This window comes from Apiospora kogelbergensis (genome assembly GCF_038363985.1).
Source record: "Apiospora kogelbergensis strain CBS 113332 chromosome Unknown utg000007l_segment0_segment0, whole genome shotgun sequence".
Classification (NCBI taxonomy): Eukaryota; Fungi; Ascomycota; class Sordariomycetes; order Amphisphaeriales; family Apiosporaceae; genus Apiospora; species Apiospora kogelbergensis.
In genome coordinates this window covers 3,230,963-3,662,313 of record NW_027117424.1, presented here as the reverse complement: position 1 = coordinate 3,662,313, position 431,351 = coordinate 3,230,963, and the positions used below count along the sequence as shown (strand labels likewise).

The following is a 431,351-nucleotide window of genomic DNA, read 5'->3' as shown; positions in this document are numbered from 1 at the left end:
ATGAGACGACTTACTAGCATTCCTTTACCCCAAGTCCGCAAGCATCAGTCCTCGCCTGGTCTCGCAAACTTGGTGCCGCCGCCGACTACCAGCCCAGCAAGCCACCAGTGGCACGCCAGGCGTTACCGTGACTCGTCCCATCTTTGCCGTCCGGCGCTGGCTGGCACACTGTTAGCGGCCACGGCGACGTTGCGTTGTTGACCCTGAATAGCCAACCTAAAGCTGACCTTAATTTCACACCCCTGTGTAGCTCATACACAGGCGGGCGATCCTGCGAGATCTGCTTGGCAAACGAGACCCCCATCACTTTCCCTTCAGTACTGCACAGTAATGCGAGTTTAGATTGAGGGTCGGGGATGTAGTAAAACATGGAGAGCAGCAAATCTCCGTCAGTTTTCGGGTGTACTACTCTGTTTGCTAGTTTTCTTTAGCCAGATCGTGCAAGGGTGGGTGTAGTTTATGCCAACATGGTAGAATTGAAGTGAGGGGGATGGGATGCGGTCTTCCTTACATTGACACACCCCACCGTTCATTTACCGACAACCGGCAGGCCCACAGCCAGCTAGCGATTCATGGGCCCCCAGCAAAGTAGCTAAAGTAGGCCCCAGTAAGAACACCCCTAGCACCCCTAACGCCCACATTAGCCTAACTGCGCGGCGCTATGGTGCTTTCGCTCTTGTGTACCTGCGTCACGTCCCGCCCGGGTCTGCCTGACTAAAAGTAAAGAAATAATAAACCACAATCGCAAGTCTCGCCTTCTCTTCCTCTTCTTCTCTCACCACCTCACCTCACCTTTTCGCAGGCCCGGCCGATATTCGACCATTACATTCCTTTTTCGTACCATCTGTACATTTCCGTTCTCTACAAACTACACCCCCCTAACCCACACTCACTACTCACTCACTCCCGCTAGCCCAGCACCAAACTCTCTCCCGCTTGTCTGTTTGCATTCCCGGCTCCGGCTTGGATTCGACTGATTAAGTTCGCCTCCCAAAAGGAAGTTCGAGACTCCCCTCTCTAGCCTGCTTGACTCTTGCACGTCCGCGTCAACAAGAACAAGCCTGTTTTAGTTAGGCCCGACCTCCCCATCTCTCCACATTAGAACGACTTTGGTGTGTGCCTGCCTCGTGCCTCGCAGCATTCAAATAACCACCACATTCCCATCCCAAGTCGAGTGTCTTGAACGGTTGCCTTCTCTCAACCACTTCACCCACGGTCACTATCGTTCTTTTACCGGCTTTTCAGTCATTCCTTTACTGGACGCAAGTCGCCAGGACAACTCTCGCCAAACACACCAGACTCTGGTTCCGCTTGAAGCACTGGATCTGCTTCGCACAAGTCTTCCCCCCCCGACATAACGTATTTCGCATTCCACGAAATCGTTCCAATCCGCCAAGTCGATCTTTGTGCTGGTCTTCCAATCCTTTACAGTCGAACAAGGTCTCGCTGTTGTCCACCCACACTCCCTCTGCCCGGAGTCAGCCGTACATCTGGATATCATATCCCTCAGCTTCCTGTGCATCCACGACAGCAAGCCCGAGAATATAAAACGTCCTCGTCATCTCGACTCCTCCGTGATTCTTGATCTGCAGATACATCCTCGAGATTATCTGCTACCACGAGGTAGGTTCACTTCCCCACACTTTCCCAGTATTCCATCCCATTTTCATGGTAGCCGGGTGGCTATGCTCAGCCAGGCCTATCTCCTTGTTCTTGAGTTATCAAAGACAGGAGAGAGGCCTTGCTGGGCTATCCATTATGCGGCAACAAAGACAACAAATCCTGTCAAGGTACTTGGTCGGTTGAAGCAAGGGACAAAGAATCACGGTATCCTGGCTCTAGATTGCCGATGACCGTCCCTCTATTGTTCTTCTTCACTGTGCCACCCAACCTTGTTCCTTCCTTCTATAATATCGCAGGCTGTCTTGTGTTGATCACAAGTGGTTCACACCAGCCTCTTGCTGCCCATACACTCTTTTATGACTGCTCCGTCAATACCACGGTGATAGTAATATTTACTAACCCAACTTTAGACACTCTTTTATCAAAGCCCAAATAACCATCACTATGAAGTCTTCCATCTTCATTGCCGGCGCTTCCGCCGCTATGGCCTTCGCCATGCCCGCCGACAAGCGAGAGATCCACACCCAGGTCGATGTCGTCTACGAGTGGGATACCGTTACTGTCACTGCCGGTTCGGAGCCGACTCCTGCCCCCGTTGCCAAGCAGGCTTTCTACGCCGCCGGCAGCCAGCCCAAGCAGCAGCAGAAGCAGAACTACCCTGTCCAGAAGGCTCCCGAGCCCGACGTGGTTGTTGTCACCGTGACTGCGGATGAGCCCCAGCCCACCACCACCCAGGCGCCTCCTCCCCCCCCCCCCGGCCACCACTCCCGAGGTCGAAATCGTGACAATCACCGAGGGCGCGCCCGAGCCCACGGTCTACTCTGTGGCCCCGTCTCCCCAGGCCCCGGCCCCTCAGCCTTCTACGCAGCAGGCTCCCGCTCCCGTTGCCAGCGACTACCCCACCCCCAACCGCCCCGTGGCTGCCAACAACATGGAGTCCGCATCCGTTGATTCTCACAACATGCATCGATCCAACCACTCCGCCCCCGCTGCTACCTGGAACTCCAGAATTGCCGGATACGCTGCCAACACTGCCGCTACCTGCAAATACGCCCACGACATGTAAGTTCGGCACGGGTCTTTTCGATAAGGAGACCAAGTTTACTGACCAATTCGATACAGGAAGCAAGGTGATGCCGACTACGGTCAAAACATTGCCATGTGGGGTCTTTCGAGCGGTGCCGAGAAGCTGGGAGATGTTGGTGCTATCAACATGGCCATTCACGACATGTGGTACAACGGCGAGCTCAACCTGTTCTCGCCTTCGTTCTACGGTGAATCCTCTCCCGATATGACCAACTTCGAGAAGTGGGGTCATTTCTCCCAGTTGGTCTGGAAGGAGTCGACCAGCGTCGGTTGCCAAGCGCAGTTTTGCCCCAAGGGAACAATGAACGATGGTATGGACACGTGGTTCATGGTATGCAACTACTTCCCCGCTGGTAACGTTGGTGGTGCGTATGGCAAGAACGTTCTCAAGCCCCTCGGCAAGGCCAAGGTCGTCGCCTAAGGTGGTCTTCTCGAACAGCCTCGACACACCTTGATGCCTCGCGGAGCATAGACCGATTGCCTGCGACACACGGCCTCAACCAACTTTTTTCCTTCTTGTAGTGTATGGATCATGTACACAGCCTCGTTTTATCAACCATATTATGGCTGCGCGCCTACACCATACAGTTTGGCCGAACTACCACGATTTGTGCATAGCGGGCGACATTTGCATTTGCATCACGATGATGACTCGCGGGAGTCAATGATGAGAGACACGGTATGCGCGGGTTTGGTTGGTGATTTTCCGAGATGAAAAAAGGAACTCGGACTACTTCATTTCTTTACCTTTCTTGTGACAGTCCCCATTCAGGACTTCCAAGATTTCGGTTCTCTTTTCCAATTTTATTCTTCGATTCTTCTTTCAGGGACGGAAATGGATCTTTCTTTTCGCACAGCATCTTTTGTAAATCTGGACTGGCCAAGTATCATCCAGAAAAATTACATGTTGTGCGAAGCCAGGCGGTTGATGAGGCCTGCTTCTCGGTGAGGTACGATGAAGCATGGGAATGCGCATGTATTCATAGAATCTGGTTGTTTTTTCAATCAGTTACAAGACGATTCAAATGGAGATACTTCAATTGATTCTTCACCAAACTCTGCTTTCCTACCACTGATCTACTCTAACAATTCACCCCTGCTTGTAGTCAAACCATGCGACAATATCGTAGATTTGGGTTCAGTTGGTTGAGGCTCAATTGCATGCATTCTTCAGCGGTCCTGGCCGACAGACACATCCTCGTATTGCATATCACAGCTGGGGTGCGTTCCCTGGCTCTGGGTAAGATCTGGCGTGTCACAATTGGCCTAGATTGCATAAACTCCTGGGGCGGTCTAGACCATTCGTTGGTTGCCGCCTGCCCTGACCATGTCTACTTACCCTCTGTACTTTTGACTGATCCAAAACGTCACTGTAGCAAACAAAGGTGGCGATCCCTTCAATGAAGATGAAATGCGCCCTGGACTCGCCCCTTCCAATTACGCACGCAGCAGCAGGACATATCCTTCAATCTCGGCATTTTCTTGTTCATTGATGACTCCTTAAACCAATTGAATTCTGACGCGGCGCCAACAGTTCCAGCGACCAAGGGCTGGCTGGGCCCAATGAAGTAGAGGAGCGGAGGGATTGCGCACAACTTGCCCGTATTACGCCGGATCTCAAATGGTCCATGAGTCCCTGGATACTATGTAAGTAGTCGCGGGAGCTATTGAAACGAAAACGTTTCGCTATTCCTAGTGGCGGTGCTTGTTTAAAGTGCTTTTTTATCTTTGCTTGCTTCAATAACTTGAGCCCGGCCTTCAGCCCGCCGGGCGCCCCTGACTGTCTCCGCGGAGGAGCATATTGGACTGCATGCAGATTGGGCGAAACGGTGGCTTCAATACAATGTGTACGTGGACAGCGCCACTGGCGGTTGGCTGGCTGTCAAGACGGGGCGACGCCTGGCTAGTTTCAACGGGAGGGGAGCTGTCAAGCTCTTGACAAGATTCAATTAATACCCCAGTCTTCGCCCGATTTACTCTTCGGCGTACAAAGGGCTGCGCCTCAGGTTCGCACCATTGCGCCTTTCGTGGAGGCGGATGGCTAATCGGCAACCCGGGTGCTTAGCCAGGGGAAAGAGAGAGTAGCCACCGCCGCTGGCTTGACTGGCCGATGCGTGGCTGGAGGGGCGGCCATTCAACGGGGACTGACGAAGTATGATGAGCACGGTTTGACGCGAGCGTTGCGGCGCCTTTTGGTTATCCCAGGAGTCGGCGTGTGTGTATGAAGTCGCCTAGATGGGAAGCCGTCGTTGGTTTCGTGGACAAGGGCGGTTTGGTTGATGCCGGAGGTGATGGAGACAAGCCATGAACTCGCCCATCTTGAACCAAAAGCCATTCACTGCTTGTGGTCGGGATCTACGGCAAGCTCCTCCATGGCATTGCGATTTGATGACGACGCCAAATCACCCAACCCAGGGAGGGGGTGAGGGTTACGCGTTTGGCGAGGCTTGACCAGGCTGTAACGGCTAACATCTCATCCACGTGGTGGTTGTTGCGTTGATTTTGTTGGTGAGATGGCGAATGATGTTTCATACTCGCCAGCCATCGATGATGATGCGGTGACGACAGGACTAGCCGTGCGGCCACATCTCCCTTCGTCATCTCTAGTTGATACCCTACCACATCATATCACACACACCTTGTCTCCCTCACTCTCCGACGGGCCGGTCTTCACGATGTCTACCCCGAACCGGACCCTTGTGGATGTCGGTTCCGTTCCGAATAGCGTTGGGCCGCTGGCTTAGTCGTTCACCGAGCGGTGGAAATCGTCTCACCTGCGAGCCGCGTCATCATCAGCTACTACTATCGGTGAGGGGGAGTAACCTCAGAGTCGTGTTAGCAATTGACAAGCATATTTCATACCGAATCACCACAAGAAGAGACGCAGAGGCGGCTCGGACGGATGCTATCGATACCATCGATCGGCTTTGCCCTATGGAGAGTAGACATTCACGTTGTTCTCGTCCTCCCCTTCCTGGGTGCGTTGATCTTCACCAGGCAAAGAGATAGCTCTCTCGGCGCCCAACTCCCTTTCGGGAAGAAGCGCTCGCTGTATGTCAGACACGAAACTGGATGACTCTGGAGTAGCAGAAGCCCTAGAGCATCGGTCGGTAGGTCCTACATGGGCTGGCAGACTTGAAGAGGAGCCGAATCTGGATTGCTGAGGCAGCAGTCTGATTCTTCGGTCGGAGAGTCATCTCGTTCGGAACAGTTTGGGATGGTGACCGGCTCATGGCAGTGCGACGCATCGAATGGTGGCACTGATCAATGTGCACTAAGTTGTATTAACAGAAACCCCCATGTTGCCAAGGAAGACACCGGCACGTTATATGAACCCATCATCCCAGCGCCCTTTGTACAGTGTTATGGCCGCCTCGTCAGTGAAGGCAGCGCTGACAGGTTGTACACGTAGCGGCCGTCGGCAGGGCTTGTCCTGTCAACCCCCCGCATCTGCAAGGGCCCTGCCTGGACTCTCTTTCACAGCATCAATACGAATCCGTATACGACATGGCATGACATGACGTAGCCCCAGCCCGAAACCAGGTAAAAGCAAAACCCTCCTTCGTAGTGCGCCCAATACCATAGGTATCTGCTAAGCGCTTTTGCCTGCTGGAAGTCTCCCCCTCGTGTACTCGGTAAATCCATAATAATTCCCAAATGTATCTCCAAATCCTTAGCCCCCAGATCCGACCAGTCGTAGCAAAGTGGAAACATAAACAAAACGCCAAAAGAACCAATCCACTCGTGCCTAATGCATTGCTGTCCAAGTCGAGGGGGTATCATACACGTAAACAAAACAGGGCGACATCTGCCTTCTTCTGAGAAGAAGAGAACGCCCATCTATAAGCAAGGCCAGTTGCCCACTCGCGCCTATGCTTTTGAACCCAAACACTCTCCAACGCCGGCGCTGTCCATCTTCAACTCCTCGAGCCCCTTCAACGCCGACATGAAAGAAGAAGAAAAAAAGAAATAATTATCCGAAGAGAAAGCCAATCGATAGCGGTGGAATAGTAATGGTAAAGTAAGTGGTAAGTATGCGCGCGATGCATGGTGCGCGCTATCAAATCAGGTTGAGCCAGCCGGAACATCCGACCGGGTGGGTCGAATCGTTGGCGGACGAGGAATGTCCCGCTCTGATAATATATTCAGGTCATTCTCCGGCCGGTCCTTTTGGCCTTCTCCTTTTGGGTGAGGTATTCGGCTATGTCGAGCATCACGGTATGTTCGCGATCATAATCCTCGACTCCATTGCGATTGCTTGCGTTGCTCGTGCCAGCGTCGGATCCATCGTCGCGGCCATGCGCGCTCGACGGGTGGCGGTTCCTCGGGTCTTGGACCCAACCTGTCGCTGTGGATGCTATATACACTACTGTCAGCTCCTGCATATACCTTCTTTAACCATCGACCTGACTGGACTCACATGATTGTTCTGTCGACTCGTTCCAGTAGTCGTTTAGTTGGTAGTCGGCTCGATACGCAGCGAACCGAACCACGAACGCCTCCGTCAGAAGCACGTCTTGATCCATGTCCCTGATTTGAAAGGGACAATCGATTTGTTCTGGCGTGTTTCCTAACCTTAGCATGACATTGATGCGCACGCCCGTCTCCGTCGAAAAGCCCGATTGTCCGGCGACTCTAGAAGAGATGAAGTTTTGGGCGCCCGAGGTGGTCTTGCTTGCAAGAACCTGCCGCCATCGCTGGTGTATGGTCATCAAATGAAACGGGATTTGGTGACGTTGCTGCAAAGAAGAAACAGAAACGGCTCGTCAGTGAATGGTTTCGGCGAGAAATGGGGATCAGGTGATTAGGAGAGGTAATGGGGGAGAGAACTGACCAATTCAGTAGTAGTGTTGCTGTCGGTGGCGGAGCTGATGGTGCGTCGGGTGGACGGCGAGACGGAGCCTATGTCGCTTGCGCCGGTAGTTCTGGATGCGGCCGATATGACGGATCCCGGACCGCGCGGTCTGTAACTCTTCATACATTCGTCGACGAAAAACACATCGACAGTGGTTCCCTCCTTCTTCAAAAAGTCCATCCCTTCAATATAGGCTTTCATCTCTCGCAGGCGATCAAATTCGGGTTCTTCTTCCAGCTTGTCGCGGATTTCGCGTTCGATGATGAAAAGGGTGGTCCCGCGAGCCGCCGTCCCAGGCGAACACCCTTCGCCGATCACCACGGCGGTCTTGGGGGGCACGGGCGCTGGCGAGGACAGCCAGGAGGAAAAGAGGGAGGTCATCACACCTCCAATGCGGCCAGAATTGATATTATGTGTATAAAAGGAAAAAGGGGCACCGCGATAGATCGGCTGGCGACTATGGACGTTTGCAGGACCGAGGCCTTGGCTGTCGGGTGGTGGTCGTAACAAGCGACATGCTAGCCGGCAGCTGGGATCAGGGTATGGATGCGCGCGCGCGCAAACTGTCGAAGGCAGGGTCCGAGATGAACCTGCATCGGCTATTGACAGCTACTGACTGTCGGGGAAATCCCGGTGGCTCGGCAGCACAGTACAGGGTCAAAAGGAAGGGGAAAGGTGTGTAGGAAACGAATTGGGGGGTTGAATGGGATGGACCGGCCGCCGGCGTGTTACGATGAAGACGATGGAGGGATGAAGGATGAATGAATCAAATGACGGTTGGGCGGGGGATTGCGAGTTTAGTTCTGGGGGTGGAAGGTCGCATTCAGCTCTTTACCCGCCGAGATGCCAATGCCTGGGAATGAACGATAAGGTTTCTATAAGGCTATGCTAGTTGGCAGCTGGGCTTACTTAGTTGGGGTCTGGGGTAAGAGAGACAGAGAGGTGCCTACTGAATCGAGTAAGCACCTCCCCCTGAAGCTGCTGGCTGCCCCCTCCATCCCGCCGTTCTGCTGGCACCTGTCGTAGAGCTGAGGCCTCGCACCTCCAAAAGATAGTCGATGGAATGGTTGGAGGATAGATATGCATGGGAATGAAATGTGAGGACTACGTTTATCAAATCTTGGATTACCGTACACTTATTAAACTCCATGTCCATTGATAACCCTGTAATTGCACCATACTACTAAAGAAAACACACGATACTGTCCCCCATGCCATGACGATGACGTGCACAGATCCCTCTAGCGTTCCCGAACCCGCTGCCTATCTTTCTTTCTTGTGCGACTTTGACGCGTCCCCCTTGCTTTTTGCTTCCCGATCTCGCTGCATCTTGCGCTTCTTCTTCTCGGCAAGCTCTTTAGCCACGCTATCGGTCTGCGCCTCCTTCGTCTTGATCTGATCGTGGTCCGAGTTCTAGCAGTGAAGTTCACAGTTAGCTTTCCCCCACTGTAAGTTAGTAGTTACCACTTGCCGTTATCGTTTTCCCCAGCACGAACACACGCGCAGGAGCCGCGTGCGGTGCCGTTTCGCACACATCCCGGGCGCGCCCATTGGCGTTCACAAACCCCTCGCCCAGGATCACGTCGATGTTGGATCGCTCCGAGGCTATGTAGTATTTGTCCCAGTACGTCTTCTGGCCCCGGCCCATCATGGTGAACCAGACGACCTGCTTGGCGCGGTATCGTTTCCCCTGGAAGTCGATGAAGTCCCTGACGTCGCGATCCTCCAGCTGCTCGACGTCCAGCTTGAACCGCTTGGCCAGGCTCGGGTGGATCCAGTTGACCGGCGTGCCCGTGTCGTCCTTGAACCGCGCGTCTTTCGGCTCCCGGTTGTTCGTGAACATGATGCGGCCCCAGAGATCGGCCTGGTGTCCGGTTTCGACGGGCGGCGGGGGCGAGACCGTGGCCGTCCGGGTTCTGCTCGGCGGCGAAGCCATGGTTAAACGAGATCAGGGGGTTAGGGACCCCACGTGGCACAGACTACGATAGAGATCTGACTTCAAGGTAACGATGCGCAGACACTAGAGTAGTGTGTGTGTGCCTGAGGAATTTATAAAGAAATCAATTGATCTGGTCCAGCAACAACTCGGGGGCAGTGGACTATAAAATCTACAGACGAGGCTCCCAGCTGACACTGGGGCGCGGACTGCAGTCCGAAGCCAGCTTGGGTGGATTGCCGAATCGGGAAGTGAGACCAGGCAGATGGTTGCCTTATTGAGCCTGATCGATAGTCGACCCGTCTCGCACGTATGGTATGGGGTTGCGATCGATTGATGCCCAAACCAAGATCCCATGAACTCCCACAGCTGCTTCGCCCGTGGGTGGTGAAGGTGGGGTGGCACTGCGCTGCTATAGGTGAATGCGCCTGCGCCCATGAACACCATGATGAAGTCGCAATGCACGCCATAACTCGGATTTGCCAATAAGACACCCTTAACCCCCGAGCCGTGTGAGCCTATTAGTATGCCTTGCTGCGGCCCAACGCAACACCTTCAAACCACAAGCGCATGCGATTAGATGCTTCGAGGATAGCCCATCCTTTCTTCAACAATGTCGCCGCCGTTTCTAGATCAGAATACCGTTATGCTCCAGGTCACGCGATGTTATCTCACGCCGCCGCCGCAGACATGACCGAGGGATACACGAAAATCAGCAACTTGATGGGTTGTCAGGACACGTGTGCCATCTACCGACGCTTCCGTCGCCTTAACTCTCTGAACCTGCTATACCTCCAGGCCGAGCTCACGCACCTAGAAGAGGAGCTCGAGATCCTCGCGAAGAGGGACGCTGCCGACCCGGAGCGCCAGTTCCACGCCAGGGACTGGTGGTCGCTCGCGTACAACAACGACGAGGGCGACGAGGGGTATGACGAGGAAGCCGCAGAGCAGTGGGAAAAGATTCTTGAGGTCCGGGAGAAGCTTGAGCAATATAGTCAGCGATTCTTTCATTGCACCCCTCACTTTGACTGGGTCGGTTGTGTTGTAGATCGTGAGGGGCTAATGCGCAAGTTATGTTGAGTTGGGGGAAACAGACGATACTCTACTCAAGCAAGCCAAGATCGCCAGGTTAGGCGTCCCGGCTCCCCAGGACGTCAACTTCCTCCGCGAGTGGTGGAGACGGCCGCGCATGGGTTATTTCCCGCTCGTGGGCGCCGACCGCCACTCGTACTCGGAGGAACACGATAGGGATCTCGTGGCCGTCAAGGCCCGGTCCGCCCCCGATCTGTTCACGCGCTGGTTCAACGACGGGCTGGTGTCTAGGTGGCATGGGTACTTTGGAAGGAAGGTCAAGGTGGGTTTTTCAAATTTACCCCCTTTTTGGCACTGCAATTCTTGAGGAATTTGGAAAGAGGTGGCTTAAGATCTACGAACACTGCGTTGGGTGGTGCTGGATGGCTGACGGGAACCACCACACGTTGTGTGTGCGCTCCACCAACAGGACCAAACCGAGCTCGGCATCGGCCACGGCATTTACGAGTACAGCGACGCATGGCTGGCGGGCACTGCGCGCATCATCGCCACCGTAGTCGCCTCGCTTCTGCCCACCTGCTCTGTTGTGCTCCAGTACTTTATCCGCGATGACCTCGTCAAGCTGTACCTCATCGTGCTGGCCTCGGCCGTCTTCGCGCTCGCGCTCGCCGCCATGACCAACGCGCGTATGGTCGAGGTGTTTGCGGCCACTTCGGCGTACGTATGCCTTTTTGCGACTCTCTATTTTTTACGATCAGGACGCAGGGGAAAGATGGGACCTGCGTGGATATCTAGGACCGCGCGCTTTAGACGATTGCTGACACACCTGGATCGAGTAGGTACGCCGCCGTCAATGTGGTGTTCCTCACCAACACGGTGGTCGAGATCGCGGGCTAGCTGTTTGTTCAGGATGAGGCAACGGTATAGGGGCCTTATGCGGGCCGAGTTGGACCCTTGGAGCCGGCTGTCCGAATGCCGAGTCAAAAATCATATGTTGTACACGTCCACTCATGAAAGTTTGTATCTAAGTCACCGCTGCACTTCAGGTATCGGATACGCATAAAGCACATCATGTGACAGGTATGGCCACCAGGTGAGCCCTGCTGCAAGTGAAAGGAGATTCTTCAAAAACTCTCTTTACGTGATGTTCCATCTCGATCATGCCACTGTTCCTAGACATCCATCTGTGTTAATTGCTAGCTCTGGCCTCTCCTACGCGTGTCCGTACATTCCTTCGAACCGTTTCCCAATCCGTAGTTCTACTTCAACTGTACTGTTGCTTCTGATATGACTGAATTTGGGCTTTCGGAATGCTCACTGCCTTCTAATTTCTGCGATTGCTGGGACATCTAAGACTCGGACAACTCATCAAAACAAACCCATATCACTGGTTTCCAGCGGCTAGCGTTTCGATGGAACCACCAGGAACCACGACAGGCACAATCAGAGCCTAGCCCCAGTGCCTTGTTCGAAGGTGAAGACCTATAACCCAGTGCAATCAGACTTCATAACGACTTCCTCCACCTTAGCTGGCATATTGATTGCACTCATCTTTGGTGCGTAGCAACGCATCCCAGTTCCCACAAGTGATCAATCGCGTTTGCCTGACGCCAGCAACCAACACGAGACTCGTCGTTTTGGTGGAGAAGCACCAAGGTCGACACAAACACATCTTCATCATTATTTACGTCTGCTGTGTCCTTCAGCTCAAAACCACACACAAACATACCAATCATCAGACTTCCCAACATCCATCAACTGCTCGACGTATTCTCATACACCCCTATCATGTCATCGACCGAAGGCAAAGACAAAGAAGGCGGTGAAAAGACGGAAGGTGGTGGTACCCCAGAAGGCGTAGAAGATGGTCTCTTCTCTTGCCTTAACTCGGGCAATCCTCATCGTTGCACCAACAAGGTGACCATGAAGAACTCCGCATGTGTTACTTGTGCAGTAAGACCCCGTTTCTTGTTGTTATAATAACTGCCATTCACACAGCGGCTAATTCCCATTAGGTAGCCGGTAGAAACACGACAGGCAGAGAAATCATGCAATTCGATTGCATGCACAAGGACGCTCATGATTGCACCAGAGCGGTGGCCATGAAAGATTCCGCCTGTCCTTATTGCGTGGTAAGACACCGCCTTCTGATATTGCGATAACCGCCATTTACACACCAGCTAATTCACATCAGCTGGCCGGTCGTCCAGCAGGACGGGGAATGTAATAGCTCGCCGGGGGGATGTTTGGCCGCGGACTTGCGTTTGACCCTGGATTTTGATCGAGCACAGATGGCAATGTCGATAGTAGTCCGGAAGGTACGCGCTGTGTGGAAGGGGCGGGAGAAACCGGAGTTTTGTGAACAAACTTGAGAGGGAATGGAAACAGCGGCTCAACCTCAGGACTCACCTTCCATCCGCCACCGAGATATTCTTTCCACTCTGTCTCCAGTGTAGTGACTTGCAGGCACATGCTAATTCGTGTATGTCGTGATCCGTCATCATTTTACTTTGTTCAGCTCAATACTCTCACTTCCAATTACTTACAGTCAGCCATTACCATCCGTTTTCGACCACGTATTCACCACTCCAAACATGGCTCCCGTGCTCAATAAGTTCGAGATATCCGAGCAAGACTTGCGTTTATGGTGCGGAGAAGGTGAAGGAAGTGAAGAAACTCGAGAGATTCTGTTGTCCATATTTAAGGAGCGCGAACGGTCCGAAACACCACACACACCCTTCCAGATCCCGCAAGACGCGACGGTGTGTTTCCTGAACGGAACGAAGGAGGAGCAGAACCTGATCAAAGGCCTTGTCGAGGAGCACTACAATCGAATTGACATGGCCGTCCGATTTCGATTCGTTCCGCCTAGCCACCCTCACCCAATTGCCATCCGCATTGCCGTCACCAAGACGGGCGTTTCCATTACTTGGACTGGCGCGAGACTGGAAAGCCCTCAAGTACCTAACATGGTTATCAACCTCACACAGAGGAGCCCCAACATCCAACAGTCTGCGATCCTGCACAGTTTCGCAATCGCGCTGGGCATGGGCCCGCAGCATAAGCATCCTGACTCCGGCATCATATGGAATGATGCCTATTACGAGGAGCAAGAGCGCCGTGGGACGCCCACCTACGATCCACGTCTGGAAGCTGCCAAGCCTATACAGTACTTCGCGACAGCCCCTTACGACAGAGATTCTATAATGCACGACGCCATTCCCACATACGTAACCACCAACCTCACCGAGGATATTCCCGAGAGGTGGTTGTTATCTAGAGGCGACAAAGAGTATCTTATGTCCAGGTATCCGAAAAGCTCAGAAGAACCTCCGCCCCCTACCGTGAGGTCGTTGAAAACAACGAGGATGGGGAAAGAGAAGAATAAGAGATAGAGGTTATAAAAGACTTTCGTTTTGAGAGTTTGCTGGTTTGAGGAGTTCTTTCTTTTTTGGGGTTGGATGCTAAGCATGGTAATGGGTGTATTTCCTTAAGCAAGGGAGAAAAGAGGGTGTACGATAGACCGAAAAGGCTGCCATGCAGGTATTTCATGATTGAAAAATAATCAATAAACTCATGAATCATTACTCTCAAAACGGAGTCTCACTCATCTTGCAACTAAATTTCAGTGTAGATTCTGTTTGACTTTCGAGCTGTCAGCTTGATCGGAACATGGAGTGAAGGTGATGAAAGCAACCAGTCCATTGATAGCGGCCAGATGGGACGCAGCAAAGGTGACCCCAAGCCCACACTATGACTAGCTGCCTCTACACTAAAGGATAAACCAGCTTCTTCGCCCGCACGTTCCCCATCCGCAGCTCACCGATGCCCCCGAGCACCGCCTCCAGCCCGCCGGGACGGACCTCGACGGGGTGTCCCTTGACACGGCCCTGGGCGATCAGGGCCTCGACGAGCTCGAAGAGGCGGGCCCCGAAGGCGCGGTCCGCGGCCGAGGCCGGGCGGCCGTAGACGCCGGGCAGCGGGAGCGGCTCGCCGAGCAGCGAGTAGACCATGACCCAGTCGGCGCGCACGTCGCGGCGCGTGTACTGCACGCGGGTGGACAGGGGGTCGATGGCCACGTAGGCGGCCGGGCCCCCGTCTGTTAGCGACGTGCCGATGGCCTCGTAGCACATCTCCATGGTCGCCGCGTCCGTCACGCAGTCCAGGACGTGCGCCAGACCGCTGTTGGTCCAGGCCCGGATGTCGGCCCCGCACGTCGGCGAGCGGTAGTCGAAGCAGGCCGCGGCGCCTAGGGACGTGCACAGCGCGTTGTTGGCGGGCGAGCAGGTGACGATGGGCGTCAGACCGGCGCTGTTGGAGGTTCATCGCGTGGAGTCAGTACAGGGGTTCCCGGGACGCTCACGGCGTATCGTGTCGGGGGGTGGGATCTGCTTGTTCATACCATTTGAGTAACTGAATAGCCATGGTGCCGGTGGAAGTAGCGCCACCTGATACAAGCACCGGTATGGGAGGGCTCGTCGAAGATGGGGTGGCTGAATCCTTGTCCGGCATAGGGAGGCGCAGGGTCTGGAACAGTGCCAAGCCAGCCGTGCCAATCGAGACACCCATGGGACATGCATCTTCAAAAGACATGCTGTCAGGAATCTTGCAGGCCAAATGGTCAAACGCGAGTGCATATTCCGCAAAAGCGCCGGTTGTGCGGTCAGTGGGGCTCAGGCCGATGGTCGTGGCAAGCACCCGGTCGCCCTCCTTGAAGCGGTCACGGTCAACATCTTCTCCGAGGCGGACCACTACGCCGGCGAAGTCGTGCCCACCAATCGCCCCCTCGGTGGTCGAGTAGTCTGCCATCTTGGCATCGGCCGGGTTGAGAGCGACGGCATAAACATGGATGAGCATCTTGCCTCCCCGAGGGCTAGGCACCTCGGCATTCTCGACCAAGCGATACTTTGCCTCCCCACCGCCGACGAGGGCCTTAATGAGCACCATACCTATATGTCTCGGTGGAGTTGTTTCTGCCTTGTAAGGTTTATAGAAGCGTGCAGTCCATCAGCTAAAACATAAAAAACTCAACACATGCAATAACAATAACTTGTGCCATCTTATAAAGGATCCGCGTCGCCGTGAGTGCTAAGTGATTTTCTTTAATCCAATTAAAGATATCATCGGATCATTTATGGAGATGGAGTGGAACTCGCTGTCATAGCACCCCAGGAATATACAAATACGCCGTATACTCGTATGTAGATCCAATCGGAGGGGAGCAGACGTAAAGGTAACACGACTTGACCAACTTAGCGCTCTTGAGATGTTCTTGGATCGTTGTATTGGACCCACAGACATCGCGAAGGTGACGAGTTCACATAAAACAATCATGGAGCCCAAAGGGAGGGGAATCATGTAGCTCTTGGGGCCCCAGGGGCTTTCCCCTATATGATTGACATGACCATTCCCCCAAGTTCGTCACGCAATGGTTCTTGAATAGAGCTCAACTCGACTCAGCCCCACAATCGTTCATTACTTTGATATTGACATTATGGTTGTACATAATTTCACCACGGAGCCTGTGGCCATTGTAGGGAGCTCTTGTCGGTTTCCCGGCGGGTCCTCGACTCCCTCCAAGCTCTGGGAACTGTTAGAAAAGCCTAGAGATGTACTCAAGGAGATCCCGGCAAGCCGGTTCAACGTCGATGGCTTCTACCACGAAGATGGTGAGCATCATGGGGTATTGGCAACCGATTCTTACCAAGAGCACCGTGCCCTGAGTGCTGATTTCTGAAAAGAGCACCAACGTCAGGCACGCCTATCTCCTGGATGAGGACCACCGGGTTTTCGACTACAACTTCTTCGGCATCTCGCCTAGAGAGGCCGAAACTATGGATCCTCAGATGCGTATCCTACTCGAGACAGTCTACGAGGGCATTGAAACAGCCGGATACTCGCTGCAGAGCCTCCGTGGCTCTTCCACCTCCGTCTTTGTCGGCATGATGAATAGCGACTACATGCACCAACTGTACCGCGACTTGGACAGTCTGCCACAATACGCCGCGACAGGCATGACCATGTCCATGATGGCCAACCGCATTTCTTACTTCTTTGATTGGCATGGCCCTTCCGTCGCAATCGACACGGCGTGTTCGTCGAGTATGGTGGGCCTCCATCAAGCGGTACAGGCACTCCGGAACGGCGAATCCAAGGTCGCAATCGCCGCAGGCACTAACATCATCCTGGGACCTGAGGTCTTCGTTGCCGAGTCAAAGCTGCACATGCTGTCCCCCAACGGTCGCTCGTATATGTGGGACGCGAGGGCAGATGGCTATACCCGCGGCGAAGGTGCTGCCTCGGTTGTGCTAAAAACCTTGAGTCAGGCTATTGCGGACGGGGATAGTATTGAGTGCATAATCCGCGAGACTGGCATCAACCAGGACGGCCGCACCCCCGGTATCACAATGCCGAGCGCCGAGGCCCAGGCTTCCTTGATTCGATCTACCTATGCGAGATGTGGACTGGATCTGGACAAACCCCGGGATCGCCCACACTTCTTCGAAGCACATGGTACGGGCACTCCAGCTGGCGACCCAATCGAGGCCGAGGCTATATACCGTGCCTTTTTCCCTGAAGGGTCCTCACATGAGAGCCTCGCAGTAGGGTCAATTAAGTCCGTCGTGGGTCATCTTGAGGGCACAGCTGGGCTGGCTGGCCTTACCAAGGCCTCACTCGCAATCCAACAGGGAGTAATCCCACCAAATCTACATTTCCAGCAGCTTAACAAGCGGATCGAGCCATTTTACGGTGATTTATACATCCCTAAAATAGCAACACCATGGCCTGAGTTACCTATAGGGATGCCAAGGCGTGTGAGTGTGAATAAGTAAACGTCCCCGACCCAGCCTCATTTATCAACCGGTCATAATTAACCTATTTATACAGCTTCGGGTTCGGAGGAACAAACGGCCACGCTATCCTTGAAAGTTGGCCGCATAATTTGAAGCCCAGCGCACTGAGCGAACAATCGGCTCCCAATGAATGTGCATATGGTGGCGGCCCATTCCTTCTCTCCGCCAACTCAACTGCAGCATTGATGTCTATGGCGAAGGCATTGAGCGGCTATATCAAGAATCACCCTGATGTTGACCTGACGAGCCTCGCATATACATTGTCCCACCGATCCGAGTTTGCTTTTCGGGCGAGCTTCTCAGCAACTTCACCCGCCCAACTTTCATCGAAGCTTGATAATTTCCAAGCTTCTAATACACGCGCACTATCGATTCCCGAGTCTCTCCCCATTCGGATCCTGGCCGTTTTCACCGGACAAGGCGCTCAATGGCCCACCATGGGAAAAGCACTGTACCGAGCAGCGGCATTCCGCAGCTCGATCGAGGAGATGCAGTCTGCGCTGGACTCGCTTCCCGATGGGCCTTCATGGTCCATCATCGAAGCGCTATCTGAACCACCCGAGACATCGCGCATCCACCAGGCCGCCTTTTCGCAGCCCCTGTGTACCGCCATCCAGATCGGCCTGGTCGAGATGCTTCGGGCAGCTGGCATATCATTCAGCGCCGTCGTCGGACACTCCTCCGGTGAGATTGGCGCGGCCTATGCTGCAGGCTATCTGGGGGCGACCGATGCGATCCGCATCGCTTACTATCGAGGCGTCTACGCCAAGCTGGCTCAGGGGCCGCAAGGACGCCGAGGTAAGATGATGGCCGTCTCGATGACCATGGAACAGGCCACGGAATTCTGCAACAGCATCGATGCGACCGTCGGGACGATCGGGCTTGCGGCAAGCAATTCGCGTCAGAGCTGTACCTTGGCAGGCGATGGGAATGCCATTGATGAGGCTAAACGCTTGCTCGACCAACAAGGAACGTTTGCAAGACTCCTGAAAGTCGATACGGCATACCACTCGCACCACATGGAACCATGTGCTCTCCCTTACCTCCAGGCCCTGCAGCGCTGCAACGTTCAGGTCCAAGATGGCGAGAGGCAGAGCGCATGGTACTCAAGCGTATACGGCTTAGAAGGACGGTGGCGCGGTCTCGATCCCGCTGCGCTAGCCGGCCAGTACTGGGTCGACAACATGACGAAGCCGGTGCTCTTCAGCCAAGCCGTCCAGCGGGCCATCAGCGAGGAGCAGCTCTGCTTTGATCTCATTATGGAGATTGGACCGCATCCAAGCTTGAAAGGCCCGACTTCCGAAGGAGTCAAGGCGTTCACGAGCACCCATATGCCTTATACGGGTATCTTGGAGCGAGGCGTTGACGCGTCGGAAAGCTTGGCCAACGCCCTCGGCTTCGTATGGGATAGATTTCTGTCGCCAAAACCAATCTTCAGTATTGATGGCATTCGCAAATCTTTCCTCGGAAACGAAGCGAGCGGTACGATTCCTGAAATCCTCAAAGATCTACCGTCATATCCCTGGGACCACCACAAGGTGGTCTGGAGGAGTCGCGCCAATCAAAGCAGTTTCGTAGCCGGCAGAACCGTATCAACGAACTCCTTGGCCACTCCTGCACGAACGGTGAGCAGGCTAGGCGCGAAATGCGCTGGCGACAAGTCCTGAAGGTCGACGAAGTACCCTGGACCCGAGGTCATTCTTTTCAGGGGCAAGTTCTCTTTCCAGCGTCCGGATACCTTGTTATGGCCCATGAGGCGGCAATGAGGCTAGCAGAAGGCCATGCCGTTCGACTTGTCGAGCTGCACGATATCAGTATCCATCGAGCCATGACCCTTGAGGAGAACTCGTCCGGTACTGAGGTCACCTTCACCATCCGGACGACCAGCTACTCGGCAGCGCGTGTCACAGCCGAATACGCTTGTTATAGTGCCAATGTAGACGCAGGAGAGCATGATGGCAGTGACCAGCTCAACTTCAACGGCAAGGTCGACCTCTTACTTGGGATGCCTCACGCGGACGCACTCCCTCGACGAAATGAGCCAAAGCTACCAATGGATATACTAGACATCGACAGGTTTTACTCATCGCTGGCCGATATCGGTCTGGAGTACTCCGGTGACTTCCGTGCAGAGGTTGTCCAACGTCGTCTCAACCAATCTACAGTCACGGTCAAGCGACCAGAAACGCCCTCTTCCTCGTTCCGTATACATCCTGGGACGCTGGATGCAGCCGTTCAGGGTCTCTTTTCTTCCTTCGCCTATCCAGGCGACGGAAGGCTCTGGACAGCCTACCTGCCGACCACGATTGACAGAGTGCGTTTCAACGGGGCCAAAAGCAAACAGGACATGGCGTCGGCGAGGGTTGTTGCTGACACAACCTTGACGCACGCGGATGCCAGGAACATCATCTGCGATGTAGATCTCTTCTGTGCCGAAGACGGCCATCCCGAGGTCCAAATTCGCGGACTCAACCTCAAGACCTTTGCCAACCCACAGCCGCAAGACGACCGCAGACTCTATGCGCACGACGAGTGGGTGAGGGACGTGGCCTACGGCATCGAGCCGAGCCGGAGGGTCAAGCCAGCGGCCGAAACCAGGGCCTTGAACGAGGTCTACGTCCGCTCCGCGTTCTACTACCTCCGGCGCCTCCACGAGCAAATAAAACCGGAAGAGGTGTCGGGTATGGCATGGAACCACCAACACTTACTTAAGTTTGTCCGAGAATCATTGCTGCCACGCGTTGAGACGGGAGAGTATCCTGACGTGTCGAAGGACTGGGCTGCCGATACGGTTGACATGCTAGCTGAGTGGCGTGCCAGGTTCCCTGAGAGTATAGATCTGCAGCTGGCACAGGCCGTGGGAGAGAACTTGCCTGCTATTGTTCGTGGTACGGTGCCGCCCTTGCAGGTCATGATGCAGGATGGTATGCTGGATCGTATATATACAGAGGGGCTGGGCTTCCGCCAAGCGAACCACGATCTGGCAGTTCTTACCAGCCAACTGGCGAAGCGTTATCCTAAGATGAAAATACTGGAGATCGGAGCAGGCGTAAGTATGAATTCTTGTTTTCATTTACATCAGATTTGTGGTTGCCATTACTAACGAAAGCACAACATCAGACCGGAGGTGCTACCGGTAACATCTTGCCAGCCATGCAAGGAAATTTCGCTTCTTACACGTACACCGACATCTCGCCAGGCTTCTTCGACAGGGCTGGCCAGGTATTCGCGGAGCACGCCGACAAGATGATATTCAAGACACTCAACATTGAGAAAGACCCGTTCGAGCAGGGCTTCGCGGGCGGATCATACGACCTGATCATCGCGTCCAACGTCCTTCACGCCACGCGGGAGCTCGAGGTCACCATGCGCCACTGCCGCCGCCTCCTGCGCCCTGGCGGCCACATCATGCTCCTGGAGATCACGCGCGAGTTCCTGCCGGCGCAGCTCATTATGGGCACGCTGCCGGGCTGGTTCCTGGGCATCGAGGACGGGCGCGTCTGGGCGCCGACCATCACCGAGGAGGCTTGGGACGGGGTGCTCAAGAAGACAGGGTTCTCGGGCCTCGACACCAGCGCCATGTCCTTCTTCAGCGTTATGGTCTCCCAGGCCACAGATGACACTCTCGCGAGCTTCCGTGCACCCCTCGCCGCACCGATCGTTGCTCTGCCGCCGATACAAGATCTGGTTATACTTGGAGGCGCCTCCACCGAGTCGCAAGTTCATGTCGAGACGATTGTCGGGCTGCTCAAGTCCAGAGTGGGGACTGTAATGACGCTTCCCGATATCAACTACATCAAAAGGCATGGGATCGCTATTCCATATGGCTCTGTCATCCTATCGCTGTCGGACCTGGACCTGGCCGTCTTTAGCGGCATGGACGAAGAGCGCTTCGAGGGTCTCCAGGAAATAGCCAGGAGTAACCCCAAGGCTATGGTCTGGATTACGGTAGGCGCAACTAATGGAGACGACCCTATAGCCAACATGATCGTTGGCTGGGGTCGCTGCATAGCGAGTGAATGTCCCGAGACCCAGGTCCAGCTCTTGGATCTAGGAAAGAGGGAAGACTTCATCCCAGAAATGATTGTCAACACCTTGTTGCGTCTCGTGTATGCCACCAGCCCGGGTTTCGAATCTATCGCCTGGACAATTGAGCACGAGATGAAGATCATGGATGGTGCCGTGTACTTCCCCAGGGTGACTCAGATCGAGCCCCTGAACCTGCGATACAATGCAGATAGGAGGAACATTATTCAAGTTGCCTCGTTGGAAGACAACAAGAATACCTTGGAAATAATAGAGGACAACGGTTCTATTGATTTGCAGCAACACCCGGCTGAGGCGAAAGCTCCAGGCTTGAAGGTTCATGTCAAGATCTCGGAGTCTTCTGTATTCCCGCTTACAACCACCGACGGCCAAAGCGCCTATCTGGGCATCGGATCTGTCGCAGGGTCTGGAAACAAGGTTGCTGTCCTTTCGAGAACCAAGGTTGACTGCTCCGTTGTCGATTGTCTCGAGACAGATATACTGCCCATACCGCAAATGAATGCGGAGATCCAGAACGCCGGATCGTTGAACCTAGTCATCTTGGAATTACTTGCCCAGTCAATTCTGTCGACAACTAAGACGTCGATATGGGTGCACGGAGCTACAGAAGGTCTCGCAAAGGCTTTCCAGAAGGCCTCCGCCATGCAGGATAGGGATGTTTTCCTCACCACGTCAACTGTAACTTCGGACCCAAGCGTGCATTACATCCACCCTTTCGTCTCCCGTCAGGAACTTGCCCAAATCCGGCCACTAAATGCCCAGTCGTTCATCAATTTGCAGTGGCCGATGTCTCAGGACTTGGATCGTACTATACGGTCCATTCTACCTATTTCTACTCAAGTCATCAAGAGTCCCTTTGACGTTTCGCCGAAGGGGTTGTTCTTACCATACACGAAACCAGAGCTCCAGGACTTCCTCAAACACCAACTAGATAGGTTGCAAAGTAGCCTAACAGGGGTGGTCGCATTCGTGTTGAAGAATAGCCCATTGCGTCTCAATATTGGGGACATTCAGGGCCAAAAGGTAGACGACCTTCATCCAGCTACGGTCATTGATTGGGCGGTTTCAGGGGCACCACTTGCCAAGGTCATTCCCCTGCAACACAACAGGCTGTTTTCGGCCGATAAGACATACCTGCTCATCGGCCTCAGCGGTGATATGGGCCTGTCCATCGCTGAGTGGATGATAAAGCATGGTGCGCGACATATCGTGGTCTCCAGCCGGAACCCTAAAGTCCCCAGGTCCTTCATCGAGCATATCGAACGCAAAGGCGCCGAGCTCCGCGTCGTCGCCCTAGACGTCTCGGATCGCGAGGCGCTGCACCGCGTGTACCAAGACATCCGCGCGACCATGCCGCGCGTCGGCGGCGTGATGAACGGCGCCATGGTGCTACGCGACCGTTCGTTCGTCAACACGCCCTGGGCCGACTTCGCGGCCACGCTGGCGCCCAAGGTGCAGGGCAGCGCGCACCTGGACGAGCTGTTCCGAGATGACCGGGATCTCGAGTTCATGATCTTCTTCTCGTCGCTGTCATCCATTTTGGGCAACGCGGGCCAGGCGGCCTACGCGTCGGCCAACCTCTTCATGACGGGCCTGGCGCGCCAGCGGCGGCGGCGCGGGGTCGCCGCCTCGGTGCTCCACGTGGGCATGGTCGTGGGTGTCGGCTATGTGCATCGCGCCGAGTCGCGCGAGCAGTACGAAGTCCAGCTCAAGCGCAACGGCTGCATGCCTATCTCGGAGACGGACTTGCACGGCATGCTGGCCGAGGCCATCGTGCGCGGGCGCGACGCGGCGGCGGACGGGTCCGTGGATCTCATCACGGGGCTCCAGAAGGTGGACACGGCGGCGTGGCGGGATAACCCACGGTTCGCACTCGACTTCTGTGGTCAAGACTCCAAGGGGAAGGACGCGACGCATGAAGATTCGCAGCAGAGAAAGCAAGCGCAGGAGAGCGTCTCGAGCCAGCTCGAGTCGTCCAGTAACGAAAATGAGATGGCGGAGATCATCCAACGCGGCTTCTTGAAAACCATCGGAAAGATCCTGCAAATCGGCGATGGTCAGCTTGATGCCAACGTGACCCCATCCAGCCTTGGGATTGACTCTTTGGTCGCTGTTCAGGTGCGCTCATGGTTTCTCAAAGAGGTGGGTGTCGATATTCCCGTTCTTAAGGTGCTTGGAGGGAACACTATCGTCCAATTGTGCAAAGATGCACTGGCGGCCAAACGGAGAGCTCAGACCCAAGATCAAACCCAAGTCGGCGGAGGCCGAGACACGTCGGAGGAGAAGGCCGTTTTGATTGACTGGGAGTCAGAACTCTCTTCGCTGTTGGATGGTGTGAGAAAACGGATCTCAGCTGGTGGCACGAATGGACACACGCCGTCAATCTCGCCTGGTGCGAACGGTGATTCATACGGGGCTTCGAACGGTGACAGTTCTGGCGTCCGTGTTGTACTCACGGGTGCCACCGGCTTTCTCGGGACCGGCATTCTGCGCCGACTCCTTGCCGAAGGACGCGTGGCAGAGGTCCACTGTATCGGCATCCGACCAGACAAGAACGGGCAGCCGCGCCGCGTAAAGATGCGCCATGCCAAGATCTCGGAGTACGCCGGCGAGCTCACGGCGCCCAACCTGGGGCTATCAGAAGCCGACTTCGTGCGGCTCTCGCGGCGCGCCGACGTCATCATCCACAACGCCGCCCAGGTGCGCTTTCTCCAGTCGTACCGGACCCTGCGGCCCGCCAACGTCGACTCGACCGCGACGTTGCTGGCCATGGCGGCGCCGCGGCACGTGCCCGTGCACTTCGTGTCCACGGGCGCCGTTTCCCTGTTCGTCCCCGAGGCCGACAATCAGGTCGCCGAGCTTCCCGAGATCTCGCCTGCGAGCTTCCCACCGCCCACCGACATCGACGTCGAGAATCGCACGCGGATGGGCTATGCAGCCAGCAAGTGGGTCAGCGAGATGTTGCTGGAGCGAGCCGCCACCAACATCTCTATAGGTGTCCCTGCGGTGGTGCACCGTCCTGTTGCCGTCTTGGGGCCCGACGCCCCTGAGACGGATCTGATGTCGGCCATCGAACGATACAGCATGCGCATGTGTGCCGTCCCGGCGCTGGACGCCAAGCTTTGGCCGGGCTATCTCGATATCGTCGATGTGGAGGACGTAGCTCGCGGGATCGTGGCTGATGCGGTAGATGAACTACCAGCTCAGGGGAAGTTCGTTGTGCGCAATTATTGCACAGAGGACAGGTTCACTGTGGAGGAGCTGCAGGAGTTCTACACTCGGAAAACGGGCCAGGAGGTTGCCATATGGCCGCTGGAGAAATGGCTGGGACAAGCGGCGTCCTTGGGATTGAATAAGGTGCTTGAGTTATTTATCCGCGACACACATCAGACGAAGAAGCTGTTACGGGTTCCCTCTTTACGGAAGGGGGTAGTTTAACTTTGTCGAAGGCAATCAAGTATCGACCGCTTTGGTACTGCATACATGCGAACAATCGCCGCCTCCGTCACTCTCAACATTGTCTGTGACTCGTTATCATTGTTTAACTATGTGCCTGAATGTTGGCGTTGATCCAAGCACGAATTCTCATGTCACGTTGACCCGCATTCTTGACAGTCGGTGAATATAAGACACCATATTGACGTTGAAATCGTCGCATCAATGATGAAACTTGAATTAAATTTGATATTTTGGGAAGAGAGAAAATTCAATGGATGGAGCCCAGCTTTGCATTCACTTCCATCTGAGCACTATAAATACGCTGCCCTCGTCAACCCTTGGTCATGAAACTCCGTTACAACCACAACACCAGCATCTGGCACTACAATCTACTCCTCCAGGCACCATAAACAACATAACCTCACCACCTCAACCAAACCACCAAGCCAAGACTTCTATCTTGCCAACAATGCAGTTCAGATCGATCATTGCTTCCCTCCTCCTCGCAACTGTCGCCAGCGCGTCGCCTGTCCCCACTGAGCCTGGCAGCCCTGGAGAGGTTATGGCCACATACTGCGATGCTACCAATCTGGGGGGGTTCTTGCACTACGGTGGATTCTTCCCGAGCTTTTAGATGCAGTGAGTGATCCATTGGATATTCGAGGCCGCCTCTGTGCCCCCGAACGTCCAAAATGATCGTATATCCTCGCTGACAATGCGTGTTTCTTCTAGCCTTGACCCACCACGCCACCAAGTCCTTGAAGGTCGAGGACAAGTATAGTTGCTTTCTGCACGTGTAAGTTTGATTTTTTCACCACCACCACCACCATTTTTCACCACCACCACCACAATCACCACTACCACTACTGTCTTCGACCTCACGTCCCCAGTACAATCGTGGGCTGGCGCCTGCTACCTGGAGATGAGGCGCAACACCATCAAGCCATGTTGCTAGCACGGGCCTTCTCCTTTTGCTAATTCTATGGTGACTATTCAGGAAAGGAGGATGCGACGAGGCAAACGAATTCTACTGGAACGGCACCTATAATGAGGTTGACGCTGAATTTGCCAACTCGGCTGCAATTGATTGCTTCAAGTTCAGTAGGGACATGAACTGAAGACGGCGCGAAGCTGGATGCATATCGATGGCAGCAGCACCAGGGAAGGCAAGCAACCAGGCGTGCGACAGCGTTCAGGCTAGACAGTGGCGGGGTGTTCGTGATATGAACGAAATCTAACCCGCAGAACGTAGACACCTAGAGAATACAAGCCTGGCTGTCCGTCCATGAAACTCGAGATGTGACAGTCCGCGGCTCTGTAATGCCGTAGTGTGCGAATCTTGGGTTAAAGACCTTGTAATGGCGTTAAGACAAGATGCGGCCGATTAACTTTCGGAGGCTCAATAGAAGTAGTAATTAGCATATGCCTAGCACATTTAGGATATAAGCCCTGATAGGAACAAAACTGATATCTTCTCGGCATATAATACAGCCCAGGGCGCTTTGGCAGAGTGGTCTAATGCGATAGACTAGAACTGAATTATCGATTCTAGGTATCTATTTCCTTCGGGAGCGCAGGTTCGAATCCTGCAGGCGTCGTCGCTTTTTGCCCTGTTGTCATTCGGGTGGGTGACGATATTTGTTACCATCGTTTTGCGGGTCTGTTACACACCACGATGCTATGCAGAATATTTTGGGCCTAGAAGGAATGAAGTGAAGATCTTGAGCAATAACTTCTATAAACAACCAACTAATAAATACGCTGTGCGGACAAACTACCTAGCTCCCGCGCGTGTCATGTCTGTTCCTTGAACTGGAAATTGACCAATTACCTAAAACCCGCTCTCAAGACTTTCAGACACCAACGTTCTGGCCTGGAATTTCTTTGACCCCTGCACGTAATGTCAATGAGTGTACAATGAGGGAGTCATCGGGGGCAGTCCGGACTCACAGCCATCGATATCCTCGACCACCTGCGGCTTCAAGGTGCAAGCGTTCATCTGGTCGATGCTCTGCGTCTTCATTGTCTGGCAATTGACGTAGCATGGTTCGTCGATGATTTGCTGGAGCGCGTCGCCTTTCCAACCGAAGACGTAGTCGCCGTGGGTGCCGTAGCCCGTGCTAGTCGGCCCCGTCCACATAAATCAATAGGCCTGAACACGGTTTGGTGCAAGGTAAAGTAAGGAGAACACAACTTACGTATCGCTGAAGCTCCACACGAACGGCTGCGACCCGTCTTCGGGCCAGTCGGCCGGGTCGTTAAACGGTTTCGTGTCCCAGATGACCTCGTACATGAGCTGGGGCAGATGGACAGGGTGCGTCGAGGGACAGGGCCCCTGCGACTCAAAGGTGCCGCTCTCGGGGTACGACACATGGTCCATGTGATTAGGCGAATCCAGATTGACGCCGTCCCAGCAACTGCATCGCCGAATTTCGTAGCGTTAGTAATGCAGGTTGGGCACCAAGCGACTGACTCTCTTAGCTCTCACTCAGGGGCTGTGCAGACTTACGTGGGAAACCGGATGTTGGACATGATGCCCGCTTTGCAAGGGTTGGTGGGGAGATACTTGGTCTCAGGCCATCGGGTAGACATCTCCTCTAGGCAGGTATACGTGAGCTGGCGATAAGGCAGCGCTTCTTCCAGCGTCCTGGCGTTGATGTCTCCCACGAACATGCGAAAGCCCTGGATCATGCAGAATATTAGTGACTCAACGCCTTCTTATTCAAGACAGCGATCTCCCGCGGTGTAGCTTACCGGCTTGAACGCGGTGGCCTTGTTCGTTTGGTTCAAGTCGGCCAGCTGGCCCGTCATGTAGTACACCGTCATGCCCGCATTTTGGCCCTCGAAGCCCAGAGGCGCCAGCTGCGAAACCCGGTGGTAGGTCCCGTTCCGGGCCTTGAAGTAGAGCACGGCAGTCCAGTAGTTAGAGAAGTCCTCCGCCGCCTGGCAGGTGGTGCATGTCGATAAAGAGGGGAGGTCGTGGGTGGCGTGGTCCATGGTGACGTTCAGTGAGTTCTACCACAACACTCGTTAGCACTCCCGGGGTAATTTATCTTCGTGATTCCAGAATAACCTACACCTCCAATGAGCTGGTGCATATGTGGCGATGGGGCCTGGCCCGGTGTCACCAAGGGGTCGATTCGCTGCACGTTGAGCTGCGAGCATCCCATCCGTATCAGGCCTGCATAGGAATAACCGGCAAGCCCGAGTACCGCGACGGCCGCTGATCGCATTCCGAACATGGTATAGAGGCGATGGTGTTATTAGTCAGTGATTTAATCAGGTCTTATCTGGCGATGTTTTAATAGCATGCGCGACAGCCACAACTAAGAGACAGATTGACGATAATATTGGCAATGATGAGTACTTATAGCACACCCGATGGACTGGGGGAAGAGCGGGATACTAGAGCCGAGGAAACGGATATGAAGTTCGGTAGTAAGACGTTTGCTATCTGCCTCCTTGCGTGAAAGGGGGCAAGAGGGTAGGGGGTTGTTAGGCTAAATAGATATGTCCTATAGCAAGCACCCACCAAGATGAGCGTGGGGGTTCCTGGTTTCCACACACGCCCCCTTGAAAGGAAATTTATAACAGCAAACTGTACTCAAACTCGGGAAACACCATGGATATTCACACGTGCCGTTGCTTCCCAATACTCATGATCTAAGTTAGCTGCATTACTCATCATCATTATAAACATCCCAATTGACCAACAGAGTGGGAGGCCGGTCGCCAGTCCAGTCGCATACAAGTCCCGTCCCAATTCACATAAAGGCAGGCCCATCCTCCACGTCCCCCACCATGTCGTGGGTCCGCCTCTGTATCATGACCTGCAGCTCAACCGTCTTCATGATGCCCTTTTCCGGCGGGCTGAAGCTGCTTTCGCTGGCCGAGTCCACCACATTCACGCTTCCTCCTTTCTCGACATCCATCACGTCCGTGGACGGCGGGACGTGCTGCGCCGTCACGAAGGTCTGCATCTTGCTGCCCCACTGCCTCTCGAAGGCCGTCGAAGACTCGTTGGGCTTCGACGCGTGCACGACCTTAGCGATAAGCTCGGCTAGGTTGAGCTCGATGTAGAGCTTCCACAGGAGGACCAGTGGATTGAACTGAAAGTAACTGTGGACCGTGAAGTGTGAGATATGCGTAATTCGTGAAAGGTGCGTTGCTAGATGACTACAGCACCAGAAAGGATACAAGATTACAGTATACTTACGTCACAGGGGATTGAAGAGACATAACGCCAATATAGGAAGCCTAAATCGTAACGAGGTTAGCCTGGCCAATATAGCTCGACTCCGGAAAAGAATGAGACGTACATCAATCAGCATCGAAACGCAAACCATGCAGGCGTTGTACTGGAACAGGATCTTGTACTTGGTCAGGCCCGCCGAGATGAGCTTGCGCGAGACGGTCTTGAGAAAGAAGACATTGAGCGTGAGGTCGGTGCACAGGAAGAGGGCCTTGCTGGCGCGGTCCCAGATGTTGTTGACGCGGATGATATAAGCCGAGACCTGGAGTCGGGCTGGCATCCACGTGCAGGCGACAGAGAATGTCAAGAACGTCATGACTAGACCTATACCCACTTTGATGTTGCGCGCCTCGCGTTGGGATGCCATGAGGACCGAAACCCGGTTCGCAACGATTTGGAGGATGCATTGCATCTGCACGAGCCAGAATAGCACTGTTTCCATGGGATTAGTCATTGCTAGCTCTGGGTAATGATGAGATTCATTCAACATACGGATGACCAAAAAGGTCCAAAAGCTGCATCAACCACACAGCAAAGTCAGTGGCTATTCGATTAGAGAATCACTTTACCGAGGATTTCTGTGAGATTGGCTTACCTAGGATGAGCAACACCGGTTAAGAAGAGAAACGAAGTAACGCTGATGCCCACGCTCGTTATCCACACGGCCCAGACCATTATGATGTACGCGTTGTATAGGTGTCTCGACTTGTAGCTGCTCCAGGAATGCTTGATGGCCTTGATGGCGGTGAAGCCGGCGAGGGGGATTGTCAGGCCCGCGACGAGCCAGACGATCCGAAGGCCCAGCTCGTTGGGCTGCTCATTGTGGTACCATGGCGGGATCAGGAAGCCTCGTTCCTGAATTTCGGTTGCATTGAAAGACTCCTTCTGACAGCTCATTGCAGTACGAGAGCTTGCTGCTCCGTAGCAGTCATGGTCGTTTAACCTGGTTGGTTTCTGTGCAAAACGGGAGTCTGCTAGCGGTGCGAGAGGGGAGAATACAAACCCTAGCAAATTTAAGGAGGGCTCTGGCTAGCCCGAGTATTAAAGAACGGAGAATAAATGCCCAATGAGTCCGCATGTTTCGCCCACTGCCCCGGCGACACGGGCAGTTCCAGCTCCAGAGTTCGTCTGAACATAGCTTCGTGACTCGCTTGCCACAAAGAAGCCGAAGCGGTTGGAGATCAAGGCGAACTAGCAGCTACGTGTAGCCACACCAACACAGAGCACATGCTTGCACGTTCCTATTCTGATCACCCTTACGCTTTGAAGCCAGAGGTTAAACCGTCTGAATTCCCGCACAAATTCGCAATGGAAGGGAGCGATAGCGAGCTCGTGAAAGCCTGTCATTCGCTGATCATGTTCTACGTGGTGCATGTTAAGTATTAGTCAAGGCCAAGGTCAGAAAAGCGAAATTCTCGCATGGGGAATCCCTGTTCTCATCTGAACCACAATGTGGCGGGTGCCAGGTGAACGGTCATGGTCTTGAGGAAGCCCTTGAAACTCCAGATCGGTTGACTTTCCTTGGCTACTTGCGGGGAATCTTGCGAGTTCCCTCAAGTCGGCCTCGGATATATGTCATGGAAATAGCATCTTTTACGAAACGGGAAGAAATGACTGGAACCGGTTGTGCTGGTTGACAATCTATTTCTGTGTCATTCTATGAAATCGGTGCAAATCGAGTGACCAGGTAGCCCCTGAGCGAATTTCCGTCATTTGCCTCCAAGCCTGTCGACTCTCCTATCGCCTTGCTATTCTGGGAAGCCGAAGTCTTGACCAGCCCCTCGTAAAGACTCGAATAGGGCGATGCCACTCGGGTCTGAAACCACTCCAGTGCCTCCAGTCCAACTACGTTCCCGACAGAAACCCCCGTGGACGACGCCCGTATTCTGGAGACCAATACCATGATTAATATGCTGATGAGGGCAAATATGCAAGCGGCAACACCTGTCAAGAGATAGTACATCCTTGGATCGCCTGACTCGACCCTGGCCCGAATCTGCCTCAGATGCGGCTCCAACAGCTTTTCGACCGTTGAACGGAGGTCTTTGAGGTGAGCGGAAGCTACCTCTGACACTTCGGCTACCTTCGTATGCCCCCAAGATTTGAGACGGCCGTGAATCGAACTGTCGGCGGGCCCGGTCAGGAGTTGCGGGGCGGGTTGAGGCTCCACACCAAGTCCGTCTGCATCGTATCCTTCGCCCGCCGTATCATTTTCAGGCTGTGTTTTGCGACTATCTGGGCGGCCTTCTGCAGTTATTACGATCTCTGGAGCAGAGCCGTCCGCCGTAGGCTTCTCGTCAAGCGGCTCACCTGTGTGGCCAGAACCCCTGACTCCGGCAGTATCCTGCACACGAGGCAATTCCTCCAGGTTCAGCTCGCCGTCTTGCAGATCCGGGAACTTCGAGAGCATCTTCTTACGTAACTGCTCTGAAGAGGCCTCACGGAGCTCTCGACGATAGAACTCCAACCTCTCCGCCCTGTATCTCGCATGCTCCTCAAGCACCCTCTTGATCCTCTTCATGGCTAGTGTGTGCCAGTACGTGTCGTCGTCGTACAGGTCCGAGTCCCGCGCGCCGAGCGTGAGCAGTCGTACGCGAACAATGGCCCATTCGCAATGCTCCCGGTAGGCCTCGCAGACTTTGAGGATGTAGTAATCAAAAGGCTCTGCGCGTGTTAGGGGCTTCTCTCTGGCTCCCTCCAATTGGCGCTTCGCGTCTTCGATCTTCCAGTCGGGCGAGCTTCGTTGGCCCAGATCCTCTTTTCCCGAAATGTGATCTTCCTCTGCTGAACCCCTGACGCCTAGGGTGGCGCTAACCACCGTGTCAAGATCGAGGTCTGTATCTAAGGGGATTCCCAGCAAAGGGTTATTCAGTTTTCGTGTCTTCGAGTGGATCTTGTTCTGGGTTGGTGGTGGCTCTGTATCACCAGCTACTGTCTCGCTGTTCTCCTCTTGATCATTCTTAACCTCTTTCAAATACTTGTATGGGTCATCATCGACATCATCCTCGACTGGTGAATGGACCTCGAGTATAAGACTGAGCGGTCTCTCATGCTTTCGGCATCTCGGGTTAAAGCTAGAGAACCAATTTGAGCACCGGTCCATTTGAATAGACCGTTTTGCCTCGTCGTAGCTAAGGGCTGACTCTAGTAATGTAGCAAGCTCCAAAGCTTCGTATTTGGGCAGCACCGCGTCGACTTGGACGGGCTGCGGGGCGAAGTGTTTCCGGAAGCGGTCGGAACCCATCAAGGCGTGCATGGGGGTCGTGTAGGGCGGGAGGCAGGCAGATAGTTTCCACTTCTCGTACTCCTCGTCCGTCTCGCACATGCGGCGCGGCGGAATGAAACTCAACACCCGCCCGGTGGCGCTCACCACATGGCCGGACGGACGTCGAAGCAGGCCCAGAAACCGCTCGAGGATCTTGACGTGCTCCATCAGTTCGTTTTCGGTACTCACTTGAGTGAGTCCCAGGCTGCACTTGGCGTACAGGTCTATGATGAGACAGCAGAAACTCCACACATCGCTCGCGAGTCCCCCTCGGTCGCCCGTCAGGACTTCAGGGGCCTGGTACCATCGAGGCACATCGTTGCCGAATATCTCACTTTGGGGAGGGATCAGCACGATTTTGCCCTTGGGGGAAAGCTTTCGAAGATCGGCTGGAAGGACGAGCTCAGACGGCGCTGTCGATACCTTTGTGTTGGTTTTTCTTATGCGTCCCTCGAGACCCAATAGCTTTTTCAATCTGGGTACCATATTGATTCTGGCGTCTTTGATGTCCAACTGGAAGCGTATGTTGCCAGGCTCGACGCCACCATGGACGATGTCCTGACGGTGGAGGTACTCCAGAGCTATGGCAGTTTGGTATAGGTATTTCTTCATGACTTGCCGGTCATTCACCTCGAGGGACTTGAGGCTGGGCCCCAACAGCGGCATGACCAAGCATCGGTGGCGGCCGTTTGGGCCAGCATGGTGGAACTCCTCAATGGGCATTGCGAGATGGGCCGCCGTCCAGTGCCTCATCTGCCCTCCACTGGACATCAGCACCATCTTCCTCATCATTTCGCTAGAATACCCCAAAGAGCATCTTGCTTTGAACACTTTGACTGCCACACACTCCAGCGCCGGAAAGAAGATGCCTTGGATCCAACAAAGCCATACTGTAGCGGAGTCGCTGTGACCCAGCTTGTCGACCACCTGATACTTGTCGTTTAGCACCTGGCCGATCTCCACCACAGCATATCCACCGTGGACATATTCACGAATATCTTCCACATCATCCGCCTTTTGTTTTACCTGCATGTTGGCCGCATGGGGGTTGTGGAAGATGATGCTGTAATTGCAAACTACGCTAGAGACCCAATCTGCAGGGCGGCCGTGCACAAGAAGAGTATTCGATTATGGAATGTGAGCAGGAGCATGAGCAACTAGGCTGGTCGCATTCATTCATTGTGTTCTTCTTTCAGTCTGGGTTTATCTTACTCGAACAAAGCCAATAGCCAATAGCCAAAGCCGCTCCCATTCCTGAGCCAGATCAGACACCGCCGCCGGACAAAGAAAACCGGCACGCAGCTAATTATGTCTTGACAATAAATAAAGATTGCGTTACAGTAATGGGAAGTCGGATCCAGTGTCGTACCCGGTAGGCCGTGGTCTGGCCACTGCTGATCGGGTGGCTTCCCGAGATGTATGGGAAGTATGTCGCACTACACCATAGAGCAAAGAAAGCCCGGCTTGAAGAGTGTAGTAGTTTCTGCACTACAAAACACAATTTACCGCGTTGGAACATAGAGGCGATCATAGGAAAGATGACAGACGGCGTTCTGGGATGGCAAATGTAGAGATCGTATAATTGCTTTAGGAGGCTGCCAATCTGGAAGAGAAAATTCCTAATAGTACATGTTACTTAAACTGATGGCCTGCTCCGACCTCAGTTCCGTACATTCGTACCCGCACGGAAGAGACTCGGTTTTCCCACCCTTGCTTTTCTGCGTGCCCAAAGACTTGGAGGCTGCCGGGGTGCCGCATATTCTTGATGAGATCTGCTCTTCGCGGAGAAGAGACTTCAAGCTCGCTCAGATTCCAGATGTTCGTGTGCAATCTGGGCTTCTCAGATCCGTGTAGGTTGGTTTGAAGTACGAAACTTTCAGAATCACCATCCGGATGGTGGAAGCAAACTTCAAACCGACTCCCGTGAGTAGCAATATAGGTGCCATGCAGGTGACGATAATCGCTCCAGCCTTGATCCATTGAGTCTGTTTCAAACACGATGCTTCGTATGGGTACTTCGATATCCTCGGGAATGGGGATTTCGATCAGCAGCTTCCTGTGAGGATGGGTCGACCATCCTTCTGACCGATGTAGGTAATCCGGCCAGCCGCTTACCACTCGACATTTTTTCCATGATTCGTGGCCCCATACAATGGGAGTCATCGTGGAAATGACAGGGTGGCTCAGAGGACGTGGGCTTGGCCCATCCATGATAGCAGGCCAAACAAAATTCGACTTGGCACCGCGGCGCTTCAGTATGCCAGCAATCTCTTTGTGACCCATTTCCTGGGCATAGTCAAGTGCCATCTTTCCATTTTCACAAGGATGGTTCACATCTAGGCCCTTCTCGATCGCCTCGTTTATTTCGTCGACATTGCCTCGTCTCACAAGAAACTGTAGCTCTTGGGCTCTCGTAGGTACAGGGTGATTCACGATCCAATTGGCCTGCATGGTCATTTCCACAGCTATCTCGAAAGCTATGTCAAGCGGTGACTGATCGAAGCGGCCACGCCTCTGAGTCAGGTCTGCGCCTTTCTCCAAAAGCAACGAGATCGTGGTTCCCTGGCACAACCAGACAGCATCATGCAGAGGTGGCCGTACGGCCCAATCGATGTCTTGATGGATGTTGATCTTGGAACCATTGTCGATGAGGCAGTTCGCCAAATCATCTCGCCCCAACATGGCCGCGATCCCCAGTGGCGTGGTCGGAACTGGCTTATTTGGCTCTGGGATTTTACTGAGACTAGGAATAAACATCGGCAGATCGAAAACCACTGCCCAATGCAACCCAGTAATAGTACCAGGACCAAACCATTCTCTGGTTACGTCCCCGGGCCTGCATCTCACCATAGCCACGATCGGATTGTATGACTCTCCACCAACCCTGGAAACCAGAGCTTCAACGGCTTGGGATTTGACATGGTCATTCCACTCGTGAATAGATTCCTTCAGTGTGGTTTCGGCTAAGATCCAAAGGCTAGTATCCGGTCTCAAGGTCTTTGCCAAGTCTAGTCCCCAGACCTCCAGCGCGTATGGACACAGTGGATTGTTCTTCATGAAGTCCTCTGTCGAAGTGCCCTCGACTGGCTCTTTCATGCGGTCCAGGTGGAGAAACTGCAACAGAGAAGTCGGAATTTGATCCAGAATGTTCGGAAACCAGAGATCTCTGACCTCGCTTGTGACCAGATAGTCCGCGACAGACTTGTGTATCACTCGCAGAGTTTTGTCACCATTATTGATAATGATCAACTCTCCACACATTCTGACCAAGTCGAGTCTAGCAAGATCCTCTTCCTCGTTGTCGTATTGCTGCCTCCCATGCTTGTCGTGATCCAAAGCGTTGTGCGTGACGGCTAAGGCCTGTCTCAGTTGACTCTGAGTCATGGGTCTCTTCGCAAAGGCAACCCAAAAGAGTGCTTGGATAGCCAGGCATGCGGGATCTCCAGAAGTTGAGCCGTTGCGCTCCTCCGCAAGACGTGCAATAACTCGTTTCAGAGCTTCTTGAATGGTCTTTGGGAGGTTATTGATGACCCTAGAGCACTCGGTCCGCGTCTGAGCTCTCATCACCTCATCCATGAATAGTTTGCACATCAAGAAGCCATCACACCTTGGTATTAGTTCCTCAACGAGCCATTCCTCGCTCCACATCCATCCCTCTGATTTCATTCGGCCAAGGATGTATAGCTTGAGGTCCGATGAGGCTGTTTCGAGCTCGAATGTTGGATCGTCGACGAACATGTCTCCAATGCTCTTGTATGGACGCGATGTGATCATGAGGCGGAGCTTCGGGCAATGCTGTTGTATCTCTCGTAGATAGTTGACGACATCTCGTTGGAAATTCCATGGGACTTCGTCGAGCCCATCCAATACGAGGATAACACCAGGTGCTTGGGTCGCCGTGTGTTGGAAAATTTCCATCTTCCTCTGCGTCAGTTCTTTGGCGGAGATGTGGTCCATACGACCCCTCTTTTCGAATTCATCGACAAATTGGTAGTCGAGCCTGGAGCCTGAATGCACAAGTTGTATCCACAACGACATGATAATGTCCATGGGGTCTTGCAGAGTCTGAAGAGATGCGTGATGGCAGAAAACGCAGGCAACGTCGTAATTGTCCGGATTTCCGGCCCCTTCTGCCATGCGGCTGCTAGTGACATACCTGTTCAGTGCCTAATCGTCAGTTATGTGTCAATGGCAATATATCATGGATATCGGGCTTACGCTAAGCCACTCTTTCCACATCCCGCTAGAGAAGTATTAGCGATAACGTTGCTGTAAAGTAGTCACGAAACATCAAAACTGACCTGATCCCTTCACCCAAAGCAGACCTTTATCTGATTCAGCCCACGTCAGGAACTTCTCTTCCTCAAGAAACCACTTCCCGACCTCATCAGGGGCATGCATAAGAGGTACTGAAACCTGGAAATGCCCAGTGCTGACTTTAGGCGTATACGACTTGATGAATTCCAGAATGCGATTGCCTGAGGGGTGTTAGTTAGCCTGTTGTGCAAGCTGTTTGGGGTATGCACTTACGCTGAATTGTAGCCGGAACATCAGCAACCAGTTCTCTGGTGTCCGCGACCATAATCGCAGTCAACGCGTTCCGATAACCCCTGATATCGTTCAGAGCCTTCTCGATCTCAGGCTTTTTCAAAGGCCAGCCGAATGCAATCGCAAATCTTTGAAACCCCTTCGGCGTCATTTGAAGGAGCTCCTTAAGATCAGAAAAGCAGTGTTCCATCTGGACTTGTGTGTGGTTGAAAAGATCTTGGTCGTCACTCTTGACCCTGTCCCAGGCGCCTCTGACACGGTCCATTACTGACTGTAGATCGATGATCTCCTGGCAAAGAGCATTTCTCTCCTTCGCTGAGTTACAGACAGTATTCCCGTATTTGACGAGACTGTAAATGTCTCTCATGATCTGTCGAACATCGCCGTAAGATGTCATGGCTGCTGATTTGATGCTGGTGGCTAGGGGAATGAAGCTAGATTGAATCTTTGTTGGTACAGGTTATACGAGCCGTAGCGAAGCACGAGGCGAAGGCAAACGGGCATCAATCAAATTTTAAAATCATGAAATGCACATCACGGAGATTGGACTTCTTCTGAATTACGCTGAGTACTTACTTGCTTTTTTTTGGTATCTGCAGCAATATATCGTAAGCCAAGCCGCGTAAGCTCGGATATCTGCAAGATCGATGCAGACTCTTTGCTGATTCGTCGCCCCATTCCAGACCGGTTTGCGCAGATGGATCCAATCTGTAGAGTGCTGGAGATGCCTCCCCGCTTCAGGTTGAGTCTTCAGAAACAGGAAGGTAATACAGTACACGGGAGCAGCGACCGGCACACCCGCTGCCAGGACCCCTACCTAAGCGCTGGCCTTACATATGTGCATATAGTGATTGAGCGGGGAGCACTTGGTCAAGCCCGTCACGCCTTACCCTATCAATCAATGGCCAATATCTATACACTCAGCCTTTTCTGCAGGTAAAGTGGACTCGATGCCAGGCAGCTAGCTGGGGACGAAGCGCTTTGCGAGATGGAAAGGCAACACACATTGACGTGTGTCCTTGTTGATGGGGACATTTGTGCGGAAGCTTCTTGGCAGCATAAGATACTTTCGCTGTAGTTAGATACTTGCTGAGCTTTACTGGAATCTGCGTTGGATCGACGGGATGAACCTGTTCTCATCTTCACGAGCTATGTACACGTAGCCGTTTGACCCATTCATCCATCACCGGATCAAAAGCAGACGCGTGGAAGCAAATGGTCAGAGGGTGTGTACAGTATGTATAATGGCACTGTCTCTTTTATAGGATTAGTCTCATGACTTGATCAGCATTGACTGTTTCGGTGAGCACAAAAATGTTTCTGCCTCCTCATCATTGATCTCTAGCCCTGCTAGATTAGCACAGCCATCCGCGGAAATAAGACGGCTCCGGTAGTGCTACGAGCTCCTCGGTCCAACGACTGTAAGTTGCAAGCAGCCACCGCATGACCACGCATTACAACAGCAAGCGAACGAGCCCCGCATTTCGAGTTCTTGCAGACTCGTCAAACGAGATGCTCAGACGCCGACGGAGTGTACGAAGATTGGAGACCAAGGGCTGTGTTGCGATCTGCTCGGAGAGTAAGAAGGTGTTAGTCAAATATCTTTTAGAGCATAATAAATATCTACGTAGGTATGCAATTCAAATAGTTCGTCCTAATTAGGCCCGATGTAACCTAGATTTTGTGCAACGTGACTACAGATATAAACAACAAGCTCTCAGCTCACTAAACTATATATACAGGATGAAGTTCAATAGCTACAGGTAGTCCAACAGTGACTACTCCCACATGCAAGGCGCGTGCTTACTGCTAATCAACAGCCCCGCGACACCTCATGACTAATCAAATTTCGGCTTTAGACCTTGGGCTTCAGTTGGTCGAAGGCGTGGGTCTCGACAGCCCAGCCGTCGGCCTTGTAGCCGCCGGTGAGGTAGGCCTTGGCATTGGCATCACCGCGGAAGACATACTGAAGCCAGTTGAGGCCGACCTTGCCGAACCTGCCGCCGTTCTGGTCGCCCAGGGTGCCGCCGTGGCCGACGTTGATGTTGCCCTTCCATGCGGGGGTGTTGGCCGGGAGGTTCTTGTAGTCTCTCTCGCCCTATAGAGAATTCAACTTGTGTCAGCATACGATTGAACACCATACATAGATCGGTTAGAAGCGGAAACGGAGGGGGAAACATACGTTGGCATAGGCGATGTCGCTCTGCCCACCGAGGACGTAGAGGATCGGCTTGTTGAAGTGCGTGGCGGCCGTCTGGTTGTCGAGCAGGCCCGAGCTGAAGATGCCGACGGTGGAGACGCGCGAGTCCCAGATCTGGGCGTAGGCCTCGACGCCGCCGCAGCTGAAGCCGGCGGCCATGATCTTGGAGGCGTCGACGTTGGCGTAGGCGCCCTTGCCGGCGTTGGCGACGGCCCAGTCGATCGAGTCCGTCATCATCTTGGCCGTCGTCGACCCCTGCTGGCCCGGGCCGCCCGACGAGATGGCCAGGTAGCCGTGCGACGCGATCTGCTGCAGCAGCTGCTGGTTGCTGCGGCCGTCGGCGCTGCACGCGCCGTTGCCCCACACCAGCACCGGCAGCTTGGTGTCGCCGGCCTTGCTGGGCATGTAGATTGTGTGCTGCTGCAGGCTGCTCTCGGTCTTGTAGGTCTGTAACTTCAATTAGCCCTCTGGGATTGGGAACGATACACAGGCGAGGGACAAGCTTACACCGGGACCGTAGGGGCCATCGCCACCACCGTTCTGTCTCGGCTCCACGGGTGAGGCCGAAGCCAGGCCTGCGACGGCGGCGACTGCGATAGCGTTCAGCTTCATGGTTGGAATAAGGTATGAGGCTCTGAGCGGTTCGTCTCAAGTTTCTCTCGAACAAGCAAAAATCGACTTGGTAATGAGTGAAATCGGTGTTTACCCTGGTTGACGGTTCGCACTAAGATCTACGATGTGGGAGCGATCACCCGCGTTATATATGAAATGTCCGAGATGGTCGTTGGACGCATCGCGTCGGCCAAGGACATAAGTGTCTTGGCATCGGCAGTTAGATGGCTCGATTGGCGATGGGTTTTGGGATGACCCCAGATTCTCCCCTGAACCTGCCAATGAGAGCCATGCTTCTTTCTCCCGTATTGATTGCGCCAAGATCCCCAACCCCCAAAAGCGTGTGGTATATAGATTGAAGGAGCCACTTGGTTGTGGCCAACACATAGCCATCGGGCCAAACGGAGATTGACGACCGTGATCTACAGTTGCATTTCCCTGCTTGCTTTGGAGAAAGTGCACTGGCGACTTAGCATCACGGATCATCACTCGTGGGACTAGATTCTGCCGTACAATACAACCCGAGGTTCGATGTTGTTTTCCCTGTGGGTATTACGTGTTGGAAACGGCTTTTAGTGGTGTCAAGCTCGTACATACAGTAAGCCAAGCCCTACGATGGCAGTACGTCATGCGACTTTACCACCGCCCGTTTCCCCCAGGTGGAGAAAGGATTGGGTAATTTGGAGGATAAAAAGAAAGCAACTCCTTAATGCGACATTGCCGACAACCAACAGCTAACCTCCGCCTCTGAGTGGTGCGCCAAATCGGGCCATTTCAATCTTGCATGTGCTTTGGGCCGCCTTCGATTACCGAAGTTCTACTGCATTGGTCGTGGTTGTGGTCTTATACTAATATCATCAATCCATGTCGATAAGCGAAACACCCACAGTTACCTTGTTGGTGGAAACCCTGGGGAATATCGCAAGATTGGTGGCCCAAACACGCAGCACTTGCCTGATATCGAACGGAGGGAGATCGGAAGACCGAAAACGTACATGCACGCCGTAGTCCGTCGGGCCCGACAACTGTCCGAGCAGTACGTTGTCGCAATCGCGTCTATATGCTCGAACGAGAATAATACTCTGCGCGTGGCAGTAAGCTACAACTAAATCGGGAACCGTTCGAACCTTGCATGTTCAACATCTGTCAGTTTCTGTAGTAGCAGGAGGTAAAAAGAATGGGATGCAGATCAGATGACTGCGAGTTCTAGAAAATAAGGCAGGAAGCAATCGAGGCATCTGATCTTCGAAATAGAGCAGACAGTCGGACCTTATCATGTAGGGAAACGGGAACTAGCGTTGCTGAGGGAAAATCGGCAACGGGTAGTGGCTGGCGCCGACAATGGTTAGCTGGTGATGAGTATCGACGTAGTCTCATCCTTCGCTAAGACTTGAAAAGTCGAACGGAAGTACGAAGCGCCGGAAAGTGGTGCTCCTTGGACAATATATTGCGCAACAGCAACATGCATCGCCTTCTCCACGCCACATGCAGACCTCCCGTCGTTCTGGAAGTCACCATCGAGCTCTGGAGGTTATCACGCAGATAACAAAATAATCATGGTCAAAACTAACAGCGGGCTGCATGCATAGAATTGATAGTCACCGGATTTCGATGCATGGTGGCTGATATATTCTTGATTTGAAGAAGAATTGTTGTCGCGTCCAAGCCCGCCCGTGAATAAAAAGAGGACGTTCAAGGGCGTCGAAGATTGCACACAGCCTGGCGGGATACGATCGGCGGTCGTATATATAGAAGAACTGACTCGACACAATGCCCTTCCATCTCGCGTAGCTGTTTTTCCGATTACGAACGGGGCGCATTTCATCTCGTCGAGTCAGAGAATGTTTCTGGCCATGGCAAGCGGAGCTCGAAACGCCGATCACCATGACATAACCATGTTCTTTCCTGGAACCGGGCCTGGACTAGTCAAGAGCCGGGAAAACTAGACTGCGCGAGATCCGTCCCGCAAGTATATTCGCTATCCTGCATACCAAGCGCATGCCCCTGTGAGGGATCTCACGGACTGCAGACGAGATTGAGCGGATCGCCGTTTGATGGCCGTTCGCCGGCGCTCTGTATGTGGTCAAGCTCCCATGGCGGTAGATCATGGTCAATCCGCACCCCGCGGGACGAGAGATACGCCGCGCAATTGCCGTTTCAAAATGGGCTGCAAGTGCGCCCCTTGGGGAGTCTGCCCCGGTGGAATGAGAACGTGCCTTCTGAACGTACGGGGATGGAGCAGAAGACGAAGTGCTATTAATGGGAGTGGTCGAAAGAAGCAGGGGAATAGCGTGATGAGATCGGACGCCAAGAACGAAACGTCTGATCGACGCGGGGGAACATTGGACAGGGGAAACGAGATGGTGATTGGTTGGATCATGCCGTTTCGCTTGGCATCGTCGACCCTCGACCCTGGTCGGGACCCCCGGGTTGCGTTGCGATCGATGGTGATTTTGCTGCGTCTAAGACATAGAATGGCGGTCGAGCTGTCGCCGTGCGACTCATGGCAATAGCAGTTTGATCCAGGGCAGTTTCTTTGTTTATGCGCCTTTTGCCAACTACCTGTCGTACTTGGGTAACATGGCCTGCGTTACAAGTTCCTTCGCCTGCAGCCGGTCCGGTCTGACTAGTGTCATTAGCGCCGCCCATCCCCAAGGCGGCCTTCGCCAGCGGGAAGGAATCCAATTAGATCATTAAGGTGAGGAACGATTGAAACCGAAAAGAAAGAGCCTCAAACGGTGGGATGACAGCCAGCAGCCAGAGTACTTGAGGCTAGACCGCAACCAGCATGCACGCCCGCCCGGTGCCCGGTCTGAAACGGGCAACACGAGACGACGCTTGACGTTTTCAGGGGGCCGCCAACAGCCAGAATTAAGCTTTGTCGTCAAAACTTCAAACATCGCAGAGCTGGGAATCGCCAAGACTTTGAAACTCCGCCTGTCACATCCACCGCCCAGCATCAACAGCCGCATTACGTGTCTCGAATGCCTTCGACCCAGCACCCACGCACGAACTCCCAAGCCCGTCACTCATTGGGGATGGGTGGAGGATCGCCCGATGCGAGACGGTGGCTGCTTGCTCAACCCTCGAGGTCCGGGGTACTTACTAACACCGAAAATAGCAAGATGTATCACGTATTCTTGACGCCGGTGGTGGATGCGGCTCGACAGGACTGATAGAAGAGGCTGAAAGAGAGCATCCACACCTCCCCCTTCCCCCTTGCTCGACGCAACGTATATATACAACCGGACATAATCCTATTTCAAACTTTCGGAATCATCATTCTCATTGCATTCAGTCTCAATTCATTTCTTTCTACCGTCTTTTTGACTTTTTGTTTGCATACCCGCTGCGCGGTGTCTTCCATTCCAATTTCGATTCTACAGCCAAGCAACATTTCGGTTTCACCATCCCAATTATAACGCCTTCAAACCTTCGACTTCTCAGCCGCAACCATGCACGGACAAACCCTCATCCAGCTCATCGCCTCGGGCCTGGTCGCCTCGACCGCCGTGTCCGGCTTCCAGCTCAACAACGGAAACAGAGGCCTGTCCCGCCGCGCTGCCGTACGTTCCCTTCCCGAGCGTTCCTACCCTGGATGAACTCACATCGTATCACTGAGCTTCGCTGACCGTCCATGTTTCTTAGGGTGCCCTGGCCCTTTTCGCCATCCCGGCCGCCGCCGCTCCCGTGGCCGACATCAAGGCCGACCTGGAGGCCCGTGACCCCAAGAAGAAGAAGGCCAAGAAGAACGCTGCCAAGGCCGGCGGCGCTGCTGCTGGTGGCGCTGCTGCCGGCAACGGTGCTGCGGCCAAGGCTGGCGGCGCCAAGGCTAAGAAGGGCGGTGCCAATGCCGGCGCTGCCGCAGGTGCAGGTGCAGGCGCCGGTGCCGCTGGAGGTGCCGCCGCTGGTGGTGCTGCCAACAACAACGCCGCCGGCAAGGCCAAGGCTAGCAAGTCGGCCGCCGCCGCCGGTCCCCGCGCCGCTGCCGCCAGCAAGACGGCCAAGGCCCCCTGGCGAAGGCCAGCAAGGCGCCCAAGCTCCCCAAGGCCAGCAAGGCCGCCAAGGCCCCGAAGGCCAGCAAGGCCGCCAAGGCTCCCAAGGCTAGCAAGGCCGCCGGCGCCAACGCCGCCAAGGCGAGCAAAGCCCCCAAGGCCAGCAAGGCCGCCGGCGCCAAGAAGGGCGGCAAGAAGGCTGGCAAGGGCGGCGCCTCTTCCGCCGCCGCGGCCAAGGCTACTCCTCCCCCAAGGTTTAAGCCCGTGTGGGACTTACGTGCTCCACCGATCCTGTCCCTTCCGCTCTGGTGCCGATGGTTCTTTCGTGGTGAAGACGGGGGACCGTCCCCGCTACGCCCACGGAAGGCACGGCGGATAGGACCCATCCTCGCTTTCATTCATTGCCAACTGTACATACTGCTTATTCGGGGTTGTAATGGTCTGAGATGGGCTGTTCGTCGCGATAGAGAATGAAATCTTTTAGTTTTTATAGACTGTAATGCAAACATAGACCCCCTTTTTCGAATTAAAGCCTGGTTGCAGTCTTACCTGTTATTGTTGTCTTGGCTTGAGTGATTTGCAGGTTCTCCTTCTGCCATACTTTCAGTCCCTTAACCGCATGGAGCTGGATAGATTGGAGGCTGGCCAATTTGATCAATTAAGACATGGCCATACGATGTTGTTCGTCCTTGGTCCAAATATGTCCTGCATTCTTGACTTTCTGTATTTTAATATTTTTAGTTGGTTGGTCGGTTCTTCGTCTTTTATAAGACGCCGACAAGTTGTTTTCATTTACATGGTGGGTTTACTTCAAAAACGTGTTATGAATTTCCATCCAGCATCCTAACAAAGACCTTCATTTGTCACTATAACCTAAACTCACAAGGGGCACTCTCACATATAAATATAAATGTTCGTGATAGACATCTCAGGAAATAAATCCAAAACTCCTCCATCACCTCTCACAACAATCACAAGCTCGATCACGCTATTGCCTTTAAGTCTCTGCCTCCCGATATCCTGAAACTACTCATACCAAAAACTCATCATCAATATGGACAAGCTACTGCCACTATGTGGGATGATTGGCAATGAGGTTATCGAAATCTCACCTCTGCATCCCGACAGAGCAATAATCCTACAAGAGTTGAAAAGTATTGTTACGGGTATCGAACCGCTTGTAAAAGACCTCGATGCTGAAGAGCTCCATGAGCTGAAACGGGTGGTCGAGTTCATGGAGCCGATCATAGAACACTTCGGTGTGGAACATCTACTGCTTATGGAAGAAGTATTCGCGCGTACCTTAGAATCCCTCGGTGCGGAAGAAGTCCTCGGTGTGGAAGAAGTCTGGGGTGCGGAAAATAAGGAATGTGCCAGTCCCGTGAATTTGATCTTTCTGACCGGCTTCCACGCAGAAGTTCGCTGGAGAAAAATAGACCTACAAGCGCAAGCGCGGTTCTATCGCCGGCAGGCGCGGGGAGTGCGAGAAGCACTTCGTGGACGACGTATTCGAGTTTGACAGGTAAAACAACCTCGACGAAGAGGTGTCCGCAGAGCTACACGTGCCCGGCGGGTAGCGAACCAGGGATCTGGACCCTCTCATATTGCATTGTACCTACATAAACAACTATTACCCAACTGGGGTGGTCGGAGGCTACTCAAGAGCCGAGAGGCGCACATCTCCGCGGAGATCGTGCAAGTCAAGTCCGTGCTTTCAGCACAAAGTGGCCAAGAGCATTAAAATGCCGGAACGTTGTTAACTGTCCCCGTAACGGTGATTGGAGCCATCTTGGTGTAGCGTGACCAGTACTGTGACTGGTAAGAATTAGTATAGTGGAAATAAGCTATACTAATGCAATAATGATTATCTCTCGTCATCTCTGAGCAATCTTAGTTCTCTTGAATAGATGCCTTTCATAACCTTGCACTTAGGTGAATTGGCTATAGGCCTCTCATAACCAGCCTCTTACTTGGCCCATCTCAAAGCGGAAACAATCCGCCTTATATTGTGGCTTCGGAACCACCGATTTGCAGCACGTGGGTAGGAGCACTATTGAAAAGCCCAAGGACTGGGGGGTCAGAGCTGGGCTCCCAGATCACTAATCATCGTCTTCCACAAGGCTGAACCCAACAGCTCGACATCGAGCAGTGGAAAAAGCAAGAAAAAAAAGCAAAACGTAAAGCCGAGCCCCCATGTAATAACGAAACACGCCGGAAGTCTTTCCTCGATCAGGCTGGCCCTGTCTTATGAGGGTTATGTTGAACGCGCACGCTGGGCAATTCGAACACCTTTGACGAGAATGACCACCCGGGTAGGTTATGAGCCAGCAACTTGTCAATTGCCAGTTTGAGAGAGTTGATGGTCTCTCAACCTCTTTTATAATGTTCTTGTACCAGTCTGATTCCATTATTTGCATTATCCACGAAACACGTCGTGACCCGGGACTGTCTATGAAAGGTATCGTTCCGACGCCTGGTTCGCAAGTAGTGGTATCTATAAATAGCCCCGAAGGGGGCTTTTGATCCTTGAATTCGGAAACATCTCATGAAGATAAGCACACTACACGAATACGCAGATAAGTATTTATAGACACATGATGTGGGCAACCAATTTGATGTGGCATCACGCTAAGGCAAGGTTCAGGCAGGGATGGAGGCACATTAAGCATTAGAAGAAGGCCTTGTGCGCTCCATGCAGCCAGCCCATATCTAGAAGGTATTCTGTTGGGTTGACTGACAGCTTTGCATCAAATTGAAAAATAGAAGAAACATGTTCAAAAGGGATGAAATGTATGGGCTCACGCACCAAGTACCTGTATATTTGACACGAGAAAGACCCGGTAGATAGATTTGAAAACCTAGAACTTGAACCCTTGCCATCTCAGGCCCTACCAAGCTGACTGAAGGCTCACACACAGCCTGAAGCCACAGATAGGAGCTGGAAAATAGTTACCTATGCATGTCAGGTGGCGTTATGATCAGCTCTAACCACGCTGCGCGTTCATTCGCCCATTATTCCGAATCTATTTCCACTTGTGATACCAGGGAGTATGGACAGCTACATATGCAGTACAACCCAACTTATTCGGACACACGCAGTTGAATGTAGTGGAATATCTAAGAACAATACCTACGCGTAGTTTATTAACACCTAGCCTTCCCTCTCCCTTGGCCTTGTGTAAAAACTTCCTTCATTTCTATTTCAAAGTCCTATCAATTTCAACTTTACCCCACGCTCATGCCTACTGGCATATTGCCTTCTTTACCTCCCTTGTTGTAGTGCTTGCTCACACTCGTTTTACTCTGTCACTGGATCTCACTACTAGCATAAACTACATCGCTGTATATTATCGATATTAATTGTTTTGGGACAAGTCGAGCCAAAATGGTAACCACGGGGAGGAATTTAGCGGCGTCTGATCTCTCGTCAATGTCTTCACTATCGAGGTTTCAAGGATTCTACGTGGATCGCAACACAATAAGTCTGTATTCATCTCTCTGTTTTTCCTACCTCTATTTATATATTTCCTTTATTTTATCATCTATATAACTGACTTGCGTATAATGATAGCTGAGCCAATAGCTTTAGACCCTGGTTATACATACATTACATGGGGTGCATATGGGGGTTATGTTACGGACAGTACGACTGTCGTTTACTCTTCTTACATTTCGGACAGCTCCACTCTCTTAATGGACATTTACAGAAGAACCTCTACAAAATGGTGAGTATCTACTAATACCATTTAACGTGATTCTAACAACCTATGGACGAATACTCACTTGAAGAACAGTACTTCAACATTCTCGGTTTATGTAATGACTATACAGGAATCTTCACCGGCTGTAGGAGAAGACCACACTTTCTATGGCTGCGGTGCAGGATGGACTGCCGGTACAATTTACAGAATGCTTCCGGTGGTTACTTCGATCACTTGTAAGATAGTACTCTCTGTCCTAATTTTGATACATTTAAGCTAATTTGGCTGTATACAGCAACCAGTTTCGCTGCAACCACAACTGCACCTTCTGATTCTACTCTCACGCCACCCGCAGTCCCACGCCCGACGAGTAGCGAGCCGGCCCGAAACACAGACGCCGCCGCTACCTCCGCTCCTTCACAGGCCTGGATTGCTGGCGTTGTGGCAGGACCGATTGTCGGATGCCTTCTCGTGGCCCTGTTGGTTTGGTGGATCATGAGATACAGGATGAAGAGAATCGGGGCGGCAGCGGTGGCAGGACCGTCGACCAGCCAGTACGGCTACCCTCACCAGTCCATGCCGCACATGTCGCAACCGCCACCACCGCAAGGTGCAGCGCCGGCTTACGAGTGGGATCCACACAACAAGCACGCTTCAACGGTCTCGGGCGGCCTCCCTGGTGCTCGTCACGAGCTCTCTAATGTTCCAGGAACTACCGATCATGGAGGCGTCGTCTACGAATTGCACCATGGCAGGTAGCAGACAACAAGTAATCCAAAAGGAGTGGCTGCCGTTGAACGTTCTTATTTCATTGTTTACTTTGGGGCATTCGGTGTTGTCTCTCTGGTCCCTATCACAAGGCTCTTGTTCTGTTAATGTTAAATATTCGGTTCTTTCCTGATTTCAGTTGGGCCCTTCCAGCAGGAGTGGTATACACATGGGATCTGGAATGTCTATGAACGTTTTAAAAGAGATGTATAGATAGTTTTCTTTCTGCGTTTATGCATTTTACTTCAAGCTATCAACTAATGTGTTTGACCACCCAGCCAGATACATCATTCAGCTGGACACTTCCATTACCTGCAACCCCATCTAACTTTGTTGCGCAAGGTGGAACATGTAGTGAAAAGAGGCTATCCCAATGCAAATAAATGCAATCTCGTGTCATCTCAGGTCAACCTTCGTAGCCTCGACCTTGACCCCTTAACCCCTTAACCCCTTGTTCGTGAACTGGGTCCGAGTGGCCTGTGCCCAAAAGCTGGGTCGATATTGATCTTGACCGCCTTTCTTGCGATGATGCCTCAACGCGTACGTGCGAGTCCGGGTAGATTGCGCAACTCAGGCATCCCACATGACGTCTCGGATTCGTAGTTGTTGATCAGCCATCCTACACACTCCATTGTAGAGGCGTCTTTTTTGGTCGAAATCTTACACAAGCCACTACAGAAACCTGCCCACCCATGCGCCTCTTCCATGTCACAGCTAAAACTCCCCGTCGCAGAAAGCCCCCAAGACGCTGATATACACAGGCCTGAGTCGTGATAATGACTTACTACCCACTGCCATACTTCGCAGCTCCTGAGGGCCTCCCTGCCCCACTACCTACCATCGAAGACATCGAGGGAGCACAAGACCTCTTGAAGACTTCAGGCTCTCATCGGATAGTGCGAGTCAGCGAACACTACGTTGTCAAGTATGGCGTTGGCGTACAGCCGATAGAAGGCGAGAACATGCGTTTTGTCCAAAGGGAATGTCCGTCTCTAGCCATACCCACTGTCTACGCGATATTCTCACGTAACCAGGAGGGACATGGTCATCCGCCAACGAACTACATCGTAATGGAATACATCGAAGGCGAGAACCTGGAGGCGTGCTGGGGCAATCTGGACGATCAGTCAAAGACAGACGTCACCACGAAACTGAGGCAGTATTTCGACCAGCTGCGAAATATACCTTCGCCTGGCTACTTTGGCATGCTGGGAAAGCGACCCTTCTGCGACGACTTCGTCTGGCTCCGAGAGGATCCGCTCCAGTTCGAAGAAGAGTCGCTGGAGCAGCAGCCCCTGACCTCTGGTCCATTCGACACGGAGGCGCAGCTGCTCGACGCCCTGGTAGCCAAGTACGAGTTCCACACGCAGAGCGTGCTGCAAGACGGGTACCGCAAGCACGAGTACTACCGCTACGTGCTGCCGAAGGTGCTGCGCAGCGGGGCGTCGGTCTTCACGCACGGCGACCTGCAGCTGAAGAACATCATGGTGCGGGCGGCCGACGGGGCCGTCGTCGTCATCGACTGGGAGTCGGCGGCGTGGCACCCGCGCTACTGGGAGTTCTACGCGACCATGTTCTGCTGCCGGTGGAAGGACGACTGGCATCTGTGGGTGGGGCGGTTCCTGGACGAGTATCCAAACGAGTTCGCTTGGATGAATATGATCTTCCGGTGAGGATTAGGGCAGTGGCCGTCAAGCTTTGGGGTGGAGAGGACAAGCATGAGGGAGATTGATGTCGTCTTCGAGCTTTCCACGCATACTCTATGCTTAATTTGATAACTTTTTAATAAACATCAATCAATCCCTGGTCGTAATTCACCAAGTAACCGTCAAACCTTGACTTAAGGTCTGTCTCGTCGCCAATTATGCTCATCATCAGTCTCTCCAGATCCTCAGTGCTGTAAGTAAGTGATCTATTCCCGCGCCATAGCCCCCCTGCTCTCCAGCATCCGGGACGCACGATCTAGACCTTGATGCCATTACCGGATTCATGATGGGCATCGTTGGGCAATCAGTCTCAGAAAAGCATGCCCTAAGGATGAAAATAAAGTCAAATGAGCTATTAGTACCGGAAGACACAGACGGACAATAACTGACTGTACAAAGAAACTACGCATCATGAAGGAATCACAAGAGTAATATAGTCAAGATTGTAAATACTGGACTGGGTACGGTCGATATGCTATAGTTATTATTTGGTTGGTGGTTAAGAATGAAACTTGGTCTTGGCGGTAAAGGACGGAGACCAAGTTTCATTCGTTACCACCAACCAATTACTAACCATATCATACCAACCGTACCCAATCCATTACGCGATGTAGCTCCAAAGGCCCACGGCTTCTATCCGCCTTGGCCCAATGCGGTTTTGGTATAATCGTGAATCGTCTCGTATCGTTGTAGTTTCCCCCTATCTCTAACCTGAAATCTAAGCCTCGAAAACAAGAACAATACCATCATCTCCCGCCGTGACGACCTGGTCTCCAGTCCCCTGCACGAAACCGAGAACACCACCACCCTCGCCGTCGCCCCGGTGACCCCGCCACTCCTTGACGAGGCCGCTGACGTTCTGGCCGGCTATCCGCAGGTCCCAGCGGCGCACCACGCCGTCCATGCCGCAGCTCGTCAGCAGCCAGCCGTCGTTGCCCTTGACGAAGTCGACCTTGACGACGCTGAACTCCTCGTGCGCCTCGCGCAGATGCCGGCGCACCGCGAAGCTCTTGGTCATGTCGTAGACGACGATGCTGCCGTCGACGCTGCCGGCCGCGAGTAGGCCCTGCCCGGGCGAGAAGGACAGCGTCTCGATGCCGTCGCCCTGCGTCTGCAGGCTGGCCAGGATTGTGCCCGCCTGGCTGCTGCCGGCGTCGCCGCCCTTGGCCTTGGTCTTGCTCTGCCGGCTGGACTGGGGCTGGGCCTGAGGCGCCGTCTCGTTGCTGAGGCGCGGCAGGCCGACGATCTTGATGGCGCCGCCCGCGCCGCCCACTGCGACGAGCGTCGACTTGGGGTCGATAGCGACCGAGTAGAGGCCACCCTGGACCTCGAAACGCTGGTCCTCGCCCGTCAGCGACACGACTGTCTGTCCATTGTCGTTGGTCAGGCCCTTGGCGGCGGCCTCACCCCAGACGTCCCACACGCACAGGGAGCTGTCCTCGGACACGGTCGCGAGAAGCAGGCCGTCAGGTGACCAGGCGCCCGCCGTGCAGGCGGCCGTGTGCATGAAGTAGGTCTGGACGATCTGGAGCGGGTTGGACTTGTCGGAGGCGTCGATGGTGTAGACCCAGACGGAGCCGTCGGAGCCGCCGATGGCGACGGTGTTGGGGGTGGCGGCGTACGGGCAGGGCGCGACCCAGTTGATCTCGGGGACCTCCTGGGCCTCGGCGACGAAGTTCAGCTTCGCCTTGTTGTGGCCGTCGATGGCGAGCTGGTAGGCGCGCAGGCGGCCGTCGAGACCGGCGGAGACGAGGAACTCGCCGCGCGGCAGGGTGAAGGCGACGGCGTTGATGGAGTCGGTGTGGCCCTCGAGGGCGAAGAGGGGCGTCAGCTCGGTGTTCTTCTGGGTGGCTTGGCTGGGGTCGGTCGCGTAGCTGGGAGGGAGGACGGGGCGGCCGGTGACGCCGGATATGTCGAAAACGTAGCCCATGCCGGGCGCATCGTCGCCCTCGCCGTCGGAACCGCCAGTCGCAATCAGGGAGGGCAGGGTCGGGTGCTGAGCGATGGTGAAGACGGAATCTTTGTGGGCGTCAAAGTACGCGATGCTGTCATTGACCATGTGGATCTCCTGGGGCTCCTCCATGTCGTCGTCGTCGGAGTCCATGGCAACATCGCCTTCGACGTCGTCAATCTCCTCGGCCGCTTCGTCGGCGTCGAGCAGCTCGGGCGAGTCGTCCATCTCGTCGTCTCTGGGAGGAGGGGCAGACATAGTGTGCTTGCTGTGACTGGTTGAGGGGTAGGTGTGTTTGTCGGGTCAGAAGAAAGGAACAATGGGGTTCCAGGAAATGCGGAATGGTATTAATACACCACTTCCAATCAGTCTGAACGAAGACAACTGTGTAGATGTCTGTAGAAAAGCAGGCCTTGTGTCGCTTTGCTTGATAATCAACAATGGGCAACTTTTTCTGTCGCCCTCACTTTACAGTGGGGTTAGATGAGTAACCCCGCCACCACCAGCATGTCGGGTTTTGCACTGCTTTTCCTTATCGGAGATAAAACCCACGGATCTGATAAGATGTTTGCGGCTCAATCTCACGTCTGAATCGCGGGGTACTTCATCGATAATCCAGTAAATGTATAACGCAATTAATCTTTCACTGTACCATGCACGCATATTTAATAACGTTTGTAAATTACAGGGCGCCCCATCCAGTATGGGGTTGACCTACCTTTGGATACAGAATTGAAATCATTACAACCAAGAGCGCAGCTTACTCTCTTTCAAACGTGGTCTTTTCTCACCTCGTTCCATTTTCCCTTGCTCCAGCCCATTTCAACCAGGTCCGCCCAAAAGCTTGACTGATCTTCCGATGTAAGGACTCAAACTAGAAAAATGGATATAATGAAGCGCAGTCAGATCCTTTCCCGAATGTCATTTCCTCATTTCAAACTTTGTCCGAACGAATATGGAGGACAGGGCATGGATAGACAGCAGCCAAAAGGCGGCCGATCTCTTGGCTTCAGGAGTGAAGTTGTGGCTTCGTGAAGATCTTCGCGATATCGAGACACAGCTTTCGCAGTGGCGCACTCACCAGAGATTCACGCTGCGCCGCTTGGACGGTACCAAAATCACCGTTCCCAATCATATCTATGGCGTGGAGAAGCCAATACGGTTCGTATAAGATGCCTGGCTGATTCCCTTCTAACTGCGACTGTAACTGAGAGCTATTACTTGCTAATGATTGCCTAGGAAGCCATTCGTTTTGTTCCATCACCACTGGGGACTCATGTTGGAGAAACCGAGGAACATACCACCCGAAGGCTACCTCTGCTCTTATGTGGTGATGTGGGATAATGTGTCTTTGAAAACCTTCTATCCGCCCGTCCCAGGGGCCCAGTGCTTCTTCGAGCAAATGAACACCGACTGGAAGCTCAGTAACACTTGTAACGCGTTCAGGAGCCGCCTGCATCAGATTCTCTCGCCCGGCCGTGGACAGCCAGATGGTCTTGAGATGGCGGCGGTGAAGAAGGTGACCAAAGTCATCTGCTTCGGGCTGGGCGACATGGCGGCCAGAGGGCTCGATTGGGTGCGGCTCCAGAACGCTCAGCTGCCCGATAAGCTGCGCCAAGGCGAGAGCGCGTTCATGAACTGGAGCTCCTTCACGCAACACGCCGCTGCCCTGACCATTCTCTCCGTGGTCGAGTCCCTGGCAGGCGCCCCTTCGCCTGCGTCGTCTCCATCAGCCGACACGATCCCACAGCCTCCGCAAGTCAGATTGCTTACCCAAGACCCGGCCTACTCGCCGGCGACGCTATCCATTCTGCAAAATATCGGCAAGTTCCAAGTCGTTGGTGAGTACGGCGCCGGTGGCTTCGCGGAAGTAGACGACGACTGCATCATCTTCGCGCCTTTCGTTGCTGCCCCCGTCAAGCAGATTGTGGAAGCATTGGCGCGGCCGGTGGCAATGATATATTCAGACTTCGGACCCGATATCATTCAGACTCAAGCAGGGTATGTGCTTTGTATTGTAGCACTTTGTTTTCGTTATTGCATCACTATTCATCCTTGACTATTGGGTCTATTTACTGATATCTGTGGGATTTGCCATGTTACAGAACAATCCAATGCGACCCGGACTCGCCTAACACCAACAAGATGCGGGAAGAATACAACATCGAGGGCTTTCCGATGCGGGAAGAACACAGCTTTGAGGGCGTTTCGTTGGGGGAAAAGTTCTATAACGCATTGGGTGAACTGAAGATATACAGCAGAAAGAACTGAAAGGGAATTCACGTACGACATGTAGTCAACAGACGGCTTGAGGGGGGCTCAAATGTTTTCAGTCTATATGAATAACTCCTCCAAGTAAATATGCACATACGTCTATGTAGTGTAAGAGCAGCTTGCTGCTAATGAGTGTCTCTGTTCAGGTGCCGTTGAGCAGGTGGTTCAAGTTCCAAGTACCCTGGTCTTACATAGTTGAAAAACGAAATCTCAGACGCCCATAGTAATATCGTAAATTTGTTGAGATAGCTCCCTCATATGATCGCCCCGTTTGGGGGCACCTGGCGACGGGAAGCCGTACTTGTAAGGGATGCGCTCCTCCTCTACCCAGGTTTGCCATCGCATTAGCAATACAAAATCAATTGGGACAAAGCTTTGTACTCACCAAAGAAAGACCTGACCCAGGACTTGGGTGCGGCCTGCACAGCATCATCCCACATGGTATATAGGTAGAAGGCACTGGTCCCTATGGACCCATTCACGACACCGACGGTGAAGTCCTTGTTAGCCGCCATAGCCTCGCGGTACCGCGCCGCCTGCGCCAGCGCCGCCGTCTCGACGCTGACGTACGCGGTGGGCCCCGGGTTGGCGGTGCTGTCATTGCCGGCCGTTCCGTTGCCGCCGCCGCTGTGGAAGACGTGCTTGTGGTCGTAGTTGAGGTCGTACAGGCCGAGGCGGCTGCCCGTCCTGTACCAGACGCCGATGTCGAAGTGGCTGGAGTCGCCGAAGAAGGTGTCGTCGCGCGACAGGGGAGCCGTCGAACTCGCAGACGTTGTGGCTCGCGGGCAGGCTCAGGTCGCCCAGGTGGAACGTGTCGTTGGTGCCTGTCGTCTGCAGGTGGGCCTTGAGGATGCCGTCGACGACCCCGTCGTTGAAGTGCGGCGGGAAGCCGTAGGCCTCGGTTGCCGCCTGGCTCAGGATCGTCTTGTTGATGTTGCGGCCGTCGCGCGGGAGGTAGCCGTGGTTGGCCAGGATGTTGAGGCCGGGGCAGGGGGAGCGGCCTGTCGTGATGGGGGATGGTCAGTTGTCTGTTACCACGGTGGGCAATACCGGCTTGGGTGCGTCGATATGGCAAGGGAGGGGGTGACGGCACTCACTATCTGATGATGTCCTTCGCCATTCGTGGCCCACTGGATCCTGCGGATATTGCATACCAGCGTGACCAGCAACGTAGCCTGAGGCTACGAGTAGAAGCGCGAAGTTGACCTTCATGGTTTCACTGACGGGTCACGGCTTGAGAAAAAGAGGAAGAAGAGGTGGTTGAAATACGGAGGAAGATTGTTCATGGGATGTGTCTTGGAGAGTTTCTTAAGATAAACAATCTGGGTCTTATATACACACGATGTTGCGGAGCCGAGTCAATTACAGTTCACTTTCACCTTCTAGATGACGAGTCGTTGAGGCTGCGTCTGACATCAGTTGCGATCGTCAGTTTAGGTGAGGCTGCGCAGAGTATAAGTTTGCGAGTTGTTACTTCCCTCATTTGACATATATTTGTGTTATTGTTGAGCTACGCAATTGCGCAAAGTTAGGCCGAGTTGCCGTCTCGCACTGACAAATACTTACCCGTCAGCCAATCAAAGCACGACTAAAAGTACGTTGCTTTCCTAATCCAGCAATAGTCACAATTAGTCCGCAGGGGCAGTGCAAAGGCTAAGAGCAAAACTGGTCCACCACTGCTCACAAAGGCTATTGTAGTGCTTACATGTATGCAGGTACTTTATAACCAGAGACAGACACAGCACGGAAAGAGGGCTTTACGTGGAATTCCAAATAGAGGTCTTTGCATGGAACAAAACAGATAAACAATTACTATATACTAACAAACACTCCACTGCGCCGCTCAACTCCTCAACATCCGCCAGTCTTCCTTGTCTGAGTCATGTTATCGAGGAGACAGGGAAAGTCATCGCCTCAGGACCTGGTTTGATTTAAGCTGCCGTATCAGAGTAAGACCATCGCTGGTCTGAATATACAAGGGTCGACTTGGGGCCCCAGAACTCATGGTGTTTATTGAGAGCGAGCAGCCTTCCAGGCGCGAATGGGGGGATGGTTCTCAATTCGGGAAAGCTCATGGACACGGCACAGCAAAGCAGCAAGATTAAGATAATCCAGAACACCACCCGAAAGCCTGACCCAATGTTCATGCCCCAAACGCTTTGGACGCCATGCTCGACTAAGAACAAGTCGAGTTTGTTCGCGCAATAATAGACGATGCATAGGAGAATACTATAAAGGCCAGTTACATACTGCCTTTGTCTCCTGAAAGCCGGGTAGAGGCCATTTTCGGAGTCCCATTCGACTAGAAGGGGACTGCTGTACGCGAAGCATGGCCGGAGCACGGCATCGATCAGTGTTACTACCCCCAAAACGAGCGCCAATTGCGCGCCGTAGTATAGTACAGTGGTCATGTTATCCATATTGGTGACAGGTTCGAATAGACTGGTCACAAGCTTGCTGCTGTCGGTTTCTGTGGTCATGTTATCCATATTGACGACAGGTTTGAATATTGAATAGACTGGTCAAAATCTTGCTGCTGTCGGGTTCTGGTTGTTTGAATGAACAGTCGTGGCTAGGGGCCCTATATATACTGAGCACCGCCTAGGCATGGGAAGGAAAGGATAAAGGAATTGTTAATATTTACTTTGACAGAACGACCTCGCATCTTTGTTGTTCTCGTCCATTCTTTGTAAGTGCTTTGTTCCCCACGTGTCATTATTATTAAGAGGAGACGAGGGGAGGGGTCCGCGTCCCGGAGCCTGATGCATGAGGATACAATCTGTCAGCCCAGCAGCAGCCAAGGCGGAAAATGTGGTGGCTGAGTCCTGGGATGTAAGCACAAGCCTCAGTCGTCGGGTGGCAAAATGACCATCATTGACTGTATATGCAACTTTACATCATATCCGACAGCTGCACGACTTTATTGGTTAGAGAATCACCAATGTACATATTTTCGTCGTCGGCGAGGAGAATTCCCCTGCAATCGACTTTCATGGTGCTTTAGTTAGACTTATTGGCGACAACTTGTCACAAATAACATTGTGCCTTGGTTATAATCAATCAGATGGAAACAAAAATAGGAGATATGGGGGTTTGTTCGACATCGAACGATAAAGTGACAGTTCATGCCACGATTGGTAAGAATATGGTGTGATGAGCTGCCAACCGTGTGATTGGCGAGCCAAGATGAACGCCCGTAGGCCAATTCACGTAGAGTGAGCGATTGGCTCTTTGAGAGGTGATACGTCGGATTGTGTCAGTGATCTCCTGAGAGCTGAGAATTGTCTAAGACGGCGAATCAGATATCATTATGGGATCTCCAGTGTCTTGCTGGCAGTCATCATGCCAACCTCGACAACCACACGAAGTCGTCGATGCGAGCGCTATCAAATGTCTTCAAACATAACAAGTCAGCCAAGGAAGGTGATTGCCATGGTCGTTGACGTGATAGCAGGGAACAGACTGGATACATTGCCCCTGAATAGTCGGGGGAACTCTGGCACTGACTCCCGTCTTTTGTCACTAGATAATGAACAGTGGCGGAAATGCTTGGCTTGTAAGTTTTACCTTGCTGGGTATATTAACTCGCAAGCAAATATGCTGAGGATCGAGGTTGTGCTGCATGGGCTTTCCTCGACCAACCTTTGACCTCATCCATTCAATTGCGGTGCTTAGGGTAATAATCCGAATAGCTTAAGGATAATTAATAGTATTATAGCTTTATAGAGTCCAGCTTCTGTATGCTGAACAACACTCCGGACTTGCTGACTGGATGGATCAATCAAACTTGATTCGTCCATCCAGCCGGCCAGTTCGCTTTTTATCTCCAGGCGGTTCTGAGTTCGGTCCCGGTCCGAAGTCCGGGTTTGGCACTGGCCTTTGCCATCCAGCAAGCATTCCCATTTGCATCACTTGTCCGGTGTTCCGGAGACTTCGGTGCCCAGTCCCGTGTTTACGCCATGCTCTAAGCTCAATGTACAACAATTGACAGGGAGACTATTCACATTCTTTTCTTCTTCTTTGTTCAATGTGAGGCCTAACCCAACAAAAATGAAACCTTATATACATGACTCTTTAATAAGCTCACACAACCAAGTGACCATTATACCCGATAGCCTGAAAGAGACTATTCACATGGTCACATTTGATAGCAGGATAGTGTCGTGGTAAAGAAATTTCAATCGTGCTATCAGCAATTAAGTACGTTCTGCACACTTCAACTATACCGATATCTCATTCTATTACGCCATGCAACCGCTACCTACCTGATCGAAGTAGACCGATTACGTGCATATCGCCGCAACAAGGCTGTCATCACTCGCACCAGTCACGATAAACAAATAAATTGCTGACGACAAGGTGGAATTACATGCTGAAGCATACTTTTGAGGAGCCGGCCCCAAATGCGGGATGTGACTCCGTGGGCAGACGTATCCGCTTTAGGCAATGCGGACCATCGTGGCTCCGGAGTGGGGATAGCTGCGTGAAGTCGTGCGGTTTTCCCGTCAATAGCCACTCGAGCGACACAGTCCAAGCCATGGCCTGGTAAGAACCGAAGACCATATTGTGGCCTTGCTGGCTTGATGGCCCGACTGGCTCCAAAACGGGGCTTTGGCCCATCGACACAAGCCGCCGAGTGTCTTGAGTGGTCAGGCTCGAAGTCTTGGGTTCCCGAAACCGCCGCCGCCGTTCACTTTGGGCTAGGTTCATGCTGACAACCGCGAAAGTGGTCAGCTGCATGACTCGGGTGCGACTTGTATAAGAGGACACCAGAAGACGCAGGACTGGTTGATGATCTTTCCGCACTCGTCATCCCGAACCTCCAGGACGACCATATTAACACCCACAAGCGCACATAGAGCGCCTCTCGAATCCCACCGGCATCATGCACTCCATCGCGACGATCGCGGCAGTTGCCGCCTCGCTTGTCCAACTCGCCTCCGCTCACGGCCATGTGGCCGGCGTCAAGGTTAACGGCGGCGCCTGGGTCCAAGGGTGCGACCCCAACTGGTACTACCAGCCCGCTGGCACGGCCCCCAACACCCCCGGCTGGAAGGCGTTGAACCAGGACAACGGGTTCGTGGAGCCCAGCGCCTTTAAGTCCAGTGACATCGCTTGCCGTAAGTAGCTCCGACGCGCATATCGGTACTTTGGTTGACAATTGCCTTCCCACTCCCAGACAAGAGCGCCAAGGCCGGAGAAACTTACATCAACGCCAATGCTGGAGATAAGCTGACCATGTACTGGAACACCTGGCCCGACTCCCACAAGGGGCCCATCATTAACTATCTCGCCCCTTGCGCTGGTAAGTCCACGCCTGTGCTAATACAAAGTATCCGACCGGAGTCCATGCTAACAGGTCGATGGCCAAACAGGCGAATGCACCTCTGCTACCCCGTCCAGCCTGTCTTTCACCAAGATCTCCCAGGCTGCTTGGATTTCGGGCAGCAACCCCGGCACTTGGGTGACGGACACAATGATCGCGAACAACTTTACCTCCGAGGTGCAAATCCCGGCTTCGCTCAAGCCCGGCAACTACGTCCTCCGCCACGAGATCATCGCCCTGCACGCCGCGGGCAACCCCAACGGCGCCCAGGCCTACCCGCAGTGCCTCAACATCAAGGTCGGCTCCGGCGGCTCCACGGCGCTGTCGGGTGGCGTCCCCGCCACCAGCCTCTACACCCCCACCGACAAGGGTATCCTCTTCAGCCTGTACGGCGCTTTCTCCAGTTACCCCATCCCCGGCCCCGCCGTCAGCGGCATCCGTCGTCGTCAGACTCCCTAGAGCGGAAGGCGCAACGATGACTACAGGTTGGCTAAGAACAAAAATCGTCACGGGCAACGGGCGCTCTATTCTGAGTAACTCGGGTTGGCCAATAAACTCGAGTGACCGGACAGGTGCTGCAAACATGGAGCGTCATATGATCAGTGTGCGCACGGAGGGTCCGAGATATTTGATAGAGTGCGAAGCTCCTTATTGAATGAAATATATTAAAGTGCGTGTATATCTACGTATGGGACTTATCAAAAGTAACAGACTATTGATTACAACTCTCCAGCACTTCTGCCCCGACTGGATGTTTCGCTCTTAATCTTCCACACCTGAAGCGACCCAGGCACCGTTGCCGTGATCTTACCATACCCAGTCCCAAAGATGACATAATCATGTACGACCGCAATGCCCCCCTGAAAATGCCCATCGAGCGTCACCTTCCTCAGCATTTTGCCCGTCTTCTTATCCAGCGCGACAAAGATGCCCGGCGGCTTCGTCGACCCCGGCGAGCCCGCATACGCGCCCGTGGTGCCCGTGAGCACGACCCCATTGACGACGGTGGGCGCCATGAAGCTCACCGCCTCCTCCGGCGCCGGCGTAGCCCACAACAACGACCCATCGCGCAGGTCCGCGGCGCCGAACGAGCTGTGCGCGATGACGCGCCCGTCCGGCAGCGTGTGCGGCGCGCGCATGCTGTTGGAGCTGACAAAGTAGACGGCACGGTCGTCGACGGCGACGCCCCACCGCAGCCCGCCCTCGATGCCGCCCGGCCCCGCGGCCGTCGCCCACCGCACCGTGCCCGCCTGCGCGCTGAAGGCGTATAGGAACCCGTTTTTCTGCCCCGCCACCACGACGTCCTCGCCGCCCGGCGTGTGCGCGCCGCCCGGCACGAACGTCGGCGCCATGCCGAAGTCCGTGTCGTTGCCGGGCGTCGGCGGGCACGCCGCCGGGTTCGGCGGGAACCCCGGCACTTCCACGCACGCGACGTTCCAGGCGTCGAGCGGCCCCATCTGCCGCGCCCAGTTGATGCGGCCCGTCGCTAGGTCCAGCGCGAGCACCGAGGTCGTGTGGAAGTCGCGCGGGCTGCACGGGTCGTGGGCTGTGCGGCCCTGTTTGATAGCCTCGATGTCGGCCGTGGCGTTCTGGCACTCCTCAAAGACTTTCGGCAGTTTATACGTCTGCCCAGTACCGATGAAGAGCTGCGACCGGAACGCGTCGATGGACGGCTGGCTTCCCCACACCGCGGCGCCGTTCAGGCCCTGGCGATCCTCGGGTGCCATGGATGTCGTCCACCGGAGACCAAGGCGGCGGCGGCCAGGGGTCAGCTCGACGGCGTGCATGGAGCCGACGAAGCTGCAGCACTCGTAGTCGGGAAAGACTGCGGGGACGGCCGACTCGATGCCCGAGACGCCTATGTACAGGCGGCCTGCGTAGAAGGTGGGCGACTGCGTGATGCCCGCGAAGGGGTGGTCGTCAAGCTGCAGGGTGTCGATGAGGGCGCCGGTTTGCTTGTCGATGGCGAGGACCAGGGCGTGGGCGAGGGTGCCGACAAAGAGCACATCGCTCTCCTCCCCGTCGTCGGCATTCGATACGGGGGTCGTGCGCGAGACCGGGGGTAGCAGACCCCTCTGCGCGGTGATTGGGCGGAAGGCGAGGACGATGGAGGTGATGTTAGTGGTCCACACCTCAGTGCAGGTGGCATAGTCGAGGGCGACCAGGAGGCCGCTCCAGGTGGGATAGTAGGCTATGCCGTCTTGCACGAGGGAGGCGCACTCTCGCCTGGGTTATACTTTATGGAACAGACAGGCTCGAGAGATTGGATGTTGGTCGTGTCGATGAGCGCGTCGGAGCTGGCCCATCGGTTGTTGTAGACGTTGGCACCCCATCCGTTCCAGCTGCCGTGTTTGCTGGGGCTTGCTTGCGAGTCAGGTATTTGAGGTTCCGCATAGATGTTGGTTTGAGTATCTTCGTGTGACCACAGTGGTTTCTGACCTGGTACCTCGGCTGCTGAACAAATTTGAACCACTGCAAACCAGAGGCTAGAGACCTTCATGATAACCCTAAGATTGAGCATATTGAATTTTTTCCTTTTCTACAGGAAAGGGTGGTGTGGACATTCGTCACTTCTCTGGGTTCAGCTCATGAGCACCCCGATGAACGTGGTTTCTTATACGTTCATAACTCATCTAGGTTAGTAACATACGAGGTGGCCCGGCACCTATACGTAACCAGACATAATTGTCACACCTTCTTATGCAAGAAAATCCAGATATACTCAGCCGTTCCTTACGATACTTGGTATTGCAGCATTTTGGATTGCATTCAAGACCAACATCCCTTGATGTCGCTTCGTGACTGGTTCGCCACATCCTTGTTAGTGCACTAGGCGTGAGACTCACATCAGCAGATCTCACATCAGCTTAGCCCTACCAATCAATGGGCATCACATATGTCAGATGATGTGAACCACCAGATCTGATGCTGATGGTCAAGACAAATCTTGTCCTTTTTTATTGAGCTGTGACTTCTTGCACTTTTAAGGTTTGCTAGACAGCCCTGATATTTATCCGACACATTGCCTCCCCACAAACCGCGATCGCATCGAGCTACATGCAACCCTCCCACGGTAACGTTTTGACCCAGGCTAATTTGCCGGCCTCGCTTCCGTCGTACGCCGTCTCGAGCAGCACTTATGTTTCCACTAATATAAATCCGTCAAGGTAAGCAGTCGCATAGTCGCCCAGCCTCCTATGGCCTCTTTGGGTGTAGTATCCTCTTTTGTGAATTTGGCCAATTCGAAGCACCATTGTAAAGGGGTCGCTTTCGTCACCTCTGGGAGTGCGGGCAACCAACGCTCTCCTTTTCCGTATGCCTGGGTGTATCCCTTACATTAAGATATTAGCGGATCAGCTAAAATGCCCCACTCGCGGAGAAGAGCTCCCGATCCGGATATGTCTCTTGTTCAACTACTGTGAACGGCACGAAAGTGCCCTTCTTCTCCAGCCCCGAGAGATCGTATCTATACGTGTCAGTCTTGAACCTGCACGACTTTAGCAAAACATCTTCCATCAGCAACATCACCATGCCAGTACCTCCAGCCGCATGGCCATTCTAGTATAAGTCCCAGAATCGCGGTTTGTCTAATCACTTACTCCCAAACATACGACCACATCCTGCTGGAAAAGCTGACGCGCTACATTTCGGTGCGGGTCGACGCCCGGGACTTCAACTAATACGAAGGAGCCCGGACGGTGTTGAGAGGCTTCCGGCAGCTAACGTCTGACGTTTCTCTCTTCTTAGGTCGTCGATCGGCTGTTATTTATAGCTCTCGCTCTACGGCGTCCTTATATAGCCCCCAGCCATTGCCACAGTCGCGAACACGGCCACGCTCAGCGGTACTCTGGATGACATAACGCTGGGCGGCGTCGGGCACGCCGCCCGACTTGATTGGGTAGCACGCTTCGACGGCTGTCTGTAAACGATCAATTTTAATTTCGTGTTACTGGTGAGCTCCCATGAAAGGAGCCTGTTATGTACGAAACCAACTTTATATTATCCAGCGGCGGCGGAACTGGCGGTTCCAACCCCCACGACGTATTCCTGCTTTGGACCAGCGTCACGGTGATGTTCAGGGGATAGTCCCGTCCTGGTCCCAAGCCTTCGAAAACCCGCTGTATTATCAACGGTGACTTACTCCTCTTGTTAGCCAATTGGAACTTGAAACGTGATGTTTGACCTTAAGATTAAGTTAATCCATCTGACTTTTCCATGCCTAATAGATTCACCTGTCATTAAAGGAATGGAAGGGTGGTACGCAAAATGGATGGTTTCCGTGGCTTAAAGGCACTAGCTTAATTGGCTAGAATTTACTACTGATAAATTCAGTCGCAAGGCCTTTCAGCCACTGCAAGATATTTTTACTGCCGCAGTCTCACGTCCCACCAATTACATTTCGAAGTAGACTCCCCGCTCACGGGTCATCATCTTATTGGTTGGTTGACGTCTCTTCGCGTTTTCAAATTTCAATGCATGCGAACATCTCGGACAAGACCCTACCACTCTCAACTACAGCATACAGATCTTTCAGAGGCTCAACCACTCCATTATAGCGCTATCACTACCCGTTGTAGCGTGTCGCGTCGAAAGTATCCTGAACCGACAGAGACATAACGCCGTCTCAAGCCCCGAATCCTGAAACGCCGACACGAACAAGAATGCCTGCTCCAGTATGGCTGGTGTCCTGATTGCTCCTCGACCATGCCCCGATTATGACGTGGCAAAACAAGCATGCATATCCCAACAGCACAGCGACCCGATACAATCGCGAATAAGCACAACGCCGATATCCCCGTCAAAACAGATATATACGGAGGGAGGCATCAAACACGATAGTCGAACATGTCTACCGACCCAGGAAGAAAGGACGGCAGTGACTTTGGCCAGTCAAGGACAAAGATTTGCCTGTCCATTTTTCGCACGAGATCCCTCGAAATACATGAAGATAAGGCCATGCTCAGGACCAGGGTGGGACTCTGTGCATCGAGTAAAGTGTGTTTTATCGACGGAGTAAATTTCTACTCTCTTGGGATGCATGTCGCTAATATATTATACGCTGAATAGGGAACACATATATAGGAAGCATATGCAGAGCTCATATATGAGTCGGTCCAAACACAACTTCGAGACTGCCGCCGACCATCAACGCCATAAACGTTCGAAATCCACGAACATGGAAAGGATCATTATAGAGAATGATGGAGTAGATGCAACGAAGGAGCGGCAACTAAGGGCGAGAAAAATGGTAGACCAGCAATCCGAGACCGGCTCCACAGACTCAGGACATGGGTATAAACGATGGTATATGATATACCGCATTCTGTTTCCTAACGATCCACCGGATAAAGATCCAAGCCCATGTAAGTTACTAACACATGCTCGATGTTCAAGAATTCATCTAATTTCTTTCAGACCATGACATGAGTATTCACCGAGCAAGTGTGGCTGGCGATTCTGTTGGGAGCTTAGGAGTTGATCTACCACATGATCTGCAGGGGCAAATCGTATCTTTGACGCAGACCCTCGCTAAGGATATTGCTAAAATTTACGTATCAGCAAGAGATTCTGGTAACCTCAGGGGATTAGAGCCCCAGACAAGCCAGAGAAGCAACGAGTTCACAAAGGACGTACTCAACATGCTGAAACACGACAAGAAATCAGAAGACTGGAACTCATCAGAATGTATGGACCCAGAGAGCTGGAACCCATCGGTTTCCATGGATTCCATGGATTCCATGGGCTTACTTGGGATACTTGGACCTGTTACTCCCAACGGCACAAGTCCTGACTTGACATTCGATACCGGTTTTGAGGTCCTACCTGCAAACTACCAATTGAGCAGGATGGGCTGGACAAATCGTTATACATTCCAGGACGAGCTTGTTAATAGCTCGTTTCCTGCCTGTCCTATAGAGTATGGTAACCCAGTGCTAGATAATTGTTATTTAGGGGATGGAGGCTCCAGTTGGCTAGACGATGGAACCTAGTAGCTATTGACTTAATAATTTAGATTTCTCGAAATACATACTTTATGCGCCATTCCTCGACAGGTAGGTCCATAGAGCATATAGGGCATGATTACTTTTAGATAATTATAACTGCACTTGCCTAGGTAAGCTATGAAATAGGTACTTGGAAAAGGAAATTAGAATACCATTCCATTCAACGGGTATTCTCGCTGTCTCAAAGATAAAGAGTAGAGGTCTTTAAGTGACTCGTTTATTACCTTCCAGTAAGTGTCTGCTGCATTAAAGTAGCCAGTACATTTGGAACAAGTACATCTCCCGTCATCTAGAGTCTTCCAAAATTTACCAAATTATGGAATGAACCAATCGGATTGTCTGATTACTTGCGCGCGAGTGCGCAAACTTTTGAATACACCAATAAATTTCGAGTAAATAATGGGGCTAATGCACCCTTTGTTGCTGCGCCTCTCATCACGATAAACAGGCTCCGACACCTGAATCGACATGCGACCTTGTATCATGACAGGGAAGGGTGAGCATATATTGCAGCGGAGTGCTTCAAAGTACTGTGCCTGTACGAAGTACAACCCTGGAAAGTATAGCATATCTGGCATTCCCATAGACCTGATGGGAGTTTACAAGACTAGCAGAATCACCTGCGCCGACAACAATTATTTAAAGGAGCGCTGCCTCAGCGTTTTATTCACCCATTTCATTTCGACTCTGTGAGATGCAGCTACTAATGCGCATTTGCATTCAACATATATTGTCCAATGTAGTACCGCACACTGGACACGTCGCTCTCCGTCAACAATATCAAGTTCAACGCTGATTCTCTTTTCATTAAGGGCAAAAGTGAGCTGGACCAGCGCTATTGGGATCCAGCGGGATGCTCTCTTTGTCTCTCTGCCAAACTCGTCTCTTTCTCTCCCTCCCTTACTCCCTTTCTCCTCAAAGTTCTATGTGTTCAGTTACTTGCTCCAATATCGCATCTTTTTCTTGGAAGGGTCATCATTAACCATTACATGTTTCTGAATTCCGCTGTCGCTTGTATTGGTCTTTTCATTTGAGAAAAGGTAGAGCATCATGTGGCTCCTAGTACAACTTAGGGCTATTGACAACATGGAACGATTTCTTACAATGGTTTACGATGACGATTACTATTCCAAACTTTTCGACAACTCCTTATCTTTCTTTTTTTTCTCTATTTTTCCTTCAGCTCGATATCGCGCTTTACCATTCGAAGTTCAACAATACAATACAACAATAAAACCAAATCTTGGGAATGATGCAACAACTTGAGAAACAGAAATGCGACGTTCACAGATTGATATGGATATCATCTGTGAACGTCTCCCAGCTTCTCTCAAAATTCTAATGAAACAAGTTTTCAGTTGATGTCACTGAATCCAAACACCTAGCCTGGACATCGAGTTGCGACACAGACAGAAACCCAGCAAAGGGGCACGGCGCCGTAGCAGGCAGGCCAAATACACCGCAAAGAAGACGACACTGAGACGACGACTAAGCTAAAGCTCCATGCCCACCTACACAACCACGAAAACAAACCCACTGCTTTGAGCACGGACGCCGCCGACATGGTCCAATGGGACTTCCCAAAAACAGAGCTGCTCGATTCCTTTGCATGCTGTATATACCAGCCAGAAGTACCAAACTGATGTGATGATTTGACGTCAAAGTAACAATCGAAAATCGGGACCAATTCGACAAATGTCGCCTTGACTCCCCCGATCTGCTGTTGCATCTTTTCTCTTCGCTGTGCAACCCCGACAATCGAGCAACCGAAACACAGCACCTTGAGCGTACTGAACCAAAACGTTTCAGCTCCCGAATTGATCGTACTGAGCAGTCGCACCGCAATAGCAACAATGTCTTCTGCAAATCCCACCGAACAGCCGCGCCTGGCCTGCCACTTCGTCAAGGCGCATCAGATGAACTGCCTAGTAGCGGTTTCGGGCAATTGTATCCGTGGATTCAAGACTATGTCTGCTCTCCAGTAAGGAAGCCCCAGTGCACTTGCTACATCTCTTGAGACTAATCGATCCAGCCAACATTTGAAAACCGTTCACCTCAAGGAGGGGGAAAGTGGGCTACAGGGTCCCATAGACAACCAGCGGATTAAGGACGATGTCAAGGCTTGGTACGCAAGAGCAAACAAGAGAATGCCCATCGAAGAGAAGTGGTTCGGAGTCTACAAAACCTTGTTTCCGGGTGCCTACATACCAAGGGACCCTTACAATCAGCCTCTGCACGAGCTGTTGAATGTCGACCCCGACCTTCGTGTCCTGGTCCAAGAAACGGTCCATCACAACGACCTTTCAACCTTGCGTCTCAGCGACGTCTATGACAACCAAGACGACGGACACATGTATTCCCATCTTTTCAACGAAGTCGTCGATGCTGACTTCTATATCTATGACCACGCCCAAGACGAGGCCGGCGAAGAACTTGCTGATTCCACATTTCCCACCAAGAAGGAGATTTAGTCTCTACACTGGCAAGATACAACTCGCTTACGATGCCTGCGCGAGACGTAACGAGCATTCACGATAACGACGGCCGATGGATAACGAGAACTGGAATGAAGGAATTTGACATTTTTGGGGTTTTGAGAGCATTGCTTATACTACCCCGCCAGCTTTGGTTTCCAAACCGAAGGACATAGCTCTAGCCTTTTATGTATTGAGTACTGAAAATATGTTTGCGGTGCTACGGATGCAATTGCCATGGGGGTGGGTTTCTCTTCCTGTCCCTCCGTCTTCATGTCGGAGATTTATTACGTGTTCACGTATCTAAACAATTGAACACTACTGTTTTCTTTGCGAACGTGACATAGAAGATAAGACCAAACAACTTCTTCAACCCAATGCGGCGCATTCCTTCCGTGAAACGTATTTTGGAGTGAAAATGTAGTCAAATTTGACCTTGAGAAGGTTTGCATTATTCCCCATACGCTATTTCGGACGACATCCGAGTCCCGTCCCAGTACACTGGTTGTGATCCGTGCCGCATCGCTTGTGTTGGCACTTCCCCACCAGAATTCTGGAAACAACCTAGAACACTCGAGTCAAGCGCCGAGTTCAATTGACGTGCCTGTTGTCGCAACTTTCGCTGCACGATCACTCCTGGGATGGGCGACGCAACATCAACTCCACCTAGAGGCTTCGTCACACTTCGGAACCCGGCAGCGTCTATGCTCTATTAGTCGTACAATTAATGCAGCACCTGATTTTTGGTAAGACAGTATCTGGATCACGGCTAATTAATCTTGGTGCTAGCTGGGTCAGTGTACAGCAATGGTGATTACATGCATCGTTGAAGGAAGAGCACCCTGCTGATTGAGGATGCGCAACGACAGCGCGTGCTTAATTCCGAGTCTCTTGTACTTAAGATCCAGTAAGCAGTGGCCCGGGGGCGGCCAAGGTAATCAAACCCTACCAGCTACCAGAAGCACTTGAAGCCTGTCACCCTCGCAAGGGAACTTTGACCCCGCACCACGACGGCACGCTGAACGAGAAAGATCCCACGTGACAAGGTACTACAGACCACTTCAAGAATAACCGTGCGTTCGTGGAATCTCTCATGGCACCATAACGGGAATTTCTGCCGCCTTTACCCCGCCAAAACTGTCTGGGGCTCGGCAATGACCATATTATTCTTGTTCATCTTGCGCTTGGGGACGTTAATCCGCCTGTAACCCTTTTTCTGGCAGGCCTGACCGCAATGGATTGGCTGAGCGTTCGAGCAGGGTGAAGTGGTCTAAAATGTCATGATGTTCCGCGCAGGATATCCACTCCGAGTTGGTGCCGGCCTTTTCTTCGAGTGCCCCTTAAACCCCTTTCTCGTCGCGTATCGTGAAGTGGACGACGTGCGAACCCGAATTTGGCCCTGGATCTCATATCGGATGGGCCTCTGTGCAGGGGCCTTTGTTGGAATTCATCTTCGACTACCACTTTCAGTCCATGCATTTCAGGCCCTCGCCGGCCTTGGGTCTCACGAACTCTTTATAGCTTGGTTTTGATGCCGTCTTTGAACCAATCTGCGTACCACCACATCTAAGTAGGTAGAATCCATCGTTGATTGAGACGCACAAATCGCTGTGTCATGGGGTACATGGACGATAACCTACCCATCATGGTAATCCTTATCCTTTGAAACCTTTTCATACTCGCGTATAGACACGTGAAGGTTCTACAAGAGGACGTGCATCAATACCATGCCGCAACACTGTGGCTCGATGTAGCTGAGGTCTTCGTCGAGCTCTTCTAGAAACGAGGAAACATGTTGTAGTTACACTCCAGGTGGTCGCCACTCCCCTTGGAATGTGGTAGCTTGTCTTCCTCTGTCCCCCGGAACCATTGACTGAGGTCGACGACCCAGTCAGACGTGCCGCCAAAGTTGAAGTCCCCAAGTCTTGCTATTGTAGTTCTCGATGTCTTTTATCTGGATCACGGCGTTGTAAGCGATGGCCCAGCAGCCGTCACTGTCGCTAACACGATGAGTTGCGCATGTTCCGTCTGGCTGCGGCTGAGGTGTCTTGTCTGGAAGATTTCCAAACGAGTAGCAAACCCACTGCCTGGGCATTAACATAGCGTAAAGATTAGGCTTCTTATCGTACTTTAAGAAGTCGATGTCTCGGATCTCATAGCGAGATGCTAAAGCGGCACAGATATCATTGTCCTGGACTTGGATGACTCGGCAATCCGCACGAGAAATCAATCGAGAGGCTGTCGCGATAGAGCCGACGCGTAGTTCCGAGGAATTGGAAGAGGAAGACGAATGCGAGCTGCCCACGATGCCGACTTCCGCCATCGACTTGGTGTTTCCTAGCTTTTTGACACTGTTGCCGCTGGATCACATCTCGTCTGCTTTGTGGGCCAGTTTGAAATCAGCCTCTTTTTCGACAATAAAGAGGCCGATTCTGAAAGGATTCTCGCCGTTAGCATCGCAAGACTGAATCACCCGGCTTCCGCTTTGGATGTCGGACTTGAACATTCCCGAGTCTAGAGCGATTGCGCTTTTGATTTGGACGTCTGCACTGGCGTCCAGGCCAAGGATGGATTATTCGTACTTGGAAAAAAAGCAGGGTATGGCCGCAGCGGGCGCTCTTATCCAGAAAAAAGCTCATTATCTCCAGTGCTTGCTTATAAAGCCTGCGCACGCGATGTAAAATGCCTTTTTTCTTGCTATATCAGAATTATATACATGCTTAGTCTATATCCTAAGCTTCCCGCTTGGTTAACATCCTTCTTATATCCGTCTAGGGTGAACATGCATTCATCATTCTCGAGCCTCTTCGACATCCGACCGGGGGTGAAATCCAGCCCCATACTCCTGAAAACAGCGTGTTCGGCCTTGTAGCTCTGGGTAGCCTGGCCGTTATAGTACGGGCCGTCGGCGAGCCAAAGACTATCCTCTACCGGTACAGGGCCATCCGGAAGGGTTGCAGGCTCATAGTTACGCACCCAGTACTCGGGATTCTCCACAATCCCACCCAGTGTATTCCCCGGTTTGTCCGGCATGTCCCTGCGGTAGAAAGGATTCGGCGACGTGGAAGCAGCTGCCATAAGACGGTGAAGGCCCATTCCTTTCTCCTCCATTTCCGTTTTCAAGACTTTGTATAGATCCTTGTAATCACACTTAATGGCAGCGGTAGCGGCTATATCTAGGATCCCACCGCCACATTCTGACAGCAGCGAGAGCATTGCTTGGTTAGGGCGGTGCGGCCACCAGATGAAGTATGGAACGGGCACATCCGGCCAGCCGTGCGATTTGATCTCTTCGAAATCGCGTTCGTCGAAAGCGTTCACCATGATGCGGCGAGCCATGATAGACTGCTTTATCCAGTCCAAGTAGGTCCACCCCGGCCTGTCCACATCTGCACGTTTCGTACCATCTGTAGTCTGGGCGCGAGGTGTACTGTGCATAATCTGGTCGCCCCACCATCGAGCGAACATGGTGTGGTGATAGATGCCTCGGATGACACTGAGCAACTCGTAGTAGTCCATTGCTTCAAGCGGGTGCTTCAGTCGTGTATAGCGGTCAACACTGCCATCATAGGCTGCCATCTCGATGAGCAAGGTTTTCTTCATGGTGGGAAGATCCAGAGGCAGCGGTTCGTACAGAAGCCGAACTTCCTCCGGATGCAAGGACCGGTCTAGTTCGGGGTGGCGAAACTCGCTGTCGTTGATCTTGGAGTCCTCCTCGATGGACTCCAACAACCCAAAATAAAAATCTTCAGGTGTCTGTAGACGGGACTCTAGGTACCACCGGACCTCTGTATCCCCGTTAAGGAACGCTGGGCAATGGGGCTTTTCCAGCTCGATGGAACGACATCGATCATCCATGACAGAGTAACGACAAGGATAGCTCATTATATGTTGGTAAATGAGACGTCCGCCATCGGTGGCTCCCTCTCTGGCCTCCTCGGCGGTAGAGACGTCAGGAAGCAGGTCTAGTTCAAGGTAGAGGTCATGATACCCAGCGGCGGCACAGGCACGGCCAGCTTGGTACCGCATCTCCGGGTATTGCCTAGCAAGCTGGCGATAGGTAGCTTCTGAAGCCAGGTGGGGATACCAGATGCAGTATGGGCGCTCTTCCTCGGCCATTTGATCGGGTACCTGATTGCTCATGATCAGGCGAGCGTTGCGAGCGCGGGCGAGCTGGGCATCCCCACTGCACAGGTCGTTGATCGTCCTACTGGTAGCAAAGTCATAGTGTAATCGAATGCCACGAATAAGGGAAGACCTGGCTACTACGCTGTCAATGTTTTGAGGGACCTTCTCTCCCCTGATTGCGGCAATGCAATCGGGCAGATTTTCGACCTGCTCATTCATTTTTGTGTGGTGAGAAGTATGGAAGGAGGGAAATTGGATGGAGAAAAGAGGCACAGCTGGGGGAAGTTTGGCATGGGATCGGCCCGTCAGGCATCAGGATTTTAGCCGAGGGAAGGAGGGGATTCAACATGCCACATTTGTGTGGGGATGGCCAAGACTCAGCACAGCATCCACTTTGCCGTCGTCCTGTGCATACGTACACGCATATACACATACTAACTAGCCCGGGTTGTGATATAAAGACAGATGGTAGCCATTGGGCGGAAATACCAGGAGAGTTGCACTGCAAGTCCTTCTTTCTATCCAGTACGAGACGATGCACTTTCTACTCTCGCTTCTAGCATGGCTGTTTCCCTGCGTCCTGGCAGAAGTATCAGGATGTTCAAACTACGTGGCCCGTTCAAATGAGAGAATATGGATGTGGGATATGTATGATACCATCACGTATTCAATCAGAAGCAGCCCCCCTCTAGTGCGATCCATCCGGATGACCAACGAGCTCTGGCCACATAGAGACATTGAAGGCCCAGACAACAAAATTCCATTTTCCCACAGCAATCCAAGCGAGTGCAAAAAGTACACTTACGCTGAGTTCATGACAGTCGTTGAGCGAGGTGATCTAAATAGCGGAGCCGAAAGGACCCCTTTAAGAGCACCTGTGTGCACCTGGCTAACCAGGGAATAGGAATCGAAACGCCTCTGCCGACGCAGCCCGAACTCGTCAAGGACTGCGGCAAGTTCCACCTGGTGGAATCGGGCGAGTCCTGTTCGGCCATAGCGTCGGCCAACGGCATCACGCTCACGCAATTCCTTGGGTGGAACGCGGCGGCCGGCCGCGGCTGCAGCGGGCTCTGGGCCGACGCCTACGCCTGCGTCCACGTCGTCGGCTACCACAAGCCTACGCCCGCCCAGCAGCCCCGCAACGGCGTCGCCACGCCCGCGCCCATCCAGAAGGGCCAGACGTGTGCGGTCATCGCGTCGCAGTACCATGTCTCGGTCGGCAACCTGGTCTCCTGGAACACGGCTGTTGGGCCAGGCTGCACGGGCATGTGGGCTGAAACATACTTGTGTGTTGGTGTATTGTGACCTTCCGGTAGATCCTGATATCCGAGAAGATAATTGTTAATATCTTAAAATCTAATATTTAAAGAAGTAGTACGTAGTCACATCTAGCGGGGCAAATTTCAGTACAGCGCGCTTATTAACCGCGAGCTCGCCCTACTGTCCCCTGGCATTTCTAAGTGGGACCTTCCCATAACTTCGGATTTTAGGGTTCAGGTGCAGCAGCGCATTGACCAGCGCCCGGCTGCCCGGTTCGCCAATAAAAACGGCGTTAATGCACTCCCTGTACTCAAGCCCTTTAAAGCCATTATCCCCGGTTCCCCGTCATGACCTGCATGACTTTAGTAAGCGCCCGCATCACCATTGTAGGTCAATGTCCCTGGTTCCATAGGAGGACTAGGCATGTACAAATCGTATAGTGGAATATATATAAGGAAAGATTGCCTGTGTAATTGACATTTCTCATCCATCGCCTCAGCTTTGACTCATAGAAACAGCCACCTACACGCATCACAATCTTCAACATGACAAACCAAGTCCTCACACGTCAAATCGGCCGTGATGGCCCAAGCATACCCGCCGTCGGCTTCGGTCTGATGGGAGCAAGCGCCGGCTATGGAGCCACCGAGTACGTTGCTTGCATTCTACATGGACTTTCGCTAACCAACAGCCAGTTCCGACGAGACTCGCCTGAAGCTGCTCGACCGCGCCTGGGAGCTTGGCTGCACCAACTGGGACACGGCCGACATCTACGGCGACAGCGAAGACCTTGTCGGCAAGTGGTTCCACCTGCACCCCGAGCGCCGCGCCGAAATCTTCCTGGCCACCAAGTTCGGCCTCCACGCCCAGGGCCAAGGCATCGCCGTGAACTCGGCCCCCGAGCACTGCGCGCAGGCCGCCGAGAAGAGCCTGAAGCGCCTCGGGGTCGACCAGATCGACCTCTACTACATGCATCGCGCGGATCCGGAAGTGCCGATCGAAAAGACGGTGACGGCGATGAAGCAGCTCGTGGAGTACGTAGCAACTTCTTAAACTCCATCCATCCCCTGATCATCGTACTGACATGGATGCGCAGGGCGGGCAAGGTGAAGTACCTCGGGCTGTCGGAGGTGTCCTCGGCAACCCTCCGCCGCGCACACGCCGTCCACCCGATCAGCGCCGTACAGGTCGAGTACAACCCCTGGACGCTCGACATCGAGGGCGAGTCCGGCACGAACCTCCTCGCCACCGCCAAGGAGCTCGGCGTCTCCGTGTTCGCCTACTCGCCTCTGGGCCGCGGCATGCTGACGGGCCGGTACCGGTCCGTCGACGACTTCGAAGCCGACGACTTCCGCCGGTCCCTGGAGCGGTTCCAGGGCGACAACTTCCAAAAGAACCTCGTCTTGGTGGACCAGTTTTCCGAGGTGGCGAAGCGCAAGGGCTGCAGCCCGAGCCAGTTGGTGCTAGCGTGGCTCACGGCCCAGTCCGGCAACATCTTCGTCATCCCCGGCACCAAGAAGATCCCGTATCTGGAGGACAACTTTGGGGCGTCCAAGGTGTCCATCACTAGCGACGAGGAAAAGGAGTTGAGGAAGCTTGTCGAAGAAGCTGGCGTGAGCGGCGGCCGAGGCTTAGTCTTTGGCTCGTTCGTGGATACGGTGCCTCTTGAGTAGTATTGAGCCCATCCTTGGTTCATATCAGACGTAAACAGGTAATAATAAATATTTAATCGTTCTATTAGTTTTAACCACGTTCAATTATACTTCTCAGGCCACATCAGTATATACCTCAAGCTGAATTGGTTCGTTGCAGAAAGTTTGTTGTGAAAGAGACCCTGAAACGCAGGCCAACTAATCAACTGATATTGTCGGAACAAACGGCCCGAAAGAGCATGTGGACAATATATTCCTTTCCCCTCTCCGGCCCGCTGGCAGTTGATAGTCTATTACCATATACTATCACACAACCAACCATTCACCTCAAATCAGATCAGCAGAATATGGGGGGCGAGCACCTTCAGTACACAGGCGAGGTCGAAGTGCCAGTAGAGGCGATTCAGACCGTTGACCCAGCAGTCGTCAAAAGTAGGTTTTGCATGTGCCGGATCCAAGTCTTCCTCGGTATCTGAAGCTAATATTTGGACTAGGCCTGCCCGCTGGTTGCCAGGTCAAGGGCATCGCGGCCCATGGAGCCAGTTCTTGGACCCGCACCGCCCGCATTGATACCACTTTGAATGGTGAAAAGCAGTCGTTCTTTATCAAGGTAAGTACTAGGGAGGCCATACTGCATCTTCCGCGGACCTGAAAATCTTGACGACTGCATACGGAGATCAAGGCAAGAGAATATTGTCAGGAGAACATCTCTGTATGAATAGGATCCACGATGTGATGCCTGGTCTTGTCCCCAAGACCATTGCCTGGGGTTCTTACCTGGATATGCAAGAAATTCACTTCTTCCTGGCCGAATTCCGGCCCATGAAGGACGTGCTTCCGGACATTGAACGTTTCCCTGCAAAGATGGCCGAGCTTCATCGAGTGGCCACATCGCCCGACGGGAGATTTGGCTTCGGTATCACGACTTTCCATGGGAACATCCCAATCGAACATGGCTGGTCGGACACATGGGAAGAGTATTTCGCCAGAACCACGAAAGCCCTGTTGAAACTAGAGCAGGAGGCCCAAGGCCCAAATGACGAAATCCAAAGGCTCATGGTGCCCTTCTTCAGCAAGGTGATTCCACGACTGCTCCGCCCATTGGAGACAGGAGGCCGATCGATACAGCCGTCCCTGATTCATGGGGACCTCTGGCACGGAAACGCCTCGACCGACGGCGAAACTGGCATGCCAATCATCTTTGACGCGGCATCCTTTTACGCGCATAATGAGTGTAAGTGACATGCAGCATAACCGGCCGATGCACTTTACTCATGGCCAACTACAAATGAGCTAGGCGTATGGAGACAGCCTTGGAATGAGATCGGCGAGCCCTATCGAGCGCGGTACTATTAACACTTTCCCAAGTCTCAGCCAGAGGAGGACTACGATGACCGCAATATGCTATATGCCTTGTAAGTAGAGCCCGTGTCCCCTCATACTCCGTGATCACTTACACTGTTCAACTCGAACTAGGCGGGTTAATATACTGGATTCTATCCTATACAAGAAAGACTCTGGGTACAGAGAGATGTAAGGAATTTCATTGTGTCCGAACATGCCACGCATGTCGCTGACTTCGACATATAGGTTAATTAAGTGTATGCGAGATCTCGTCGAGAAGTTCCCTGGGGGTCTAAAAGGGTGGGAGGCTACTCCCGTATAAACGATTATGAAATATTCAGTCAATTCCTACTTGAGCAACTACAGTTATCTACGAGGCTGCAAGCCGTTTACAGTGCATTTAACTAAACGACATTGCCGGGGCGTATTTGCACGATTTCTCGACAAGCCACTTCTCCAGCAACTCCATCTCCATCAGAGCAGCGGTCACTCCCTTAACGCTCAGAACATTAATGCGCTGGGCGTCTTCTAGGTCGACGATGCGCACCGAGCCGTCGCGGAGGCGGATAAAGTTGCCGGCGTGGACGTCGCCGTGCACGAAGCCGGCCGCGTGGAGGGCGCCGAGGGCGGCGCGGCAGGCCTGGCGCTCCGCCTCGGGCACCACGTAGTCCCGGATGCTCGCCGCGCTGGCGGCGCGGAAAATGTCGAAGTAGCTCTGAGCGCCCTCGAAGAACTCCGACAGGAACCCGACGACGCCGCGTCCCTGCTCCGTCACGAGGCCGCTGAAGCGGGGCACGACCGTCCCCGTCCCGCCCAGCGCTGTGTCGATCTGCTGGTGGATCTCGATCTCGTGCGCCATGTACTGCTCGGGGGTGATGTTGCCTTGCTGCCCGTAGCCGACCTGCAAGCAGCAGACCTTGGATTCTTCCTTGGACTCGGGAGAGACGAGAGCAATGCTAGCAGGCTGCCCGGTTGCTCTTATCGCCGGATCCGCCTGGAACCAACCGGGCCACGTGTCCGGGAATTCCACCAGCTTCATAAGTAAGCCGGGCGCCTGACGGGGGCGACGCTGTTAAGGGGTCGCACCACGCGCAGTCGGTCCTCGCAAAGGCGGTTCTCGAAGCGAGCCGAACTGATCTTTTCGAACTGCACCAAGTTAGAGTAGTCAATCGCCGCCAATCCCATTGGGAATTTCACACCACTCAGCTCATGGATCACCGGCACGTGTATGGGGTAGCTCGTCACATCCCGCGGGCTCATCATATCGCCGGGGCTGGGCCGTCTGAGATGAAGGCACTTGAGGTCGGCAGGGATGATCCTGGGGAGCACTAGGAAGGCGTCGCCGTTGTTTGGCTTGTTCCATCGCTCAGGGAACCGCTGTAGGGCCTCATCGGTCACGGATATGTACCTAATCAGACCGTTAATACTGGCTCGGACGATATATCCGTCCAGCTCACTCACCCTCTTCGCAGCGAGAACTCTTATTTTATTGGGAGTGGCCATCTTGCTCATGCGTTTGATTACCGTTCCGATCTCGGTATTCTTTCTTTCGCTGTAGTGGGATATCGATAGACAATAGTACTGACAAATGAGGAACTAGCAAGTAGCCTATATACTTCTTGCGCTCCTTGAAACACTACCAAACAATACTCTTTGTTTCAAAAGGCCTTTGTCCTAGCTGCGATCGGTAACCCTCAATCATCGCTGAGAGATTAGGCTTGTCCAACTTGGGCTACTTGTCCAATCGTCGCTGCATATCCATCAGGCATCGATCACCACCCCCGTATCTCTTTGTCTCTCAATAACAGCCTCCTTCGTGAAGGGGCTGCGAGCCCTGATCTCTTTGCCCCACTTGATGACAATGAAAGGGGTTGCCACCAGCGCCAAGGACGCGAATGCAAGCAGCGTGCTGGCCCACTGGAACCCAAGATCCGTGTACAGCGCCGAGGACGCCAGGGGGAGAAACGCGATGGACAAGTTCTCGGCCAAGCCAACGGCCGCGAGAGCACTTGCGGCATACTTGCTATACGCGTCGATTAGGTAGTTGGCGATGCTGATGACCACGGCGGTAGTCCCGGCTCCCACCAGCGCCAATCCCACCGTAATCACCATCCAGTGCAAGGCGGCGTGCGCCGCCCACGCGTAGATGAGCATGCCCCCGTGACCCCCACGAACCCGCCGAGGATGGCGGTGTACAGCCGCGCCTCGGGGATCGGCGTGCCGGGCACCTCGGTGTTTCGGGCTGCCGAGGCTTCGTACCAGTGGTTCGTGGACAGGGAGAACACGGTGCCCAGCACTTCTCCCACGACGATGGCGCTTTGGACGTAACCGGCCTGCACGGGGCTCCAGCCGTAAAGCGCACCGTATACTTGGCCCACTGAGTGCGTGAACAGGTAGATCGTGCCAAGACTGAAGGCCGCCCAGATGGCGGCGACGAACACCACCCACTCCGTGAACAACATGTACAAGGGCCGCGTTAAGCTTCGGATAATTCGTTGTTGTAATGGCGTGGGGTCGGCTTCTTCTGCCGTGTATGCCTTCTTGCCCTCCCTTCGCATCTTCTGGGCCTTAGCTCGTAAAATGGCTGAACCACGGCTTTCAGGCAGACCCGCACAGAACACAGGAAACAGAGCGCTAGTCACGATGAGTTCGATGCGCCCAATCCACCGCCACGGGAGGTGCTGAAGTATGGCGGCTCCGAGCACGGGGCCCAGGCTCGTCGCCCCCAGGTATATGAGCACATAAAGCGCTACTGGCGTGCTGCGGGCCTTGTCCCCGAAGAAGACGTTGGAGGCTATGCTGGCGACGGCGTCGCTCATCAGCGGCACGCAACCCCCGCTGAAGAAACGGGCCGTGACGAGGGTGGCGAAGCTGCGGGCGAATCCGATGGGGATCAGGAGGCACACGAAGCAGAAGTAGGTGCCCAACACGACGGGCCGGACGCCCCAGTCCTCCATGGCCGGGAAGATGACGAGGGGGAACAGGGCGGCGCCGACACCCCATGATGTGGTGATCCAGTAGGAGTGCGGAAAGGCATCGTCGGAGATGCCGAATTCGTGCGAGATAGCTTCGTGGGCGACAGCGAGGATGCTTCCGTTCATGGAACAGACGAAGCTTGCGAGCAGGCCGAGGCCGACGGTCCACCATTTCTTCCAGGAAGGCCAGTTGAAGGGGTCTTGGGGATCGTCTGGGCCATCCCACGTTACGACGACTGCATTTGCCGAAACATGGGAGCACGGCACACAGGCCGCTGCCGAGACGGTAGAAGCCATGACACAGCTAGAGTGCGAGGAAGAGAAAGGTCCGATATGATGGAATTTGTGTTGACATTAAAATTTCGTTATCTCAAACATGTAAAGAGCAGACGACGAAACATATGGCTCTTGGTCTTACTTAATTATATCAGAAAACATGAAGGAATGTTTTTACATCTTTCAACCGCATACTCTATGCCCTGATTCCACTGGCCAGTGAAGACATCTAAAGAGGTAACTGTCCCGATTGGGTAGGAAGCCGAAAACAGTTAGGTGTCTTCTAGATCCACTCCAGGGATCGAAGTAGATCATCCAGGCCTTTGTCAAATAGGGGCCGGACCCCTTGTCTTCTAGGCTTCTCGGTGCACTCATGTAAGCACCATACGGAGACCATAAGTTCATAGGCTTGCTTATAGTTACAGTAGCACTGGTTATCTTCTCATCTTCTCCGGTTTACATTTCTTACTTGTACGTTATCTGGTGTTTCGTCTGCTTCATTCAATGCCCGTCAAGCGGACCTTTGATCAACCAAAGCAGAGCCGTCTTTGTAACGGCTGGCAGCGAACCTCCTCTGCCACATGCATCCGATCCACGATCTGACCCCACCAGACGTTATCAAACCCCTTTAGTTCCTGTGTAGCCCAGACCTCCTTCAGCAGTGGCACAGTGCTGTCGAACATGTGGTACCGAGTCGCGTTGTCCCAGAGCGAGCAGAGCCGAAGGATCCTCCCGCGCGTCGACTCGTCGCGTAGCTCGCAGCCGGCGAAAAACAAGGGTAAGAGCGCCTGCTTGGCCACCATGTTGCTGTCCTCGCGGCACGCGAAGACGTGGTCGGCTATGACCCGCGCACGCCGCACCGTGCTCATGGGGACGCGGCGTCCAGGCTCCCACCGGAACACCCTTTGCACGTAGAGGAGCAGGCCGTGGCGCCAGGCTTCGGCGCAGTGCATGCTGTCCATGTCCTGATGCATGGATGCTTCGTCCTGATCCGCCATCGGTGGCGAGACATGTTGCCAGGACTCCAGCGAATTCTCGATCTCTATAATGACATCGTCATCGTCATCGTTGAGGTCGTCATATTGCACGGACGATGATGATTTTCTCTTCTCCGGACTCAGTCTAGCCAGGCGCATGACTATCCCTACGAGTGGCAACGGACATCCACACAGGCGAAAGTAATCCCATCCTCGCTCGTCGGAGTTTGCCGCCACTGCTGCTTCGAAGTAAGAGTAAGGAAACACGCATTCCTCCCGGGCTACTAAACTTATAATTGCATCCCACCTGCGAGACGCAATGTCAGTTTAAGCCTCCTGGGATGAACTCATACATCAACTCGAATGAAAGCCCAACGTACCAGGTCATCAAGCCCACCTGGACAACTGCTCTAGGTGATTCGGTCCACAGCCTTGGGCCGCCACATGCCTCAAGAAGTGTCAAAGCACCCTGGAGATGGACACGCCAATTCCCGAGCGCAGATTGCGTTTCCTAATGCACCAGACTGTAAGCTATAAACAGGGACAGGGGTTGGGATCGGTTCCATCAAATAGAACTCTAGTGCCCTTACATCTAATGAGAATAGTATGATGATTGTATCGAGCATGTAATAGGTATTTGTCAAATTTCTTGAAGTAATGAGGCCCTCTCGAAGTAATTGGAGTGCCGCACCCCGGTGATGCTCAGTCGAGGAGCTTTCCACGTGATGGCCAGCCAACGCCATAGCAGCATGTGTGAGGAAGGGAGGCTCAGGTTGGACGCCCTTGTGGTACTGAAATGGATTGGCCTGCAAGTCCAGCGTCAGCGGGATCTTGCAGAACTCTTCGTTATCTGCGAATCTCAGTTAGTGGATGGATGTTCAAATTAGATCTGAAAAAGAAAGAGACGGGTGTTCGGAGAAGTGGGGTATCATACAGCGGTCGAGGACGGGCTGAAAACGATGGCCTATATTATTATATAGTATGGCGGATGGTGTTGGTAGGTACATGTAGTTATGGCCCCTAGTATTGGTCAAGTCAGGAATCGTAGACCCTAACCACGGCAGCACGGCCCTTTCCTGGATTGTGTCTTCCGCGCAGTCAGGAGGCCATCCATCAATCCTTTCGAGGGGCGTACGCTCGCTGTCCTCGAGCACCGAAGTATCATTCTTTGGGTTCCTAGGCGACGGGCAGTTGGGGGACAGACTAGCGGAGTCGACCTCAGGACTTGTTTGGCTCTTGTAGGAGCCCGCCCGACGGTATGTCGCAGGAGCAATAGGCACGTCTTCTTGAGGAGGGATGGTGGTAAAAATGCCGCTGCCCGTGGGATTGACTGGCCCTTGAGTGTCCGATCCTACGGGGTACTCGCAGATGAACTCGTACTGTCGCGGATTGGCCCCCTTTGCAGGTACTGCTTTCCTTCGCGCGATTGCCTTCTTGGCGGGCTTTCGAGTGAGCGAAAACCCCGGTTGCCAGTGCAGTTGCCCTTTCGGCATATTTTCCAAGTCGATCCGGAAAGCGGCAAGTTGCAGAAATTGGCAGCTAATGGAACGCAAGAGGTGATAAGTCTTTGATCTCGAATGAGGCGTGTGGACACGGACAGGACAGGGTCGCATCCTTGGCGGACTATCACGCGCCACGGTAGCGGTCCAGTAGCACCCACAGCGCCTTGCCTTATCAAGACGGTTGCCTAATTTGGAAGTTGCCCTTTCGGGCTCGGGCTATTCATTACACGTCACTGGTCACCGATATATACGAGATCATCTTATCATTTGTGTACAAGATCCAGCGAGCTAACGAAACTAAGTCACATTCGCCAATCCTTTTGGTTCCCAGGGAGTGCTCCAGACTACAGAGCCTACCGATTGCCAGTTCTCGTCAACTGGGCCCACAGGTCAATATAAGTACGTTCGTGCAATTGATGCAACTCAACCACCGCCCCTGGTACCAGGCTCCTGGTGCGGGACAAAAACGGCTGGGGAGGATACATCGATATAAGAAGCTTCTTGTCGCCTTCAGACAAGACTGCCTTCATCTCGATTGGCGTGGTAAGGTTGGGTGCTACACGTAGGGCAACGGAGTAGTGCATGATCGAATCTCGATCATACGGTATAAGCGCGAGCCTGTCGATCTTATCTATGAAATTGAATCGAATAGCCTCCTTGCTCATGTCCTGATAACTTTTTCTAAGTGCAGATTCTCTCCACTCGATCCCAGAGTCAGGGTGCTGATGTTGATGATCAAGGCCAAGAGCGTGTCCAAACTCATGGAGGACGACACGCTGCATCCGATGTTCATTCAGGCCTCCAAGGCTTAGCCACATTGTAATGAGATTATTAGGGTCTTGGCCTGATAGATTCAATAGACCTAAATGGCTGCAAGAATAGCCGTGGTCCGTGAAACGAATTCGAATAGCGCAGGGCCCATTCCACTGCAAATCGTCTAGAAACTTGAACCTGACCGACATATTGATTGCGTGGTAGTGATCCTCGACAACGCGTTTCACAAATTTCCGTTCTTCATTGCTGCCGTTGACAAAGCACACTGTATAGTATAACCTTATAACAGGTGCGTTTCTGCAAGGGTCGAGGCGTATACTGGACGTGACTGGTGCTTGAGGCAGGGTAGGTGCTAGGGGCAGAATAGGGGTTTGGGAAAAGATAGGGGCTTGGGGAAAGATAGGTGCTTGAGGTGTGGCAGTTGTTTGCCGGGTGGCCGGATGTCGCCATAGATTCTGCAGCCAGGTGTTGAGACGCGTTTGATAATCGTGACTGTAAATGAACCTGCACAGTTGATACGCATAAACCAGTATTGATATGACCAGAATCATAACAGGTATGGGGTCCATGGTACTTTAGGTGTATCGTTACGCCAGTGGTTGTTTCTTTTGGTATATCCTGAATGCTTTGCCAGGGGACGCCGGATGTAAGCTTTTATGCTCTTGTGTATATGGGGTGTGTTGATGGAAATCTAAGGACACATAATAGTTGTATCGTTGTAGGTGTTTGTTATTGTCTTTTGATTTGGTATTTGAGACAGGTATGCACACGGTCATGGTATATATAGCCCTCGACGAACAGAGTATTCAGGTTCTAAAGGATTCGCAGGTTATAGAACATTGGATAGGCATAAGACAGTGCGTCTTTTTCTAGAAAATACGAGACCATTCTCGAGTGAGGATATACCAGTGGCTTGCAAGAAAGCAGTCATATAGATCCATATAAACTTAGAATCTTCGAAATTTATCTAGCTTCAGTGTTCTCATCCTCAACAAGCGGTGAGCTCGCTAATATCTGCATCGAGTCTGGATACAAGCTTGCCGCCGCCAGCTGCACGTTATGAGTCTCCAAGACGTGAATATCTCCATCGTATTGTTTACCATCACACCGTGACGCCCCTGTCGCCGAGTCCGTGATCGTTCGCCCGCCCAATCCCCTGGCGCGAGACCGGTAGCTTTGCCGTCTCGGTCGTCCAGAAACATAGGTCTGTTGGTAAGGGCTTGACGTCGCCCGTATCGACGACCTGGTCCAGCTGCTTGGTCCACGCGATAAAGTGGCCCAGCCAGATCTGGCCTCTGCTTTGCCGTACGCCATGGCCGTGTAGGCGTAGACTAGGCCGGGGTAATGCCGCGCGCGGAGTACGAACCAGCATTTTCAATGACTCTAAGAGAGCTCGGCGAGTGTTTGACTTACTTATTGTCACTTTTCTCAACATCGTTAATTTAAGTAGAGAGGGGAGGCTTTAGGTAGCTTTGGGGGATGGGCACGGTTGTGTTGATTATCTTTCAACTAACTCGGCTCGAATGCGTGTATGATCAATCATTAGCATAGGGTATAGATTTGTCAAATTAACTTTCCATTCTAGATTAAGTTCCACAGACAAAGCCTAGCAGGGTCGTGTTTTCCAAATAACTAGGTAGGGGAAATACACCAAATGGACTGTTGGAACCCCCGGTCCAATGAACCAAGATCAAACACCATTTCACCAGAAATGCGCATGCCACCATATGGTGGCTCCTTTCCATATGAGCCCGCGAAGCGTCCGGGGGTGTGATTGTTGAGGAGATAGTCCTCGAAGCGCTCGTCGGTCCAGAAGCGTCGGGCCTGGGCCAGGCTCGGGTGGCCCGTCCCCTCGGTGTTGATGTACCCGGCCTTGACGAGCAGGTCCTTGACGGCCATGATGGGGCCCAGCGCCACGCCACCCGACGCCTTGTGTTCCTTGTTGCGCCGGTTATACGTCTTGGCCAGCGTCTTGAGGGTCAGCGGGCCACCCTCGGCGTCGTCGAGCATCGCGTCAAGCACTATGAAAATGAGATCAGTTAGCACTGTCTGGCTGCGTCGAGGAAAGGGGTTCGTTGTGGAACTGGGAGTGTTTGGTCACGGATCGAAAGGGATTTGGAGGTCGCGTGGTGTCATTAGGCAAAAAGGGCTTACTCTTGGGCTGCATTCTGAAGTTGTCGCCTTGGCGAAAGTCCAGCCGGGTCAGGGAAGTGTCGTGCTCTAGAACGTTGTGCATACGACTGTCGCTGAGGTCAAAGGTGCCATCTTCGCGCAACACCGGCTTCATTGTGCCCGACAATGCGTGCGCGAGGGTACCCGTTACGTGTACGGCCTCCATCAGCGCTGCCTCGAGCATAGGCAGGGTGATGTTCTTGCCATCGCGAGGGCTATCCCAGGAGAGTTTATTAGATACCAATGAACGCTTAGTTACGGGATATATTGTCAGTCTGGTTTAGCTACTTACAGGTACCCCTGGTTGCACAGGGCATTCAATGCTGGACATGGTGCACGAAGGGCTATGTCAAGCCTGTGGTAGGAGTGGTCTTCCTTCGCGATCCTCCGTCTTTCTTCATCACGCTCTTTGGTGTCGAAGTTGAAGATTGACTTGATGAGGCTTGTGAAAGTGACTAACATGTTTGCTGCGTGCGTATGGGATTTTCGAGATCAATCGCGGCTCACATATTGGGCAGTCAAACAAGAGCTATGTTCGCACATAATAAATAAAAGTTGACGGGCATGACCCTCACCTCCCTTGTGTTAGCCACATGCATGTCAGCCGAGGGTACGGGCATTATGCTTCCCTCATCATATCCTGTTCGGGACACGGCTCACGCTGTGGCTGGCTGAAACACGGGTTGACTGGTCGAACCACGAGCGCCGTAAGCTTACGGCAGAGTCACCCTGGGCCAGTACTACGTGAGACAAGGCTCGTTTGCTGCAGGACGGTCGGTATCGTGTGCGAGACCTACATGAACCGCCCCGACAATTGTCCCTCCTTTGGGTAGAATTTCCCAGAAATGCCGGTCAAAGCTGACCGCTAGGGAATTGCCCGTTGAACCTGGGCGATGCGAATCCGCCCTATCGAATGTTTCCCGCCCGCCTGCCGCCCTTTCTCACTTGTGAGACCACCAGTCTGCCTGAAGTCTCACTGGGTCAAAGCAGGGTATAAGTCGCACCACTTCGCAGCCATGCGGTCAGCTTCCGACGCACCAGACTGCATCATCGCAGCAAGCTAAATATCTTGGCCGTCAGACTTTACGAGCACAGCGTTTTGGCTTGTGATCGAGGCCGTTGCGCTTCTTTATATGGTAGCCTGACACACGCTGAAAGGACTTGACTTGTGCATGCGGTTGTCGTGGTCATTTAACTCCTGGTAAACGAAACCACGGCGCTGAGCAGCAATCAACTCGAGCCGCAATCATGAGCGAGCAGAAGAGAAAGCTCCAGCCCTCGCTGATCGAGCGGGCAGGAATCGCGTCGTTCAACTTCCTCAATAGGTTCGTGCCGTGGTACAAGCTCCCCCGGCTACCTCGGGGCCTTCAACCTTGCCTTCTTGCGGATCTCGCTGCGCAATTATAACCTCCACGATGGCTATGCCGACCCGGCGGCTCAGGGGAGCTTCGGCGACGCCCTCGAGGACGAGCGCTTCCGGAACGCACGCAACTCGGATGGTAAGTACAACTCGCTCGAGCTGCCCCTGATGGGCTGCGCCGGCATGCGCTTTGGGCGCAACTTTCCCCGGGAGGACTGCCAGAAGCCGACCGAGGAGGAACTCTGGACACCAAATCCACGGGTCATCAGCGAGAAGTTCATGACGCGCAAGAGCTTCAAGCCAGCGACGACCCTCAATCTGCTGGCCGCTGCCTGGATTCAATTCCAGACCCACGATTGGTTCAACCACGAAAATGTAAGCATCGCATTAGATTCCCCTCAAGCCGGGCGGACATTCTTAAACTGACCTCCTGCATAGGAAGAAGAGAACTTCCATATCCCGTTGCCCGACGGCGACAAGTGGTCGGACAAGACGATGAAGCTCCCTAAGACCAAGCCGGACGCGACGCTCAATCCCTCCGATCTCAAATGCCCCGGGTACAAGAACGTGAACACGTCCTGGTGGGACGGCTCGCAGATCTACGGCTCTAGTGAGGAAATCACAGCGTCGCTGCGGACCAAGCAGCCGGACGGGAAGCTCACATTGAACGCGGACGGCACAGGGGCCTTTATACCCCGCGACCAGGACGGCAACCCGCTCACAGGCTTCAAGAACAACTGGTGGGTTGGTATGGAGATGCTGCACACGCTGTTCGCGCTTGAGCACAATGCGCTGTGCGACACGCTGCGCCAGGCGTATCCCAACTGGACCGGGTAAGTTTTCATAACTTCTTTGTACTCCCTCCATCGTTTGGTGATCTTAAGCTCTTCCATGCCGATTTCGCGACATCTTTGCTAATTGAAAGCCATTTCCATGATGTAGAGACCAGATCTTTGACAAGGCCAGGCTCATCAATTGCGCCCTGATGGCCAAGATTCACACGGTGGAATGGACGCCGGCCATCTTGGCTCACCCCGTGTTAGAGATCAGCATGAACGTCAACTGGTGGGGCATCGTCGGCGAGAACCTCACTAAGCTGGTCGGTCGCGTGTCCAAGACGAGCGAGATCATCTCCGGCATCCCCGGCTCCGGGGTCGACCACGATGGTGTCCCTTACAGTCTAACCGAAGAGTTCGTGTCCGTGTACCGCATGCATTCTCTCATTCCCGGTTAGTGACTACCTATTTCCCAACTCTCTATCTGGCTTGAGGCTTACACTAACTCGCTACTGCTAGACGATATCGCCTTCTTCGAAGCGAAGCAGGGCAAGCACCAGACCACCACCCCGATTGGCGACCTTGCCTTCAAGGGCGCCACCAAACCGCTCGACGCCGGGCTCTCGTTCAGCGACCTCTTCTACACCTTCGGCATCAACTACCCGGGCGCCATCACCAACAACAATTACCCGGACTTCCTGCGGGACTTCACAGACCCGGACGGCGTGCACCGCGACATGGGCACGGTCGACCTGCTGCGCGACCGCGAGCGCGGGGTGCCGCGGTACTGCGAGTTCCGGCGCATGCTACGACTAAGCGTGCCCAAGACCTTCGACGAGCTGGTCGGGCGGCAGAACCCGACGCTGGCACAGGAGTTGTCGGCGGCTTACGGGGACGACATCACGAAGGTGGACGCGCTGGTGGGGTCGCATAGCGAGCCCGTGATCCCCGGGTTCGGGTTCAGCGAGACGGCGTTCCGCGTTTTCATCCTGATGGCGTCGCGCCGCCTCAAGAGCGACCGCTTCATCGCGGGCCAGTGGGACGCCGCCACCTACACCCCCGAAGGCTTCCGCTGGGTCCAGCACACCACCATGAAGGACGTCCTGGTCCGCCACTTCCCCGAGCTCGAGCCCACGCTGCGCAAGAGCAAGAACGCCTTCGCGCCTTGGGCCCAGATGGACGAGTCGAAGAAGTACAAGGGCAAGGAGACGAATGCGCCGCCCGAGAAGTAAGTGGGCTACATTGATTGGTCAAAGAGGGTGGGGATTTATCAACACTGGAAAAGGGGCACGATGCCGGAATAAGGGAATGAGAATAGGGTCCATTCTGCTCAATTGCGTTTAACTGGATAATACCTCATCAGTCTCTCATTTCATTTGGGGGATCTGGCTTACAAGCACATGATGAGGTGGTGTTGTTTAGTTCGATCTCATGATGATACCAATCTCTGGGCTTGCCCCGTGCGGGTTTCACTGCTGTGCCGCACATAATTCGCGAGCTGTTCTCAGCTCCCTCGTTGGCGGGGTTCTCGAGTCTTCTTCATGCCCATTTCTCCAGTAGATCTCGTATACTTCCATTTGCGTATGGGTGTTGTTAACTACGGTGCGACCGAATCCGAAATGTTGTCCACCGTGTCTCCCGCCCTGGTGCCGACCGTGACGGCCCCCTGGCGGTGCTGCCCGTCTTCTTTTGCCCACGGAGTTGCTGTACACCGCCGTGCCGTACCATGCGACGACAAAACCTCGCGCTGTATTGTATGAAGCCAGTCTGATAAAGCATCACTGAGTCTTCACACGACAACTAGAAATGGGTATGTCCTTCCTCCGCCCAAAGGTGACGGCGGTCCGATGTGCCGAATGGTGTGCGGAACCAGCTGCGGCATGCCTTTTGAAGCTCATCGTCACCACGGCCATGGGCGACGCGTCTTGACTGTGTCTGCTTTATCACAGCTTGTTCTCTCAATGTGTGAGTTCGCCTCAGCTTGAATAACCTCGTCTCCGAACCTGCTCGGGTGTTTAGTTCAAAGGGTAGCAGACAAACTAACGCCGCTCTTCTAGGCTTGGAGTCTTACTCCGATGCGAAAGCCTTGCATTCTGGGCTTATCCGATACCTGCTTTCCAACGCACATCCCAAGTTGATTGCACTGCGTCTCGCTATGGCCCATGTCTGAAAAGACCTCGGTCGCGTACAAAGCAGATAGACCAGCCGTACACTACGGCGTCGACATCGACGACCCAGACGTACCCGATCGAGTAGCCGACTCACGATGACCCGAACAAGTGGACCGTATATACCTACAACCAGAAACACGTTTGAACCGGGCCTTGCTAGGAGCTTGCTGCTTGTACGTCTGGGCCACTACTTAGGTGCTGTACCTTTCCCTATAACCTACGATTGGGCCTGCCTGTCGGACCTGGGTGACGAGATCTGGTTTGTATACATTAGGACGAAGAATATGTCAATGAAGCCACTGCGATGGCACGTCGCCGCAATCGAGTGACATGAGAAACTGATGGGACAGTCAGTTGATACCTACCTCGAGCTTTCGTTCTTGTCAATGGCGTCACTGTTACCAGAGTCAGTGGTTCTGCTGACTCGGATCGCCAGGCGAGCGGCATGTAGGAATACCATTTCCAACCTTTCTATTGAGCATTGACATTTGGCAGTTAAAGAATCATGTTTGCGTCTGAATGTTGAGACGTTTGAGCTTCTAGGATAGTGCATAAAAGGCATGTTACCCCCTAATTGAGAAGCTGGGGGTTGCACTCTCCGGCACTTCGCACTTAGAACACGGATGGAACCTGACAACACGTAATTCGAATACCGTGTATTCCTGCTCCCGATCTGGTCCAAATCGATTCACATATTGGTGCTATTGTTGATGGGTGTTTAATCATGTTCTGTTTTTTACTGGTATAGAACCGACTAAGGGGGACCAGAGCTCAATCGCAACCAGGAATGATCACCACTACACCTTGACCTAGCCTCGATTTATTAATCTCAGCATATGCTGGCGACTTGAGCACGTATACCAGACTTTGATAGAGGCCCTATCAGGTCCTCGCTATCATGTCTGGCACTACTAGCAGGCACATCGAAATACCTTCGTATGCGATCTCTTCGGCCGTTGAAGATCATGCAAGATTGCATATCCACTATCGATGATCTGCATCAAACAAGAGCCATGGACATGAACACACGCACACACACAAGTTAATGAGCCCGTTCGTATTGATTTAATACGAGGTTGACTCAGGGAGTCATCGGTCGCATTGCCATCGTAACGTCCTTCATTGAATTTCGCCGAGAGACCACGGCCTTTTGCTTCACAAGGGTCATTGGCGAACGGATCTAGCCGCTAATACTATGGAACCACGCTGCTTCAAGAGAAGCGCCGAGACACCATGGCTCTATTTCCCCGGCCTGACACCCCCTCGCTCACGCAGGTAGGGTCTCTCGGCCATGACGCCCACCATCTAATCATCCCCTACTTTCCTCACCGGTCGAGGGGCAAACGACTTCAGAGAGCCTCGGCCGCTATATGGCCGAAACATGTTCAATGTCGTATCTGCCCACTTGCCAATGTACTTATTCGTCTGCCCCGAACTCCCCTGTACCCTGTGCCCATACTCGCAACATGTAAAAGAGCAAGAGATAGAGGCAGCGCCCTGTCGTCAGGCTTACACTGGAAGCAGCGTCTCACCCTTTTCCGGTGAGGCTTATCCTACGATGAAGGTGAAGACCACTATATCCTAACAATACCTGAGTTGAGGGGTTGGCGAAACGAGACGAGAAAGGATTGATGCAGGAAAGTTCACCGCCTCTGACCATGACAGGAATGGGAATCGAGTGAAAAGCTTCAGGCGGAATCACATGCTTACGGCGGCGAAAGGAGAGGAGGTAGTTAGCTTTTGTGTCCTCGGAGACTCCGTCCATACATGCCCCGCGAACACGAAAAGTGACATGTCCCCTTTCCGCTTCGCTTTATATCAGATTGGATGAACAGACAGGAAGGGAAGTTGAGAAAGCCACGGAAGCGTTTCAATACGAGAAGAGATAGCATACGCGCGAGGAGCCAGGTTGCTACGAGGCAATGATGTTGATGCGACACAAAGAAAGAGCGTAGTCTACTGCAGTCAGCACCCATCTGTGCTTCGGTGAGTCCAGGCCTGCTGCTGCTCGTCGTACAGCGACCAACTAGCTGGAAATAACCCGTTCGTTCGTCCATCGCTCTCCAGGCCACAGGAACAAGAAGCAACGGCGAGGCGCCCGCTTAATGACCTCCTGCAATGCCACCAGAGCCGTGTAACAACCCAACGGTGACATGAAACTGACAGATCTCAGCCTTCAGCTGTTCGAATACGTCAAGTATTACATCACACGGGGTTTCTGCGTATGCAGGTGAGTAGTCTGTCATGTCATCGGTGGCACCGGCCGTACCAAGGTCGTTGAATAGATGGGCAAACCTCAAGCCTCATCACTGCTCCCTCCTTGTCTCATTCCGACCGAAGCGCCAAGAGAAGAGCGATGGATATGAGAGGCGGGAACCAGGAAACCCCAATCTGGATCTGGGGTGACACAAAAGGGGGTGGGTGGTATCACAGCAGGACGAGAAAAACAAAAGCAAGAATGCAAGGGTAAAAAGGGAAACACATGTTTGCTTGCGGCAAAGCGCGGCTGTCAGAATGGATATCCCACAGATACCTGATTGCGGCCTGCCCGTGCATCTATGTTCTGGCTCTTTTCCCTTCTGGCGTTAGCTTGTTTACATACATAGGATAAGTACGATCAGATGGGTGCGCCAGTGTCCTGTGTTTCAGCTGTCTCAGTCCAACGCACCGGGCATAGGGACCGCAGACGCAAACAGCGAACAGTTGATAATTCTAGACTGATCTGCACAAAACAACGTGTCAGAGAGCGGGTATGGCAAGGGGCAAAGTGTAAGAAAGGCTAAAAAGAACTACTGAAAATAAGCATGATGTGCTATTGAAGGCGGCAGGCAACGAAGGAATGGTTCCAAGACCCGACCGATGCAGGCCGCTGATCATCGACTGCATCTTTGTCGCTGTGTCCCACCCCTGGGCGCCCATTGTACACTCGGGGGATGGGGCAGGCTCTCCCCGGCCGGCAGGGAGGGGCATGATAACAACCCCCCAAATGATACTCCGCGCGCGCATCGCATCCATTCCACGTTACTTGGGTGCGTGCCGTTCGGCTTTTGCCCACAAATGGGGTTCGCATTTGGATTACTACCCCCTTCCCACGGCCGACATGGAAAACGGTCTGGATGCTGCCGAGGCCCACGACTTTCTAAGCCGCGGGCCGGAAGCGAGTGCAACCCTGATCTTCGCGGCCAATAGGCTAAGAAGCCGCCCTTTCTGAAGCGGGAGGGTCCTATTGGGGCACCTCCTGGATGTGCACATGGAAGATGCCTCCAGAAAGTAGCGGCTAATAGCCACTGTTGGTCTTGTCGCATGAGCCTTGGAGCCTTTGCTGGTCGCGGGCATTGATGTTGCGTACTTGGCATTGTTTGCTGCTGCAGGCTGTCATTAGCGGGCGAATCAGCAATCCCCATGGCGTTTCTGCAAAAGAGGTGGTGAGGCGGCCAGAAGGCGGCGTCGAGGCCATTTCCACTAAGAAGTCTTGTTTTGCCCGCCATTCTTTAGGGGCGCCCGCCATGTTTGGTGAACATGACAGGTCGAAAATTTATTGTTGTCGTCTTCGGAGCGCAGGGCTTCGTCATACGGCGTATGCTGGCCGAGGGCTCAACTCAAGCGCAAGGGGATCGAAATGTGCGAGAATTTCCCTCACGTCTAGTTCGGGGAGGTGCTACAATCTGGTCAGCGGGAGTGACTTGCATCACCGAAAGTGACTGTTGCCTCATGATACAGGGTCTTCTATGTTGGGACCCGGCCTTGCGTAACACGGATCGTGCGTATTGCTGTCGTTATCCGTCGTGTCGGCCCGGCCGTTGTCAAATGATCTTCGTGTTCCGGGTCGATTTTGGGATATGAGGAGGGGGTTGGAAGCAAGGTAATCTGTGTTGGGGGCTGTTTTTTTGCACATGCCATCCGGCTCTCGCTCGTGGGTTATCACTGTCCAATCTCGCCGGGATACCACCGTCACCCACAAGGAGTACGACGACCATTGCACGACTTCGGGGTTCAACCTTGGATCAAACGGCAAGACAGGCAGAGAGTAAACTGTCAATATTGCCGGCGGCGACGAGCTGGCTAGCTGGCCGCACACCTCCACTCCTCTCCTGATTGCCAGCCTGAGGGGGGCGGAGAGGAGGTCTTGCTTGCTGCTGCTGTCTGGCACAGCTGCCGGCCAATCGCACAATCAACGTGATACGTGACAGCTCGCACAGCAGCCTGGCCGCGAAATGGCTTATGCAGGCTGCGGTGACGAATATGCACGGCCGCGACAAGCAGCGTTGGCGCAGCTTATGATTGAGGGCAACAATAAACCTTCGATAACACAGGCGGGGTTTGAAACAGGAGAGAAACTCCCGCCCAATGGAGATATCGTCAATAAAACTGAACCTCCCAAATGCCCTGCCAGTCTTTCACAGGGATTCATTCTTTTTATTGGACAGGGAAGGGAGGGGCTCCTTGCAACGGCCAATCTTAGCGAAGGATCTTTCGATTTGGCGCAGGCCTTCTTGACAAACCCGGGGCTCCTTGACAGCGCCTGATTGGCCAGTTGGTCATAATTGCTGGTGATATGCGCCATGTGCTGTCGGTCTTAGGTTGCTGCAAATGCAGGCTGTAGAGTCTATCGCGTGTGAAAGGGGGTTTCCAAAGCATGGCACCTTCTGGACAGGTCGGATTGGATGCCGACGCCATCTCTGATGCAAAATGCCGACTTGGCCATTATAAAAGCGTTAGTCATAGTTATGGATCACGCCAAGGGGACAGCCAACGGCGAAGATCTGACTGTCAGCCCAAACCGCCGCCGTGATACCGTTTAGCCGGGGTTGGATGGGGGAAGAGCGGAGCCGTCGCCGCAATGTCCTCTGCGGCACGGCTGGTAGCACGTAAGCTGGCACCGTTGTTGCGGGCGCACACTGGGCCATTTTCTGTGATGGCCTCAGCGATATCATCAACGGCTCCGCCAGATAGCTTGCCCAGGTGGTATCAAACCACAAGCTCTGAAGTGGCCATGAGAATGGATAGAATTCTAGACCCCCTGCTCATATCGGCCGGGTTCCTACCGATGGAGGGCACTTGTTTTCTACCCCTGCGTAAGTGATGATATGCGATGCTGGTGATAGCAAGGTGTCGCGGTGTAAGTGGCCAATCGAGGCATTAGGCCCACACAATATAGCCACGGTGTCGACGGCAGGCGTGAGTACACCATAGTACGTAGACAATGACAGTGCATACTTGTGGTATGCAAGTTCGTTTAGGTAGAAATCTTGGTGACTTGGTTGTAAGGTGACGAGAATGTACACCTAAGTCCGCAAGCGTTGGCTGGCGGGTTTAGGGGAGGCTGCTTTGGTGGTGGGCGGGGTAGTTGCAAGGGGGAGTCGAAGCTGCTGGGGTTCGAAACAAAGCCCAGGCAGCGAAGCTTGCCCCCGCGGGATGATTCGAAGTTGTCCCAACTATACATACATCAGGTAAATATAAAAATAAAATAGGCCTACCCATCGCAAGTTGGACTCCCGTTGTCGGTCTTGTTGGCATCGGACTTATGCAGTGCAGTATGAAAATTGATGACGCGAATTGACATAAAGTGAGGACATTGGCCCGAGCGCTCGGGCTGTTGTCGCGGTCCGACATTCGACACATTTGGGGAAAACTTACGACAGTCGTTCGTCGGAGCTGTCCAAGCCAGCCCTTTCCACGGGTTTCCTTGATGTTGGCCTTGGCTGGCTAGTTGCGATGTTGATGTTAATGTCTGGTCTGTCCACCCGCCGCGTTGTTGAGGGTCACATATCTCTTGGCGTCAGCGCACGCGGCCAGCATCTCCAAGGCAAAAGAAATGTCTCGGAAGGCCGAGCCATATTGGCCGTTTGTCAGCACAGAATCCATCCACGGACGGAATCCCAAGCCCCAGGCTGGATCACGAGTTCAAAGCGCTCTCACGAATCAAGGGTTGGGCTTTGGTAGCGATCGAATGGGGCTTCACTAGTTGCTAGTCTGGCTTTCGCTAGGTCTTACTTGTTGGTGATCGAGACGTAGGCGGTGCCACTTAAATCCGACAACGTCATGATCCGTCATGTTCGGGACTGCAACCAGTCTCCCAGAGATTACAGAGTACGTGAAAACTCCAGTCCAGTCCTGGTAACCAGCGGTCTGGTCGGGCTGGTCGACCCGAAACCGAAACCCAGACATAGGGACTACGGAGTCTGCTCCGGGGCTGGGGGGTCGTGGATTCTAATCTTTGGTGACCATGTGTATGGCGGAGATAGGCTCGAGAATCCCCTCGAGCTCGGTTGCGCTTGCTCCAGGCTGCACTTGTAGTTTGCGGCATTCCCGTGTCGCAAAGCGGCATGCTAAGCTGGGCAGTCAGTTAGTTGTCTGCAGGCGGGTTGCCGACGCTTGTGCGACTGGCGAGAAAGCGCGGCTGCTGGTTGCTTGACTGGGCAAATGTTTGCACGGGTGGGCCTGTTTTGTGCTGTGTTACGGGCCTATACGCGGAATTGATTGATAGCAAATTTGCCATGTACGTTTGCCTGTCTGTCCATGTCTCATCACCTGCACTCTTCGGAGGCAAGTCGCTTCTCCCATGGACTGGACCTGACCTGCCTGGGCCTGACCTGATGTACATGCATGTATCGTCGTGTAGCCATCGAAGTACCGCAAGACCCCCTAGCAGCCGCCGTCACTAGCACAGGTATTGCGGAAGTGCTCCTCCTAGCTGCTCCTCCCCCATGAAACCGGGCTGGGTAGTCCCAAGTCTGTGCATTCGATTTCCCGCAACTTTGTTTCTTTTTTAGAGTTGCTTTTTCTATCTGAATTTGCCGCACTGACTGCCATGTCGATCGCAACCAGCCCATCGGGCCCACGCGGGACGACGTTCAATCCATCGATCTGGTCTGAAGAATATCGAAATGGTGATTCAAGCAGCGGAATGAATATACGGTGGCCAAGATGATATACGGCATCGACGTGGGTCGGGTCAGCAATTGGCCAAGGTGAGCTAAAACGATCCTCGGTAAGAGCCAAACCCAGTGAGTACATACCCTAACCCAGCACAGCATGTGTCGTCTGCGGTCAGCATCAGCGCACAAGGGTATTAGGCCAGGGTATTTTCAAGTGTTGGTGCAAGTGGAGCGAGGTGGTTGACGATATGTGTCTGTGTGTCGGTATCTGCTGTATCTACATGCCTGTATGTATGTATGCAAATGTCTGGTTCCACAAGCCTGGCTAGGGGAGGCGGAGGAGGCAGGCAGTTGCTGATGGTAGTCCCCGACCAGGCCAGATCAACGCAACAGCCTGGGCCCCTGGCGAAAGCCGCACGCTCTTCGTCTGACGACCACAACGCCTGAATCTCACGAGCTTGCTGTCACTGGCTTGGTCCTGTGTAACCTGGGCCGCCCTTCAAGTCCGCTGCCCGTTTCAAACATGCGCTTCCATGCGTTGCCTTCCGCCCGCCGATGGCATGACGTTGGCCAGCTTTGACGAACCGGCGATGGCGATCTACACACCACCCCTTCGTCTACGAGCCGCTCCCAAATGGGTGTGTGTAACGATATCTGTGTTTTTTTCTGCTTGTCTGGCTGGCTGTTCATCGAGTTATGTATGCACATGGGTCACTGTTCGCAATACATTGTATTGCATGGCCAGAACGTTGGCAAGCGAGCTGTCTTGTATGTATGCTTTGTCGGTAGAACAGGGGTCCTTCCCCTCGGTTGGAGTAGTCGAGAATCAAATCCGACGGTTGGATCGATTGCATCAATTGCTACTCCCTACTAGTCGCGGCCTGACAATACGGATCAGTGAATTACCTTGCGATCGCTTCCTGCAATCCCATCCCATCCTTTATTCCCCCGCCCCGCTGCTGCCACGGACGGAGGATCCTCCAATGCCCCGACAGTACGCACAACATAATACGGGCGGCGAACTGGTTGGTGCTGCGCAGGCCCGCGGCCATTACGAGCAGACGAGCATGTGTTTTTTCGACTCCAGTTGCAGATCTGTTTATATTTCCTGTGCGATGGAAGCTGAGCTTCAGGGTCTTTTGGCTGTTCTTGTCAGTCGGTGACATTGTACGACGGAAAGGCAACGCAGCATGACCAGTAGGGGCTCAGCCTAGCGCTACGCTATTGAACGTGCGCCCAAGTTAGTGTCGTAGTTTGCGAGGTCCAGCCGGTTGTCGTACACACTTGACTTGACCACGATTGATTGATTGATCAATAGCCAGGATAAAGCTCGCGATATCACGGTAGGTATGCATCCTATGTAATGCATGCTATAGTAGCTGGATGCGAGCGAGACTGTCTTACTGGATGGCGAAAAGAAACCTGCTCGTCGTCGTAGCATGTATGTACGTGGTACACGCCTAGCACGCATGCCCAGTCTGTGGATATGCCGACGCTGGAGAGAGACCCCGACCCAGCGGCGTCCATATCTCCATGTTACATACAGTACACCCGAGTACATGCATTTGGGCCATGTTCAAGTTTTATTGCCGGCCTATGGATATAATCAATACTCTCTGGTATTCTTTATAGACGCTGGGATATCTGTGGGCTCTTCTCCAGTCCCCCTGGTCGCCCCAAAGGCAAAAGGCTCCCGTCTTGCCCGTCCTTCCCATGCACTCAACCTTGTCCATGCAATTACTACTGGCTCCTGGATTACCACCGTAATCACTGCAGCTGCACATCTGTCTCGTCGCTACATGTATATCGGTAGGTCAATCATATTATCAAATATCCTGGCGAGGGCAACTAGACGAACAGCTAGGCCTGTCACTTTTCGTCGGCTTTTATGGTACGGGCATCCCCAGCCTGTCCATCCCGAATTCTGGTTTTACAAAGTTTCGCCTCTTCCCTCCTTCTAGAAAACCCCCTTGCTGCCCCCTATAAACCTTCTTCCATCCATCCATCCCTCCGTCCGCCGACATTTGGCCTGCCTGCTCCGGGCTGTTCCTGTCCACGGTGGTTTGATTGCTCTTCGCAGGAGCCTCGGAACCCCATCACATCATCAGACTCACACTTACATACACACACCTCCCTAGCCTGCTCGAGTCGGGTGGTCCCATGTCCACGACTGACTAGCTCCCCTCAGCTGCTGCCAAGGTGGTTGGTTAGGTCCAACAGACATATCGAGAATACATACACACATATTTGGGCACCGGCAGAAGAAGTTGATACCCAAAATCGAATCGCCTACTAGATCGACCCGATCAAGCCGGAAACCTTATTGGGGGCCACAGTTTCTTTTCGTGATAGCGACATCCCAGCCCGGGGACTTTTCGATCCATCTTCCTCCCAGGCCCAGGCATGTTCCAGCCCATGCCTACGCCGTATGCTGCTCCGTACTCATCGTTCGGGGCCTACGCAGCCAACGCGCAAATCCCCGAGTACTCTTTTGCACCCACTCCGCTGGGCCAGTCTTTTGGGGCGAGCAACAGCTGCAGTAGCAGCAGCCATGGTGTGAGCAATAATGGTGACAACAGCGGTAGTGGCGGAACCGCAAATCTCAATGTCCAAGTCCATGTCAACAACAATCACCTAATAAACCATCATCATCACCCGGGCCTGGCGCCAAATCCCGCCGACCCCGTCACCTCGCCATTACTTCAACAATTGCCTCCACTGCCACTGCGTCAACACAACGACCACCACAACCACCACAACCACCACCACCGCCTCAGCCCCAGCACCAACAAAGCTTCCTCCCCCGCCGTTGCTGCTGCTGCCGCAGCCCACCACCATCGCCTTCATAACTCCCGTCCCCGACACCAAATCAATCGCTCAAATAAAAACCGCCAGCAATTGCGCAACCACGGCCACCAACACATCAAAATGGAGCAGCAAAGCGACGTCACCGATCAGGAGCTGGCCGCCAGCAAATACAAGCCTAGCCTGGAGGTGAGCACCGATTCGCATGCCGCGTAACATGGTCTGCATCTTGTTCTGAAATGCGTTTCTGACCAAACTACCAGGGCCCTTATGTCGGCGAAAAGACGCCAAGCCACGCAATAACAGAAGAATACGCCAAAGCCGATCCCACATTTGTCGCCAAAACATTGGTAAGTCCTCTCACGTTTGGTGTGTGCCGAGGATGCTGGCGTCGACGACGACGGCGCTCTTTGCGTGAAGCCAACCATTCTACCCCTTCTCCGCCGGAGAATTATCACGCACGGCTCCGTTCCTCAACATGCGGGCTTCTCTATGCACTAGACACTTTTAATTGACCAGGATCTCTCAGGCATTACCCCAGACTTACTCTCACTACCGTCCGATCCAGGGCGACGGTAATTGTGGCTGGCGAGGTAAGTTTGCAACTTTACGCTTCTTGGATTTTGTTGCATATCCCACCCTGTACCCCGCAATTTCTCGGAATACCCAAATGTTGGGGGGTGCACATCCGCATTGAGCTCGATGCTATCCCATTCCTCTCCTACTCTTCCACTGTTCAGCTTCAAAGCCTGTTGCGAATTACGCATCATGTTTCTCACTTTGACACTGACGTGTTTGCGCTCAAATAGCTATTGGGTTCGGATATCTCGAGTCCTTGGTACGATGTGGGGTTAACCAGCTTCAGTCTGAGCTCGCCAGACTGCGGACCTTGAACGACTACCTGGAGACGGCAGGAGGCTTTGACCCCATGGTGACGGAGGACTTTACTGATATAACCTTCGAACTAATGACGGAACTCATTCAGGCCCTGGCCGGTGGAGCAGACCCCATGAAACTTCTGATGGAGAAGTTCAACGACGGCATGGCATCGGCTGCCATGATCTACCACCTCCGGCTCCTTGCTGCTTCATGGTTGAAAGGCAACTTTGCCGAGTACGAAGCCTTCATTCCCGGCGATGTCAACAGCTATTGCGACGAATGGATATTACCCGTGGATCGCGAGATTGACCATCTGGGCATGGTACTGCTGTTCAAGGTGCTCCTGAAACCCGCAAACATGGTGCTGGAGATTGCCTATCTGGATCGCAGCGAGGGAGACCAAGTCAACGTGCACAGAATGCCAGATGAAGCCAATGGCAAAGATGCGGCATCCGTCGAGCCCATGATTCAGCTGCTTTATCGACCGGGACATTACGACATCCTGTACCGCACCGGTGGTACGGCCATGCAAACACCGCCCATTCCCTCTGGGCCTACCTCGTTGCAGGTAAACCGCGTGACATCACTCTCCCACCAGCATGACATCCGGCAGAGCAGTGTTTCTTCGTTGCAGGACTATGCGACCCTCGACATGACGGCTCTGTCCATGATTCCGGCCATGGGTCCGCCCAGTATCTCACCTCTAGGCTCACCACCGGCCGACTGTTCCCCGGTCGCAGATGCATATACCCCTCCTCCCATGTCCCCATGGGTAACCTCGCCCTACTCGGTGTCGGACGGACTACCACCGACACAGCTGCTCCCACAGCAGCAGTCATCACCCCCACAGCAGGAAGCGCCGCTGATTTCGCCGCTGAACTCGCTGCGGTTCAGCAAATACAACTACCCCCTCCCGGGGCTGGGCGAGAGGGCGTCGCCCGGCTCCTCGACCACGCTGAGTGAGCCCACCTTTACGACGAGCATGTTCAAGAATAGTCACTTCAACACGGCTCACTACAACAACCCCCACTTCCAGCCTGAGGAATACAAACCCGAAAACGACGAGGATCTACAGCCTGCGAGCAGTAATAGCAGCCGGAACGGCGGCCGCAAACGAAGTCACTGAGTAAAGCATTTCACGTTGCGTGATGGATGAAGAAAAAGAAAAAGGGCACGTGCCAAGAATGGAACTGGTGTTGGCGGCAAACATTTGACATTTTCTTTTCATCATCATCATCATCATCCCTTTTCTTCTGTTCATCCACATTCATGGCATGGTGTCAAAGGCGGAGGCAGTAATTCAATTTGATATCTCCCACGGGCGTTCTTTGCTTCTTACGAATCATTCATGTCGTTATGCCTTTTGTTTTTGCAGCGGGGCTTTGGTACACGGAGTATCAACAGACCCTGCTTCTTTTTAATGTTACCCCTTTTGTTTCGAATGCCAGGGCCCTTTGGACCAACGGGATGGGCGATTCGGATTGCCAGGTGCGTCTTGGTGTGTTCAGCACCTGCCACGGCTCTTTTTGCCTCTGGCCCCCTCTTCGGGCTTTGCAGCCCGTCTCGGATTGTACGAGTGAGAAAGCATCATCATTATCATGGTTACGACTTGGCGAGCGAGCGAGCGCGAAAGTATGGAAGGAGAGATCTAGACGAGAGATGATGCGGTGGGTGGAGAAACCAAGTCAGATTTTAATATCTTACCCTGATACCTCGTTTCGGCTCCGAAACGGGGGAGGGAAAGGAGGGCGTGAGAAAATAGGCAGGCGGGAGGACTGCATCTGGTAAAGCATAGTGACACCACGACACCCTCATATAATTCAAGAATTTGGGAATCAAAATTCAATCCTCTCTGATAGGCTGTGAACCTCGGGACCCGCGTCCTTTCTCCGTTAGCCTTCCACCACCCTTCTCCCGGCGCAAGGCGAGGCAGGAGAGCCCGAAAATCTGACTTGCATTTGTAATTTCTTCAACGGCGAGACTACGGGCAGTTGGTGGTGACACCACAGCATGACAAGCAGACAAGTGACATCACGAGACCCGTGGATATCGTGTATTTTGGGGACCACATGAGATCGGGGGCTTACTTGGTGTCGTACACGTTAGGGATGGCAAGTGCCGAGGGTAAGGCAGTTGTGTGGGTGTGTGGATGGTGTCAGCATTCTCTTTTGGCCTGCTATCAGTCTGCCCTTGTTCGGGGCCAAAATCGATACTTAACCGAAATAGAAATACCTGGTTGAACATCTCACTGTACCATCGCGCTTCTCCACACACACGCGCGCGCGCACACACTCTCTCCCTTGCTTTCTGTTTTTTCGTCTAATATTCCAGATCGAGTGAAACCGGCCTGGATGCACAGAGAAGAAGAAAGGAAGCATGAAACGTAAGTAAGGAGAAGCATGCAGCATGGTCAGCAAAACAACCATACCAAGCAAGAGACGTAAATGGAAATGAAACCCACGATCCATCCATCCATGCATCAATCAATCATCCATTCAATTAGTGGATATATCAGCCCGTTGCTGCTGCTGCTACATGGGGCACATGAAGATCCTGCACTCCAAGGTCGATCCGCGGGAGTGCTGATGGTGTGTTGCCAAGTGTGTGTTGTGCCATGACACGAACACGTCAATTAATCAATTCGGGATCTGGACAAAGAACGTGGAAAGTTCTATCACGGACGGAAATAAACGTGCTTGTCTAGAGTCGCATCCAGTAGCCTGTTTTCTTTCCCAAGGCCATGGACTAATTGGCTGTCTGGTGTCGTATTCAACTACCTCTCTTCCTCTCCCTCTCTCATTTTCTAGTACTGGTTCTTCTAGTCGTTCTGCCGGTAAAGCCGGGGTCCCTGTTTCCAGAGCGGTGACCCTCCGTCGCAGCAGCAGCTACATAATAATACGACAGGTTACATTCCGCGACCAGTCGTCGCAACCTTCTTCCTGCACGATCAAACACCGAACCGTTGGACTAGCTACCTACTAACTAGTTACCTAGTTGCAACATGCACATGTATGTCGCTTCCTTGCTAGGTTCGCTGGCTATTGTCTGTAGAGCAAGCATGGCGAAGCATATAACCGACAATATGCCGGGGTACACGGCCCTGCTTGGCGGCGGTGCGCCCCGCGCTTCCCCGTGGTTCGATGCCGATGACCGGCGCCATTACTGTTGCTGCGTTGCTGGCGGGTAGGCATCAGTCAGGCCAGGTCAGGCCAAGCCAAGCCATCAGCTGCGTGGCCAACCATGTGCCCGTTAGTTATCCTTGCCTTCATCCTTCATATGCGCACCCGATATGCCGGGAATAATTTGTACTCGTACGGTAATCGACACACGCACACTGCATGTTGGTATGAAACCAAGCAACAAACACGCGGCAGCACATGCGCATTTACATACGTGCGATGCGCGACCACGCGTACGAACTGCAGCTGTGAAGGAGACGTATAGCCTGACAATTTGTGGAGAGAAAAGCCATGTGTTGTTTACAAGTGCGATATGATGCGACGCTGCGGTCTGCCGTCGGGCACAGGTGCATTTTGGCTTTGGGCCCAGCAGGCGTAGCCTGCTGCAGCGAGCGACAGTAACAGAAGCAGCCGTACCGCGGCAGCGTTGGTTCGCAGAGCTTGGGCGTAAGGCGAGGAACGATGGCTCAACACGCCCTGTCTTGTATTAGTTGCGTCAGTTATAGTATGTTGAGTTAGAGAACGTGACTCATATTCCCAACTCGTTCTCTGTAGTCCAACCCACGGGGTCAACGATGGGCTTCCTCTCGGCAATGTAGTACTGCTCCTCTTCTGGGATGCCAGTCCTCTTCTCCCAGCCCTTGCCCAGGACCTCGTCCAGAGTGGAGTTGACCACGAGCGGCGAATCCGAAGACGGTCTAAACCACGGGTCGGCGATCGACCGGGCAAAGATTTCGGGCCAGGACCGCAGCATCTCCGTTTCCAGCCTCGGCGCGGCGCCCGGGTTCTTGTTCACTGAGTCGAGGGGCCTTAGCGGCTTGAGCGCCTTGGTCCACTCCAGGGGCCGGTTGTAGTCGAGCAGCTCGTACGCCAGGCTCGTCACGCGCTTGCCCTCGAGCCCGCAGGCCACGATGCGCCGCCAGGGGTCCAGCGTCTCGGCCCCGCGCACGGGCATGCTGCAGTTAACGGCGACGCCCAGCCCCGTGACGTGGCGGCTCAGGTGGACGCCCAGCGCGGCGATCTTGCGCTCCTCGCCGTCGGGCCCGACAAAGTCGCCGCCGACTTTTGTTGCCTCGTCGTCCATGCCGTCGACCTGCCGGCGCCGGACCCAGACGCCCGGGTTTTCCGTCGTGAAGCCCTCGATCGATTCCTGGCGCACCAGCTCGGATGGGAAGAACGGCAGCGCAGCGGCGGCGGCGGCGGCGACGGAGGCCTTGGTCGTTTTCTCCAGCAGACAGGCGTAGTCGCGCACGCTGAAGTGGCGGTGCCGCGGCGACTTCAGGTCCAGAACCGGCCAGAAGACGACTTGGCCCGGGCCGTGGTAGGTGGTCAGGCCGCCGCGCGGGGCGGTGTGGATAGCCGGCGTGAAGGAGGCGTAATAGTGGTCATTGCCGACGGCCTTTTTTCTCGTCATTGTCGTCGGATAATATACGTCTATTATGTTTCGCTTTATAGTAGCGCTTGTACCAATGGATGTCCAGGCGCCCCTTCAGGCGCGCCTCCTCGGCCTCGCTGAGTGGCTCGGTCTGCCGTCGGCCGAGGGTGTAGGTTGGGGCGGGCGTGAAGGAGAGGATTGTCGGGGGCGGCGGCGTCGGCGGAGGTCGGGACAGGTCGGCGGCGTTGGCGGCGACGGCGGTTTTGTAGTCGAGCAGGCGCTGTTGGAGTTTGGACTGGATGGCGACGGCGAGGGCGTAGGTTGGTGGGCGGTACGGGTGGCCGGGGATGTTGATGTGTTGAAGCACAAAGGGCCTCGCTTTCTTTAAGCGGGAGGTGCCCATCGCAGACCAGATGGGGTTGAGGTTGAGGTGAAGGCCAGGGAAATGGAAGGTTCGATTACTGGCAATGGAAAAAATATTAGCGACCGACTCGGGGCAGCTTAAGCTTGGGCCCTAGCCAATTCAGGGCAGGTGGGGGTTGGCCACAGGCGGGGTTGGTTCTTGCAGTTGATGCCAATGCCCGCTGAAGACTTTCTCAGCCCTATCGTGGCCTCCTTACCGGTGATGCTTTTTTGTACTAGTCAACAGTCTCAACCCCCAGAAAATAAAAGTGGGTATAATCAAGCCCAGACGTTTTGACATGTTTTTCCCATTGACGATCGGTACCTTGATGGCCAGTGTGCGATCAGTATAAAACCTCTTGTCCAACCCACGAGAATTAGTCCCTACGTCACCAAAACTGGAGGTGAACTCTTGCTTTTCATTTCATACATGGGTCGAACAGAGCCCTCGGTGGGCCAACCGCCAGCGGCGTTCCGTAAGGATGTCCGCGCAAAGAAGGCCAAGGCCACCTTAAATAAGACCATACCGGCGCTGCTGTCCGCTCATCCCCGGTCGCGGCGTGGTACCGAGGCGGCCGAGTTGATCGCCAACCCACCCGCACTCAAGACAAAGCAAGATGACCCCACAGTGTCTGCATCAAGTCCGCCGGGGCTCGTCTTGCAGGCAGCCGATACACTCACCGTTGCTCGCCGGCTACTTGAGCATCCTGATACAGGCAGAGTGGATCTGGGAAACAAGGAGGCGCGGGTTGGCATCCTGAACATGGCATCTCCCCTATCGCCAGGTGGAGGGTTCTTGAACGGGGCAGGTAGCCAGGAAGAGTACCTATGTATGCGCACGACGCTGTTACCATCGTTGAAAGACGAGTTCTATCGACTGCCAGAGCTGGGGAGTCTATACACCCGACGTGTTGGTGTTCCGGGACGACGCCGGGGACGAGCTCGAGAAGAAGGACAGGTGGTTCGTCGACTGCGTCTCTGCTGGCATGCTCAGGTTTCCAGACGTGTCCGTTAATGAAGCGACTGGCCGCGGATCTTACGCTCTGGCAAAGGACCGGGAACTCGTGCTGCAGAAGATGCGGTCCGTGTTGAGGATCCTCCAGGCAAAGAAGGTGCGGAAAGTGGTGTTGGGCGCATGGGGCTGTGGTGCCTACGGGAACCCGGTCGGAGAGATAGCCGCTGCTTGGAAAAGGGTACTGCTTGGCAATAACAGCAACAAGCAGTCTCACGGAAAGAATAAGGCAAAGGGGGAGGTTTGGCACGGTATTGAAACTGTGGTGTTTGCCATCAAAGACCACGGGATGGCCGAGGCCTTTGAAGCGGCCTTTGGGGAAGGGGCTCACTAGAGACGACCCGGAGGAAGAAGCCGAGGGCGAGTTGGAGGATGACCCTGATGCTGCTCGGGTACGCGAGATCCAGGAAAAGATCGAACAGCTGGAACTATCCATCCAGCAAGCCAAAACTACCCAGCTTCAAGATGGGTTACGCTCTATCCTAAGCAACCTTAACGCCCAGCTGGATAAAGAGCCTAAGCGGCCTGGTCGCACGCCTGTCGCCGATGATGACTCCGACTCCGCTTCCGACGGGCCCTAGAGCCATGGGCTCTCGCCACTAACGCGAGGGATGCCTAATTCAACACGTTACAGTGGCGTGGAAGCCTGCGAGACGTCACAGCGCGCTTGCCCCTTATGTATACCAATGCAAGGTCAATGGCTCACCGTTTCCCCATTCACCCATGGGCCGAAATGACAGTTACCTTACACCTTCCGTATCAGCCCTAGGGAGATCCACATTGCCTGTGCCTGTTGGTGTGAGTCACGGCCCGGCCAGCATTCGACATAGAGTCGTTGCTAATTCGATCACCTCCACTTATCAGATCATCTGATAATCTGTCTTGGCAACCACATTTTGTTGATCTGATAATTCGGCTTGGCAACAAGCTCCGAACCGAAGACCGAGCCTATTCCCAACAATTGCATCCCTAGATCGCTACATAAATGCGCTGCTTCGCCTTCAGTTTGAAGTATTGCAAGACTTACATGCTTGATTTCCTTCCAATTTGGTCCAAGAATGAAGTCCGACAACGCTAACACCATGGCACCAGAGCCAATTGCGCCTGCAAGTGGTGCCGATCTGGAGATGGCTGTTGTTGTCTCATCGGCACCTAATAATACCGACCCTAACGGTGTCTCGACCAATAAGGACGTCACCGACCCTTTCCTCGTCGCCTTCGCTGGCCCGTCGGATCCGGAAGACCCCAAGAACTGGACCAAAACCAAGAAATGGGCCGTGACCGATGTCCTGTCCGCCACCGGCTTCAACCGCATCATGGTCTCCACCATCATGGCCCCGGCCCTAGGCACCATCGCCACCGAGCTGCACATGAACAGCGCCGAGTCCGTCATGGCCATGTCCATCTACTTGTTGGCCACGGCCTTTGGCCCTTTAATACTCGGCCCCCTGTCCGAGATCTACGGCCGCAAGCCCGTGCTGCATGCTTCCAACGTGTGGTTCCTGGTGTGGAACATTGCTTGCGGCTTCGCCCCAAACAAGGAGCTGCTAATCGCCGCGCGTTTCTTGGCCGGCTTCGGTGCTTCTTCCATCTATGCGCTGGCCGGAGGTGTACTCGGTGACATCTGGCGTCCCGAGGAGCGTGGCAACTCCCTCGCCATGTACCTGCTCATCCCTCTTCTTGGGTCTGCCGTTGGCCCCATCGTCGGCGGCTTCATGGCAGGCCGCACTAGTTGGTAAGTGGCTTTCGAATGCAATTCCATCTTGCTAGAAGGTGTAATTAGTACCAACATCGATTACCCCATAGGCGCTGGATGTTCTGGTCCACCTCCGTATTCCAGGCCGTCATGATTGTCGTGTCCTTCCTCTCTTTCTGGGAGACCTACGGCCCGGTCATCATCGAACGCCGCGCCGCGCGACTCCGGCGAGAGACGGGTGACGACCGCTACTACACCACCATCGGCCGCCGCGACGCCAAGAAGAACGTGGGCCGCGTAATCAGCCGCGCCGTCTCGCGGCCCCTGCGGCTGCTTCTGTTCCACCCCATTATCCAGCTGCTGGGTGTCATCTCGGCCTTCCACTACGGCCTTCTGTACATCGTGCTCTCCACCTTCTCGGACCTGTGGATGAAGCAGTACGGCCAGTCGGTCGAGCTCAGCGGGCTGCACTACCTGGCCTGCGCGCTGGGCGAGATCGCGGCCGCCCTCGTCGGGGGCCGTCTGATGGACTACATGTACCACTACATGCAACGCCGCCTGGGCCGCGCCGAGCACAGTCCGGAGCTGCGCGTGCCCTTGAGCTACCCGGGCACGCTGCTCGGGCCGCTCGCGCTGTTCCTGTACGGCTGGGCCGCGCAGTACCACCTGCACTGGGCCGTCGTGGACGCCGGCGTGTTCCTAGCGCTCTTCGGCAGCCAGATCCGCGGCATGCCCGACCAGGCTTACCTCATGGACGCGTACCCGGAGCACACGACCAGCGCGCTGGCGGCCACGCAGTTCCTCAAGAGCTTGACGGCGTTCCTGTTCCCGCTCTTCGCGCCCGCCATGTACGACGCCCTCGGTTACGGATGGGGGAATAGTCTGCTGGCTTTCGTGGCACTGGGGTTCGGCATCCCGGCTCCGCTTATCTTGTGGCACTATGGCAAGAGGCTTCGAGAGAAGGCTTCTTCTAGTTACTAGAAACGATCGTGCTTTGCTGAAGGCAAAGTACTTGGCGTCTTCATCTACCGCCGTACTTGAAACAAATGAATAATCAACAACTGACAGACGACAAAGGCGCAACGGCCGATCAACTATTACGTTCTTAACGATACTTCGCCGTTTTGCAGCTACTAGCTATTATCCTACTCTAATTGCTATCCCATTTTAGCTATTCTACTTACGAGTAATCAGAGGGTGTGTAACGGGAATGTTTTTTATGCAACTTCTTTATTATTACTATAGATGTAGCATAAAGCTGTGCCCAAGTCAAGATTGCCTAGGTAACCCAAATCATGACAGTCAAAGCTCATATTCAAATGTTATTCCTGACCTCCCCTCTTGCGTAACCCTTCATGCGCCTCTTCAGGTTGAGAGTTTATTTGAGGCGAGCTGATGCTGCTACTGCTTGCCGCTGAACTCGCCCCCTTCTGACTGAGATTCCAATGTACGCCTCTCTTAAACTTGGCCACCAGTCCGTGACCGTCCAGTACATGTGTACTCTTCGAGGAAGACGAAGAAGACGAGGAAGACAATTGATCACCCGCAGGCTCCAGATTCTCTGGGCCGCTTGTTACTATCGCCGTTGGTCCGTCATTTTCATTGCTGATCCAATCCGATCCTGCTGTCCAACCGGCAACATCGTTACCGTCAGCAGTGACGCCTGAGAAATCCTGTCTATCGTTGTCTGAAAATAGGCCCACTGGTATGCTTGTAGTGGCGTCAGCTGCCTCCTCAATCACTTCCAAGTCATCTCCGTGATCCGGGTGCTCGACGCAAGTCGGATTTGGGCTGTGGATCGATTGGACTGGAGATATGGGGAAATAAGGAGGCGGCAGATAAATCGCGTCCCCCGGCACTTCGAAACGGTTGTTAGATTCATGTTCGTTGTAACTAGGCGCCGGGTCGATAGATGGGTGGCCGTCCGTGGTTCCGTATCCGTTCACTTGTCCGCTGTTGGTGAACAGCGTGGTGCTGCTCCCTCCGTAGGTGGAGTCATCCGAATCATGAGGGTCAACCTCGCCATGATCAACGAGGGGAGTGCGTTCTAGGCGCCGGCCTCGCCGCTCCCGGGCGGCACGGGTCCTTGACAAAGACCCAGGCTGGGTGGCTGTGTCTTCCCAGTTTTGGAGTAGCTCTTGCTGGCGGCGATGAAAGCTGCGCTGCTCCGTGTACAGAATCACCGCGAAGACAATGTAGGCGAATAAGACCGCGGTCGCGAGCAAGCTCCACACGAAGACGATGAGCCGGCCCGGTTGATGCTGGCGGTGGCGATATTCGTCATAGTAGACGGTAGACGTTGCAATGGGGCCCATGGTAAGATGTAGATGATGATGATGCGTTGTATGCTTAGGTCTATTACTTAAGGAGATTTCGTGCAGAGAAATAGAAGTCTTAGTGTTTGTTAAATCTTTAGGTGTGAACTATTCATATCAGGCTTGGGTTTGGGAAGAATTACATATTGTAGCCAACTTTACCAAGCTTTGGAGACTGTCATGTAATTAAATACGTGGATCTTCGATATACTTCTGCTCAAAATGGGTCATCTAAAAGCAGTATGAGTAAATAAGTCAATCCTTCTGTAATAACGTTTGTGACGTTGCTCCTCTTCCCCTGAATTTGCAAGATATAATTACTACGGGGCAAGCAATGCTTCGATTCCAAGGAGGTCGCAGAAGAGAGCCAGATTTCTAAGAACAAAGTTGGGCTCACGACCCCTTTGGTAGTTTGTTCATCTTGTAGTTATATAAGCAAAATTTTTAATTTAAATATTTATTTTTCTCGTTAGGTAAAAAACATGTTTTGACCCAATCAAACAGCATCAGGTCACTCCTAATCAAACAGTGATGCTATCAGGCTAGAAGCGCGATCCAGTGCCTCGCACACCGCGTCCGCGTACTCTGGGCGTGCCGAGACCGCGAATGTAATTCCGTGGCTGCGAATACCACAGTGTATGTATACACCGCGCTCCCCATCAGTGAGGAATCCGCCCTCGTCCCAGGCACCAGGATAGTCGTCCGAGCCCTCCTCCACATCCGGCATGAACCCGATCTTGAGTCCCTGATCTAGTCCACCGCGGCGGGTGGCGTTCCACGCGTGGTTGCGGAAAAGAGCTGGTACGTCTTCGGACCTATTGTCATCCCGGGCTGACGCTGGCTGATATTTTGTTGTGAAGGCGCTGAGGAGGGCATACATGTGGCTCACGTACCCATGGCCTCGTCCAGCAGCCACCATGGTCTGGGAATATCCCCTCGCGGCAGTGTCAAAATGATGACGGAGAGTTTGTTGTGGGGTGTCGCCGTTGATGACCCCATCCGCCCCTAGCAATATTGATGCTGCCTTCTCTAGGAAGATCCGAACTGTGGGAGAGACGGTTTGCACCCAATCGATGCGCCCGCCGGCCCAGGTGCCGAGAGAAACAATCTCCCAAGCCGGACGGCATTCCTTGTCCACAAGGTACACGGCCAGGAGGGCTGCGAGGTGGGCTGTGGCGTGCGGCGATGCACGACTTTCACGAAGTCGGTCGGGTGCGAGCTCCTTTGCTGTGAAGTAACGATGATCAATGTAGCCATAGGATCGAAGACACTGCGCCTGTACATCCTCCGCTCTCGAGAGGATAGTGGGCGTCAGGCACCAATAATGGTGACGAACGGGGTAATAGGGCGTTTCAGCAGGCATCGCCGTAGCAGTGCCGGGATATGCGCCATTGGCTATAAGTACATTTTGACCATTGGGGAGGCGGCGACAGTGGTGGTCAGCGAATAGCGCACGGATGATGTGCCGGTGCAGCGTGCGAACGTCGAGGCCGTCAATCTTGGCGTGCTCAAAGATGCCCGCCGACAGGCCATTGGATGTCACCGCGAATTGAACAGGTTTATCCAGCCATCGGTTCGTGAACGGGCGTGCCTGCCCACCCAGGAGAAACTGTGTGGCGCTCCCCGAGCTCGCGGGAGACTCGTCGTCCAGGCAGACGACGAACATGGCCGAGTCGATGGTGTGCAGGATCTGGGCGTTTGAGGGGTTGGTCTCGAGCTCGTTGCGGGCCTGTAGAGTGGAAGATGATGAGTATGGTTAGTATGTGTACGATAGAAAGGGGGCGGGGCATAGAACATAGTCGATGAAGTACGGGTGGTGTAAGGGGTGTGGGACTTACAAGAAACCAAGACTTGCGATCACTGGCAGTCAGAGAGCAAATAGAAGAAACTGGCTCTTCGGACAAGCTCAAAATCTTGTCAAACGCCGCCTGAACCCCGGAGATTTGCAAAGAACCATCTTGCTCTGACCCAATATCTAGCTCAAAAACATGTCCACGTCGCAAGACGACCACGCTGTCGTGGGAAGAGGGCAGTCCATGTCTCTCCATACGGTCAACCTCGTCTCCTGGCCGACGGGTAGCCCAGAACAGCCAGTCGCGCGCCTCCCCGGTCATGGGCGTCCCATGCAGGGTGTCGGTGGGCACCTTCCCCGCCGCCAGCCGACGAGCAAACTCGGCCGCAGCTACAGTCACAATGGCGGCCCGCGTGGCCTGCGAGTGCGCGAGTGCGGCTAGGGGGTGGCCGACGGTGAATTCGCTGTAGTCCTGAAGCGGCTCGCGGCGCTCAAGATAGATCTGGCGTTCATAGCCGTCCGCGATGATGGAAGGGCCGACAGAGTCAGCGGTGTCGGTGGTACTCTTCCTTTCGTCCTCTACTATCTGCTGGAGGGAGGGGCCGATGCCGGCTGCGAATGACTGAACATGCATGGCCGTAACGGCTTGTTCCTCGGCGGGGTCAATGGCCTGACGAGATTCTTCGAACATGCGGAGGGCATCGCGCAAGCTGGGTACTGGCAATGGCGGCAGTCGCGGGTTTCGATCGGATGCCGCGGCGATGATATCTGCTGTCTTCGAATCCCCCTCGCTTGCATGCGAAGTTGTGCCATTTAGTTCCATATCTGTATTTGATTCTCGTTCGTCATGACCGTTGATGCCGTTGATGCCGTTGGTGGGTGGTAGCGGTGGCGTCTCACAGAGTCGCGACCGCGAGACGACCTTCGCCCCCAATGCGCGAATCGTCTGGTCATCCATGATCTCGGAGGACTGCAAGGGCGCGTCAAAAGTGCGCATGAGCCAGTTCCGCAGCTCGATGGCCACAAGCGAATCCAGGCCGAGCTCCAGCATGGACGATTGGCCGGCATCAACCCGCGAGGCGTCGACCGAGATGAGCTTCGCCAGCTGCCCGCAGATCGCCGCGCTGACGAAGTCAAGCAGGGCGTCGTCGTCGTCGGACGCCAGGACGCGCTTGAAGGACGCGGCGGTCGGGAGACTCTGGCTCTCCGGCGCGATACCTTCGGCCGCCGTCGTCAACATGCTAGAGCGACGGACGTGGCTGAACATCGGGGAAAAGATGTTGCTGCTAGAAGAAGTGGCGTTGCACAGAGAGGCTGAGTCGAATCCGATGACGGCTTGCGATAGTCGCGATCGACCAGGTGATATCACTATGGCGGCGCCCAGCACATGGTCAAAGAACCGCGACAACTCGTCTGACCGGATGGCCCGGAGGCCGGCGCGACCAAGACCACTGTTTCTCGCGTCATTGTCGGCTGTGTGCAATGCATCTTCAATCCACCCGATGTTTAGCGAGATATAGCGGCAGTGGTTGCGGACCTCTCCCAGCTCCTCCTCTTCACGACGGCGAAGCTGAGCTAACCCATCTTGAACCGCGTTTCCAGCATTGTAGTTCGCCTGGCCGCTGGCCCCAACGATATTCACCGCCGAAGACAGCATGAGGAAGAAGTCGAGCGATGGCGAACCGAACGCGCGCTCAAGAAGAAGCGTCCCCTCGACCTTGACCTGGCTCGCTACCCGGAACTCTTCGTGGGTCATGATGGTCAGGGGACGGTCGTGTAAGATAGCGGCCGAGTGTATCACTCCCCTCACCGGGGAAAGGCCGTTTCGGTGCATAGTTGCGGCGGCTTGTTGCACGCTTGCCTCAGAAGTCAAGTCGCAGGAAATGCAATGCAGACGACAGCCGGGCTGAGTAGCAACCAACTGCGCCTCAAAAGCCACTTTATCCTTGTCGCTAGGGAGAGACCGAGATAGCGTTACCAAGTGCTTCGCCCCCCTTCGTGCCATGAGGAGCATCAGGCGCTTACCTAGATCTCCAAAGCCACCTGCGATAACATAGGAGACATCATCTTTTTTCCATCCACCACCGCCTGTGTTAGAGCCGTGGTCGTGTTTGGGAATGACAAGCGTGTTGACCATCGAGTCCTTTTGGACGGTAATCACCACACGGGACTGCGCTCCGCTCTCGACCATGCGCACCGCCTCGGCGATCTTGTCCACGTTCCGACTACATAAGTCCAATCCGTCCATATTGAGATAAGGCAGTGCTGCGGCGGCCTGTCTTACCAGAGTGGCGGTATTCTCGGGTCGACAGCGGAGAAGCTCAGCTATGTCGCAATTGTAAACGGTTGTGTTAGATGGTAGCTTAGAATGCTGAGCAGCGTCGAGTCGGCTGGAAGGATTCATGGTAATCACGCAGCCGAATGGCTTAAGTTGAGACAGCGCTTCTTGCGGGACATTTGGTTCTCCTCCGGCGAGGAAGATGGCGTCCAACCCGTCAGGGCAAACACCGGCCAATGGTTGCCGATAGAGTGAAGGTCGGCTCAACAGAACATCGTCCTCTGGGATGTTCAAGCCCTCAGCTATTTTGACTGCCTCAGAACGATCAGTAGCTGTGAAAATTGCACGAACGCCCATATATCGCGCAACAGCTACAGCAGCCCGCCCTTGTGGGCTCAAAGCGTCGTGCAACAAAACGACTGATGCTGCCGTGAGGTCCGCAAGCTTATGGAGAGCGTGAGAAGCTGCCATCAGATTGAGTAGCATGCTAATGCACGTCACTGGAACGTCAGGTGGGATACAGCTAGCGGCAGGCTGTGAGATGCGGAGGCGGCTTGCTGCCGTGCTGCTGCTTACGGTCAACACACGGTCGCCAGGAGCAAGGTCTCGTACACCCGCACCGATTTGAGAGATGACTCCGACATATTCGGACAAGCCCCCAGTGAAAGTCTCTCTGGTCAGCGAAAATGCCTCCGTTTGAATATCAATTTCATCCATAGCCAATGGCCCACCCAGGCTGTGATCTCGGACAAATCGACCGGCCGTCTTACTGGCGCCTTCTGTAGACATCACCACGGGGCAGTCGGGGTCAGTGAAAGCTCGCTGCTCAACCGTGTTCGAAGATGTATCGTGGACACCACCGGTGGTGTCTTGGATGACAAGATTCAAGTCATCGCTCCGGCGTAATCGCGGAATCAAGACCGTGCCGTCCCCGCGCAACCAGTATTCACGCTCGCGACCAGACTCGCTGTCGTCGTCCGTGGCCTTTATGACGCCTCGCATGCACTCAGCCACCAAGTTATGAAGCTGTTCACTACCAAGCTGCTCTGGGGCCGCATGTATCGTGGTCAAGCGAAGCTTGTAGTTCTCGGCGTGCGCAGTCCGCGCGACACCGGTGATCTGGTGCATCGACATCGGGCTGTCTGGACTGACCCAGACGATTCGGGCGGGCTGGTTCAAAAGTGCCGCCACGGCGTCAAAGCAGGCGGGGTCGGATAAGATGGGTTGAGCTTGATCGTCGACGACGAGGATGCAGGCGTCGTCGCAGTCGGCAGTGGTGGCAGCGCCTGTGTCGAAGCTGTCTGTTATAAGCCCGGGGCACGTCTTCTGTAGGCTTAGGCCTAGGGCTCGAGCCCAATCAGCGGTATCTGATCGCTCTTTCGAATGGGTAATTATGCGGCAATTGGTGGTTATTATGTTGCGTATATCACTGCCTCGGCGAGCCAGCAAGACGGCCGATCTATGGTCCTTCTCGCGGCAAATCATTTGGACCTCGATGGGCACTGGTACTGCCTGGGCGGCTGCAATCCAAGCATTATTTCTCATATCCAACTCGGCCTCTGAATGCGCCAGTAGTGTGCCACCAGACTCAATCAAAGTGGAAGCGCGAGCCAGCATGCTGGGATCTGATACCAGAATGACATCGTAGGAACTCGGCTTGGGCATAGGTTCATTGTCTACCTCTTCCAATATCAAGATGCTGCATGGAACCCTATGGGCCTCAAGCTTGCCCTGTACCTTGGCAGTATGTTGAGAACTGGTGCCAACCAGGTTATACGATGCCATTCTGTGGCCCCGATTGATAAAGACGTCGATGAATGCCAATGATAGCTCTTCATTGCCCATGCCGAGTTCAAGTATTGAAATTTCCCCATGCTTGAAATGGATGAGGCTTACCATGTTCTCGAACGACAGGTGTTTTGTTTGGGAGTCCGCAGTGCTGATGTAGTGAGAATCAGGTTTCCAGTCGAGCTCATAGCATATACCCTCCGCGACTGCCGAGCCGCCTGGATGGTCCTGCGCAGCGCCCAGGCTTCGCATCTCTATGCCTGACGCCGCCAGTACCGGGATGCCACCCGACGTGACCGCAAGATCGGCATGGGAAGTGCGAAGGCCATTGCTGGACTTCAACGTCGTCAAAGCCTCCAGGATAGACCCGGGTCTATGAGGCAGCGTGTCGGTCGCCGAAAGCACCAGCTCGTCGATATGGGTGGGCATGACGGAGCCTGGGCCCAGTCGTCTCCCGACGAGCGGCAGGGCGGTATGGAGCAAGATGTCTAGCGTCGCGGGGTGAATCAGATGAGGCGCTTGGTGCGCTGCCGGCATTAGATCAGCTACATTGGGGACCTCCACGGTGGACTTGGCTTGTGCTGCATCTGATGTCATCGCCAGGGACTTGATGCCCGTGAAGGTGGGACCATACGTGTTTCCCACGCCGGCGAGCTCCGAGTACAGCTCTTGCGGGTCGAGATTGATAGTACCGTCGAAACTTGTTTCCAGGGACCTCTTCGTGGAGGGTTCTGCGCAGTCAGCCACAATCGCTTCCACAAGTCCAGAACAGTGCTCATGCCAGTGACCGTCGGTAAATGCAGTAATGCGGAAAGCGAGTTCGAGAGACTTGGCTGGTTGCGGATCAAAGCTCAGGTGCATCTCGACGCGACGAGGGGGTTGGGTACGACGAGGGCGCGGTGAAAAGCCACGTCGCGAAAGATGATGGTCTCGAGCTGCTGCTCTTGCCGCGGTGCTGCCGATGGTGATGAATGGCGCTCACTAAACACCTGCCTCATGGCTTCCGTGGCCATACACAGATAGCCAGACCCGGGGAACACCACCAGTCCGTCGACGACGTGGTGCGCCAACCACGGCAGGGTACTGAGGCAGATCATGTGCCGCCAGCGCGGCTCGATCGAGGTGGAGTCTGCCACCCGCACGCCGAGCAGGTCATGGTACGGATCCGGGCGCATGAGGTACTGGCGGCTGACTCTCGACAAGTGCCAGTGCTTGTCCTCGTGATCCCAGGGGTAAGAAGGCAAGTCAACGCACACATTGGCGGTCTTGGAACCCTGGGTCAGGCGGGTGACGTGGTCCATCTCGGAGCGTACACCACGCTCGAATAGACTGCTCGCTAGCGACAAGATGCTGGACAGCGCGTCCACCTTGCGCTGTAGGGCGGAATAGTAGTCGAAGTCCACCCGAGGGCCGCCGGGTGCTGTGATTGTTTGGCGGACGGGGCCAGAAAGCGCATTGTGTGGACCGAGCTCAATGAAGAGGGCATCTCGGCCTGATCCTTCTGATATCCTGTGGCTGACGAGGGTCTGGATCGCGTCGCAGAACCGCACTTGGGACACAAGATTGGCTGTCCAGTATGCTGAGTCGAAGCCATTCGTTTTGGGCAGGCCGGAAACACTGGAGATGAACGCAATGTCGCCACCATCCCGTTTATCGGGAATCTCAATCTCATGGAGGTGATCGAGACGGCTGAGGTAGTCATCTGCAACGGCTTGCATGTGATGCGAGTGATACGCCGTGTCGACCACCAACCTCCGATGGAAAATCCCACTCTTATCCGCCGCCAATCGCTCCCCGATCTCGTCCACCGCATCGCTATCTCCCGAGATGGTGACGTTACTCGGACTATTGACGCATGCCACCCCAGCCCTGCCCCGTTCGAGATTCTCCAGAAAAGGGGCAACCCCGCGCTCGCCCAGCCCCACCGCCATCATGGCTCCGCCAGGCAGCCCCTTTCGCATCTTGCTGGGCAGAGTAGCCACGCAGCCGCGATGCAGCGCCACCCCCAACGCGGCGCGGTGGGATATGCGGCCCGCCGCATACGCCGCGGCAATCTCGCCGCTCGAGTGGCCCACGACGGCGCGCGGCCGGACCCCCTGGGCGCGCAACCGCTCGACCAGCGCCATCTGGATCGCCGTGGTCGCCGGCTGCGCCAGCGCCGCCGTGTTGAGCCGCGTCTCGGGCGCGTCGCGCAGGAGCTCGTCGCCGAGATCCCACTCGGCGCCCAGCGCCCGCAGCATCGCGCCGGACGCGCGGATGGATTTCTGGAACACCGGGCACGCGGTCGACCCGACGAACAGCTCGCGGCCCATGCCCGCCCACTGGGCGCCCTGGCCCGTGAAGACGAAGACGACGTAGGGGTCGGGCGTGCGCGGCCGGGAGGGGGCGGAGGAGATGCCGCCGTCGATGGCGCGCTGGAGCTTCGCGATGAGTGATGGCCGGTCTTCGGCGACGCAGCCGAACCGCCAGTTGAGCTGGGATCGGCGGTGGCAGAGGGTGTAAGATAGATTGGCGAGCGAGGGGCTTGGCTCTTTACTCAGCCAATCTATGTGGGCGCGAATCATCTTCTTCAAAGACGTTTCGCTGTGCGCGGAGAAGACGAAAAGTCGGGGAGACGGGGACCCTCCATCGCCTTGTAACGGAGGCGGCCGTGGGCCCCTTTGCAGAATGGCGTGTGAGTTCGTCCCTCCGAAGCCAAAGCTATTCAGAGATACCGTCGGAGTTATGCCCGCGGCCACCGGCAAGGGCGTCATCTGGGTCGGTATGCGCATCACGTCGAGGGGGAGGCCCGGCTTCGGCGTGGAAAAGCCCGCGACGGGCGGGATCTGCTGGTGCTCCAGGATCAAGGCGGCCTTGACGAGACTCGCCAAGCCGCTGGCGTTCTCGGTGTGTCCGATATTGCCCTTGATCGACCCCACGTAGAGCGGCAGGGAGCGAGCCGCGGCGGTGTCACTGGAGGCGAAGACGTCCGCCAGGGCATTAAGCTCTTCCGTGTCGCCCGCCACGGTCCCCGTCCCGTGCGCCTCGACGTAGCCGACGTCCCGCGGCCTCAGCCCGCCGCTGCGCGCGTACGCGGCACGAACGAGCGCCGCCTGCGCCGCGCCGTTGGGGTAGGTGATGCCCTGCGGCGTGTAGCCGTCCTGGTTGACGGCGGTGGCGCGGACGACGGCGCGCACGGGGTCGCGGTCGCGCAGGGCGTCGTCGAGGCGCTTGAGCGCCAGCACCACCAGGCCCTCGCCGCGGCCGTAGCCCGCGCCCCGCGCGTCGAAGGGGTAGCACCGGCCGCTGCCCCCGACCAGGTGCAGATTGCTCATGCCGACGTGGTGGTCGGGGCCCAGGGTCAGGTTCGCCGCGGAGACGAGGGCGGCGCTGGACTCGCCGTCGCGCAGGCTCTGGCAGGCTTGGTGGAGGGCGACCAGGCCACCTGAGCAGGCCGTGTCCAACGTCACTGAGGGGCCGTGCAGGTCGAAGTAGTGCGAGATGCGGTTGGATAGGATGGCCTTCTCGGTGCCGGTGATGTAGTACACGGGCAGGTCCAGGGGGTCTCGGTACAGGTTCCGCTCATAGTCGGCTGTGAACATGGCCGTATACACGGAGGTGTTGGAGCCGGCAACCCCTTCACGAGTCCACCCCGCGCTCTCGAGCGCTTCGTACGTCATCTCCAGCAGGAACCGTTGTTGGGGGTCCATGGCGGCCGCCTGCTGGGGCGACAGACGGAAAAAGGAACTGTCGAAGTCTCGGACATCTGCATCTATGAAGTGGCCACCCTGGTGGTGGGTGGTTCCGTTAGGGTCATCGGCGCTGGGATGATGGAACGCGGCCTCGTTGAATCGGTCGGGCGGCACGGGGGACCAGGCCTCGCCTCCTTGGCAAGGAACTGCCACAGCTCACTGGGGGTGTTGGCACCACCAGGTAGGCGACAAGAGATTCCCACCACGGCAATGGGCGCCATGGCGTCTTGGTTTCTCAGGCCCATGGTAGATGCTGTGACGTTGCTGGGTGTGGCTTGACTGGGGTGTTCACCTCCGATGGAGTGATCATTGGAATCCTTTTCCAACATACAGCAGTACCACACCTTTCCAGGTTGAAGAAGGAAATGCAGAGGAATGTCTCGGAGACCATTTTAGAACTAGGATTTGAATCCCGAGTGCCTGCGTCGGCAGTCTAGTTAAATACACAGCGGTTCTCTTCTGGAGAGTCCTTCCCAGATCCCCACCGATTGCCGGTCGTCGGCATACATACAATACGGCTATACGTCTTTCAGTATATCACCAAGCCGTATCCGTAAACCCAACAAGTAACATTGACATCAGCCAATGGCGACATGCCCAAACTGCAGGGAAGTTGATGAAAGCAGTTAGTCCAACCGTTATTTAACCGTTGCACTTAAAACCCTCAGAGACCATGTAAGTATCTATACAGAGGCGACCGGCCCCCAACATCCACTCCTTCGACTAATCATGCAGTGCCCACACCACCTACACGGCCTATCATGGCTGCGCCGCTGGTTCATCTCTGCCATGCGTCCCAATCTCACATAAGCTGCATCACCAGCTAACCGACTGATTTCGTTGCTCTTTTTGCCTCCTTTCTCAACGAACACGCTGGTCATAGGTTCAAATTTCTACTCTCCAGCTGGTGGTTGCCATTCTACTTGCCTCGTCTTTATGCATATTTCCCTCTGCCAACCAGCGGGAACCACTCTTGTCATCCGCGTAAGCATCTCTTGTCACAAAAAATGACGCCGCCGCACCCAAACTCGTCCGAGAACATAGGGTGGCGGCTTCTGGTTTTTGTAGGCGTCTTCACGCCTCTGCAAACCATTTTCGTCGCCCTGCGCTTCTACGCGCGTTCTCTGGTTAGAAGCCCCTGGGCCTGGGACGACGGGCTTATCGTAACCGCTCTGCTCGGACAGTTCGTCGCAGCCGGTATTGCCATTGGTGAGTAGTCTTTCTAGCAGAAGAAAAATACGCCGTAACGGAAACATCGCGCTGAATCTTGTTCCTTGGTACTATAGGCAGCGTAAAGCAGAGCGCGGTTGGGTATCATGTCTGGTACCTCGAGGAAACCAACCCGGAAGCCGTGACGATTTTCTTCAAGTACCTCGTGGCCATCTCGTCCTGGTACTATGCCACCATCTGGCTGTCCAAGATCGCCATCCTCCTCCTGTACCGCCGGCTCTTCCCACAGCAGAGCGTGCACATCATTATTTACGTGACGGCGGCGGTGCTCCTTGCCACCAGTATCGCCAGTCTCACCACGGATCTCGCTGCGTGCCGGCCCTTCTCGGCTCAGTGGGCGGCGCCGGCTGTGCAAAAGGTCCACTGTCTCGACAAGGAGGCCATCTTTATCTGGAGCACGTTGCCGAACATCGTGACGGATCTCGTCATGCTCATCTTGCCGCTCCCCATCGTCTGGAAGCTGCACACGTCCACGCATATGAAGGGCGCCTTGACCGTCACCTTTGTGATCGGCAGCTCGTAAGTCATGGGACAAACCCCCCCCGCGTAATCTTGTGGACTACTGTTGACTAACAACTCTGCTTGTACGCAAAAGGGGGCTCGTGGCCTCTATATTACGTTTCTGGGCTTTCTCGAACACCAACTCGTTCATTGATGCCACCTACAATGCCGTGGAACTCATCATCTGGACAGTGGTGGAGCCGGGTATCTATTTACTCTCGGCCTGCATGTTGATGTATCGCCCCTTGCTCGAGAAGGTCGGCGTCGGCCGCTTCCGGATCGGAAGCAAAGACAGGTCCAAGCCTTATGCGGGGGAATGGCCAGCGCCCCACGGGGAACAGCAGCCGTCAGCAGCCAGTCTCAGGAAGTCGGGAAGTGGACAACATCGCACTCAGGAGAAACAATCACAACGGGTTCGAGCAGCTGACGGACGACGAGGAAGGGATTCTTCGAGGGGAGTCACGGCCAAATACTGGAGCGTACCCGTCGGGCGATAGCCAGGAGCTGGAAAACATCCGGGTCACGACGAACATCAAGCAGTCTTGGAGTCAAGTTTGAGATGTGCACCGGTTTGAACGCCAGTGTGTGCGCAGACGAGAGCGGGTGCCTTATGCGTGGTGTGGAGTCAATCTAGCGTTTGAGGTCTATAATTAGTGGTGGAAAATCAAGATCAACATACGAACTGGCATTAGCTTTAGCAGCGTACATACTCCGGTCTCTACTCCCCTGTGCCTGCCCTGTTGTAAGGCGCTATGTACTAGTTCATCTTGTTAGTTCACCTTGTCTCGGTGGACACGCCACATCGCGGGACGGGGCGTGAAAACAAGACATTTCCGCACCCGCCAAGCAGCTAGTCTAAGAAGCTTGGTGAGCGGGCGCCTAGGGTTCTGGCCGGGGTAGTGGAGTGGCGTCGGGTACTGGTACCTCCTTGATGCGTCTGTTTGATTGCATCATGGACCGTCGTATCACAAATGAGACGATGCAGAAAGACCCCCCATGCAAGTCGATTCAGTCGGCGCAGAATGACCTCATTGAGAAATCTACCAGGGGCCGGACGGTCTAGATTCTGGCAGGGCTTAGCTCGGCTCCGTCCGATCTACTAATGCGCTGTCTCACAGACGTTGTGCTGCCCCAAAAGCGTTGTCTTTTGGTTGCCGTTTTGATTGACTCGGGCCCGAGTCCTGCTCTGCAACTCCGGTCTCGCAAAGTTTGCACAAATGGGACGGCTCATTGGTTCGGTAAGGCAGAGGGAACAGAGTAGTTCTGCCGTCGCCGAGGTTTATGGTCGGATGTTGCTGGTGTGCCGCATGCTGTGAGGGACCTTCCAGATTGGTTTAGTAACATGCAGGAAGACGCATTGGAATTATCACGTACCCATTAACCCTGGTCTATCTATCTGTGTTGAACTTTTGTAATGGAGCTTCGCAAGGGTAGCCGGCTAAAAGATGTACGACGTATCGCGATGCATTAGATACGCCGGATACCGGTCGCAAGGGAGAGTTCGACATAACGATCAATTACATGTAAGGGGTGTAAGCAAGAACCAACCGAGTGTAACCAACGACCCCGCCTCAAGTCTGACCTAAGCACGTCAAAGGGGACGTTCAGTACATCCCGTCGGTCGGTCGCCAGCTTCGCCAACCGTTCACAGCAAAACCAGCTACGAGAAAAACAAGAAGAACGCTACTTACGCTATGGTCGCGATGAGTACCTCCTTTGGCAAGTACGGCGACCATGTCGGCGATGGCCAGCAGCCGCCCCGCGCCCTCTTACCACACATGCTGGACCAGGCCGCCAGCACCGACCCGGACGCCGTCTACGGCATGTGGCCCGTGATCCCGGCCTCCTACGAGCAAGGCTTCCGCTCCGTGACCTTCGCCCAGTTCGCCAACGTGGTCAACGGCCTGGCCCAGTGGCTGGTGGAGAGCCTGGGCGGCGCGGGCTCCGGTCGAGGCCGCGAGGTCTTGGCCTATGTCGGGCCCAACGACGTGCGGACGCCGGCGTTGACCCTCGCCGCGGCCAAGACGGGATACGCTGTAAGGGGTGCATAAAACTCACTTTTTGGAAAGCCTTGGGCTAAATGCTGTTATGTATAGCTTTTTCTACATCGCCTCGGAATAGCGCCGATGCGCATCGGTCTCTGTTTGAAGCGCTGGCGTGTAAGACTCTCATAACGCCAGCGCCGACCCCACCACCTGCGCATCTCATATTGGAGGCCGTCGCACCCCCGTCACCTCACAGTCCCGAGTGTTGATGAGCTGCTGCAGAAGAAGTTTCCTCCATTCAAGTATGAGAAGACGTGGGAAGAAGGCCGCAATGAGCCCATATGGATCATGTAGGTGTTCTGTGACCCTCCGGTTATCAGCTCCAAGTACAAGTGAGCACTAATTCGTGGGGTTTTGAGACACACATCCGGTTCCACAGGCATACCAAAGCCATTGATCTGGTCGCTCGAGACGATAATGCGACACCAGAATTCGTCTAGTTGCGTGGCCCCGGACGGAGTCCCTTCCCTCGACAGTGCCTACCTTGGCAAACGTGTGTTGGTCACAGTACCGCCCTTTCACGTACGATATTGAGCCTCTATTCCCTAAAACACACACTGATTGGCTGACTCCTCGTGCTTTCTTCCAGGGCGCTGGTCTTGGCCAAACTCATTTATATGCCATCCCATTCGGCAACACCGTGATCGCCCCTGCGGCGACCGCCATCGTCACGGCCCAGGGCCTGGTGGACGCACTAGGACACACGCCGGCCGACGTCGCCCTGCTAGTGCCGTCAGTCGTGGCCGAGCTGGCCCAGAATCCCGACCTGTTGAGCGCAGTAGCACGGCACCTCGAGCTCATCGTCTACATCGGCGGCGATCTTCCACAGGCGGTGGGCGATATTGTAGCCGCCCAGGTGCCGCTGAGGTGCCAATGGGGCGCGTCCGAGGTAGGAATGCCGCAGCAGCTCATCCCGGCCGGGCTTGATCCGCGGCGAGACTGGAAATATCTCCGCTTCCACCCGTGCGCGGGCGCCGTGTTCGAAAGGGTCACCGACGATGACGGTGGCCTCTACGAGCTAGTCATACGAAAGCAGGAGGCCCTTTCAAGCACACAGCCCACCTTCACCATCCGCGGCAAGGAGCACCTGGCCGAGTACCGCACGCGCGACCTCTTCGCGCCGCACCCGAGTGTGCCCGACGCCTGGGCGTGGCGCGCCCGCGCCGACGACATCGTCGTCTTCCTCAACGGCGAGAAGACAAACCCCGTCACCATGGAGCACCACGTGGTCGCGCGCAACCCCGGCCTGCTCGCCGGCGCCCTCGTCGTCGGCACCCATCGCTTCCAGGCCGCGCTGCTCCTCGAGCCGGTCGCGCCGGTACAGTCCACCGCGGAGCAGGCCGACCTTATCGAGCGCGTCTGGCCGAGTATACAGGAGGCCAACCGCGCTGCGCCTGCGCATGCGCGGGTCGAGAAAGCGCTTGTCTTCGTCGCGGATCCGGATCGGCCGCTGGTGCGCGCGGGCAAGGGGACACTGCAGCGGGGAGCCAGCGCAACGCTATATCAAGCTGAGATCAATGCGCTGTATGATAACGCGGAGAAAGCAGACCATGATGACGAGGAGGAATCTACAATCGTCGACGAGGAAGCGCTTGGCGACATGGCCGTTGTGACTCGGCGTATCCGCGATGCTGTGCTCAAGGTGACGGACTGGACAGACCCCCTGGCCGAGTCGGACAGCCTCTTTGAGCGCGGGATGGATTCCCTACAGGCTCTCCGCTTGACCCGGGCATTACGGCGGGCCCTTCATCTACCCCAGCTTGGATTGTCGACCGTCTACCAGAATCCCACCATCTCGGAACTGGCAGCCGCCGTCACGACAACACAGGGTGACAGCGAACGTGACGATAGAGATATCATGGAGCCTTTGCTGACGACTTACCGCCAGCTCATCAAGGAGATCCCTGTGTCCGAGGCGGCGTCCTCTTCCCTTGGCAATAGAGAAACGCCACGCGATGTCCTCCTTACCGGCTCCACCGGAACCCTGGGAACCATGATCCTACGGGCTCTACTACTTAACCGTGAACAAGGAACCGGTCATGTCTATTGCCTGAACCGTGCCACAGATGGCGGGCAATCAGCACAAACCAAGAAATGGGCAGCCTTGAACGACGTCGACGCCAGCCTTCTTGAGGAGCACGTCACGTTCCTCCAGGCGAACCTGGCACATCCCCGCCTTGGCCTGGACCCAGAGATGTACGAGAAGCTGCGCAGTCAAGTCGGTCTCGTGATTCACAGCGCGTGGCCCGTCAACTTCAACCTCGCCCTTTCGTCCTTCCGACCGCAGCTGGCGGGCATGGTCAATCTCTTCTCGCTCGCCGCTTCGGCCGGGGTGACTCACCGTATGCGGGTGCTGTTCATCTCTTCGGTCGGGGCAGTGGCTGCCACTGCCGGCTCTAGGGCGCCGGCGCCGGAGTCCATCATCGACTCGCTCGACGCCGCGCACGGTAACGGCTACTCCCGCAGTAAGCTGATGTCGGAGCTTCTCTGCGACACGGCGAGCCAACATCTAGATATTTCCGTGAGCATTGCCCGCGTGGGCCAGGTTGCCGGGCCTGCCAACGACCACAGCAGGGGCGTGGTGTGGAATCGCTCCGAGTGGCTGCCCAGTCTCGTCATCAGCTCCTTCCACCTGGGGTGCCTGCCCGACAACCTCGGCCCGCGTTTCTCCCTGGTCGACTGGATGCCGTCCGACATGGTCGCCGAAGTGATTGTGGAACTTGCGGTCGCGACAACAGTGCCAGAGACTCATCAAGTAGAGACAAAAAACCGCAATGGAAGCGGGAGCAGAGGCCGCGCAGCACAGGTCTTCAATCTTCGGAACCCTCAAACAACAAGATGGGACGCGCTTCTACCTGCGCTACAAGACGCCGCTCGTCAACATCTGGGGAAGGAGCTGGAAGTCGTGCCGCCTTCCTCGTGGCTCCAGCGTCTAAAAGAAAGCAGCGAACAGGGAGACACGGACCATGCCACCGACTTTGTGGCGCGGAACCCAGCCATCAAGCTGCTCGCATTCTACCATGATGGCCTGTGGGCAGACGGACCTGACGCCGAGCCCATGTCGGTAGACAAGAGCAGTCAGGCCAGTGAGGTACTTCAGAATATGCCGGCCGTTAACGATGATTGGATGCGGAAGTGGGTTGAGGATTGGCTGGTCGCATCATGAGTACTAAAAGCAAGGGTGTAAGAAAGCACATGGCGGGGTTCAACAGAACCAATGCACATCAAGTTCAGGACATGACCCCGTATCAATCATGTAGTCATAATTTGAGCAATTATAGTTTAATAGCAGTCTAATCGTGCATTTGCTGTTCTTTTCTATTTGCTTACCAGCCATTCATCTGGTTTTTCTTCTTCTTTCAACAAACCAAGCAAACGCCAGCAAGACAGCCGACCCCAATTCCGTCGCGCCCGCAAAGCCGACACCGTGCCACCACTGATTGTCCTTTCCGATGATGACCTCGGCGATGGGCGTGCCCACCAGTGCGGCGAAACCCACCGGCAAACAGGCGATGCCGAGACGAGCGCCAGCGGACGTGACGTGGGGGTCCAGCGCGACCACGGTGGGGAAGTAGAGAGAAACGACTGATGCCACGAAATATCACATACATCAGCAAATAATCAATCAGTAGGCTGTGAAGGGCAAACATTGAACAGTTTGTTGGGGCAATAAACATACTGGAGCCCGCAAAGAATCCATACAAGAGGCTGAAGACGATGATGCTTCCGGGGCTGATACAGGCCCCAAGAGCGATAACAAGGCCGCCAGCAACGGCGGTACAAGGGATGTAGACCTACAGCAGAATGATGGCGTTAAGCATACTCTCTTTAAGCATTGAGGCATTCATCCAGCTTACCTCTAGAGTCCCATAACGGTCGGCCAGCCAGTTAGGGATCGTGCGACCGAGTACACCAGAGAGATTCATAATGGAGAGCAGCCAATCCGCGATATCAGGTGAGGTACCATGCTCAAGGGCGAAGGACTGAATGACAAACCTTGGGTGACAAAACAGATCAGCGACAGGCTCCCTGCCGGACAGCATCTTCTCAATGGAGGGGATCTTACATGGGAAAATAGAGCCCTAGCCCTGCGATGAAGCCGCTCGAGATGATGGCCAGGTAAGCTGGGTCCCGAAGAAGTTGTGGAATAGTGCGCGGTTTATCATCGGCGCCGCTAGCCTCCACGTCGGAGCCTGCGCTTTCCTGCGCTGCATCACCCACCCCTCCTTCGGGGCTGCTAAGGGGCACCTTAGTTTCCCGTATAGCCATATCAGCGGAAGAAGTATTGGCGGGAGCGACCAGCGTTTCTTTCTCCTTCACCCTGGGCTCCGACATGAGTAAATTGCCTAGAACGATGCATCCCAGAGCGATGAATGCGCATACGCGGACCGTCCAGGCGAATCCCAGGCGGGTGTTGAAGAGCTTGCTAGCCAAGACGGAGAAGGCAAAGCCCCCGAGCGACGTCCCCGTCGTGATGATGCCCATAGCCAGCGAGCGCCGGCGGGTGAAGTGCCTCGCAATGATACCATGGAGCGGCAGAAACGCAAACCCGAGCCCGACGCCCATCCCCACGCCCTGTGACAGGAAGACGGGGGCATACTGGCCCGGACGGCAGAGGCTGAGCATGAAGAAACTGAAGGCGAAGAGGAGGGAGCCCCCACCGACGGCGAGACGCCAGCGGCCGCCGTCGAGGAGAAGGCCGCCGACGACGCCCAAAAAGAACTCGAGGAACAGCTGCGTGCTGCCCACCCACGCGATGGCAGACTCCGAGTACGCAGGCAGCCAGTGCGCCTGGTAGAAGGTCTGGTAGCTCCCGAAGGCCGTCAGGGTGCCGATCATGGAGAACTGGAACAGCCACGAGCCGAGGACGGCACACCAGCCGCGGAGGCCCCCGTCGACGTCGCGGAAGAAGCCACTGGCATGGCTTTGGGAAGGCGATTGAACCACCATCTAAACATACGAATGTAGGTATATCAGCCGGTAATAAGTAACGATATGGTGTTACCTGTGGAGTGATGTTATAGGCAAGCAAAACTGCTCCTTTTGTTCAGCGACCAAGCAACAAACGCACTGTTTGCTAGGTGGGAAATAGACATTCAATGAGGGCGCGCCTATTGACCGGTCCCAGGGGAGAAGAAATTACACCACATAAGTCACGTACCATCCGTCAGCCTACATAAGCGAGGAGTGATGTTTATTACTGGAACACTGACTGCATAACCCCCTGTCTAATGTGCAATATGTTGATTGGCCAGCATTGAATTACAGGGCTGGCCGTTGGGATCGATGTATCGGTACGGGGGACGAGAAAAGGCAGAGAATTCATTCGTGCGACATGGCAAGTTGCCCTCTGCAGCCTGTATGTGCGAATGCAACGCTGAAGAGATCGACCAGCGGCTGGGAATGCGACCTCGGCCTCGAATAACTCTGTTTGAACACGTACAAGCCCCATGCATTGCCCTTTCGCACCCGAAAGATGCAGCCAACTTGCTTTTTTTAGACGATTGCCGTGGATCCCTTTGTTTGCCAGTATCCTTACCTCCTTCCTACCTCGGCATCCGGAGGGATAGTGGGAGTGGAACCCTGTTAAGCATTTCCAAGCCGGGTCGGACGATCTCCTTACTCGGACGAATGAGCGTCCAGCTGCTAATCTTGGAAGGGACAAAAGCACCGAAGTTGTCTCTGTGCTGCGGCACCCGGCAGCAACAGCTGTTGCTCATGTTGCTGTTCGGTATTATCCATCGACCACTGGGATACTCGGAATAACTCCGTCGCCGTGTCCGCGCCAGTTTCCACACCTCAAATATGCATGTCTGCGTCAGTAGCTAGTTAGTAATATCTTATATGGATTCGTCAACGGATTGCAACGCTTGTATATTCATCTACCCTCATGATGATAGTTATGAACTAACAACTCTAGTGGCGTGCTAATAGATATCGTAACCAGTATTGCCGTGCCATTATCATGGCCTTTTATTAGAGTTATGCCAGCATTCATTCTTTCTTCTTTGTTTCTCTTCGGTTCAATATAAAGGCGTCTACCCAATAGATTAAACCAGCATGAGAGTCCAATAGTGACATGTAGCTAGTTACATGATATCACGTTATGTATTCTCTATCATGGAATAAATACCTTTAATTACCTTTTCTTTCTCTTAACTATAACCCATGAGACAGTCTAAAGAGGAATAATGAACGGTCATCTGGCCAAGACCTGCTATCTAGCACACTGGAACTTGAACGAAGTCGTCTTCATCGAGTTCTATTCTATTAAGTGTGAAAATCTATTACTCATGAGCAGCACCGCTTATACTTCGCCCATCAACGCTTCTGCTGCGTGGGACATGCCAGTCAAAAGCAGGCGATACTTAGAGGTTCTTGTCCCGGGTCAAGTAGATCTTCTCGTTATATGAATCCTTTTTCAGCTTGTCCGGCTTGGTGGCGAGACCTGCAGCAAGAGCCCGGCTAGTATACTGGACATGAAACTATCCCTCGCAGCTGAAGCCTGGTATTTTGCCACAAATGAGCATGTTGTGATCTTGGGCTCGGTCGTCAATCAATGCTGAATCGGCGCCAATCATCAACCAATCAGCCACCGCCAGGTATTAGTAAATGCAACTGAAGTGTTAACAGCCTTGGCTCCTGCATGTGAAAGGGTCGTCATCGTGCATCAACCCCGCAAGAGATGATTGATCACATGACTTGAAGTCCGTAACGTTAGCATTGGTTTCTTCATGACATATCTCGTTCATTTCTGATAACCGCAACCACCTACCCAGCATTATTATTATTATCTTCGTTTAAGCTCTGTCTTGTGAACCTACTATTGAAGAGTATCAATCATATAGTCTCAGGTGCTTCCATGGATCATCCTTCACGAGACCATTATAATTTAAGGACTAGAACAGGAAAGAGATATGTTGGGTTCTCTAGCGACGAAGAACAGACAGAAAGGGGAAAATGGAGAAAGCAGTGGAACAAGCTTATGAAGAAAACACCAGAGCTTAGAGACGCTATGGACCTTAACCACTTTGTTTCGGTCTCTCTGGAAAGCATCAGTGGTCTTCTTGCTGAAAATCAGTCCCTTCCAGCAACTATCCCTAGCCTGGCTAGTCTGCAGTATCCCAGATACAACCAAAACGAGCTGATCAATCTCGAACGAGAGTGTGAAGAAATCGAGAGAAGACTGGCCGATATCGATACACAGAACACCTTCCTGTTGCTTCTTCTACGTCGAATAAGTTCAGCAATTCTGAAGCCGAACAACACGGAGCTGGGTTTCAAAATCAACCATGGCGATGATTTTGAAGTGCCATTCTATCGATATCACCGGAATTCATTCCACACTTCGCCGTCCCAAAGCATTCGGAAAAATAACCTTGGTGTTGTCTGTCCTGGGTGGAGGAAGCATGGTTCAGCGCATGCTGAAGACACGGAAAACCATATCAAACAACACCTCGGTAAACGGGACACATCATACCCTCCTTTATATCTGTCTCGGATGATCCCGCCCGGATTTACATATTCATGGAATCCGACACGGCACGCACGGAAAGCTCTTCCTCAATCCTCATCATTTCTCCGAGTAGATTGCGGAAAATGCGCATCAATCACCGAAAGTCAACCGAACTTGTTAATGAGTACCATTTGAAGGGTGTTCAATACGCCACCGATTCGCACTGGATGATCCGCCGATGGCTCCCCGAGGAGTGTATAATGGGTGAAATGAGCATCAGTCAGTTTGAAGCCTTCTGTACCACACGAGATATTTGGAAACAGAAATATGGTTCGTGTAAATCGCTGTTGCCTTGTGGTTCGAAACTGATTCATTGCCGACAGAAGATCGCCATTCCTGTATTCCCTACAGTACTAGACCGACACTAGGAGACGTCCTGGACTTCAGAAGAGACGACTGTCCCACAAGAACAAAAACCCATGTTGGTTTTGCGGATGAGGATCCTGAGGATCGAGTGATTGGCGAACTAGATGCCGTAGACAGTTTGGCGACAGGATTGACAACAGTCGCGCTTGGAGACAGTTAGCTGAAAAGTGCAACCGCATAAGTACAAGGCCATAATTTAGGAAAGCCTGATAATTATCCAATACTCCCATCTATTTATTCCCACAAGGCGTTTGCTCTGAGCTGAGTAAGGTCAAAGGGCGTTCAAGCCTAACCTACGCACCACAGCTCCTTGTCTCTAAGTCGGATGCTGTTATCTGGTATTCCTAGCGGAGGATTCCTGCCCAACCGAGAACGCTCCCGCTTCGAAGTTTTGCGATTACAAGATTCGTGCAGGACTCTTTCTTAACCGTAACGAAAACTCGGGTTGATCCCCGTACTGATTTGATACTCAACACAAACTGGGAGACAGCACACAGATTTTGATGATCATCATGCCTAATAAAATATGAAATAACAAAATAAAAAGATCGTTCATCTCAGTCTTTTGTGTGTAGGGTCGCGAGAAGACTATCCAGCGCCTGCCTACAATACGAACATTGACTGCCCATGAAGGAAATGTCGTCAAACCCTCAGGTCCAAATTCATTCATGGCACAGGTGGTACACCTCCCTTCAAGAAAGCTCAGGCAGTAGAAATAACTGGGACAGCTAACACCTAAATTATACTCCGCTGTCACAATGGATGGCCTGATAGTGTGTACAATAGGACATTGCATGGACCTTTGCCAGTTGAAGCATTGTTATAGAGATTCTGGAGTAGCAACTTCTATGTTATCAGCAGTGTGGCATCCTAGTTAGTAGGATAACCCGACAGATGTAAAGTATTATTATGTTTGCCTGCTTTTGTTTTCCTCTTTGACTCCGATTTGATGTCCAGTTGCAATCTTCAGCATTCATTCCCCCTTAACTTTCAAGAGGCAGTGACCATGAATCTCTCCCCGTCACTGCCCGGTAGCTTTGCGAGGGCCATATGCCAACATCGCATTTGAATCCACAGCACTCTCGTCCCGAAGCTTGTTCGCGCTTTCCACGCCGGCAACAGGAAGTTGATACTCCATCTTCTCTTCAGAATGCGCAGAGTCTATGGGATAAGGGAAAGGCAAGTAGTCCGGCAGCAGGCCGAGCTGCCTCAACACCGTCGCCTGGTCCCAGCTGATGTGCTCGTGATACAACCTGTCGCCCCGGATGTTCACGACGCTGGTAAACGGAATCTGGATATACTTGCCTGTGGGCGGAACCCCTGGAACCCTGGTTGTTGCGATAGTTCATCGTCAGTGATCGTACCAGTAATGGGGGTGTTCGAATGAAGTTGAAGAAAAGGAGAATAGTGGAAAGACTCACATCCAGTCGATGACACGGTCATGAGTTAGCTTGAATACGAACTCGTCAATAACCCTATCAATGCCCACAGTTCGACTGACCAGCTCCAGCTCGGTGTCAGGCGGGTTCGCAAACACGAAATGGTTCGTGTAGAAGTCAGTCAACTTCTCCCTACCAATGCCGCCCGTCAAAGTCGGGACATGATTCACTTTACGATGGTTGCTCACGTCAGCGTACTTGTCCTAGTAGTTAGATAGATATCCGGGGAAGAAGCCATCCGCCAGCTCCTCTCGGGGCGCGAGCCAGACTCACCGTAGGGCTCCTCGACCATGGTGGCCATGGTCTGCTCGACGTCGCGGGCCTCGAACTCCCAGTACGTGTGCTCGTCCCAGATTTTCTCGAGGTCGAACCAGGGCCCGCCGACGAGCGGCTTGAGGAAGGCGAGGGTGCGCGTGTGCGCCACGGACGCGGAGCTCGCGTGGAAGTGCTCGTGGGCGGGGACGGCGAAGGCGGGCCCCTCGGCCGCGCGCCCGTAGTAGTGCTGCTTCACGTGGGCCGGAGGCAGCGCCGCCGCCGCCGCCGTCGAAGCGCTGCCGTCACTCGGTTTTGATATCGACGCGCCGGGCAGGTGAGCCAGCACGGGAAGTCGGCTGCCGTCGGTGTGGGAGGTGGATGAGGGTGCGGGCTCCGCTCCATAGTAGACTACGGCCGCGGCCTCCTTGCATGCGGCTTGGATGGTCGCCGTGGTGATGGGACAGGGTGCCGTTGCCGAGTAGACTGAAGCACCCAAACTAGTTTAGAGACCGCGACTCCAACTGTCTGCATAAACGTGGCCTGGGAGAGAGGCGCCACCCCTATCTGTTACATACCGATGAACCCGAGCTTCTCCGTGGGGTCGCACGAAGGCAGCTCGGCCAGTTCCTGAAGGGCGCGGTGGATCGCCTCCTCGATGCCCGCCGCATCTGCCACTGCCTCATTCGTTACCAGTTTCAGCTGCGCGACGGCATAGCCCTCCTCCGCCCACTTCTGCAGCGGCGGAGGGTCCAGGGTCTTGTCGTGGCGGTTGGACAAATCAAGGACGGGGTCGACCAGGAGCACGAGTCCCGGGCCGTGGCCGCGCCGCGACAGTGGAGGCTGCAGCGTTATGGTGGGAGAGACAGCGATGGAGGGGGCGTTGGGCCGTGGGACCGGCGTCTTCTCGGGATTCGACGACGACATGGCTCAGTTCCTTGGTTGCTCACCGTTCCGTGTACTCCTCGTGAACTCTCGTCAATTGGGAGGTGTCTGTACTCAGGCAGACAAGCACGGCAGAAAGATATCACCAGTTCATACTACTAAGTTGCCTCGGTTGGGCCACGATGTCGACAGCGGGGATCTTAACACCTCCGGTTTATAGCGGGGTCATTGGCACGGAGGCAAGGAAGCAGAGTGCGACTGCGACGATGATGCGGGGTACGTGTATTCTACTGCCAAGTTGAGAGTGCCCATGAAGCAGGGTCTTTGAAGACATCCGGCGAAGAAGTATCTACAATGGGGATAGTATACTTGGAGGCAAATGCAAGCATCGATTGCCGGTATTAAAAAAGAAGGGCAGCGGGCAGTGAAGTCGGGGTTCACTGCTTGGCTTCGCCTCACCGACATGACTATGGTGTTGTTTTTGGATGGAAAAGTTGTCGAGGCCCGAAATCTCCATGACGATCGCGACCTCAATTGGTGTTTTTCTTGCTTAGTTCTAGGACCAAGGCTTGTAAAACCACCACGGCTACTACCTATGGTGCATGATGGATACTGGCCATGGGAATTGCTGAAGAGATTTCTCGCACGCAGATTCTTTCTAGGGCCATAAATCGTGACACATGGATTTCCTAGAGAGCCTGGAGACGCGGTTCTTGTCCACCACGACCTGCTACGCTGCTCACCCATTGGGCCAATTGCTCAGTCACTTAGCGGTCGCCACACGGCGGGCGCATCCACTAAAGAGCTGCTGTGGGGAACACACGCAGACACGCCCTGAAGATCCAACACGATGCATGACAAGTATGGACTGCACGGTAATGGTATCAACCGAAGAGCCGCCTATGCAACCACTTCCCATTGCACAAATTGATGCCAGGACGTCACGGCATCCCATCGGCATAGTAGCAACCAGGCAATGAGCGTCAGGAACATGCTGACAAGGGAATGGCTCAGGTTACTACCGGTCAACCCAGCGTATCAGAGTAACGCCAATGGTACCCCGCAAAGCACAACAGTCGAAACGGACGAGTGAGAGGCGCCGGTGGTCGATCACGTCAACGGCCCCGACAATAATGCCATCTGCGTTGCCCATGTTTGCCCATGATGCCATGGACCCCCGGGGACAAGGGGACGTCCACCCCTAGTGCCATCGAGCACACCTCACGCTTGCACACCTCAATTCGGCCTTTCTCTCCCCGACTTGACTCGGCCTTTCACTAAAACAAGCTGCTTAACAATGCTTAACACAACTAGATCCCCCCTTAGCACCGTTCCGATTAAGAATCCAGTTATATAGCGGGCCACGACCCGTAGTCCTGGATCTTGCAGAACTGGGAGTGTGTGAGTTGATGGATGGCATTCTCTGCAAGTGGAAAACCCTGTCCTAGTCCCAGCAAGCCGTCAGTGGGGGTCTTCTGTCAGATACTTTACGTAGAGGAGCATTCGAGGCCATAATAAAAGTAGACGCAGATCCCCTTTCGAGTTTCTCTATATTCAGATTCCTCCGCGAGTTCCTTCTCCCTTCCCCCTCCCCTCTGCCATCCCGACGTCGACATTTGCCGTATCGGTCCAGAGAGCGAGTGAGAGAAGTCAGAAGTCGAGCAACAGCACTTCATCGTCATCAAACATGTCGATGATGAAGCAGCCCTCGGAGATCGAGGCCGGCAGCGTGCCTCCGCGCGCCCCTTCGCCCCCCGCGGGGAAGGGATACTATGCCAAGTCGGACGGTGACGGCGACCACAGCGGCAGCGGCAGTGACAGCAGCCACAGCAAAGACCTGGACGAGGCCTACGCCGTGTACGCGGCCGCCGGGGACCTGGACGCATCCGCAGCCGAGATGAAAGCCGTCCTGCGGAAAGTCGACTACCGCATCGTGCCCATCCTCTTCACGACGTACATGCTGCAGTACCTCGACAAGAACTCGATCAACTTCGCCTCGGCCTTCGGCCTGAAGCAGGGGACGCACCTCGGCAATAACGAGTACCAGTGGTTGGGCTCCATCTTCTACTTCGGCTACCTGGCCAGCAGCTTTCCCTCGGGCTACCTGCTGCAGCGCCTGCCCATCGGCAAGCTCGTCTCCTTCACCACGGTGGCGTGGGGCATCATCCTGATCACGACGCCGGCCTGCACGTCCTTCGCCGGGCTCGCCGTCAACCGCTTCCTGCTGGGCGCCTTCGAGGCCACCGTCAACCCGGCCTTCGTGCTCATCATGTCGACCTGGTACACGAGCGCCGAGCAGCCGCTGCGCCTCGAGGCCTACTACTGCACCAACGGCCTGGCCACCATGTTCGGCGGCCTGATCGGCTACGCCGTCGGCCACATCACGACGGGCCTGCCGCGCTGGATGTACGTCTTCGTCATCTTCGGCGCCGTGAGCACCGCCTGGGGCGTCGTGAGCCTGTGGGTGCTGCCCGACAGCCCCGAGAGCTGCAAGTTCCTGACGGAGCGGGAACGGGCCATCGCCGTGGCGCGCGTCGCCGCGAACCGGCAGGGCGTCAAGAACAAGCACTTCAAGTGGGACCAGGCCGCCCAGTGCGTGCGCGACCCCAAGACGTGGATCCTGTTCCTCATGTCGGTCGGCGCCCAGGTGCCCAACGCCGCCATCACCAGCTTCACGTCCATCATCGTCGGCAGCTTCGGCTTCGACACCCTCGGCACCCAGTACCTGCAGATCCCCGGCGGCGCCGTGCAGTTCCTGGCGCTGCTGGCCGGCGGCTGGATCTGCTCGCGCTGGCCCACCGGCACGCGCTGCCTCACCATGATCGTCGCCAACCTGATCTGCATCGTCGGCGCCGCCATGCTCATCGGCCTGCCCAACGACGCCAAGTGGGCCCGCCTCGTCGCCCTCTGGCTGTGCTACTTCCAGGGCCTCGGCTTCAGCATGGCCCTGACCATGATCTCGTCCAACATCGCCGGCTCCACCAAGAAGCAGCTCACGTCCGCCATCCTCTTCACGGGCTACTGCGTCGGCAACATCATCGGGCCCCAGACCTTCCGCGACAGCGAAGCCCGTAAGTACATCCCATCCATATGTATATGTCCCTCCTCATGTGCATCTGCTCTAACACGCGTCTTCTGTAGCCAACTACCAAAGCGCCTACATCGCCATGTTGGTCGGGTACGCAGTCAAGCTGTTCGCCATCTTCGCGCTGCTCGCGTACATGTGGAGGGAGAACCGCCGGCGGGACCGCGCGGGTCCAATGGACGAAAAGGCGGCGATTGAGGCTGGCATGCACGACCTGACCGAGCTGGAGAACAAGGGGTTCAGATACAGCTTGTAGAGCAGGATCGAGGTTCATCAATTTAACGTTCAATACTTCTCAGTTGCTCTGGCTGCTTCTTCTTAACTGTGCACCGCTTTCGCTTGTTGGACGCGATGTCACGAGAACGATGGGGTACTTTTGACAATGTCGGAGTGACGAGGGTTTCAATCGCGGAGACTCCAAGGCTTGGTAGCTTGGCAATGGTTGAACGTGCATTGCTGCTTTGGACCATTAGGTCCAAGCAAATGGCGTAAAGGCGGCGTCACAGATGCTAACCTCAAAGTCATCCCGTTTCAAGCTGCTTGGGCATCTTGAACAAATATCATCTGGCAAACCTTCACTTGAAATTGGGTTTCTCACTTCGACACCATCGCCTATTTTACTCTCCCACGGCTCCTGGGGACCTTTCGGGCTTCTGTTGATGCAAGCTTACACGTTTACAGCCATCACGAGAGCACAGTCGCAAGTTCCAAGGCATGAAATTCGATTGTTGAGCCGCAACGGCGGAATCTACGGTCGTAATCTCATAAGACATATTGGTCTAAAAAGAATGTCCTAAGTCTATTTCGATCCTCCAAAACCGCATCGCGCCTGCTTCTAGACGTCTAGAGCATATCCGGCACCGACAATCGGATGTTGTTGTAGGTAATGGATGGCTTTGGTGTGCAATGCAACAATGTCTGAAGGTGTCGAGATGCAGTGCCTATTTACATCATCGACTCGATCTTCTTGACGCAGTCGGGGAACTCCTTCCAGTCATACATGATGACGGCGGCATTGCACTGTTCCTTGAGGATCTTGGCCATCTGTTCCATCTTCTCCTTGCCCTCCTCGATGCCGTAGACACCGACGTAGCCGATGAGGGGAATGCCGGCGCGCATGGCAGCGGTGGCACCGCTCTTGCTGTCCTCGACAGTCAAACACTCCTTCTGGGAAACGCCGAGCTTCTCGCAGGCGAAGTTGTAGATGGCGGGGTCGGGCTTGGAGGAAGGCTTCTCCATGCTGGTGGCAGCGCTGTAGACGTGCTCGTCGGGGGAAGTAGTGGTCGATGCCGACCTTCTTGATGGAGGCGACAACACGGGGCTTGGCCGAGGTGCTCACGACGGACATGGGGTAGCCCTCCTTCTTGGCCCAGGCGAGCTGCTCGAGGACACCGGGGCAGGGCTCGCACTTCTCGCTGAGCTTGGCGGTGACGGCACCGAGCTCGCGGTCGACGTAGGCGTCGACCTCCTCAGGGCTCATCTTGAATTCATGCTTCTGCTGGAGGCCAACGAGCATGCCGCGGAAGTTGTGGCCGACGAAGTCTTCCAAGAGCTGCTTGACGGTGTAGCGCTCCGACTTGCCGAACTTCTCGAGGACCTCATTGGTCAGGTCGGTGCAGGCCTCGAAGGCCAGGTGCTCCGACAGGCAGAGGGTGTTGTCGCAATCGAGGAGGATGTACTTGCACTACAAAGTCACGAAAAGGGCATCAATTAGTACGCTTCCTTGAATGACAAGTTTTTGGGTGTTGGTTGCTGCAATTGTGAGTATCTATCGCATCTAGGACGAAGCTTACACGAGGCATTTTGGGCGAGTGACGTAATGGGCCTGAAGTGGGGTTTTGGTATGCTTCGTTGCTTTGTTTCTCGAAATGGACTTCTGCTGTTGACAAGCGTTAGAGGGAGGGAGAGATGCTAGGCTGGGGACTAATGATCGTCAAGGGGATCTCACGACAGAAAAGAAGGTCAAGTCGAGTCAAGTCAACTTCTAGCGGATTAGGATTGTTGTTCGATTAAATACGATGGATGGGATCAGATCGAATGGAAGAGAGAAGAGGGGGAAATGGCGCAGGCCTGATTGACAACTTCCAGTTTGTTGACTTCTTCCTCAGCAAACGCCCCTCCGGCGAGACACCCGACTTCCAAAAGCAACTGTTACCTTCCGCCCATCGCCAATTGAATTGTCCATCGTTAAAGTCGTACCTGCCAGCCCAAGCAGCCTAGCAGCCTACCCACGCACCACGCTTAGGTGTTAGGTTAAGGTGCGCCATGAGGTGGGGTTTTCTGTCGGGCAATTCGGGTGGTGGTCAGCTCTTGAAACAGGCGGTTAGGCGGACAGCCAGACACGAAGGCGGGGTAGTAGCTTCCGCTCGGTGTTTGGTGGTGTCAGCAGTGCAGCAGTGCAGCAATTCATGCCAGTAAAACGTAAAGCACATGCAGCTGCCAGCCAGCAGCGAGACAGCAGCAAGAGCTTGCGATTCTCGTCTCTCTTCCTCTCGACCAATCACACAGCCAAGACAGTCCCACATGCAACGTCTTCCAGCCAACTACGCCCAATCCATCCCCGTCGGATACATGCCATCAATAAGAAGATCGGATCTGAGACAATATGCATTCAATCTCCCATTCAGGAGCCTAGACCGTCTAAGCATTGCGATATCGGCCAGAGAGTCCTCACGAGGTTATGCCATCCAGTCAATCTAAGATTAGGGATTCTTCTTGTCAAATTTGCCTTTGTCGGGTGCCCGTGTCTGTGAACATAACCTGAAGTTTGTTCTTCGAAGCCGAGCTCCAACTCCTGGAAGCTAAAGTACAGGAAGCTCATCAGCTCACACCAAGTTCGCCAGTTCATCCAATCCACGCCTGCCTCCAGCCACTTCGTTGATTAGCCAACTGCCTCGACATCAAAACCCATTTCGTTGTGGCTCGAACAATCATGGCTGATCTCATCAGCAGTGCCTTCGCTAGCTACTTCTCCGGTTTCTCCTTCGTGCTCCTCGGGCAAATGCTGCATCCATAGCCAGTTCTCCAGGTCGTTAAGCCGGAAGTGATAAGGGATGAGTGGCCCATAGTGCTTCTCAAGAAGACTTCCGAGATAACCGTCCATGTCTTGCTGTGTTAGGGCTTCGGGATGGTCGGGGCCGTACTCATCCATGTCGATGGCAAGCTGTCGCTCGCTGAAGACCTTTGCGCGGGCGTAGTCTTTGTACACAGCCGCCATCTTCGCGGCAAACTTGTAGGTGTCAGGGGCATGCGCCATATCGAGGCAGCTGGATTCGATCAGGTATCGCTGTCGGTAGGCCAATCGGAGGCCAATCTCGAGTGACATGTTGTTCTCCTTGAGGAACTTGTCAATCTCTTTGATCTCCAGGATGATGGTGTCTAATTCATCTATCATTTCCTGTGGAAGTGTGCAAATCTTGCAGACGCAGGTGAAGTGGAAACCATCCTGGAGGATTCTCTGGCGTTCTGCACGGGTCTCGAGATTGATGTAGGTGATGGTGATCTCTTGCCCTGCCTCAATGTCGCACAGAGCGTGGATGGCCATCATTCCCAGTTTGACATTCCAATTGCTACGGGCGGAAGGCAGACAGTCGTGATTAAACTGAGATGCCGTGAGGAACACACCACCCTCACCTCCTGGACCAAAGGCAAGGGCGTTGGTCTCGACGATGCCAAGCGGGATCGGAAGGCTCATGCCATGGATGTTGCGAAGGGAGAAGAAGTGGCGTTGCTGATCTCGGGTCAAGCTGCGTAGCTGTTTGAGCACCAATTCGTTGAGAGCCGGAGCATTTCGAGCCTCGTCAAAAGTTGGCAGAGTGATGATAGGGGACTCGGCATGGATCCTGGTGCCTTTGGCGATAGCTGATGTAGCGATCACGCCATTGCCTTTGCCCGGAACAGGCTGGATTGAGAATAACTTCTTCTGTTCTAGATCTGACATGTTGAAATGCGGATGGTTCCCAAAAAGAAATTAGGAGCAGGTACGTGAAAGATTAGTGCTTTAATTGCCGCTTGATTGCAAAAACACGATGGTGATTCCGATTCTTTTTTTTGCCTGTCTCTTGGTGAATACATCAAAATTGTTTCCTGGTTGACCCAACTGTGAATCAGACAACAATCAAGTCACCACAACAACTGCAGAATCAATAATTTGCACACGTTTTTTTGAGCTTGGCCCAGAAACACATTGATTATGTCGTTTATCTGCACCAACTTGTTAGTAACATGCTTGACCAGATACTCCAGCATGGTTTGAGGCCTTATTAAGGAGTGAAAATACTGGTGAGTACCCTTCCTCAAAACCTGCTCGGGTCGTCAAGACCGTAATACAAGATGCATTTTCACTGATTATGGCAAAGAAAAACCCTCCATTAGTATGATTGTGTGTACATATTTTCCAATTTGTCATCTTCGCCCGAGTCATTTCTACTAGGTTGACAGCTCGACATTGAACCAAAATACACAAGAAACGTAATTTATCGTTGTGATATAGAACCAGAAAATCCCACAGTTTCAAGACAGCCGTTGATTCTGGGACCGGAATTACGAGGTCTTGTTCATCGTAGTTGATCCGACTCTTAAGGTCGCTGATGAAGTTCACTGAGAAATCATTGTTGCCCAGATTTTTGCTGTTGCCAGTGCCGGCCGGTGCTTTGGGATAAACTATTGCAACATACATCACTTCGCCGCGAGCCGGACCAGTGGCAGCCGGGTTGGCAGCCGGGTTTCCAGCAACAGCGGTAGGAACAATAGTAGGGACCGAGGACTCGACGCCTCACAGGCCTCTGTTGAGATCATCCTCCAAATGGTGAACGCTGACCAAGACCAGTCATCAGAATCCTCATTTTCTAACGAGAACATTGACTTCCGTTAAGAATAATCAACCGTTTCTTCTTCCCTTTGCTGCTTTTCTTCTCTGCCTCTTCACCGAACTCAGCAGTTTGGTATTTCTATCCACCTTCTCCTGGGAGTACCTGCGTGATGGGTTTCTTATACTTGCCCTTGAGGAAGGGACACAGTACTTCTCACACGCCATTTTTGGAACAGCCTCATATCATCTTGTTCAACACTCTCCCAAGGCCATTTACAATGAAATTGCTGTAGGCATCGACAGCATCACCTAATACAATGTTTATTTCGTATTCTCCAATTAGATCCTAGGCTATGGGTTGTATTCATAACCTATAGCTTCATCTATCGTTCCTATAAGCTCAAAACGAAGATTGAGGTTCTCCATGCCAGCCAATTGTTCTATTAATAGCATCGTATACGCCTCTAAAGCCCCTAGTATCGTTACAATCACTAAGTCGCTTAAGTGGAACGGGCTTAGCCTGTTGGCCCAATGGTGACAGATGCAACGCGCTTGGCCAGAAGGGATTCCCCCCGGTAAGCTGCATCCTAAGAACAACAAAAGCTTATGATATTGCGTATATTCCATGTGATTCTTGTCCCCTCTGTCACCTTTTCTCCTGTCAACTTCTCTCGTTTCTGTCACTGTCTTTCCTCGACAAGTGCTGCCGTACCACGGAAATTTGGACATCATACTGCAGGCGTTGTCACGATCACCAAAGAGGCATTGCTTACAAACAAAAGTCCCCACGTTTTTGCCAAGATTCTCACCGCTCCTCGTTTATGCCGTTGAAAGGCAGGAATCAATCTCTCGATTGCCAGCCGACATGAGTGACACGACCCCCAAAACCGGACCGCCCAAGGTCATCAATGCCGCGCTCTTTAAGATGGGCACCAGGTCCATGGCGGAGGCGTTCAAGATCCTGGGATACCACACCCACCATGGCCTAGACGACGTCTGGGCCAACCCGTGGGCGGGCATGGAGAAAGGCGCCGAGGCCACCTGGCCGGACTTTGCCCATCCCCCTGGCAAGACACCAGCGACGCCGCCGGCGCGCTTCACGCGAGCGCAGTGGGACGAGGTCTGGGGCCAGTACGACGCGGTGACGGATTGCGCCTCGCCCTTCACCGAGGAGCTGGTGCAGGCCTATCCGGACGCGAAGGTCGTCGTGGTGCAGCGCAACTTCGACACGTGGTGGCCGAGCGTGCGGAGCGGGGTCCTTGCGCCCATCTTCGACTGGACGCTGGACATCATGCTGCTCGTGACGGCGTTGCCGCCCGTGACGGCGTCGCGCGCCATGATGTGCGGGCTCTTCGGCACCCAACACTACCGCGAGATGGACGAGCAGCGGGCCCGGGAGACGTACGACCGCTACTTCCGCCGCGTGCGGGAGCTGGTGCCCGAGGAGTCGGGCCGCCGCCTCGAGTACAAGATGGGGTCCGGCTGGGAGCCGCTGTGCGCGTTCCTGGGCAAGGAGGTCCCGGACGTGCCGTTCCCGCGCGTCAACGAGACCGAAGAGTTCATTCAGGGCAACAAGAGGGAGTACCGCACGAGCGCCCGGATGGCCTGGGCGGCGATCAAGCCCTGGACTTTTGTGGCCTTATCGGTTGGAGCTGTGGTTGTGGCGATCAAATACTATCGACCTTGAGTCGCGGCATGCTCACTAACCTGGAGACAGTGGCCTCATTTACAAGCAGCTGTATCAAGTTCGCTGTCTCAGGCACCTTACGCATCTAGTTAGGCAATTGAAAACATGTCGCTGGTTCAAGCGAAAACAGTGAAGCATCGTATCCCCCAGTGCAGATGTGGCGCAGGCCTCCAAATAGTTCCCATGACGTCGCAGGTCATTTGGACAGCCCCATGAAGGCGCAAGGACCAAGCCCGCTCGTCCTTGCTGATCGATGGGCGAAACTTTGGCCAGAGTCGCATGACGAGGACGGCTAGAGTTGTTGAAGCGATAACTAAAACATTTGCCGTCATCTGTCATGGCGGGAATGCCACGAACAACGTTTGTGTCACTTAGCACCCACGGGACGGGCACAGGCGGGCTGCGGCAGACGCGGGAGGTAACCGCCAACACCAGCCGAGCATGCGCTTTGCTCTTAGAGTTCGAGGTGCGAGAGTCAATCAATCGGTCATCATCACCGGTGTGGAAGAATGGTTCCAGAAATCATTGCCGCCGGAGTGGATGACGATATCTCAGTTGTCCCACACTCAGTTGTCGCCTCGTATTGCAACATACCGAGAAGCCAAAAATAACCGCCTGCATCGGATTGAACCAGAGTCTTCTCGACCTCTCAGCCTCTGCCAAGTCGCACAATATTGAGCAAAGGAATGGATCGAAATATCCGGTTGGCAGTTGAAGGCCAATTGGGGAAGTACGTAGGGACGGATATGGCGGCGGCCAAAATACTGGATTGAGATCGGCCAGTGGCTAAGGCACGCTAGGTCAAATTGGCCCAAAGACTCCAGGGTTCAAACGTTGATCGTCGCAAGAATAGCGAATCACACCGTCGAGATTAGGGCCTGCTGGGCATTTCATGCAAGGAACAGGGGAGCGCTAAAATATGCTGCAGATGGTGTCTTTGGCCCTGCCTTTCCCCAGTTTCTGGGCCGCAAAGCCCCCTAGCTCGCTGGGCAAAATCCGTTCTCCTTCGGTACATTTGCTGCAGTCCCCTTACAGTGCTTCGCTGCAGGTGAATGTAGCACTCTAGCACTCTAGCACTGTCGGTAGGTAGCATAAGCAACAAGCATCCCCTGAGATAAGCGATCAATGGCCGATATGCACCCCCCTATCCAACTCTAATTCATCACCATCATCACCCTCTCCCCCTCACTCCCTCTGTCGTTCTTCTTTGCAATGCTCGATTGACCGCCCAGCGCAGACATCTATTTGCAACTCCTGCGCATCCATTCATTTCGTGAAATTACTGTACTGCACCGTGCTTGCAGGCGGTTGATTAGGTACTCCTCCTCGGTTCCATCGCCTCTCATTTGCGACATCTCCACCCGCTCCAAGGCAGGATCCAGGACAAGACCCAGAACAGGTACAACCGTTCCTTGGCTTGCCGTGTTGTTTTCTCCATCTGAAACATCACACCAACTCCCCGACTCAGGTTCGCCCTGTCATATTAGTATTACACCGAACAGGGCCTCCCTCCGATCTTCTGTGTGTCTTTCCTTTTTCTGCGCGCAGCAACAATTATTCGAACCGACGACTTACAACAGCCTACGCCACACTCCTTTGTTAACGGGCTTCGCGGTTCACCCATTGTGTCCACGCCCTTTACCTCCGTCACTCCTTTGCCCGAAGAAGCAGTTTCCTCGGTCCATTGGCCAGGTTAGACGAGTAATCCATCCCTTCCGACCACGACCAAGACCGCGATCGAGAAACATGCCGTCTACGCGATAAACAACAACATAATATCGTAACTTTGCAGCATCTGTGGTGCTACACCGTCTGCCACCCGCCGCTATCTCTCTGGGTAATACCAGGGACCTAAGCCATCGCTCCTTATACATCCGTCGAGTCTTCGTTTTACTGAAGACCTCGCATTCCGCTCCTTCGTATCATTTATTATACGATCCAATACCGACAAGATGATGTCGCCCTATTCGGTCGTCTCAGCCTCTGCGCTGCTGGTTTCGCTTCTTTCTTCCCCTGTTGCCGCCCAATTGCATACTCTCTGCAACCCCTTGGAGAAGGACTGTCCTCCGGATCCTGCTCTGGGCACCGCTCACACCTTCAACTTCAACTCGACGCCGCCTTCCGGCACTTTCAACACCACCGCCGGTGAGGTCAAATACGACAAGGACACTGGCGCCGCTTTCACCATCGCCAAGCAGGGTTACTCCCCGACCCTTACATCCAACTTCTACTTCTTCTTTGGAAGAACCGAGGTCATCATGAAGGCCGCGCCTGGCCAGGGTATCATCAGCTCCATTGTCTGGAAGAGTGACGATCTGGATGAGGTCGATTGGGAGTTCCTCGGCAGCAAGCCCGGCGAGGCTTCCACCAACTACTTCGGAAAGGACCGTCGCGACAACACCAACGCTGGCTACCACCCCGTCGAGGGCGGCGTTCAGGCCGATTTCCACAACTACACCTCCGTCTGGACCAAGGAGAAGCTCGAGTGGCATCTCGATGGCAAGTTGATCCGCACTTTACTGCCCAAGGACGCCAACAACACCGACAACTACCCCCAGACCCCCATGATGCTGAGTATCGGTATCTGGGCTGGTGGTGACCCTGGCCAGCCCAAGGGCACCATCGAGTGGGCCGGCGGTCCCACTGACTTTGATGCTGGTCCTTACACCATGCACGTCAAGAGTGCCCGTGTGGAAGATTTCTCCAAGGGCACCGAGTACAGCTATGGCGACCGAACCGGCAAATGGGATAGCATCAAGATCAAGGAGTAAGTACATGGATATTGCTAAACAAAGTACCTGATGAGCTATGACTAACATTATGAAAAAGACCCGAGAAGAACTCCACCGCTATCGAGAACATCAACCGCCCGCCGCCGGAGCCCGAGAAGTCGGTCGGCGAGAAGTGGGACGCCCTACCCTCGAGCACCAAGTCCGGCGTCTTTGCCGCGGCCGGTGGTGTCGGCGCCCTGGCCATCATCGCCCTCCTGGTTTACTACTTCCGCCAGCGCAGCCGCGGCCAGAAGGAGGCGGCGCGGTACGCGGCCGAGCAGGAGGCGGAGCGCCAGGAGCTGGAGCAGTTCCGCAAGGAGGGCCGCGACCCCGACGCCCTGGAGCACGAGGCCACCGAGTACAACCCGCGCGCCATGGGCGCCGGCCCCAACTTCTCGAGCTACTCGGCCGTGCCCAACGACCACGAGCGCAGCAACTCGCTTAACAGCATGGACGTGCCCGAGAAGGCCGCCGCCGCCTGGGACCCCACCAGCAGTGGCGGTGCCGCTCCCACCGGCCACATGCCCCTCCTCACCCACGACCCGGATGCTGCACCCCAGCGCAGCAACACCTTTGACGGGCGCGCGCCGCAGAGCCCCTCGCAATACGCCCCTGAGCCGCCTCGCAGCAACACGCTGCGCTGAGCGGCCGCCGGTTAGAGCGCATGTGCTTGCTTGTCTTTCTGCGGGCACGGCTTGTTGTGATTTGATACTCTTCTGATCTGCTTGATGGTCCGGTATTATTGAAAAGCAAGAAGGAGAGTCATCTAGTCACCATGATCTATGAAGGTTTTCTCTTTGTCACTGGGAAGTAAATCCATCGTCTCTGTTTTCCGTGTAATAGACAGCGCGTCCGGAAGCGCGGGCTCCGTTGGTTGGCTTGCAGGTGTATATATACGTTGTAGTAGGATCGGCCCGGCTTTCCCTTTTTTGAAAATAAAACAAACTCGATTTTCGGGCTTTTACATTGCTGCCCCCCCACATATATATATATATATATCCCACGTACGACTTGGTTTTGGGGTTAGATGCTGATGAGTGTTCGCTGGTGAGTCCGGTCGAATGAACACTTATTTGGAGTCGCAGCCTTGAACTGCAATTCCTGTGTTTCCTAGGCTCGCCTCTAACTGCAGGTAGCTGTGTGACTGCCGGAATCAGGCACTTAAACATGCTCAAGCTATGCGATGACAGTTCCAGCCGGACGGTTCCTACTTCGTCTGGATTATCGGACGATGGGAAGAAGGCCAATCCGCGTCTCCTCAGCCGAATCGTGTCGAGTTTCTCCTACGAGGCTACTGGACGCCGCGAAACCCTATTCTGACGTACGGTGATATGCGTTCAGCCCTGAGCCCTGCCAGCATCGTAAGCAATCAGGTAAGTGTGTGCTCGGGCGGCGGGGGGCACGGTTGATTGCTTCCGGCCACCTGGCTCGATTAGTCGGTTAATTCTCCGTGAGTGGACCGGAGCTCCCTCCCGCAGATGGGGGTTAGAAGTGCAACGTCAGTATTCGTCTTGCATGAATGAGCGTAAGACGAGGCAAAACTGCTTGTGCCGTTGCTAAGGCACTGCACTCTGGTCACAGCTACAAGTCAGAGTTAAGCTTCGGTCCAGAGGCATTTCACCACCCCCTGCCGGACCCCATAGCTAGAGAAATCTGTGTTGCCGGCAATCGGGGCTGAAATCGGGGCATTTAATATCTCTCAGCCATTCTACGTCACATAGTACAGTCGAGGATCCTTATCACGGGGCCGGCCTGCCAACTAGCACCTGGGGAAGGCTGAAAGCGAGGACTAGATGCTAGGGCTACTTCTGAAGGCATGTAAGATCTTGACTGATTCATGTTCAATAATCTTGTCACAAAGATGATGTAGTCAGGCACTCAGGCATTAGGCAAGAGATCATCATCGATAGCATCAATCCCCTAGAACATTACGAAGTGGAAAAGTCCATGTTTATAAGACTGAACACCGCATTGTTGGGGATGGACTAATTTGTACTTGTCAATATGCAATAACCAGTAACTAACTGCGTCCCCCTATACCGCCCTATTCCTCACAGTAATTCTTTGGTATAAACTGCCGGTAATCTCACCAAACATGAAGCTTTCACACATTCTTAGTATCACCCTGCTGGCCTCCACAGCCAGCGCCGGCGGCGGCTGGGCCTGGTCTCCCTGGAAATACGCACGAGGATCGATGCCAAAGAGCAGCGAGACGTCATCAGCCACCGCGTACCCGACTTCGCAACCCAGCAAGCACAAAACATTTTCGATTAAGCCCAAGCCGGCAAAGCCCTCGAAGACGACAACGACCACCACGGCGGGACAGGAGCCGGAGACGAAGCCGGCGCCTACTCACACCTCGACCATAAAGGTCTACGCCACTGTCAGCGAACACCCAGAGAAGTGCGCGACGTGCGCTGGTAGCAGCCCCTCGAAGGAGGAGCCGAGTCCCACCGCTGTGGCTACATCATCCCAAGCAGCACCCGAACAGTCATCGCATGAAGAAACGACTCAACCTGAGGACACTCCGACTTCGTCGGCACCCACCCAGTCAGGGCCGGATTCCACGCTGCATCTCACCATCACGTCTCATCTCACCAAGACCGTGACGGTGCCGGCGACACAGACGGAGCAGCCGGTCGAAGAGACGAGTGAGCCTAGTAAAGTCCCGCAGCCGGGTCCAGACGTTGAAAGAGGTAGTTCAGGAGGAGGGAACTGAGACGAATGCATAGCAAGGTCTAGCAATCTGATCTGGGGATTCAAGGGGTCATCGACCCTGACTGGTTCGATACGAGACGTGGAAAAGCTTTGATGCATTCAAACATATCATGAACAGAAAAGTCACAGAGTGCGGGAGCCTAGGATGCGTGTCGAATAGTCAAGTTAGATGTAAAAGGCTTGATCGAGTTATGCTAGAGACCCCTAACTTAGAGACATATATAGGAAAGAAGAGGATAACTAGGAAATGTTTCCAGTCATTCGTTCCACCAGGCTCTCAAACCGGTTGCATTGCTGCTCTATTACCTGTTCCCAGGCCCCGTCTGGTTTAGGTTGATGAACGTGCAAGGCACACCGCGGAAGAGCATACCAAAAGGGCGCTGATAGGCTTGCAGCTAATGCCACGCTGCAAGACCATACACAGCGATGCAAGCGTATATGAAGGCAAAAGAATGGCAGTTGGGCGAAAGAGAGCCCACAGCCCCTTTTTCGTCCAGTTCTCTCCCCCTTTCGGGCATCAACATACACCGCCCTAGCACTACCACCTAGCCCACCGTACTTTACTGCTTGCAGGTCTGCCAGTTGACGTGCAGCTGCTGGGTGAAGGCGACGGTGGCGTCGTCGTCGGAGATCTGGCCGAAGGCGGTCGCGTTGGTGCTGGTCAGGGCGATGCGGTTGTTGATGTTGAGCAGGCCGGTCTGGCCGCAGGGCGACCAGATGACCGACGTCGTCGGGATCTTGTCCTCCTTGGTGTACACCTGGCCGCCCTCCCAGGCGCCGCCGCCCGTGATCGAGGTGCGGGTCGTGGTCTGTTCAGGGAAAGGAAGTGATGATAAGTATTAGCGTGTAAAGGGTTCAGGTTCATGTTGTGTGGAAAATGGGAAAAGGGGGACTGGTGGCATGGGCTTCTTCAGAATTATTGAATGGGGTAAAGGGGATGAGAGGGCTGTTGTCACGTGAGGCCATGCGTGTCGGTAAAAAAAGGAGTTGAGGTTGAGTTGGGTGTTCTAGCCGGCAAGCGAGTAGAAAGGAACAAACGAAATATCGACATACCGTAGCAGAAGCATCTTGCGAGAAGTAGTAGGTCGAGAAGAAGGTGCCGGTCACGCCCTTCTCGAGCTGGGCGTAGCCATGGTACGTGGAGTCGACGAGGGCGTACTGGAAGCCGCCGGGGTACTTGAGGTTGAGGTGAAGCTGGCAGTTCTTGGTCCGGTCCGTGACCTGAGTGCCGGGTCCGATCAAGGTCTGGAAGCCGTCGAAGCCAAATGTGATGACCTGCGTGTACCATTGTTAGTTAACGGTCATTGCGGTTGCCAGATAGGAACTCCTTAGCAACAGGGTAGTCTTCACGGAGAGAGACTTACAGTTCGGTCGGGAGAGATGTCGGTGGTCACGGTGCCCTGGGGGCAGCCGTTCCCGGACGAAGAGGCGCTGACGATCTGAATACTGTCCGGAGAGGGCTGGTCGCCATTGCCAATGATGCCAATGGGGGTAGCAGCCGCGAGGACGGGAAAGAGAATGGCGGCGTAAGATCGCATCTTTAATAACGGGGGTGGATTTATGGTGATAAAAGTACGTGGGGTTTAGGGTAATTTCCTGTAAAGATGGTGAATCGTTGCCCGAAATGAGTCTCGGATGACTGAGAATGCGGTGTGACGACGATGAGGATCTCTGAGACGGTTCTCTTCTGGTTCGAAGCTGCTGAAGTGGAAAGGATCGACCATCGTCAGTGACATTGACGTAGTATTTATACCCGTCTCGCTTGCCTACGAGAGCACATTCTTGTGCAGCAGAAGCGTTACGTTCCGAGCCAAATGCATGCCACTCTCCTTCCCATCCCGCTTCGTTCTACTCCCTCACTCGATTCCTCACTCGTAAGGCGGCAAGAGCTAGGTTCCCTGTCCCGTACGACAGACGGGTCGCCCGATGCTGACAGAGCTGATGGGAGAACAAGGTCTAGAGCATGGCTGCTGAACGCCCACCAAGGGCGTTTCGTCGAGGGAGGCCGCACCAGAGCCAGGCATGAAAAGACAGAAAGCGGCGCTAAGCCTGAGTAGAGCGGGCAATTTAGATTGCTCTATGCACTCAAGAGGACAACAGCATTCGTTGGCGCTTTCGGGATACGCCTTTCTCGGGCTGGTAAGGAGAGGGAGAGTGTGAGAGTAACCGTGATTGAGGCAACCTAGCCCAGCTGGCACGGTAGCGTCGTCCCATCAGCTGCCGTGGATTTTGCGGATGAATCGGGAAGCGAGAACATTTTAGATGAAAAACATATTAAATACACCGACGTAGAACGTCGAGACCACGACTCGAACCTGGGATGTGGAGAACTGTCTTTATTTAGAAACATGAAACTCGTGACAGACCGAAGATCTGGTTCTGGGGGGAGATGCTCTCGCGAGATGATCCACTGAGCCGACCATTGGCCAGCCGGCTGGGTAGCTCGAAGACGGGATAGAATGACAGGAGGGAGGTAGCGAGAGTAGAGACTCAGCTCTCCGTGCATGGGATGGAGTTAGTCCAATATTGATTCGCGACCTTTTACTCCGCGGACGCCGCGTGCGGCTTACGACGGAGGTGAAATATGAGTACTCGTGTTGTCACACCGCCCGCGTGAGAGAGACAGATCTAGGTCCAGCCGGTGGGCCAGATAGCCATGGCGCCATCGAGCGAGTCTGGGGCTACGAGGTGGTATTCGATACTATTTTTGACCCCAATTAGGGGTTCTGATAGATTAAGCTTAATTGTCTTTGCATGAGGCCTTCTGAGGGCCAGCTGGACTGGTTGAGGAGGGGTCAAGAGAGTCGCAGCGCTGAGGCATACTTGAGAATGCCTGGCCGAGTCTGCTGTCGCTAAGTGCATCTCATCACCTGACATGAAGGCTCGGTTCGCGCTGTGTTCAGGTTGACTCGACAAGCTGACTTGAGTCAGTCTTGTATCCCCTCGAATAGGTTGCTGAGCCTTACGAGACTGATATGCACTATATATGATCGATGGTGTGAGGAGGTTGTACTCCGGCTTCGAATATCTTCCGCGACAAGAACAGACAGGTCAGGACACCAAAAACCAGCCCCGACCATGTTGGCACCGCCCTTTGCGCCATGGTGAAACTTGAGCAATGGAACGGAGACTCGGTGAACTCGGCCAGGACCGCCGCCAAATATCGCTGGGTTCCCGGTAAGCTGTATTTGGGAAACATTCCGCTCTGACCAATCGTGTGTTACCCGGCCCCTTTAGCCTCTTTTTACCGAGGTTCAGGGGTAAACCGTGTTGCGTGTGTGGACGAAGGGTACACCACTCACCCACTGCCTTGTTCCACAGCATCCAGGCATCTTCGCAAAGAACAAGCAGGAAGAGAATAATGATAATAAGCAATGAAGGATCGACCACTAGTCCTGACCAAGTGAGTGCATTGGCACTTTGAATGGTGCGCATGCTTGGGGCCAGAACGTTCCAGCGCCGGGCCCCGACGACACGTTACCTGCTCACTGACACTGTAACCAGAAGAGGACCGCGGAGCGAAACGAACTGCTATATGGCAGGCATTTAGAGTGGTGGTGTTGCGCTATTGATATTGGAACGATGCAACCCAATGCTGACGGTCGGGTCCAAATTTAGAAGCACATAGGGTCCATCCATCCATGGCGACAGAGGGGTGGATGGGACGAAGGGTGGTGGCATTTCTCCGTTGCGACGACGACACGCGGATTGAGCACCTTGCAGGATGCGATTCGTTGAATGGCATGTTGGAATCACCCCGCACTGCTAAAATGTCGCGGGGCATGCCGATGCAGGCCGAGAGAAGAAGAACCCTAGGACGACCAGTTCTTGACAGTGAATTGGGTAGGCATCGCAAGTGTTGCCAATGAATCACTGATTCTATCATTGTACAACACACAAGTAAAGAGGAAGGGACCAAAAATAAGTTGAGTAAGGCCACCTGAAAATATCCTAGGGCTAAATAGCTGAGATCTAATACATATCAATGTCAGGGCCAGGAACGCCGGCGCATCCACGACTCGCGACAATGCCAATCCCTCCTACTACACTTGCTCTTAGGCCGCCTCGGCGGCCTTGAGCAGCCCAGCCAGGTTGATGCTCTTGGGCCGCTCGATGGGCAGCCCCAGGGCGCGGTCCCAGATGAGCTGGGCCAAGGGGCCCAGGCCGCGGCTGACGCCAAAGGTGGCGGTGTAGTAGAGGGTCTCGTGGAAGCCGTAGTGGTGGAAGAGGACGCCCGAGCTCGAGTCGACGTTGGGATACGGGTTCTTGGTCTTGCCGTGCTTCTTGAGCACCTCGGGCGCCACCTCGCTGTTCAGCTTTACTAGCTGGAATACTGGGTCCTTGGCGATCTCGGGCCGCGACGAGGCGTAGTCCATCAGCGCCTCGAAGCGCGGGTCGGGCTTGCGCAGCACGGCGTGGCCATAGCCCGGTACCACGCGGCCTGAGTTGAGCGTCGTCCAGAGGTAGTCGTGGACGTCCTTCTCGGAATAGCTAGAGGGTATTGATTCCTTCATTTGTAGGATCCATCGTAGCACTTCTTGAGCGGCAAGACTGGTAGGATGGTGTCAGTATTTTCTACACAAGAAATCAGAAGCTCGGGTTCTTTCCCTAGAAACTTACCCGTGTAAAGGTCCAGCCAAACCTTGCAGACCAGCACTGTACGACAAGAAAGGATCGCTAAGGGCGCTTCCGACTAGGTGAGTGGCGTGGGCGGAAACGTTTCCGCCCTCGTGGTCACCGTGGAGGGCGAGATACAGTCTCAGGAGATCCTGGAAGTTCTCATTCTCCTTCCCGCCTTTGCCCAACATGGCGGCAAAGTTGTAAGACCAATCCTGGTCGACATCGACGTCGGCGGGGAGCGCGCCGCCGCCGCGGTACGAGTTCTGGTAAATCTTGGCGGCGATGGTAGGCAGCTTCGCCAGCAGGCTAATGACGTCGTCAAACGTGGGCTCCCAATAATCGGCCTTGTTGATGCCCGCCTCGTAGGCCTTGGCGAACTTGGACGTGTAGTTCAACGCGCTGACGGCGATTGCGAACTGTGTCATGGGGTGCAGGTCCGTGGGGAAGCCGTCTAGGATTTTGTTGACGTAGTCGGGCAGGGCAGCCTGTTCGGCGAGCTCTTTGGAAAAGTGACGCGTCTGGTTCACTGACGGGACTTGGCCCGTCAGGAGCAGCCAGAACATGGCTTCGGGCAGCATCTCGGTGCCCGTGCGTCCTTTCGGGAGCTCCTTTTGGCAGTCTTTGATGGTGCGTCCATGGAAGCGAATGCCCTCGTTCGCGTCCAAAACGGATCCCTCCCAGACCATTGTTTTCAGGCCTCTGCGTGACAGTAGTCGTTAGTATGACTCTCGTCGGATGAGTTTGGATGGGGGTTTTTGGTACCTCATGCCGCCGATGGTATTCTCGATCTTGACTTCGCCAATGACCTTGTCGCCCTTGGCTTTAACCTTCTTCAGAAGCTCCCGCTTTGCCGGGATGACCTCCTTGAGCGTCGCCTTCAGGTCGGGTTCTGATGTGGAGTAGCATCTCGCCGCGGGTATTGCGACAGCGGGGACAGCTCTGGACTGGAATGAGACGGGTTTAGCTCACAACACCGGCGATCAGAGAACAACGCGGGACACGCTGAGAAAACAACAGATATACAGAAACATTTGAGGAAACGTTATGTATAACTTACACGAATCGCACCCAGAGCTCTCGTCGTTGTTCGTATGTTCATAGCCATTCTGACAGTCGGACTGGTTTTGGGGAGGGACCTCGGCTATTCGAGGGTGAAGAGGAAAGCAGTTTAAAGTACGGACCTGATCGCAATGGAATGGGACAACGGAGAAAGCAAATATGTGAAATGTCCACCTCCAACTTCGTTTCAGACAAAAGAAGTAGCAATCTTATGAGCACGGAAGAGTCGAGAAGAGAGAGAATTATTTTGAGGGACAGCTTTGGTCAGAAATTCGGACAAACAACCAAACAAACCGATCGACCTGCATTTCCCACCATCGATCCGGCGGCCAGCGGAGAGAGAGCATGTTATCGAGTTTACCGAGCTGCCTGCTTGTCCAATTGGATGGCGTCGGTCTCGGGCCCTGCCTAGAAGAGGATGACCCTGACGTACTACAGTGAGTGCTGTCTGTCTGTATGCGGCGGGGTGGGGATAGAGAGCTAAGTACCAGCTCAGGCATGTTTGGGTGGGAGGGTACGAAGATAGCTTCAAGGGCGAAGGGCGAAAGGACTGACCTGACCTGACATCTAGCTAGCTTAGGGGGCAGTTTGACATTAGAGCGGGAGGGGCCCGCGTTACCCCGCGGTGAGCCGAGGGAAGACTGGGGGTGCTTTGGTGCTTTGGGGCTTTATTGAGTGTGAATTGACCAATGGCAGGGTGGCTAGCGGTGGTAAAGTCGGGGTAAACTAGCGGCTATCACCCCCAACCTGCCCCCTTGTTTACTGGAGGCAGAGCAGAAAGCTTCTGGCAGAGAGCCTAGGAGCTCGGGTTAGCGCTTGTCGTCGGCAGCGATTTGATTTGCAGCAACATTGATGCGTATTGTGTGTCTCGTAATACCGAACCTCGGCCGAAGCCACCGTCGCTTCCATCACGCCCTGTGGCAAGCTCTTTGTCCGATATCTATATTACCACAGCTGCCATTTTTATGTCGCTGACCTCCATCTCGACCGCCACAATTGATCCTCGATCCGTTTGAGCCTGACAAGACGCGATGCTTCGAAGAGCCGTATTCAGAGCTCCTCGCAGGGTCGCCCCGACGCTGCGAACGACAACGAGAGCCTCGGTCGCTGCCACGCGCGCCTTTTCTGTCACCATGCACAACATGTCTCTTCCGCCGGTAGAGCCGCCGTTATCCGCCCCTCTCCCCTCCGACTCCTTCCAGCTCCTGCCCGAGTCCTCCAAGGCCGGTGCCGCCGAAGACGCCCTCTACGAGCAGCAGATCCAAGAGGTGGAGGCCTGGTGGGCGTCGCCTCGGTTCGCGGGCATCCGGCGTCCCTACACCGCCGCCGACGTCGTGTCGAAACGCGGCTCGCAGACGCAGACCTACCCGAGCTCCGTCATGGCCCGCAAGCTCTTCAACCTGGTGCAGGAGCGCCTCGCGAGCCAGGAGCCCATCCACACCATGGGCGCCATCGACCCCGTGCAGATGACGCAGCAGGCTCCGCACCAGGAGGTGCTGTACCTGTCCGGCTGGGCCTGCTCGTCAGTGCTCACCTCGACTAACGAGGTCTCCCCCGACTTCGGCGACTACCCCTACAACACGGTGCCCAACCAGGTCCAGCGCATGGCCAAGGCCCAGTCGATGCACGACCGCAAGCAGTGGGACCTGCGCCGCAAGATGACAGCCGCCGAGCGCGCGGGCACGCCGTACGTCGACTACCTCCGCCCCATCGTCGCGGACGGCGACACGGGCCACGGCGGGCTCAGCGCCGTCCTGAAGCTGGCCAAGCTGTTTGCCGAACACGGCGCCGCGGCCGTCCACTTCGAGGACCAGCTGCACGGCGGTAAGAAGTGCGGACACCTGGCCGGTAAGGTATTGGTTCCGACGGGCGAGCACATCAACCGCCTGCTAGCGGCGCGCTTTCAGTGGGACGTCATGGGCACCGAGAACCTTGTCCTGGCCCGCACCGACTCAGAGAGCGGCAAGCTCATCTCGAGCGCCATCGACGTCCGGGACCACGAGTTCATCTTGGGCGTCGCCGAGGAAGGCATTGCACCCCTCGCCGAGACCCTGCAGGAGATGGAAGCCTCCGGCGCCTCGGGTGCCGAAATCGACGCCTTCGAGGCCGACTGGGTGAAAGCCACCAAGCTCGTGACCTTTGACGAGGCCGCCGTCGCCCAGCTCCGGAAACAGGGCGTCCCCCAGGACAAGATCGACAGCGGCTACACGGCCGTCGTCGAGGCCAACCGCGACATGGGCATCGCCAAGCGCCGCGAGCTCGCCAACTCCCTGGGCGACGGCGCGACGCCCGTCTACTTCGACTGGGACATCCCGCGCACGCGCGAGGGCTTCTACCACTTCCGCGCCGGCATGGCGGCGGCGACCAAGCGCGCCATCGCCTTCGGGCCGTACGCGGACCTGCTGTGGGTGGAGACGGGCGACCCCAACGTCGAGGTGGCGACCAAGCTGGCGCGCGCCGTGCGCGAGGTGCTGCCCGGCAAGGGGCTCGTGTACAACCTGTCGCCGTCGTTCAACTGGATGGCGCACGGGTTCACGGACGCGACCCTGAAATCGTTCATCTGGGACCTGGCGCGCGAGGGCTTCGTGCTGCAGCTCATCTCGCTCGCGGGCCTGCACAGCACCGCCACCATCACCAACGAGCTGGCCAAGGCCTACAAGGAGGACGGCATGCTGGCGTACGTCAACTTGGTCCAGCGCCGCGAGAAGGACCTGGGCTGCGACGTGTTGACGCACCAGAAGTGGAGCGGGGCTTCCTACATCGATGGGATCCTCGGCGCTATTCAGAGCGGGAGCAGCGGGAGCAAGAGTATGGGCGAGGGGAACACTGAGGGACAGTTTCACTGAGCGGAGAATTGAGCCAAGCAGGAAAAGGATGTGATTCGAATGGACAGTGTTCAGCCGTGAATGATCATGGCATTGGACCGAGCTGAGCATATCGGCATGAACTGTTAGCAGCAAGCATTGGGCGGCGTACTGGAAGCAGGTAGATCTGTCATCAATTTCAACTTATGACCAACTACATTCAAGTCACTTCAGCACACTGGAGGAAATCAAGGAACGATGCTGTGTTGTACTGTAGCATACTTGCTTCAAGGCCTTCAATTGTCTTGCTATAGAGATTTATTCTGGTCACAGCTAAATATTGACGCTGTGGTCAACAATCATTCGAGCCCAACGGGCTTCATCGACAAGAAAAACGCCATTCTCCATATGCAGGGAAAGCCCCCGGCCTCCTGCTTCCCAGCAAGCCGTCATCCCCGATATCTATGGCCATGAACTTGCGAAACAAGGAAATGGTCCGCATCTTAAATCTATCATGCCCTATTCGGGTCCCTCGTTTATCATCAAACCGGCTGGAGTCAGCCCAGTCGCACATGTCGCGCTTCAAAGGGAGTCCTTGGAAGCGTTGTTGGTGGGGGCCGGGGCCGGGGGCCCTCGGCGGTGACGTAGGCCTTGGTCATGCCGCCGTCGACGACCATGTCGTGGCCGTTGACGAAGCTGGCCTCGTCGCTGGCGAGGAAGACGACGGCGTGGGCCTGCTCGACGGCCTCGCCGAAGCGGCCGGTGGGGAAGTGGATCTCGCGGCGCAGGCGCTTGGCCTGGTCGTCGCCGAGCCAGTCCTGGAGGAGGGGCGTGTTGAGCGGCGCGGGGCACAGCGAGTTGAAGCGGAAGCCCTCGCGCGCGTGCACCATGGCCAGCTCGCGCGTCAGCGCCAGCACCGCGCCCTTGGACGCCGTGTACGCCAGCTGCGGCGTCGCGGCGCCCGCCAGCGCCACCACCGACGCCGTGTTGATCACGCTGCCCTTGGCCTTCTTGTTGCGCCGCAGCGCCTGCACCGCGTGCTTGCACCCGAACCACACGCCCTTGACGTTGATGTTCATCGTCAGGTCCCAGATGTTCTCGGGCGTGCCGATCGCGTCGTCGTCCTGCGCGTGCATGATGCCCGCATTGTTGAAGATGACGTCCAGGCCGCCCCAGGCGTCCATGGACTCGACTGCGGCTTGCACCGAGGCCTCCTTGGACACGTCGCAGACCTATACAGACGGAAACGGGACACCTCGTTAGAATAGATATTTTTGGAATGGGCGGCTGGTGATGGTTGCTGTTACTTACCATCGTCTCGACACGGGGGGCGTTAGGCACAAGCTGTGTGACCTTGGCCTTGGCCTTTGCAAGGGCGGGCTCCGAGACGTCGGTCATCAGGATGCTGGCCCCCTCCTTGGCGAAGAGAATGCTTGTCTCGAGACCAATGCCACTGTGTCCAACATTAGCATATTGCTTGCTGCTGGAAGGCTTGATGCGTTTCTTGCGGATGTCACGACAGGCTTGTGAGCCCTGGCGGGAGCTTGGTGACTGGGAGATGGGGAGCTTACCCTGCGGCACCCGTGATCAAGGCATTCTTGCCAGCAAGACGACCAGCGGAACTCATTGTTTCGGTTTTTGCAAGGTAGACACTGTAGGGTGGGAAAGAGGGTGTTCGCAAGCCAACTAGTGAGGGAAGAAGCGATTTTTTTACTGTTTGGAGGAGTTGAAGAGGTGAGGAAGCCAAATTGCTGCACCGACCAGCGGCGGATATGCCACCCTACTTTACGTGCTGTTGACTCGCCGCATTGCGATATAGGAGGTTCGTTTGGCGGGGTGGCAGCTTTCCGTGACACCGGAAATCCAGAAAGAGCGGAGACAATATTGGATCGTCCCTGATAACGTGCCGTCCTTATCTTGGAAGTGGTGCTAGTCGAGTCGGTTGTCGGCCAGTGAGACGGTTGCGGTCATCTCTCTCATGTCAACTATCGTGCTATCTCGATTGCAGCTCGCGTAGGCAGTCCCCTGAAAGCTTGTTATGCAGACACCGACAGGCCTTGGGCGATCCCGGGGTCTCGGAACAGCACACATCACACGCACGCTCTAGTCTTGGACCGAAGTAGGCATTATACTGCACTTACCGGGGTTGCGACAGCTTGACTCGCGGCCCCTTTGCAGGAGTTAGGTAATAGATAAGCTATATCCCCCCAAAGCCACCTCATATCTCCAATCTAGCTGCCCATTGTTGGAGTCGGTTGATTTAGCAAGTCTGGGTACACGATAGATTTGCACATCCCAATACTGTTTGAAGGACTCGTCCGAGTCAGTTGGCAATGACGATGTTTGGACCCCGCCATGCCCCAGGACCTGACTTGCTGCCCCTCCTCAGGCCCCTCAGGCCCCTCAAGCCCCAACAGCTGGATAAGGTTAGGCTGCCTTTAGTGTCTTATCGTCTCTGGCAGCTGTCGTCTCGGCTGCATTTTGTTTCAACTGTTCGTCTCAAGGTTGAGTAGAACCCTTTACGACATTTCGAGATCTTCATCTGTCGATAGCATCATGGATGTTTGTTTTTATAGTCCGTCTGCTGATCGCAGTCTATGGCCGTTTGGGAATGGCCACGCGACAAGCAACAAGCGGTAAGCGCAGGGAAGTGCGGGAGGTCGACCAGGATTCCTGCCTTGGCGATAAAGCCAGGCCCTCCGTCCTACGGGGTAGCCTGGCTTATCACGATGGTGCTGCCCCACGTCATCATTCAGACTTGGAGGCTGGCGGGCTGAACCGCTACACTGCGAGCTAACCTGGTTCCCCGGAACTGCCTCCCACCCTCTTTCGGGGCATTATTCCTTCACAATTGGCTTCCTTTGGCGATTGTTTTGTCATTCGTAATCCTCGCATACACCATACCTTGAAAGACTTTGTTGCTCGCTGCCAAAAAGCCACTCTTTCTCCGGTCTCCCTTCTATCGGTATTGATGCGACATCCCTTCTAGCACGATCGCATTCACATCTCGACTTGATCAAAGCTTCTACTCGAACCCCAGAACACCTTTTTCGAAGCGCGCCTCCAAATATTTGCCACTATGTCTGCGCCGCAAGGAGAAGTCACGTTAGAGTCGCTGTCGGAGCTGCTCAAAGATGACAACAAGGTGAAGCTGGCCGGACTCGACGTTGATGGCCAGCTCCGAGGCAAGATCGTCTCCAAGTCCAAGTTCATGTCTGTCGCCAAGTCCGGTCTCGGCTTCTGCTCTGTCATTTTCGGCTGGGATATGCATGATATGCTCTACATCCAGGAGCTCAAGGTCAGCAACAAGGAAAACGGCTACCACGATATTCTCGCCGAGGTCGATCTCAAGAGCTTCCGACGCATCCCTTGGGAGAACAATGTGCCCTTTTTCCTGCTCAACTTCTTGGACCCCGACACCAAGGAGCCCATATGCGCTGATCCCAGAGGTCTTCTCAAAGTTCAATTGGCAAAGTTGAAGGCTAAGGGCTTGGATGGCATGGCCGGAGGTTCGTAGCCGCCCCTGATCCTTTTACACCACGTGCGATGCTATATGCTAACGATTTCTTCATCACTACAGGCGAGTTGGAGTTTTTCCAATTCAAGTTACCCCCGAACGAAACAAGCCCAGCCGCTTTCCTTCAAAATAACCCCGCCCACGCCCTTCCCTCCCTCACCGAAGGCATGTTCGGATACAGTGTCACACGACCGGTACACAACCAAGACTACTACTATGATATCTACGACACTTGCGCCAAGTTCAACTGTGATATTGAGGGATGGCATGCGGAGAGCGGACCGGGCGTGTTTGAGGCCGCACTGGAGTTTGGTCAGGTCAGCGAGATGGCAGATCGCGTCAGCATGTTCAAGTACGTTGTGAAGTCGGTCGCGACCAAGTATGGCATTGCGCCCTGCTTTATGGCCAAACCGAGATCCGGATTGCCTGGCAACAGTGGTCACGTGCATTTCTCCATCGTGGACAAGGAGGGCAAGAACCTCTTCTACCGCGAGACCAAGGACGAGAACGCGCCGTTTGAAGATGCCGCCTACCTGAGCGACATGGGACGGCAATTCCTGGCCGGCCTCATCGAGGGCCTACCATACATTATGCCTATGCTGGCGCCTACCATCAACTCGTACAAGCGCCTGGTAGAGAACTTCTGGGCACCGGTGACGGTATCATGGGGCCTTGAGCACCGCGCCGCCTCCATTAGGCTGATCTCACCCCCCACGGCGAAGCCTGGTGCCACGCGGTTCGAGCTTCGGGTGCCGGGCGCCGACGCAAACCCGCACTTCGTCATGGCGGCGCTCATGGGCCTGGGATGGCGGGGCATTGAGAAGAAGCTGGAGCTGACGACCCCGCCCTTGGGCAAGGGCGAGGACGTCGGCGGCGGCGCCGACCAGGGCATCCGCCTGGCGAAGAGCCTGAAGGAGGCGACGGACATGTTCATGTCCAAGGACAGCATCGCACGCGAGGTTTTCGGGGACGACTTTGTGGAGCACTTCGGCGGCACGAGACGCCACGAGATCCGGGTGTGGGACGAGGCGGTCACGGAATGGGAGATCAAGCGCTACATTGAGACTGTGTAGACAGCGGCATACTTCAAGGATACCCACGAAGAATAAGGAGTCAGGCGTACAATGATACATCAATCTGGATATGCTGGGCGGATCTGGTCACATTCAGTTGACCTTTTCTCGTATTTTCGAATGCAATTTCTTACTACTGAAGACATGATGAATCGCCCCACCTAGGTTCAGATTTACAACAAACTTGATACTGAACACCTAGCATCGGAGCATTGCTCAGATCAGATGTTGCCTCGGCATAGTATATGAACATGGGCGTACAAGCCTTGGCCAGCAATACTGTATGCTCGCCGTCCATGGTAAACGCCAGGTCGGCATGCATACCGGGAGTGTCCAACTCCACGATTAGCTTGGGAAAACACCAAAGGGACTAAAGCTGACTTATTCAAGGAAGCCACGCAATAGCCAGCCACGATTTTCCATTGTAAAAGTGAGCAAATTAGCCAAGCTTCTCCTTGTGCTCCTCATCCACAGCCCCTGCGGTCACGTTTTAGAAGGGCCGGTTACTAGGTAGGACTACAACTTCGTGTACTACGTTGGATGTCCTTATGGGCGGGGAACTAAGACAGATTGTGTGCTACTGGTTCGCTTAAGCAGAGGTCGACTCCCCTCAGCTGACAAGGAATCTCCAAGAACTCTCAGAGATTTACCAAAAGTCTAGAGAACTACTGAGAAGAAAAGATAAACTAGGAATCTCGCTTCACGCCATGGATCCCGATGCCGAAAGGCCCCTCAGGATTCTTTCGCTCGGTAAGTATCCCTTGTCGCATGGCTTTGCCATACTGACCATACTGCTACCAGATGGCGGAGGGATCAGAGGCCTCTTGTCTCTACTCATCTTGAAACATCTAATGAAGAGGATCAACAAGGACAACCCCCGAGACCTTGCGAGTATTTTGATCTGATCGGCGGTACGAGCACCGGAGGGTGAGTATCACGGCAGCCGTAACGAAGCCCCGTCATCCGTGCTGATCAAGGCCTAGCCTGATTGCAATCATGCTGGGAAGGCTACAGATGGATGTCGACGAATGCATTGTCAAATATCAAAAGATCTCTGCCGCTGCGTTCCAAGCCAAGAGATCTCCCGCCGACGTATTGGGCCGCGGAAAAGATCTGTGGAAGGGCAAAGGTCGGTACAAGGGGGACCGCCTGGTTGAAGAGTTCAAACAGGCTGCACTCGAATTCGAGGATAACGAGGACGCAACGCTCTTCAGCAATGATGCAAAGTGCAAAGTGCAAGTAGACTATCTACCTGCTTAGAAAGGTTCCTTGACTGACCGGACCGTAGGTTTGTTTGCACTTTTCAAGCAGATAACAACACGGCTGTGCACCTTCGCTCCTACGAAGTTGGGGACAGCCACGAGTTACTTCCGACCTCTCGGTGCACCATATGGGAAGCGGCCCGTGCAACATCAGCAGCAGCAACCTATTTCGACCCTATGCCCATTGGCTCTCACCACTATGTCGATGGTGCGACGGGACTCAATAACCCCGTTGAGGTGGCGCTTGAAGAAGCGAGATCCATCTGGTCAGACGCTTTGATCAGACTCGAATCCATAATCAGCATCGGGACGGGTTTGAAGAACCCACAGGCCTTCGGCGACGACATGATCGGTATTCTGAAGACGCTGAAAGTCATCTCCACGGATACGGAGAAAACCCATCAGCGCTTTCTGAGATCACTTGGCGACTTAGGAATCAACGGGCGCTATTTCCGATACAATATTGACAAAGGACTTGAAGACGTCAGTCTAGATGATCATGGCAAAATAGGAATCATTGAAGCAGCTACACAAGCATACCTGGGACTGCTAGAAGTACAATCAAGCATCGAAAGCCTCGCAAGCTTGTTACCACCGAATGGAGGTAAGTTCAATTTCATTCTCAAATACACAACATCGACTGATTGAACGAGTTAAGGTCTTGTGCCCATATCTGAGAGGGAGAAGTATCTTGGGTGGCTACCTTTCAGAGACCCAAGAGAACAACAGGAAGAAGCGCTCAAACATAGGACGCAGGCTGTGACTGGTCAATGGTTCACCAATGGTGAATTCCTGAATTGGAAACAGGGCCTGTTATGGCTGTATGCAAAATGTAGGTTGCCACCCATGTTCCCTTCTGTTCGTGGTCACTCCTCGGCTGACATGCTGGCGTATAGCTGGCTCTGGGAAGACAGTCTTGGCGTCAAACATCGTTGAAAAACTCGAGAGCACTATCAGAGAAGACAAGAGTGGGCTTTTGGCCTATTTCTACTTGTCTTTCCAGAACAAGTCGGTGCAGAGTTTGCGGATACTGAAAACGTCGATCCTAATACAGCTTCTTTCGAGGCTCGCAAACAAGACAACCAGAAAAGACTTCTTCTATCTCCCATCCAGTTTCCGTCGCCTGTATAAGACCTACCATCCGTCGCTCTTGCCCAAGGAAGGGGATATTGACATGGTTCTCAAAGATATCTTGGAAGAGGAAGAGCGTGGGTTCATCGTGGTCGACGCATTAGACGAATGCGATTCGTTACATCATCGCATTGAGGTCTTGGAGTTCCTTTCTTGGCTAATAGCGGAAGTCAAGTGCGACTTACGTATCCTCGTCACCAGTCGACCCGAGCATGGCATTGTCAATGCGATGACCGAGTTGAAGGTTCCGAAGTGCTTTGTCCCTTTCGACACCGACAGCGTGAATCAAGATATTCACGCCCACTTGGTTGGTTTAATGTGCAGGGCTCCCTACAGCAGATGGGCGAAGAGTATCCAGAATGAGGTCATTACCCAGATTACGGCTGAGTCCGATGGAGTCTTCCGTTGGGCCGACCTACAGATCCAGAGTCTGGAGAAATTCTCGCGAAAGCCGGATATTCGACGGGTATTGGCCCGTTTACCCAAGGGGCTGAACCAAACCTACGAGCGAATGCTGGACACGATCGACGAGGACTATGTCCAGGATGCATCAGCCGTTCTCAGATGGCTTTGCTACTCCCGATTGCCCCTGACCCTCAAGCAGCTCGCAGAAATCGCAGCCTTCCGCCGAAGTACTGGAAACCAAGTTGTCTTCGACCCCGAGTACCGGTTCGAAGATCCCTCAGAAATCCTTGCCATTCTTACTGGGCTCATTACAGTATTAGAACACAATGAGCCCCATGAGGACCCACAAGACAATATGGTTATATTGTCGCACTTCTCCGTCAGCCAATACCTCAAATCACGAGATGTCACAAGACCTGAGTTCCAAATGATTGACCACGATTCAGCATGGTTTATGGTTCAAAGCTCACTCGCCTACCTCGGCCATTACGACAACCCACTAGAACGTCTGGTGCCATATCCTTTACTTCTAGGGGCTTGCGTTAACCTCTCCAATTTCGCGAGAGGGCTACTAGAGGAATCTAGTACAGACCAGCTCCAAGATTTAATGAAGCTCATCACACCATATTTGCATTCCAAGAGCTATGCTATAAGCCTGGCTCTTAGTGATCGAGACATCTCACTACATGTGTGGGGACTCACTCAAGCTGTGAATACTGGCGATATCCGCCTGATGCAGTTCTTTCTGGATTCTGGCGACACTGGCTGCTTAGGATATACTGGACATCATTTCGCTTTGCATGGCCTTTCCTTAGAGGAACCATCATGCTTTATCCCACGGTCGAATGCCTCTTTAGATCACATAACAACTATTGAGGAGTTCAAAATGCACATCACTCAGCCATCTGTGTGGGCGCGTGCTGAGATAACGGATGAGCATATACTGGAAACAGTGGAGTGGCTGTTGGCTCATGTATCTGTGGATTTCAATGCTGTCGACGTCTCGGGCGAATCGTTCCTCCTAAGGCTTGCCCGTCTTTCAAACGCTCGCCCTGGACTTCGAAAGGTCATGGAACGCCTCCTAACAGTGGACGAAGTTGACATCAACACCAAAAATCGGCTTGGCTGGGGACTGTTGGTAATAGCAATTACTGCTAAAGATGATTGGCTTTTCGAAACGATCATGGCATGCAACAAAACAGTGCAAATCGATCCGCAAGACCATTATGGGTGGACGCCTCTGGATTGGGCCTTGTATCAGAAACAAGACTCCATGGCGCAGCGGTTGATGTCCGCATCACAAAACCCAGGCCACAATGCCAAAGACGCTAGAAACAACGCGGGCTCCCTCGCAGTCACTGAGACCGAGTCATGGAGATCTCCGCTTGGAGAAGTATGGTCCGTCAACTTCTCACACGACGGGCTCCGTTTGGCTGTCAGTGGAAACGCATGCGACATTTTCATTATCGAAACGTACAATAACGACAGCCAGGTCCGTCTTTCTCATATTAACTACGCGGGGGTGGGTAACACAGCCTGGAGTCCCAACGATCATCTGATCGTCGCATGCTCGCAAGATAGGCATGCACGGATATACGACAGTGTAGTAAGTAAGCCCCGAGATATCATTGTGCTGTACCAGGTATGGCTGACTGAGGAGTATTTGGCCTAGACGGCAAGCTTGCTGTTAGATATAGAGGGATTTGAAGAAGTAGTAACAGACTGTGTTTGGCTTGATGATCGGAACTTCTTCATATCCTCGATGGACAAAACCAAACGACTCTTGAAAGGAAGTCTCATTGGGGACCAAACCACTTATTGCCCCGAATTGGACGATACTTTCAGAAGAGTTGAGTCTATGGCCCTTTCAAGCGATGGAGAAATGCTGTACTTGATCAGTGACAGATGCCAGCTTGGGGCTTTCCGAACGAAAGAGGAGAAAATGACATACATGGTCGACACCGATCACCGAATCACTTCTGTCGGTGTCAGCACCGACTCCAGCTTCGTGCTGCTCAGCTTAGCAGATGGCACACAGAGGATACTAGATGCAAAGAACGGATCAACCATTCGGAAACTGCCTGGGATATGGCAGGGGGAAGCTCGGTCAGAGTACATGCTGAGAAGTATTTTTGGCGGGTTTAAAGGGTCCATGATACTGCGAGGCAATGAAGGTAACGTGCCGGCCCCTTTCCTTCTGAGTTTTCTCCAACAAGATGTCAATGCTAATGATATTTGACTTCCGATCCTTCAGATGGGACTATCACGATTTGGGATAAGGACAATGGGCGCCTCCTCGGGGTCGCTGAGCGCCACGAACTTGAAGGTGCGCCTATCCGGTGCAACTCGGTTTCCTGGCAGCCTTTTTCCCGATATACGTTCGCTTCTGGTGGGGACGACGGCGTATTTCGCTTGTAAGAAATGGACCCCCCATATTCCTTCTTATTAACTCGGAAATTCCCACTGACAGTGATTTGGCAGTTGGTCGTGTGACGATCCTAACGCTATGTCGACGTTATCTGAATCGGTTAAGCGTCATTTCACGCTGCAGGATATGGGAGTTCCTAGTGTGGCAAATGCTTGAAGAATTGGCGCTTCTTCCAGTTATTTCTTTCTTTTCATATCCTCAAGTCATGATTTTATGTGTAAATCGAACTCGAAGCAGAGACAGAATATGAACCTTGAAAATCGACGATCTAAACACGGACTCTCACTGGCAAATCTTACAATCACCTCATAAGATTTAGGAATTCTCATAAGATAAATAACATAAGCATCCTATTACTCGATGATAGGTTGGAGTAGATGTGATGATTCCGTCGCTCTGTGATGCTGACAATCTCTCACCCGGGGGCTCCCTTCATCCACGAGGTTCTGTTCTATATCGCGTTCAGGGACCAGTTCTCGCCAATGGCCATGTTCTTGCCTTTGTCCCGGTCGCGTGTGTTGCGGCCCTCTTTCCTCTAAGAGCCGCCTGCGCTCCCGTACTTGGATCAAGTCGTCTAGATAGAGCGATATGAAGAGTAGCATGAAGCCGACGGGGATCGAAGCTGCGAGTAAGACGGCGAGCAATGCAATGTATCCCATGAATGATGTATTAGGATGTGGGTGGCTGGGATGACCCAAGTTGGCGGGGAAGGCCGTGTCCATTTTGGATACTTTTCTGATATCGTTGAAAATCTTGTGGCTGTAATTGTCTTGGATGAATTTGCCTCTTGTTGTTGGTTTCTAATGAGCTTCGCATAGAAGGGATATCACATCCCAGCTGTGTGTCTCGAAACAGCTTCTTAGCTCCTGATACTTATTGGTGCTGGATGCTGCAGGCTGAGATGTAAATTTATTTAGGCCTTGAGAAATCTTCTCATAATCGCGAAATGAGAGTGTTTATTTATTACTTCCAGCAGGTATGTTATAGGGGATAGGAAGAGTTGGGCGATTCTAACTTTCAAGGTAGTATATAAACTCGGCAGTCCCCCTGATTGCGGAAAGTTTGTTACATGGCGATGGAGGTCAGATTCGAATCAAATCAAACTGTGTATTCATCACGTAGGCCACTATCACACATGAGAAAGCAACTCATGCTGCTAATCAGATGTCACAGTCTGTCTCACTCTCTTACGTGATCCTGCCAGTCAAAGAGGGGGCCCTGACGCCTGCGCAGCTTAGAGGATGTCTTGCCTTCCGAACTCAAATCACCAAACGGCGATTTTCTGGGAAGGCGATTGTTAAATTGTTTGTTAAAATATCCATTTACCGGCTCGCTGACTCAGATAACAGTACCATGCACTGGTCAAGAGCCCACGACAGTAGTAGTTGTGATCAATCAGCAAGTTAAAGGTAGCATAAAAGGAGGTAAATCACGGACACCTGGTTATTATTACACTCTCTCAAATAGTCAGTTGGAACCAGACGTCTGGCCGTCACAGATTGCTTTGTACTAGTTTCAATATATTACGGGAGTACTGTTATAAAGTAATGAGTAGGTGTGCGTTCCTGAGTCAGCTTGTCATAGGGAAGTGGTGCGTAATTGCCAAAGGAGACACTGAATGGCTCAACGAGCTCCAAATTAACCCTTGTGCGGCGCGCAATCTGAGCCGGAAACCATCTACGGCTTCTCAATGACGTATTCGAACTGAGCGCAGCCGGGATCCACCTGGTTAGAGATGACGACCGTGTTCTCGTTGTCGTTGCAGGTGGTGAAGACAGCGGGGCCGCCGCCGGAGTGGATGCAGCCGACGACGTTGGTGCCGGCGGCGGCGGTGCAGGTCAGGTAGGCGTAGTGGTGGCTGGCGATGTCGCCGGCCGAGTTGAAGTAGAGGACGGCGCGCGGCATGTTGTCGGTATTGGCCAGGCCGCCGTCGCCCGTGACGGCGAGGTGGCCGCTCGCGTCAATGGTGAGCGGGTTCGCCGCCGAGCGCGCGCCGAAACCCACCATTCGGTTCTGCCCGGTGATGTTGTCGATCACGTGGAGGTACTGCCCGTCGAACTGCGAGCCCTTGACGCGCAGGAGGCCGGCGGTGGGGGCGGGGGCCACTGTGAGGTGGGAAGGTAATCCCAAAGGTCAGTCGGGTGTTCTGTTCATGATGCGGCTACGCGTTTTCCAATGTGTCCGCAGCAGTCGAGGGGAGGTTAGAAGGAAGTTGGGTTCTTACGAATGCTAGTGGCGGTGGTAGCGGTTGTCTCAGTGACTCCAGTGGTGGTTGTCTCAGTTGCCGTTGAGGTGCTGGTCTGTGTCACAGTCACGGTCAGTCTACCTCGGCTCACGAGGAGAGATAAACTACGAAATCCCTTCACCACTACTCATAACACTTACCTGGCTGATAGTGGAGGTCAGAGGAACCGTGACCGTCTGGGTGATAACCTCGGTGATGATCTTGGTCTGAGTCTGGGTGGCCGTCGTGGTCAAGCTCAAGGTGACGCTGGACTGCGACGTCTGCGTAACCGACGCGCTGCCGGTGACAGTCACGGTGGCGCTGGGGACGGGTGCAGTGATGGTGGTGACTTTGACGCCGGCGCATCGGCAGGCACTGGAATAGGACTTCTCGTCCTTGCAGGCTTCGGTGGCGTAGGCCGGGATGGAGCCGTCGGGCTGCACCAGTCTGCGGACACCGGCGAACTGCGGGCGCATGAGGTCCTTGACTTGAAGGGGAACACTGCGCTTGCCGGGCACAGGCGCTCCGGTGATGGTGGCAAAGAACGTGTTGGTTTGGGTGGAGGTGGTCTACATTTTTGCATCGTCAGTGACTGAAGTTTTGAAAGACCAACACAATATGAAACAGCTACATACCGTCGAGGTTTCGGTCTTGGTGACAGTGACGGCGAAGTTGTCGGTCTGATCAGGTTTGAATTAGTACAACTCTTCTCGGTACGAATCGCATGCGATCGAATCATACCTGGGTGGCCAGAACGCTGCTGATAGTAGCAAAGCTAGTCTCCGAGGTGCTGACGCTCGTAGTGTCGATCTGCGTCGCCGTATCAAAGGCGCTCGTGGTAATAACATCGGTGACATCGAAGGTCTGAATCGCGGTGACCGAGGCCGTGAAGTAGCTCGTCGAGGGCGTGACTGTCGTGCGCATGAAAGCCGAGCAGTCTGACTTGGCGTTCAAGCCGGGGACGCCAGTCTGACGGGCCACAAGCAGACACGAGTCGGGAGTGCATGTCAGGCAGGGCTTGGCCTGGGCGCCCAGGAGCAAGAAAGGAGCGACAGCGAGGATCTTGTACATCTTGAAAGAGTGACTGGGGGTTAGATATTATGTATTAAGGACCGCAAAGAACCGCAGAACGGAGGGAAAGCGAGTAAAATCATAGCCAGACGGATTTGATATATGTAGTCACTTCCAACATCAGTCTGGACGGCGCCATATCTCATTTACCCTTAGTCGCCCATTTTGAGGCTATCACGACCTAGAAGATTAAGCTGGAGTCTTTCAGCTCTTGGACATCCTTGTAAGTGGTGGCCAAGCAATATTGGCCCTGATTAGCACCGGGCGCTAGCCTCAACATTGCCTAAAGCCGACTTCCCCCTGGCAGATTATCGACAACCAGTTCAGCCTAGGTGGATCTAGTTCCACTATACTAACGGGAATCCTCCCTATCGGAATCGTTGTTTCTATCACTGGAAATCACAACATGAAGCGAGCTGTACGCTGCCCTGAGAATAGTCGCCGCCTACCCGGATGTAAGGATCCAGGGAGCATCACCTAACTTAGCACGGCGAGATGGACGTGGCCACCGTAGCGTCGTTAGGGGATGACCCCGTTAGCCACGGCCGAGTCGTAGCACCAGCGCCAGTCGTCGGTGCCCGAGTCCCAGAGCCAGTTGCACTTCCAGGACCAGAAGACCCAGCCGCCGTCGCGCCGGCCGGCGCCCACCCGGGCTGCGCCTGCAGGTCCGTGTGCACCCCCAGCGACCACTCGCCCACGATAGTGTCGCGGCTCGTGCCGTGGTCGTCCCGGCACGCCGCGTCCAGGTACTGCTGCTTGGACGCGCTGCGGAAGCTGTCGTCCCACTTGTAGTACTTGTGGTCGTCGATTCCCAGGAACGTGCGGTCGCCCGGGAGGTTCGACGCGGGGTCGCCGGAGCCCCAGGAGGCGCCCTGGTGTTCGCCGTGTTAGTGAATTTGGCGGAGCTTGTGGCTGGCTGGCCGCTGCAGGGGGAGCTATGCATGTGAATGGGGGTAGACAGACACCCCAGCAGCAGCTGGGTATTGGTACGTACCATGAAGATTATGTGCAGAAGATTCTGAGATGATGTTCCCAGCTGGGCTTCGCGAGCCCGGATACGTCGCCAAGCCTCGGGGTAGAAGTTCCAAACCATATTACCCGCCTGATCAGCGTTCTCCCCGCTCCTGACAGGTTCATTGAGGACCTGCAACGCATAAACGTTGCGGTATTCGTTCTTGGTATGAATACGTTCCGCCATCCATTCGAGAAACTTGTACGTTCTTTCAAAGTTATTCTGTGTGTAGAAGGCGGGGTTGTGGGTTTGCTGTTTTTGTAAGTCAGCCCCAGAATTCCATTATGCCACATGGACGATACTTACAAGACCAGTGAAGGCTTGGTTATAGCTCTGCGAGCCGGGTGCGCCGTGAAGATCGATGATGATCTGGAGGCCCAGGTCGCTGGCCCACCCGACGATGCGATCGAGGTACGACAGGCCGCCGCGGGGATAGAACTCGCCCGCCTGGACCAGATCCTCCCGGATCCAGAACCCGACGGGGATCCGGATCGTGTTCAGCTTGTAGTCGTGGATTCGTTGGATGTCGGCCTGCGTGATCCAGGTCTCCCAGTGCTTCTTCCATGCCTTGTTGGCTTGGGCCTGACCAAGCTTCTGGACGCAGGACCACTCGTCGGCAAGCATGTTGTTGTTATTGTCAACGCAGCCCATGCCTCGCCATTCGTCTTTGGCCATCCACGGCTCGATGATGAACTGGGAGCCCAGGTTGACCCCGCGGATGGGAACATTGCCGGGCTTCCACCGCGCCTCAACTGTGGCGTCTTTGGTAGGGGGTATGATGGCCCCGCTGGCCAAGGCTGCTAAGAGCAGGGATGGTATTGCAGCTAACATCATGATACCTTTGAATATCCGGCTTGGCTAAGAGTAATTATATTGAAAGCTCTCTGTTCGCGCAGGGCTGATGTTGTTGCTGCTTTATTGCCTTGGGATCTGGATCTCTACTAGTTCTCGGATGGGATATGTGATATTTATAAATGCGTTGATCACGATAATTGTTTGGGCGAATACTACTCTTTAGCCCACATCAGGTGCCATCGGGCGAGGGGCGTCACTAAAGTGAGTAAGCTGACACATCGGTACTACATCTGTAGGTAACGGAACCAACTGGCTGGGCATTGTATTCCTCTCTGGAAATTGAACAGAAACTGAAGAGATGAGCACGCCAAGAACACTCGCAAAGGAGATTTTCAGCTTTCTATGCAAGTTGCTGACTGATATGGACTTATCCGATCGAGGGTCGTACAATTGCAGGCCCTCAATGGTTCGGGGTTTAAGCGGCTTACTGAGCGGGCTTACCACCTGTCTTACAGGTGTTTTCGATAGTCTGGCTCTCGGCGTTTTCTCTGCAGAGCTGGCTCTGGTTGTTTCGCTTTGTCCAATCCAGCCTGATTGTGATATGGTGTGGACGGAAATTTCGAGAGGATAAAGCCACACATATTTAAGCCATCAAAGCACGCTTTACACCTCAACGATTACTTAGCTTCGGTAATCTTCTCTATATTAACGTGAGACATGGGACTTGTTACCGGAACTTCTTTCCCCTTCAGTGTATACTCACCATTGAGCCATTGATATGAAATGCGACTGGCTTTTCAGTTTCCAATATAGTCTCCATATTGACTCCTTATCCAAGCTAGATGGATCGACTCGCTGCACTCTGATCGCCAAAGCGAGGTGCTCCGCAATAATGAAGCGCCCGAATGGCGCTGTGCAGCGCCACGAGTTCTAGAGGACCCGGGCGACGTCTCTCCCTCCGCCCACTCCGGGGTTTGATCGATGTACTAGCCCCGGGCGCCAACATATCGTGATAAGTCTGCAAGCAGGCAATCCGCCACCAGCCCCGCAAGACTTCCCCCTCCTATCGTTACACAGAATTTGGAGTGAATGTGCCGATCGATTCCACTACCTTCCACACCCGGCTACATCACTCTGCATAAAGGATTGAGTGATTAATATCCAATGGTGGCGGTCGACCTACGCCACTCGTATGATTCCTCCAGTAAATGTTGCAGGCTCTCGACGTGGTGATTACGCGAGATACGTAGATACAAGGGGCAAGATAGCGATTGTTTTCGGGGCAAATAATGAATACAAGGAGAAAAAGATCTGTTGGAGAACTAGAAAAAGAAGCGAAACCATTGAGGTTTTAAATGAAGCATAAGGGGAAAAAAGGCACCTCAGAATTTTCTTTTCCTGCAACTCACATATAGTATTTGAGCAGGCGGCTGAAAGCCTGCTTCTATGAGGATCTACTTAAATTTGAGTACGATGCAAGCCACTCGCCATGGACCAGGATGTCGAGGGGAAGATATCCTTGCAGCCCGGGTCACTCCTCAGCGCCCCAGCCTTACCAATGTTGCAAATGCCTTCCCTCTCTCATCGCAACAGATTTCCCGACAAGTATCTGCCCGCAAAGCGCTTCTGCACGAGAACATGGATGGCCTTTCGGCAGGTGCCAGCGTAATCGCAGTTGTCGGGCTTGCTGGTCAAATTTTGACTGGCATCAAAACTATCACCGACTTCTGGGGGGCGATGCAGGACGCGCCCCAGGACATTGGTGACACTGTCCGGGAGTTGCAGCTACTGGGTGCGGTGCTGGAAAGGATGACACAGACAGCTTCGAACCTGCGACAGGTCGACCCCTTGCTGAGGACGGCTTTGGACAGCTGCAAGTACAAGGTTGATCGGTTCGTCGAGTTCAGCCTGCAAGTTGGGTGTACTCCCAATTCGTCGTTGCCATCATCTCGATCGGCCCGCGGGGGTGATCGTCGCTCTTCTGTTGTCAAAACATGGAAGACATTCAAGGCCGCGTTTCAAGCAGAGAAGCTGAACAAGTTTCGCCTTTCTCTGGGGGAGACGAAATTGACATTGGCACTTGTTCGCCAGGACCTAGCCGAGTAAGTGAAAGACTATTTGTGATCATTCCCTACTCAGAATGACAGTAACTAAAATTGATTCTAGACGGTTGCAATACAAGTTTCAAGAACAGGTCCTTCATGTGCTGGCGAATGGGCTCTCGAATCTGTCTACTGATTCACAGACCGTCACGGTGACGACGACAGTAGGCAATTCGGCAAACGCCGATCGGCATACAGCCGAGATTCATGACGAAGTTCACCAAGTCACCAGAACAATGTCGAACCCGATATTTCAGGCAGGCTATGAGGCCGGACTAGAAGAGGCGCTTAGCAAACTGACCTCATATATCAAGAACCAGGATCATAACCAAGCATTGTCTTTATCACCGGCAAGTGCCCTGCATCCTACAGTTGAGGTGGTAAGTCGAACGGTGGATGACGAAGAAAAGAATGTCGATGGGGGTTTGAAGACGAAGAGCGTCGTTGAAGACACACACATGTCTGTTACACGCACGATGATCGGAAGTTTTCAATTACACTCACGCAAAGTGCGACTCGTATCCCCCGACTGGAAGGAGACGCCCGAATATGAATATCAAACATCACTACGCTATCATCCACCTTCTTGGATGTTGAGATGGCATATAACTAGCTCTGGACTGGACATGACTGCCTCTACATCCATACAGGGATGGAAGAATACGTTGCGGACATTTCGGGCAGTGCCAGATAGCGTGGCGATCTTCGAGTTCTGCAGGAGCGGAAACTTGCCGGCGGTGCGAACAATGCTTACCTCGGGCCAAGCGTCCGCACTGGATACGAATTCCATTGGCTGGACACCTCTACACGTGAGATACAGCAGCTTTTCTCTGCATACGACGAGAGTGACTTCTAATAATTGTGATAGTTTGCCTCTTATGCGTGCGATGATGAGATCAGCCGCTTGCTTATCGATGCCGGAGCCGACGTCAACGCGCTGACTTATGATTTTCCGCTAGGGAACTACGAAATATGGTAAGTATTGTCATTTAACATTGAATAGTACTGATACTATTCGATGATTATAAGACGATACTGAATGATGATAGCTCTCCACTCGTGGCCGCCAGTACATTCACTAAAGGAGATGCAGTAAACCCCAAGTGTCGAATAGATCTACTCCGACTGTTGATGAAGGATACCGATTTAGATTTTTCATACGATAGCAGTCAAGCCTGGAAGCTAATTTTGGTGATCCTCGAGCGTTCACGGCCTTCTTCCGGGTTCGGAAGCAACTGGGAGGTAGCCATCTGGCTTTTCGATTTATTCCAGGAAGATATAAGCGAGTTTTGCCCCTTGGAGACCTTGTACTGGATGCTGCTCTTTTGCGTCGAAGATGCGAATCTTTGCTCCCGAATCTTGGATATGCGACCGGAGGCGGTCAATCTCACCTTGTCTCCTGGTGGCTTCACAGTCATCCACGCCAAGATTGCTGAGAACTTCCCAACTATAGTACTGGGCTCATTCCAGATCCTGACTAGAAGAGGCGCAAACCTCCATTGTGTAGGCACCACAAGCGGCTACGGCGCTGACACGTTGGGGAGGCCTATTCGCGATACGCCCACATCAATGGCAATGCGGCGGTCTGTTTTCTTCGATCGCTGGCGTGAATTCCTTCGGGACTCCAGTCTTGATCTTGTTGCTTTTACAGAGAAGGAGATACAATCCGGTCCCTTACGCGATCGCGGCTGGACGGCGGAAACGCTCTTGAAACTGTTCAATGCCGTATTTGAGCCACGGCAAATGCCAGATACTTTGTGCCATATTTGCAGTCGAGAGGTGTACCTTCTATATGCCTGCGACGAAACCTGGTGGGAGGATTTGAAGTCTTCTATCGTTGGGAACCGGATAGACGGGCACAGTAGTGACGGTCGAGAAGAAGAAAGAGATAGCGACGAAGATGTTTTCTATAGCTATACGCCGTCACTGCGAAGCACCCGTACGGGATCTCCGGACTCATTCGACTCTGCATCTCAGCTATACTGTTGGAAGTGTGATATGATGAGGGAGGTGAGAGACGAGAGCAGAACAACAGGATCGGCAAAATACTCATCGAGAATTCCCTGAGCTGGTATTGAAACCACTCAAGCAGTATGGTATGGGGAAGGGGGCACTCTCTGGCCTAAGAGCCTCAGCCCTGCAAGAACGCGGCCATCAAATGGGAAAGGTCACCAAAAGGAGCATAATCCCGCGTTTAGTTCGCCTTTCTGAGAAAATAGTCGAGGCAATACTCATGTTGCATTTAATAACGTTCTCAAAAAAACCAGTTCACATGAATTTAGACTTTTATGAACATCTTATATACTGTGGATATTGAATATATACAATTGTAAAAATGGATAAAACCATGGGCATTAAAGCCTTTTGAATGGCCACTAAACAACTAGTAGATGACAGGCCACCCGTTGTCGTAGCGGATGAGGTTGAGACCGATTTGGGCCGTGCCGGCGTTGTTGTAGTAGTGGTAGGCCAGCACGTCGGCATCATTGTCGGTGAAGACGGCGTTGTGGCCGGGCCCGTGGATGGAGCCGTGGCTCGACATCATCTGGGTGCCGCCGCCCTGCATCATGTTGACGCCGGCCTTGTCGACGAAGGGCCCGGTGGGGCTGGTGGAGCGGCCGACCATGATGCGGTAGGTGCTCTTGGCGCCCTGGCAGCACTTGTCGAACGAGACCCAGAGGTAGTAGAAGTTGTCGTGGCGGAAGATGAAGGGGGCCTCGACGGCGCCGCCGTTCTGGGGCCGCGCCGCCAGCGCGAGCAGCGGGTTGTTGCCGCCCGCCTTCTTGCCCGTGGCCGGGTCGATGGCGATCATCTTGATGCCCGACCAGAACGACCCGAACGACAGCCACCAGCGGCCCTGGGCGTCTACGAGCAGGTTGGGGTCGATGGCGTTGAAGTCACTGTTGGCGTTGGACTCGACGACGACGCCGCGGTCGGTCCAGGAGCCCGACGCGCCCGTGGGGCTGGTGGCGAGGAAGATGGCCGACTTGGTGGTGCCGAAGCTCGAGGCCGAGTAGTACATGTAGTACTGGTTGTTGTGGAAGGACAGGTCGGGCGCCCAGAGGTTGCGGTCGCCCTTGGTGTAGGGCGTGGTCCAGGGCGCGCCGTTGGGGAAGGCGGCCCCCGCATCGCGCCAGTTGGTGCGGTCGGTCGACGTCTTGAGCCCGACGTTGTCGGCCGTGAAGGCGGCCAGGTAGGTGCCGTCGGGCTTCTTGACCACGGTCGGGTCGTGCCAGAAGGTGTCGCCGTTCACCGGGCCGGGGCCGACGTTCTGGCGGCTCTCCAGCAGGGGAGGGTAGGCGGCGGCGGCGCCAGCGAGCACGCTCCAGACGACGGAGCGCAGGAAGAACATGATGGTGGTGGTGGTGGCGGTGGTGTGGTAAAACGAATGTATGCGATTGCGGTGATCGTCAAGAAAAGAAGCCCACGATGATGACGATCACGGCCATGTTCTTATAGAAGATGCCTGTCGTGGGCTCGTTGTAACCCAAGGCTGGCAGTATGGTCCGTGAAGGTTTCGGCATTATCGACAATCTCGGGGATTTAGCTGCAAGGGGCTTGGTGCTTTGCCGGGGAAAAGCGCAATCCACCAATGGCGACGGTTCGCACTAGCCTCCGTCCACCCATTCTCACCCATTCTCGAAAACCATGGGTCGCTTTCGGCGGGAAGGCTCCGTATGGCTTGTATCAGGACAACACGAGAGGGACTCCCTTCATATTGTCCACCACGTGAGCGCACTTGGTCGCCCGATCTGGTAGGTGCAATTGGCATTTCTCCTTGGTATACTCAGGAAAAGGCATGATCAGCCTGTGCAATGCACAATGCGTCTGCACTGCTGGCTGATGGGACCTCCAAGCCTCAAAAGGCAATCTTGCGCGAGGTGCGAGGGATTCGGCCCCTGTAGCGATCCCGATCCCTCCAACGGCCCTTGGAACGGCACCACTGCCCTGGTCGTTTCAGACGAGCAGCCCCCCACTGTGATCCGCACGTGGGAGCCGCGCTATGGGCAGCCGTTGGTCAGATCCGATGCCGACAACCCAAGAGCCTGGTCGTGCTGTTATCAAATGGCATGGCACTCGGCTGTGACGGTGCGATTCGAAACACCATGATAAAGGAGCCAACATTGTTCGGAGCGCACTTGTCAAAATTCAATCGGGAATATCATTTCGGGGCGGACCGCTGGTGGATCTGGCCCCTTGCCCCTGTCTTGCTTTTCAGCATGCTAGGCATTGGTCGGTCCTCACTCTTCGATATCTGCGTCTTCTTGGCAGTTTTTGTAACCAGTACCAGATATTCTTGTGCTTAGGTAGGACGACTGATCAATATCGCGTCAAGGTATCGATAATAACCGGCGCTACACGTCGCCAAGACCTGCACGAAGCCTCGGCTCTTGTTGAACAAGCAACACCGATCTATGACACAGTCGCAGAGACCGTCACCTACATACAATAGGCCAGATAATACTCTTCACCTAAAGCTGCTGGTCAATAGGTTTGAGATTAGACGTTAGCACAGCTCGATGAAACCATTGGGTATCATGGCTTCTTATACGCAAGCGCACATTCTAGGAATTAGATATTTTATAACCTTTCGATTCTCTTGAGTTACCAGTTTAATATCGAACCGTGAGAAACAAGGAGTAAAAGAAGCAAGATTAACAGCTTAATACGTCGCTACAGGCTGGTAAGTAACGTTAGCTTAAATCACGGCGTGGTTTAGGATTATGAAGATGACAGCCCATCCAGAAATTGAGCGTAGGTTATAGGATATCTTGCTCATTACTGATGTTACTCTCTCGCGCGCTGCATCAGAATATAACAGTGACTACGAGGTTAAAGGCAACTGCGAGCAGCTTAGACAAGGCGGGCTTGCTTCATAGCAGACATGGCTGCGTCTGTTAGGCTGACAGTTCGACATCGAACCGAAAGTACAGAACGTACAAAGAATGATAGCCACGTCACGAAAGAGATACATCAGTAGATCGTAGCTATAGCCGCAATAAATAAGATAGATTGCTCTCGCGTTTTCTCTATAGTTGACATCAAGATACAAATCGGTAGTTCAGTAGCCTAGACGTATATATAGCATAGTTCAAAAACCAAATAGTCCGTCGTCGGCAACTTCATTACTCTCAATGCACCAGTTCCCTCTAAAAGATTCAAGCGTTTTGAGTATACCAAAACCATCAGTTACATGAGCTCAGCATTGATTAGTATTGCTTGACTACCAAACAGTTCTAAAATCAGTTGTGTATGATCTCAAGAAGCACCTAGCGGGATTGCTCCTGTTGATAGACAGTTTCTATTGCGTCCCCAACCAGTTTTACAAACCGATCCTGCTCCATGATGTATCTCGTCATCCACCAGATGTCGGCCGCTTCCTTCTTCTTGCACGTCTTGTACCACGCATCATTCGCGTCGCGATTCTGGCATATCCAGAACGAGCGATCCCCGCCCGTGACTTTGGGATCTGAGCACCCCAGCGACCACGCCGTGGCATCGGTTGTATGGACGTAGCACCGCGACGGATCGTACGCCGCGCCCTTGCCATCGTCGGGGAGAACCTCGACCGCCGCCACTTCTGCGCTTGCACCGTTACCGAACTGCTGTCCCTCCTCGGGCGACACGGGGTGGTGGTAGCAGTTCCCCACGATCTTGCTGGCGCCAGCGACGAAGTACGCATGGCCTGTCATCTTGGCGACGTTGCGAAAGCCCCAGTGGCATAGCCGGTCCGGCTGGATCTCTACCAAAGCGCCCCGCCCCTCCTCCATGAACATGGTGTGCGTCAGCCCCGCGCCGTGCATGCCCACGAGAATATCGGTGTCGCGCGCGCGCGCGCGACCTGGTCGCGGAACGGCATGCCCTCGAAATCGATGAGGCGGATATCTGCCTTGGTGCCGAACTGGGCCCGGACTGCGGCCGCGAGGTACGTGTCCAGACCCATGAGCTGGCGCGAGCCCTTGCGCACGATGAAGTTGACCCGGAGGCGGCGCGGTGGGGTGGAAGGCTGCTTGCGCGTGCGCGGGATGCCGTAGAAGTCGAAGATGCGCTGCACGAAGACGCGCAACATGGTGTTGTCGGCGCAGTCTATGGGCTTCCAGTCGCTCCACAGGGAGTTGGCCGATCCGGCAAAGGGCACGATGACGTTGCCGATGGATGGTATTATAGAATCTGTCGAGGCATCGAAGCTCTTGCTCGCAACCCACTCGCTCAGCCGCTTGGGCTTGGACCCCGAAAACATCTGGAAGAGGTCGAAGTAATTCCCGTCCGGAAGGTCGTCGAGTATAATGATTTCGGTTTTTGGTTTCCCCTCGGGATAGGATAGTACAGCAGTCGAAGTGTTTTGCTGCGGTGTAATTCGTAGCACGTCAAAGGTGGTCATCAGAGCCATGATCTCATTGATACAATGCCAGATATTACCGTCCACTTCTCGTTTTAACAATACAACCAAGTTGTCATTTTGCGAAACGCTACGCCTCGCAGTCTCTTTCGCACTTCCGGGATGTACCGTTTTCCTCAAATCCAACCACTCATTTAGAATGAATTTTGGTCCTGTAAGATACCCGTACGAGGTAATATCTCTGTACGGGATTGCACATGCTGTTTCGCCTTGCTGCGAGGGGTCCCGGAGCTTGCAGCCGGCGGTAAACTTCTTTTGGTTGATATCGAAGGACACCCCGTCGCGTAATAAACAAAACGAGTCTTTCGATCCCTGGATGGCTGACGCCGGGTTGGCGGTATGGAAGCATGTGAGATCCGACACCGAGTCCTCTGAACAATAACTAGCCCTGCACCGACTGAATTTCTCCAGGAACTCGGTGCCGAACCTTTCGCGGCAGAAGTCCGACAAGGGCTCCGAGAGATTCAGTAACCTGGCGGCACTGTACTCGGCCGGGAGTGCAAGAGAGGATGCCGTCGTCCGGTCATCGCCATTCTTGGAAAATTTCCCGAGCTCGGATGAAGCGAATGACGTAGGCAGCCAATCGGACTCTGTATCTGATCCTCGTCTACCCAGAGATTTGAGGCTGAGCAAAAGGAGTAGGGCAGTACCAGCGACGCCAAGAATATGTCGTCTCTTCAAGTTCATGGTAGGCAATTGAGTGTCCAGCCAATGTCAGAATCAGATTCACGGGCATTAATGGCATCTAACAACACGCAGATGCAACTGCACCGGCAATTGAAGGCTGAAGCATACGAGGCGGCTGCAGGGGTTATGCCAGGGGTCGTGTCAGGGGTGGCATATAAAGTTCGTGACTAGGACGGTGTGATGATCGACGTTTTCTCTCGCCGCTACAGTAATTTGCCGATCCTTGGGTATTCCCTGACACGCGCGCTTATCGGTCTCATGCGTTCGAGTCAGTCCGACATGATTGTGGGCGAAGACAATATCGTTCGTTTCTAGAAGCCCCCCTGCAGAGAATAGAAGGAATCAGGGGACACCCCTTTTGCGAATTCAAGACGATGTACCGGGCTTGGTTGGTGCTGCACGAATCAGACTCTACACTACGCTTTGATCAAAGTCTACATGCATGTGCACCCTTAATTGATACTCCAAATTGATCAATGTCATCGCATTCCTCCAAGTCGAAGTAACTTTCTCGATGGGATGTTTAACAATATGAAAAAGGTTCACGGCATCGGCCCGTTCGCGATCCCGCTACTGTGCGGTTTTGCACTTGGCTCACTCGCCACTTTGATCATCTCGTTCCATCCAGCATTGAGTTTCACGTCGTCACCGGTCCATAACGCTCAACAGTGCCTGTCTCCTTTGGGGGAACCTATACGACAAGGAGGAGTACGGGGGACGGCCATCCCTCCCATCGTCCATTTTGTGCAGCTCAAACAAGACCAGACATCGCAGCTCCACTTTTCCTTCGAAGCGTTTCTGGCCCTCTACGCCGCCTCTTTATACGTCCAGCCCACCACCATCTACATCCACCACGACTTCAGCGACGACGAGGTCGCCAACGCCACGCAGCACGGCTCCTCGTGGACCAAGAAGGTGCTCGCCGCGTTCCCCGCGCTGCGTCTGAGCCGCGTGACGGCGCCCACCGAGGCCAACGGCCACGCCATCCTCCGCGTCGAGCACCGCTCCGACTTCGTTCGCTTGGAGCAGCTGCGGCGCCACGGCGGCGTCTACCTGGACTGGGACGTGGTGACGCTGCGGCCGCTGGCGCCGCTGCTGGGGGCCGGCTTCCAGGCCGTCGTGGGCCGCCAGTTCGACGCCTTCATCAACAACGGCATCCTGCTAGCCACGCCGCAGTCCGCCGTGCTGCGCATCTTCGACCGCGAGGCCCGCCGCGTCTTCGACGGCGGCTGGATCACCCACAGCGTGACACTTCTCACGCGCGTCGCGGGGCGCTCGCCGCTGCGCCTGGCGAGGTGCTCATCATGGACCACAAGGCTTTTGCGCCCTTCTCGTGGGAGCAGGAGAGCGTCAACCAGCTACTGGGCCGCCACGTGGGCGATCCTGTTCCGGAGCTGCCCGCTAACAGGACAGTGACCGACCGGGGCAATGGGACGGTTGGCCCCGACGAGCTCTGGGAGGCTCAGACGGCGGTGAAGCGGAAGGAGTGGGTGTACAATTTCAGTGACACCATCTTTCTGCATAAGATTTTCAACTCGGTGGATAATCCCACCGGCTACCATGGTGTGAACGTGCCGTACATCTTGGATAGGGACAGCAATTACGCCCTAGCGACTTGGCCCATTGTCAAGGAGGGTATTAAGCAGGGATTGATAGACGCACAAGATGAAACATTCTGAGCACCGCATTATCTTACTAAACTACACACCGATATAATAATATTCTATAGAAATCCTCCTGGGCTTGGGTTTCACTAGCGTAAGCGGCGGGGCCGGGTTCTGCACAGGATTCTAGTCAGTCGATGGGAATGTACGGGGTTCGTACTTTTAAGATCCCGGCCATTCACGGTGGATCAGTCGGAATCTGCCTGGCCTATCCCACAATAGAGAATTTCCCCATTGTTTCGTTTAGCGATGATGCTGTTGTGGATAATAGTGTAAGTATGGTAACGTCGGGGTAATTTGATGGCAAGCAAGCATGATTATGTCGCTCGTTCAGGGCCATGCTATTAGTACTGGTACTTCTTTCCTCGCCCCTAAGTCATATCACTCTGTTTCTCAAGCCGCATCTTAGCCTTTGACCAATAAACATTAGCCTTTGCTATCACTGCATCTCCAATGCATCAGCAAAACGCGCACCAGACGTCTCTTTGGACGGGCCACCCAAAGGTCACCCTGCTCCGGCAGGTGCTTAACCTGATTGGATGCTTGTGCATCTTTCCGCTCTACCGTGCTGCCGGTACCCATACTAGCCATCCGGCTACGGTCGATCTGCTGATCAGCATACTCTTCGCCGAGTACTGCCGTTTCACCAATGAGGGTCGTCGGATAGCCCTCATCGAGCGCGAGGAGAACAGCTCCAAGGAGCGCCAAGAGCTTCTTCTCGATGCAGGGGACCAAGAGGCCACCATAGGACTTGCCACGCCTGAGGCTACCGGCCCCAACTGCGATGCCATTGCTATGATCGTGGGCTGGCGTGAAGACCCAGGCCTGTGGCGACGGTGCTTGGAGAGTTACAAGTCTGCAAGTGGCTGGGCATTCATGATTGTCGGAATTGACGGTGACGAGCCGGACGACAAGGAGATGATTGATGTTTTTCAACAGGTACGGATGCCCTAGTCGAATGGAAGAAGGGGGCCTACACTGACACACCTGATATATAGGCCTACCCGGACCAGTCCTGCATCCTGCACATTGACGAGCCTCTAGGAGAGGTCGCCACAGCTGTATATGAGAGAGAGAATTCGCCGAACGGAAGAAGTGGGGTCACGTCCAGCTCGACGAGGACGACATCAGAGAAATTGCCATGAGCAGATGCATGGACATTGCGCGCCAGCACCTCGAAAAACATCTCCAGGAAGGCGGCTCTCTCAAGCACCTACTCGTGCACCAGCGGCACCTGCACAAGAAGGGCATTATGTTCACGAGCCTGGTCTTCGCCATGGTGGTGGCTGAGCACCTGGGTGTTCGCTTCGTCTGGACGTCCGATTCGGACTCACTGGTGCGAACCGACTCGGTCGAGGGCACCATTGCCACCATGGCGGCCGACCCGGGCGCCGGCGGCGCCAGCTCCGGCATGGTGATACACAACGCTGACGAAAGCCTGGTGGCGAAGCTGTCGGCTTCCGTGTACTGGTGCGACCAGTATCTCACGCATGCTCTGCCGGCGTCGGTGGGCGTGAGCGACTGCCAGAGCGGGCCGAGCGCGGCGTTCCGTCTTTCTGCCATTCGACCCATCCTGGTGTCTTGGTATAACCAGAAGGTCCTTGGCAAGCGAATGGTGAGCGTTTCCCCTCACCAGAAAATAACAATGCTCCTGGAGTTGATACTGACGGAATGAGGAACAGATTGTAAACGAAGATCGGCATTTGACTACATTGCTACTGAGTCGAGGTTGGCGGATCATCTACGCCGGCGATATCATGACTGAAACAGAGAATCCTACCACGTTGGTGAGGTGGGTCCAGCAGCAGGTACGTCTACTGTGAAGCTCGCATACCGCTTATTATGTTAGTTGTCCATTGATACTGACATCCATCACAGGTTCGGTGGGCGAGGGCTCAGCACATAGAAACGCTACTTCCCCTCAAAGTCTACATGGTGTCGCACCCTTTCCTGTTCTTCTCCGCCCTGCGACGGGAGCTGACGCTCCTGACCATCTTCGCGCAGTGCTTCGCGTACCTGTTGCTGGACCGGCAGCTGCTCTCGTTCAACATGGGCGACTTCGGGCTGCACATCCTGGGCAAGGCGCTGTACAGCGCGCTGCGCAGCCCGGAGGGGTCATGCTCGTCGCGGTCGGCGGTCGCGGCGCTGCTGTGGATGATCCCGGGTATGCTCTTCTACAACGTGCCGCAGCCCGCGGTGCACGCCTGGGGCCTGCTCACGCTCACGGCCGACACGTGGGGTACCACCATGCGCTCCGGCGCCGAGCTGGCCAAGCGCGACGGCCTCGCCAAGCGCTGGTACGAGTCCGGCTTCCTCGTCGCTTGGACCGGCGTCGTGGGCGCGCTCCTGGCCAAGTGGGCGTCGGTCCGTCTGCACCTGGCGCCGGAGCAGAAAGCATTGGCCATGATGGCCACGGCGGCTTTGGGGCTTACCTAATGTGGAGGACTGTCATTGGCTACCGGAAATAGATCTACAATAGCTTTAATTAGTATATAAATCCAGTCGCGTCCTGACTCTTGTACCGAGTGCCTGTATGTAGTGAAAACGAAATATTGCCCTGATTCGGCTTTAGTATGGCTCCATACTTGGTTTCGTCGTAGTCATGGCGTGGTTCGACTATAGGGGTTTTAGAGTTTTCAGAAAGTTTGTTCCCGAAACCTTATGATATTGCGATCCCAGTCTGATGGATACTGACAACTGGTGATAGTCGGGCTTGGCAACCAGACAGGGATATCCTCGAGCCTCTTCTTCTACCATCCTTGCTTACCGGCATAGTCCGTATGAAATGAGACGGTCACAAAAGAAAAAGAAAAAGCAGACTGGAGTAATAGTTAGTAGACGAGAGCCAAATGTATTGCGGCAAAGCTCTTGCAGAACCGCTATACTCAAATACTTTACCCGTTTGAGTGAGAACCTGGGTCTTGACATTGACCATCTTTTATTACATCATGACATTCAGCATCCGTCGGAATAATCGCATAGTGCCTCCCATCATCTGCCTCTTCACGATTTGTCTCCTTTGGTGGTTTATTGAACCTACAGGCAGGCACCAGCTACCAAAATATGGCCTCAACGTGCAGAGCCCTGAAGTAGCGCCGGTAGCGGCCAAGACTCGGCCGGAAACACTTCCGGGCAGTCACGGATCCGAACCATCGGGAAACGTGACGCAGGATGATGTCCTGCTCATACTGAAGACGGGCGCCACAGTGATGTGGAGGAGGCTTCCAATCCACCTCGCCACCACGTTCGCGCCAGAGCGCATCCACCCGCAAAACACCGTCATCTACGCCGACGTCGACGCCCAGCTGGGCCGGCACCGCGTCATCGACGTGCTGGCGGACCTGCCCAAGGCGGCGGGGGCCTCGCCCTCGTTCGCCGCGTACCGCGAGGCCCGCGACTGGCACGCCGCCAACTACTACCTGGAGCAGGCGGGCCTCCCTGGCGACGTGGCGACGACCGAGGGCCCGCCCGGCGGCTGGCGCCTCGACAAGTACAAGTTCCTGCCGCTCATCCAGCGCGCCGGCCGCGACTGGCCAAACGCCAAGTGGTACCTCTACACCGAGGACGACACCTACCTCTTCCTGCCCAACGTGCTGCGGTACCTGTCCACCCACGACCACCGCGCGCCGCACTGGCTCGGTGGCCTGGGCGAGATGCTCGGCGTCACCTTCGCGCACGGGGGTCGGGATTCGCGCTCTCGCGCGGGGCTTGGGAGCAGTCGTTTGGCCGCGACGGGGGCAAGGAGGACCTGGTCGCCAAGTACCACCAGTTCGTCGAGGACTCGTCTTTCGGTGACTACGCCCTTGGCAAGGTGCTCAACGACTTCGGCGTTCACCTCGGTGATCCCGTCACCAATGACCGGACTGAGGGCGGGGCTTGGGGCTTTAACGGACTGCCTCATTGGAAGATCGAGTTCTCGGCTGAGAACTGGTGCAAGCCGGTGCTTTCGTGGCATCATGCGCACAGCCGCGATATCGCTATGTATTATGAGCTGGAGAAATCATGGAATTTCGAGGTATGATACCCATCCCCCAAGCCTATCTATGTCCTTTGTCCCATCTTGACAGTATTTGCTGACACTTTGCAAGAAAACCATGACATATGGCGATTTCTACAAGCTTGCCATAGCACCCTCCCTCAGCAGAAGAAAGGAGTGGTGGGACAACATGTCCAACCGCTATCATCTTACGCCTCAATCTGTTTTGACGGTGGTGAGACCAAAAGATGCGGCGGACAGCTCGTCTTGGAGCCAGTCGTGGAAGTCGGACAAGAACTGTGAGGCGGCTTGCACAAGCTGGAGCTCTTGTGTGCAGTGGTACTATTACCAGTACGAATGCAAGTTGGACGATCGCATCTTCATGGGTTATGGATACCCTGAGACTATGAGGTATCGTAAGGAGAAGCTGGAATCCATCAGCGGGTGGTTGCCGGACAGGGTTAGTGCTCGGACTTGTAAATGATCTAGCGTACTAAATTTGTCTGGAATGTGACAGAAGGTCAGAACGGTGAGAATTTAATATTTTCATCAGTCCAACATTGCTTTCATGTCGTGCTGTCAAAATAAGCTTAGCTGATATAGGGTTCGCAAAGCTAAACCTATACTTATATATTCAGCCATCATCCTATCTAGCGATGGCACGCGGGCCGAACCTAAATCGGAATACTCCAACTTAGAGAACTTTCAGATACTTTCTTTCATTACTTCTTTAAAACGATGGCCCCATAAGCGTTCAGAGTGATCATGTGGGCAGCCGCGTCCACCTTACTATTATTTCCGATCACAACTGACCAACCTTGATATTCCTCGGAAGGGACCTCCAGCTTAGCCTCGGAGAGGTTCAGAAAGACCACCATATGTTCCTGGGCTTTTCCGTGGCCCTTCCGTTCGTAACCAATACCAAACTCTCCAGTCCGCGTTACAGGCAACATCTCAAACTCACCGTACACCAATGTCTCCATGTACTCCTTTCGAATAGCCAGCATGGATTTGTAGTACGCATAAACCGAGTCCTTGTCGTCCAGCTGTGCCGCGACATTCCAGTCGAAGTGGTCTTTGTTGACCGTCATCCACGGGCGAGCATCTGAAGAGGTGAACCCGGCGTTTGCTTCCGCCGACCACTGCATGGGCAGCCGACCGTGATCCCGGGCCTTCAGCTGCATCTCTCTGAGGACATCTCCCATGCTGCTGTCGTCACCGCCCCTCGCCTCCAGGACCGAGCGGTAGTGGTTACGTCCTTCTACGTCAATGTAGGCGTCAATACCATACTCCGGCCCGAGGTTGGCCATGCCGATCTCCTCGCCGGCCAGGAGGAACGGCGTGCCACCGAGGGACAACAGGTACGTCGCCAGCAGCTTGGCGGAGTTGGCGCGGTGCTCGGGCCGGTCTGACGCGTAGCGGCTGACGGAGCGCCCGCTGTCGTGGTTCTCGAGGTAGACGCTGTTCCAGCCGTCGAAGCGGGGCATGGCGGTCTGCCACTTGTCCGTGATGTCCCGCATCGTCGAGGGGTGGAAGTCGCGGCGGGCGTACTTGCCGGCGGCGCCGAAGTCCATGTCCACGATGTCGCCGGTGAAGACCATGTCGAGCTCGCGGCGGTCCCGCGCCACGAAGGCGCGCACCGAGTCCGCGTCCTTGGTGAAGCCCAGCTCGCCCACCGTCATGACGTCGTAGTGGTCGAACACCTCGCGCCGCATCTCCTGCAGGTAGACGTGCATGTTGGGCTGCGAGGCGAACCAGGCGTCGCCTGGCTGGTACCGCTCCTGCGGGTCCACGATAGCGGCGTCGGGTAGGTCCGGGTGTTTGCTCATCAGGTTCATCGAGTCGATCCGGAACCCGTCGACGCCGCGGTCGAGCCAGAACCGCATGTCTTCGTGCGTCGCTTTCCTCATGCCTGCATTGTCCCAGTTGAGATCTGGCTGCTCTGAGAGAAACAAGGCGAGATCTAAGTTCAGCATGATCAGCATGTCTTTGCCCCACGTTCGAAGTAGCAACTAAATAGGGGGCACTTACAGTATTGCTGTCTGATCTTGCACCAATGCCATGCACTTCCCCCAAAGATGGACCGCCAGTTGTTTGGCTCCTGTGCATTTCCATCGGGTCCAATCTTCGCATCTCGCCAGATATACCAGTCACTCTTGGGGTTCGTCTTGGATTGCCTTGATTCCTGGAACCACGCATGCTGGTCGCTGGTATGATTCACCACCAGATCCAACAGCAGCTTTATATCCCGGTGGTGCATCTCTTTGATCAACTGCTCCGCATCTTCCAGACTACCATATGGGGCATGTATGGATCGGTAGTCCGACACGTCATAGCCCATGTCCTTCTGGGGTGACTTGAAGATGGGAGACAGCCAGATGGCGGTAGCACCGAGACCTTTGATGTAGTCCAGCTTGGATATGATGCCATTGAGATCGCCTAAACCGTCGCCATTGCTGTCAAGAAAACTGGCCGGGTAGATCTGGTAGACGACTGCTTCTTTCCACCATTTCCTCTCGGCCGACGATGAAGATGTCATTGTGCAATAGTGGTTTGATGGAGGTCCTTGCACAGACGCTCACCCAGGGAAGTTTCAACAACACCAGCTCTTATTACCGAACCATAGAAACTCGTCAGTTCACCTTTACATGTCTCGTTATGCCCCGCGTCCTAGTCATCCACACTAGTCTCGGCGAAATACTCTATAGGAAATACGCCGAGGATACGCCGCAACGGTCTAGTTTCTCGTCTAGCGCTTCTCCAGCTAAGAACTCTTCCCCATGGGGAGTCTCCGCTGAGTTATCCGCACAATGTAATGCAGGACAACGGACTGGGGAAGGATGCAGAGATACATTAAACCCTGTGGATCTGCTCCTTATTGAGGTCGAAGATTTAGCATCAGTATCGAATCCTCACGCTGATCTCTACCTCTCTTCCTCACAAGGGCTGCTGAGCTTTTGTTACTACTCGTGAGACATCATGGTTGCAAACAGCACTAGTCATCCTCCCATGGATGATTCCCTCTCCGTCCACGCCTTGGAGAAGAGTAGCACCGGTGTGCAATGTCTCGAACCGTCTGCTGCCACATCAGAAGATCCCAAGATGGAAGCGTCGGCGAAGAAACTTGATCTTTCCGTCAAGGAGCAGTACCACAAGCTATGGGCTAGCATGAAGAGCCAAAGACGCTTCTGTTGGTGGGCGCTTTATGTAATGATTTTGACGTTTGCCTGGGGTAAGTACAACGTTCACGACCTTCGTCCTCCTCTCCATAAGCTGACATCTCGCACATAGGCTACGACCAGGGTCTATCCGGCACCGCCATCGCGTTCCCCGAGTTCCGTAAGGCGTACGGCAACTACTACACACAAGGCGACCAGTGGGTGATCCCGGCGCTCTGGCAGTCCCTCTGGAACGCGGCGAGCACCATCGGCCAAGTGTTCGGCGGGTTCTTGGCCGGTCAGTTCGTAGACACCTTCGGCCGTAAGTTCCTGCTGTACGCTGCCGTTATCATCTCGCTGGGGTCCTCGTTCGCCCTCGTCTTCGCCCCCGAGCCTTCCCGTCCTGTTCGTATCGAAGTTGCTCCTCGGCTTCTCCGTCGGCCTGTCCACCGTCGTGCCCCCGCTCTACGTGACCGAGACAGCGCCGGCGGATCTGCGTAGCACCGCTAGCTCGCTCACCAATGTTGTGATTGTCTTGGGTTTCTTCATCTCCTCGCTCACGGGATACGGCGCCTCCAAAATCCACGGAGTTTGGTCTTTCAAACTCGCATTCGTCATGACGTTTCTCGTTCCGGGCTTGTATCTGATCGGCCTCCCTTTCCTCCCCGAGAGCCCGGTCTGGTACATGAAGAAGGGCAGGAGGCGGATGCCAAGAAGTCCATTCTGCGCCTGTACGGCCAGGACGCCGACGTCGACAGGATGATCGAGACCATCAAGGAGGAGCTCCGGACTCTGGAGGGCGACGCTTCGGCGGGGAGCCAAACCTCGTGGAAGGCCATTTTCTCCAAAGAGAACCGTTCTCGAACCCTTGTTGCTGTCCTCGGGCTACAGGTTCAGAACTTCAGTGGTGGATATTTCGCTAATACGTAAGAGATCCCCGTGTCGTGACAGACCAAAACGCCTGTGGTATGCTAGAGTACTGACTGAAAGCGATGAAGATACCAAACCTACTACTTTGAGTTGATTGGTCAAACCAACGCGTTTGGCCTTACTGCGATCTCGTCATCACTCCAACTTGTTGCCAATTGCGTTGCAGTCGTTCTGTCCGACGTCATCCCTCGCAGAAAAGGCCTCGTCGGCGGCGGCACGCTGTATGAGACTCCCTCCCCTTCTCTTCAGTGAAGAGTGTTCGAACTAATGTTGCTTGGATGCCTGCAGGCTTCTCTTTTGGAGTGTCATTATCGGCGGAACATCGCTAGCGCCCCAATCCAATGCAGCGGCCAATACTGCGCTTCTCGTCTTCATGATCACTTGGAGCATGTTGTACACGGGCAGTCTTGGCTGCTTTGGCTGGGCCGTCGCCCAAGAAACGGCCGCGCAATCGACGCGCCCGAAAACCATTGCCTTTGCCCTCATCTGGCAACAACTTACTGGTGAGTAACGATGTCCCAAATAAGCAATTCCCCTTCTGTGTGGCCTAGGCTGAAAAGCGATTGTTCGATTTAGCCTTGATGTTGTCTTCGGTCTTCCCGTTCTTCATCAACCCGGACGAGCTCAATTGGGGCGGCAAAATCATGTTCCTCTTCGTCGGTGCGGAAGTGTTCATCCTGCTCGGCCTCTACTTCACGCAGCCCGAGACCAAGAACCGCACATACGCCGAGTTGGAATTGCTATACGCCAACAAGATCCCAGCTCGCAAGTTCAAAGACTGTGTCATTGTAGATGGACAGGTCGTGGTAAAAGAGTCAAATTCGTTTTTGGGGAGGCTGTGGGTTTAATTAGGCACTTGAAGTCTAGTGCACTCCATCTTCTAGGCCACTCTCCCTAGATGGTGATAACACCGAAATTAATATCCTCTGCGACAACAAGCAGGATCTTCTACATACTAAAGAGTAGTTCTATAATAAATGCAGACAAGCATCGCATCACTCTAGCCACCAAAATGCAGAGTAAGTGTTTGTGTTCTAGTGCAGTGGCTTCAGATTCACCGCGAATTTTAGCGAGTGACTGACGCACGGTATGGGGGGGATCATGTTAGATTTAGTGGTCGCGTGGTCCTGTCTTGGCACGGATTCAGCTCGCTAGTGACCCCACAACTTTTTTTGTATGTCAATCTGAGTGGTTCTCAGCAAAAGCAGCGTAGTCACCATCAGTGCTAATGTTTACAACCCATTTCTCTCCCAGCAATATATTCTCTAGTCATGGCCACGATCGCCATCATACCATGTTCGCCGTAATGGAGAACACGCCAGGAGGCGAGTATCGCACGACGTCCCTATCCCAGAAACAGGGTGCCTGCGACCAGTGCCGGCTCCGTAAAGTCAAGGTGTGCTATCAAATGCCCAGCACGCCTAAAACTTCAAAAGAAGTGCACCCAATTAATGGGGGTTTCAGAATGCTGTTAACTAATCAATCTATACAAGTGCGATGCGAAAAGCCCATGCATAGTATGTGTGGGAAAGGGCTTTTCATGCACGTATGACAGGATTAGGAGGAAGCGCGGGCCAGCAGGAAAGAGGATTGCCGAAATAAGGCAGCATCAGGATGCGACGCCGCCTTCGGTGACCCTAGACGGGTCTCCTGATGCCTCAAATACGTCCCTGAGTGGCCAAGGCGATCACATTGCCGAGTCGGCTTTAGCAATTACGCCAGGCTCGGTCCAGGAGACGTCCCTGCTGGGAAGCCTGGGAACATCTGGTGTCGACTACGTGCCACTGGACACTTCCAATGCTTGGGATACGGCGTTTGAAACTCCTGGGGGTCTATGGAGCCCTTCAGTTCTAGAGTCGCTTTCTTCATATGACTTCGAGGCCATTCAGATCCCAAGCTTTCCGATTGATTCACCAACAGCCGGCGACGCATTGGTGCCGTTCGCGGAATTGCCCGAATGGTCGGAAGAGCCCACGACCCAGGACGGCTGGCCCCCAATCATCAGCGAAGAGAGCTTGCTGCCTTGGATCGATGTATTCTTCAAACGACTGCACCCGACGCTCCCAATTCTCGACCGCGCGACTCTCTACCAGGACATGCTCCTGCGAAAGCACCGCAAAGACAAGCAGTACGGATCCATGCTCCTGGCCCTCTGCGCCTTCGCCATGACACAGCCGGTGCAGATCGAGGAGCACGCCTCGCTCCCTTCGAGGACGGTTCAGGCCAGGGTGATGATGGAAGAAGCAGTCAAGATGCGCAACACGGCTGATTTTGGAGAGTCCCCATGTATCCCCAGCATACTCGCAAGCTTCTTCTTGTTCGCTTGTCTGTTCGGCAGCAATCAGCATCGCGCCGCCTGGCACAAGCTGCGAGAGGCTGTAGATTTAGCTTGTTCGTTGGGGATGCAGGATCCGACAGCTTACGATAAGCTCGCAGTAGGTGACCGAGAGCAATGGATCAGGATATACCTAATGCTATCCGTGACGGAGAGGTGAGCCATACTCTCAATGTCTGAATGCAGGCAGGATGCAACGAACTACTAATGCTAAGTCACTTGATTATAGAGCATACGCACTTCAACGGCGACACCCGATTGGCTTTCGAGGCCGCCCCAGTTTGCTTGCTGAGATGATGCAAGGGGGCAGCTCAATTGGGTGCAACGGCGGTATCACTGGACTGATTTCGGAAGAGAAAGCGGATTCCATGGCATTGACTGGCCTCCTGTACCTCATGGAGTCCTTCGACGCCATTGACGAGAACATCATCGGGTGCTGGAACGGGCACTGCGCTATCAGTGACGGACAGTGCAGCACTTTTGACCGCCGGCATGCAATCAAAGCGTTTCGTGCGCTCCGGACCGCGCGGGAATCTTCTCTCTGTGGCACGCTCTCCATCGTTCTGAGCGTATCCCCTCTGTCTCTCCCAGAGCTGGGGGAAACGCAACAGGTGGATATCACCATGACGCAGCTTTGGCTTTTGAATCGCCTCTGGACTCTCTGTTCGGCGCACCGGTTTGTTCTCCAGCGGTCGGAGCACATCGAGCTATCGTCCGACTTCCCGCTCTATGTGGCCGAAGCTACACTCTTGCACTCACGAACCTGGGATATGCGCTCGATGGAAGTTCACGGGATTGGGTTGGTAAGTTGAATGCGCCCGCATCCCAAATTGTTGAAGCTGTTCTGATGCATTGCGACCAGGCCGAAAAGATATTCGACATTTCAATTGGCGCACTTGCTACCATACGTCAACTTCCCGATTCCGGGTTCTCGCTTGTCGATACAGCTTTGGATCGAACGAGAATTGATTGCTCATTATTGCCTGCCAGCACATGCGACGGGCAACTGCTAACCGTGAAGCAAATCATCCGGGGCCTCGAGCAAGTCTTACAGATATTCCGAAATGGCCAACACCCTTATGCCACCAGATTCTCAGCAGATCTCGGCGCCATCCCAAGCTTGCAATAAATCCAATCCAATCCCGGGGGAATGCTCGCTCAATCGACTCAGTTCCTGTGGTGGGGTGGGAAGCTGATGCAGTGGACAGACTGGATGGTGCGGTGGAGAACCCGACACTGCATCGCCATCATACGCTACACCCAATTTGGGTTTCTCCGAGCTAGAATCCGAATAGACGACAACCAAGACAAATAAGGGACAAGGTCAGCGGATCCAACTTGGTACGCGCGATTGGTGTAAATGAGACGTATGATCCCGCAACTGAATTGCTCGGTGTCCATCCTTAATTCCACCCATAATGGCGCGTGTCAACGATGATATGGAGTGCCCAGATGGTACGACCAGTGCTACTGGATTCTACCCCCTGACCCCGAAGAGCCTATCGCCGCCACGGCTCTTCCGTGCGTCAGAGTCGTTGGACCAAGATCAGGAGCTGGTTACTTTCACTAGATGGCGGCCATCGTTCCATCTGCAACCTGCCGAGGGGTGGATGAACGACCCTTGCGCGCCTGGATTCGATCCTGCCACGGGACTCTACCACGTCTCTTTCCAGTGGAATCCGCGAGATAACGACTGGGGAGACATAGCCTGGGGCCATGCGACCTCGTCGGATTTCGTGTCCTGGAGGATAGACCAGCAGCCGTCTTTGCTGCCGGACAAACCCTACGATCATCTTGGCGTGTTCACTGGCTGTCTTCACGCCAACGAGTCCTCTCCACTGGCATGCTTTTACACTTCGGTCAACGCCCTGCCTATTCATCACACCTTACCTTATAAACACGGCTGCGAGTCTCTGAGCATAGCCTTATCTTGCGACAATGGCGAAACCTGGGTGAAACATCCCAGCAACCCTATTCTTCCTGGTGCGCCATCCGATGTGAAAGTGACCGGGTGGCGCGACCCGTTCGTGTCGAAGTGGCCATCTCTGAGCCGTGTGCTTGAGAAGGACAGCGATACGCTGTATGGCATCGTCTCAGGGGGTATTGTGGACAAGACGCCGACCACTTTCATATACGCTATTTGCCCGTCGGACTTGACCAAATGGGAGTACCTGGGCCCCCTTGTGGATATTGGACTAAACAAGAGACCTTCCCGCTGGTCCGGAGACCTAGGAAGAAACTGGGAAGTCACCAACTTCTTGACACTCCACGATAGCTTCGATGCGAGCGTCACCCGGGATTTCCTGGTCATGGGAACTGAGGGATGCATCGAGGAGAGGGAAGAAGCCGGTCAAGAAGGGCTAGACAGCGGTGTACCCAAACGCCCGGCTCGGTGCCAGCTTTGGATGGCGGGATCGCTCCAGGCAGTGGAAGGTGGGCCCGGGTCTGTCGTGGGACGCAGGCCGCGGATGGAGTACACGTTCGGCGGGCATCTCGACCACGGCTGCTACTACGCGGCGAACTCCTTCTTCGACCCCGTCACGCGGTCGCACATCGTCTGGGGCTGGATCCCCGAGGACGACCTCGGCGACTCGCTGCGGCGGCAGCAGGGGTGGAGCGGCATGCTGGCGCTCCCGCGCCGAATCCAACTCACGACGATACTGAGAGTTGTGAGGGCGTGGAACACAAATGATCTCACATCGATCACGTCGGTGGAGGCTTCGCCGGATGGGATGGGCACATATACCCTGCGGACTCTGACTAGTATCCCGGACTCCCGGGTGGTGGGCAGACTGCGCAGTCAGCCGGGGGTCCGAGTCTGGCACCTCCCACAGGGCCCAATTACGCCCTTCCCAATCTATATCGCGGCTGATCCCATGAGATCCAACACGTGGGAGTTAAGATGCAGCATCAGAGTCTCTAGAGACTGTAAGAAAACAGGACTTCGCATTGGCCACAATGATGGTATGTTGTTTATGCTCTTATTTCAACTAATGACTCCTTACTTAACTTCTAACCTTCCTCTCTCTCCAGACTTCTCGAAAGAAACAGTCCTCTGCTTCGAACCCATGAAGGAGACCTTTACCATCGACCGGCCCACCTTTGCCGCCTCATTCGATAGCGCGTGTCATCAAATCAATGCTGCGCCGGAAACTGCCGCACATACGTTGTTCACCACCCTTGACAACGAAGCGGGGGAAACCACTGAAGCCTTGGAGATCCGGGTCTGGTGCGACCATTCGGTTCTCGAGGTGTTTGTGAATGAGCGGACTGTCATCACCACGCGCATCTATGCGGGTGACGCCACGTATGGGGCGCGCTTTTTCGCCGAGGAGGAGAAGGAGGATGGCGTTGTCCCCTGACCGAGGGTACGAGGTTAGAGTATGGGACTGTCTGGGATGGGATTGGGTTGTGATAAGTAGATGCATAGATGAGGCTTCTTGGAGACTTCGTTAGGACTATATAACAGATCACATCCCTTTTAAAGGCTGCTCCGATTTAAGGTTTTAGTACATTAGGAACTGTACCAAAATCTATCTATCTAACCTATTAAACATTTCGCTTTTGTAGAAATCGACGATTTATGATACTGGGTGGATTCAAGAAAGTCCCAATCAACGAGTCTCTCATCACATATATCCCTTCGCGAACTCTTTGATGACCATGTATCTACTTCTAGAAATCTTTACTTCCGCTAGAGAATAGGCTACTGCATATTACATTTACCCGTGGCCCAATGAAAAGTAGGGGTTCACGCCACTTGCACGTCGTCCATGAGAGGCCTACTACTTTGTTTGGGCCACGTATAGACCTTGCTGCAGGCTGGCGGACTTCTGTGATAAGGCCATCGAGTTGAATGGATGTGCCATCCAGATCAATGAATCAATACTCTTCTATAAATACCACCGATGCCTATGTCCAATTATGCAGTCTCCTATGTGAGGGCGTAATCTCTAGATTTGTAAGCATACCTCGATGAGATATGTCCAACTGGAAACACAGCGTATCAAGATGAGGGGTTTTTGCTCACCCAATCTTCCAAAGTCTCAGTATAGCGACGATCCGTGGAATTGTAAAACTCGGGTTTTTCTCTTTCTTGTCCCATATTCTTTGTTGTCGTACCTAGGGTTTTGAGGTGTTGCCCGAGTACCAATGAGAGGTGTCGTCCTTCTTGGAATTGTATGTTTCACAGATAAATAAGGATTGTTTGGCCTGGTAGGCGTATGCAATGTGCAGGTCGCTGTTAGCTTTGGAGGTTGTAGAGTTGGGTCTGATCTTGTGCTTCGCTTTCAATACGGTCATTACATTGTGCGGACTGCCATTTAATGCAGCAACATGAGAGCATCTATCTCTTTCTATTATATCGGCAGTTACCCGGCGCTTATGATGTTATTTGGCAAGACAATACCTTCGGACATCGGCCGAAGGCCCGGTGCTCCCCCTCCCCCGCCTGCATTGGGATCGGCGAGACAACCGATAGATATAGATGTGATTAGTTTTCCCCGCTACACAGTGGATGGTTGTGCGGGGGGATTTCCGAATTGAGGTCTGGACTACATAGAAGTCTCCATGAGTTGCGGGGTTGGCTGGATACTACTTAGGATCTCAAGCTAGATGTTCGGGAAACTTACTACTTGCGGACGTGGGCAAGCCGGCCGGCACTGTCGGTGAAAGGTCCGGACATCTGCCGCTCGATGGGTGACGTAGAACCCTTGTTCGAATTAGTTATAAAGGGTCGCAGACTCAACTACCGACCCCTTAACAGGAAAACAAACCCCTTCCACCGTTTTGGCATACATCTCAAATCACGCAATGAGGCTCCCAATAACGTCCTGGCCTTCACCAGCTGCGTGGCTGAATCTACTGGTGCTTGCGACTCTCGGCCAGGGCCAAGGCCTGAGCGCTACAACGAACTTCACCACATGGTGGAACTCGACCGATTATCCCCAGGAGCAAGCATCTAACGTGACCAAGTACATAGCCGAGGGCATCGAGGTGGCCGGCCAGGACCTATACCACCACTTCCAGCACCGCTGCATCCGCCAACAGATCTACCCGGCCCTCGCGAGTGGGGGCCAATCGCCGGGGTTCGTCAAGCCGCACCGGCCCTTCGACTCCGTCTTCTTCGTCGGGAGCGGTTTCGTCTCGGCCTGGGCCGTAGACACGGGCGCGGGCCTGCTCTTGATCGATGCCCTGAACAATCCGGATGAGGCCCGCACCGTCATCCTGCCCGGCCTTGCGAGCTTTGGCTACTCTGGCGCCGACATCGCCGCCATCCTCATCACCCACGAGCACGCTGACCATTACGGGGGTGCGCGATATCTTCAGGATACGTTCGAAACCCCCGTCTATGCACTCGGCGCATGCTGGGATGGGATCGAGCATGACCCCATCCGGCCCGAGGGCCTCGACATCCCCGTCAGGAATGAGACGCTGAAGGACGGCCAGGACCTCACTATCGGGAACACGACGATACACATCGTCGCCACGCCGGGCCACACTGCTGGCACGGTGAGCTTCTTCTTGCCCGTATATGATCGCGGTGTCCGCCACGGTAAGTCCAAATCCAGGCGCAAAGACCCCGTTCCCCAAGGATAAATGGCTCTTTATAGTGTTCATCATCTCCTCTCCTGATACCTCCTTCATCAACGTAGCCAAAAACTGACGACTTGCGTGACAATAGTGGCCGGGCTGTACGGCGGTGGAGGCATACCAAAGAGCGTCAGCTTGAAGGAACAGCAGATCGCCTCGTTCGCTAAGTTCGCGAGCAGCGCCGCCGCCCGTGGTGCCGACGTGATCATGTCCAACCACGCTTCGCAAGACGACTCGCTGGTCAACTTCGACATCCTGGATCACCGTAGCACGGAGAACCCGTTCGTGATCGGCACGGACGCCTACGTGCGCTATCTCCAGACCATGGCTATCTGTGTTCGGGTACAGGCAGCACGGTTGGGGGAAACTCTTTCCGTTTAATCTAGGCCCTACTCACTTGAGTCATGTTCAGATGACAGACGTGATTGAGAGGATTGAGCGGTGTCTTTTTCTTCAATAATGACATGAGATTACAACTAATCAGCACTGTTTTGGCCGGAGAGTTATGTCTGGCCTCAAAAACAGGTATTAGAGAATATATATGTTGTATAATGGCAAAGAAAAACCCCCATTATTGTTCGCGAATTCTAGCTGTCACTGATTATTTACACACTTCGTATCCAGTCGAGAGCATCGCGTCGTGGTATTCTCTTTGCCACACTACAGACAAACCCTCTCTTCTTCCCTGTGACCTTGGCTAGACAATCGTCCTTTCCTGTTGTTCTGGGTAGCGGCTGTCAATACGATGTATCTGGGCCACTGTGATATTCCAGCCACCACGAAGATGTTGTTGCATTCTGCATGACTCTTATTATGCCCCTCATTGAACTAATACAGCCTATACATGCGTCCAAGAGACGCAGGAGCGTAATCGCTTTTCATCGCGGTCGATACTATTACTCCACCGAATCAAGCTGCGCGCAACCTCGACGAACCCCTTTTCCATGGCGAACGCAAGCGGGTCGGAGCCCCAGATGTCCGACTCGACGAGCGCCGCGCCTTTCGCGAGCAGTCGCTCCACAATCCTAGGCCGGTTCAGGTGAACAGCGCGCACCAGGGCCGAATGACCAAAATAATCGCAAGCGTTGAGATCGGCGCGTGGGGCCGCCAACAGGGGCAAGACGTAGGCGACGTCGTCTCGGTTCGCGGCAGCGTAGTGGAGCGGCGTCACGTTCCACGCGTTCTTGGCGGCGACGTCGGCCCCCGTGGTCCAGGAGTACCTGAATGGCGTCCGGGGTGTGGGCTTGGACTGCGTAATGCAGAGGGGTGCTCCCGTTGAGGGCAGGGCGCTGATCTGCCCCAAAGCGGATCAGCGTCTGTATGACGGGGACGTCTCCTCGAATGGCCGCCCACAGCAGAGCGGTGCGGCCCTGGTTATCGGTGGCGTTGATGTCGACAATGGAAAGTTCGAGCTGGGTCTCCAGGTCGGCGTCAACGATGCCAAGCACGATCTTGTGCAAAGACGGGAATTGGCGTTCTTCAATGTATTCTTCGGTCTCAAAGTCTCTCGCAAGCGCCGTTATCATGCTGGTCTCGGCTGAAGACTTGAGCGACGACATGGGCGTTGTATACAACTTCGTGCAGGCGACGTCAACGGGAGAGTCTTTGAGTTTGCTTTCGACGTAGGGGTCGGCACCGTGTTCCAGAAGGAACCTCCACACGTGTTGATGGCCACGATCTGTGGCATAACCAAGAACCGAGGTGCCAGTTGTCTCGGAGGTATCGTACACTGACGCCTGGCCATCCTGGAAGAGTCGCCTGATTCCATCAAGGTCACCTTCAATGGCATACTGGAAGATTGGCGACTTGTCGGGCACGACTCGAACGCCGCGGACTTCCAGAGAGCAGGCAAACAGATTGGGAGCACAGAAGTTGGCCCAGATGATTGCCTTGGCAAACCACGTGGGGAACCTGCACTCTACATATGCCGCTGCGGTGGATCGACTCCGGCAGTTGAGCTGGTTACAAGATCCAGCAATGGCTTCTGGAAGGATCAAAGAAACCGAGTGAGATCCCATAAAGGGGCTTAGGACTTGCCATGTCGAAAAGATATATGGCTTGTGACAGCTGCAGTCGCAACCCCAAGCGCATATGCGTGGAAAGGCAGAGTTGCTCCCCACCCGGCGCTTTGTCGTTCGCTTGAGACGTCGAACTGATGGGGCGCTGGCTAACTCTTTACTTGAACTGAGTTCTTCGTCAGGGTTTGCGAATATGGCTGACCGGTGATGTGTTTCGTCAATAATCTGGCCTGTGTCGAAGCCATGAGAGCTGTGACTCTTGATTACGTCCCTACTTGGTGGATGGTAAGAAACGGTGTCTTCGACGCCACATTTTCTTCTTTCTTCTATAACAGTGCTTAACGGAGAACGTGTTGACAGCTCTTGAAGTTGCAGATGCACTGTTTGCATGGTAGTGTTGTATTGGCTGAGGCTGCTGAGGATGCTACCGCCGAGGAGCTGATGTGATTCTTTGAGCGATGACACTTCCAAGTTCTGTATGACGGAAAGGACAAGACTGAGATCAAGCTTGGAGTTTTGCACATCCTTGTGAAGACGTTCAAGATTAGCAAACGCGTTCAGCTTCAGCATCCACTTTGGCTTCCCCGTTGCGCCAACTCTCCCCAACTCTGTAGCATCGCCATCTGGTTGCGACTGGGATGCGCAGGTTGGGTCTTCGAGCGCAGATATCGCTTTTTCTTCGTTTGCATTGCTGACTGGACTGGCAAGAGTTGATAACTGCCGCGAAGTAACTGATGCTTTAAGTATAGTGTGGACTTGCTGTAAGGTAGCCAAGGTTCGCTCTACCATCGAGCATAGCTGATCATATTCCGGTGACCGAGATGCATTGGCATCTTGGGACCGCCTGGCCAGGTAGGTCTCACAAGTTCGTAGAACCGTTTCTAAACTGGCGACATCCTGTGCCAAGTCTAGAACCCTCTTGGGCAGCTTTCGCACATCTCGCAAGAATGATATGCTCTTTCGAATGGCACCAGCGAGCGCAATAGCGCCTACTGTGATACTGAACGGATCCATAGCGGATGGACAAGTTAATAGCAAGGACGCGACAAACGATCGGGTGCATAAAAGGGTGGAGATGGCTTTGTAACACCTTCCAGTAATGGCCGGAACAGCTTTGCACATACACTTTGAGATTGATTAATGAGGACGAGGCAGACTCCGAACCGCGCTCAATGTTTAAGCCTCTCAGCTTCACTATTGTCGGCTGTGGCGCAGCCCGCAGGTGGACAGGACAGTCACGTCATGCATGTTGATCACAAGCCAAAAGCGGAAGCTATGACGAGAGAAGTCCTAGTTGTGCCACCACGACCCTACGTTGTGAGGCTTCATTTGAGGCTGTAAGCTTGCTAGGCTGTAACGGGCCTGGCCATGTCCTAGATGCACAGCTGATCAGTTGTAAATCCTCATGCTACTCATATACGGCACTTGAGTGATGCCGTCTCTTGGGGGGATTATTACTTTTGTGGAAGGGTGTAGATTGCGCCTAAAAGGGGCGCAACATTAAGGCTGAAGTCCTACATCCGCCCAGAAGGTCCGCCTCACTTGTCCCAATGGTTGCATGCCATCAATCTTCCTTGGCTCTTTGTAGAAGGAGCTTTCCAGCACAGATCAGGCATTCATAATGCCAATCACAGTAAAGTAACCGACCATGAAAATTCTATGGCAGATATGAGTAGACAAGGAACTCTGGAAATCATCCCACCGAAGTCTTAAGAGTTCGATCACACGTACATGTTTTCCCCTCACGGCTTTGGTCGCCACCCGGCTTAGGTTGAATCATCATATGATCGAGAGCACCGCGCGCTGGTCGATCCAAGACCCCGCACTCAACATACTCGACCGCAAAGCGGCCATTTGCCTGCCTGACTGTCAACAATACCGAACCATGGCTCAAGCGTGCATTGACTTAGCAGGTCTCGAAAATGCAGATATAGAAAGAGAGCAAGTGGCTAATCTAGTGCAGGCTTTTGGCAGGTATGGTGTTGTCAAGGTTAAAAACCACAGCTTCTCCGACCAACAGCTTGAGCAATTGTTCGCCTGGTCAAAGGAATTCTTCTCGTGGCCAGAGCCTGTTAAGGAATCTGCCAACAGGAAAAGGACCGGCCCTTTTCGTGGGTATGCCGGTGTTGGTCTTGAGAGCATCGGCGTGCCAGCCCCCGATTCTGTGGCAATGAAGGATGTCAAGGTGAGACAAACGTGGTGAGCTAAGATTTAATGCTCAGCCTCATCGAGACTGATACGCCCCCAACAGGAGAGCTTCGATTGCGGTTCACCTAAAGATCAACGTTACCCGACCCCATGGCCATGTGGTCATGCAAGATGCGGCGAGTTCAGGGCTTTCGTGCAAGACTTTTACCAAGACTGCGAGCGGGTGCATGGCCAGCTCCTGACCTTGTTTGAGCAGGCGTTCGGGCTAAGGGCCGGTGATCTTGGTGAATTATGTTCTGAAGGCAATGGGGAGGTCAGGCTGGCGCATTACCCTGAGATTCCAGTCGCCGAGTTGAGAACGGGCACAACATTCCGCATCGCCGAGCATAGAGATATTGGAGTTCTCACTCTTCTCTTCCAAGACTCTAACGGCGGCCTCGAGACTGAAGATCCGGATCGACCTGGCCATTTTCTCCCAGTATCCAGCGCCCACCCACGTGAGATGCTGCTTATGGTGGGCGAGACGCTAGATAGATGGACTGGTCAGACCTTCCGGTCCATCAAACATCGTGTCAAAGATCCGCCGGGTAGCCAAGTCGATTCAATACTCCCGGAGAGGTACGCGGTCGGCTTCTTTGGCAAGGCCAACGGTGCGGCCTCGATAGCACCACTCCCTTCGTTCCACGTCGCCGCTTCTAACAAAGGTCGGTCGTTAGGGGATGAAGGTGAAACAGCTCAAGAGTTCTATAACCTCGCGCACGAGCAAACCACAGCTACATGATTCATACAGTTTATGTATTCACATTTCCAGGTATATATTCATTGTTCATCTAGTAGTTGTGCGAATATAGTTTTGGATGGAGCATGGCTTCCACGTATTCTGACATTTTATTTCAGGTATAGGTTATTCATACCAACTGCTTATATCTGCTTGGTAACCTAAAACGTCACTATGTATTCAAAGACTGCCGGGTGGTCCAACCCCTATATTGATTGAATTCGTGGATGACACGCTCACTAAGGAGATGATCACTAAACTTTGATATAAAGCAAGTCAGGTAAAAGCACACTAAGTTGCACAACGATCAGTCAAGCCAGCTTAATTCAAGCAAAGCCACTGTTGACGAGATAAATTGATTGGCGCTGGTACCATCGCCGAAGTAAGATGTGCGGATAGTCAGTCGGCTGTGACGGGATCCTGTTGTCAACGCTATCATGGTATATTTGATAGCTAATGGATGACGGAAGATTGAAGATCAACATTCCACATCTCTTGAAAGTACTGCCTCGGTAACAGAGCTGCGCGTGACGTACTCAGAGAGACTCCCGTATGGGTTGTGCAGTGATTTCCTTACAGATCCGCAGGATACTATCAATCTCGTCCGGTAGAGTCCGCCCTAAGCCGCATTTTGTAGCCATGCCAAATGGGAATGGAAGAATTGCTTCGGCAATCTCGATGCGCGTCTTGGTTCCAGACTCGTCATTGGCATGCACTAAGCCCAGAAATATGCGAGGTGGTTGCAACCCGGGCGCATCACGCTTGAGACGGGCCAAAGGTGCAAAATATGCAGGGTCTGTTCGTTCCTTGGGCACCGGCAGATGAATCCATTCAGTGCGCGGGGCGATGGCCTTGCGTTCGAGTAGTGCGTTGGCGAAGCCTACCAGAAGCGAGGTATCCTGTGGCTCAATGAAATGCTTATGCCGAAGGTCGCCGTAGCAAAGATGAAAGGCAACTTTGACATCTTTGGGGATTCGCTCACATATCCAAGGATATACCATGATTAGGACACAGTTGTAGAGGGAGCATAGCTTGGGGGCGCACGGTAGCCTGGTAGAGTTTTGTTCTTTTTCGGTTCTCTGGCGAGCTATAAACCCAATAGAAAGGAAATCTTCCCTTTCTTTCTTTTTCTCTTTGGTTCAATTTCAAGGTGTGAGCCCAGCAGAAACGAAACCTTATGAATATGACTCTTCAAATCGTCGCACACAACCAAGTGGCCATCATACACAATAGCCTGAAAGTTCTTTTGGAAAGGAAACCTTACATATTAAGAGCTAATTCCTGAAGCATGGGCGCGCGAGTAAGAGTCATTATACTCAATAGCCTCGAGAACTCTTCAAGATGCCCATCGTGATGACAACATTTATGCACATGTATGTTGTCGTAACGAGCAACACTATCGGTCCATGATATTTGTGGCTAGGTGTCAAGTATCCGATTGGTATTTCCCTTAATAGTCGCTTGAAATGTGATGGCTGTAGTTGATAGCTGATTCACATTCCATAAACTCTGACTGTAGGACGGTGACAGTTTCGCTCACCGATCATGTGTGTGGGCGCGACGATAGCCACCATCGACACTTGAGTACATGTTCGTTCAATAGCAATACCATGACAGCATCTTATCGTTGAAGTCTTGCCCCTCTAGGTTTGGGTAACGGCTCTGGTACCCTCCAATTGATCGACCAATGCACCCAAATTTCCTACACATTTGAACTATTAGTACAGACCAGAGAAGGCAGATTGGAGGGATCTCGCGAGCATACTCATAGAATACACATGACATGTGCGGCGAGTGGTCGACGGAGCTGATCACTCTAAGCAATTTCCAGGGCAGGTTGTCTAGTCTCACATGAGTATTGGTTCACCGCGCACACTGATAACAGGGGGAACTTACAGCAGATGTCGAGTGCGAAGTTTTCTTGGTACGACTCACACTTCCCAAAGCTTTTGTCAATGCACAAATTCAAGATGCCGGTACGCCGGGGGCGTCGCCGTTGACGGGAGTTCGGGGTTCGTGGCGGGGCAGGAGTCTTATCGACAGTTAGTTCATTATTAGCTGCTGGGATACTGGGAAATGGGCGGCTCCTTACTCAGATAACTGTTTAGATAAATGTTCTGATACATGTTTGGATACACGTTCGGAGACCTGTTCAGATAACTGATCGAATACTTGTTGGTTGGATGTCGCAGCCGCGCTCTCAAACTTAGGTACCGCTGGATGGATAGCAGCCGAGAGTACGACGATTGAATACGATGCCACGATGATGGCCGTCGACGACAAGGCTATGGCAAGCGCCATCATGTTCCGGTGAAATCTCGTGACGATCATTGTAAGCGTTGGGTAAAGATTGAGTAGAATCCCTCAGCCTTCGGTTGTCAGAATTGGTGAGTTCTCCGTTTCCGATTGTTCATGGGGAATATGCCCTTTTATGTTGGCCTGGAGCTAGTGCGTTATTCTTGCAGTGATGTATTTTTCTGAGGAACTTTGAGAGAGCTGATAAGAGTTGAGCATGTTTACGAACCCACTGATGTGCAAGGAAAACCTCCGCTGTGAACGGGGGTCGGATGTCTAGTTTTTCTTCTTTAGGTTCTGGGCAATCTTGGACGAGCTGATACCTTCACTCGGGGTTTCAGGGCAACACTCGCTCATATTTGCCTGTCTATGTGTAATTATTTTTTTGCCCACTCCGCCTTCATAATAGGCTCTTTCACGTCGGCGCCTTCTATGTTGTCGCCCTTGTCGTTCTTGTACCCTCCTGCCCAGAGTTCGAAACCACTTTTACCAGCCGACGCGGCAGGGCTGTACGAAAGAACCAGCTTGCCGACGGCCTTGGACTTGTCGCTACTGCCAGCAGCCCTAGGGACGTATGCCACGACTTTGACATCGTTCTTGTTCAGGCCCAGGATGTTTTGGGAGATGGCGTCCCGCATTTCTTCGATTGCATCGCCGAAGAAAGCGGGCTGCTTCCCGAATTTATCCGGGGTGTTGGCCCTCGTGTATATAATCGCTTGGGTCTGGCTGTCTTTCTTCTTATCGAACTTGCAGCTCAAATCGTCCATGGATTTGAGTACTTCTTGATCGAAGAGCTGTGAATTGCCCTTCAGAGACATGTAGTCCTTGAAAGAGGAGTCCCAGTGGTGTGACTAAGGAGGCATGGGATTTAGCATTATGAAAGTACAAAAGGAGGGCAGAAGGAGAAGCAGTTGTAACATACCAACCACGCTCTTTGGGAGTCAGCCACCACCACAACTGTGCATCCCATAAGACCAGGAATCCTGATCATCCATGCATCCTTCCTGAAATCCGAGATTTTGGCACGGGTACCTGAAGTCTCTAATTTCGTAACAGCGCCCAGGTACTCTGGATCATTGGGCATAACCTGGTCCGCCTCCCATCGTTCACCCAAGCCTGGACCGAGGGCGAACTCTTTGGCTTTGTCCCAGTTGTCGCTGACCCACTTGTCGATTTGGCCGGGCTGCGGCCGGTCGATGGCACGCCGGTTCAGAGGACTGCGGTCCGATACGGCCGGGATGTCGATGACGGGGGAGGGACGGTGGCGTCCCAGAGAAATTCGTCACGCCTTTGGATCTTGCAGAGAGATCCGCACGTCTTGGGCGTGCAGCGGATATCATCTCCCTCGGCACGGGTGCTCAGCAGATCTCCTGTTCGGACATAGGCAAAGTCGCTGGGGAACGCCGTCGAGACGCCCAGCAGAAGAGAAACAAGGGCCGGGGCCCATTGCTTGAGCTGCATCTTGTTCAAAAAGGGGGTATTTTATTGGGAAAAGGTCACGGTTGATACGTCGTGATGATTATCTGCTCGATATAGGGACAGAGCAGCACTCGGGGCCTTATAATATCAATTCTCTTACGCCAAGCCGACTAAGGCGGTGGTGTGGTTGTACTTCAGCCCCTAAAGAGCAGCATAGCCGCGCTGGGGTCGGGACACTAGCAGTGCTGACAGCAGGGGTATATAGACGGACGTGGTAATCGTTTAGAAATCTATTAATATGATAGCTTCAAGTCTAGATTCATAACCAAGTCAATACCAAGACATAATGCAAAGGAGCAACCGAGATTCATCTAAATGTGGACTATGACTTGGTTGCTACCTCCCTCCTGCACCCATAGCCCCCACCCCATGAATTACTACCGCCCCTTGATCGCCAATTGCTCTACATCATTTGAGTTGGGAGTCCTCAGCCCCAGACCTTGGCTTTGGGTCGCTTGATAGCTCTGCTTGCGCTACAGGACTCGGTTAGCTAGTCCACGGTGGTAGCGGTGCATTGTTTGGTTCTCGTTCTCTTACTGTCCAACTCGTCGGCTCTCGCCTTCATCAAAGAGTACATTTCTTTCCAGTACTTCTCCTTGGCTCCCGGGTCGGCGCAGCCCTCCCAGCCCGCGGCCTCTTCGATGCAATTCCGGCCAGTTAGGCGATCGCGCAGTCGGGGGTCGGCGCCATGCGCCAGGTAGAGCTTGACGAGCTCGATGTCATCGAGACGGCCTGTATCGGCGTTATAGTTCTGCGCCGACCACACCATCTCGGCCAGGGGCCGGCTGACACTGTCGACGGTGATTCCGGGCTCCTTGGCGTAGGGTCGATTCAGGTCGTGGCCCGCGGCAATGACTTGCTGCGCCCAGGCCAGGCGCACCTCAATGGGCTCGTCGCTCCAGGCGATGTGATGGAAGGGATTGGGGCCCGTGTAATCAAAGTCAGGTGTTTTTGCCATTGCTGCGGATGAGGGCCAAGACTTAAAGAGAAATTGCACGGCGGCAGTTGCTGACGGAGGGGATGCGGGCAGGATTACACGGCGGGTTAATTCGAGAGGTGGGGGACAAGGTTAAGACCAGAGAAGAAATCTAGATAAATTTGGTTCGTAGAATTGGGAGAGACGAATGGGCTCTGTCGAAGTCGGTAGGGCGCTTAAATGTCTAATCATATGGTTTACACGAGTACAGCACCATGCTCGGCTCTTGGCGGCACTTGGCGGCTGACGATTCAAATTGCATGCATGCCGCTGCCGTATGCTGAAGGCGGTGCAACCCCATGCGTGCGCAAACCACATGCCACCCCGGTCGATATGTTGATCACGTAAGCAAGTGCAATGATGTGAGGGCGTCTACCAACATCGTGTTTTGACATGGCCAATGACTATCACAACGTTTACCTCCCAAAGACGTGACGACTGACCTGCAAATTGACCCTCAGAGCATTTGACGTCGCACCGAAAGCGAAAGCATAGTCACGATCACACTAATAGGTAAGCGATTTGGGATGTATTAGACAGCCTTCCATTAAGCATTGCCATTGATATTATTATACACGAAAACATATGTTGCGACCCTTCATTTACTGATGTGTGTTCCGCTCTTTGTCCCAGTGCCTATCACCACGCTTCTCCAAGGTATTTCGACTACCATTAATTCATGCAGTCCAGCTTGTCGTTTTCACACACACTCCATATCTGAAAGCTGCCATATTTGCCGTCCCAGCAACCGGGCTCCTTGCCGTTGATCACGGACGTCTCGTCGATCTCCATGATGACCTGGTTGGGATTGCAGTCATTGCCGCTGAAGAAGACGACCATGAGAGCTGCGTCCCCGTCGCCCGCTGTGACCTTCATGGCTTGGTCTTTGCCGCCGCTGTCTTTGATGCATCGGCCGTCCAGAAAGAAGTACTTGCCGTCGATCAGATCGTCGCCTGGGCCTCCCCTTGTGCATTTGCCGCCTTCGGCCGGCGACTTGCCCCAGGATTGGTTTAACTTGAAAGCCGTTGATGAGGCGATAAGGCCGAGAATGGTAGTTGTGAACACTGATTGGGATAGCATGGTAGCGTGGTGTATGTTTGTAACTTGTGCTTGTGTGTCTTGGTGGGATAAAGGATGAATGACGAAGGTGAATGTGTTTTTGGATCTCCGAGTTTTCGTTTATCAGAGCTTGTGGAGGTTTGGTTTTCTTCGGCCAGGGTATTCGAACGGAACGTATTTGAGTATGAAATAGTCGCAACTTATATATTCTAAGTCAGAAGTCGGGGCAATTGTTTGTGGTATACCGCGCAAGTCAACTTCAAGACAAATCCGATTCAGGGTGGCTTAGTTCCTTGGCTATAGGGAACAGGGGGGTCTAGCGGCTAGAAGCTGAAGCGTCCCGAAGGATTATACCAGCCGAAGGATCACACGGAGAGCCAACCGAAGGAACGAACACATGCACCCCGGCTGACCTCAGCGACTAGTCGGACCCCAACGTCAGCCACGATTTGGTCAGGGTATCTATAAGTCTGGTGCAGATTATATATCAATCATCAACTCCAAAATCGTCGTATGTAAACGGTGCCCAGGCGCCTAGTCCGGCGGCGCAGTCATCTATTTTTGGAGGTTTGTAGCTGGACCAGTCACCACGAACCCTAGTAATGGGCCAAGGTGAGCTTACGAGAATTGCAGGATAAATCTTTCAAGGGCTGTCTTATATTATTCCTCCCCTATAGCAACTGTTATTGGGATGGAAATATATATCATAGTCTCATTACCTAGCTGCAATTTCTCAGCATCGACATCAACCAGAGTGACATCGATCACAAGACACACACTTAATGATAATCTCAGTATCCCATCATTGTCGTCGCAAACAACGCACTCTTGACACTCCGTTTTCAAGATGAGACCACAAATTCTCCTTGCTTTTCTTTCCTTTGCGCCTCAGTTCTCCGTACAACTATCGTCCGATGACAGCCATGCTGTTGTGAGCCGAGGCCAATTTGCCTCCACTTCCGTCGATTTGCCATCGTTCGAAAAGCGTCAGCAAAAGACAAGGACAAGGACAAAGAGGGCGACTCTTGTCCCAAGTGCCCCAGACGGAAATGCAAGAAAAACTATTTTCGAGATCAAAAGGACTGCAAATGCAAGACTTGCCCGAAGGGCAAAAAGCCCAATGCAGCTAACGACGACTGCGTCGACGACAAGAACGATGACAAGAAGGACGACAAGAAGGACGACAAGAAAGACGAACGAAAGAAGAAGAAGATGCAGAAGTTCGAAGAGACGCGCGAGCGGAAGAAGAAGGAGTTCCCCAAGAAGGCAAACAAGAAGAAGAAGATGGAGAAGTACGAGGAGACGCGCCAGCGGAAGAAGCAGACGTACCAGCGAGACCGGAAGCGTACCCGCATGGGCAAGTGCCTGCTGCTCGTGCCCCTGTCCATGTATGGCGTGTTCGAGGGCACCACGGCCGTCTCCAGCTACGCCGAGGACTTCTTCTCCGAGGACTTCGTCTCGAGCGAGGCCATCGACGGCTTCTGGCCGGGCGACTTCCTCGACCCCCTCGACGTCGACATCGACTCGGACGACTACACGAATGCCTGGGTCGAGCTGGCGGCCAAGGCCGAGGACGCCAAAGACGACAGCTGGAGGACCAAGGAGCCCATCATGCAGAAGCGCGAGGCTTTGTATGAGCCCTCGCACTGGAAGAACCAGTACCTCGACGGCGTCGACACCCAAGGAAGCCACGACACCACCATTCCCGCGAAGTTCCGACGCCGTCCCGCCGCTGCCAGTGTGGAGGCCACTGGTCCTGTTACAACGACGGCCCTGACAACGACGCACATTGAGAAACGGAATCCCGTAGTGGTTCGTCCCAACCCACTCTCATATCCCTCCCCTCCTTGCCGTCTTGACACTTCGAAAGGATGAACTTGTATGCTGACCCTCTTCGTTCTCGATCTAGGCTATTCTCCGCCTGATTCTGCAATTTGCCGGACGCCTCGCCAATGTGACTACCCGCGTCGTCTCCCGTTTCGCCGGTATCGGCGAACGTGTCGCGGTGCGGTTGCAGAATCTCGCGTCGCGCGGCGGGGCGCGTCTGGCCAAGGGCGGCGGCAAGGCCGGCCCCGATAAGATGAAGAGCGCGGCCAAGAAGATCGGTGACAACAAAAACTGGAAGAATTGCCTTAACGGGAAGAAGCCTACGTAAACCGAGATGGCATCTTCTCTTATTTTGTTGGAATGAACGGCGAGGCTGGTGTACTTTCTTAAATAGACAAATAGTTCGATGGTCATCGTCGCTGCGGTGTTTGGAGACAGTTTCATAATTATGTAACACATTCTTTCTTGTACTTATAATATACACCAGGCAGTTAAGGGTGCAAGCCCAATGCACTATGAACTATGCCGGCTTGACGTTCCCTATGTTCAGGACGGAAGGGTGGTTGTGAACCTAGTTATATCTTGAAACGAGGCCGAGAAGCTGAGCCACATCCGCATGGGAAGCATAGAACACCATGTCGTCGTCATTTCTTCAAAGATCCGCGTTGGAAAAAGAAAACAATGGCATGTTACAATGCCTGGTCATACAAGGTACGCAATTAGCGCAAGTTTAAAACAAAGGAGCTCCAAGTAGGTTCACGAACATGTTGACGGTCTTATGTATGATCCTTCCCGCATAACATCAACATCTACGTCGGTGGCGCATTCGCTGCCTCATGCAGACGCACCTTGACCCCTTGGCCAGGCTTCCCCACAATCTCGGGCTCGTGGAATTGCGCGCTCCAGTCCCCGATATATTCGATCCTTTCGTACTTCTGCAGTAGTCTCACCACTGTAATGTCGTATTCAATCAGTTGGATATCCAAACTCACAGGTGTAGTGGGCGGGTAAACAGTGTGCGCGTAGGGTGCGGGAACCGGTAGCACTTACAAACATAAGCCATCTCCGTCAACGCGAAGTTCTGTCCGACACAAATGCGCGGCCCACCATTGAAGGGGACGTAAGTCCACGGCTTCGGGTTCCAGCTCTCCCAGCGCTCGGGCACGAAGAGGGCCGGATCCGCGAAGTGGCCGCCATCACTGCCGTGGGACGGGTACAAGTTGCGGCGGCGCTGCATACTGAGCGTGCTGTAAACGACGACGTCGTCCTTGAGGACAGCGACGGGCGGGCCCGGTTGGCCCCCGGCCGCAGTCGACGGCAGCGTCGTGTCCTCGAGCGCGACGCGCAGGTTGTACGGCACGGCCGGGTACAGACGCAGGGTCTCGTTCAAGACGTGACGCAGGTAGGGCATGTTCTTGAGGTTGTCGTAGGACGGGGTGGCGGGCGCGGGCCCCACAGCGTCGTTAATCTCAGCGCGCAGCCGCGCCACCTTGGCCGGGTAGCGGCTCAGCTCGTAGACGGCCCAGCTCAGGGTGGCGGCGGTGGTGTCGCGCCCGGCGAGCAGGACGGCGACGATCTGGTCGCGCAGGACCTTGGGGTCGCGGGTGTGGCGGGCGACGCTGTGGAGGAAGGTGAAGCCCGAGCCCGACGACGACGACGTGCGCTTCTCCAGCTCCTCCGCGGGCAGCGCCAGCGCCGCCTCGATGTACGGCATCACAAAGCGGTCGATGGCGCGCAGGCCGGCCCGGTACCGGCCTCGCGGCACGATGCCCTGGAACGGCCCCAGCATGGTGAGGTACATCTGCAGGCGCTGGACCTCGTTGAAGGCCTCGGCGAACTCGTCACGCGGGTTGGAGAGGGAGTCGACCGAGGCGCCGAGCAGGAAGTCGGTTGTGACGTCGAGCGTCATGCGGTAGAACAGGGACTGGATATCCACCACGTCACCGCCCCCATCACCATCATTGGTGTTGTATTTTTCCTTTTCCACGCCAAACCCGCTGCCGTCGTTATCCAACCCTCGCCGCTGCCGCTCGATCTGTCGTATCAGGGCTGCCGTCCACCGCTCGAAGACGACGAGGTCGCTGACGCGGTCCTTGACGAACATGGGCCGGATCAGGCTGCGACTGTCGTGCCAGCGCGGGCCGTCAGTCGTGAAGATGCTGTCGCCCAAGAAGGGGCTCCACAGCTCGTGGAACTCCTGGCCCTTGCCGAACTGGGCGAACTGGCCCGCCAGCACCGCCTTGACGTGCTCCGGGTCCCGCGTGATGATGTAGCGCTGGCCCCCGGCCGGCATCACCTGCACCTCGACGCAGTCGTCGCCCGTGGCCGCGCCCCGGGCCTCCAGGAACAGCTCCTCGAAGTACTGGAAGAGTCGGTGGTTGAGCTGGGCGCGCCCGGCGCCGAGGAACCAGCGGAGACCTGTGTCATGTGGTAAATATCGACGAAGCTCTCTTCTTCTCTTCAAGCGTGCATAAACCCCACGCGTGAGAGGCATCACTTGCGCCATCGAGTCAGTAGAGGAATGAACTCACCAGTCAGCGGGTTCTTGGCGAGGACCGGCGCCCGTACGCCCAGGCTTCGGATGCGCAGCTCATTTCTGGTGTATTGGATAATGAAGAAAGCCAGAAATATCACGACCAAAGTGCCAGCAAAAGCAAGCGCATGGACAGAGTCGAAACGAAGTTGCGCCAACATGGTTTATGTATGCAAGAAACTCTCCTTTAAGCTTATATATGTGGTGTACTGGAACTGAAATCCTCCCAGTCTCGGCCAGTGGGACATCAAGTGCTCTTTGTATTCAGCAACCTTTCTCTCGAATCTACTGAATCTTTCAGCTTCCACATGTCAAAAAGATGCCGATCCAATCGGATGAGTTACGACTGTACGAGACTTTGGGGACTTTGCTGCATCCGGGCTTCCAGAACGGTCAAAGCGTGATGTCGATTGTCACCGAATGGCCTCCTATTGGGGCATAACCTCCCCCAAGCATCCCCAAATTCAAAATCTGGGGTCGATTGGTCGGCGACTTGGGATGGTTGCGAAACCCCCGCAAACTAGCAGCTGTCACTTTGCCTAGTTGGTATCAAAGCAAAGGCCGATCGTGGAGCAGAAGTCGAGGTCCTTCCAATCGCAAAATAGCTGCCTGGCACCTACGCGACTCATGCGAAGATGGAGGCACTTTTGCCTTCGTACAGCCCTCTCGTGACAATTGTTGGGGGAAACTGATGGTTTGCCGAGGACATAACAGTTGCGACTCCAGCGGAGTGGTGCACCCCATGTTATCTCGAGTCTCATAGGTATCCGTGTCCGACCCATAATGACGGTCAGTATTCCGGTCGTTATTGACATGAGTATGGAATCCATGGGATACGCAATGACAAAGGCAGCAACGGAACGATTGAGTGTCGTGGGGAATGGAATTGATGTAATGAGTACATATTGCAATACAGAGGGCATTGGTAGTCGGAGCAGTAAACAGATATGGATAAAAAGGATGTGCCTGTAGATTTACTGCAAGGAGACGATCGAGTGCCCATCTGTCGCGTGACCATTCGTTCACCCGGTCGGCTTGGAACCGTCCAGATTCGAAAAACCTCAAATTGTGTCCCTGTGCCAAAATCAATAAGGCGACTAAGGGGTTGTAGAAAGGCAAGACAGCAATATATTTCCCCCAGAAGCTACACTGCACGTAGGGTACTGACAAACCAAGTCTCGAGCACATGGAAATAACCTCGGGTGTGTAGTAGTGATATTTGATTTTTGTTTTCAAATGATGTCTTCCAATCTGGAGACTTATTATTCTCACACGCATCTAAACCGCATCACAAGGAACTTGATTTATGTTCCACAGCCCGGCCTTTGATCACACGACCCTATCTGGCGTGGTTGCCTCCGAGACGTCCCGCGACCAATCCGAGCATTGCTTCTACCTTCTGCGGGGAAAGCTCGGGGTCGTCATCTGGCACACTCTCAAAGTCCAGCACATCGCTTTTTAAACTCGTCCCAAGGGAAATGCGCAACAACATACTGAATCGTACACACTGCTATGCCCAGCACTGCCTCGACATAGCAAGACCCTAGATCGTCAACACCGTCCGTGGTGACGGTGATGGCTAGGAAAGGCATGGGCGACGACAACCTCTTCCGTTGCAATACCAGCCGTACTCCGTTGACCCCGCTCATTCTTTTGGGGGTAGGCGCGCAATAAAGAAAATCGAACCGGTTCAGCTCACACCGCTCACTTTGCCCACTCGACAGTTTCGAGGGCGAGCATGACAAGCATCAAGGTCGAAGGAAGGATCCTATTCAATCAAATTAGCTACAATATTTCTCAGCAAAGGGCATATGAGGAGGTGATACTAACCACACGACGTAGCTTTGGAACAAGATCTTGCCCATGACCCCCTCGTAGACCTCGTTGATCTGACATATTTGGGCGAGCTGCAGGGCGCTCGGCGCACCGGTGAGCAGGAAGCACACGATCACGAAGATGGGGTCGTCGAGAATGCTGACGGGCACATATTTCGCAATGAGGGCCAGAATCGGAGCCATAATCAGAGTCGGCAACAACATGCGGCTAATGAGCGAGGCGACCAGCAGGCGAGTACCAATTTCCTCCTCCTCGGAATCCTTCGTGTCCTGTCTTTGCGTGTTCCTAGCCAGGTTTGCGCCCAGAACAACCAGGATGAGGGGCACGGCAACACCGGCGCTGGACTTTACGGCACTGGTGACACTGTTCTTGACGAAAGAGCCTTCCTCGAAGAAGAGGCGCTGAAGATCAGGGACGGAGGCGACGACAACGGCGATCAACATGGCCCACAGAGGTGGGTTCATGAACTCCCAGAGGAAGTGGTAAAATTTGACCCAAATGTTCCACATGCCAGTCAACAGGGTCTGGAACGGCTTCGGGAGGCGAGTATAGGTACGGCGTGAGCTTTGTGCGATTCCGTGTCGGACAGAGGCCATGCGGTTCTGGACGGCAACCTTTGATCTCACAAAGTATCCACGCACACCAGCAGGCGTCTCGGGCTCGTTCAACTCACGCATCCGGGGGAAGGACATGATATCATCTTCAGTAGGGGGAGGAGGCATAATGAGGACGGTGTTCGGCTTGAACTTGCGCTTCCGTGGAGAACCTTCGTCATCATCCGAGTCAACAGGCGACGCGTTTGAGGTACCTACCACGGGAGTGCGGCCGGCCGGCTCATAGACGTCTGACCCATCCGAGCTCTGTGAGTCCCGTCGGCTTCCATTTGCTGTCTGGCTTCCATCGAGACCCGGAATGAGGACATCGTTAACTCGCGCAGGGACTTCGTCCGTGTAGTTACCCTCCTCCAGGACTTCGGTCTGGTATTCTTCGTACTTGTCCTTGGGCGCCAACAACACATGGTATCCCCAGCTCCACCGTACCAATTGGCCCAACTGCTGGAAGATCATGAGGTATAGGATACCGCGCGCGCCAACCTCGTCATCATTGTCGCCCGGTATCCGATCCCAATGTAGGCCCTTGAGTGTTTGCGACAGCGAAATGACGAGCGAGATGGGCAGGGAGTTGGAGTTGCCGAAGACGCCCATGGCCGTGACGAAATTGGCGGGTCGCTTCTTTAAACGGAATGCCTTGGAAACACCAATGGACACCAAGTAGGAAACGAAGGTCTGGACGATGAAGATGACGGGGATGACACCCAGTTCGACGAGCTTGTCAGCGTTCAGCTGCGACGCGAGCTTGGTGAAGATCAGGCAAGGCGTGAAGAGCATAACGTTGAGGTTGGCGAGGAACTTCTGCTTCTCGGCATCAAAGTGACCCAAGCGCGCGATGACATAACCCGGTAAGCTGACGCATACTACTTCCATAACCGCCTCGAAAACAAGAAGGACCAAGTGGCCAAAGGCCGGGTGGGAGTCGTGTGCGCCGCCATCTTGGGCGAATACGGCGAACTGTGGGATCTGGGGCGAGAAGTCGGCAACTCGGTTGTTGACTCGAAAAGAGGTTGGCCGAGACAGGGCCCAATCCATTACGTCGGATTGGCGATGTTTTCGTAATAGTCTAGGGAATCGGGTGTTGAGAAGTTTGGTCGGTTGTTGTGGAAAGGAGGCAGAAAGACAGGTCGTGGGATGTTCGGAGGATGATGCAATAAGATATGTACAGTCGAGACCCAGAGTAATTGCGGAGGCTGATGGGCTGGGCACGATCGAGAGTGTGATCAATAGAAAACGGAGAGAACGGAGAAGGGCCCGCGCAATTCCCGGTCCAGCAGTAGGGGCCTAGTCAATAAATAGCATGCACAGCCTGCGCTGGCTCGGAGCTCTGGGCCGCTCTGGGAGCTTGTCGTGGACAAGCGTTGATTGAGTTGGCTCGGTCCCAACTAGAATAAGCACAAACTTCAAGCTCGCAGATATTGGGGGCCGACAAGGTGGTGTTGGCGATACAAATACGGGACGAGACGGTGCTGATGCTAGGAGCTGACTGATTCGACGCAGTCCTGTTAACAATGGAGATGCTTTTGATGACAGAAGCCGGAAAGAAAAGTGAAAGGTAAAAAGTAAGAAACAACCACTGTTTTTTTTTTTAATCAATCAGAGCCGGCCAGGAAAGCAAGATGACGGATACAAATAGTTTGGAAAACAAGAATCGAAGGGTCAGGAATAAGACTGATTGATAAGAAAAGAACACACAGAGACGACAGGGAAGGCGAGACGAGACGAGACGTTGGATGGAGGAGGCAACCAAAGAAAAAGCCGCCGAATGGTCTGCAAGACATGGATGCAGCATCCAGCGCCTGCAGCGTCCGGGAGTGCCTGGAGATCTCCAGACCTGCAATAATCGCGAAATGCCCAGAAACAGCCTGTCTTGGCGGCAAATGTGGTCAATCGTGTCAGGCCAGGCGCCACCCACTCACCACTCGAAGTCTCATCTATCGTCTGCTCAGAGACTGGAATGCAGTCCCCAACAGCCTGCTACAGTGCACGCACCGCTAAGCACAGCAATTTGTAGCGGGCTTGGCGCCTGCAGTACCATCGCTGGGTGGATTTCAGTGGTGCTGGCTCACTAGTGTTACCGCTGATCCCTCCGTATTTGCAACCCCAGCAAGGGTGATGGAAACAAATGCTGCTGCATCCAAAACAGTACGACATTGCCATCACCCACCGATCTGCTGTTACTGAGAATATCCCTCGGCTGCGATTTACTATTTACGTTTCTGAATGCAGTCTCTGCTCCAAGGGGCTGACTATCAGTAAATATGTATATGATTTTGTTTCTGGTTTTAGTTTTCTTCTCTTTCAAATCACACTTTCGCCTCATCAATCAGGAACACTTGGCACTTGAACGATCTCCCACAACCTGAGAGGGCTAGAGGGGTATTTCGTTCTGATAGAGGAAACAAGCAAACCGTGCCAAGCGTGCGAGCTATCATTCTATTAAATTGAACATCATCGCCAAGGCCGAAACCGAGCATTGGCTTTCATCATGGCAGTCGGCACTGACTGCCCCGATCCAAACCCCTCACGTCAGCAAATGGCTGAGCCACGTTTTCTCTCGATCCCAAGTTTCTTGCCAGAGAGTGCAGGGGCTAAAATAAAGTCTAGGTTAGGCGTTTGACAGCGTGCAGCCACTCACGACTCGTCCACGAATCTAGCAAGCCTGGCACTTTTTCCCATATGGCGTACCAGTGACGAGTCGCTTGGCCTTGCAGCCCTGCTGCGAAAAGACCCGGACTGTCGCGTCCGCACTGCCCAGCTTCACCCTCTCCCAATCAGCAGCCATCGTGATCCTTATCTTTAGGTCGGACAGCGTTGTGACTGCATGTCTCTGGGTCTGCGCCGATGACGATGACCGCATTGCTGGCAAAAACCTGCATGTCACTTCCTCGCCAAGACTTCGCGAAGCAAACTGATGGATGGGTGCAGCTTGTTAAAACACCGGCAGGGCGGGTTTGCGACGTCGAAATAAGGCCACCTGCCCAGTTGCGTTTCGTCCCATCGAACAGGCTTTCTGGTTAGTGTGACAATCCCGATACAGCTCCGTTTCGAAGACGATGTGATTTCTGTCCCCTCGTTACGCCCTTCCATCTGCGCAGAAAAGACTTGGCTTTGCGCGGCTATTACAAATTATTATCAAATATCGATCTGGACAAGAAGACAAGCTCATTTCCCTACTCCACCATGGACAATGCCAATATGTAACCCGGCAGCGGGCCGAGTGTGCATTCGAATACCCGTGGCCGAGGTTTGCGGCTTTTCTGTTCCTTTTTCCATTCGTTGGTAAATTTGAAATATCAAACGAAGCCGGGGCTCCTCAGAGGGAAGTTACATCCCATTTGTCCCGGAGCCGTGCCCGCTCCGCTTGCGCTAAAACGAAGTTCCTAGAACGGCTGTCGCGGTCGGATCATCTGATCCCACTGATACATGACAGTGTGCTTGTCCTTTGTCGTTTTCTGTTTCCATGCGTACGTTTTGTTCAGTTATGGCTATAAAAGGCAGCGAACCGGTGGAGATCGAACACCGGGAGCGTGCCCGGTACATGAAGTAGTATAGAAACAAAACGCATGTTTATGTAGGGCCCTGACACTGCAGCAGCGACAAGGCGGTCTGTTTATCTTGCCCCTCAAGGCAACATCTTCTCTATTTCCACTTTGAGTAAATAAAGCTCATTTCGAACTCGTCTTCTGCAGGACGCGATACCCACTCGATGGAGAACGCAATAGGAAGAAGCAAACTTTGAGGTCGCAAATGATGCATGCCATGTAACGGCGATGCATGCATGCATATGCCGCTGGCCTCCCCACTGCCTGCCTGCCCGCTCCAAAGTCACATTCATGGCGACATCGGCGGTTGAACCCCATTTTCTGTCTCCAGCCGGACGAGCGAATACCGACATTGAATGCACAGTCAATTGTGTATTACTTGCATGCCAAGAGAGGCCTCCCATATGAACGGGGAAAGAGTCGACGACGATCAACGACCAGGAAATCATGCAATGCAGTCACTTCATTATCGTGCGCGGGGCAGCCAGCGAGTGACGTGAATTCAGTATGAGGATCAGAGTAAATGAGTAAATAGCTAAATAGGCAATTGACTAAACGAAAATAGAAGTAGGTACGTATGCCTACGACACATCCACCCGAATCGTCGCGCTGTCATCCGTCTGCGCCGTGACCGTCACCGTGACGCCCCAGCCGGGCACGCTGTAAGCCCGAACCCGCCCGGTCAACGACAGCGTCGCGTCGTCGAGCTCGCCGTCCCCGCACCCGGCCGCCCCGGGGTTGACGTGGAGCACGGCGAGCTGCCCCTCGCCCGTCGCCTTCGCCGCGTCCACCGTGTACAGCAGCACGCCCGGCGCGGCGCAGAGCCTGTCGTCCAGCCCGGCCTTGGTCCGCATCTCGGCGACCAGGGCCTCCTTGTGGCCGCGGCGCGCCACGACGACGGCCCGCACGCCCTGGCGCGCCGACAGCGGCGAGAGCACGTGCGTCGTCGAGGTGCTGCCGCTGGCCTGGTCGACGCACTCCACCGCCGCGTCCGGCAGCCAGCCCAGCCGCCACTTGTCCCACGCGAACCAGTCCGGCGCCGCGCCCGAGATGACGCCCATCAGGCTCCAGCCGCCGACGTAGTAGCCGTTGTCCCGGCCCGCCTCGAAGGGGTAGTAGTCGGCCAGGCACATGGTGTGGCCCGTCTCGTGGTTGAGCGTCTTGAAGCCCCACGTCTCGTAGGCGTCGAACCCGAACGTGACGGCCTTGCGCGCCACGCGCTGCTGCCCGTGCGTCCGCGACGCGACCGCGCTCATGTATGTCGGCGAGAACGTGATGGCCCGCGCGTTGCGCGTGGGCGCGATGTACAGGACCTCGTTGTCCGCGGGGATCCGCGCCGTCGCCGACGTGCCGAGGTAAGCGTCCACCGCGTCCTGGATGTACTTGTAGTGCGTCTCCGCGGTCAGGCCGCGGCTCCAGCCGTACGACGTCGAGGCCGCCGGCATGCGCACGAAGCGGGCCGTGTCGGCTGTCACGTTCAGCGTCAGCGCGCCCTGCGACGACGTCGCGTACCAGTCGGCCGCCCCGGGCAGGAAGAAGTCGTGCACTTCTTGCGGGCTGGCTTCCGTGGCGTGGGCGTCGGGGAAGTCCACGAATATCATGAAGGCTTTCAGCGTGCCGGTGCTCGGCACGCAATCACCCTGGTACCCGAACCCAGGGCTCAGGTACGTCGACTGGACGGCCGGGATCTTGCAGGCTGAGACATCGGCGGCGGCAGCCACATGGCCGTGAAGGAGCCATGATGAGAGAAGTAGCGATAGCGATGTTCCCCAGCCCATTCTCCCGGTTGGTGTCATTGTGTCGCTGGGATGGTGGTATTGCGGTTGTCCAGGGCACACTTCCACCTCTTGCTGAAGCGCCTTCTTTTGGAGTTCAAGTATTAGTAAAGCTCAAGTGCTTAGTTACACCATCGAATGGAACGACATGGCAAGACACGTTGGGCATGTCGACAGGTCTTATACCGCGAGAGACAGATAAGGCCGCCTTTTGGATGGGTTCATGTGTTGCCCCTTTTCCACCTATCAGTCGTCCTAGCAAGGGCATGGTGTCACTTAGACAGCGGTAATCCTGATTATTCTTCCCTAGCAGGGTGAACTTGTATTGGTGTTGCGGGGGGCATCTCGCAGCAACTAGGTGACAGGTGGATTTACTACGGAATTGTCCGTCCCACTTGGGGATATATTCGAAACACTCCCTTAAAGAGAAATGAGGATGGGGAAAGATAACCTAACCAGGTCCCTGGTTGGCAGCGGTCTTTTGCGATCATGATAAGGAGCCTAAGCCCGGATAATGCTTAGTGAATAAGCGATTGGTTTCCCTTCTTTTCGGATACCTGCATCCATCTGCATAATCTATGCGCACTCTTCCTCGCATGCGATTTGCTGTCCTTGTCTGTGGTGGTCCGTTTGGTCGGTAGGGAGTGGAAATCTAAACTACCGTCGGCACTTGAAATAAACGAGCAAGCCACAGCAACCAAAAGTTCCGAAAACACAACCGACAAGCGTTTTACGACAATTGAACATGACTAAGAATACAAGCGTGACTCACTGACGTGAAGGATAGACTTGTGCACAATGTGTAGCCAGCAGACAGTGGATGTCCGACGACAGTAATTGCCGCGGCCCCCGGCAGCACTCTTCCCAAATGCGCAAAGACCCCGTTCAATTTGTACAAGAACAGCAGCCATCGCATGGAGCTTCTCACACTAGTAGAGGGTTTTCCAGCTTGTGAACGATGCTTTATGGGTTCACAGGCTTTCGCTCCTTGGACATCTTCCAATACACACATCAGAAGCCGTCTCTTTCAGCATATCGTACGGTGGTGGATTGTGGGAGTTTGACAGATAGTGGATCGGAGGAAGAGGGCTGCGGGAGGTCGCGTGGCCCCGGTATTGCAACGGACGGGCGGGCGCATCCGGCGTTGGGGTAGGTCGTATTCACGGAAACAAAAGGTGGGCTTAACTCTTGCTTGACCCTACTTACGGAGTATACGGGCATTGCCATCTGGCGCCGCTGCCGACCGGTAGCGAGTACGAACGGCATTCATCCTCGTAATACTAGGGCTAAGTAATCGCAAGGATGGTGGGTGGCATGGGGGCCACCCGGCTGGTCGATCCTGCAGGTGTCCTTCCTTCCCGCAGCCGCCTGCGGTGTTCAGCAAAGAGGCACAGCACGGCAGAGCCAGAACCTTAAAGTAATATGGCACATATGACACGTGCAGTCAGCAGCATGCCGAGCCAATGCGAACGCGACAGGACACGGAGCAACAACATTATGTCGATGGGTGACAATCAGGTTGCGCATACCTCGGATGGGGCGGACGCAGCCCGCGCAACACGCTGACTGTCACCTTCGATCGTCGACTCGAGGGGTCTTCGATGGGGATAGCTAATGCACACCGCCGGTACACCTCATGACCGCTCACTGCAGGATTAGCGACCCAGTTGCGCACAGATGACGCTCGACATTGGAGGAAAACGGCGCGCCATGACAGCTGTCGGTAATGGGCGATAGCTGGATGAATGGATGATGGGCGCTGACGTAGGTGGTGAATACCTCCTTGACGTGCCTTGAACCATCGAGCATGCCGCATGCCGCGCACAGCGAACGAGCTAGCAGGCCAGCCCGCCAACCAGCTCGGGTGAAGCTTGAGCCAGCTTGAGCCAGCATGAGCCCGCCTTCTGCCCGCCCAACATGGAGGGAAAGCCGGCTCAGAGCACTAGACCAGAAACGGCAACGAGCTCCCCTCAATAGTGTCGGGCAGTGTCGTCATTGCTGCTCCACCCCTGGAAAAAAGACACAAGAGAGTGGATTGGATGGAAGATTGGGATTCAGTCGTTCGTTGTTAGTTCTGCGCTCTCTGAACGGGAACCTGGCTTCGGATCTAGCCAAGCAAATTAGAATGAAAACTCCTGTCTGCACGCTAGCAGCCAGAAAGAAGATGAGGATCGTGAGCTACGAGCGAATTAGTGAAATGATGGTGACATCGAGAGAGATGCCGTAGTATTGGAATGTCATGGTATGAGCTTCTCTGGGTGCTGTGGTTCGACGGAGATCAGTGGTCAGTGGCCAGTGGCCGCTCACTGTCACTGTGTGTGCTGCCGGCCCTAAAAATCAAGGACCCATCCGCCATTCCGCGGTTGCTAGTGAACCTAACAAGCCTAACAATCCGCTTCGTCTGATCTGGACTGGACATAAACATGACGAGAGACACTCCCTGCCCTGCTCTGCTGTCCTTCCTCGACCTCCCTCTTCTCTGCGAGTACTACTATTCCTCTTTTCCCTCCTCCCTCCAACCAACCAAATAGTCCTTCTATACAGGATCTTAATAGCTAATTATAGGGTGGGAAACCAATCAGGTAAGAATCACTTTCTCCCTCTGCTGCATGTGTGTGTGTCTGTGTGCGTGTGCGCCCGACAACTCCCCGGCCTGGACCTGACTAGGTCCTTGACGACGACTCTTGTCGCAAGATGAATGTCTGAGACAATTCACGACAAGCGAATGCAGAAGAGAAAGAGACCGTCGCTACTGCACCGTCGGATAATCGGACGAATTGCCTTCATGCATATGCGCCTTATTTCTTACCATGCATGCACTTTCGCTACACCCCGACCACTACCACACCAACATCCATGACAAGCATCACCACCTCATGTCTGCAAGAAAGCGTAACTAACAGCCAATTCCTATCTCCAGTTCAACCTCGGCTCTTGCACTGTCTGGAAATTTGCGGCAAACACCAAAAAACGGCTTCATCGCCTATTAGCAGCGCTCGTCTATCCTAATTCGAGAGACCTCGTAGGTCTGCGACGGTAGTCAAGATGGCGCTTTCTCGTACGTATAAGTCCATGCCTTGCCCCCACTCCCATTGCCGTCGCGAAATCTGGAAGGCGAATTACGGTATTGACAATGTGCGCCCGACAGACGCCGGCCTCGGCCTTACCTCCCTCATCCTCCTCGCGGCCTCCATCGTGCTGATGCTGTTCGTGATCCTCTCGGGCGTCACCAACGTGACGCCGTTCAACCGGACGTACTTCCTCAGCGCGGCGACGGACGGCATCACGGGCGCGCGCCCGCGCACCCAGTGGACCTACTTCTACATGTGCCGCCCGGGCAACGTCGACTGCGGCGGGGCCTGGCCCGCGCCGCCCTTCGGCTGGGCCTGGGACGCCAACCCGACGGGCGCGCCCTCGAGCCTGGTCGGCAGCCACGGCAACCACACGACGAGCTCCTACTTCTTCTACATGTGGCGCTTCGGCTGGGTCTTCTACCTGATGACGCTGTTCTTCAGCGTGCTGGCCTTCTTCACGGGCTTCCTGGCCTGCTGCGGGCGCCTCGGCAGCGCCCTGGCCGGCCTGTCGACGCTCGTCGCGCTGTTCTTCTACAGCATCGCCGTGTCGCTGATGACGGCGACCTTCGTCAAGGCGCGCAACGTCTTTGCCGCCGACGGCCGCGACGCCTCCCTTGGCCGCTACGCCTTCGGCTTCAGCTGGGGCGCCTGGGCCTGCCTGTTCCTCAGCATGCTGCTCTTCTTCCTCGGCACCCGTGCCGGCAAGGACAAGGCCCCCCGCCGGGCCCAGCACCGGCGGCGGCTGGGGTCGCAGCCGTTTCGGCCGCAAGCGCAGCGTGCGCAGCCGACGCAGCTACGACATGGGCAGCCGCCGGGTCAAGGACGATTACTCCTAAACTGTTCGATGGCACTAACTACCCCGATCAACAACCGGTAGGGGTTTTGCTCCAAGCAGGGTAACCCAAACCGAGAGATTCACTGCTTGACCTGAAAAATGAGTTGAATGACACTGGGGATGTGGAGTGAACGACAAATGTTCCCATGTTCACAGCGTTCTGCTTTTGAACAGGGCGGACTGGGCGAAAAGAGAAGCGGATCTGATGATGCTCGAGCGTGGTATAACTTAACGACGACATAGCGGAAGGCAGCATGTAATGCAAGGGGTATGTGTGCGTGACGATGAGAAATGAGGGATGCGTGATATATCATATCACAAGAGATGATGGTTTTTGGTTTACTCGTTACGTTTGTTTGATACCACCCAACCATTGGAACTCTCGCTAGATATGATGATACAAATGAAAGAAATCTACAGAATGTTTAATTTTACACCAAATCGTCGCTGAAGCACCACGGAATCAAACTGGGAAGTGATACGACTTGTACGGGCAATCTACACCCTGTGTTTGTCAAATAATGCAGTGCCTCGCAAATGTTTATAAACCTTGTCAGTCACAAGACACCATTGAGATGGCCGAGTATTGAGGCTATCAACACAGACAATTGCCGCCGCCGCCGTTGTACCCATGGTAGGCACATTGGTCCTCGAAACAGCCCTCGCGGTTTTACTTGCGGTGTGCGTGCATCATGTTGGTCGGTGGGAGTGTGGGACGGGCCGAGCGATCCATTGATAACACCCAAAAGTCCTTTCTGCATTACATGCCCACGACGACGAAGGACCGGTAGCTTCCCCTGCATACTCTGTTCAAGTTCTTCACCTCATTTTCCTTGTTCCTCAATCCCATATGATCCAGTCCTCAACCCCTAAACTCCAAATCATTCACCCTGCAATCCTTATGTCCAGAACTGAGCGCCGTGTGGAGCGTGCCGGATGTACTTTTCTTAACTTCACTCATCCTAGACTGCAGGTTCAACTCAGCTGTCACAAGTAAGTTGATACGACTTCAGCTGATTAATCATAGAGCCAATAAAAACATGTATCAGAAGTAGACGAGTAAATAATGTATTTCGGACGCTCTTTAACGCCTCTCCTGTCCCAGCAGCAGTAATCGTGTATACACGGGACTCGCCTATAAGAAAGCAGTTGTACCCAGAAAAGTATAATAAGAATGAACAATTGAACCTATAAAAGAAAAGAAAAAAGACACGAGAAGAAGCAACAGCGCCCAGGAGTGTATCTGCGAGCTCTCGCTCTTTTCCACGTGGATGGAAATAGGTGAGTGCGAACCCACCACCACTCTTTCTTCTCTCAACCTTGAGTAAAGTGCCGGCCGAGATGCCTGTATTCCCGTAGAGTCATAGTAGAAAGATTCCCTAGCGAGATGATTTTGCCGCTATCACCACTACCACTGCCGCTGCTGCTGCTGCTGTTATTGTATTGTACGCCGTTATGATGCTTGATGTGATTGTGAGGTATTCTGAACAAATTTCGTGCCATGGGCATGTGGTTGCTCACGGTACATGGATGGGTTGGTATGAGGGTAAGCTACACCGTGGGGTGAGGGTGTTGTAGTCGGACAGTTTTGTCATTTCATTTCGATGTATTATGATGCTGCGGGACTGGCCATCGGACTTTGAACAGAATCGAGGGGTGCCGCGTGCAACGCAGGTTTGGAGGGGCCAGCCTTGAGCTTTCCGCTAGCCTTGCCCTCCATCACACCTTGCACCCATGCGGCCACCTCGGCATCTTCAGTGGTACCGGATTTGCCGAGCTTGAGGTTATCGACAGCTTCGGTAATGGCCTGTTCGCTGGCATCGTTCTCGGCCGCCTCCTCGTCTTCTTCAGTGATGGTCTCTGGTTTCGCCAAGTTCTGTAGCCACTCCGAAGCAAGCAGAGCCCCGTAGGTCGGCCGCATCTTGGGGACCTTGTGCAGGCATGCGAGCACAAATTTCCGGGCTGTGTCGGAGTAGCCCTCCGCAGGCAGGTCTGGTGGGTCGCCCTCGACAATTGCCTGTAATATTCAAGTCAGTAAAGACGTGGTTTCGCGCATCCGTGTGAGTGTAGAACTTACGCTCAGTTGACTGAAGATTGTCGACGATACTTCAGGCGGGTAAGGGTATTTGCCCATGGCGCACTCGATGACGGTTAGACCTAGACTCCAGATATCACTCTGCACGCTGTAAGTGCCATCGCTAGCGCCTGACGACATGAACGCGCCGCCCGAAATACGCTCCGGAGCCATGTAGCTTTGACAGCCGATATTCGTCCGGGCCATACTGGCCACCAGGTTTCCACTGACGCCGAAGTCACAGATCTTGATCTGACCCCTCGAGTTCGCCAAGATGTTCGTGGGCTTGACGTCGCGGTGAATGATGTTGTGTTTTTCCTTCAGTTCTTTCAGACCCATCACCGTCGAATAAGTGATTTTCTGCAAAATGGACTCTGGGATGCCCCCTTCGTATAGCTTATCAATTGAGCCTCCATCCATGTACTCGAGGCACATGTACACGGCGCCTTCTTGGAAAAAGGCGCCGTAGAAGTCTATTATGTAAGGTGATACACATTCATGCAGAATGAGCAGTTCCTTCAAAATGGTTCCAAACTTGGCCTCGTCCAACTCGAGTCGCATCTCTTTCATGGCCATGACCTTTCCAGATATGGAGGCACTGCCGACAGGAGCATTATCAAGCTCCGTGGCACTTGGTAACGACTGGTTGGATGCAGCTTTGAAACCCGAGAGACCTTGGCCAAAGCGAGGCACTCGTGGCTTGCTATGCCGGACCTTGTACACTGTGCCGTAATTGCCTTTGCCCAACTCGTCCAACTTTTCCACCTCGTCCAGAGATATCCGGAAAACGGTTCCATCGGAGAAGTCGACACCCTTGTTCGAAATGATAGCCTTGCCCTTAAACGTCAGGTAGCCCTTCTCCGTATCAATGTAGTTGGCGAATTGCGACATCTGCGACGGTGCTCCCGTCGATGGGTTGTTCGGTGGCGCAGCAGCAGCATCACCAGCCAAATTTGGCACGGAGGCGGCGGGGCTTGCTCCTCCGCCCATATCACCGAGCTTCAGCCCAAACCGCCGCTTACCAGCCAGGCCTCCACCCGCCGCGGCAGGTACTGACGGCGCGGATTTGGGAAACGAAGGGGCTCCGGGCCTTTGCAGACCGCCGGGCGCTCGGAGGCCACCAGGGAGGCCCATGACGGGGCTGCCCGCCACGCCCGTTTTCGGTGACTGGGGAGGGGCGGAGTTTGGTGTTGTAGGAGCCATGGGGTTGCTGCCCTGGCGGGACAGATGAAAAGCTCGCATCTTGGCGTTGATGTCCTCGGGCAAGCGTCCACTAGACATGCCTGTCGTTACGGGCGGTCGCCGGGCATTAGACAAGACGCCCAATGGTGTCGAGGAAGCGGACATGGTTTGGCCGGGGTTCTGTGGGTCGGAGATAGATCGCAGCGAAGGCATTCTCTTGGGGAGTGCGTCGTCATTGGAGATGAATTCCTCGTGACCGGGGGTGTCTGGCGTCTCGGGCGGCGACCCGGGCGGCGACGGTGTGTCCGCCATTTTTGCGAAATCCGCAGCAGTCGGTGCCGTTGATCAAGACTCGCGGCAGTTTGCTAGTGGGAATGGGGACGGGGATTTGATAATCTCGGCGCAAACGGTGGTATTGAGGGAGGACAAGCGAGAAAAACTATGTCTGCAAAATGTCGTTTTGTCAGCTCATGGCGGGACGTTGGCGGGCGGCAGCTTCATTATGAGAACCCCTCAGTAACTGGAGAGAAGAAGGGGGAGGAGGGGGAAGAGAGAGGGGGAAGGGGGAGGAGATAGCTCGTGAAAGAATTAGCAAATGTACCTTTGGACCGCTACGTGCGAAGCAAAGTGGGCTTCCTCTTGTTTTGCGGCGGGTTTTCGATTGTTGGGCTAGGCTAGACCTGCCGCAATACCTAGCGCGGGGGGTCGAAGTAGTTGAGACAGGTTACTTGCAGTAGCCAGCCTCGTCGCGTCTGTTTTTTCCCCGGTGACGATGAATGAAGAAGCAGGTATAGGAAAGTAGCGAATGATTCGATTGGGTGTGTTGCTGTCGTTGGGGGAAACCGTCGTGTTTTTCTGCCGGTAAACTGTCGTCTACTGTTGATGTTTGGGTGAAGTGGGATGGAAACAGCAAGCCCGGCGGGAGATGGGCACGATGTGTAGATGTAGGTATTATCAGATGCAAGCAAGCAGCGAGCAATTGGAGCGAGTATGTAGGTATTCTAGGTGCAGTAGGTGTAATTGACCCTGACCCTGATCCTTGCTGAAACAAAGCAGCTGCTGATCTTGATGAATAATATTTGCGTCGTTCTGGTCACTGCCCAATCTGGTCGAGCCAATGGCGGCGCGCGATGAATTCGATCTTCGCCTCGGTTCTCCAGGTCCGTCGATGATCCTCGCCAGGCTGTCTTTAATCCTGCCTGTTTTTCTGGGTGCTTGACGCCGCTGGAGGGGTTTGAGGGACGGGCGGGATGGCCTGTTGTTGGCTTGATTACTTAGATTACCCCTCCTCCCCAAAATTGCTTTGAAACGAAACACCTGCGCACAGCACTGGATATTGGAGGGACTGAGGAAACTGACCTGGCGCCTGGTTCTTCTCCCTGGCCCTCGAAAATCTTTAATATCAACAACGGCAGTTGGGTGCGCCCAACCTGGGACGATGAGATTGCGGGATGGATGAGGCTGGGTCGGATTGGGCTGTGTTGTTTTGCTTTTCCTGCTATCACTTGTCTGTCACCTTGATCAATCAAGACGACAATTGGGAAATAATGTACATGCACTGCGTACTTTTCTAACAGCACATCTCATTATTACAGCACCTGCAGCTTACGACACTCCCAAGCCCAACTTGCGCACGTCAGGGCGCATGACATCTGGTTTATTTCACCAGACTCACCCCGACTGAGCCCGAGTCACCACTTACAGCCAACAATTGACATGGGGAAAACCGTACATAGGGCAGCAAAGTGGATGACAGGTTACATGGTGAGACGGGAGGCTGGCTCGTTGGAAAGAATTTTGGGGATGGAGGGGAGCAGCCCGACGTCATGGACACCCATCTTTTCCCTGAGCTGCCCATGGGCAATTGCAGAGACGGCCGACGTCAGGGCAAAAGTCCATCCAATCCATGCCCATCCCCACACGGGAGATCCCTCAGCCCCCTTCCGACCTTCCAGTGGAAAAGAGAAGCCATTCAAGCCATTCTGCCATTGGCTGCGTTGGGTGACAGCAATGGATTCCCATTACGACGAGCCTTACGTGGGCGGTGCAGGTTCGAGTTATAAGTACCCGCCACAATCAGCAACTCTGACGACGGAACCCCTTCCGTCCCTTTTGCGCCGGCTCTCTTATGCACCAAAATCAGGGTCATGGCATGTAGGGAAATGCCATCTTCATGCCACACATTCTTCAGCAGGGTCAAAATCGTTGCACCTCATGCATCTAGGGTTGTGTAGGGCTTGGACACGACGCCGTTGCTGTCCATCCAATCGTCAGTCTTCCTCGCCCTGCGCCGCCCTCTCCGTCTCCAGCAATTCAGGTTTGAAGCACGAGATGCATGCAAATCCTTACCGGAACCATCAACTCTCCCCGTCTGCCATGTGCGCACTTCATGTGTCTGGCTGGATAGAGTACATGGGTTACGAATGGGCATCCCGGCTGTAGAGGCCGTAGGTGGCAGGGACCCTGTCTGCTGTCTGCACATACACATGTAAGTCGCTTGTCGTTTATCTTTTGCGGCTACCTACCTGGTATTCTTTCCTTCGTTATCGGCTCTTCCTTGGAATTAATACCAGGTCCAATCTCGCCAAGCTCTACGACCCTGTCAATCTACACCGGCTTCTGCCGGCTGTCCTTGTATCTGCATGATAGCTGCATTCGCTCCTTGCTCCTCGGGTACGCGATACAGCTTCCTAGGAGCATGGAAAATCGAGGCGACACGGCTATTCGTTCCGTGACTCAATTGGCGCATGCAAGAACTTGGAGCATGAATCTGGTACGCAGTAGGTACGCAGACGTCAATGACAATGTCAACATCTGGTGGCGGGTTAGCGCATTTCCAGTTTTTTTACGGCGCATCCATGGCGGGGCAAAATCGGCATTAGTGGCTTCTTCAGGAACCCCTCCCACGTCATACTTGCCTGGACGCCATCATCAATTTCCTTCGATAATCCTTAGATAATCGCCGGCTCGGAGACAACGCTCCGCACTGAACAAGACAATTTACTCATGCGATTTTCGACATCTTCACACGACATCTTCAAATCCTCTTGGACAGGAGCACCCGGATTGAACACCAATCGTCTTCGTTGTCCAACTGTCATGTTCCAGCACGTCCGTGCTTGTTAGCCCTTCCGCGCACGCATGATTGACCGTCTCACCCGAACGAGGAAATGATCTTGTTTCTGAGTTCGAAACGCCACGCGCCTGATAACATTTGGACCCCGTCATATTGGCAAAATGACAGGGGATTCTTACAAGATGATTCACGATGAGCTGAAGACCTGTGGCTCTGTTGATGTCGAGCAATGAGCTCTACCGGTCATTTTCTTGTGCAAATGAGACTTTAGCGTATCATCCAGGGAATTGTTGAGAGCGGTGAAACCGCACACCGCTACGATTCAACAAGAGGAATTCCTTGATTTTAATGTGCTTCGTGTTTTTGGATTGTGCTCGCCTCATTTTCGTAAGGATGGAACATATCTATATTCATTTAATTATTATTACTGGGTCACTGATGGTATTGGTCCTAGTTATCGCGAGAGAAACCGAGCTGGATCCTTTGTATATGAATAGTAAGCGCGACCTATACCGGCTGGCGATGCGACATAGGAGACTCCCTTACACATATTGGTACCAAAAGGAGAAATGGCTAACATTGTATAGACTGCTGTTCACATTCCTCATGGCGAGACGTGCGTTCTCCTCCAGTCTCCTTGTATTCCCCAATCTCCTCTCCTCATTCCACGGTGACAGCAACCCAACTTTCGAGCTTCTTGCTTCTTTACTCAATCTTGGTCTACTAACAGTACCATGATGAAGTACATAGAATGACGGTAGGCGGCTTAAGAAGGTCTCGCCATACCAACTGGCGTCCGTCAGTAATTCGAGTTCCTGGATGGGGCAACAAGGTTTATTCCAAGGATATTTTGACTGCCGCGACCAGACTCCAATTATCTGAAGCGTCTGGACCCAGCCGTGACGGCAGACTACTCAATCACGAAACTGCTCAATACTTGTTCGTTCTGGCGCGGTTATGCAGCAGTAGCTGATGGCAGGGGCATCTTGTCACTGAGGTCTTACTCGTCACATTCTTTGTAGTCCCCCCAAAAGGGGTTAATAGTGATGAAAACGTAAACAAACAACATCAAGTTGAGCCAATTTATCAGAACATCGAGATTTTACTTGCCAAGGACATGGATTCCGCGATTACAACATAGCGATAACCTGAGCTATATCATATTACCACTCATATCCACCAAAACTAACGATCCCCTTCAGGTGCTAACATCTACAAAAGAACCACGAGTTTCTTCGCACTCACCCCGGCCTTGTGCAAGTTAAGCGCCTCCTCAATCCTGTCAAGCCCCGTACCCACGATCTCCGGCTCGGGGCGCATCCGCAAGGACCCATTCGCCAAAGCCCGGGGTACGTACTCTCGCCAGACGGCGGCCCCTGGCGACCCCGCCACCATCCCCGGCGCCGCAGCATTGACGATGTGAGCCTTGATCCCGGCAGGGAGGCTGGAAGCCTCGGGCGGCACGAGCACAGAGGGCAGGACGCCGCCGCCGTTCAGCTCGTGCAGGACCTCGGCGCACGCGCGGGTGCTGGACTTGAACCCGACGCAGTCGTACGCGCCGACCAGCTTGACGCCTTTCGCGGACCGGATGTGGTCGACGATGTCGCCCACGACGCTGGGGCTCTGGTAGTCGAACGCCGCGATGTGTTTCCCGCCCGTCAGCGCCCGGGCATAGTCCTGGTTCTTGGCGCTCGCTGTCGTGATGACGCTGTAGCCCGCTGCGACGGCCAGCTGGACGGCGATGCTGCCCATGGAGGACGCGGCGCCCCAGACGAGGACGGCCTCGTCACGGGGCTTGTCGTCGTTGACATTGGCGGATGGGAGCCGGAGCTTCAGGTCATCGAACAGGCCCGCAGCCGCCGTGGAGATGCCTAGTGGCAGGACCACAGCCTCCTGGAAGCTGGCGGCGTCGGGGATGGGAGCTGTGACCGCTTCACGCAGGGTGGTGAAATTCTGGAAGCCGCCGTGCTTGGCTCCGCCGTAGACGAGACCTAAGCAGTGTCTGCGCGGGTGATATGGGACATTAGTAATCGCCATGGGGCGCTGGGAGAGGAGGCGGAGAGGCTTACCCGATCACACGGTCGCCGGCCTTGAAGCGCTTCACCTCTTCTCCGACCTTGACGACGGTCCCTGCCACGTCGCTTCCCAAGACGTGCGGGTACTTCAGGGGGATGTAGGAGAACTCCTTCATCTATGGTGTAAAATAAAGAGGACGGGCTAGTCAGATTCATGTTGCTTTTACGTTTGTGCTGGGATCAAGAGACTTACCTTCCATTCGGACGGGTTGATTGCCACGGCAGCAACTTTGATGACAACTTCGTCGGCCGCGGGGCTGCTCTGGTCATGGCCTGGGCCCACCTGAAGAGGGCTGTTATCAGCCGCGAGGATGAGTGCTGCTCGGTTGTTTTCCATTTTGTATGAGTAGTAGTTATGCCTTGATTTGTCTTTCGTGTACTTCAACAGGGCGAGCAAGGCACGAGCAAGTAGAAGCTAATAGAGGTTATGGATGCTGAATGGTGGTAAAGGAAGTGATGCATCTGTTCCAAGTTAGTTACGGGTGAAGTCGCCTATATATACGACGATTATGACAAAGCAGCCATCGCCGCGGAGAGGTCTGCGCAAGTCTTGTGTAAAGGGGGTTAAGCTGTTAAACTGACGGTATTCGGTAAGCAACCGTGGTGTCGGAGCTGAGCTAGGCTGGGTCCAGATGCCGTCACCATAAGCGAGTGCCGCGGAGCTCCACGGCGCTGCCAGCTTACAAATTGGCAGAATGGCGCAATACGACCTGACATCATCTGAAGACACTGCTGATAGTTGCACGATCTGAAGCTTTGACGATGTTCAAGAAAGCCGGATTCCAGACTTAAATGCTATGGCAATAGAAATATCTTGCTCATCCAGGTCACGGACAACCGGGATAATGATGCAAAGTTGCTAAGGCCACATTGTGTTGAAAATTGCTTATAGGCGTATTCAAGCGACACGATGTATATTATATATCAGTCTTTAATCTATCATTCCACATTATATTAGACAGACCCCAAGAGAGCAATCGGCGTAAGTAACGGATCCTCATCTATATCCTGTTTTCCCCTCCCATGTCGCAGTCCACGACCGGCGATGGGAAGTACCCCCGATCCACCACCGGCCGGACGGTGGTCGGCGACCACTGCCCAAACTCCCGCATCGAGTGCGTGTTGCCGATAGGAGGCTGTGGCGGCGGCGGTGGCGGCGGCGGGCAGACCGACAGCAGGCCCGACGACGGTGTGCGTTGGTGCTGCGGTTGCTCCCCGCTCCGCCGCCACTTGATGGGCTGGAACACGGGCGGCTTGAGGTGGCTGCACCGCTGCAGGAAGGCGGCCCGCGGCGGCGCCGACAGGCCAAGCGGCTCGAACGTGTCGCGCAGCTGGTTGTGGTGGTAGCAGCTCGCCTCGCTCGACGTGGACCACCGCAGGCTGGCGCCGTCGTTAATCAGGCTCGCGACGACCGATTGACGGGGCGACACCTGTAATCCAAGCGAATGATGCGACTTCCTGTTTTTGTCGTTGTTGTTACTGTTGTCGACGTTCCATCCGCGGGGTTTCGGCGCTGTGTACTCCATGGAGCAGTGGCCGCTGTCGATGCTCCCGCTCATCAGATGCAAAGGCGGAGGCCCTTGTTGTTGTTTTGTTGATGGGCGGGTAGGTGACGTCTGTGAAGCATTGTTGCTGCCGTGGGACTTGGAGAAGATGTTCCTGGGCCAATAGGAGACGGGGGGCGTTTCTCATGGACTTGGTGGGAACGATGGCGCATCGCCTTGCAGAAGGTTCAAGCATGGGGGTATCAAGGGTTGGCAGTGATGAGAGCCTAGGTTTTGGTACATCTAATGAGGATACACTGATGTTTTCGTCTGACTAGGAGGCCGCAGCTAGTTAGCAACTGTGGCTGGGACATGATGCTGTAACTTTCGCCTTCAGAGTGGGATGGATTACATACGGTCAGGTGGTTCAGCATGAGGGTAGCTTCGGGTGGGGGCAGGAAGAGTGCGTTTCGCCGGCTTGTGATCTGGGACAACTCCAACGTCCTGGTGATGCCGCCTTCCTCGGCCAGCGAGAGGGATCCGCCGCGGACCTCTTGGCAGTGGACGAAGATCCCGCCTTTACTACCTTTACCGCCTTTACTGCGCCTGGCCGTGCGGAGGGCAGAGCCGCCCCCATTGGATGAGCACCTGGACTCGTGAAAGTACTCGTCGGGCCGCAGCTTCAAATCCTGGGCCGGGTCGACAGCAAAAGGCTCCCGAGAGCCAAGCCGTCGCTGGCGGATACAGCCTCCCTCCATCCACGGCCAAGCTTGAAGCCTTGCGAGAAAGTAGCGGTGGATAGGCCGACAGACGGCTGCTGACCAGGCAAGAACCCCGACGCCAACCTCCACCGTACTCCAGATACATAAATCCACCGTGTGATCTTAAACGGCAGAAATTGTGTAAGCTTCTTGGATACACACTCGAGGAAAGTTGGGACTTACAAAGAAAGTCGTGATCGGTAAGCATCCGCGGTAGAAAGAAAGCGCGAACGATGGTGGCAGCGCTGCCACTATAATGACAGTGTCAGCTCACGAGTACCCCATTATGTAAAGTGGATGTGCACCGGGTAAACAAGATCAAACATACATAGCTGCAAAACAAAGTAGCCAAGCGACTAAGGCCTTGGTCGGCCTCGCGATGTTGAGCGACCGCACGATGAGGAAAGGAATGATTCCGAAGACCCAGTCCGCAAGGCAGTTCAGGGCCGAGGCCAGCTGGGTAAAGGTCTTCATGAGTTTTTCGTCTAAGCATTTCCCCGGTGCCCGAGGCGAGGCATTCCAGAACGTATCAATGGGACGACACTGAACGGCCATCAAGATGCCGTAGGGGGATGCCAAACGCCAGCGTGCCCCAAGTTAGAGCATGGAGAACCAATAAGTGTCGCCGGCTGACAGCCATGCGGATCAGAAAGATAGCCCAGCTGGCGGCGAGAAAGAAGACGGCGACGGCCAAAATCTCATGACCTCGATCCGGCATGATTTTTGAAAGAGAACAGACGAGACTCGGTGGCGCTCGCGACAGCCCGAAGGGGGTTAAACAGAAGAAGATGATGCAGGTTCGTATTCTTCCCGCGGTTGTACGACGGATCAAATGAATATAAACGCCCCGCGGATTTCGCTCATCTCGACTCGTCCTGCGACGTACGGACTGTTGAAAGTCTGCTCAATCCGGGGAGCAGAGAAATCAAATCAATGGATAAACTTCTGCAGGGGCGGGCGTAGCCTTCAACTTTAAACAAGAAAAGAAGAGGCTAACGCACGACGCGGGCGCGTGCAGCTGTTGGAGAGCAGAACAGCGACAACCAGACAGTAGCGTCATATTGTGTGTATCACTGGAAAACTCTATATTCAACCCATCTTTAGGCAATTGAGGACAGATGAGCGCATGAACGAGACCGCCTTCTCCAAGGTTCGAGGCGTTCGAGTCAGCGGGGAAGTGAGGCCTAGAATCCGGGGACATGGGATGAACTCAAACATTGCTGAAGAACCGGCAGAGTTAGCGACACGAGAAGGGGGGGACCCTGGGAGTCACTTCGCGTCATTTTATCACCCTAATGACAGCGAAATCCCACTAACCGCTCTGCCGATCAGATGTTTTCTCTCCCCTCCGCGGACGCGGGCGAATGGGGGGATTGGCCACGGCCGGTGCCTCCGCGTTGGTCGCTTGCATCATGGACGGCGTGCTCGGGCACTAGCGCCCGATGAAACGCCCCTCGACATGTTCCTGACTAGCCGGCCAGCACCCGGATAAGGCCTAGTATCTCGGGGTCATCTGGGATGTGAATCGACGCGAGGAAATTGCGCCTGCTGCTTGGTGCCCGCCTGTCCCGATCGTTTCATTGCTTTTTGCTGCCACTGATCTAGACCAAGCACCGACATATAACCCCGGCCTGGTCAAGGGCCCTTCTGGGGGTAGAAACTGCGGGCTTTTGCTGTTCCATGCGTTACGAGTTGGTCGCCGTTTCAATGGCCCAGGTCGCCGAGAGCTTAAACCGATGCACAACGGCGTACCTGCCTTAGGGAGATCGGGGATTTCTGACAAATCTGACAGGAACACACCCCAGTCTTGGCATCAGAAAGTGCCGTATCTTTCTCAACCACCACATCCACCTTGGACTATCTCATCTGGCGGCCATTTGAGGCTGACCTTCGTCCATACGAGACCACCTCCTGTGCATTACCGATGCAGAGGCTCCCAACATCAGGGCACTTGTCTAGACCCGTGGCCATTTCCCCACCACCTCCTCCGCGGTTTTATATCGGGGTGTCGAAGTTGCTCAGCGCGTAGTTGCTGCACCACTTGAGCTATCTGAAGTGGACACATATTGTCCCGGCTCGTTACTATAGTCTAATTCACGGAACCGCCCGTGGGTGACCCTTGCACGGACTTTACCGGCAACCAGCAATGACATCAGCCTCCACCGACAGGGTTGCTAGTGTCATTGCCAGCTGAACGGCATCTGTAATCTCGATGTCCATTGGTGCAACACATGTGGTTTGGCATTGTAACTATATCGACATATCAAATAATCCCTGCTGCCAGGAGCTCCCATACAAAGCTCATGCTTTCTTAAGAACTGCCTGAGATGCCCCAAATATTCTTGATGGGTTGGTGCGTACAGAATATCAGCATGTGAGCCATATCATCATCATCTTTCCGGTATAACTAGGTAGTCACTAATTGGAGCACGCGTGCGTCGGAATAACTTTGTAGTTCGAAAGAAATGAGAGTAACCGGATAGACAAGGAAGGAGAGGAGGAATAAGTGGCGCGTAGTGACGGTGGACGTGAAGGTTACCGCACATATAGGGGCTACTAGCACGTCCGTATCTAAAGCCATTTGACAACTTTCTGGACGCCTTCAGCGCAGATTCCTTAGTACGGCGTCGAGGAGATGGAAAAGCCCATCAGGGAACAAGACCCCATCAGGACGTAAGGAGTCTGCGCAGTAAGCGCTAATGGTATGGGTGTCCAAGTAAGAGCTTGGGAGAGGAGGAAGAGAGGAAATCTTCCATTCCATTCTTGTAGATATCCGAAAATTGTTAATCGGAGGCACGCTTAACGAAGCTAGAATGATCAGAAAAGGCGACAACTTCATATACACTTGATTCTCCTCTATCTTCAGCAGTTTCGGTGTTGTAGCGCTATCTAGCCCACTCATATAGAAGCATACGATGCTCCTGCTTACGGTTGCGACAGAAAGCCGTGAGCACCGTTAGGAACTATGAGTAGTGCATTTCTGCAGGTCAGGCTATTTGGATACAGACGTTTGTGAACGTCCTATTATGGCCTGTCTTTGCACACCAGTATGCTTTGTATTGCCATCAGGGCATACATCAAAGAGTTCTTTCATAGAACCGACGAAAAGCGCCTGTCCAACAGGGAGTATTCAAACAAACATAAACAGCAGCCCGAATTCGTGACCACGTCCATCCTGGTCTCAGCTACTGTATAAGCAACAATGGTTATTCAAAACCGTAGTGAGTTCAAAAACGTCGATCAAGAATGTGCTCCACAAGAGAAGTTCTGACCTGCAAAACTGAACGTTAGTGTTTTAGTGTTCCGATCTTGTAAAAAAGAAACTTGGAACCGCGCGTTTTCTGAGGGAGGTTGATTGGGGTTATGATTATGGGGCGGTACATACAATACTCTCGACGAAACGAGCACGCGCTGCATCACGTACAAGGCCGTTGTTAGAGCGTTCAACGAGTTTCGAGAAGCTTCGTCCGTCCGATAGTCCACGAGCGGCGGGAAGGTCCTTATGCTCCAAGAAATAAGTAGGCTCAAACCGGGGATCACGGCCGGCAAGCGTGCTTCCTGCTCCACTGTGCACGTGGACAATGAATTGCTCCAACAACTTGCCCAAAGTGGCCGCGGGCCAGACTCTTTCTTCGATCAAGTTGCGTATGGACTCCAAGGTAGCGATCGAGCCAAAGTCGTAGAGGTTTTCGTCCATAGCATACCTTGCCACGATCGTCAGGCTGCGAAGGCCCTCGAGCTTTGGACCGATATTACCCGCCACAAATCGCCAGTGAGGGTCTGTCATTTCTACGTCGACCGTCAGGGATCTGAGTTGCTTCATTGCTCTGGCCGGGACGATGGACTTCAGGAAGCGTGGAGCCGGGGCCATTGGTGCCTGTTCAAGGTAACTGGGCTGGTGCTGGCGAGGGAGAAGCGATCTCGAGCAAGACAAGAGCTGGTGTTTTTTTTGGAAGAGAAAATTCAGTGTAGCACGAATTATTGAAGAAGGATATACGAAAAGCCTCGGCGTTTTTCAACACCTGTTGGCAATACCGTCACCGGAGGGACCCGCTCCCCGGGTGATCGAACGCGCCCCATGCTTGGAAACTTACTTATCTTGAAACCGTCCAGAGTCGCTGGGGCTTTATATTCCTTTTCTCGAGGATTTATAGTACTCTCTAACCCATATGGGTGATTGCTTGCATCATTATTTTATTGACAACATTCTTGAGTATGGGTGTTTGTCTGGGATGTACTAAATCAGTATATAGTCATAGCAACATGTCGCAACATTTGCTGTTTGTGAGACTCCATGTGTGCTATTATGAAAGCGCTCTTTGACGAGAACCGTTAACTTCGTCAGGAACATTCGTGTGTTTTTAGTGCTGACACCAGGTCCAATTTTGAAATCGTGCCCCACCCAAAATATGAGGTCAGCCGGAGTGGCTGTACCATGCAGACAAAGTATTCTATCATCAACTCACACTCACAGATTTCAAAATGTCCAACTCCGGCACCCCGCCACGCCGCCTCTCCACCGGCGGCCAACCCCCCATCAAAGTCCTCTTACACTACGTTGTTGAGCAAGTCCCCAGCCGCGACGACCGTACACCCTGCTTCACCGCCTGGTTGCGCGAGGAACTCGCCAGCGGCCAAATAACAACATGGAACGACGAGCCCATCCGCGTCGAGGATACTCGTCCTGAGTTCGCGATCCAGGTCTACGACACCACCACCCCGCCTTCTCAGGGCAGCGGCGGCGACGTAGACCAACACCTCCAGGCCCTGGCCAAGGCCCTGCACGCCGAGACGCGCGGGGAGCGCGAGGGCCCGCCCGGCCGCGACCGTGATCGCATCGACGTGTGGGGCCTGCCGCTGTCGGCGGACCTGTCGGATGAGGAGAGGATCGCCACCTGCAAGGCGCACCTGATGGCCGAGATTGCCGCCCGCGACGGCGGGGAAACCGAGTTTCCCATTGAGCGGATCGGCAACAGCTTCACGTTCGGGCGGGCGCTCTACATCATCGACCGACCGCCGTCGCGTTGGGACGAAGGCGAGGGCGGGATTCTCGAGCTGCTGTGGGACGTGAACCCTGGGTACCGCGCCATGATGGTGCACGAGTTCGGCGAGAAATACGAAACGTATGAGTATGAGCCTATCGTTACGCGGGTGACTCGGGCGGAGCTGGGAAATCGGTGGTTGATGATGAGGCATGGAGCGAGTCGTTGATTCTTAATCAAGAAAGCCAAATAGCGGGTTTGAAATCCGGTTCCTCAAGAAATGTAATACTTTCTATAAATGAATACTGCCTTTCACTTGCCGCTTCCACTTTTCCTCTGAGATTTGAATGTGACTGGATAGGGCAGCCTTGAGAGCTTTTTAAAAGTCAGACGAATCAATCGTTATAATTTTTAAAAAGAGATAGATAATTAAGCAGGTTATCTATACCAGTAGGCTGGGTCCTGTATTGCCTGCAATAAGTAATCAACCCGCCACGCAACGCCACGCCAACTCATCTTGCCCGAGGTGGCAAAGCCATTGGTACCAAAAGCGTCGTCGTACCACTTCTTCTCGGCGGGGCTCAGCGAGCTGGCGGGGAAGTCCTTGTCGAACTTGGTCTCGGTGCTGTCGGCCAGGGTCTTGGCCTTGGTCTCTATCTCCTCGAGCTCCTTGTCGATGAAGTAGGCCCACAGCGACCGCAGCGACGCCTTGCCCGCGCTGTTGGTCGGCTGCGAGCCCCATCTGTGCTGCTCGTCGAACTCGTGGCATACCAGGTCGATCCAGTTGGCGACGCGCCCACTTCTTCCACATGGCGTCCTAGTTCGCCGTGTCGGCGGCCGCGAGGTATTGGAAAGGTCCTATCATCTAAAGAGTCGACACCTTGGTAAGCCTCCTGTTGATAATTTCTGGGTAGTATTATGCGGTTTAACTTACTCTTCGCACATCGGTGCGTGCCTTATCTTGATCCGTCTTTGTCCATGTAGGACCAGGGGCGGTTTTCTTGAAGTAGTGCCCTTTGTTGCCATTAGTTTCCTTACCCAACAGGGCCAGATTCTTGTTTCCTCCGGCAACCGGGATCTGATAAATGTTTTTCTCTTCGGTGGCTGAGTAACTCTTGACGCCGTCAGATCTACCAAGTCCATCAGCCAAAAGAACAACCGGGATTTTGCCGCTAGGGGGTGTTGAGATCCCCAGCTCTCGTGTTGCCGGTCTTGATAACTTTGAATGCTTTATCTTCATCTAGCAACACGTCGGCAACCCACTTTGAGTCTGGCTTTGTGTATGTCTTTCCGAGCTTGGCTTTGTTCCCGTCACCTAGCCAAGCCACGAAGCGCGCAAAGGTTTGAGCTTCGAAGACGTGGTCCGCTGTTCGCACACCGTTTGTGAGTCTGGCATCCTCTGGTCTTGTCACAATAAAATAAACAACACTCACTTTCATATGCGACGCCATTGGCTGCAGTGTTTGCCTTAGCCACCTCAACACTGCACTGTTGGTTGGTGGGGGGGGCCTTGTATGTCCAGTATTTTTTGATTTCGTCAATGCCCACGGCATCGCCAGGGGGCGTATCCTGCTCGTCGTGGTATTACCGATCCTTATTGACTAAGGGCGGCCGCTTCTAGATACTCAGTGTACTTTCTCCGTAGATCAGTAGTTGCCCCTAAGCTTCCCTCCCCGGTGCGAGATTGAACTTACAAAGACAATGGGGAATGCCCTTTGTTCGCGCCAATGTGATATGCTCGTATTTGCCTCCACATTTATAGGCACACATGGCTAGGTTTACATTATTTGCCTCTAAGTTAATTGTTTATATAGAACCCGGCAGCATCCTACCCCCATAACCTGTACCTGGAAGCACCCATAACTTTATATCCTCCGTACCCCTATCACAGTCAAAGAACACGGGACTCCTAATTACCACGAACCACCACCATGTGCAGAATTCGGATTATCGACTGCAAGTTCCACAACCGGATCCACGGCTTACAGATTTACCGTTGTGAGGGGCGAGCGAAGATGCCCCGGGAGCCTGGACTAACCGATGACGATATCATCTGGGTCCGGGAACTGCATTTGACCCAGGACGAAGGGTGCCAGGGTCTCACGTTCCCTTTCCCTATCTCCCGTGTACAAATATGCATTGTGCAGCCCAACAGCCAAAGAACGGTGGAGAACTAGTGGCTTGACCGCATCTAGCAGCGAGTTCTATCAGGGGACAGATAAATGTGTAGGTACACGGGATAATATAAATGCAGTGTTGTTGTGGCGGAATGGGCACTTTACTTCCTACAGAATTTTCTGGATAGCCACAAATTCACATAATTGTCCCTAACTCCATGTAGATATGCAATCTAACCTTTCCCCCATATTATCCTGCTTGTTGTGCTCCACAGCCCAAACGCTATCCTTGACAACATCCCATCAATGAGCCTTTCCCATATTAACAGAAGTGTAACTGTCGTTTACGTCTTGCTTAGGGCAAGTGCGACTGCACCTCTACACCACAACAGCTTGAACAGCCCTTAGAACGCCACCCAGAGCTTGAGCCCCGTCCGCTGGAACCGGACAGCCAGGGTGACAGCCGTACCGATGAACATCATGACGCCCGAGAAGGCCTTGAGGCCGACCCAGCCGCCAATGGGGCTCTCGAGGATGGCGCCAGCGATGGGGCTCGTGGTGAGGCCGCCGATGGAGCTGGCCAGGAAGCACAGGCCGTTTCGGTAGCCGAGCTCCTCGAGCGGCGAGATGGACGAGACCAGCGCGGCCATGAGCGAGATGTAGGCGCCCGACGACAGGCCGAAGAGCACGGCGAAGGCGACGATGACGGCTTCGGTGCTTCCGGGGATCCACATGGCCAGCACCAGGATGCTGGCGATGAAGCAGGCGCCGCAGAAGACGTTGAAGCGACCGGCTTTGTCGGAGAGGTAGCCGGAACTGGCACGGCCGACCAGACTGTACGGGAGAAAGGAGTCAGCTGTCTGTGCATTTGAGCAGAAGTGGGAAGGGAGATGTTACCTAGCGGCATTGTAGAAAGTCACCAAGTACTGGGAGAGGCTCTCACTCATACCCGCGCCCACAGCGGCGCTGGGCAGGTAGGTGATGGGCGCGTAGAGACCATAAGGGATGATGAACTGGCCGAGAAGGAGGATCTGAAATGCGCGCTCGCGGAAGGGGCTGAGCATCTGGGCGCGGGTCATGCGGCGGCCATCGCCGGCGCCGCCACGGGCATTCGTGCTGCCGGGGCGGACGCGGGCGCGGACGAAGGCGTTGGCGACGAGCAGCATGGCCAGGATGATGAAGGCGCAGATGCGCAGGGTCCAGCCGTAGCCGACGGTGCGGAGCAAGTTCGAAATGATCAGGGGAAGACGACGCCGCCCAGGCTGGATCCGGTGGAAAGCAGGCCGAAGGCGAGGCCGCGGCGCTTGGCGAACCAGCCGCTCACGTTGGCCAGCGCGGGGAGGAAGACGGCCGACACCCCGATGGCTGAGCACACGCCCTGCGACAGGAGGATCTGGTAGTACTCGGTCGACAGCGACGCCATCATCAGGCCGAACACGTGCAGGAAAGAGCCGACGGCCACCAGCATGCGCGGGCCGTACGTGTCGTTGAGCCGGCCGATGACGGGGCCCAGGAAGGACAGGAAGAAGATCTGCAGAGACGGGATCCAGGCGATCTGGCTGGGCGAGTAGTCCGAGAGGGGACCGTTCTCGTAGTATTGCTGGAAGATGCCAACGCCTATTATGAAGAAAGAGAACACGGACGGCCGTCGTTAGCGTCCGGGTCGACGGTGTGTAGTTGAACGTGGAGTCGTGGGGACCGATGGATCGGCCGATCTCAGAGGATCCATCTCGGTCGGGAAACTGCGGGGAAGGTATGGGTGCATATATCTAGGAGAAACTTACTATTGACCCAGCCGTAGCTGCAGAACGAGCAGCACCAGGCGCCCAGGATCATAAGCCAAGCCCGGGCCCCTCCATCGGGGGTATCGTCGGCGTCGCCCTCGTCCTCGACATCAGACGGCTCAACGCTGCTATTGGTACCGCCCGGGCCCTCAGGCGGTCCGCCGGCGTTCTTCTCGGCCTTGTCCTTCTCAGATTCAGTGATCTGACCAGGGATGGTAACAATACTAGATGGTGAAATGTCTTGGTGGTGCGACTTACGGGGTGTCTGCACTTTTTCTAGCTCGGCCATGGTCAGGCTGGAGTCGGCGCCGATTGAAGCCATGCCGGTAGATGAGACAGTAATAGGTAGCAAAGAGATCAGAAGTCAAATCGGTTATCGTTTTAATATGCTCCAGACTGCACCGGCTAACTGTCCGCATATAGTGAATTTCAGCCTAAATGCCCAAGACGTCAAGAGGAGAAGATGCGGTGGCAGTGATAGGGCAGCGGGTGTTTGCAGTTTGCCTTGAAGCTGCGGGTGATGGAGCAAGTTATTAGAGATTTTCTAAGGGGCCGGTGGTCGGATATACGAAAACAGCATTCATAAGCAAGTCGGAAGCCGAAGCGAGACCGGGATGGGTGGTGGGACAGGGCCGGGAATAAGGGGTCGACAGCCTCCACAGTCCCCGCTCTCACATGGCATCCGCTAACCTCAACATAGAAAGTCCCAAGGTCCCATGGTGTTTTCCCCACCGCCCTGGTGTTTTCTAGGCCGTGTTTGGTTGGGCGACAGTCATATCCATGCAGCGGCGTGAAAATTTCCCATACCGTATTACTCACTGGGCCGCGCCGCGTCGGCTGGCTTCGGCGGAGCTAATTGAGGCGCGACAATCGGACCATTGCCATCTAAGACCGATACGAGCGAGCCAGGAGAACGGCACTGGTAGGAATTGGGATGTCGTCTGTTGTCGACATAAACTCGTAAGGTTGGCCCCGGCCCACTGCCGTCGCAACGAGAGTTCGGCTTGTCAATACGGGCTCGGTAATAATGATCTCGGGTGCGGCGTGGCTTGACCGCCTCATGCTTATTTCAACAACCGACCTCATAACTGTCAGCATGCTTTCTTTTCTATATCATCGACTTTAATTTCTTGTCTTCTCGGCTTACCCCAGGTTACATTTCAGTGCGACCCAAAGATACCCAATTAGTCCAGGATGACGCTTAAACCTCCTCATAATGCAACCACAAGATGACGTGAGGCTACCGACAATATTGACTCTCGATTGCCGTATATCTGCTGCGACTGCATTAAGGCTTGTTCCGGCTATATAATGCCAGCTGTTCCAGCAAATGCGAAGGTCGTGTTCGCGCGGCCTTCTGGGCCTCATACTCTCAGTCCACAAAGACCGCATTGGAGAAGGGGCGTTGGCGCCGCGACAGTTGACCGGGAACACAAGTTTCAACTCTTGATGTTTTCTTGTTGGGATTGAACTTCACACACCTTTATTCTTGGTCGTTTCCTGGGAAACGTGCTTCGAGGTTGGGTACTGCACCCTGCCGGGCTGCGGAACTTGCGAATACAATGAGCCGATGTTGATAATAGCGCCGCGGCACGACCCGCACGCCCGGCTGTCTCGAATGGATGGACGTGGTCCGGAAGTAACAGAGTTACGTCGGGCCTGTGTCCCGCGACGCCTCACTATTGCTTGTTAACCTGCATGTATCGGAGATCAGGGAGGGGTAAATATCATAAGGCAGTTGCAAGTGAGTACTTGACACGGGTGTCTTTTTAGCGAAAGGATGTGTCACTCGACACCAACACGCCCTCCCGAGTGGTTGGCGCAGCAAACAAACTAGTTAGTGCATCCAATACATTTGTCGTTAGGTTTAGCATCTCTTCCTCGTTCTTTCCGCAATATCTCCATAGCTCCACAGAAGCTACTTTCTACTCGCCAAGACTATTGGATTTTCTTGGCAATCCAAAAGGCTGGGCCTTCACTCACAGCCATGCCGGGCTACCAGGGCCGGATGTACACGGACACGCCTCTAACTATTATTCCCACACCAATGCATGAAACAGGCGAGGTGAGTGAACAGCCGACTTATGTTCTCTTACTGACGAGGTCGGCTTTCGTGAATGCAAAAAGATGCCTTCACCCTCGAAGCGTCCAAGATGGCTCTTAGCCATACCGCATTCATCCGAGGCTTCAATAGTATCTACCAGCAAGCCCCACGCGTGCCAACACCAGACAAGGCCGACTTCGTAGGCTACTGCATTGCTTGGCATGACTGTGTTGAGGCCCACCACCGTTACGAGGGGGAGGCTTTCATTCCCAACGTGGACAAGGCCGCAGGCCAGACCGGTTTCCTACATGAGGCCATCGAGGAATACAGTAAGACGCACCCAGACCCCGCCGCCAACCACGCAGAAGCCTGAAAAATGACTGCTTGAGCTCTGTTCTACGACGGCTTATTTGGTCAAAGAGGGCGCCTCTTCCTCACCCGGAGCTCCTCTCTATCACGGAGTCCTTCCAGGACGCCCTGCACGCGCACTTTGTATCGGAGCCGGCGGCCATTGCGGCTCTGGCGCGGCACAGCACGTCTGAGCGACCGATTGACATTCTGGGCATCGCGCACTTGGCAACACGGAAGCAGATCAGTCTGGGACTCGTGTTCAACGCGCTCCCTGTCTTCTACCTCAACATGAACCACGCTGAGTTTGAGGGCGGCGTCTGGGACGGTATCTTCCCCTCCTTCAAGGGTACGGGCCGCGCACTGCTAACGCGCGGGATCCCAATGTGGCACACCCGGCGGTGGCGCTTCGCCAGCTGCACTCCCGACGGAAGGTTGAAGTAGCTGGCCTTTTAGATTTTGAAGTTTCATTACATATGCCATAGCAGTAAATTCCTTCATCAGGATATCCCATAGGCGGACAAATTAGCCTCGACTGACCTCTCCATATCGCGAGCTCGGAGAAACTGGGCAGGGTCACCTTTCAACCGGTCTTTCAAAATATGAATAATGTGTAAGCTTGCGATATTTGTCGAACTTTTTGGCTGGTTACACCATTCACGTTACATTTACTCGGCCACTTGTCGCTTACAGCCTAACGCCTGGGAAAAGTAAGGGGGGAGGAAGTAAGGGGTTCGAAAAAACATAAAGCGGGGCCATTTAGGTACTCACACTTACCACGCATCTTTGTTTTTGATGACATATAACTTCGTTTTGTTCTCTGTGCCTTTAAAATCCACCCATCTCATGAAATCTAGGTACGTGATACCGACCATGTTGGACTTTGACACGACGCCGGAGAAGCGGGCCACGCAGAGCGCCTTCTTCAAACGCCAGCTGCGCGTGACTCCACCCGCTGTCAAGAAGGACGAGGTGGAAGTCAGTCACAAAACCGCCATCATCACTGGCTCCAACACCGGCATCGGTTTTGAGTGCGCGCGCCAACTCGTAGACTTGGGCATCGCACGGCTCATCCTCGCCGTGCGCAGCGAATCCAACGGCCAGAAGGCCCGAAGTGCGTTGCTGGCTGGTCAAACGCACACCATCGTCGAGGTCTGGCCGGTCGACCTCGAAAGCTACGACTCCATTCAGTCCTTTGTCAACCGCACGCGGGGCCTAGACCGACTTGACGTCTTCGTCAACAACGCGGGCATGACCAAGCGCGACTTCACGCTCAATACCAACACAGGCCACGAGACGGCGGTGCAGGTCAACTACCTTTCGCTCGCGTTGCTCACAGTGCTGATGCTGCCGATCCTGCGAAGCAAAAACCTGGATCCGGCGTCGCCAGGACGCATCGTCAACGTCAACTCGGACGTGGCATCATGGGCCAAGTTCAAGGAGCGTCAAGGCTTGCCACCAGGATCTTCGCTGCTCGCCGCGCTCGATGACCGGTCTAAGTACGACATGATGGACCGCTACTACATTACCAAGCTGCTGGGCCAGTTCTTCCTCGTCGAGCTGGCCAAGCGCGTCCCGCCTACCGTCGCTGTCATCAACGCGCCCAACCCGGGTCTCTGCCACTCTGGCCTGCAACGCGACTTTGACGGCACCATAGGCGGCTTCCTGTTCGGCATATTCAAACGTCTCTTCGCCCGCACACCCGATATAGGGGCGCGTGCCCTCACGGATGCGGCCCTTAAGCACGGCCCTGAGTCGCATGGACAGTACGTGGAGGATTGCAAGATCCAGCCGTGAGTACTTACCTTTTTACGTCCATGAACATCCACACCATGTATGAGTGAGTATATTTGAAGCTAATCCATACTTGATGTCCGAAAATATTTAGGATGGCGCCTATCGTCTACAAGCCAGAAGGTGTGATGCTTGCCGAGCAGCTGTGGAAAGAGACGATGCAGGAGCTGGAGTTCATCAAGACAGCAGAAATCATTGAAGGCCTAAGCAGCAAATAATATGGTAATTTTACTAGATTTGGAAATGGTGGCACATTCTTCTCCATCACCGGGCTAGGCACATGAGGAAGCAGGGCTCAACCAATAAACATCAAATACCAAATAACCCTAGCAATTATGCTTTTGCGACATTCATACATTTCTGAAAAACATCCACTACGGGGATTCGTTAATTATAACTTGACCAATTGGCTGTTTTCCTGCCACACTTTAGACCGTGGACTACCACAGCATCACCTTACCATCAATGGAGCTGATGAGCTTGCCCAGGACCTCCTCCCGGACGGCTCCGTCGATCTAAACGTTGAAAACGCCATCAGTAGAGCCTTTGTGTAGACGGTTATTACTCACTGTATTGAGAACAGCACTGGCACTTTCTACAGTTGCCAGCGGGGCCTGGTCGAGATCGAGCCGCTCAGCAAGCCAATTCCCGGGACCGGAGTGTACATGGCTGTTTATTTATCTCATATGTTAGCTCGCTCGGCTAGTTTGTACAGCTCTCTCTGGTTGGTGCTCGTCTTACCAGGGGTTGATATCAATGACGGTCAGCCACTTTTTCTGGGTAAAGGTCAATGCTCTGTGTTGAGGTTTTCCGTTAGCTTGATGTTAGCTGGCAGGCGTTTGACACATAAATGCTTACTGATTCAAATAATTTTGCACCGTCCTCGAGGTGGAGTAGGCCGGCAGGATGAAGGTATTCAGTTTCCCACGATGGTGATGGAGCCAGCGGCGCTGGTTATGGAAGCCCATTTTGGGTTCATGGACCGCTGCCGGAGACGATGGAAGGCCTGGAACAGCGCCAGGTGGCTCGCAGCGTTGGTTTGGAAGTCGCGGACTAGGTCGGCCATGGACACTTCCTCGAGGGGTAAGATAGGCAGCGGACTGCCCCCGGCGTTGACGATGACAAGGTCGACGTGATCGATGCCGGCAGCCTCGACCCCGGCCGTCGCTCACTTGGGGTCTTCGTCGGACGTGCTTTAGATGTGCACGAGAAGCAATTTGGAGCCCGTAGCCGGCGCGACACCTTGGAGCTCAGCGACGCCGGTTGAAGGCTCGGTGTGGATGCTGCCGATGACAGTATGGTCGGGGCGGTTCAGGCAGATCTTCACCATCTCCAGGCCAATGCCCAGGTGGTGGGTCAGCCGAAAGATATGAGTCTCGGTAGGGTCAACCAGGGATCACGTACCTGAGTTCACACCAGTAATGAGAACTACGATAGACTCCGCCTTACTGCTCTTATGAATCGGTATGCAAGATTGTGGTTATGGTTTTTGTTATGTGCCAGTAGGTAGGCAAGGGCGGCACTGGTATCTTCGGTGCTGAAGTTTGGAGGGGCAGAGCTTTTAAATCGCTGGATGTAAGGGATCGCCCTCAACCAAATAGCCCCCACCACAGGGTTCAGTCGCCGCCTTAAATCCGAGTGTTGGTTGTTGGCATTAAGATAACGCCATCCGTCATGTTGGCGATATTGCACTGGTAAGCTGTACGTTCACGCACCTCTTGTATCCGGGGTCACTTAATCTGCGATGTGCTGGAAAGGTCAAATGGCTGTTGATGCTTATATGACTGTTGGGTTAAACACTCCAAGAGCTGATATTTCCAGCGCCACGAGCGGAAAATATCATGCATTATCAGGATAACGTCTTGCGCATCTTGGTGTCGCACCAATTGTGTCAATATGCAGAGAATGTAGAAGACCTTGCGACAAACAAGTTCATTATTGCCCCCTGTTAGGTGGACAGTGAGCTATAGTACGTATACACCCTCCACCTCCTATTCCTCCTACTCCTCCTCGTTACTCCTCCTCCTCTTCCTCCTCTTCCTCGGCGGCCTCAACGGCCTGGCGCATGAGCTCCTGGCGTGCTGCAGCTCTCGCATGCCAATCCATTCTTCTGAATGGGGCCGGCGAGGCAGCACGCCGGGAAGACCTAGTGGCTGGTGCCGTCAAGGCAGCCGGGGGGGCTGCGCGGACAGGACGGGCTGCGCGGACAGGGCGGGTAGGGCGAGCGGGGGCAGCTGGGGCGGCAGTGGCAACCGTGGTGGTAGTGGTCACAGGGGCGGCAACAGCGGCGGCAGCGGCGGCAGCGGCGGCAGTGGTGTCTGGGGCGTCTGGGACGATTGGGCTGGTGTGTGCGTTTGTTCTCTTTCTTTTGGTGGGCGCGAGAGACTCGCCATCATCGTGTCGAGCTCGCTTTTTCTGGCCTTGATGACCGGGTCTGCTGGAGTTCGGCCCTCGGTTGCGGCGAAGAACTGCTTCTTGTACAAGCCAAAACGCTGTCTTCAAAGTAAATAAATACTTGTCAATACAATATTCCCGTAGTTGGTAGATGATGTGATGGGGAAGTAAAACCACTTACTTGGCCGTCGCAACGCTCAGTCCCAACTTAGCGGCCTTCTGCTCCCATCCTTGGATCGAGAAGCCGGGATGGTCGTCTTCATACATCGTCATGACAAACTTCAGTTTATCATCCATCTCAGCAGTGTTTCCATCAGGCGCGCCATCGGGCTTCGAAGGGGCAGTCGACATGTTGGGAGGTTATGAGTGCGTAACTGGCGGAGGATCTTGTGTGTGTTGAATGAAGAGAATTGTGAAGGTGGCAGAAGTCAGAAATTGCCAGCGTGCTGAAATTATTGAATTGTGCACACGCAAAACCTCAAGAGTTGTGAGTGTGCAAAGAATTAAGAGAAACAGAATGTGGTGGGTTAAAAAGCTTTTAAAAGCTTTGGAACAATCAGCACCTTTTTTAATTGTTGTGAATTTGTTTCTTACAAAATATGAAAAGAGCTAATAGAAGGGAGGAACTTTAGGTCAATTTTGAGTGGTATGTGACTGTCGACACTGCCTCCGCTTGACCTCGAAACTGCTGCCATAAGGCTCCAGGACCTGGGCCTTGGTGACACAGGTTCGCTTCGCAGCAAAGAGGGCAGCACCAAATTCCTCGAGTCAGTTTTTTGCATGCCTTTAAGACTGGGAAACAAAGAGTCATACCCTCGAGTTCACATTTGATTTACATGTATCAGGTACGAAGCCTCTAAGGGTGTAAGATAACAGTTGCTATTTTCCTATCCATTATCCTGCTTGCTATGGGTTCCGTCAAATGTAGCATTATCAAACCGCCAGAAAATAAAAAAACCTCATCTACTAGAAACCCCTAATGTCTAAATTAGCATCGCTATATAATGACCAATATATGATCGTGTTGGATCAAACTCCAGGACTCGCCCCGGGGAGGTACTGCATTATAATGTTCGTATTTGAGGGACAGCAGAGCATCCGCAGAAAACTTCTCTGGTGGCAAGATAGGCGGTGAACTGAGCCTGCGAGACCAGACTTGATAGCCATGGCGGCGATATGTGAATTACCAGATGAGTTGCGCGTCTATCGATATTGGTGGCCTAGCCGAAGGGCTTCTTCATCTTGGCGGGGAAGCTAACAGAATCGAGGTCTTGGCGTGCTCGTATATCTGGCCAAAGACCTCGCTGATGGTGGCTCGCCTGAACGAAAGCAGGCGGTGTTGGTGGTGCCAGCGTTGTCTACGTTCTCGGCGGTTTCAGCAGTATCGGCTGCGTGCCGGAGATGGGTAATATGCAAGAGGAATTCTTCAATAGTGGTGCTGACCGTGAGGTTAGATTTGATAAACCGGGGGGATTGACCTCTAAAAATGAATATTTACCACCGGGATGCTGATGTCTCAGATGGACCGGCTGCTGTTGTTGCACCTACTGATGGCTCTTCGGGTATCTCTGGAGTTTCTGACAAAGACTGGTGATTCTGGTGGACTTGGTGAGTTTGATGTATCAGATGTGCCGAAAGCGTATTTGCTGGTGAGGGGTATAGGACCGTGGTCCTTGATTTCGTATATTAGGAGGAGCTCCTTATCCTCCATGATATCCTGTCTGGAAACATAGAAGCGAGTATGGTAGAGAAGACCACTCCTTCGGTTAACGCATGATCCCCTTGGTTTATGAATCCGAGTCTCTGTCTGAAAGAGGAAAATAATCACCTGTTAGCAGGCTATTCTGATGTCCGTAGCTTAAGGAGGCATATTCACTTACTTTGCTGTCGCTACGCTAAGACCAAACTTCGCAGCTTTCTGGTTCCCCCTTGGATGGAAAGACCAGGGTGATCATCCTCGTAGATGGTCATGACCAGCTTGAGTCTCTCATCCATTACTTGCGACTCAATGCTTCTCGCAGTAATGACGCAACATCTAATATTTTCAGCAGTGTCAGCTGCTCCCTGGATTTTCTCTTTCCCCCTTTGGACGTAGCAGGAACGACGGCGGCGATAGACCCAACTAGCTGCAGGTTGAAACAGTAAACCTAGTATTGTGCATGGACAGGATGCGTCCATGGCAACGAGCGTTTCATCGTCGCTTCTGGCGACGCGATAATTAACCAGGACGCTGGCGTGTGGGTTCGGTCGATGTCATTTCGAGTGAGGCTGGCTCAGCAGGACGTGGTCTTTAAGGCCATCCATATCGGCTTCGTCCTTTAGGGTAGTGTGCTTGGAACTCCAGTGTCGTTTGATTAAGGCGGAAGAGAGCTTTACGCCGTTAATGGCGTCGAAGTGTACCTTCTTACCGGCGCTAAAACGCTGTCTAGTAAGATAGTGACATTGATCAGTTGTCAGTCTCGCAGTAAAACATGAGGTGCCTTACTTATCGGTTGCGACAGACATGACGAGTTCCGCAGCAATCTTATCTCAATGATTGACGGCAATATCAGCAAGTCTTGAAAGGTTGTGTTTTATGATTGTGAGATAGATTCGCTTCTGCTGAGGCGTATCCTCCAAATCGGGGGCCATGATGGCTGTGTATAGTTCTGAGGCTTGGTGAAAATGAGCAAATAGCAGTCTTGGTAAGTTGTTAGTGCTTCTTTTTTCGGAACATGTGGTGGCTTATGAGCCCGAGTGTTACCAGTCGGTGTTTGTCTAGGTGGGCATCGATTATTGAATGTAAGAAAATAACAATTTTCTGTGTGTATTCTTTTAAAATTTCGATTTGCTGTTACACTGATTGAGTACATGAATTTCACATAAATTGAAATGTTAGGAGCCTCTTACAAGGTAATAAATCTACAGGAAACACTGTACTATATGATATCAGTGTCCCATACGATTCCACCGCATGATTCCCATCTCCTCTAATGACCTATAGAGTGACCTGTGTCATATCGAGCAAATCCCTCTCTCTAGTGTCCGCTACGAACTCTCCGGAGGGCATTTCGTTCCTCCCTGACTTGCTGTTCCTTCCGCCGTTCACGGATCTCCATTCGCCGTCTCATTTCCTCGGGAGGTAACACCGGCAGAGGGGTTCGGCCCTGTGAGTTCTTAGGGCGGCGACCAGTCTTCTCCGTGGTCTTGTCCTTGTTGGCGGCGGCGGCGCGAGTCAAAATCTGTCCCTCGGTTACAGGGCGGAGAGTAGGCGGTTCTTTGTGAGCGGAGCGAATCTCAGTTGGTCGCGAGTTGAGGACGGAGTGCTGTGCTCGTGCCTCTGACCGGGCCTTGTACTTGACAAAATCGCTGTCCCCGTCGTTGGACCTGGCAGCGGCCTTTACCTGGGTGCTCGAGCGTCGGCTGGGTTGATGGCGGGCCGGTCGCTGGCGCATTTTGGGCGGCCGGATTCGCGGGACGTCACCCGCCAGGCCCTCATTGTTCTCTTCGTCAAAGTCATTGGGTGCAGAGCGCTTGGAGCCTAGTCGACTTTGGATGACTGGACGAGGAGCTGTAATGCCGTCGACTGTGGTGTGGTCCATCTTCTTGGTGAAACCGAACCACTGGGTGAAATCATGGGAATAATTAGGAATTTTCAACTCTGCAATCTAAGCAATGTGTAGCGTAAAACAGTGTGGTTTCCGGTGTATGGGTGAGTACGTGTACACTTTTCTAGGTCTCTTCTAGCGCGAGGTAGCAAAAGACCCTACAGGGGCGGCGAATGCGAGTATTTATAGTAATTGGTATAATGATGTGAATTAGTGCAGTGGAAGAACACTGTTTTGTATTCAACTGTTTGGTCAAAACTCAGGAGTTTGCTAACAGACACATCACACCCCGAATCCTACTTCCATCTGGCCATAGAGGTTGCTGACAATACGATCTCCAGTGTTGTGTACAGGAAATGAAATAGCAAAGTGCAAACATTCCATCTAAAAAGTGAATTTGCTTCTTCGCCTTGCATCCTGTAATTATTGACTCACACTGATTATTAAATGGACCTCCTTATAGTGATACAGGCCACTTGGAAAACGGAAAACTCCCGCATCAATCGCTAATTCCCCCATTCTGATTGCGAATTGAAGTGGCCAGGTATGAGTTGTTGCTGTTTGTAGCATTCCATAAGACATCACCCTGTTAGTACTATTATGGCCGACGCATGATGCTCCCAGCCTTGATAGGGCTGAGCTTACCACCATGTATCGTGTGTCTGGACGCCAGCGGGCGCAAATATGCTGCACCATGGTGCTTGTACAGAGCTCCGACACGAGAACGCCCTACGGGGATGATGCCTGGTTGCGATTGAAGTACTTGCGTTGACTAAAGCTGGGTAACTCTATCTATCTGGCTAGCAGCATAACTCATTTTCCGCGCCCTGCGGCTTTTGACTGGTTAATCATGTGCCTTAATTAGCCTATCGTACAAAGTTCATGCCACCATTCACTGCCATAATCTGGCCCGTGACGAACCGGGATGCGTCCGAGGTCAAATAAACCATCATGGGCGTAAAGTCTTCGACGTTGCCCATTTCCCCTCCGAGCAGGATTATGCGCTTCAGCTCATCGGTCGTCAAGGAGCGCTCCTCGTCCGTCATCTTGGCCAGCGTGTCGTAGTACATGTCGGTCTTGGCAGCAGGGAGGGCAGTGTTGACACGGATGCCGTGGGGCGCCCAGGCGGCAGCCATGGAGCGGGTGAGGGAGTGGAGGGCGCCCTTGGACGCCGAGTAGACGGCCGAGGCCGGGAAGGGCATCAGGGCCGTGTCGGAGCCGAAGTTGACGATGGCGCCGCCCCCCGCGGCCCGCAGGTGCGGCACCGCCGCCTGCGCCAGCCACAGCGAGCCCTTGAAGTTGACGCCGAAGACCAGGTCGACGTCGGCCTCGGCGATGTCCTCGATGGGCGCCGCCCGCTCCACCCCCGCATTGTTGTGCAGCGCGTCCAGCCCGCCCAGCACGTCTACGGCGCCGGCCATGGCCGCGAACGCCTCGTCGCGCTTGGCCACGTCGGCGTGGAAGTAGTAGGCCATTCCCGGCCCCGCTGCTGTCAGGCTCGCGGCGTGCTTTTCGCCGGCTTCGTCTTGTATGTCGATAATGGCCACGTGGGCCCCCTCGGCGACGAGGACACGCGCGATGGCGCTACCGAGGCCTCTTGCGCCTCCGGAGATGACGACTCTTTTGCCTTTGACGCTGAAGATCTCAAGCATGGTGACTGAGTATAGGACAAGATTGTGTTGGGTATATAGAGCTAGTTCCTCTAGAAATAAAGTCACATTTACTATAGGTGATGTATCTGCCTGTTAGTGTGAGATGGTTTCAAGAAATAGGGATAAAAATATAACTTTGTTATATAAATCAACTCTAAGGGTGTAAAGCCAGTGAAGTAAGGCTAAAATAGATCCTTTATACAAGCCCGGGTGTCCGGGGTCTTGGGGATCCGGAGACCAGGGTCAATAGTGTTCAGGGTCCGGAGGGTTCAAGGACCAGATGGTTCAGGGTCTAAGCTTGAGTGCATTAAGCGGAGTTAGGAATCGCTAATTCCAGGCTTCGGGTTAAAAGTTGAACCCGGACCCGATTTCACAGGGAAGGGTGAATCTTGTTAGATACCATGATACCTCAGGGAAAGTTGACGTGGTGCCTTGACTTGTAGTCTTTAGACTCTTTGAGACCAAATCCACAGAATCAGACTGCCTGTGGTAGTTTGCTCAAGGCGCGGCCTGGATGTATCACTAAGGCAGCGAGTTGGCGGGAAGTGATGAGTGGACAACTAACGACTCGGGAATAGGCCACCCCTAGGCAGCAAAAAGATCTTACACAATGCTTCGATTCTTCGCGGCCTTGTTGGCATGGACCAGACTTCATTGATATTCCTGCCTTAGCTCCAGTGCACCCGCGTCCGCTCAACTTCAAGTGGAGTTCCAGGGAACTGACTCCACACCTCATTAACTAGGTTCGCTGGCGCCTAACTGGCAAATTCACAAAAAAGCAGCGACCCGTGAATATAGCGGCAGCTACTCGCCGCGTAGATTCACAAGAGCCTGGCTTCTATGAACCATGCCTGATGTCAACCCTGTCGGAAGCCCGTGGGCTGCGAGAGTCAATTGCACTAATTCAATCCCATCTTTGCATGTATAACGTAGGCTCCCAAATTGATTAATTATGTATGTCGCTAGAAGTCTCGGGCAAAACATGTACTTCAATAGCGGGCCAACCTCACACAGGTTGAGGCCTCATGAACTGGGGCTACGTACTCAGGAGCAATCGCCATCCAATGATTCCCTCGACGTGATAGATAGTATTCGGCCTGACTCGAAGGTTCCATCCCAAAACCTACATAATACCACACCGGCTCAACTCTTCCATGGGATCAGGAGATGGGGTGGTGTTAGGAGTAGTCGCTTTTGTTGGAGCAACAGGCTCACAAGGGTCACATTGATACGTGACAAGGACATCATCGGGATGAAATGTGTCGCTGATAAGCCGGAAGGCGTTCGACGCCTGGTTGGTGTATGAGCCGAAGCGGTACTGCACAATCATGAGGTTAGTGCTGCAGAAGTGTACAACGACCTGGTCGAGCTTGAACGTGAAGTGCTGTCCGAACTAGGGAAGCATTTTCCGCGGGTTCACGATCTCGGTTGGTCCGATAACGAGGATGACTCTCGACGCGTTGTCGTTCTCCGGTCTCTGCGCGGCCTCAGCGTGGCGGTTCCAGTGCGCGTGTAGTCGGTAGCCGTAGAAGCCAAACTGGCCCGCTGTGATGGCCTGGAACAGTCGCTCGGCGCCTGCTCGGTCCCACATTGTAGCTTTGACAGCAGTGGTCGTGATTTCGTCAACCGGTGGATGTACGTAGACGGCGGCGACTTTTCCGAGCTGAAAAAGCTGGATCTGGTAGAGGAAACGGTGGACGGTCAAGTCGGCAGGGAATCCTCTCAGCCACAAGCAACAATTGTCATTTTCGCTGACAACAGTTGAAACCGATCTAGTGCGGCTGTGGCCTCTGGCCATCAGCAGTGGGTGAGTTAAATTGTTTCCATTGGTGTGGTGAGAATGCATTGGGAAGACTGGGGGAGGAGCAATGGGAGGAAACGCTGATCGTGGGTCCGGGACCTGATAGTGCAGTGCCTGTCGGCTCAGCTGTTGATTCGTTCGCGGGGGATAGCTCGTTCCCGAGTTCCCATCGTCGTTGGAAGACAGATCAATGAAGTGATCTTTCTCTGAGATTGAAATAGAACTGCGGCCGTTCTTGGCCTGGTTATGAAGGATATCGGTAAGAAGCTGATTCGTGGATTAATTAGCAAAGGAGATCCAGTTAGCGAGGGAGTAACTCAAGATTTATGGATTCCAACAGGACATCTATCTTTCCTGGGAAAGACTTACATCAACTTCAGGTCCCCAGGAGGCCTGTTGGGCTTGCTGGTATGACACGGCTCCAATAACAGGCTGTCCACTCATAGGTCTGCGCCATCCAGGGGCGAGCTCGGGATCGACGTGGCTTGGTGGGGACATAGCAACAGTCCCTTCACGCAATTCTTGCATAGGAGTATGATGCTCCATATTGTGTTGTTGTGTATTGTGCGATTAGGTGACGGGTCAATTAGGAAGGGGATTGTTTGTAATAACAACCCGGAACTGACTGTGATGGATGTATCGAGCAGAGATGATATTGAGGAGTAGAAAGGAAAAGTTATGAGATTGAGGGAAAGATGCGTGAAGTCAAAAGGTCTAGTGGAAAGGTAGACAATATGGAAATTGTGAGGTGGGGCCGGGCCAAGTGGAAGTTGGGATGTCTAATAAAAGATGGCAGAGCAACGAGTTAATATGGGAGGGGTATTTGGGTACATGATCCTCATGTTGAACGACACGCTATGTGATGAAGTATTTACCCAGGTCGGAGGGGCGCTTTGAAAAAATATGAACAGATGAGCCTGCTATAGCACATGCACTGCTAGTCCATGATAGGGTGGTTACCAGATCTTACTGGCTACATATTCATGTTCTGTATAACTATGGATGGATCTTGGAATGGCATGTTAACATGCTTGTGTTTTTTAGCCTGTGTGACTCTGTTGTACGTGGCGACTGTGGAAATCTAACCCTTCTAATTAGCTCTGAGTGCCACCAATGTGTATGGCCACTTAGTGAAGTTATAAACCAGGGGATGCCACTGAGAGTCAAGCCGGTACTGGCAGACGCGGCATGGGTTTACAGAGCTGCTTGCTATTGTTGGGTTAGCCAGGTAGCTGTAGCCCACCCAAGTAACGGGCAACAGGGCGGTTGCTCGCTGAGTGACAACAATCACAGGCACCCATTCCAAACACACCACCCACAACAATCACCCAGCAACCAACCACCAGGCCCTCCTCCTCCCTGAGGGACATAAGGCATTCTAAAGCCAACCCCTAACAAGGATGAAGCCGTTGGATGTCCCGCACCAACGGTCGTGTGGCGCAGTTGGAAGAGTGTGAAGCTGTGAAAGCAGTGTTCATGAAATAAAATATAACTGTGAAAAACTCAAGTGAGTTTGGGCCGCTACGTCGAGTTTACTCCGTACGTAACCCATCTCCTCACACGATTGTATCGTCTGGTTCCGCTGTCGTATTGGACGTCTGGGGTGGCTCGCAAACCACCCTGGCAGCCTTACCTGGTATGGATCGGCCCTCGGGTCCTTCCTACTGGATGCCTAGCTGAGTCCTCAAGTTCAGTCCCGAGCGGGTACACTTCATCCCCAACTTTTTTTGGAGTTTCTTTTTTTTACATCACCCGCAGACATCAATTTTCCTTGCCCATGGGTGTAGGGCAAATTGATAAAACCCTATGTTCGGGTCCTACTAAGGCCAGCGTAAAGTAAACAGTGCAGCTCACCACAACTTGCATCTAGGAACTTCTCCTAGCTGGTGCGTCAACTAGGTTTTTTTACATTACCCAGGCTTGAAGGATCGCTTACAAATGACCAGGCATGTATCGAGCCTTAATTGATGAGAACTAGCACCTGGAGACCGCCGTTAGATAAAGCAGGTCAGCTCAATCGGTCAAGGTGTTTGAAGCGTTCTCGATACACTACGTGACACCGACGTTTTTGCTTGCCCAACATACAAGATGCATTCATTGCCTCCACCACAAGATTCTCAGAGACCTGAAACAAATCATTTGCCCATGGATACCAAATTGCCGTTTGATCGTTTCTGAAATCGTACAATTAGGCACGCGGCAATCCTATTTGCAATTCAAATCTTTATGACATGACTTATGCATATTTATTCCTTAACAATGTGCAGAAGGCAGCCAAAGAAGGTCTGAAGGCAATCCTGGCATCTAGACTCGAACTCACGTGCTATACATGAGGTATCTACCAATTGTGGCAGAATCACATGGGACAATGATGATTGTTGACATAAGACGTGACGTTGACCTCGTCACGTGATACCCCTATTCAATCGGTGTGGAGAGATTCGCCACAGACTCATGATGCCTCGCAAATGGTTCAGGACCATCACCGTGTTCAAGTTTATTCGTCTGTTATATACAGAGGAACATAATTACGTTGAAACACATAAGAATCACCAACGAGACCAAATGTGGCGGGAGCGCTAGAGAATCTCAATCCTTTGTTCCTTGGTTGGTTCTGGGCATCGCAATTGCCCTCCAATGCTCTTGTTTTTGTTCCAGATCATACGATGCTATCCTAAAGATTGCCAGAACGCGGTAGTTTGTTCCCTCGCGAGCCGTCCGCTGCAAGGCACCCCGTCGTCCTTTGCTCCCCATAGTTATGAGAGCAATCGCTTGACTGCCACGACATCCAACAATGGTTGAGTGGACATCAGTAAGTAGCTTGTATCACGAAGTAGATGTCTACTTTGTCATCAAGGGTGATGCAGCATACAAGTCCATGAGCACAAACTTCAGTTGATCTGGAACACTCGCCATTTCCTTCGGAGTCACGACGCTATCCCAACTCAGGCTCTATGCTATAATACCCACGGTTTATCTCTGGTCTTCTCTCTGCCTGGTCAACAGACCACTGAAGGGAGTCATGGGCGTGTTCAAACTTACTGAAACTGTCGGGACTTTCCATTGACACGTAGAAGAGGTGGTTGATGTCGTTGGCTGCCACCACGCTCATCTGAATGTTAGTGTCAATATTGGGAATTCCATCGAGGCGGGTGCTCCACCAGCTATTCTGATTCTTATTGATGCAGCACACGTTGTCGCTGCGGTCATAGTAGTACAGGTACGTCTTCTCTTAGGCGTAAGAAACGGCCATTGGTGTACAATCGTTGGCATCATGAGTGCCTTTAATATCCAAGGCTATGAGTAGTGATGGAAGATATAATATTTGGCTACCAGGGGATCGAATATGCTAATAGGTTTGACTTGCCTTGTTTTTAGACTGTGTTGAACTCCTTCAGATGGCTCCAAACCTTTCCCTGGTAGATAACAACACCTTCCTTTGAACTTGAGTTGTACCATGCAGCAAGAAAACTGTAGAGATTTGAGTCCTGACTCTGTAGGAATGTCGAAACATTCCCGTTCTCAACATTGTACTCTTTTCCATTGGTTAAGACATCATGCAGGTGATCCATTTGACAGCGTCCTGTCCATCTTAAGTCGTTTCTATCTCCTTGGTGCGAGGTGTTGGCAGAACTTCGGTTTAGATCAATCTAGGAGAAAGCAGACGGTAGGATTTCAAATACTTAGAAACATATTTAAAAGAAACCAGCTGCAAGATCATGGACTTTGCAAAGATTTACATGAGCCAACCGTTCCACTTCCCAGGAATCAGTATTATATTCTTTCCATGAAATCGGATACTGAGCTTGAATTATTTGTCTTCCAGTCCGCAGAAAATATCATGAATCTAACATTACTCCGGACCTCTGGGCTAGCAAGAACAACTATTCTTCACCGCTGCCAGCTGTCTATGCGCGGTAAAGCTCTCAGATTGCAGGTTGGGCACCTCCCAACTTCGGTCACCCCACTGGTCCGCACCTGGGGGCCAAGAACTGGCCGTTAATTTTGCGATGCATGTGACTGAATGACCCGAGTGATGATACATAAAAATGATATCTAGGGACCTCTTTAGGCGGCGACGCATGGGACGATGACGACGTCGGCTACCATAGTAGGTGCGGCGACAGACCCGGTTCTGCACATCTTCAGGCATGTGTTGGATGTGGCTTAGCGATAAGATAAAGCCTTTTAGGTGAGCGTTAGTGCTAACTCCACCCCCACATCAACTGGACCTTCTGAACCTTTTGAAGGATCAAGAAAACGTCAGAGGAGAGACTGTGCCGCAATTCGCGTATCAGGCAGCGACAGTTGTATATCTTGCAGCCTGCATCTTTACAATCATAGAGGAAGTCATACATCTTTTTCAAGGTATTTATTCGACCAGTTCAGACGCACGAACTGACCGACAGTCTCATCCCATCGTTCCTCCAATCCGCGCTCACCATAGGTCGCAAACACAAAAACAAAGACCGCCATCAGACAGACAAAGGATCGCGCCCTCGATCCCATTGGCGGCACAAGATGGGCAACGAGAACTCGACTCTCATAGACGAGGACACCCCGACCCAGACTCTCAAGGACCGCAGTTTGCGCGCCGTCGCTGACCACATCCGAAATGGCGGCGCCCGGCGCATTGTCGTCTTGACTGGTGCTGGCATCTCTACGGCCGCAGGAAGTAAGTTGCGCAATGTGCTTTCGTCTCTACTACCTTGCGCTTCGGGAGACCCAATTTCGTAGTCCCTACATCGGTATCGCCGACAACTAACCCACCATGTCTTTGCAGTACCCGACTTCCGCTCTCCCAAGACGGGCCTCTACCACAACCTTGCGCGACTCAAACTACCTCACGCCGAAGCCGTATTCGACATCGACTACTTCCGCGAGAACCCCTACCCCTTCTACATGCTCGCCAAGGAGCTGTACCCCGGCCGCTTCCACCCGACCATCAGCCATGCCTTCATCGGCCTCCTCGCGAAGCGCGGCAAGCTGCGCATGCTCTTCACCCAGAACATCGACTGCCTTGAACGGCGCGCCGGCGTGCCCGACCACCTGATAGTTGAGGCTCACGGCAGCTTCGCCACGCAGCGCTGCATCGACTGCAAGACCGAGTTCCCGGGCGACGAGATGCCCGCCTACGTCGACAAGGGCGAGCCGCCGCACTGCAAGGAGGCCAAGTGCCGCGGCCTCGTCAAGCCCGACATCGTCTTTTTCGGGGAGCAGCTGCCGTCGGCCTTCTTCGACAACCGGCACGTTCCCGAGGAGAGCGACCTCGTCCTGACCCTCGGCACGAGCCTGTCGGTGCACCCCTTCGCCAGCTTGCCCGACATGGCGCTGGAGACGACGCCGCGCGTGCTGTTCAACAAAGAGCGCGTCGGCACCCTGGGCCACCGCGCCGACGATGTTATATGCCTGGGCGACTGCGACTCCGGCGTCCGCAAGCTGGCCGACGAGCTAGGGTGGCGCGACGAGCTGGACCGGCTGTGGCGAGGCATGGTCGGGGACGAGGAGGCCGACCGGCAGCTGCAGCAGGTCAACCAGGAGCGCGAGAAGGACGGGGAGAACTGGGAGCCGGCATGGAACAACGATGAGATCGAGCGCTTGGTGCAGGGCGTGGCGGATAAGTTGGATATATCCGGAAACACCGCCGACGAGGACCGTACCGCTAACGACGAGGGACAGGATGGGATCACAAAAGAACAACAGGCTCCGGCAGTGGCAGCTGCGGCGGCGAAAGGCGGTGCAGATGGCGCTGAAGACGACGTTGAAAAGGACCGCAAAGAGGAGGTTACACGTCCGGCGGCTGGTGAGGCAGATTTGCTACCAAAGGACACATTCGGCGATCGGACAGACGCTGCAGAAGTGGCTGGTACAGCGACGACTCCTGCCCGTCCCTCGGATACACCGCAAGAGATCGAATCATTGAAAGGAGAAGGCCATGCTGCAAAGCACGCAGCATCAACGCCAGTAGATACCTCAAGTGAGAAGCCAGCAGAGCCGATTGCTTCGCACGTCATGAAGACATAGATATCGCATTGGGGTATACATTCCACCGCATCGTACGCCAAAGTGGGACTCCACCGTATACGTTTGATCTGGTGGCATATACACCCCAATGCGACAATAGAACAGAAACATGCCCAGGATTGTTGCCGTTTCGGTCATGAGACGGCTTGCATTGCAATTAGATATACCCTGTATTGAATCAAACTTGCTAAACACTCTGACTACAGTAGACTTATTCAGTGAAAAGGTGGTCGAGCTCGGCGGGATGACAGTACGACAACTCGATAAGTTCCATGCGCCGCCCACAGCAGCAAAAATATAATTAGGATTAATGCATCGTCCAGGGGTTTTGAATTGGCTTTCATCAAGATGCTCTATAATATCAGAAGCCAGGCATAGGCTTTTGAATCCTCATGTCTTTAAGTATAATAGGCATAAGAATACTACCGCTAGGCTACCACCGGCCTGGTCAAGGGAACCCACGTATCTGTGATACCCAGGGTCTTCGAGGGTTAGCCCTCTACTCATACCTTGGCACCACAAACTTACACTGGTCACATCCTATCTCCCCGACGACCGATAATACCGTCTATATTGAACGCTGGTGTATGTGGTCCCGATAGCTGCAATTGCGGCCCTTCGTGCCGATGTGTTGGTTATATAGTCCACCCCTACAACGGCGCGACAGAGGAGTTCGTGTTTTAGGCCTACGAGAACGTCATGGACTTATCGGATCAGCCAGGTCCATCTTGGGATCCCCAGCAGCCCGCACTGACTGCTTCGGCTGTGGCGCCGGGGGTGGCTGACGTCGACGTGAGCTGGTTGGTGGGATACCAGCCAACATCCGACCGGGATCCTCGATGGGTTTGGCCGGGCAACTCGACCCCCTGTCAGCGGTCGAGCGTCCTGAGCAGATATGAGCAGGTTAGCGCACTATCTATGCTTATGCTGCTGACACCGGCTCGCTCCTGTCAGCCAATAGGCATGGGCATAGCCTGACATGGAGAAGAAGATGGCCCGAAGGTAGTGGCTGTATTAGTTATGGCCCTGCATTACGAACATCATTAGGAATTCCACCAGACGAGAATGCGATTTGACACATCTGGTATAGGCAAAGACTCGCTTGTCGATGATTGCCCGGGCCCCACGCTGCCTATACGGACTCCTGCAGCAACGTCGTCGTCACATGCATAATCCCTTCTATCCCGAAGAGGGACTGCCTCCTTCACCCAGGATTTGTCCAATGAAAACATGCTCTGCTTTATATTGTCATCACGTCATGCACTTGGTATTGTGCATCTGAATCATCTTGCATATATTGAGTATCATTGGTCCTCCTCGAGCCACCCAAGGCCTGAGTGACAAGGTGATTCCAAATAAATACCAGCTTCTACAGGCCCTGTCATACTCTGGTTCTTCGTCTTTGACTATCCTTGGGGATAATATTGCTAGTTTTCTTTCCTAAACAATAACCGTGATTCTATTGCAACATGACAACAATTCGCAGGGCTTTCATCCTAGCGGTCTTGCCGTTGGTGTTCTTTGGAGTTGCGCAAGCCCTTCTCACCGGTCGGGACCAACCTGATGCCATACCACCAAGTCGAGATCCATGGTATTCGGCGCCCGCTGATTTCGCTTCTCACGCGCCTGGTGCAGTCTTCCGCGTTCGCCATGCTCCTGGCAATATCTCTGCTCTGCTGAACAACACTGCGGACGTTTATCAGGTCCTCTACCGGTCAACGAATGCTCTCTACAAGCCCTCCTGGGCCGTGACTACGGTTTTCTTCCCAGCACAATCCCCTCAGCCTCGCCGAGGTACTCCAGCCTTAGTTTCCTACCAGATCCCCTACAACACGCTCGACGTAGACTACAGCCCAAGCTATGGCTTGTCAACAATTCACAGAGACTTCGCCACGGGCGCTGTGTTGGACGGACTGCGTCGTGGTTGGGTCATGAACGTTCCGGACTTCGAGGGCCCAATGGCCGCATTCAGTGCCGGCCCCCAAGCCGGCCACGCTGTTCTAGACGCAGTCCGGGCGGTCTTGACCATGGACCAACTCGCCGGTCACGCCAAGGTCCGCATCGGTCTCTGGGGCTACTCGGGCGGCGCGTTCGCCAGCGGCCTGGCCGCCGAGCGCCAAGCGGCGTACGCGCCCGACCTGGCCGTGGACGGCGTGGTGCTCGGGGGCGTGCCGTCCAACTTCACGCAGATCGTCCACGGCGTGGCGGGCACGCGGAGCGCGGCCATCGTGCCCTTTGTGCTGCTCGGCGTCACGGCGCAGTACCCCGAGGCCCGGGCCTACCTGGTGAGCCAGCTGCGCGCCGAGGGCCCCTACAACGCCACCACGTTCCTGGCCGCGCTGCACATGGACGGCCCCACGGCCTTGGGCACTTTCGCCGGCCAGGACATCTTCCAGTACTTCGCCGGCGGCCGAGCGATCCTGCTCGCGCCCGAGATGACGCGCGTGCTGGGAAATAACTGGTACATGGGATACCGTAAGTTGAACCCGTTGACGACTACCTACCTGATCTATGACCGTGCTAATGGCGTGCATCCCAGATGGAATCCCGCAGATGCCCATGTTGGTACACCACGCTATCGGAGATAGTTTGACTACCGTTGCCACCACCGACGACTACGTCAATCGCCTGTGCCGCGTAGGAGTCAACGTTCTCTATCAGCGGAATACAGTGGGGGACCACGACGACGAGTATTCGAATTCCTATGCCAGAGTGTTCGAATGGCTTGCTCAGCGTTTAGATAACAATCAACTCCGCCCTGCTGTTGGGTGCCGGGTGGAGAATATCACAGCATAAGGAGGTAGACCGGCCTGGACATCCAAGATTCCCTGTGCTACGGAGTACCGAAGGTTAGGGCGGATGTAACGCTGGCATCCAACTAATATCAGCAGGGTACTAGAGCGAAAGAGTCTCTTCACTATTTGATCGTTTCATTACGAGGTGCTATTTGACGGCGGCCAACATATTTAATAATCACTTCATTCACAAAACACAGAATTCGACACACAGTGAGAAGATGTAGGCGCCAATTGGTGCGATGATTACATTACGTTTGTATGTATGTCTATGTCTATAGGGTATTGATCGCTAGCCAAAAAAGAGTTTTGTTTTTTATGTTTGGGGGTATTTAGCAGCTGAGATCGTAGCTGGGCTGGAGCTGACCGAGGTCGCCGGCGGGGAAGATGCCGAAGTCGGGCTCAGCCTGGCCGTACTGGGACTCCTGGAGATCGTACCACCAGAGGTTGACACCGGAGGCGACGAGGGAGCAGGCGATGTCCTTCCAGTAGCGGCGGGCGTTCTCGGCACTGGCGACGGCGGCGCCCTGCTGCTTGCCAACGACGGGCCAACCGGTCTCGGTGACGTAGACGGGCTTGCCCATGGCGAGGGCCTTGGTCTTGTCCAGACCCTCGTAGAAGCGGGCGTGGGCGTTGTCGATGCTGTTGGGGTTGTTCTTCTCCCAGAAGGGGTAGCCGTCGAAGCCGAGCCAGTCGATGTTCTCGATGACGGCCTGCTGGCCGACGAACGAGTCGTAGGTGTCGACGTGACCGATCTGGACACCCTCAAGCGGGGTGCCGCGGATGGCCTCGCGCACCTTGTTGATGCACTGGATCAGGTAGTCGCCGGTGGTGCCGATCTCACCGGCGCCCTGGCGGTACAGGTCCTCAGAGCCGACCGAGAGGCCGACGACGAGGTCGGTGAAACGGCTGCCGTACTGGTCGATGGCCTTCTTCAGGGCGGCAATCTCGTTGTCGATGGCCTGGGGGCCACCGGAGATCCACATACCGAGGAGGAGGGTGGTCTGGGTGTCGATGGCGGCAGGGATGGCCTGGATAACATCGTTGGCCGTGTTCCACTGGACCATGGAGTACAGGCGGGCGCTGCTCCAGCCGTTGGTGCCGGGCAGGTTCTTGGCCTTGTTGAACTCGTAGGCGAAGTCGTTCTGGACCTTGGCCTGCTGGTTCATGAAGAAGGCACCGTAGTTGAAGCCCTTGATGTTGCTGGCGGCGGCCAGCTTGTTCTTGACGGGCACGGAGGCGATCTTGCTGGTGCCGCTGGCGGGCGACGGGCTGGCCTGGGCCGCGGCGCTGGTGGCAGCGGCGGCGGGGGCCGAAGCACTGCTGCTCACGGCCTTGACGCTAGAGTCGGAGGAACCAACAATGGCGTTGTGGGCGGCAACGGGGTAGCTGGAGCTGCCCTTGACGGGGTAGGCCGAGGTGCCGTTGACGGGAGGGTGTCTGGCGACGCAGGCGGCGTTGGCCGAAGCGGCCAGGGCGAGGACGGAGGCGGCGAAACGCATATTGACTGATTGATTATAGATGTATTATATACACAAACGATTGTATTGAGTTGGTAAAGCGAGTGACTATAGAGTAATCAATGAAGAAACCCTAATGGATGGTGGTGGTGAAAGGAGCAGTGATTGACGAAGGAAGGGACGCCGTGCTATTTGAATGGGCGCCAGGGCAAAGGGCGCAGCTGCCAACGCAGGCGTGGAAATGAAGCGGAAAGGGGATCAGCGGGTTCTAGAAGGGCCAATAGCCCAAGCGAAAGTGATCTCATCCGGGATCCAAGATCGGAAGACGGACCTTCAAGCATCTTCAAGCATCCTCCCCCTGTGGTCCGCATAAGCCCCGTTCGGTTCTGGCAGGGGGGCACGGAAGAAAAGGAAATGAAGCCAATGGAGTTGGCGTGGGTGGACACGGTCGCTGTCCAAGTCTGCCAGTCCAGGAGGGATTCGTCAACACCATCTCCAGTTTTGGCTCCTGGAAAGGTGGAATTGCCGGCACTAGTGCTTCTCGTATTCCCGGGCCGCCGACGGCTCAGCCTCAACGGCCCCCCGTCCAGTGCCTTGTTTGGGCCTGGCCAGCGCTGGGTGGGTGACGTGGACAGGATAAACAAAGCCCCTGACGAGAAGACAATAGCCTAGCGGTCTGGGTCCCAGCAAACCAATACCAAGCAATTGTCCCCCTGCAGAGCCTGGACTGGCGCTGTTTGTCTTCTCTCGTCGCCTGTTGCTGTGCCTGATTGTGGTTGCATTGAACAGGCTGCAGACCACCAATTTCCTGGCAGCTAGAGCGAGGGCGAGTCAAGCATCAAACTGTTCCGCGCCTAGCCACGTAATTCGGGTGCAAAGTTGTAAGATTGCCAATGCCAGGTCCCTGTAGGGTTACACACTTGCGCCTGAACCATTGTGTCGGTATGCACAAGTATATCTATCTCCAGTTGTCGCGCTGTGCACCCGCAAGTCAAGCCGTTCGGTCGCTTGAGCTATTGTTAGTTCGCCATTATCGATCGACTGCTCTCAGTCAGCTCGAACCGCTTCCGACAACCCGAATGATATTGATATCCTCGTCATTGGGAGAAAAACCTTTCATTCCGTCGTGTTCTAAATCGAGCCAAATCGGGCGCTAACCGGCATGGCCTCCACCTTGTGCATGCATTATGTACAAATCTGGAAAACTTCTTGTCGCTCACTCGGGCTCGAGCGGCATTGACTCGAGACAATTCCTGGATTTCATCACGACATCCGGACATTGCAAGATTGTTCGTAAACTGGACGACGCGATCGGGGTCGGATCGATTACGAGGCCTAGTAGCCAAGCCACTTGGCTGCTTGGCCTGCTAGGCTTGGCTCTTCATGAGGGCCAATTGCCCAGCCAGCCAGCACAGCAGCTTCTTCGTAGGAACAATGTATTTCCATTTTGCTATCTTATCTGTCACGTGCCTTCAACCGCACGTACTCACGGGCAATCGGTATGCTTTTCATTCCATTGCCAAGAGCATCGTCTTCTTGCGTTTGACTTATGAACCCATCTTCACGGTAATGAAAACATGGCGTCTGTATACGAACCTAGGTTTCTACTTTCCTTTATGCACGACGTAGCGATGCATCGTTTGGATAAGGTTGTTCTACTGAGTACCCTGTCTCTGCCAAGTAATGCCAATTTGGAAAAGGCTGGATTGCGCCGCTGACATTGATCAGACGCAGCCAATTAACGGCCAATAATGCGCTCCCCCGGATCTCGCGGAAGAACATGTAATCCCCCTGTGCCGCTACACCGGTAACGTAAGATGCGAGTGCGGGGGATGCCCTAAGTAAGCTCACCACATTGTTGTTGGACTTGGTCATCTCCTAGCATTTACGTAAAGGACTGTCGCCCTCGGCAGAGTCATTAGTGGCCATCACGCAGTGCGACCGTTGCGCATTTCTTGATACATCCTGCCATGCAACTCTACTGAGATAGGAATTCTCAAAATGGAAGCCATGGAAAATGCCGCGAGAGCAGCTTTCCAGTCGGATCGCTTGGTGTTTCGCCCCGTCGAGGACAACGAGGAGGACAGGAGCTTCATCCACGAGGCGATCCTCTCGGACCCCGTGAGCCGTGTCATGGGCAACCAATCGCTGTTCGTGCCTGTCACTAGGGAAGTCAGCTACTCCGAGATCGAATCGGGCCTGAAGGGCGCGCTCCTTGGGCTGCTCATCTGCCTGCCTGGGGAAGCTATCGACGCCACGACTGCATCAGTGGGTAGATGGGGGAAGAAGAAGGAGAAGGAGGAGAGCAAGCCTGACTTGCCCATCGGCTTCCTCTTCTTGCACAAGTACACCTCCGACACGACAGCCCACCTGCGCCGGACGCGCATCTCCCTCCAGCTCGCGAAGCCGTTCCAGGGCAAAGGCTACGGCACCGAGGCCCTCCGCTGGGCGCTGGCCTGGGCCTTCAAGTGGGCCAACTTGCATCGCGTCGAGATCGCCGCGGCCTCGTACAACGAGAGGGCCATCAAGCTGTACCAAACGCTGGGCTTCACGCTGGAGGGGAGACAGCGCGAGGCCGTGTTTATGAATGGGGAGTGGCATGATATCATCTCCTTTGGGATGTTGCAGCGTGAATGGAAAAATCTGCTGGTTCAGAGGAGGAGAGGTACGTAAGGGGCTGGTGTGTCGTAAATCATACCTACAGCGGAATGGCATTGCCGTCCTTCTTGTGTGGATGACCATGACGTCCCTGCCACTGTGAGTTTCAAGTCAAAACGTTGGTCAAAAGGAATAACAGGGTTGGGACAATAAGGACCATCCTCGCTTGTGTTTTAGGCAATGAGCATTTTTGTTCTTTGCTTTCGGTTCGATTTTGGGCTGTCGATCCAACTGAAACAGAATAGATAATTACCATAAGGATAGAGGGATGGTGCCAACATGACATGAAGTAATTGCCTTATTGTTGCCCTTATTCTTCGCAAGTCTGCTGAAAGATCGGTGGCTTCTCGTCTTGTTCCTTACTATGCAGCCAGCCATGAGGCGCTATATATACGGCGTATTCATCAGGGTCCGCTCCCAAGTCTCCCGCCGAGCGAGACCCCCTCTCGCTAACGCGTGCCCTTTTCTTTCTTTTGCATGCTTGGTTCCATACGAAGTCAGTCCGTAGGGCCGCCGAAAGATCGTCGCTCAGTATGGAGTCGCTAACGAGAAGGACATTGCATGCAACCACGATAAAGGTGCTTATTGGGTATCGGTAGCTATTGACATAGACGAGGCTTGCTTGGTCTTGGCAGCTGAGAATGAGGGGGGTCTCTATTCGTTTCTTGCACATCTGACGGTCTCGCAGCCAGCCCAATGAGAAAAGGTACACCAGAAATTAGACACAGCCAGCAACGCCTCATCATAGGGCTTACGGCGGAGGCAGTAGTCTGTTACCACCACTTATATTATGACCTGTCATGCATGTAATGTCCATTTATATAAGCAGCGGATTGGTCTCTGTTGGTCTTTACGTAACCCAACTGAGTTGGCGGTAAGCGCTAGAAGACGCCGCGTTTCGGCATTTTGGGGCCGGGGAAGCTATTGGCATCCTGCACGATACAGCCCGCAAAGCGCCACTATACAGACCCTCTTTTCCCGTTAGTGTGAGCCTACATCTACTTTCCTAAAATGGGAATTTGTCTGGTTATAGATGTGGCACTGAACAGTGGAAGCTAGCGATTGGGGAATTCTGACTTTGGTATTGATATGAGAGCAGTTGTGTAAAATAAATATAGTAAGCACTCTTATATTCATAAAATTGCAGTATTGAGTCGTGAAAGTGTCTGAACGAGCACGCCCAACTAGACATTATTATTTCCACTATTTTGCTTCAGTTGCACCTCGCTCGCAGTGGGAGGGGCTGGATGTGTAAGGTATCCTCCACTATGCAGGCAGGTTCAAGTACAAACAAAACAAACTACGCCAAGTTTCTCAGAGTCTGTCTGTAGACAAGCAAAGTTAACTCTGTTTTGGACAGACCATGTTGGCTATACTTTGTAAGCGTCACATCACCAAGACCCACTACTGCAGTAAGCACAGCTATTCATTATTGAATGACAACATGGCATACGTCGATCACCTCGTCGTATAGCACGGATTCCAAGCGCTATGTGTTATACACTGTCCTGCAGCCAAGTTACTGGGCTGACATGAGTTCAGGAGTGATCTGCAACAGCTGCCTTCAGCCGACCAACCACGATCTCCGACGCGGTTGATGTCGTTGAGCCTTGAGGGGTTCTCAGGAGGATTTCAATAAAAACGCATGATAGTGGGTTCGATTCGGGAAGATGTCCTCGTGATCACATGAACAGACTTCTGACATTTGCGGGTTGGGATTCGTGTTTACCCCGTCCTTGGCTCACGATGCAGAGCAACGGCTACCTTACCGAGTGCAATGATTGCCATCGACACAGTACAACAGATATACGCATAGGCAAGAGGTCAAGCTGGGCTAGGCGTCGATCCTGGTCAACACTGCCCCCTGCCATGTCTGAAGAAGATACTGGGCTCATGTAGATTGAATCGCCCTGAGGCAACAAGGCGGAAGAAGGCTTCAGATAGGTCTTTGAAAGAATATAAATACCCAGGAATATCCTCCCTCAAAATCACAACACTCACTCATCCTCACACACCAGCCTTCTATCTCACTACTACATTCGTCCCAACAACACAATCCAACAACCACCAACCCTTTCAAACTCTTTCAAAATGCAATTCACCACCATCTTCACCACCCTCATGGCCGCCGTGGCCGTCAGCGCCGCCGTCGTTCCTGACGTCGAGGCCCGCACACCCGACCTTGGGGCCATCCCCGAGCTCCAGGCCCGCGATGTCTGCGGCGCCGGCTACGGTGCCGACCAGCGTCGCACCAACAGCCCCTGCAAGTCCTCCAACGGAGACCGCCACTTCTGCGGCTGCGACCGCACCGGTGTTGTACGTATTATACTTTCCGTTCTGAGAACCTAACTGCCCAGTGCAGTACTATGGTATTGTGTAGTACCCTGTTTGCTGACCATACTGCTACGAACAGGTTGAGTGCAAGGGTGGCAAGTGGACCGAGATCCGCGACTGCCGCAGGAACAGCTGCCGCGGCGGCAACCAAGGCGGCGCTAAGTGCTAGAATGCCTGAGTCTGCGGGACGGTCTTTCCAGATCAGAGCGGCAATGGTATGGTGACATGTTTCTGCTTCTACAGGCTCTGAACTGGGAAGAGAGAATGTTTTTAACGGGGAGAATTGTGAAAGAAGGGGACATGGCTGAATCCTGAAAGTCTCCCGTTTGAGAAGATCCAACATCGACCAACGGGGGTGGATTGAGATCCGGCACCATAGTTCATTCTCTTCACTCGTCGCTCATTAGATGACTAAATGTTAATGAAATTCGAATGCTGGCTACTTAATCTCTTTTGATTTCTGCTTAAGTGTCTGACTGTATGTAGGAATCGTATAGAATAGGGGGTCTCCACTCAGGTACGTACTTGTAGCTACTACTACCTCCGTTAAATCTGATGGTCACGTGCCAGCAAGTCCCGTCGCTTGTGGCGCAGTTCGAGATTATTCAGCCTAATTGGACCCTGAACTCCAAAAAGGTCTCCTACCATACATTTCACGAACTCAGATAACGATCCGAGATATCTCATCTTATGGACTTGCAGAAGGTCTCTCGTTAACGGAACAAAGTCACTCGCTTTTTTGAAACGCACAAGACAACATGTCGTCCAAAATAAGCTTGCTCAACAAGAGCCAGTCGTGCGCTGGACATTGGGGCAGACTTGCATTTCAATCAAAGTCTCTGCGTTGCTTCGCGCTGGGGGCTGGGCGACCCCTTATCTTGCAAAATCCGACTCGCAATGCGCGGCCTTTTGCCCTTAGTCCTTTGGAAAGGAACCACAAGCAACCCATGGCAAACCCATCAGGGCAGTACTCTGCCATTGTGGTAGGTGGTGGGGCTGGAGGCATCGCAGCCTTGGGCTGTCTGCTAGACACCCTTCCCCGCGGCAGCCGGATAGCCTGGGTAGACTCTAATTTCAAAGGAGGAATGATTAACAAGCACTACCGAGAGGTCCCCAGCAACACCATTGCGCAGACGTTCCTCGACTTCGGCACTGGCTTCGAGTCGTTCCGGCGGGTTGCCAAGGCCTCCTCGGAGCCGAATGGCTTGACCGAACTGGCCGCCCTCGAACCCAAATCCACATGCTCTCTGCACTACGCAGGGGATATGTTGCAGACGCTCACGAACGGGCTACTGCGCGATAATTCGGTTGTCGGCCTGGAAGGCGCTGCGAGGAGACTCGCCCGTAGTAAAGTGTCGTCGGACTGGATCGTTACGTTTCTAGCGCAAAACTCCCGGGAATTTGACCTCGTCGCGCCAATCGTTGTCTGTTGCCCTGGCTCAAACCCAAAGACCGTCGAACTCCCCTTGCCCCGCGGGAGAGAGCCCCGGGAAATACCTCTTTTAGAGGCGCTCAAGCCTTCTCGTCTCGATTATCACATTAACAAAGACGCTCCGACGTCCGTCGGCGTCATCGGAGCATCGCACAGTGCGATCCTGCTACTGAGGAACCTGTTCAATTTAAGCCGCGGGTCGCACCCTCACCTGACCGTCAAGTGGTTCACCCGACACAAGGAGCTCAAATACGCCCAGTACATGGACGGGTGGATTCTGCACGACAACACGGGCCTGAAAGGCGTCGCGGCCGACTTCGGCCGGCAGTATCTCGAGGGCGACCGGCTGGCGCAGAGCGGCGCGGGCGACGTCATCACGCGCGTCGACTGCTCGGGCGGGCCGGAGAAGGAGAAGGAGGCGTTCCTGCGCGACCTGACCCGGTGCGACTCCGTCGTGCATGCCGTCGGGTTCGAAAAGCTCGCGTTTACGCCCGATGATATCGATGTCGAGTTCGATGACACCACTGGCGGTTTTGTGGACAGCGCGACGCGGGAGCCGGTCCCGGGGCTGTTCGGGGCGGGTATCGCTTTTCCGGAGAAGGTCACTGATCGGGCTGGCAACGTGGAACATGCAGTCGGCCTTTTCAAGTTCATGAAGTTCCTGAAGCGGGTCGTTCCAGAGTGGGTTAAAGCAGGCCAGAAGCCTGTCAAAGTGTGATGATATATATAAAGACATGATGCAGACTGTAGCCTATAGATAATAGAAGAAATTCCGCAAGGGCTGTTACATGAATATCCAATCCGACGGGAAGTGGCTTATGCCCTTTGAAGTGAAAGTTGAAAACAGTGCTGTGATTTGCTAAATTCCATACCTAAAGAGTAATATCCTGCCGCCGGGGACCACCATAGAGTCCATCCAGCCAGAGTTATCCCTCCTTGATCCATTGCTTGCCACTCCACAAGTTCCCCGTGGTCCAGAGCCAGTAGTCACGCCCTTTGATCAACCAGACGAAGAAGCTTGGAACCGCCCAGCCGGAGAAGGCGCCTACGCCCTTGCTCTGGCCGATCGGCACCAACTGCGTCTCCGAGGTATCCTCCTTGAAGACGCGGTCCTCTCCGGCCGTCTTTCCGTCCTGGACACCGGCCTCGATCAGCAGGTCACGCTTGAGGTTGGCGCTCAGCACAGGGATCTGGCCCAGAATGCTGTGAACCGCGGGCCGTGCCGCCGAGGACACGTCGCCCACGGCGTAGACCCGCGGGCCGGCCTTGTCCACGCGCAGCGTCGACGCGTTGGTGTCGATGCGGCCGTCGGCGGCGAGGAGACTCTGCGCCACGAAGCCGGTGTTGTACTTCATGCCGACCGCGGGGATGTAGATGTCCGCCTCGAGCGTCTCGCCATTCTCGAGAGTCACGGTGGTCTTGGTCGCCAGCACATCACCATCGAGCTTCGTCTTCTCCGAATCCGTCCCCGCGCCCTCGGGCGCCACGCTCGCGACGCGCGTGTTCTTGATGACGGTCACGCCGACCCGGGCGAGCAGGCCCTCGGCCTTCTCCGCGAGGGAGTCGCGGAGCACACCCGGCAGGATTCGCGGACCCGAGGTCACGACGGTGATGGCGACTTTGGGGCTCGCCAGCTTGGAGCGGAAGTAGCCCGCGCGGCCGTTGAGGTACTCGCCGAGCTCGCCGGCCACCTCGACGCCCGTGGGCCCGCCGCCCGCCACGACGATGCTCCGCGCCGCGGGGAGCGCCCGGCGGAAGCGCGCCCAGCTGGCTCGCAGCGCTTTCTCGTCTGGGCCGAAGCTGAAGAGCGGCGACGGCGTGGAAGCTCCCGTGGCGATCACCAGGGCGTAGAATGATATCCGCTCTGGCTTGCTGTCTTCGCCACCGCCCCTGGCTGCTGAGCTATACGTCACCGTCCGGCTCTGGTGGTCGAGTTCAGTGGCGGTGCCCTGGATGAAGCGGAAACTGCCCTTCGGGTACTGCTCGAACTGCGTCGCAATGTCGACGAAGAAGCGCGACTGGTCCAGTAGGTCGTCTGAGATTAGGGCGCGTGGGCAGCCGGGGCGGCACATGACCTGCGATGCGGGGCTGATGAGGACGACTTGGTAGGTCTCCTTCTCGGGCAGATGCGGGAGAGTGTGCTTGAGGATGTTGTGGGCGGCGGAGATGCCCCCGTAGGAACCGCCCAATACTGCGATGTTCCTCTGTGTACCCGCCATTATGAGTGCTTCTCTTATCGTGATGAAATTTAAGCAAATGAATTATTTGATCGCCGGAAAATTGAGAATGAATGCTTAATGAGAAAGATAGATGGCCCCGAGTGTGGTTTGTCGTGATAGTCCTATGTTATATAAGCATTCGAGATGATGCAGTCTACGCGGCGCCATCTTGACAGATACTCTCAGTCGCACATCAGCAAGGCTTCGTATAATTTCGGGAATTGCATTGTCCGCGTAGGATGTGTTGGAATGATAGGAGGGAGTAGAGACCCGAAGCTAAATCTAGACATCGAATGAGACGGACTAACGAAAGCAACTTGGTCAGAGGCCCAATTAGAGACAACGCGCAGAATGCCACCCCCAGTAGTGCCGCCTAGAGAAGTGATTTAGGGGGTTAGTTCCCAGGGCATTCGGCCTAATAATTTGTCCATGCATCGGCGGTCGGCGGTTAACTTGCGAGATGTAAGCTGACCAACCGCCAAAATGTCGGCACGGAGGTTGAAAAAGTAACGGTAGGAACCAGGGGAAATACACGAGTACTACACCAGAAATTGTATGGAATTAATTAGTTGTTGAGCTGATGTATTTGGCTAACGCGAAAACGTGATAATGCGATCAGACATCCGCCCTCTCAAGGCGAATGTAACATTGCTTGGGCTCTAGAGCGAATCTTTGCACGGCGTCGCTACCGCTCAACGCCTTAGGTGTCGGTAAGAGCCTAAAGTGCCACACGATCAAGGCGAACTGCATCTTGAGTGTCACCAGCGCTAACTTGCGACCGAAGCAGCCACGCGGGCCCTGCCCGAAGGCCAGCTGAGGCCCGGCTTGAGGGTCAAACGACCCGTCCTCCTTCAACCACCGCTCGGGCCGGAACGCCGCCACGTCGCCGTCGTTCCAGAGGCCCGTCAGCGACTTGCCCTCGGATCTTCGCGCGCCGATGCTGCGGTCCGCGTCGCCGACCCGCATGTTGGGCTTCAGGTACCCGGCCCCGTTGGCCATGAGGAACACGTTGGTGCCCTTGGGCACGGCGCGGCCCAGCACCGTCGTGTCCTGCAGCGCCTCGCGCACCACAAAGGCGATGGTGTTGGCGTGGCGTAGGATCTCCTCGACGGCGGCCTCGAGGTAGGGGACCGGCGTCTTGACCAGCTCGTCGTACGTGGGCGCGCGCCTCTCCCGCGCCGCTGCGGCGTACCCGTCGCGCAGCGCGTCCCGCAGACGGGCCTGCGCGTCTTGGTTCGCGGTGAGGTACTTGACGCCCCACGCCACGGCCGTCGCCGACGTGTCGTGCCCCGCCATCATGAAGCCGAAGAACTCGTCGGCGATGGCGCGCTTGTAGTAGTCGTGCGGCCGCCCCTCCTTGGCCGCAACCTCTCTCTCGCGCAGCAGCACCGAGTGCAGCGCGCTCTGGGGCTGCGTGACACCCTGGTCGATGAACCGCTCCGCCTCGCGCACCTTTCGGCGGATGTAGTCGTCCTTGACGGTCGTCGCCTTGATCATATAGGGCAGCTTGCGCAGCACCCAGGACGTGAAGACGGGCGCCGGCGAGAGCTGCGTGTCGGTGACCGAGTTGGCCAGTGTTAGGACGGACGAGAATAGGAGCGGCACCTTTCCCTCGGGGAACGGCACCGGCTCGTCGAAGCTGCTGGGGAGCTCAGGCGTCCATTGCTCCACGGCTTCGAGGCGCTGGATGGTATTGCTGTCGGCCTCCGGCAGCCCGAATGACGAGGCAAAGATGCCATCCAACGCTGCATAGGTGACGTCGTGATGCGCTGAGAATGGGCGACCCTTCGCCATCTCACACTTCGTTTGCCAGAGATTGATGAGTGTTAAGATGCTTTTGTACATCTCCGGGGCGCTGACGGTGGTGATAAATGTAGGTGCCATAAGGTGATTGATGAGGTTTCTGTTGTTCTTGAAGCGAGCGTCGCTTGACAGGAACTGGATGTGCTGTTCGGGGAGGATGCCGCCAATGAGCTCGCCGAAGAAGCCGCTGCGGTCGAACTCCTTGGTGCGCCGCAGGAGGATGTCCTGAGACTCGTGCGGATCGGTGAGGACAACCCACGGCAGCGCGCCGGGCTTGACAAAGGCCTGTACGATAGGGCTCTGGTGACGCTCGGTGAGCGAGGTGAGCCAGCTGAAAACCTGCCCCGTCTTCATGACGAAGCCCATCATCTCTGGCACGTCCCCGAACAGCTTCGCGGCGCCATCGCGGTTGTACGGGATGCCGGCCAGCGGCCTAGGCCGGATCGCGCGCGACCCAATGTACGCGGCCACGGCGAGGACGCAGATTAGCAAGACGCCGCTAGTGGATGAGACGACGGCCCCCATTGTTCGTGGCCGTTCGAAGTTGGCACTATACCTGATAGTCGCAAAAGAAAAACAAAGATAATACAACAATAGTTAAGATTGGGATACCCGGAGAAATTAAAGACCAGGTAACACCAAGACTGTGCCACCTGTTTCGTGAAAATGATCAGAGGTTAACCTGAAATTGCTGCTTTTCTTTTCTCCCGCCTTGGTGTGTAGCATTCGGTATCCGAATGGTAAGCAGAGAAAAAGGAAGACACGTAAACACTTGTCAGCTCTCCGCGTCCTCCTCGGGTTCGTCTGTGATCTGAGCTCGCCAGGGGTAGCTGTCAGAAATTTGTGAAGTTAACAGGATCCTTGGACCCTGGAGTTAAAACCCAAGCTCCAATCGCATCTTGACGATGCAGGTGCTGATGCAGGCGCGGGGGAACGTTTCGAAACGGTCGTGGATGGCAATCTGGATGTGATAGATTACATTGCTTGTGAAAACTGCAAGGGACTACACTATATTGCGGAACAGCCTGCCCATATGCCGACAGAGGAGATGCTGATGCTCATTGCTGTGCCTCACTCGTGGGCCGATGCATCCATTTCCTGTTGTGGGAATCTTGCTTGCTGTGTCGTGCCCTTAGGGTTGCAGTTGTAGGAGCGCCTGTGATCCTCGCCGTATTTGTCAACGGCCGAATCTGATTCGTGCGGGGGTCCTCATCCCATATGTTCCCGGGAAACAAGAGACTTGCGACGAACCGCACTGGAGTGCCCCCCACTGGATGTGACCTTAAGGGGGGTGTGATAGGCCGGGATGTGAGGCCCCTGTTCGACTGTCTCCGTAGTTCATCACGGCGCAGTAACCGCAGGCCCGACAACGGCTAGGACGGTATGGTAGGGGCAAATAGGAAATCTTTGCGTCTTTTGCTACAAACCCCGCAACATGAAAGCACGATAGGCGCAATACCAAACATCCAACGTCTCCAGAGGGCCTTCGGTCTTGGTTTTCTGTCAGCTTGGAGAACCGGAGAACCGGCCGAATATGACGACGCCTCAATTGTGACAGAGAAATGGTGCTGCGTCACAACCATACCGTACCGGAGCTGATTTTATACCTGCTCAAGACCCTGCCAGACGACTGAGCCTTAATCTGACAGGTTACTGTCGGTTTCGGTCTCTGTTATAGGCCTGACGATCGAAAAAAGGATCAAAGACTGTGTATCGGCATCCTGTTGGGATGTCCAATCCGGCCCTCATCTTGTTGTTGCTGCAGGACTCTAGAATTTCTTCTCGTTGACTATAGATATCAGTGAACTTCTGTCCCAGGGCTCTTCCACTTTGATGAATTCGACGTGCATGTTTAATCTCAAGACCCTGAGACTGGCTTCTCGAGGTCTCGCATCACAACACCGTTGTTATTCCTTCTACACGCTCCTTTCCCCCCTCATTTCCAGGGAACTACTTGCTTCTAATCGTTAAAATGGCCGACTCGGGCTTCGTGTCTATGGCGATGACCATCACCATGGTTATTTGCGGCGTACTCACTTTTTTCTTCATGGGTGCACGCTTTGCTGCTAAGGCCGTTGTGAAATCTAAACAGGGTATTGACGACTACGTTCTGGCAACATCTTGGGTATGCCCTTTTCACGTCACCATAGTCTGACCGAACTTTTTAACGAGCGCGTGCATGTGTGAGAGCTAACGATCCATATACCACAGCTCCTCTTCGCCGTCTTCATCGTCATATCCATTTACACGACCACCCTGGGGCTGGGCCACCACCTGGACGCGAGTTTCGACATGACCAAGCTGCCCCAGCTGCTTTTCTGGCTTCCCGTGGGGCAGTTCTTCGCCGTCTGGGCTGTCGCGGTCTCCAAGTCCTCCTTCATCATCACGCTACTCCGGCTCGTGGAGGCCACGTGGCAGAAGATGGCCCTGTGGTTCATGCTGGCGACGATCCTCTTGTCCATGGGAAGCATATCCATTGTGCAGTTCTACCAGTGCGCCACGCCCGACCAGCAAGGCTGCGTACCGGGTGACTCCGTCATTGGACTCGGTGTCTACGCCGCTGGCTACTCGGCTATCATGGATTTGGTTCTTACGGCCTTCCCAACTGTGGTTATTTGGGGCCTGCAGATGAAGACGCGGGACAAGATCGGTATCATCTTGTCCATGAGCCTGGGTCTCATGTAAGTTTCTACCAATGGATGCATTATCAACACCAAAAAACAGTACTCAGCAAGCTAACATTTAGTTTTACTTAGTGCTGGCGTGGTCGGTCTCTACAAGACCTCTACCATCCCCTTTATCTCCCGCAGTGCCGACTTCACTTACGGTACCGCCGTCATTCTGATCTGGCTAGTAGCCGAGGTGAGCGCCACCATCATCGCAGCCTCGGTCCCCTTCTACCGCCCCTTCTTCCGGCGCACCAAGTCCAGCGGCGCAAGCGGCGGCGGCCCTAGCGGCAGGAACGGCACGGGACCCAAGTCCGACCCGTCGTCATCCTACGCGCTGAGCAACCGCAAGCGGACCCACGACGGCCACAGCATGCTCGACAGCGATGTGGACCGCTGGGGCGTCTCGGTCGGCGACAGGGACGTCAACGATAGCCACAGCGACAAGGCCATCCTCGACAACACCCCGGATTCGCGCATCGTGCGCAAGACGAACATCTCGGTCCACTACACGTCGGATGAGGAAGCGAACTACCCGCGGGGACTCCAGCGCCGTGATGAGTTCTAGACACACCTCTTTATGTGTAGTATTTACTTCGTTACTTACTGTATTATTCAATTTTGTAACGACTACTATGGCAGGGCTGGTATAAGTAGATCATTCTTAGTATAGGGCAGCAATAGCATAATTATTGCAACTTAGAATCTGGTAACCCCTTGGCATTAGCCTGCAACACTGGATCCCGCGAGATCCTTAGTTTCCGATGCTACGGTGGACTATTCTAGTTTAAAAACCATGTTATTTCCAATTATCCCCTGCGGCAGAGTTTCTCAATCTACTGCTCCGATCAGACCCCCAAAAAGTAAGCCTAGATTCAGACGCAGTTCCCAGATAGCTACTTACCCCCACAGCGGGTAGCCTGTCAAGGCTCTTGCGGCCTCTGTCTCGAGCCATCAATCTTACAGAGCCCCAATTATTCACGGTATATCCACCAGGCCACTGATCACTCCGCAGCAGGGGGAGAAAAGGGGCGGGGGTGATGTCAACTTCTGTGGAACCTAAGGATCACATCCGTTCAACAGTATGTTCTGTTGCCATTGGTGGCTGCCAAATATTACGTAGTTTTTCTTGTATGTCGTGACGTTCATGCAGCCAGCTCCAGCATGGTGCGGGAGACCCTGTCCTAGTTTGTTGTACGATCCGTAAACCGATGGAGGAAATTCGGGCTTTTCGCACAGCACACAATGGGTTTGATAACGCGTGTAAGGAACACAGTCGGAGTCATTACGCCGCATGCAAATGTGAAAATGCAAACTAGTCGATTGATTTCTTCCTAGCTTATACAGTTAAAAGACTGAGACCAACAATTGGCAATTCTCTATTTTCTTTATTCGCGTCGTCTCGCTCTCCATTGTCAAAACAAATGTATCACTTGCAGATCTTCACGATGCAGCAGCCTGTAGTTTACATAACAAAGGCTTCTTCTCCCAAAGAACGAAAGCCCTCTGCTTGGTCCAACCCACGCTTTCGTTGTTGAGCGACACGTCGAAGTTGAACAACAAGCGCGACATGATGTACCGCATCTCGTGCATGGCCAAGTTGCGGCCCTGGCAGTCTCGAGGGCCGTAGCCGAACGGTTGGAAAGAGTCGCGCCGGTCGTCCTTGTAGAGGGAACTGTCGCCAGCGCCGCTGTTGGTTGTCGTGATCCAGCGCTCAGGCACGAAAGTGTCGGGGTTTTTGAAGTTGAGGGAGCTGCGGTAGGTAGCGTAGTGGTTCACCGAGACGCGAGTGCCCGGTGCTACCCACCGGTTTCCGATGGTCCGGCCTGCAGCGGCGGTGACTACGCGCGGGACGCCTACGGGGACAGGGGGTACATTCGGAGAGCTTCTTGGATGCCTGTCAGTTTGGCTTCGTGTTAGCAAGCCTGTTCTCGGTGGTGATTGTAGAAGAAGCCAGATACGTACAGGCATTCAGGTACTCGAGGCCGGCGGTGCTCTGTAGGTTGATATCGGCATCCTGCGCGAAATGAGAGCGGATTTCCTTGGTCAAGATTGCCAGCTTTTCGGGGTTGGTCAAGAGGTGGTAGGTCATGCCCGAAAGTGAAGTACCTTGGATATTCTATGTAAGCATGGGGGCATTTGATTGAAGGCAAGGGGGCTGTATCAGCTGCTTACCTGTAGTCTCTGTTCCTGCCAGCATAAAAACATCGGCGTGGCAGTACATCTCGTCGAGGCTGAGCTTCTGGTTTCCTTTGGCCGCTAGGACCATGGTCCAAATGTCTGGCGTATCTGCGCCACGCGCGAGCCGTATGTCAACGCGGTCGGCTGAGTGCTTGAAGTGCTGGTACTTCATGTCCTTGACCGACTGCGGCTCGAGAAGCCTGAACAGCGCACTGAGCCATGGGTAGTACTGGATGAATTGGATCGCCGGGATCACCTTGAGAGAGTTGAACAGCGACTCGACCCAGCCTGAGTACTTCAAGTCATTGAGAAGACCGAGGGTCTGGCCAAATGTGAGGTCCCCCATGAAGTCGAACGTGGTGAACTGGAACATTTGCAACATGTCGACGGTGCAGCATCCCTGGACAGCTTCACCCAGCTTGGACATCAAGAGACCAACATGTTTCCTCAGGATCGGCTCGTTGCTCTTCAATGCTCGGTCGGAGAAGGCAGGCGAAAAGAGTTTCCGGAAGCGCCGATGATCTTCATGACTAGGTGCACTGTTGATGCCGTAGATACCTACCATGACGTTGGTTAGCGGGACTGCCTTATCCAGTACTAAAGTGGTGGAATCACTTGCCATTGGCCGGTTCAACGAACCACTCTGGAGCCTTGGGAAGCTCCCTGCCTCCCCTCTCATGGCCGTGAATGGCTTTCCATTCTGCACCGCCCTGGTCGATGAAGCTGAGTTCATTGGGGCTGTACCGAACCACTGGGCCATATTTGGAATGCAAGTTGTGCATCCATGCTACTTGATTCCCTGTGAGGCAGGCCTCCCAGTAGGGGACTCGGCTGATTGCCGTCAAGATCGGCCCCGGAAAGTTTGCCAAGGGATGCAGAGTGAGCAAGTATATGTCTTTTCCGATCATGTAAATAAGGACAAGGAGAACAGCAATGACAGCAATGACAAGGATGATGGCGCTGACCGCACCTAGGCTTGCCATGTATAATGCCATGTTGCTGGATGGCGTGGTGCAATATTATATAATGCTAGTATGGCAAGGGGGAAAGTCCACTTACGTGACTCACTTCTCGTTGAGCAAGCCGGCGTCGACAAAAGGACAAAATGTTCACGGGCAGAGCTGAAGATGACTGGAGAAAGAATATGGAAATTTCAACAAGACAAGAGAGAACATGCTTGCCGGAGAGGAAGTTGAAAGTTGTGCCGCAGGAGCACCTTCTCAGGGATACCTCGCAGCTGCCGGCGCCGGAACACAGCTAAAAGAGAGTGGCAGCAGGAACAATTGCGCTGTGACGTGAGGGGAATGCTTTAATCAAAAATCTACGGCGCCAAAAGATTTGCAACTAGTGTTGATACTTTGCTAGGAATTGCTAATACTCCTGAAACCGGATAAGAATTTCACATCAATTTATTTCCTCCTCTGAATAGCAACAGAAGGACTGACTCTGACTGCAATCGGCTGTGAATCCCACTTCCCAAGCATCGTCAAAAGCATGCACCGACTGATAGAGTTGGCGGACATGATTTCATGATATCACAGGATATTGTCATAAAACGGTGATTTGATAATTGATAAGCCAGGTGGCTGCTGAACGATTTGGGGATGCCTCGCGAACTTTGTGGGTCGCTGTCGGCCTTTGTCGGGGACCAATACCGGGGGAGGCTGTGATCGGATATCTGGTTGGCTGATGCAAGCACGGATGGAGTTTGGTGCCTGTAGATCAAGGACTTCATGCTAGTCCTGCGAGCCAGACACGCGCCGTTGCAACAGGACCGTTATATGTGTATGTTTTCGGAAACTGACCTGCAGTCGACTGTTTTCGCCCCAGTCCAGATGCAAACGTCGATTTGCTTTTTCTACACCCGCAACGCAAGGACTGGGCTTGGGATGAAATTGCTTTTCTTACCACCCCTGACCCCCTGGAAATGGAAAGGGTATTCGAAACCCGCACATCAGAGTAATGATTTCCTGACATGGATATGCGATTGAGACGTCCCGATGATGCCTTTGATACTGCCGTATGATCCACGCCTGAGCGCCCATCCCGCCAATAGGAAACCCAGGCCATTAGTTCTTATCACATATCATAGACATGTTCGAATCTGACGGCCCATTTCACATACACGGAGTCTATGGTGGTTAGTGCTCGGAACTAGACCCATAACTGGCCACACGCCTGGTGACGGAGGAAACAGACGGTTGGGAAAGGAAGGCAGATGATGGGAAGTTCCGTCATCGTTCGGATTGGATACTGTAAGGGTATGCATGCATTGATGTTGTTGCACAAGGTAGGAAAGGTCTTTTCCTTAGTGCATCCTACGGAACTATAGCCTAAATACCAGAGGTGGGACACCCCGCCAACTTCTCTTGGCGGACAGGAGACTTATTCGATGACATATTCTTGGAGAGTGTGAAAAGTATAATATATCAACGGTAACATGCTCTGTCTACAAGTTGTTCATGTTGGCAGGGTTCCCTAGTATCACACCAGAATAAAACCATAGTAAAGACCAGTTTCACTGCATTGAATTTGCACCTCTCTTATACACGGACGAGCTCAGCAACCTCGATAACTGAGTGGGTATTATACGCAAGTGAGTCCAAGAGTCAGGCCCGGTACCTCCCGCTACGACACCGTGGCAACACCCCAGCCTTATCTTAACGTCGTTATGAGGTTCAAGGTGTCCATCGCACTAACCAGGTGTTGCCTGCAAGAAAGCTTGCCAACTATCCAATGTATATCAAGGAATCCAATATGAACTGCAAAAAGCAAATTCGCCTACCCGAGCTCGAGGCACTCTGGAAGTGGCCACGACAGGTTAGTCCTCACCTGTCCGAGGTGGCGGAAGAAAGTCTGGAGTGGTGTTCGAGCCTCAATGCCTTTGACGCCAACACCCAAAAGCTGGTTCACGACAAAGGCAAACTGAGTAAGCTCGCTGCCCTGACCCCTCCCTACATATATCCATTATGTCCCTCCCCTGACGTAAGCCGCACTAATCTCCCGGCCACCAGATCTCTTGGCAGGCATGTGCTACTCTCGGATGAGCAAGGGTGAGTTGACCCCTCCCTTTTTAGTACTTGATATTGCAGTGCTGAACTTGGGAGCCCTTATAGAGCAAGTCAGATCTGGATGCGATCTGATGCATTTGTTCTTCATGTTCGACGAGTACTCGGACAAATGCGGACCAGAGGAAGTATGGAGCCAAGCGCGGATTCAAATGGACGCGTTTGCGAATCCTCAAGTCAAGAGACCGGCTGAAGAGTGGGTTGGGGGAGAGTTCACACGACAGTGAGTTGACCAAAGTCCGATCAAACATCTCCACCTGCAGGCTGAACTGCAGTTACTGATACCTAAATCCAGGTTTTGGAATCGCCTTCCGCAGGATGCCACGCCGACTTTTAAGAAGCGCTTTCTCGCCACATGGCTGGACTATGTGGAATCGGTAGCGCGCCAGGCCGAACTCAGGTCGCAGTCACGCATCGTGGACTTGGCCACCTATTTCCCCATCAGGCGGCACACCTCCGGCGCACCTTCGACGATAGCGTGGTATGAAATCGATTTGAACATCCCGGATGAGATTCGCTATCACAGAGTTATCGTCGAGATGGAGACCATCGCGGTGGATCTCATTGTGATAGCTAACGTGAGCCTCTCCCTCCTGACCAGTCTTTACTCGTCCCCCTCGCCTGCTTATCCTGTTTAGCGTGGGAGGTGTGATATAGTCTCTAGAAGCTTCGATGCTAATGCACTTCATTGATAGGATGTCCTCTCATACAACAAAGAGCAAGCAGTAGGGGACGATGAACACAACATCATCACCATCATCATGCAGCAGTTTGGCCTGAGTGTGCAAGATGCGTTCGACTACACCGGAGAGTTGAACAACATGAAGATGAATAGATTCTACGCCTTGTATAAACGCATGCCACGCTGGATTGGGCCCGTTGACCTCGAGGTGCAGAGGCTTGTAGATGGGATGGCCCAGTGTGTCAGTGCCGTCATGCACTGGAGCTATGAAAGCGAGAGATACTTTGGGAAGCGAGGTATGGCCATCAAGGAGTCTCGCACGCTGAGTCTCTTACCTAAGATCTTCGGAGATGGGCCCGTCGGGTCGGTTCAGGTGGATGATGCGAGGTTGTGAGTCGGACGCTGTCTTGGCATCACTCGTTTCAACACTGTGGTCTTCTAATAGAGGTGGTGTGGTAGTAAAGTGCACGTTCGTACTGCTTATGAAATCGTGTCCCATTATCTACCTAAATGCTTTGTGCTACTACCCAGTTCCCAAGCCCCATCTCGGTTGCTACGTTTCGTTGCGGTGTTTCACGCTTCGCTAGATCGCATTTGTAGCAATGAGAGCCATCTGATGAACACCAGAAAGCGTGCACACCAGACTAATGGCCATATCGAGTACGACGAGTAATCTGAGAAGCGACGGGTTAGAACCAGCGATCATATATGGGAGGCTCATTTGGCGGCGAAGAAATCTGAAAAGGCCTCAGACAAATCAACTTACACGAAGACGCAAGTCAGGACGATGTCAGCAATATAGGTCTTCTTATTTTCCACATCGTCGTGATCGATGTCTATGGTGCTCGTCGAGTTGAAGAAGATTAAAGCGTCGACGATAACGCATATCGCTGCAACGGTGACGCGAGGCACATGCGCTGGCCGCGTAGTGTAGTGGGCGAAATGCATGAACGGCATGAAGGACACACCAAACAGTATGCTGAACCAGAAGAGGGAGAAAACAACCTGTTGGCGCGTTAGTTAGTAGCAAGACGAGTCAACTTTTGCTGGAATTTAACCTCCAAGGACCTACATAATTAACATCGACCATATACTCGGTCAGCGAGCTCACAAACACATCGCTGGTATCCGTGTCGTCCGGATCATAGGCTTGTCCAAATGGGTTGACTGACACAGCGTGAACGAGTATCAGCGTCAACGAAGCGACGGCGAGGAAGAGATGCCAGAATCGTAGCCGGATGTTCGTTCTTTTGTCCATCTGGGGGTTGTACAACCACTGCCATGGGCTGGACAGGGGGACGTCGAGGTGACCACCCAAAAGTGGCGTTGATGTAGAGTTCTGCCCATCATGAGCAGGCGGGCGCTAGCAAGGTAGCCTCAAGATCAGGGGCGACGGTTGGGAGCAGCTAAAGAATTGGGATGAACTTACTCGGGATGTTTGACGGCCATTGGTTCGTCCCGCAGAGTTAGACATTGCATCCAATCAGATGTTGTACACTCGAACCCACTCTTTACGGTTATATAGACGTGCTCTGCTGTCCCAGGACAAGCGAGTAGGACAAGAGAAGACGGTGTTTTAGATGGTTATTTTGTTTACAGAGAACAACAGGTGGTTCAACCTCATATATGAAATCTCACGTCACCTAAGCATCTGGCTCTCGCTCACGGGGCTGCTGCGTCTCCAAACGCCAAGCCTGTCAAGCTGATCGCCTAGTCCTGCATATTTACGAATCATGCATCACATGCCGCTGATTGCAATTTCATTATGCAGGTAGGCGATCCGGAATAGAGCGCCGATAAGAACACTAAGCCATTTAGAGAAGCTGGGTAATAAGGTGCCACCCACATGCTTCAAACTCGGTGCTGCACCGTAAAGTTCCGCCTGTGCATGCATCTCATGGTCTCTTTGACAGCCCACGAGAGTTACCATGATAGGCATCCCATGACTCAAGAACGCAGCTACCATTTTTTGCGTAGCTATCTCGAACGTGTCTGATAAGAGGAAGATTGAACCTATTTATGACCCCGCCTGTGTGGTGCAACTGATGCAAAAGGATTGGGAAGTGTGTTGGGAGCCTTGATAAGTAGACATTGGTCGTGTATTCAGAAAGTATCTCTTATAGCGAAGTTGGATGCGTTCCAGTCCATCTTTTTCCAAGTGCTGTAATTTCAGGATGACGTCAAACGCAGACTGCGCCATTGGAGCCGCTGTTGCCTGCTCGCTGAGCGTTGTGAAGGAATAGACTATCCTGAATCGACTCGCCCGCCACCTTGACAGCTTCTCCAAAGACCAAACACGCCGAATCCGCCGGAAGGATTTCAGAAACTCATTGGTCTTAAGATATCAACAGCTATGTTTCGTCAACCAATTCTCCAAGTCCTGGACAGTAGCGCATTCAAGAAATAGTGACGCCTTCACCTGTATACCCAGCTCCGTCTGAATCCTCTCCGCCAGCGTAAGAGACATCAACGAGTCCACGCCGAGTTCGACAAAAGCGGCCTTGCCAGAAATATCCTCCATGTCCAACCCCGTTTCGTTCGCGATGAGTTGAATACAGGCAGCCACGTTAGGACTACGTCCATCTTGACTCGCTTTCGGCGCGCTCGACGGGATAACCTGTGAGGACGGTGGTGAGGTGAGGTGATCTGCCTGAGGCGCAACATTTTGCTGGCATGTAACGATTGGCTTTGTGTCGACTGGGCGGCTTTGAGAATTGACTGAGAACTGGCTGGCAGATAATTTCGTCTTACCTTCGTGCCGGGGAAACATAATAGGCATCATGGCTCGAGGAACACGCTTGAACTTTATGCCTGCGCACACACCCACGACTCTGGTGCCGCGTAGCAAGTATATGTCGCCAGAATAAGCACCAGCCTCGCCATCGACAGGGACCATGCGGACGTAGTTGCGGAACTGAACCTCGGGGCCCGGCTCAAGCGGCTCCGCCAAGCGCAACTGGCGCCAGCCTGGGGTGATATAGAAGAAGTCGCGAGATGAACCGGCCGCTGCGCCGTCACCCCCTGCACACCGAACGAGTTCATGACGAAGCCCGCTAACTGGAAAGCTCCGTCGATCCAGTGCGGTGGCGTATGCCACGTGCCGTGTCGGTCCGCGCCCAGCACGACGTCCGCCGTGGCCTCCAGCGCGCCCTCGACCAGGGCCACGCGACGCATGGCGCGGTACCGCGCGTCGTAGTCGACTATGTTGCCGAAGAGCTGGTACGCGGCGCTTTGCGATAGCGCGCTCGTCATCGTCTCCCCGGGCGCCGCTAGCGGCCCCGACGCCGCGCTCCATATCGCGTCGATGCGCGAGGCGACGAGGTGAGCCGCCGTCTGCCACTCGGCCTGCCAGGCCTGCGCGTCTTCGTAGCAGACGGTCGCGGTAGCAAAGGCGCGATCGGCCTTGAGGATTCCGTCTGCGGTGGCGGCGTACATTTTCACTTGGGTTTGTCCGTGGGACAGGTCCAGCAGGGCTTCGATCCGGATGAATTGCGGTGGCACGGAGCCAGTTGTAAGGTCGCCTGCGGGTAAAACTTGAGCCTCCAAGACTTCCATGTCTTTCACACTCAGATTAAGGCTAACATCTTTCTTGGCCAGTCGCTTGTGGACTTCTTTACCGACCGTGAAGCAGATGTCGGCCCAAATACTCTGGATGGTCTGGAGTCAGCAATAATGTACACGATCCACCCCAGCGAATCTGATTGACCAGGAAGACTTACCGCAGTTAAAACGCTCCGTCCATTGATCTTGTGCCCTGATGCTGCCCCCATGAGGTCGGGGTGGAAAAGATTCGAAACAGCGGTCAACCGAGCTCTTTGCGCCCCAATATCCTCGAAGGTGATCTTCTGCACGGATGAAGTAAAGAGCGATGCCTCGGACAAGGCATTTCCGCCTGCCTGAACCCCAATAGGAGGTGCCGGATTCGCTTTATTGAGTGTCCACGTTCCTTCGTAGGGGATCCAGTAGTCCTTCTTGTTCCACTGGTACGAGTCCAGTGGCAGCAGACGATGCAATGCCTCTCGACGCAGAAAGTACTCGTTCCAAGCCACAGGCAGGCCCAGGGAGTGCAGCGCGGCAAGGCTTTCGCTCCAGGCGGCGAGGGACTCATCAGCTCTTTTCAGAGACGGGAAAACCTGGGTTGCCACCTCTCTGTGTTCCTGACAGTTGCGGACGAAGGCCGTGCAGACAGGGTGCGGCCCTATATCAACCCATATGGAGTCGTCGTTGATGAGGCCCTCAGTCATGGCTGCGTTCACCCCTGACACGAAGTCGACGGTCTCGCGGGTGGCCCGCCGCAAATATATCTCGTTGATGATTTGCCCCTTGGTCACGCACTGGCCGAGGAGTGGGGAGATGACAGGTTTCTTGGGGACCTTGAACGTCGCAAATCGTGCAGCAGATTCAAAGTCATCCAGGATAGGGTCCATCTGAGCAGAATGGAAAGCAAAGGGTACGTCAAGGAGGACGCATTTGAAGCCCGCAGCCTCCTGCAGCATGTCCCTCAGTGCGCATATGTCTGCCCGGATTCCGCTGACGACTGTGTCTGTCAGCCCGTTGATGCATGATATCTCATAGCGGTACTCCTTCTTGCTTCCACGGCACAACTGGGCGATGCGATCGGGCGAGGCCCCACGGATAGATAGCATGACATGGCACTTGACTTCGCAGGTGGAAATCATGAGCTCGGCCCGCTTTCCGACCAAGAAGAGGGTATCGGCCACCGACAATACACCGGCCGTACACATGGCAGCATACTCGCCTAGGCTGTGCCCGATGACAACGTCGGGCACGATGCCAAGAAGCTCCCAGTACTGCGCCAGGCCGATCTGAAGAACCACTAGAGCAAGCTGCGTGACCAATGGGCTCTCGGACATCGCTCTCTCTGAGCCCTCAGCGCCGCTTTCGTCATTGGTAAGGGCGGCCAGTACCGAAGGGAGCCCCAGCTTGCGGACAACGCGGTCGAGCTGGAGGACCATATCGCGGAACTCGGGTGCTCGACGGAACAATGCGGCGGCGGCGCCCCGATAGAAGCCGCCCTGCCCGGAGAATGCAAAGACGACGGATTTGGGTGCCGCGGTTGAGACGTGTTTGGCATGAGCATCCAGCTCGTCGGTGACCTCCCGCAAGAAGTCTCGAAGCTGGGCGGTACTCGCCACGGACTTGGCGAGGCGGATGTGATGGTGCATCCGACGCGCGCATGTCGTATAAGCAATGTCCTTGAGACGAGTCTCCGGGTGTTCCTCGAGGTAGCGGAGAAACGTGTTGACATTGTCCCGGAGCGAGGCCTTGCTCTTGGCAGAGAGGCAAACCACCTCGCACGTTAGCGCCCCTGCTCCATCGCCGCTATCCATGCTGTGCTCGATGGGTACAGGCGGCGGAGCGTCTTCCAGCAATAGCGTCGTATTGCCGCCGTGGGCCCCAAAACTGTTTACGACGGAGTAGCGCTTCTTCCCCGCCGGGGCGACCAAGGGTGTTTTCGAACACGACACCGGCATTCCGGTGGGCCAGGTGCCGTGCTACGACAGGGTTCAGCGCTGTCTTGATGCCGATGTGGCGCGGGATCGTGCCGTGGCGATACATAAGTAGGACCTTGATCAGGGAGGCGACGCCTGCGGCCGCCTCGCCGTGGCCGATGTTGGACTTTAGGGCGCCTAGGTGCAGACGCTGGTCGGGGCGTCGACGATGGCCCGGCGGCGCGAAGAAGTTAACGACCGAATCTGACTCGACGGCATCGCCCACTTGCGTCCCCGTACCGTGCAGCTCAACGAAACTAACATCGAGCGGGTTGACGCCTGCTCTGTCCAGGACATGCCGGTAATTGCTCTTTTGGACGCCGGCGTGGGGCTGTGTGATCGACACGCTCTCGGAGGAGTGGTTGGTGTTGGCGGACAGAATGGTTGCTAGTACCACGTCGTTGTCGGCGACGGCGTCTTCGAGCCGCTTAATTACTACCGAGCCGATACCGTCACCGCGACAGTAGCCGTCGGCTGCGGCGTCCCAAACTTTGCACTGGCCTGTCTGGGATAGGAAGTGGCCCTTGCTGAGCATGCAGTAGATATCCGGATTCGTCTATTATTCGCAGCTTCAGGTTAGCACTACCCAATGAGCGACTTGCATCGTATCCCATTTTCCTGCCCAGTAGATGCTCACAACTTACAATAACATTCAATCCGCCCGCCACTACGGTGTCGGCCTCGCCCGCCCACAGTGCCGAGCAAGCCACGTGGATAGCCGCTAAGCCACTGGAGCACGCCGTGTCAATATTCAAGCTCGGGCCCTGGAAGTTAAAGAAATAGTTTATACGCCCGTTTCCAAAGGCTCTTTCAGTACCGGGGATCCCATACGTGCCAATCTTTTGGCTCGCGTTGACCTCGCGGTAATCATCGCTGGCCTGGCCATAGTAGGTGCCGACCCTCGTGACGTGGGATGAGGGAGTGCGATTTGGCACGAACCCGGCCATCTCTAGAGCCTCGTACGCGGTTATGAGTGCCAGACGTTGCATAGGGTCTGTTTGCTGAGCCTGATAGTACCGCATTTGGCGCGTTGGTCAGACTCGATTACTGGATATTTGGAGGACGGGGAAGGGCGGAGGCGGGCGAGATCTTACCTCTCGTGGGGACATGTTAAAGAACCCGGCATCGAATTGTCCGGGGTTGGAGATAAAGTTGCCAAATTTGGTGCCGACCGTGTTTTCTATCTCCCCTTTTGGATTGAAGTGTGCTTCAATATCGAACCGATCTGGCGGGACCACGGAGAGAGTGTCGCGGCCTTCAACTAAGAGCTCCCAGAAACGTTCAGGTGTATCGGCATCGCTTGGCATGCGGCAAGCCATGCCAACGATAGCCAGTTTCGAGTCCTGTGGCACGCCCGGGTTGCCGCATTCCTGGTCCATGGCCGACTCCTCAGCCATCAACCAGTCCACGAGGTCCTGGCGTTGCACCATAATTTCTGGCGAAAGCTTTTCATTCACGGTTGAGACGATAGTTTCTGAGATGCTGGAAGTCCGGTAATGGAGGATCTGGCATGATTGCGCCGTCTGGGACCCTAGGTCGTGCGATATATGCGTCGCTGCGCCTTCGGCGAGCCTGTCGAAAAACAGCGGCTTAGTGAGAGCCTCTGTGCAGATGGCTCTGACCAACTGGTGGGCATTCGAGGCTTCAAAAGCGGCCCCTGTGTATGGCGAGAGCAGCGGCCTTTGGACAGGACGGCTACCCCATCTGTCCTCGGCTTGTGCAGCCTTGAGGATGGCGCGTACATCGTCATCGTCGTAGACATTTGGGACGTGACAAAGACCTCCCGAGATGGGCAGTGCGGCATGACGAGAGGAGGCAAGCCTCAGTGACCGACGGAAGAGCTCGGTGAGCCGAGAAGGAGGACCAGTGATACCCACTGAGACTTGGTCGACATGACTGATGCTGATCCGGGTCAGTAGTGTCTTCGCGCCATTTTCAACGCCAGAGTCTTGTTCATTGTTGAAATGATCCAACTCCGCCTGAACTACTTCAGCCCCCAGGCCAGTGATGACGGCTGCCCATGTACCGATGTCAGACTCCTTTGGCTGATCCTTTGTGTCATGTGTACTTTCAAGTAGCTGGGATACTCGGCCGACGTGACTACAAAAGACGAAAGCGGTTCGGACGGCTTCAGCCCCGAATGATACCAGGTCTACAAGCGATTGGGATACAGCTACAGCTGCTGCCGAGAAGAGGCCTATACTGATCCCCGCTAGGCAGGAAGCAGTCAGGGCCTGTCTATCGTCCCCATTGTGAAGGACTTTATTCCCTTCGTGATAACTGTTACCATATGTGGGTTAGTCAAATCATGGGCCTGAGGTATATTTGGCAGATAGAGAGGTAAAGATAATATTTCAATTGAATGGGGGCAAACTGACCCAATCAGCATGCCCAGCTCGTATATGCAGACGAAAGCACCCTCCCAAGCACCGCCGAGCTGACCGTTGCGCAGGTGTTCCCACTCCGAGCCCAGCGTTGCGACATCGCTGAATGGTGGAACGGATTCGCGCTGTCTTCGGGGCAGCTTCTGGACTTCTTCTCTTAGCAGTGAAACGCACGTGCCTAGGAACCGTGCTAGAAAGGGGTAGTTGGGAGATTTAGCATATCTATGAAGCCTGCGGAAGAGGTCTTGCACATCACCACTAGGAAGCTCATGGCTGAATAGGAAAAGCCTAGCAGGTGGTGTATCGCCATTTGTACTGGCGTTTCTGGGTCCAGTGTTTGTTGAGGACGAGGAAGATGGAGTGGCAGGACTACTATTGCTGTTTTCGTACATCGTAGCGGCAGTGATCAGTTGTTTGATCTAGGGCTAAGAGAGTGCTTGATTGACTTATATATAGAACGCGAACATCATTAAAATAGGTCTTCAGTGATTTAGCTACAAGCCCACGCTCTCTGAATTTGTCATCCTGCAGGCTGACTGTATGACGGTCGGGTACCCGCACAGTAGGCTCACAAGTGCCGAACATAATCACGTCCAGTCGAGGAATCTATTGGAATAGCTTAGGGCTCGGCTGTCGGAGGTTGAGAGATAGCCTCGGAATCCGAATCGGGGGATTGTCTATTTTCATGTGTAACTCAATGGTTCAAGGACGGCTACCTTGCGTCATTGTCGAGGAGGAATATGACAAACAGTCCTGATTCTCTCGAGTGGCTTCCAATCACAGATTTTCCGACCAGGTGCTAGCAAACTTCATAGATAGACATGTCTAAATACCTATAGATCGTGGCGATTCTCGGCACTCTTGATCCGACCTTCCGAGGACTGATATCTGCTCTCACTGCCATTATGGTCGGCATCTGTAACAGCAATGGTGTCAGTGCAGGTTCGAACGCATCAGAGCCCTTCGCGGCTCTTTGATAAAGTATATTCGGGTGAGTAGACTCTGACGTGTCGTTCATCCAGATTACCATCCACTTCTGATATACACGTACTCCCAGTGGCGGTCACCCACGTCTAATGCCGTACAAGGCTGAGATCTAACCATTTGAGATTCTTGCAAGACGCTCAACACATTAACTTAGTTAAGGTAACTGTGTGCCTTTCGGCCCTCTCGAACTCAATGGTCCCTTTTCAGCACTGTTTATCTATCAAATAACGGGCATTATTTTCCGAGTGAATATGTTGGGATTTAGGAAGCCGGTGACGTCCATGACACATGATGGAGGGCTCTTGTTTTTCAATTGACCGGAGAAAATGAAATCTAAGCTATGGTGCGTGAATTTAATGGGAAACTGTGAACGCAAATGGGTACTACGTTGGTGTTAATGAGATCACTGGGTTTCACGTTGCCCGGGAGATTAGTGACCCCCCCCAAGCTGCAGCTTTTTAGGACTTCCACAAAGAAATAAGCCGTCTGAAACTCCAGTAACCGAAGTCGCGGTGCGAAATGTACGATGAAACTGTGGGATCAAGGTAATAAGGGTCCAATGATTGTAGCCGAGTTCAATGGCAGGTCGGATTCCGTAAAATTGTGATGCAGCTTACTGTGCAGTGAAACACCCGAATATCCCCCCTCCCAAAATTTTATTCCCCGAGACTTGCATCTACATCGACTAGAAATCTCCGCGTTGAAAGATTGGTGTCTGAGTGGATGTTTATTTATAAGGTTGTATTGCGTAGCAACTTCTGGTCGTGGACGAGAAGCGCGTAACAACAATCATTGCACTCCCCATTATCTAAGATCTATCACACTTTCTTACAGACTTGATTCACAAGTGAACATGGCAGGCATCCCCCAGAAGTGCACAGTTTTGGTGGTTGGTGGTGGTCCTGGGGGCTCGTACGCATCCGCAGCCCTCGCGCGAGAGGGTATTGATGTGGTCCTCCTCGAGGCCGAGAAGTTCCCGAGGTTGGTCCAATCCTAGCGGCTACATTGTGATTGGATGATGAGATTTAACGAGAGCCACCAGATACCATGTTGGAGAGAGCATGCTTCCCTCGATGCGCCATTTCCTGAAATTTATCGATGGCTATGAGAAGTGGGATGCACATGGCTTCAATATCAAGGTGAGAGAAAGAAATGTGCCGTTTAAGAAGCTGATGATTCTGACTCCGGGCCAAAGAAAGGAGGCGCGTTCCGCTTAAACTGGTCCCGGCCTGAGACCTGTACGTCCCACCCAGCACGAGAAGATAAAGATTCGCGAGGCGAAAGCTAATCCAGTGCCTCTTATTCGACAGACACCGACTTCATTGCTGCTGGAGGAGAAGGAGGTTACGCATGGAATGTAGTCCGTTCCGAAGCTGACGAGCTGCTCTTCAAACACGCGACCGAGTGCGGCGTCAAGACATTCGATGCGACCAAGGTGACATCGATTGAGTTCAACTCCCAGGGTCAGAGTCACAACGGAGACCAGGACCAGACAGGATCCTCAGATTCCCGAAATTTGGGACATCCTGTATCTGCCACATGGAGTCGCAAGGACGGAAGCACAGGAACCATCGCAATTGACTATCTCGTGGATGCTTCCGGCCGAGCTGGCCTAATCAGCACAAAGTATCTCAAGAACCGACAGTTCAACCAGGGTCTGAAGAACATCGCCAGCTGGGGCTATTGGAAGGGCGGTGGTATGCACGGTATTGGTACACACAAGGAGGGAGCGCCTTATTTCGAAGCCCTCAAAGGTACATATCATCTAGACCCATGATATCTCTATTTGGGATAACGGTATCTATACTGACGGCGACTTCTTCTAGACGCAAGTGGCTGGGTTTGGTTTATTCCCCTCCACAACGGCACTCATTCGGTGGGTGTCGTACAGAATCAGGAGATAGCGACCAAGAAGAAGCGAGCCATGACCGAGGGCCAGAGTTTCTACCACCAGAGTCTCGACCTCGTTCCGGGGATTAAAGAGCTTCTCGCCAATGCAGAGTTGGTGTCAGAGATCAAGTCGGCCTCAGACTGGTCTTATAGTGCTTCGTGCTACGCATTCCCCGGCGTACGCATCGTAGGCGACGCCGGGTCTTTCATAGACCCCTTTTTCTCCTCTGGCGTGCATCTAGCACTTTCCGGAGGCCTTTCAGCCGCCACCACCATTGCCGCCGCGATTCGCGGTGATTGTGATGAAGAAACGGCGGCGTCGTGGCATGACAAGAAGACTGCCGAGAGCTACACCCGCTTCCTTGTGGTCGTCTCTAGTGCATTGAAACAGATTAGGGCTTCGGACCAGCCCGTTTTGCACGACTTCGACGAGAAAAGTTTTGAGAGGGCGTTCGATCTCTTCAGACCTGGTGCGTGTGCTGTCCGCTCCTATACCCTTTCCACATTTACCCTTAGTAGCTGACGCGAACCTATTTACTTCAGTGATCCAGGGTCAAGTCGAAAGCGACGCCAAGGGCAGCCTATCCCAAGCCGAGATTTCCAAGACACTGGAATTTTGTTTCAAAGCTTTCGCCCACGTCTCATTCGAGGAGAAAGAAGCGCTTGTACAGAAGCTCAAAGACCTGGGACTCGACGGTGATGCATACGATGAGAGCAACCGCCAGGCTCTTGCAGACCTGGAGAAGAAGCTGACGGCTGAAGAGCAGGTCATCCTGAAAACCATCAAAGGCAGGCGAATGGTGCGGTCTGAGGATTCGCTCAACATCGACAACTTCACTCTGGATTCAATTGATGGTCTTGCTCCCCGGTTGGAGCGCGGCAAGCTGGGTCTGACCGTCGCCAAGAAGGCTGCTGTCAAGTTCACAACTATCGACAGGCTTTCGTACCTAAATGGCGAGGCCAGGGCTGGAAGCCGCGGCGCCCAAAACGGCAGTGCTGGTACCAATGGAAACCATGTTACCAATGTACATGGATCTATGGACGGAAATCACGTCGCGGAGGAACATGCCGATAGCTCCAACCGCATGAAAGATCTCCTGGCATCCATAGAGCAACCCACTTCAGCAACACTCGATGAGTTTAACAGGCATCGCTTGATGTCTTCGCTGCATGAATCAGCGGAAGAGCTCGAGACGCCTTTCGACACCATGGCGCGTCTCGCCAATGCTGTAAGTCCGGCGCGTTTGCAAAGACCGAGAATGGCATACCGTTGCATGCTAGATAACTAATTTATTATGCTTTGCGTCTCAGGGTCGTCAAGTAGCACTCGTGAAGCTTGGCGGAGACCTCGGAATCTTCCAGTCTCTAGCCAAAAGCAAGACGCCTCTATCCTCGGCTGAACTGGCGGAGCACAGCAGGGCCGACCCTGAGCTTGTGGGCCGCATCACGCGCTACCTGGTCGCGAACCGGCTGGTGGGCGAGGCCGGGCCCGACCGCTACGTTGCGCGGAGGGCGACGCACGCCCTGGCCGACCCGTGCATCGCAAGCCCCATGCGCTTCTTCCACGCCGTCAGCAATCCCTCTTATCAGGCCTTGCCAGACCACCTGCGCGAGACGGGCTACCGTAACCAGGCTTCGGGCTCGGCGCTGCAGAAGGGCCTGGGCGCGGGCGCGGAGCAGGGGCTCTTCCCCTGGCTTCGGCAGCACCCGGACGTTGCGCGGGACTTCCAGAACCTCATGGGCGCCCCGCGGGAGGGCAACGGGTGGAACGTTGTCCCTCTTGACGCGTCCGTCAGCGCCGCTCACCGAGGCCTGATGCTTGTGGATGTTGGCGGCAACGTGGGCCAGCAGGCCCGGCTCCTGGTGGCCCAGAACCCCGAGCTGGCCGGGCGCATTGTGGTTCAGGACCGCGAGGAGATTATCAAGAGTGCTCCAAAGGCGAAGGGCGTCCAGCTAATGGCGCATGACTTCTTCAAGCCGCAGCCCGTCCAAGGTAAGTGACAGTCCCGCGATTCAAATAAGAAAATAGAAATGAAAAGGCCAACAGAAACGCTGACTATCCCACCCACCCCTCATTCTCTTAGGGGCGAAGTACTATTATTTGAGAGCAATCCTGCACAACTGGGATGATGACCAGGCAGTGGACATTTTGGCCAATATTGTGCCTGCCATGTCAACCGACTCGCTAGTGCTGATTGATGAAGTCGTCATCCCCGAGGAGGGCGCCCACGTCTGGTCCGCAGGCCTGGACCTGCAGATGCTGACTCTCTTCGGGGGAGCGAGCGTACGGCAGCTCGATGGGACTCCATTCTCAAGCGAGCAGGGCTTCGGCCCGTTGCGGTAAAGAAGTATGCACCGGTGATGGAAAGCTGTGTTATCTTTGCTGCAAGGGAATGATGACTTTGGTCTGAAGATGGCACCAAGAGATTACCGCTGATTCAATTTATGGGTAGGGGAAAAGGAAGGAGGTATTTTATTGAATGAGTGATGTATCCAATGAGCGATCAGAAACTATCAGGCTTGCTCACACATGCTTGACGTTGTGTCACCACCTCCGTTATGTGTATCACCAAGTTGCAGCTGAGCTACTTCGCGCACAGCCGCGCTGAGTTGGTCATGGAGAAATGAATCTCTTTTGCCGTAAACGGCGCTTAACAGTGAGGAAAATGAGCTCTTCGTGTCGTTCCCAGCTCCTGGCCCAGTCGTCAGTCCTGGCGAGTGCAACATCTCGCTCATGAACCCTCCTAGCTCCTGTAATCTACTTCTAAGGATTTGACCGATCAACACTCTCTCGGTATTGCCTTCGATGGGGTGGTCTCCGAGGAGTAGGGGAGCGCGCCTCAGTACAAAAGTCTCTTTGGCCCGTTGTCCGCTTTCCGCTACACTACCACTGACTGGGCAAGCGACATCAGGGTCGCTTAGTGTGTAGACCCGAATGATTCGTCGGTAGCTGGTGATAACCTCGGCGCAGACGACTGTTAGTAAGAGTTGTAGGTGAGGCGCGGTGAGGCAGGAACAGTGGCGCAAGCCTCGTATGGCCCGCAAGGCTGTCTGTGTGGTAGAAAGCACTGAGTCTACCGAGGCTTGGGTCGTCGCGGATGTCGAATTACCATGACTTTTCATGAGGCAAGAGGGGGAGCTCTCAATAATCGATGTAAAAAAGCCAGTGGCCACCGTAGTACATGATGACCCCTGGGAAGGAGCTTCGCAGGTCGCCGGTGAAATTGTTCCAGTAAATGAGTCTGGTACCAAGGCCGTAGTAGGGGGCAGATTACCCTCCGGGATCGCGTATGCTACAGTAGCCCACGTATCGTCCTGCCACACGAAGGATGTGCCATTTTGCAGCTCCTGTGACAAGTCCAAGTCCATATCCAGCAATAGCGAAGTGTTTATATGCCTCCTCTCATCATGATCTTCGTGATGTTCCATATTATTATACCAGTTTCCGGGTAAAAGAAAATGGAATTAAACTTATCATAAGGAGAGTTTGAGACAAATACCTTATTAACCTTTCTACCCAAATAAGTGAACATTATATATAGAGAGGTTAGAATTACAAGCTCTGTGGTATCTACTGACGTGGTAGTAGCGAAAAGGAAACTGGGCTGTGGTACAAGACTACGCTTACGGTAAGCAATACATTACGACACACATACGTAAATACTCTCTCCAACAATCAATCCAATAGTCACTTCGCCACTTTCACATATCGCATCCAGCCGTGTCACGGAACGTCGTACATGGAATCCGATTGGAGTTGGTAGCTCCGGCTTACCCGTAAGAAAAAGGGGGCGTGGCAAAACATCGGTTTTTAGGCTACGCTGTGCATCCTTACACACACACCCACCCCGAACCCCCACTGAGACAGTCAAGCCAATGCTACCCTCCCAATGTCGCGTGGTACCATCGCAGTGGCGCGCTTACCGGTTGTACGGTTGCCTTACCAATGGTGTTTGTGTTTCGCATCCTTCTATCCACGCAATCGTCGGCGTATTTGACAATATAGATGCAGATGAATGGGAGGTCTCAAAGCAATAGCAACTGTCTTTTGGTGTGGCTGGGGCGCAGTCCAATCATAGCCTGCCTGATCGATCTCCGTCAGGCTGGACACTCCGTTTGTGACACTTCAACACGGGAGGCATCATCCATCTTCTTTATCTTACATACATACATACGTACATGATTGTTTGCAACCAACAGCATAACTATCTATGCTTACCAACGAGCGTATGCGAAAGAAGTAGACAAGAGACGGCCGTGAAGATCACTCCATGGAAGATACGCCGTACCAACACCTTTACTTGTGACACATGGTATATAGAGATATCTCATAATTCCTACCTGATTATCGCACGATTCATTGTATCTTTGGCTTTGGTGAGCTCTGTTAAAAATGGACCCCGGTTCTTCAAATAACCTTCCCCTTTCCCGGAAACTCAAGGACTCTTGCGACCTCTGTTCTGCCTCCAAGGTACGATGCGAAAGGGGCAAGCCAGCATGCTCTCGCTGCACTAGTCTGAACGAACCATGCTTCTATAGCCCTGCCCGCCGCGCTGGTCGTCCCCGTAGGCCACGTAGGGAGAAGCATTCAGAACAGGCGCAGAGTCAGCAGCAGCAGCAAGATCTGGAATGTCTGGTTGCTTCAATAGGACATGGAAATCAAGAAAGCGATATTCTAGCGGAATTTGACTGGGGCAGTGATATAAGTTTCGACGACACCATCTCGCCTGGGGCCCAAGTTCGTATACCACCATACGCGTACGCGTGTGACCAACCCGAGCGCGATTCTTCAATCCCTTTGGTCAGCGAAAAAGACGCCATCATCAGGATGGACTGTGCTAGAACAGCGGCACTAATTCTAGAAAGACTCGATCCGGCTCATACAGCTCTTACGGGGTCACATCTTCCCAAGCCAGGGTGCAAGATAACCGAGGCGTGCCAGCAGCTCCTTACAATCCTGGTCTGCCCCTGCTCCGAGCAGCCCGCTGTCGCTCTCCTCGTGTCTTCCGGTTGCATTTCCCTGATGGATACGGCCCTTCGCCTCGCTTGTGGCCACGAGGCCATGTCACCACCCGTAACCAACACTACCGCGGACAGCCCGGAGTCATGGTGGACAGGGGCCATGAGTGACGGCGACAACCTTCAGCATCAACACCGCCCATATCTCAATAAAGATCCATTCCAAAGGTTGAATCTCCCATCGCCGCTGCAGCCAGTGGCTTCAATGCGCGGTCTGGTCAATTCCGAGGAGGTCGGAGTTGAGAGTCTGGCGAAGATTGCCAAGGTCGTCTTGCGGTTTGCGGAACGATATGCTGTGGAATCCCACAACGTGGAGCAAAAAGGTGGCAGTTGGGCCCATACGATCAGGTTGGTTGAGCCAATCGTTGCCTTGCTTCGATCCAAGTTGCAGTCTGTCACTCAAGAAGTTACGATGCAATTGGTCTTGTAATGTTTCGTGGGGTGTTTTGATTATATAAAGTTTCGTCTCTTTCAAAGAGACTATAGAAAACAAAAGCATAAAATCCTAACGCACACATTACTTATTGGCACTAAAGACCTCTCACGCAGTAAACGGTGATACTAGACAGATATCTTCTACTTGTCTACTTCACAAAGGAATTCAAAGCTTGGTCTTTGAGCGAGCCTAATAGTCTCGCGACCACCAATCTTTCTATGGGCGTTCCAAAGACTGGCCCGAGATGTAACGCGGAAACCCTTGGTAACCCAGCCAAAGTTCTCCAGTCCCTGGAGGCCCGCCGACTATTTCTTTCTCCCGGCTCTTAAGTTCTTCTACGTCCCAAGAAGCGAAGACAATCTTGTTGTTGAGGAACTTCGCCTCGGCCGACGCTATCCAGACCAGAAAGTTGGCTGGAAGAGAAACTATATTATTGAAATGTCAGCACGTAACTATTTCTGGTGGCAAGTAAGGATGATTCAAGTAATGGCTGTCTCTGCACTCACTGTCATCAAATGCGAAGGGGAGCTTGGTTGTCTTAGCCAGCTGGCGGGACATGTCTGTGTCCAAGAAGCCTGGGTGGATGTGATGCAGACGCACGTGGGGGTTTTCGGTCGCGAATACCTGCAGGAGCTTGACAGCCGCCATTTTGCTGCTGACGTAGGCACCCATGCCGGGGAATGGCGGGAATAGGATGCCGGCAGTGGTGAGGTTGAGCAGGGTGATCTCACGCCCCGAGGCGCTGTTTTTGTTGGCACCCGCGAAAGCCTGGGCTAGAGACAGAGTACCAACGACTGTGGTCTTGTATCCATCCATGAAGGTGGCTGGGTCTGCCTCCATCAGGGGCACGACGGGGGCCAAGACGCCAGCGCAGTGAACGAGGATGTCGATGGCGCCCTGTTTGGATGCGACGGCGTCAAAGACAGCTCGCAGCCCGGGCGCGTCGCAGAGGTCAACTTGATGAGTTTCTATGGCGAGATGGCCATGGTGCGATTGAACGAGCTTGGCCGTCTCGGCCAAGGCATCCGATTTTCTGCCGAGCAGGACGAGGGACTTGGGTCCAGAGGTGGCGAAAGAAAGTGCGGCAGCACGGCCAATACCTCCCGAGGCGCCAGTTATCAGAACAACTTTGCCACTGGTAGAGAGAGCAGGAAGGGCTGGATCAATGGCAGGATAGCCAGCGGAGTATGTCAGCTTGGTGTATGAGGGAGTTGGCGATGCCATGGCGAAAGATGTGCAAAGGGCAAGTGGAAGAGTGGACGAGAGTGATGGGGGACGATTCTTCTGAAGAGTTGGGGGAGACGCGAACTATACTGTATGTGTCTAATAGATATCTAGCCGTCCTTGCGTGTGTTACAAGACGCCCGTTTGTTGGGCTTTGTGAAACCTGAGGACATACTAGCCAATGGGAGGATTTAAGGTCAATTTACGACAGGTCACAGTGCTATCTTCCGTAAGCTTATTGCATAATATTGCTTGATCCATATCAGCTACATAGTCCCAAAAACCATTGCGTCTCAAGTTACACGGCAGTTGCTAAACTATGTCATAAGCTTGGCACTCAGCCCCCGCTTCCCTGGCGACACCCCATGAGGGTGTACTACAGCGTAGTACACCACAAGATGTATCCCAAGTCAGGTTACAGTAAAATCTCGTTGTCAGTATTTAGGCCGCAGCCTGATGTCAAGTAGTCTCGTACTTTTGATGCCATAGCAGTCACAAGACAAGGCTAAAACGTGAAATATCTTCTCTCCAATACGCCACCATGATCCTTCGGCCTCCCACGAATGACTGAACTCAGGCCGGTTACTACTATCGGGGAATTATTTCTTAGTCAACATATCACACCTAACCACATCAGCTCGAGGTCTTGTGGTCCCAACAGATCGGGTCAGGCTTGACGGAAGCTAGTCTCGGCGTGGCCCGGTTAGTTGACCCTAAACAGACGCGCGGCAACGACACGTGCAAATACCATTATCCTCATTCTCAAATACTGGGGTTGGTGGCGACTATGGCCATCCACCTACTTTTACCCCTGTCACCTAGAGCACTGCCGTGGTCTGAAACGGACCGTACAGTATTGACATGGAATATAAATCGGGGGCAGATTGGGGCTGAAAATACTATTAATCCTGTAAGATCCAACTCGCTTGTCATTCCTAGGAGGTAGTTTCTCGCATTCTCAAGGAGGTAAGCAACACCTTAGATACCACAAGACGATCACATGGACACACAGCTCAATCCTACCATCAGCCACGATATCTAATTTTAGTGAGTTGTTCTGGTCTCGAACTTGGGGTCCAACGTAGGCTTTCTACAAGGCGAGAGGCACTAATGGCCTGTGACCATATGAGGTATGCGATGACCCGGTCCTCGATGTAGAGTCTTTTACAAAGCTTCGATTATATATATATATGTCAAGACACGCCACGAACCCAAACTGAATGCCTATTCATCAGTATTATTCTGAATATTGTATACATCCTTACTCTTTCTTTAAGTATAGATTCATTACCCGCATACTTCTGTCTCCATTCTTCTTTCTTGGTACTAGCTTCCAAGTCTACCTAGATCCGCAACAAATTTGATAAAGACCCCTATGATGTCTCGCTTATTTTGGCGTACTCTACTTGCTGCATTGCCGGCCGCTGTTATCTCAGCAAATCCGCCATGGTCGACGAACTCGACGTACCTGACGAACTCGACCACATGCCAGACTATCAATTACCAAATTCCCGGCCGCGTTATAGCTCGGGGTACAATAGGCTATGATGCCGCTCAAGGGTCCTACTACAGCGGCCAAGAGCGCGAGCTGATGCCTGACTGCATCTTCATGCCTACCACGGCGGAAGAGGTCAGTCGGTTCGTCAAGACCATGGCGAAGCGCGAGGGCCGCGATACTCTGTTCGCTATCCGCAGTGGTGGCCATACAACGTGGAGGGGAGCCGCCAACATTGACGGCGGCGTAACCGTCGACATGCGCCTCATGAACCAGACAGTGCTAAGCGATGACGGCAAGATGGCCAGTCTTGGCTCTGGTGGCAGATTCCATGATGTCTATCACCAACTCTCCCCACATAACCTCACCGTTATGGGTGGCCGGGTTCCGAGCATCGGAGTCGGAGGCTTTTTAAGCACTGGTAAGCTTCGCTACATGAATTCATGATACTCCGGTTATACGACGGACTGACCCGTTTTGACTTTTTGTATCTATCAGGTGGCATGACATTCCTGTCACGAAAATATGGCTTTGCCTGTGATAATATTTACGGCTACGAGATCGTCCTTGCCAGTGGAGAGGTCGCCTATGTGACCCAGGCCTCCCACCCCGACCTCTGGCTAGCCCTCAAGGGCGGGATCAACAACTTCGGCGTCATCACGCGCTTCGACGTCCCCACCTTCTCCTCTGACCTCATGTGGTACAACCTTATCAATTATGAATATAACGACAGCGTGCTGGCAGCACAGGCCCGAGCCTTTAGTAACTTCATGGAGCCCGCACGGTACGACCCTGGCGCCATGATGGGCATATTCCTAAACTATGCGGGTGGAAACTTTACTGTGTCAGACGCTTTGTGGCACATCAATAATGTGGCGTCGCCGCCTGTCTATGACGAGTTTACCAAGATTCCCAATCAGGGAGGTGTCGCGGAGCTTGCCTCCGTTGCGGACGTTGTGGATACATTTGGCGCAAATATTTTGCCGACGACCAGCCGGTAAGTCCATTGTCTATGCTTGTCAAATTTGCATCCAGAAGTGGCGGGACTTGGCTAACTGACCGGTTTAGCGCTTTCCAACTCGACTGGTCATTCAGGAACGCCCCTGCGGACATGTACATGGAGGTTATCAAGATCTGGGAAGACCGGGTTAAGCAGCTTAACGACGTGAAGGACATATTCATCGAGTTCCTGCTACAGCCGCAGTCTGTGACCAACGGTACCAACATGTACGGCCTGGAGCCGGGTCGGACGGACTACGCCATGATGCTCATGACGGCGACGTACGGCGACGCGCGCGACGATGCACGCGTACAGGCCACCGTGACGGCCATAGTCAACGAGCAACGGGAAGTCCTGCGGCGCCACGGGCTCCTCATTGACTTCGTTTACCCCAACTATGCCGACGCCTCTCAGGACCCCTTCAAGACGTGGGGCGCCGCTAATGTCGCCAAGCTCCAGGCGGCGAGCCACAAGTATGACCCCCACGGTGTGTTCCAGAAGAAAGTCCCTGGTGGTTTCAAGCTTTTCAAGTAGCCAACAGTTACAGAGTATTTTGATTAAGCATTGGTTGCTTTTAGACGGGGTTTAGGTGATTTTGGTCACACCTTAACCCTGGTAGTTTGAGAGGAGGTCAGTTTGAATGAAGGGGTGAGGAGGTTATTTGCTTCTAGATACTTCGTGATTTCCTCTGTGTGGCACAATACATCTCGCGCGTGAGAGAGACTGACAGGTATTTGAGGAATATTAGGTTCCTCTCGAGGCATTGTGAGACAATGAAGGGTTCCTACCTTAGGATCACATAGATTCCACTACAGCCTCAGGGGCATTTGCTATACTGGCTTTCTTTCGGTTGATGTGACTAACAGTACATCGCTTGTTGTGGTCTAATACAACCTCTCTACGCATTGAAATTAAAGAAGAAGAAATGAATAGAAAATATTACTTGGTACAGGGGCTGTTTTGAAAACGACGAATCCAAGAAGATGATATAAGTAAATAATAACCAGTGTTTTATTTAATATGTGAGTATATGCCCCGTCGTTGATTCAACGTACAGCCCCTCGACTAAAACGTCATACCTCGACAAATTTATGTATCTAGTAGTCCGTACTCAGACAGTGCACTTCTTGGACAGAAACTCCTGAGCAGTCTCTACCACACCCTGGGTCCAGCTTAGATGGGGAGAGTGACCGGCACGACATCTGTAAATACTGAACTCTCCAGTCTTTTCAGCCTGCATTGCAGCCATCCCTTCCTGGTACTCCTTGGGCAAAGTCATGTCGCCCTCTAGGACAAGGTAGCCACAGGGCAAAGAGGAATAGGCATCGTTGGTGAGTTTAGTGGTTAGGATAGGAGACGCGGTGAGAGTAGTAGCCCACTCCTTGGCCTCGTTTTGATCCATGTCGTTGAACAGGAACTTCTCCGGCTTGACCATGGTACCAAGCCCAGAGATACCGTGTTTCTATCAAACCACGGATTAGATTAGCCTTAAAGGGCTGTGCACGAGGCCCATAGCGTCTGCCATAAGGGCGTGATTAAGAGTACCTACATGGAACTCCATAAAGGGCGGCACCACAGCAGTCCCATCCTTGGGCTGGAAGAAGCTGTGGATAGACTCGCCCACGGGGATGACGAATGCTCCCATATAGAGAATGCCGACGATGCCACCTGGCTGTCCATTGGCATTTCGAGCCTTGAATTGCAGCTCAGGTCGAGCTGCCTGGGTGGCGACCCAACCCCCAGACGAATGTGCAACCAGCAGGACCTTCTTGCCCTCCTTGAGCACAAGCGGCTCGAGGATGCTAAGGACTGCCTGGGTATCCTCATCTCCCTGGGGATAGCCTCCAGCAGGTGGCTCGCGGTCAAAATCGGGTTGGTTGACGTCGCCCACGTTCAGCTTACTGAGATCGGCCGTGGGGAGATGAGGGCAATGGGCGTCCATTCCTACACCCTTGAATGCGTCGAGAAGACGCCCATAGGGCTTAGGTGAGTGATAGGAGCCGTGGCAGAGGACCACGGCGATATCGTTTGAGGAGGCCATGATTGATGAAGTAAAATGATGTGCTGGAAAACGAAGATGGCAAAGTGGGCAATCACAAATGTCGAACTTTGTCTGGGTATGGGTAGCTTGTGGCTATAATTTCTCGGAAATCAATGGCAATATTTGATCTCTTGAAGGCGAAATGGTCGTCGGGGGCAGAGGAAAGGCGAAATGCTAGAGGAGCTCCTCTGCTTGTTCTGGACAAGCCGATGGCCGGCTGGGCGAACCAACAGGAAATTGGCCCGCCACTATTTGCGGCACAGCGCTGCAAGAGAGGGGGTTCAGATTTATCAGACTCGGAATACTACCTACCCCCCATTCTTGGTATCCACATCCACAGCACGAGCATAACTACCTGTTGGAAATGCTCCGTGTATCGAGATATCTTGGAAAGACGGTATTGGCACTGTCCTGGTTACAAAGATGGTGATTACTGAACAATGCGTGGCCTGAACTTCACCCTGGAGGACTATGCGCCTGCTGAGGGGAGCAGCTTGTTTCTCGTCAAGATGCAAAAGAAGACTGACGGGTATACTTCAAAATGAAAATCATCTTACGTCTTGCGAGTGACGTCTCAGATGGTGAAACGGAAGTTTGGATCTTCCAATAAGATACAATGACCGCGATCAGCCTGTCGGTTCTTCTTCCTGAAATAAAGAGTCTGGCCAGCAACCAAGACCATCACGAGGATATTGCAGACCATGCAACTCAGAAAGCCCGGTAGATACCTCGGTTGGTCCTGCGCCCGAAACATAAAAGCGCCAGCAATGCCGCCGATTCCTCCAATGCCCGTGAGCGCCGCGGAGCAGAAGGCTCTTCGCCACTGGCCGCGGATGTTGTTGGCTTGGTAAGCCATGACGGACGGTATGCAGGAGTTGGTGCCGCTGATTGTAACAAATACACCGAAATACTTGACCCATGGGTTCTCGACGAAACCCACTAGAAAGCGAGATGCCGTCAGTATTCTGAACTTCGCGACGGGGGCATTGACATAAATAAATAGTATGAGGGGCAGGACTCACTAATAGGCAGGCCGATAAGAGAAACCAGAGACAAGAACACCAAAATAGGGCCGCGCTGTTTCTTGCGATCTCCGTACCAGTTGACCCCATACATAACGAAGATGCTGGCCGCATAGGGCGGTGCCCCGAGACACTGAGACATGGCAACGCTGAACCCTAAGTTGTCTCGTAAAATAATTGGCAGGGTGAAAGCAAATGCGTAAGAAACGGTCGTGACGAGACTGATGTTCCGAGTTAGCCTTCTCGGTCTGACTTGATGCCTTGTTCGACGGGAATGAAACAACGCAGAATGGAGCTAGTATTACAAAAGCCGAAAGAAAAGGGGTTAACCGAGATCAACTCACAAGAGTATCAGTGGAAACACGTAGATGTACCACTCGGTGGCTGGCTGCAGGAACCGTTTCCAGGTGAAAGCCTCGGACTCGGCGTCGCCTCGGTCCTCCTGGAGTCGACCGATGAGGAATGTTAGCTGCTCCTCGGAGAGAAACCTCCATGACCTCTTCTCCTTCTCCTGGTCTGGGAACCTGACGAGGAAGAAGACAGAGAAGATGGCAATAGCGCAGGTCATAACTCCCTCGATGATGAATATCCTTTCGATGGTAAGTAATAGCTTAGTACGAAGTAGTTATTCGTTTCGGCAGGGTCTCTTCTTGAACTGTCCGTAGAAAGGTACTCACCAGCGCCAACCACGAAGGCCGGCATTCCCTTCCAATTGTTGTAAGCCATATGCCAGTATACCGGACAGCGCAGAGGAAAAGCTGCCGATCCCGTAAAACAATGAGTAGCGTCTTGCAACCTCGTCTACAGTAATAGCCCTATTAGTACACGTATAGTGTTGGAATGCGACCGAAGATATATTGGAAAGGGGCATATGAAAAAATGACAAAGGCGGAAAGACTCTCACATCTTGTATACCAGCAAGACATCAAGAACAGACAACCCGGAAAGAAGCCTGCCTCCAGTCCTCCAAGTAGGAGGCGTAGTGGGACCAATGTATGCCAATTGTGTGCGAACCCGAATCCGATGATGACTGCTCCCCATGCGACGCACTATCCCACGAGCCAGGGTTTGAAACGTCAGCGCTGCTGGCTTATACACAGATTGGGATTGATGCGCGAAGTTGGCATGTATAATAAAACGACGCAACTCACAATGGCGGGAAGGAACAAGCGGGGCCCGAGACGGCGGCATGCGATGACCATGACGGGCTGCAGCAAGATGTAGGTGATGAAGAAGGACATGTTTACCACGTTGTAGCCGACACCGTGCCGCATGTCGAGATCTGCCAGCATCCCCGCGATGGCCGCGTTGGACACGTTCTTGCGATCCATGAGCGAGATGCCGTACATGAGCCCGAGGGCTGGGATGAGCCGCCAGTCGATTCGGTGCCGGACCCGCGCCGCCATGTCCTTGTCTTCGTCGCCAGACCGCTGTGGCAGGGGCGCCGTCGGTGCAGATTCAGCATCGGCGGTTGACGACGCATGGGACACGGAAAGTTCCAGCTTCTCCGTCACCACATCACCTTCCCTGGTCGACATTACTGCGTGGCTGTTCTGATTAGGTCCCATATTTTTTGGGTGGTAAACTTCATGTTCCATAAGAAATTCAAGAGCCTCAACCGTGAAGCAAGGGATAAAGCCAAAAATGTGCTTTAGACGGGGACCGCAAAGATATATATACCGATAGCAACTGTACGGCTCGCATATGTGTCGGGGCATGTCACCCGAATCGCACATAGTTCATCCGAAGACTTGGGTCTTATTTCTGCATTCGTGGTCTCGTGTCGTATGGAAGACGTGCAGGTAGTCCCCGCTAGGGGGCTTGGTAACCTACCCCGAAAAGGCGTCATGCTTGGGACTCGGAAGTCACCTGCTAGCCGAGTCAGTAATAAAGTTGGCACAGCTTTAGTGTCTCGCAGCATCTTATCTCAATGATTCCCCAGTCCCCAGCCCCTTTCTTCTTTTCTCCCTCTCACATTCATCCTCTAATAAAAGTCTTCTCCTTTTCTTTCCGCTCGATGATAGGCAGTCGAGGCAGCTATAAGCTCCATTATCCCATCACCTCATGCCTCGGAATCACAATGACGATACCTTAGTGCATAGCGTATACTACAGGAAAACAATTTACCCCGCAAAGCCAAGTTCCCGAAGGCACATCGGAGCTGAGCCAAGGATCTAGGCCCAGAGTTCAAGGTGGAGAGAAGGACGAAGCCAAGATGTGTGTTGCGGGGAGAGACCTGAGGAGAAGTGCTACGTAATACAACTCCAATGCCACAGTCACAAGGCAGTGAAGTTTCTCATAGCTCAGTCATGTTAGTATAATAACACTTCATGATTCCATTGTCGAAGGATGATCATTGTACGTAATTAGAAACGAATGTGGTTCTGAATCATCCGGACCATGTAACCTTGTACCTATATTTACTATCGTTAAGCATTTATGGTATACTATACTTAAGGCTACAACACATTACCCACTTGCCGTTTTGCCCACTGGAGTCGTATCTCTTTAGGCCTATTCATCTGAAGTGTGAAGATCGGCTGACTGTCTTGGACCAAGCCCAACAGTCGCTGTTTCGCTTGCAGCATGGTCTCACCCTCGCCAGGAGCAGGCTCAGCGGTACACTTGCCGAAGAGCGTCGCGATAACAGACACGAACTCGACCTGCGACATCTTCTGGCCGGGACACTTGCGGGGGCCGGCGGACCAGGGAAGATAACTGCCGGGGGAGGGGTCACGAAGACTGGCGGCTCTCCGTCTTGGGACCCGGGTCGGAGCCAGCGTGACGGCTTGAATTCGAGAGCATCCGAGCCCCAGGCCGAGGTCGATGTGTGCAGAGCCATGATGTTGATGTAGACAGCGCACGGGGCTGGTACGATGAGGGGGGTCGCCGGAGACTGCGCCGATGGGATTGTCTGCGTCGTGGCGATCGAGCGCATCACCATGGTCACAGCAGGGAAGAGACGAAGTGTTTCAAACTAAGGCTCAGGAGTTAGCTTATGGATTCTCACGTCTCAAAGGGCTTCAGCGTCTTCAAAATCATGCTGGAACCTAAAAGTAGAGAAAGATCATATCTCACCATTACAGCGAGACAGCGCACGAGTTTTGGGAAGGTCGTTGAATAGTCAGGTAGCGACGCATCTTTCGACTGGCCCCCTTGTGGACTTCTCAGTACGGCGTCTATCTCAGCCTGAATCCAGTTCTGCCATTCGGGGTAAGCTGCAAGTAGGGTGATGGCATAGCCCAGTGTGTTCGAGGTGGTGTCGAAGCCGGCAGCAGTGAAGATGAACAGGTTCCCCGCGATTTCGTCCTCGGTGAGATACAATCTACCGAAACTGGCACTATCAACTTCCAATCCCTTCTCCCGAAGCGACGTGGAGCTTTGGTTGGTAGCTTTGGCCTTCGCTTCGTCTGAGAGTCGAACAAGTGTCCTCATTATAACATTCGGGGGATCTTCCGAGGCCACAGTCATCATCGGATCAGCCCCATCTGAGCGGAAGCTTCTTCGACGCTCCTGATCAAGCATGTCCCTCGTCAGGTGTGGCAGCTGGTCTAGTGCGGCTCCCAGCCTTCGCAGGTTCAGAGGCATGATCGGGAGACCCAGTATACTGGAGGGAATAAAAGCAGCCGCCAGGAGGAGCTCTGTACAGAGGGAGATAGCTTCTACGTAGGACATGCCAGTTGAAGGTGCGCGGGATGAGGATGGGAGGGCGAATGGAGTATGGCGACCATAGGCGACGCGTGTGAGGACATTTATGGCGACCGCTCGGAGGCCAGTGACTGTTTCAGCGGATCCCCCGGAGGAATGAGAGCAATGTAGAGCATCAATCAAGGACGATGCTTGTTCTGTACTCTCTTTCCAAACGCCTGGGCTAATCCGCTCGCTGAGCGCTGAGGCAACGATACGTCGTTGACGGGACCAAGATTCATCGCTGGTCTTTGAAGGTTAGTATTAACGCCTGATATGAAATGAACCATCTTTATCATTCTCCGAAGACACATGAAAAGAGAACTGAAAAGAGGGTGTGACAGCATACCGTTACAATGTTTGGGCCCAGCAAGCCCATTGTGTTAGTGGTGACATCTGGGTGGACAAAATCTCGTCTCCTGGCAAGTATGGCAGCCGCCATAACAGGGTCGGCTGAAATAAGCCGATTAAGTCCTGTAGTAACGAGAACAAGGGCCGGACCAAGGCGCTCGTGGGCGGCGCTTTTGTCATGAAACTCCCAGCCCCATAAAGTGAGTTGGAAGGTGCGGAAGGAAGAAGCGGGAAGAAGGCAACGGAGAATGGGTCGGAGTGGTTCGGAGATGATGGCAAAGACGACCTTGGAGCAGGTTAGCTGTGATATTACTTGGGCGCAGGGCTAGTTAGGTTTCATGCTGAAGGGCGGTTGACTGACGCTGTCGGGGTTGTAGGGGCATATGACGATGGGTAAACCCATGGACCGGGCAGCATCATAGTTACGTGCAAGAGTCCTGAGGTGCCCTGCCACCCATAGCAGCGGTATAAGCACAAGTCCGGCGTATAGGAGACCCATGATCTTTGGTGCGAGATAACAGTTCTTGGTTGATGCAGTCCAGAATTTTACTTAGGGGCATCAAAGAACTAATTGCTACTTGAATATATACTGATATGCTTCGTTAGAAAGGAAAACTTACGAGTGTGCATAGCCAGTCTGATAATTCATGAGACCCGGTTTGGTGCGTATTCGTATTCCGATAGAGATGATTGGCCAATTTGCTGTGGATAAAGATACCAGACTGCCCAGGCGAGTAGTTGTATTGGTCTCGTAGTGAAGAGTGCAAGGATCTTCGGTTTAGATCAAGACTATGTACAGGGCATTTCATAGACAGCGGGTCTCTGTCCCACATTCACGAAGGCAATGTGCCGGATGCATAGCTTCCGGGTCGTAAGATAGGTACTTTCTCCCCAAAGTCGCTTAGTCTTCGCACTTCGGTACTACACGTACGACAACGTTCTCGACGTTCTAGTACAACACCATCCAGAATACGTTACTGTACGTCTATCCCTGCCCTAGTCCACCAGGTCGTCGAACAGTTATCTTATTTATATTCCCTCAGGATCTTGGCCATCGAACTCAAGTCCTCATTTTCCGCGACATCCAGTGCCTGGCTCAACTGATCCTCGTCTGCTATAGTGCCCATCTCTAGCAGTAGCCGCAAAGCAGTCTCATGTTCTCCTTTGATCGACTCAATCAAAGCATTGCCTACCTCGAAACTGTCCTCGGCGCCGTGTTCAAGGAGAATCCTCACAACATCGGGGTTGCCATAACGGCAGGCCGCCTCGAGTGACCGGGACCCAATCTGTGCCCCGTTTCTGAGCAAATACGTAAGCACGTCTGCGTGTCCACCGGCGGCAACGCAGCTGACGAGTGCCTTGTATCCGTATTTGCTGTCGTCGACCAGTTGATTGGTGTATCTGAGGCGGGCTCCAAGCTGGACTAGGTGTTTCATCATGGCCAGCTCGCCGCAAATAGCCGCCCGGCAGAAGTGCGCAGACAAAAACTCGCCTTGCGTTTGAGCTCGACGTTCGGCTCTAGTTGTGGGCCACGGCCAAGTGTATTGAACCAAATAGTCTTTGCAAACTTGGTAAATTCGGTCGAATATAGGTATTCTCATAGTGCATCTGAGTGTAGCAATCAGAAAGTCCTGGTACCCTCTGTATGCGGGTGGCACACAGATGTATTCGAATGGTCGCAGGCAAATGTCAATGGATCCCATCTGGTTGCCCGCACTCCCAAATTGTATACCATATCGACGTGCACAGTACAGTCGCTTTGGGTGTATAATTCCCAGCAACGTGCGAAGCACTTCGACGTGGCCTTTGAACGCCGCAATGTCCAATGGGTAGCCGAAGATGGGGCGGGGTGGCTCAAAAGACGCCGCTTCATGCCTATCAACCAAACATGGACAGTCTCTTATTGTAGCGTACAGCTTCTGTACAAGAGCCACGTCGTTTGTAGCAGCAGCAGCAGCAAGTAGAGTTTCTTGGAAATCCTCATCCGAATCGCGGATCGGTGCCATCCGTTTGTCCGGCGTGAACAAGCCCTGGTACCACAGCATGGACACGTTCGCGTCCGGGGAGAGTTGGCAGAGTTCCCAGAGGCAGTCCTGCACAGCCTCGTGGTTCTCGGAGACGGGCTTAGCGGTGCGAATAGCCACGACACGCTGCGCTACCCGGCGAATAAGACGTAGCTCCCGCGAGGCCCGGTTGTCGGCGCGTCGAAGCTTGTGCATGAGAAGCCTGGGCCAGAAGCAGGAATACGCAACCCTCGGATGGCCGTCAAGGATACCTGATTCTATCATAGCCTCGGTGATCTCGCGGTTCCATGACCGATTAACAAGGCGTAGACGTACGGCGCGGTTGACACAGCGCGCCTTGGCAGCTTCGATGGCAATAAGACGAACAATCTCAGGGGGCATATTAATGAAGCCGTCCATGGTGGGGGGTTTCTTGTATCAGAAAAAAATGCAATGTCTGCTGAATGGGAGAAAGAGCAATCAATGTTGACTAGGAGATGCTAGGGTCGAGGTTGGTTTGGCTTGGTTTATTTTAGGCGGCAATGCGGCGTGGAACTGACAACAACCAACGCACTCACTCTGGCTGTCGCCAACAACCAGCCTGCTGCGCCTCAGATCGGTCCTATAGATGCAGAGCTATTCCGTCTTCTAAACTCCACGTAGACTCCACCACTCCACGCATTGGCACACGACGTTTTGCACTACTCATTGGCGCTCTGCACCATCAAACACCCCAGTGCTATGGTGGCCCCTATTTTCAATTCACCGCCTACTTCATGTGGACTGGTCAACGTTTTGATATTTACTACGAGCCTTTGTTCTACCACTTAATTTCCCTCACGCTTGTTTCTTTTGCACTGTTCAACGTAATGCTGTCAGCTCATCGGAAACGAAACCTTACAAAACATCTGGATCCCAGTATGTTTGCATCCCCTTATGTTTCTTCCTTACCTGGGGTCTATCACTACTCGTGTCACTACTCGGTGATGGGCGTTGGCTTTTCGCTACGATTGAACTGTCCATCCGGCCTTCTTCGCCAATGGTATCAAGAGCCCGCTGAATCTCCTTCAAGCGGGAGCGTGCCGCCCAATGAAAGATATTTTGGACGCGGCTTGTCAAGTCGCGTAGGCCTTTAGGTCCCGCGCTGAAACCGAAGTCTTCGATCGGAAGCATGTAGTATTTTCCGTCAGGCCCCATCCACGAGACGTATAATATGGCTCTGTACTGGTCGATGAGAAAGATGAAGACTGCATTGCTCACCGTCTGAGTATCATCGTACTCCCACAATTTGTCGTTCAGCTTGTTGATCATGGAGACGCAAGTAGCAGATGCGCCCATGCACTGGTTCTCTCCTACGGAAAACCCGCCGTCCGCTTTGTACTTGACGATAAGGAACGGGAATCCGAGACTTCGGCTGTCCACGCGTCCCATTTCTGGGTCGATTTGCCCGCCAGCGAGTAGTTGCGCTTCGGTAAAGTGTTTCGTTGGGGATCTACCTCTGTATCCGTAAACAAAGTCTGGTATCGGCATGGAGATTCCATGTTTCCGGTCGTTACAACCTGGAACGTAGAGGCGCGTGAAACTTGGCTTGCAGTTTTTCTGCAATTGATATCCATTGTTTGGTAGGAATACGTTATCTTGGAACCATTCAGTTATGTCAGACTCCGTGGCGTCCCCACTGGACTGTAATATTCTCAGAGATTCCAAATCTGCAGACATAGTTATCTTTGAATTCGGTGGTCTTTGTACTCCTCTGCAAACAGCAGAGACTGGAAGCGTGGTCTTCTCACTGTCGTAAGTGAGGCTAATACCATGTTTTTTCAGATGCTTCGATCGATACTCGAGCCTCTCTACAAGGCGTAGCTGACTACTGGGGACGGTTTTCGACGCCGTGACTAAGTCACGGGCACCAGCACTCTCCATTATGTTTTGGGATGAAGGCACCGTTGGTGCTATTAATCCGTCTCCTATATGGTCTTGATCCAACGGCTCTGCCTCCGTACAAGTGTATACTGGATCAGGCAAGAGAGGAGGAGTGCCTCTAATCTTAGTGGGAAGATTTTCTATCCAATCGGTAACATGACTTGAAACGCTCTCAGGGCGGAAGCGTCGTTTAGACGATGATGCACGATATCCAGTATCTTCGTTCAATCTATCGTGAAGTGCTTTTGGTGTCTTCAGATGCCTTTGGCTTGTCTTCCGGTCTCCGTCGGTCTTCCGGTCCATTTTACAATGTGAAGCAGAACCGTTTCCTTTGGAAACCCTCGAGTCAAGGGAACTTTGTCGACGGGTTGTTACTGGCATGATTTAAATCAGCGACAACAAGATAATAAATGGTTATTCAAATTGGATGTTTAGAGGTCTAGATTGTTGGTAAAGGAGTATCAACGCTTGGAGTTGTCGGTTTTCAAGTGATTTTCTTTGTTCGCCATCTCACCCTGTGTTCCTTTGTCCGACAGTTTTTGACACAAAGAACCAGATTTTCGCCTAAACACAGGACTTCACTAGCGCTATTTAGGCATGGTGTGGTGCTAAAACCGCAAACAAAGACATATGTTGTAATCAAGATATCCACACGTAGCTGAAGAGACCCGGATAGTATGCAATGTCTTTTCAAGAGACTTTTGGATTACTGGGGGTTATGAATGGACAATCCCTTCTACATACATAGGTGTGCGTCTACTGGCTCGTTCCTCCCGACATCGCTTATTTTAGCCGCCATACGTTGCCTCTTACTGCAGCCCCTATTCAGAATCGAGACGTCCAAGTCGATCCACCTCTCGACATCAACAAAAACCCTCACTGGCTTCGAATGTAACAACATCAGGTTCGGTGGCGCAGCCAGCCAGAACAATCACGCCTTCGGAGGACCAACAGGTAGTTAGGTGTCTCTGTTCGTGTGTGACAAACCTCTCTATTCACTCTGTGCCTTTGCATGGCACTAATAACCGCAGGCTCGCCTGTCTGTGTTACTAACTGTCCTCAGCCTTCGTGAATCCACAGGTTTTTCTTATCAACCCGTCGAAGGTGAACAAGGGCGATAGGCGTCGACGCAGCTTCGCATCCATGGATCGGCGGAAGATCTCTGGAATCAGACACGGTGAGTATCCGGTATCCTTAGATATCATTAAACTGGAGCTGTATCCCGGTTTATCAGTGACGACCCCGACGCCGGCTGTAAGTTCATTATGGCAGACTACACTGCAGTATGTTTCTAGTAAAGCCGATCCAGCGGTTCTGCTGACGTATTGGAACAATTGATGGTGAACGGGCCACTTGCAGAGCTAAAGTCACGTATTAGTTTCTGGAATCTCGGATGGCGCCTTTGCTCTGAAATAGAAAGTTGCTAACGATACTCCTTTTGGTTTATTCATAATATTATTCCGTTTCGATGTTGTTCAAAGTTCAACAAGCGCCCCCGTTCCCCATTTCTAGGTTCCACTGACCAAATCCAGAATAACGCGACAGACAGCGAATGGAGTACCCAGTACGGTTTATATGATGGGGTGTAGTTTCAGTTGGACAGCCTACAGAGCGTGGAGGCGAGAAATCAACAGTGAAAAAAGTATTGCTCAAGTGGTCTCGTTCGATAACATCAGGTCATGTTCTTCTAACTTGCGCATCCGTGGTTGAACACCAATGCAGAGTCCCGCATGTGATAAGGTTCCCGTCATACTGGCCAACGGAATCAGCAACATCATCCTTGGTTCATCCGTATCATATATACTTTTAATCCAGAAAGGGGGCACTGGCTTGATTGGACCAATGACCTTAGGCAAGGTTTGAGACTTAGACTGGCGGTGGCTGGATACGAAACAGCTACTGCAGACACGTACCTTATTGGGACACAGAGTTCTTACAAGGCATTGATAGCGAGTCACGGTGTCGGGAGCAGGTTCGGGTTCAGAAAGATCCCAAACTACAGTTCTCATACTCCGTACAACTGTCATCTCAATAATCTGTGCCCAGTGCCCATTTGCATTTTCGTCCTTGGGAAGTTGGTAACCGTTTCTTCTCTCCCTTGGGAGCATGCTATCATGGCTTCTATTTCCTTTATTACCTGTCGTTCCGCGCAAATTACTGCGCGAAAAAGTACGATCCATTCAAGAGCACTATTCGACTGGCTCAGGGTCAATTACAGCAATATGGCAATCGACTCCAACCTATGCCGTGCTTCTCCCAGTTCTTTACCTGCACTGGATGGACTACAGTCCACCAGGTCGAAAAAACGAATTGACCAAATTGACCGGATCAGATCTTATGGGATTGGTGATATTGTCTCCTTGCCTCAGATCATAGTATGTGGAGATCAATCTGCCGGGAAAAGCTCCGTTTTGGAAGGGATTACCGGCATGCCATTTCCAAGAAAAGATGGGATTTGCACAAGATTCCCCACCGAAATCATTCTTAGACGAAGCTTGGAAGAGAAGTCGATTGCTGCAAGTGTCCAGCCTCATCCATCTCGGCCAGCCGCAACTCGTGGCCTACTCTCTGGCTACAGAAGAAGCATGGCGAACATGTCAGAGTTGCCCGAAGTTACTTACGAAGTCTCCGCATGTATGGGGGTTCGCGGCCATCCTGAAGTCACCGACGGCAGCGCATTTGCTTTGGACGTATTACGCATTGAAATCAAGGGCTATACGGACTTCAACCTTACTGTGGTTGATCTCCCAGGCCTTATCTCGGTGTCCAACGAAGAACAGACTGATGCAGATGTCGAACTTATCAGGACAATGGTGGAAGACTATGTCTCCAGTAGTCGCGCCATCATATTGGCAGTCGTTCAAGCCGGCAATGACATCGCTAACCAGTCGATTGTCGAGCTCGCACGAAAACACGATCTCCAGGGGCAGCGCACGGTGGGAATTATCACGAAAGCGGATTTGATCAATAAGGGAACTGAGGGGCGCCTGGTAGAACTTGCGATGAATCAGGGGGAATATCAAACTGGAACACGGTTTCTTCTTGCTTAAGAATCCTACACCAGCGGAACTTGAAGCAGGTGTCACGGCCCAACAGCGCTTAGTGGCAGAGATGGACTTCTTCTCCTCGCATATTTGGCAGTCCCAGGGCCTGGATATGAGCCGCGTCGGGGTGGTCAATCTGAGAATATTCCTACAGGATTTACTGGACAGCCATATCGAAAAGGAGCTACCCAATGTTATCGAAGAAGTCAAACACCAACTCCGGAATGCGGAGGCCAGCTTGTGTCTCATGGGTCCAGAGCGGTCCAGTGTTGGAGATATTCGATTTTTTATGACGAATATCAGTATGGATATCTATCAATTCGTTCAGAATTCCCTGAATGGCGACTATTATGGAACTCAGCGGGATTACTTCCAAGCGGACTCGAAATCCAAGCTTCGTGCTGTGATTCACAGACTCAACACCAATTTTGCGGCACGCATGCGTGACAGTGGCCAGAAACGACAAATCAGCAGCGCAGCCGCATGCGATTCCAAAGATGTCACGGTGTGTGATTTGGAGAACATAGCACCTACAGTGCAACGTCTCCTTGTCAGTGAGCAGAGTATGGATTCATGGGCGAAGAGTGTATGTATGAACCCAACGATCAAACATCACTGCTAAACATAGACAGGTCTATGCGGACACTAGGGGGCGTGAGCTCCCAGGTAACCACAACTATGTGTTGGTGGCCGAGCTTTTTCGGGAACAGTCCACACTATGGGGGCCGATAGCTAAGGCTCATGTTCGAGACGTCTTTACAGCATTGGCCCAATGGATAAAGACGTCTGTGGTTGGAATCATCCAGGAACCGAAAGTCAAAACTCAAATTGTGAGTATCTGCCTCCGCTGGCTTGATGATGCGGAGTTGCGAGCAGATAAGGAGCTAGAGAAGCTCTTGACGGATGAAAAACAACATCCCATCACGTATAACCATTACTATACAGATAACATCCAAACCGCTCGACACAATGCGTTGTTCAAACCGATCCAGAGTGTCTTGAAAGACACATTCAAAGTCGACCCAAAAGACAAAGAGGCCACAACCACGGTTGATTTATCATTATCTCTCGGCGCCATAAGAGGGAAGATCATCGTCAATATGGATCAGCAGGCATGCTCTGACGCCTTGATTTGCTTAAACGCTTACTATAAGGTCAGTGCTGAATACAAAGACACGCTCTTTGGCCGTTCGACGCTCAAATACTGATACATCTCAGGTTGCGTTGAAAACATTCGTTGACAACGTATGTCGCCAAGTAATCGAGAGACACATTCTTGTGCGACTTCCGGAAATATTCAGCCCGTCTATGATTGCACAGTTGCCGGATGAAGAGATACTACATCTTGGGTCTGAAAGCAAGAGTCATAAGCGAAAGCGAGAAGGACTTCTTGAAAAGCAGCGTATGCTCAAAACAAGCCTCGAAGATTTACAGCAGAGTTAAGGACGGGGCAAGAGGCGGAGGCTCCTTGATTCTCGGTTAACATTCCTGGTCCGCCGAGCCAGTGCAGGAGGAGAGTGGCAAATCATGCATGTAAAGCGCGTCTAAGTATGCCGTCCAGACTGCGGGGTCTGCTCTTTGGTCGCATCACGGGGTTGGATACCAACAGCTCGGCGCCGGTGGATCCTGTCTTCTGCCCCTGCACTTGTCAGATATCGCGAGTTGTAACGTAATGGGGAAGCTGTCTATCACTTGGCACGTGGATTTATGTCATTCTATTTCCCAGCGGTACGGGGCCGGTATGCGATAAAGATGAAATTCCAGTGCGGTTAAACCCGGTGTACTCCGCAGACTGTTGGCGATTTTGCTTTCCCCAGCTGAGCCGCCTCTCGTGCCAAGTGCTTGGCAAGTCTTGGACGCACCACGCGATAACATCTACCTTCCCGATTGGGTACATCTGGATAAATCTACGCGCTTGGCGCTTACAAGCTTCGGGCCCAATGAGCTTGTGCTATTGGCACGTCTTGGGGCACGCCGAAATTGTGCCCCGTCTCCCCAAGTGGCTGGGCCCAAGAACGTTGGCCAAGCACTTGGCGAGCCAAGACGTATACGGGGACTTGCTGCAATGGGCATCGCGCTGGTTGCCCCGCGAAGAATGCGACAGAGCGCAGGGTCGTGATAGCGTGTGCTTGACAGGTTGACATGTGTAATCGCATTGCCTTAGACGCCGTGGGCCGCTGGTATAAAATCCCCGGACTGGACGCTTCGGTTCTGCGCGGGGGAGGCATCGCTTGAGCTGTTGTTGATCGCACCGTCTGTTCGCACTTCCTACGATGGCTACCAAGGCAAGCCTCGAAATCACCAAGGGCGGCACGCTCGTCGAGCCCATCCCGGGCTACGCCAGCGTGTCAGACTCGGTCAAGGACGAGTCGGCCGACGTCCTCCATCCCTTTCCCACCGAGGAGGAGTGGGCGACACTCCCCCGCGTAGCAGGCTCGATCCCCTGGACTGCATGGACCGTCGCCTTCGTCGAGTTCGTCGAGCGTTTCTCCTACTATGGCACCAGCGCCGTGTGTAAGTTCTGCTACCGCCACACCTGCTCACCGTATTCTTGAAGAACTCAGCCCGCTGACTCTGCTCGCGCCCTTCAGTTGTCAACTTCATCCAGAAGCCCCTGCCCAAGGGATCCGTCACGGGCGCCGGTTTCCTCATCTCGCCGGGCTCCGGCGCCCTGGGCATGGGACAGCGCGCCTCGACGGGCCTGATCACGTTCAACAACTTCTGGGCCTACTTCACACCGCTGATCGGTGCCTACCTGGCTGACCAGTACTGGGGCCGCTACCTCACGATCCAGTACTCCAACATGGTCGCCATTGTCGGCCACATCATCCTCGTCATGTCCGCCATTCCCGCCGTCATCGTGTACCCGAACGTCTCCATCGCCCTCTTCGCCGTCGGTATCGTCATCATGGGTATCGGTACGGGCGGCTTCAAGTCCAACATCTCGCCGCTCATCGCGGAGCAGTACAAGGACTCCAAGGCGTACGTGCGGGTGCACAAGCGCAGCGGCCAGAAGGAGATCGTCGACCCCGCCGTCACCACGGCCCGCATCTACCTCTACTTCTACTTCCTCGTCAACATGGGTTCCATCACCGGCTCGCTGGCCATGGTCTACTCGGAGCACTTTGTCGGCTTCTGGTTGTCTTTCACCCTGCCCACCATCTGCTACCTCCTGTGCCCGGGCATCCTGATGTACTTCAAGAAGACGTACAAGCTCTCACCGCCGACCGGCTCCGTTCTTCCCACGGCCCTGAAGCTCATCGGCTTCGCCTACCGCAAGAGCACCGGCCTCCGCGACCCGGAGTTCTGGCAGCGCGTCAAGCCTAGCGAGATCCGCGCCCGTGGCGAGACCGTCCCCGCGTGGATGACCTTCGACGATCAGTGGGTTGACGAGTTGAAGCGTGGCGTCGTCGCCTGTAAGGTCTTCGTCTGGTACCCGCTGTACTTCCTGGCCTACAACCAGATGACCAACAACCTGGTCTCCCAAGCTGGCACCATGATCCTCGGTCAGACGCCCAACGACATCGTAGCCAAGCTCAACCCCATTTTCATCGTGATCGTGATCCCCATCATGGACTTCGGCGTCTACCCGGCCCTACGCAAGATGGGCGTTCACCTCACGCCCATCAAGAAGATCACGGCGGGTTTCTTCCTCGCTTCCCTTGCCATGGTCTCGGCCTGCGTCATCCAGGCCTACATCTACAAGCTCTCGCCTTGCGGCTACGAGATCAACAAGCTCACCAAACAGGGGAAGCATTGCACCGCCCCCTTCACGGTCTGGGTGCAAGTTTTCCCCTACGGCCTGGTCGGCATGTCGGAGGTCCTGGCCTCGATCACGAAGCTTGAGTAAGTATCCCTCAGCCCTCCATCCCTGCCTTTGCGCACTTGAGGGAACCTCCTGACTGACCATCTTTCGCGCGAACAGGTACGCCTACACCAAGGCTCCGCAGAACATGAAGTCCACAGTACAGGCCATTGCGCTCTTCACGTCAGCCGTCTCGTCGACTCTGGGCTACGCGCTCGTTGGCCTGTCAGACGACCCGCTCCTGGTGTGGAACTACGGGTCTGTTGCCGTCATCGCCCTGGTCGGCGGCATCGGTTTCTACTTCACCTTCCGCAAGGCCGACCGCGAGGAGGATGCTATGAACAACCTGAAGGCGAGCGCCTTTGTTGGCAAGGATGCCAGCGCCGCCGCTGCTGCGGCGGATGGAACGACGGTCGTCGAGGAGGCTCGCGACGAGGAGAAGCGAGAAGAATCAACTCATGCGGCGGCGAAGAAGAGGGAAGAGGTCTAGGGTAGATTCAGTTGACAGCTTATCGAGTGACGGCGGAAAAGGCCGTGTCGGCAATCAATGTCAATGTTCAATGTTTCAAAACGTGAGTGTCTCGGGCGCAGTCTGATGTTGTGATGATTGCCTGGGCTATGCCAGTCATGTGTCCATGCCGCCATCGATTTGACCATGTTGCTGCTTTAGCCACTGCAGAACCGTTATCTTCTAGAACTCAACCGTGGTCTCGAGGAGTATGAAACCGACGTAACTCGCCATGGACACGAAACCGATGTAACCCATCATGCGAGGCGCAACTGGCAGGTCAACGAAGCATCTTCCCAAAACTGGTTTCTGGTTGAAGTCAAATGGCGGATGGGGGTTAGCGCCCCCAGTCCCCTGGTCTCCCCTACGCGCTGTAAATAGGCCAGTATACATGTTTACGGCACAGCCGTAATTCGTTCTTGAAGCGAACTGCATACTTATCTCAAAAACAGACTCGAGTAATACAACGACTCGACCTTCCAATTCCACTTGCTTCTTTTGAAATCGAACCATTCGTCATAGTCCTGGTGCTGTTCTCTAACCTCGGCGCCGTTTCACGTTTCTGGCGCGAAGACAGACGCGCTGCCCCAAAACCCCGCGCTCCGAGTCGCGGGGTTTACTGGAGACGGGAAAAGGGACTACGAGCCCAAAGTCGCGACAACGTCGTCACGGAGGAGGACGGTGAACGCAATGTCATCGACATCGAATTAGTATGCAGATGATGCATACGCGGTTTGACTGTCATCGGAAGCTGGCAGAGTTGTCAGGCGATGTAGGTCGTGAATCTGGATGTTCTAGATGTTGGAGTGAGTCAAGTGGCATGTCCTGTACTGTACACCGACGGCTCCAGCAGTTCCCGACCATTTCCCATCATATACATCCGGATCACCGGAATGTGCCTAAGGCTAGGTGCGCATCAAGTTATAGACCTACTATACCTAGTTACGCTCTATCCGTATTCCGGATAGTATTGAGATAGCTTAGCCGGTTATGTATTACTGCAAACAGCATTCCAAAGACGATTTGCTTTTAGCGCTTCATGCGTGCTGAGGCCCCCAATTTATCCCCAGACCAACCAACTGTGTACTAGCAGCCACCTTTAATGATCCTTCACGCTTCCGTATTGGAAACCCCCACAGAAGAGGTCAAAGTAGGATCCAACACAACGATAATACATCCAACCACACCGACTGACATTCCGTTTCCTCTACACCCAACTCAGGGACGATCAGATGGCAGTCGATGAAGAATGCGAAGCATGGAATTGGCACCGAGTCAAGACCCATGGCCCGCTTTATTATACTGGAAACGCCCAGAGAAATAGAGGCTACAGTCTAGACTTTTAGACAGGAACATCGCCCCCGTAGTCGAGTGGATACTGTTAGAAGATTCTAAGGTAATCAAACTTTATTCTGACCTGTTTCTGCGGATTCCTGCGCTTTCATGGCCCCTAGATTTGGAGAAATGACACGAGCCCATGCTTGACAACACCAGGCTGGCTGTGCTAGGGCCTCGGTGAACGCGGCACCCACGCTCGCGGCCGATGCAGTTGGGGAGGGAAGGGGCCAGGGACACTATGACGGCATACGTATACATACAATCCCGACCTATGGGCAAATGGGGAGAGCCGGCGGCGTATGTAGTTGGCTCTCTATGTTGGTCATTGGACGCAGCCCGACGGTCCCGCCGACCAGGGTCGAGGACAGGGGTTGTCGAGATGCGTGGGAAACCCCGTCACCCAACCAGATTGTTGTCAAGGATGAATCAACATGCCACACCCCTCCAAATCTGTCGTTCCTGGGGCCTACATAGGGCAGTTCCGGCTCGGCCTCCCCCTTGCGCCTCGCTACCGGCCTTAGTGATTCGCATCGGCAGATGTGCATTACGTTCGTCGACAGGGCGTAGCAAACTCAAAAAGCCGGATAGGGGGGGCGTCGCATTGCCCGTGGGAGCCGTGGGAGGGGGGTCCATTTTCCTGGTATATATAGGCTGTCAAGATGGTCCCGTCGCTTTGGGTCTTCCTTTCTGGCACCCACCTTCCCTATCGGTCTTTCTAGGATTCGATATAGTCACTCTTTACCTTGCAATCCGTTTTTCCGTTCCTTCTCTTTCCCCCAGGTCCAGCTATGTTCAATCTTAATTCCATCCTCAAGGCTTCGGCCATCCTGGGTTTCCTCAGCGTCGAGGCTACCTGTCTCCCTCGCGCCTCGGCTAGTACCAAGAACGGATCTAGCAGTCTCGTCGCTTCGACGTACTTCGCCGGCTACCATGTCAACAAGGGCTTCCCGGTGGCTGACATGCCGTTCGAGAAGTACACAGATGTGAAATATGCCTTCGCGTAAGACATACCAGGTCTCTTCATGACTCGAATAGAAGCTGACCCAAGAGTATAGGGAGACTGAGGCTGATGGTTCCCTCAACCTCACCTTGTCCGCGCCTGATCAGATCCCGGCCTTCGTGTCGGCTGCCAAGGCCAAGGTTCGTCTAGTCTCATCGAGTATGACAGTAGGGGCATATTACTGACTGACTATGTTCCAATCTTCCAGGGCGTCAAGGCCATGATCTCCATCGGCGGGTGGACCGGCAGCCGCTACTTCTCCTCCATGATCGGGTCGGCCGAGAACCGCACCGCCTTCGTCAAGACGTGCGTCGACCTCGTCAACAAGTACAGCCTGGACGGTCTCGACTTCGACTGGGAGTACCCCAACCGCCAGGGCCTCGGCTGCAACGTCATCAACAAGGACGACACGGCCAACTACCTCGCTTTCCTGCAGGAGCTCCGCAAGGACCCCAAGGGCAAGTCGCTGTGGCTGACGGCCGCGGGCTCCCTGTTCCCGTGGTACGGCCCCAGCGGCGCGTCGTCGACGGACCTGGGCGCCTTCGCCAGCGTGCTCGACTACGTCATGATCATGAACTACGACATCTACGGCGCGTGGGCGGCCACGGCGGGCCCCAACGCGCCCCTCGAGTTCGCCTGCGACAAGCGCAACAACCAGGGCGGCGGCAAGGAGGGCGTCGCCAAGTGGGCCGCCGCGGGCCTGCCCATGAACAAGATCGTCCTCGCCGTCGCCGCCTACGGCCACAGCTTCTCCGTCACCCCCGCCGCCGCCTTCCCCAACGGCACCGCCGGTCCGCTCAACGCCTACCCCGCCCAGAACTCGTCCAACCGCCTCCAGGGCGGCAGCTGGGACTCCGACCCGCCCATCGACCCTTGCGGCGCGCCCCAGCCCCACAGCGGCACCTGGACCTTCCGCGCCATGATCGAGGAGGGCAAGTTCCTCGACGCCGAGGGCAACCCCTCCAAGGGCATGGCCTCGGGATACGACAGCTGCAGTCAAACTGTAAGTCTTCTTCCAACCCTTTTCTCCCCCGATCACATCTATCGCTGAGCAAGTACCTAACATCGCCTGTCCAATAGCCCTTCCTCTACGACCAGACTCGCCAGACTTTCATTTCGTATGACAACGCGAAGTCCCTCGCCGTCAAGGGCGAGTACGTCAAGAGCTCGGGTCTCGCCGGCTTCGCCACGTTCGAGGCTGGTGGCGACTACAAGAACATCTTGGTGGATGCTATCCGGGGCGCAGTTGGTCTGTGAGAAGAAAAGAAAAAGTGTGCCGATTTGGCGTGTTAATATGATTTTGGGCATATGCTGTTGCTTTACATATAGAATGTACATATAAAAAACCATGCTCGCTGCTATGTTTGACATTTCATGTACTATTAGGGTATTGTTGAATGTCGAGCTCTTGTCTCACGGTCTTGTGACTCGTCATTGTTCAGTTGTACCTGGGAGTGTTATCGACTGAATTCCAAGCTCAGATGGGGTACACCATGGAACTCTTCTGGCATTACGTAGGTGAAATTCCAGAACTCAACTACATTTGTATTCGTTGGTTAGTAACGAGAGTCATGACTGAACGAGGAGACGTAGTGTGAAAGGAGATGAAAGGGCCTTTCTCAAGACTTACAGTCGCGAAGAGGCCTGCCGCTGCCACCCATTTGCCCAGCGAAGGTCAGTGAGTGTGTCATGTTGGCATTCCCAGACACCTTGATGTTGAGTCCACCAATATCTCCCCAGCCATGCACCGTCCGTCCATCGGCGAATGCGGAGACTACCAGTGTGAAGATGGAAGAGGAGTTGCCATCCGGATAGGACAGATCTAGGTGCCAAGGCGAGACCTGCACATCAAGGCTCTTCTCCGTGGGGTACAGCTACCTGATGTCAGTACCGATGTTCCTAGAAGCATTGGGATGTGGGGACTTCATACCGAAAGGAAGGCGATCTCACTGCCCGTCGTCCATTGTACCACGGCGGGGTTGAACGATTCCTGGGATGTCGACGGACCGCCGACCACGGTCTCCTTGTACGACTCGGCACCGATAGTGACGTTCTTTGAGAGCCACGTGGTGATATTCCGCGACACAAGGTCGTATGGGGGGTAATACGCCTGCGCCTCGAATGTGTGTTCCCCGCTAAAGTTCGTCAGGGACTCCAGGGTCCCCTGGGGAAGCAGCGTGGCGTGGAAGTCGGACAGGACCGCCATCAGTGGGGACCAGGCCCAGTCGGCTGAGTGGCTCATGACTTGAGGCTAGAATTGAGCCGATCCCGATTCCCAAGTCAGCTTGCTGTTCTCCAAATTTTCAAAGAACACAGGGGCTTAGCGAGTATTGGTGATTTCTGGTTCTTGCATACCTTCTTCACGAGAGACGACTGCTCTTTCCCGACCAAAGTCCACATCCATAGCCCCATGAGGCTGACGTAGCGGTTCATGTCATACCCGTAGGCGCGGTCCCATGGACCCGCCATATTCTTCATACCCGGGTGCCAGAGCTGCGCCACGGCAGACCAGGTGTCGCGCAGCATCTTGGGTCCGTACTCGGCCATGGCTGAGTCGGCAGGCAAGTATTTGCACCACAGGAGGAGGCCGAAGATGGACACCCCCGTGTAAGTGCCCGAGTTGAACTCGGACAGCGTGTTGTGCCGGACGAAGAGGTCGATGGCCTCCTGCGCGTACGCCTCGCCCGCGTCGGTCATGTTCTTGTCGCCCAGCCGCCGGCCTGTCCAGCCGGAGACGAAAGCGCGCATCAGGGTCTAGTTGCTCCAGGTCAGTACGAACGAAGGAAGTCCAATTGTTCATATTCCGGTCCTGAGGTCACTGGGATCAAAACGTACCGGGTTGCTGTAGGCCGGATAGAGATTATCGTCGTCTACACCACCTACACGGTAGCTATCTCCGACGGTCGCGTTCCAAAGCGAGGCGAGCATCAGATCCTTCACCGCGTCGCTGATGAGGTCTGGAAATTCCTCAAGCATGACGACGAAGGTCGTCCCGATGAAGCCACGCCAGTTCGGATCCCAAGAGTTGTAGATGCTCGCGGGGTATGCCTCAGTCCCTACCTCGGGCTCTTCTGGGTACTTCTGATAATCGCCATACCTGTTCCCCATGTGTGAGCACCATAAATGCCAAGACATATAAGCTACTTTAATTGAAGGCTTACCACTGCTGTGAAGTGTTCTTGAACTGAGCCCCTATTATGTTGGCGATGATGTGTTCGGCCTCCCTAGCGTCGTTCTTCTCGTTCCGCGTGAGAAGTCCGAGGGCGTACCACGCCGAGCTTCGGGTTTCGTGACGCAGGGCCGCGCCGCCTTCGACGTCGTACAGATAGCCCAAGTCGCTGTCATAATACGTGTCCATCCAGGCCATGGACTCGTTTAGCAGCCCTTGGGCGTTGGGCGACATGGAGGTGGTGACATAGGATGCCGAGCCCAGGGCCGGGAGCCCTGCGACACTCAGCAATAACGGAAGAGCCAACATGATTTTTCAACCCGAGTTCGACTAACCCTTGGAGTAGACGGACCTGAAAACCTGGAGCACCACCAGTATGTGGTTTGGGGGCTACTCAGACATTTTGTACATATCGTGAGGGGGCTGGGTAGGCCTCCCTGCCCCTGTCGGGCCGCTGGACTCGATAGCGAAGAGGCTCGCTTGCTGGTTTCCTCGGCAAGCATCACTCTTCGCCGCATTCGCCGTGAACGACTCGCAGAAACCCTTCATCATATTATGGGGCACCTGCCATATGTGCACTAGGGGATCCTGCCAAGACGTGGGGTAACTCGGCGAAGTGCGGGAAACAACCCAGATCGTGACATGTTGTGACAGGGTGTCAGATAAAGCTTCCGACGATCTATACCATAGAAGCAGGTACGGTTATCTGCAACATGGAAATATCGTTCGATGGGAAAATACAGTGGACAGAAGGACCCGAATTAGGCTTTCGAATACGGGAGTTACCAATCTGTGAATGAGTTGGACCCCTCTAAGCCCCATCTGGGCCTAGGCTGGATAGCCGTAGATGTATTATACTGCGGACATGTGTGTCTTGCTTCAACTTCGACGTTGGTTATTTGCGTGGCTCTCGTTCCATACCGGCCAGAAGCCAGCATCCTGATTCCTAATACAGGAGTCCTCGCTGAGCGATTGGTCCATGCTGCACTGTCTCGTCTGCCAGTGTCACTTTGAGACTCAAACTTGGTGTGCATGTCATCGTTTATGAAAGACATCACTGTTTTCAGAGTGACTCTCGGAGCGAAATCAGATAACGAAGATGTAGAGGGAGGCGAGTATTGCTTTTATTGCCGGCGATGATGCTGCATTGTATCCCGGAGCTGCCTAGCCCATGGACTCGAACGAACTGAGGCCTCTTCTCAAGAGCCTGCTGAGCATCAGCACACCTGGAAGAGAATATATCAGCGTCCATCAACCAATCTTGATGCCCTATACTTGCAAGTTTCTCCTATCGCGAGCTTCGTTTCCTGGGCAAGAGCGAGGTGTTCGCGGAGCCAGTGGCCCATCGAACGCGTCCAGATCTCACGGCTCTTCCTTGACAGTTTTGTTCACTCCCCCTCCCACGTTGTATGGTAGCTTATCCGGCAAGAACTGCACGCAACTTCACGAGAACAACTAGGGCAAGTAACAACAAACACAAAGGGTCCATCCATGTGACGGTGGATGGAGCGATGATACATGGCGATATCCTGAATGGGGGCGGTTAGGCCTATTAAGGTTGTTCTAGCGTCCAAAGGTGGTAGCCAACAGGGGATGAGGACGCTAAAGCAGTGCTAAAGCCCCTGAGAGAACGGGGCGGATGCAGGGCCTGCAGAAGCTTGGATGGTAGCGGGCATCAGTGCGGGATGCCAAGAGCCATCTGGAGTTTCAAGATGCCGTCGCCCTCGTCTCAATCTGGAGGCAAGACCGGACTGGAACGTTTCAACCGAAATGTTTCCTCGTCGCGCCAATTGCTATTTGACTCTTGTCTCGCCCTCTTCCATTACTTGCTTCTTCTCATCCTCCAATTCCGTCGTTTTTGCTTCGTCTTTGCATCTTTTCGTTTGCTGGCAAGCGTTTTCTTCGTAGACGTTTGAAGCAAGCTTAGCTTGTGTGTTATGACGTGCCAGCTCTAAAGTCTGGTAGTCTTGCCTTGATCCAAGACTTCGACAATTTCCATTTCCCACCATCAACCGCCATCATCCGTTCGTTCCGGCGCCTAGACGGTGAACCATTTCTTCCTTTTAGACCTGAGAAAAAGCTCCAAGGGCAAACCTGAGCTGCATTATTATTTTAATCTGGGTTATTGGTAAGAAGATCTGGCTCCTGTGAAACCATAATCATGCTGACTGGAAATATGTAGATGGGAGTCTAGCAACCTTACAACCTACTCTACCCGCAAACCCGAGTCTCTCTCCATCATGGACGGTGCCAAGCAGGGCCTCCTGAGCCCCCGGCCAAAGGAGGACTCGGAGCCTCTACGCCGATCCATGGATGGCCGCCGGTCTATGGACGGTCGCCGCTCGTTCGATGCCCGGCCTTCCTTCGATAACCGCTCTTCGCTCGACTCCGACCTCGACGCAACCGAGTTCCTCCAGTCCGATCCCCTTACTGGCGAAAAAAATGAACAAAAAATGGCCTTCCAGGCCAGGAGGCGCAATTGCTGCGTGCGACTCTTTTGCGGCTGCTGCTGCGGTCGCTCCCGGCCCTGCCTCTTCAGCTGCTTAGCCGTCGTTGCCCTGGTTTTCATTGCATTGGGAGCCGGCGGTTTCTTCGCGTTCAAGAAGCTCAAAGGCGCCCCACAGGACGGCCTCTCCCCGCCCTGGTATCCCACGCCCAAGGGTGGCACGGCGCGCAGCTGGGCCGACAGCTACCGAAAGGCCAGCGAGATGGTGAGCAAGATGACGCTGCCTGAAAAAGTGAACATTACCACTGGTACTGGCTGGCAGATGGGCCCCGCCGTGGGCAACACGGGCCCTGCTACCAATGTCGGCTTCCCGTCGCTGGCGCTCCAAGACGGTCCCCTGGGTATTCGCTTCGCGGATAACGCCACCGCTTTCCCGGCCGGCATCACGGTCGGCGCGACCTGGAACAAGGACCTCATGTACAAGTGGGGCAATGCGCACGCCGTTGAGGCGCGTAAAAAGGGCATCAACGCCATCCTGGGCCCCTGCATCGGCCCCTTGGGACGCATGCCGGCTGGCGGCAGGAACTGGGAGGGCTTCGGCGCCGATCCGTACCTTCAAGGTATCGCGGCCTTCCAGTCGATCAAGGGAATCCAGGACGAGGGCGTCATGGCCACTATCAAGCATCTCGTCGCCAACGAGCAGGAGCACTTCCGCCAGCCCTACGAGTGGGGCTTGCCCAACGCCATCAGCTCCAACATCGACGATCGTACCCTCCACGAACTGTACATGTGGCCCTTTGGCGACGCCGTCAAGGCAGGCGTCGCGAGTGTCATGTGCAGCTACAATCAGGTCAACAACAGCTACGCCTGCGGCAACTCCAAGCTGCTGAACGGCATCCTCAAGGACGAGATGGGCTTCCAAGGTTTTGTTATGAGCGATTGGTTGGCTCAAAGGGCCGGTGTCTCCACCGCCCTCGCAGGTCTCGATATGACCATGCCGGGTGACGGTCTGTTCTGGACCGACGGCAAGAGCTTGTGGGGCTCGGAGCTTACCAAGTCTGTCATGAACGGTTCCGTTCCCCTGGAGCGTATCAACGACATGGCCACGCGTATCGTTGCTGCTTGGTACCAGATGGGCCAAGACGACAAGGAGAAGTTTGACCCCGAAGGTCCCAACTTTTCATCGTGGACCGACGACGAATTCGGCGTCGAGGCACCAGGTAGCCCGTCAGAACAAGAGAAGGTTCGAGTCAACGAGTACGTCAACGTCATGGGCAACCATTCTGTTCTAGCTCGCAGAATTGGCGCCGAAGGAACTGTCTTGTTGAAGAACGAGAACATGCTTCCCATGGACCACCACGGCAACACCGACATGAGGCGACGCAAGCGAAGACTCAGCAAGAAGCATGCAGGAAAAGCCAAGATCGGCATTTTCGGCGAGGATGCCGGGCCTGGAAAGGGACCCAACGCCTGCAAAGACCGCGGCTGCAACCAGGGCACTCTGGCCTCAGGCTGGGGCTCTGGTGCTGTCGAGTTCCCTTACCTCATCACGCCTGTGGAGAAGCTGGCCGATGAATGGAAAAACAAGGACGAAGTTGACCTGACGACCCATCTCACCAACGACATCCCTAAGCCAGAAGACCTCAAGAGCCGCGACATCTGCATCGTTTTCGCCAATGCCGACGGAGGTGAGGGCTTCATTGCGAGCGACGGCGTTCGTGGTGACCGTCCTGATCTCTTCCTGCAGAAGGGCGGTGATGACCTGATCCTGGCCGTGGCCAAGGACTGTGGCGGCGGCAATGGCGAGGTTCTCGTCGTTATCCACACTGTTGGTCCTGTCATCATGGAGAAGTGGATCGAGCACCCCAACGTTAAGGCTGTTGTCCTGGCCAACCTGCCTGGACAAGAGTCAGGAAATGCGCTGGCCGATGTCATTCTGGGCCACATCAGCCCCAGTGGCCATCTCCCATGGACTATTGGCAAGACTTTGGAAGACTACGGCCCCGGTGCCCAGGTCCTATATCTCCCCAACGGAGTCGTGCCCCAGCAAGACTTCAAGGAGGGCCTCTTTGTGGACTACCGCCATTTCGACAAGTACAGCATCGAGCCTCGCTTCGAGTTTGGCTTCGGTCTATCGTACACGACCTTTAATTTCTCGCCCCTGGACCTCAAGGAGGTCAAGCCCAAGAGCAAGTACCCTGCGGCCCGACCCAAGGACTTCGCCATGCCTCCAGAGTACGACACCAAGATCCCCGACGAGGACGAGGTGCTATTCCCCGAGGGCTTCCGCAAGCTGGACAAGTACGTCTACCCATACATCGAGGACATCGAGGACATCGTCACGCACAAGTACCCGTATCCGGACGGTTACGACACGAAGCAGCCTCTCTCGGGCGCCGGCGGCGACGAGGGCGGCAACCCGGACCTCTGGGAGACGTACGCGACCGTCTCGGTCAACGTGACCAATACGGGCCCCCGGGCGGGCCAGGTGGTGACGCAGCTGTACATGGCCTACCCGCAGGCGGTGCTGAACAGTGTTGTCTTCCCCTACAAGGTGCTGCGTGGGTTCGAGAAGACCATGCTCCAGCAGAACCAGACGCAGACCGTCACGTTCAATCTGACGCGCCGCGACCTCAGCTACTGGGACGTGCAGGAGCAGAACTGGGCTATGGTCGACAGGGGATCGTATACGTTCCATGTTGGGCGCAGTTCGAGGGATCTGCCGGTCAAGATTACGTGGTAAAGATAATGGCATTGTATCATTGGCCTCGTAGAGAAATGCAGTAGAGCTATATAAAGGAACAGGCTCGCGGTTGGATGGGATGCCAGTATAACATCTATTCATACAGGCATTGGCGTATTGGCGAACTGAACAGGGTATATAAAATATGTACATGCTTTGGTCTATAATTCAAGTTTGTAAATTATGATATTCTTGTATCATTCGTCTCTAGTGATCATGTCCTTGGTGTTTTGTGGTTTATTATGTACGCGGCAAGTGTTGGCTGGGTCAATCGTCAAGCCCGGTACAATGAAGACGTTCAGTCAAGCGAGTGTGTTATTGGATAGCGATGAGCTTCTACAGTACAGCAATTGTAGCTGGGCAATTCGGTTTCCACCAGGTAAGAGTCCTTGTCCGGCCGGTGGAACTGAGAGCTACCGTATTTAGCCATCCGCCGTTCCTCCGCGTCCATCAACTCGTGTCCAGTGGACCGAGGTAATGCGCCATAATAAAAACGAGACCTGGTCGGTCGATCGACTCCACGAAGAACATCACGAGTGCATGGTACGTCTGGGGGTATTGCGATGGTATGCGATACCTGGTGCCGACGGATAGCACAAAATGAATATCTCATTGGCATTGATATGTTGCAGCTGTTCCTCTACGGTACGTTGTGACAATCGGTTCCTTACCGATCTACGATGCAGCCAACGGAGGATGCAGTTAGATAGGCAGGAGAAAAGGGTCCGGTGTCACGCGATGCCAGCATCTCTAATGCCATGCATGCATGTTCCTGGAGGAGCTCAGAAGCCCAGCCACGCCTCCCGGGCTCTTCCCAGGTCGACCCCGCTGCGTGAGGCCCGTGAGGGGCAACAAAGAGCAGAGAGGGAGCGATGCTTGTCCGCTAGGGTGAACGGTTTTCTTAGTGAATTTACTGACCTAAGCTGCCTAACCTTAAAGCCCTCTGTTAGAAGCTTTAGCGCTCTCCAAAGCCTTGAAAATCTCCAGAAGAATCTCCAGACGAATCTCCAAGCTACAACCCCAGCCTGCCTGCCTGCATGTCCCATGTCCTTGTCCATGTGCAAGTGCTGAAAGAAAACCACTACCGAAATTTTGCGTCACTTTAAAATCCCTACATACCTACTGACGCATGCCCCGTTGCGCAACATCCTCAATTGATCTCCCATTTGCTGCTCACTATCTTCTTTATCATGACTGCTTGATCTTTGACTGGTGGTGATTATGTTGTGAGAACACATTGCACCCATCCGCCCATGATAATCCAGAATCCCCTTTAGTGCCTTTGTATCGCAAAGGCACTCGATCCGTCGGGCCCAGCTCCTTCGCTCCAAGCCCTACGTCATTGACAGCGACAGCATATAATCGCGCCTTCCCCGGCCGCAACGAAACCGAGAGAGCGAACCAACGGCAGCGACACAGCCCCTTGCGAAAAACATCCCCGTCGAGAACCGACCCGTCGCTGTCGCCCCTCCCTCAAGACAATTCGCTCGACGCGATATTCCAAATCGGATAGTGCGACGCATTGAGGGAAGAAAATACCCAAAGTCATCGCGAGGATGGTGCACACTGGTCAAGTGGCGGCAGCAGCTGCTACTGACTCCTCGCGGAGAGTCGTGGCAGAGGCGGCTGGTGCTCCCAGAACCCCCGTCCGATTGAGGCCGAACCGATTGACCTCGGCAGGCTCGTTCCGCGCCGGCTCGCCTCCCCCAGTGCTCACACCCCTAGGCCGCGGCCTGCGACGAATGTCAACTCAACACCACTACCAGACGTTTCCGACACCCCCGCCGAAAACACCCGGCCACCGCGCCTCGTCCGATGACGGCTCCGACGACGGCGGGGACGACCACGAGCCGACGCCGCTGCCCTGGCGCCAGCTCGCCCTGCTGGCCGTCCTGTCGCTTGCCGAACAGACGGCTCTAAACTCCATTTCGCCCTACCTGCCCACCATGGTTAAGTCCTTCTCCGAGGGCGACGAGTCCAAAGTCGGTCTGTACGTGGGGCTCCTCGCCTCGGCCTTCGCGCTCGCCCAGCTGACGACCAACCTCTTCTGGGGCTATCTTTCCGACATCATCGGCCGGAAACCCGTCATGCTGGTGGGAACCTCGTTCCTCTGCCTATGCTTCGCCATGTTCGGCTTCTGCACCAAGTACTGGCAGCTCATGGTCGTGCACGTGGCCATGGGACTCCTCAACGGCAACGCGGCGGTGGTGCCGACGTGTTTGGGCGAGCTGACAGATCGCAGCAACCAGAGCAAGGCCTTCACGTGGCTGCCCGTTGTCTATAGTCTGGGTAGTATTACCGGTCCGGCACTGGGAGGTCTCCTGGTCGGCCGCGTGGCCGAGGACCAATACCCCTTCCTGGCTCCCAATATCCTGGGCGCTTCGCTGCTGGCGGTGAGCGTGGTCGTCCTCGCCATCTGGTACGAGGAGACGCTGGAAGACCAGGACGAGTCGATGGAATGGTCCGAAAGATTCGAGTGGTTTGCGAGCTTCTTCAAGAGCGGGAAGGGCGGTTCCAAAAGGCCAACCGAGGATAACACCTCGTCGGAAGAAGACGGGCTTCTCGCACCCACCGTGGAGGAGGAAGACGAGCACGACCACAAGGACCCTTCGGACCCCGAAACTTGGAAAGAGATAATGAACCGAACCACCGTCTTGGTCCTTCTCACCTACCTCATTTTCCAGGTGTCCAACATCTCGTTCAGCAGCCTTTATCCCATCTATGCGGCTGCGGCACCCCGACCGGCCGGGATCTCCACTCTGACGTGATTGGCGTATCTCTCTCCATTGCCGGCATCTTCACAATCCTTTTCCAGTTGATCCTGTTTCCGCAGCTGAAAGCCCGACTGGGCAACTTGGGAACTTATCGCGCATCGCTTTTGGGTCTCGCCGTCAGCATGGCTTTGATGCCCTGGATCGGGTACCGCGACTCGTCTCCTCCCTTTGGCGTGGGAAGTGCCAAGATCTGGCTGTACGCGGAGATGGGGGCTATCCTGGTGATCAAGAACATTTGCGCCGTGGGTGGACTGTCCAGCGTCATGTTATTAGTAAGTACCCACCTTGTCGTCTCCTTGTACGTCCATCCACAATGGTGCTAATTTTAGCCGCCCAAACAGATCACGAATTCAGCCCCGTCGCATTCGAGCTTGGGCACCCTGAACGGTGTTGCTCAGACGCTTTCGGCCGCTGGAAGAAGCTTCGGCCCGTTTGTCAGCGGGAGCCTGTTCACCCTCTCGGTTCATGTACAGCCCAAGGGCGAGCTTCTCGCATGGGGCTTGTTCGGCGGAATTACCCTCTTGGGCTGGTTCGCCAGCTTCGGTATTCGAGCCCACGGCCTTGAGAGCACGGATGACGGGTTCGAGGACGTGGAAGAAGAGGTAGCCGACGAGGAGGCCGCCGCACAATGATGATGGATGCTACAGCCAAGGAGAAACCGCGAATCATATGGGAACTTGTCACCGCCATCATCAGCATTTTTGGATTATCATCGGCGTTATTAAAATCAGCATCATCGTCATTACAGCATAGAGTTGGCAAAGTAGAATCGCGCGCGGCAGTGTTGCTTATGTGGGGATGACGCCCGCACTTCCGCACGAGATAGGCGTGGCTGGCCTTCTTACCCGAGCGAAATGAGCCGTGGCTCAGAACAGGCCTTCTTCTCCTTAACTGGATGTTGAACTTCAGCTCGCAAGATGAGGCTCATGGCTGGTGATTGGTAGCTATTGTGGGATACCGAAGTAAGAAGGGTAGCTGACGAGGGACGAGCTGAAGCGTTTCCAGCCGCGCGATTGGCTAGCCCTATGCTATGGCTGATAGACACTGCCATGTTCGCAACCAATGCCGAATTAGGATTCCGGGAAGAGAATTGCATGCATACATACATACATACATATTAATTACAGCACTCGGAGAAATCGAGGGACTAGCACAGCGAGACATTGCATTCAACTGTCTTGGAGACAGGGATCAAATACCATATTCCTTTTCCCCTGTACGGGTTGCTTACTGAGTGGATGGCAGCTACCTCTTTTTAGCGTTGACACAGACACGACGAAGGATCAATTGACAACTGGTGCTAAAAATACAATCACGAACACTCTAAATGCATTCGTTACCAACTGTCAGCAGCCACTATCCAACGTAGGTACGAGAATGCCAAGTGTTACCAGATCTCTAGTGTTGATTCCATAGTCATGATTGGCTTTTTACGAGGTCCACCATAACGAAGTCACATCAATCAGTCCAGCTGCATTTCGCAAATATGTAGTCAGGTCCCCGGTTGGGTGTACGAGGGCACGTGAGACCGTGATGCAATACGGACCGGAGATGGGGGTTAGCGGGCGGCAATAGCCTTATAGGGCTGGCCACTACGTCAACGAGCAGATGAAATCGTGTTCGTTTTGGACAATGCGGTCATGTGGGTTTCGAGCAGCTAAGAACTACTTATCTCCGGCCCTTCTGCGGTGCATTGCTGACGCGCGCCTGGGGATCACGAGAATTCTTACGGGTCTGCGTCTAGCTGGATTTCTGCCTTTGCGTCATGAGTCAATGGGAAATAATGGGAAAAGGATCACGTCGACCGACGGCGGGGGGTCCCGGGGGTGCGTGACCTGAACTCGGGGAACCGTGCATAATAACAATAACATATGTACATACAGTGAGTCGCTAGTAGTAGCAGCATACCGAGCTGTCGGAACCTTTGGGGCACTTCAGGAAGGTTATTTTAGAGGAAGTGACAGGTATGTAACCCATCTGGTAAGACCAGATCTCACCAGGTCATCAAACGAGTTAGTAATCATTGCCATCTTTGGGGAAACGGGTGACAGCATGTAGGCGGATGCTTCCGGAAGGATCCGTGATGCCCACGACGAGTGCATACATGCAATGCAACTGGGATTCCAAATTACTCGCTACGGTGACCCGGGATCTCGGCGACTGCAGATCCTGTATTTTGCCGCACAGCCTCCCCAACCCCGACAATCAAACGCCGTTGAAGCCTCCAAATCGCTGCTTTTCCACCGCTTCTCCAGATGACAAACCGAGTTGGCTACAGAAATATTGGAAGGGCGTTTGGCAGCAATGACAAAGCCAGAGACAATGACGTAGTATTCACTCGGGCAGTGCCGGCCGTCACCGCAACTGTTTCCTCCGCTTGCGGATTCGTCTGGCGGTCGGATCGGAATGCCCCGCTTCGTATCTTGTCATCGCCATACAGATAGAAAGGCATCAATCAATCGGGTGACGTCGCCAATGCTATTTGCGACAGACAGTCTGCATGGTACGAACAATCCATATCGGGCGTCCTCAGACCACATTATAAGTATTCCCGTTATGGAAAACGACAACGAAAAGTCCTCAACAGAGTGGACATCCTCAAGTCTCGCTCTTCTTCTTCTGCTCCAATGGAAGACATCTTTTGGGAAGGAATCTGTCAGCAACATGGGTTCACACCCCTTCCAATCTGCGATCGACGGCTATAGGTTATCGACAGTTGTACGAGGTCGCGTAACCCTGTATGCAGCACCATGCAGCCGTCTTACCTAAGTTTACCACTCGGCTCGTACTACACCAGCTAAAATAAGATATGTCAGCACCGTTACTGGGGCTTTTAGACTGACCAATGAAATGGCAATCATCATCAGCCACCTTGAAATACAGAAAACTTCTAGAAGCTATGGATGGAGTCTGGATTCCTTTTCTCGTGATCCAGATCGCGCGATCTTCGGATAAGTAAGCAGACAAGCTCTAGTTCAAGACCAAGTAATTCTTGTTACCAACAACACTTGTTTTCCTATGTTGTCATCTTTGTCATCTTAGAGACAGATATCAGCCCCAGCCCCAGCCACGGCAATCAGACTATCGAATAACGACGCCAACCCCGTCCCCCCAATGCTGCATGCAGGATATAGGAGCTCTCCGGCCTCAGGAAGGTCTTACCAGGCCAAACCCGGTTTCCTTTCTCTCGTACACATGACGTACCTTCCCTCCTTCTTACTCACTCGGCAAGCACTGGCATCATGGGGAGCTCGGATGTCGTGTACTCTTCGGCCCGTTAGGCAGTTGCCCACTGACGACAGGGTGTCAAGATCACGACCCATACAGTGGTCATCCCTGAGAAGTCATCTTCTCGTAATCCTTTCCCTCCACCCGTGGGGTGTCTTGGTGCGGACATTTCTGTACCCTCTCCGCAGACGGGGACCCCGGCTGGCTTCCTGCTGCATCGTACTTATGCACTGCCCTGGTCTATCCGAGACATGTCACTCTCTATCCCCCGGACGTTACCGGAGAAAAGGAACGACTGCAGCTGCCTGTCATTTGACCTGAAAAAAGTGCATAAACTCCAACAAGATATATGCGAATCCGAAAGAGAAAGAGAGACACAGTCATGATTTGGTGATGCTCAGTCAGTCACGAGTCCAAGTAGACCGCCGATGATGCAGAGCAAGTAAAGGGGGAAGGACAGACCAAATATAGGGGATATAGACGTATCTCGCTCAGAGGTTATCACCAACACGGTATATAAGGACGACGATTCTCCATGGGCATCGAATGGTCACGACAACGATAAAAAAAGGAACGTTACAGCATCGACGACACATAAGTGATATAGGCCAGGGAAGATAATATAAGATCCATCAAGACGACAAAGAGAAGCTCGAGTCTTAGCATTCAGTAGGTTCATTAAATATCATAAAGGTAATGAATGTTCCAACCATCTACCCTAAAACCGCCGGGCCTCCATACTGACCTTACTACTGTACAGCCTCTCTTCGACTTCCTCTCTCGTTCCGTCACAGGGTATTGTTTCTCATCAACGTCAACATCAGCATGTCTCGAAGTCACCACCATAGCAGCCGTGGCAGCAAGAAGTCCAGGCCAACGCACGTAGGTGACAATTCTTTTGTGTGCTTGTCGCCTCCCTTCGCCCGTCCCCCCTTTTAGTTGCCCCATTTCACGTCCACAAGAATCAGCTCCTATATCGACTAACACCGAGTTTCCATGTTTCTTTCTCCGCCTACAGTCCTCCATCCAACAGCACATCGAGTCCCTCGAGACGCACCGCGTCAACACGCTGACGGAGCTGTGCCGCATCGAGCGGGTGGCGGCCGCGTGCGAGAACGAGGAGGACTCGCGCGCCTTCCAGACGCCCATGACGCAGGCCTGGAGCTACTACGTGACGACGAGCCAGCAGTTCCTCACGGAGCTGCGGGGGCTGAGCCCCAACTACCCCTTCTGCGCCGAGCTTATCAGCGAGGCCCGCCGCCGCGTCCTCGAGGACCCCGAGAGCAACCGGAGCTGGAACCTGGCTTGGCTGTGCTTGACCAAGATGCAAGACGAGTATGTTCCACACCACGCACGCACAAAGACCCTGAGAATATCCGTGTGGTTGTATTATACTGACTACATGAATCAACACAGTGGCCTCGTCCAGTTCTATGCTTCGTCTGAATCATGGCGGAAAGAGATGTGGCAAGATCGCTCCCCGACCGAGGAAGAGGCCGACCAGCTCGCACAGTGCTTCGAGTATGAGTGGGCGCAGGCGGTCGACACCATGCTCCGGCATTGGCCCAACTCTCCCACTTGGTATTAGGGAATTGGCCCTACCGTTCATCCTGTTTTCATGTATTGCCAGCGAGCATTGAAGGGGGGACTTTTCCCTATCAAGAACTTTCCTTATTTCATTTCTTTCTTTTCATTCTAAGTCTTTATAACTTTATTTGCAAGCATTTTGGGCATTTTAAAGGATGGAAGGATAGAGACTAAAAGGGATAGATGGGTGGTCGCTGTTGTATTAGACTAGATAAATGTTTACGGCTGGGCTACGGCTGGGCTACATTGGATGCTCAGAGACTCCTCTCGGTTCCGTTGTATGAATATTTGGCCTTTAAATGCCGTTTACTAGGCACTCCGTGTTGTCTCCTTGCCGCATATAGCTGCCTTTAGTCTCTGATAGTCACACTCATTCCACGAGCTCAACAGGCAGTTGCCACATTTCTGTCGACCGGCTTCATCGGGTTCCCTCCATATGCAAATGGGCACTTTGAGGACGAACTCTTCGAGTGGCGGCCGCGGCCGCTTCTTCCGTCGCCACCACTCTCTATTAGCTGTTTTCGTCGTTGAGGAGGCAGTCAGGTATTTGTCTAGAACCTCGCACAAGTCACGCCAAAGCGCCTTGTGGTGGCTCTTGAGAAACAAGTCTTCGCCTGGGGCGGCGATCTCCAGATCCAGCTGCCGCATCGCCGGAAACGCGCCGGCGAGCGTCCGCGCCGTCTTTTCCAGCTCTCGCCGCCACCGCCGCCGGTTCCACGCCAAATCCGACTTCCAGCCCCTCTCCGTGTTCACGATCAGCGCGACGTGCACGTACGCGACGCGTGCCAGGCCCGCCCGGGGCCACTCCCGCGCGGCGACGTCGACCATGTCCGCGCCGCAGAGCGAGATGGTGTTGGCGCCGTAGAGGCGGTCGAGAAGCTCGCTGTAGACGGCGCGGCAGGTGCGCATGAGGTTCAAGTAGTGCGGGCCCTGCGTGGTTGGCAGTGGCAACATATCCCCGTCGCTGCATACGAGTTGGTGCTTGCTGTGCCAGCAGTATGGGTCGGTAGACAATGGGGGACGGCGCGGCCAGCGTGGGCTAAACAATTGGACATTGCGCGGCGACCGATGCCACCTCCCCTGAGAGTGCATCACCATCGCGGTGAGGATCTTGCTGGGCGGGTCCGAGTCGCTGCGGATGTGCCGGTGCGTCGCCTTCCAGGACTCGGGCCGCGGGCCCCAGCCGACAAGGCGATCGTGGGCCTCGGGCTCAATGATGCCTGGCTCGCCGAGAAGCAAGTCGTAGATCATGTGGCGGATCTCCGGAGGTAGGAGCAAGAAATACGATTTGGGAGTGGTGGCTGTCTTGCCACCTCCGCCACCGCCGCGCGATCCTCTGTTCCACACACCCATTCGGTCCACGGGGAGAAGGGGCTTGCTCCGGAGCCGAATGATCTTGTAGCGATATCGGCGCCGCACCGCCTTGTAGACGGCATACGCCCTCTCTAGTGACTTAACAACGCACTTAAGAACATATTTTGCGGCGACAAAAGCGCAAAAGCCCACAAAGCACACGGCTTCTCGCGGTGAGTGAACACATTGCCACCAATAGGATATTGAGCCTATTCTCATTTTATATCAATTTCTTGTGTTGTTTGTCACTGGTGATATTGGTTTGTGTTTAAGGCGCAAAGGTTGAAAACGAGGAGGGCAAGGGGGTTAGAATATTCAACGGCAACAAGCAAGCAAGCTGGGCTTGATCAGAATGCCCTGACCAAACGCTCATCCGTCTCTCAATTGAGGGATTGTTCTGCCTGGCTGCGCCACCGAACCTCGTGCTGCAAGGACGTCCAACTGCAGCATGCGTATACACCCGAAGCAAGTCAGGGGTTTTGCTGACATGGAAAAATGGATCAAAGTTGGGGGCTGACAGCGTCCAATGGTAGACTTGGCGGCAACCCTTGTAAGTATTTGCCGTTATCATCATCCTTCTACTCCATCTGTCTTCTATCGTGCTTTACAGTCCTCGTTATAGAGTGAGGGGATAGAGTATAGGGGAGCTTTTGACTATTGACAAGGGCGAAATAGAGTGGTAGGTGAAATGAATTAGTAGGAGTAATACTAGTTTTCGTTTCGGGGGAAGGGGATATCCGAGATTCTAGGAGGGGACCCAGGAGAATGCATGCATAGTTATGCGGGAGACTCTGCGGCTAACTCCAGGCCTACCACCAAAAGTTTCAATATATTAGCAGAAATAGCTGGATCAGCTTTACAAGAAATGCGATTTGGTGTAGTATGCAGCATTTCACTAGAAGCCGGCATCGCGGTCGCCTCATCCCATCCAAAAGCACTAAGGGGCTGAAGAGGTCCTGGCCACGAGGTGAGATCAGGCCCATAGAAGAAAAGAAATACATGAATTGCATGTGTAGTAATGATGTTAATTATAAATCTATAATATATTTCTAAAAATGCCATCTTTCTAATAAAATAACAACATTACTGGTTTATACGGCTGTATGAGTTGCTATCCAACTCGTATGGGACAGGATCCCCGGGTCTCCCATATCCCTGGCCTTGTGCCCAATCCGTCTTACCGTACAATTCTTGAGGTGCAGCGACTTGTTCGTGTGCTGGCATCTCCGACCAGCCCGATGGCGCATATGCCGTGCTGCCGCCGGAATATAGACCGTTGCTATCGCCGTTGTTATGATCTTGGATCATCATGCTGGCCGTGCCTTCGGCGGCCCTCCCCCTGTCTCCTCTTGCGCACCAGGAAAAACCCAGCGAGGCCCAAGATCGCCAAGGCCGCCACACTAGCGGCTATGCCAGCAATGGCCCCGGAAGAGAGGCGACCGTCACTGCCTTCGCCGCTCTGCACGTCCGAGCCCGCCGTTGGCGAGGGCTGCACGAGACCCGGCGCGTCGCCGCCGCAAACGTCCGCCGCCACCTTCTCGGCGACGACGGGCACCAGGCTGGACGACGTGGTCGGGTTGGCACGCCAGAGCGTGAAGGTGCCGGCGTCGTGGTTAACCATGAGATACGCGGCGGTGAGGAAGTAGCGGCCGAGCGTGGCGGGGTTGCCGTTGTCGGCCAGCGGGCTGAAGAGGAACTCGCGGTAGCTGCGGTCGAGCAGGCGCGAGCCGTTGCGGTCGACGTACGGCTTGGGCACCATGAACTGGTCGTTGGGCACGCGCACCGACAGGCCCGACGACAGGCTGATCGACAGGTCCCCGTCGAAGAAGCTCTTGTCCGAATACGTTATCGCGCCCCAGTGCAGCTCCGCCGACGCCCCGTCGAGGCCCGTGTCCTTGACGCGTGCCGTCTGCGTCTGCTTCTCGAACTCGGTCAGCACCCGCTGCGGCGCCTCGATCAGCAGCTGCCGCTGCGGCACGATGCACACGGGCACCGAGTAGTTGGGCGGGAAGAGGCTGCTGCTCTTGCCGTCCCGACGGATGATCTGCATGTCCTGGACCGTCACCTTCATGCCGGTCCAGCAGCCCGTCGTCTCGCTGTAGTCGAGGCGCTGCGTGTAGTTCTCGCCGATCGTCTTGTCCCGGTCGTAGCCCCCGAGCACCACCGACCCGTCCAGCGGCCGGCTGTTCCACATGCGGCCCCAGAAGATGGACCACGTCCGGGACCCGATGCGACCCGCCGCGGACAGCTGGTTCAGCAGCGTCGAGTTGGCGCCCAGCCCCAGCGCGTGCATGATGGTGTAGCCGTGGTCCCAGTTCATGCGCGGGATGCCGAGCGGGAACTTGTCGAGGCGCAGCTGGGGGTCGTCGGTGAGGGCAACCGTGTCCGTGCCCCCGAGGCTCGTCGACAGCAGCTCCGGGATGCCGAGCTCGGCGCCCTTGGCACCTGTTTCCACGGTGGCACCCCCGGCGGTGTCGACGTCGCGCGATTGATGGTAGGAGGACGAGGCGTTCTCGTAGAAATACTCTCCTCTCCGAACCTCGCAAATCACATCATTCCATATGATGCTCTTGTCACAATAGGCTTCGTAGTCGTAGAGGAATGTGTTGTTGAGCTCTCTTTCATCATAATCAGGTCAGCGCGGGTGTACTTGAGTAGATCCATATCATGTTTGCCCATGGTTGGAGAATACTTACGCCCATGGCATAACAACGAGATCCTGCGGTGGTGTTCCGACCTTGATAGGGATTCCTCGCATGTATGAGTCCTTCACCCTTGGGAGAACCTGGACATCTTTGAGTGGCAGAGCGACGGGCTGAAAGTCGCATTTTGGTGCAGAAGCAGCAGCAGCAGCAGCAAAAGAGAGTTGAGACAGGGAGCCCAAGGTAACGACTGACAAACGGATGGACAACATCTTCTCTCTTTTTCTCTCAATCCCAGGACAATTCTGTCATCACCTCAACGAAATGAAGGGCGAAGAGAAGACCGATAGACACTCCGGTGGGAGGCAGGGCCTCGATATTCCCCTGCTGTGCCGCATCGTGCCCCGTATTGTCGGTGAAATTGTTGGTGGTTCAGTCAGCAACGATGTCTTGGCAATCCCGTTCATCTCTCAGCGGACTGATATAGAAGTGATTGGCGATGTGAATGGCTACGCAATATTTGTCCCCCCACCCAGCGTCCACAGGGCCTATGAAAGCCTACAGGGTCTATGAACAGCTGTTGAAAAGTGGACAATGGAGCCAATCAGAGAAGGGAGCCGTTCATATTATTAGCATCTTTACCCGCCTAACGCCTACTGCCTGCCGCCGCCACAGGTCAGGTACGGGGAACCAAGGCCCTGGCCCAGGAACCCCCTGTCTGGTTAGCACCTGCGCCTCCTCCTCACCACTCAAATGCCTCAGCTAAACCCTCCGGTTAGGCTAGCTGTCGGAGCAATTGACGTTTCATTTAAACATTGACGACATCTTGCTTCTCAACAATACTTCACCTTCAACGAGCTTTTCAGAGCACCTGGGTTTTTATCTATCACAAGTCCGATGTTGACGGTCTATCACTCGTAATATTTTAATACTTGCCTTGTCATTTGGACCGACCCCATGAGACAGGGCCACCCAATGGCAGTCTTCAGGCGATCGCGCATAGCGCCCTTGCTGGCATTGGTCGCCACCCTTTTTCTCCTATATGAGCTCGACTTCTCCGTGCCGCATCCACCGGTAAGGCCAGCTCCGGCCAGGCCAGCTCTTCACTTCACGCCGTCCACCGGCTTCAATTGGTCGACGGCCGAGCTGTTCTTCCCCGTCAAGCCCTTGACGCCGCTGCCCAAAGGCCCCCGCAAGCAGCTGCCCAAGATCCAGCACAACTTTGGTAAGCATGCACGCAATGACGCCGTCACCGAGGCGCGCCGGCTTATGGTCCGGGATGCCTTTGTTCGCTCGTGGGAGAGCTACAAGACGTTCGCCTGGCTCCAGGACGAGCTGAAGCCCGTCAGCGCCGGATCCAAGAACCCCTTTGGGGGGTGGGCGGCGACGCTGGTCGACGCCCTGGATACCCTATGGATGATGGACTTGAAGGATGAGTTCTACAAAGCCGCGCAGGCCGCGGTGGACATTGACTTCAGCAAGACGGAAGAGTCGGGGGTGAACTTGTTCGAAACCACGATCCGTCATCTCGGCGGACTCCTGAGTGCGTACGATCTGAGCGGCGAGCCGGCGTTGCTGGCCAAGGCTGTAGAGCTGGGTGAGATGCTGTACATGGCATTTGACACGCCCAACAGGATGCCCGGGTTCTGGCTGACATTTGAGAATGCCAAGCAGGGTATTCAGAAGGCTGGGTATGCCATGAGAGGAAAGCCCCTTCGCACAATACCCGTTCCTAGGCTAACCTCCCAATCAGGACTTACGATCCCAGTGCCGCGCCCACCTCTATGTCTCTGGAATTCACGCGTCTGGCACAGCTGACCGGAGAAGACAAGTACTATGACGCCATTGACCGCGTGAGGGCCTTTCTCGAAACCTCCCAGGAAGAATCGCTCGTCCCGGGCATGTGGCCCTCGCAGATCAACTTCGCGGACCAAAGCGTGCGCAACGGCAACACGTTCACCATCGGCGCGCTCGCCGACTCCCTCTACGAGTACCTGCCCAAGATGTTCGTCATGCTGGGCGGGCGCGAGGGCTCCAAGTCGTACGAGAAGATGTACCGGCGCGCCATGGACGTCGTGTCGGAGCGCATCCTCTTCCGGCCCATGATCAAGCGCAGCCAGTCGGAGGCGCCGCTGCTGTTCGCGGGGACGCTGTGGATCCACGAGGCGGGCCCGTCGTTCGTGCCCGAGGGCCAGCACCTGTCGTGCTTCGCGGGCGGCATGTTCCTGCTGGGCGGCAAGCTGTTCGGCATCGCGGAGCACGTGGCGACGGGCGAGGCGCTGGCGCGCGCGTGCGGCTGGGCGTACGCGGCCTTCCCCACGGGCGTCATGCCCGAGCTGTTCAACCTGGTCCACTGCGGCCCGCGCGACGACTGCGCCTGGGACGAGGCCCGCTGGGCCGAGAAGGGCGACCCCCGCCTGCCCTGGGGCTTCATCAACGCGCGCGACCCGCGCTACCTCCCTGCGGCCCGAGGCCATCGAGAGCATCTTCATCCTGTACCGCGTCACCGGCGACGAGAAGCTGCGCGACGTCGCCTGGGACATGTTCCAGGGCATCATGAAGTCGACCAAGACCGAGTACGCCTACTCAGCCATCAAGGACGTCACGGCGCAGGGGGAGACGATCAAAGAAGATTCGATGGAGGTATGATACGCAATAAAATGGAGTACCGAATTGACGGAGACTAACAAGTGCGTAGAGTTTCTGGTTGGCCGAAACGCTCAAGTATTTCTACTTGATCTTTTCGCCCCCTGATGTCATCAGTCTGGACGACTATGTGCTCAACACGGAAGCTCATCCTTTTAAGCGGACGTGAAACCTGCGGGTCGGTTTAAAAATTCTGCTGCAGCCGTCTTAGGCCGTCGCGAGACCTTATTAGTCGTGGCTTTGCTACGGGTTATAAAGAAAATCCGATGGAGCTGCCTACTTGAGTCTTGCTCCACGAGCCGCTTCAAGGTTGGCTTTTACAGAGGTATCGCTTGAAGTGGCAAATAGTTGCACTTTCGACCTTGCTGCCCACAACAGCTGCGTGAGTCTCTGAGACGGGATTTAGAGGCGCGAGCAAGAATCGCTAGTCGTCGACTGGCACGGCCATGCCATACATGGGTATTTAGCTCCCAGGGTCTGCCTCCAAAAACCAAGCCATTACTGGTTCAATGATCTTGGGGGGAACTTTGGGAATATGATTTACTATGTGACGAAGCAAAAACGGACGGATCTCTACCAATATCCGCAGCTATTATGGTATTGTCGTATCTCATGCTGCACCAAGGATCCTCCCTTGTCGATGTGGGTGAATAGGGGAAAAGCGGCCCATTGTAGATTTTAGGTGCTGAATATTGTTGTTGGTGATTTCCGACTCGACTATACTCGAGGACGAATATGTATATACATACTCAGATGTCTAGAACTAGATTTACAATAAATGTACTCCATAAAATACGAGATCGCATGCAGTCAATTATGAACACGAGCTTCAGATTAAGTATCCTATCTGACATAGCCGTGTAGTCAGGTTCAGCACTTCCCTACCCGATGGCCTTTACTTCAATTCATCGTGTTGCAAATTCAAACCACGACATAGTTAATATCATGCCGCATGGATCCAGTGACTTGCCAGAATCCCCCTGATGTTTGCAAGCCCATAGAGCTCGGAAGGCTAAGCATCCTTCTGTTTCGGACAGATCAGCGACCTCCGGTAAATCTTCCGATACCGCACAATTGACTCCAAGTGCAGTATCTCTCATCCTGGTCCATCGCCCTGGCTCGCGTATTTGGTGATTGGGCCTTAGTCATAGGCGACAACTCTCATGCATATCCAGATAGCACTGAGTGAAGTCTGAAAATCCCTCTCCAACGATGTGTTGTCCGCAAAGCCAAAGACTGGCCGAGTTGTTCAGCGCAAGAGTGACAATAACAACAGGTCCAACCCTAGTAGAACCCATTGTCCCTGTAGCAGAAACTCTTGTATTGTATTCAGACGTCGACACGCAGAGCTTTCACGACCTAGCATCGCGCCCACCAGGTTTCACTTGTACGGAGATTGTTCCTCTTGAATATGCATGCGTTCGTGTCTCGTTTCGGCGTCCGTGTCTTCGTTCGATGGTTCGTTTCCCGTTCCGTCATTCATTTCTTCAAGCATGCTCGACCTGTTTCCGCAGCTCGCGCTCCTTCTGCAGCACCTGGAGCTCCAGTCGCTCGACGCTGTACTGAAGCGCCTCTTTCCGCTGCCTTACGACGCGCGCCTTGAGCCTGGCCTCCTCGCCGAGGTGGGCCGTGCTGATCTTGGTCGCGCCGCGCTTCTTGCTGCTCTTGTTTTTCCCGCTGCCGTATTCGCCAAAGGACTCGTGGTCTTCGTCGTCGTCGTCTCCGTAGCCGCCGTAGCCACCGCGGCTGGACGCCAGGCGGCCCTGCTGCAGGTCGGCCCGCGCCTTCAGCGACTCGATGCGCCGCTCGACGCGGTCGATGTGGGTGTCGGCGCGGTCGAGCAGGATGGAGATGGCGGGGCCGATCTCGTCGCGCAGGGAGGACTCGGCGGCGGCGAGGGTGGGTTGCGGGATGAGCTCGTAGTGCTGGAGTGAATGAGAGCGGTCAGATTCGTTGTTTTTGTTATTGTAGCTCTATTCCAGAGTGTTGCTTGGGTTCTTTCCAAAGCTGAAGACAAGGCTAATAGTAGCGAAGGCAGAAGGTCTACTCACGCGGACGGTCTTCAGGACGTTTGCCAGTCGGGGGAAGTCGGCGACGCCGGCGCCCAGAGTCGAGACGGATCCTTCAAGGTGGGAGAGCGAGCCGCGCAGGGCGTTCACGCAGTCGCCATACGTAGCCATTTTGTTGCAATTTGTGGTATTCTGCGGGTCGTGTTGGTTCTCAGACGTGCTTGTACGTCACCTGCCTCGTGCCGTCTGGGGCCGTCCTAGGAAATGTTGCACTTGGTGTTCCTGAATGTTTACTTTTTGGCGTCAGCGGTGTTCGGGAAACATTGGTGGGGCTTTAGCTCTGGCGGGGGACGGCGGGGGGTCTCGGGTTCTTCTCGATGCCCCAAGATCTGCCAGCCCACCACTAATTCTGGTCTACCTTCTACTTCCTTCGGCGACCGACACTGCGCAATCGTATCAGAGATGCATAGAGAGAAACGGGTTTTCAATCAAAATTTTCGTCGTATTTGTGATTCATCGCTAACTAGGTCTTGGTCCGATATGTCGCGACTATCTCGAGTACAGATTGTGTGCAGCGTGTAAATGCAGAACGCGACTCCAAGACCCCCAACCAGTCTCGAGCTTGCCTGCCATCTCCATCTTCCCCCGTGTTCCAACCTAGAGGAGGGTTGGGGGTTAGTTGGGACGGAGTTGATCCAAGGCCAGGTCCTCTTCGACTGACTTGTTCTCTTGTAGCCACTTCAGCCAGTACCGATTGCCTTGGCGGTTCTCTCGGAGATGCTCCGTCTCGGGGCCAATGAGGCAGAGCTCCACGTCCAAGGCCTTCTCAGCGTACTCGATGGCCCTGTCCATGTCATTGACAACCCAGTAGTAGTTGGAGCAGGTCCGATACCTGTCGAGCAGCGTCATACGTCATTAGCAAGGTTTTTATCATAGAAGCAAAGAAGAGGCTGTAGCAGCATCCATCCGCCACTTACATTTTGGTGAGCTCCATGGTGATAAGTCCTTCCTCTATCATGAGCTTTGCCAGCCGGTTCACCGCCATCATCGCCTCGCTGAATGATGATAGGGGCTCCACTCCCAAGAGCGTGGGTACTGAGTTGTCGGAATGCTGGAAGCTCTCTATTAGCAAGTGTACGATGCCCATCTGCTCCCATCGCAGGTCGCTGGCCGGGTCCTGACAGGCCTGGCAACCACACTCGAACCCCCAGCCCTTCAACTCCTCCGCTCTCTTCATCCGGCAATAGTAATTAAGCGGAATATATGTGACCAAGATCTGCTCACCCTCGGCCACGTCCCGGCAGACGTGGACGGTGCCCTCTTGATGGTGTCGTTCCAGCCGTAGCGCGCGTTGGGCACGCATGCGTGGTTGATGCGGCTGAACGTGTAGTAGACACCCCGACCTTCCTGCATGTTGTCGGAAATCTGTCGGGACGAGTTGGTGATGAAGATGGCGAACCTCTTGAGCATCTTCTTGCGCGACTCCTGCCGCTTCTTGCCCTTGAGCTCCCGTCCCTCGGCATCTGTGACCGAGTTCTCATTGTACCATTGCTGTACGATGTCTCTATCGCCTTCTTCCAAGACGTCCATGTTGCAGTGGAGCTGGCTGAGCATTTTGATCTGGTCTTGCGATAACTGCACGGCCTTGTCACAGAACGCTCTGATCATGTCCCGTCGGTAAGGTGGATCGGGGAGGTGGATGACAGGTTCTTCGGAGAGTACACGTGTGCCTCGGGGGATGTCCTGAGTTGCAAATAGACCAAGGCCCATCTCAGCGGTCTTGCGGACTTCGACCATCGTGTCGGACATCTCGGCAGTCGCGGTACTGGGTTGAGATGCTGCAGTGCTGTCTGGTTCGGATGCAGGAACAATGGCATTTGCAGAGGAAGAGCCGCTCTTGTCATGAAGGTGCAGCTGCGCCATGCGGTTGTTACCTTTTATGCCGTCTGCTGGATGAGGCTTGACTTTTGTTGCATTCAAGTCTGCAGGAATATCCGCGCCCGGGGAAATCACTGTATTCGGGGCTTCCATGTTGTGTAGATGTTACAGAGACTTAGTAACTGTTATTAAGATCACTTTGTCGACTATTCGTAGAAGATCCCTGGGTTGGAGGTAGCCGGATAAGTTGCGTTTAGCAATTACGGCGTGCTATCTCACAATAAATACTTATCAATAAGTAAGATGACTGAGGCCGGTTATTGTCATTGAAGCATACACCTTAGGAAGAAATTCGTAAGCCAGCCATCCCTCCTTGAAGGAAAGCATCTTGGTTTGCCATTACGCACATTCCCAGATGTTTGATGGGCTGAGTCCTGGGCTTGGACAGCAAACAACAAACAATACTCAGATCAGTGATAATGCGCTGTAGGATACCAGTAACTGATTCCTTTTCATCCGTCTAGCACCATTGTTTCCTCTCATAATTCAGATAGCAGCCATTGTGAGTCGACTTCACAACCAAATAGCCTCGAGCGGTGTTAGGATACTGAGCACCTACGAATTCGGGTCCAAGCATGATCTAAATGCAACTTAATGGGAGAGATGAACCCCAATAACGAGCTATTTCCATTGTTTCCACTGACCAAGACATATCCAAAATGCTTCAACTCAAGTGGCACGATCTACAAGGACCAGGCAAAACCCAGCCAGCCCCTGCCATCTTCCATCGGCGGAGAGCACCCTGTATCGAACCGAAGGAATGGACTATTATGGAAATAGTGGCCTGAAGAGAATCATTGCTAAATCAGAGCATGTTATTTTCTCGCTGGATCTATGATGTTTAGCCCTCACAATGAATTCCTTTCAAGGAACCTTACGGAATACAGAGTCGAAGAGCATTGTGAACTCAAGCCAGAAGATTCCATTTCAACAAAAGCATCTATATAACGAAAATCGCCGGCTGGAAGAAAGTACGAAAATGCAATTCTTACAAGGCAATAAAGATACAAGCACACATCGCTTTACACACTTAATCCATATCAAGGAAGCTATCTACAACCATTTTTATGATGAACTTCGAGTACACCCATACAGAAGGTGGTCCTACCGACCCTCACGAAGTAGCAGTCATCAAGGCCGGCTACAAATGGGTCCGCACCAACACCGTCGTAGCCACCCGACCCGGGGAGTTCAAGCCAGATCTCCCCATCGACCGGCTCAATCAGCACAAGCATTCGGGCCCCAACACCCACCTGATCGTCGAGGGCGACATTAGCTTTGAAATGGAGCGGGATCCTTACTTAGAAGCCAAGTTCAAGCACAGAAAGAGGCCTCCGGTCACCGTGGGAGGTGCCCTGGACGCAGCCGATCCCGATGCTCGGAAAGAGTTTCCCGCTCTGGCCGGGCACCGCTACAAGGCCACCTCGACGTCCGGCTGTAGCTTTGTCGAGGGCCATCTGCTTCTGAGCCCCGTCACCGCGGAGCGCTTCATGGACCGTGGCACACTTCGGGCGATTCCGCCCTTTTCCCTCGATGACGATGCAGGCGAGACCGTTTGGCCCCACCAGGAGGAGATCCAAGATCTGCTGCGGACGGCGAAGTGGTACCCATGCGGCGTGTCTGGACTTGAGAATGATTTGAAGCCGCAGATGATGTGGGATGATGACCCAGTCGATGCGGACGCAGATGAACAGTACACGATACTCAGAAGTGGCAGGCGCGTGCCGAAATTACAACCCAAAGGAGAAGAGGGTAACGCTGCTGACGGGGCTAAAACCCCGAAGCGAGGAGGACGTGGTACAGACGCTCTACACAAAGCATCTGCTACTACCGCCCAGGCTAAGAAGATGCTAGCCGCCTGGTTCAAGAACGAATGGAAAGACTACAGCGAAAACAGCCACCGCAACCCCCCTTACATTCAATATGCCGACTTGTATCGCTACGACGACGAGGAGAAGGTTGAAAAGCCAATGAAATCTGATAAAATACACAGTGTTGACCGTAAGAAAAGCGACGCCAGCCGCAAAACACGGAAGTTTCCCCAAAAAGGAAGTCAGACCACAGCCGATGAGTTGGACTTTATCTACTTGGATGCCATCTAAACCCCAGGGTCAGATTTTCCCTACTGGAAGGGTATCTAAACCCGGTGGTGTGGCCCCTTTAGAGACTCAGGATGGTTTATAACATGGTAATATGGGTACTTAGTCATATTTGTTCTGGGAGGCAACTGTATGTAGGGTCACGGATGAGACCAAAAATGATAACATGGAGCGTCGGCAGGACTCATGCAGAAACTAGACAGAAATTAGCCATCGCCCTGCTCTCGGCGTTCTTTGTCGTTCTTTAACTAGGGAAGGATGGTCGGGCTGCCTTGGTAAGAAAAATGACATGTAGTGCAGGGCGGCAACGAAGCCGAATAGTACGTGGTATAATTATATCTTTGTCTCCATCTGCAACTAGTACTATAGGGCTGTGCCGCTAGCAGGGTCAGGGGCATATTGAAACGATAGGCTAGCATCAGCACACACATTCAACGCTTTGCCAAGTTGATCTATCGCGTTCTTTTTCCCAAAAATTCAGCCCCCAAGCCCCCAGCCGCACGTTGGTCCGCATAGCTGGCGATGCTTATTGGCCGTCTAGCCCCAGACTGCCGCGATCACCACAGCACCTTAGATTCCCTCACCAATGATCTTGCTTGGCCTTACAGGGGTAGCTAAGGGTTCCGCCGGCAAACGCGCCGATACAAGACAAGATTCGCGACCCAGGGAGGGGGCAAGTGAAACACAGCCTGACCCCGTCTTACATTATTAAACATCAGCTCCCACCACGGTCGGGCTGGATGTGCATTCCCTTCTGGCTTCATATGTTCACCATTCATTTACTTCACGACGAGTATTCGAGGGATCTTCGGCATGCATTCCATGGCTTCCCAGTCGAAGCCGCACATGTCCCTGGTAAGCGTTCCACTCGAGGACCGAGGCCTGTCGCAAGACCGGCCCCGGTGGAACCAATACAGCTCGGAGTATGAGCTCCTCTCCCGACCCAAAGACGGCGGTCCGTCGGTCACCGCCGCGGGCGCCACCACCCAGGACGAGGATTCCGGGACCGGAACGGCGTGGCTCCTCGAGCAAATGTCCATCCTCGCCAGCGCGGCGTGCCTGGTGGGCGTCATCTACATCCTGATCCGGATGGAGAACCAGCCGCTGGCGTCGTGGCCGCTGGGCTTTCTGAACCTGAACTCGAGCATCGCGGTGCTGGTGACGGCGCTCAAGTCGTGGGCCATGCTGGTCGTGGCCGCGTGCCTGTCGCAGAGCAAGTGGACCTTCTTCCGCAAGCGGCGCGCGCCCCTGCACCAGCTCGACGTCATCGACGAGGCCAGCCGCGGGCCCCTGGGCGCCGCCCGGCTCGTCTGGTCGCTGCGCTGCGGCTTCCGCCGCGGCCACATCGCCCTGCTCGGCGCGCTGATCACCATCGTCATGCTCGGCATCGACACCTTCGCCCAGCAGGTCATCACCTTCGACTCGCGCCTCGACCCCGTCGATAACAACGGCACGGCACTTTTCATGGTCACCGATACGTACGACGGCGGGGCCAAGGCGCCTGGTGCGGTCGCGACGGTCACGGAACCGGAAGGTTGGTTCACATCTGAAACCATACATTCTACAAATGATGGGCAGGCGCTAACCAGTGCATCTTGTTGATGGCTGTAGTTTCTACTATCGATGCAACAATGCAAGGCGCGATATACAGCGGCCTGTACGGTTCGGCATCATCCTCTACGTTCCGCTGCTCGTCCCAATGTGAATGGACGACAGCCCGCTCGCTCGGCTTCGCGAGCCAATGCGACGACGTCACCGACAAGACAATGGCCACCAAAAACTTCACCAAGTACTCCTCGGGCACCAATGTCCAATCGATGAGGACTCCAGGCGGTATCAAGTTGGATTACACGAACTCTTTCACATCGTACTACGCAGTGGCCGTCGTCGGGGCACAGGCTATCACGTCAAACGAACTGAGCTTTGTAAACGGGGACATGCACGCGCCCGAATTTGTCCGCGTGGCGATCCTCCGGCTGCGGAACACCAGCTTACCCGAACCTGACTTGTATTATATGGGAGCCAATGTATCCGAGGTTATCGAATGCACCATCCGGTTCACGTCGTATGAATACTCGGACATCAGCACCGAAGGAAGCAAGTTGGCCGTGGGTCATACGAAAGAAGTACCCCTGGGAAAGGGATACAGGCCTGCCACGCCCAATTACAAGGAGACACCGTTTGCCGGTTTCAATCAAACCGTCGACTTCCCCTTCAACGAAACCAAGATCCAACCCCAGTTCCGGATCTCGACACTGGACATGGGCGCCTTGAGCGGCTTCTTCACGTCGAACCGTTTCAGCGGCAGCATCTTCGACGGGGAGTCGCCGCCCAAGAACGCGTCGGGCATGGGCGTCGCGTTCCTGAAGGGGGACATCCCCGGCGTGTTCGCCAACATGACGCGGAGCATGACGGACCACCTGCGCTCCGGCTACAGCAGCGCCCAGGGCGTCAAGGGCAAGACGCTCGTCCCCGTCACCGTTGTGCGCGTCAACTGGCTCTGGCTCTGCCTACCCGGCGGCCTGCTGCTTCTGGTCGCACTATTCCTGGGCATGACCATGTGGGAGACGCGGGCGAGTCGCGGCCGGCTGTGGAAGTCGTCCGTCGTGGCGGCGCTGTACCACAAGGTTGGATATGGGGAAGGGCCTGCCGGTGACGTGCTCTATACAGACCTCCAAACTGTTAAACAGATGGGCAAGTTGGCTAAGAAGACAAGCGTGATTTACTCGTAGCTTCACTGGGGAAAGGGGCCTGGACTTTATAATGAACAATTGGGATTTCCTTCGGCGAGGAAAGGAATAAGTTAAAATAATTAAGCATGTACCACCATTAAACGACGTGAGCATTGTTATGAAGAGCCTTGAATCTGCAATCTACTAATACCGTTATTGTTCTTTCCTTTTCGGAACGATGTCGAGCTGTCAACCCAATAGATGTTCCGATACACACGTAATAACTACTCCATATAGCTTTGCAAGGTTCACCAACTCCTGATTTACATTTGTAAATGCTGGCAAAAGTAATCTCTGCATTCTTAGCAATGGTCTCACAATTTCCACTAATGTGCAGTCTATAATGACGTTACTATACTAGATGAAACTCTCGGAGGTCGTACTTCCCTTCTCTCTACTCTCGAACGGATTTCCCTTGCATGATCCCATGTACATATCTGTTTCTTATCTCTGTCAGAATTCTTCATATTTAAGCTGACGTAAGAGGATATTAGTTTGATCTGGGCTTACCTTTCACCGAGGACCTGATGGTACGTCTTTCCACTCCTGCTCTTGTCGTGTTGGAATGTGTCGTTGGTTTGGCGTAGTACGATTGGACGGACATCGACCACCCATCGACACAAACATATCGTGCAGGCATGGACCGAGCGTGAAGCGATATTGCCCTTCCGGAATCGGAATCGAGACAGCAACACGATCTAAAGAATCGGAATCTCCACCCCCACCGGCCCCACCGTCTATGGATCGGAAGTAGCCTCCTTCGTGTTAGATAAGATCTTGACTTTTGAAAAGTCTTTCATCTTGCAAGGAGAGTCCTGCGAGGAACTTCATGCAGGGTAAGTAGACTTTGGCATAGCTGTCTAGAGCAAGATGCCGGGGTGGGGTGCAACCAACCTGAACTGACAAACCTGATGCGCTGAGTCGCGGTTGGTCACGATTTTCGAACCTCATTCTTTGATGTTTGCAATCCATAGACAGATATAGATCCAAATATGACGCAATCAACACTTGAATGGTTCGGTATGTTCACCAGTTGCATTCCCTTTCTCTCTCCGTGCTGAAGTCTAACGTCTGGGAAAGGGGCAACGACGTTCCGCTTACGCACCCGCGGAGTCACCATTTTCTTAGACACATGGCTAGACAAGCCCGACGTGATGCCCAGCTACCTCGCTGCTGATGAGGTGACTGAGGCTGATTATATCTTCATCTCCCATGCACACTTTGACCAGTGAGTGTCTTCTGTTTGCCGTTGGGTTGTCGACACACAAGGGGAAGCAACACTAACTCATTGACCACAGCCTCCCGGGCGCCGACCGTATTGCCCTAAAGACGGGTGCCATCGTGATAGCGAACTGTGAGGCCATCAACTGCCTCCGGAACGCCGGGGTCCCCGAGGCGCAGCTGTTCCCCGTGCAAGGCGGCGAGCGCATCCCGCTCTTCACGCGCGCGGTCCGTGACCAGGCCCAAGCCGACGAGAGCATGCGCAAGCCGGGCTTCCCGGGCGCGCCCCCGCTGCCCGCCGACCGGCTCGCGGCGCTCTCTGTCCACGTGTGGCCGTCGCTGCACTGCCTGATGCCCGAGGACCACCCGGAGACCGTAGACACGGCGACGGTCTACACGGGCGCGGCGTCGCCGTACAGCTGCACGCTGGACATCACGTTCGCGATGAAGTACGGCCTGCTGCGGATCGGCGAGTGGCTGCCCGCGGAGCAGATGAAGCCTGGCCACCATTCCTTCGTCCGCTACGTCGCGGACCGGGAGCGCCACGTCTTCTCTCACTGCGACGGCGGGCAGCTGATGTTCAACTTCCTCATGCCCACCGAGAGCGGCGGGACCAAGGCGCTGCTCTGGAGCGCGCACCTTGGCGGCTACGAGGCCGTGTTGAAGGACATGCAGCCTAAGCCGGACATCGCCATCTTGGGCATCGCCGGTAGGGCCAATTTGAACGGCAGACCGTTCGATGGGTCCTCCGCGGAGTTCGCCTCGAGGCAGGTAGAGTGGCTTGGAAACCCGTCTCAGGTGGTCTGGTGTTTACATGATGAAAGGTACGTTCATTATCTAACGCTCTCAGGTTATCGTCATTGTGTTTTCGCTGACGGTGTTACTATAGCTGCATTCCTCCCTATAGGACCGACACTGAGGCTGCTACGGTTGCGGTCGAGAAGAACGGAAAGTCCAAGATACTGTATTTGAAACCTGCAGAAGTTGTTGCTTTGGGGTTGTGAATTGCTGTGAGGTTTGACCCGGAGACTGAAGTATTATGTGTTACAGAATGTAGTATAGTAACGCGAGTCGGACTCGAATATCACAACAATCCCCTGATTCTTCTTTGACATGTCCTGATATCTGAAGCCCCTTAGTGGACTTAATAAATAAATACTCAGCATTCAGCGCCCGGCCAAATTGTAGTCGAGTGGTCAGCTTAATGGATCTATATGAATGGTAACTCTCTCGGTAAACTATAATACTGTAATCTCAATCCGTCTACATAGTGGAACTCAAGGAAGCTCGGGCGCATCGTCCTTGGGCGTCCAGCCAAACATCTTCAAGACACTCATAACACCACCCACCACGTGAAGTATAGCGCGAACACACACAAGGATCACTTTCCCCTTGAAACTGTCCAGATCCGGTAACTGTAATCGAACCTTGTTAGCAGCGGACTTCACATTGTGCAGATAGATGTATAAAGTCTAGTGGGTTGGTTTACTTACCCCTTGGGCGGCACTTTGCTTGACCCACGCAAATGCTCGGGGTATCATGGCGTTCTCGTACACTGCGAGCTGGCGGCGCACTTCCGCATCCGTCACGGTGCCGTCCGCCCTCTTCTTCCTCGCGAGCTCCAGGAGGGGCTCGAGTGCGTCCGCGGTGTCGTGGATGGCTTGGTTGGCGCCCATGCCCCGGTACGGCAGCATGGCGTGGATCGAATCGCCGAGGAGCCAGACCCGCGGGTGCCCGATGCGCGGGTCCAAGGGGCCGCTATTGCTTGTCGCAGCAGCCGACAGCAGCCTCTCCCGCCAGTCGACGGGCGTGTCCGCTTTTGAGTGCCGCCATGGCACACTCTGGATTTCTTCGGCGTCGAGCGCCTCCACCAGTTTCAGGTAGTCGGAACTGAATCCGGATGCACGCAACATGTCTCCCATCAGCCGCTTCTTTTCTAGGCTTGGGAGTTGCGCGGCTTCGGCGGCAGACATACCGTTTTCCCACGCAATGGCCACAAATAGCGAAGCTTGGTCTTCGTCGTAGTCGCTTGGCTTCTTCGTCTCCGCACCGCTCAGGCCACTTCCGGGAGCTTTAGCCCCAGCAGATGGACGCAAGTTGTCAGGAAGATACGCCGCGGAGAAAATTTTGGCATTGGAAGATGCGGCGTAGATGGTGCCTTTCTCGATGAGGGGCCTTGGCAGGTCCCGGAGGACGTTCCAAGGGAGGTGGCACTTTCCGAGGAACCCGCCTTCCCCAGCCTTTGGTTTCTCTTCGATTATGTTGTTCAGTCCCACCTGCCTGTTGGTCCGACTGCCGCTCCCCTCGGCCGAAATCAGAATATCGCATTCCTGGCTAGACCCGTCTTCAAAATAGACGCGGATGCGACTGCTTGTCTTGTGGTCGTCGTCCGTTGATGAGTCCACAACGTCGAACCCCGTGAACTTCATGCCGTAGCGCATGACGCTGCGGGCGCGCAGGGGCGCCTGGAGGAAGTCGCGCAGACGCGCTCGGCCGACGGGGGCGCTCTTCTGGTAGGCCGGGAACTTGCTGAGGTCCAGGACGAGGTCCATGTTGGGGTTGAAGATGGCGGGGGCGGACGAGACGACGCCGCCGGACCGGCCGAAGCAGCCGAGGCAGTCGGCGTACTGGGGCGCCGTCAGGCAGGCGCGGAAGCCGACGAGCGCGTGGGCGCCCAGGCGGATCTGGTAGCCGTCGCGGCGATCGGCCTCGGTGTCGCGCTCGTAGATGGTGACGTCGACGAGGCCGTCGTCGGCTTGGTTCACGAGGCCGTTGGCCAGACAGGCGCCAGACAGGCCGCCGCCGACGATGACGACTTGGAGAGGAGCCATGTGAATAGAGATGTCGTTCTGAGAGGAGATGGGCAGAAAGAAAAGCAGAAGATCAGTAGTGCCAGTAGCCAGGCTAGTTGCAACTATCGTGCGACAACTAAGAGGTTCTTCATCCAAAGCCTCGGGTGGGGGACGAGACTAGCTCCCCCACCGGCCCGTCCCGATGGACCGGATTGAACTAGTTGCCTTCTTCGCGAATAGGCTTTGCTTGGCGACTTGATGTTATAGTCATGATTCACGGCTCTTTTGGGATGTAAGGGATCGTATACCGATAAGGGTTCTAATCGGGCCACTTGTAAGCTAGCATGAGTAATCTGAAAGCGCTCGCCCTGCAGGGGGTCTTCACAACCTGGAACGAAGCCGAACCAAGAACGTATGTTTGATTGGTCGCCTGGTTTTGCTTTGCATGCACCTACTTGCAGAATGCCGACAAAAGCGCTCCAACGAAACGGTTAGTAGCGTTACTTTGCAGGCAGCGATCGGAAAAGATCCAACTCGGCCTGCTCGGGGTCTTCAGCACATGCTGTGGAGTACGACTGCCATGGAATACAGAACAACCCGAGAAAGTTCTGGCACAGCTTCAACATGCTTGCTGTACCTACCTAATTGAAGCAAGGGTGCAATTCATGCGAATTCAGTCTGTTTTCCCGCCGGGAATAAGCCAAATCAGGGCCTGGGCAGGTTCTGGGCAGGTTGGGGTCCATTGCCCCTGCATGTCATCTTACATGCCAGCGAGTCATGGGCAAGGTGTGATTGGGACAAGACGGTTTGATTAGGCAACGATTTATCTATGTATGTAAGCGTCGCATCCTTCAACGCTAAGCTCTAGACCTCCACCGTTCCCTGATGTGGTCGCAAAAGGAATTACATACACACTTGAAGTGCAAATCTCCCCAAGACAACATGCCTCGTACCTCGTGTCTCATGCCGGCGCCCGCCCCGTCTTCTCGTAGGGCATAGACCCGGCAATGAATCAAGAGAGGCCTGGCCAGGCTGGAAGCGGTATAGGCGGGTCGGATCACACCACCCGCTGCACAATTGTCCTTATCGACGCCCCACATGCTGTGTCCTATTAATAATTATGTTCCACTCGTGCACTGGATCTGAATTCTTGATCTGTACCGAGTACTGGGAGTGTTGTCCGTTGCATCTGTGTCTCGATTTCCCTGGACGGAACGAAGTCCAGAGCCTCACGATACGAGGCCCCCAAAGCGGCTTATCAACCTGTGCCACCCTCATGAGACACTGCCAATACCAGTGCCAGAAGGCGCTGGCTCGTTAAGAAGAAAGCATGGGTGCGTTAGTAAGGCCCTGCAGGTGTGCACTATTGCGCCAGCGATGCTCCACCAGAACCCCAGCTTCTCGTCGCCCATTGGCATCGCCGAGGCCTCAAATCCACCACACCCGACATGGGGGCGGCACAAAAGTACCGAGATGGGCATAGCTGAGCGGATCATCAAAAGGAACTGCGGCCAGCCATGCCTGATGCCCTCGGGACCGTTACTTTTCCTTAACTGTCGCCCTTTTCTCCCGCCCAGCCCAGCCTGCATACTCTCCTCTTGGTCTCGCTGCCACAAGGAGAAGCAACAAAAGCCAGCCCGTGGAGTGCACACATTGCAATTCTTTGCCATCAAGCGAACCTAGTTGTCCTTCGACACAACTCTTCCTGCTCTGCTCTGCCCAGCATGTTGTCACTAGCAGGCCCACTCGTCGCGGCCCTAGCCGGCGCGACAGCCGTAGCGGCGCAAACGAAGACGCCCGCGCCCGAGACCGCGCCCACGCCGACGACGGGGACGCCGGTCTTTTCGGTCCTCACCATCACGCTGCAGGCGCTGACGACCAAGTTCACGCCGCCGCCCAAGTGCATGGAGAGCCACCTGAGCATGATGTCGCCGCCCAAGTACGAAATCTGGCTGAACGAGCCCCAGCCCGTGCCCGGCGAGACGCACGGGGAGTGCTACCCGTCCGAGTTCATGCAGGGCTACAAGAGCATGGCCAACTCGTCGAGCTCCATCGCGCCCTTTTTCAAGCCCCTCGTCTGCCCCGAGGGCTGGCATACGGCCTCGGAATGGCCCAACGGCTACATCGCTTGCTGCAATTCGTGAGTGCTGCTGACTGACCGCGGGGACCCTGAGAAAGAAAGGGGAAGGCAAGGCTGACTCTGAGGAACCTTCTAGTGGTTACAATCTCGTTCTCCCCACAACGACGGCGGATCCCGAGAGGCCCGCGTACGGAGGGACGTGCTACAGCAACTTCCTCGTCGGCCAGACGGTGAACGTCACCAAGTACGGCCCATCGAGCATGAGCGGCACTGGCTTGTTCCCCGCCACCTCGGTAGCCGATCAGGCGTATGCGCATCTCATGGACGGTTACAAGATGGATGCCAATTCACCCAGCAGTGTAAGTTTTCATTTCCTTTCTTGTTCCTGTAATCCTTTCCCTTCGACCAAGCTCCGTACAGAAACGTGACTGACACGAAAGATGTGCAGGATACCCCCACTCCGGACTCAACGGGGGCGCCATCGCCGGCATCGTCATCGGCGTAGTTGCGGCGCTCATCGCAATCGCCTTGGCCGTATTCCTCCTCTTCCGCCGGCGCCGACAACTGCAGCCGCAAGCCGGCCATGACCATGGTGCCCCTGCCGTCGCCCAGTCCGGCTACGCACCGTCGGATCAGACGAACGCGCAGAAAGACGTCATCAGCCCGACTACGACTGCATACTCGCACGACCCGTCGGCGGGAGGCAATGCTCAATGGCAGCAGCCGCCGAGCCACGAGCTCGACCCGCGGGCGCGCGCCGCTGAGCTGGAGAGCGCACATCTTCAGGGTGAATTGGAGTCTAATTGGCATGGACACGAACTAGAATCCAACTACCAACGTAACCACTAGACTTCTCTTTCCGGGAGTTGACGTGTCTAAAAAGATGTCATGAATGGACGGGCTTTCTTTACCTATTTTCATTGGAGGGAGGAACAGCAATGATACATGGCCATCGGGATTGTGCTTTAGCGAAATTTATCTTCAATACCCCCTAAAAGCTTTATCCGGCGTTTATTGAGTCAACTAGAAAGTCTCCATACGTGAACGCGTCCGACCTCGGAGATACAAGCTCATCATTGCTTCGAATCAACCAGACTTAGACTCTAGACCGTCATGCGGAACTTGAGCACATCCCGCTTAACCACATCCTCCTGCTTCCCCTCGAACTCCTCCATATCCCAGTTAGCCTCCAGGTACCGCCCCGAAAGCCACGCCCGCCTCTCCTTGGCGATCCACACGAACGTGTCCGCCGGCAGCTCCGGCGCGTCCGTCAGGAGGTGGTGGTAGTTCGCCGGCAGCCCGAGCGCGAGCTCGGTGTGGATGCACCCGGGGTGCACGGTGACGGCGACGAGCCCTGGTCCCGGTACTCGAGCGCCGCGAACTCGGTCAGCCGGCACACGGCGAACTTGCTCGTCTGGTACGCCGACATGGCCGGCACGACGTGGTGCGCGCCCGCCGACCCGACGTTGATGACGGTCCGGGCCGAGGGGGAGCGCAGCACCAGCGGCAGGAACTGCCGCGACACCCGGTACAGGCCCTTGAGGTTCACCTCGGCGCAGTGCAGCCAGTCGGCCGCGTCAGCCTCGCCCATCCGGTCGGCGCCCGCCGGCAGGTAGCCTGCGTTGTTGACGAGGGTGTCCACGACGCCGCCGAAGCGGTCCGCCACCGTGGCCGCGGCGGCCTCGACGCTCGCGTTGTCCGTCACGTCGACGGCGAGGGCCAGGACGTCGAGCTCGGCACTGCCAGCACGGGCGGTTTCCGTGGCCTCCTTCCTGAGCTCGGCGGCGAGGCCCTCTGGTGCGGACCGCGCGGTGATGACGAGGCGCCGACACCCCGCCCGGACGAAGCTGAAGGTGGCGGCGCGGCCTATGCCCCGCGAGGCCCCGGTGATGACGACGGTCTGGCCCGAGAGGTCGGCCTTGGCGGGGTCGATGAAGGGGTAGGGTTTCGAGTGGCGCTTCTTGCAGAAGCCGGCCACAACCTCGGCGTTGGTTGTGAAGTGTTCGCTAACGGCAGACATGTTGACTGGTAAAGGTATTTAACGTACGGGTTCTGTTCGACGTGAGTGGGATACGTTTTCGAAGAGATGTGCTACACCTACTGTCCTGGCCTTTCGTCTCTAAGACAATTGTCACATATAAGGGGCAATATTCTTAAAAAAAGGATCGAAACAACCTCACTGTTGTTACCACTATAACTGCCGCTATTATCGTTAAGGCCGTTAATGCCGTTCGTTAATGCCGTGGGTTTCGCATCAGGGCTATAGCACTAGTCTTTTAAAAAGGTCCGCTTCTGGTGTTTATATACGATTCCGACATGAGCGGCCAAGACCGGGGCACAGTCGGTGAGGAAACCTGAAGAAATGTCGTGCGTAATACATAGCGGTATTCTGGATCTGAACCCCTCCTTGACGGGCGTATGATGCATGGGCAACCCATAAAACCGCTGGCAAATGCCCGGACTCGTATGCCTAAAAGAGACACACTGACACAACCCAAGCCTTACAAGTGGGGGACAGTATCACAACCAGCTGCTAGACGTGGTGTTGGAAAACCCCCATGGCCACGCTAAAGCCCGATCATCGGGGTTTGCTTGGCCTAAAATCCATCAGGGGCGGTGGAGCTAACGGCGACGGTATGCATTAGCGTCCGCAACTATCTTCATCTCCAGGCTGCATAGCCTCAGCCCCCAGGATATCCTGTGCCTCATTCATGGCATCACCCGAGGGCATATTGACAATCATCAAGTATAAAATCCCCTTGAGAGAGGCTCTGTTAGTCAAAGCGTGCATGGTCCGCGTGGCAGAGCAGAAGGGAAGACAAATGTGTAACAGACTTTGACTTACAGATTTTATCTTACGTTCCTTTGGCTCTCTGTCCGGATGCTTTCTCTGTCTCTTCTCCGCCTTGCGCTCCTGTTTCTCTGATTTCCTCTCCTGCTTCGCTTCTCGCTTCTGTTGCTTCTTGATGTCTTTCGAGTTCAGCTCCGCCTTCGGGTCGAGAAGAGAGCTGATTAAGCTCGTGGGGTTCTTCTTTTGCTGTATTAGGGGTAGAGTGTATTGATTAAAATCAGCCAAAATCATATGGAATCTCATGGGGGACGGGGGTCCTTGACTTACAAATTTCACTTGAGCCTTGAGATCTTGACGGGTCTGAAGAGACGCAGCAGTATTGGCAAGCTTCTTCCAAAAGCCGTTTCCGTTCACACTAGGCGCCGCACTTACACCACCGTACTTACTGTCATCGCTGTCGGTATCTTCATAGGCCGGTGGTGGCTCGTTACGGGGGTCAAAGAAGACCAGCTCGGCAGATACGGGGAACTGCGCGGCGCCTAGGATCCCATCGTGGGCTCGAAACCTGGCTTGCGAATGGCCAGCTTCGATTGGTGTTTCTGGGGGGCTGACGGGGCCAGGGGCAGCATTATGCTCGGTACCGAGGTCAAACTGTACAACGTTGCTGCGCGAGTTGATGTCATAGGCCATGATGAGGCAATAAAGACCATGGGGTCCGAAGAGCTCGTCGTTCATCTTCTTCAGATAATTGTTCTGGCTGTTTGGAGGAATTAATAATGAAAGGTAATTGATGTGAGTTCTTTCGGCGTGTTGAAGACAACATACCCCGACCTCGCCGCGACTTCCTTGACGACCCCCGCCACGACTTGCACACCCAGCCCGACTACCCCGGCGACGGGAGTGACCGACATCGGAACCGCACCCACCGCCGCGCCCGCAAGGTTGACGGCGCTGACGATGGGGTGCCCGGCGACGGCCACGTTGAGCCCGTCAATGAAGGCGAGGAAGGTGGTCTGGTCGATACCGCAGGTGAGTAGGTCAGGCGCATAGGCCCGGATGAAGCCCCGGTCGCGATGCTTGGGGCGTCGCTGGGGTATGATGACGACGTGGGGGAGCTTTCCGGGCGATGCACTTTCAACTGCCGAGCCTATGGAGGAGGCGGTTTCGACTTGGTTCACCGGCGGAGGGGAGCCATGAGAGGCGGATGCTTGCGCCATGTTGGAGGTGAATACTGTCAAGTCATAGCGTCACTTCATTTCCCAGCACTTGGTAGCTATCCGCATCTTTATACGGCTTGAGTGCTGATATTCAGCAAGTTGGAAGGCGACATGTCACAGAGCAATATTGTAGAGGCCCCTTTCTCTGATTGGTGGGTGAAGCTGGGCCTACGCGTCTCGTGGTATAATGCCCAATCCGGTAATAAGGGTTGTAAGCTGATGACATAAGCTCGGAGATCATTTCCCATTTTCCAGACAATTGCGCAAGGGTCGTTAGTCTTTGGAGAGAGCTTGGTCCAACTTTTTCTCGTGAGCGACCGAGCTGAAGTCGCTGCATGATTTATTAGACTCCAATAAGGGCGTCTCTTTCCAACAAATAAGAACCATCGCCTGGTTAGCTCAATCGGTAGAGCGTGAGACTCTTAGGTAAAGACCTATAGTCTTACACACTAGAGATCCTATCTCAGAGTTTATCTCAAGGCTGCGGGTTCGACCCCCGCATCGGGCTCAATTCCCGATGCGCCCTATTCAATAGGGCACGTCACTTTTTGCACTCGTTTCATTACCATCTGTCTGGAACCCATTTCTTTCTCAATTTTTATTTATTTAAGATACCCATTTGTTTTGGCACGGTGTAACAAACCATATGCTTGTGATAGGGGCCGTCAGCCCATTGCCTTGTTGGGAGGAGGGCCATGAGTTAGCAATTGGACCAGGACAGGTGTAGGGGAGAAGATAATGTTTTTCTTCTTTTATTATGTGCTTACACCCTTGTCGCTCAATACCACCCACTGTGCGGTAGACAAAGCCACATATCAGTTCCCTGAGTACAGTTCAATCCTCCGCAGCAATCAATGTCGAACTCGCATGGGCTGTCAAGGGTGTAACACTAATACAGAAGAGTCGCGACTTAGATTAGCAAGGCCAAGCCAGTGCCGAGAAGGAGCGGGTCGTAAATCAGGCCAGGGGGATAGGGGTTAGTTTACATCATGGCGGGGGACATGAATGTCGCTGTTAGTGGCTGTTTGTATGGCCTCATCATGACCATCATCGCCCATGGGACTGGAGGGCATGGCGCCGCCCAGCTGGCACACTATAGCGAGTGGGAGGAATAGACGGCAGGTATGCATTGTGGAAAGCAAATGTTGAGGTGGCGTTCAAGCACAATATGTGGGTTGCGTAGAGAGATGACGGTATTTCGATTCGACAACAGGGGAAGGGAACGGGAAGAGGATTTGGATGTGAGGTCGGCTTCTTATGAATTTACAGTCGTCGATTCGGTTACCAGCCTCGTCAATCGAGCGTGGTGGCACGCTCCGACCGGCCACAAGGTTTGCCCAAGCAAGCAGCAACCAAGCCAAAGACTGGCAGCCACGTGAGCCGGGTGATACATATTGGTACGACAACAGACAATGGGACATGGTGGACGGCGCACCTGGGCAGGGCGAGTTCAGACGGATTTCTTTTTGGGTTGCATAAACGAAAGAATTATATGTGACGAGTGAGTGACAGCTAAACCAGCTCCCAATACCCCTTTCACCTTAAGAACCACTGCCTCGCTTCCACCGTCCTACCCTGGGCCTCCTATCACACACACTGTCCATTCTTATGGTTGCAAGCGTATGGATTGCAGCATTCCGAGTCAAGAGTGCAGCTCGCGTAGACGGGCAAACACTATGGCCAGTCAGTAAGGATCACCAGAGTGTGTATCATTGCAGGAGGACGGCTATCTCAGCAGTATCTTACCCTCTTCTCGATAACAAGTTCATCGTTGTCACGACGGGCGGGTAGATCGACGTCGTTGCCACTAGCGACGGTAGGCATGGCGAGGGCCGAGCCCAACAAGGAGAGGAGGATGAAGGGAGCACCGCGGAAGAGCATGTTGGACGTATTTCGGTTCTTCGTCAGATGGGGAAGTAGAGAGTAAATTGAGAGTGTTGTAAGTCGTAGGAGATACGATAGAGTTGCTGGGGGACTTTCTCGACACAAGCGATTTCCCTACAGGATGAAATACGCGCCTTTTATACATCGACATCTGAATATATCAAGAACACCATCATTTCCCGTGTCTCCTTCATTGATAATCTTCTGGCTTACGTGAGGCTATACTATATATGCGCTGTGACGCAGCTAGGGATGATTATTCAAATCGACATCAGTGATGTCCGGCATATGGACTACTTGTACGGAAAGGTGGTGTGGATAAATGCAACCATGACTTTTGCGCTCTATTCCTTATTAGCAATGTTTCCTCATCAGGATTTCCTTCGCCACGAATATAGGAAGTGGTTTGCGAGCCAGAAGCAACCACGTAGATTACATTAATCAATATGCAGTCTATTAATAGACGTAATCTGACCTGTTAAGATGGACCATAAGCACAAAGATAATCCCATATCATGCCTCACACAGTAAATAACCATCACTTGATCGTTGTTCACATGAAAAGATGACAGCCTTACCTTCTCTTTTTGTTATTATGTTTCGGTACGATGTCGAGCTATTAGCAACGACAGCCTTACCTTGCGTACCGAAAGCGACGGAGACACTACGAACCCCATGGATATTCACGGACGCTCGAGTCCAACTATGGGAGGTGCGACAGAGCACTCCCAGGAAGGATAAGTTACTTTCAAAAATTGCATTACTACTTTTACATAACATGAGATCATACAGATGACAACAAACGGCGCGCCTTTGTCCTCGCAACGCTTCCGAGCCCATACTTTTTGAAATACGTAGATACATACACATCTCCCCATGAACAAAGCAGTGCTTTAGTCGATTTCCTTCAGGACCTCTGCGATATTTCGACTCCGCAACTTCTTGCCGCCCTTGGTCCGACGCACGCCATACACGGCGCCCTTACCGCCCATCATACTGGTCGCGCCACCCTCGGTAGCCTTGTAGATGCCGCCCGAGTCGGCGTCGAGGTTGATGACGCGCGCCTTGTCCTTCGTGGCGTTGGCGGCCTTGGCCCGGCGGTCGCGGACGCCGCCGTCGCCCGTCGAGACACCGCCCTTGCCGAGGCGCGCCGTCCGCACGACGCGCGTCTTGGCGCCCAGGGCCCAGAGGTCACCCCAACGCGACTTGCGCGCGTCGTGGTAGGCCTGTTTGCTGTAGCTCTTAGGGACCGTCCAGCGCTCGATGGTGCCGGACGGAGTGCAGAGATCCAAGGTGACGTGGCCGTGTCTCTTGATCGGGGGCATGATGCTCCGGGGCAGAGTGAACGGGTTCGGCGCTTGCTCTGCGTTTTCGTAGCCAGCAAAGGCAGCCGCGGTATCGTCTTTTCCTTGTGTCGGGGGCTGCGCCGGAGCGGGCGAGGTGGCCGTGTTGCCGCGCTGGACGGCCACGTAGGAGAAGTCGATATCTTCATGGTTGTAGTGGCTGGCACTAAGAATTCTCTGCAGGAAAGGCGGCCGGATGAAGCGCTGGCTGAAGCGGCAATAGTCTTTGCGACCGAAGGCAGTACCGGGCTCCTGGTACATAGGGCACTTCTTGTGCGTGGTGCAAGGAGCAATGATCATACCGGGCTCACGAACGCGCCGGGTCTCTTGCGGATGTCGAACCTCGGGTTGCGGCTGAGAGGTCGGAGACTCAATGAAGTCATCCAAAAGACGCTGACGAGCATCAGCTACTGCTTCAAAGCCACGGGGATGACCTTTTTCGAGGATGATGAGAATGCCGCCCTCAGGCGAGAGCATCTCCCACAAGTTATCGATAAACTCCCTGCGCTTGTAGCCTTCTTTAGTTGGCATAAGTTGATGCGACGCAATAATAACATCGTAGCACTTTCGCGGTTGGGGTACCTCAGTGTCGCTCATCTCCCCTTCAAGGACTCCAGAATGCAGGTAGTCGGGTAGACGAGGCAGGAAAGTCGTATTGTGCAGGAATCGAGAGATGCGATGGCGCAAGTGATTCGACCCCACGACCACCGTCTTCTTGCTAGGCGGTCCGAAGGCGGCCTTTCCCTCTGCCCCATGCAACAGCTCCCACTCGGTCCGTAGCACCCTTTCCCACGCGACCAGACCAGCACCGGCAGCACCAACGTCGAGCACTCGCGGTCCCTCTCCGTCGCCTCGGCCAAAGAGGCCATGAATCCACTCGCGGCCCATGCGTTTCCGTAGGTCCACAAGAATGCTCATGACGGAGGCATACATGCCAGGCAAGTTAATGGCCATGAATGTGTCTGCATCAATTTCGCGCATATTGTGGTGACCAGCCTCGACAGGGATGGCCTTCTGGCCCTTGGCTGACTGAGGGGTGGCAACAGAGTCTGGCATCCCGACACCGCCGTAGGCTTTCTCAGCAGCCTCTCGGACGTGTGTCATATTGGTACGTGCCAATAGAGCCGCGATAGGTTTTACAAGGCCGTTTTGGGGCAAGTAAACGGTGCTGGGGTTTCCTCTCCACTGGTTGACTTTCGTGTAGGGGTGGACACGATGATCCGGGTCGAATTCTGGATCAAACTCGGCATCCGGGACACCCTCGTCCTCTTTTTCAATATCTTCCTCCTCCTCCTCTGGGTATTCTTCCTGCTCCAAAGGCTCCTCTTGCCCCTGCAGGGGGTCTTCCACGGCCGGTTGCAAGCTAGCGCGTTCAAAGTCTTTCTGAAGCTTCATAAGGGCATCGAACTCGCGCTTGTTCTTGGCGACGGCTATGATGTGGTCAATTCCACTATCCGAAGGGATCGAAGTGTCTTCAGCGCCCGTTTCTGTCGACAGTGCTCCGTTGCCAACTGGGACCTCGTCTTCGGCAGGGGGCGGGACATGGTATTCGATCGACTCGATCTCCCCATCCTCATTTTCCCGGAGCAGGGTATGCTTGGTTGGTTCATAGACGTATTCGCCGTGCGCCTCGTTCAGGAAAAACTTCTCGATTGGCATTCCCACATCTTCGGGTAGTGTTTCTCGTAAGGGCGGGCCATAGAAGCGAGTGTAGAGCTTCAGCTCCTCCTCGTTCAGATAGCCGCGGGGTAGAGTGTCGCCGAATTGCGCTTTGGCCTGGCGCACGACCAGCTCGATATCGTCGGGTTTCTCTGCGCTTTCCACGGGCACATCGGGCGAAGTGGACTTGTTCGAATCTTCGTTGGCGTCTTGAGACAACATGCGTGTAAAGGAGAGGTTCCGGGTAGAGGTGGCTGCCCCAATTGCTTGTCGAGTCTTGGATAGCCTCCATGCCGCGGGCTGTTGGGGCCGGATAGAGGTGGTGGCGAAGCCATGTTCGAATAAGTTCAGCAGCTGTGCCCTGCACCGCGGGCAGGCCTTCTGCGCTTTCCTGGCTGCCAGCATTTTGGCAAGGAATCAAATAAAACCCCAATAGAAACAACCACGGAGGAGCAGAATGATGTTACGAATCAGAAAGAGTTTCTGCGACCGGGTAGAAAATTAGGTCTGCATGTTGGATGTCGCAAGACCCTGGGAATTTGGATAAGCTGGAAACCCCATCTGCCCATTGGTTTCTTCTTCTGACGTGGGGCCCGTGCTAGAAGAGAGATCGTCGCCTCTCAGAACCTTTGGTGGGGGCAGCCAGCAGCATATGCCCCCCAATTGACAGACGCTATGGAGTAACGTTTTGTCCATGTAGTTCTGATGCAACAGTGAGTGGGAGTACTCTATCACGATGGTCCAGATTTACTCGATGACGTGATACAAAGCAAAGCAAGAACCATGCAGTGCATTCTCATCGCAAGCGTAAGCATGCATATGCGACGCTAAATCGCGAATCATCACGAGCTACAGAATCGAAATAGCCTCCGAAACAACCAAACTCCCCGACCATGAGGCATGTCGAACAACCCATTCACGATCCATCAGCTACCACCGACGTCGGCCAGTGTCCTTACGCCGCCACTTGGACGTGCTGCCTCGCGCTGACGCCCCTCAGCCTGTCTTGCCGCAACTCCCCTGCCAAATATGGCGCTCCGAGGTTTGTGTACGTTGAAATCGGAGTTCTCGGCGGCCTTGTACGGATCAAACTAGAAGGAAAAGACAAGCGATGTTAGCAGGGCGACTTGGGCGAAACGATTGACTTTGCTGCATGAAAGTGAAAAAGGCATGTATATTTACGTACCGAGAATAGAGAAGCAAAGTAGAGGCCAAAGAAGGTTAAGAAGGCGTTGAAGAAGTCAAAGAGGCTGAAGCTCCAGGGCCTCGAGAGTCGCTGTCCACCGCTGCCTCCGCTGCCTCCAGGTCCACCGAGGGTGCGACCGGGGGTTTTGAAGACGGTGCCTTGCGAGGCACCGCCCGGGCCGGCCAGCTTGACGGCCTTCTCGACGGCGGCGGTCAGGGCCGGGGGTTGGCGCCCTGGATGGTGTCGACGACGGAGCCGTTCTTGAATATGAGAAAGGTCGGCATGGCGCGCACGCCGTGGGCGCTCGCGATGGGCTGCTGGTTGTCGACGTTGACCTTGCAGAAGGTGATCTTGCCCGGTTTGGAGAACTTGGTCGACAGCGACTCAAACGTCGGCGCGACCATCTTGCAGGGGCCCGCACCAGTCGGCGTAGACTGTTGTTTGGACGGGTGTTAGAAATGACTGGAAAAGCCCACTAGTTCCAGAAGGCGCAATGGCTTCTTGCTCGGGTCTACGTACAGTCGGCGACAACAATGGTCGAGGACCCCAGGATGCGCTGCCACTCGCCCTGAGAGGAGATGCTGACGGTCATGTTGTGTGGTGTTTCGGACGATATGTAGGTTTATATTAGTTCGTTCGCGACGGGGAGGTTGGTTCGGACTCGAGGATGCGTCGTGGTCTCGTAGAGAATATGTTGTTGTCGGCTGCGATGCTGCCTAGAGTTGACGGATTGATAATGATGGACGATAGCGCCCGTCCCGCCTCCAGAAAGCTGAGGTGTCCACTTTAGCCAACTGCCCCACCCTAGCTTGGACGCATTTGTAAACCACCAATTGTTCGTATTCACATTCACAAAATTATCAAATCTATTCCAAGTCCTTCAAGTTGTCCCTCTCATAGTCAGTGATGTACCCGGCCTCAGCACACGGATACGCTATCGCGGCACCTGTCGCTTGAGCAGCCAATGAACCACAACTCCCCTGAGTTTCCATCGTTCTAAACTCCGGACATTGGAGCCCCCGACTTCCCTATCGACTCCAATTACACTGCAGCATGGCGGGCAGGTGCGGACTCTCTTAGCAGCACGTTGACTGCTTTGCGCATTATACGATGACGTGGAACGGACGTCGTATCTACTACCAGGGGATTACAAACTGGGTTGCTCACACATAGATCCAAATGAACCCGGCATATTTACTAAGCTTACATATAAGCATAAGGCAAGCTCGCGACTCGGCTCTGTACCAAGCTCTTTTCCGTTGATTCGCTGGATGATCCAGGCCTATGAGCTCCTTTTATGCTTTCAGTTCATACACCTGGTTTCCCTGTTTCCCTTTTTGTTTGCTTACACGAGTATGCCCGTAAATCAGGCTTGACGGAGGTGGTCAAACGTAACAAAGCCATATTAACTAGCTTCCGCTGTCGTTGGCCGTGCTCCAATCAGACCTCAAGTCTAGCGAATCGATCAATACCAATGGCAGAGGAAAATCGAGGCACCGTTAGCCACAAATATTGTTTAAGGATGCCCGCTGCCGATAGAGCGAGAGGGGTATACCCAAGACTTCATGATGTAAAACGCAGGACAATTCATACCACTGTGCCGGGGGGGCAAGGGGCTGGGGAAGTTAATCTCCCGAATCATCATAATAAGCTATGCGGCCCGAAACCTGGACTGCGGGAAAGCTCCAGGATGGGTGTGGGAGAAGTCTCAGAGCTGCATGAACTTTACCATGACGGAGCAGAGTCTCCTAGCAGGATTAGACATCGACAAGAGACAAACATGTAATTGATGGAGGCGCTTGTCCGGTTGTGTCAAGCTTTGGGAGACAGCTCTCCTTCCCAGCGTCGATCTTCCTAGTTGTCCAATAGCTTCCCCGGAACTGTGTTTCAAGCAATCGGCCGATCCAGCCTGCCAGTGGCCGGCCACACGGAAACCTTTTGAGCTAGTCGACAGGCAACTAGTGGATGTCCGAATAACGCCACCCATGAGCACGCCAAGATCTGGACGTAGTTGACGGCTCAGTACGTGGTGCATATCTACGTCAGAATGCACGGCATCCGGCACGCAAATGAATGCATGTTAAGCCCATCGCTATGCTGCTGGCACACGCGACACGAAACCAGCTTCCAACTTCCCAAACCCCGTGAGGCTGTGACGACTGCATTGGTCAACATGACGATTTTGGTTGCCCTAGGGAAAAAAAGAAACTCTATATGTACTTATATGATCCTGTCGGGGACATCCATTATTAGAGATAGACAGAGAAAACAATATACCCAGTTCCATTTCATAACCAAAGCAGTATTGTTCACAAGAAACGCCCGGCGTTTGCCCAATATTAGACAACACCCAGCAAGCATGTCGTACCTCGCCAAGTTCCGCGCCTCGAAGGCGAACCAACTGCTGCAGAAGCTGGCGCGCGTCCTGCAGTTCATCTCGGCCATCATTTCGTTGGGCCTCTTCTCGCAGCGCCTCAAGGCCATCCTAACGCGGAGCCACGACTACAGCCGGTCGGACGGCGCCGTCGAGGGCATCCTGGCCGCCGCCTCGCTGTACAGTCTGCTCGCCACCCTGATGCAGTTCGCCCTGCGCCACGGCGCCCCCAAGCTGCTGCGCTGGTTCCTCATCCTCATGGACGTCCTCTTCATCGGCGCCTTCATCGCTGTCGCCGTCCTCACCCGCCCCAACGGTGGGCCATCGGGCGACCACAAGGGCCAGTGTGCCCGCCAGCGGGGAATCAACGGCCTTGTTCCGCAGAACATCCGGAACCAGTTCCACTGCAGACTGCCACTTGGTACTTTTGTCTTGGCCATTATCAGCACGTAAGTCCTCGACGGCATTCTTTTCTTTTGGGGGTGTTCACCCGGTACTAATGAGTGCATTCTGCCAGGCTTCTCCATGCTTTCACAGCCATCTTCCACGAGATCCGAGACAAGATTCACGAGCACCGCGCCAACGATCCCGAGAACGTCCACGACGAGGGTCCTGGCGCCCACGGACGCAAAATGACCAAGGCGGAGAAGAAGCAAGCCAAGCGCGATGGCGTTGCCCACTAAGCTCTCCTAGACAATGTAGAGATACCCCGGAATGTTGTTCCATATACAAGCGGCTGTTTTAAGCCCATTATGAACTTTTGTATTTAATGGAGCGAAGGAAGTAATTAATAATGTACAGCTGAAATGAGAGAGAATAGAATTATACTATATTCAATCCACATGATTCAGACTCGTCCTAGTGTGATTGAAGTCGCTTGCGAAAAAGCCAATTCAAATATGAAATTCATCGCCATTTTAATAGGGAGGATGGAACGGAAGTATATTGAATGCTGTGGATATATTAAAGGTCACTCGAATTTTGCATGACAACTGCGTAAGATAAAATATATCTAGACAGCTCTAAAAGTCTCGAATGAAAAGAAAAGGGATAAAAACGCAACCTGCCTCCGATCTATCTCGATGAACCGAATGAAAATCTACCACAGTCCCGACAGTTGGCGCCTCCTTTCGAGTGGCTCCGAAGCTCTACCAAAGTCTGTGAGGGCATTTCCCGACTCCCCCTTCCGCGGCTAGATGAGGAGCTGAGTCACGCCTTCTTTGGATGGAACCGAATCCGCCGGAGCAGTCGCCGTTGATCGCGGATGGGCGTGCGCATATGCAAGAACCGCGCATTGTCCATAAGCAACACGACATTCTCCTTGAAGACGTTGTCCGGCAGTCTCAGCCCCTTGGTATTGGGATCATCAAGCAGCGCGTTGAGCTCCGCGACCGCCTTATTCGCCGCCTCGTCCCCCGGCTTGGGCGGGTCAGGTAGGATGTCAGCGCGGAACCGCAGCAGGTGGCGGCCGGTGGCGGGGTCGCAGTCGAGCAGCTTGCCGCGGTTGGTGGGGACGCCCTTGTAAAACTCGTCAGGGACGCGGATATCGAATTCGGTCTTTAGCAGGGTTTGGACCGTGTCTGGGGACAGGGACGATATGAGGGCTTGCGCGGGCAGCATGCGAAACACGCCGCCGCCCTGCCGGTCCGGACGCACGATGTGAAGGCCGAAGAAGCGCTGCGGTCGCGCCTCGAAGGAGCCGTCGGTGTGCCATGCGAACTCGCCCACGCCGTGCGACCTGCTGTGGGCTCGGCCCTGGGTTGCTGTGGCGCTGGCGCTCTTGATGCCTTCTGGCTTGGGGGTTACGTCCCACTGGAGTTGCAAACATAGATTGTCAGTTTTTCCGAGGTAACTACCTCTTTGTTGCTGTAGTAATAGTACAACACGAACACTCAGGGAGTCGGCTATCACTTACCAGGGCACCGGTGGTGCTGGAGTGCGAGTCCGGCTCAAAATTCATCTGCTTAACCAGCTCAAGCAGGAACTGGCTCTTCTCGTCCTCAAAGCCCAGCTCGATGGCAGCGACTCCGTGCTCGTGCAGCGAGCAGGAAACCATGTCCCGCATGCTCAGACCAGCCTCGCGGGTCGGGGCCGAGAAGCGTGCACCGAGAGGAAACTCGAAGTACTGATCTGCGGGCTGTTGCGGCGCTGCCGTTTCGGTGTTGTCTTTGTGGAGTATATTGGGGAAAGACTGGACCATCTTTCTCAAGAACTCAACGTCTGCGGCTATACTGTTTGACCCATCAGCAGCAGGGTTCATTGTCATGGCGGGTTTCCCCTGAGCGGCCGACGAGCTCAGGGGCCGGCTCGAAAACATGGCGGGCTGGCGTGGTGACCGCATCATGAGACGGCCAATAGGGCGCGTCGAACGCGCCAATGTCTGCATCGAAGATTTTGCAGCAGCCATGGTGTAAAGGTGTCGAACTGTATGCTTTTGGGGGACAAAAGAATGATTCGTTGGTATCCAGGAAAGGAGTGTTTGGCACCATGACCAGTCCTGCTTTGATTTGCTTCAGCTCCATTTCGGTTTTCTTGAGGGAAGATATGTCGGCATATTTATAATCGCCCTTTCGAATCATTTATCATCCCACTTCTATCTAAATCGTGCAATTTTGATACACTACTCGGAATTCCGTGATCGAATCTCAGAGAATTATTCCATCGCGGGCGATATCGCCGCGGCCGCCACGATGATGCGAAGCGTATAACATCATCATAAAGTCGCTAGGCGGAATAGTACCGCCCATTGATAACGTACATGCGTATCGCCATCGAAAATACAAGCCTTGACCGCTTCGTTGCGCTGACCATAGCGATCTTGTTAGATACGCAAGAGGCAAGAACAAGCCTTTTTTGTAACTTTTCTTCATCTCTCTCGTTTGGTCCCAACAGGATAAGCCTTCCGAAAACCGGGTTAGAAGCTTCTACTGGGTTTGTTATTAGGCGAGATCATGCTAAGAGATGACGACGGCATCATCTCGCGAGACTTTTAGGTTGCCATTGCCGCATTCGGGAACTCCGGAAACGCCGTGAGGCGATCACACTACCGTGTACACACGCAAAAAATACCTCTCGGTATGTGAGATGTGAGAGCGACTAAAGCCTCGAAAACGGTCCAGATATACTATGCAACCATCCATACGACGAGGGCAGCGATCCAAACGGATTCGACAGCGGCTTACCGCAGTAAGGTTGCAGTCATACAGGTTTTTTCCCGGTTCGGAGCCTGAATGGCGAGCGACTGTACCGATTTGTGCGGCATAACTAATTGTAAGCACCAAATGGTGGCGTCTACAAAAGTCTTGGATGGGCAGGTAGCACGTCATATTCATGGGGGTTGTGCGGGAGAAAGAGCTGCAAGGGTAGTCAGACCGAGGCCACACTCTTTCCCATGATTGGCAAAGCCCACTCCGAACTATGCTGTAGCGACGTTGTCATAAGCTTATTCAAAATAAGCACTAGCTAGACTAAAACGAAGCCTATACGACAACGGAACTTGCCGTATCGCGTATACTTCTTGGCGGCGAGATATTAAAAGGGGTGATAACTAAGCACATTGCTGATCGTAGATAACAGATGGTATTTGGATTGGACAGCTCGGCCTAAGCTTCGGTGAATCCAGGAAAAGCCGAGGAGACGTCAGTAGAGTGTTGGCGGATTGCCGCTCGTCATTCCGTACAGGTGCAAACTCGCGACTTGGCAAGCTTTTTTTGACGAGCGAGAACCGGAGATAACTTACGTGAGCATCGTACGGATCGAGTAGTGTTATATTGTTGCTAGTCTAGAGAATTCAACTGAAGGGTGTAGCACATTCCGCTGGAGTAGTCACTGGCGTGCTCTTCGCACGGAACTATTTCGAATACGCCGTCTTTCCCTTTCACTCGTTGAACTTCATCCCACGCTGGCCCAACGAACCCAACAGACGCGAAAAGAACACATTATATCTCAAAACTGATTCGCTTCTCACAGACCTTTGATCGAGACACCAATATCGGATCCATGCACACCACATCATGGAAGCATCATCTGTCGATAAAAATAGTAGCAATCATGGAGAGGCCATCAAGAGATCACACACTTCCAAGACTCTTTCATTCACATGGTGGCTTGCCCGTGACCAGTGGTTCATCATAACGCTTTTGATACTCATTCTTGTGGCCTCGCAAGTACAAGCCCCTGATCAACAACTTCGAAAGACCGTGGTGCAGTATTCAACAGTCACCGTCATCTTTCTAGTCAATGGCTGCACCGTGTCCACTGAGGTCTTGCTCCGGTCCCTGCGTCTATGGCACCTCCACATCGTGATCCAGTGCGGGTGTTTCCTCTTCACTTCAGCCACCGCCCTGGCCGTTGTCCAAGCTGCCGCGAGCAGAACAAGGTCGGTGGACGCGGCTGTCCTCAACGGATTCGTTATCATGGGATGCCTCCCGACTGCGTAAGTTTGTGCGATTCTGTATCCTTTCCCGTGTGGTTTTGGCTGGCAATGTTATCTGCTCACAACTGCCCGACAGTCTTTCCTTCAACGTGATTATGACGAAGAAAGCCAACGGAAACGACGCACTCACCTTGACCGAGTCCGTGTTGGGTGGTCTTATAGCTCCCGCCTTGTCTACCGTTCTGATAACGACATACGCATCGATAAATTCTTGGTACACCGCTGTTCTTCCCAAGGCGACGACAGGCCAATACGGTCTCATTTTTGCCAAGATTTTCAAGCAGTTAGGCTTGACTTTATTCCTTCCGCTGGTAGGTGGTTTGCATTATCGTTGCAGGTCAACTCCTTTCACTTTAACCCCGCGTCTCCTGAAGTTTAGCCCCTTTTCCATTTTTTGACAAAGCATTCTTCTTACAAGAATCTCGGACCAAATTTTAGGTCGTCGGCCAGCTCCTGCAATTTTTCTTCCCCAAAACCAACGAAAAAGTCATGAATACGTGGAAGGCTAGGAAGCTCGCCTCGTTCGCCCTCTTAGTCCTGATCTGGTCCGCCTTCGACGGGGCCTTCGCCTCCCACTCCTTTTCCACCCTGCGCGGCACGGACGTAGCCTTCCTAGTTCTAGTTGACGTCGGCCTCCTGGTCTTCTGGATGACAGCGTCGCTGTTCCTCGCGGCTCTGTTCCTGTCGCGCGAGGACGCCATCGCTGTGGCTTTCTGCATCTCCACCAAGACGCCGGCGTTGGGGGTGCCCCTCGTCACGCTCATCTTCGCGGGCGTGTCAGACGTGGTGGCGGCCAAGCTCTACCTCCCCATGATCGTCTTGCAGTGCGTGCAAACATGTATCGTCAGTGTGGCGACTATCCCTCTAAAGAAGTGGCAGGCCCGTCCGCGAAAGAGGTGTAAGAAATTCAAATCTGCCTCGGACGAATGTAGTAGCTTGGAGGTCCGGACACTAGCCCAGAGCGAGTAGAGAATAGGCTCATGAAAAATGAAGAAGACCCGGACGGGAAAAGGCCCCGCCGAAAGTACCGGCGAGGAGTTTATAAGGGGTTCGTTGAAGGGCGTGTACCCCCTTATTCTAGGTTCTTTGTTCTTCTTTTTTTTTCTTCTTTTTTTTGTCTTCCGTTCAATGAAGGTATAACCCAACAGAAACGAAACCTTATAATGATGATTTTTTTTCAGTTTGATATAGAGCTGTCAACACCAATAGAAACAAAACCTTATGCACTGGCCGATTCCCAAAATACGGCCATAAAACGGTCAAATAGTCTCGAAAAGATTCAAATAATCTAAATAATAGTCATCCGCGATAACCCAGGACTTCCTACATGAAAATGCCTGCCTTGCTCCCACTCCTATCTGGTCAAATCACAATCAGCAACACCACTTTTATCCTTTCTTCCCACACCTAACAACGTCAGCTGCGGCTCACTTGCGTTCACGGTCAATTACGCGCCGAAATTATTCCGTGTATGAGCAACGACTGCTCTTTTGTACAGCCGACCAGCACCAACAAAAACATCTCCAAACCCAACCACAATCACTATAATATGGCACCTGTGGCACGCTTTCCCTTATTTCGCGCATTGCCCCCGGAACTGCGTCTGGGGGTATGGAGGCAAGCGCTCTTGGCTCCGACTGTCTGGTCTGTCGATGTCGATTGGGTCGGCGATTGGGACACCTACGAGCATTTCAGCAACATCTCAAAGCTCGATTTAAGCTTGTCTCCGATGGGCCCAGCGTCGTATTTAGCTGGTTTTGCCTGTAAGGAATCACGGCAGTTGATGCAGCAGTTGTTCACCAAGCCGCTTCGAGGTTCATCGGTGGCGGTAGAGAGCCGCATTTACTGGATCAATTGGGATACAACAATAGTCCACCTCGGCAACTATCTCAACTTGGAGCTAGCTACATGTTCTGCCAAAGGCACCTTCAGCGAGGATGAGATGCTCCATTTCAGACATATTTCTCTGGATTGGACAGGGTTTCTGAAAGACGGATTGGCCTGCCGGCTTTTAGCAAAAAGATGCCCAGATATCCGCACACTTATTATTCGTCTCGAAGGCGAAGGAGTAGGTGCGAACCTTACGGAGTCGGCCGCAGTGTTAACTACACTCCTGGAGTCCCACGGACCAGAGAGATCACAAGAAATCCTACGCGCCGAGGAATATGTAAATACAGCTAATTTTCGCTCGTTCGTTATAAGGGACTTCGGGGAATCGCCCCCAAGGATACATTTCCTCCTTCCTGCGTCCTTTACAGGCACCATTTACAGGCACCATTCTCTCGCGCAGTCATGTGCCCACCTCCGCCCGGGTAAGCTAGTAGATGAAGCCTAGGAGATATGGACATTGAGCCACGCGATGTCTCGCCTGTCCACATCGGGTCGTCTATATGAGAAGAGGTGGCAGCCCTGGATGACGACGCTGGCTTCCGGGACTCGGAGTGCTGTTTGGTTATGCAATACAAATTCGCCCGACGAAACGTACCCGCCCACGTCTTCCTTGAATCCGCAGAGCGGTTCGAGGGCCAGCTGGAGTGGTATTCTTCATGGTTCCCAAGAACAGACAAGTCGGGGCGAAATCCTCGGAACGGAAGAGTGCCGAATGCTAGGCTCTCAGTCTTGTGCGCCTTGGTATATTCGATATCGACAAGAAAAGCCAGAGGTAGCGCTTAAGGGATGATCTTGGAGAGGTCGTAAGATCTTGGTGCCTCGAGATGTATTTGAGGGAGGGCCTGGATCGTTGTTACCGACGTTATTACCGACGTTATTAGAATGTCTGCTACAGTGACGTCAGTGATTTTGTACCTTGTGGCATAATTTATATCAGTTTCATCAAAATTTACATGTCCAGCTCAGCATCAGCGATCCCGGTAAGAGGCAAAATTTAAATGGCAAAGGATTTATATACTTCTGTCAGCGGGCAGATGGCCGTCTGCACCGGTTATCGGAGGGACAGCCACACGGATAGAAAACAGTACTATTTGTGTAAGAGATTGTCCACCACATCCAATATTACCAATTCATCCGGTACAAGATCAACGTGACCACCGATTTGCTCACAGCTTTTATAAATCCCTTTTAGTAGTATCTTACAGGGCTGGCCTCAGTTCCTGCGACCATTGACGGAACGGCATTTACTCTTCCCTAAATTCTAGGTAAGAACGTCTAAGCGGCTCTGGCAGCTCACTTCCAGGAGCCCATAGTCGTCAATGTCGCATTGGGAGTAACAGGGGTAGGCCCCTGTCACTGGTATGGAGCATAGCACGGTGGTCTAGTCCACGTGCTATGCCTCCTCTAGTATATATATACAGCGCAGCTCGCTCTCTTTCTTTTGTTGCTTAGCTAGGTCAGCGCCTTATACTACTTCATTTGTCAACCTCCTTCTGCTGCTACGCTGTGATGCCACAGTCAACCTATTCCTCTATATATCCAATCACAGCCATAGAGAATAATCCAATACGCTTTCTAAAGTCACGAGCATAGAGGCCCAGGTATCCTTCCAAGAGTACATGAACTTCCGGGACAATTGCGGGCGTGGTGGACATGAAAGCGCTGGAATCCCGACCAAGACGTTTAGGTGGGATATATGTCTGGTATGAAGCAAGTACAAAGTGTGGCGGGAGCTTAGACGATGTTGCAACTATGGGGGGAGTCGTCAAGCGTTGGAAGTAACCACATTGTCTGTGACTGTAGGAAGATACCAGTAGTGATATCTGTATGTCGCTGTGAAAATGGAAAGCAGTATGGGGTGTATGCCGGTCTGTGAGCTTAGCATGTAGCTTTCCGGGTTTGAACACGGCCAAAACCCAGGTACTGCCCCGAGAATGCAAGCACTTCGCGATTATGGAAGGAACTCTGTGGGCGTTGAGGAGACAATGGTCTCAAAGGACAGCGGGAATCTGTGAGGAACTGAGAACGCTGGCTACAGAAGTCACAAGGGATTCCATGTTGGCCATGGTTTGCTGTGGAGGTGAATGTTGCCTAGCAGTGTTACGTTTACCTGGCTGCTGACGCTTCTAGGCACATATTATTCGCCGCCAAGTAGAGAAATGGTGGGGTATTGGCTAAAGGAAGTCGCCAGTAAGAAGATCCGCTCGAGGACGTAAAGCCTGGTGACATGCCACTAATATATGCACATCTGGAGTGTTTCCAGCAAATATCTATTAGCATAGTTCGCAGGGTGCTAGACTTGTACTTCGAGCCCCATATTTTCGGACTATAACTGTAATATATCCCACCAGTATACTCCAACGCTTCGTCTAGCTTATTCCAACAAAAACCTAAAGTCGTTCGGTATATACTGATTCACTAAATTTCTATCCTAAATTTCACATCTTATCATACCAAGAAACGAGTAACAAAATGAATATACCCACATAGCTGGGCCGAAAGGCCGCCACAGTTATTCCTGGCCTCGGCTGATCATGGGGATGTGTACCTCTTTCAGTCAAGGACTAGGAGGAGGGTTTGGTTAAGGAGGAAAAATATCCAATTCCATGAGGTCGTCACGTATAATACGCGCTCGTTTAGTGGCGGCCACCGAGGAAGCGTAAACTTTTGTCCTCTTAGTCACGCCGTTCCCTGGTGTGCGTGGCCGAGTAGCGGATTGTTTCGTCCGTGGCGCAGTTGTTGCGACGTCCGCCGTTGGGATATTGAGAGCTCCCGGCAAACCATTATTCGCACATCCCATGGCAGATATGAATGTATCATCGAAACGAGGGACCGGGGGCAGAGTGGTTAGATGATTCCCGCCGTTCACATCTTTGAGGGGGGTACTTTCTTCTTATGGGTGGTTAGGCCGTCCCCGTAGAAGTGTTTGACGAGCATTTGGGCAGCCGATGCACGCTTCTCTGGATCCTTTCTCCCCATTTCGGCAATACGGTCGGGGCCGGGCTCACTGGCCAGGCGCAGTACTTCATCCAGAACCTCCGATTGGTTCCGGAATTCCATCGAACTTTCGCGGAAATCGCAAAAGTCCGCGGTCCATAGCATTGTTACATAGAGCGACCAGACGTCCGATTTGTGTGTCTGTGGCATATCGAGAAACAGCTCGGGGGCCATATATAGAGGAGTGCCACCAGATAGACCCAAGTCTCCAAGCCGGAAGTGATAGTGGCCAGGGGTGCGGGTGTAGAATATATTATCCGGCTTCACGTCCAGATGGACTATACTCTTCGTCGCAAGGAAATCGAGGGCTTGTAGCATATGATGGTAGACAGTCTCCGCGACCTTTCTGTCAGGTCCGCCTTTAAGCAAGGACGTCAATGTTCCGTCCATGAGTTCCATGCAAATCTTGGGGCTGTCTTCAACATTTTTCTCATCATTTTTCTCAACCAACAGATCAAGAAATTTGATAATATGGGGCTATTTCTTATTAGCGAAATGGATGTATTTCGAATAAATTATGGGTTTGACGCCTTCGGGTTTCCGACTACTCTCACAGGAAATGTCCTGCAATTTGAGCCAATCTGGAGCCTGAAAGGACTAAGTGGGAAGTAGATAAAGAGTGAAAAGTATGCTTACATGTTCACATCGACTAAGAGCCTCCACCTCGCGTTTGAGATAATAGTATTGAAATGCTTCCCTCTCCGATTTTTCTTCGGCTGGTGGCTGGTGCAATGTCTTCATAGCGAAAAACTGTTTTCCACGTAGATCAAAAGCCTTTTCTACTCTTCCGTGCGCCCCAGATCCAATGCTTTCGATCACGTGCGGTATGAGTTTTTGACGAACTCTTGCCGGCGTATGGATCCTAGTCTCATATCGGGATGGAGGCACAGTATCGGCCGTAGTATCGATGGTACGCGCCAGCCGTGGGTTCTCTTCCAATTCCGCAGTCTTTCTCTTTTCTATCTGCTCCTTTGTTTCGACATAGGTGGTTTTGTGCCAAACCAGAGTGAACTGCACAAGACTGCTGTTTCTGCCACCCATTCCAATAATCGTATTCACATTTTGTTGGACGACGACTTTACGCTCCCGGTCCGATTGAAAAGGTGTCGCGTTAAGTCCAGCGACTTGACATTGCTGGTTGGAGGATCTGTCATAGAACATGACATCATTGGTATCTGGATTGATCTCGAAGGAGCATTGGATTTTGGAAATCGAATTCCCTTCAACAATGATATCGCCATTGCGCCCAAGGGTCGCGAGAGTATTGTTGTTCGATATCGGCTGCACATGGCCGACGTCTAGGACATTTTCGTTTTGGATTTTACAGACGAGTTTATGATTATTATGATCGTTGACGACTTCCTTAGCTCCTTCATTCAAAGGCTGTAGAGAGAATATTGCGTACGGACGGGACATCGTGAGGGGATTGGGCAAACTCAGGTACGTTTTAGAAAATCGAATTGCTTTCTGTTTCAGTCATAACGCGAGTTGTTTGATGAAGGAATTGTTATGGGCGATGTTGGAGGGCAAGTAGGTTGGGTAAATTAAGGAATGAGAATGCAAAGGCATTTATTTATGCTGTTGGGTTTCATAGCGGTTTGCCTATTAGGTCTCCTGTTGGTTTTATTGTTGGATCTCATTCATACGAACCAAACATCAAGGCTCCCGTTTCGAATACCGTAATCAGGGGGGGTGTTAGATGCACATTGGTCTCAGTTCTGAACCATAGCTGGCCAGCATTCAGATAACAGCGATATGGTTGTTTCAGTTAGCTGGTTTGTATATTCGCCTGGCAGTCGCGTGACGGCTCGTATTATAACACGGCATTTACGCACCCCCGCATGTCGGTCGGCCGACTCCCCACGGGGTGATGTGATGGCCCCCAACCCCTAACCAACCAACATGGATAAAGCAACTTGCAAACCAACATAGGCAAACCCAACCACTCCATTCCATATCAGGGTACACAAGGCAAATGGTCCACAAACTCCCCTCCATCCCTCTTGAGAAAGAGAATGTCATTTTTATATTTGCAATCGCCATAGCCCAAGTTAGATCTGAATTCGCCAGCTTAAACAATACGACAGGCACACCGCTATGGACCACGCTCTTCAAGGACTGGGGCTTTATCTTGCCAGCGAAAAATTGGCTGAGTTGGCTGATGATGCGGCACGTCTTGCCCGCGCAAGAAGGCGGTTTAGCGAATCTCTTCCATCTACGCCCTCGCTCCCGACGACGCGATCAGAAGAGTCTAACCCACCGACTGATGAACAGCAGCGCTACAATGAAAGATATGGCGAGTTGGTATTGGAGCATACGGCATCTTGGCCGCGTAAGCAATTTGATGATGAGTCGATAGAAGAGGCGAAACGGATACTCCAAAGGAAAGCAGAAGAGGAGTCTTCCCCATGGAGTGGCGGTGGTTGCACTGATCTGCCACCTCAGGAGCTTTGGGAAAGCGGAATGGAGATCGTGAGGAAGCGGTGGTACGAGCAGGGCATATGGAATGACAAATGGGGACCAGATGTCCCAACAGAATACTGGAAACACGAGGAACCTCTCGACATGCAGTCTGGGTGCGATTCAGAGAATGACACAGAAACTCGATCCAGGTTTCTTTTTGCCCCGTCGGAGGAATATAAAGCCCCTAAGAGTGAAGAAGAGTTACAACGGCTTGCTGAAGAGGAGATGAGGCGCGTGGCTGAGTGTGAAGCATCTCGCCCATTCCATCGCTTCATCCAACAGGTATCAGAAGAACGTCAAAGGATACAGGACAAAACCAAGCCCGCAGATCCCGAAGCCCGGGACCCCGCCGATATCAACACGACGGCATATGACGACGTAAAAGACAGATGGGTGAAGAGAGGTATCTGGGACGATAATTGGGGCACATTGCCAGGAATGAACTGGAAGCATGAAATGGATCGGGAAGGATGGTTGCTCCAGGAACTGGGCCCAAGACCAGCAACGCCCCCAAAGCCTGCTGGATATGACTACAGTCAGAACCAGGTATTTGGAAATCTACCGGACAAGGCACAGGAAATAGCGGTGGTACTTGATGACACGGCATGCGAACAACCAGACGTTCCTACAGAGTCTCGACAAGACGAACCCCCCTCTGCGACAGCAGAGACGCCGCCTCGACAGAGCGACGAGCCACAGCCAGCGCGGAGCGTGCGGAGCGGAAGAGATCGGCGAGGAGCGGACACGGTTCGCGGAGGAGTCGTTTCGACAGGGAGAGTATCCAAGTCGATGCCTAGAAAAGGGAAGGCCAACGGGCGCCGGGGTAAGAAGGCTTCTTCTGAGGTGCCGCCAGCAACGAAACCGTCTCAAGCCATGCTGGAGGTTGCTGGGCCGGTTGCACAAAACAGCCCCGAGCCGACACGGAGAAGCAGACGCCTGCGAGCTAAGAAGCTGTAGATGGGAATGATTTCACCGTTTATTTTCCTCCTCGTCGTTGTTCTGAAAGCGAGAAAGTAATAAAAACAATATGTTTCTTTTTCCCACGCCAACCAATCAATGGCTTTAGTGGTGAAGTTTGGTTTTAGCAGGTCGGAATGCACTAACGACGTAATGGTACCCACTAACCGGTTCTGCCGTACCCGTCCTGCAGCAGCTTCGTCTCCACTGAAATTTCGAGCTGATGGAGCTTTTGACGGACTGCAAAAGCTTGCGATTATTGAACATTGCCTTCAAACCCAGTCCCAGCCAAACCCCAGAATACCCAATCGGAAGACGATAACGAGCAATTGGGCTATCTAAGCTACCTCCTGACATTTTGGTTGTATCGTAGACTTATCCGACGCATATCAAGCCTGTTGTTCATACTTCCAGACTCACAAAGCCCACCATGGCCTACAACTACGGCGGCAGCCAGGACCGGAATAAGGTATGTTGCGACTGCCTCTATGAGTTGTATTAAACTCCAAAAACTATCACAGTAGCTAACGAAGGTACAGAAGCGGAAAGTGTCGGAACACGGAGACTATGTCGACACCTCCAAGCCCACCGCCTTCTTCCAGCCATCAGAAGGCCGGAGCTGGACGGTCTCTATCGCCGTGCCGGGCAGCATACTTTCTCTGTGAGTTTTCATTCTCACCGCTTCCTAGGAGACCAGAGCTGACACTGCCCCACTAGCTGCCGCCGCGACGACCAGCGCACCGGCGTCATCAACCACCTGGCGCGCGCCCTGGCCGTCTTCAGCGTCGACGAGATCGTCATCTACGACGACTCGGAGCCGTCGCAGCGCCCGCGCCGCGTGGACCCGGCCGCCTACATGGGCGACACGGACCCGTGCGGCTACATCGAGCACCTGCTCAGCTACCTCGAGGTGCCGCCCTTCATGCGCAAGGCGCTGATGCCCATCCACCCCAACCTGCGCGGCGCGGGCCTGCTGCCCAGCCTCGACATGCCGTCGCACCCGCACCCGTCCGAGTGGCTGCCCTACCGCGAGGGCGTGACGACGTCGCAGTCGGCGTCGGCGAAGGGCGGCACCGTCGTCGACGTCGGCGGCAAGGCTCACGTCGCCATCGACGACGACATCCCGCCCAACACTCGCATCACCGTCCAGCTCGACGACAACGACGAGTTCCACGGCGCCCCCGTCCACCCGGCCGCGCCCCGCACCGAGGGTGGCTACTACTGGGGCTACTCGGTGCGCAAGTGCGACTCGCTGGCGGCCGTGTTCGAGCAGTGCGGATTCGAGGGCGGCTACGACCTGAGCGTGGGCACGTCGGAGCGCGGCACGCCGATCCCGAACGCGTTCCCCGACAAGAAGGTGAGAGAGATAAGCAACTTCCAGCACTTATTGATCGTCTTCGGCGGGCCCCGCGGCATCGAGCACGCCGCCGAGAACGACCCGGCCCTGCAGGAGATGGGCGTCATCCGCGGCAAGACCAAGGAGCTCTTCGACTACTGGGTCAACATCCTGCCCGGCCAGGGCAGCCGTACCATCCGGACCGACGAGGCGGTGTTCATAGGCCTGACGGGGTTGAGGAAATTGTGGGAGGGTCGATCTTGATGTTTCTTACTGGAGTTTACGGCACTTATGTCAGTCACAAAATAGCGGAGAGTTATGAAGTAGTTGGCCATGATTCATGAGCGTCATACTGAATACAAGAATGATACCAGAATACTTTCGCACTTTATTAGCACTTTCGAACTTGCATTTGGTTTCTTCGAATTGAAATCATCATACAACCCCATTCACCCTCGTCCCCTGTGCTCCCCCCGCCGCCGGAACCAGAACGTAGTCCCGCACGACGCCCTTCCAGTCGCTCGTCCGCACGTCCCGAATCTTGACCACGATGACCCTTACCTCCTCGCCGGCCAGGAAGACGCTTCCGCCGTCCTCGCGACTGGCGGCCTCACGGTTGAAGAGGGGCGCGCCTCCGCCCTCGGCGGCCGTGTCGAACGTGTTGTTCTCGAGGTGCTGCGCGCGGTAGTACCGCTCCTCTTCGGACCCGGTGGGCACCAGGCTCGCCACGCCGTTCATGGTCGCACTCGTGCTCGACAGGGCGCTCGCGTTCATGTCCTGCAGAAGCGACGCCAGACTCGATCGGTGCTCGGGGCCCGGGGAGCCGCCCGAGGGACGGCGGCCTTGGGTCGGGGGGCGGTGGGATACCCCTGGTAAAGAGAGGAAGTGTGTCAGCAGAGCGGAATCATCATCGCACTGATCGAAAGTGTGTATGCATCGCGCGCGTTTGGGTGAGGGCTTATTTACAGTCGTGGACCAATAGCGACACGTTCGGGTTTTCGACCAGGTTGTTTGCCTTCTTCGACGAAGGGTTCGAGGTCATGATGATGGTGGGTTCGGTCGAGTACGGCGACGAGGGAGGTAGGTGTAGTTCATGAGCGAGACATGGGGCTGGTTGTTGGTACATGTTCCTAGATGAAGCTGTGGTGGGCGCACAACATCGGTTAGTGACACATACGGGTATATACAGATGCGAAAAACGCGGAGGCGTCGCTGGGAACGTACGAAGCGGGCATTTTCGAGGCACTGCACGACCTCGGGCGGCAGCGACGTGACGGACTGCTTATGGGTGTCGCCAGCCGAATCTTCGTAGCTAAACGACGAAGAATGCTCCATGATAGCTATGGATCTCTGAGGGGGATCGGATATATGTAATAATAGAGAAATGGCAAATGTGTGAGTCTCTGCCAATGTGATAGTTCCAATTAGATGCGATGTTGTTGTTGTGTTTGCGACTGGCGAGGTTGTCGTCATATACTTGCAGGCGGGAAGCTACGGGCGAGAGCTTCCAATGAAAGAGCTAAAAATGGAGGGGTTCCTCTTCCAACCCCCACCTAGATCTCATGCGATAAGGGGCCGCCAGGGTCGCTTATCTCGGTGAATCTAGCTGTCGATATTATCTCGGTCTTTTTGATATACTTCTCCTTATTCTGCTAGCATATGTTCGACTTTGAAGGTATAACATAGTGAAACCTCATCTCGGGGCTGTAGGCCACGAAGTAGATAATGGCGACGGCGATCGGAATATGGATCAAGTCACACCTACTCACCTCACACACGCATGCTAGCTACCATGTGAGTACCTAAGAGGACCGCCAGATGCGCTTGGTGGTGACTAGTGCGGCAGAATAGTGGACTGGAAAAGCCCTATATGTGGTTACTGGCGTATAATAAAGCTGTCGGAGGATAGGGGTGGTAGTTACAGCGGCGTTCAACGTCGCCCAACTTCATTCCAACTGATTCCAGTGACTGACCATATAAACCGTCCGTCCAATTTGGAGCCACTCTACTATACTTTCAACTCCCCTGAGCACCAGGCATCCAATCCCGCCTCACTCTCCCGTTTGCCTACTAAGTCTTGTCCAGGCATTCATGGCTTCCAAAATGAGGAAGAGAGTGTCTGTTGCGCAGCCTGACGGCGCCGAGCTACCCAGCCTTGCTTCTCCGGAGAATGCCACCTTGCTGCAGAAAGCGAAGACGCGAGCCCTTCTTGTCTTTGAAGAGCTGCCAGAATGGGCAAAGGGCAACGAGTTCATCTTGTCCGGCTGGAGGCCCGAGACGAACTCATACTGGGAGTGCCTCAAGAGCATGGGATACGTCCACAACGAATCTGGCAACATATATACCCATCTCTTTGCCGCCATATGGATGGTGATGCTGGGATCATGGTGGGGTATGTATGCCAATGCGCAGTATCCTGCTGCCGGTGTCGATGACGGTATCGTGTTCTTTCTGTTCTTCCTGGGTGGAACCATCTGCTACCTTCTCTCGACGACCTACCATGTTCTATCCAACCATTCGCACGCGACACACATCTTCTGCCTCAAGCTTGACTTTCTGGGCATCCTCGCCGTCACGGCAGGGTGCTTCCCGCCGGGCCTGTGGTACACTTTCCCATGCGCTTCTCGGCAAACCAAGTTCACTTGGGTCATTGTGGGTGCTCTTCGTTTACTTCGGGCTTCTCTCTCCTCATATGCAAAATGGCAAGCTGATCCAAACCCGTATCCAGGTCGACCTTTGTGCCCAGTTTATGGCCGCCATGCTTGCTCTGTTTTCGAAGTCTTTCCAGGCCTCTGACATGCGAGCTCTTCGTGGATTCGTCTTCTCCGTCATGGCGTCTTCAGCATTCTACCCGATTATCATCAGGATCTTCCAAGTCGGCTGGACGCGCGCTAATATGGAGTACGGAGCATCGCTCTATGCATGGACTATTCTCATCTACCTATGCTCAGTGACAATATATGCTGTAAGTGCTTTTTCATACCTGCCTGCTCAGTGTCATATATCATACGGGCCTTTGCTGATGTCAGGGTTGTAAATAAAACAGGTGCGATTGACCGAGTCTTGGAAGCCCGGCTCTTTCGATATCTGGGGCCAGTCACACCAGATATTCCACGTGGGAATGGCAATTGGGCTCACTGTTCACTTCATGGCGTTTGTGAAGGCTTCGGACCAATTCTATTCTGTCAAGCAAGGCCAATGCCCTGAATTCGTGGGTGCCTGAGAGGGCGGGGACGGCGGGAAAGTAGCATTTGGATAGAACTGATTGATGTAGAAGAAACTTGATGAGGTGTCGCGGGTTCTTCATATCCACGGCCAACCACATCATCTCGGGTCAACATAAATTGATCCTATTGTAGTGCGGCGTCTTGGAGAGCCTCACTGCGGTAGGTACCATTGAGGTAAAGGGAGTGGGGGTGGACGGCGGCTCGGGCTCGGCTCTAGCGACAGGGAAAGTCTGGGGAACCGCTAAGAGCTTATGACGTTGTGGGGAAGAGTCGTGATACTCGGAAAGATCCTCAGCTTCCACCGGGTACTGCTTTTAGGTGTTGTATACGGGATGGCCTGATGACATTTGCGATGTCCATTGACCAATGATGTATCAATTGAGAGAAACTATGTATTCCATTCCATTGAAGGACTTTTGCCCTGCCATGCAACGGAGATGCTTACCTGGTTCAGCTAGAGAATCCAGCTTCCAGTGCCAGCAAGGGCCAAACAAAACACAGCTGGAGGGGGTCGGCATTCAGCGGCTCCGCATACCATCGGCTCCAGTCCAATGTCCAATGTCAACCGAAGACCGACGACCATCGTGACCATCAGAGCAACTTCTTCCCTGTTGCAGACTGTGTAGTACGACTGGACTCTCATTCATAGACCACAATTGAGACTCCCTATAGTCTTCTAAGATCAGGATATAGCTTGCACCCCATTTGAGCTGTAAAGGCAGTCACAATGCGTTCCATTAGACCTCGGAACCTGCGCCGGCAACATGTGCGTCTCATCTCCTCTGGCATTGCTTCAGCCACGTCTTCCACCGCTCCCCCTACAGTCACACCCATCACATCCCTCCTCATCGCCAACCGGGGTGAGATTGCTCTGCGCATCAACCGGACCGCAGAAAGACTAGGCATACAAACGACCACCCTCTACACAGATCCGGATGCATCCTCACAACATGCCGCCTGCTCGCCGCACTCAATCGGCCTGGGCGCCGCCAACGGCTATCTAGACGGCGAGCGCATCCTGTCGCTGGCAAAACAGCGCGGGATCAAAGCCCTGCATCCCGGCTACGGGTTTCTGTCCGAGAACTCCAGGTTCGCGGCGCGATGCGCCGAGGAGGGTATCATCTTCGTTGGCCCCCCGCCACAGGCCATGGAGGACATGGGCAACAAGGCCCGCAGCAAGGAGATCATGACGAAAGCCGGCGTTCCCTGCGTGCCCGGCTACCACGGCAGCGACCAGGGCGAGGCGGAGCTACTGGCGCACGCGAAGGAGGTCAAGTTCCCCGTGCTGCTCAAGAGCGTCAAGGGCGGCGGCGGCAAGGGGATGCGCATCGTGCTGCGCGAGGACGAGTTCGTGCAGCAGCTGAAGAGCGCGCGGGCCGAGGCGCGGGCCTCGTTTGGCGAGGGCGGCGAGGTCATGCTCGTCGAGAAGTACATCGTGCGCCCCCGCCACGTCGAAGTCCAGGTCTTCGCGGACCGGCACGGCGGCTGCGTCGCCCTGGGCGAGCGCGACTGCAGCGTGCAGCGGCGCCACCAGAAGATCCTCGAGGAGTCGCCCGCGCCCCTGCTCGATGACGCGACGCGGCTCGACCTGTGGGACAAGGCGCGCACCGCGGCGCTGGCAGTCGGCTACGTCGGCGCCGGCACCGTCGAGTTCATCCTCGACAAGGACTCGGGCGACTTCTACTTCATGGAGATGAACACGCGGCTGCAGGTCGAGCACCCCGTCAGCGAGATGGTCACGGGCACCGACCTGGTCGAGTGGCAGTTCCGCGTCGCGGCGGGCGAGCGGCTGCCCCTGACTCAAACAGAAATCGTGGACCGCATCGCGCAGCGCGGGGCCGCCGTCGAGGCCCGCATCTACGCCGAGAGCCCCGAGCGCGGCTTCATGCCCGACTCGGGCAAGCTGGTGCACATCTCGACCCCCGCCACGAGCGAAGACGTGCGCATTGACGCCGGTTTCGTCCAGGGCGACACCGTCACCGAGGCGTACGACGGCATGATCGCCAAGCTCATCGTGCGCGGTGACGACCGCGAAACGGCCATCCGGCGCCTGCTCTCCGCCCTTGAGAAGTACGAAGTGGTGGGGTTGAGTACCAATATCGAGTTCCTCAAGCGGCTCTGCCGGTCGCCCGCTTTCATCGAGGGCGACGTCGAGACGGGCTTCATCGACAAGTGGCGGGCGGAGCTCTTCGACCCCCTGGCCATCGAACCGGAGGTCTACGTCCAGGCCGCGCTCGGCTTGTATAATGCTAAAGCAGCAGAAACGGCAGGGCCCCACGGGGCGTCACTGGGCTTTGGCCAGGATCTCTCGGAGGAGCGCAAATTCACCTTCCGTGCGCCGGAGACCGAGCCCGCATTCGAGGGCGGTGGCCAAGTTGTCACGGTCACGATAACGCAAAAAGGCCACCAGCTGTTCGACGCCCGGGTCTGGCGCAAGAACCAGGAGGATGAGGTGTACGAGGGTCTTGTTTCGTCTACCACGGCCACAACACCTAACAGCATCAGCAGCGACGTGGTGCGCGGTACCACCCGCTTGGAGACGTTCTTCCCTCAGACCCGCATCGCCTCGACGGTGGTACAGGACGAGTCGAGCAACGACAAGATCTTCGTGTTCCAGCGCGGCGTCAAGACAGAGCTCGCGCTGCTGGAGCCCGGCTGGTACGAAAAGGCCCTGGGTCTCAAGGAGGCGAAGGCGTCGGTGGCGGCGCCCATGCCTTGCAAGGTGCTCAAGAACGAGGTCAAGGAGGGCGACAGGGTAACCAAGGGCACACCGCTTGTTGTGTAAGTTTTTATCGCCTAGCAGCAACTACTCCTTCCTTTTTGCTGGAATTACGACAAAACTAGAGTACTGGCATGGTGAGAAGCTAATCTTAACCTGTATGCAGCATCGAGTCGATGAAGATGGAAACGGTCATCCGCTCGCCACAAGACGGTGTTATCAAGAAGCTTGCTCACAAGGAAGGAGTAGGTTGATCCACATATATATATCCCCTATTCATTATGCAAAACTTTATACTGACTACGTAAACAGGACAAATGCAAGGCCGGCACGGTTTTGGTGGTGTTCGAGGACGAAGGACAGTCAGCCGAGTAAATTTAAAGAAGATCATGGCACGCATGACCAATACCCATGGAACAGAAGAAGACGCATTAGACAAAGATCTTCTAACGCAATACACAACTAGATCCAGCCCATTAGTTGAACATTTAACTTTGTTTGAATTGTGAGCGCATGCTGTAAAGCACAGCGCATGCTGGTCTATATCCTCGCAAGGCATACCTGAAATACACGACTTCAGCTACCCCTTGTGAAGATTGTAACTCGGCTTGTCCCCAGCTGCAGTGTTATGTACTCCATCTAGCATCACATCTACTTTCCCCATAACGCTGCGCTTTTGCTGCCTTCCAATCGCCATTGTTGACTAGGAGTCCTTTCAGCCCTCCGCGAAAAAGGCGTATGCGAGATGCGGTGAACTTGTCGTAATATATCCGCCGCTTCTAACCTGAACGGATGCAATCGAATCCCCTACGAAGCAGGCCGCCTGCCGAAAATAGAACGCCCTCCATGCTTGTTTACATTTGGTATATATTTATACATCATCCATCAATCCCTTCCCCGCTCACTCGCTCTCGTTCAACTCTCACGTCGAAGGAGAAGCGGCCTCGGGCTTCTGGATGTCGGCGGGCAATGGGGGAGCCGTCCGGGGCTTCTGATCGCGGTACTTGGGGTGCATGATGCCGACCATGGACAGGAGCCGCCACATGGTGTCGGTCGGCTGGGCGCCAACGCCGATCCAGTACTTGGCCCGCAGCGTGTCCAGCTTGATGTCCTTGTGCAGGCGGCCCGAGTCGTCGTAGGGGTCGGCCTTGGGGATGGGGTCATAGGTGCCGATGACCTCGAGGGGCTTGCTGTTGCGTGCGGTTCTGCAATCGGGGTGGGCGAGCCCAATTGTTAGTCACGATGCGCGCGAGTCGAGGAAAATGGGGTGTGGTGTTTTCTGCCCCAGGCTCTTACCTCGCATGGGCTACGACAATGTTGTAGAAGGGCGCATTGCGGCGGCCGAAGCGCGCCAGACGGATCTTGATAGTCATGATTTCGGTGTGAGGTGTGGCCGATTTGATGCCGCCCGCAATCTCGAATCGTATCTCGAACTGGTCGCACGTAGTGTTGCGTAGCTAGAGGACGGTTCCGTATCCGCTTGGAAATTTCATCGGAGCGACGGTGCTGGATTGATCCGGGCGCAGGCGTTGTCGCTGACTTTCTGTCTGGGGGTGGGGGAGCTCTTGTATAACCCCCGCTAGCTGCAGATCAAGCAGAGCTTAAGCAGGCAATTGATCGCCTGTCTGCCAATTCTTTTAATTCTAATAGCAATGTTGCCATTGGACAATGATGCCCCTCCATTGCTGTATAACTTCAACTTTGCGGCATCGCTCAGTCTCTCACAGTCACAACATGGGCATTGATTGATCAGTTATCATCTTGCCAATTTTTCGACGTTAAGTTTATAAGTTAATATATCTCGCGTCAACTACTATGTAAAGATAAGTAACTAGATAATTCACAAGCTGCGACCATGAAGAAGTGACAAAGTGACAGCTTCTCAAAAGCTCACTTAGCCGAAGTGCAGGGTCGATGCAGGCCCGCTTTAATTTATGCTCAATTGACTTCTTTCAGTGACGCCGTTTGACAGTGACAGGAAATTTTGGCCGATAACGCTCCTTACATCTTTCACTTTTGAAGTTGTAGCCATCCATTTCTCCTTGTTGCAATGGCGTCCAGATCAGTAAGTCGCGGTGCCGCGTTTCTTCTTCTCCCCGGACTTTTGAGATAATGTATGTCTAATGCCACATTCCCACTAGGTTTTGCGCCCGCTGCCTCGCTATGTCAGCCGCCTGTCGAGTCGTATAAGTCGTCCGCGCCAGGTCCCGCTGGTGACCCCTTCGATATACGCTCGCTCGCTGTGCACGCCGACCTTCCCTCGCTACCAGGCCTTCCACGCGCAGCAAGAGACCGAGCCGTCTCCCTTCAACTTCCTCAACAAGCCCACCTCGCCCCAGACCCTGACCGAGAAGATCGTCCAGCGCCATGCCGTCGGCCTACCCTCGGGCAAGGTCGTCCGGAGCGGTGACTATATCAGTCTGTCGCCCGCCCGCATCATGACTCACGACAACACTGCCGCCGTTATGTCCAAGTTCATCACCATCGGTGCCTCCAAGATCCAAGACCCTTCTCAAGTGGTCTTTACGTTGGATCACGATGTCCAGTCCGTCATTCCATAAAGACACGCCCTTTAGCTCCCGGAGGTGGTCAAGACTAACGTCCTTGGCCGAATAGAAATAAGTCCGAGACGAACCTGAAGAAATACCAGAAGATTAGGGAATTCGCCGAGTCGCAAGGCGTCATCAACTACCCGGCCGGCCGCGGTATCGGCCATCAGATCATGGTCGAGGAAGGCCACGCCTGGCCCGGCACCGTCACCGTGGCCTCGGACAGTCACTCCAACATGTACGGCGGCATCGGCTGCCTGGGCACCCCGGTCGTGCGTACCGACGCTGCCAGTGTATGGGCCACCGGAAAGACCTGGTGGCAGGTGCCTCCCGTCGCGAGAGTGAACCTCACAGGCATCCTACCCGTGGGTGTGACTGGCAAGGACATCATTGTCGCTCTTTGTGGCTTGTTCAACCAGGACGAGGTGCTGAACCACGCTATCGAGTTTACCGGCACCGAAGAGACTATGTCCAGCCTCTCAGTTGACGACCGTCTTACGTAAGTAGCTTTCGTGCTTTATTCCTTCATATTGCAGTGTTTCTTGCATATTACCCCTGAGACATGCCGGTCATAACTTGGGAGAGTAATACTAACATCATTACAGGGCGGCAAATATGACTACCGAGTGGGGGGCTTTGTCGGGACTCTTCCCCATCGATGCAACCCTGGAGAGGTGGATGCGTGCCCAGGCCACCCTTTCCTCGTTCTTGGGAGACGGTGCTGCAACGAACCAGTTCACACATGAAAAGATTGACCAGCTCCTCGCTGATCGACCGGTGGCTGACCCGGGTGCTACTTATGCCAAGACACTGTATCTGTAAGCCATCTCCTGCCTGTTTGGGTTTCCTTACAGTTACTCACTAACACCACTAGGAACCTGTCCACCTTGAGCCCTTTCGTAGCCGGGCCGAACAGTGTGAAGAACGTGACGCCTCTGCGCGAGTTGGAAGCCAAGGACATGAAGATCAACAAGGCCTACCTGGTCAGCTGCACCAACGGCAGAGCCTCGGACATCGAGGCCGCAGCAAAGGTCTTCCGCGAGGCAGCCGAGAAGGGCGTTGAGCCCAAGGTGGCCCCGGGCGTTAACTTCTACATCGCCGCGGCGTCTCTGCCTGAGCAGCAGATGGCGGAAGAGGCAGGCGACTGGCAGGTTCTTTTGAACGCCGGCGCCCAGCCTCTGCCATCTGGATGTGGCCCGTGTATCGGACTTGGCACCGGTCTGCTTGAGCCCGGCGAGGTGGGCATTTCGGCAAGCAACCGGAACTTCAAGGGTCGCATGGGCTCCACGGAGGCCAAGGCCTACCTGGCCAGCCCCGAGGTCGTCGCCGCTAGCGCCCTGCAGGGCAAGATCGCCGGTCCCGGCTGGTACCAGAAGCCCGAGGGCGTGGAGAAGCCGATTATCGGAGAGGGCACTGGCATTCTCGAGGCCGACAAGGCCTTCAGCATCGAAGACGCGTTGGACAAGATCATCGCCGAAGCCGAGAGCCTGATCCAAACGCAGGAAAAGACTGGAGGGGGGCTGATGCTGCCAGTGCCGAAGGCGGCGAGGAGTCTCTGACCGACATCCTACCCGGCTTCCCCGAGAAGATTGAGGGCGAGATCGTTTTCTGCGACGCCGACAACATCAACACGGACGGCATCTACCCGGGCAAGTACACGTACCAGGAGAACGTCAGCCAGGAGAAGATGGGGCAGGTGGTCATGGAGAACTACGACACGGCGTTCGGCGAGGTGGCGCGGGCCGGCGACATCCTGGTCGCGGGCACCAACTTCGGCTGCGGCTCGTCGCGCGAGCAGGCCGCCACGGCCATCCTGGCCAAGAAGATCCCGCTCGTAGTGTCGGGCAGCTTCGGAAACGTCTTCAGCCGCAACAGTGTCAACAACGCCCTCATGCTCGTCGAGGTGCCCAAGCTGGTCCAGCGCCTGCGCGAGACGTACAAGGCAGAGGAGAAGGTGCTGACCCGGAGGACGGGCTGGAAGTTCGTCTGGGACTTGAGGAGGAGCAGGGTCTCGGTGACCGAGGGTGAGGGTGGCGAGACGTGGACGCAGAAGGTCGGCGAGCTGCCGCCGAATGTACAGGAGATTATTGCGCGTGGTGGGCTGGAGAGCTGGGTGAAGCAGGAGATCGCGGCTGTCTAAGAGGAGTTTGCACGTCTAGAGAGCAATTCCAAATGTTTGGTGGAGATCCATCTAGTTGTATATAAGAGAATGCGTATATAGATCGAAAGCGACTTGGATGGAAATAGGAGCGGAAAATTCAACAGAAGACGTTTATACCCATTTCCTGATCCAAGAGCTGATATGCTGTCGGAACCTAATCACGTTTCTGGTTTATGGAGGCTAATAGTGATGTCTTGATCAGTTTGCATTTCCACTGATATTCTGTTCTTTTCCCACGCCACATAGAGCCCATCACGAAGCAGGAGTTCAATATTAAAAGTTGATGTGTAAATCTTATGGCAGACTTAATTACTCCTGGCCATTTCTGGACTATGTACCGGGATGCAAAATGATCCGACGCCTGTTTCATGCAAACAGCACAAACTGTCACGATCTACCCCAAACCCCGTTCGCCAGTTCCATGCACCAAACCAAACCCCGTATAAAGTGCACTGAAGATGACAGCATATCATATCGAGATCAGAAAGGACTCCAACCATTATGAAGAAAAATGTCGCTTACGCGGGAATCGCCGTTCCGTTGAGGCTTCCTAACGCCAAGTCCAACTGCTGGTCTCCGATCTCCATCCCCGCGAAGCCGTCTTCCACGACCCAGCTCCGGCCTTTCTCGGGCTGGTACAGAGCCTCGCAGGCGCCGCCCACGACCAGGAGCCCCGGCGGCCGACTGCCCTCTTGCTCGATGGCTTCGACGACGCGGGCCAGGGTGGTGCGGATGACGCGCTGGTCGGGGCAACTGGCTCGCTCAATAACGGCGCACGGCGTGTCACGTGGCCACAGCGCCCGCTTCGGAGGTGTGGTAGTCGTAGTAGACTGCTCCTCCCCTGAAACCACACCCTTCTCCACATCCGTGAATTCGGTCAGTTCCCCGACCAAAGCGGCGATCCGATGCAGCGCCATGAGGAAGACAACAGTCCGTGTGGCCACGTACTCGGGCGGGCTCGGCGGTTTCCCCTTCTTGCCTGTTCCGGTGCAGATGAGTACCTGGTCTGACACGTCGCGCTGCGTGGCTGGGATTCCGGAGAAGAGCGGCGCCGACAAGGCGCTGGTGATTCCCGGCAAGATGACGACACGGTCGCCCAGTCCATGCTGGCGGAAGTAGGCGACCTCCTCGCCGCCGCGGCCGTATATAAAAGGATCTCCTTGCTTGAGGCGCAGCACCGTCTTACCCTCGCGCACGCCCGCGATGGCCATCTGCTGGAGCTCTTCCTGGGCCGCGTCGGCGTTGCCGGGGAACTTTCGGGCAATATGAACCGGGGTGCGCCGTGGGATCAGGTCGAGTACCCCTGAGGGGACCAGCTTGTCGGCAAGGATGAGGTCGGCGGTCTGGATCGCCTTGTGTGTGGCTTGGGTCAAAAGATCTGGGTGGCCTGGGCCGGAGCCAGCAAGAATAACACGACCCCTGTTGGCGAGCGGACTGGATTTGCCAGTAGGGCGACCGATGGACTCGGGGGCGTTGATACCCTCGTAGGATTTCAGGATGCCTTCCACATCTTCGTCGCTAACGGCCGCAAGGCGTTTCAGGGGCCAGTATTCGCATATCTGACTTAGCCACCGCATACGTCTGTTCTTGGCGGCGTCGAGATCCGCCTCGGTCACCAGCTTGTTGAAGGTGGCGGTCTGGTCGATGGAGTCGTCTAGCTCCCCCCCATCCGCCAGCGCCGAGTGCAGCAAGTGGTCCTCTTCTTGTATGCGCCTCCGTGCCTCGCCCAGTCGTGAACATGCTGCCCCCAGATCTTGAGGAAGAGACGCGGCGATCTCGCGCCGGATTCGGGAAGCCAACTTGCAGCCGCGGCCGTTTGTCGTGACGCCGATTTGTAAGGGGCCGTCGGTGTGAGTGGAAAGGAGGCTAAAGGTCGATAATTGAGGTGAATCAACGACATTGACGGGAATGCGATTTCGCTTGCAGAAACTCGATATATGTGCGCCTTCAGTGACCGAGGTTAGTCCCAATGAACACATTCAAGCAATGGGGGTATACGGTGAATCCTTACTCTGCGGATCGCGGGGCCCTGATGTCACAAACACGGCGTCTACGACGCCCGCCAGATCTGCGCGCCCCAGGGTCAACGCGTCGTTGTTTTCGAACGACTTCTTCACCCATTTCACCTCGTCTGTGTCTATTCTCTTTTGCAGGGCATAATGCACCTCTGCCTCAGCTGGCGCAATTAGAAGCGGGCATGCACCGACGGCAAAGACTGGGCGCAGCGGGAAGCAGCGAGGGGATTCGAACCCACGATCAGATGGATGTGTGATCGAGCGTCAGTCGTCGTAAGTAAGGAAATATGGCTCGCCATTGTAACCAGCTTTGGTGCAGTCCTTCTTGATCTTCTTTTGCGCCAACTAGTCCAGCAACACCAGCAGACCACAATGTCGGTGCAGGTCAGTTCAAGAATCTCAGATCAGGTAGAGACTCAAGCGACGTCGGCTTGAGCTAGCTAACAATTCAATGTAGCAGTCCGCGACAGGAGCAGTGACGATAATACCGACGATGCGACAAGGATAAGAGAAGAGATGAGAGAGAACCGAAGGATCCAGGCTACTACTCAGGGGTCACCTTAGAGTCAAATATGGGTTGAACAGTGGCATGATAGCCTAGGAAAGTCTGGCAATTTCTCGACTTAGACATCTCCGGGATCGCATGAGTCGGCAACAGACTCACTCTTGTTGCTGACCAAGGAGTGAGGGAGTTTTGCCCCACGTTAGAAAATGTTGCGATGGCGCAATCACGTCTTCCTTGGAGCCCAGAATCCGCGGACCATGGGCTTTTGATGACCAATTCAAGCCAATCCCATGGCGTGATCGCGCTTTCTGGATAGATGGTGGGGTGAAGACTGCCGCGGGGTAATTCGTAGTGGCGCCACTGAAGATGAACCCTTGGCGACTCTCACAGGCGGGCGGCGGCTCTAACTGCTAGCCCTACAGGCGTTGCAGGCGTTGCAAGGCGCGCTACAGGCGCTATGTGATAAGCCTAGCTCGTGCGCCCTATCGCACCAATGGACGCAGAGATCAAAGAAGCCCGCGGAAGTAGCCTCGGAGATGCGAATCTGCATCGTGATGGGAATCTGGATAACATCCAATATTCCCAGCATATCGACTGCACACGCTTTGATGTGCCCATAAAGGGGCTATGACGGATACAGAGGGCAGTAGGCAGCATGAATTTCCCATTGTTCACCAGCATTCTAGCCATACCATATGTACCAAGCGACAGTCTCTTGAACCGGAAGGTGAGTAGTAGGAGCATCACACTTGAAGCCATTCAGAGAGTCCCAGTTCTACAAAGGTGCCCAAGCCGACCATGAAAGATCCTTTCGGGATATTCAATCCTGCAAATACTTTAGTTTAGGAGTACCAGTTTAACTCTTATCAAAGCCTCTAGGCAATTTTCTAGGACCGATACTACCAAGTCAATCACTGGTGCTCATCAACTTGCACTTCGAGGAGAAAGGGGTTTGTGGCGTCAGTCGCGATACCCCACGATTGATGAAATTGGATATTACCTGACCTGATCAGGCTGAGTGGATGGGCATTGTTCTAGCTTTGATGCTGATGAATCGCTCATCATACCCTCGCGAAGCTGGGCAGTCGGGAATAACGGGCTACGACCTGGCTGTCGCTATCCTGCGGTTGGTGACGTGAGAGGAAACGGGACTTTCCTGTCCCCATACCCTGCGATCAACGATATTTAACCCCTCAAACCCGTAGTTTGAATATCATCAGATAAACAGCGATCTCAGGGAGGGTAAGCAGACAGCCAAAGGGGTTAGTGACCTTGCTGTCGCAATACCCCGCGATTAATGTCATTGAATTGTTCTTGCCCATATGCTGTTCTTCAGAGCCGGCATCCGTGAGGAATTCGTGGTCTCTTTGTCGTATACCTCGCGCTTGAAATTATCCCATCGTTCCTTCCTCGTGCAGTGGTGTAGATATCAATTGTGTAGGGTCGCCGTCAGTGAATGGAAGGAAGCAGGTAGCTAAGCAGAGTGACAAAGTGTTATAGGACCTCGAGGTCGCGTACCCCACGATTAAAAGGGGTATGTCACCTCGCTGTCGCTATGAATTTGATCCCATCGCTCCTGCCCTGCCGTACAGTGGATGGCGATAGCGAAGAGTCGAAATCAGCGAATGCAGGCAGGCACGCAGCCAAACGCGTCAAGACGCGTTGGTTAGTGTGTGGTTTATACGCAGATCCACCCAGGTGAATGAATGCCCTGAATGAATGGATGAATGACACTATCCAGGTCTTCATCCTGCCTGTCTTCCACGCTTATCGCCTGATCCCCTAGGCACCCGCTCTGGGATGGTATTCAACTGACCACATCAACCACAATCATCTCCTGTAGTGGCTCTGAGAAGAGCGGCAAACCTCTGCACTTCGTCTGTGCATCTTCCTTTCCTTCTCTTCTGTCCAAGAGGTCAACACGTTGTTTTCCTTCCGAGGGTTCATGGTAGGTGACTGATCTGACACATAACTTCCCACAAGGAAATCAAAAGGTAAGTTTTCCCAAATATTCCAGATGCAAACATTTTGGTTGCTTGACAATGTTCACACCACCGCGCCCTTTGTCACATCCCTGATCTGACCAGGTTGCAACCCTAGGCACGTCGTCGTTGTCATTAAAGACCTGGCCTTGTTGTCGCCAGACAAGCAGGACCAGTATTGATACCATATCGAGATTCCCTGACCTGCCCATGTCGTCAACAGACAAGCATGACCAGTATCGATATCGCCAGGTGTTTCTAGATCGTTCCTACTGACAGCATACAATCATCGCCATCTGAGGCACCTGTTCCCCCTTACCCTCGTTCCCCTTTCACTTGTCTCAAGATGTGTGTCATTGAGTACCACATGTGCAATACCTGCCAACTTGGTTACCCAGGCCATACTCTATACTGCGAGTATTTTCGACCTCCATTCCTGGCTTGCCCGAGGTCAATGATATTCAGCTTCAAGATAGTCGCGCCTGAGCAATGTTGGCTTTTCCCCGAGCACGTACGGCTCGACTACGGTGAATTCGGATTCGTGGATACCTACGACGCCAACGGCCAGTATGTTGGCCAACGACCCTGCGCCCAGTTCGTCCCAACTATTGACCTGGATAATTCAACCCCAAGTCGGCCGCAGCAGCGCCAGCCGACAACTCAACATCAGGCATTGCCTCTTCAGTCGCCTCGGCCCGTTCAGCAGCCATCAACTCAACTCGAGGCAGTACCGGAGAACGAACCAGTTCCTCGAGGGCAGCCGCACCATGGCCAGCAACATGTACCTCGCGCCACCAACAACACCCCCTATACACTTCGACAGGCCTCTCCATCATCGCACCTCGTATCTCGCGTCAGGCTTCGCCGTTGACGCGCAGCCACACAGCATCATCCCTCGAGAGTCTGCGATCCGCAGCTAAGAGTCCAGCAGTAAACCAACTGCACAGTGAAGCATCCCTTGATCTTGCTGCTACCACCTCCAGCCCTCAGGAAAAGGCCGTTTCTGATTCTGGTATTGACCGGACGCTCGAGTTTGTATCTCAGCAGCATCGCATTGACGAGGCCCTGTCTAGCTACCGTGGCGCAGGTGCGAATGCTCCAGGCACTGACAAAGGGAAGGAGAGAGAAGGAAGTGCAGCCAGTTCCGTTTTTGGTCAATCGTCAAGAGCTGCAGCCGCAAGCGCCTCGATTTTAGATCCGTCAAAGGCCCCATTCTATCCTCAAGGACGACCTGGAACACCGAACAGCTGGTCGGGGCCGTTGATGCAGGATAAGGGAAAGGGGAATGCAAAGAGGAAAAAGAAGTCAAAGGCATCCTCGTCGGTCTCGGACATCAGTTCACGCCCCCCTTCCCGTCCCCGTACCCCGGATGTTCCGGGCACGCCGGCTCACTCACAAGATAACGATGTGCGTACTCCGACCACACCCGTTCTGGGAAGCTCCTCGGCGACAGGCGCACAAGGTGCAACATTGCCGTCGCCCGCATTGTCCACCGTCCCTGCTCCCCAGCCGGAGACAGGAAGCCCTTCTGTCCAGAGTTTGGCTCCCACTGCAGAATCAAGCGAGAGCGAGTTCCCCTCGCTGAAGAAAGCTGCAGCAAAGCCTCCGTCTACACCTGCAGCCTCTAGATCGCGTCGAACTGAGATGACGCCGAGCAGCGACCGACCGCCCAAGCCCATAATGCGAAGTTGGGCCACCGTGGCTCACGGCTCAGAGCATGAAGAACAGCAGATGTCTCTCCTCCCGCCTATGAGCACGCTGAAGGCGCACGAAGTTGTGACACCCGCTCCTTCGTTCAAGAAGGACTCGGGGACGAAGCAGAAACAGCAGAAGGAAGATAGCGCATCCAGCAAAAAACCCAAGGCCAGCAATCAAGCATCCCGCCAGGGCTCGGTTACCATCGGCCGTGCTTATTTCACGGAGCCTTCTGGTTCTCCCGTACCCGCCTCCACGACGACAAAGAAGACACCAGAGACCCCTAGAGCATCTATCACCGATGGCAGTCTAAAACCCGGCGCGTCTTCTTCAAGCGCCGTGGAGAAGAAAGAAGACAGCAATGAGCCCGTCGCCGAGGCTGCTGTCACGCTCAACAAGCCGAAGCGAAGTTACAGTGCAGCACTGACCAACAACAGCGGAGGCTCAGCAAAGTCCTCAAATATTGCGCCGAGAAGTGCCAGCGACGACTGGGCCGCCCCGCCGCCGTCATGGGGTCGAGGCCGTCGTCCGTCACGTGGTGGATAGGGACGAAAATGATTCGTTCAGCATTTGCTTCTCAACTGTGGTCATTGGGTATGCATCAGATATGCATCGGATTTCGTGATCCCTTCTTTCATGTTTCGATCTGGCAAAGTCAACGAGTTGCTATTTGGTGCACATTGCCTGTCTGGTAGAGAGGTACACAAGAAGGCGTAATAGATAGCTGTACATAGAGTATTGCAAGCCATGGCACACATATCACCCCGCGTGCGAATCTGCCATCGAGTACAGGGGTGCATACATACGATCTCGCTGAGTCTCTGATGCGATCATGATAACCGAGACGGCGCGCCCGAAGTCTCGGATAGAGCAAGTGTTTCGCCGTACGGGATGACACGTGGTAAGGGGTTTCCCCATCATATTTTTCATGTGTAGGAGAGATCAGCAAAGAGCTCCATAACGACAGTAAAAAGTCTCGTCCTCCGCCCCTCTCTGTACAGATAAACCGGCTGGAGACGACGACAAATTCCGAAGACATGGAGTTAGCCGTGCCTCCCTTCCCGGCCAAACATGATTCGTTTGACAGCATGACGGGACTGGAAGTGATGCGGGCGCGAAACGTGGCAGGCTGCAAGGGAGGCATACTATGCATACCCTCGCCTTTGCTGCCGCTGCTGTTGGGCCACATGTCGTCCCAACGACAATCAAGGCTATCCAGCTGACGTTACGCCTTTCTGGAAAGAGCCAGAAGGTAGGCGACAGCGTAGACGAGCAAGGAGAATCCCGAAAACACCGGACGAAAGGTTGCGAGTCAGGCGTGGGATCATTTTCTCGGGTCGGCCAAGGATTGCTGTGGCTCTCGCCGTCGCCCAACCATACCGCTAAGATGAGAGATGCGACGCCATGTGGTGATGATTGACATCAGTGTTTGACGATTTGCGACGAACAGGGACGAATATGGAGACCCATGCGACGTACGTACGTGGCTCAACACAGGCAGGGACGAGGGAGTGAGGCCTGACAGCTGGATCGATATCGCTTCTTCACGCTAAGGACGCGACGCAACGTCCCCAAGCCAAGACAAAATGCCATTGAGACAAGCATCACAGCCACTGTGGCGACACCGGTTGTGGCGGCATGGCATTTTCTCATTTCTTGACGCGCAGGGGGAGCCGGGAACCAGTCCTGGCGCGCCGCGGGGAGTACATATGTGATGAGAGTCTCTCAGAGACAAGACAAGCTACCCAGCCACGGCCAAAGGCAAGTCTTGCATCACCCAAATCCCGAAGCGAGCCAAGATCGCCAGGGCGGCCGCATCCTGCAAGCCCCGAGGTGCCACGGGAAGACCGCCTTTGGGGAGTTCTAGAACTCGGGTGGCTGGAAAGGGATCTGCATGCATATATGTCGCCGGCAGGCACGTGAAGGGTGGCAAACGGGAACGACGTCCTTCATGACATTGTACCTTCGGTTACACAGCACAGCCTCGTGGTTCTTTGGTGGTGTCGAAGATGATCATGATGTGGACGATGCAGAGCGAGCATGGTATTGGTGAGTCCCATCCATGAATTAAGACCAAGATAATGTATCATTCCGGTACAAAGTACGTCAACAGTACGCGGATAGACGTCGCTAGGTTGGAAGAAATGTGATAATGACGCATATACGACAGCCCTTGTGGGCGGTAGGTTGTATCTGGATTATTAATACACCATAATGCATGGATTATACCAGAGAGACGAGCCAATGCCCATTCCTGGCGGGGAATAGGGCGTCCCAGAACAGCGGGACGGATGTGCTTCGCTGGTTCGGGACCAAGCCTGGCGCTTGGCCAACGGCAGCAGGAATAAGAGTCAAGATGTATTGGGATTGACCGCGGTGTCCTGCATGAAGTACTGAGTAAACAATATACATAAAATACAACTTACTGTTGGAGGGGGCACGGAGAACGTTTGCTTGGCAGGGTCTCTCAGTACCCGCCCATACGTTGAGGATCCCTCTCCGTACCTTACGATATGTTCGAAATCCGGTAAAAACGGCTCCTCTTAAGATGTTACGAAACGCACTCTGGCAGTCCAGCCGTTTGGTATTTGGGGACTTCCGCTCTCCAGACAATCTGTTTCCGCCCCCGGACCGCACCCCCCTCAATCGTTTCATTGAAAGGCTAGGCACTATGTCGGGTTACTCCAGCCACCAACTGCATCGACCCGTTTTATCCGGCACGTGTTAAGCGGTGTCGTCGCATCGTGTGCCGTGGCGGAGACGCATGAGAGGTAGGAGTGTATGCTTTTCGCCGTTTCGACTGGCTGAGCTGAGCGATTGGAATGATTTGCAAATGGCGCCGTTGCGACCTCCGAAGGAACAGGAGGAGAGTAAATACTATACTGGTGTATGTAGGCAATGCGACTGAAGACGCCTATAGTTTACTCCGGACTCGGATACGACGGGGGCCGCGAGGGCAGGGGCAATCGGTGTCCGTCCCTCGCTTCCCGCATCAACCACTAGAAAAGTCACGATGGTAGCAGCCGTCCGAAGCAAGAGCCATCGCGGGGTTTCAAGGGCCCAGGCACGCCAAGCGAGGCGGATACATGAGCGGAAGCATGCTTGCAGTCAGAAATTGGCCTGCATACAATAAATCAGTAAGTCATGCATCTTTATTGACTCGATGGTGGGGGCCGGCCTATGTAGGGGTCGAGTTGGCCGCTGTTGCTGCATGCGCGAAAAAGGCTGGGGAGCAGAAACGGCCAGCCAGTAAGTAGTCAGGCTGTCAGTCAGACAGTCGGATGATGGAACTGTGTTGCTGAACGCAGTCTCACCGGAAATAGAAATCGAATGCATGTCTAGCTAGCAAGATGTGCGGGCAGGCTGGCAGGTTATCTCCCCAAGTCACGCCACTTGTAGGTAACATGTTGCTATGGCACTCGTACATATTCAAGTCGGTGAACATGTATACCTATTCAAGATTGCGAGGACGGATCGTTTGATAGAGAGGGGCGGAGGGGTATAGGGCCCCGAAAAAAAACACTAGGGACGACGATAGGTAGGGTTAATCACACCTATACATGGATATGGATATCGTCAAGTGGGCTTGTCGGATCTCATCATCCACGCGAACAGCGTGCGGGCGCGTCTCTGCGCGCAGACTTGGTTGCTACTATTAGGTTGGTGATCTCACTCACTTACTCACCTATGTACATACCAGGTCACCTGCGTAATGAAGGACTTTGCGCGCCTGGGGGACGAAAAGCTCCGCCAGTGGATTTGGTCCTTCTTCAACTTTTCGCTCAGATCTAACTGCGAACAACATCTTCTTCACTAGCTCAAGACGTGGGGTAGTAAGGAGTAAGCATTCCGAGTGACTCCGAGTACGAAAGGTTTTAGACACTGGCTGAAATCGCACCACCCAATTCCTGCTACATATGTACATCTGTACTGCTGACTGGGAGTGGGAGGATGAGGCTATCACAACGACGCTTCTAGACTTCAGTCTAGGTAGGCACAGGGTACCTGCAAGATAGAGGGGTCAAGTAGCCATGGAGGGGTCCAGGGGGCTTTTGACTCCGGACCAGGGTGCAGCGTATATGAGGTAGGTACCGAGTCAATTGGCGATGGGTGGCATAATAACACCGTTACCCTAGCTCAGCGTGTCTTCTTCCACCTGCGGCGGGGTGACTGACTAAGTCGAGAAGCTGTCGCGGGCGTGAAGCGTGTGGTAGCAGATGCTTATCGAAGAGTCTCGCAGTTTCCAAGTGCCAGGGGCCATCACTAACAAACTTTCTCTGGGCCTTCTGATCAGGATCATATGCTCGGCAGCAAGACACCCATGCCATAAATTCAGGTCAGCAAAGGAGGAGTCTACGTATGTATGGGATACCACCTCCAGTACCCGCTCCAAAACAAACTGCTCAGCCTGCCGAATAATGCAATGCTGAGAGACGATCCAAAGCTCCTAAATAGCAAGACAAATGCCGAAGGAGAGTTCGGGGAAATAGCTAGGGCCAATAGGTAAGTCGAAGCCCATGCAATTACGTCAAGCAAATCGAGCTCCAGGGGATCGTCAACCCCATCTATGTATATTTGTTCGGGATCATTTAGCCCGATCAGAAAAGAAAAAGAAGGAGAAAAAAAGAAGAAAGTGGTGAGTGTCCGAGTACTGAGTACTGTCCTGTTTGTTAGAAAGAGGGCTAGACGCTAGAGTAAAAGAAGGGACTGAAGGAGACTGAACTGAAGGGAGAAACGCCCACTGTGACGGGACCCGCTGTCTCTGAGATTCTGAGGTCAAGCTAAACCCGCCCCCCTGCCAATCAGCACTTCCAAGGAGCATTTGCTCCGACCGCTCACTTTCGCAGAAAAAGGCCAACTGAAAGCGAGACGGCCAAAAGAGAGGTACAGCAGCAGCAGAAGCAGCAGCGGCAGTAGTAGTAGCAGAATTGTCGACCGTTCAGCTAAGCCAGTAAGTACCTACCTACCCTTCCGGTAATTCTGCTGCTGCGTGCTTTTGGAATCAGAATGTCTCTTCCTCCGTCTTCTCGCCTTTCGCTTTGCGTGTCTGGCCAGTGTATCCTCGGGCCTCGCCACATGGAAGAATAGCAGAAGCAACGTCGTCTCCACGGGGTTCTGTTACGTACGCGGCAACAAGAAGCTGCAAGCTGAAGCGCAGTGTCTGTCGGTTGGGGGTCGTTGCTGCGGTTTGTGGCGAAATTTACTGACTGGCTGTCTGTCCCTTCACCCACTGTCACTTACCACCAATACATACAGCACAACACCCACACTTACGCCCACGCACAGGCATCAATACCGTTTCCGTACCCCGTTCGACGGTACCCTCGGCTCCATTTGCAAACGTCAACGTCACGTCTGACAGAGCCTGGCCAGGGGGGCAGCATATAAGTTGAAGCCACGTTTAGCCATAACCACATCAGCCACATTTCCCACATCGCTCTCTGCTGTTATGCCCCTTCTACCTTGGATGTCGACTCCCTCCCTTGCAAGAGACGACCTTCTCTTCCCAACGTCGAACCCTGTCGCTGTTGCTTGCTAGCTTGACAGCTATTCATGTGCACTGAGCACACGGCCGAATGCCCTGTCTGCGGAAAGAGGTATTTGGTCTACGTCCGCTTCTGTGATGCCTTCCACCCGCCGCTTCTCATTTGCCCCTTGGGCGCCACCATAGTCACCATGGAGATGAACGAAGGCCAGTGTCCAAGTCCTGTCTGCCCCTACAGTCGTACGGGAGGCTGCCAGGTGATATGACCACAGCGAAAACACCAGCCCGGGTTCGCACCGAAAGGCCGCCAGCTATGCGCCATGGTCATCCGCAGCATCTAGAGCTTTTGGCCGGTGGGACTGGTCTCGGCAATTTGGTCCAGTCCTTGATACTCGGGCACCTCAAAGTCATACTTCTTGGCAATCGACGGCGAAACAAATCTGCGACACATTAGACGGAGGTTTCTGTGGAATAGCAGACTGGGCCCCAAGAGATACGAGCACACTCACCGTCCTCCGACAAAATGACGACCGTGGAAGTGCTTCACCAGCGGCTTCGGTGCCGTCAGGCTGATGAGGAACTCGGGCATGAAGGAACTGCCCACGCCGGACTTGGGAGGGCCCTCTTCGATATTCCAGGACGACGGCGCATCGACAGAAGTGACGGGCAACTTGGTCTCCTCGAGGGCCTTGATTACGGCCGGGAACGGTTCACGAACTTCGCCTGAGAAACTGAAGCCTAGAGAACGAGGATAATACGAACACTGTCAGCTGTTTGGGGGGATCTCTTTGAACTTTTGCGAAACCAAGACACAACATCACGCACCGAAGATAGCGTCAACGACATGGTCGGTGGACTTCAGCGCCGAGGGGAAGTCTTCGACAAATGGGACATCGAGATCCTCGAGTTGCTTGGCCAATCGCTGGCATTGAGCTGGTCAGCCATGGACGGTCCTATCAGATGGTTCGGTGTGGTGATGTGTCTGGCCACATCTTGGAGGAATGTCCGTGACCACGAGTGGATGAATACATGACTGGGTAATACATATGGGATAGCATAATACACGAGAACATGTATGCATATACGACTCGGGGGGAAAGATAATATGTTTGCGCTTGCTGCTCAGACATGATAATCAAAAGCATTCTTCGCAAGGCTTCAAGGCAATCCAATCGGTGCGACTCACCTGGTACAGATCACTCTTGCTGCGCTTCGGGTAGTAGATGGTGGGCTGGTAGCCGTAGTGTCGCAAATGGCGAGCTGCTACCAGACCGTCACCGCCTAAATACAATGCATGTAAGCTCTGCGAACAGCTTCTCTACCCGGGGAGCAGCTTGCCATTGTTTCCCGGACCGCAAGCCACCAGAACTCGGCTGCCCTTGTCCAGCGGATGCACGCGATAGACGACCTGGGACACGGAGAGCCCGGCCAGTTCCATGAGCTGGTCGATGGAGAAGGCACCCGTGCTCATAAGCTCCTTGTCCAGGGCGGCGGCCGCTTTGGCGGAAAGAGTCTTGAGAGCCATGATGATGTGAAGTGGGGGTGTTGGCGGGTCGGATGGGTTTCGATCAGGTTCAATTGATGAAAATGAGATATAGTTCAGTGCAATGTGATGTTGTCTTCTCTGTGGTATCGCACGTGCTGTTACATTTCAAGACGGGCGACTGACGTCATCCCGCCGTCTGTTCGTTTTTTGATTTGATTTGATCTGTTTTGAACGATGCTCCATTCGCAGCTGGCTTCGATCAGTACTCGATGTCGACCTCACTAGAATTAAAACCCCACACGTGATGTGCCCAATACAAGCAAAGCCAGTGGCCAGCACCACCACCAACCAAACCAACCCTTTTGGCCCACATCATCATCGCCTGCATCTGTTAAGAACCGGATGGTATGGCTCACGTAACTTGGTAATCCTCATGTTAAGGTGTTGATTCATATGTGCTACTATACTCCAACGACCCAAAAACTCCTCTAATATGTAAAGTAGGGAGAATCCTGATTTCAATGCCGTCCTCCACGCCATGTCATAAACAATTCATTTCATTTCATCGTCAATGCGAGACCCCCAAAATGATAAGAAGAAGGAAAGAAAGTAAAGAAGCCAAATTCACCAAGTTAGAGGAAACAAGATGAGGAACCTCGTCGATGATATCCTACCCATACCCCCTTAATCACGACCGATCCGAAGTCCCAAGCCGCAAGTGAATGACCAAAGACAGCAGGCCCGGGAAGAGGTACGGGTACTGCAGCATCTCGGGCTCGAAGGCGTTGATCGTCTCCTTGGCCAGCCCGCGGTACTGCTGCGTCGCCGCCCCTGCCCGCGCCGCCGCCAGACGCAGCAGGTTCGAGGTCGACACAGCGTTGGTGGACGGCTGGGTGGTATCCATGGCGTCCTTGACCCGCAGCAGGATGTGCGGTGCGTCCTCGGCCGTCGAGTAGAACCCACCGCAGCCGGCCCGGCGCTCGCTACTGCCCTGCAGGGGATAGTCGTAGAAGAGCTTGAGCTGGGCCTCCTGGAGCTGCTGCGCCCACTCGACCAAAGACTCGTCTGCTGTAGCCTGCGACAGCTCAAGAACGCCCTGGATCAGGAAGGCGTAGTCCTCGGCAAAGGCCTTGGTCTCGGCCCGGCCGCCTCCGTAGTACATCCGATACAGTGTGTTCGTTTTCGAGTCCCAAAGTTCCTTCTTCACAAACGCGGCGGCGTCCTGGGCAACCTTCAGATACCGAGCACCCTTCTCCGGGCTGCCAAGACCAAGGGTCTGGCAGGCCTTGCTCGCGCGCGACAGTGAGGCAATGGCCATGCCGTTGTAGGCAGCCACCACCTTGGCGTCCAGCGAAGGTCGAATGCGCTCCTTTTCGCGGTGTGCTCGCAGCTTCGTCCGCGCCGAATCCACCAGACGGGCGGCTTCCTCTTCAGTGATGCTGAATTGTGCCGCCAGATCCGCCATGCTCTTGACCACGCGCAGGACGTTCTGGTTAAGATATTCGTCATGCGGATCATCACTACTATCGACGTTTCCGTGCTCCTTGACGTTCCAATGGGCCGCGGCCACGGTGCTTTGCCGCTCATCCCCCAAGACAGTGTCAAACTCCTTGCGGGTCCACAGATAATAAGCGCCGTTACGCATGGCCCGATCGCCTCTCTTGTTGCGCGAATCGGCCGCCTCGCTCGCCGCCAAGCCTCCATGCTCCTGCAAAATCGGGGCCGTGATCAGATAATCGGCCAGCTCCAAAATCATGCTACCAAAGTCGTCCATCACCGGCGTCTTGGGCATGCCCGAGCTATCTCCGGTCTTGAAACCGGTCCAAGCATCGAGAAATACGCCGAGGAGGAGTGCATTGTCGGCAAGAATCTTCTCAAATGAAGGCAGCGACCAATCGCGGGTTTTGGAGTAGTGATGGATTCCTCCTCCCACGTGATCGCGAATACCTCCACGGATGATGGACAGGAGGGTCTGGACACCGAAGTTGGTGGCCTGAAGACAAAGATCACTTCCCACTACATCCTTAACCGCTTGGGGGAAGAGGTTGGCTTTGAGCAAGAAGGAGAGCTTTGAGGGCGTCGTGAATCTGGGTGTCTTCTTAATGTACTCAAAGGTCTCCTCCAGCTGCGCTACGTCGACCCGACCAGACAGAAAAGTGGGCGGAGCCGCGTTGGGCATGTGCAGGAAGCCGCCGTAGGTGTAATCAAAAGTCTGGGACATGTGCCCGTAGGCCTCCTCGACGTGGTCGAGATCCAGCTCTCCAAGCTCGACGGTGCCCGACTGGGCGGGACCCTGGGGATCGTTAGGGCCCAAGGTTCCTTCGCTCATGAACTTGCGGAGCGCTTCGAGACTAGAGTTTCCATCAGAGTAGAGGCGTGCCCTGTCACCCTTGTCGTCCCATGCAGACCGCATCCGGAGGAGGACGGCGAGGAAGTCGGGTGTGTCTGGGGTGTCGTCGACGGCGGTATCGGCCGAATGCGTGCCGGGTCCGGGGAAGTATGTGCCACCAAAAACGGGCTGGAGGTCGGGCGTCAGGAAGACATTGATAGGGTATCCCGCAGCGCTATTGAGGGAGTGGATGTAGCTCGTGTAGATGGTGTCGAGGTCTGGGCGCTCTTCTCGGTCGACGATGATGGGCACGAAGTGGCTATTGAGCGAGTTGATGACGGCGCTGTTCGTAAACGACTCTTGTACGGTCAAGGAGCAGACTAGGTAGAGAAACATTGCCTTGATTAGCTAGCTGCGATTCCAGACGCGGACAACAGACCCGACCTGAAGGCCATACGCCACACAACTACTTACAATGCGAGGCACTGTAGCCCACGTGCAAGAAGATCAGCTTGTCCTCGGCCTTGGCACGCTGGACAGCATCGGTGTCGAAGAGCTGCCAGTGGATGCTGCTGTCCTTCTGCGACAGGATGTAGGGACTCTTGCTCTTGGCGGCGAGGTTCTCGGCCGGTGACGTAGCTGTGGTTGCTGTGGACGAGGGCTGCTGGGAAGCGGAAGCCGAGCCGGCCCCCGATGGCGAGGCCGACGCTTGAAGCTGTGCAGACATCATGATGCCGCTGGTTGTGTTGGTATGGTTCTCATCGGAAGGGAATTCCTTCAAGCGCAGGAAAGAAATCCGACCTAGAATTAATTGCCCTTAGTGAACGTGCCTTGCTGCCCCGCCGATTAGCTCCGGTTGCTACAAAATCGTGCTGTCGTCTGACGCGGGGTCCTGGTCCCACCAACTTTAATGTCGTGACTACCTAACAGCGATCCTTGGCATTTGGGAGCCTTGTCGTATACGTTCGCTCTTAAAACTCTATTGTTGGCAGCAGTGAATCTGGCTTATCTCTTTTCAATTGGTAAAACTACTTAGAGTGGCTGCTGCTAGAACAACACCTAGAATACCAGTTCGAACAACACCACCGCAGCGGCCGCCAACCATTGGGAGTTACTAGACAAGCCTCCAAAGCCGCGCGTGCCATCGCTCGAACCGCTTTGGGCATTGCCGCCTGAACCTAGGGTCCCCCCACTGCAGCTCTGCGAGCCGTTGGTTGCGGCGCCGAGCCAGACCTGCGGGCCAACGCCAACGCCGGAGCCCAGGCTGTTTGCCGACGGCTGCTGCGTGGCGTTGGCATCCGTGGTGAAGGGGACGGTAGACTGCAGGTTGGGGACGCGGCCCAGCAGCACCTCGAGCTGGCGGAACGCCACGCTGGGTTGGTTGGCAGGCACCATGTGGCCGCTGAACGCGACGAGCGCCACCGTGAGGCCACGTTCCGTGTGAGCTGTGCCGTATACGCCCGCGCCTGCCATAGTGCCCATGCCCCCGGGTGAGTGGTATGGGACAAACAGCGGCAGCTCCGGTCGCTTCTCGAATCCGCGAGTGCCGTTCCATGTCATGTTCTGCACCGCCAGCATCGTTCCGTTGGCCAAAAGCACCATGTCGAGAGCTCCGTGTACAAGCATTACATTCTGAGTCCTCTGGATCACGTTCGGGATCGCGAGCTGATTCGATGGAAGCGAGTCGTCGCCCTTGGGGAACACTTGAATGTCGGTGCACAGTGCCCACGTCTTGTTGAGCGGCGCGTGCAGCGCCTCCTTCACCGCCGTCTGGTTGAAGTACACGGCGGGCGCGCCGTTGGGGACATTGCCGTCAACGCCCCCGGTAGGGTCGTAAGTCATGGGGCACCCAGCAGTGACCTGGTAGATGTTGAAGCACGGGTTAAGCTCGGATATCGCGGAATCGATATCAAAGAGTATAGAATTGCATCCCTTGCCTTCCGCAGTAACGTTACCATTATTCGGATCCGGCTGGGGCTGTGGGCCAGAGGCAGGATACACCAGATACTTTTCCAGGTAGTCCGCATACCCACAACTCTTGTGACGATCATGAATTTCCTTGTTGAAGGTCTCATTGAAAGGGAAGAGGCCTGGGAGCGAATCGGTGAAGGGAACGGCTGGCACTCTCTCCATCACGGAGTCGTCTGTATAGACACCGTCGTAGATCAACATGCCGCTGACATTGAAGTATTCCTTGTCGTTCTGGTCGAGCATGCCGCTGGCGATGTAGGGACAATATGCCCCGGCATAGCTCTCGCCCGTGATGTACACGGAATAGCCCTGCATCTTGAAGACATCGACAAAGTTCTTCCAGAACCCTCGGAACTGGGCGGCCACATCGGTTTCGTTTCTGGCCGTGGGCGTTCCCGTGCTGTAACCTGTTCCGACGGGCTGGTCAATCCAGACGACGTGGCTCAGGCGGTGCCAGCTCCAGGGGTTCAATTGCGGCCTGAAAGTGCCAGGCATCCAAGTCACCGGCCCATTCTCCGCAAACAGCCCATTCATCGAAGAGCAGCCAGGGCCGCCGGTGAACCAAATGACGATCTCCTTCTTGACAGCCGCATCGGCTGATGGGAAAAACCAGAAGAACAGCTCAGATGAGTTGGATGAATCAATGGGAAGACTACCAGCGTAGGATTCGCCGATGTCAAATGTGATGTTTGGTAACTTGCTACCATCCACGGCGAATTTGGTCGAGTTGTCGTTGAGGAATTGGGAGCTGAGCTGCCTCTTGGTAATTCCATCACCATACGAAGCTGTCTCCAAGTTCATGGCCTGCATCCTTGCGTCCATTCTCTTCTTGTTCTCTGCCTGGCGAGTCAGATGCATAGGTTGATGATGTGCTGCATCGACGGCCGCTGCCAGTGGCAGGGCGAACGCAAGCAGCGACAGCTTCATTGCGTGCGACAGACGGTTCGGGAAGTATGATAAGAATCTTTGAGAAAATCGAAGAGGATTTCAATAACGGCAGATATCGTAAGACAGACTTTATAATAACGAAGGCCTTTGCGGTACTGGTCTAATGTTATAAGCCGTGGCTGGTTGTGTTTGTGCGAGCATCGCCAACCCCTCCCCGATTGTTTTAGGTAGAAGGTTGATCGACAGAAAACGGCGTGACGTCGACCAGGGCAAGTGCATATGCAAGGCGTACATACTTATTTGCCCATCTACCATGCCGTGGTCCGGCTCCTTCCTGATCCGGAAACCAATTCTTCTGGTGTAGAATGCGCATGCAGCTCTCCATGCATGTTGATCGCGGTAGTGCCCTTCCCAATCTCAATTGGAGCGAGTCATCAGTTTCTAGCCCAGGGAACCTTCCGACTTCCCCGCGAAAGCTACTCACTGTCGTAAGCTACGCTTTCCTCGAGCTCCTTGAAAGGGACTCTCCAGTGCTGCTTGTACATGAACTTCTCACCACTACGAAGAGCCGTTACTTCCCATGGATGATCAGTTCGGAAACTCAGGTTCAAGGGTAGATACGCCGGTTGGCTCGCTTCGGTGCTCATTCGTCAGCACGGCAAGTGTAGGGTTACATTCGAATGCTTGTTGACTTGCGATCGACCAAGCTAGGGGGTTTGCCTCTAGTGAGTGGGCTGGGGGGTGGACAAGCGGGAAAGCGGATGGTACGCAAGTTCCGGCTCCCTGCCCAGTACGACCGTCACACGCAACCGTCTGAAGTGCCGAAGCTAATGACGATGCGCCAGTGCTAAGAGAAACTATTACTAGCAGTTCAGGGATCGAGAAGCTCTTCATGTATTTAGCATACGCAATCCGATTCTCTAGATACATCGATAATACAGTAATGTTCGACGCATTCATGTGTACCAGGGTAAAGAGATGAAACCCGGTCTGGTGGTGTCTTCCTCCGCCCACCACAACTCGAATGGGAATGAAGGAAAGATAGAACGATAAAGATACGGGCGTCTAGTATCGCCATGCAGTCTACAAGTAAAACATGCAAATAACCAATCTCAAGGAAAAGAACCAAGAATTCCAAGAAGTGTTGCCAGGGTTAAGAAGTGCCCAATTAAAACCCCCAAGCTCGTCTTACTCACTCATTCACTCAGACTCCAATCCCCCCTTTTCACGAACCCGGTGCCTTGGTCGTCATGACCGCCAGCACCGCCGTATCCGCCAACGGTGGCTGCGACGAGGGCGTCGCCGGTCCAGCAAGATGCGATCCATTAGCCGACAATGGTGCCACATAGGGCGCAATGTCGATGGCGTCGATCCAGATAGTGTTCTCAGGGGCCCCATTAAGGAAGTACTTGAAGCGCAAGGCACCAAAATCACGGCGGGCGCCGAGTTTGAACACAACGCCCCACTGCGTCCAGTCGCTGTGGCCGTTGCCGTTGTTGTCGGCGCCGCGCTCCGCGACGACGCTCGCCACCGTGACGCCGTCCAGCTCGGCCTCGACTCGCGCCTGGTTGGCGAGCGCGAACTTGATACTAAAAGACAGGACGTACTGCTGCGGTGCCGGGGACAGCTGCAGCACCACCGGGTTGCGCAGCTCGAAGTCCCACCACTGTGTGCTGCCCCAGTTCCAGCCGCCGTTGACCAGCCACACGGCCAGCGAGCGGCACGACCCGGCCGACCCAGACCCGGGCTCGGGATCCGTGATGTAGTAGTCCGTCATCAGGGGCTGGAAGGCGCCTACCTGCCAGCGGCCGAGGCCGCGCTCGAAGCCGCCGTTGTCGATCATGACAGTGCCTTGGGTGGGCGTGCAGGTTGGGGCACTCGAGGTAGAGGAGGTGCCGGAGTCACCAGAACTACTTGAGCTACCAGGACCACCCGAAGAGCTGCCGTAGTAAGAGGAAGCAGTGCGTGTCGGATCAACGAAGATGGGTATGGAAGAAGTGGAGCTCAGAACAGTGATGTAAGGGGAAGAAGCAGTGTCTGTCGGATCTGCTACAGCGAGTATAGAAGAGCTAGGACCGGGGAAGGTGATGGCGGGCGGGGAGCCTGCACCGGCAGACGCATCGCCAGTGATAGTTCCACCAACTGATAAAGACGCAATGCCGCCGCCAAGAGGCCCCTGAGTAGGAACCACCGAGGAGTTGTTTCCGAGGTGGATCAGGGTTGGAGTTGACGAGGTAGTGCACGTCGTGTCAGGATAATCGTCTGGAACGCCACTTGATGAAATCACTGAGGTTGAGAAGGTGGTAGGACTGCACGTTGTATCAGATGGGCCTGTTGGCGATCCGCCACTGCTGATCACGGCCGTGGATGTGATGGACACCGTGGCAGTGACCGATGCTGTCCCACCAACTGAGCTCACTGCCGTGCCTATTGACCCTGTCGCTAGGTATGAAGCGGAAGACGCGTTCGTGAACGGCGGCAAGACGCCGCTACTGATTTGACTCTGGGTTACAGTGTCGGTCCCAAATGACACTGATGCCGACACGGTCTCGCTCATGCTCGCTGTGCCCGTCGGTACCATGGCGCTGTCAGATTGCCCCCAGCTTCTGGAAGCCGAAGGATTGGAGCCACCAGAAACAGAGTAGATCGAGGAGAGTACTGAAGCGGAGTTGGTATAACTGGTCGGAGTAGACTCGCTCAGGCTGCTCTGTGTCTTTGCCGTGCTATGGGAACCTGTCGGGATAGATGCTGTAGCACTTGACGCTGAGGGAGGATGAGTATAGCTCGTGGTGAGTGTAGTGAGGGTCGCCCAGGAGCTGCTCATAATGACTGTTTTGGAAGTAACAGGGTAAGTCACGAGACTGCTTGACATCACCGAAGTCACAGACCCAAACTCAGAAGCAGAAGTAGAATCAGACCTAGAAGCAGGTATAGAGCCAGACCCAGAGGCGGACCCAGAGACAGATTCAGAAGCTGATCCAGACGCAGTGGCAGAAGGGGATCCAGAGATTGACATTGAGTTAGAGCCAGAGCCAGAAATGGAGGCGGAAACAGAGTCAGAGCCAATTGGGGCTCCAGTAGAGGCCGTGGAAGCTACGTCCGTAGTCTCCGTCATGAACGACACGGACGGCGAGCCGAACGAGGTGGGTATCGGGCACCCAGATGGCATGATACTACCCCAAGGCCCAGATCCAGGCAAGGAGATACAGTCCGTGGCAGTGCTGACTACATCAGTGGCTGTTGATACTGTGTTGGTGTAGGAGGTCGGGATGCTCATGCTGTCTGACAGAGTCTTGCTGGGCGGTTGCTCACCTCCCGAGCCAGTAGAGGGAACGCCCACTTCAGTGGTGTTATAGATGGTCGAGGCGGTAGTAACGAGCGTCTCACTCTTCGATATATCTCCTCCCGGGGACGAACTCGGCATGGCGGGACCTGTGGGACCCGTCTGGTCGGAAGAGGGAATGTCGGTTGTACCGGTAAGCGAAGTCTGGGTCAGTGTGGTAGTCACGGTACCACTCTTTGATGCTCCCCCATCAGAAGGCCCAGAAATGACTGGGCTCGAAAGGATCGGGCCTGATATGACGGGACTCGACATAACCGGGCCCGACTGACTAAGCGTACCAGAAGATCCAGTTACACTTGTGAGCGAAATTTGGGTCACGGTTGCAGTCCCGCTATAAGGCAAGCTCGTGTCGCCCCCAGGAGAAGATCCCGGTGGTGCCGACGCGCTGTAACTGGGCGAAACTTCACCGCTGTTGGAGGCAGTCATACTCATACTCCCGGTACTTGGCGTAACGGCGGAGTCCCACCACGAGGGCGAGAAAGACGAATCTGACAACGACATCGAACTGGCTGGTGAAGATACATTGCCTGGCATACTAATAACGGTGACCGAGCTCGCCTGTAACGTGACTGATACGGACGAGACTTCGGTCACCGTGGCGGTAGTCGAAGCTGGCTTAGTAGGTCGGACACCATAGGAGTAATGACTGTGAAGAGGTATTGATATTAGCATCCATACAACTCACTGATTACGATCATTTTTGTCCCACGATAGGAATGATGAAAGATTGATGAAATAAATGGGTCTGCAACTTACATTTGCCGGTTCAAGACCTTGTTGGCACCGCCCACACAACTAGATTTTATTTTCTGTTAGCAATCAAAGTACATGCGATAGTCTTCAGGGGTACACCAACTTGTTTCCATTGCATCTAGCCTGTCCGCCCACGCAAAATAGCAGGAATTGTAGCGCCAGAGAGACACGACTGAGGAATGACATGATAGAGGTATTAGGGAACGACAACTACGAAATGGTGTGAGTCAAAGGAATGAATGGATGTAGACGAAGTGATGGAAGCATGGTAAGAAGTATGAATGTACTCGATCTTTATAGAGAGGTGATTACATGAAATACGTTGAGTTGGGCCTCTTCAGGGGCATTTCCAATTTGCCAAGCATAATAGGGGTCAAAAGTGCAGCTGAACGTTGCAAAGTATAACCAATTAATTTTGAGGATAGTAACACAAGGTAAGTACACACATAATCCAAAAGGCTATCCAAGAGCTAGACGCAACTCGAAGCCCCGAGTACCAGCTGAGCTCAGTTCTAGAATCTCTTCGGAGTTCTCACCAGCTCATACCCGCCATTTGTTCGGAACCGAATTAAAATTGATTATGCTGTCCCAGTAGGTGTGCTACTAGCTTACTGAGACGACAGGAGAGACGAGATGTCCAGTGCCCCTGAACTCCTCCAAAACTTCTCATAGTCGGCCATCGAGAGATTAGCAGCTAATTCGGCTTCTATCAAGAGTTTCTAAACTTTGGACTCTAGTTCACCAAGGTACTACGTTCCATGAAAGGCCTCGTAAACTGAGACTCGGCAACTTTTATACATGAAACATAACGATGTTCTCACTCACTTACAGTCCTAAAAGGAGAATCAGACTTTGTGTGCTCATTGCAGTATTGTTTCCGGAAGACTGGATCCCACAAGAAAAAAGCCCGGGTTTTGAAAATGTTTTGCTTCGGTTTGGTCCGGTGGCCTCTTCAAATCTTGCCAGATGCCTTTGATCGGACTTGATGCAAACATATCCACATGTACGCGAGTGCTGCATTTCAGGTCGATGCTTTTCATGCGTCTTCTGGGCCGTTGAAGCTGATATTATACAGATTCAAATTTTGTCTTTTCGACTCTAGACCGACAGGCCCCTGCTAGTGCCCACGGATTTAGTCAACAAGATTTAACGTGCTTCGTTTCTCTCACTTCAGCAGGGCCCTGCCAATTTTCACATCTTGATGGACTCAGACTACACGTTCGCTTAAAATCATCCGCTATGCCCAGTATCGACTCAGCTTGAATGGTATATGATATGTTTTGGACACAGAGACCATTCCAGAATTTAGATTAGATTGGCTGTCTCGGTGTTATACAACACCTGATACGCATTTGTGCTACAGTTTCCACGCATGTGGCTAGGATCGCCATGTGCATGTTGCGTACGGACTTGAGGTCGAGGCTTGGTAACACTCAGCACAGGTGATGTGTACTTCTGTAATCAGGATAGTACTGCAAATTCTTCCAGGAAAGAGTACATTATCACCTCAGCTCCAGTGAAATCCCCAGATCGACATATCGTGGTGACAAAACGATAAATCCGAACCAGGGTTCTATCTGCTCAACTCCATATCCAATTGGTCCATCATCCGATGCTGGCTTCTAGTGCCATACGGCATATTGATGCATGTAATTGAAAGTCAAGACAGTCTGCATGCATGCAGGAACCGACTGGTGTAGCACGAAGAGGAGAGCCTCGTTAGTGCCCAGTGCCCAGATAAGCGAAGCAATACCAAGGTTGGACAAGCAGACCAGCCAAACCTGCACGTGTGAAGGCTGGACGTCCGCGGTTCAGCTTTAATCTATGACACGACACTCGGGTCTCAAGCAATGATATATTGCAGTAAACGCCACCTCTCTGAAGCTGACTGACCCTACCACATGGCTTCGCCTTCGTCGGGCAGCTGATCGACAACGTCTGCCGTCGGGGCCCCCTCGGCCAACAAACCCAGGTTCATGCGCACGCTCCAGCGTACATACGGCGTCCCAACCTTCGAGACGTAGCCACCTCCCTGCCCGCGGATATCGGAGGCCCCCTTTTTCGCGAAGTAGTGGCCGAAGATAGGGGTTGCACAGTCAAGCATGTTGGCTGCTGACGTTGCTGCCCTTTTGTCCTTCCTTCTCTTCCCCTTCTACTTCGACCTCTACTCTCTCCGTGCGCCTTTTCGCCCACATCAGCGGTAGACTTGCCGACCTCGTCGCCACCATCGCCGTGTTTCGTATCATTTTCGTTTTCCTCCCTCTGCCCGTTCACATAACCCCCAGCGCACCAGCTCCCCAGCATCAAGTCCCATTGGCTCGAGAAGTCCTCCAGCCCGAACTGCCACAGCAACTTCCGCGCCCCGCGCTGGCTGACCGCGTACGCCAGTGTGCATGCCGTTCCGGGCGAGGTCGCGGCGTGGACCACCCGGGTGTGCGGCGGGTACAGCGAGCCGAGGGCGTCGTGGGAGGCGAACGGATGGGGCTTGAGATGGTGCGGGGCCGGCACTGTTGGGTCATCCGCGATCACAACGCGGAGTGGCGGGAGTGAGGTTGTGGCTTCGTCCGGAAACTCAGTACCGCAGTGCCCTAGCCAGAGGACGTCCCAACCTTCGCCATAAGAGTGGTTTGGAGACGAAGAGGCAGAGAAGGCGGTGGATGTCGATATCTGGTCTAGAAGGATCGAATCGTGCTCTGCAGCCTCATGATCCAACTTATCTGTGTCATCCCTTCTAGCAGTGTTGTGTCTCTTCGGTCGATACATAATGGGTTGATCACTCAAACCTGATGCGTCAGTAGGCTGTGACATCGCATTGCGGGTAGTCTGAAGCCACGTATTGGATGCCGCGCCAAAGGCCTGCAGTTGGCTCTTAATCCGAAGGTCCCAGTCCACGTCGTCCTCCATGATCAGGGCACTAGGCAGACCCTCCTCTACTACTCTGCGCAGCGCATTCATGTGAGCCCTCCAGGAGCCCCTGACGGCAGCGTCCGAGCTCTTGGGCTTCGGCCGGGCGCCTGGGGGCAGTACGCGCTCCTCGACTGCGCCCCCGTCCACGCCATCCACCCACTCAAGGGTGAGGTTGCTGACAGCGGCGGCCAGTGTCATGGCGTCACGGCGATCTGTACGCGCCGGGCGGTTGATGACTAGTATTTTGGAAAACTGCAAGATGTCAGTTTACTCCTTCGTTGTTCCCAGCACTCCGACTTTCGCTCTTGTGATAAACCGAAGACCAAATGCAAAAGTAATAATGCTTTGTAACCCCCTACTCACCCCTGCTGTCCCGTTTGCAATGGAGCCAGACGCACGCCTCCAGGGCCGCGTATGCAACAAGTTAGTAACATTTCTGGGCCAGTATAAATAAATGAGTGGCAGAATCAGCAGACTTCCCCAGAAGAAGCGGAACTTCTGAGGTATGATAACCATGGTGTTGGATGGCCCTCCCGAATATGCACAGTCGCATGTCAAAATGAGGGCGGTAACTTTACGCGATTTCTTTCATGGTCCTGGGATTTATCCAACGTAATGCCTCTGGGAGACCCCAAGACCAATGAAGATTGTGGCATGATCTGCGGGTTGTACATAGGCTAAAGGGGAAATGAAACCGCACACCATTCCACTTGGCCCTAAGCATGTTTATAAATTGCACGCCCGATTGGTTTTTAGCCATGCGATCTCTGCTCCGCGTAAAGCTGTTCCGTGTCAAAATCTTGCCACCTGCCCTTCACACCTAAGTTGTCAGGCGATGCAGCTGGCAGACTCTGATATACTTAAACAGCAAGCATCCAGCCCTCGGAAGCTGTGAGTATATATTATTATTTAACGATATCACTCAGTATTATTTTCCTTTAATACAGGTTACAATAACATTCACCATAAGAAACCCAGGACGAGAACAACAATGGTGAGCATGAGGTTGTCGACGACAGGACGACAAAGACGAACATCGCACGATACAATTACGACATCTATGTTTTACTAGCTTGTATATCGATGGATTCCAACGATATTCATGTCATATGTGCGTTGTTCTTAGCGGCATTCATATTGCTGATTGCACGATACGAGTATGCATAGCGCGTAGGTTCAAAAAGGGGCTGGTTACCCAATGCGTTGCTGACCTTCCCGTGGTAACGGAGGAACGAGATCGAGACACCGTACGGACAGCTCATGGAGCTGAGCGTTGTGATACTATCTTTGGTTCCCCTATATCCCATTCCATTCTGGTATTCCACATTGTATTATTCAAGAGTCCTGGCCAATGGATGGAATGACAACCCTCACTTCCCAGAGAGTCCCAAAGACCATAGAGGCGGGCAGCTCAACATCGAACCGAAGGAAAAGAATAGCAAGAAGGATCATGGAGGCCTTACACAATATGGCCAATGCAATCTGCCAACATGCGGCCGACATACCCCGACTGGATTGTTTCTGGAAAGGGGTGAGAACGCTCTGGGTCTAGAACACCAATGTAGACCGGCTGGTTGCGTATTGTTGATTAAGACGAAAATAGCTACAGTCCATATCCTATCCCGGCCTTTCTAAGTCCCAAATCTGAACACATTAAAGATCTCACTACCCGGTAGGAAGCCGATCATTAGTTATCTTCTTGTCCCCCACTGGTTCGATCCTCAATACGACGACACCCGCATGGCCAAGCCAAGGCGGCCACTCGAGCTTACGAAACCGCGGAAGACTTTCGGTGCCTGGAATTTGTCAATGGGTTCTAGGATCATATCAGCAGCTAAAGAACGGAAAATATCGCATTCCGTCTGCGCGTGGCGGCACAGCACGCTCTTCGGGGGGGATTCTAATACAAACTGATATATGGGATTTAAAGCAGCCACAGAAACATCAGGGGAGTTCAAACAGACTAGTAAGCAGCCTGTTATTGAAATCCTTTCGGGGGGTTGACTAGATATAGTAAAGTGGCGTTTCTAGACCGTCCTAGAGTTCAGGAGCGGCTTGTATCTATCTGTCTCCCACCTGATTTATCTGCAGTCTTGGACCTAATTCAGCACTTCGCGAGAGCCACATCACCGATCCACCTCTTTGCTTTCATTGATCTGGTCACCCGTTATAATAATAGCCTGCGATCCTCATATTGAGATGTAGGATGTCAAGTTTACATGCTGCCACCTATTGCTCTTTCTAACATATCACAAGAGGTGTTCGTAATAAAGTCGGACGAAAATGAAAGGCCAAGCCTGCCCTTCTTTTGAAAGTAACAAAATGGAGAGAAATCCTTGTTGTGGAAAGAGGGAAAAGAGGCATGACCAGGATAAACAGCCCTAGCCCCTGTAAGATTTATCTTGCATCGTGGA

General features: G+C 53.9%; 163 protein-coding genes across 163 annotated transcripts; 74 read left to right on the top strand and 89 right to left on the bottom strand.

Annotated features, from left to right (window-relative positions):
• Window positions 1–2,067: 2,067 nt before the first annotated feature.
• On the top strand, window positions 2,068–3,130 carry PG998_011581 (uncharacterized protein; the record flags this gene model as incomplete). Its single annotated transcript, XM_066878397.1, has 3 exons — window positions 2,068–2,322; window positions 2,396–2,685; window positions 2,746–3,130. The coding sequence occupies 3 exons, from the start codon at window positions 2,068–2,070 to the stop codon at window positions 3,128–3,130; spliced, it is 930 nt and encodes a 309-aa protein (XP_066727451.1).
• Window positions 3,131–6,854: 3,724 nt separating this feature from the next.
• PG998_011580 (uncharacterized protein) lies at window positions 6,855–7,945 on the bottom strand (the record flags this gene model as incomplete). Its single annotated transcript, XM_066878396.1, has 3 exons — window positions 6,855–7,057; window positions 7,130–7,394; window positions 7,544–7,945. The coding sequence occupies 3 exons, from the start codon at window positions 7,943–7,945 to the stop codon at window positions 6,855–6,857; spliced, it is 870 nt and encodes a 289-aa protein (XP_066727450.1).
• Window positions 7,946–8,827: 882 nt separating this feature from the next.
• Window positions 8,828–9,500, bottom strand: PG998_011579 (uncharacterized protein; the record flags this gene model as incomplete). The annotated part of the gene is made up of 2 exons (XM_066878395.1): window positions 8,828–8,977; window positions 9,099–9,500. 2 exons carry the CDS (start codon window positions 9,498–9,500, stop codon window positions 8,828–8,830), a joined length of 552 nt encoding a protein of 183 aa, XP_066727449.1.
• A 690-nt stretch (window positions 9,501–10,190) lies between these two features.
• Window positions 10,191–11,429, top strand: PG998_011578 (uncharacterized protein; the record flags this gene model as incomplete). Its single annotated transcript, XM_066878394.1, has 4 exons — window positions 10,191–10,494; window positions 10,595–10,854; window positions 11,002–11,249; window positions 11,372–11,429. 4 exons carry the CDS (start codon window positions 10,191–10,193, stop codon window positions 11,427–11,429), a joined length of 870 nt encoding a protein of 289 aa, XP_066727448.1.
• Window positions 11,430–13,126: 1,697 nt separating this feature from the next.
• Window positions 13,127–13,927, top strand: PG998_011577 (uncharacterized protein; the record flags this gene model as incomplete). Its single annotated transcript, XM_066878393.1, has 1 exon — window positions 13,127–13,927. The coding sequence occupies one exon, from the start codon at window positions 13,127–13,129 to the stop codon at window positions 13,925–13,927; it is 801 nt and encodes a 266-aa protein (XP_066727447.1).
• Window positions 13,928–14,299: 372 nt separating this feature from the next.
• Window positions 14,300–15,479, bottom strand: PG998_011576 (alcohol dehydrogenase GroES-like domain-containing protein; the record flags this gene model as incomplete). Its single annotated transcript, XM_066878392.1, has 2 exons — window positions 14,300–14,843; window positions 14,896–15,479. 2 exons carry the CDS (start codon window positions 15,477–15,479, stop codon window positions 14,300–14,302), a joined length of 1,128 nt encoding a protein of 375 aa, XP_066727446.1.
• A 547-nt stretch (window positions 15,480–16,026) lies between these two features.
• PG998_011575 (ketoacyl-synt-domain-containing protein) lies at window positions 16,027–25,505 on the top strand (the record flags this gene model as incomplete). The annotated part of the gene is made up of 6 exons (XM_066878391.1): window positions 16,027–16,201; window positions 16,257–17,361; window positions 17,421–18,868; window positions 18,925–20,435; window positions 20,507–24,790; window positions 25,245–25,505. 6 exons carry the CDS (start codon window positions 16,027–16,029, stop codon window positions 25,503–25,505), a joined length of 8,784 nt encoding a protein of 2,927 aa, XP_066727445.1.
• Window positions 25,506–26,724: 1,219 nt separating this feature from the next.
• PG998_011574 (uncharacterized protein) lies at window positions 26,725–28,113 on the bottom strand (the record flags this gene model as incomplete). The annotated part of the gene is made up of 6 exons (XM_066878390.1): window positions 26,725–26,762; window positions 26,822–26,991; window positions 27,070–27,288; window positions 27,381–27,553; window positions 27,626–27,886; window positions 27,949–28,113. The coding sequence occupies 6 exons, from the start codon at window positions 28,111–28,113 to the stop codon at window positions 26,725–26,727; spliced, it is 1,026 nt and encodes a 341-aa protein (XP_066727444.1).
• Window positions 28,114–28,635: 522 nt separating this feature from the next.
• Window positions 28,636–30,020, bottom strand: PG998_011573 (uncharacterized protein; the record flags this gene model as incomplete). The annotated part of the gene is made up of 4 exons (XM_066878389.1): window positions 28,636–28,990; window positions 29,088–29,128; window positions 29,191–29,638; window positions 29,719–30,020. 4 exons carry the CDS (start codon window positions 30,018–30,020, stop codon window positions 28,636–28,638), a joined length of 1,146 nt encoding a protein of 381 aa, XP_066727443.1.
• A 760-nt stretch (window positions 30,021–30,780) lies between these two features.
• PG998_011572 (uncharacterized protein) lies at window positions 30,781–33,420 on the bottom strand (the record flags this gene model as incomplete). The annotated part of the gene is made up of 1 exon (XM_066878388.1): window positions 30,781–33,420. The coding sequence occupies one exon, from the start codon at window positions 33,418–33,420 to the stop codon at window positions 30,781–30,783; it is 2,640 nt and encodes an 879-aa protein (XP_066727442.1).
• A 600-nt stretch (window positions 33,421–34,020) lies between these two features.
• On the bottom strand, window positions 34,021–37,333 carry PG998_011571 (uncharacterized protein; the record flags this gene model as incomplete). The annotated part of the gene is made up of 4 exons (XM_066878387.1): window positions 34,021–36,544; window positions 36,607–36,631; window positions 36,690–36,866; window positions 36,919–37,333. The coding sequence occupies 4 exons, from the start codon at window positions 37,331–37,333 to the stop codon at window positions 34,021–34,023; spliced, it is 3,141 nt and encodes a 1,046-aa protein (XP_066727441.1).
• A 1,458-nt stretch (window positions 37,334–38,791) lies between these two features.
• Window positions 38,792–39,748, bottom strand: PG998_011570 (alpha/beta-Hydrolase; the record flags this gene model as incomplete). The annotated part of the gene is made up of 3 exons (XM_066878386.1): window positions 38,792–39,034; window positions 39,119–39,583; window positions 39,644–39,748. The coding sequence occupies 3 exons, from the start codon at window positions 39,746–39,748 to the stop codon at window positions 38,792–38,794; spliced, it is 813 nt and encodes a 270-aa protein (XP_066727440.1).
• Window positions 39,749–43,203: 3,455 nt separating this feature from the next.
• PG998_011569 (uncharacterized protein) lies at window positions 43,204–44,217 on the top strand (the record flags this gene model as incomplete). The annotated part of the gene is made up of 3 exons (XM_066878385.1): window positions 43,204–43,314; window positions 43,397–43,704; window positions 43,776–44,217. The coding sequence occupies 3 exons, from the start codon at window positions 43,204–43,206 to the stop codon at window positions 44,215–44,217; spliced, it is 861 nt and encodes a 286-aa protein (XP_066727439.1).
• A 580-nt stretch (window positions 44,218–44,797) lies between these two features.
• PG998_011568 (uncharacterized protein) lies at window positions 44,798–45,262 on the top strand (the record flags this gene model as incomplete). The annotated part of the gene is made up of 1 exon (XM_066878384.1): window positions 44,798–45,262. One exon carries the CDS (start codon window positions 44,798–44,800, stop codon window positions 45,260–45,262), a length of 465 nt encoding a protein of 154 aa, XP_066727438.1.
• Window positions 45,263–47,465: 2,203 nt separating this feature from the next.
• PG998_011567 (uncharacterized protein) lies at window positions 47,466–48,203 on the top strand (the record flags this gene model as incomplete). The annotated part of the gene is made up of 3 exons (XM_066878383.1): window positions 47,466–47,468; window positions 47,575–47,680; window positions 47,740–48,203. 3 exons carry the CDS (start codon window positions 47,466–47,468, stop codon window positions 48,201–48,203), a joined length of 573 nt encoding a protein of 190 aa, XP_066727437.1.
• A 785-nt stretch (window positions 48,204–48,988) lies between these two features.
• On the top strand, window positions 48,989–49,885 carry PG998_011566 (uncharacterized protein; the record flags this gene model as incomplete). Its single annotated transcript, XM_066878382.1, has 1 exon — window positions 48,989–49,885. The coding sequence occupies one exon, from the start codon at window positions 48,989–48,991 to the stop codon at window positions 49,883–49,885; it is 897 nt and encodes a 298-aa protein (XP_066727436.1).
• A 751-nt stretch (window positions 49,886–50,636) lies between these two features.
• PG998_011565 (uncharacterized protein) lies at window positions 50,637–52,127 on the bottom strand (the record flags this gene model as incomplete). Its single annotated transcript, XM_066878381.1, has 1 exon — window positions 50,637–52,127. One exon carries the CDS (start codon window positions 52,125–52,127, stop codon window positions 50,637–50,639), a length of 1,491 nt encoding a protein of 496 aa, XP_066727435.1.
• A 697-nt stretch (window positions 52,128–52,824) lies between these two features.
• PG998_011564 (uncharacterized protein) lies at window positions 52,825–54,140 on the top strand (the record flags this gene model as incomplete). Its single annotated transcript, XM_066878380.1, has 3 exons — window positions 52,825–53,030; window positions 53,109–53,870; window positions 53,975–54,140. The coding sequence occupies 3 exons, from the start codon at window positions 52,825–52,827 to the stop codon at window positions 54,138–54,140; spliced, it is 1,134 nt and encodes a 377-aa protein (XP_066727434.1).
• A 213-nt stretch (window positions 54,141–54,353) lies between these two features.
• On the bottom strand, window positions 54,354–55,355 carry PG998_011563 (uncharacterized protein; the record flags this gene model as incomplete). The annotated part of the gene is made up of 4 exons (XM_066878379.1): window positions 54,354–54,466; window positions 54,529–54,857; window positions 54,907–55,144; window positions 55,241–55,355. 4 exons carry the CDS (start codon window positions 55,353–55,355, stop codon window positions 54,354–54,356), a joined length of 795 nt encoding a protein of 264 aa, XP_066727433.1.
• Window positions 55,356–56,153: 798 nt separating this feature from the next.
• PG998_011562 (uncharacterized protein) lies at window positions 56,154–56,632 on the bottom strand (the record flags this gene model as incomplete). The annotated part of the gene is made up of 2 exons (XM_066878378.1): window positions 56,154–56,319; window positions 56,394–56,632. 2 exons carry the CDS (start codon window positions 56,630–56,632, stop codon window positions 56,154–56,156), a joined length of 405 nt encoding a protein of 134 aa, XP_066727432.1.
• A 2,396-nt stretch (window positions 56,633–59,028) lies between these two features.
• Window positions 59,029–59,928, top strand: PG998_011561 (uncharacterized protein; the record flags this gene model as incomplete). The annotated part of the gene is made up of 3 exons (XM_066878377.1): window positions 59,029–59,263; window positions 59,323–59,448; window positions 59,519–59,928. The coding sequence occupies 3 exons, from the start codon at window positions 59,029–59,031 to the stop codon at window positions 59,926–59,928; spliced, it is 771 nt and encodes a 256-aa protein (XP_066727431.1).
• A 260-nt stretch (window positions 59,929–60,188) lies between these two features.
• PG998_011560 (uncharacterized protein) lies at window positions 60,189–61,990 on the bottom strand (the record flags this gene model as incomplete). Its single annotated transcript, XM_066878376.1, has 2 exons — window positions 60,189–61,660; window positions 61,717–61,990. The coding sequence occupies 2 exons, from the start codon at window positions 61,988–61,990 to the stop codon at window positions 60,189–60,191; spliced, it is 1,746 nt and encodes a 581-aa protein (XP_066727430.1).
• A 2,724-nt stretch (window positions 61,991–64,714) lies between these two features.
• On the top strand, window positions 64,715–65,459 carry PG998_011559 (uncharacterized protein; the record flags this gene model as incomplete). Its single annotated transcript, XM_066878375.1, has 2 exons — window positions 64,715–64,832; window positions 64,885–65,459. 2 exons carry the CDS (start codon window positions 64,715–64,717, stop codon window positions 65,457–65,459), a joined length of 693 nt encoding a protein of 230 aa, XP_066727429.1.
• Window positions 65,460–67,327: 1,868 nt separating this feature from the next.
• On the top strand, window positions 67,328–67,945 carry PG998_011558 (uncharacterized protein; the record flags this gene model as incomplete). The annotated part of the gene is made up of 2 exons (XM_066878374.1): window positions 67,328–67,455; window positions 67,507–67,945. 2 exons carry the CDS (start codon window positions 67,328–67,330, stop codon window positions 67,943–67,945), a joined length of 567 nt encoding a protein of 188 aa, XP_066727428.1.
• Window positions 67,946–70,645: 2,700 nt separating this feature from the next.
• PG998_011557 (uncharacterized protein) lies at window positions 70,646–72,295 on the bottom strand (the record flags this gene model as incomplete). Its single annotated transcript, XM_066878373.1, has 1 exon — window positions 70,646–72,295. One exon carries the CDS (start codon window positions 72,293–72,295, stop codon window positions 70,646–70,648), a length of 1,650 nt encoding a protein of 549 aa, XP_066727427.1.
• A 246-nt stretch (window positions 72,296–72,541) lies between these two features.
• On the top strand, window positions 72,542–73,381 carry PG998_011556 (LysM domain-containing protein; the record flags this gene model as incomplete). Its single annotated transcript, XM_066878372.1, has 2 exons — window positions 72,542–72,601; window positions 72,923–73,381. The coding sequence occupies 2 exons, from the start codon at window positions 72,542–72,544 to the stop codon at window positions 73,379–73,381; spliced, it is 519 nt and encodes a 172-aa protein (XP_066727426.1).
• A 500-nt stretch (window positions 73,382–73,881) lies between these two features.
• PG998_011555 (Aldo-keto reductase yakc) lies at window positions 73,882–75,009 on the top strand (the record flags this gene model as incomplete). Its single annotated transcript, XM_066878371.1, has 3 exons — window positions 73,882–73,985; window positions 74,032–74,370; window positions 74,433–75,009. 3 exons carry the CDS (start codon window positions 73,882–73,884, stop codon window positions 75,007–75,009), a joined length of 1,020 nt encoding a protein of 339 aa, XP_066727425.1.
• Window positions 75,010–75,335: 326 nt separating this feature from the next.
• Window positions 75,336–76,230, top strand: PG998_011554 (uncharacterized protein; the record flags this gene model as incomplete). The annotated part of the gene is given in 3 exon segments (XM_066878370.1): window positions 75,336–75,420; window positions 75,483–75,598; window positions 75,610–76,230. The coding sequence occupies 3 exon segments, from the start codon at window positions 75,336–75,338 to the stop codon at window positions 76,228–76,230; spliced, it is 822 nt and encodes a 273-aa protein (XP_066727424.1).
• Window positions 76,231–76,732: 502 nt separating this feature from the next.
• PG998_011553 (uncharacterized protein) lies at window positions 76,733–77,835 on the bottom strand (the record flags this gene model as incomplete). Its single annotated transcript, XM_066878369.1, is given in 2 exon segments — window positions 76,733–77,401; window positions 77,419–77,835. 2 exon segments carry the CDS (start codon window positions 77,833–77,835, stop codon window positions 76,733–76,735), a joined length of 1,086 nt encoding a protein of 361 aa, XP_066727423.1.
• Window positions 77,836–78,093: 258 nt separating this feature from the next.
• On the bottom strand, window positions 78,094–79,604 carry PG998_011552 (MFS multidrug transporter; the record flags this gene model as incomplete). Its single annotated transcript, XM_066878368.1, has 2 exons — window positions 78,094–78,385; window positions 78,508–79,604. The coding sequence occupies 2 exons, from the start codon at window positions 79,602–79,604 to the stop codon at window positions 78,094–78,096; spliced, it is 1,389 nt and encodes a 462-aa protein (XP_066727422.1).
• Window positions 79,605–80,110: 506 nt separating this feature from the next.
• On the bottom strand, window positions 80,111–82,053 carry PG998_011551 (uncharacterized protein; the record flags this gene model as incomplete). Its single annotated transcript, XM_066878367.1, has 4 exons — window positions 80,111–80,867; window positions 80,941–81,071; window positions 81,151–81,410; window positions 81,495–82,053. The coding sequence occupies 4 exons, from the start codon at window positions 82,051–82,053 to the stop codon at window positions 80,111–80,113; spliced, it is 1,707 nt and encodes a 568-aa protein (XP_066727421.1).
• Window positions 82,054–83,938: 1,885 nt separating this feature from the next.
• Window positions 83,939–84,208, bottom strand: PG998_011550 (uncharacterized protein; the record flags this gene model as incomplete). The annotated part of the gene is made up of 1 exon (XM_066878366.1): window positions 83,939–84,208. One exon carries the CDS (start codon window positions 84,206–84,208, stop codon window positions 83,939–83,941), a length of 270 nt encoding a protein of 89 aa, XP_066727420.1.
• A 260-nt stretch (window positions 84,209–84,468) lies between these two features.
• PG998_011549 (uncharacterized protein) lies at window positions 84,469–85,470 on the bottom strand (the record flags this gene model as incomplete). Its single annotated transcript, XM_066878365.1, has 3 exons — window positions 84,469–84,857; window positions 84,991–85,223; window positions 85,301–85,470. The coding sequence occupies 3 exons, from the start codon at window positions 85,468–85,470 to the stop codon at window positions 84,469–84,471; spliced, it is 792 nt and encodes a 263-aa protein (XP_066727419.1).
• Window positions 85,471–86,256: 786 nt separating this feature from the next.
• Window positions 86,257–88,376, top strand: PG998_011548 (uncharacterized protein; the record flags this gene model as incomplete). The annotated part of the gene is given in 5 exon segments (XM_066878364.1): window positions 86,257–86,333; window positions 86,353–86,743; window positions 86,807–87,201; window positions 87,311–87,597; window positions 87,664–88,376. The coding sequence occupies 5 exon segments, from the start codon at window positions 86,257–86,259 to the stop codon at window positions 88,374–88,376; spliced, it is 1,863 nt and encodes a 620-aa protein (XP_066727418.1).
• A 10,220-nt stretch (window positions 88,377–98,596) lies between these two features.
• Window positions 98,597–101,003, top strand: PG998_011547 (peptidase C65 Otubain-domain-containing protein; the record flags this gene model as incomplete). The annotated part of the gene is made up of 4 exons (XM_066878363.1): window positions 98,597–99,187; window positions 99,262–99,348; window positions 99,567–99,591; window positions 99,808–101,003. 4 exons carry the CDS (start codon window positions 98,597–98,599, stop codon window positions 101,001–101,003), a joined length of 1,899 nt encoding a protein of 632 aa, XP_066727417.1.
• A 2,353-nt stretch (window positions 101,004–103,356) lies between these two features.
• Window positions 103,357–104,834, bottom strand: PG998_011546 (uncharacterized protein; the record flags this gene model as incomplete). Its single annotated transcript, XM_066878362.1, has 3 exons — window positions 103,357–103,533; window positions 103,622–104,462; window positions 104,518–104,834. 3 exons carry the CDS (start codon window positions 104,832–104,834, stop codon window positions 103,357–103,359), a joined length of 1,335 nt encoding a protein of 444 aa, XP_066727416.1.
• Window positions 104,835–105,263: 429 nt separating this feature from the next.
• On the top strand, window positions 105,264–106,426 carry PG998_011545 (uncharacterized protein; the record flags this gene model as incomplete). Its single annotated transcript, XM_066878361.1, is given in 3 exon segments — window positions 105,264–105,642; window positions 105,728–106,110; window positions 106,127–106,426. 3 exon segments carry the CDS (start codon window positions 105,264–105,266, stop codon window positions 106,424–106,426), a joined length of 1,062 nt encoding a protein of 353 aa, XP_066727415.1.
• A 477-nt stretch (window positions 106,427–106,903) lies between these two features.
• PG998_011544 (uncharacterized protein) lies at window positions 106,904–108,522 on the top strand (the record flags this gene model as incomplete). The annotated part of the gene is made up of 2 exons (XM_066878360.1): window positions 106,904–107,580; window positions 107,652–108,522. 2 exons carry the CDS (start codon window positions 106,904–106,906, stop codon window positions 108,520–108,522), a joined length of 1,548 nt encoding a protein of 515 aa, XP_066727414.1.
• A 341-nt stretch (window positions 108,523–108,863) lies between these two features.
• On the bottom strand, window positions 108,864–109,856 carry PG998_011543 (uncharacterized protein; the record flags this gene model as incomplete). Its single annotated transcript, XM_066878359.1, has 1 exon — window positions 108,864–109,856. One exon carries the CDS (start codon window positions 109,854–109,856, stop codon window positions 108,864–108,866), a length of 993 nt encoding a protein of 330 aa, XP_066727413.1.
• A 517-nt stretch (window positions 109,857–110,373) lies between these two features.
• Window positions 110,374–119,690, bottom strand: PG998_011542 (uncharacterized protein; the record flags this gene model as incomplete). The annotated part of the gene is given in 4 exon segments (XM_066878358.1): window positions 110,374–111,585; window positions 111,695–116,575; window positions 116,602–119,591; window positions 119,606–119,690. 4 exon segments carry the CDS (start codon window positions 119,688–119,690, stop codon window positions 110,374–110,376), a joined length of 9,168 nt encoding a protein of 3,055 aa, XP_066727412.1.
• A 762-nt stretch (window positions 119,691–120,452) lies between these two features.
• Window positions 120,453–121,673, top strand: PG998_011541 (uncharacterized protein; the record flags this gene model as incomplete). Its single annotated transcript, XM_066878357.1, has 3 exons — window positions 120,453–120,654; window positions 120,732–121,194; window positions 121,271–121,673. 3 exons carry the CDS (start codon window positions 120,453–120,455, stop codon window positions 121,671–121,673), a joined length of 1,068 nt encoding a protein of 355 aa, XP_066727411.1.
• A 1,206-nt stretch (window positions 121,674–122,879) lies between these two features.
• PG998_011540 (NRPS-like enzyme) lies at window positions 122,880–126,387 on the top strand (the record flags this gene model as incomplete). The annotated part of the gene is made up of 2 exons (XM_066878356.1): window positions 122,880–123,212; window positions 123,811–126,387. The coding sequence occupies 2 exons, from the start codon at window positions 122,880–122,882 to the stop codon at window positions 126,385–126,387; spliced, it is 2,910 nt and encodes a 969-aa protein (XP_066727410.1).
• A 171-nt stretch (window positions 126,388–126,558) lies between these two features.
• On the bottom strand, window positions 126,559–128,171 carry PG998_011539 (uncharacterized protein; the record flags this gene model as incomplete). Its single annotated transcript, XM_066878355.1, has 4 exons — window positions 126,559–126,806; window positions 126,901–127,015; window positions 127,079–127,217; window positions 127,288–128,171. The coding sequence occupies 4 exons, from the start codon at window positions 128,169–128,171 to the stop codon at window positions 126,559–126,561; spliced, it is 1,386 nt and encodes a 461-aa protein (XP_066727409.1).
• Window positions 128,172–132,124: 3,953 nt separating this feature from the next.
• Window positions 132,125–133,721, bottom strand: PG998_011538 (uncharacterized protein; the record flags this gene model as incomplete). Its single annotated transcript, XM_066878354.1, has 4 exons — window positions 132,125–132,431; window positions 132,525–132,711; window positions 132,816–133,280; window positions 133,373–133,721. 4 exons carry the CDS (start codon window positions 133,719–133,721, stop codon window positions 132,125–132,127), a joined length of 1,308 nt encoding a protein of 435 aa, XP_066727408.1.
• Window positions 133,722–135,366: 1,645 nt separating this feature from the next.
• Window positions 135,367–137,020, top strand: PG998_011537 (uncharacterized protein; the record flags this gene model as incomplete). The annotated part of the gene is made up of 2 exons (XM_066878353.1): window positions 135,367–136,750; window positions 136,821–137,020. 2 exons carry the CDS (start codon window positions 135,367–135,369, stop codon window positions 137,018–137,020), a joined length of 1,584 nt encoding a protein of 527 aa, XP_066727407.1.
• A 689-nt stretch (window positions 137,021–137,709) lies between these two features.
• PG998_011536 (uncharacterized protein) lies at window positions 137,710–138,604 on the bottom strand (the record flags this gene model as incomplete). The annotated part of the gene is made up of 3 exons (XM_066878352.1): window positions 138,558–138,604; window positions 138,059–138,448; window positions 137,710–138,027 (listed from the first exon to the last, which is right to left on the bottom strand). The coding sequence occupies exons 1-3, from the start codon at window positions 138,564–138,566 to the stop codon at window positions 137,710–137,712; spliced, it is 717 nt and encodes a 238-aa protein (XP_066727406.1). The 5' UTR covers window positions 138,567–138,604.
• A 1,041-nt stretch (window positions 138,605–139,645) lies between these two features.
• PG998_011535 (uncharacterized protein) lies at window positions 139,646–140,704 on the bottom strand (the record flags this gene model as incomplete). The annotated part of the gene is made up of 1 exon (XM_066878351.1): window positions 139,646–140,704. One exon carries the CDS (start codon window positions 140,702–140,704, stop codon window positions 139,646–139,648), a length of 1,059 nt encoding a protein of 352 aa, XP_066727405.1.
• A 1,735-nt stretch (window positions 140,705–142,439) lies between these two features.
• Window positions 142,440–143,261, top strand: PG998_011534 (uncharacterized protein; the record flags this gene model as incomplete). The annotated part of the gene is made up of 1 exon (XM_066878350.1): window positions 142,440–143,261. One exon carries the CDS (start codon window positions 142,440–142,442, stop codon window positions 143,259–143,261), a length of 822 nt encoding a protein of 273 aa, XP_066727404.1.
• Window positions 143,262–145,213: 1,952 nt separating this feature from the next.
• Window positions 145,214–146,676, top strand: PG998_011533 (uncharacterized protein; the record flags this gene model as incomplete). The annotated part of the gene is made up of 2 exons (XM_066878349.1): window positions 145,214–146,028; window positions 146,091–146,676. 2 exons carry the CDS (start codon window positions 145,214–145,216, stop codon window positions 146,674–146,676), a joined length of 1,401 nt encoding a protein of 466 aa, XP_066727403.1.
• A 1,451-nt stretch (window positions 146,677–148,127) lies between these two features.
• PG998_011532 (uncharacterized protein) lies at window positions 148,128–148,751 on the top strand (the record flags this gene model as incomplete). Its single annotated transcript, XM_066878348.1, has 1 exon — window positions 148,128–148,751. The coding sequence occupies one exon, from the start codon at window positions 148,128–148,130 to the stop codon at window positions 148,749–148,751; it is 624 nt and encodes a 207-aa protein (XP_066727402.1).
• A 559-nt stretch (window positions 148,752–149,310) lies between these two features.
• PG998_011531 (uncharacterized protein) lies at window positions 149,311–150,288 on the bottom strand (the record flags this gene model as incomplete). Its single annotated transcript, XM_066878347.1, has 3 exons — window positions 149,311–149,559; window positions 149,804–150,025; window positions 150,115–150,288. 3 exons carry the CDS (start codon window positions 150,286–150,288, stop codon window positions 149,311–149,313), a joined length of 645 nt encoding a protein of 214 aa, XP_066727401.1.
• A 2,517-nt stretch (window positions 150,289–152,805) lies between these two features.
• Window positions 152,806–154,475, bottom strand: PG998_011530 (2-methylcitrate synthase; the record flags this gene model as incomplete). Its single annotated transcript, XM_066878346.1, has 4 exons — window positions 152,806–153,301; window positions 153,371–154,069; window positions 154,133–154,314; window positions 154,428–154,475. 4 exons carry the CDS (start codon window positions 154,473–154,475, stop codon window positions 152,806–152,808), a joined length of 1,425 nt encoding a protein of 474 aa, XP_066727400.1.
• Window positions 154,476–155,460: 985 nt separating this feature from the next.
• PG998_011529 (isocitrate lyase) lies at window positions 155,461–157,275 on the top strand (the record flags this gene model as incomplete). The annotated part of the gene is made up of 1 exon (XM_066878345.1): window positions 155,461–157,275. One exon carries the CDS (start codon window positions 155,461–155,463, stop codon window positions 157,273–157,275), a length of 1,815 nt encoding a protein of 604 aa, XP_066727399.1.
• Window positions 157,276–157,790: 515 nt separating this feature from the next.
• Window positions 157,791–158,860, bottom strand: PG998_011528 (NAD(P)-binding protein; the record flags this gene model as incomplete). Its single annotated transcript, XM_066878344.1, has 3 exons — window positions 157,791–158,465; window positions 158,545–158,686; window positions 158,805–158,860. The coding sequence occupies 3 exons, from the start codon at window positions 158,858–158,860 to the stop codon at window positions 157,791–157,793; spliced, it is 873 nt and encodes a 290-aa protein (XP_066727398.1).
• A 1,452-nt stretch (window positions 158,861–160,312) lies between these two features.
• PG998_011527 (uncharacterized protein) lies at window positions 160,313–161,823 on the top strand (the record flags this gene model as incomplete). Its single annotated transcript, XM_066878343.1, has 2 exons — window positions 160,313–160,742; window positions 160,814–161,823. The coding sequence occupies 2 exons, from the start codon at window positions 160,313–160,315 to the stop codon at window positions 161,821–161,823; spliced, it is 1,440 nt and encodes a 479-aa protein (XP_066727397.1).
• A 996-nt stretch (window positions 161,824–162,819) lies between these two features.
• Window positions 162,820–163,083, top strand: PG998_011526 (phospholipase- patatin family protein; the record flags this gene model as incomplete). Its single annotated transcript, XM_066878342.1, has 1 exon — window positions 162,820–163,083. One exon carries the CDS (start codon window positions 162,820–162,822, stop codon window positions 163,081–163,083), a length of 264 nt encoding a protein of 87 aa, XP_066727396.1.
• Window positions 163,084–163,262: 179 nt separating this feature from the next.
• PG998_011525 (uncharacterized protein) lies at window positions 163,263–165,229 on the top strand (the record flags this gene model as incomplete). Its single annotated transcript, XM_066878341.1, has 3 exons — window positions 163,263–163,689; window positions 163,982–165,132; window positions 165,212–165,229. The coding sequence occupies 3 exons, from the start codon at window positions 163,263–163,265 to the stop codon at window positions 165,227–165,229; spliced, it is 1,596 nt and encodes a 531-aa protein (XP_066727395.1).
• Window positions 165,230–165,507: 278 nt separating this feature from the next.
• PG998_011524 (WD repeat-containing protein) lies at window positions 165,508–166,293 on the top strand (the record flags this gene model as incomplete). Its single annotated transcript, XM_066878340.1, has 1 exon — window positions 165,508–166,293. One exon carries the CDS (start codon window positions 165,508–165,510, stop codon window positions 166,291–166,293), a length of 786 nt encoding a protein of 261 aa, XP_066727394.1.
• A 1,207-nt stretch (window positions 166,294–167,500) lies between these two features.
• Window positions 167,501–167,771, bottom strand: PG998_011523 (uncharacterized protein; the record flags this gene model as incomplete). The annotated part of the gene is made up of 2 exons (XM_066878339.1): window positions 167,501–167,584; window positions 167,610–167,771. The coding sequence occupies 2 exons, from the start codon at window positions 167,769–167,771 to the stop codon at window positions 167,501–167,503; spliced, it is 246 nt and encodes an 81-aa protein (XP_066727393.1).
• A 955-nt stretch (window positions 167,772–168,726) lies between these two features.
• On the bottom strand, window positions 168,727–170,344 carry PG998_011522 (uncharacterized protein; the record flags this gene model as incomplete). Its single annotated transcript, XM_066878338.1, has 5 exons — window positions 168,727–169,154; window positions 169,274–169,349; window positions 169,435–169,842; window positions 169,909–169,953; window positions 170,015–170,344. The coding sequence occupies 5 exons, from the start codon at window positions 170,342–170,344 to the stop codon at window positions 168,727–168,729; spliced, it is 1,287 nt and encodes a 428-aa protein (XP_066727392.1).
• Window positions 170,345–170,826: 482 nt separating this feature from the next.
• PG998_011521 (uncharacterized protein) lies at window positions 170,827–172,187 on the bottom strand (the record flags this gene model as incomplete). Its single annotated transcript, XM_066878337.1, has 3 exons — window positions 170,827–171,216; window positions 171,339–171,608; window positions 171,663–172,187. The coding sequence occupies 3 exons, from the start codon at window positions 172,185–172,187 to the stop codon at window positions 170,827–170,829; spliced, it is 1,185 nt and encodes a 394-aa protein (XP_066727391.1).
• Window positions 172,188–173,624: 1,437 nt separating this feature from the next.
• On the top strand, window positions 173,625–176,320 carry PG998_011520 (uncharacterized protein; the record flags this gene model as incomplete). The annotated part of the gene is made up of 5 exons (XM_066878336.1): window positions 173,625–174,253; window positions 174,318–174,633; window positions 174,904–175,062; window positions 175,122–175,228; window positions 175,303–176,320. 5 exons carry the CDS (start codon window positions 173,625–173,627, stop codon window positions 176,318–176,320), a joined length of 2,229 nt encoding a protein of 742 aa, XP_066727390.1.
• Window positions 176,321–176,636: 316 nt separating this feature from the next.
• PG998_011519 (arabinan endo-1 5-alpha-L-arabinosidase) lies at window positions 176,637–177,605 on the bottom strand (the record flags this gene model as incomplete). Its single annotated transcript, XM_066878335.1, has 1 exon — window positions 176,637–177,605. One exon carries the CDS (start codon window positions 177,603–177,605, stop codon window positions 176,637–176,639), a length of 969 nt encoding a protein of 322 aa, XP_066727389.1.
• Window positions 177,606–179,523: 1,918 nt separating this feature from the next.
• PG998_011518 (uncharacterized protein) lies at window positions 179,524–180,030 on the bottom strand (the record flags this gene model as incomplete). The annotated part of the gene is made up of 1 exon (XM_066878334.1): window positions 179,524–180,030. The coding sequence occupies one exon, from the start codon at window positions 180,028–180,030 to the stop codon at window positions 179,524–179,526; it is 507 nt and encodes a 168-aa protein (XP_066727388.1).
• Window positions 180,031–180,038: 8 nt separating this feature from the next.
• PG998_011517 (uncharacterized protein) lies at window positions 180,039–181,340 on the bottom strand (the record flags this gene model as incomplete). Its single annotated transcript, XM_066878333.1, has 1 exon — window positions 180,039–181,340. The coding sequence occupies one exon, from the start codon at window positions 181,338–181,340 to the stop codon at window positions 180,039–180,041; it is 1,302 nt and encodes a 433-aa protein (XP_066727387.1).
• A 531-nt stretch (window positions 181,341–181,871) lies between these two features.
• On the top strand, window positions 181,872–183,019 carry PG998_011516 (uncharacterized protein; the record flags this gene model as incomplete). Its single annotated transcript, XM_066878332.1, has 2 exons — window positions 181,872–182,603; window positions 182,684–183,019. 2 exons carry the CDS (start codon window positions 181,872–181,874, stop codon window positions 183,017–183,019), a joined length of 1,068 nt encoding a protein of 355 aa, XP_066727386.1.
• Window positions 183,020–183,457: 438 nt separating this feature from the next.
• On the top strand, window positions 183,458–185,440 carry PG998_011515 (uncharacterized protein; the record flags this gene model as incomplete). Its single annotated transcript, XM_066878331.1, has 4 exons — window positions 183,458–183,943; window positions 184,116–184,619; window positions 184,687–184,812; window positions 184,883–185,440. The coding sequence occupies 4 exons, from the start codon at window positions 183,458–183,460 to the stop codon at window positions 185,438–185,440; spliced, it is 1,674 nt and encodes a 557-aa protein (XP_066727385.1).
• A 512-nt stretch (window positions 185,441–185,952) lies between these two features.
• PG998_011514 (uncharacterized protein) lies at window positions 185,953–187,521 on the top strand (the record flags this gene model as incomplete). The annotated part of the gene is made up of 4 exons (XM_066878330.1): window positions 185,953–186,666; window positions 186,723–187,019; window positions 187,072–187,440; window positions 187,498–187,521. 4 exons carry the CDS (start codon window positions 185,953–185,955, stop codon window positions 187,519–187,521), a joined length of 1,404 nt encoding a protein of 467 aa, XP_066727384.1.
• Window positions 187,522–187,702: 181 nt separating this feature from the next.
• PG998_011513 ((Trans)glycosidase) lies at window positions 187,703–189,555 on the bottom strand (the record flags this gene model as incomplete). The annotated part of the gene is made up of 2 exons (XM_066878329.1): window positions 187,703–188,943; window positions 189,012–189,555. Coding segments are annotated over 2 exons (1,785 nt in total), but the record flags the coding sequence as incomplete, so codon positions are not given.
• Window positions 189,556–189,959: 404 nt separating this feature from the next.
• On the top strand, window positions 189,960–191,068 carry PG998_011512 (general substrate transporter; the record flags this gene model as incomplete). Its single annotated transcript, XM_066878328.1, is given in 4 exon segments — window positions 189,960–190,212; window positions 190,272–190,543; window positions 190,557–190,814; window positions 190,838–191,068. The coding sequence occupies 4 exon segments, from the start codon at window positions 189,960–189,962 to the stop codon at window positions 191,066–191,068; spliced, it is 1,014 nt and encodes a 337-aa protein (XP_066727382.1).
• A 373-nt stretch (window positions 191,069–191,441) lies between these two features.
• Window positions 191,442–191,916, top strand: PG998_011511 (General alpha-glucoside permease; the record flags this gene model as incomplete). Its single annotated transcript, XM_066878327.1, has 2 exons — window positions 191,442–191,571; window positions 191,645–191,916. 2 exons carry the CDS (start codon window positions 191,442–191,444, stop codon window positions 191,914–191,916), a joined length of 402 nt encoding a protein of 133 aa, XP_066727381.1.
• A 1,248-nt stretch (window positions 191,917–193,164) lies between these two features.
• Window positions 193,165–194,532, top strand: PG998_011510 (C6 transcription factor; the record flags this gene model as incomplete). The annotated part of the gene is made up of 3 exons (XM_066878326.1): window positions 193,165–193,559; window positions 193,633–194,206; window positions 194,266–194,532. The coding sequence occupies 3 exons, from the start codon at window positions 193,165–193,167 to the stop codon at window positions 194,530–194,532; spliced, it is 1,236 nt and encodes a 411-aa protein (XP_066727380.1).
• Window positions 194,533–194,821: 289 nt separating this feature from the next.
• Window positions 194,822–196,765, top strand: PG998_011509 (Glycoside hydrolase- family 32; the record flags this gene model as incomplete). Its single annotated transcript, XM_066878325.1, has 2 exons — window positions 194,822–196,367; window positions 196,437–196,765. The coding sequence occupies 2 exons, from the start codon at window positions 194,822–194,824 to the stop codon at window positions 196,763–196,765; spliced, it is 1,875 nt and encodes a 624-aa protein (XP_066727379.1).
• A 1,450-nt stretch (window positions 196,766–198,215) lies between these two features.
• Window positions 198,216–199,376, top strand: PG998_011508 (uncharacterized protein; the record flags this gene model as incomplete). The annotated part of the gene is made up of 2 exons (XM_066878324.1): window positions 198,216–198,957; window positions 199,087–199,376. The coding sequence occupies 2 exons, from the start codon at window positions 198,216–198,218 to the stop codon at window positions 199,374–199,376; spliced, it is 1,032 nt and encodes a 343-aa protein (XP_066727378.1).
• A 457-nt stretch (window positions 199,377–199,833) lies between these two features.
• Window positions 199,834–201,013, bottom strand: PG998_011507 (uncharacterized protein; the record flags this gene model as incomplete). Its single annotated transcript, XM_066878323.1, has 2 exons — window positions 199,834–200,244; window positions 200,321–201,013. 2 exons carry the CDS (start codon window positions 201,011–201,013, stop codon window positions 199,834–199,836), a joined length of 1,104 nt encoding a protein of 367 aa, XP_066727377.1.
• A 1,885-nt stretch (window positions 201,014–202,898) lies between these two features.
• PG998_011506 (leucoanthocyanidin dioxygenase) lies at window positions 202,899–203,942 on the top strand (the record flags this gene model as incomplete). Its single annotated transcript, XM_066878322.1, has 2 exons — window positions 202,899–203,198; window positions 203,265–203,942. The coding sequence occupies 2 exons, from the start codon at window positions 202,899–202,901 to the stop codon at window positions 203,940–203,942; spliced, it is 978 nt and encodes a 325-aa protein (XP_066727376.1).
• Window positions 203,943–204,475: 533 nt separating this feature from the next.
• PG998_011505 (uncharacterized protein) lies at window positions 204,476–204,940 on the bottom strand (the record flags this gene model as incomplete). Its single annotated transcript, XM_066878321.1, has 1 exon — window positions 204,476–204,940. One exon carries the CDS (start codon window positions 204,938–204,940, stop codon window positions 204,476–204,478), a length of 465 nt encoding a protein of 154 aa, XP_066727375.1.
• A 1,671-nt stretch (window positions 204,941–206,611) lies between these two features.
• PG998_011504 (uncharacterized protein) lies at window positions 206,612–207,695 on the bottom strand (the record flags this gene model as incomplete). The annotated part of the gene is made up of 3 exons (XM_066878320.1): window positions 206,612–207,085; window positions 207,157–207,451; window positions 207,550–207,695. 3 exons carry the CDS (start codon window positions 207,693–207,695, stop codon window positions 206,612–206,614), a joined length of 915 nt encoding a protein of 304 aa, XP_066727374.1.
• Window positions 207,696–208,203: 508 nt separating this feature from the next.
• Window positions 208,204–208,671, bottom strand: PG998_011503 (uncharacterized protein; the record flags this gene model as incomplete). Its single annotated transcript, XM_066878319.1, has 1 exon — window positions 208,204–208,671. The coding sequence occupies one exon, from the start codon at window positions 208,669–208,671 to the stop codon at window positions 208,204–208,206; it is 468 nt and encodes a 155-aa protein (XP_066727373.1).
• Window positions 208,672–209,361: 690 nt separating this feature from the next.
• PG998_011502 (uncharacterized protein) lies at window positions 209,362–209,769 on the bottom strand (the record flags this gene model as incomplete). Its single annotated transcript, XM_066878318.1, has 1 exon — window positions 209,362–209,769. One exon carries the CDS (start codon window positions 209,767–209,769, stop codon window positions 209,362–209,364), a length of 408 nt encoding a protein of 135 aa, XP_066727372.1.
• A 581-nt stretch (window positions 209,770–210,350) lies between these two features.
• PG998_011501 (uncharacterized protein) lies at window positions 210,351–211,903 on the top strand (the record flags this gene model as incomplete). The annotated part of the gene is made up of 3 exons (XM_066878317.1): window positions 210,351–210,360; window positions 210,740–211,560; window positions 211,658–211,903. 3 exons carry the CDS (start codon window positions 210,351–210,353, stop codon window positions 211,901–211,903), a joined length of 1,077 nt encoding a protein of 358 aa, XP_066727371.1.
• A 481-nt stretch (window positions 211,904–212,384) lies between these two features.
• On the bottom strand, window positions 212,385–214,081 carry PG998_011500 (uncharacterized protein; the record flags this gene model as incomplete). Its single annotated transcript, XM_066878316.1, has 2 exons — window positions 212,385–212,527; window positions 212,626–214,081. 2 exons carry the CDS (start codon window positions 214,079–214,081, stop codon window positions 212,385–212,387), a joined length of 1,599 nt encoding a protein of 532 aa, XP_066727370.1.
• A 1,731-nt stretch (window positions 214,082–215,812) lies between these two features.
• Window positions 215,813–217,590, bottom strand: PG998_011499 (transporter C5D6.04; the record flags this gene model as incomplete). Its single annotated transcript, XM_066878315.1, has 2 exons — window positions 215,813–215,876; window positions 215,939–217,590. 2 exons carry the CDS (start codon window positions 217,588–217,590, stop codon window positions 215,813–215,815), a joined length of 1,716 nt encoding a protein of 571 aa, XP_066727369.1.
• Window positions 217,591–220,681: 3,091 nt separating this feature from the next.
• On the bottom strand, window positions 220,682–221,896 carry PG998_011498 (uncharacterized protein; the record flags this gene model as incomplete). The annotated part of the gene is made up of 1 exon (XM_066878314.1): window positions 220,682–221,896. One exon carries the CDS (start codon window positions 221,894–221,896, stop codon window positions 220,682–220,684), a length of 1,215 nt encoding a protein of 404 aa, XP_066727368.1.
• A 3,024-nt stretch (window positions 221,897–224,920) lies between these two features.
• PG998_011497 (uncharacterized protein) lies at window positions 224,921–225,826 on the top strand (the record flags this gene model as incomplete). Its single annotated transcript, XM_066878313.1, has 2 exons — window positions 224,921–224,933; window positions 225,024–225,826. 2 exons carry the CDS (start codon window positions 224,921–224,923, stop codon window positions 225,824–225,826), a joined length of 816 nt encoding a protein of 271 aa, XP_066727367.1.
• Window positions 225,827–227,393: 1,567 nt separating this feature from the next.
• On the bottom strand, window positions 227,394–229,352 carry PG998_011496 (Mitogen activated protein kinase kinase; the record flags this gene model as incomplete). The annotated part of the gene is made up of 2 exons (XM_066878312.1): window positions 227,394–227,801; window positions 227,862–229,352. 2 exons carry the CDS (start codon window positions 229,350–229,352, stop codon window positions 227,394–227,396), a joined length of 1,899 nt encoding a protein of 632 aa, XP_066727366.1.
• Window positions 229,353–233,328: 3,976 nt separating this feature from the next.
• Window positions 233,329–234,528, bottom strand: PG998_011495 (Zinc-binding alcohol dehydrogenase domain-containing protein cipB; the record flags this gene model as incomplete). Its single annotated transcript, XM_066878311.1, has 3 exons — window positions 233,329–234,118; window positions 234,186–234,307; window positions 234,385–234,528. The coding sequence occupies 3 exons, from the start codon at window positions 234,526–234,528 to the stop codon at window positions 233,329–233,331; spliced, it is 1,056 nt and encodes a 351-aa protein (XP_066727365.1).
• A 617-nt stretch (window positions 234,529–235,145) lies between these two features.
• Window positions 235,146–236,910, bottom strand: PG998_011494 (uncharacterized protein; the record flags this gene model as incomplete). Its single annotated transcript, XM_066878310.1, has 4 exons — window positions 235,146–235,571; window positions 236,092–236,558; window positions 236,620–236,687; window positions 236,765–236,910. The coding sequence occupies 4 exons, from the start codon at window positions 236,908–236,910 to the stop codon at window positions 235,146–235,148; spliced, it is 1,107 nt and encodes a 368-aa protein (XP_066727364.1).
• Window positions 236,911–239,803: 2,893 nt separating this feature from the next.
• PG998_011493 (uncharacterized protein) lies at window positions 239,804–240,307 on the bottom strand (the record flags this gene model as incomplete). Its single annotated transcript, XM_066878309.1, has 1 exon — window positions 239,804–240,307. One exon carries the CDS (start codon window positions 240,305–240,307, stop codon window positions 239,804–239,806), a length of 504 nt encoding a protein of 167 aa, XP_066727363.1.
• Window positions 240,308–240,918: 611 nt separating this feature from the next.
• Window positions 240,919–241,647, top strand: PG998_011492 (uncharacterized protein; the record flags this gene model as incomplete). Its single annotated transcript, XM_066878308.1, has 1 exon — window positions 240,919–241,647. The coding sequence occupies one exon, from the start codon at window positions 240,919–240,921 to the stop codon at window positions 241,645–241,647; it is 729 nt and encodes a 242-aa protein (XP_066727362.1).
• Window positions 241,648–241,856: 209 nt separating this feature from the next.
• PG998_011491 (uncharacterized protein) lies at window positions 241,857–242,363 on the bottom strand (the record flags this gene model as incomplete). The annotated part of the gene is made up of 2 exons (XM_066878307.1): window positions 241,857–242,235; window positions 242,353–242,363. The coding sequence occupies 2 exons, from the start codon at window positions 242,361–242,363 to the stop codon at window positions 241,857–241,859; spliced, it is 390 nt and encodes a 129-aa protein (XP_066727361.1).
• Window positions 242,364–243,939: 1,576 nt separating this feature from the next.
• PG998_011490 (uncharacterized protein) lies at window positions 243,940–244,701 on the bottom strand (the record flags this gene model as incomplete). The annotated part of the gene is made up of 2 exons (XM_066878306.1): window positions 243,940–244,369; window positions 244,433–244,701. The coding sequence occupies 2 exons, from the start codon at window positions 244,699–244,701 to the stop codon at window positions 243,940–243,942; spliced, it is 699 nt and encodes a 232-aa protein (XP_066727360.1).
• A 71-nt stretch (window positions 244,702–244,772) lies between these two features.
• Window positions 244,773–245,641, bottom strand: PG998_011489 (Fujikurins efflux protein; the record flags this gene model as incomplete). The annotated part of the gene is made up of 2 exons (XM_066878305.1): window positions 244,773–245,152; window positions 245,320–245,641. 2 exons carry the CDS (start codon window positions 245,639–245,641, stop codon window positions 244,773–244,775), a joined length of 702 nt encoding a protein of 233 aa, XP_066727359.1.
• Window positions 245,642–247,472: 1,831 nt separating this feature from the next.
• On the top strand, window positions 247,473–248,155 carry PG998_011488 (uncharacterized protein; the record flags this gene model as incomplete). Its single annotated transcript, XM_066878304.1, has 2 exons — window positions 247,473–247,562; window positions 247,784–248,155. The coding sequence occupies 2 exons, from the start codon at window positions 247,473–247,475 to the stop codon at window positions 248,153–248,155; spliced, it is 462 nt and encodes a 153-aa protein (XP_066727358.1).
• A 429-nt stretch (window positions 248,156–248,584) lies between these two features.
• Window positions 248,585–249,723, top strand: PG998_011487 (uncharacterized protein; the record flags this gene model as incomplete). Its single annotated transcript, XM_066878303.1, has 2 exons — window positions 248,585–249,504; window positions 249,600–249,723. The coding sequence occupies 2 exons, from the start codon at window positions 248,585–248,587 to the stop codon at window positions 249,721–249,723; spliced, it is 1,044 nt and encodes a 347-aa protein (XP_066727357.1).
• A 222-nt stretch (window positions 249,724–249,945) lies between these two features.
• PG998_011486 (Short-chain dehydrogenase/reductase SDR) lies at window positions 249,946–250,835 on the bottom strand (the record flags this gene model as incomplete). Its single annotated transcript, XM_066878302.1, has 5 exons — window positions 249,946–250,020; window positions 250,075–250,174; window positions 250,247–250,281; window positions 250,434–250,655; window positions 250,713–250,835. 5 exons carry the CDS (start codon window positions 250,833–250,835, stop codon window positions 249,946–249,948), a joined length of 555 nt encoding a protein of 184 aa, XP_066727356.1.
• A 683-nt stretch (window positions 250,836–251,518) lies between these two features.
• On the bottom strand, window positions 251,519–252,250 carry PG998_011485 (uncharacterized protein; the record flags this gene model as incomplete). Its single annotated transcript, XM_066878301.1, has 3 exons — window positions 251,519–251,832; window positions 251,892–252,001; window positions 252,081–252,250. The coding sequence occupies 3 exons, from the start codon at window positions 252,248–252,250 to the stop codon at window positions 251,519–251,521; spliced, it is 594 nt and encodes a 197-aa protein (XP_066727355.1).
• A 1,902-nt stretch (window positions 252,251–254,152) lies between these two features.
• On the bottom strand, window positions 254,153–254,404 carry PG998_011484 (uncharacterized protein; the record flags this gene model as incomplete). Its single annotated transcript, XM_066878300.1, has 2 exons — window positions 254,153–254,324; window positions 254,385–254,404. 2 exons carry the CDS (start codon window positions 254,402–254,404, stop codon window positions 254,153–254,155), a joined length of 192 nt encoding a protein of 63 aa, XP_066727354.1.
• Window positions 254,405–254,916: 512 nt separating this feature from the next.
• PG998_011483 (uncharacterized protein) lies at window positions 254,917–255,480 on the bottom strand (the record flags this gene model as incomplete). Its single annotated transcript, XM_066878299.1, has 1 exon — window positions 254,917–255,480. The coding sequence occupies one exon, from the start codon at window positions 255,478–255,480 to the stop codon at window positions 254,917–254,919; it is 564 nt and encodes a 187-aa protein (XP_066727353.1).
• Window positions 255,481–256,352: 872 nt separating this feature from the next.
• On the bottom strand, window positions 256,353–257,138 carry PG998_011482 (Hydroxynaphthalene reductase arp2; the record flags this gene model as incomplete). The annotated part of the gene is made up of 1 exon (XM_066878298.1): window positions 256,353–257,138. The coding sequence occupies one exon, from the start codon at window positions 257,136–257,138 to the stop codon at window positions 256,353–256,355; it is 786 nt and encodes a 261-aa protein (XP_066727352.1).
• A 1,393-nt stretch (window positions 257,139–258,531) lies between these two features.
• On the bottom strand, window positions 258,532–258,936 carry PG998_011481 (uncharacterized protein; the record flags this gene model as incomplete). The annotated part of the gene is made up of 1 exon (XM_066878297.1): window positions 258,532–258,936. One exon carries the CDS (start codon window positions 258,934–258,936, stop codon window positions 258,532–258,534), a length of 405 nt encoding a protein of 134 aa, XP_066727351.1.
• A 4,524-nt stretch (window positions 258,937–263,460) lies between these two features.
• PG998_011480 (SIR2 family histone deacetylase) lies at window positions 263,461–264,963 on the top strand (the record flags this gene model as incomplete). The annotated part of the gene is made up of 2 exons (XM_066878296.1): window positions 263,461–263,614; window positions 263,723–264,963. The coding sequence occupies 2 exons, from the start codon at window positions 263,461–263,463 to the stop codon at window positions 264,961–264,963; spliced, it is 1,395 nt and encodes a 464-aa protein (XP_066727350.1).
• A 1,469-nt stretch (window positions 264,964–266,432) lies between these two features.
• Window positions 266,433–267,759, top strand: PG998_011479 (LIP-domain-containing protein; the record flags this gene model as incomplete). Its single annotated transcript, XM_066878295.1, has 2 exons — window positions 266,433–267,438; window positions 267,503–267,759. 2 exons carry the CDS (start codon window positions 266,433–266,435, stop codon window positions 267,757–267,759), a joined length of 1,263 nt encoding a protein of 420 aa, XP_066727349.1.
• A 331-nt stretch (window positions 267,760–268,090) lies between these two features.
• PG998_011478 (glycoside hydrolase family 17 protein) lies at window positions 268,091–269,260 on the bottom strand (the record flags this gene model as incomplete). The annotated part of the gene is made up of 1 exon (XM_066878294.1): window positions 268,091–269,260. The coding sequence occupies one exon, from the start codon at window positions 269,258–269,260 to the stop codon at window positions 268,091–268,093; it is 1,170 nt and encodes a 389-aa protein (XP_066727348.1).
• Window positions 269,261–271,219: 1,959 nt separating this feature from the next.
• On the top strand, window positions 271,220–271,891 carry PG998_011477 (uncharacterized protein; the record flags this gene model as incomplete). Its single annotated transcript, XM_066878293.1, has 1 exon — window positions 271,220–271,891. The coding sequence occupies one exon, from the start codon at window positions 271,220–271,222 to the stop codon at window positions 271,889–271,891; it is 672 nt and encodes a 223-aa protein (XP_066727347.1).
• Window positions 271,892–273,967: 2,076 nt separating this feature from the next.
• Window positions 273,968–274,379, top strand: PG998_011476 (uncharacterized protein; the record flags this gene model as incomplete). Its single annotated transcript, XM_066878292.1, has 2 exons — window positions 273,968–274,192; window positions 274,290–274,379. The coding sequence occupies 2 exons, from the start codon at window positions 273,968–273,970 to the stop codon at window positions 274,377–274,379; spliced, it is 315 nt and encodes a 104-aa protein (XP_066727346.1).
• Window positions 274,380–275,157: 778 nt separating this feature from the next.
• Window positions 275,158–276,360, top strand: PG998_011475 (uncharacterized protein; the record flags this gene model as incomplete). The annotated part of the gene is made up of 1 exon (XM_066878291.1): window positions 275,158–276,360. The coding sequence occupies one exon, from the start codon at window positions 275,158–275,160 to the stop codon at window positions 276,358–276,360; it is 1,203 nt and encodes a 400-aa protein (XP_066727345.1).
• Window positions 276,361–276,568: 208 nt separating this feature from the next.
• PG998_011474 (uncharacterized protein) lies at window positions 276,569–277,861 on the bottom strand (the record flags this gene model as incomplete). Its single annotated transcript, XM_066878290.1, has 1 exon — window positions 276,569–277,861. The coding sequence occupies one exon, from the start codon at window positions 277,859–277,861 to the stop codon at window positions 276,569–276,571; it is 1,293 nt and encodes a 430-aa protein (XP_066727344.1).
• A 615-nt stretch (window positions 277,862–278,476) lies between these two features.
• On the bottom strand, window positions 278,477–280,189 carry PG998_011473 (uncharacterized protein; the record flags this gene model as incomplete). The annotated part of the gene is made up of 1 exon (XM_066878289.1): window positions 278,477–280,189. One exon carries the CDS (start codon window positions 280,187–280,189, stop codon window positions 278,477–278,479), a length of 1,713 nt encoding a protein of 570 aa, XP_066727343.1.
• Window positions 280,190–281,636: 1,447 nt separating this feature from the next.
• On the top strand, window positions 281,637–282,898 carry PG998_011472 (uncharacterized protein; the record flags this gene model as incomplete). Its single annotated transcript, XM_066878288.1, has 3 exons — window positions 281,637–281,789; window positions 281,876–282,345; window positions 282,421–282,898. The coding sequence occupies 3 exons, from the start codon at window positions 281,637–281,639 to the stop codon at window positions 282,896–282,898; spliced, it is 1,101 nt and encodes a 366-aa protein (XP_066727342.1).
• An 875-nt stretch (window positions 282,899–283,773) lies between these two features.
• Window positions 283,774–285,506, bottom strand: PG998_011471 (isotrichodermin C-15 hydroxylase (cytochrome P-450 monooxygenase CYP65A1); the record flags this gene model as incomplete). The annotated part of the gene is made up of 4 exons (XM_066878287.1): window positions 283,774–284,186; window positions 284,296–284,439; window positions 284,506–285,050; window positions 285,151–285,506. 4 exons carry the CDS (start codon window positions 285,504–285,506, stop codon window positions 283,774–283,776), a joined length of 1,458 nt encoding a protein of 485 aa, XP_066727341.1.
• Window positions 285,507–287,268: 1,762 nt separating this feature from the next.
• PG998_011470 (terpenoid synthase) lies at window positions 287,269–288,655 on the top strand (the record flags this gene model as incomplete). Its single annotated transcript, XM_066878286.1, has 4 exons — window positions 287,269–287,440; window positions 287,526–287,802; window positions 287,875–288,157; window positions 288,275–288,655. The coding sequence occupies 4 exons, from the start codon at window positions 287,269–287,271 to the stop codon at window positions 288,653–288,655; spliced, it is 1,113 nt and encodes a 370-aa protein (XP_066727340.1).
• Window positions 288,656–289,023: 368 nt separating this feature from the next.
• On the bottom strand, window positions 289,024–289,519 carry PG998_011469 (uncharacterized protein; the record flags this gene model as incomplete). The annotated part of the gene is made up of 2 exons (XM_066878285.1): window positions 289,024–289,266; window positions 289,334–289,519. The coding sequence occupies 2 exons, from the start codon at window positions 289,517–289,519 to the stop codon at window positions 289,024–289,026; spliced, it is 429 nt and encodes a 142-aa protein (XP_066727339.1).
• Window positions 289,520–290,605: 1,086 nt separating this feature from the next.
• On the bottom strand, window positions 290,606–296,550 carry PG998_011468 (uncharacterized protein; the record flags this gene model as incomplete). The annotated part of the gene is made up of 7 exons (XM_066878284.1): window positions 290,606–291,228; window positions 291,291–291,918; window positions 291,981–293,644; window positions 293,694–294,330; window positions 294,419–294,781; window positions 294,869–296,054; window positions 296,153–296,550. 7 exons carry the CDS (start codon window positions 296,548–296,550, stop codon window positions 290,606–290,608), a joined length of 5,499 nt encoding a protein of 1,832 aa, XP_066727338.1.
• A 1,448-nt stretch (window positions 296,551–297,998) lies between these two features.
• Window positions 297,999–301,379, top strand: PG998_011467 (FAD/NAD(P)-binding domain-containing protein; the record flags this gene model as incomplete). Its single annotated transcript, XM_066878283.1, has 8 exons — window positions 297,999–298,126; window positions 298,188–298,284; window positions 298,341–298,383; window positions 298,456–298,899; window positions 298,972–299,505; window positions 299,579–300,264; window positions 300,347–301,028; window positions 301,120–301,379. The coding sequence occupies 8 exons, from the start codon at window positions 297,999–298,001 to the stop codon at window positions 301,377–301,379; spliced, it is 2,874 nt and encodes a 957-aa protein (XP_066727337.1).
• Window positions 301,380–303,428: 2,049 nt separating this feature from the next.
• On the top strand, window positions 303,429–304,484 carry PG998_011466 (uncharacterized protein; the record flags this gene model as incomplete). The annotated part of the gene is made up of 1 exon (XM_066878282.1): window positions 303,429–304,484. The coding sequence occupies one exon, from the start codon at window positions 303,429–303,431 to the stop codon at window positions 304,482–304,484; it is 1,056 nt and encodes a 351-aa protein (XP_066727336.1).
• Window positions 304,485–304,706: 222 nt separating this feature from the next.
• PG998_011465 (Short-chain dehydrogenase/reductase SDR) lies at window positions 304,707–305,714 on the bottom strand (the record flags this gene model as incomplete). Its single annotated transcript, XM_066878281.1, has 2 exons — window positions 304,707–304,915; window positions 304,997–305,714. 2 exons carry the CDS (start codon window positions 305,712–305,714, stop codon window positions 304,707–304,709), a joined length of 927 nt encoding a protein of 308 aa, XP_066727335.1.
• Window positions 305,715–307,089: 1,375 nt separating this feature from the next.
• Window positions 307,090–308,743, top strand: PG998_011464 (uncharacterized protein; the record flags this gene model as incomplete). The annotated part of the gene is made up of 3 exons (XM_066878280.1): window positions 307,090–307,630; window positions 307,708–308,206; window positions 308,278–308,743. 3 exons carry the CDS (start codon window positions 307,090–307,092, stop codon window positions 308,741–308,743), a joined length of 1,506 nt encoding a protein of 501 aa, XP_066727334.1.
• Window positions 308,744–309,320: 577 nt separating this feature from the next.
• PG998_011463 (alpha/beta-hydrolase) lies at window positions 309,321–310,250 on the bottom strand (the record flags this gene model as incomplete). The annotated part of the gene is made up of 2 exons (XM_066878279.1): window positions 309,321–309,671; window positions 309,759–310,250. 2 exons carry the CDS (start codon window positions 310,248–310,250, stop codon window positions 309,321–309,323), a joined length of 843 nt encoding a protein of 280 aa, XP_066727333.1.
• Window positions 310,251–310,824: 574 nt separating this feature from the next.
• Window positions 310,825–312,840, bottom strand: PG998_011462 (uncharacterized protein; the record flags this gene model as incomplete). The annotated part of the gene is made up of 6 exons (XM_066878278.1): window positions 310,825–311,189; window positions 311,273–311,493; window positions 311,617–311,862; window positions 311,950–312,087; window positions 312,287–312,321; window positions 312,424–312,840. The coding sequence occupies 6 exons, from the start codon at window positions 312,838–312,840 to the stop codon at window positions 310,825–310,827; spliced, it is 1,422 nt and encodes a 473-aa protein (XP_066727332.1).
• An 891-nt stretch (window positions 312,841–313,731) lies between these two features.
• Window positions 313,732–315,809, bottom strand: PG998_011461 (uncharacterized protein; the record flags this gene model as incomplete). Its single annotated transcript, XM_066878277.1, has 5 exons — window positions 313,732–313,990; window positions 314,038–314,249; window positions 314,351–315,208; window positions 315,309–315,596; window positions 315,672–315,809. The coding sequence occupies 5 exons, from the start codon at window positions 315,807–315,809 to the stop codon at window positions 313,732–313,734; spliced, it is 1,755 nt and encodes a 584-aa protein (XP_066727331.1).
• Window positions 315,810–316,335: 526 nt separating this feature from the next.
• Window positions 316,336–317,733, bottom strand: PG998_011460 (ankyrin; the record flags this gene model as incomplete). Its single annotated transcript, XM_066878276.1, has 1 exon — window positions 316,336–317,733. The coding sequence occupies one exon, from the start codon at window positions 317,731–317,733 to the stop codon at window positions 316,336–316,338; it is 1,398 nt and encodes a 465-aa protein (XP_066727330.1).
• Window positions 317,734–317,803: 70 nt separating this feature from the next.
• PG998_011459 (uncharacterized protein) lies at window positions 317,804–318,843 on the bottom strand (the record flags this gene model as incomplete). The annotated part of the gene is made up of 3 exons (XM_066878275.1): window positions 317,804–317,834; window positions 317,892–317,935; window positions 318,322–318,843. 3 exons carry the CDS (start codon window positions 318,841–318,843, stop codon window positions 317,804–317,806), a joined length of 597 nt encoding a protein of 198 aa, XP_066727329.1.
• A 2,615-nt stretch (window positions 318,844–321,458) lies between these two features.
• Window positions 321,459–323,723, top strand: PG998_011458 (dynamin GTPase; the record flags this gene model as incomplete). The annotated part of the gene is made up of 4 exons (XM_066878274.1): window positions 321,459–322,226; window positions 322,288–322,866; window positions 322,913–323,434; window positions 323,499–323,723. 4 exons carry the CDS (start codon window positions 321,459–321,461, stop codon window positions 323,721–323,723), a joined length of 2,094 nt encoding a protein of 697 aa, XP_066727328.1.
• An 830-nt stretch (window positions 323,724–324,553) lies between these two features.
• Window positions 324,554–326,575, top strand: PG998_011457 (peptide transporter PTR2-A; the record flags this gene model as incomplete). The annotated part of the gene is made up of 3 exons (XM_066878273.1): window positions 324,554–324,794; window positions 324,872–326,126; window positions 326,206–326,575. The coding sequence occupies 3 exons, from the start codon at window positions 324,554–324,556 to the stop codon at window positions 326,573–326,575; spliced, it is 1,866 nt and encodes a 621-aa protein (XP_066727327.1).
• A 2,144-nt stretch (window positions 326,576–328,719) lies between these two features.
• PG998_011456 (uncharacterized protein) lies at window positions 328,720–330,188 on the top strand (the record flags this gene model as incomplete). The annotated part of the gene is made up of 4 exons (XM_066878272.1): window positions 328,720–328,931; window positions 328,987–329,071; window positions 329,140–329,934; window positions 330,012–330,188. 4 exons carry the CDS (start codon window positions 328,720–328,722, stop codon window positions 330,186–330,188), a joined length of 1,269 nt encoding a protein of 422 aa, XP_066727326.1.
• A 200-nt stretch (window positions 330,189–330,388) lies between these two features.
• PG998_011455 (uncharacterized protein) lies at window positions 330,389–332,409 on the bottom strand (the record flags this gene model as incomplete). Its single annotated transcript, XM_066878271.1, has 6 exons — window positions 330,389–330,468; window positions 330,562–330,805; window positions 330,862–331,182; window positions 331,287–331,685; window positions 331,767–332,028; window positions 332,093–332,409. The coding sequence occupies 6 exons, from the start codon at window positions 332,407–332,409 to the stop codon at window positions 330,389–330,391; spliced, it is 1,623 nt and encodes a 540-aa protein (XP_066727325.1).
• A 1,931-nt stretch (window positions 332,410–334,340) lies between these two features.
• On the top strand, window positions 334,341–337,289 carry PG998_011454 (glycosyl hydrolase family 3 N terminal domain-containing protein; the record flags this gene model as incomplete). Its single annotated transcript, XM_066878270.1, has 1 exon — window positions 334,341–337,289. One exon carries the CDS (start codon window positions 334,341–334,343, stop codon window positions 337,287–337,289), a length of 2,949 nt encoding a protein of 982 aa, XP_066727324.1.
• A 1,556-nt stretch (window positions 337,290–338,845) lies between these two features.
• Window positions 338,846–340,695, top strand: PG998_011453 (Major facilitator superfamily transporter; the record flags this gene model as incomplete). The annotated part of the gene is made up of 3 exons (XM_066878269.1): window positions 338,846–339,946; window positions 339,994–340,335; window positions 340,393–340,695. The coding sequence occupies 3 exons, from the start codon at window positions 338,846–338,848 to the stop codon at window positions 340,693–340,695; spliced, it is 1,746 nt and encodes a 581-aa protein (XP_066727323.1).
• A 3,421-nt stretch (window positions 340,696–344,116) lies between these two features.
• PG998_011452 (uncharacterized protein) lies at window positions 344,117–344,879 on the top strand (the record flags this gene model as incomplete). The annotated part of the gene is made up of 3 exons (XM_066878268.1): window positions 344,117–344,173; window positions 344,310–344,626; window positions 344,708–344,879. The coding sequence occupies 3 exons, from the start codon at window positions 344,117–344,119 to the stop codon at window positions 344,877–344,879; spliced, it is 546 nt and encodes a 181-aa protein (XP_066727322.1).
• Window positions 344,880–345,187: 308 nt separating this feature from the next.
• PG998_011451 (uncharacterized protein) lies at window positions 345,188–346,231 on the bottom strand (the record flags this gene model as incomplete). Its single annotated transcript, XM_066878267.1, has 1 exon — window positions 345,188–346,231. The coding sequence occupies one exon, from the start codon at window positions 346,229–346,231 to the stop codon at window positions 345,188–345,190; it is 1,044 nt and encodes a 347-aa protein (XP_066727321.1).
• Window positions 346,232–347,522: 1,291 nt separating this feature from the next.
• PG998_011450 (uncharacterized protein) lies at window positions 347,523–349,145 on the bottom strand (the record flags this gene model as incomplete). Its single annotated transcript, XM_066878266.1, has 2 exons — window positions 347,523–348,849; window positions 348,928–349,145. 2 exons carry the CDS (start codon window positions 349,143–349,145, stop codon window positions 347,523–347,525), a joined length of 1,545 nt encoding a protein of 514 aa, XP_066727320.1.
• A 703-nt stretch (window positions 349,146–349,848) lies between these two features.
• Window positions 349,849–351,688, top strand: PG998_011449 (uncharacterized protein; the record flags this gene model as incomplete). The annotated part of the gene is made up of 4 exons (XM_066878265.1): window positions 349,849–350,564; window positions 350,627–351,311; window positions 351,346–351,516; window positions 351,572–351,688. 4 exons carry the CDS (start codon window positions 349,849–349,851, stop codon window positions 351,686–351,688), a joined length of 1,689 nt encoding a protein of 562 aa, XP_066727319.1.
• Window positions 351,689–353,006: 1,318 nt separating this feature from the next.
• On the bottom strand, window positions 353,007–353,699 carry PG998_011448 (uncharacterized protein; the record flags this gene model as incomplete). Its single annotated transcript, XM_066878264.1, has 2 exons — window positions 353,007–353,444; window positions 353,571–353,699. 2 exons carry the CDS (start codon window positions 353,697–353,699, stop codon window positions 353,007–353,009), a joined length of 567 nt encoding a protein of 188 aa, XP_066727318.1.
• Window positions 353,700–354,203: 504 nt separating this feature from the next.
• PG998_011447 (uncharacterized protein) lies at window positions 354,204–355,559 on the bottom strand (the record flags this gene model as incomplete). The annotated part of the gene is made up of 3 exons (XM_066878263.1): window positions 354,204–354,420; window positions 354,506–354,759; window positions 354,813–355,559. The coding sequence occupies 3 exons, from the start codon at window positions 355,557–355,559 to the stop codon at window positions 354,204–354,206; spliced, it is 1,218 nt and encodes a 405-aa protein (XP_066727317.1).
• A 977-nt stretch (window positions 355,560–356,536) lies between these two features.
• Window positions 356,537–357,568, top strand: PG998_011446 (uncharacterized protein; the record flags this gene model as incomplete). The annotated part of the gene is made up of 1 exon (XM_066878262.1): window positions 356,537–357,568. The coding sequence occupies one exon, from the start codon at window positions 356,537–356,539 to the stop codon at window positions 357,566–357,568; it is 1,032 nt and encodes a 343-aa protein (XP_066727316.1).
• Window positions 357,569–358,378: 810 nt separating this feature from the next.
• Window positions 358,379–360,297, top strand: PG998_011445 (uncharacterized protein; the record flags this gene model as incomplete). The annotated part of the gene is made up of 2 exons (XM_066878261.1): window positions 358,379–359,099; window positions 359,144–360,297. The coding sequence occupies 2 exons, from the start codon at window positions 358,379–358,381 to the stop codon at window positions 360,295–360,297; spliced, it is 1,875 nt and encodes a 624-aa protein (XP_066727315.1).
• A 992-nt stretch (window positions 360,298–361,289) lies between these two features.
• Window positions 361,290–362,522, top strand: PG998_011444 (uncharacterized protein; the record flags this gene model as incomplete). Its single annotated transcript, XM_066878260.1, has 4 exons — window positions 361,290–361,317; window positions 361,378–361,525; window positions 361,596–362,342; window positions 362,408–362,522. 4 exons carry the CDS (start codon window positions 361,290–361,292, stop codon window positions 362,520–362,522), a joined length of 1,038 nt encoding a protein of 345 aa, XP_066727314.1.
• A 273-nt stretch (window positions 362,523–362,795) lies between these two features.
• PG998_011443 (uncharacterized protein) lies at window positions 362,796–364,349 on the bottom strand (the record flags this gene model as incomplete). Its single annotated transcript, XM_066878259.1, has 2 exons — window positions 362,796–362,933; window positions 363,012–364,349. 2 exons carry the CDS (start codon window positions 364,347–364,349, stop codon window positions 362,796–362,798), a joined length of 1,476 nt encoding a protein of 491 aa, XP_066727313.1.
• Window positions 364,350–366,034: 1,685 nt separating this feature from the next.
• Window positions 366,035–367,239, top strand: PG998_011442 (uncharacterized protein; the record flags this gene model as incomplete). The annotated part of the gene is made up of 3 exons (XM_066878258.1): window positions 366,035–366,450; window positions 366,527–366,753; window positions 366,839–367,239. The coding sequence occupies 3 exons, from the start codon at window positions 366,035–366,037 to the stop codon at window positions 367,237–367,239; spliced, it is 1,044 nt and encodes a 347-aa protein (XP_066727312.1).
• Window positions 367,240–367,493: 254 nt separating this feature from the next.
• Window positions 367,494–368,410, bottom strand: PG998_011441 (uncharacterized protein; the record flags this gene model as incomplete). Its single annotated transcript, XM_066878257.1, has 2 exons — window positions 367,494–367,744; window positions 367,801–368,410. The coding sequence occupies 2 exons, from the start codon at window positions 368,408–368,410 to the stop codon at window positions 367,494–367,496; spliced, it is 861 nt and encodes a 286-aa protein (XP_066727311.1).
• A 621-nt stretch (window positions 368,411–369,031) lies between these two features.
• Window positions 369,032–370,398, bottom strand: PG998_011440 (uncharacterized protein; the record flags this gene model as incomplete). Its single annotated transcript, XM_066878256.1, has 3 exons — window positions 369,032–369,088; window positions 369,236–369,938; window positions 370,007–370,398. 3 exons carry the CDS (start codon window positions 370,396–370,398, stop codon window positions 369,032–369,034), a joined length of 1,152 nt encoding a protein of 383 aa, XP_066727310.1.
• A 1,587-nt stretch (window positions 370,399–371,985) lies between these two features.
• On the bottom strand, window positions 371,986–372,279 carry PG998_011439 (uncharacterized protein; the record flags this gene model as incomplete). The annotated part of the gene is made up of 2 exons (XM_066878255.1): window positions 371,986–372,072; window positions 372,145–372,279. The coding sequence occupies 2 exons, from the start codon at window positions 372,277–372,279 to the stop codon at window positions 371,986–371,988; spliced, it is 222 nt and encodes a 73-aa protein (XP_066727309.1).
• Window positions 372,280–373,175: 896 nt separating this feature from the next.
• On the bottom strand, window positions 373,176–375,689 carry PG998_011438 (secreted beta-glucosidase adg3; the record flags this gene model as incomplete). Its single annotated transcript, XM_066878254.1, has 1 exon — window positions 373,176–375,689. One exon carries the CDS (start codon window positions 375,687–375,689, stop codon window positions 373,176–373,178), a length of 2,514 nt encoding a protein of 837 aa, XP_066727308.1.
• Window positions 375,690–376,210: 521 nt separating this feature from the next.
• Window positions 376,211–377,062, bottom strand: PG998_011437 (uncharacterized protein; the record flags this gene model as incomplete). Its single annotated transcript, XM_066878253.1, has 4 exons — window positions 376,211–376,375; window positions 376,471–376,668; window positions 376,719–376,904; window positions 377,000–377,062. The coding sequence occupies 4 exons, from the start codon at window positions 377,060–377,062 to the stop codon at window positions 376,211–376,213; spliced, it is 612 nt and encodes a 203-aa protein (XP_066727307.1).
• Window positions 377,063–378,829: 1,767 nt separating this feature from the next.
• Window positions 378,830–379,527, top strand: PG998_011436 (uncharacterized protein; the record flags this gene model as incomplete). The annotated part of the gene is made up of 2 exons (XM_066878252.1): window positions 378,830–379,293; window positions 379,362–379,527. The coding sequence occupies 2 exons, from the start codon at window positions 378,830–378,832 to the stop codon at window positions 379,525–379,527; spliced, it is 630 nt and encodes a 209-aa protein (XP_066727306.1).
• Window positions 379,528–380,053: 526 nt separating this feature from the next.
• Window positions 380,054–381,251, bottom strand: PG998_011435 (uncharacterized protein; the record flags this gene model as incomplete). Its single annotated transcript, XM_066878251.1, has 2 exons — window positions 380,054–380,656; window positions 380,760–381,251. The coding sequence occupies 2 exons, from the start codon at window positions 381,249–381,251 to the stop codon at window positions 380,054–380,056; spliced, it is 1,095 nt and encodes a 364-aa protein (XP_066727305.1).
• A 1,606-nt stretch (window positions 381,252–382,857) lies between these two features.
• PG998_011434 (uncharacterized protein) lies at window positions 382,858–384,176 on the top strand (the record flags this gene model as incomplete). Its single annotated transcript, XM_066878250.1, has 3 exons — window positions 382,858–383,279; window positions 383,356–383,590; window positions 383,718–384,176. Coding segments are annotated over 3 exons (1,116 nt in total), but the record flags the coding sequence as incomplete, so codon positions are not given.
• Window positions 384,177–388,034: 3,858 nt separating this feature from the next.
• Window positions 388,035–389,582, bottom strand: PG998_011433 (calcium/calmodulin-dependent protein kinase; the record flags this gene model as incomplete). Its single annotated transcript, XM_066878249.1, has 2 exons — window positions 388,035–388,643; window positions 388,803–389,582. 2 exons carry the CDS (start codon window positions 389,580–389,582, stop codon window positions 388,035–388,037), a joined length of 1,389 nt encoding a protein of 462 aa, XP_066727303.1.
• Window positions 389,583–390,263: 681 nt separating this feature from the next.
• Window positions 390,264–391,586, top strand: PG998_011432 (uncharacterized protein; the record flags this gene model as incomplete). Its single annotated transcript, XM_066878248.1, has 1 exon — window positions 390,264–391,586. The coding sequence occupies one exon, from the start codon at window positions 390,264–390,266 to the stop codon at window positions 391,584–391,586; it is 1,323 nt and encodes a 440-aa protein (XP_066727302.1).
• Window positions 391,587–392,016: 430 nt separating this feature from the next.
• Window positions 392,017–393,186, top strand: PG998_011431 (RNA methyltransferase domain-containing protein; the record flags this gene model as incomplete). Its single annotated transcript, XM_066878247.1, has 3 exons — window positions 392,017–392,055; window positions 392,126–392,247; window positions 392,304–393,186. 3 exons carry the CDS (start codon window positions 392,017–392,019, stop codon window positions 393,184–393,186), a joined length of 1,044 nt encoding a protein of 347 aa, XP_066727301.1.
• A 171-nt stretch (window positions 393,187–393,357) lies between these two features.
• PG998_011430 (uncharacterized protein) lies at window positions 393,358–394,257 on the bottom strand (the record flags this gene model as incomplete). The annotated part of the gene is made up of 3 exons (XM_066878246.1): window positions 393,358–393,791; window positions 393,889–394,062; window positions 394,143–394,257. 3 exons carry the CDS (start codon window positions 394,255–394,257, stop codon window positions 393,358–393,360), a joined length of 723 nt encoding a protein of 240 aa, XP_066727300.1.
• A 768-nt stretch (window positions 394,258–395,025) lies between these two features.
• PG998_011429 (uncharacterized protein) lies at window positions 395,026–396,145 on the top strand (the record flags this gene model as incomplete). Its single annotated transcript, XM_066878245.1, has 3 exons — window positions 395,026–395,574; window positions 395,630–395,887; window positions 395,969–396,145. The coding sequence occupies 3 exons, from the start codon at window positions 395,026–395,028 to the stop codon at window positions 396,143–396,145; spliced, it is 984 nt and encodes a 327-aa protein (XP_066727299.1).
• Window positions 396,146–396,876: 731 nt separating this feature from the next.
• PG998_011428 (carbamoyl-phosphate synthase subunit L) lies at window positions 396,877–399,243 on the top strand (the record flags this gene model as incomplete). Its single annotated transcript, XM_066878244.1, has 3 exons — window positions 396,877–398,930; window positions 399,035–399,113; window positions 399,181–399,243. The coding sequence occupies 3 exons, from the start codon at window positions 396,877–396,879 to the stop codon at window positions 399,241–399,243; spliced, it is 2,196 nt and encodes a 731-aa protein (XP_066727298.1).
• A 547-nt stretch (window positions 399,244–399,790) lies between these two features.
• Window positions 399,791–400,241, bottom strand: PG998_011427 (uncharacterized protein; the record flags this gene model as incomplete). Its single annotated transcript, XM_066878243.1, has 2 exons — window positions 399,791–400,073; window positions 400,165–400,241. The coding sequence occupies 2 exons, from the start codon at window positions 400,239–400,241 to the stop codon at window positions 399,791–399,793; spliced, it is 360 nt and encodes a 119-aa protein (XP_066727297.1).
• Window positions 400,242–400,918: 677 nt separating this feature from the next.
• PG998_011426 (homoaconitase- mitochondrial precursor) lies at window positions 400,919–403,557 on the top strand (the record flags this gene model as incomplete). Its single annotated transcript, XM_066878242.1, has 6 exons — window positions 400,919–400,933; window positions 401,010–401,413; window positions 401,485–401,916; window positions 402,023–402,235; window positions 402,292–402,915; window positions 402,951–403,557. The coding sequence occupies 6 exons, from the start codon at window positions 400,919–400,921 to the stop codon at window positions 403,555–403,557; spliced, it is 2,295 nt and encodes a 764-aa protein (XP_066727296.1).
• Window positions 403,558–404,096: 539 nt separating this feature from the next.
• PG998_011425 (uroporphyrin-III) lies at window positions 404,097–405,892 on the bottom strand (the record flags this gene model as incomplete). Its single annotated transcript, XM_066878241.1, has 3 exons — window positions 404,097–405,523; window positions 405,590–405,754; window positions 405,829–405,892. The coding sequence occupies 3 exons, from the start codon at window positions 405,890–405,892 to the stop codon at window positions 404,097–404,099; spliced, it is 1,656 nt and encodes a 551-aa protein (XP_066727295.1).
• A 2,534-nt stretch (window positions 405,893–408,426) lies between these two features.
• On the top strand, window positions 408,427–410,321 carry PG998_011424 (uncharacterized protein; the record flags this gene model as incomplete). The annotated part of the gene is made up of 2 exons (XM_066878240.1): window positions 408,427–408,651; window positions 408,714–410,321. 2 exons carry the CDS (start codon window positions 408,427–408,429, stop codon window positions 410,319–410,321), a joined length of 1,833 nt encoding a protein of 610 aa, XP_066727294.1.
• Window positions 410,322–415,597: 5,276 nt separating this feature from the next.
• PG998_011423 (YjeF protein) lies at window positions 415,598–416,785 on the bottom strand (the record flags this gene model as incomplete). Its single annotated transcript, XM_066878239.1, has 5 exons — window positions 415,598–415,700; window positions 415,770–415,998; window positions 416,086–416,182; window positions 416,447–416,541; window positions 416,614–416,785. 5 exons carry the CDS (start codon window positions 416,783–416,785, stop codon window positions 415,598–415,600), a joined length of 696 nt encoding a protein of 231 aa, XP_066727293.1.
• A 649-nt stretch (window positions 416,786–417,434) lies between these two features.
• Window positions 417,435–419,805, bottom strand: PG998_011422 (uncharacterized protein; the record flags this gene model as incomplete). The annotated part of the gene is made up of 2 exons (XM_066878238.1): window positions 417,435–419,455; window positions 419,550–419,805. 2 exons carry the CDS (start codon window positions 419,803–419,805, stop codon window positions 417,435–417,437), a joined length of 2,277 nt encoding a protein of 758 aa, XP_066727292.1.
• Window positions 419,806–420,134: 329 nt separating this feature from the next.
• Window positions 420,135–421,973, bottom strand: PG998_011421 (serine carboxypeptidase; the record flags this gene model as incomplete). The annotated part of the gene is made up of 1 exon (XM_066878237.1): window positions 420,135–421,973. One exon carries the CDS (start codon window positions 421,971–421,973, stop codon window positions 420,135–420,137), a length of 1,839 nt encoding a protein of 612 aa, XP_066727291.1.
• Window positions 421,974–423,159: 1,186 nt separating this feature from the next.
• Window positions 423,160–424,758, bottom strand: PG998_011420 (uncharacterized protein; the record flags this gene model as incomplete). The annotated part of the gene is made up of 1 exon (XM_066878236.1): window positions 423,160–424,758. One exon carries the CDS (start codon window positions 424,756–424,758, stop codon window positions 423,160–423,162), a length of 1,599 nt encoding a protein of 532 aa, XP_066727290.1.
• Window positions 424,759–427,924: 3,166 nt separating this feature from the next.
• Window positions 427,925–429,453, bottom strand: PG998_011419 (uncharacterized protein; the record flags this gene model as incomplete). Its single annotated transcript, XM_066878235.1, has 3 exons — window positions 427,925–428,086; window positions 428,224–429,189; window positions 429,301–429,453. The coding sequence occupies 3 exons, from the start codon at window positions 429,451–429,453 to the stop codon at window positions 427,925–427,927; spliced, it is 1,281 nt and encodes a 426-aa protein (XP_066727289.1).
• Window positions 429,454–431,351: the final 1,898 nt, after the last annotated feature.